At 35.8% G+C, this 576,716-nt stretch overlaps 3 protein-coding genes across 4 annotated transcripts in view; 1 reads left to right on the top strand and 2 right to left on the bottom strand.

The window, feature by feature from the left end:
* Positions 1-873: 873 nt before the first annotated feature.
* Positions 874-352,180, bottom strand: arr (low-density lipoprotein receptor-related protein 6). The gene is made up of 18 exons (XM_090414658.1): positions 352,003-352,180; positions 303,243-303,636; positions 264,174-264,314; positions 248,726-248,985; positions 239,919-240,050; positions 233,132-233,332; positions 222,693-222,888; positions 196,851-197,101; positions 168,040-168,180; positions 144,869-145,158; positions 111,282-111,508; positions 94,576-94,760; positions 77,968-78,171; positions 54,086-54,229; positions 44,835-45,034; positions 35,802-36,001; positions 29,331-29,528; positions 874-2,553 (listed from the first exon to the last, which is right to left on the bottom strand). The coding sequence occupies exons 1-18, from the start codon at positions 352,055-352,057 to the stop codon at positions 1,152-1,154; spliced, it is 4,821 nt and encodes a 1,606-aa protein (XP_090270784.1). The 5' UTR covers positions 352,058-352,180; the 3' UTR covers positions 874-1,151.
* A 67,013-nt stretch (positions 352,181-419,193) lies between these two features.
* Positions 419,194-562,797, bottom strand: LOC150092698 (NAD-dependent protein deacetylase sirtuin-3-like). Of its 2 annotated transcripts, none has more exons than XM_090414709.1 (9): positions 562,478-562,797; positions 557,635-557,836; positions 547,166-547,318; positions 534,044-534,276; positions 528,918-529,018; positions 498,278-498,328; positions 471,085-471,201; positions 448,891-449,011; positions 419,194-419,364 (listed from the first exon to the last, which is right to left on the bottom strand). In XM_090414709.1, the coding sequence occupies exons 1-9, from the start codon at positions 562,569-562,571 to the stop codon at positions 419,273-419,275; spliced, it is 1,164 nt and encodes a 387-aa protein (XP_090270835.1). In that variant the 5' UTR covers positions 562,572-562,797; the 3' UTR covers positions 419,194-419,272. The 2 variants fall into 2 exon arrangements, with proteins under 2 accessions (XP_090270835.1, XP_090270836.1); XM_090414710.1 differs by lacking the exon at positions 562,478-562,797 and adding an exon at positions 561,869-562,163.
* A 109-nt stretch (positions 562,798-562,906) lies between these two features.
* The window catches only part of LOC150092699 (N(4)-(Beta-N-acetylglucosaminyl)-L-asparaginase-like), a 131,281-nt gene continuing 117,471 nt past the window's right edge, over positions 562,907-576,716 (top strand). Inside the window, exon 1 of the mRNA XM_090414711.1 lies at positions 562,907-563,393. Within this exon, the coding sequence (XP_090270837.1) occupies positions 563,246-563,393 (148 nt within the window). The 5' untranslated portion in view covers positions 562,907-563,245. The remainder of the gene's footprint in view (positions 563,394-576,716) is intronic.

Genomic DNA, 576,716 nt, shown 5'->3' on the forward strand with positions numbered 1-576,716 from the left:
CAGCATCAACTGTGCATGGGACAAAGTGCTCGAGGGTTAATATTCAATACATGTCTCTGAGCGCCGCTGTGTTTTCCTATCCTTGTCTCTGCAAATTTTTATTATCCAAATTTAAATCTTTTAATTTAGTTCAAGTTCTTTTGCCACTTTTCTTTTTTTCTTTTAATTTAGTTCAAGTTCTTTTGCCACTTTTCTTTTTTTTATTTGCAGTTCTGGATAATTTTTTTTCATCTCCATTATGCCAAAATTTATTCTGAAGTAAAAAATCTATTGAACAAAAAATTCGGTAAGACATAAAAAAAGAGAAGAAATGCATAAATTTTTCACTGATTTGTAAAGCCTTAGGTTAAATTTTGAATAAACGCTAATATTAAAATGTGTTTTTATTTGCGATGTATCATCTGCTTACTGTGTTAAGCAGGCCCTGTACAAAGGATTCTACTTCTGTTATCAAAACACAGCTTTGTAATTCTATACTTATGAAAAAAAAAAGCATTATTATGGGCAGACCAGGACTCCAGGAACATAAAAACTATATCTATTTCTCTGATGTTTTATATATTGTTAAATAATTTTTACTTGATTACTGTTATTTTTTATCTCTGGATTTAATTTAATTTTTTATGTATTTATTAATTTTATCAAGATTAGTGCTGCCACCTAATTAGTCATTGTCACATCATTTCTTTGTATGTACCAGTTTATTCCAAAGATATTAATAAATCTTAATGAAAGATCAATGTAAAACTTATTACTTTTTAAGTGTATGCAATTTCATATTTAAATTCTATAAAGATACAAGCCAGTCATAAGGAAGATTTCATTCTGTGATGGCTATGTAGTTTTATGAAAACACAATAATAAAGAATCTAGTAATGTAAATATTTTTAATAATTTTACTTCATTATATACAATCATACAAAAGATTATGTAATCTAATTAACGAGAAAAAAATACTCTGTGTTTTCATGTGTGAAATATTTTACATATGCTGGCAGGAAGACGTTTGAGCTATAGATGAAGTACAACAGCTTCCTTTTTTCACCAATGAAACAAAGGGTACTGAAGTACTAAAACTGAATGTTTACTTTTTTTTAGCACTGTACATATTTACAAAATATACATAAGTTACATCACCAACAGATTTTCACTTAATCACATCCAGGTACTGGAGAATTAGGTGGGGGATATGGTTTGCAGAAACTTCTCTCTGTAGTTGAAGGTGATGGTGGGCAACTTAGCCAGTTTTCATCTGATAAATACTGACTTCTAAGAGAAGGAGGTGGAGGTGATGGATGAGATGTGTAGTAAATATGATGTGTTCTGGAAGAATATGGCTCACTGTCATCACACACATCTGTACTACAAGGAGATGAATGCTGAAATCGACTCATAAATCGATAATGCCGATATGACCGAAGTGAAGAGGGGGCACGTGAAGAACAACATGCACTACACATGCATTGTGACTGAAGAGTTACTGGACTTGGTGGAGGATTAAGTGTTTCCTGAGGATAAGGTGTCCCACTAGAACTACTTGATGATGCCCCTGTGATATGGTTCCTATCATATGTTTGTCCACAGCTACTATGTGGGAAAGACATACATGAACTAGTTGCTCTGCCCATGGTACTACAATGCCTCATTACTGGATGGTGTTGCTGCTGTTGACCATTGAGAGTAAATGTATATTTTGGAGGGTTAAGTGGTTTTGATGACATCATTACATCACCAGTGTCTTCATTTTCATTATGACTTTGAGTTTTTCGTTTGCAGAAATATGCAAGGAACCCAATTAGTATGATAATCACAACTGCTATGATTATCCCAACTGGATATTTAGCTTTTGATTCCATTACATCAGTTCGTCGATCTACAAACCTCTTGCAACTTATGGGATTTTCATCTGAGCCATCAATACAGTCCTTTTCACTGTTACAAACCAGGGACATGTGAATACACTCGCGAGTAGATGCGCACAAAAAATGGTCTTTATGGCAACAATTTTCATCACTGTGATCTTGACAATGTGGTTTTCCATCACATACAAGTTCATGATCAATACAATCACCATTACTACACCTAAACTGATGAGGTTTACATTCTGGACAGTTCATTTCATCTGACATATCTTCACATTCCGTAATACCATCACAACGCCACTTTTCAGGAATGCAAGGTCCACCACTGTGACATCTAAATTGGTCAGGAGGACAGGTTGGAGGACTAATACAAGTTTTTTCATTGTTCGATAATATTAATTCCATTGGACATGAGCATTGTTTTTTGCCATTTTCTCCAATAAGACACAAATGTGAACAGCCACCATTATTTATTGTACATGAATGGTTCGACATGTGGAGCAGACTTAAATAACTGATAGCAATTACATCTGTCAGGTGAGATACTCGACTCTGCACTTGATATCGGTTTTTACCTGTTGTTTTATCTATTCGTTCTATTACCTGTTGATCACGATCAATCCAATAGACATGTCTGCCATGGACAGTTAATGATATTGGTTGTAGCAAATGATCAGAAAGAAGAATTTTCCTAAATTAAGAAAAGAAAAACCTTAAATGACAAAAGTGACAGACAAAAAAAAAATATATATATATATATATATATATATATATATATATATATATGCATTTATTCTGAAAAAATAAAAATAAATAAAAACGCGTAAACAAAGCAGTTTTATAACACCGTGGGTTATTATATCATTATCAAGTTTATTAGTATATATTAGTATTAATCATCATGTGTGAGTTTAATTTCCAAACATTGACTGACTGATTTGTGGTTGAACCCAATCTATTGAGCCTTTGCAAGATGACTTCCTTAAGCAGCATGTGACAGAAGGAACCCAAGGTCAAAGAGCATCAATTTGATTATAGTGTCAGAGGGAGTTTCAGTTAAAGATGTGACTGTTCTACTTCCAGCTGGTGAACGTGATCTTGCTGTACCGACCTGGGAAATGGCTAAGAACATGGATGTTTCATTCAGAAAACGTTATATGCTGAACTACAAAGCAGGAAATTAAGATCAACTTGAGGGAAATACAAAATTTCAATCCAATGGTATCAGTTGCTAGATGAGAAAAACATTGTCAGTGTACTGGAAGTTTTAAAAAAATGCATGAATGGTGACATATGAGAATGTGTTTCTAGAGTTTTAAGAATAAACTGGGTAAAAGTAAAATTAATATTCACTCTTACTGAGCAAGAGATTCTTAAGAAAAAAGTGATGTAAAAAGAAGACTGTGTGCATAAGAATGATATCAGTTATAAAAACTGTAAGACATAGGCCAGAAGAGTTGGAAGATCTTGTAAGGAATGCTAAGTGAGTAAGAAAAGAAACTGGCACTGCAAGTAAAAAAAATCCAAAAGAATTCAATTGTTATCTTGCAATTAAAAGAATGAATTAGTGAATGGTATGTGGGTGACAGATGTAGAAGAGATTATTCAACTATTTTAGTCAGTTGTGCTGAAAGCTATCCACACCTGGTGTATGCAACATGCTATCTGAGAGGTAGCATTGAGCTCCATATTGCATATACCTGCCATAAGCCATAAATTGAATAAGAGCTGTTGGATAAACTGAATAAGAATTTGGCAATAGGGGCTAATGGGATGTCAGCACAAATACTAAAACAGTGTTCACTGAACTGTACCTTCGACCTGCCTATAATTTGAGTCTCAGCACAGAGAAGATTCCACAGGAGTGGAAACAACGTATGATAATTCCATTGCACAAGGACGATGCAAAGATTGATGTGTCTAATTAGTAGGCCAATCAGCATCTTTGGAGTGGAAGAGAAGATTTTGGAAAAGTTAGTAAAAGCTTGCAAACAGAAATGAGCTGAAAATCTATACTTTGCAATATACAGCATGGATTTACTAAAGGAAACTCATGACAAGAAAGGAGAGAGGGCTAGATTTTTTTCTCTCATAGAATTGTGCATAATTGGCTTGTCTTTGGAGGTGGTGAATGCAGGTAGTCAAAAACAACAAGTGCAATACGAGGGCTGTTTGAAAAGTTTGGTAAAAAAAAATAAGTTAAACACATTTTTTTTTGGAAAAAATCACCTTTCTTTCACAACATAGTCTCCATCATCGAGGTCTACACTTTGGTCCAGCGAGTTTCCATTTTTTTCATCCCATCTAAAAAGTAGGATTTGTCACATTGTGCAAAATAGATGACATCCTCATTCAGAGAAAATTTTTCCCCACCGAGCCAAATTTTTAAGTTTGGGAACAAAAAGTCACGTGGGGTCAAGTCCGGAGAATATGGTGGATGTGGAACGAATTCGAATCACAATTCGTGCAATTTTGTCATTGCGACAGCCAATGTGTAGGACAGTGCATTGTCTTGATGAAGAAGCACTTTTTTGTGTGCCAATCTTGGATGTTTTTTAAATTCAGTTCTTCTTTTAAATGGTCCAACAATGACATACAATAGACTCATGTTATTGTCTTACCCTTTTCCAAATAGTCTATCATGATAATTCCTTGGGAATCCCAAAAAACAGTGGCCATCACCTTCCCAGCTGAGAAAACCATCTTCGCCTTTTTCGGTGCTCTTTCACCGGGCATTGTCCACTGTTTTGACTGCTGCTTGGACTCAGGTGTGTAGTGGTGGATCCAAGTTTCTTCTAGAGTCACGAATCGATACAAAAAATCCTGCAAATTGCAATTAAACATTGCCAAACACTGCGCTGAAATGTCTTTTCGCATGCATTTTTGATCGACAGTCAACAATCGTGGCATCTATCACACACACAGCTTTTTCACGTGCAATTTTTCATGCAGGATATTATACACCCGTTTAGTTGAGATGCCTACAATCTCAGCAATTTCATGCACTTTCACTTGGCAATCTTCCATAATGATACCATGGATTTTGTCAATAATTTCCTTTGTAGTGACCTCAGTCGGGTGTCTGAAGCACGCTTCATCTTTGATGGACTTACGACCACGTTTAAACTAATTTATCCAAAAATAAATAGTCTTTAATGCTGGGGCAGAGTCCCCATCCATGAAATACATCTAACTCGGCTTTGATCTGCATGGTCATCCACTTCTTCAAATAAAAGTGTTTTATCACGAACCTCATTTTTCTCCATTTCTATGATAAATATGAATACGGTCATTTTAAATGTTTGCCAAACAAGAAATATGCATCACACGTGGTTAAAATTTCGCCAGCGTGTCATGAAAAAGATGATACGTGCTGACATTGGTATGAATGAACAAATTGTGTCGCTGTCTAGTGGAAATTTACCAAACTTTTCAAACAATCTTCGTATATTCAGGCAATAAGGAAGGAGTACCTATAGTATTCAATACTAAACATGATAATCTTGAATAGTCCTTGAGACTTATTTGTACCTATGGTCCCAAGAGAAGGTTCTACCAAGGAAGAAGTGAGGAATATTTCAAATCATTAAAGAAAGTAGCTGACAAAGAAAAGGGAAAAGTTCATACAGTTCAAATAGAGGCTGTCAGGATCATATTTTCACTATGAAGACAAATAATTGAGAAATCATGGAATATATCAAGAATCTGTTTTTGCATGATGTCACTTCATGACTGGGTTATTTGTATATAGAGACTAATAACTTCGCATCAATTGCCGTAGTATCCCACAATGCAACACACACATCCTTATGGACATGTATAATGTTATGTATTATGGGAATGGCCACTAATCAGACCGAGAAGTGATACCAAGGTTGAAGTAACAAGAAGTCATATTTCCATATGCAAGTAGCCAAACGATGTCACACCTTATTACTAAAATACTCGAGATTAGAGATGCCAAGATATCGTATTCTTGGTTTCATCCTTTATCTAAGTGTAAGCAAACAAAGTTTGCATGTGAAGTCATTTCACAACTGGGTTACTTGTATATAGAGACTAATAATTTGCATCGATTGCCTTAGTATCCCATAATGCAATGCAAATATCACTTCTCGGTCTGGTTCCCACTGATGAGACCTCAATAAAGGTTGAAGCTGCTCTGGATAGTAGCCATTCCCATAATGCATAGCATTATACATGTCTGTTCCATTCCCATTCCCATAATGCATAGCATTATACATGTTGCATTATGAGATACTAAGGGAATTGATGTGAAGTTGTTAGCCTCTATGTACAAGTAACCCAGTCTTGAAGTGGCTTCCTGTGCAAGCTTTGTTTGCTTACATTTGGATAAAGGATGAAACTGAGAATATAATTTCTTGGCATCTTTAATTTATAGTATAACCAAGTGAAAAAACTTTCAACTGTTTAGGTTTTGTTGATTTGGAAAAGGCATATGACAAAGCTCCTTGTCAAAATGTCAATATGATGTAATGTAACATGGGCAATATACAAAGCATACTCAAAGTTGTAAGTCAGCAGTCAGAACTTAATAGGTACAGAAGGATGATTTAATATAATATCAGGCATTAAACCTGATATTCTACTTTCAGCTCTTTACTTTAAGCAGATGATGCTATACTCTAAATAAATTTGGTATGGCTGCCAGATTCCTTAACTAATCTGAAGCAATAAAAAGGTGGCACACCGTTTGGCAACTCCTAGGTAGAGATGACCTTGCTAATGCTTCTGCCTGGTACCTCCACTTGGGCCTGGTTCCCACTGAAGAGACCTCAATAAAGGTCGAAACTAGTCTGGGTAGTGGCCCTTCCCCTAATGTATAACATTATACGCATCCGCAAGGAGATGTGTTTTGCATTATGGGAGATACTGAGATAGGAGTGATGTTAGCTTGCTCCACCTTTGCAACGAGTTGCCTGGTGTTGTACCAACTTACCCCAGTCCTGAAGATACTTTCAGGTGCAAACTTTGTTTGCTCAGACTTGGATAAAGGATTAAACTAAATTTATTATATTATTAGAAATTAGCATTAAACCTGATATATTACCTTCAGCTCTTTACTTAAGCTTTATACTCTTAAAGAAATCCAGTATGTCTGCCAGCCATACACAAGATAGTGTTTAAACTAATTTGAACTTTTAACCTATTTTAACTGGATCTGAGATCCAGCAAATAAAACAGCTAATCAAAGACATGATAGTTCAGATAATTAAGGTAGCAAAGAGATGTCATCATTGGTGGGTCATTCCAAGTGATTTCACTTGGAATGACCCATCTAAAAAATAGGGAGAAAATGATTTCTTTTATATGTGTACCTAAATCACTGTGAAGCCTTTCTTCTATGAAAAAATTACCCCAAATTTGCAGTGAATTAACAATGCTTTAAAATGCTTTAAAATCTTAATGCTTTAAAATTGCTATTAAGTGTTTTGCTACATTTAAATTACATTTTGTAATTTAAATTTTCATCAAATGAACTAGCTTTCAAGAACTTCTGTTTTAATTCTTGTACAAACTCAAGATATCTGACTGAAAACAAGGAGGGGGTTGATTTTCCTCATCATGATCACAAGAATCATAAATTTTCTTTTGATATTATTTGATATTTTTTTAACTTTTTGCTCTTATTTTTTTTTAAGAAAAAGGCAGTTTCTGTAAGCAAAAGAGAGATTCATCCACGGCAGCACATGCCTAGTTAACTGATTCTGGAAGAATATGCTACAGCATCTTTGAATTCCAAAAGTTTATTTATGTTTTAAAAGCATTACCTAGTACAAGTTTTAGCAGTCCATTTCTCTCACAAAATTAGATAAATGGGGGAAGACCTCTACATAGCATTTTAAGGAATGTGGAGAATCAACTAGGGTTTCCACCCTAATGTCCAATCCTCACATTCTTGTGGTGCATCCCGTTGGGCATCTACCAGGATACTGAATGAAAGAGGATGGACTGGTAATTTGGGATTTAGCCAACTAAGCTGTATTCTTATTATTAGCTTACACCAAAATAACATGATGGTACAACATGATTGAATTTCATATTGGCTGGGGCATGGCCTGGTTAAACAAGGTATCAGTTGTTTTCATCAGGGAACCAAGACAAACAGCAAAAAGTCAGCTACTAGAACAAATCTCAACTCAATGTCATCAGAGATCAACACTGGCACCATCAATATATAAGAAGCATCAACGGAAAAGAAATGGAGCTAGCAGAAGAATTGTATAATAGGGATTATCGAAACAAAGAAATTAAAAAAAGAAACAGGTAACATCATTCTAAGCAACAAATACAGAGTTACATTCAGTCAAAGGCAATCAAGGAAAAGAAGGGATAGCTATAGTATTCAACACTAAATATGATGATAATCTTCTTCTTGAATGGCAGGCGATATCAAGTGGAGTGATATGGGCAAATATCAGAAAAGGAAAATGGACAATGAGACTTATTTGTGGCTATAGTCCCACAGAGGGTTCTACTAAGGAAGAAAAGGAAATTTTTGAGGCATTAGAGAAAACAGACACAACAAAGAAATGAAAAGTTGGTCCTTGTTGGAGATCTAAACAGTAGAGGTGGAAATAATTACTAGACATACAGAATGTTTTGGGAAAATTTGGAGAAAAGAGCAAAGAAAATAATAATAATGGTAAGTACCTGCTAGATTTTTTTCTGAAGGGGTGGACTACTTATTACTTATTGCTAATACAATGTTCCAACATAAAAATGTGCACAAATTCACATGGAGAGAAGATAAGAAATAAGAAAAGTCTCGCTGACTAGGTTATTGTTGACAGCAATGCTTTTCAACAGGTTCAGGACACAAGATTATACACAGAGGATTTGAAATTAGAAGTGATCATCATTTAGTGTTGAGCAGGATAAAATTGAATTTCATACAGAAAAGAAGGGTGTGTAAAACATTTTGAAATGAATCAAAGTCGAGTAGCAATTAGATGTGAAGTGTAGACACATATACACACAGCCATTAATCAAGCAAAAATGAAATAGATCAAAAACAAGAACCAAATCTTGGAGATTCAGTGGCAAACCCTGAAGAATACATGTTTTTCACAGCCAGAAAAAGCACGTGATGAGGTAATCTGTAAGGATAGAAAATTCAGAACTCCATGGCATACTCAGGAAGTTAAAGAGGCAGTCAAGGAAAAGAAAAAACATACTGAAAGTTTCTGGCAAGTAAGTCAGCTTGTGCTCTTTGAGAGAATATAGAGAAATATGTAAGAAAGTGATGCATTGTGTAAAACTAGATAAAAAAAGTCATGGGAAGACTTTGGTAAGAACATAGAAAATAAATATCAGGAAGGTGACAAAATATTCTGGAGGCGTTTAAGCTCAGAAATGGAGGAAAAAGTGCTTAAAAGGAATCAGAAATGATAGAGGTGACACGAAGGCTGAAGATATTCTAGATGTCTGGAGTAATTACTTTGAAACACTGCTAAATGAAACAAGAAGTGACTGCATTGTGGAGAAACATAATCAATAGGATTGCAATCAGGAATACATATCGATATTTGAATTGGAAAAAGCCATCAAACACCTAATGTGGAAAGGAATATATCATATTGCTTTTGCATATATCATCTGTATTAGATGATATATGCAACGTGAAATGCTTATATATGAAGTATAAAAGTTTTACAGTGGCTATACTGCATAATTCAGAAGGCCTGGTCAGAGAGTCAAATTCCGAATGACTGAAGTAGAGTGCACACAGTACTCATTTATAAAAAGGAAAATAAAACTGAATGCAAGAATTACAGAGGAAATTTCTCTACTGAGTGTCCATGTTAAGATATATGCAAGTATCTTTGAGAAACAGGCTAAGAAAAATTGTGGAGGGGAAGCTTGGAGAAGAGCAAGCTAGTTTCAGGCGAAACAGAAGTTTGTCAAGATCAGATTTTCACTTTAAGACAAATAGCTGAGAAATCATGGGAATATAACAAGGACCTGTTTAAGTTTTGTACAGGAAGGTTGATGTTACTTCAGGTGTGAGACAAGGGTGAACATCATCTGTATGAATCACATTATGAAGGAAAGTGGTAACAAACCTGATATCAAAATTGCATATGTCAATCTCAGCTTGTTACTATATGGATGATGTTATACTTCTGAATTAATCCAGTATAAGTCTGCTGGATTCCCTGACTAAATTGAAGAATCACTGATGTAATAAATTTGATATGAAAATCAGCATTAAAAAGACAAAGACAATGAAAATAGACAAAAACACTGAAAACATCAACTGTATCTTGAACGGAGAACCTATAGAACAAGTAAAACATTTCAGCTATTTAGATACAACTTTTAGTGAAGATAGTAAATTAAATTTGAACATAGAGAGCAGAATTAACAAAGCTGGTACAGTAGACAGTGCTTATTGTGACCACTTTGGGACAGTCACTTTTCGATAACAAAAACCGGCTGATAACATTAAGCAAAGGATATAAAAAAAATTTGCATCATTTATTTCAATTTATTGTTGTGAACAATTTTTTTAAAAAGCAACAACATAAAATTTATTTTAAAAACTTATCTAGCATTGTCTGTCTTGTCTTTGAATATAGTAGTTCATGAATAAATTGCTCATACTCATAATGCCTTTCGAAGTTTGTCGCTCTATGTTGCACACTGCGACAAAGTATTAGTAGAGCTTCTTGCATCTGGGCATTGGTTGGAGGAGCATCTAAAATTTGTTCTTCTATACCTGTATCAGGTTCACTTTCTTCTATTAGTTTAAAGTTCTCATTGGAAGCAGCTTGACATATTTCCGACAGTCATTGTAGCCACCACTTCAACGTTGTTATGAATATCTAACAAATTTTCAAATTCTTCTTTTGACATACCATCTGGGGTTTTATTAAAAAATTTCATTTGTAAGATATTCAAATACTTTGGAAGAAGCAGTTTCCGAGTTTTTGTCTTAAAAAATCAACCTATTTGGAAGCAGTTTTCAAATAGTCTTCTCTGAGATTTGCTGCCATGACATTGCTACTAAATGCAATACATCAAGAAGGGAAACCTTTTTTGCAATTGCACTTGCATCAGATTGGTCTTTTATATAATCAAGTTCAGCTATAATTCTTGCACGAACTTCCCTGCAATAATAGGCTTTAAAAGCTCGTATGATACTTTGGTCACATGGTTGAATTAATGATGTAGTGTTCAAAGGCAAGAAAATTACTTTGATGTTCTTTAATGAGAAATTGTTTGCGTGTGCAGTGCAGTTGTCTACTAACAAGACAATTTTTCGCTGTAAGATCCCACTTAACTAACCAATCGCTGAAAATTAGTCATCCAAGCATTTGCACCAGAACAGTAGTCAACAGGCAAACTTCTGACACCTTTAAAACACCTAAGATTATTTTTACTTTTTCCAATCACTAGAGACTCTCGTTTCTCACATTTCATATTAGCACAAGTCACTTGCTCTTTTGAAGATTTAAATCCTTTAGTACTTTCATTTTTAAACAAAGAAGTATACTCAGGTACTGCATGAAAATAGTCCTGTTTTGTCTGAATTGTAAATATCCTCAGGAGAATATTCAGCAATAATTTTTGGCCACTTGGTCTTAATCCACAAAAAAAACAGCACTTTTCTCTTCACCATGAATACGCTTGTACACAATATTCTCTCACTTTTTCCACCTGTTAAACCATCCATCAGTTGCAGTGAAATTTTCTTTGCCCATTGTTTTTGCAACTTCTGCTTTTTGACGAATCAAAGGCCCATTAATCGAAGCATTCTTTTCATGAACATTATACTAAACCAAATTTTTAATGCTGATTCAACTTGAGTATGCTTACTAATCGGGCTCTCTTCTGATCCATGTTCTCATTAGTAAGAGCTGAAGTTTCGGTGTTTGATCTATTTTTTAAGACCTTACACAAGAGTGGTTGTGAAATTTTTAAATGTACAGCCACACTACACTGACTCATTTTGGGCAACTTATCATAGCACTCCAAAATTCTTTGCTTTTCTTAAAAAGATAAATCTTTAACTTTTTTTTTACTTGCTTCTGCCATAATGCTAATGGCTGTTTTAACAAACACTTAAGTCAAATTCATTTACTGAAAGAGAGCACAAAAATAAACTCAAAAAATCACAATTAGATTGTATTTATACCCTGCATTTGCCCGGAAGATATTTGATTTACGGAAGAATAAGATTAAAGGAAGATTAACACAGAAGTCAGATTTTGACAAATGTTCTTTGTCAAATTTTCTCCTGATTAACTCTTATTTCTTAGAATTCTGAGATGCAAACAGCTAAACATTCGAGGATTTTGATAACAATAACCAGAACTTTGATTGTAATAGACGGATTATTTTTTAATTCATTTTAAATGGTGTGTTTTTTGGGACGAACTGCTTTTGATAACAACAGCTGATTGATAATATTATCCGTGATTATAATAAGAGGATTCTACTATATTTTAGAAAGTCAACTGAATAAATTTATATGGAATAAGAGAGAAATTACTCAAAACACTAAATTAGCTGTACACAAGGCAATGTTCAAACCAATTTTAACTTACGGATGCGAGAGCCAGGTTATAAATAAAACTCTTGATCAAAGACTGAAGACTTCAGATATGAGAATTCACAGAAAGATTAAGGAGTGAACAGATGGCATCAATGGAGATATCATATTAAAATTGAGGATGTTAGGAAAGAACTCAGCATTTTAGCATTCAGGAATGTGTTAGCAGAGTTAACCTCAGTTGGTATGGCCACTTAAACAGAATGTGAGTGGAAAGGTTTGCAAAACAAATGTTCTTTGCCAGGATAGCAGGGAAAAAACCCAGAGGAAGACCAAGACTAGGTGGATTGATACAGTAAAAAGTTTAAAAGCAGAAATATCAGATCTGATAATATTGGAATGTTAACAGACAACAGGTTAATTTTTAGGAAAATCATCGATAGCAAGTCAGTAATGATGAAACTTTTTCATGTAATATTATCATAAACCTGTACATCCCCTGAGGGTGTATGTTAGGGATTTAATGACGAGTTCTAGAAAAATTTTGCTTAATTAAGGTGAAACAGTTTTTTGTGACCAACAAATAAGTTACATTTAGCATCACACTGATGAAAAAATTTGTCTCATATTTCTTATGGTGATATGCACAGATATTTATGACACTGTCTATACTAGATCTAAGTTTTACTATTTTTTAACATTGTCACTTATCTCACTCTCATCTATTAACTAACATGGTCTACAATAAAGTTTATTGTACATCATGTTAATTAATAGATAATATTAAATTAAATTAAATGCTAACAGAGAATTCCATTATCACACTTAGTCAATTTGAGAGTGCAAACATAACTTCACACCAAGATGGCTAACATGATAATGAACAAAACAGGGGGTGAGGAGTGAGATGAGATGAGATGGCAAATAACATCTTGAAATCTGCAATGAAATGCTGTCTGATGAATCAAATTTGTCAAATCACCACAGGTTCTGTAGTGTTGGCAAATTCTAACAGATTTTAAATACGAGAATTTTAGTGTTTAGAATTTCTGTTCATATCTCACTATTTTCTTTGATTATATCATTACGATATCTAATTGTAAAACCAGGCAGAAACATAGAAATGCTAACAACCATGTTATTTCATCACTTCAGTTATCAAACTGCTATTCTCTATCTTTAAAATAAAATGGAGTGAATTTTTTAAAAAAAGAAATTTAATTACTGATTAAATTACAGTTCCTACAGTTATTCAACATTTGATGCATTATGCATGTAAATGTTATTATTATTATTAATATTTTTTTAAAGCATTCGTTCAATCATACATTTATTTTTTACTCTCCTAAATGCTACTGTCACATGGCATGCCACTCAAAATGCACTGAATATGTATATAAATATGCAACAAAAAGTGGGTTTCATCATTTTCAGAAGGCTGTGTAGGCTAAGGGATGAGAATAACAGAATGAGACTAATTTTGCTTTATTTCAAGTGTATTTCCCATAAAAATTTCAAATGTTAACTTGCTCTCCAGCATAACTTTTTTTTTTTGGAGGGGGGGGGGGGATTGAAGGTAGCTATTTTTCATTTTCTGCAAACTTTGAGTGAAAGCAGAAAGGCTTCAATCAAGGTGATTGAGTATACGTATTCCATAACATCATTACAATCAATTTCTTGATATGTACTCTCAAGGAGTGTACATGCTAATATGGCAGCAATACAAGATTATGTTCATATTATTATTAATCTCCTATCAATAATTTTACTCCAAATTTGTCTATTATTTCTCAGCACTTCAATACTGTTGTAACTAACATTTCAGTTTTTTAAGGTATGTCTGACTAAATCAATCCACCTAAACTTTGGTTGACCTCTGGTTCTTTTACATGACATCTTGGCACCAAACATCTGTTTTGCTAACCTTTCTTCTCCTGTTGAAGTGGCCATGCCACCACAGATTATCTCTGCTAACAATATCAAGTTCTTTCCAAGTCTTAATTTTTAATATGAATCTGTCATTGATCTGTTGACTCTCCTAATGTTTCCTCAAAATTCTCATATCTGTGGTCTCTATAATTTGATCGAGTGCTTTATTTCTAACTCAACTCTCAGGTTTATAGCTTAAACCTGGTTTGAACACTACTAGTGTTCAATACTGTTTGAATAGTGCTAGTTTGGTGTTTTGGCTAATTTCTCTCTTATTCTATATAAATTTCTTTGACTGGCTCCTCACCATACCAACTTTGCTTATTCTGTTCTCTACCTCCAAATTTAATTTGCCATCTTCACAAAAAAACTGTGCCTACATAGCTGAAATATTTCACTTGTTCTATGGGTTCTCCAATACAGCTAAAGTTTTCTATGTTCCTGTTTATTTCCTCAGTTTTGGTCTTTTTATGCTGATTTTCATGCCAAGTTTATTATAGTTGCTATTCAATTTAGTTAGAGAATCCTGTAAACTTGTACTGGATCTGTTTAGGAGTACATCATCTGTATAAACAAATAGCTAAGTTTCATATTTCCAATTCAAATATCTGGTTTAATCACTTTCTTTCATAATGCAATCCATACAGATGATGTTCATCCTTACCTTACACCTGATTTTACATCAAACCATCTTCATGTATTTCCTTCAATTCTAACTACTGACTTACAACTTAAATATAGACGATGTATTGTTCTGTATAACTGGTAATTAATTTACGGAATTAACAACGCATATAAAGTAAATTAATTAAAGATAACTTTAATTAATTTACTTTATATGCATTGTTAATTCCGTAAATTAATTACCAGTTATGTTCTGTATAACGTTCCATTTACCCCATATAACTGAAGTGTTTTGAAATGCCTTTCTCTAGGTACCTTGTTATATGTGCCCCTTAAAGATCTACAAAACTTGAGTACAGATCTTTGTTATATTCTCAAGATTTCACAACAATTTGTTGTCAAGTGAAAATCTGATCTTGACAACCTCTATTTGGCCTGAAACCAGCTTCTTCTTTTCCTAAGTTTGTCGTCCACAATATCAGAGGAGCTAAAATGTTTGTGATATCATAAGTACTGATTTGAAGTTAAGTGTAAAATCTTACATGGAACACTAAGAAGAGAAATTTTTCTGTAATTCTCATTCTTCAAGCTTTATTCCCTTTTCTATGGATAGTTACTATGCAAGTTCTACTCCAATCATCTGGAATTCGATCTTCTGATGATTTATGCAGTGTACCTCCACTGCAAAACTTTTATACCTACATATTTGAGCTTTTCTGGTCAAATATCATCTACTCCAGCTGCCTTTCCATATTTCAAGTTTTTTTCTACTTCAAGCATTGATATGTATTCCTGTTTGCATACATCTTGAGAATTTTTTGTTTTGCTGTTCTGTCACTGCTTGTTTCATTTAAGAATACTTTCAAAGTAATTACTCAAAACATCTAGGATATCCTTTATCATCTTTAACTTCTTTTACGGTTTTCTTTCCTCTATTTCTAAAGTTTTTTCCCCTTAATTAATCTTTCCTAATTTCTCCTAATTATATCCATGTGGTACTTTTTCAGCTCTTTTGCAAGTGTGATTTCCTTTCAATTAATACACCTTATGTTGATAGTTCTATCTTCAGTTCTTCAAATATTGGGTTCTTTATTCTTCTTCTAGATGTTGAGTTGGAGTTTGTTCCAGTAGCTGATTTTTTTACTGTTTGCCCTGATTCCCTGATGTAAATAGTATCAGGGAACCAGGATTCCACTTATATGTATACATAAAACATACCAAAAACAAGACTTGCAGATTCAACATAATGTCTACAGGGTAGAATATGGTAGAAAGTAGGGGAAAAGAGTACTCTGAACATGTAAAGTAGGTGGCCACCATCTTGGGAAAAAAAAATTAGTCTATCTAAATCAAAAAGTACCCACTTTGAGCACTAAAATGGCAGTATAAATCAAGTCGGACAAATACTAGATGTTATATTCAAGCAGTGATCAGAGAAAGGAAGAAGTAGCCACAGTTATTCAATATTGAATATATCATCCTGAATGGCAGGTAATTTCAAGTTGAGTAAACTGTGCAAACATCAACACGGAGAACTGGGCAATGAGACTTGTTTGTCCCACAGAAGATTCGACTAAGGAAAAAATAGAGAAGTCTTCACATCATTAAAGAAGGCAGCTGAAAAAAAAAAGACAAAAGGAAATGTTAGTCCTTGTTGAGATCTAAACAGCAGATTAGGAAATGAATACAGACATGTTGAAATATGTTGGGAAAATTTGGAAAAACAGAGCAAAACTAATAATATTCTGTTATATATCTGTTCAGAACATGAAGCAGTCATCACTAAAACCATGTTCCAACATAAACACATACACAAATTTGCACATGGAGAGAAGTTACAATAAGAAAAGTCTCACTGGCTATGTGAAAGAATCAAAGTTGAGCAGCTTTCAGAAGTGAACTGTAGACTCAAATATATAAATATGATTCAAGAAAAAAAATGAAAATTTGAAAACAAAATTCAAACTTTGGAGACTCAGTGGCAGACCACAGAAATGTTTATTGTTTCAGCCAGGGAGGTATGTTGTGGAGTTGTTTGCATGGATAGAAATCATAACTTCATGGTGGACTCAAGAAGTGAAAGAGGTGGTCATGGAAAAGAAGAAAGCATATCAAAAGTTCCTAGCAAGTAAGTATGTATCCCAAGAGAATACAGAATAAGACGTACTCAAGAAGTGAAAGAGGTGGTCATGGAAAAGAAGAAAGCATATCAAAAGTTCCTAGCAAGTAAGTATGTATCCCAAGAGAATACAGAATAAGACGTAAAAAATGAAGAAACGTGTCAATGAAGATAAATGCAAGTCATAGGAAGACTTAGATAAGAAGACAGAAGTTAAATATCATGAAGGTTGCAAAATGTTCTTAATGTTATAGAAAAAGTTCAGAGATGAAGGAAAGAGTATTACTGTAGAAGGAATCAGAGATAAAAAAGGTGGAATGAAAACCAAAGATAAAGATATCTTAGATGTTTGGAGTAATTACTCTGAAACTTTACTAAATTAATGAATGTAGTTAGAAATGCTTTAGAAGAACAAAATATATTGGTAGAGCCTCTGCTACTAATGGCCTCACGCAAAAAGTCAAGAAAGTTTGAGCACAGTTAGTAATTGGAAGGTGATTAATCGTTTGATGTTCTTGGCACACTCCCTCGATGAGTCTTTGGACTCCCTGGACTATTACACAATAATAATAATAACAACAACATCTCACAATACTGGAGTACTGGCTAAACTAGCTGTATACAAGACAATGCTAAAACCAATTTTAACTTATGAACCTGAGAACAGGATTAGAAATAAAAGATGATCCAAAACCAGAGACCACAGATATGAAGGTTCTGAGAAAAATTAGAGAAGTAAACAGATGGCATCAGTGGCAGAATTGGAGATAGAATAGAAAAGGAAAGGAAAGGAAAACAGGTGTCTGATGTCAAAATGGCAGGAAAAAGACCTAGAGGAAGACCAAAATCTATGTGGATCAATGCAGTTAAAAATGACTTAGAAGATCAAATATAAGATCTGACAATACTAGAGTCCTAACAGATAACAAACTAATTTGGAAGAAAATTAGTGATAAGAAGTTGGTAATATTAAATGTAACTTTTCACATAGTATTATCATAATATCCTGTATATCCCTTGAGGGTACATATCAGAATTTTGACGAGGTTGTTGCTGATGATGCATAGTTAGTACAAGTTGTCTGTTTTAATAGTGTTCGTGTCGAACACTTTGCTCTCCTATATATATAATACAACAATACTAATGTTTTGAATTACTGTACCTCAATAAGAAACTAAAAATATTTTAAAGTATTTAAAATCAAGTGCAGTTTAAGATAACATAGTCTCTCAATACTAATTAAGGGTTATCCATATTTCAAGCAAACTGCTGGAATGTAGGCATTGAGGTTTTCCCAACAGAACAATCAATTTATAGCTTGAAATTTGGGCTGTTAGAATAATGCTTAGACAACTAGGGCTTCAGAAAAAGTTTTGTTTGTGCTCTCTAACCAGTCTGGCCTACTTTGCAAAAGTGATGCAGGTGAGGGTGGGAAGAGATGACTAAACTGGTATGAGACTGGGTAACTGAGTTTTATTTGCAAAGCCTGCATAAATACTTTTCATGCACTTTGGTGTGATTAGATATCCAATATCATATTATATTGGCAGGATTATGCTAGAAGAAACTGATCAGGCTAGGGATCATGGAGTGTTAGTAGATAGGAAGTTGAAGTTCAGGGGCCATGTAGCAAAAACTGCAAATACAACTCAAAAGATAATTGAAATGTTGAAAAAATTTTAACATGTAAAGATAAGGATGTCATTTTGCCTCTTTACAAGGCCTTGATAACAATTCACTTGGACTATTATGTGCAGATCTGGTCACCTAGTTTCCAATGTGATTCTGATACAGTGGAGGGTATTAAAAATTATATCAGGATTCTGGAGTACCGATTATGAAGACAGATTGAGAATTTGTAAACTGCATACACTAGCAAACTGGAGAAAGAGGGGGGTGGGGGTGATATGATGAGATGTACAAACTGCTTAAAGGGTCATACAAGGTTTCATGGAATTTTTCATTTTATGAAAGGTGGGGAAAGGACAAGAGGGAATCCTTGGAAGCTGAGAATGAATTCTGCTAAGAAGGGGGTGAGGCTTAAATTTTTTTTCTCATAGGGCAGTGCATGATTGGAATGGACTGCTGTTACACCTTGATACCTTCACTATGTGGAATTTTCAGTTATCATGGTGTAACATGAAGAGAAAATTAAATAAAAACCCTGTATAAAAGCTAATACATAAATTATTTAAAGAAAAAAAATATTCATGCATCCAAGTAAAATATATGTCAAAAAAGTGTTTGCTGAACTAAATAATAAAAGAAGGAATGTATTACAGTTGTGATATGAAAAAATTAGATAAGTAAGACAGAAAGGATTAGTCATAAGAAATTGTATGTGAGAGGCTAGAGATTAAAATATTAAGTAAATTCATAAAAAAATTTTGGAAGGGGGATTAATTTGAGGCTAGCAAAAGACTATCGCTCAGGATCAATTCCCGGATTGAGACATCGTCACGTGTTCGCCGACCACAGGATGTTTGGCATAAAAACGCCACCCTAATTGGTCGGTGAAGTCGAATCCAGTAAGGGCGGAGAAAAGAAATTAAAGAAAGTGCCGGTAGGGATCAAGGTATAAAAGGGTTAGAAACCCCACCACGGGGCATGATCGCAATGCTCATATAGGATCATAGCCAAATTACTTGTGATAAGCTAATGTTATTTTGTAAATGTTTTCTTAGTATTGAATTGAATTATATTAGAAATTGAATTGTACCATACTAATGAGTTTAATAAACCTTTGTTCATTGATAAAACAGTTGTCTGAAATTGCTGCCCAATGCACCGCTTGAAAACGTACGAACCTAATCATGCGGGAAGGGAGAATATTTAAACGAGTAATGAGATAAAGTGTCACGACTGCAATATTGTTTCACATTCAGACATATTTTTGCAATTGCTCCTTGTGTCCAAAAGGCGCAGTATAATATAAATATTTGGGACACTGATGGGAGAAATAGCTTAAATATTTGTATTTTGGGGTGATATCTCGTACATAGATAAAAGTTGAATATAGATAAGCAGAATTTCACTAGAGAGAATAATAATAGTAAAATGGGACACAGCACTGCCACTGAATATGGTAAGTACAAGCAGTACTTACCATATTCAAAATTATATTAGAAATTGAATTGTACCATACTAATGAGTTTAATAAACCTTTGTTCATTGATAAAACAGTTGTCTGAAATTGCTGCCCAATGCACCGCTTGAAAACGTACGAACCTAATCACGCGGGAGGGGAGAATATTTAAATGAGTAATGAGATAATGCAATATTGTTTCACATTCAGACATATTTTTGCGATTGCTCCTTGTGTCCAAAAGGCGCAGTATAATATAAATATTTGGGACACTGATGGGAGAAATAGCTTAAATATTTGTATTTTGGGGTGATATCTCGTACATAGATAAAAGTTGAATATAGATAAGCAGAATTTCACTAGATAGAATAATAATAGTAAAATGGGACACAGCACTGCCACTGAATATGGTAAGTACAATGAATGAATTTAAGAATACGTATGAAAGCTGGTGTATGTAGTATGTGGCCTCCCTTCATGACTCCCTGGAGGTATCTCTTAATAATGATAATAATAATAACCATCAACATCAAATTCCTGACTGGTACCCTTGAGGGGTACAGGATATTATGATAGTACTACATGAAGAACTTACATCATTACTAACTTCCTATCAACAAATTTCCTCCAAATAAATCTGTTATCTGTCAAGACTCCAACATTATCAGATCTTGTATTTTTTTGTCTTCTAAGGCACCCTTTACTGTATCAATCCACCTACATGTTGGTCTTCCTCTGGGTCTTTTTACTTCTGCCAACATGGCAGAGAACACTTGTTTTGCTAATCGTTCCTCTCCCATTCTGTTTAAGTGACCATACTATTTCAATGAAATTAGCTCTGCTAACACATTCCTGGATGCTAATAATATCAAGTTCTTTCCAGATATCCTCATTTTTAATATGATATCACCATTGATGCTATCTGTTCATGCCTAAGCTTTCTCAGGGCTCTCATATCTGTGGTCTTTAGTTTTTGGTCAAGTGTTTTATTTCTAACCCAGTTCTTACATCCATAAGTTAAAATTGGTTTGAACACTGTCTTGTATATACAGCTAATTTAGTACATTATGGAAACTTATGGAGACAACTACCGTGTTAGAGCAAAACTTTAGTTTAATATAAACCAAAATGAACACTCAATGTTTCGACCTTCATATCAAAGTCATCATCTGGAGCATACACATATATATACAGAGAAACAAGCTGCACTACAATCTACATGGTTTGCTAAAGTTATTGATCAACCGTTACAACAATTATTGGCCTGACCTATGGTGAAAAAAAAAAAAAAAACACTATGTGATTATACATATAAATTTCAACCAATTGGTAAGGAATAGTTTCCAATAAAAGCTAAAAATTGCTTAAAGTCCTAAAGTATGCTAGATACTAAGTAGGCTGAATATGTGCCATCCAAATTCTTGGGATTTTTTTGCCACCATTATTGTTGAGATTAGGGTGGCTAATCAGAATTTCAAAGGTTTCTTTAAATTTTCTTTCATACCAGGTTTTTATATGATGTAAAGATCAGGTACTTTTCCAATCAATTTGGTGTAGGGTATTGAGAGCATGATAGGTGGTTTAAAAGTGGCATTAAGATTATAATGGTGTAGGATTCTATTGATTTTTTCTGATAACCCTTTAATGTATGGAATGCTATGGTTTTACTCTAATCTATATTCTTTTTTGATGAAGTTTTATGAAGAACTTTATTAATAGTATTTTTGTTATAGCCATTATTTATAAATGTGTTGCTAATAATCTTTAATTCTTGTTTAAGAGCTTGTTGATTAGAGCAAATTGTTATAGCTCTTTTTAAGGGTATTAATGACTCCAAATTTTTGCGATGGGTGGTGATATGAGTTAGCATGTATATATTGGCCAGTATGTGTCGGTTTGCAGTAAACCATGAAACAGACTGCCTAAGGGAAGACGTGTGACCAGTATATCCAGGAATGAGAGCGAGTTCTGATTTTCAATTTCGATAGTAAATTGTATGCGTTCATGTTGTTTGTTGAAGTGGCTAAGGAATGTGTTTAATGTTTGTCTACCGTGTGGCCAGATAAAGAAAACATTGTCAACGTATCTAAGTCACAGGTTTTAGAGTAAAGGAATCAAGAACACTTTGCTCAAAAGCGTCCATATAAAAGTTAGCACTTGAGGGGGGGGGGGGGTGAGCCCAAGGCCGTACCTTCTTTTTGTAGGTAAAATTTATTTTGGCACATGAAATAACCGGAACGTAGTATGTGGACAAAGAGGGCCATAATGTCAGGCAGAAATTTGTTCTGTAGGAAAAGAATTGTCATTGATTGGGACATTTGTGAAAAGGGCAGAAACATCAAAACTGACTAATAAATCACCTTTGTCGTGTGTTGTTTTTAATTTTGTTTATAAAGTGTTGTGTGTTCTTTATATAGGAGGGGGAATACCCTATCAACTCCTTGAGTCTTGACGCTAATTTCTTGGCTAGGTGATAATTAGGGCTGTCTATTTCTTCAACTATCAGCCGAAGCGGAACATTTTGTTTTTGTACTTTAGGAACACCATATATCCTGGGAGAACGGGCATAATGGAGTATAAGTTTTTTCACAGTGTCTGATGGCCAAGAAGTGACGGACTTAAGTAATTTCTCAGTTTTTTTCTTTATTCTGTTAGTTGGATTATAGTTTACAAGCTGATAGGTGCATGAAAGAAAAGAAAGCTAATTTTGTGTTTTGACTAATTTCTCTATTATTCCATATAAATTTATTCATTTGACTTCCTACCATACCGGCTTAGTTAATTCTGTTGTCTATTTTCATATTAAATTTACTGTCTTTACTAAAAATTGTGCCTAAGTAGCTGAAATGTCTCACTTATTCTATAGGTTCTCCATTCACGATGCAGTTGATATTTTCAATGTTTCTGCCTATTTTCATTATCTTTGTCTTATTATTGCTGATTTTCATGCCAAATTTATTACAACAGTTATTCAATTTCATCAGGGAATCTTGCAGACTTGTACCAGATTTATTTAGAAGTATAACATCATCTGCATAAATAAAGAGCTGAGATTAAAATTTCCAATTTTGATATCAGGATTAATACTGCTTTCCTTCATAATGTGATCCATATAGATAATGAATAGCAGAGGGGATAATGTATGCCCTTGTCAGATACTAGATTTAATATGAAACCATCTTCTTGTACTTCCACCAATTTTGCTAGTACAAAATCAGAAATAGAAGTTTATAGTTGTTCAGAATAAGTAAACTACACTTTCTTTCCAAAGTAGTTATTCATGTGCCCTTTGTAAAATTTAAGACACAGCAGCATTCTACTATCCAGTAATTTTGGAGACAAGAGAAAAACAGTATCTTGAGACAAATATCATGAAACAAACTGGTCATCAAATAGGAGTGTCCAGAACTGTCAAAAAGGTAACAGAGGACACCATATAACTGTAATGTTTTGAATAACTTTTCTCTTGGCACCTTGCCATATGCCTTTTTCAAGTCTACAAAACATAAATACAGATCTTTATTATATTCCCACTATTTCTCAACTATTTGTCGTAAAGTGAAAATCTGGTCCTGATAGCCAATATTTGGCTTGAATCCAGCTTGTTCTTCACCAAGCTTCCCTCCCACAATTCTTCTCCACCGTTTTTCACGTATACTTGCATAAATCTTACCAGGAACACTCAGTAGTCTTGCAGTGGCCGCACTGAATAGTTCAAAAGGCCTGGACAGAGGGACGAATTACAGAGGTATCTGAAATTCGTCCCTCTGTCCAGGCCTTTTGAACTATTCAGTGCAGCCACTGCAAGACTTTTATACCTCCATACTTGAGCACTTCTGGTTGAATATCATCTATTCCTGCTCCCTTTCCACATTTCAGGCTTTTGATGGCTTTTTCTACTTCATGTATGAATATGTATTCCTGACTGCATGCCTGCTGAGTGTTTTATACCACTGTTTTGTCATTGCTTGTTTCATTTAGCAATTGCTTAAAGAAATTACTCCATACATCAAGAATATATTTTTTCTCCAGTTTTCATGTCACCTTTATCACCTCTAATTCCTTTTACAGCACTCTTTCCTCCATTTCTGAACTTTTTCAACAGGCTCCAGAATATTTTGCCATATTCCTGATATTTATTTTGTATATTCTTGCCAAAGTCTTCTCATGACTTCTGTTTAGCTAGTTTTACACAGTGTTTAGCTTTCTTGCATTTATCTCTTATTCTCTAAGAGAACAAGTTGACTTATTCAGCAGGAACTTTCGATTTGCTTTCTTCTTTTCCTTCACTGCCTCTTTAATTGCCCGTGTCCACTATGGAGGTCTGATTTTTCTATCCTTGTAGACAACCTCACTACATGCCCCTCTAGCTGAATAAATCAATGTTTTCTTCAGAGTTTGCCACTGAATCTCCAAGGTTTGATTCCTGTTCTCAAACTCTTTCATTTTATCTTGAATAAGGCTTGTACATTTTAGCTCAACTTTTATTTGCTTTGAAACCTTCTTATATGTTCTTCTTTTCAGTAAGAAATTCAAATTTATTCTGCTCAAGACTAAATGGTGATCACTTCCATTAAATCCTCTGTACATTCTAGTGTCCTGCACCTGTCGGAAAACATCACTATCAAAAATAACAGTCAATGAAACTTTTCTTATTTCTTGCCTCTTCTCTCCATGTGAATTTGTGCACATTTTTATGTTGGAACATTGTATTAGTAATAACCAGTCCATGTCCTGAGCAGAAATATAACAGGTATTTACCATTATTATTAGCTTTGCTCTTTTCTCCAAATTTTCCCAAAATATTTTTGTATGTCTGACAATCATTTCCTACTCTGCTATTTAGATCCCCAACAAGGACTAACTTTTCGTTTTTCATTGTGTCAGTTGCTTTCTCTAAAGCATTAATAAATTCCTCCACTTCTACCTTAGTAGAACCTTCTGTGGGACCATAGCCAAATAAATTTCATTGTCCATTTCCCCATTCTGATATTTGAACACATCACTCTACTTGATATTGCTTGCCATTCAAGAAGATTAGCCTCATATTTAGTTTTGAATGCTATAGCTATTCCTTCTTTTCCCTGATTGTTATTGCCTGAATATACTATTTTGGATTTATTGCTTAGAAAGAACTCGCCAGTTTTTGTCTTTTTTGTTTCGTCACTCCTCGATATCGATGTGGTACTTATCCAATTCCTCAGCTAACTTCATTTCTTTGCCATTCAGGCTTCTTATGTTGATAGTACCAATCTTGAACCCTGGTGATGTTGAATTGGGGGTGTGTTTCAGGATATGTTCCAGTAGCTGACTTTTTGCTGTTCGCCTTGGTTCCCTGACGAAAACAATGGCATGAAATTCTATCGTATTGCACCATCATTTTATTTGTGGTTTAAGCCAATAACAATATAATTTGGTCGGCCAAATTGCCAGCCCATCCTCATTCGTTCAGTATAGAGATAGATATCTGGATGCACCATGAGAAGATGAGGATTGGACATTAGGTCAGAAGCCCCCTGATTGATTGACCTCATCCATCCATTTAGGACAGGTGGCGTCTGCTAATGAGAGGTTCATGACAAATTTTAATGCAGCTGGTTTGTCACTCCTTGCTGCATCCCCTAAGGGCAATATTCATGACTGTAATCCGTGTGTTCAGTTTGCCTGTTCTTTGGGACGAAAAACCCGAGTTTCCATGTGAAAAAAAAAAAAAAAAACCGTGTATATGTATGAGACTGGCTAACTAACCTTTCGTCTGGTCTCTTTTGACGGTTCCTCATGTCACTGACATGAATTGAACCCAGGTCTTTCTGACCAAAGAGTTTCATGATGAGCTTCATCTATACCAACTGAGCTATGGAAGCTCTATCAATAACATTACTGCACCACAAAAATAATACATGGTCACACGTATAATAAAAATACTGTATGTGTTTAATCTTGAGGAAACTAAGGAGAGTATATATATATATATCTATATCTACAAGGCCTTAAACAGGGGTACTTTATAAGGCCTTGTAGAGTGCCATGCAGATCTAAATGTTGTGAAATTTTGCAGGAATACATTGTGCATCATGTGAAAGCAATATCCGAGGTGGGAAAAAAGTTCCAAAACCAACTGCCACTAAATGCATGGATTTTGCATATCAAGCAACTTGGCAGGTGCCAGGAAGGTTTAAAAGGTTGACATGGGATTTTTCCCTTCATTCTGGTTGTTAATACTGTCCGCAGCAATGTCACTAACCCTGCCGAAACGTGGTTTGCCCATGAAGCTCTACTACCCGAACAAATGCAGTGCTGTTCCAAATGTTGACAAGGTCCACTATTTCCATGTGCATTGCAACAAATGATTATTCATTCTGAAGATAGACCTGGCAGAGGTCACAAATCAATCAGTTCACAACAAGTGAATGAAGTTGCTACTACCTTTGTGGAGCAGGCCATGAATAACAGTATTCATTCCTGCAGTGCATGTGCTGTATCAAGACACATGTATGTTCCTTACACAACTGCCTGAAAAACTGTATGGAGCATTCTGCATTTCTACCCATTCCAGGTAACTCTGATACAGGAGATGAGTCCACAGGACTTTGAAAGTCAATTAATATTTGCTTTAACATTCCTTGCTCAGGTGGAGTTGGATGCTGCATGGTTGTGGAAGATTTTGTGGAGAGACGAGACTCACTTTCACTAAATTTCTTTGCATTCATCCAAAGTTACTACCTGGTGTGTGTTTACAGCTCCGTTTATCATTGGACCCTTCTTCTTTGAGGACATTTGCCAGTCGGGCCCTGTGACTGCTCAGTTACTGCCAAGGTATTGCGATATGATAAACAGTTTTTTTGTGCAACAGCTATAGCAGCACTGGTGCGTTAATTTGGTCATTTTCATGCAGCATGGGGCCCCTCCATACATCATACACTGGTCAATTCATACAGGAAGTTCTATAAGAAAGCCAGAGTCATCAGGCGTGTGTTTCCCACTATATGGCCACCTTGTTCAGCTGTTCTGACCCCTTGGACTTCTGGCTGTGGGAATTTTTCAAAGATAGGGTTTATTGGGATCATCCCAATAACTTGCCACTGCTGAAAGACAGCATAACACAGCATGTGCACAACATCTGTCCCAACCAGCTGCATTCTGCTGTTGAACACAATGTGCAAAGGCTGCAGTTTGTGACATGCTATAAAGGTTAGCACACTGAACAGTACAGACCTTGAATTCATAATGGCAGTGAATAGAAATGTGTTATTTAAGCTTGTGTCACTTTTCCCCCTTCACACACACACACACACACACACACACACACACACACACACACACACACACACACAAAATATTACTACATCTACATTCGGTTCATTATACAATGTTGTTCCACAGCATTCAGATCATGTGTGGCACTTCACACATCCTTAAACAGAGATTCTCCCTAATTAACAAGTCCATACACAATATGTGGATATTAGAAGAACTTAATAATGAATAAATTGCACCTGAAGCAGCAATGTTTATGTCAAAAAGTTCTTTGATTTGATATAATGAGGTTATGTTTTTGTATCCATTTGGACATGCTTTTCAGGGTTCATGCTTCAGGGTTGGCTGTAAAGTGTTAATATGAAATTTAGTTCCTCATCTCTCTTTCTTGAATGTAAGTTTGGTTGAATGGCTTCCAAGATAACAAAAAAATCCTACACATTACTTTTTAGGTAAAAAGCAGCATAAACTATCACAAATATACCAAAAATTTTAAACGAAAAAATGCTAACTGACCATGCAAAATAGCCACACATTCAACTTTTTCAGCCTGTTCAATGATACAAAAATTTTTTATTCAAATCCATAAACATTTTTGATGCACCAGGTTTTTTTTTTTCTGCAAGAGATTTGCTAGCATCACTTTTCTTTCTTTCGTATGTGTGTGTGTGTGTGTGTGTGCGCAAGAGAGAGAGAGATAACTAAGCAAACAATTCACCAATTCAAAAAATTACTTTTAGTAATAAAATTTGTTCATATGTTTCCAAAATCTCAAAACAGGAAAAACCTTCATGGCTATATGAATTCAACCTCTTAACTGAGAATGTCATGCAAAATGCATGACCAAAGAATGTTTTCTTGATTGTCTTTTTTGCAGAATACATCTTGCAATCACATTAGATGAGATGAAAAGTTAAAGATTTGGTGTTTCTCTATGACTAAATAGAAGCAAAAATATATTTAACTAATATGTAAACATGCAAAAAGTGGGTCAAATTTGGTTTCCCTGCCTGAAAAATTATACCGAGTGCACATTTATTTTATGGAATGAAATCTTGAAGGCTCAGTGCTTTATCCCTAAATACATACTTATCACTAGTAGGCAGTATTTTAGATGGGAGATGAATATCATTGCCCAGTGCGAGATCACAAAAGTGGCTTGAAAGAATTTCCTGTTTTCTGTAGAGCAGGGTTTCTGTACTTATGTAAAAAAAAAAAAAACCTTAGACCACCCAACAGTATGCATATATACTATATATTTATCAAAAACCCCTTTCAAGAGTGGGAGGTACATAAAAAAAAGGGAAAAAAAAGTATCAAATTTCACATAATTTCAACTGAAAACAACATATGCTCAGAAAATCACACTCAAGAAGATTTTATTATGTTCCCCTCCCCCAATATTCCAAAGAAATTGTGGTTATGTGGATATCATGGTGAGCAGACACCCACTATATGCTTTAATCCTTTCATCAGGAAAAAACATGCTAAACAGGCTATAACCATCATGAGATCTAGAAATTACCAACAAACTATTTGGTTAAATTATTGAAGTATTAATTAGTATCAAGGTAATATTTAATCTAATGTTTTCTAATGCAATGCTTATATATTACATACCATTTACTTGTTGAATACTAGCCTGTGCCAATAGCATAATTTAATTTTATTGTCCAGTTTGAGACCACCACCACCACCCTAATTAAGACTGCAAGCTAGAGGTAGCTAGAAGTTCTGTGTTTGATCTCTAGAGAAGAGTTTCCAAAATATCTTAACCCTTAGTCCACCCAAGGTATGCATATGGTAAGTTTAAAACCTTTCTTGAATGGGATTCATTTTTTAAAAAAAAAAAAACTTCTGTGAATAACTTATATATATCTTCAAAATATTATAGTCATTTAGTTATTTCACATAAAAAATTTCAAAGTAACTCACCTATCTTTGCCAGTGATGTTAGCTCGTTCAATTCTCTTAGTTCCTAAATCAGCCCAGAAGAGCAAGTCATCCTCTATATCTACAGCTAATGCTCCAGGTTGATCAAGTCCAGTATTAACTAATACCATTCTTCTCAGCCCATCCATTAATGCTCGCTCAATTCTAGGCGGATGAACCATGTTTGTCCAGAACAAGAGACTGTAAAAACATGAAGTCTTTGAATTGAAGATACAAATTAAAAACAGCAATAATATATTTTTTAATGGATTTTATTAGAACTGATTTAGCTTCCTGCAACTACTGTTAATCGATAATGCTACACAATTATTCATCTGGTTTTCTACACAATTATTCAACTTTTGTACAAAACTTTCATTGAAATTATGATAGTGTGAATAGCACATATTCAAATATGCCTTACAGTCACTTTGATATATTGATTATTCCAATCCTTAGACCTCAATCTGGTCTAATATAAGCATGTTCTTGGAAATTCTAGTGCACTGCTGATTCCATGAAATGACCTGAATAATTTTTCATATGAAGTTAAAACATATCCATTCATGTGCAGGCTCTATCACATTTTCAAGCTAACAGGTGAATGACAGTATACACAAAGAACAACAGAAGCAATGTGGTGTAGAATCAGTAATACCCAAATATCGTTCCGGAAATGTGCAAGATGATTCATCTGCAGAACTGTCAAAATACTCCAGAATCTCTGGCATACATCAATCTGCATTAAGAACTGATACTCAGAATAATCAAAAATGAGATGAGAACTACAGAAAGATGCTTGTCGCTTTGTAAAATTATGTTGTGCAATAATATCTGCCCATTTATCTCAAATTAGGAAAAAAATTAGTCGGAACACTAAATTAGCTGTATACAAGACTGTGTTCAAACCAATTTTAACTTATGGATCTGAGAGCTGGGTCAGAAGTAAAACACTTGACCAAAGACTAGAGACCGCAGATATGAGAGTCCTGAGAAAGATTAGAGGCGTGAACAGATGGCATCAATGGCAATATCATATTAAAAATGAGGATATTAGGAAAGAACTTGACATTGTCAGCATCCAGGAATGCGTTAGCAGAGCTAATCTCAGATGGTATGGTCACTTAAATAGAATGGGAGAGGAAAGATTAGCAAAACAAGTGTTCTCTGCCAGGTTGGCAGGAAAACGACCAAGAGGAAGACCAAGATATAGGTGGATTGATACGGTACAAAGTGCCTTAGACGATAGAAATATAAGATCTGATAATGTTGGAGTCTTGACAAGTAACAGACTGATTTGGAGGAAAATTGTAGATAGGAAGTTAGTAATGATGTAATTTTTTCATGTAGTACTGTCATATCCTGTACACCCCTTGAGGGTACATGGCAGGAATTTGATGATGATGATGATGATTATCTCAAATAAAACAAATGGTATACCAGCCAGAAAATACACTTCAAATTAGCAGCACTGGATTGATAACTATATATCAAGTATATATATATACGCTGCAGTGATATAAATATAGTTAATGTTAAATCAAGAGTTAATCCGCAAGCTATTTCAAGCATGTGGAGAAAATCCAAATTCATTTTGTTAGATATGTAGTAACTGTTACTGTTCTGTAAGTAAATAAATTCAAAACATTACTATAAAAAAAGTGGATTATGTCTGTTTTCTTTGCGATTAAGATAAGATTCTAGACCCTTACAAAGTTTGTGAGACTTACACAGATATATTAAGGATATGAAACTGAGAAAAGGAAAACCATCTTTGCATTTTAGCATTTTGTATAGTGTAAACCTAAGAACCATGCTGATATCTGCTACTTTTGTTCACACATAATATAAAAGAAAGCAGACCTAAAATCAAACAACTGCCACCACAGCCCCCAAATTCTTGTTCCTTCACCTTGGAGTATGATGACATCCTAGCATCTGATTCTCAAATAGAAAATGAGACCAAGGGAGATGCAACATGTATCTTATGTACCTCAAAGTCATGAGCCAGAACTTTTTTTACACAGAGTCAACTAAACAAATGGTATAAGATTTAAATCTATTGAATTGTAGTGAGCTATAAGGCTCCCAACTACACAAAAATAACTTACTTTATCATGGAACATTTTTCTTTGTAAAGCCTTATAAATGAACATCAGATGTTCAACATATATTCACAGTCCAAATGCCAATCTACCAAATCTCTTTTTCCTCTTCTTTTATTCTTTAGGATAGCATTCTTGAACAAGTATTCCCCCAAGGCCTACAACTTCCAACTATTAAAAAACATCAATAAAGTTCTTCTATATTAATTTCTGTCCACACACATACAGCATTAAGTGGAAAAAAATTACTACAATGTGGCATTTGAAAATACAATGAACCAGGCTGAGAACCTGAATCAGGTTCAGGGCTGCTGTGAAAAATTTGGTATGCAATAAACACCCCAATTACAAAAAACAGTTGAAAACATTAAACAAGTTCTAGAAATTTGAGTGTAATGTGGATAATTATAAATTTATTTTCTGTACTACTATCATTTAACATATTTTCTGAAGAACATTAGAAGCATAAGGGGAGAGACAGGAGGCTCCATAAAACACAGAAAGAAGACATCTAGGCATAAGGAATGCAAATATGATGGCCGATTATTGCTGGATGTTAGAAAAGTATGAGATTCATTTCCTACTCTGCTGTTTAGATCTTAAATAAGGACCAGCTTTTCCTTTTCATCAACGGTCTTCTGACAAAAGGCTTCACAGGCTCAAAAAATTCTTCTGCTGCTTCTCTACTGAGAGTTTCTGTGATACAATGAGCACAAATAAGTCTTGTTGTCCAATTTCCCATTTTGAAATCTATACATCACTGAATTTGAAACTACCTGTCATTGCCTATTAAACATAAAAGAATGCCAACATGTAAAGTGTGACAAATCAGACTAAATATGAGCATGTAAACAGTGATGTGCTGAATCTTATGAAATAGACAGCAGGAAGCATTAACCCCCACTTCCAATCAATGAAAAAAATATTTTGCAAAAATCAAAATTCACATATTACTCAAAAGCTGTGGGTAACAGAAAAATGATTATTTCAATTTGCAATTTTGTAATTATATTATCTAATATCAGAGACCTTTAGGGAGTCAAAGATTTGTTGAGGAGAGCATACATCACCCACACCAACTGTCATACTTTCTCTTAAACTCATTCCCACTAGATGCACTCACCACTTCAAAAAGTAAACTCTTCTGCTCACTCAATGCTCCATGAGAGAAAATCTAGCTCTCTCCCTTTTCTTAAATGAATGTAAACTTCTTAACTTCTACTTGATATCTCCCCACCTTCCATATAATGAAAAATTACATCGAACAATATCCTATAACATCCTTTCAAAAGTTTACAGGCATCCATTGTATCCAGTGCCTGCAGTCCATTTACTCCAAATTTGTCCTCATAATCTACATTCCATAATCCCAATAATATCATTGTAATTCCTCTTTGCACTCTTTCTACAGCTTCTTTAATCCCTTGATACCAGGAGACCAAATCTGCACACAAATAGTCAGTCTAGGTGTAACTGTACTGAGGCCTCGTAAAGAGGGAAAATGATTTCCTTATTTTTATATGTCAACATTCATTTCAGCATCGCAAGATGACTTTAAAATTTTCATCAAGCTAAAGTATCACTTTATACTTGCTAACACCAAACTGACATCCATTATCATTTACCCACAGTTTCATCACATTCAAAGCATTCTTTAAGTGCTGTATAAACAGTAACATCCCTGATTACCCAGTCTTTTTTGCATCATCAGTAAACAACTGAACAGTTCTGTTGGTACTGATTCCTGGGAAATCTCATCTTAGTGGCAGATTCACATCCTCCTCTTCCCCATATACCCAAGTCATTATTTTATATTCCAATTGCATATCCTCCAATTTATTCAACAGCCTTTCATGCAGTATCCTATCAGCTTTAGCTGATAGGATACTGCATGAAAGGCTGTTTTGTCCTTCTGCTTGGCATTGCTACAGTGCCAGAGAACATGAGATTGTGAATAGCTGAAAGAAGGATGTTCCACCAGAGATGAAACTTAGATGAGATCGTAATCTGAACTGCTAAGAGGAGCAGTCACCTGAACAGAGCACCTGGAAGAACTAGTTACGAAGAGATCCAGAGTGTTGGATGAGTGAAAAAGATTGTCAAGAATTCTGGCAGGGAGATGAATGATCTAAGTCATTACTTAAAGCAAAAATCTCTGGCATCTCTTCTAGGTTGGTCAGTGAAATTTGAAGAAAGGAGCCAGTTAGAAAACTGTGGACACTGAAATCACTAAGAAAGATTACTTCATTGTTTGGAAATTTAAATTGAATGAAATCAAGCTTCAAATATAGGAATTCTAAGAGGTGAGAATGATTTTCAGAATTAGAAGAATGGTGGAGACAGTAGATGAATTAAACAAAATGAGGCAAAGAAATCTTAAGCCACAGAAGGTCAAAAAGATGAAATCCTTTGGAAAGGAATATCAGATTGCAAGGTACAAGCACCTTCCCATATGATGGAAGGAATCATTAGTATGTTATTTGGACAATTAAGATGGGCTGTGGTTGATGTAGCAGAAATTTGGGATTCAGTTAGAATATCAGGTATGAATGCCTGAAGGTAATGATGATGCATGTCATTTAAGTTATTGTTGATGCCATGGATGTTGGTAAAGTTAATATGAATTTAATATAAATTTAAATAATGAATTTAAGTTAATATGATCAGGTTTATTTTTTTAGTTTAACTGCAGGGATACTATAATTGTTCAGGCACAATTTCATATTTAGTGTTTCAATAGGTGAAGAGAAAAACAGGAGAACATGCAGTGAGCGAAAAATACTCTTGAACCATAAAATAGCATTGACAATGCCACCTGCATACCATTACACAGCCTCCCTCCAGGCACAACTTGGAAGTGTAGATGCCAGCAAGATTACGCACCAGTTGATCAAGAAGCCTCCTAAAAATGCCAGCCTGCAAAACTGCTGTACCCCCTTGAAGATTGGGAGGCAATGAATCTCTGCAGTATGTTTAGTATACACCCTCAATGGGTATCACTCACAATGCATGTAGAAAGGAGGAGGACAGAAATGGGGAACTCTAGCTCTAGGAACCACATATGGTAACAACCATTTCGCATCCCCAATAAGCAAGGTGGTGGTATTTCACCAGGCAATGAAAGATATCTACCATCTAATAAGTCTAGTTGGCAATTACTCCAACTAGGAAGGTATCCCACATCACAGTGGAAATACTCTTTGTTGCCAGAGTCCCTTTAGTGGAAAAGCAATCCTATGAGATGGCAGGGTTGACTTGACCAGGAGAGGCTATATATTGTGCATCACCTACCCACAGTGGCACATGGGCCAAATGGGTTCAGACAATTTCTTTCTTTCTTAATCTTTCGTTCTTTTACCTTTATGATGTCGAGGTTTCTATTCCTTATAACTGCAACCATTATACGTGGATAAGGTGGCTGGCCCTATGTCTCCAGAAGCATTGAGTTCTCAGGGCCGGTTTGCCTGTTTGCGGGAGGAAAAACCCTGCAGTGCATACCCAAGATTGGCCAACTTGGCTATGTCTGCGAAAGATCCTAAGCTCCTCACGTCAGATGGGAATCAAACCCAGGACACACCTTTCCTAGGCATATGGTTGCGAAGCACATAGTCACTCGGCTAACCATGGGGATTTACTCTTTGTTGCCAGAGTCCCTTCAGTGGAAAAGTGACACTATGAGAAGGCAGGGCTGACTTGACCAGGAGAGGCTATATATTGTACATCACCTGCCTACAGTGGCCCATGGGCCAACTATGGGTTCAGACAATTTGCATTGGATAAATGTTTGGATCACTCATACCGACTACTTATTTAGTATCCATCATGGTAATTTGGCAAAGCATTTTATCATCCTCAACAACTGAACTGCCAGATCTGTACCAACACCACCATATATTTCATCCTGTTAGTCTCCACATCACAACAGATAGCCTGAAACTCACTGTTACATGGAACATTATCATCTTTACATGAGTAATCATTAAACAAAAATATATTAATTAACTGTATCAATTGTAATCTAAATGTAATCAATTAACTAAACATATCTAAAAAACCTGTGTGACAAAAATTGTTGAGTGCTATTATAAATTTATGAATTATAAACATTAAAATGGTGGAAAGAACTCTGCCCTGTGTATGTAGACAGACTACTGAAAATTTGGTAATGACAGCAAGTTTAAAAAGTTAAAATTTAACCCATGCAAGGAGTTTAATATCAGATTCACACTGTGTGTGTGTGTAAAACTACACTAACTTAAAATTTACCATGAATATAATATTTAGAAAAATCTTATATTAAATTTTAAATTAAGAAAGTTGTTTCAGTTTTCAATCAAAATGCTTACTTTTGACTAGTCATCATACTAACCCTTTAGAAGGATGAAGAGCAATATATCTTGGTCGTTCTTCTCCCCCACCAATAACTACACCAACAGATTTGCCATTTAAATGTGTTACATTTATGACATTACTTTGGGCACAGGTCCAATATAAAAGCCGTGAGAAAGGATCCACTGCCAAGTCATATGGATGAAGTACATTGCTGGGATTTTGTACAACAGTAGATACCTAAAATGAAATATAGTATTAGTATTAAATCCAGTGAAGGGAAACACATGCATGCATGCACGTGACAAACATAATACACAATGCAGACAGAATCAGAGCATCAATCAGGTTTAAAAAGAAGCTAAGTTAGTTGGTCATGATAGGCCATCTCAGGTCTGACAAAGAAAGGGAAAATGGGATGAGGTACATACCTTTGTGTTGTTTCCCAATTCTGAGAAACTTCATTATCACTACAACACAAATATTAGTGATATGACTGGCTGCATATGGTGTTGAAATATTCAGGTATGCTGTTTTTACAGCAGCATCAGAAAGACCTTTGATCATTTCAACTTTATTTAAAAAAAAAAAAAATTATGGTAATCTCATACATTATAGGTTGTTCAAACTAGAGTACCATGAATAAGCACAATGCTGAGAAGAAAGAAGTCTCCATATTCATTAAGAGTACATATTTCCTTGCTTGGAACGTGGAGTATGATTTCTTCTTTTCCTGGATTGCTCCTCTAATTTTATGAGAACATCAAAACAGTTCTTATTTTTCTGTCACATGCTTCCTTAGTTGAGGATATAATATTTTCCCACTCCATTGTTTCAAAGTTTTTTTTTTAAACACGACTCCCTCCAGAAACTGTTGTAATAATAATAATAATAAAGAGAACAAAAAACAACTACCCACAGTACTAATATGTTATGTCTCACCAAGCATGGAATTTTTTCAAGCAACTTCAGGCCTCCGATGAGTCAGAGTCTTTCGCCAGACAATGCCATTTATGCCCTATCTAAAGACATTCATAAACATCTATGCCAACAGTGGAATTCAACACCATCACCTACTAGTTGAAGAGTAGGAGTTACTATTCACTGGGCCAACCAGGTTAGTGAGAAGAGTAAACAAAAGTGTTTGTAAGCCAAATTTATACGTACCCCCCCCCCCCCCGCCATAGAATTGTAAATTCTAGAAAGGAAAGAGAAGAGTGAGATAGAGGACAATAAAATGAGATCAGATCTACTACAAGGAAGAACAAAAACCAGAAAATCCATAGATATTAAAAGAAAACTGTGGAATGTGATTAAAAAAAAAAAAAAGAAAAAGCACAGTGGAAAATAGTAGCAAATTCAAAATGAACTTATCTGTCGGTTTCAATGATTTTTTTTTTTTAATGGTGATCTCATATATGAGAAGATGTTCAACCTATAGTATTACTTTACACTTATAAGTACTCATTATGAATGCATGCTGAATTCTTCAGATTTCATAAAAATGACCCAGGACTACACACCCAACAATTTCTTGAGAAATTCCCAAGTATATGTTTTCCTCAACATTGCTGATTTCTTGAACAATAATTATATCGCCATGTAATAAACTTAACATCAGGTGGCTTAGCTTTGATATACATATATATACATGTTTAAATTTTCGCTACACCTACATCGATGACTTGAACTGTGTATAGCATAGAACACACTGAGTTTTTGTTGAATTGATAGCACAGTGGTAAAAAACACTCAACAGGCATACAGTCAGGAATACATAGCCATACTTGAAGTAGAAAAAGCCATCAAAGGCTTGAAATGTGGAAAGGCAGCAGGAGTAGATGATATTCGACCAGAAATGCTGAAGTATGGTGGTATAAAAGTATTACGGTGGCTGCACTGCATAGTTCAGAAAGCCTGGGCAGAGGGACAAATTCCTGATGATTGGAGTAGAACTCTAATAGTGCCCATATATAAAAAGGGAAATAAAACTGAATGAGAATTACAGAGGTATTTCCCTACTGAGCGTTCCTGGCAAGATCTATGCAAGTATACTTGAGAAACGGTTGAGAAGAATTGTGGAAGAAAAGCTGGGTGAAGAACAAGCTGGAGTCATGCCAAATAGAGGGCTGTCAGGATCAGATCTTCACTTTATGACAAATAGTCGAGAAAGCATGGGAATATAACAAAGATCTGTATTTAAGTTTTTTTGATCTGGAAAAGGCATATGACAAGGTGCCAAGAGAGAAGCTATTCAATATGCTGCAGTTATATGGTGTCAATGGGGCATTATATCAAGCAATACTTAGTCTTTATTTGAGTTGTGAGTCAGCAGTTAGAATTGAAGGAAGTACAGGAAGATGGTTTAATGTTAAATCTGGTGTGAGACAAGGATGTACATTATCCCCTTTGTTATTCATTATCTATAAGGATCACATTATGAAGGAAAGTGGTATTAACCTGATATCAAAATTGGAGATGTTAATCTCAGCTCTTTGCTTAAACAGACGATGTTATACTTCTAAATAAATCAGCTAGAAGCCTGCAAGATTCCCTGACTAAATTGAATAACTGTTGTAATAGATATGGTAGGAAGGTCAGCAATAACAAGACAAAGATAATGAAAATAAGCAGAAGCATTCAAAATATTAACTGCATTGTGAATGGAGAACCTATAGAACAAGTAAAACATTTCAGCTACTTAGGTACAATTTTTAGTGAAGATGATAAATTAAATATGGAAATAGATAACAGAATCAATAAAGCTGGTATGGTAGGAAGTCAACTGAATAAATTTATATGGAATAAGAGAGAAATTAGTCAAAACACTAAATTAGCTGTATAACACAGTGTTAAAAGCCAATTTTAACTTATCGATCTAAGACCTGGGTTTAAATCTGATTTCATAAAGGTCATCAGCAGAAAACTTGTCTCCTGTCCAAATGAAAGTTGTGCCTTCTAATCCTTTACTAAGGCCATTGGATGCAACTTTTGTTCACCTGGACTTCCATCTCTGTCATCCTAAAAATGACACCACTGTTACAGCACCCAAAGATAAAGCTGCCCTTCTAGCGTCACTCTTTTTCTCCAACTCTTGCATACATGACCAAAGCAAATAGCCTCCTACCATATTAGAATCTGAGAACCTTATTATTAGACCAGTGTATTATGTCTGTTAATTGCATGTGTTCTTATAACCGGTTTGTCTGTTTTGCAGGATGAAAAACCCAAGTTTCAGGAGGTCCTCTGTAGTTTTTTTTAGCAAAAAGACATCAGAAAATTACTAAATAACTTGGACACTAAAAAGTCTTCTAGTGCTAACAACATCTCTCCAATTGTACTCAAACACTGTGCTCCAGAGTCAACACCTATCCTGCATTGTCTCTAAAATTTTTTATACTTATCTAGTACTTATCCTCATGCATGAAATGATCATACATTCAGGTTATTCCAAAAAAGAGACAAGTCTACTGTCAAACTACTTTGCCATCATGGTGCTGACCTCTGAGTCTACATCACTCATCACTGGACAAGTGCCATGAAAAGGTTGGGAGAAATGTGCTGTCGCTCTTAACATTTCCAGAGCTTTTGATCATGTTTGGCCTCAAGGTGTGATCAGCAAATTGCCTTCCTTTGGTTTGTCTACCATCCTCTTAACTGGGTAGTCAACTTTCTCTGTGGTCATCATTCACTTTAGGTCACAGCAGATGGATCCCACTTTTCAAGCTTTGCCATGAATGCACTCTAATCTATCAGGTACTCTATTTCTCCTGTGCATAAATGACTTACTCTTAATCACCACTAATCCCATTCACAGCTTTGTAGATGATAGTACTCTCCATTCATCTTACTCATTTGACAAACTATGCAGTACTCAGACATCTCAAGTTTCTAGATCATCTATAACCAGTGCTTATACAGACCAAAATTGATCTGTATGCATTCTTCAATGGACTGAGGACAATCTGGTCACCTTCAACCACCAAAACATAGTCTTGTCTTTTTTCCTGCAAAAGAGATCTCAGTTCACCTACATAAATCACTAGACAGGATCAGGTCACTCTGCTTAGACTAACATTTAGAAATCTGCAGCCTCTCCTGGCATAAACACATCACATCAATATTTCCTCAGTATCCAAAAAAAACAAGGCATTATCTTCTGCTCAAGATGTTACTTTGCACCCATCCAGCTATAAATATAATGCAATTCCCAAATCTGCCCATTCTTAGAATGCTGCTAATTGGAGTGGTGTACCTAAAACCCTTCTAAAAATGCCCGACACTATCCAGAGGAGAGCAATTCAGCTCATAGATGATCCTGCTCTTGCAGACCCATTTCATCCTCTATCTCACAGACATAATGCTTCAGCACTGTGTCTATCTATTTTACAAGTACTTCAATGGTCACTGCACCACTGAACTAGCAACCAATCTTCCACTTTCTGTTGTGCTTGTTAATACAAGAGTAGCAGCTTCCAGTATACCTTTTCAGTGCAGCCGCAAACATACTGAATCGGCCTTTCCTCTTTTATACCATCTATTCTCTGGAACAGCTTTTCTCATGAAGTATTCCCAAACACAACTACAGTCTGCATTCTTAAAGAAAAATGTCAATAAACTTATATTATCTCAATAACTTCTTCCATACTTATAGGTCCATCCACCTCTTGTGTATGGGATCAGTAAAAAATCTGAAAGTTATTGATTACATCATTTTACCCATCCCACTTCAATTTTTCAGGTAACCATCTCCATCAGATGAAACCCTTTGGTTTCATCTGAGAGAAACCAAAAAATGGTTTCTCTCAGATGAAACCCCAAGTTATCTTGTGGTGAAACTATTCAGCATTTTTTTTTTGTATTTTTATTTTTATTTTTTTTAACAACCAAACAAACTGTCTTTTTTAATAACCAGAGGATGTTAAAAATTAAAGTATCCCTGTTTAAGGACTTGTGGAGTGCCATCCAGTGATCCAAATGCTGTAAAATTTTGCAGGAATACATTGTGCATCGTGTGAAGGTGATATCTGAGGGAAAAAAGTAGTTCCTAAATTCACCACCAGGGACATTGTAAACACCAAATGCATGGAATCTGCATATCATACAATTTGGCAGGTGCCAGGAGGGGTTTAAAAAGATGGACAGAATTTTCCCCTTCATTCTGGTTGTTAATACTGTCCACAGTGATGGCACTAACCTACCCCAACGTGCCTTACTCGTGACTACATTACCTAAACAATTGCAATGCTGTTGCTGCATTCCATGAACTTCATGGCTGAACAAATGTCGACAAGAGGTCCACTATTCCCATGTGCTCTGTGATGAACGGTTAGTCGTTCTGAAGAAATGCAACTGCTGGGAATTAGATCTGGCAGAGGTTGCAAACCAATCGGTTCACAAAAAGTAATGAAGTTGCTACTGCCATTGTGGAGCAGACCATAAATAACAGCCTTCATTCCTGCAGGACACATGGATGTGCCTTACACAACTGTCTGGAAAATTCTGCATTTCTATCCATTCAAGATAATGCTGACACAGGAGATACACCCACAGGATTTTGAAAGTCGACTGACATTTGCTTTAACGTTCCTTGGTTGAATGGAGTTGGATGCTACGTGGCCATGGATGATTCTGTGGGGAGATGAAGCTCACTTTTACCTGAATGAAACTGTGAATACCCACAACTGCTGGGTATGGGCTATGCAAAACGAACTTTGCATTCACCCAAAGTTACTGTCTGGTGTGGATTTACAGCTTCGTTTATCACTGGACCATTCTTCTTTGAAGACATTCACCAGTTGGGTCCCGTGACCTGCTCAATTACTGCTGATAGGTATCATGATGTGATAAACAATTTTGTCGTGTCACCGCTACAGCAGTGCTTATGCATGGATTCAATAATTTTCATGTAGGTTGGAGCCCCTTCAAGAACATTTAATGGAAGCTAGAATGATCAGCCATGTATTCCCACTGCATGGTGGCCTCGTTCATCTGATCTGATTCCCTGTGACTTCTGGCTCTGGGGATTTCTCAAAAACAAGGTTTATCAGGATCATCCTGGTAACTTGTCATCACTGAAAAAGAATAATGTAAAATGTGCACAACATCAATCCTGACCAGCTGCATTCGGCTGCTGAAAACGCTGTGTAAAGGATGCAGTTTGTGGCATACCAGGAAGGGCAGCACACTGAATGGTACAGCTCGTGAATACAAAACTGAAGTGAATAAATATGTGCTATTTACGATTGTGTCGCTTTTCTTCTTCTTACACACACAGAAAAATTACATTTACATTCGGTATGTCGTATACGGTAAATTTTGGAACTAACTTTCTTCTCCCCCCCCCGATATTATTTCCACATGACACACAATGTATTCCTGCAAAGTTCCACAAGATTTGGATCACTGGGTGGCACTATTATTTTTCAGTAATTTTAAGCATAGACTAAATTTGCTTATGTTATAAATAATGGAAATTTACCATTAAAATAACTGTAGCATTATATATGACATTTAAGTGAGCATTAAAAGTTGATATCATCTGCATAACAAAGAACTGAACTTAGTATATTTGGTTTCAACATTAGGATTAATACAAAAATTCTCTCAGCAATATAATAAATATAAATTATCAACAGTACTGAGTACAGAATACAATTTTATTTTGCACTTGTTTCACAGTGAGTTGTTTATAGCTTAACAAAGTATAAGTTATATACGGCTCTATATAATGTTTAATATTTTATTTAGAATATATAGTTTGAATACAGGTAACCGTCGTATAATGCGGTACTTATACAACGCGGTTTCGATATAAGATGGTCTACAAACTATAGTAACCCTTTATCTTTTCATATATTTTTCAATGCACGACTTAAAAATCAAATTTTATCTTCGTTAAATTTGCGTCTGCCCGTATTGTGCATGTAGTTATAAGTAGGGAATTTATATTAGGGGAAATACCCCTTAGCATGCATGTACGTCAACTGTTTACAGTATAAAGCATTTATTGTTGAAAATTGTCTTCATTTTCTGCCAGGAAAGCGATTAAAAATCATAAGTGTGTTTAATCTCAAGCTGAACACTTTATTTTTTGGTGAGTTACATACAATATGTAATACTTTTTTTATGTAAAAAAAAATATTTTTATAGTAATGGCTATTTAGAGCGCTTTTGTGATATGGTTGAAAACGAAATTAGTGAATTAATTGATGGAGAAATAGATTTAAATGAGGAGGAGCTGGTACAATTAATAGATGACATTGAACCAAATGTCATCTATTAATGACATTTGGTTCAATGTCAATGGTGGGGAAAGTTGAAAATTCTGATTGTTATGAATGCGTTAAAGAATTCAGTTTAAAGAAATTAGAAGGATTGGACTTGGCAAGAAAGTTATTTTATGGATAATTATCTCCCAATGGAGCACTCTGGAAAATTCACGAGACAATTGGATATTTGTTTAACTCCGTATTATGAACTTAATAAAAAATTGCAGCATAGTGATAAGCAAGATCTTATTACTGACTTCTTGCTAACTAAACCAACTGAAGTATGCAATGAGAATTATACAAATGATGTCCAAGAGATTTCAAGTGATGACGATGTCCGGTCACTCGTAAATAAAGAACATCTACAAAATGTTAGTTTTGAAGAGAGTGATGACGATTAAAATATACACTATTTTATTTTGCCTAAAACATTTATGTATTATGTGCAATGAAGTTTACATACAATTTATAATTTTTTATAATTTTATACTATGTATTTGTTTCATAGTTTATTTGTTTTCTTAATTTACATGAATTACTTGAATTAAATAAAAATATTTTTTTGTTGGATATGTCATTGTTTATATAATCTAAAAAAAAAAAACATTTCGGAACCTAACCCTACTTTTTCTATGTGATCTGAGTCTCGCATAACACGATTTATATAACGTGGCATTTTTGTGGAACCTAACATCCGCATCATGCAAGGGTTACCTGTATTTTTTTTTTTTTTTTTTGCTTGGAGATTATACCTTGTTATATAATCAACTCTCATTATAGCAAACACAGTTTTAGTGAATTCACTATAACAAACTACCAAAAGGCTTGGTCATAAGTCCCACAGTCTCAATGCTACAAAAGGAAATTCAAACAACTTTTCCTTCAGAGACTGAGGTTCTTCATTTGACAAGACAGGCAAACTGGCCAAAAGAACATAAGCAGTTAACAAACACACCATATTGGCCTCATAGTCTTAGTTGCTTTGGTCATAAATCAAAACAATTCAACCCAACCCAACACTAGAGCAAGCCTTTCCCTACAAGAGATTACTTCTTTTAGTCTCTATGAGATAGCTATAGTAAGGATTGACTATATATCCATTTAAGTTTTTAAGAATTTGTCTTAAGGTAAAAATTTGATTCTCACATGTTTGTTCTTTCCTCTCTTCAACAAATTTTCATAACTTATTTTGAAGGATGTCTGAAGATCCTGCCTACCTGCTAATTCCTGATTTTAGTTTCTATTTTTAAAGATGGATGGAATGATAGAACTACTTCAATCAATCAACACAGATATGATTTTCTAACCAAGTTTTCTGAAATGTGAACTGTAGCTGTTACAGAACTTTTTCTGTGTCATTATTGAGCACTTCAAGTTGGGTAACTATCTATGCTAGATGCTTTTCACATTTCACACTGTCTCTCCACTGATCTACTAAAATGTATTCATTGCCCCACCCCAGATATTTTCTAATACCATTCATAACTTTATATCTTATCTAGACATTCAGGACATCCACCGGATCTTCTGTTACTTATATATGTATGTGTGTGTACATATACGTATGCATACATATTTTATTTTATTTTGTACTCTTCTTAATTTCTAAGCCTCTTTTTTTTTTTTTTTTTTTTAAAGTAATTTCTGGACCATTTTGATTATATTAATATTTTATATTTCTCCAAGAATAATCTCCTCCTATCCAATACAATAAGCATTAATATTTAAAGCAAAATAATTCTGTAAAATTTATGATTCAGTAAATCACATAATGAATGCTTACTAGAAAAGTTATTTCCTACCTTTGTTCCATTCTCATAAGCTCGCCTAATCGTTTGAGTACGCCCATCTACCCAATATAAATATTGCTCAATTGGGTCATATTCTAAAGCTTTAACGTTTTTTAAACCATGTATTGGAAGAATAACATCTGGAGAATCGGTTTCAACAACCATACGACTAATACTATTCTTCTGACTGAATAACAAAAAACTAGTTGGAGCTGAAACAAAAACAGAAATAATAATGCATAAGATTCAAATATTTTGAAATTCCTTCTTTGAATATTATTAAACTAAGAAATGATTTTCTTTATATCAAGATTTCAATGTATTATAATATGTATATGTAATATGTATTAATATAACACAGAAAACTGTTAAACTGTTTTCCAGGCAAGTGTATTATTACTCAGCACTATTTCTCAAAACATAAGGCTAAAGTCTAGCCTTAAACTGAAATAATTTTATGACAGAAATAAATAAATTTGTCTGAGCATCATTTTAATAAGCTTCATAATGGAGCAAAATTCTGACATAACTCACCGCACGAAACTGTTACTAGTGAAATAAGTTACAGAAAAAGACCACTTAATTTCAAATCTTTCAGAAGAAGCATACAAGCCATCTTTCAGAATCAATTTTAAAAGTACAGAACTATAATTATCCTTAAAACAGCAGTTTTAAGGATGGAGGTCACTATACTGGTGATTACAAGTCTCTTTGAAGTGAAATTTACTTGTACAATATAATGCATATTATTATTATATGAGTATCTCCATGGAGTCAGAAGATCTATTGCAGGAGATATGTTATTCACATAATACCTATCATTATTCATCTTCACCTCATTCTCCGATGCAACAATACATGCAACCACCGCGGGCAATTCATTTCACACGTTCATCATCCTCCAAGCAAAAAATGTAGACCTGGCTACTAACATCCTCATTAATCACACACTGAGACAATATTCTAGGGGTGACCTCATGTTTTCTTCCTTCATGCCATGTAGCAAAAAGTCATCATCATCATCAAATTCCTGCCATGTACCCTCAAGGGGTGTAGTACTATCAGGATATGATAGTACTACATGAACAATTTACATCATTACTAACTTCCTATCTACAATTTTCCTCCAAATCAGTCTGTTACTTGTCAAGACTCCAACATCATCATCATCAAATTCCTGCCATGTACCCTCAAGGGGTGTAGTACTATCAGGATATGATAGTACTACATGAAAAAATTACATCATTACTAACTTCCTATCTACAATTTTCCTCCAAATCAGTCTGTAACTTGTCAAGACTCCAACATGATCACATCTTATATTTCTATCGTCTAAGGTACTTTGTACCATATCAATCCACCTATATCTTGGTCTTCCTCTGGGTCGTTTTCCTGCCAACCTAGCAGACAACACTTGTTTTGCTCATCTTTCCTCTCCCATTTTATTTAAGTGACCATACTACCTGAGATTAGCACTGCTAATGCATTCCTGGATGCTGACAATGTCAAGTTCTTTCCTAATATCCTCGTTTTTAATATGATATTGCCATTGATGCCATCTGTTCATGCCTCTAATCTTTCTCAGGACTCTCATATCTGCAGTCTCTAGTCTTTGGTCAAGTGTTTTACTTCTGACCCAGCTCTCAGATCCATAAGTTAAAACTGGTTTGAACACTGTCTTGTATACAGCTAATTTAGTGTTCCGACTAATTTCTCTCTTATTCCATATGAATTTATTCAATTGACTTTCCACCATACCAGCTTTACTGATTCTGTTGTCTATTTCTATATTGAATTTACCATCTTCACTAAAAATCGTACCTAAATAGCTGAAATGTTTTACTTCTTCCACGGGTTCTCCATTCAAAACACAGTTGATATTTTCAATGATTCTGCCTATTTTCATTGTCTTTGTCTTTTTATTGCTGACATTCATACCATATCTATTACAACAGTTATTCAATTTAGTCAGAGAATCTTGCAGACTTGTAGCAGATTTATTTAGAAGTATAACATCATCCGCATAAAGCAAAGAGCTGACATTAACATCTCCAATTTTGATATCATGTTTAATACCACTTTCCTTCATAATGTGATCCATTTAGATAATGAATAACAGAGGGGATAATGTACATTCTTGTCTCACACCAGATTTAACATTAAACCATCTTCCTGTACTTCCTTCAATTCTAACTGCTGACTTACAACTCGAATAAAGACAAAGTACTGCTTGATATAATGCCCCATTGACACCATATAACTGTAGTGTATTGAATAGCTTCTCTCTTGGCACCTTGTCACATGCCTTTTCCAAATCGACAAAACTTAAATACAGATCTTTGTTATATTCCCATGCTTTCTCGACTATTTGTCATAAAGTGAAGATCTGATCCTAACAGCCTCTATTTGGAATGAATCCATCTTGTTCTTCACCCAGCTTTTCTTCCACAATTCTTCTCAATCGTTTCTGAAGTATACTTCCATAGATCTTGCCAGGAACAGTTAGTAGGGAAATACCTCTGTAATTCTCACATTCAGTTTTATTTCCCTTTTTATATATGTTTACTATGAGAGCTCTACTCCAATCATCGGGAATTCGTCCCTCTGTCCAGGCTTTCTGAACTATGCAGTGCAGCCATTGTAAGACTTTTATACCACCATACTTCAGAATTTCTGGTCGAATATCATCTATTCCTGCTGCCTTTCCACATTTTAAGCCTTTGATGGCTTTTTCTACTTTAAGTATGGATATGTATTCCTGACTGCATGCCTGGTCAGTGTTTTTTACTACTGTGCTGTCATCACTGCTTGTTTCATTTAGCAGTTTTTCAAAGTAATTACTCCATACTTCAAGGATATCTTTTTCTTCCGTTTTCATGTCACTTTATCATCTCTAACTCCTTTTACAGCACTCTTTCCTCCATTCCTAAGCTTCTTAAACAACCTCCAGAATATTTTGCCATCTTCTTGATATTTATTTTCTATATTCTTGCCAAAGTCCTCCTATGACTTTTATTTAGCTAGTTTTACACAGTGTTTAGCATTCTTGCATTTGTCTCTGTATTCGCTAAGAGCACAAGCTAACTTATTTGCCAGGAACTTTTGATATGCTTTCTTCTTTTCCTTCATTGCCTCTTTAACTTCCTGTGTCCACCAGGGAGTTCTGATTTTTTTATCCTTGCACACAACCTCACCACATGCCTCTCAACTGAATCAATCAGGGCTTTCTTCAAGGCTTGCCACTAAATCTCCAAGCTTTGATTCTTGTTCTCAAACTCTTTCATTTTTTCTTCAATAATCTTTGTGCATTTTAGTCTACAGTTCACATCTGAGAGCTGCTAAACTTTTATTCGCTTTAAAACTTTCTTACATGTTATTCTTTTCAATATGAAATTCAATTTTTATCCTGCTCAAGACTAAATAGTGATCACTTCCAATTTCAAATTCTCTGGTGTCCTGTACCAGGGAGAAAACATCACTATCAACAATAACATAGTCAATGAGACTTTTCTTATACCTTGCCTCTTCTCTGCATGTGAATTTGTGCACATTTTTATGTTGGAACATGGTGTTAGTAATAACCAGTCCACGTCCTGAGCAGAAATCCAACAGATATTTGCCATTACTATTAGCTTTGCTCTTTTCTCCAAATTTTCCCAAAATATTTTTGTATGTCTCACAATCATTTCCTACTCTGCTATTTAGATCCCCAACAAGGACCAACTTTTCATTTTTCATTGTGTCAGTTGCTTTTTCTCTAAGCCTCAAAAAACTCCTCTACTTCTACCTTAGTAGAACCTTCTGTGGGACCATACGCCCAAATAAGTCTCATTGTCCAGTTCCCCATTCTCATATTTGCCCACATTACTCTACTTGAGACCGACTGCCATTCAAGAAGATTAACCTCGTATTTTGTGTTGAATACCATGGCTACTCCTTCTTGTCCTCGAATGTCATTGCCTGAATAAAACATTTTGTATTTATTGCTCAGAAAGATCTCAACAGTTTTTGTCTTATTTGTTTCAGTCACCCCTATTATGTCGATCTGGTACTTATCTAATTCCTCAGCTAGCTCCATTTCTTTGCCATTCAGGCTTCTTATATTGATAGTAGCGATCTTTAACTCTGGTGATGTTGAGTTGGGGTGTGTTTTCAGATTTGTTCCAGTAGCTGACTTTTCGCTGTTCACCCTGGTTCCCTGGCAAAAACAACGGGGGCCTTTTAACCAGCAACGCCCCAGCTAGCATGAAATTTTGTCATGTTGTACCATCAACATTATCAGATCTTATATTTTTATCGTCTAAAGCACTTTTTCCGTATCAATACACCTATATTTTGGCTTCCTCTGGATCTTTTTCCTGCCAACTTGGCAGAGAACAATCGTTTTGCTAATCCTTCCTCTCCCATTCTGTTTAAGTGACCATATTACATGAGATTAGCTCTGTTAACACATTCCTGGATGCTGATGATGTCAAGTGCTTATCTAATATCCTTGTTTTTAATATGACATTGCAACTGATGCCATCTGTTCACACCTCTAATCTTTCTCAGGACTCTCATATCTACGGTCTCTAGTCTTTGGTCAAGTGTTTTTACTTCTGACCCAGCTCTCATTTCCATAAGTTAAAATTGGTTTGAACACTATCTTGTATACAGCTAATTTACTGTTTCGATTAATTTCTCTCTTATTCCATATAAATTTATTGAAATGACTTCCTACCATACCAGCTTTGATTCTGTTGTCTATTTCTATATTTAATTTACCATCTTCACTAAAAATTGTGCCTAAGTAGCTGCTGTGTTTTACTTGTTCTATAGGTTCTCCATTCACATGCAGTTGATATTTGTGCCTATTTTCCTCGTCTTTGCCTTGTTATTGCTGACCTTCATGCCATATCTATTACAACAGTTATTCAATTTAGTCAGGGGAATCTTGCAGACCTAGCTGATTTTAGAAGTATAACATCGTATGTTTAAGCAAAGAGCTGAGATTAACATCTCCAATTTTGATATCAAGTTTAATACCACTTTCCTGCATAATGTGATATATATATAGATAATGAATAACAGAGGGGTAAGGATACATCCTTGTCTAACACCAGATTTAACATTAAGCCAACTTTCTGTACTTCCTTCAATTCTAACTGCTGACTTAAAACTCAAATAAAGACTAAGTATTGCTTGATATAATGCCCAAATGCACACCATATAATTGTAGCCTTTTGAATAGCTTTTCTCTTGGCACCTTTTCATATGCCTTTTGCAGGTCTACAAAACTTAAATACAGATCTGTTATATTCCCATGATTTTTCAACTATTTGTTGTAAAATAAAGATCTGATCCGGAGGCCTCTATTTAGCCTGAATCCAGCTTGTTCTTCACCAAGCTTTTCTTCCAAAATCATTCTCAACCGTTTCTGAAGTACACCTGCACAAATCTTACCAGGAAAACTCCATAGAGAAATACCTATGTAATTCTCACATTCAGTGTTATTTCCCTTTTTATATATGGGTACTATGAGAGCTCTACTCTAATCACTCAGAATTCGTCCCTCTGTTCAGGTCTTCTGAACTATGAAGTGCAGCCACTGTAAGACTTTTATAACTCCATACTTGAGCATTTCTGGTAGAATATCATCTACTCCTGCTGCTTTTCTTCATTTCAAGCCTTTGATGGCTTTTTCTACTTCAAGTATGGATATGTATTCCTGACTGCATGCCTGGTCAGTGTTTTTTTATCACTGTGCTGTCATCACTGCTTGTTTCATTTAGCAGTTTTTCAAAGTAATTACTCCGTACTTCAAGGATATCTTTTTTTTTTCTCCCGTTTTCATGTCACCTTTATCATTTCTAACTCCTTTTACAGCACTCTTTCTTCCATTTCTAAGCTTCTTCAACAACCTCCAGAATATTTTGTCACCTTCTTGATATTTATTTTCTATATTCTTGCCAAAGTCCTCCCATGACTTTAGTTTAGTTATTTTTACACAGTGTATAGCTTTCTTACATTTGTCTCTGTATTCTCTAAGAGCACAAGCTGACTTATTTGCCAGAAACGTTTGATATGCTTTCTTCTTTGCCTTCAGTGTCTCTTTAACTTCATGTGTCCACCATGGAGTTCTGATTTTTCTATCCTTGCAGACAATCTCTTCACATGCCTCTCTGGCTGAATCAATCAGGGTTTTCTTCAAGGCTTGCCACTGAATCTCCAATGTTTGGTTCCTGTTCTCTAACTCTTTCATTTTTTCTTGAATAATGTTTCTGTATTTTAGTCTACAGTTCATATCTGAGAGCTGCTCAACTTTTGTTTGCTTTGAAAATTTTTTTACATGTTCCTCTTTTCAGTATGAAATTCAAATTTATTCTGCTCAAGACTAAATGATGATCACTTCCAATTTCAAGTCCTCTGTACATTCTAGTGCCCTGCACCAGTGGGAAAACATCACTATCAACAATAGCATAGTCAATGAAGCTTTTCTTATTTCTTTCCTCTTCTCTGCATGTGAATTCGTGCATATTTTTATGTTGGAACATTGTGTTAGTAATAACCAGTCCATATCCTGAGCAGAAATCCAACAGATATTTGCCATTATTATTAGCTTTGCTCTTTTCTCCAAATTCTCTCAAAATATTTTTGTATGCCTGACAATCATTTCCTACTCAGCTATTTAGATGCTCAACAAGGACCAACTTTTCATTTTTCATTGTTAGATGCTTTCTCTAAAGCCTCAAAAAATTCCTCCACTTCTACCTTAGTACAGAAAAGTCTTCACTGTCAATCCTAAAGTACCATTTTACTAACTTATATGCTTCTATCATGTCAGTGTTTTCTTCAGGGCTTGCCACTGAATCTCCAAGGTTTGATTTCTGTTCTCAAACTCTTTCATTTTTTCTTGAATAATGTTTCTTTTTCACAGATCCGTTAGGTTTTGAAACTTGCAAACCTTCAATCTATTCTCATAGAGAGCATTCCACAATCTTCTTCACTCCCCTCTGTATCCTCTCCACTAATTCTTCACTGATGTGGTATCAAGGTGACCATATCAGTTCAGATATGGCCTTATTAGTTAAATCCTTATAAGGGGAATAAAATACATCCCTATCCCTGCTTAGGTGTTCTTCAATAACCACCTAATCTGATGTGCTGTTTTGGTCACCTCTGCAATATAACCTCTACACTTCAACTCCCTGTCCACAATATCCACCCAAATTCCAGCCAGTTGTTCGATCAATATAGTACAGAGCTTGTGATCATGTATGGGCAGCTATTAACCTTTGCCCATACTACCAGTCTATTTAAGTCATACATCATCTACACCGACTATCACTCTTCCGGTTGCAATCATCAGAAAACAACTGAATGCTTCCCCTCAAGTCATTTCCCTATATCATTGATGTATAAATTAAACAGCAAAGCACCAAGTACTGAGCCTTGCAGTACCCTTCTCCTGGACATAAACCACTTGAATAACTGTCCATCAGCCACCCTCTAACTCAAATCACCAGCTTCATATCTAACCCCATTGCTCCAATTTATGAAACAGAATTCAATGTGGAATCCTGTCAAACACCCAGCAGCATCACTGAATGGCCATTTCCTTTATCCAACTCCATTGTCACTTTATTATAAAAAGTAAGCAAATTGTTAAGGCAAGACCTACTATTCATAAAGCCATGTTGCCTCTTATAAAAAGTACAATAGTCCTGTCTACCCAGTCCTGAATTCTCTCTTTTACCAACTACTCTAACACCTTAAACACCACTCCTGAGATATTAATTGGCCTATAATTTGCTACTCCTGCCTTGGAGTCTTCTCCAAGTTATAATTAAGTATTATTTTGTTTTCATTTTGTTATTTTCATGGCATTTGTAGTCATGAAAGATTGGAAACCTATAGTACCATGGGTAAGCTAAGGACTAGAAAAACTAGTAACTTCATGCTAGAGATCAAGCATGGAACTTTTGATCTTATTGTTTCTTAGTAAGAACATTTGTGTGTATTTGTACGATAATTTGTATTCGAAAGCAGTATATGGAGGGGCAGAACTGAGACAAAAATAGATGACTAGTGGTGTGCCTCAATGCTGGGACCACTGCTGTTTAATTTGTGCAGTTCAATTTGTTCTGATGAGGCAAAATTAGGTAACTAGTTAATCTAGATGATGTGGAGAGCTTGCAGGATGATTTAAATAGGCTGTCAGTATGGGCAAAAGATAATGGGTGTCAGTTTAATGTGAAGAAATGTGAAGTTATTCATTTTGGGATAAATAGATTACAAGCTGTGTACCACATTGATGGAACTGTATTCCAGGAAATAGATGAAGCTAGAGATGTAGGGGTGGTAGACAGAGAGTTAAAGTTTAGAAGATATTTTGCTATGGTAGCCCTTAAGATTACTTGGCTTTTGAAAAACACACTAACAAGTAGAGATAAGGAAGTTGTTATTCCTCTTTATAAGGCCTTGATACTTCCATACATGTAGATTATTGTACTCAGGTCACTGCATACCAAGAGTATCATGTAATTTAAAGGTATTGCAGTGCCATATATGACAGCAGTGACAACTTTTAGAACTAACATTGGTTTTTATGAAAAATAAAATTCCATTGTTGCACACATCATCACATTAAATATTAAATTGTTATGCTGAGTAGTTACCCAGTTACAGTCTTTCAAAATGCGAACTTCAATTATAATCACCCTGTATATTTATATATGTCCAACAGCTTGTTTTACCTTATAGTTACTCTAGCTTCATATTTTGTTATGTTTATCCATGATTATATTCTCTGGCTGGTTTTCTGTTGTTTCAGGATTTTCCAGAGGAAAAGAAACCCATCATCTCCATATGAGAAAAGATCCTATAAATGTTCTAAATGGAATTTAAAACCTTCCAAGACTGTTTAAGATTAATTTAAAAGAAAGGAGAGTAAGAGCTCAAATTCTAGATCTAACAAATAACAGATCATTCTTCATCTTTGTTTAGAATCTCTCATTTGTTATTTGACAGGAAACTAGCAATGAATTTTATTCAAACTGGAGCATCATGGCACATGACAAACCCCTTAAAGGTATATGTCATGAAATGACAATGAAGTTTATAATTGAGGGAGGAAAAAGTCTTTAATGATATCCTCCACCTGCAACACAGAAAAATCAATAAGGTCTTGAATATTTTTCTAAGTTTGTATTTAATAAATGCTAGGCAGTGTCATAAAATATAACAAAGTTATGGAGAATGCTATTAATGCAGAATAAACTTACCAATACATGTTTTATTGTTCTCAGCTAGTTTATAATGAGTAGGACAAGCACAGTGGTGAGTATAGGATTTATGGTGTTCTGAACTTGGAAGAGCCAGGCACAAATGAGAACATCCACCATTGCCAACTGCACATGGATTCCAACCTGGTTTATGTAAAAAAAAAAAAAAAAAAAAAAAAAAAAAAAAAAAAAAAAAAAAAAGAATTAAAAGCTGCAGTAAATTATTCACTAAAGTGTGAATAATTTACTTATCCATACCAACATAATTTAATCTTTTTTTTTTAATCTCTGCTTAATAAACCATTATCACTTATTATTTCTGTAGCATTTTTGGCATAAAAAGTGGAAAATGGCAATAATTTAGGTTCATCGCATCGTAACAATTGCTGTTTAACAGATGTGAGCCAAGTGGACTCTTATTCTTTCATTCTAGACTAAAGTAAAATAAGCTATACTTACCACATTTAGAGGTTTGATAATTTGGTTATTTTGACCTTATGGAATTTTGTTTTCCTTTTATAAAGAAATTAAATTCTCTACAAATTCAAAATTATTCCGCCATTTTTATCAAAGAAAAAAGGAAGAACTATCCATTGAGTGGAATTAGTGTCCAGTTACCTTGCAGTATTAATTTCAGAAAACAGACCGGAATAACATTGGTTCCTATCCCTCTCTTCCTAGGAGGTTATATATATATATATATATATATATATATATATATATATAAAACAGGTAACCCTCGTATAGCATGGATGTTAGGTTCCATAGAAATGCAGCGTTATACGACGAGACGTAGATCACATAGAAAAAGTAAAGTTAAGTTTTTTCAGCTAGCTTTTTTTTTTTTTTTAGCTAACGCCTTTTTATTCCCGTATACGGGAATAGGCGGGGCCATTTAGCCCTATCTAACTTTTGGAGACTGAGTGGGCAGTTCAATCTCCACTGGCACCAATCAGAGATAGATGGCCCAAGGCTATCACTAATTAAGCGGTACACAGTGAAGAGAGACTGCTCAAATGTGCCGCCATCTCGTGGTCCCTAACCTTAACACAATATATTTAATGTCTGAAAATAATGTGGGTTCTACGGTCGATTTTCTTGAGTTTACGGGACGAAAAACCCGCTTGCCCGTGCCAGAGATCAACTAACTCGGGAACCGGTCGAAAAAAGGCTTAGAAAAATTTCCTCTAGTCGGCGACTAGATTTGAACCACCAAACCCTTTCTTCATGCGGTCAAGCGCTGTAGAGTCCAACAAAAACAATATTTTTATTTAATTCAGGTAATTCATGTAAGTTAAGAAAACAAACTATGAGACAAACACGTAGTATAAAATTATAAAAATTACAAATTGTACATAAATTTCATTGCACATAATGCATAAATGTTTTAGACACAATAAAATAAATCGCATATTTTAATCGTCATCACTGTCTTCAGAAATAACATGTTCTTTAAGTGGCTGGAGGTTATCACCGCTTGAAATCTCTTTGACATCATTTGTATAATTCTCATTGAATACTTCGGCTGGTTTAGTCATCAAGAAGTCAGTAATAAGACTTTGCTTTCCACTATGCTGCAATTTTTTATTAGGTTCATAATATGGAGCTAAACAAATATCCAATTGTCTCATGAATTTTCCCGAGCGCTCCATTGAGGGATCATTATCCGTAAAATAACTTCCTAACTTTCTTTCCGAGTCCAATCCTTCTGCTAATTTCTTTAAACTGAATTCTTTAACGAATTCATCACAATCAGAGTCTTCGGCAGAACTTTCCCCACCATTTGGTTCAACGCCATCTATTAACTGTACCAGTTCCTCCTCATTTAAATCTGTTTCTCCATCAATTAATTCACTAATTTCGTTTTCAACCATATCGCAAAAGCCCTCTCCACCAAAAATGTGTGCAATGTTTATTATATGACGTAGCTCGGCATCCACTGGATGTACAAAATTTTGTTCCAGAACGGCTTCAGGCTATATTTTTTTCCAGCAAGCATTCAGCATAGAGCATTGTAATTCCTTAATGGACAGAGAAATAATTTTTACACAATTCAATATTGAAAACTCTTTCCATGCTTGAGGCAGTGTCATGTTTGGATTAGAATCATTAGATTCCATTTTTTCCAAAATTAATTGAAATGTTTGCCGAATATAATATGACTTAAATGTTGATATTATTCCTTGGTCGAGTGGTTGAACAAGTGAAGTAGTATTAGGCGGCAAAAAAGTTGTTTTAATATTCAGATGGCTTAAATTTGTTGGGTGGCCTGGGGTGTTATCTAAAATTAGTAGAATTTTGAAGTCCATATTCTTTTTCTTTGTGTAACTTTCTACATCGCATACAAAACACTTGAAAAACCAATTTTCAAACATGCTAGCTGTAACCCATGCCTTTTTGTTGGCTCGCCAATAAACAGGTAGGGTGGACTTGTCGAGCCCTTTCATTGCACGAGGATTTGCGGATCAGTTAATAAACATTGGTTTTGTCATGTAATCACCTGATGCATTACTACAAAACAGTAGAGTAATCCTATCATTGGAAACTTTCAATCTAGGCGCTGATTCTTTCATTTTTTGAAAAATAGGTGTGTTTTGGCATTTTTTTCCAATATAACCCAGATTCATCTGCACTGAACACCTGATCTGCACTGTAACTACCTTCTTTAATGATTTTTAAAAGTTCTGCTGGGTATTTCCGGGCAGCTTCAACGTCTGCTGATTCTCCCTGGATTAAGATTATACAAAGAAAACCGCTTTTTAAAGTTTTCGCACCAACCTTTACTGGCCCAAAATCCACGCTGAGAGATTTCTTCTGAAGAATCTTGATCGAGTTCTTTTAAATGTTTATAAACTTTGAGAGCTTTTTGCTTAATAAGGTGTCCAAAGGAATTTTCTTTTGAGTGCAATCTTCTATCCAAATCATTAGAGATTTCTCCATTTTTTTCTATTAGAATATCACAAACACTAGCAAAGCATTTGCACTTATCGTTGACCCAGCAATAAACACTTTCTCGGATTTTATGTTCGTTTTGTTTGATTGTTTGAATTGTTGATTCATTTAAATTCAGAGTCCTTGCAACAACTCCTGGTTTCTCTCAAATTTTCAACCGATCCAAGATTTTAATTTTTTCTTCGAGAGAAATGAATTTCCTCTTCAATGTTGTTTTTTTCCCTTTTGTTGCCATTACAATAAAAATAAACTTTTACATAAAAAAAAAGCATTACACATATATGTAACTTACCAGAAAATAAACTACTCAGCTTGAGAATAACATACTTATGATTTTAAATTATTTAAATGCACTTTCCTGGCAGAAATCAACGATTTACAGGTGATATCCTTTTATATGCTTATAAATTATTCAAGTTTTTTTTTTAAATTGTTACAATACGTACAAGCTGAATTTTGTTTTACACAAGACAGCAGCTATAAAGATGTGCATATGATTGGTGCGGTAATAACAAAAGATTGCGACCCAAAGACAAAAGCAACCGACAAGTGTTGAGTTGAAATGCTAATTCTCTTCAATCGAATTCCATAACATCTGAAACTATCATAACAACATTCACAACTGGGTGTCATTTATCGTTCCGATGGAACTTCCCATTACTGACTGGCTCAACTCACACAAACGTTTCAACCCTTAGTTGAATTTTATGGCTTCTTGGCAGGCAAACTCACACATTCATTATATGGCATGTTTCAATTCTTGGTAGTCTTTTATTTTAAGTTAGCTTTTGTGATCTGTCATGATGACATCGAGAATTTCAAATGCAATAAAACAAACACTTATTTCATAATTGAAAAATTGGACAATAGTTTTAAGTTAGATACTGTGTTTCGGTGCAACATATGGATTTGCTTAAGTCTATACAGAATAGTTTCTGTGAGGGAGACGTGATTTATTAGTTAGCGCCATTTTTATTCCATCTGTCTCTAATTGCGCTATTTGTTGAGAATGACATAGACTGCAAAAGCCTCTGTACAGTACCTTATTCAGTGATACAATAAAACTAGATTCGATACTTATAACTACTTGCGCGATATGGGCAGACACAAATTTAATGAAGATAAAATTTGATTTTTAAATCCCGCGGTGAAAAATATGAAAAAAAAAAAAAATAAAGGTTACTAGAAATTGTAGACCGCGTTGAACAAGGAATGCTACAATTTGTAGACCGCGTTGTATAAGTGCCACATTATACAAGGATTAGCTGTGTGTATATATATATATATATATTAAAAAAAAAAAAACCACCTTCCTCACACCAATGTTATTTCTACAATTAGAATACAAATTTTACAACTACTGGATAATACAATTGTCACTTAAATAAAATGATAAGGTTTGAAAAGCCATTCAGACTTTTTTTTTTTAATGTTTGGAACAGTTAACAAAAAGTGGACATCTTTCATATTTTCGATGATCCTCCACAAGTTTAAATAAAGTAAGCCATAATATACTGATAAAAGGATCCTACTCAAATATTAAGCTGTCTGTAATACACAACTTGTCAGAACTGCTCACTGAGAGTTTTCCTGACTTTTTTTTTTCTGTGTGTGTGTGGGGGGGGGGGTTAGAAAAAGAGGAATGCATACTAGAAAAATATGCCTAATATAGAATATATATAGTTTTCCTTCTCTCTCTTTTCCTAGTGGAATCTTTTAGCGACCAGATGGGTTCGTGTAGGATTTCTGTTAAGGAACACATCATGAAAAGGAAACTTTTCATGATGTATTTTTTTTTTATCTCAGTATTTTTTTTAAACTCCAAAACTAGTTAATGTTGATAGTAATTACTATCTTGGAAATTATTGTGACACAGAACAAATCATTCCTCTTAATTATATGCATTGACTTTTGCAAAATTTTGTTATTCTCTCTCTCTGTGGGTGAGTGAGTGAGAGAGAAATATCCAGTTTTGCATGACATCAAATTTGGATACGCACACGCACGCACGCACGCACACACACGCACACACACCTTAAGATGTATATAATAACAGAACTATATGATTAAGTTTATAACTGTCTTCCTATTAAAATTTGTTTTCAAATTAGTCTTATTTATCAGGATTCAAATATTGTCAGATCTTATATTTCAATCTTATAAAGGGGAGTGCTTCTAACTGCATCAATCTACCTATATCTTGCTCTTCCTCTGTCTTTTCCCTAGCATGCTGGTATCAAATACCCCATTCTGTTTCAGTAAAAACTTAGATTGGCTCTGCTCACATGTTCTTGAATGCTAACAATGTCAAGTTCCTTCTGTTAAGTCGGAGTGAAACAAAATATTACAGAAAATTACGTTTCACTACTCGGACTTAACATTGTTATCACTCTCTTAAAAGAATTAATGATTTATCAGAAATGTAGAAGCACTTGTATAGAAATTTTACCTTTAGTTTTATATCCTATCTTATTTTGTAATGTGAAATTTCATTATGATTTTGGTGTATAGCTGCTTAGTCTCAGATACTATGTAAATAACTAACCATTTGCTGGGTGAGAGATAATAACCAAAATGTGAAATGGCCGACTTCAAAACATGTAGTGAGAGTACAGGTACATCTGTTATGTAGCATGATGCCTCCCCCCCCCCACCTTCCACCATGACACTACGAAAGTTATGAGAGGATTCCACGAGCGGCGCTTAGTGCCATGTGACGCGGAGAACGTATAACGTAGATATCAGATGATGAATGAGAAAAGTGGTGCGCCGTTTAAAAGGAGCGGTAACGCTGCACACAGGGCTTTTAGGCGTTTTCCTGCTGCTGTATTCCTGTGCCTCGGAAGTCCGGCTGGCATGGAGCCTCCACATGGGTTTCCTTTGTTCGAGGAAGTTACAACCGAATGACCGGTCGGAAACAAAAGTCCACAGATCATGATAGTGGAAAACTACAGAAATCTTCCAATATGAGGTATAGAGAAAATCCGTAAAGAGTATCCAGTAAAGTGTGAAGTGAAGCAGTCAACGTAGGTAAATATCTGACGAGGTACTGAAGCGGTTAAAGTAGCGTACCAGCAAATTGGTAAGGTGAAAACTTTATGTCTTTTAACTAATGGAATTGAATAAGAAGATTTTATTGTATGTGCTACTAGAGACTCTTTAAACTGTTAAGTGATAGATTTAAAAGAGAAATAGAACATTGTCTCATGAATGTACCTTGAGAGAGATATACAAGAGTTCTTAATTAGGCCTGAGATATATGTAAATTGAATAAGATTTGTCAGAGAAGATTGTGAATGGAATTTGATATATATTAAGAATGAGATTTGATCGAGTAGAGTGATACAATGAGACTAAGTGATAAATAACTGTATGTAAGAGTGCTAATGCTGTACCAATATTTTACTGAATGATTAACTCAGTGCTTCAAAGTGTATTATATGTATTCTACTTGTAATTAAAATGTTTTGTTTAAATATAAATGTTGTCTTGCCTGTAATTAGATCCTACTGCACTTGCTCATAAAATATAAAGAACCTCGAAAGGCGGGAAAATTAGATATTATCAGGTCATGATTGTAAGTTTAAAATTTATAAATGACAAGAGTGAATGCTGACTGGATTCTAACTCCTTGGTCTTACATGTTTAGTATATCCTAGGATTCAGGGTGGTGCAGCGTTAATAAACAAATTTTCTCTGAATTTCAAAAGGGAGATAGAACCAGTGCTGAGACAAAGAAATAGGCATCTGCCATTTGCATTTCTTTGTCTCACAGAACAACAACTTCACTCTCGTCAGGGATTTCGGCCTAAGTAATAAGTATACTGAGATAGAGGTTAAAAGATAAATGATATTAAAAGGGTGATAAGAAAGTAATAAGTAGGAATTATTTAAAGAAAGATACATTAGTGTGATTTATGCTTACAAGAGATAGAAAGGGCATTAAAACATAAGAGGACGACACACCACTTCCTAATATTTTCATAAGTTGTAGGAAGTTTCATTAATATAATTCTGCCATTGATACCATCTTCATCCCCTTAATTTCTTTGTAACCCAGTTCTCAGATAGAGATAAGTTAAAAATCTGTTTGAACACTGTCTTATTACGTACTACTATTTTAACATTTTGGCTTATCCCCCCCCATACACACTCTCTTATTTCATATAAATTCATTTAACTGGCTCTCCACCATACTAGCTTTACTTACTGTCAACGTCTATATTTAATTTGCCATCTTCAGAGATTGTGCCTAATTAGCTGAAATATTTTACTTAACCTATATATTCTCCACTGAGAATGCAGCTGATGTTCTTGGCTGTTCCTGTGCATTTTCAGTTTTTATTGTTGATTTTCATGTCATAACAAATTAGGAGTATCGAATAAGTAAACGGCTTGATTTTGCACCAAACTTCATATAACTTTCCTATATCTCCTTCAATTTTACCTGCTGACTTACAATTCAAATATAGACAATATACTACTCAATATACTGTCACATTCACACATCATATAACTGTAGCATTCTGAACAGTTTTTCTCTTGCAATCTTGTTGTATGCCTTTTTCATAACTACAAAACTAAGTACGTCTTTGTTAATTTCCATAATTTCTCAATTGTTTGTCTTAAAGTAAAAATATGATCTCGACTAGTCCTATTCAGGTTGAACTCGGTTATTGTTCTCCAACTTTCTCTTTTCCAAAGTGAACTTACCTAGAACATTCAGTATGGAAATTTTTCAGTAATTCCCACATTGTTTTATTATCCTATTTTATACATGAGTGCTATCAGAGTTCTGCTCCAATCATCTGGTATTTGAAAACATATATGTATATCTGTACCCAAAAATCTGTTCCTGTTTGGAAAAAGATTTTATTAGATATTAGATCCAGCATTATTTCAAATGCCAAATGTAAAAACTATGTAAGTTTCATAAATTGACCACAGAGCTTGTGGGAATACATATGCATTCACAAGTTGCCTTAGTGTGGACTACTTAAAAGACATAGGCACCAATCCAAGCGTCTATATAGTCACCTTTTATTAGTCTATTTCGATAAGGTTTCACTGGCCTGACAACTATTTTGAACTGGTTGGTTCTCTTCAGAGACCAGGCAGAAACCTTAAGAGAGCAAAAACTCTCGTTCAGTACTAAGGAACTTGAAACTGCTCTCTGAAGAGAACCAACCACTCAAAACAGCTGTCAGGCAGGTGAAACCTTCTTGAAATGGACTAATAAAAGGTGAATATATAGACGCTTGGATGGTGCCTATGTCATTTAAGTAGTCTACACTAAAGCAACTAGTGAATGCTGCAGAATATATTCCTGCACGCTCTCTGGTCAATTTACAAAACTTTCATAGTTTCTACATTCGGCTTTGAAATAATGCTGGATCTAATATCCACTTTGTTTATGTAATTTTGAATCGCCGAACTCAAGCCTTTTGACTCTTTATTTTGTTAATTAATTTTACATCAGATTTTTTTTTTTTTATTTTTTTAAATACATCCATATTCCCATGTGCTCAATGGAAATGATCTTGTTGAGCTCTAGAGAAAAAACATTAAGAATAAAAATTTCTCACAGGATGCACAAGCCACTTGGAAAAGTACGGAATATAGGAGAACAAACTAGGAAATGGAAAATTCCCCGATTTCTTCAAATAATGAATGATTTTATTTTTTAGAGATGACAAGGACAATGCAGAAAGGAGCCATCCAAAATCTCCAGACATGCATGTTTACAGTTATAACATGAAAGAACAACTTATGAAGAAAGGAGATTTGCCTGCAAAATATAAACATAGCCAATAAAAAAAATAAATAAAATCACCTGTACACATTGGGAGTCTTGTAAACAACTATAAGGAGGGGCAAATCCATCGAACTAATAATTCTGATTAGATGACTCATCTAGGCACAGCATGAGTTACATGTGTAGTGATCAAGCACTAAGTAAGTAAATCATCTCCTGTACGATTTATTTTGCTTGTTATGTCTTTCCCAGAATACAGAAATATATTCAGTTGATGTTTTAGAAAAGAATGCAAGTGACTTCACCTGAATTCTTTTCTGACACATACAGAACTGCTACTTATATAGATGAGATTCTAAGAGACTGATTTACCTTCTGAAGTGATGCAAGTTCCAGAAATTATATAATGCATTTTGTTGGATTTTTATCCCCAAGTAAAAATTTAAAAAAGTGAATCTACTTTCCACCTACTTCAAGAATTAAACGAAGTGCTCATTATAAAAGTTAACACATTTGCCCCAGGCAGTGTTTGCACGTGCATAAACTGTTGGTGGGAACTAGCTTTAGCATATGTATGTCGCTTCTGCATCAAGCAGTTGCATTTACACAAAGCTAAAGGCATGTTTGTTGCAACTTTTTCAGTAGAATTTTCTTTGTAAAGTATCTGGATGATATCGAATATGTCAAATGTAATTCAACATGATTTCAAGTTATATATATAGGGTAAGTCTAAATTATTGTCACGGTTCCTGTGATGACCTATAACTTTCAAACCGGAAACAACAAAATAAAACTGCTTACAGAATATGAAAGTAAACTCAAAAAGTTTTATTACCTATAGAATCAATACTGCAGAATACTAAACAACTTCAAAATGCATGCCTTCGTGGTGTGTAAGATGTCCAAGTGATAATCAATTTCCCTCCAAGTGTTCTCCATCATTTGCAGTATAACTGTTTCTATCGCAGGCACAATTCTGGTCTTTGGTTCATCGAGAGAGGTCACAGGGGTATAGTAAACAATGTCCTTCAGGCTATCAAGGACCGAGGCCACGGAATTGATCAACCACGCCCAGGAAAATGCATGTCAAGAAATTCTCGGACAATAAGAGCCTAATGTGACGGTGCTTCATCTTGCTGGAACACCACATTTGGCTAATGATCTTTCAACTGAGATAACAGATACAGCTGAAGCATGTCCAGATACAGGTAAAGGACAAAAGAAAAAAAAAAAAAAAATGAAAACACTGAGTTATTGGGTCGCATTAACGGTAGTTGCAATACAGTGCCAACCATGCACCAAACACAGATGCAACTGATATGCAAATGTTCTCCCAACATTCCTATGGACATGTATAAAAGCAAACGGAGGCCTGCCGTAATTTATTACATGTTAGAATGGTATCCAGAGGAGAACTCAGTGAAAGGGAAAGGGATGTGATTGTTGGAGCCAGGGCTACTGTTCTGGTCACAGATGTAGTCTGTGACCAGAACAGCTGAAATTGCAGATGTTAGTCAAGGAACAGTCCCTAAGGTTATGTCAGCATTGCAGTCGACAGGATAAATATCATCAGCGAAATGCAATAGTGAATGAAAGTGCTTGCTGCAAGAGAGAGATGTTAGAGCATTACTGCACTCTACCAAGAAAAACAGGCAGGCTACTGATGAGCAATTGTGTGGAAAATTCAACACCAGTCGTGTGAAACCCATTTCAACTAAAGCTCTGCACTAAGAACTACACGAGTTGGATATCACGGTTGGGTTGACTTACACACGCCTTTGATCACACATGTCGTCGCATCCAATGGTGCAAAGATCACATGCAGTGGAATATACATCGGTGGAGGGATGTGATATGGTCTGATGAATCCATGCCGAAAGAAGCTTACCAGAAAGAGTGCTAGTCTCCGACTGTGAAAGGTTCTGTAATGGTCTGAGGAGCATTCTCATGGCATGGTTCACATGATTCCACTTGTTGTACTGGAAGGCAAAGTGGATGCTGCATGTTATCATTCAATCATAAATGATCATCTTCATCCCATGTTGACACACTTTTCTCCTATGCAGCCAGCCACATTTCAACAGGATAATGTTCCCATTCATCAAGCAAATGTGGTCACCCAGTAGTTTGCAGAACATGACATCGAAGTGTTCTGTTTGCCATGGCCATCTCAATTGGCAGACTTAAATCCTATAGAACATTTCAGAGTGAGCTCTCAGGCAACGTTTTCCACCTCCAAAGAACAAAGGTGAATTGATCCAGTTTCTGTCAGAAGAATGATGTAAAATTCCTCTTGTTGAGTTCCAAAATTGAGGGTCTAGTACAGGCTGTACTAGACCCTCAGCAGACCAACGGCATATTAATCGAAGTGTGTCACTGTTTACATTCTTTATGTCCATTAGCTGTAGTTCACTGCTGTCGCTGTTTTTTTTTTCACAAAGAAAAAGGGCCCCATACCTTCCGAACATGACAAAGCACACCAGACATTCACCCTGGACTATCTCTTTCGAATACTCAAATGGAGTGAGGGTTTTCTGATTCCTATAGTCTGCAGCCATGACGATTTACCCTCCCTGTCAGTTAATGTTAATGATTTTTAACCAAATGGATAATAATAATAATAATAATAGGATTCTAGCTTTGATATAGTAAGTTTTTTTTTTTTTTTTCACCAGACGTCAGACCAGTAGTTTTAATGGTTTACCAAATTAATGTAACATTAACATACCATATAGATTCTAATGTAGCTTGTCTTTATATATATGTGTATACTCAGATGATGGTCTTAACGAAGGTCGAACCATTGAGTGATTATTTTGGTTTATATTAAACTGAAGTTTTACTATAATAGCAATCATTTCCATAATTTTTAATAATGAACAATTGTTTTCTTTCCTTTACATTTCCAATTCTTACAGATCTTGTTATTAAAATATTTACACCTTTGAGTAATTCAAATATACTAACCAAATATAGCATTTCCTTCATTATTGTTTTGTAATATATCCTAACACAAACACAGTCCCAACACAATATATATATAAATATATACATATTAGGGTTACCAAGTAATTTTATAAGCTTGGTTATTTAACTCCTAATCCCAAGTAAGCAAACAATTAAGTTTGCACCTGAAACATAGTTCAAGTCTAAAGATGGTACAACACCAGGGCAACTCATTGTAAAGGTGGGTAAAGCTCTGATCACTATTCTTAGTATTTTCCCATAATGTAAAGCACATCTCACTAAAAGATGTATACTGCAATACATTATGGGTGGGATCACTACCCAGACCAGTTTCAACCTTTTTTGAGGTTTCCTCAGTGAGTAGCTAGACCCTAAATACCAAGGTTTTAGTAATACAGAGAGCCTTATCAACTTTACCTATAGAATTTGCTGCAAGGTGTTTTTATTTTTAATAAGAATCTCTAGAGGAGATATAGATGTTATTAATTTTTTAACTTGGGGATATTGTATATTAGGGTTACCAAGTACTTTTATAAGCTTGGTTATTTAACTCCTAATCCCAAGTAAGCAAACAATTAAGTTTGCACCTGAAACATAGTTCAAGTCTAAAGATGGTACAAACCATCTTTAGATGGTTTGTACCATCTTTAGAAAAAATAAAAATAAAATCTATATCTCTTCCAGAGATTCTTATTAAAAATAAAAACACCTTGCAGCAAATTCTATAGGTAAAGTTGATAAGGCTCTGTATTACTAAAACCTTGGTATTTAAGGTCTAACTACTCACTGAGGAGACCTCAAAAAAGGTTGAAACCGGTCTGGGTAGTGACCCCACCCATAATGTATTGCAGTATACATCTTTTAGTGAGATGTGCTTTACATTATGGGAAAATACTAAGAATAGTGATCAGAGCTTTACCCACCTTTACAATGAGTTGCCCTGGTGTTGTACCATCTTTAGACTTGAACTATGCTTTGGGCGCAAACTTAATTGTTTGCTTACTTGGGATTAGGAGTTAAATAACCAAGCTTATAAAAGTACTTGGTAACCCTAATATACAATATCCCCAAGTTAAAAAATAAATAACATATATATATGTGTGTGTGTGTGTGTGTGTGTGTGTGTGTGTGTGTGTGTGTGTGTGTGTGTGTGTGAGAGCTCTCATATAGTGCTTAACATTATACAAACCCAAAATGATATGGACTTTGCATTATGGGATACTAAGGCAATCATGCCATACCAGTATTGGTGTATAGCAATATTTTTATTATTCAGAATTTTATCTGCATATTTTTTTCATCCTGAGGGAAACTTCCCGAGTTAGTCAATCTCTGGCACGGGCAAGCGGGTTTTTCCTCCCGGAAACTCGGGTTTTTCGTCCCGTAAACTCAAGAAAATCGACTGTAGAACCCACATTATTTTCAGACATTAAATATATTGTGTTAGGGACCACGAGATGGTGGCACATTTGAGCCATTTCTCTTCACTGTGTACCGCTTAATTAGTGAGAGCCTTGGGCTATCTATCTCTGATTGGTACCAGTGGAGATTGAACTCAGTCTCCAAAAGTTAGATAGGGCTAAATGGCCTCGCCTATTCCCGTATATAGAGGAATAAAAAGGCGTTAGCTGATTTTTTTTTTTTTTTCATATTCAAAAATGTCTTGATTTTTCATTTGTAAATGTTTTGTTTTCAGTGAAATATAATACAATACAATCCTGCAGTACATTTCAGATAGCAGATGTTTATACTATTTTAGTTAAGCTTTATTTTGCCAGCAATCATGGGATCCATTACTTTCCATGGCAAATCCCCCCCCCCTCAATGACATGGCTTCCTTGGTCAAGGTTAATACATATCCTAATGTAATCTACCACTTTCTCTTCCTTTGTAGATGTTACTTTATCAAAAGACTGCCTTGGTTTCTTCTTGTTTTCAGGTTTAGTAAGAAACATCTGCTGTACATAAATGCTGGCAGCATATTTATTTTGTATTGTTTTATTCTAAGTTTTCCACATTTAACTTTTATATTATTATACTGAATTTTCTTTTATTCTGTAAGCCTTTGCTGGTCTTTTTCAAATTGTGTAGCAATTAGAATCATTTAGGATATTTTAAGTAAAGCAAGTTAGTGCAGCTATTCATCATACAATAAATTTAATCAAAACTGTTTTAACATTATCAGAATATTTCATTCTGATTTTGTATGATTATTCAGTTCCTTTGGATCCAAAGAGAAACCCAGAATTAGATGGATAGAAAAAATAAAAGAGGACCTGAAAACCAAATCACAACGAGAAACACCAAACTGGACAAAATTGTTCGGACTCTCCAGGGACAGAGAGAAGTACAAAGAGTTCATTCAGCCTCATCATTATCCACATACATGATGAAAGAAAGAAGAAGAAGAATTCAGTTTTCCAGCTGCTTATGAAACTTTTAGCACTAAAATAAAGAGAATAAAACAGAAACTTGACTGAAAATTCTGCTGTGGGAGAAAAAGTAAGTTTGCCAGTATAAGCAAATGTAGTATGTATGTACATGTCTTATGTATCTGTTGTCAGATACATAAGACATGGTATTATAGTATTTTCTAATTAAGTATTAAAGATTTAATGGTAATTGAATATCCATAATATTTTCATTTTATGATTTCTGGTAACTTCAATGATGATTATGTTAATTGAACATGTTTTTCATCCAGGTTGCATGTTTTACGGGATAAAAAAAAAACACCTTGCCACTGCAGACTAACTACTTCACCTTCAATGGTAACCTAATTTCGCTTTCTGTAAAAGAAACTGATATCTTCTGCACAATGCTTTCATTTTAGTTTGTTTTAAAACTACTTTAAATTGCATTTACAGTACCCTATATTGGAATTGTAGATTTTAAATCAAACAATTTTATATTGTATTATTCTAGTTATTTGTGTTTTCCTTTACTTTTACATTATTATTTTCCTATGTACTGTAAATTCTTTTAATTTAACATTTCAATGTTTGATTCATATTTTAGTTTAAGATTTCTGAAATGTGAATTTTAGTTATTTTGAATTGCCTTATATCTTAAATTTGCTCGTTCTTTTAACCTAAACAATTCTGGCAGGTCATACAGCACTTATAACATTTTCCCTTATAACTACAGTATTATGCTACAACAGTGGCGGCTTGTCCATAAGGGTTGCAGCCACTCCAGTAAAAAATGAAAGTTCCTGTTTTATTATCACTGTTCTTAAATTTTTTGATATTTAACTAAAAACCTTATTTTCGTGTTTGTAATACAATACCGCTTGACAGTATTTTATATAATTCATTTTGTAGCAATAGTTGTACTTTGTAAGGATGCAATAGTCAATGTGCTGTGCAGGCTATTGTTATTATTGTTCCGGGCAACTCCAAGGAGTCGACAGACTCATCGAGGGAGGCCCTAACATCATGTCAAGAACAACTATTCGACATTCACACAGTATCTATCATACCTTGCCTTGAACTCATTCAGGGTCGTAGCACCCACAACAGACTCTGGAAGCTTATTCCACTCATTCACCACTCTCCAAGTAAAAAACCTAGCTCTAACTCCCTTGTCAACCATGCTCTTGCCCAGCTTCCATGCATGGCCCCTAGTCCTCCCACCACCACCAGTCATATTTTCAAAAATATCTTCTGGATCAATCTTATAGAAACCCTTCAGTAATTTGAATGTCTCAATCATATCACCCCTCCTTCGCCTATCGTCCAATCTCTGCAACTCACAAATCTTCAACCTATTCTCATAAGGTTCATTCCAAAGACATTCCATCATCTTGGTCACTCATCTCTGGATCCTCTCCACTTCTTCCCCATCACGAAGAAACCCTGGTGCCCATATCTGGACACAGTAGTCCAGATGGGGTCTTATCAAGGCTCGATAAAGAGGAACAACAACTTGTTTGTCTCTGCATGTTAAAGTATTTTTCAGAAGCCAAGTGATTTGGTGAGCTGTTTTAGTCACTTTTGCAAAGTGCCCCCTAAACTTCAACTCCCTATCCACCAACACTCCCAAATCCCTGGCCTCATCAATCTCCTGGAGTACGGTTCCACCAATGTGATATACTGCTGCTATTCTTTTCACCCCAAAGTGCATAACCTTACACTTTGCCACATTAAATTGACATCCATTTTTCCTAGCCCAGTCCTCCAAACTATCCAAATCATCCTGTAAAATTTTGACATCCTGTGCACTCACAATTGCTCTACCCAACTTTGCATCGTCAGCAAACAAGTGAACACTTCCTCTCAAATTCTTTCCTATATCATTGATGAACAAATTGAAAAGCAGTGGTCCAAGAACAGAGCCCTGCAGCACACCACTAGTCACAAGCCGTCTTTTAGACTCCACTCCTGCATAAACCACTCTCTGGTATCTCTCCTTCAACCACCCTCCTATACCTCTCAGCAACCCTATATTTATCCCCATCTGCTACAGTTTACTGATTAGGGTTCCATGTGGTATCTGTCAAAGGCCTTGGCAAGGTCCAGTAGTATCACTGTAAACCCATTACCCCTATCCAGTTCAGCCATCACTGTGTTATTAAACGTGAGCAAGTTACTGAGGCATGATCTACCAGGCTAGGGCTAGTATACTCAACGCTGGAGCTGCAGTCAATGCAGACGCACCAAACTGCTACCTAGTGGGGATAATGCAGTGAGGGTAATGCGTGATTTATGTGCACTTTGGGCTGGTAGCATTGCAGCCCAAGATACATCGCTACTGGATGCACAAACAACACAAATTAACGTCGTTGTCGTTCTCGCAGGTGAATATTATGCACTTACTAGCATTTAATTTATATCTTTGCAGAAATGAACAAAGAATCCTGTTAAATATAAATAGATAATTATCTATTGATGTTGCTTTTCTTTTTACATTCAATTTATGTGTATAACTTGACTTAGCAAGTAAATGATATAATTTTTTCAATCCATATTGATTTTTTTTTTTTTTTTTTTTTTTTTTTTACTACAGCCCCACCACCACAAATTCTTATGTGCCACCACTGTACTACAGTATGAATATAAGCAGCTAACTGATCAATAAATTTCTTCTGTGAAATTTAATTTTTAAAAAAGATGGATTCACCAAAGCAAGTTTCATTTCCTTTTACTGCATATCAGGAGTCCAACTAGATGATACTTATTTGAAATATTCTTCTTTCATAGATAACTGAAATGAAGTATCTAAAATAAATTTGTCTCATAAAGAAACGATTTAAAAGTCAATAGTTGTAATCAAAATAAAGATATAGTTTTTACCTTGTGGACAAAGAAATAAGAACTTTGTCCATAATAACATTATGGATAAAATTAAATATCATTATCCATACATACTAAAAAGAGCTATTATCCATTACAGTTCTTAAGGAACAGCACCCATTCAAGCAAGTGGTCCATCATTTATTGGTGCCTTTCTTTCTCTCTCTCTCTCCTCACTTTCATACTTTCTAGAAAGGTAAGTTTTACCTCAGTAATATTCTGATATGTGAAATTTTCTTTTACTCTATGAATTTTTTGTTACTGAAATAATACAAACTAAATATGAAATTATAAGATGACAAAAGTATGTAGTTTAATCCCTAACTATTTAATGTTGAAACGACTTCATAAATGCCACTATCAATGCTTCAAAAAATGCAGTACATGATGGGAAGTAAATTAAGGACCAATCAAAGTACTATTGGGGGGGGGGGGGGGGTAATGATCCTCACAATCATGGTAAAGCTTGGTGTTTATACCCACAATACCATTGTGGGTATTTATAACCTCAGAAAGGGGTAGGAGAGTTTTTTTTACTCTCCTGAATTCACTATAGTAAGCGTCTATTGTATTCTGACCTTCACATCATCTTCAATATGCGTGTGTGTGTGTGTCAGTAATATATACACATCCACAGAAATAAACACAAGCTAAACTACATCTCACTATGACAAACTGTGGAATTAATGTGTCAGCCAACTATTAATCCTAGCCAGATCTTGATTAAAAAAAAAATTAATAAGTAGATGAATTTTTTGTTACTGAAATAATATAAACTAAATATGAAATTATAAGATGACAAAGTCATCTTATAATTTCATATTGGAAACCTGAAGTGGCTTGAAAAAAGTTCCTTGTTTGATCTCTAGAGTAAGGATTCCAGACATTAAAAAAAAAAAAATAAAAATAAAAAATAGTGGGGAAAATCCTTAGCTCACCACAATACATATGTACAGTGAGTTTACAAAAATCTTTTGTGGATGCGAGCCACATCATTTTTTTAAAATAAATTTTAAATAATACTGTATATATATAAAAGAATTTAGGTGTTTTACTATGAAGCACTATTCATAATAGTGCTTCATGGTAAAAACAACACCAAGAGAAGAAAACAAATTAATTTATTGAACTTACTAATATTTAACTAGTTTTCTACCCAGCATCTTCAGAGCATACAAATTATAACTGTGACAAGCACACAGATGCTAAACTAAATCATTAGAAACAATTCAACCTGTAATTGAAACAGAACTAATGTCTAAATATGGCATCCTCTGTGAGCTGGATAATGACAAAGTTAATCTGGAAAAGTCAGACTATCTGGTCTCAGAATCACTATCTCCCAAATACTTGGCAAATTAATGCAACCATACTTATTGGGTTGAGGGAGCATATGTTGATTCAAAAATTTTGCAGAGCAGAGCTACAGAAACTTCTATGTAATACCAATGTCTTCTTCCCTTTAATCCTATGTGAAGGAGTATCCAAAGCACAGTCTACTAGCCCCAACTTGCCATACAGATAATCATGGATGTAATTTTTGTGTTCATCAAGATGAATGTTTACTGATCTACCAGTCTATACATAGTAGGCTAACCCACAGACAAAAGGAACTTAATGCATTCCATGATGTGCAAGATGAAGTCAATCTTTAGGAGAATGGATGAATCTGAATGAGTTGTTTGAAAGGTGACATGAAAATCATATTTACAGAGAACTTTAGCTATCTTTTTTAATGTACCTTAATATATTGGATGGGAATACTTTTGCTGTGATGCTGCAGGTTAGTTGCAAGAGAGATAAGGATGCATGAAATATTTTATCTTTATGTGGGTAGTAGCATTCGCCAAAAAGGTAATGTGAAAGTCCCCGAGCTCAATTTCCAAGGGCCATGTCATTTGAGCTAGGCCTATTTGAACAAATAGGCCTAGCTCAGTGAGTAAGTGTTTACAGGTGCCATGCTACTGGGAATACCCCTGGGGTATATATCAGGATATTTACGATAATATGAAAAAGTTACACCATTAAACTTCCAATCATCAATTTTCCTCCAAATTAATCTAGTATCTGTCAAGACTCCAATATTATAAAATCTTATATTTCTGTCTTCTAAGGCACTTTTTTAGTATATCAATCCACCTACGATCTTCCTCTGGGTCTTTTCCCAACCTGGCAAAGAAAACTTGATTTGCTAATCTTTCCTTTCTCATTCTGTTTAAGTGACCATGCCACCGACTTTAGCTCTACCAATACATTTATGAATACTAACAATGGCGAGTTCTTTCTTAATATCTTCAGGGATAATGTGATACTGCCATTGATGACATCTGCACTCCCCTAATCTCTCTCAGAAATCTCATATTAGAGGTCTCTAGTCTTTCATCAAGGGTTTTCTTTCTAACCCAGCTCTCGAATCCATAAGTTAAAACTGGTTTGAACACTGTCTTGTATACAACTAATTTAGTGTTTAGACAAATTTCTTTCTTATTCCATATAAATTTATTCAGCCGACTTCCAACCATACCAGCTTTACAAATTCTGTTCTCTATATCCATATTTAATTTACCATCATCATTAAATTCCTGCCGTGTACCCTCAAGGGGGGGTGTACAGGATATGACAGTACTACATGAAAAATTTACATCATTACTAACTTCCTATCTCCAATTTTCCTCCAAATCAATCTGTTACTTGTCAAGACTCCAACACTATCAGATCTTATATTTTTATCATCTAAGGCACTTTGTACCGTATCAATCCACCTATATCTTGGTATTCCTCTGGGTCGTTTTCCTAATCTTTCCTCTCCCATTCTATTTAAGTGACCATACCACCTGAGATTAGCAGGGCTAATCTCAGGTGGTATGGTCACTTAAATATCCAGGAATTAACACATCCAGGAATGCGTTAGCAGAGCTAACGCATTCCTGGATGCTGACAAATGTCAAGTTCTTTCCTAATGTCCTCGTTTTTAATATGCTGTTGCCATTGATGCCATCTGTTCATGCCTCTAATCTTTCTCAGGACTCTCATATCTGTGTTATCTAGTCTTTGGTCAAGTGTTTTACTTCTAACCCAGCTCTCAGATCCATAAGTTAAAATTAGTTTGAACACCATCTTGTATACAGCTAATTTAGTGTTCCGACTAATTTCTCTCTTATTCCATATGAATTTATTCAATTGACTTCCTATCATACCAGCTTTGTTGATTCTGTTGTCAATTTCCATATTTAATTTACCATCTTCACTAAAAATCGTGCCCAAGAAGCTGAAATATTTTACTTCTTCCACAGGTTCTCCATTCAAAACACAGCTGACATTTTCAATGATTCTGCCTATTTTCATTGTCTTTGTCTTTTTATTGCTGACCTTCATACCATATCTATTACAACAGTTATTCAATTTAGTCAGAGAATCTTGCAGACTTGTAGCAGATTTATTTAGAAGTATAACATCGTCTGCATAAAGCAAAGAGCTGACATTAGCATCTCCAATTTTGATATCATGATTAATACCACTTTCCTTCATAATGTGATCCATATGGATAATGAATAACAGAGGGGATAATGTACATTCTTGTCTCACACCAGATTTAACATTAAACCATCTTCCTGTACTTCCTTCAATTCTAACTGCCGACTTACAACTCAAATACAGACTAAGTATTGCTTGATATAATGTACAATTGACACCATATAACTGTAACATATTGAATAGCTTCTCTCTTGGCACCTTGTCATATGCTTTTTCCAGATCGACAAAACTTAAATACAGATCTTTGTTATATTCCCATGATTTCTCCACTATTTGTTGTAAAGTGAAGATCTGATCCTGACAGATTTAATTTACCATCTTCACTAAATACTGTGCATATATAACTCAAATGTTTTTTTGTTCTATAGGTTCACCAGTTAGGAAACAATTGATGTATTCAATGTTTCTGCCTATTTTCACTGTCTTTGTCTTTTAATTGCTTATGTTCATACCAAATTTATTACAATAGTTATTCAATTTATTCAGGGAATCTTGCAGATTTATTCAGAAGTATAACATCATATACATAAAGTAAAGAGCTAAGATTAACATTGCAATCTTGATATCAGATTTAATAACAATTTCCTTCATAGTGAATAACAGATCCACATACATAATGAATAACAGTGGAGATAATGTGCACCCTTGTTGCACACCTGATTTTTACTTCAAACCATCTTCCTGTACTTCCTTCAATTCTAACTGCTGACTTACAGCTTAAATAGAGACTATGTATTGATTGATATATAATGTCCTATTCACACCATATAACTGCAGTGTTTTGCAGAGCTTTCCACTTGGCACCATGTCATATGCCTTTTCAAAAAAAAACAACTATAAATCCTTGTTGTATTCTGAAGATTTCTTACCTATTTGTCTTAAAGTGAAAATCTGACCCTGAAAACTTCTATAAGCTTCCTTCCACAATTTTTGTTAGCCATTTCTCAAGCATATTTGCATAAATCTTACCAGGAAATTAGTAGGGAATTACCTCCGCAATTCTCACATTCAGTTTTATTTTCCTTTTTATAGATGGGTAATATGAGAGTTCTGCTCCAATCATCTGGAATTTGACCCTCTGACCTGGCCTTTTGAATTATGCACTGCAGCCACTGTGAAACTTTTATACCTCCATATTTGAGGCATTTCTAGCCAAATTTCATTTGTTCCAGCTGCCTTTCCACATTTCAAGTTTTTGATGACTTTTTCTACTTCAAATATTTGTATTGCAAGTTTTCTACCAAATGCTGACACTGCCTGTTTCATTTAGTAGTCTTTCAAAGTAATTACTCCAGACATCTAGAATATCGTTATCTTCAGTTTTCATGTCACTTTCATGATTTTTGATTCCTTTATAATACTTTTTCCTTCATTTCTAAGCCTTTTCATTATTTTGCCATCTTCCTGATATTTAATTTCTGATTTTACTAAAATCTTCCCATGACTTGTTTAGCTAGTTTTACATAGTGCTTCACTTTCTTACATTTTCCTCTGTATTCTCTAAGAGTACCAGTTGACTTACTTGCCAGGAATGTTCAATATGCTTTCTTCTTTTCCTTCGCTGCCTCTAACTTCCTGGTTCCACCATTGAGTTCTGATTTTTCTATCCTTAAAGACAACCTCACAACATGCCTCTCTGGCTGAATCAATCAATGCTTTCTTGAGGATTTGCCACTGAATCAACAAGGTTTGGTTCTTGCTTTCAAACTCTCATTTTTTCCTGAATGATGTTTGTGTATTTGAGTCTACAGTTCACCTCTTCAAGTTGCTCAACCTTGATTCATTTTAAATCTTTCTTCCACACTCTTCTTTTCAATATGAAATTCAATTTTATCCTGTTCAAAACTAAATAGTGATCACTTCCTATTTCAAATCCTCTGTATACTCTTGTGTCCTGAACCAGTGGAAAAACATCGCTAACAACTATAACATAGTCATATATAACATATCGACACAGTGCAACCAGACCACTGGTTTGAGTATAACTGTGTTGAGTGTTTGGTTTTCAAAATGTTCCATGTAAAAATTGGCTAACTTCAGGTGTGTGTGTGGAGGGGGGGGATAGAAGTCCCATCCAGTTATTTATATATTCTTGATTTTATATAAGTTTATATATTTTTTCCTTTCAATAAGAAGTAACTAATTATAATTAAATTATATCAGAGGGGAAATTTGTAAGCTCAATAAATGAATTAATTTTTTGTTCCTCTCTTGGTGTTGTTAACAACTGTGCGGTGCTATTATAAAATAATATTGATTATATCAACTACTTAGGCAAGTAAGCTGAATATTCAGTGTCCTATTAACTTCACTGACTGGTGAACAATATGAATATAAGCATAATCAACATGTTGGCATGGTAGTGTTGAGTCTTACTTTTACTGTACTTCGGTACAAAATAAAATTAAGAGAGCCACACTTGACAACGATGCCATATTAGTCAGTAATGACATATCTGTCCTATTTACAATGTCCCAATCACTGATATCATTCATCTTCTACATGACAAATTCCCACTTGATATCATAGCTTTATGCACTAGTTCTTATATATATATATATATATATATCTGACCCACACAAGAACGGTCACAAAGCTACAAATACTGACAAAGTCACAAATACTGACATAGTATTTATCAATACTATGTCAGTATTTATTTTTATTATAATCATGCTGGGTCCTGACTTCTCCAGGGAGTCAAGGACTCATCAAGGGATGGCCTCTTCCAGGTCACACAATGCCCAAATAATTATCATATCTTACTTTAAAAACATTTGTCAAAAATGCACTCACTACATCAAATGATAGCCCATTTTGCACACTCATCACATGCCAAGAGGAGAATTTGGACCTCACATGTCTTGAAACTACACCCTTACTTGGTTTTCAACAATGACCCTGACTTATCCCCAAGACTTGCCATGGGCATTCATCATGCATTTTGAATGGAAAGAATTTCTTATAGAATTTCTGAGTAGTGTGCTGTAATTTCACCTTTCTGAAACTTAAGTTTCTGCTCAGGTATGTTGAATGCATATTTGCATTTGCTGTAGTTGCCAAAATTCTGAACACCTTCCTATACAAACAGTAATAGCCTATAGAATCATTAAAAAAAACTACAAAACACTTCCATTCTCCCACTTCCAGTTTCTGGGAGAGGAGGTTTTCCTCTCCCAGAAATTCAGCTTTTTCATCCTACAAAACAAGCAAACTGCTCAGCAAAATTTTTTATTAAAATTTTTACTAAATGGAAACATATTCTACAGCATGATCAGTCTGCAATGTGCTTCCTTAAAGATTGCTGCATGAATGATTTAGCTTAAAAAAAAATAATATATATTATTTTATTATTATTTTATTATCTTGATATTTCTTACCTGACTGCCTTGATGTATGAAACACCAGAATATCAATAACAAAATCCAATTTATTTTTAATAAGTGTTCGATTTTCACCATTTGTTTTAACAGCTTTCTCAATACTATGAGTAGATAAGTCAGTCCAATAAATATAATCTTGATACTGGGTGAGACCATATGGTTTAGGAAGATTTTCTGCTATTACTTGAATTCTATTATTTCCTATAATTGACATAAACAAAAATTATTTTCTTGGTATTTAAAAATCTCGCAAATCATAGTAATAACAATGGGTTTACTTCTAAAAAAAAAACAATTTAATATAATTAAATTAAATGGAAATAATAATAAAAGGTATATCTTCTCCATTTACAACAAAACTCAAAATTAAAGAAAGAAAAGAAATACAGAAAAAAATAATAACAACAACTTACAAGAGAAATATAAAGAAATACATTAAGAGATTAAGAAAAATGCAAGAAAAGATAAGCGTTTATTGAGAGCCTACTAAATGAAGAGAAATTTTAGCTAATAGAGATGATACTAAAACATTACATAAAATTACAAGAACAATGTCAGGCAAGAAAAGAAGAAGGGGATATTATTAAAGACAAACACGGAAATAAAATAAACAATAATAAAAAGAAAATAGAAAGATGGATATAATACTTCAAAAAAATAATGAAGAAACCTGAAAAAGAAATTTAAATACCAGAAAGAAAATATATATATATTAAAAACAGACACTAAAGAAATTTTATAAAAGTGAAATATAAAAAAAGCAGCACTAGAGGTAAAAATGTAATACCAAATGAACTATTAAAAGTAGATATAGATTTAATTTAAAGAGAGAGAAAAACCACTGTAGTAATTTCCCAAGACTTCCCAGCTGAAGCATGCACCATCAAGTTTATTTTTTAAAAAAATTACTACAGCAAACCCCCCAAATATAACAGACTGGTCCCTAGGGATTCATTATAGCAAAAATTAGCCACATTTTCAATCCATTCACAGCTCTGCTTTATCATCATTGTCAAATTCCTGATATGTTCCCTCAAGGAGTGTACAGGATAATATGATAGTACTACATGAAAAAGTTATACCATGACTAACTTCCAATCAACAATTTTCCTCCAAGTTAATCTGTTATTTGTCAAGATTCCAATATTATAAAATATTATATTTCTGTCTTCTAAGGCACTTTTTACTGTATCAATCCACCTATATCTTGGTCTTACTCTGGATATTTTTCTGTAAATCTGACATAGAATATTTGTTTTGCTAATCCCATTCTGTTTAGGTAACCATACCACCTGAGATTAGTTCTGTTAAACACATTCCTGAATGCTAACAATGTAAAATTTCTTAATATCCTCATTTTTAATATAATACTGCCATTGATGTCATTGTTCACTCATACTAATTTTTCTCAGAACTCTCAAAATCTGTGGTCTCCAATCTTTGATCAAGTGTTCTATTTCTAACACAACTCTCAGATCCATAAATTAAAATTGGTTTGAACACTGTCTTGTATACAGCTAATTTAGTGTTTTGACAAATTTTTCTTCGTCATCATGCTTGACAAGGATTTAGGTCTAGAGTTGCCTGTTCTAGCCTTAGAAGTCATTGTTGAAACTCTAAAGTGGATGTCCTGGTTTTCTTTTCCCAAATGGTTTGTAATTTAAAGCTTGTTTTGGTAATCTTTCTGTTTTCATTCTTTCAACGTGTTCCACCCATTTATGTTTATGTATTTTTTCTCATTTTTAAAATAAAAGTGGGCTTATATATATTCTATTCTATATTTTGATAATTATTGTTTGAACGACAGTCATAGTATTTCGGTATTAGTAATATTATTTCTGTAATAGTAATAATAATTTTACTATTATTTCGCTGCTGTTCTATATTTTTGAAATTTGTTATGCTGTCCTTTCAAATCTAATTTTGTCCACATTATCTCTTATAAGTGTTCCTAGGTAATTTTAACTGTTAATATTTGGCCCTTTTATATTAAGTAAGAGACATTTTCTTTGACCATGTGGACAGACTTATGTGTTCGTCATACATGTTGTTTATTTTTTAACAGTATATATTAGAACACAGAATAATAAGTAAATAATTATTTATTAACTTATTGCTGATATTTCGCTGGTGTTATAACCAGCATCTTCAGAGCACAAAAACACAGTTTGTCACAATACGCGAGACTATAACAACATGGTGTAAATAACGGACTAGTTAAACAAAATTGTAACAGCAACAAAAAGACTAGAGTTCTGACTTTGGTGCCCTCAGCAGCTATCACATAAGACTAGAGTCCTAAACAGAGAAAAAAATTGGTACTGGTTTTTTCTTAAGATGACTGTCTCCCAGATTTTAGGCAAATTTATACAGCCATATTTGTTGAGATTTGGAGTGTGTTTCAGGGCTTCTGTTGCCTCTAAGAACAATCTCTCTGACTTGTAAGAGCTTCTGTGCAGTACTTTTGTATTCTTCCAGTTGATCCTATCTGCAGGGGTATCCAGAGCATGGTCTGCTAGGCCCGACTTGCATAGTGATAATATCTTTTGTGTTTGTTGATGCGGATGTTCACAGTTCTTCCTGTTTGACCGTGGAAGGCTTGATTACATGAGGAGGGTACTTCGTAGAATCCTGGATATGATAAAGGGGGGATGCTGTCCTTGGGTGAGCGGATAAGGGTTGCTAATTTGCCACATGGTTTGAATGTGGTACGTAGTTCATATTTATTAACAATTCTAGAAATTTTTTTGGATGTGTCTTTAATGTATGGGATGGTGACTGTTTTGTTGTAGTTCTCTGTGGTGGACAGTGGGAGGGATTTCTTAGGAGCGTTTAGTATTTTGTTTATCTTATGGGAATTATAGCCATTGGCCAAGAAGGTGTGGCGTAAGTGAGCCAGTTCAGCCGCAAGAGCATTGTCATTGGAACAGATTTCTCTCGCTCTGTGGGTTAGCGTTTTTAAAATGCCATATTGTTGAGAAGGGTGATTCTGTGATTTTTTGTGTAAATATCTCCCTGTATGTGTGGGTTTTCTAAAAACTGAAAATGATAAGGAACTATCTGGAAGACGTGATAAGTGTATCCAGGAAGGGCAGATAGTTATTAGCTTCCAGTTCCATTGTAAAGTGGATTTTTGGATGTTGGCTATTTAAATGCACTAAGAATGCTTCTAATGTCTCTGGGCCATGTGGCCAAATAGCAAGCACATCGTCAACATAGTGTAGCCAAAGTGTTAGTTTGAGAGTGGCTGTATTGATTGCTAGTTTTTCCAGGTGTTCTATGTAAAAGTTGGCTGGGGGGAAGGGAGAAGTCCATGGCTGTCCTATCTATTTGTTTGTATATTTTCCCTTTCCATGTGAAATATCCTGCATGTATTGTGAATTTGAATGGTTCAAATATATTAGGGGGGAAGTGTGACTTCAGTAGGTTGAAGGTTTCTATTAGTGGTACATTTGTGAATAGTGAGGTGATATCAAAGCTTACCATTAAGTCTGAGCTTTTTAGGGTATGGGGTTGTAAGATGCTTTTTAGGTGGGCTGAATTTTTGACAAAGGAGGGAGAATTGTTTGTGAGAGTGGCTAGTAGCTTAGCTAAATGTCCAGCCAGTTTGTATGTGGGACTATTTATACTGCCCACAATTGGGTGTAAGGGTGTACCTTGTTTGTTAAAACACCTAGGATTTATGGAGCACCAAAAATTCACAAACAAGGTACACCCTTACACCCAATTGTGGACAGTATAAATAGTCCCACATACAAACTGGCTGGACATTTAGCTAGGCTACTAGCTAAGCTTAACATTGGTGAAAGCTAATTTTTTTTATGTGGTTTCCACCCACAAAAGGTGGAAAGGTTATTAATAAACCTATAGTACATTGTACTGTGAGTAGGCTAAGGATTTTTTTTCTTTTTCTTTTTTCATTTTTATCAGTTATATATATATATATATTTTATTTATTTCTGCATTGTCTGGAAACCCTGCTCTAACTTTTTCAAGCCACTTTGGGCCTCCAATAAGCGGAATGGTGGTCTCACCTGGGCAAAGAAATTCATCTCTGACCTAAAGCCAATCACAAATATTCATGCCCATGGTGGGATTTGAACCTGCGACCTGTTGGTTGGAGAGTATAAATTAATTTTATATATATAAATTTATATAAAATTTATATATAAATTTTAAGTTCTGTAAGAACTTAAAAATGTATGCTTAAATGAAATTCACTCATGTCATTTTTGTGCTCATTACATGCATACAGTTATAGATAGATAGAAGTTGCATAATAACAAATAGATTCTCATGAGTTGAAGTTTCCATAACTTGAAATGTCCATAGTTATTTTGTCTAGTGAGCACCATATACAGCTTATTAGAATGAAAAATATTTATTTAATTACTGGTTTCATACATTACAGATTAAATACAAATAGAAACAAAGGTATTAGTTGAAAGATTTTAAATTAATAACTCTTATGCATCAAATTCAAAGAGATGTTGAATATAGATCGAGATGTCAAATGTGTGGCTGATTGCTACAAATGTGTAACTTCTCTCATGGCTTAATTCATTAATATGTAGGTCTTTGATATATGCCAATCAAAGATGGTTTAAGACCTTGAATTTTACATATAGTTTGATCCACATTGCTATTGCAAGAATCTCACATAATCATTTTACTTATTATGTTTAGTTTTTACAGTATTATGTATACTGAGCATAAATTTCATAAAAAAAGGTTTAAGTTTTGTTATATGATAAAATGGATAAAGTAATCTTTTAAAATGTATATATATATATATATATATATATATATATATATATGTGTGTGTGTGTGTGTGTGTGTGTGTGTGTGTGTTTGCATTTATTAATGCAATTGTACACTTAGTGTCTTAGTTATTAGAACTGCTATGTGGTTAAGCAGTAACATAACAAAAGGAGACTTAAATATATTTAAGTAGTAAATTTGCTTACTGTATATTGTAGTCCTTAGTGAGTTACATGAAAATAACATTGTATGTTGGTTTATAGTAATCTTCCTATGCCATACAGTTATAACATGCAGTTGCTGTAGTAATGGCAGCCATGTTGTCGCTAGAGCTTCACTTTGAATCTCAATAACTGGCATGTGCTTTAGTCGTGAGTTTTTAAAACAGCTGTCACTGGGTCAGCTGATTAGTGATTAGTTACTTGCTTTATGATTTTGGCTTTTTGTGGGAGATGAATTTCAACGTCTGGTGTGAGACCACTGTCCTGCTTATTGCAGGCCTGAAGTGGCTTGGAAAAAAAAGTTCCATGTTTATTCTCTAGAGCAGGATTTCTCAAACTGTGTTCCGCGGAAGGTGAATAGGTGTTCCGTGAGAAGTTCTGAAATTTGTCATTTTAGCTTTCTAAGCATTTGTCATGAATAAATATTTTATAGTAAAAATATTCTGAGGAGAATAATATTAGTGAATATGTCGAAATGCTCAGATCCAGAACACCTAATGACATTTGTGTATCGTTAATTTTCACACATCGAAACCTTTCAACATTTGAGAAAGGGAATACCGCTGTTTATGATGGGTCAATAAAATTGCCTGCAAGCCCATTACAACAATTGGTGTCATATCTTCTGTTCTCAAAACTGAAAGAAATGACATCTGTGTTGCAAATGTCAGTGACCAAGCAGCATATTTTTAAACATGGAAGTTCATGAATTATTGTTAATTTTCACACATCAAAATCTTTCAACAATTGGGAAAGAGAATACTGCCGTTTATGACCGATCATAAAAATTGCCTGCAAGACGATTACAACAATGGGCGACATGTTCTCAAAACTGAAGAAAATGACATCTGTGTTGCAAATGTTAATGACCAATCAGCAAGGCAGTATAAAGAAAATTTTTCCACTAAAATTGAAGATCAAGGTAGTCTGTATCCAGTTCTCAAATCTATTACTACTGAATACTTTCTTTGCAAGTTCATATTGCAGTATGTAAGTGCTTGTTCTGAAACCAGAGTGCCGTGATTTTTTTTAAAGTAATAGGAATACAGAATTAAAATTAATATGAATAAGAGACAAGGCACTTTGTTTAATTTTTGGATTAAGAAATCTCTTATTGAAGGAGTTTGTGACGGAACAGATAGTGAGTCATCCACCTCAAGCCTACAAAGATCTCCAGGATGTACAAAAGGAGAGGAAAACTACCAGCACACAGGAGAAAAAGTCTACATTCACTCGTAAGTACTTATAATAATATTATAAATGTATTTGGTGATCAGAAATCTGAAAACAATCCCCAACTCAACATCACCAGAGTTAAAGATCAGTACTATCAATGTAAGAAGCCTGAATGGCAAAGAAATGGAGCTAGCTGAGGAATTAGATAAGTACAAGATCGACATAATAGGAGTGACTGAAACAAAAAAGACCAAAACTGGTGAGATCTTTCTGAGCAATAAATACAAAATGTTATATTCAGGCAATGACAATCAAGGAAAAGAAGGAGTAGCCATAGTATTCAACACAAAACACGAGGCTAATCTTCTTGAAAGGCAGTCAGTCTCAAGTAGAGTAATGTGGGCAAATGTGAGAATGGGGAACTGGACAATGAGACTTATTTGTGCCTATGGTCCCACAGAAGGTTCTACTAAGGTAGAAGTGGAGGAGTTTTTTGAGGCTTTAGAAAAAGCAACAGACACAATGAAAAATGAAAAGTTGGTCCTTGTTGGGGATCTAAATAGCAGAGTAGGAAATGATTGTGAGACATACAAAAATATTTGGAAAAAATTTGGAGAAAAGAGCAAAGCTAATAATAATGGCAAATATCTGTTGGATTTCTGCTCAGGACATGGACTGGTTATTACTAACACCATGTTCCAACATAAAAATGTGCACAAATTCATATGGAGAGAAGAGGCTAGGAATAAGAAAAGTCTCATTGACTATGTTATTGTTGATAGTGATGTTTTCTCCCTGGTTCAGGACACCAGAGTGTACAGAGGAATTGAAATTGGAAGTGATAACCATTTAGTCTTGAGCAGGATAAAATTGAATTTAATATTGAAAAGAATAAAACGTAAGATAGTTTTAAAGCGAATAAAAGTTGAGCAGCTCTCAGATGTGAACTGTAGACTAAAATACACAAGGATTATTGAAGAAAAAATGAAAGAGTTTGAGAACAGGAATCAAACCTTGGAGATTCAGTGGCAAACTCTGAAGAAAACATTGATTGATTCTGCCAGAGAGGCATGTGGTGAGGTTGTCTGTAAGGATAAAAAAATCAGAACTCCCTGGTGGACACAGGAAGTTAAACAGGCAGTGAAGGAAAAGAAGAAAGCATATCAAAAGTTCCTGGCAAATAAGTCAGTTTGTGCTCTTAGAGAATATAGAGACAAATGCAAGAATGCTAAACACTGTGTAAAACTAGCTAAACAAAAGTCATGGGAGGACTTTGGCAAGAATATAGAAAATAAATATCAAGAAGGTGGCAAAATATTCTGGAGGTTGTTGAAGAAGCTTAGGAATGGAGGAAAGAGTGCTGTAAAAGGAATTAGAGATGATAAAGGTGACATGAAAACGGGAGAAAAAGATATCCTTGAAGTATGGAGTAATTACTTTGAAAAACTGCTAAATGAAACAAGCAGTGATGACAGCACAGTGGTAAAAAACACTGACCAGACATGCAGTCAGGAATACATATCCATACTTGAAGTAGAAAAAGCCATCAAAGGCTTGAAATGTGGAAAGGCAGTAGGAGTAGATGATATTCGACCAGAAATGCTGAAGTATGGTGGTATAAGAGTCTTACAGTGGCTGCATTGCATAGTTCAGAAAGCCTGGACAGAGGGACGAATTCCCGATGATTGGAGTAGAGCTCTCATAGTACCCATATATAAAAAGGGAAATAAAACTGAATGTGAGAATTACAGAGGTATTTCTCTACTGAGTGTTCCTGGCAAGATCTATGCAACATACTTGAGAAATGGTTGAGAAGAATTGTGGAAGAAAAGCTTGGTCAAGAACAAGCCGGATTCAGGCTAAATAGAGGCTGTCAGGATCAGATCTCCACTTTACGACAAATAGTCGAGAAAGCATGGGAATATAACAAAGATCTGTATTTAAGTTTTGTCAATTTGGAAAAGGCATATGACAAGGTGCCAAGAGAGAAGCTATTCAATACGCTGCAGTTATATGGTGTCAATGGGGCATTATATCAAGCAATACTTAGTCTTTATTTGAGTTGTAAGTCAGCAGTTAGAATTGAAGGAAGTACAGGAAGATGGTTTAATGTTAAATCTGTTGTGAGACAAGGATGTACATTATCCCCTCTGTTATTCATTATCTATATGGATCACATTATGAAGGAAAGTGGTATTAAACATGATATCAAAATTGGAGATGTTAATGTCAGCTCTTTGCTTTATGCAGACGATGTTATACTTCTAAATAAATCTGCTACAAGTCTGCAAGATTCCCTGACTAAATTGAATAGCTGTTGTAATAGATATGGTATGAAGGTCAGCAATAAAAAGACAAAGACAATGAAAATAGGCAGAATCATTGAAAATGTCAACTGTGTTGTGAATGGTGAACCTGTGGAACAAGTAAAACATTTCAGCTATTTAGGCACGATTTTTACTGAAGATGATAAATTAAATATAGAAATAGACAACAGAATCAGCAAAGCTGGTATGGTAGGAAGTCAATTGAATAACTTCATATGGAATAAGAGAGAAATTAGTCGGAACACTAAATTAGCTGTATACAAGACAGTGTTCAAACCAGTTTTAACTTATGGATCTGAGAGCTGGGTCAGAAGTAAAACACTTGACCAAAGACTAGAGACCACAGATATGAGAGTCCTGAGAAAGATTATAGGCGTGAACAGATGGCATCATTGGCAATATCATATTAAAAACGAGGATATTAGGAAAGAACTTGACATTGCCAGCATCCAGGAATGTGTTAGTAGAGCTAATCTCAGGTGGTATGGTCACTTAAACAGAATGGGCGAGGAAAGATTAGCAAAACAAGTGTTCTCTGCCAGGTTGGCAGCAAAACGATCCAGAGGAAGACCAAGATATAGGTGGATTGATACGGTACAAAGTGCTTTAGACAATAGAAATATAAGATCTGATAATGTTGGAGTCTTGACAAGTAACAGACTGATTTGAAAGAAAATTGTAGATAGGAAATTAATAATGATGTAATTTTTTTCATGTAGTACTATCATATCCTGTACACCCCTTGAGGGTACATGGCAGGAATTTGATGATGATGGTGATCAGAATGGGATATATCAATGAAAATCAACACAAATTAATTTAATGATATTTGCCTGAAGAAACTACGACATGCTACAAAATTTCATTAGTCCAGTGATTGATAACTAATTTAAATGTAATTTATATTTTTCAACATGCCACCCCGTATACATAAGTATACTAATACTCTTTATGATTATGCTATAATTAATTATTAATACTTATGTTAATGTGTGAACTTTAAAAGGTATTTACAAGTAAATTTCTTGGGACTGGGCCCTCGGAAAAAAAAAAAGCATGTTAAACGAGCAGGTTGCTAAAAAAATAGAAAAAATACAATTATCAAATGATACTGTTCCACGCCGCATCAAAGATCTTTCTGCTGACATAGAAAAAGAGCTAAATCATCGACATAGACTTTGCAGTGAATATTCATTGCAAATGGATGAATCTACAGATGTCGCAGGACTCGCTGCATTACTAGTGTTTGTTCGCTACATATTTGATAAAAGTATTGAAGAAGATTTACTCATGTGCGAATATCTATAAGAAAAAACTACCGGAGAAGATATATTCAACTGTATTAATAATTATATTACAAAATAGGAAATCGGTTGGGAGAAGTATATTGATATTTGTACAGATGCTGCTCAAGCAATGGTAGGAAAAATGCAAGGAGTTGTAACAGGTATCCTGCAAGTAGCTACAAGAGCCACCAAAAGTCGTGTTTTGCATAGACAATCACTAGTAACAAAAAAAATTCCTACATATTTAAAAGCTATTTTGGATGAAGCCGTAAAAATGATCAACTATGTAAAATCTCGACCACTTCAATTCAAATTATTTAATATTTTGTGCGATGAAATGGGTAGTGCAAATAACGCACTTTTATTACATACTGAAGTGAGATGGCTATCCAGAGGAAAAGCATTATTGAGGCTTTTTGAACTTCGTAGTGAGTTAATGGTCTTCTTGATGTCACATAATTTAGGACAAAATTTTATTGAATTATTAAGAAATTATTCATGGTTGATGAGTCTTGCGTATCTGACAGATATTTTTACAAAGTGCAATGAAATTAACTTATCATTACAAGGAAAGAATATTACAATTTTTAATACAAGAGATAAAATTGCAACTTCTGATAGGAAGTTGAAATTCTGGATCTCTATAGTTGAACAGAATAATTTTGATTGTTTTCCCACCTTGCATGAATTTTTGACTGAAATAAATTCTAAAGTAAATGAAGAAGTCTCTAACGTAATTTTAGAACACTTGCACGACTCACAATTAAACCTTTTGAAATATTTTCCAAAATCCAGTGAGGACAATTCCTGGGCTCTGAATCCATTTACAGTGACAGCTCAGCCAGCAGGCTTCAGCGCAAGTGACTATAAAAATTTAATTGACTTAATTAGTGACTCTGATTTAAAACAAAAATACAAGGAACTACCAATAAATGATTTCTGGACAAGCATGTCAAAACTAGCTATTCTTGTTTTATTTCCTTTTACAACGACATATTTATGCGAGGCAGGATTTTCATATTATGCTGCAACCAAATCAAAGTCCAGGAACAGATTCGATGCTACACCAAATATGAGAATTCAACTTTCTAATATTGTGCCTGATATCAAAAGAATTTGTAATTCAAAGACACAAAAACTTCGGAGTCATTAAGAACTTTATTTGCAATATACGTTTTACTATTTTTATGTGTTTTGTTTTTACTAATTAACATTTGACAATAAATGATTAATTTTTCTTAACGCTTAGATTTACTCATTTATTTTATTTATATTTAACCTACAAAACCAGCACACAGGAGAAAAAGTCTGCATTCACTCGTAAGTACTTATATTATAAATTTTTGGTGATCAGAATGGGATACATCAATGAAAATCAGCACAAATTAATTTAATAATGGTTTAATTGATGTTTAATTAATTAATAATTAATTGCCAATCATTAATAATTAATTAACTATTATTAATTAACAATAAAATAAGCTAAATTATGAATTATTAATTAATACATTACAAAATAACCAAGGTGTTCTGTAAGCATTTCAGGATTTGTCAAGTGTTCCGTTGTAGAAAAAGTTTGAGAAACTCTGCTCTAGAGCAAGGTTTCCGGACAATGTAAAAATAATAAATAAAAAAAAAAAAAAAAAAAAAAATCGCAAAAAAATCCTTAACTCATCCACAGTAATTACAGTCCATCGAATCTAAAATTAAAGTAGTCTTTGTTGTGGTATAGTTAACTTATCTAGAAACAAAGGAAGAGACATTTTCTTTGGATTTTATTGGACCATGATTCTTTATAAATATATGTATACAATTGTCTACAGGTTTCGCCAGCTTAAGTCTGTCTGGCTTCTTCAGGTCAAGAAATGGGTACACTAACATTAAATGCTAAAAAGGAATGCAGTAACGACAGTAAAATTAATTAAAATTGAAATGACGACATTAAGAGCATGGAACGCGGAGACTTAGTCATTGTTTGTAGATCGCACTTTATAGTTTTTCACAAAATTAAGTTCTGCTATACATAGTGAATTTATTAAGCTTTTCTAAATGTCTTTTAATATCATGCCTTGATTTCTGTTGAGATTGTCTCCTATGCGGAGTACCACTGCAGCTTCTTTAAAGTTTCTGCATCTGAAATCTTCTACAATGTATGGCAAGGAGCTGTTGTCTCAATCGATGGAGTGGTTCGAAATCAAGAAATGATGGACCAGTCCTGAGGTCTGTTCTGTTGTTGTTGACATCTCCTATATGTTCTTTTTTTCAGATTTCTGGGCATCGTGATGTTTGGCTTATATAATTCAGTCCACAGGAACATGGGATGCTATATACACCTGCATGCTTTTAGAAGACGATGCTGTCCTTAGTAGATCTTAACATGTGTTGTGTAGTTAAAATAGGTTTGAAGGCAACCCTGATGTTGAAAGACTGCATGATTTTTGCCATTTTTGTTGAAACTGAGCCGGCATAAGGTATGACGGTGGACGATGTATACTGCGTCAATTAAAGTTGTCACTGTGAGCTGTTTCTATTGAGAATCTTTTGGATAATATTTTTTGGGTAACCATTTTTGACTAGAGTTTTAGATATGAGTGAGAGCTCATCAAGCAGATCTTTTACTTCTGTGATGATATTTGTAGCTCTATTTTTAAGCACATGTATAATGCTAAGTTTTTGTGCATAATGGAGAGTAGATTTAAAGTGAAGATAATGTCCAGTGTCTGTAGGTTTGTGGTAGAGTGCGAGCTTGATTTGTCCATTCTCTTGTTTTTTTTATTAGTACGTCCAAAAAAGGTAATTGATTATTATTTTCCTGAAGAAGCCAGACAGATTTAAGCTGGTGAAACTTGTAGACGATTGTATACATATATTTATAAAGAATCATGGTCCAATAAAAGCCAAAGAAAATGTTGTTTATTTTTTAATGGTATATATATTAGAACACAGAATAATAAGTAAATAATTATTTATTAACTTATTGCTGATATTTCGCTGGTGTTATAACCAGCATCTTCAGAGCACAAAAACACAGTTTGTCACAATATGTGAGACTATAACAACATGGTGTAAATAACGGACTAGTCAAACAAAACTGTAGCAACAACAGACTAGAATTCTGACTTTGGTGCCCTCTATCTGAAAAAAAAAAAAAAAATGTGGCTATCACATAAGACTAGAGTCCTAAACAGAAAAAAACCAGTACTAGTTTTTTCTTAAGATGACTGTCTCCCAGATTTTAGGCAAATTTATACAGCCGTATTTGTTGAGATTTGGAGTGTGTTTCAGGGCTTCTGTTGCCTCTAAGAACAATCTCTCTGACTTGTAAGAGCTTCTGTGCAGCACTTTTGTGTTCTTCCAGTTGATCCTGTCTGCAGGAGTATCCAGAGCATGGTCTGCTAGGCCTGACTTGCCATAGTGATAATGCCGGATGTATCATTTGTGTTTATTGATGTGGATGTTCACAGTTCTTCCTGTTTGACCACAGTAGGCTTGATTACATGAGCAGGGTACTTCGTAGACTCCTGGATATGATAAAAGGGCACCCAGGTGTGCTTGGATTCAAATTGAATTTTGTTTTGAGAGATGCAGAAAGTTGAAAAATGGAAGATAGAAACCAAAAGTTATTATTTTATTTTATTATTTTTTCAAATAATTAGTGATCACTAGAATGTACAAATCTAAAGAAGTCCTTTTGATTAGTTTTCAAAGTTAAACTAATGCATTTAACAAATGGATATTAAGTTGTGCTAGCTAATAATTGGCAGTGGATTTTTCTCTCCTTTCTTCAGGAAAGAAAAATTTTACTTCCTTTTAATAGTCTTGCTTATGTAATTTTTGCACACTTTAAGAGAAAAGTTCATCATGCTACTACTAATCTACTAACCAGTAATCTGGAGACAAGAAAAGGAACAAACAATTAAAAAAGAGGAACATTTCATCAAATGGAAGGGTTGTACAGGAACAAAGAGCTCTGTATGCCTACTTTGCTCTTTTTTTTTGGATATTTTATGAAGGAGAGAAATTTTTGGTAAGACTCTGAAGTCGGGTGAGGGAACAAGTTTATTTTTTCTTCAAATTAAGAAAAGTAAAAGAATTTGAAGAGTATGAAGCTATAAAAAATTGTTCTTTAACTTTCAGTTTTTTCTCCCCTTAATTAGTGTTAAAAATCAGTTAAAACTGGGGTCAACAGTCTTATTTTTAACTGAAATATTTTATTTATTTATTTAAGTTTTAGATTTAGCGATAACTGCCTTAACTGAGTTGTCACCAAAATGTGATGTGATTTTATCTGTGTGTGTGTGATGAGGAGGGAAACTGCTTGTAAATTCTTCAAATGTTTAATAAAGGGGTTGTTTTTGTTTTAAACTTGATATTTTTAAATATTGAAGATAAGATGTATGTAAGAGTATAAAAGTATATTTCTACAATGTGTGTGTGTGTGTGTACACACACACACACACACACACACACACACACACACACACACACACACACACACACACACACACACACACATGTATTATATCTCATCTCATTTTCTCTTTCATGTTAGGTTCAGCAGATTGTCATAGCCAAGTAGTTGGCTTCTTAGAAACCTGATACTGCTTATGATAGGGTGGTTAATCATATCCGCATCGTGTGCTATGGCTGTAAATTGCATGTGTGCTTCCGGAAGTTTGCCTGTTTTGTGGGATGAAAAACTTGAGTTTCCCAGAAGGGGAAAAACCTGTCATCTCTGTACAAAAATGACCAACTCACCTTCAACTGCAAAGTCCCAATAATGGTTCTTTGTGTCCTACATAGGATTCAATTCTAGGTCTTTCAACCAAAAACCTGGATCAAAATCCAAATACCATTTATATAGACTGAGTTATGAAGGCTGTATGTACACACATGCACACAATTTTTTGGCACATAATTCAGCAATTACTATTTTTTGTTTACAAATCCTTTACTCTCTCACATCTTGCTGCTGAGAAAAGTGAATGACTGAACAGAATTATAGATAAAGAATAATAATAATAATAATACTCATGGTTTGAACCTTAAATGCATTACAGAATTTTGCACTTTTTTTAATGAATAATAACCAATTTGTATTCTCCCACCCAATCACCCAAGGCTAAAATTTAATTTTGGAAAAACTCCTTAGCCAAAGGGAATCTCTCACTCTTTCTTCTGTATACAAGGAGAATTTATTGCATGTTTTGTAATTTATTAATTAATACATATATTTGATGGTTAACAACAGTAATGGCAATACTTTTAAAACAAATATTTTATTTATAGCAAACTATTCAAGTGGTTCTTATGAGTTTATGAGTTTTTTATACTGAAAATTGACTGTACTGCACTGTACTATACATTTTGCAAGTTTCCTTTCATCTGGTTTGCAAGCCACTGGATAAATCTCATTCTCCACTGTATGTTTAAACTCAATGGCTTGTCAGGAACAACTAACTTTGCTTCTTTGAAACCTGATCAACTTTGATAAGGCAGTCAATTCTATCTACATAGTGTATTATAGCTGCCAATTGCCTGTTTTGAAGGATGAAACACCCAAGTGTCCAGGGAGGGAAAAAATCTTTCCTGGCTGACTCACTTTCAACTGAAAATTCCTGATAAAGATTCACATCCTAGATGGGATTTAAAACCAAGTCTTTCCAACCAAAGAGCATTGTTGAGCTATAACATAAAAACTTTTTTTTTTAAATAGAAAGACTGCATAATAAAGAATGCTGTGAAGTTCTGATTTATCTGCTTAACATAAATAAGAATGACTGACTCAATCTTACTCATTTTTAGGAAGTAGTTTTGATAAATACTCTTCACCACTGCAATTTGATTTATTTTCAGTTGAATTTTTTATACTTACTGCATTTCTTTTCTCTCACTCCTCAATAATTGATTATTAAACCAATATTGACTTGATGGTGGAGCAGATATTAACTGGTCCATGTTGTTAAATCTTTTAAACTGGATTCAACTTCTGTTTGTAGAAATAAAGCTGAGATTTCTATTTCTCTTCAATACATGAGTAACTTAAATATTCTTAACGAATGTTTTGAAGTGTGGAAATTTTAGTCTGCTATGCAACGAAGTACAGAAACTTCCAGAATTATGAATATCATTCTAATATACAAATAAATTCCATTAAGTATCAGTATTTTAACAATTCTAGGATATGAATGTCAATATGTAAGTATGTATATAAGTATGGACCAGTAATCCCTTGTGAAATCGTTGTTGAACAACAATTTTAAGAGTCAGCAGATTTTCCTTTTTTGATTTTTTAATCCTTCAATTCCACTTGAAATACAGTCACACAGACAAACATAAAAACATTTTATAAACTTTGCCTTCCGTCTGTTGATAATTTTGAGATTTGGAGAGAGAGAGATTTTGAAAAGAATGATGATGATGTAGAGACATTGTTAATCGCACCTGCAGAGCATCATTTAATGTTATAAATTTGATTTTTGCTTAAGTGTCTAGCCTTAATCAATTAAAAGTTAGGTTACTCCTGTTGTTTTTGGCAAAGACAACATTTCAATTATGAAATATTCTAAAAATTCTAAAAATGTAAGGAACAATCCTATAATAATCCTTTCTCTCTGCTCCCCTTCTAATAAAAATGCTGGTTAAGTCCCATGATGTGGTATGCCATATGCTAGTATTTCAGGATATATAAGATATAATAATCCATTCCTTCCTCGTGAATATTTCATGAGGAAGGAATAGATTATTAAAGAGACAATTCCTTACATTTTTAAGCAGTATATACATAATGCACATACAAATCAACAAAATGGACTAGTAAACTTTTCTAATTACCAGAGAGATCAGAAGATTCAATCATATTATCATCAAGATCATTCCAGTATAATCTTCCATCCTCATAATCAATTGTTAAACTATTAGCACGGCCAACTTTACTAATTAAAACTATTCTACGACTGCCATCCATAGCTGCTCTTTCAATGTGTTTATGTGTTCCCCAGTCACTCCAATACATAAACCTATTCATTGCAAAAAATAAAATAAAATATAAATAAATAAATAAATATTTAAAAAATTAAAGATAAATCTTAGAATTGAGTGCATCATTGTACTTATAAGTTCAATGATGCACTCAATTTTCACCACAACCAACCATTGGGATTGCAGGAATAATTTGCCATAATGAATTTCCTTTATAATAGCACTATGTTAATGGGACTTTTGTCAGAACTTTTCAATAATTTATTAGAACAGTATTTGCTATACTACCTTAAATTACATGAAAGGATATCAATTTTGCATTTAGATAAATTATATCACTATTTTTTTCTATCTAACTAATTGTAGTTAATTAGAAAAATCATCCCTGACGTGCAGTGACCACTAGCCACTACACTGGTCAGGGATGAATATACTGAAAATAACACTGTTGTAGCATTTCTCTAGAGTAGGTAACAATCCTTCTAGTAAAATTTTAACATTTCAACATTTATCTAATCTTCATCAGGAGTTTCCATTTTTTTTTATCTCATGCATGCCATTCTCGATTTCTGTGTCGCAGATCTCCAAAACATCTATATTGCATAGCAGCAGGCCAGTGGTGGAACAAGAAAGTTAGAGTTTCTTACAGAAATTACTTACTGTTTTTAAGATTTCTAATCTGTAACTTTTCCTTTTTGTGTTTTAGTTCATCGATCCATCTCTTACCTGTAGACATCCCTGCATTTAATTTTTAAACTGGTATTTCCCAAGGGATTTCTTATTACTGCAGTTTTAGCATTCTACATATTCTCTCTGATCTCTCCCTTTATGAGTTTGCTCAGTTCAGTATATTCAATATTACTTCTCACTAGTTATTCTTATTCTTGAACAATAATTTACTTTATTAATTTATTAATGGTTTTTCAGTATTTTTGGTTAAAAAAAAAAAAAAAAGCCTTGTGTTTTTAGCTTTAATTGTTGTTAATGATTGGTTTAGTTGAGGTTTAATTACTATGTCCATTTGGCTACAGAGTAAACAGTTTTCTGCTTCTCAGATATATTTTGTAGTTGCTTTGTTAATAAATAGTGATTTTTATATTGATAGAGGATATTATCATAATTTTATCTTACCATAGAGATGATCTCTGTTTCTAACAATTATTTCTTTAATTTATTTCCAAGTGTACCAATATATTATATGCACAAGGGTTCATTCCAATTGGCGCAATGACCTCTTTTTTATTATTTCTTTCAGAATTCAAATAAATCACTGACTCAAGACCAAAATACAAAATAAACACATTTAATAAAACAAAAACAATATATATACACTTCAAATAACTTTACATAACTAAGTATAGAATTAATTGGATCCAAGGCCTTTTAAAATAAAACTTACATTTAAGATTAGACTAAACACTTTGTTTGCACAATGACAAAATGTTCATAGCCAGTTTCTCTCTCTCTCTGTAAAGGCCCTTTTCCAAAGATATATGATTTTGTTCTTCATTTTCACAGTATCCTTTTTCTTCACTCATGTAGCACACATTTAATTCTTCCTGACTCAATTCTGTCTCTTTCCAATAGAAATAATAGTTAGATCCGGCATCTTTAATACAGATGAAACTTCCTAATCAGAGTTTTCTCGAACATTCCTTTAGAATGTAAATAGCAATTTCTTCTTTTATTCACTACAAATGCTTATTGACAGTCTTAACTCTTCCATTTAAAAAAAAACTTAGTTCTACGATTCCCTTTTTGGAATCTCCTATAAATCTTCCAATTAGTGTTTCCTCCAATATTCCTTTTAAAATGCCTATAGCAATATTTCCCTTTTATTTATCAATACTTATTCCACTTTGAAACTTAATGGTTCCACGATTCCTTTTTCAGAATATACTATCAATTTTCCTCTGACTGTCACATAAAAAAAACTCAAGTTCCTCTGAATCTAAATATCTGCCGGCCTGTGTTCTAATTTTCTTTCTGAACACTGTCTTGTTGATTTCTCTCGTTGCTTCGATATCGAACGCTGTTCTTGTCAGCTGTCAATCACACATCAAACTTTTCGGCGAGCAAGCGCACTCCGTGAAACTGGTAAGCGAGAAATTAAATACTGTATAATGGCTGACATGGTTGTTTCCATGAGTGACAAGAGAATGTCTTCATAAAACACAAAACTTAATATTTTATACTATAAATATTTTTAAAGTAATATAACTACTCAAATCCAGTAAGTACAAAAACTTTTTAACTGCTTTACATATCACTTTTGACAAAACAATTTCCATAACGGGCACATCGCAAGTGCCGACAATGCGTGTTATGAAAACAAAACTAATAAACATGCTAACATAAACAATACATAAAAATATTCAGAATTTTAAATTATGATTATATTTACAGCTTGATGAAGTTAGTTTTGCATTAATTACTTAATTCTGTATGAATCATTTACTGCTTTTTTTTTTTTGTTTGTTAAGGCATGTTTGTATTATTATTATTACTACTACAGGCTACTCCATGGAGTTCTTAGACTCATTGAGACAGGCCCTAAACATCATGCCAAACACTATCCAAGATTTGTGCTGTATTTATCATACTTTGCTTTGAACTAATTCAAAGTCATAGCACCCACAATGCACTCTGGCAACCCATTCCACTCATTCACCACTCTCCAAGCAAAAAAATGTAGTTCTAACACCCGTGCTAACTACACTCTTGCTCAGTTTCCAAGGATGGCCGCTAGTCCTCCCACCACCAGACCTGTTCTGAAAAATTTCCTCTGTATAGATCTTTTAAAAAACTCTTTAGAAATTTGTGTCTCAATCATATCACCCCTTTTCTGCCTGTCAACAAATTTCTATAACCCACAAATCTTCCACCTGTTCTCATAAGGTTCATTCCATAGACCTGCTATGGAATGAACCTGCTTAGTCACTTGCCTCTAAATCCTCTCCACCTCTTCCTCATTGCCAAGAAACCCAGGTGAGCAGATCTGTGTGCAGTAGTCAAATTGGGGCATTATCAAGGCTTAATAAAAAGGAATAATAACCTGCTTGTCTCTGCTTATCAAAGCATTCTTCAGCAACAATGTAATACGATGAGCTGCTTTAGCCACTTTTGTTATGTGCCCTCTAAACTTCAACTCCCTATCCATAAACACTCTGAAATCTCTGGCTTCATCAATTTCCTGTAATACAGTTCCATCAATGTGGTATACAGCTGGTAATCTTTTCATTCCAAAATAACCTTACACTTTGCCACATTAAAACATTAAACTGATATCCATTCTCCTACACCAGTCTATTGAAATCATCCTGCAAAATTTTAACATCATCTGTATTAACTATTGCTCTACCCAATTCTGCATCATCGGCAAACAACTAAACAGTTCCTCTCAGATCCTTTCCTATATCATTAATGTACAAATTAAACAGTAGCAGCCCAAGAATAGATCCCTGTGGCATGCCACTAGTCACAGGTCTTCTTCTGGACTTCACTCCTGAATAAACTACTCTCTGATACCTCTCCATCAACCCCATATCCATTCCCATGCACTGTAATTTATTGATTAGAATTCTATGTGGTATCTTGTCAAAGGCATTTGCAAAGTCCAGCAGTATCACTGTAAACTCATTACCATCAGTGTATTATAAAACAAGAGCAAGTTACTGAGGCACGACTTACCCATCACAAAACTATGCCCCCCTCCCCCCTTACAGTATCCCATTTCATCTATCCATTCCTGTATTTTGTTCTTGACCAATTTTTCCAGTACCTTGACAACAATTCCTGATATTCTCGGAAATTTGCTACATCAGTCTTGGAGCCTCCTTTATGCAATAGAACTATTTTCTTTCAAACCTCTGTTGGAACTTATCCAGAGACAAGACTTAGTTTAAACAATGTGGCCAAAGGCATTGACAATTCTCTAGCATCTTCACCTAAAATCAAGCTAGTATACCATCCAATCCTATAGCTGTATACATCAAGGTTCTGTAATATGCTATGTACTTCTATTTCATTTACCTCAGTTCCCATATAAGTCTTTGCCTCTCTTCTACATTGCCCGACTGCCTATCTGTTGCCAAAACTTGGGAGAGTCTCATCCTTATAAATGGCAATGGAAAGCAATAACGTGTCCCCCCCCATCCTTTTCTTTTGTTTAATATAAAGCTGTTTTATTCAATTATTTATCTAAATGTTAATTTTTGTATTTCAAATAATTTAATTTTAGCTTTAATGTAATCTCATTTGATCTTGTAACCACATGAATGGTGGCGCCCTGGCATGTGGCTCAGCTTTGTAAACATAATTAAAGTTCTTTGTTTAACAAGGGTGGTTCCAAAAGTTTCCGGTCTGACTAACTTTTAAAAGTGATAAAAGTGAAAGAAAACAACTGTGCTTTCTTTTAACATAATCTATTTCTCTCTCTCTCTCTCTCTCTTTATTTCAACACACTTTTTACATCTTTAAATTACCATTTCTATGCCCTTGAAAAAATAGTCTGTATTTTTGTCTGCAAAATGGCCTAAAACTGCATTCTTTGCCTCATTGTCATCTGCAAATTTTCTTCCTTAAAGGTCTTTCTCCAGTTTCGAGAAGAGGTAGTAGTCACTACAATAAATTTAGTTTAATCCTTTATCCAAGTGTGAGCAAACAAAGTTTGTGCCTGAAAATATCTTCAGGAATTCGGTAAGGTAGTACAACACTGGGAAACTCGCAGCAAAGGTGGAGCAAGCTAACATCACTCCTATCTCAGTATCTCCCATAATGCAAAACACATATCCTTACGGATATGTATAATTGGTAATTAGTTTACGGAATTAACAACGCATATAAAGTATATTAATTAAAGGTAACTTTAATGAATAACTTCTATATTTCGACAATGTCACATTGTCATCTTCAGGAACATAAAGATATGGTATGTGCACACAGGCACTAACACAAAGCAAATGAGGAAGAAAGCAAGACACGAATATTGTTCCTAAAGTCCTAATGGTGCCCTCTTGCGGGCTAATTTGGTAGTCTTGGCAGTTGGGCTGAAGATACCCACCATAAAATTCGTTGGAAGAAAACTAAAATAATTCATCGCAGCAAGTTTAAATACGAAAGATTATTCAAAGAATCTTCAGCAGCTCTAAAAAACGTTCCTAACCTCAACAAATTTGGGCGCATGAAACTACCCCAAATTTGGGAGACTTACATTATGAGAACTTCAGCCCAACTGCCAAGACTACCAAATTAGCCTGCAAGAGGGCACCATTAGGACTTTAGGAACAATATTAGTGTCTTGTTTTCTTCCTCATGTGCCTGTGTGCACATACCATATCTTTATGTTCCTGAAGATGGCAATGTGACGTTGCCGAAATATAGAAGTTATTCATTAAAGTTACCTTTAATTAATATACTTTATATGCGTTGTTAATTTCGTAAACTAATTGCCAGTTATTTCTGACCAATGTATAAGCCTTGCTACTAGAATCGTGATCATCCACTGAGATGCTATCGCACGAAAGGCCCGTGAATACGGCAAATTGAGGTTGAAGATATTGAGGCAAATAAACTGTCTGACGTTCCTAAAACGCTGCCGGGATAACAAAGTGATCCCTAATTGTGCTAAATTGAAGCACCGTTTTACTTCCGAGAAAGCTCTGTGCATTTATAATCGCACTAGCTTCGCCCTGTTAAGAGAACAAATTACCGCGACACGCGTTCTCCATGCCGACGAAAACAAAACCTTACGGGCACTAGAGGAAGAGCTTTCGGATACACTCGGCTGTGATCTATGGTCGATACTTTAAGACGTCTCGTGCGCATCGGCAAAAAAAGAATTCGAAATAATACGAAGTCGGCACCTGAAAAAATATGAAACCTGACAAAGAATTCTACTTCCTTACCACAGCCACCACTCAACACTGTAGTCAACCTCTTGTCGGCAGTTTTAAAGCCTGAAGCACTCACCGCACTTTCACGTGGTCACAATTTCGCCCTAGCTCCAAAAAGAATACCTGCCAAAGAAATCATGATCCAGATAGAACGTGAGATATGCTACCTGCCTTACCATATCGCCAACAACGTTAGACTGGATGTAGTCGGTGTTCTCACTAAAGCCAAACATCCAAAAACCAACTTATCCAAAAACGAATATGCAGCCCTACAAGAATTGAAAAACAACAAAAAAATAGTAATCACCAAGGCAGATAAGGGAAACGCCACTGTGGTGCTCAATCAAAAAGACTACAAAGGTAAGCTAACTACTTTAGTACTAGACCGTACTACTTACCTCCCCATTGAATATAATCCGACCAGCTCTCAGATTAGAACTCTCCACAGACTCCTTAAGAAGGTCACTTCTTGGCCTGTGGAAGTCACCAACAAACTAAAACCTTATAACTCTAGACCCCCCCCCCCCCCGATTATATGAACTCCCAAAAATACATAAACAAAATGTGCCATTGCGTCCCGTAGTGGATGGCATTGATTCCCTTACATATAAATTAGCCAAACATTTAGCCAAAACGCTCGCACACTACACTGGCAACACGCCATCACACATAAAAAACTCAGCCCACTTTAAAGCCAGTATAGAAAACCTCGCACTCCAACACACTGACATAATGGTCAGTTTTGACGTCTCCTTCCTATTCACTAATGTCCCACTCAAAGAAACCCTAGAGCTCATCCAAGCCAAGTTTCCTCCCGATATCTCAGCCCTATTTCAGTTCACAATGAACTCAGGCTATTTCGTTTGGCAAGGAAAGTTCTACAAACAGATAGAGGGGACAGCCATGGGTTCACCGCTTTCCCCACCCTTGGCCAATTTCTTTATGGAGACATTTGAAGAGAAAGCCTTAAACTCTGCCCCACAAAAATCCACTATTTGGCTTCGTTATGTGGATGATGTGTTTGCTATTTGGCCACATGGCACACAGAGACACTCCATTCCTTCCTAACACACTTAAACAACCAAACCCCAGAGTCCAGTACACCTTAGAAAAAGAGGAGAACAACACTCTCCCCTTCCTAGACACTTTAATCACCCACCAGCTTGATGGATCTTTGGTTTTCTCTGTTCACAGAAAACCCACCCATACTGGCAGATACATTCACCAGCAGTCCCCCCCCCCCTCACAACAATATGGGGTTATAAAAACACTATATAACAGGGCAAAATTAATCTGCTCAGATGACAAGGCCCTAACTACTGAACTAAACCACATCCTCAACACTTTCTTAGCCAATGGCTATAACCCCAAAAAAATCCAAAAAAATACTAAAACCAGTAAACCACAACCCCCCCTCCACAATAAAGATTACACCAAGTCTATCACCATCCCCTATATCCAGGGCACCTCTGAGAAAATAACCAATATCCTCAAAAAATATGACCTTACTTCCTGTTACAGACCATATAAAAAGTTGGCATCCCTTATCCGCTCTACCAAAGACCAACCACTTCCCCTAGACCTACCTGGTGTATGCCAGGTCCCTTGCAGCTGCAAATTGTCCTACTTTGGCCAAACAGGCAGAACAACAAATATCAGGATTTCAGAACACCAAGACTACATCCGGTTTCACCAGTATAGCCGCTCTGGGCTGGCAGACCATGCCTTAGATACCCACCATAAAATTCGTTGGAAGAAAACTAAAATAATTCATCGCAGCAAGTCTAAATACGAAAGATTATTCAAAGAATCTTCAGCAGCTCTAAAAAACGTTCCTAACCTCAACAAATTTGGGTGCATGAAACTACCCCAAATTTGGGAGACTTACATTATGAGAACTTCAGCCCAACTGCCAAGACTACCAAATTAGCCTGCAAGAGGGCACCATTAGGACTTAAGGAACAATATTAGTGTCTTGCTTTCTTCCTCATTTGCTTTGTGTTAGTGCCTGCGTGCACATACCATATCTTTATGTTCCTGAAGATGACAATGTGACATTGTCGAAATATAGAAGTTATTCATTAAAGTTACCTTTAATTAATATACTTTATATGCGTTGTTAATTCCGTAAACTAATTACCAGTTATGTCTAACCAACGTATAAGCCTTGCTACTAGGATATGTATAATGTTATGCATTACGGGAAGAGCCACTACCAGACTAGTTACGACCTTCATTGAGGTGTTCAGTGGGAGTCAGGCCCAGAGGTGGAGATACCAGGCAGAAGCAATGGCAGGTCATCTTTACCTATAGGAGTTGCCAAATGTGCCACTTTTTTTTTTTTTTTATTAAATTACTCTAGATTTAGAGAAAGATGTTAAAAGTTTATTTTTCACTTGGTTAGACTATAATAAATTTAGTTTAATCCTTTATCCAAGTGTGAGCAAACAAAGTTGGGCCTGAAAATATCTTCATGACTGGGGTAAGGTAGTAACAACTCCGGGCAACTCACAGCAAAGGTGGAGCAAGCTATCTCAGTATCTCCCATAATGCAAAACACATATCCTTATGAATATGTATAATGTTATGCATTACGGGTTAGACTAGTTTCGACCTTTATTGAGGTCTCTTCAGTGGGAGCCAGGCTCAGAGGTGGAGATAGCAGGCAGAAGCAATGGCAGATCATCTTTACCTAAATCCAGAGTAATTTAATAAAAATTTGGCACACCGTTTGGCAACTCCTATAGGTAAAGATGACCTGCCATTGCTTCTGCCTGGTATCTCCACCTCTGGGCCTGGCTCCCACTGAAAAGACCTCAATATAGGTCGAAACTAGTCTGGGTAGTGGCCCTTCCCGTAATGCATATCATTATACATATCCATAAGGATATGTGTTTCGCATTATGGGAGATACTGAGATAGGAGTGATGTTAGCTTGCTCCGCCTTTGCTGCGAGTTGCCTGGTGTTGTACTGCCTTACCCCAGTCCTGAAGATATTTTCAGGCACAAACTTTATGTTTGCTCACACTTGGATAAAATATTAAACTAAATTTATTATAGTCTAACCAAGTGAAAAATAAACTTTTAGTAGTCACTGGGTGATAGAACTGGACTGTAGGGTGTGTTCAATCTCCTAGAAGCCCCAGTCCTTCACTGCAGACTTCGCAACAATAGCTGTTGTAAGGACTAGAGCATTGTCATGAAGCAGGCAAACATCATGACTCAGTATTCCTCATCTCTTCTCCTTTATGGTGTTGCGCAGTTTGTGCAGTAGTGAAGCATAATATTCTGCATTCACAGTGGTATTCCTTTCCTTGGAGTTCAAGAGAATTCCTGGCAATTCCAAAAGATTGTTGCCATTATCTTCTTGGTGGACTGAGTGACCTTAGTTTTTTTCAGAGGTGCTTTGTCTGGTTTGTGCCATTCCATGGATTCCCTTTTGGAAAAAGGATCATAATAAAGGACTGTGGTTTCATCCCTGGTGACAATGGATTCCAGTACTTCTCTCTGATTCCTTTGGAAAAGCTCAAAAAACTTGTGGGAACAGGTCACATGATGCTCCTTCTGAATTGAAGAGAGAAGTCGGGCACCCACCTTGCACTGATCGTCATGTGAAGCTTCTCATGAATGATGCGAAAGATGGTTATTATAGAAAGCTCAACCTTGCTGAGATTTCATTGAGCTTCAGCTGTCTGTGATTAAGCAGTTCCTCCTCGACAAGGGAGACATTTACTTAATCTTCACTACCACAGGCCAACCATCACGAGGAACATCTTCAGTGCTCTCTCTTCTTAGGCGAACCTGTTTAGCCTATTTCCTCATGGTGGAATATGAAGGAGAAGCTTCCCCATAAACATTATCCAATCACTGTTTGATAGCATTTAGAGAAAGCCCTTCTTTGGTGAAAATCTTTATCACAGCATGATACTCAATTTTTAACATTACAGTTACTTAGCATGCCAGGTGTTAGTCAAGCAAGTGCCTCCAAATGAATGACACAGTTAAAGAGTTGAAACTGGTATACTAAGCTCCCCATAGATGGTGCAATCTGTCATGCAAGGCATTTTAAAATTGGTGCAAATTTTGTATATCAGGCTGGAAACTTTTGGAACTTACCTCATAGCTTCACCTTGTAGTTATACTGATGTAAGCCAGTTAATTTCTGGCTGAAATATTTGCAATATAAATATTACTATTCTTTAATGGCACTTGTTACAAAGTGCCATTAAAAACTCGAAAAACCACATCCATGTCTTTTAGGTTTCTTCTTGAAGAAGGAATTTGTTACTGTTGGGGAAATTTATTTAGCATGAACCGTCTTTTTTTCCTAGGTTTTGAGATCCAAAGTTATACTGCCCACTCAATGTAATTTCAAATGGAATCCTCTTGCCTATTAAGGCACTGAAATCCCCATAACCTCTAACAGACTGTGACTTCATTTATTGTAGCATCTGTTATGCTGCAGAAGTCACCACCCTCAAAGAATGAGAGCTGGCTGGTGCATAGACCTGCTGGGTTATGGTCATTATTATCGTCAGATGTTCTAATTTTTCTAAGAGACTATGCATTTACAGTATTCCTTAAGTTCTGTTACGCTTGGTTTCCATTTCTTTTTATCAAGAATCTCGGTCCATACTGACCCTTGGTTTCTCCAATATGAAACAAATTTCCACTCTTCAAGTTATCTACTCTGGGTTTCTTCTTATTTCAGCAAGGCCTAAGATGTTCCATTTCACCATTTTCAATGTTTTTTTCAGCTCTTGTAGTCTCATCTGTTATAAGCGTTCTCACACCAAGGGTTAAATGTTTGGTTTGGTTTATTTAGATTTATGGCCGAAGCAACTCAGGCTTTACTTTTTTGTTTTATTTCTTTATTTTTAATTTATTTTTTACATAATCCAGAACCCTGCTCTGGAGACCAAATATGGAATTTTTTCAAGCCACCACCCAAGGCCTTCTAGCCTACTCAGACCACCACCCTCCAAAGCAAGGTGGTGGTTTCAGACCATACAATGAAATTCATCTAACACCAGGACAGGTCAGTCACCGACACAAATATTTTACCTTGGAAATTTTAAGTAATTGTTTTTTCTCTATGCATACTGAGTACTATAGCACATTTTTCATGACTGGGTCCACTGTCTAAGCTAGTTGCACCACCCTTGTTAATCTAGGCAACATTACAGATGATATGAAAGAATTAGTTTCTAGACTTAATAATCCATACCGGGAGAGTAAGTATTTGTGGTGTGTATGTTTATGTATAGATTCCACTTTGGTAGGTACTTGCTGGATTCAGCACGTCGCTAGTCATTACAGATACATTCCAGCTTGTGTATTCAAGTTGTGTATAAATTCACATGAAATCAGAAAAGTCTAATTGACCTAGTCAATTAGACTTTTCTCTTCGTATTATCTATTGCTGAGATCTGAAAAGTTCTCGGCATAACAATGAAAAAACAAGTTTATAATTTCAAAATTATTTTTATTTTTCAACATAATCTCCCTTAAGACTAATACATTTATTCTAGCGATGCTCCAGTGCCATTACCAGGTCCCTGTAGTGGTTCTCAGTGAGATCTGCTAAATACCCCTCTACAGTTGCAATCATATCTTGATTAAAAAAAAAAAAAACACTGACCAGCAAGGAAGAATTTTAGTTCTGGGAAGAGATAGAAGTCAGAGGGAGACAAATCTGAGGAATAAGGTGTAACAATTCATAATGCATATACTTTAATTTTCCCATTGACAAAACACCTTTGTGGGCAAGTGCATTGTCCTGATGAAAGATGATTTTTTTCCTTCTGCAATCGGGTCTTTTCTCATGAATTTTTTCGTCTAGTCTGGTTAAAAGATCGGAATAATATTTCCCAGATATTGTTTTACCGTTTTCAAGATAATTAATAAACAATTCCAAAACACCGATGACATGACCTTTCCTGCTGATGGAACTGACTTTGTCTTCCTTGGCACTGAACAACTGGCTTCTGTTCATTGTTTGGATTCTGGTGGGTAATGGTGAATCCAAGCCTCATCCACAGTAATAAATCGACACACAAAATCAGTTTTATTCTTGTTAAAATGCTCCAAGCACTGTTCAGAGATTTTCATGCGAGTACGCTTTTGATTTTGAGCAAGCTTAATCAAAAGTACGCTTTTGATTAAGCTTGCTCACAGCAAGATGGGTGCTGTGAGCAAGCACAGCACCCATCTTGCTCAAAGCTTTTTCATTTGCAATTCTTCATGCAAAATATATCCTACACGTTCTTTTGAAATACCTGTAGTCTTAGCAATATCATGCACTTTGACTCGCCGGTCATACAATACCATATTGGGCACTTGATCAATGATTTCGGGTGTTGTTACACTTTTTGGACATCCTTCACGTGGATCATTTTCAAGGCTGGTACACCACGTTTAAACTCGACAGCCCATTTCTTAATTGTCGAAAACTAAGGAGAAGAGTGCCCATCCAATGAACATCCAATGAATTTCTTTTGGTGTTAAACCTTCTTTTACAACCACATAATACTCAATTTTATCCATTTCAAGGGATACAGACAACACTTTTGCTTCAGACAGCTGTATAAAACAAACTACTTGATAGAATGACTTGCAATTTCACATGGATGCTTATGACTAATGTACCAACTTGGGGGGGGGGGGTCCGGCCACAACTCCTCGTGCCCCTCCTGGACCCTTGAAGCTCTTGACCAAATTTCTTAAGGTGGCTAAAGTGGCAACGGCATTCAATTTTCCAATGAAGAGTCATAGAACGATATCAACCAATGCTAGCCTGGCTTTTAATGATAAATATGCCACGAGGACTCATATTAATATTTTGTAACTCAATATCAATGGTACTCAGAGAAAAATGGATGAACTTAAATACATGCTTTACAAAAACAATATCCATATAGCTTGTCTACAAGAAACAAAACCGAACAAAAATCTGAACTTCAGCATCAAAGGATACACAGTTCTTAGGAAGGATAGAGAGGAAAGAGCAGGTGGCAGGCTTGCTATCCTTTTGAAGACACCCCAGAAATCAAATTCAAAGAAATCACTCTAAATCAATATTTAAATAATAACAGTTCAACGGAAGCTCAATCTGTTGAAATAAACCTACCAAACCATTCTATTTCAATCACAAACGTCTACCACCCTGATAATACAAATATTGATACAGACATCATTGAAAAGTTAAGCGAATCTCCAACTGATACAACGATTATACTTGGCGACCTAAATGCAAAAAGTCCAATGTGGGGCTCCCCCGATTTAGACCATAAAAGTCAACAATTGGAAGATCTCTTTACAAATTTGAAACTCACAACAATCAACAATGGACAGAGCACCTATCTCTCTAAAACTACGGGAACTGAATCTGCTATTGACATCACAGCTATTAATTATAGCATTGCATCAAGTGCACAATGGAAACTTTTGGGAAATGCCATTAGTGACCACAGACCCATAATAACAACACTAAACTTCAAGATTGATCAAGAACAGCAAATCAAAAGGACATGGAACTTCAGAAAAGCTGACTGGACAAGGTTTATTCAAATCTTGGAGAGCCTCTGTTTAGCCATAAAGGTCAACAATTGGAAGATCTCTTTACAAATTTGGAAGAAAATTACAAATCTTTACTTCACACATCAGTCAAGCTGCCAAAGCAACAATACCAAGAGGCAAACAGAAAAATACCTGGATACCATACTGGAAAGATCACAATATCGATTCAATGATTATAGAAAGAGACAATATCAACGAACAATTCAGAAGTAATAAAACTGATGAATACAGAAAGAATTTAATGGACATAACACACAAAATAGAGCAGGAAATTTGGTAGTGCAAACAAGAGAATGGGCAGAGCTTTGCAGTAACCTGGATCCAAGAAAAGACAGCCAGCACTGGAACATTATTAGAATCCTAGACAACAATATCAAAAAAGAGAACCAGCCAAGAAAACAAACATCATCATAAATAGCTGGGAAACAAGCTATTACAGATCAAGAAATTGCAAACACACTGGCAAAAACCTATTCAAACAACTCCAAACTTCAGTTTGGAGTTGTTTGAATAGGTTTTTGCCAGTGACATCTTCTCCAAAGAATTTGCACCAAGTGAACTAAATTCATCAATCGAGAAAACTGTACCTAATAAATCTCCTGGTAATGATCTTATCTTTGGTCATATGGTCAAACACCTTGGCAAAAATGCCAAAGAACAACTTGTGGACATTCTCAATGCCTCTCGGCAAACTTCCAAAAGAAGGGAAAAAAATCAGTTATTGTACCCATCCTGAAACCTAACAAAAATGCTGCAGAATGTCAAAGCTATAGACGTATCACATTAACTAGCATACTCTGTAAAATTACCGAAAGAATCATACACTCCAGGCTCATGCACTGGCTGACAAAAAATAAGAAAATCAACTACTACCAAACTGCCTATAGAGCCCGTCATTCGACAACAGATCAATTATTCCATTTCTGCCAAACAATAATAGACTCATTTCAGGAAAAACCAACAAAAATTAGATTAAACGCTTTAATCTGGATTATTGATTTCGTTAGAGGAAGAAAGATCAAAGTCAAAATCAATGCAGCAATATCAAGAGAGCAGCGAACCTGGGCTGGTGTTCCCCAGGGCTCAGTACTCAGTCCCTTACTACTCCTATTATATGTCAATAACATTCATCCCTACTTTACAGAAGACACAAAAATAGCTTGCTATGCAGATGATATAGCCATCTGGCACACTTAGTGCTAAAATCAAAGAATCAGAGGAGATTCTAAACAAATTCATGAGAGGATTAGAAAAATGGTCAGATGAACTTAAACTCAAAATCAACCCAGACAAAACAAAACTAAGCACCTTTAGTACAGACAGGAAAAATAGACATTCCTACAATCCCAAAGTCATGATCAATAACAAGCTAATTGAAAAAGTCACAAATCCAAAATACTTTGGTATTACGCTTGATCAGGAATTATGTTTTGTATAACACATCTCTAACACAGCTCTAAAAAAAATTAAATATGCTGAAAAGGCTTTGTAGAACAAATTGAAGTGCAAAGCCAAGAATCTTCAAAACTACTTACACTACACTAATAAGGCATATGCAGCACCTATCTGTCACCTTCGGTCTCATCGGTAAAGGAAAAATTAGACAAAATACAAGCAAAAGCATCCAAGATTATCATTGGTGCAGTTTCATTCACTAACAACATCAGAGCCCAACAGGAATGTGGGCTTGACCTGCTGGAGGACAGACAAAAATTTGCCACCATAAAATTCATAAATAATATCAGAAGCTACCAAAGTGATCATATCTCTCTAAAAACTTATGAACATTGGAATCAAAAATGCAGACTTCACAGATTATCAACTTTACAATATGATGACACTATCAGGAAAGAAATAGGTCTTGATCAGCTAAATGCCCACATAAACAAAGAACCTCTATTTTCCAGTCCTTTATCTTCAAATACCTCCATAAATCTAAACCTTACCAAACTCTGTACAAAAAAAGACCCAAAAGAAATGCTCATAGAAAAAGACCTAAATACCATCAACCTTCTTTCATCCTCCAAACAGGTTATTTGTTATACCGATGGATCGTCAGACACCAATATGATTAATGGAGGTGCTGGTGTACTCCTACTACTCCTGAAAGGTGAAAAACTTTCAATAAAAGTTGGATCTTGGAGAATCGCTTCCAATTTTACCAGCGAACTCTACACAATAAATAAAGCACTAGAAGCCTACTTAAAACTATTATCATCTCAACAATCTGAAGGAATTATAATTTACAGTGACTCAAGATCAGCTATGGAGGCAATCAAAAATGGCAATACTAAGCTCACACAAGACATCCATAAACTCTTAAATCAACTAAAGTGTTTAGGAAAAGTTGCTTTTACAATGGATTCCTGCTCATGTAGGCATTGATTACAATGAAGCAGCTGATAAATTAGCAAAAGAGACCAGAGAACTCAACCAAGAAACTCACATGATAACTCTTGCTGATGCTAATGCACTAGCAAAAGCTAAACTAATTCCACTGAAATTAGTGATACAACATCAAATTCCCGAAATCAATGTGACAGAAAGACCTCCACCACGATAGCAAGACTACTAACAGGACATTATAGAGAAATGAAGATCAATACAGATGATACAAGAACATATAAAAACTGCAACAACTGCCCAATACTGAACTGACACCCACTCACATCTTTACCTGTCCAGCAATTGCAGCGGCCTTGCAAGAAATAGATCCTAATCCTGAACAACAGCTCTATACACACAAAATCATCAACATAGCCAAAGCTGTTCAAGGAGCACATGGAAACATCTAAGACTCTTCAAAGGACAAGACAAGAACAATAACCAACCTTAGAAAAAAAAATCTTGCCGATAGTGTTGTCATCTATGGTCGAGGCCGAGATCTTTTCAGACCACTCGTATTAACATCCTTTTCTCCATTCAAAAAGTTACCATCCAAAAATTATCCATTCCTGTTTTGAGAGAGAATTTAAATATTTGTAAAATAGCATATTAAACAAAGTATAATTTGCAATGAAACTGAAATTCAGGATATATCAAGTTTTTAAATTTATTTAATCATTTTTAACCAAATTTATTATTTACCCCTCACTAGGATCTAGTGTTAGAGAGCGTGGATCTTCCATATCCTTCCATAAAAGAACTTTTCGAGAAGAACCATTTAGTCTGGCTACTTCAATACGATTAAATCCCATATCAGTCCAGTACAAATTACGGGCAACCCAGTCTACTGCCATACCTTCTGGATACTGAAGACCAAACTCAACAACATGTTCTACATGGCTGCCATTCATAAAGGCACGACTAATTGTCTAGAATAAATAATGTCTTGATTTATTCCTCATTTACAAACATTAACTATTTTTTTTTATTCAAGTTAATCAATTTAGTTTTTAAAATCTAAAATTAGTGAATTATAATGACAGTTTTTGATAATCTGACAAATCAAATTATTTTATTATTTCTTAGCACTAATACATAATTATTAAAAAAGATCTAGTACCTCAGCAACAGAAAGGCAAAAATTATGATGAGTTAACTACAAGTTTATGGCATTTTATTTTAACACTTCATAAAACTGTAACTGGAAAACATTGTTCAGCAAAATAGAGATAGTGCACATAAGAGCAAATTTTCATATTGATAATGAACTATTATTAATGTACTATGCAGTTTTCCAATTCCAATATTAACATTTTCCTTTCCTTTCTCCTCAGCTTTCTTACCAGCAACAGTATATTAATGTACCATTGGATGAACATTTAACTGAACATGCACAGCATGATGGGCTTGCCTGATTGGCTGAGTGGTTAGCATATCTGCTCTCCAGCCAAGAGGCTGCAAGTTCAAATCCCACCAAGGGCATGGATGTGTTTGATTGTCTTACTAACCAATTACCATATGTACTGCTGTGACCTGTGTCCTGGTGAAGTGTGACCTTTGATGTCTTTGTACCATAAAAAATCAAATTAAATCAAACAGCACAATGGCCATATCAAAGAGTAGTAATGCCATAGCAACAGATGTGAAAGATCCCTATTGCTTTACACAGTAGTTGTTCTACTTAAAGTTTGCAGCATATGGCTGCTTCTAAAACCTAACAGCTCAGCAAACAGTTCAATTGTGAATAATGCTGTGGTGGTTAGTACCAATGCAGGAAAATTTGACAATTTTGAACTTTTAAAATTAGAAAATAAAATATATAATTAAGTACTATTAAAATTATTTAACCAATACCAAAATTATGTACATTAGTTCTTACTAGTATGGTTAGATTCACTTTAAAAACTGGTATCAACACTGTATTGTATAATGCTAATTTGGTCTTTTGGCTATTTTCTCTCTGATTCCACATAAATGTATTCAACTTGCTCCCTACCATACCAGCTTTGCTTATTCTGTCATCTATTTCAAAGTTTAATTTGCCATTATCACAAAACAAATGCCTAAATCGCTGAAATATTTTACTTGTGTTGGATCTTGAATGAGGACTCTTTCAACAAAAGAATCATTCGTTCAAGATTTAACAAGAAACACAATTTTGAGCTAGAAATACTTGTACTATTAGTTAAGAAAACATGTTAGAATTACCTTAGAAAGAAGTAAAATAAAGGACAAAATTGTATGTCTAAATAGAATTATATTGTTTAAAAGTATTGATGTCAAAAATATACTCTATGTAAGAATGTATGTCTAAGTGCAAACAGGGGTCGCTAGCTAGCTGCCCACGATGACATAACGCCTGAAGCGAAAGCGTTCGTGGAAAGCGAGCGGAACTCGCATTCTATGAAAAGAGTGCTCGTCGAGGAGAGAGGTATGATGCCACTTCGTAAGAGCGAATAGGAGGGTCCCGTGAATAAGATTAGAATGCGGAAAGAGGGCGCTGTGACAGAGGATAAATACGAGTTCACATGTGTTTGAAACCCGTTTTTTTTTCCTGTTCCGGTTTTTCTTGTGTGGACCAGCAGGGCTGACCGATCGATGGCGCCGGATGGCAATCTCCTTCCCAGTTGCTAACTGAAGGAGTCGGGCATGCTATATACACGAGATGACAGCAGTTCTCCAAATTGGGCCATCGGTAAAGCTTTCGCCAATGTTGAGATAGCAAAGGATTCCCTTTGATGACGTCGAGCTAACAACAGCAAACCATGAGATAAGTGAGTCCAGCAAGGAAAAGTGGCCATTTCGTAACGAACACATGACTTCCATGTGGCATCAATCTACCGTAGCAGAAAGATATCCCCTCACAAAGGACGGATGAAAGAACCACAACATCTTCACGTCAAGGTGGTAAAGTACTGAAACTCTTTTTACCTATGTAATAATTAACTTTAGAGGAAAGAAGGAACAAGATTCTGACTAGGATGAAAATGAACTTTAAAGTAACTTTGTGCTCAGTGATTTAGTGACTGTGTTGGACTGGTAGTCTGAGAACTTAAGATTGTGCAGTTCCTAATTTAATGTAAAGGGGTCAAAAATGACAGAAAGTTTAGTTTAGAAATTTATTTTATGTTTTGTGCTATGTGTGAACCTAATTTACCCATGGAATGTGAATAGTATACTTGTCAGTTTGAATATTTCTTATTTGCTTAACTAGTGATTTAGTAATGATTTCAATGATTTGCCTTTGACATGTTAAACTTAAGTAATCTCTTTAGCAATTTAATATATATGTTTTTCTATGTAAGTCTGAGTTTTGTCTGAGCATGAGACTGATTTTACCACTCATAAAATTGCAGACCTATGCATAAGGGGAGTTTAGAGTAATTTGGCCATGGCTGTATGCTAAGATTACTTTAAGTTATTTAATTCTTTTAACAAGGTTAGGTAACACTTGACTTCCAGGAAGGTTTCTTTGGAAAAGAATTTTCTGTCCTAAAGCTCTGGCTGCTGCAGCTAAAACAAACAAATATCGTCAGAGCTTGAAAAGGGAAACGGGTCCCAGAGAGATAGTTTAGAGATATTCTTAGTAGGCACAAAGAGAAATAATAATAGTAAATTTATAGAAAAACAACGACATAACACTTGTTTTATAGAATCTCCATTTGCATTGCAGCTGAAGTTTTCTATGTTCCTGTCTATTTTCAGTTGTTGTCTTTTGTTGCTGATTTTCATGCCTAATTTTTTACAGCTGCTATTCAATTTAGTTAGAGAATCCTGAATACTTGCAATAGATGTATTTAGGAGTATAACATCATCTGCATAAAAGAGCTAAGCTTGATATCTCCGATTCTAATATCAGTTTAATGCCAATTTTTCTCATGTGATCCATATAAATTATGAATAAGAGTGGACATAATGTGTATCCTTGTCTTACCCCTGAATTTACATCAAACCATCTTCCTGTATTTCCTTCAATTCTGATGGCTGTCTTACAACCTAAATATAGACTATATAATGTTTCATTTACCTAATTCCATGTAACTGTAGTGTTTTGAAAAGCTTTTTCTCTGAGCACCCTGTCATATGCCTTTTCTAGATCTACAAAACTTAAGTACAGATCCATGTTATATTTATGACAAATAATTGATTTCTCAATTATTTGTCATAAAGTGAAAATCAGATCCTGACAAACTCTATTTGGCCTGAGCCCAGCTTGTTCTCCCAAGTTTCTCTTCGACAATTTTTCTCACCTTCTTTTCAAGCAGGCTTGCATAAATCTTACCTAGAATACATAGTAAAGAAGTTCCTCTATAATTCTCACATTGAGCTTTATTCCTCCTTTTTTTATAGATGGGAACTACGAGAGCTCCACTCCAATCATCCAGAATTCGATCTTTTGACCAGGCCCCCTCTGCATTAATACAGTACAAAAGATAAAAATTTATATCTCTACTTTTAAGCATTTCTAGCCGAATATCTTTCTACTCCAGCTGCCTTTCCACATTTTGTTTTGGACTTCTATGTTTTCTACCTCAAGTACTGATATGTAGTCCTGTTTCTATTCCTCTGGAAAATTTTCTGTCTCTACTTTTTTTGTTTAACAGTCTTTCAAAGTAATTACTCCAGACATCTAGGATATCTTTATCTGAAATTTTCATGTAGCCTTCATCATCTTGGATTCCTTTTACAGTATTCTTTCCTACATTTCTAAGCTTTTTTTCAATTGTCTCCTGAAAATTTTGCCACCTTTGTGGTATTCTTCTTCTTTCAAGATATGAGCTAAAAGCCTGTTTCAGCATCCTAAGGACTATATTTTCATTCTCTTTCTAGGTCTTCCTATATCTCTTTTTCCCTTTTATACTTTATTACTTCTTTTGGAAGCCTCCTCCTCCATTCTTTATATATAGGGTGTTCGGGATAAATTTGACAGTTTCGTAAGGAAAAAGAAAATCTTCTTTGTATCTATTAAATTTAATGAATTGACAAAAAAACATTACAGGCAGAGTTAATTACAATACTATCAACAAGATTTACTCAAAATAACCACCATTAGCATCGATCACAGCTTCAATTCTGCTTCGGAACCTCGAACAAGCTGATGCTACAGTCTCCCTGGGAAGGGCCGCAAAAACTGTTTTAATTTTATCCATTAACTGGGCTTTTGTATTACTGGAAGTGCGATTGGTGTCTTTTTCAACTGCGCCCCATACAAAATAATCCATGGGGTTAAGGTCTGGGGAGTTTGGAGGCCAAACATTTGGACTGGTGAAGTCGTAGAAATTTTCAGACAACCATTTTTGACTTTTCCCAGAGGTGTGGCAAGGGGCCGAATCCTGCTGCCATACATACGGCCTACCATTGGCTACCCTTGTTATCCAGGGCTTGACTACAGTTAGCAACTCCACGAATAAAGCCCGAATTCCAATGCCAGGGTTCTTCAACACCCGTTCCTGCAGATTTGCGAGGAATTCTGCTGTACGAACGCAATCAGATCGTCTGCTAGGGATCTTTCTTCTTGCTACATCCTCGTAGTCACCATTGCAAGTCTCTAGTTCATGCCTGATTGTTTTTACTGTATTCAGGGAGCATTGGGCAGCAGTCGTAATATCCTTATTTTGATGGCGGGCACGAATCATCATGATACAAGTTATTCTCTTCCATGATTCAGGTGGGTTCCAGCTATCCATCCTTTCTGACATCTTGTATATGAATGAAGAAGGGTCCAAACTTTTAAATGAAGAGAAGTGTGTGTTAATACATGTAACTTACGATAAAATATAATTAATTATAAATATGTCAAATTTATCCCGAACACCCTGTATGTTCTCTCTAATTCATTTGGTGTTAATTTTATCATTTATTGCTTATATTTGTAATTCCTTCCTGATTTCATCATTCGTATTCTATCCATTCTTGAACATATTTTAACTGCTCTAAAGAATTTCATTTCAGCTGCTTGTATTCTACTTTCATTTTTTATTCTTTCTATCCAACTTCTGACCCATAGAGTATTGTTGGTACTGCCATGACTTTATAAAATTTTAATTGTGTTTCCTTCCTTGTTTTGCCTTTTGCGTCATTCATCTTATAGTACCACAGATTGCTTGAAAACTGTCTAACTTATTGTCTTTATCATTATTTATATCAAATGTCATGTCATGTCACATCCTAAATATGAAAAATGTTACTTGTTCTAGAGTTTGTTTTTCAATTACTATTTTTGTTTGTATGGGATATTTATCCCAGAATGCCATAGTTTTAGTTTTCTTTAATGAGATTCATAAATTGTATTCACTAGTTAATTGCTGCAGATGGTGAATGGATCTCTATTGATAGTCTTCTGATTTTTGTATACAGTAGTTCCCCTTTACCTGCTGGTCAACCATGGTCTGAAAATGTTAAATGGAAAATTACAGAAATAAACAATTCATAAATTTTAAATTGTGTGTTGTTCTGAGTAGCACGATGAAATCTTGTGCCATCCCACTCCATCCTAATCAAGACATGAATCACCCCTTTGTCCAACGTATCTCTGCTGTACTGTATATGCTACCTGCTCATTGGTCACTAGATTGATTGCTGTAGTATCACAACAGTCTATTCAATAACCCTTATTTTACTTAATAATAGTCCAAAAGAGCAAGAGTAAGGTGATGCCGGCAATTCGGATATGCCAAAGAGAAACCACAAAGTGCTTTAAGTGAAAGTTCTTGACTTCATAAGGAAAAAAAAATCATATGCTGAGGTTGATAAAATTCCATTAACATTCACATAACTTTTATTACAGTAAATTATTATAATTGTTTTATTTTATTATTAGTTACTGTTGTTAATCACTTACTGTGCCTACTTTATAAATTAACTTTATCATAGGTATGTATATATAGGAAAACACATAGTATATCTATATATATAGGGTTCAGTACTATCCGCAATTTCAGATATCCACTGAGGATCTCGTAACGTATCCCCATGTGGATAAGGGGGGGGCGGGACACTTGTAATTACTTGATCATCTGTGAAAAGTATTGTGTTTACTGATGTTTATTCCTGGGTTGGGTTTACTATTGATTTCCACTTCCTTATTAGATTATCTATATACAGGGTGTTCGGGATAAATTTGACAGTTTCGTAAGGAAAAAGAAAATCTTCTTTGTATCTATTAAATTTAATGAATTGACAAAAAAACATTACAGGCAGAGTTAATTACAATACTATCAACAAGATTTACTCAAAATAACCACCATTAGCATCGATCACAGCTTCAATTCTGCTTCGGAACCTCGAACAAGCTGATGCTACAGTCTCCCTGGGAAGGGCCGCAAAAACTGTTTTAATTTTATCCATTAGCTGGGCTTTTGTATTACTGGAAGTGCGATTGGTGTCTTTTTCAACTGTGCCCCATACAAAATAATCCATGGGGTTAAGGTCTGGGGAGTTTGGAGGCCAAACATTTGGACTGGTGAAGTCGTAGAAATTTTCAGACAACCATTTTTGACTTTTCCCAGAGGTGTGGCAAGGGGCCGAATCCTGCTGCCATACATACGGCCTACCATTGGCTACCCTTGTTATCCAGGGCTTGACTACAGTTAGCAACTCCACGAACAAAGCCCGAATTCCAATGCCAGGGTTCTTCAACACCTGTTCCTGCAGATTTGCGAGGAATTCTGCTGTACGAACGCAATCAGATCGTCTGCTAGGGATCTTTCTTCTTGCTACATCCTCGTAGTCACCATTGCAAGTCTCTAGTTCATGCCTGATTGTTTTTACTGTATTCAGGGAGCATTGGGCAGCAGTCGTAATATCCTTATTTTGATGGCGGGCACGAATCATCATGATACAAGTTATTCTCTTCCATGATTCAGGTGGGTTCCAGCTATCCATCCTTTCTGACATCTTGTATATGAATGAAGAAGGGTCCAAACTTTTAAATGAAGAGAAGTGTGTGTTAATACATGTAACTTACGGAAAAATATAATTAATTATAAATATGTCAAATTTATCCCGAACACCCTGTATATATATATATATTAAATAAGGTAGGAGAAAGACTACATCCTTGTAGGATTCTCTGATTAGTCTCTATTTCTTCTGCTATGTATTCATTGATATTGATGATTGCAGCTGTATCGTTATATAGGCTCTTAACTGTATTTAATAACTGTTTTCAATAGCCTCGGTCTTCTATTATATTCCATAATTTTTTTTTTTTTTAAATTCAATAAAAGGCTTTATCATAATCCATGATTGCTAAGTGAGCCCATAAATTAAATTCTTGTCTTTTTTTCTATGAGTAGTTTTAGGGTGAATACATCATCAATCAACTTCTGCCCTTCCTAAATCCAGCCTGTTCTTCTAATAACAATCTATCAGCAATAGTGGCAAGTCTTTTGTTTAAAATTTTACTATATAATTTATATGCTGTATTTAATAAGCTAATATCTCTGTAATTTTCAAATAGACTTCTATTTCCCTTCTTAAAAACTGATATTATTGTAGCTTTTTTCCATTCTTGGGGTGCACTGCAGGCAGAGCTGGCACCTAGTATTTTTCTTGTGTGTGCGATTAATGTTCAGCACCTTTCCAAAAGTTTTTTTTGAATAAAGTATGAATAAAACGAACAGGAAATGAAAAACAAATGAAAACCGCTTTACAGTATAATGTTACCTAAGGAATAGTCTTGCTTATACAATTTTTTTTTACACGGAACTCAACAATTAATCATAAGTTGATTTATGATACATCAAAAAATAAATAACTATTTTAGGTATATTTTCGTAAATTTTAAACAAAAATTACAGTGTCCAGGATACAATTTCAGAATTTATTTGTTCATTTCCGGGAAGATCTGAAGGGGCCCGAACGGAAGACGACGTACATTCATAATTATATGTACCATTCGTCGTTTGTTTAAACTCTTATCTCATATTTTTTGACATCTTTTAGGTGCCTTTTCTTCTGCATCGCCTGTGTATATTGCACACACCACCAGCCAGGCCTGACTGCAGGTAATCCAACAACACGTTGAGGAATCTTATTTTAAAAGAGATATCACTATGCTTAATTAACTCTGAGGTAGTACCATCTGTTCCTGCTTTTCTATTTTTTGTTGTTGATAAAGCTTCTTCCAATCCCATTATCTTCAATAAGTCTATTCCTGTATTACTTACATTTTTATTTTCTATTTCTTTGTTACTAAAGGAGGGATTGTACCATAGTTGTTTGTAATGTTGTATCCATTCTTCTTTTGAGATACCTGAAATTTCTGCTACATCTTTTTCTGATTTATTCAGATGTTTTGTCAATTTATAAGCAATGTTTTGGTGACCATATAGGTCATTTTCAATATTACTAATAAATTTATTCCAAGGATCTTGGTAAACCTAAAATGTTTTTTTTCCCTGCCATATCTCTTTTATTTCTATAAGCTTCTGTAATTCTGGTGTTTGTTTCTGTAAGTGTAGCTTGTAAGTGGTTTTTTTTTTCCTTTTTCTATAGATATTACTATTTTCAGTCCATTTTTTTTTTCTTTTGGTCTTTGTTTTTGTTCTAAGAACCTCTTCTTCTCTTTATTTTATTAATTTGCTTATATTTATCCATTCATCATTTATGTCAGAAGAAACAGGAATTTGAGATGAGTACTAAGTCAATCAATTTTGATACAGATTCCTAATACTATCTTCCTGGAGCAGGTAAGTTTTGTAGTTTCTTTCTACATTTTGCTTTTCTTTAGATTTTCATGGTTTTTGTGATTTCCATTTTGCTTGTATTGCTATTTTTGAAACTACAGATAATGAACTGAATATATATCATTGCCTCTACAAACTGTTGTGTCTCTAACTTGTGAAGACAGTTTTTTTGTTAACGATCATATAATGATCACAGTCCTCTGACACTCCAAATATATTTATGGATATCTTTTTTTTCTGAAAATGTGTTTGTGATTTTTAATTCATAAAATGATGAGAAATCTCCCAATTTGTTTCCAATTTGATTCAAATATTGTTCTCCATATCTACCTACAACCTGCGGTATACTTCAGTTCCCTACTCTAGCATTAAAGTCTCCACTAGCATTAAATAATCCTTTTTATTACAGTGTTTCATCAGCTTTTCCAAGTCACTGTAAAATATTTCACTTTCTTCTATTTTTCCTTCTTCTGGAACATATATTCCTATTACTGTTAGGTAGCCTCTTTCAAATTTCAGTCTCACAGTTGCTATTCTTTCGTTAATAAAAGTGTAGCTATTAATTTTGGTCTTCCATTTTTGATCTATAATTATAACTACACCACATCTTGCTCTTTTATTGTTTTACCCCACTATATATCATTATGTAATCTGCCATTTTGACAGTTCCTTTTAATTTTTTCTTAGTTTCAGTTAATACTGCTATATTTATCTTTCTTTCTTTTAACTGTTTGTTGAGTTCTGTTTCTTTCCTGGCTAAGTCCCTAGCATTTCATGTGGCAACATTTAATATATCCGCTATTCCAAATGGTTTACGTTTTCAATAAATCCATCTTGCTTTTGAGTGTATGTGCTTTTTGCAAGAAGAGGTTATCAGCCTCTTATTCAACCCCCAACCTGGAGGACTGGAATATACCTCTTAGTCTGACCCCCCCCCCCCCCAAAATGACTTATCTGGCTAGGGTGGCCCTACTGGTCGCAATGCTACCGCCGGCATAGCTCTCAAGGTTATTGGCACATGCAAGATCCTCACTCTCACAAGGTAGAGATACCATCGAGAAGACCTCGGTGGTATTTATTTTCTATATTCTTACCTAAGTCTTCCCATGACTTTTTTTTGTTTGTTTAGCTGCTTTCTCTTACATTTTTCTCTGTATTCTTTTAAAGGCATCTACTGACTTATTTGCTGTGAACTTTTCGTAGGCTTTCTTGTTGCTATTGACTACTTCCTTAACATCTTGTGCCCACCATGGCATTCTTATTTTTCTATCCTTGCAGACAACTTCACCAAATATCTCTCTAGCTGAATCAATCAATGATTTCTTCAATGTTTGCAAATTGGGACTCCAAGGTTTGGTTCTTGTTTTCAAAATGTTTCATTTTTTATTCAATAATGTTTGTAGAGTCGTGTCTATGGTTTAACTGTAAATGCTGCTCACTCAGCTTCATTTCTTTTTAAAACTCTTGCATATTGTTCTTTTCAATATGATAGTGATTTTCATCCTACTTAGCACTAAGTGATGATCACTTCTGATTTCAAATCCTCTGTATACTCTTGTGTCCTGAAGCAGCATGAAAATATCACTATCAATAATAGCATAGTTAATGAGGGTTTTCTTATTTCTTGTATCTTCTCTTCACATGAACTTGTGCACATCTTGATGTTGGAACATGGTGCTAACAATGACTAGTCTGTATCCTGAGCAGAAATGCATAGATAATTACAATTATTATCAGCTTGTTCCTTTTGTCCAAGTTTTCCCATAGCATTCCTATATTCCTGGCTGGATTCATTCATTACTCTACTATTTAGATCTCCAACAAGGACCGCCACTTTTTCCATTTTCTTTATGTCAGCTATTATTTTAATGACCCAAAAAACTTCCACACTTCTTCCTCAGAAGAACCATTTCTGCATTTTGAAGTTTCCCACATACTTCTAATTGGAAACTGCCTTCCAGTCAAGAAGTTTATCTTGATGTATGATGTGGAATGAGCTGTCAATACCTCTTCATTTCCTTGTTCATCATTGTCCAAATATGACATTTAGTACTTATTATTTAATAAGATCTCACATGTTTTTGCCTTCTTTGTCTCAGTAATGCCAATTATGTCAACATGATTACAGCTATTCTGCAAGTTAGATTTCTTTTCCATTAATACTCCTCATATTGATAGTTAACTCCACCATGAGATATCCTTAGGGGTCACAGGTCAGTCCCAAGCCTGGATAAAGGAGGAGGGGTCAGTCAGACGAGTGTCAATGCTCTGACCATAATGAAAAAAACACGATTGTTATCTGATGCCTATGCCTATACAATCAACAGTTAAAACATGCTGGCTTGGACGCCACCCAGATAAACAAGGTGGTCCGCAATAACAATTGAGTGATTGGGGTTGGATAAAAAAGTGGGATACCAAAAGGAAACGGAAACCGACAGAACATTATCAACAGGGACATGGAATGTACAGACACTTTGGATGTCAGGAAAACTAAAATGACTTAGCAAGGAAATGAAGAGATATTCATGTGATATACTAGGACTGGTAGAGATGCGATGGACATCATCAGGAGAGATAAATGGATGCAAAGTCGTATGATCAGGACATGACACCAAGCACAAAGCAGGAGTTGGCTTCCTTCTTAACAAAAAAGCTAGAGAGACACTGTTAGGCTACAAACCAGTCAATGAATGAATCATGGTAACAAGATTTCAAGCAAAACCATTTGATATATCAATAGTCCAGATATATGCACCCACATCTGACAGCACAGATGAGGATACTGATTTATTTTACAAAGATTTGACAGAGACAACAGAAACAATACAAAAGAAAGATGTACTAATTACTGAAGGAGACTGGAACCAAAGCTGGAAGAGAACATGATGGTCGGGAAAACGTCATTGGAAAATATAGTTTTGGAAAAAGAAACGAACAAGATGAGAAAATGTTAGAATTTTGCTAGACCATGAGATGATGGTCTGTAACACAAAATTCCAGCTAAAGGAGCGTAGAAAATGGACATGGCGATCAAACGATGGGAAAAACCGAGAACATGATCGATATGATTATTGATATGATATTGCGGGCCTGGTTGGTCGAGTGGTTAGCATATCTGCTCTCCAGCCAAAAGGATGCAGGTTCAAATCCTGCTGTGGGCATGGATGTTTGTGATTGTACGTGGAAATACTAGTGGTGGTGGTGGTCGGCAGTAGATGGCATTGGTGTAGTTGCGGTGAGTTGGTGAATTGAGTGGTGGGGACAGAGTTGTAGATGAGTCCTCCCTCGATGAGTCTTTGGACTCCTGGAGGTGTCAAATAATAATAATGATGATGACTGCAATTAAAAGAAGATGGATAACATTAGTACAGCAGTGATGTCAAACTTTTGAAGAGTGGATATAGATTCGGATCATAGCTTAGTGACTGCAAACATCAAGTTGAAATTAAAAAGAAAATATAAACCCCATAATCAGAAATGAAAAGATACAGCAAGAATAAATGAAGCAGAAATAGGAATAAAGTACAGAACAGTGTTATAGGAGAAACTAAAAAGTGTGGATAAAGAAAAAAATCTGGATCTAAGAGTGAAAAAAGGAATGAAGACAATGGAAGATGCAGTACCAGAAGAAGAGAAGATCAAGAAGAAGTGGATTAGACAGGAAACAATGTACTGAAGTTAGTACAGGAGAAGAGGATGTTGAAGACAAGAAGGGATACATCAGAACAAATAGCAGAGCAATATAGAAGAAAGTGCAATGAGGTGAAAAAAGCATTTCATCTTATCAGAATGGATAAGATGAAATGGTTATAAGCTTAATGAATAATACAGAATAGCACTATGGAGAGCACAACACTAGGTAGGCTTACCATACATCCCAGTTTGAAGGTATGGTCCCAGCCAGTTTGTCATTTTCTCCCAGTTATTTGGTAAAAATTTAAAAGTGCAGAATATACACATGCAGTACAAAAAGTGCAGCCTCGGAAAATGGCGATTAGGCAACACGAATACCCCACTTTGACTCTGACCTGTACGCTGCATCGCAAGTCATTGTTGAGCATGCGCAATCTTAGTTGAGTTTAGATTGTGAGTCGGTGTTTCTTTTCGGCATGTTGTTTGCAATTTTTTTTACTTCATTAAATTAATTTAATCCCAAAATGCCAAAAAGAAACTGTGTGTTTACAGATGAATTAAAAAAGGATTATTCGTTTTTGAAAAAAGTTTGTGGTCATATTGACAAAGTGAAATGTGAACAGTGCTCTTCAGAATTTTCTATGGCTCATGGTGGGTGTTCGGACATAAAAAATCACTTGACATGTGCGAAACATAAGGCTAGTCTAGCAGTGGCAGGAACTTCCTCAAAGATATTGTCATATTTTAAAGGTGCCGATCCAAGTGACAAAGAATTTTTAATAGCTGCTAAAGAAGCAACTTTTGCATTTCATGTTGCTATTCACAATCTCAGCTTTAAGTCTGCCGATTTTCATCTAAATTGATATCAAAGTTTTTTGAAATAAAGTTTAGACTGGGTAGAACAAAATGTGAAGCTGTCATTGTTAATGTGATTGAGCCACTGTTGTTTCAGCAACTTTGTGAAGATTTAAACAAAACAAATTTTGTGACCATATCAATTGATTCTTCCAACAGGAAAGAAATTAAAACTGTGCCATGTGTTGTGCAGTATTTTGCACCAGATTGTGGAATAAAAGTTAAACTTTTAGACTTTCAATCAGTTCCTGGTGAAACTGTATGAAAACTCATAATATAACAAAAAAAATTATTGGATTTTGTGGAGATAACTGCAATACCAATTTTGGGGGTGTAAAACGGAGAGGAGAAAACAATATTTACAGTCGATTGAAGAAGGAACTAGGAAGAAATATTGTGGGCATTGGTTGTGGTGCTCACATCGTTCACAACTGCCTTCAAACTGCAGTTGATGTTCTACCTATTGAAATAGAAGCTTTAGTAGTCAAAATTGATAAATATTTCCACATCTATACGGTTCGAGTCACTCAACTAAAAGAGTTCTGTGAATTTGTAGATGTAGAGTATAAAAAGGTTCTTCAACATGGCAACACCCATTTTCTTTCGCTACTTCCAGCTATTGACAGAATACTTGAAATCTATGAGGGACTGAAATCATATTTTATTTCACAAGAACACTGTCCAGTGATGATAAAACAGTTCTTTGATAATGATTGTGGTGAAATGTATTTGTGGTTTGTGCACGGGCAACACAAATTGTTGAACAAATCTATCTTGATTATGGAAAGTACAAAAGCGAGTGTAACAGATATTGTCATTGAATTTGAAAATTAAAAACAAATCTTGAGGAAAGGCGTGATAATAAATTAATACCTCAAGAAACAAAAAAGCTTTTTTAGAATACTGGAAAATAATGGAAGTCTTAATATTAATACAATACTACAAGTGTTTACAAAATTTTATGACCGATGTCTTTCTTACATTGAGCTTCGGGAAAACAGTTTTGGTGGAGCAGAATCTTTTACTTGGATAAACAACAATGAATTAACTTGGTCGAAAATTGAAGCTTCAGGCGAAAAAAATTAATGAAATTCTTGCAAATAATGCAACAAATATGGATGAACTGTTTGATGAAGTGGCGATTGCAAAAGCTTTTATGTCGGCAAACTATGACATTTTGAAAAATACAAGTTGCAAAGAAAAATGATACAACTATTCAATCATTTCAAAGAAAATAACATTTCATTGTCCAATCTTGTCCAAATTATAGAATACATTTTCAGCCTGCCAGGCACATCTTCACCTGTTGAAAGGAGATTCTCAATAATGAATAACATATGGTCTGAAAAATGAGGTAGGATGGCTGAATCAACAGTAAAAGCTGTAATGCGCTGCAAACTTAATAGTGAACTAAATTGTAGTGAATTTTTCGATGCAACTAAAAATAACAGAGAATTTTTAAAGAAAGTTCATGCTAGTGATAAATATTAATAACTTTTTAATAATAAGTTATTTATATTTCTTAAATTTTCTCCTCTTATATTCAGTTAAGAGTAATTAAAAATTATTACTTTGAAATGTTGTTTTTTGTTAACCACTCCGTGATTTAGCCTTTTGAATCATAAGTACTTAGTGTAGAGGGTGTTACTTTCTGTTTTGAGCAAACTCTCAAAAATGTCCCGGTTTGATAAAAAAAATTATGGTAAGTCTAACACTAGGTAGGTGTACAAATAGAGCCATTAATAGAAGGTGGCAACTAAAAGAGATCACAATTAAAGAAGAAAAAGGCAAAGTATTGATTAATAAAGATAAAATTGTACAGCAGTGGACAAGATACTGTAGTGAGCTATATGAAGAAAAACTGGATTTAGATGGAGTTGGGAAAATGATTGAAGAATTGAAGCAGATATCACCACCAGGTAATGAGTATGACATGGACATTTTAAGAGGAGAAGTAGAAAAAGCAATAGGATAGCTAAGACACAAGAAGTGTCCTGGTCATGATAACATCACTACCAGGACTCTTGACGCAAGTATTTTTACACAAATGCACCAACTACGTAATATGGTACTGAAGGAAGGGGAAATGCCAGGGGAGTGGGTGAAATCAGTATTAGTGTGACATTATACAAGAAGGGAAATAAGCTAGAATGTAAAAATGATAAACAATTGATTTAACAAGTCACCTTGGTAAGGTGATGATGATGATGATATTGACAAAAAGATTGAGAACACAACTGGAAGCATACCGTGCAGACGAGCAAGCAGGATTTAGGAAAGATAGAAGCACAATTCAACAGATTTTGACAATGCAGTTAATAGCAGAGAAAGCTAGGAGAAAAAACAAAAACATATATATTTGCTTTGTTGACTTTCAGAAGGCATTTGGCAGTATCGACCAAAAAGTGACAAGTAGTGTTAGAATCCTATGGAATTGACAGAAAACTAACTATATTAAAAGATGTTTATAAGAATGCAGGGGCAGTAGTTAGAATTGGTGAGGATTTGGAGAAATGGTTTAGAACAAGCAGAGGTACTAGACAGGGGGGGACCCAATATCACCAAGCATTTTCATCATACATTTAGAAAAAGCAATGGACAAAATGAAGGAAGATGCAAAAGGAATATCAGTACACAGGATGAGAATTAACAATCTAAGATTCACAGATGACATTGTTATTACTGAAGAAGATGAAACAACAGAACTACAAAACACACTCAAAGTGTTAAATGAGGAAGGGAAGAGATTTGGACTTGTTATGAACTTGGAAAAAACAAAGACAACGATATTTGGTAAGAAGAACATGAAACAAAAGATACAAGTGGATAGAATTGATACAGAAATTGTAGAACAATTCACATATTTGATAAGTAAAATGACATATGACTTGGATTGCATAAAAGAAATAAAGATCAGGATTGCAAAAGGAACAAATTTGAAGGCCAAGGATAACATCTGGAAAAGTAAAGTGATCAGCCTGCAAATGAAATTGAGAGTACTAGAAACATGCATCTTTAGCAGTGTACTGTATGGATCTGAAACATAGGTAATAAATAAGGAATCAAGGAAAAAGAATTCTGGCATTTGAAAGAACCTGCTACAGAAAGATTCCAAGAATAGGATGGATACAGAAAATCACAAATGAAGAGCTCTATCAAAAGATACAACCAAAGGAGAATTTAACGCAGAAGATTATACAGCAGAAGCTGCAATTAGTTGAACGCATCTGCAGAATGAGCAAGGATTGGAAAATAAAGACATTCATGTTTGGTATTATGGATGGTGTAAACAGAAGAGGTAGACCAAAGAATGGATAGACGACATAAAGGACTGGTGTGGAATGGGCTTACAGAAACTATAACACTGTGCACTGGACAAAGAAAGGTGGAAGAAGAGAGTGAAGGAGGTATCGGACCAACGGCCAGTGTGCCCATGGTTCGCGATGATGATATTGATAGTTCCTATTTTCAGTTCTTCAGACACTGAGCTTATTCTTCTTCTTTTAGATGTTGAGTTGGAGTTTGTTACAGTAGCTGACTTTTCACTATCAGCCCTTGTTCAATGATGAAAACAGTGGTGATCTTGTTTAAATGGGCAACACCCCCAATTGACATGAAATTCCATCATGTTGTACCATTACATGCATTTGTGGTTTAAGCCAATTTCGTTGGCTAAGTTCCAAACCTTAGTACCAAATGGATAACTACTAATAGGAAACACTACATGAAAGGGTGACGATCGGACATTAGTTCAGAAGCTCTAGTCTGTTCTCCACATTCCTTAAATGTGATGTGGAGGTCTCTCAGTTATTTGGCTTTGACCCTTCAGTCACCTCTGTCCTCTACTTCTTATTCTAATTACAGTGGTACCTCGACTTACAAACTGCTCAACATACGAACTTTTCGAGATACAAACTTTTTTTCATATCCCATTTTGACCTCTAGATACAAACCTAGACTCGAGATATGAATCATGATGCTTTTCTTTTCAAATGAACTAAAGCCTGTTTTATATTATACTTTTTTTAAACTTTTTTCCTGGTACTAGAAACAGGTTTAATGCAGAGTACAGCACCAGCATATATGTATGCACGTTTAGCTGAGCACGTGCTGAACCATCTCTAGTGTAACGATTGTTGTTACTATGTCATAGTTATCTGAAATATAAACGAATGCTGCATGTATTTGCTTTTTTGGTTATCTATTTCAGTATTTGTGAACAAACAATACACTTAGTGAAGTTTTTTTAGGTTTGTATTTTTTATGTGTACTGTATGTATTTCTTTTTATAAGTGAAACGTTTTATTGCAGCTTCATGTTTATTTTCTGAATAATCTACCAGATAAGCATCATTTCACTGATCAGCGTATTATTTTCAACGTGGAGCCAAAGAAAACTAAGAAAGAAGAGAAGAAAATCACAATAGAAATTAAGAAAGAGATTGTGAAAAAATATGAGAAAGGAGTCAGGCAAAGTGACTGAGCAAGCAGTATGACTTGTCCAAATCCACCACAGCTACAATTGTCAAGAAAGCAGATTTTTACAAGGAACTGGATGTGGCCAAAGGGGTATCTATTGTGTCATCTCGAAGAAATAAAGTTATGGAAGAAATGGAAATTTTACTACTTGTCTGGATTAATGACATGCAACTGAAAGGAAATAGTGTATCTCAAAATATGATCTGTTTACAAGCTCAAACTATTTACAAAAATCTTTCACAGAACTTATTAAAGATATTGGCGAAGAGTTCAAAGCTAGCAAAGGATGGTTTGAGAAATTCAAGAATATAACCAGTATCCATAGTGTTGTTAAACATGGAGAAGGTGCTAGTGCTGACAAAGAAGCGGCTGAAAGGTTCGTGAAGGAATTTCAGAAACTCATGGAGTCAGAAGGTTACAGACCAGAACAAGTTTTCGACTGCGATGAAACTGGGCTTTACTAGAAGAAAATGTCTAAGAGAACGTTCATCACTAAGGAGGAAATGGCACTACCCGGACACAAGCCAATGAAAGACAGACGAACTTTGCTTTTTTTGTGCCAATGCCAGTGGTGACCTGAAGATAAAACCTCAGTTGGTTTACCACTCTGAAAATCCTAGAGTCTTTAAAAAGCAGAAAGTTAACAGGCACAAACTCAGCGTTATGTGGAGAGGTAACAGCAGAGCCTGGGTAACCAGGAAATTCTTCTGTGAATGGATGACAGAGGCCCTTGCTCCCACAGTGAAATGGTAACTACAAGAAAAGGATCTACCTGAGAAAGTTCTTCTTATAATGGACAATGGACAGCACAGTTGGAAGAAGATTTGGATGAAGAGTTTAATTTCATCAAAATTAAGTTCTCGTCTCCTAATACCACACCACTCCTACACCCAATAAATCAATATGTTATATCGAACTTCAAAAAGCTTTATACCAAAGCTCTTTTCCAAAGATGTTTTGAAGTTATCACCGACACAGAATTAATCCCCAGGGAATTCTGGAAGAATCACTTCAATATTCTTCATTGTTTGCATCTTATTAGTTAGACATGGGAAGATGTTTCTGTGAGAACTCTAAAATCAGCCTGGAAAAAGTAATGGCCCAACTGTGTCCGAGGAACTGCATTGGAAGGACCTGAAAGTGAAATTGATATTGTAGATACAGTTGTCTCCCTGAGCGAGATCATGCATTTGGAAGTTGATGAAGCAGACATAGAGGAGCACAATGTTGAGCTGACCACTGAAGAGCTACAGGAGTGAAGAAAAGAGCAGGAAAAAGAAAGGGATGAGGAGGAAAAGCAAATGTGTTCAGAGGACGAAAAAGACAGCAACAAAAAAGGGAGCAATTCCAACAAGTGACGTAAAAAAAATCTTGCAGCACTGGGGCGAATTGTGAGAATTGGTTAACAAGTGGCATACAAATCAAGGTGTTGTTTCTAGAGCCACCAATATCTTCAATGATAATGTCATTAATCACTTTAGAAGGGTGTTAAGGAAACGGTAGATTCAGTCAACGTTGGATAGCTTTCTTTAAACCTCCTTCACCTAAGAGACAAAAAGAAGCAACTGATGACAACAAATCGAAAACTCCTGAACCATAAAACCAGCCATGAGAAAATTGATTTTTTTTTACAATTTAATGAAAGATGATTTTCATACTAATCATGTAAAACCAAAGATTTCACAAATAAAAATTAATATGTAATGGTATACAAAATGCATATTTATAGTGTAAAAATGCTTATTCGCACTCCTTCTCCATTTCTTTGCATTTTCTTCATTTAGTTGAAAATCGTTTTTTTATTTTTTGGCTTTTTTTATTTTTTTAATTTTTGAATCTGGGAACGAATTAATTGATTTCCCATAAGATATATTGGAAAACTGGGATTCCAGATACATACTTTTTGAGATAAGAACCTCGGTCAGGAACGAATTAAGTTCGTAAGAGGTACTGTAAAAATAATCATAATTAAAATTCTGAATATTTTTACGAATGGTTTATGTTAGTATGTTTATTAGTTTTGTTTTCATAACATGCATTGTCAGCACTTGCAATGTGCTCGTTATGGAAATTGTTTTGCTAAAAGTGATATGTAAAGTAGTTAAAAATTTAATGTACTTACCGGATTTGAATAGTTGTGTTACTTTAAACAAATTTATTATGGTTTGAAATATTAAGTTTTGTGTTTTATGAGGACATTCTCTTGTCGCTAACGGAGACAACGTGTCAGCCATTATACAGTACTTAGTTTCTCACTTGCCACGGAGTGCGCATGCTTGCCGAGAGGTTTGATGTGTGATTGACAGCTGACAAGGAAAGCGTTCGGTATCTGAGTAACGCCTGTAAACAAGAGAGCGTTCAGAAGGATTTTAGAACACAGGCCGGCAGATGTTTAGGTTCAGAGGAACTTGAGTTTTTTTATGTGACAGTCGGAGGAAAATTAATAGTATATTCCGAAAAAGGAATCGTGGAACTATTAAGTTTTAATGTGGAATAAGTATGTGGATAAATAAAAGGGAAATATTGCTATAAAGCGTTTTAAAAGGAATATTGGAGGAAACACTGATTGAAAGATTTATAGTAGATTCCGAAAAGGGAATCATTGAACAGTAAGTTTTTTTTAATTGGAAGAGTAAGACTGTCAATAAGCATTTAGTGAATAAAAGAAGAATTTGCTATTTACGTTCTAAAGGAATTTTCGAGAAAACTCTGATTAGGAAGTTTCATCTGTATTAAGGACGCCAGATCTGACTATTATTTCTACTGAAGAAAAGAGAAAGAATTAAGTCAGGAAGAATTAATGTGTGTTACATAAGTGATGAGAAAGGATCCTGTAAAAATGAAGAATAGAGTCATATATCTATTGAAAAGGGCCTTGACAGAGAAAAAAACTGGCTATGGAGATTTTGTGATTGTGCAAACAAAGCGTTTAATCTAATCTTAAGTGTAAGTTTATTTTTAAAAAGCCTTGGATCCAATTAATTTTGTAATTAGTTATATAATATTTGTTTGAAGTGTATATATATTGTTTTTGTTTTATTAACTGTGTTTATTTTGTATTTTGGTCTTGAGTCAGTGATTATTTGGATTCTGAAAGAAAGAGTTAAGATCACTGCACCAATTGGAGTGAACTCTTGTGCATATAATAACATATAGGTGCACTCGGAATTAAAAAAAATAATTGTTAGAAACAGAGATCATTCTCTATGGTAGGATAAATATTAAGATATAATATCTATGAATACTCTATCAATATAAAAATCCACCAATTATTAACAGTACCACTGTAATATATAATATATTTCAGCATTTTATGGTGTACCAAACAAAGAATTTCATTATGTTACTAATTTTCCATTCAAACATGAAGTTTACAAAGCTGTGAATTATTTTCATTTTAAGCATGCAGATTGTGATAAGATATTTCTAATATGACTCGCAAAGAAAACTAGTTGGTGACCACTGTTGTATATAATGTACTGACCCATCAAGTTTTTTTTTGTTTTTTTTTAAAGCAAAAGGAGAACATTTTATGTATGCAGTGGGAATCAGTAACAAATTCATAAAAAGCATGAGATGGATAGCAACCCTACAAAGTAACTTATTACTTTGAACATGTGAAGTACCGAAATATGAACTACTTTTTAAAACTGAAAAATCACTATATTGCTACAGAATAGTAATGCTTAAGGCCTAGAAACACAAAACTGCTACAAGATGAAATGGGAGAAAATGGGTACTGCTATCATTATTTTGATTGTGTTCGGTTGAAAGTGAACATTTTATTCTCCCGGTCTCTTTCCATGATTCTTGTCACCACGAGACACAAATTATTTGAGACCCTTCTGCTGTAAACAACTGAGAGTCAATTAGAGTATAATTGCTGAGTAACTTTATTTTCAGGACAACCTTTGCCTTTATTAAAATGCTCATAATTTTATTAAAGTTCTTGACAAGAAGTATTAATTTTTTTTTATTCTGAACCAAACCTAGACATGAATGCCATTTAAATTTATCTGGTATGGCTAACCATGAAGAAATTGATCCATCTTCTGCAGAATACATACATTTTAGTTAACTTCTGAATTTTAAGTTTTAACTTGAAAAAAAGTGTAGGTCTATGCGTGAGCGTAAATTAGGAACTTGAAAACTGTATCAAAAATAAATAATGCAGATTAAGGCTCATAAATTTCATTACAAAAAGATTTGATGACTTGCAATTTTGCTGTCCAAGTAGCTAGCTCACAGCATTGTCAGGAAAAGCACAGCTCTAGTTATGGAAAATAAATCTGAGTTATTCTGAAATGTTTTGTACTTAACTGTTAGGCAATTACAATCAATTAAAATTAGTTTCATTGAAATAAGTGCATCTCAAAGATTTCAAAAGGCATATATATTATTTTAAGTCTCTGTTCAGCAGTGAACATTTCTGGCAGCACAATACTGAAGTACATTTATACCCCGAGTTACGTAGCACGCGACTTACATAAATTCGCAGTTACATAATAAATCTACCAGAGCGTATAAACACGTTTGCGGCTTTGCACAGGTGCGTCTCTAACATCCTTATTGCAGTACTGTAGTAGATGCTTCACGCAGTTAGCTCAGTCACTTGTTATCACTGCTGGTTTCGTTGTTTTTTTTACCCTTAAAATGGAATGCAAAACCGAATGTGCTGGTAATAAGCCTAAAAAACAAAGGTCTGCAATTACTTTAAAAGACAAGTTGAAAATAATTTGCATGTATGAAGGCAGGAAAATTCTATCAACAATAGCCAGGGAAAAAAATCGACCTATTTCGACAGTGAATACAGTAGTGAAGGATAAAGTTTGCATTATTGAAAGCATGAATGGTTCGGTAGCATTGAAGGGCACAATTATTACTAAGAAGAGGCTGGGTCCGATGTCAGAGATGGAGAAACTGTTGTCTCACTAGATCGATGATCTGACATAGAAGCAGACACCATTAAGTTTACTGATTATCCAGGAGATGGCTATGTCCTTATATAAGGATTTTAAAAGAGCAGGCCTGATCACGGATGCGGAGAGTACATTTAAAGCTAGTGCTGGATGGTTCGAACAATTCAAGAAATGTGCAGATCTGCACAGCATCAAAATCATGGGTGAGGCGTGAAGGTGACATTAATGAGCTTCTTTTGAGTCACGATGAAGAGCTAGCTAACCTTATTCAGTTGGAGACATTCCGATGAAAATACTAAGCCAATTTAACTGCCAGACATAAAGAAATTTACTACAAAGGAACTAGCCGGGGTTTTTTAACTTGATAGACATTGCGTTAGCAAAATTAGAATCGATGTATCCGAACACTGAGGGGTTCAAAAATGTTAGCCACCATATCTATTCCGATATGTCTACCTACAAGGCCATCTATGAGGACAAGAAGGGTGTGACCACACAATCTACTCTAGACATGTTTGTGAGATGCCGTTCACAACAAAGTCAAGATGACAACTCAGACGATCCCAACTAGCCTTTTACCCCTTTCAACATCGAAAGGGGTAAAACTTCCCGCAGAACAGCCAACTTCCAATTGATAAAATTTTTTATAATTGAATTTGTTTTTAATCACCCCAAAAATGAAAAATATCTGATTAATGGCAAAAATTTAATGTAAGACAGCGATATGAGTAGCGCCATTAAACATTTTATTGTATGTATGTAATTTACAAATTCAACTTACGTAAAATTCACATTACATAAAGGTTTACGGAATGCATTACTTATGTAACTCGGGGTGTAACTGTACTCATAGTGAGCTTAAAATAGCATTGGTTCTGTAGAATGAAACAGAAGACTTTTCCATACATTGTTACAGTGCATTATTTCACCACAGTTCACATCTAAGCAGCTGAAATGAAATTTCTTAAAGGAGAGTTAAAGGATGTACAAGAATGGATAGAATATGAAATGATAAAATAAAGAAGGAATTACAAACAAGGACAATGAATGATCAAATAAAAGAACACCAAAAGAATTTGAGAGAACATGTACGAATGGAAGAAGGAAGGCTATCGAAGAAATTAATAAAATACAAACATAACAGGAAAAGAGACATAGGTAGACCTAGGTAGAGAACAACAAAAACTTGACTACTCTTATGGATTGACAACTGGATGAATTCTGAATAATTGGAGAAGAACTCTCACAGTACTGTGAGAATTCTTCTCCAATTATTCAGAATTCATCCAGTTGACGAGGTCTTATAAATTATTCAATGCAGCTCTTGTAAAACTTTTAGACCTCAACATGCAAGCATTATTAGCCAAATATCAACTAGTTCAGCTGCCTTCCTACAGTTCAGGTTTTGGGGATTTTGCCTCAAGTATTGACATTATTTATTGACTGCATAGAATGAATAGTTTCTACCACTGTTCTGTTACTCTTTGTTTTATTTAACAGCTTTTCAAAGAAATTACTCCAGCGATCTAGAATATCTGCAGTGTTCGTATCATGTTTATCAACTCTGATTGCTTTTACAATAATCATTCCCCCATTTCTTATCTTTTTCAATATCCTCCAAAGCATTTCGTATTTCTTGTCAAGGTGTCGTAATAATATCATCTGATGCCTTTCTACATTTCATTCAGATTTTCATGACTTTTTCTAAATCAAGTATTGCATTCTTGACTACTCTTATGTACTCCTCCTGCTTGCCTTCCTCTTGAATATTATTTACCACTATTTTGTCACTGTTTATCGCATTTAACAGAACTTTAAAAGTAATTACTCTAGACATCCACAATATCCTTTTTTTTAAATCTCCAGTATTTGTTCATCTTTATTTGTTGCCTGATATTTATCCTCTATATTATTACCAAAATCCTTCTATACTTTTGAACATTACTTCATTTTCTTATATTTTTATCTGTATTCTCTCAGGGCACAAGCTGACTTACTTACTTACTAAGCAGTTGTGACACCTTCTTTTAAATGACTGCCTTTTTCACACACTCACACTGGGTTGAAAAGAATTCTTCTCCTGTGATGGGCGAGATGTTTCATCTCTGCCATCCTGTTTGCATATTGGTGGATGCACCACACATCATGATGAGTTTGATTATAATCAAATATGCATAGAGGGTGGGGAGAAGGAATGTGTTTGTTTCAGGGTATATTAGAAAGCAATAATTAAGGAGAATCCTACATTTTATTGGTATATTTAAATTACTAAACTGTAAATTGACAGAATGGTTAGTAATTATAAGAGTGGAAGAGACAGATATGATAGAAATATTTTCATTAATGGCATTTAAATTACTAATAACCTACAGTTGAGGTATTACATGTGTGTGTGTGTGTCCAAGTAAGTTGCTGGGGTGGGGCAACTTTAATATGTATGAATGTATGATGGATATAAGAATATGATTACAAACATGATGAGAGGGAAAGATATTTGTTTGCAATATATAAAAAACTAACAGATAATAACCAGCAGCTGTATACATTCAATAAATAATTATATGGAAAGGATTTATCCAATTAACTAATAATGATGATCAGGTGATTCATCTAGATGTGGCAGGAAGGGCTGATGGAGCAGCAAATCATGCTGTGCTTGTTATGTGTATATATTTCTATGTTTCATTTATATTTCACTTTGTTTTCTAAGAATTTTCTTTTATTTACTGATGATCAGTGTACACTTTTTATATAGTAATATATATTACTATATATATAGAACCAATTTCTGACCATCATGGGAATTAACCACTCTTCTGTGTTATCAATAACACATTTTTAACATATGGTAATATTTTATTGGAGATAAAATGCAGTTGTCTTCCTATAATAGAAGGATTAATTTTTATTCACTATGTTTATTCTTTTCCAAGACTGGAATAAAAAAAAAAAGTCCCTATAAAGTGACAAATGTCCCATCCTCAACTATGCACAGATGCAAAAAAAAGTATTTTTATTACATACTAAATACAGTACAGAGACCTTTATAGTCAATGCACTATATTTAGTAACAGTTAGTGTAATTAGACAACCGGAAATAAAATGATCCTACATAATGAACCCTCACCCCAACACACACATTATACTATACATATAAGCAAAACAAAGTTTTTATTGTAGCACCCAATACTGTAACTAAATATCATTGTCCTAAATATTGCAGAAAATATGCAAATATGTGGTAACACTTATTTATAATGTGCATATATATATAGTTAATGCAATGGGTTTACTCATCTATATGACATGATTAAATAAATTTAATGACTAGAAGATGAAAGATAAAAAAAAAAATACTATTTATTATTTGACTGCATGACTAGTTTTGTTTTCTTAGAAAACTTCATCAGGTGCATAACATGAGAAGAGAAATACAAAAATATACATTACAACAGGCAGCTATAAATTAACTTGCAAGCATACCACTGACATCTGAAGCTGTTCTGGATGTCAAAGTATTGTTGAGCACATTCCTGTGGTCGTGACTGCGTGTACACCATAGTTGGATAGCTGAAGAGTGACAATCAGACAGGTTATAGCTAAGGTTAGTATTAAGATAGACTGGATTGAGGATAATTTTTGTTGATTCCAGAATTCTTCTCTCTAGCTCATCTATAAGTTCTGATAAACACCTAGAACAAAAATGATATTAAAGCAACTGATATAACCACAAGAAAAAACATACTAGTAGCCGAATTATATGAAGGTAACTTATGTTCTTATATCCTCGTATGTCCTTTCTTGTGGTTATATCAATTGCTTTAATATCATTTTTGTTTTAGGTGTTTATCAGAACTTTCCAGCCCCCCCCCCCCCCATTTATATATATATATAACTTGAAATCAATTCAAACTGCATTTGAGATTTTCAGTGTCATTAAGACAGTTCCCAAACAGTAATTTGAAAAATACAATTATACTGAAAAAATTACAACATACCATATAAACTTTATGAAAATGCACCCACCAAAACACAGAAGTGATACAACATAAGGAAAAATTAGTTCCCTGTGAGCAGTAAAACACTGCTCAGCATGAATCTGTTAATTTCCTAATCTCACTATGAAGTTCAGATTTCAGGTTTTTCAGGTTTTTCTATCCTTACAAAGAACTTTACCACATGCCTTTCACTGAGTCAATAAATGTTTTCTTTGGTATTTGCCAATGAATCTCCAAAGTTTGATTCTTCTTTTCAAACTCTCATTTTTTGTTGAATAATATTTATATATTTAAGTCTATAGTTCACTCTGAAAGAAGTCCAACTTTAATTCCTTTTTTTAAAAAACTTTAAGAGATATTTTTCTTTTTCATTATGAAATTATTTTTAAGCTGTTCAAAATTAAATGGTGATCACCTTCTATTTCTAATTCTCTGTATAATTTTGTATCCTGAATCAGCATGAAGACATTATCAACAACAGCATTCAATAAGACTTTTCTTGTTTCTTGTGTCATTTCTCCATGTAAATGGATGTGCATTTTTATGATGGAACCTGTTTGTTAATTATTTCCTACTCTGCTGTTTAGATTTTCAACACGGACCAAACTTTTCTCTTATGTCAGTTGTCTTCTTAAAGACTGATATCCACTTCTTAGCAGAAACTTCTGTGGATTACAGGCACAAATAAGCCTCAATGTCCAATTCCACATTTTGATGTTGGTCTCATCACCCTACTTGAAACTCTCTGCCATTCAAAATTATTTTCATGTTTAGTATGAATATTATAGTTAATCCTTCCCTTCTTTGATCATTATTGCCTAAAAATAACACCTCATAGTTGTTATGCAGAAAAATTTACTTGCTTTGTCTTCTGTGTTTCACTGAAAACTCAGCTATTGTTTACCCTCATTCCCTGATGAAACCTGTAGTAATCTTATTTAACTGGGTGACATCCCAGCTCCCAGCTGGCATGGCCTTTCATCTTGTTGTACAATCATTGCCAGTTGATTTAAGCCAATTCAGAATACAGTTTGATTGGCTAAATCTCAAATTGCCAGCTTATTTCCATTCATTTACTATCTGAGTAGATACATGCTAATGATAGATACGTATTACTATCAGTATGTACTGTGAGAAGGTGAGAAACATTAAGTCAGAAACCCTGGTTGGGTATCACATTCCATAAATACTATGTGGAAGTTGTTAAGAGATTGCTTTTTTATTTCATCTCTATAAAGAGATTTTTACTCCAAGCATTTATTATTTACGCAAGGGTTCAATTCTGACTGATGCAATGACTTTTAACTATTTCTTTTAAAATTCGGGAATTACTGACTCAAGACCAAATACAAAAATAAATACATTTAATGAAACTAAAACATTATATACAATTAAATAAAATTACATAAATAACTACAAAATTAACTGGATCCAACTGGATCCAAGGCCTTCTAAAATAAATCTACACTTTAGAGATTTTCTTATCCAAAAATATTAAAATCATTTATTCTCTGACTCATTCTGTTATTGGATTGTTTGACATATACTTAATCACATCTACCAGACTAAACACCTTGTTTTCACAACAAAAATGTTCATCAGAGCCAGTTTCTTTGTTAGGGCCTTTTCCTAAATATAAACATTTTCTTCTTCTTTTCCATGTGATCCTTTCTTATCACCTTTATGTAGCATACAATATTATCCCTCTTGTCTCACTGAAGTATAAATACTCTTCCCTCTTGCAGTTCAATTTGATGCACAATTTACTAATTTTTGTACTGGAGAAAGAAGTTTCTTCTACTACTTCATAAACAACAGATCTAAGTAGAGCTCTTCATGTTAAGCCACTTTACAGTTTCAAATTTCACCAATTGCTTTTTTCCATAGTAATCCAATGTCCTTAATGAAACTTAAGACAGAAGATAAAACTTTCCATTCCGCATTTCCTCAAACATTCAATTAGAATGTCAATTGAAATATCTTCTTTTATTTACTAAATACTTGTGGACAGTCTCAACTCCTCCAGTTCAGAGACTAACAGTTCTACGATTCCTTTTTGGAATCTCCTATTAATATTCTCCCGACTGCCAAGTAAAACTTAAAAACTTCCTAAGAACAAAAATTTCACCAGTCTGCATTCCTAAACTTCCATTAGCTCTCTCTTGTTTTCCCATTACCCCGATACTGAACGCTCTCTCTGTCAGCTGTCAAATCACCTATCAATCTCCTCATCAAGCATGCACACTCCACATAATTGGCAAGTGAGAAGCTAATTATAATGGCTGACATGTTGTCTCTATTAGCATAACGAGAATGTCTTTTCAAAACACTTAATACTTTTAAATTACAATAAAAAAGATTGAAAGTAACATAATTATCAGAATCTAATACATTCATCAAAATTTCAAATGCTTTAGATTTCAATTTGAAAATAATATTATCAATAATGGGCACATTGCAAGTGCCGATATGAAACCAAAACTAATAATATACTAACACAGGGATAATTGTAAAGAGATTCATAATTATAAATTATGATTATTTTTACCAGGTGACCTTTTTCCAATTATCTAGCCACTGACCTATTAAGCAACTCTATTTACTTATATGTCCAAATAAAATATACCATGAAAGGATTTTTAATCACTTTCAATATGTGAAGCCTTCAAATATGCACAGTTTGAACCAGGACAGGACATGGACCCATTAATTAGAAAAGACTTGAGTATGATTCTCATCATGATGAGGAGAATCTTTAAATGTTTTTTTTTTTTAATTGAAGGTCAGTTAATGAATCTCCTGTGAAACCTCATATTGAGGTTTCAGAAAATTTCTCCCAGAAACTTGGATTTTTCATCCTGTAAACAAGCTGTCCTGATAATCTATCCAAAATTCACAAATACTATGTAGCAGGTGCTAGACAGTGTATTCAAGGATGGTGTAGTATAAATAGTGGACAGTATAGAAGAAGCCTCTCAAAATAAGTCCTCAGATTGTACAGTAATGTCATAATAATAATAATAAAAGACCACAGGAGTTAACTAATTAAGAGACTAGGGATTTTACTTGAGGATTTTGAATGCAAAAGTGCTGTAATGTAAAACTTTAGAAATTTGGAATGGGGTGGAGAAGTGTTCTATTCTAGCCAAAAACACCACAAGGACACACACACACACACACACACAGAGAGAGAGAGAGAGAGAGAGAGAGAGAGAGAGAGAGAGAGAGAGAGAGAGGGAGGGAGGGAGGGAGGGAGAGCTGACTAAAATAAAATGCTTTACAAGTAAACCGTTGTTGTGGTATGTTATTCACAACATAGCAGACCTCTATAGCTCAGTTAACTGGTAATAATGATTCAAACCATTTTAGATGAAAATGGTTTGAATCCTGTCTAGGATGGTTCACAGAAATCTTGTTTCTTTGCAAGAAAATATATTAGGGAAAAATTCTTTATGAGAAAACTGAAATGATAATATAATAAATACAAAACAAGTACTATTTTAGAAAGTACAGCTTCTTTTTGTATTTCAGTATTATTTATTTACTAATATTTTATTTAGCTTTTGCATAGTATTTAAAGTGAAATTAATATTTTGTATTTTACTGATTGGAAAGTTCTCTAATTTTTGTGTTTTGTTTAAAATGCTAATTTTTTTTTCTTGCTTAGATACTACAACCTCTGAAGATGGAATATTAATTTTTACAAAACTGGCACAGGGGGCAAGGGAGTTGGGGCACTAAATTTAAGAATGTTACAATATCATAATGATGTGCAATATCAATAGAATGTCTCAATTTTCTAGCAAAAAACGTTTCCTGATTTTCCCATGAATTTACCCATAATGAATTTTCTGGAAAAGAATTTTTCCAAAGATGAATTTTTCTGCAATGATTTGTTGATGAAGAATCATTATAAAGGTTTTTCAACTAAATGTGAGTTTAAATGTTCTCCTATGAAGAAATAAATTTTTCATCTTGCAAAACAAGTGGCCATAATTCTAAATAACTTTCTTTCTTTCTTTGGTGATAATTTTAAATAAATCAAATTTCAACAAAAGTGATATCTGAAAGTGAAACAACAAGTTGCCTCTGAAGTAAATCACTATAGTGTCACTTTGAGTTTATGATTGATAAGAAAAATTGTAGAGTAACCTCATTTTCAGGAAGTCATTTTTTTTTTTATTAAAATTATTGTCTTTCTTCCAGCTCTTATAAAAGAAGTATGGCATCTACACTATTTATTTTAGGTGATGTTGCTAATTAAGGAACATTTTGATTTCACTTTGACATTTTCGATTTGCATGTTATTGAGCCAGAAGGCATTAACACTTTCTACCCTCATCAAGATTTGAAGGTCAGTTTTATTTAGTGTCAAAAAGCAGCTATTCTTATTATTAAGAGAGACCTCCAGTGAATCAGGAATTCATCGAGGGAGGCCAGATACGACATGCACCAGCTATTATACTTATTCTTGAATTCATTCACACTGCTTGTACACATCATCCAATGGCAATCCATTCCAATCATGCACCACTCTATGAGAGAAAAATCTAGTCCTCACCCCCATCTTAGCAGCACTCATTCTCAGCTTCCAAGGATGCCCTCTTGTCCTTACCCCACCCTCCATAAAATGAAAAATTCCATCAACTGAAATCCTTTATGACCCTTTTAGAAGTTTGTAAGTCTTAATCATATCACCCCTCTTTCTCTTGTTTGTTAGTGTCTGAATTCTGCAAATTCTCAATCTGTCTTCATAATCAGTACTCCACAATCCTGGTATCATTTTTAACACACCCCTTTGCACTCTCTCCACTATCAGAATCACAATGGAAACCAGGAGACCAGACCTGCACACAATAGTCCAAGTGAGGTCATATCAAGGCTTTGTAAAGAGGCAAAATGATATCCTTATCTTTACACGTGAATGTTTGTTTCAACATTGCAACTATCTTTTGAGTTGTATTTGCATTGTTACATGGTCCCTGATCTTCAACTTCCTATCTACTAACACTTCAAGATTCCTAGCCTGATCAGTTTCTCCTAGCATAATCCCACCAATATAATACAACATTGGATATCTAATCATGCCAATGTGCACGACTTTACGTTTACTGACGAACTGACATCCATTTTCCCATGCCTACAATTCCAGCCTATTCAAATTATTATCCAAGTGCTGCATATCAGCAGCATTCCTGATTACCCTACCTATCTTTGCATCATCAGCAATAGCTGTATCGCCAGTTAAATCCTTCCCAATATCATTAATGTAGAGATTGAATAACAGTGGACCAAGGATTAATCCTTGTGGTACACCACTGTTTACTTTAAATCTTGCAGACTCACATCCTACGTATACCACTTTTTGATATCTGTCAATCACCCATCCTCTTATCCACACTAATATTTTATAATACAAACCCATATTATCCAAATTATGCAACAGTCTTCCATGCTGTATTCTGTCAAAAGCAAAATCCAAAAGTATCATGGTGTATCCATTCTCCTTGTCTAGTTCAATGGTAACATTATTATAAAATGTGAGCAAGTTGTTAAAACATGACTTTCCCTTAGTATACCTATGCTGGCTGTTCACTGCAAAGTAAAGATTTACTGTCAACCCATTTCTGAATGCGAGTCCTAACCAATTTTTCCATAATCTTCACCACCACTCCTGAAGAATTATAGAAGAAATTGATCCACTGAAGAATGCTTCCATTTTAGTTAATTTTGAATGTACATTTACTTTATACCAAAATTTTAGATTTTAACATTAATGTTTTTATATTAGAAAGCCTGTGTAGCCATGCAGAAGTGTCATTTGCATCCAAAGTGCAGACTGTCTAAAGAAAGCTGTTCTGAGTTTGAATCTAGTCACCGACTAGAGAAACTTTTTCTAACTATTTCTTCTCCCAAGTTAGTCAATCTCTGACATGGGGAAGTGGGTTTTTCTCACTTATTTACTTAGGTTTGTCATCCCGCAAACTTAAGAAAATTGGCTGTAGAACACACTATTTCAGACAATAATATAATGCATTAGGTTCAGTTACCACATGGTGGAGGCACTTGTCTGCCTCTCTTCATCATTGCTGTTTATTAATCTTGAACCAACTATCTCTGATTGGCTACCAGTGGAGATTAAATTACCCCATCAGTCTCCAAAAGTTAGATAAGGCTAAAACAGCCTTGCCTATTCCCTAGAGGGAATAAAAGGCATTAGAGGATTTTATTTATTGTTTTTATATTATTCTAGTTCTTTACATTTCTTATTTATTCTTACACTGTAATTTTCTTATGTACTAATGTTTTAAATATCTTTTATTTTCAACACTTCTGTATTTGCTTCATATTTTAGGTTCATGAAAAATTATTGAATCTTTATTGTGAAAAACAAACTTTTACCTACAAATGTGAAATATTTGTAGGTAAAAGACTCAAGGAGTTTCTTTAGTTAATCAGTCAGTTACTTGTTAGTAACATAATGGTTGTGATAGAAACTGTTATAAATACTGAGGTATTGCCATAATAACACCAGTTAATACTTTTTGTCTTATAAAGGCAGCAATTAATGAAAAGAATTCTTAGCCACTGGAAAACCCAACATCCTAATGGAAACGAGATAGAATAGCTGCAGCAAAACAAGTAAGGTAAGTTTAAGTGAAATTCCAAATTAAATTAAATCTCAAAATAGTAACAAGCTATATGAAATGTTACCTTGAGGCTTGTGTCAGCCCAGTAAATACGGTTGTCTCCAATATCATAATCCAAAGCACTAGCTTCTTGAACTCCTGAAACTGGAATAACATCACCATGATTAGATTCTAAAGAAATCCTGTGAATATTTGCACGACCAGAAAAGATTAGAAATGCTTCTGGAATAATGCATGTTTTGTGGTCTGATGTTAGCTCTAATCCCATAGGACAAGAACATACAAATTTACTTCCTGGACGATTCAGGCAGAGATGACTACAGTTACCATTGTTTATGGCACAAGGATTTGTTCCTTAAATGAGAGAAAGAAAAAAAATAATGCTGCTATAAAATGCAATTTCATCTTTCAAACTCTTTAATATAACTACAGTGTATAGTTAATTAGCTATACTTGAGTTTTGAAGTAGATAAAAAATGTATAATGAAAAAACAAACACAAGTTAAAATAAAAATTAAATATTAAATAGACATATCCAGCTCCCATCAGTTTGGAAGGGGTCTGGATATAGTCTATATATTCAATATTGTCTTACTTAAAGAAACTTCAGAACTTTAAACTTTCTTTTCCCTCTAATGTATCAGCTTTATTTACTTTCACATGCATTCTCATCCTTTTGCCTGGTAGAACAAAATCAACAAATAGCTCAAAAGGCAATGTTATGAACACCATTCTTTACCCCCCTCCTCACCAATCTATTCATCAAGTATTTTGAATAAAGTGCCTCAGATACGTCTTCCCAAATCCCACTGTATACTATATTGATGGTGATTTCTCCATCTGGCCAAATGGCATGGATATGGTAGAAATGTCTTTGGTATACCTTAAGTCAGGGGTTTTCAACCTTTCAGACAGTGCAGGCCACATAAAAAATTTCAATGAAGCCCGTGGGCCACTAAGCTATACTGCGATATTTAGAATTGTAAGATGCTTTCCAGATTCACAAGGAACGCTGTACATTTGATACTTTACATAAAATCCTATAAAAATAAACAAACTCAGATTTAAGAGCATAGGCAGGAGTCGGGTTCATGATAAGTAAATACAATCAATACTTGAAAAAAGATAAGTTAATGAAGAAAACATTCATTTTTTACAATGTCAATGAGAAACTTGGCAATGCTTTTCCTTGACCAGCTTGTTGATATTGGCATCAATGTTGGAAGTCGCTATTGCGCAGAGTATTCTCAAGATGTTGGTCCGTAATCTGAGTTCTTGTCTTGGACTTCATATGCTTCATTCTGGAGAAGAACTGCTCACATAAGTATGTGCTTCCTTAACAAAGTGCACATCTTCAAAGCATGCCGGCAAAGATTAGGGAATGCGTCCTCAGAAATGTAATCTTTGTAAAATGTAAGCAAGGGCACATTGAATAATTTTTCTCTCAAAGAAGAGTTGTTTTGGAATTTAAGCAGCTCCATTTGTACTAAGCCTGGCATTTCGGCAGCATTGGCATTGAAAATAAATCTAAAGAAGACTGTTGGTTACGAAAATCACTAAATCTCTCTTCGAATTCACTTTGCAACAAGGCTAATTTTGTAGCGTATTCATCAAGAGACAAACAGTTGGAATCTAAAAATGAGTTAAGTTCTTTTTTGCGAGTTGTGCTTCCCAAAGTTTGAGCTTGGGAGGCACAAAAGCTTTGATGTGATCAAACAGAGTGTGCACCAGTTAATCTTTGGATTGTAGCCACGTATTTAGGTCATTCATATGCAATGAGATGTCGGTCACAAAGGCAAAGTCTGTCATCCACTTCGGTTTGTTGAATTCCGCAATTGGCTTCCCCTTGGTTTGCATGAACTGCTGTATTTCGCCCACATAAGTCAAAGACTCTTTTAAGAACCTTCCCTCTGCTCAACCAACGCACATCACTATAATAAACCACATCGCCGTGATCTGCTTCACACTCCTGGGTCAAAAACTCTTGGAATTGATGATAATAGAATCCTCTTGCCCTAATAATGTTGAGGATAGTCACAATAACTTTAATGACATTCTCAAATCCAATAGTTTTCGCGCACCAATTCTCCCGGTGGATTAAACAGTGGCGATGAACAAAATCTTTTACTTCTAGTTCTGGTTCTTTCTGTAGCAGCGCAACAAACCTGGCGTTCTTTCCCACCATAGCAGGGACACCATCAGTTACCACACCCTCGAGGTTGGTTAAGCTGAGGTCGAAACGCTGGAGCGTTTTCTTGGCAGCTTCAATAATATCAGTGCCTTTCACCATTCCCTTCATAGGTACGAGTGCTAGCAGTTCTTCTATCACAGTGAATTGTTGATCAATGCCACAGACAAAGATAGCCAGTTGTGCTGTATCTTTCACATCTGTGCTCTCATCTAAAGCAAGTGAATATGACGTAAATTTGGACGACCGTTTTTTTAAAGTTCCTTCAATGTCATTGGCAAGTTCTTCGACACATTGTACTACAGTTACCCCAGACAAACTCGGTTTTTTAAACACTTCCTTATTATTTGGGCACAGAATTTCCCCAGCAGTGATGAGATACTCTTTCACAAACGCTTTTGATTTTTTAGCAATTTTTTCAGCTATTACATAACTTACTTTGACGCATGCTTTGTCTCATAGTGTCGATTTATATTGTATTCTTTTGATACTGACACTGACTCAAGACAAATTAAACACCTGGCTTATTGTTGATCGGCACCAAAAAGTACAAATTGGTCCACTTTTCATTAAAAACCCGACAAGAATTACTTGATTTACGCTTTTTACTCGTAGACGCCATAGTGATGGAAGGTGAACCAAAAAAATTATCCAAAATGGCTGTGTAACAGTTATTATCCACTGAATATGTCTCATACTAATGAAAAAAGTCTGGCAATATAAAACCGCAATAGGCTAAGGCTGACATGACGAACCTGCGTGTGCTTATACACAAATATCACACTGTTCATGACTGACTGACTATGGATGAGATCCTCTCGTATTTATATGAAAATAGCAAAGTATCAAGACCTTCGAGATGTATCTGGAAGGCACTAGACAGCGCACTCGAACAAACTACTGCTTCAGCCATCTGCCTGTGACGTTAGTACTAGTACTTAAGTACTGCTTTGTGCTGGTAGATGGCTGAAGAATCATGTCTATTTAATATTTATTTTTATAAGTTTTTTTTATTATTTTTATTATTTGACACCTCCAGGGAGTCCAAGATTCATCGAGGGAGGGCACCTACTCTACAACCACATCATCTACTCCTCCACCATCACCACTAGTATTTTTCACAGACGATTACAAACATCCATGCCCACGACGGGATTCGAACCAGCAGCCTTTTGGCTGGAGAGCGGATATGCTAACCACTCGGCCAATCAGGCTGAGTGGTTAGCATGGTTAGTGATTTTATGTAAAGTATGAAATGCACAGCGTTCCTTGTGAATCTGAAAATCATCATACAATTCTAAATACCGCAGTATAGTTTAGTGGCCCATGGGCTTCATTGAAATTATTTTTTATTTAATTGCATTTTAATGTTAAGTAGTTATTTTTTCAAAATGGCTGGCAGGCCACGGCAAAGAGCTCCGTGGGCTACGTGTGGCCTGCGGGCCATGCGTTGATGACCCTTGGCTTAAGTCAATATTCTGTGTACTTTTCCTTGACACTCTAATTATTGTTTTACAAAAGGAATCCTTAGCTTTTTTTCTCAGTCTACAAGAAATTTACCCACACCAATAGGATACATACACTAGTGGCCAAAATTGTGGAAACCTTTTGAGAAAAGTGTATTTCTGAGGTTTGATGGCTCACATAACACCACTTTTTTTTTGAGTAATACCATAAAATTATATATCAATGGAAAGATAATTTAATCAAGAATGTAATGCAATAACTTTTATGAAGGAATTTTTATTAGAACAAAGAAACTTTCATTAGAAAATTTTTTATTTTACAAAGTTATTTTACAAAGCAGTTATAAAGAAGAAAAGTGAAACACAGAAAAAATGAGATATACAAAAATTCTTACAATGTGAGTTAATACTTAGTTGGGTAACCTTTAGCGTTAATTACGGCCTTACAACGCCTTCCCATGGAGTGAACCAAGTTTTTTTAGTTCTGCAGCTGTTAGAATGTGAAACCAAGATTGAATTATTGCTTCTATTAATTGGATTTTATTGCTGGGTTGCTTCTGACTAATAAGTTTCTTTAGTCGGCTCCATAGATTTTCGATTGGGTTAAGGTCTGGGCTATTCCTAGGCCATTCCAGCAGTGGAATATGATTATCTTGAAACCACTTTTTGCACACAGCAGCAACATGACATGGAGCTGAATTCTGTTGAAATATAAATGCTTCATTATCTTGGAAAAGATCACGTGCGGAAGGATTCAGTTTGGGCTCAAGTATTTCATTTATGTATTTTTGGGCATTTATATTCCCATTAATCACACAAATTCTGCCCACACCTTTTGATGTCATACAACCTCAGATCATAACACTAAGTGGATGTTTCACGGTAGGTGTAATGCAATCAGGATGCAAATCTTCTTCTTCTCCTTACATATTTTATGCCATCACTACCAACAGGGAGATTTTGGTCTCATCACTCCAAATAACACTGTCCCATTGTGCCACTGTCCAGTTATCATGGGTTTTAGCCCAGTTTAATCTTTTCAACCTTTGTTTGAGAGATAAAAATGACTTTGTTCGTGGAATTCTAGCATTTAGACCAAATTCCTGCAGTTTGCACCAAACAGGTCTTGCACTCAACTTTACATTGTATTGCGCCATTTCATCTTGTATACACCCAGATGATTTTCTTCTGTCATGTAGGCACAGTCTCTCAATTCTTCTATCATCACTTGCTGTTGTGCACCTTTTCCTGCCTTTACCAGTCTGGTTTTGTAGTGACTGAGTCTCCTTATATCTTAAAAATTTAGAAATGCCACCTTTGATTAAGTTTCTCCAATTTTTCTTCTAATTTCTTCATAACTGTAACCTTGTTGACTTAATAGTACTATTTTACATCGCTATCTGAGTCACCAGTCAACCTCTTTGCGCCATTTCTTTAATTTTATTACATTTTACAAGCTCACTAAATGAAAGAACACAAAAAAAACAACCAACTTGATAGCAATCACATAACACCCTGACAAATGTCCTCCTCTCAGCTCCAATACATGACATCAATAGCTGAATCCTACTGTGACCTTATTGGCTCATTGCCAAAACAAGATGACACCTGATTGGCTCTCTAAACACTCATGCTCATTGGCTACATTCAAATGAAGGAAAGCTACTTCATATCAACCTAAGCAAGTTGTGCTTTTTTTCTGGTTATTTGGCTATAACTTTTCACAGAATACAGATCATTGAACAAACTTTGTTGCATTAGATTCTTGATTAAATTATCTTTCCATTGATATATAATTTTATGGTATTACACCAAAAAAAGTGGTGTTATGAGCCATTAAACCTCAAATACACTTTTTCCAAAAGGTTTCCACAATTTTAGCCACTAGTGTACATTCATCACCTTTCACACCACCACCACTCCCTTCAAAAAGAATAGTGTTAACGATACGCTAATAGAGTTAAAACATTGGTTCAGACCACACCGGACACAGAAATCACCTACATTCATGATATTTTAATAGAGAATGGCATTCTCCAAACAGAATAAACAAAAATTTACTCTTAATACCTAAATTCAAATTCTTCTAAATTCATCACAAAAAATCCATTGCCATCCCTCCATGAAAAAATGGAAAAAGTAGTGACTTCTTAAAAGATATAGCACTGAAGCTTATTTTACCAAAATCAACTACCTCTATCCACTCAGCAAAAGATCTTCTCTCCATCACCTAGCACATCCTGACATTTATGAAATCTCTTATAAACTGGCCTGCTTCAGCTAAACTGGAAGATAAGCCAACATTTGTTTATATGAACATAAAAAAATACTTCCAGTACTTCCTTGATAAAAATACTTCCTACACTGCAGCTGCTCTGGAGTTTCAGACTAAGCCAATTGGGAGAAAACTTCTTTATTATACAGATGTAGATTTAAATCTGCATAAGAGGAGTCGCAAAAAATCTGCATGACTATTATTAGAAGATCATTGGTTCTATTGACCTATATACTGTTATAAATCAATAGACATTTGATCAATAGATATTTAGATGGTTGGCACTGCTATGACCATCTAAATACTGTCATATTCAGATTTATTTTTATTTTAATAACTGTGTTCATGAGTCATTAGGGCTCCTCTTATTGTATATTTCTCCACTTTTTAACTGTCTGAAGATAGTACTGGTTCTATATAATGAAAGATTAGTTGCAATCTTCATTGGTTTTTATACAAGTGGTTCCTATTGTTCTCATTTTTTTTTTTTACAATCTGTCATTATATTACTTTTTAAAATAAGAGTTCTTGACATAGATACAGCTCTTCTTAAAGCCGCTTTTAACTATCATCTACAAACATTCACAAACATATACTGTATGTATATATTTGTGAATGTTTGGTAAAGAAACACACACACACACACACACACACACACACACACACACACACACACACACACACACACACACACACACACACACACACACACAGGATAACACAGTAGGCTCAGACATGAACAGATGTGCCTGAGATCACTCCTTGTTTTATCTTGATTTTGTGTGGTATCGAACAGAAAACTAGATGTATCTAGTAACGACTGATAGCTTGCACAGTGCTCTTTTTAACAGTACAGTGAGTAATTTACTCCATAATTTCATAGTTCTAAGTGCATGATTGAATTTTATTCTATCTTTACGGGCTGAATACTGCTGGTCAGACTGTATCTATTGTTCAGCTACCCTTAAAGACAATGTTCCACTCATGATAGAATTAAATGCTATAGCAAGAGCTAGCACTCCCTTCGAACAGAAAACTATATGTATCTAGTAACGACTGATAGCTTGCACAGTGCTCTTTTTAACAGTACAGTGAGTAATTTACTCCATAATTTCATAGTTCTAAGTGCATGATTGAATTTTATTCTATCTTTATGGGCCGAATACTGCTGGTCAGACTGTATCTATTGTTCAGCTACCCTTAAAGACAATGTTCCACTCATGATAGGATTAAATGCTATAGCAAGAGCTAGCACTCCCTTCCCACTGTCGCCACTGGGAGGTACAAGGGTCACAAAAACAGCCCTCTGAAGTCTAATTCAATGGAAGCGTCACTTCTAGAAACAAGCAGCAAATAACTGTAAGTACATTTTTTTAAACTCTGTACCTTAGAAAACTTGGCAGTTCAATAGGAAAGTTATAATACAACAACTTTGAGTAACATTACGATGGCAGCACGGGAGAAATTAGAGTTTGAAAAAGCCCTTGATTTGCTGCGTAACACTGCAAAAGTAAGCAGTAATTTAAGAAATGATTTCAAAAAAGAACATACTAATTGTAGTGATCGAAATAATGAAGGACTTAAATAAAATGAAAAATGAAACAAAAGTATCAATAGAACTACTGTCTACTACAAACAAGCAGGAACGGGCTAACTTAGCTAAGCCTACTCAGCTATACTTGCAAGTCATTAAAAACAATGCTTAAAACAAAGATGAATCTGAAAACAATCCATGTTATAAATTAATAGTGAAACCGATAGCTTAACTAAACAGGGAAGAAACCAAAAATAACATAAAAGAAAAAAATAGACCCAAGAAAAATCGAAATTGGAATCACAAAACTGAAAAGTATTAATAATGGAGGAGTCTTAATTGAATCCAAAGAAAAGACTGACATAGACTTGCTACATAACAAAATCAATAAGGAATGCAAAGACACATTAGTAGCAAATCCCAGTAAGACACATCTTCCAAGGCTAATTATATATGATATTCCCAGTGAAATTTATATCAATTTCACTGGGAATATGCAACTGACTCAATCTGAATGCAGAACAAAAAATTCTTCAGTGGCAATACAAAGATGACACAGAAATTCATCATGACAAATAATAAAATGAACAAGAGAAACTTAATTATCAAACTCAATCCGATGGTGAGGACCAAATTGCTGAAAACTGGTGTAAAAATGCTTTGAAGAATTTACCATTGTGCAGACTACATAAATGTTCTGACGTGTTTTAACTGCAATAAATTCTACCAGACTGCAGGGGAAAAATCATCTGTCCATTCTATTCTAAAGAACATAAGTCCAAGATGAACTGCATAAATTGCCAAGATCATAACAAGCATGTCAAACTACAAATACCTGGCACTAAGCAAAGACTGTCCTACATACAACTACTATAGATAACTCAAAATTCAAAACATAGATTATGGAAAGCAATAATAAAGTTAGCAGAAACAGCACTACTTCCCTGGCATGCCTTCAAAGAAATCTTCAATGCTCTATCAAGGCTGAAAATAACTTAACAGAACTCATAAATAGAAAAAACATAGGACTAGCTTAAATATAAAGAGCCAATAGGCTTCACTTCGGCGATGTAACATTATTTAAATTAAGGGGATATTAAATCCCCTTAATTTAAATAATATAGGACTAGCATTAACACAAGAACCCTACAACATCAACAATAAAATATGTGGCTTTCCAACTAATTATAAAATATTTTCTAAAGGATCAGAAAGAAAGAGATCTGCAATGCTTGTATTCAACCCTCAGTTCGAGGCAACATCAATTTCTCAGTACAACAACGAGGACTCGGCACTTATCGAAATTACGTACTGCGGAATTAAAACTTTTGCTGCGAATATGTATCTAGACCATCACACTGACATAAAATATGACCTAGAAAAAATGGGCAACATCGTGGATTTTATCATCAATCATGGCCTAATTCTTGAAATAGATAGTAACGCCCATTTGGTTTTATGGTTTAATGAGAGCATAAACAATAGAGGTAAAAATCTGAAAGAGTTCTTAGCATCAACTTCCCTACACATACTAAACAACGACTGTGATACTCCATCATTTGAAAATAGTAGAGGAAGCAGCTTCACTGATCTGACAATAACAAACAACGCTATTTTACCCCTGGTTTCTGAATGGAGATGCAAGGAAGAAGAATGATGTTCTGATCATTGCATATTAAGTTTCTTCATCAGTAAAAAAATTTAAACAGAATACACAACACAAACCATCATATTAACATCAAGTACTTCACCAATAAAACCAATCTAGAGATATTGTAAAAGCATTAAAAAGATAATTTTCATGCCTACTCTCAGAGCATTACTTTAATGGGATCAATGAACAACAGCTCAGCTTAGACAAAAACCTAGCCATCTGGGCATCAGCACAAGCTGATATAGACTTCCTTGCTTCTGCGCTTTCAACAAGTCTGAAAAACTTCAGCAAACAAACACTCAGAACAACCAAGAAGCTAAACATCAATGGAAGAAAATCAGTACCTTGGTGGAACAATGAACTAACAGTCCTAAGAAAACATGTTAACGCACTCAGATGACTATATCAAAGAACATACAGTAATCAAGATGTAAGACAGAGTAGAAGACGGAACTGCTATAAAGCTGAATATGGCTATCATTCCAAAATTACAAATGCAAAAACAGAATCATTGAAAAAATTCTGTACTGTTTCAACGTATTGAATCCTTGGAGTTGTATATAAAAATTAGTAGCAAGCAAGAATAAGCCAATACCTATATTTTCAACTATTAAGAAAATAGATAGCGCTTACACTAAAAACTTAGCATAAACTGCAGCTGTTATGATAAACAAGTTTATTCCTGATGACGATGAATCAACATATGAAGAAAGCCACAAAACATACAGACAAAGAATGAAAACCGATAGACATTCCTAACAATGACGTATTTACAACTAATGAAATCGAGTCAGCTTTAAGATTGATGGATCCAAGAAACACTCCTGGAGAGGACAGAATAACGAGCGATATACTCCTAAGAGTGTTTGTCAAATTTCCCGAATTCATAACAACAGTTTACAATGAATGTCTAAAAAGAGGGTGATTTCCTTTAGTATGGAAATGCTCTAAAACTATACCCATAATCAAACCAGGAAAAGAAACACCCGACAAAATTAGCAAATATAGGAAAATCAGTCTCGTAAATGTTGCTGGTAAGGTACTCGAAAAACTTCTGATAACCCGAATAATGCACTGTCTACTCAAGAAACCTATTAAGCAGCAATCAATATGCATTTAGATCTCAATCAATACCCATTTTCAGTTTTTTTTTTAAATCATGGTGATCTTATGATTCTGAAAAGATAAAAGGACAAGCAATAATGAAACTGTTTGTTTTAATTTAATTATAGAAGAATTGTTGCTAAAGATGCAAATATATTGTGTGATGAAGGTGAGTGGCCAACTGCATAAATAATGTGGGCAATTATAAATTTTAAAGGATACTGAGGATTAAATTATAAACGCCAATTTAGTTTCTGAAAATCCCCGCATATATTTGGGTGATTTATAGCCTCCCTCAGTGAGTCCTTGACTCCCTGGAGGTCTCAGATAATAATAATAATAATAGCAGTAATAGCAGTAGTAATAATAATAATAATATTAAAATCTCGCACCACAATTTTTTAACTTTAATTTTAGGGGAAAATGTGCAAGTTATATTTAAGTAAATACGGTAATCGACTGTTAAAGTTCTAACTTGTGCATATCATCCTGCAAATGAAGGTGATCTGTTATTCTCAGGATGAAATATTTGGCAAATAAACAATTTATTTTATTTGTTTGAATTATATATTTTTGAGTATCAATGTACACAGCTCTCATCATTAAGGCATAAGTATCACTTGTGTAGCAATGTCAAAATTTCATATTCGTCATGTATAGATGAAGGTGAGCATGCGTATAAGAATAGATATTCACTACAGCAACAATTTGAGTTGCAAAAATGACTTAGTAAAGAAGTAATTTTTGCAAATCATATTCATCATCATCAAATTCCTGCCATGTACCCTTAAGGGGTGTATAGGATATGACAGTACTACATGAAAAAATTACATCATTACTAACTTCCTATCTACAATTTTCCTCCAAATCAGTCTGTTACTTGTCAAGACTCCAACATTATCAGATCTTATATTTCTATCGTCTAAGGCACTTTGTACCGTATCAATCCACCTATATCTTCGTCTTCCTCTGGGTCGTTTTCCTGCCAACCTGGCAGAGAACACTTGTTTTGCTAATCTTTCCTCTCCCATTCTATTTAAGTGACCATACCACCTGAGATTAGCTCTGCTAACGCATTCCTGGATGCTGACAATGTCAAGCTCTTTCCTAATATCCTCATTTTTAATATGATATTGCCACTGATGCCATCTGTTTACGCCTCTAATCTTTCTCAGGACTCTCATATCTGCGGTCTCTAGTCTTTGGTCAAGTGTTTTACTTCTGACCCAGCTCTCAGATCCATAAGTTAAAACTGGTTTGAACACTGTCTTGTATACAGCTAATTTAGTGTTCCGACTAATTTCTCTCTTATTCCATATGAATTTATTCAATTGACTTCCCACCATACCAGCTTTGCTGATTCTGTTGTCTATTTCTTTATTTAATTTACAATCTTCAGTAAAAATCGTGCCCTAAGTAGCTGAAATGTTTTACTTGTTCCACAGGTTCTCCATTTACAACACAGTTGACATTTTCAATGATTCTGCCTATTTTCATTGTCTTTGTCTTTTTATTGCTGACCTTCATACCATATCTATTACAACAGCTACTCAATTTAGTCAGAGAATCTTGCAGACTTGTAGCAGATTTATTTAGAAGTATAACATCATCCGCATAAAGCAAAGAGCTGACATTAACCTCTCCAATTTTGATATCAGGTTTAATACCACTTTCCTTCATAATGTGATCCATATAGATAATGAATAACAGAGGGGATAATGTACATCCTTGTCTCATCAAATCTCAGCAAATCAAATTGGGAAACATTTTTACTTTGCTAAGATGTTTCGCAATTAATAAACTGATAGTCACATATCAGACTGATAGGGGTGCTTCAGATTAAATTGCTCTAAACTTGTTCTCTTATATTTGACCATTTTCAAATACAAACAATATCACACTAACAGGTCCTTAGGGACTGACTATTCCTTTGCAATCTGTAAGTACTTCAAGCATTCAAAGACAGTTTTTTTTCTCAGTTTAATATCAGCCATATGCAAGCAACTGTTTGTAGTGACAACAAAACTCAATGATAATAGTCCTTCAGGTCTCACCATGATATGAAGGGCTTCAATTGCAGCTAGGCACACGCACACACAAAAAGAGGGGCTGGGCTGAATCCATGTGGTTTTTGTTGTCACTGGTCACACACTTGATATGCAAAAATTGATAAACTGGCATATAATCTGATCACCAACCTCAACCAGCCTTCTCTCCCCATACCTCCCTTCAATAAAACAGCTTCTGAACTTAGAAAAGTGCATCAACAGCCTAGAGTTAATACCTCATCATTACTTATTAGACTTTCTCCAGAAAAATCAATTCAACAGAAGTCAAGCCCAACCTGCTTCATAATCAGTGCCTTGATGAAAATGCATCGTCCACCAAAAATGCCAACAAACTCCCCAACATCATTTGCGTTGATGGTACAAGACTCAATAAATGCTGAAAATAAAAAATACAATGCTGTACTTTTTACTGTCAGTCTCAACTGAGTTGTGTACTTCCACACAGACACTGATCAAGCACTAAAGGATGACATCATTAAGCTGGTAGAAAATGTAATTTTGATCCAAGAAATTCGTCAGGTGCCTCCTCTTCGAGCCCACAAACAAATGAAAAGATGGAATGAATTTCACCAACTTGTAAATGTAACCTGTGACAAACAAATGAACACATTTGACTGGCCATGGCTACAAAAAAGTAGTCATGCTAAAAAAAAAAAAAAAAAAAATGCTAGAGTGGAAATCAAGTGCTACTAATAGCCATTATGGAACCAGAATATACAAATACTTGTAATAACAGTGCTTTACAAATTCACTTCACAAATATACATGGTCTCGGATTCGAATTTCAACAGTGTTCCCTTTCTTCTCCAGTCTGCAAAATCCAACTTACTTTTTCTGGCAGAAACTCAAATTTCAATTCCCTCAAGAACTACTCATCTAGGCTTTTCCATTAACACTGTTTTGATTCCTTTCAATTCATAGGTAGCATCTGCACATACCCTATGTGGAAAAAAGTATCTGGACACCCCATTCCCCAACAAAAATAGAACATTACAATAGATCACATGTGCCAAAATTCCTTAAAAATTGTGGGTGAGCTCTTCAGACATTATACAGTACTGTATATTGTCTACTCATGTGACATGGCCATGTGTGTTGAGCTTACCGACTTTCAAACAAGGCATTATTATAGGGTGCCCACATCAGCAACCTGTCCATGAGTGCAAGTGCAGAAAACTTACAACACCCACAGTCAACTGTTCAAGATGTTATTAGTAAGTGGAAATATGAGGGACTTATGACTATCAAGAAATATTCACGAAGGCCACGTAAATTGACAGAAAGTGACAAGACAGTTTTGAAATGTGTTGTCCATGAGTGCCGTCATTCCTCTCCATAAATCATCACCAAGGAATTGCAGGAGTGAACAAGGGTGAATATGTACATGAAGAGTGTTTGTAAGGAAATCCACAAGTTAAATTTCCATAGCCGAGCTGCTGCATACAAGCCATTAATAACTTGTACGAATGTGAGTAACCAACTTTTTTGGTGCAAAGAACATTGTTGATGAATTGTAAACTAGTGGTATGGAGTGACAAATCATACTATACTGTTTTTAAATCCCATGGTCATTGGTGGGTGTGGAGTATTTCAAGTGAATGGTATCTACCAGTATGTGTTATCCCAAATGTTAAATTTGGTGGTGGCAGTGTCATGGTCTGGGAATGTTTATCATGGTGTGAACTTAGACCATTGGTGGTTATGGATGGAAACAGGAATGTCACAAAGTACCAGGACGTTCTAGACAATGCCACACTGCCTACACTTTACCAGTTTTATTGAGCCAGGCCATTCTTGTTTCAGCATGACAATGCACTGTGCTATAAAGCACACTCCATTTTGATGTGGTTTGAGGATATGGGTGTACTGAATTTGGTGTGGCCAGCTCAAAGCTCAGACCTATCATACAGTGTCCCTTTGGGATGAACTTGAACATCAGATTCGAGTTAGAATGATACAGCCAACTTCTGTGTCTGAACTGACCACTGCTTTGCAGGAGGAATGAAACAGTATACCTGTGACTAGTTATGTGCACAATGTAACTGTGGCCAAAGGTCAGACAATTCCTTACTGATTTTGCAATAAATGCAGTATTGTCTAAACAGCATTTGTATTTAGACAATACTGCATTTTTTCCCATATACAACATAGAACTGCTGAAGTTGCCCAATGGCTGAAAATCTCAGTTTATTTTCCCATTAAGTCAAATTCATTTACTCTCCCTAGCACTCTTCTTATATCACCAACCATTCTGAACTTTAACTTGTTCTCCTCAAATGTTGATTTTCTTCAGTCCAACTTTGCTGACAATGAAGTTATCTTCCTTAGAAATTTTAATGTTCACTACACCAATTGGCTTTTCTCCTCTAATTGCACAGCCACATCAGGTAGAAATGCTGACTAGTGACAGCAAATGTCTTGGCATTATTCACATTACTCATGTGTCTACTAGATAACCCCAACCTTTGTTGAGGACTCATCAGTGGGAGTCATCAGTGGTAGCGGCCGAGTCAGAAGCCCCGATTGGTTTTCTGCATTCCTTTCGGTCTGTGGGGAAGTCTCCTTCCTGTTATCCATCTATGACCCTTAAGCAATCCTTATGCTATGTACATATCAGTATTCTCAAATGTACTGATATGGGATTCACAAACGAGAACTACTGATTTTCAGATGTTGCCACAAATTTTCCGTTGTATATATAAATGTAATATTTATTCAGTACCCTATTATGATAAAGAAGGTGATATTTTTAGTTCAAAGGTTCAATGTTCATTTTCATCATGTTTTAACATAGCATTGTACATTTTTCATTGTGTGTTAGCATTGAATTAGCACTAAACCACACAACATGACGATTGGTTTTCTGTTAACCACACAGCTAGCGGTGGTGGATGAAATAAATGACTCATATTTAACTTTGTATTTATATTACTTCAGTGGTATCTGAGTGGTATTTCAATTTCAATGGTATATGGGCATGATTTGCATGATGGCTAAGCACATCATAGCTGATAGAGTGATTACAAATGTCTTTTAAGATTTCAGATTCTTTTAAAAAATTTATTTATAAAGATAATGCCACTGTTTAGATATTTATTTATTTAACTTACTAAATATATGAAGAGCCAAAGGCTTCAATTCGGCGACGCAAATTATTTAAATTAAGGGATATTACATCCCATATTGTTTCATAGCCGAATAAGAAACTCAAAGAGTTTCATGCCGAATATAGAAACTATATAAAGTTCGGCAAGTCCAAGCATAAGCAAATACCTGGATAGTGCAACACCAGGGCAACTCATAGTAACCCTTCTGGTAGTGCAAAACTAAGGCAACTCATAGTAAGAGTGGAGCAAGCTCTGATCACTGTTCTTGGTATTTAATACTGTTCCCAGCTCCTAGGAGCTGGGTTTCACATTATGGGTAAATACCAATACCAAAAACAGTGATCAGAGCTTGCTCCACCCTTACTATGAGTTGCCTCAGTGTTGCACTACCAAAACGGTTACTATGAGTTGTCCTGGTGTTGCACTATCCAGGTATTTGCTTACGCTTGGACTTGCCGAACTTTATATAGTTTCTATATTCGGCTATGAAACAATATGGGATGTAATATCCCTTAATTTAAATAAATTCATTTATTTAAATTATGGGATGTAATATCCCTTAATTTAAATAAATTCATTTATTTCTTTTTTTAATGTTAGTCTCACTGTTGGTCCACCTATCTTAGTACTGTGAATGGATAGAGAGTTGGAAAAGGAGAAACTTTTCATGTTTGATTTGAAGACCTGTGTATTGTATTGTATTCGTTGTGAAACACACACATAAGAGGGGTGACTGTTCTAGAGAACAGCAATGGAAGGAATGAAAGAGGAACTTATTCTATGAGTGAGCATAAATTTCAGTAGAGAAAGTGAGATGATAGTTCACATGAACAATTACCATGAAAATGTTTATAGAATATGGATGCAGCAGAAACTAAATGCCTGTGTGAAAGTGGGTGAAGTGAATTGTAAGAGATGGGTCATTAATCAACCTAACTGCCTCTCTTCTGTATTGAGTTAAGTATTTTCAGGGTGAGAGCAACAGTTAATAGCTAGGCAGATGTGTGATTTTTATTATATCATTTTATAGTGCTGTTTCACTCCATTAAATTTCTAACATGGATGTGCTTTTTATTAGATCCTCCTGAATGTTGAACAAATGAGGATTGATTGGCAATTGAAACTCATTCGAGGGCACCTGGGAATAAGTTAGTCTAAACCTGATAAAATATGCTCCCATATTTTATCATCATTAAAAGTGTTTTCGTTTCAAAATATCTAACAAAAGAACATTCAGCAGGTACTAAGGAGCTGAATATTTTTATATAACCTGTAAGCACTTAGATTGCATCAAGCTAGTTTATTTGTTCATTTAAATATCAGCCACATGCAAGCACTCAAAATGTCTACCATAAGAAGCATAGATGGTAGCGACAAAGGCCAATGACAGCAGAGCACTTTAGGTCTTGCGAGTGCTGCACTACTGATCACCGACAAAACTTAACGATGATACAAAGTGCAGCAGTTGCAAACTAGATATTATTGACAAGAAAAAGGTCTTCTGTGTAATTTCTGTTGCCACTGGTTGCATGTTTGCTGTGCACATGAACTACTCATTGATCTCAACCAGCCTTATTTTGTTCTCTGTACCTCCCTTCAGTAAAGCAGCACCTGAACTTGTGTACTTCAATCCCAGAAATGTTGTGAGGTTCCATAGTTTCAGACCCATGAATAAAAGAAAGGGAGGAATGAACTTCCCACACCGTGTAAATTGACTTGCAACACGTCAACAAGCACATCAAAACTAATAACAGAAATTAAAAATAAGTTCAAAGGCACTGCTCCCCAGTCATAGAAAAGAAGGATATCGACTAGAAAAACTAGAAGAAAAACACCAAAATGGAGATGAAAGTTGGATCATTGATTACAAACAAGAAAAGTTAGTGCAGAAATCGAGCATTGCTATTAGTCATGGAAACCAGTATACAGGCACTGCACATAAAATGTGTATGACCCATGTGATTAAATATATGCCCTGCAGAGCCTTCTGTATTCACTTCACCAACATTTATGGTCTCACCTGTAACCTTAACAGTGCTCCCTACCATCTCCAGTCTACCAACCCTTCCACCTACTCTTCCAGGTAAAAACTTAAATTTCATTCCCTCCCTCGAGTACTATTCATCTCAGCTTTCCTAACTGCACACTCTTTGATTCCTTTTGACCCAAGGGTGGCATCTGTGCATATATTTGCTCTAACATACCATGCTAGAGCACCCAACCTGGAATTGCCTGAAACTGACCTTCTTTGGTTGAAAATCTCTGTTCCCCAATAAGTCAAATTTATTTGCTGTACCTATCGCTTTCCCAATGCCACCAACCACTACGAGCCCTTTAACTGCCTCTCCTTAAACACTGATCTTTTCTAGGTCCCACTTCCCTAACAGTAAAATCATTCTCCTAGGAGAATTTAACATTCACAACACCAACTGGCTCTCTTCCTTCAGTTGCCCAGATTGAGCAGTAACAGATGCTTAGACATTTGCCATTCACTAAGGACCTTACACAAATTATTCACATGCCTACCAGAATACCACACAACCCTATCCACTTCCCAAACACGCTATATCTCTTGCTCACTATATAAGCAATAAAACAGTGGAGTCTAAAGGTAGTAAGAGTGTGCTTGTTCGAAGTACACGTCATGAAAAAACAAGGTTTACGGTTGTGTTGTCATGTTTGGCTGATGGAACCAAGTTAAAACCAACGATCAACTTCAAACGTAAAACTCAACCTAAGATAAAATTTCTTTCACGTGTTTTTGTACATTTTCATGAAAAAGGATGGATGGATGAAAATGGCATGAAATTATGTATAAATAATGTGTGGAACATGCGACCAGGCGATGAAGAAACACGGTTTATTACTACAGGATATGTGTTGAAGTCATTTAACTGAGAATACTAAAAGTCTTCTAGAAAAAAATAACACAAAAATTGCTGTTATACAAGGTGGTTTAACTTCTATATTGCAAACACTAGACGTCTGCTTGAACAAACCATTTAAAGATCACATGCGAGAAGAGTGGAATAATTGGATGTTGACTGGTGAAAAATCATTTACAAACAGTGGATCTATGCGTGCTGCATCACTTGATATGTTGTGCAATTTTGTGATCAAAGTATGGAATAAAGTAAAAGTAGAGACTGTAATAAAATCATTTAAAAAGTGTGGTATCTCTAATATTATTGATGGTGCGGAAGATGATCTGTTGTGGGACACTGATGACGATGAAAACAAAATCAATTCACTGGAATCCATATAACGATCATTTAAACGATGATTCTGAAGAACTATTTTCAACAGATGATGAAGAAAATTAACATGAAAATTGAGGTTAATAATTATTTGTTTTTTAAGACTTACATCTATTGTAATATTTTAAATAAATTTATGTACCAAAAAATTAATCTGATTTGTTTATAAACACCGCCTATTTTCTTATATAACGATGTATTGTAACTACCTAAATGTTCATCCAAGAAATTAAGCTTTCCTTTTTATACTCGTCGTATAAGACAACCCATGATTTTGAGGGGTTTTCTGTAGTATTTGAGAGTCGTCTTATACACCGACATATACAGTGTGTGTGTGTGTATATATATGTAGAAAGTATTTTACCTTGGGTATAATAAATGTTAAAGATACCAAGCTATTTTAAACCTGGTTTTACTCCATTTCCCAAGTAAGCAAACAGACAAATAAGTCAAGTTTGCACCTGCACATAATGCAAGTCTAGCTACACACACAATCATTTAGTTATGGACTAAATGATTAATACAGGCATTATGAATAATGACAAACAAATTTGATATGATTATTATGAATAATCATATCAAAGCTCATAGGAGTTTCCAATATTTCCATATTTTCCAAATCCATATTTCCAATATTTGACAATAGAAATTGATGTTCTTGTCTCAACTGAATAATAAATTTATAGAAACTGGTAAGTTTGTGGTCAAGATCTACTGCTATTTTTCGAGCAATTTTAGTTTTTTTGTCGTATTACCAGATTTTGTCTGTTCATAAAACGATTACACCATCCTGAAGTAGCTTGAAATTCTATACTTTCATCCAGATTCAATCTTGACCATTTTAGTACATATGCTCTAATCATATTTCTTGTAACAAGATAACCATTCTGCAACGTGATTTTCCAGTTGTGGCCTTTGGGTGATCCCCGTTCTCATTGCACATTTTTTTTGGCAATTTTTTCAAAATATCTTCTTTCTTGCAGCAGCACAGTTATTAGTTTGCTTTGCCATTTCAATTACCCTTATTTTAAATCGAGCTTCATACTTTCTTCGTTTTGTTGCTGGTTCCATTTTTAAATGATAATTTTAATACTCCTAAAATTTAAAAAAATGCAAAATTAATAATTAATTAAAAGTGAGGCTAATCACTTTTAATTAGGGTAATTCGCATAAATACTAAATCTATGCTATGCAAAAAAATAACGGCTATGCATAGATAGAAAAATAATGGATATAACAACAATACCCAACTTTGCATTAATACAAGAAAGAAGAAATTGGGGGATCATCTTATACACAAGTCGTCCTATATGCCGACATATATAGTATATATAATTTATATCATACTAAACAGATCATCAGATAGATGTAGTATCTAGTTGGTTTCTTAAGACCTTATGTTTTTATAAAATATCATTATTGGTCTTAATTAGTATAAAAAAATTGCATATATATACATATGTGCAATTTATTTGACACTTTTATAATTACAATACCTGTATATGATGTTTATATGTTATGGGCAAAGTGACGTTGCCCATAACATATAAACATCTAAACCTTTTCTTCAGTGAAAACATAACACTATTGGCGATTTAACGTCACGAGGCTCGTTCTGTTTTGAATAAATCAATTGTTTGCATTCTACCTTGTAAAAACTGTTTTTAAGCCACTGACAATAGTCTGTTAATTTCAGACTGAAATATTTGGCAGTATATTTAATAAATAATACTTTTACCTATGCCTGTGTAGCTCAGTGAATGTGATGTTTGCACATCATGGAGCTTGACTGCACAAGGAAGACTTTGTTTTGAATCTAGTCGGCGACTAGAGGAAATTTTTCTAAGCCTTTTTTTTTTTTCCCGACCGGTTCACGAGTTAGTCAATCTCTGGCACAGGCAAGCGGGGTTTTTTTTTTCAGGAAACTCGGGTTTTTCATCCCGTAAAATCAAGAAAATCGACCATAGAACCCATTTTTTTCAGACATTAAATATATTGTGTTAGGGACGACGAGATGGCGGCACTTGTTAAGCCATCTCTGATTGGGTGGGTACCTGTGGAGATTGAACTGCCCACTCAAGTCTCCAAAATTTAGATAGGACTGAAACAGCCTCACCTACTCCCTATATGGGAATAAAAAAGCATTAGCTGATTTTTGATTACTTTTACCTTGTGTTTTCGTGTATATATTTTGTGTTTTTCTGATCTGTTTCTGGTGAAAGGATAGAGGAAGAATTAAACATTGTGCATCTGTAATAGTTGGGGGCTTTTACCGTGATCAGTTATGCATGCATTAAAGGCAAAGTGTGAAGCCAGGAGATTGGTTTTTCTGTAAGTGATTATGCAATATAGTGATGGGGTGTAACAATGAATCTGGGTGTGACAGTGATGCGAGTAATGTTTGGCAATAATAATGACCATTGCTATGGTAAGAGACCAAAAGGCTTTGCTGCCATTTGGACAAGATGCAGGTTTTCTACTTTTTGGTCTTTCAAACGCTGTTTTTGAAGCATTAATAGTTTTCTTGCAGCTCTTTTGGACTTGAGCCTAAGCAGCAAAGGAAGATGGAGTTTTTTTTTATGAAATCCAGTTGGAGTATGTGCACTTTTTTATTTGTACAGCCTTGGCATACCTTTTCGACAATGAAGGCTTAGATAGGGGATGGCAGTTCAGAGTAGTTAGGGGAATGATGATAAGGATTACTTCTGTTATATTGGAAAGTGGAAAACAATACTTCAACATGAAAATGAGGCATAGAAGTCACAGAGGTCATTCCACTTGCCACTGTTATAATGCCAGACAGTTTAAATGTTAAGCAAGTTAACATTTAAACTGAAACAATTGCTACAATGACACAGTTATAAAGTCTCACCACCACCACACACATACAGACGTACAGAATTTCATTTTTCTGCAAACACATTCCAAGGACAACTTACCAAGACAAGGACTATTTGACCCATTTATCACTAAGGTATTACCAAAGGCTAATACATGTCATGTGAAAATTTCAGTGCAAGTTGATAAATGAAATCAACCAATAAGCCTCTACATACGAAATCAACCAAGTTAATTCATTAAAATATGAACACATGGTAAAAAAGAATCCCTAGGTACTCAATGACACAGTTATAAAGTCTCACCACCACCGCACACACATACAGATGTACAGAATTTCATTTTTCTGCAAACACATTCCAGGGACAACTTACCAAGACAAGGACTATTTGACCCATTTTCCACTAAGGTATTACCAAAGGCTAATACATGTCATGTGAAAATTTCAGTGAAAGTTGATAAATGAAATCAACGAATAAGCCTCTACACACGAAATCAACCAAGTTAATTCATTAAAATATGAACACATGGTAAAAAAGAATCCCTAGGTACTCAAGATTGCAAATACTAACGGAAAGTGAAAGAAAGACTGACATATTTTAATATAAAACTTTATTTCTCACTTTCTTATTACTTTATAAAGATTTCATATTTAGATTTGTTTTGTAAAAAAGCAACTTAAACATGAAGTTCAAGTTAAAAATTAATAATACCAAGACTTTTTAATACACAGTGTGTGTGTGTGAGTGTGTGTGTGTATTAAAAGTTTGTTTTCTCTTCCCAATTTTGGCTCTATTTCAGTAAAACCAGCCAAAATCATGAAACCTAAAAATTTGAGAATACAGTCCTCAGCAATGGAGTTGCCTTAGTTTGCACTACTTAAAATACATGAGTGCTGTCCATGCATCCATATATTCACCTTTTATAAGTGCTTTTGATTAAGATTTCACTGGCCTGACAGCTGTTTCAAACTACTAGTTCTCATCAGAGACCAGGCAGAAAGCTTAAGAGGCCAAAAACCTTCATTCAATACAATGCAATGTCAGAGTTGTATTTTTCATAAGTGAATTCTCATTCAGTGCCATATCCAAAGAAAAGCTATGAAGCTTCATTATATTAAAGATCCATTCTTATTTCATAGCTGAATATAGATGGAAACTTGGAAGTTTTGAAAACCAAATGAGAGCTTATGAACATACAATCCTTAGCATCAGGATTTGACTTAGCTTACACTACTTAAAGACATGAACCAACATGAGAAATACCATAAGACACAAAACATGTCAAGCCAGTAAACCCTTAATCAAAAGCACTAATAAAAGGTAAATATATAGATGCCTAGGCAGTGCTCACAGTGCAACTGTGAGCACTGCCTAGGATGTGCAACTCTGATGATAAGGAGTGTATTCTCATAAGATCTCTGGTCAAATGTTTGAAACTTTAAAAGTTTATATAACTTATTCAGCTATGAAATAACAATGTATCTTTAAGATCTCCTATTTCTTTTAATTTAAATTACTGAAATAAAGCATCTTGGTTCTTATTTTGATAATTAAAATGAAATAAATAATATACAAGTCTTGATATCAGAGACATGAGAAAATGTTAGTTGGATTATAATTAATGACAAAAAACAACAACAAAAAACTCAATCAATATCCAATCTTAGCCAAAAATTTGCAACAGCAATTTAATCACTTTACTTTTATTGCAATTAGAAACACTAATTAAAATCAGTCTCACCATGAGTTTCATTCACTCTGACTGCTTTAAGTCCCATCAGATCAGGTAGTTGATCAATAATAACTTCTCTATCTACACCAGTTACTTTGTGAACACGTTCAATAGATCTCCTCTGCCAATCGGTCCAATAGATATAGTCCCCTACAAATAAAATACAATAAAAAGTTGTTTAAAAAATGAATTTATCATCAATTTCCTGATATGTACACTCAAGACGTTTACAGGCTACTATGACAGTACTATATGATTAAGTATACATTACTGCTAATCTCCTTCCAAAATTGGTCTGTTACTTGTCAGCACTCCAATATTGTTGTATATAACATTTCAGTCTTCTAAGGGACACCTCTGACTGAATCAATCCATCAAGATCTTGGACATCCTGCCATTTTAGCATCAAACACTTGTTTTCCTAACCTTTTCTCTCCTATTTTGTTTAAGAGACCATTCCACCTAAGAAGAGCCTAGCTCACACATTCCTGAATGCTAAAAATGTCAAGTTCCTCTTTAATGTCTTCATTTTAATATGATTCTACTACTGATGCCATCTGTTCACTGTCCTAATCTTTCTCTAAACTCTCATATCAGTGGTTCTAATCTTTGTTCACATGATTTATTTCAACACAACTCTTATATCCAAAACTCAAAACTACTTTGAGCAGCTTTCTCTCTTATTTCCATACAGCATACCAGTTCTGCTTATTCTGTTGTCAATTTCCATATTCAATTTATCATCTTCACTAAAAACTGTGCCTAAAGAGATGAAATATTTTACTTGATCTGTAGGTCCTTCACTGAAGGTGTAGCTGAAGTTTTTTATGTTCCTGCCTAATTTATTGCTGATTTTCACACCAAGTTTGTGACAGATGTCATTTAATTTAATTAGTGAGCCATGGTGACTTGCACTGGATGTGTTTAGGTGTTCAAAATCATCTGCATAAAGCAAAGAGCTAACAATTCTAATATCAGGTTAATATGACTTTCTTTCTTTCATAATGCACTCCATATAGATGATGAATAAATATGGAGATAGCATGCTCCTTTGACTTACCCCTGATTTTACACCAAACCATCTTCCTATATCTCCTCCAATTCTAAACTGCTGACTTACAACTTAAACATAGACTATGCTTTTTTTTTTTTTTTTAAATGTTGACCCCACACATGAAAGGTCACAGGACCTGCAACACTACAGGGCCATGTGTGGGCAAGTGATTAAGGATGAAATGTAGCCTGTTGATATGTTTCTTAAAGAGTGGGAGATTGTTCCAAAGAACAGAGGTGGACGGAAAGAAGGAAGCTAGTGAGAAGTTGGTTCGGTGTGTCTGAAGCTGGACAGCGTATGGATATCAGCCACAAAGTGGAAGAATGGTAGCAACCAATTCAAAGAAACAATGCTAATGAAATCACTTTATCATATCATAGGTGCTTTGTCTCACCGTTGTACCTTTTCTGTAAGTATTTTCATGGGCATTGGTTCTTTGAATTTCAAAGAGGGGAGTCTGTGAGGGAAGGGTCATTTATTAAGCAAATTGCCTTCTTCTGAATATTATCAAGAATTCTCAGAGAGGTCTTGGGCACTCCACCCGAAATGTGGAAACAGTACTTCACAGTTGGATGATTCTAAGACTTATAGTATTAGGAGTTGAGAGGAAGAGAAGAAATGTTTAGAATGGAAAAGAACACCAAGCTTTTTAGAGGCTAAGAAGACTATGCGAGTAATATGTTTGTGCTAGGAAACTGAAACATTATCAAAAATGAGAGGGAGATGAGGTAGAATTTTTCTTGCAGGTAATAAGGGAGGCTTGAGTTTTTTTTTGGCATTGAAACTTATTCAGTTGTCTTCATTCATTTCAGTCACTGGTTATAGAAGATTTGAGGCATCTAACATTAGGGTACTGCAGGGTTTATCAAATGATGAAGAGGAATAAATAGTACTGTCATCGGCAAAGATGTGAATAGAATTTGAAGTCAGAGAAAGGAGGTCATTGATGTAAAAGAGGAAGAGTATGGGGTAAGAGCACAGAACCCTGGGGCAGAAGTGACGGGGAAATTGACGAGAGGAAGCTATCCACCATGACACACACACACACAAATGACCAGTAAGGAAGCTGGCAATCCAATCATAGTGTAGAAGGGAGCCATAAGATGGCAGTTTGCTCAGGATACCTTGGTGCCAGACACAATCAATTGTATTGCACTGTATAATATTTCCTTTACCCTATATAATCATTGCATTTTGAAAAGATTTTCTCCAGGCACCTTGTTGTATGCCTTTTTCATATCTATAAATCTTTCCATATCCTTGTAATATTCCCATGATTTATTAACCATTTCACATAAAATGAAAATCTGATCTTGACAGCCTATATTTGGCCTGAACCCAGCTTGTTCTTCTCCAAGTTTCTGTTCCACAATTTTTCTTATCCTCTTCTCAAGCATGATTGCATGAGAGTTGTATACACCAATCATTCAAAATTTGACCTTCTGATAAGGCCACTGCAAAACTTTTATACTAACTTTTAAAGCAGAAATACCTATTTGAGTATATCTGTTTGAATATCATCTACTCCAGCTGCCTCTCCACATTTCAGGCTTTTGATATGTACTCCTCTTTCCATTCCTCTAGAATATTTTCTACTACTGTTCTGACAGTGTCTGTTTCATTCAACAGTCTTTCAAAGTAATCCAGACATTCTAGAATATCCTTGTCTTCATGTCACCTTTATCATTTTCGATTCCTTTCACAATACTCTTTCCTCCATTTCTAAGCTTTTTCAATAGTCTACAGAATATTTTGCCTGATATTTATCTTCTATATTTTTACCAAAATCTTTCTATGACTTTTCTTTAGCTAATTTTACACATAGCTTAGCTCTCTTACACTTTTCTCTGTATTATTATTATTTCGGGCAACTCCAAGGAGTCGAGAGACTCATCTCATCGAGGGAGGCCCTAACATCACGTCAAGAACAACTATTCAACATTCACACAGTATCTATCACACCTCGCCTTGAACTCATTCACGGTCATAGCACCCACAACAGACTCTGGCAGCTTATTCCACTCATTCACCCATCTGCTCCAGTTTACTCTCCAAGTAAAAAACCTAGCTCTAACACCCCTGCTAACCACATTCTTGCCCAGCTTCCATGTATGGCCCCTAGTCCTCCCACCACCAGTCTCAAAAATATCTTCTGGACTAATCTCATAGAAAACCTTCAGTAATTTGAATGTCTCAATCATATCACCCCCTTTTCCACCTATCAACCAATTTTTGCAACCCACAAATCTTCAACCTGTTCTCATAAGGTTCATTCCACAGACCTGCTTATATCTTGTTCACTCATCACTGGATCCTCTCCACCTCCTCCCCATCAAGAAGAAACCCTGGCGCCCATATCTGGATACAGTAGTCTAGATGGAGTCTTATCAAGGCTCGATATAGAGGAACAATAACTTGTTTGTCACTGCTTGTTAAAGTATTTTTCAGCAACCAAGTGATTTGATGAGCTGATTTAGCCACTTTTGCAATGTGTCCCCTAAACTTCAACTCCCTATCCACTAACACTCCCAAATCCCTGGCCTCGTCAATCTCCTAGAGTACAGTTCCACCAATGTGATATACTGCTGCTAATCTTTTCACTCCAAAATGCATAACTTTACACTTTGCCACATTAAACTGACATCCATTTTCCCTAGCCCAGTCCTCCAAACTATCCAAATCATCCTGCAAAATTTTGACATCCTGTGCACTCACAATTGCTCTACCCAACTTTGCATCATCAGCAAACAAGTGAACACTTCCTCTCAAATCCTTTCCTATATCGTTAATGAACAAATTGAAAAGTAATGGTCCAAGAACAGAACCTTGCAGCATACCACTAGTCACAAGCCGTCTTTTGGACTCCACTCCTGAATAAATCACTCTCTGGTATCTCCCTCTCTCTCAACCACCCTCCTATCCATCTCACCAACCCTATATCCATCCCCATCTGCTCCAGTTTACTGATTACAGTTCCATGTGGTATACTGTCAAAGGCCTTGGCAAGGTCCAGTAGAATCACTGTAAACCCATTACTCTTATCCAGTTCAGCTGTGACTGTGTTATAAAAAGTGAGCAAGCTACTGAGGCATGTTGTCTCCCATATAGTATCCCATTTTCATCTATCCAATCCTGTATTCTTCTCTTGACTGATTTCTCCAAGACCTTGACAACGATTCCTGATATGCTAATCGGTCGGTAATTTACAACAGCAGTCTTGGAACCTCCTTTATGTAGTGGAACTATTTTCCCCTCTTTCCACCCCCTCGGCACTAACCCAGACCCAAGACTCAAATTAAACAAAATGGTCAAGGGTACTGACAATTCTTTAGCCGCTTCAAGTACAACACGACCTGGTATACCATCCAATCCTACAGATGTATTGACATTGAGGTTTTACAATAGACTACTCACCTCTACTTCATTTACCACAATTCCCATATAATCTACTGGTTTATTCGTTTCTGCAATGTCACCACCTGGAAGATATATTCTTGTAAAGTGCTCACTCAGTAATTCAACTATATCAACTGATTCAGTTACCTCCCTACCATCGGCATTCTTTAAAATCACTCTGCCATATACATTTTTTCTTTTACTTGCAACATATCGAAAAAACTGTTTAGGATTCTCTTTAGCCTACATGGGCAATGTTCTTTCGTAATCCTTTTTTGCTTTTCTTACCACACTCGTTACCCTTTTGGCTTGCGCTTTATACCGTTCATGCGCCTGCCGGTCACCTTTCTCTTTAAATTCCATCCATAGTTGTTTCTTTTTTTGCAGCTCAAGCTTAATGGTGTTTTTTATCCATTTAACCCCTACTTGATTTATTATTCGGACTAAGTATACAGTCAGCCATTGCTTCATGCAAACTCTTCTTAACCGCCTCCCATGCATTATGAACTTCTAGCACTTGCAGTTGTACATGCCATGGCATTGAACCAATCAATCTCCTAAGCTTGTCATACTTACCAGTTCGATAATTCCACATGTACCCTGTCTTAATTGTAAATTCCACACCTTTAGCCACCTCCCAAGTCAAGACCCTATGATCACTCTCACCAATTGGTGGCAACGTGGTCATATTCGTTACGGCCAAATTCTCAGATGCAATTACTAGGTCAATCACTCTCTGATCCCTAGTATTTTCCATTACATACTGTTGCAGATAGTTATCCCTTAATGACCGCATAAAATCCAATTCCTTCCTCCCATATGTCCTCTCCTCCTCCAATCAATGTTACCATAGTTGCAATCTCCCATAATAATTACCCTCCTTCCACTTATTTCTTCTATGTGCTTATGCATACTGTCACCACCATCTATTCCATCACCTAATCTATAGCAGCACCCAACTGTATATTTTGTTCTGCTAGTTTCAATCTCACACCAAAGAGCCTCAAATGAGCTCTTTTCCCTATCCTGCAGTTCCACTTCTATTCTTCTTGGCTGTAGCTCATCAGCTATCATCAATAACACTCCCCCATTTTATTCTCCCTGTCACTCCTGAACACGCCATACCCCTCACATTCAATCCCACTAGCTGTCTCATCTTCTGTCAGCCATGTTTCACTAATGCCAATAACCCGTGGTCTGGAAGTGCCAACCAAGGCCAAAAATTCTTCCTTCTTGTTCCTAATACTTCTGGCATTTGTATACATGAATTGCAGAAGCCGATTTGTCCCATCCCTATTTTGATGCCTTATACTAACTATCCCATTCTTATTCGTGGTCTTTCCTACTCGCTTGGGCATATTACACACATTCTCAACTGTCTCCCTAAAATCTACATATCTACCCCCCCCCCCTTAATAACTCTAGTTTCTCTGATTCTGCACATTCACTTCCACTACATTCGACAACACCTTTTCAAGTCTCCATACACCAAATCCATTCAAATGTAAACCATCCATTTTATATAAATCCTTTTGCCCATCGAACTCATTCCACACATCCACAAATTTCACACCACTCAAACATAATTCACGCATAGTCATTAGCAATTATGGCCCTCCTTCTATACTCTTCACTGTCATACCGCGGCAACAGACTCACCATCCTAACTCTCTCACTCTTCTCTTTTGCTACCTCAAGCAGTTCCTTCACATCCTCACTCATAGCCTTTTTGTTTCCTTTCAAATCATTTGTACCTGCTACTACTACTATCAATTCTTTTACCCACTGCTTTTGCATTCTAATTGACTCGCTTACATTCTTAACGTTTGCACTGGGTTGGTATGATTTTGTTAAACTCTCAACTAACACACCTCTTACTAAGGAATCTTCAAACAACACACGCTCTTTCATTTTGTTTTCACTCACTATCATACCCTTATTTTTTCTATCGTACTTTTGCCAATTATTAGTCAGTACGCTTAGTAAACATTTTTGCCAACACTCCAGCTGGTGGCAACATCGTCATATTCGTTAAGCCAAATTCTGAGATGCAATTACAAGGTCAAGCACTCTCTGATCCCTAGTATTTTCCATTACATGCTGTCGCAGATAGTCATCCCTTAATAACTGCATAAAATCCAATTCCTTCCTCCCATGTGCCCTCTCCTCCTTTTCCAGTACTGCTTCTTTAACTTCTTGTGTTCACCATGATGTTCTTATTTTTTTGATTCTTGCAGACTTCAGATGAAGCCATCAACATCTTCTTCACAGTTTTCTTTGATGATTTCTTAAGAGTTTGCAAACTGTTTGGTTCTTTCTTTTACTTTTAAGGTTACACAGTGATCAGCATTCATATTTATGAATTTAGAGACACAAAACACAAGTGTTGAAAAGATTATTTTACTGATTAATAATAAAATAATAACTTTACGTTTCGACCACTGTATTGAGGTCATCTTCAGAAGGATACATGTGTTTAAGAACCAAGCTACATGCTGTTGCACTCTATACAAGTAAATTACATCTACATTGTTAACTAATCTTTTTTCTTAGCCTGCCCTCTAGTGATTAAAAAAAAAAATAAATAAAAATAAAATAAAATAAAAACTACAATAAACTCTGCTAAAGTTCTCATGTGCTAGGATTCTTCTGGAATTATAAAGTTTATATTGTTATATTACGATTATCTTCTGGATTTGTACAGTACAGGTTGCTATTGAATTTTCAGAAGGAGGAAAGAAAAAAAAAAAAAAAAAAACACTTCACCAAATCTTCTTGTATTGAGATTTTTCTTCGTGGTTGCTATGAAGGTTGTAGATGGGTCCTCCACATTCTTTGAATAGTTAGACCATCATTTTTATTCAGATTCGGATCATGTTTGAGCATTTCACATGCTTCCTTGAATTTCCACTCGAACCAGGTTTTGGTGTGGTGTAGGGACTTAGTACCTTTCCAATCAATTCTGTGGTATGTTTGGAGTGCGTGGTCAGAAAGGCCAGTTTTTCCAAAATGGAGGTATTTTATGTGACGTCTGTGTTCATCCTTTCTGATTGGGATGGTTCGCCCTGTTTCCCCTATGTATGGTATGTTACATATGCAATCTATTTTGTAAACCCCTGGTGGGTGGGCTAGGTGTGGCAGGGGATCCTTGGAAGAACTGAGTAGGTGTCTTAATTTTGTCAGGGGTTTAAAGGTGGTTTTGATGTTGTATTTGTATAGTGTTCTGTCTATTTTTTATTTTTTTTGTAATATGTTTGGTTCTTGTTTTTTAACTCTTTTTTTTTTTTCCCCTCACTAATATTTGTATAGGTGGATCTACAATTTACCTGTAAAAGCTGTTCAACTTACATATTGTTCTTTTCACTGTAATATGCATTTTTATCCTACTCAAAACTAAATGATGATCACTTCCAATTTCGAATCCTCTGTCTAGTTCAGGATATGAATATCACTATCATCTTTATCATAGTGTTAGTAATGACTTGTCATATGCTGAGGAGAAATCCATAGGTACTTGCCATTATTATCATTACTATTATTATAACAACTACTAATATTACTACTGCTATATTTTTATGATTATCATTAAAATGAATTTAATTTGTATATAATATGTATTTTAGAGTCTTTTATTCAACTTCCAATCCATTAAGCAAGCTTATGGGTAATAATGGTGATGAAAATAATCTGCAACCATTATAATTTATTTATTGATTGATTTTATCAACCATCCATTTCAAAAAGCTTAAGTGACTTGCTTATCAGTGAGAAAGTCAACAAACTGTGTGGCTTTCAAGAAATTCAATCATTTCCAAAGTCACCATTCTATATATTTAATATTAAAATTTAACATTTTTCTACTAGGACATTGAAAGTTGCTTTCAATCAGTTAATTTTGGGTTCTCATTATGTACTATATACTGAACCAGCTGGTTAATTTGTTAGAAATAAATAGCTAAGAAAATATGAAGGGTTTTTGTTTTGATTTTTGAGGATACAGAACAACCTTAACTAGTCAGCACATGAATTCCACAAAGTACCAAAAGCATTCGCAGGGATATTTTTTTTATTTATGGTAATCTGTACTTGGATAAAGAAGGCATAAAAAAAATAAAATGAAACGAAAAATAAAAATCTTTCAAAATAATTGAGATAAAAAATTGTGCAAAGTAGTCAAAAATTATGTAAAATGATGTGTAATGCATGGAGGGAATTCAAAGAATGTATTACTTTGTTTTGTCAACATGACATTTAGTGTTTTTTTTTTGTTTTTTTTTAAACATCACCTTTAACAATACTTATATAAAGCAGACCAATACCTTGGGTGAGTTATCCTGATAACTCCTATTTGACTTGAACCCAGCTGTTCATCTCCAAGTTTCTCTTCTTTGTAATTCTCACATTCATTTATTTACTTTTTATTTCCTTATTATTATTATTATTTTATTTATTTATTGTTTTTATTGATTGGCAACTATGAGAGTTATATTCTAATCATCTTAAATTTGACCATCTGTCCTACTTCAAGTTGATATGCAAGCCTGATTGCATTCCTCTTGAATATTTTCTAGTATTCTGTCACTCTTATTTCATTTGAACATGTCAAAGAATTATTCCATACATCTAAAATATTTGTGGTTTGTATGCCACCTTTATCATCTCCAATTCCTTCCGATTCTTTTTAAAACTTTCATATGTTTTCTTCAGTACGATTGTTTTTATCCTACTGAAAAATGAATGGCAATCTCTTCCCATTTCAAATCTTCTGTGTACTCTTACCTCAATAAATTAATATATCATTACCAACAATCAAATAATCAATGTATGCACTTTACATAAATTTATCTTTGTGCTGGAGGAACATGATGTTAGCAATAACACCATGTTTCAGCACATGACTAGCTTGGGCTGAATACAAATACAGTTCAGTTCACTCTCATTCGTTCTATATCAAGGTGAGTACCTAGATTCGTTCATTCATTCATTCATTGTTCAGTCATCACCACAAGAATGCGATGACTGAACAATGGGCGAGAAGTCTCAGCCGGTTCTCCACATTCCTTACTGGCTTTGTAAAAGCTGTTCATCAGTTATCTAGCTCTTAATCTTAAGTAACTCCATCTGGATTTTCAATTAAACAATTACTTAAAATAAAAAAATAGTAATAATAAAATCGTCTATAGTGCATAAGCCAAAAAAGGCTTTAGGTTCAATTGCAATGATAATAAACTTTAACCATAATGACACTGCAAATTTTTGATGATTATCTCAGATCATTTCAAATGCTGTTTAATTTTGCTCTAGTTAAAAAAAAAAAAAAAAAAAAAAAAAAAAAAAAAAAAAAAAAAAACATACTAATTTCAATTGTATGCATTCAGATCACACAAAGAAGCAAATAGATCTCTTTGAAGAAAAGGAAATTTATCTAAGCAAAACAGAATATTCCCATAAATGAATTATACTTTACACTCAATGTCTTTATATAATCAGACATATCAACTTTCACAATGATTACCATCGACAATAAGAATTTGGTCACTCTGTCAAATAATAGAAAATGTGTTTCCTGTTTGAGTTTAGATTAGAGTGGCATATACTACAAGATCAGTAGTGCAATAAAATCAAATAAAAGTTGCTGAGAGTATTCATAATGAGTAAAGAAATAACTAAAGATCATCATAAGTTAATAAATAAAAAGAGCTGGGTATTTTAATAGCCAGAGAATTTATGCTTGGGAATCATACTTGTAAGACAACTAGTAAAGCTCAAAGGATTGTACCGCATGCTTTAATGAAAGAAGCTTTGTTGCTAGGAGAAAGGAAACTATGATATTATTTACAGGCTTCTAGTCATGTCAATATTGGATTATGGCTCGCAACTTTAGCAACTGTGATATCAAGAAAATCAAAGGTATTCAGAGAAGATTGCTTAAACATGTGGATCATAATATGAGAATCACTTGATTAGTTGTAATCTGATGAATTTATCTAACAGTAGTTGGAGATGAGATTTAACCGAAGTTTATGAGTTACCGTATTTGCCAGCATATAAGACGCACTTTTTTCTTTGAAAATAGGTCTGAAAAACAGGGTGCGTCTTATACGCCGATACTCAGTTTTTTATTACTTTCATTTCTGGAAATTTTCTCTGTTCCGAGTTAAGCAATTTCTTTCTGGGCTTCCTTGCAGTATGTGAGAGCATTCCAATACGTAGAATTCAGTGGATGCGCATGCGGTGTCATTGACAATCACAGCTGTGTTCCTGTTCGTTTAAACTTTCCAATTGTTGTCGCAGTTGTTTTGAAAGGTAATAGATTTCTGCCATTAAATTTTCTCTAAATTTCTTGGCAAATTATGGCTGAATGAAAAACGTAGGCATTGTTACAATATTGCATACAAGCTACGTGTGATTGCGTATTAGGTATTTGTTGAAAGTAGACCTATTTATTACTTTATATTTGAAATACTGTCAATTCATTATAATATTCAGTGATAAAGTTTTTTTCCTAAAAAATGTGTACAAAAAACGGGGTGCGTCTTTTAGGCCGTCAAATATGGTAATTCAGGACATACCATATATAAAATAGATGCTAGGAGCTTATTGCAGTTGGCTGAACTACATAATAAAAAAGGAGTGAATCAGACAATTAAGAACCAACATATAGTAATCCTTCGATTAATGCGACCCTGATTAGTGCATCATTTTTTTTCGATACCCAAATTCGATTAGTGTGCCTATATACATCTTAAAAATAAATGTTACAGATTTTAAAAATTTTCTATCAATACATTTTTATGGCTAACTATTTTCAAAAATCCCTCACTAGAATGAAATAATTTAGTTACCGATTTAAAACATTTTATAGAGTTATTTTTAATGGCATACTACACTACTTCCATGTACACTATGTTCCAAATTTTGCCACCAAAATTTATGTCATCTCCTATAGTACGCACACAGATTCGAGACCCTTCGACATTTCTGTGCATGTCACAAAAAGGAGAATCCATTCCGATAATAGTAATCAATCCGCCTTCTGGGATGAGTTGTTTATTATTACACGTTGTAAAACTGGCTTCTCTTTTAGGATCATTGTAGTTTTCAAAGTGGTAACTATTTTGCTTGTATAACAGTTGGGAAATTTTATCTATAAAGCATGTGATTTGCGCTTAGAATATATGGTGATACTTCTGAATGCATTTATGATTCTCATAAGTTTATGCATAGGGTCAGCTGACAGGTCAGAAGGTGTATAGCCTCTAGCTGTTTGTCAGAGGAGGCAGGTGACGTGTTCTTGGAGAGAGAGGAGAGGGTGAATGAGGTGTCTCATTTTCCCACGGGTGGTCCCGAGTGGTGTGTGTGGGGAAGGGGAGAGAATGGAGGAAAGAGAGGAAGTAGGGGGGGAACAGAGAGAGAACTGCATGTTTGTTGCTGGCTGTTGGTGACCAATTCGTACATCCTTCATTTCTTTCTCCCCTTCAATGATAACGTCCAAGAGTTAATTAAATCTCATTCTGAAGAAATGAGTGATTCCGACCTGCTAAATTTAGATGTACAGAGGGAAGATCCCAAAGAATATGAAGAAAATTTAACCACTGATAGTCAGCCAAAGAGATTTCACAGAAACAATTTAAAAATATTTTTTGTACAATGGAAGTTTTTAAGCAGCAATGCTTAGAGGCTGACCCTGATGAAGAGAGAACCACTAAAATTTGCAGAAGAGTAGAAGAGGCAATAGGGCCATATCGTCGGTTGTATGAAAAAAAAAGAAGAAACAAAATGGCGGCTAAACTATGTAGCTCAATTCTTTGTTAAGAAGAAGAATAATAAAATTTCTATTCTGAATATGTTTTATTGTCTTTCAGCTTCATGGTTTTCCTTTAACTAGGCCCTGAGACGTACCTTAATTCTTTTATAAAAAAAAAATTAAGGTTCGAAAAAGAAATTTGAGGAACAAATTATACTTTTTCCTATAGGTTATTATATTCAATTAGTGCATTTTCGATTAATGCACCTGTTTTAAAGAACACGTTAGGCACACTAATCGAGGGATTGCTGTATACAAAGTTCATTTTTCATAAATTAGAAAAGATGGGAGAAGGCATTTAGCCACAGATATGTAAGCAGGATTTAAGTAACTATAAGAAAGAATTACCTAGTTTTCATGGATGGAGTACAGATTAATTAATATTTATGTATAATAAACTACCTAATTTGACAATGCTCAACATATTGGTAATATTATATGTAATGGTAATATTGTATAAATATGCATGCAAAAAATAAAATATAATAAAAATTTTAAAATATATATTTATAAAAAGGACGAGACAATAAAAGAGATATAGAAGCCCAGCCATCACTAAATATAAAAATGTCAACCTAAACATATGGTGAATTTCATAGTATATGTATTCAGCTTGACCACGGTGGTTCTTACTTGATATGTGGTTCGCCTGCTATTCATCACCACAGACCCTGTTTAGTATGTATCAGAATGTGGATGGGGTGGGGATTAGGTTTATTATTATTTTTTATGCTGAGCCCATGCACAAAATGCTGCAGTTTTCTCCTCACAAACATCGAACACATCTTTTAGTAGTGCTACCTATACATCAAGGTATAAACATCAATTCGAGTAATCCATGGCGTTTGTGCTGTTGACACCCAAAAGGACATAAGTCTCCAGGTGGAAAGTCATAACAATAGCAGTAATAGTGATAATAAAGTGTGTTATTCAATACACTGAAGTGAATTCATTACACATTGCTATTTTTTGATGCATGCAATCCTGTCAATTGCACCATATCACTCACTCACAGACACACACAACCATCATCATCAAATTCCTGCCATGTACCCTCAAGCGATGTACAGGATATGACAGTACTACATGAAAAATTTACATCATTACTAACTTCCTATCTACAATTTTCCTCCAAACCAGTCTGTTACTTGTCAAGACTCCAACATTATCAGATCTTATATTTCTATCGTCTAAGGCACTTTGTACCGTATCAATCCACCTATATCTTGGTCTTCCTCTGGGTCGTTTTCCTGCCAACCTGGCAGAGAACACTTGTTTTGCTAATCTTTCCTCTCCCATTCTATTCAAGTGACCATACCACCTGAGATTAGCTCTGCTAACGCATTCCTGGATGCTGACAATGTCAAGTTCTTTCCTAATATCCTCATTTTAAATATGATATTGCCATTGATGCCATCTGTTCACGCCTCTAATCTTTCTCAGGACTCTCATATCTGCGGTCTCTAGTCTTTGGTCAAGTGTTTACTTCTGACCCAGCTCTCAGATCCATAAGTTAAAGCTGGTTTGAACACTGTCTTGTATACAGCTAATTTAGTGTTCCTACTAATTTCTCTCTTATTCCACATGAATTTATTCAATTGACTTCCCACCATACCAGCTTTGCTGATTCTGTTGTCTATTTCTATATTTAATTTACCATCTTCACTAAAAATCGTGCCTAAGTAACTGAAATGTTTTACTTATCCCACAGGTTCTCCATTCACAACACAGTTGACATTTTCAATGATTCTGCCTATTTTCATTGTCTTTGTCTTTTTATTGCTGACCTTCATACCATATCTATTACAACAGCTATTCAATTTAGTCAGAGAATCTTGCAGACTTGTAGTGGATTTATTTAGAAGTATAACATCATCCGCATAAAGCAAAGAGCTGACATTAACATCTCCAAAGTATTATTATTATGTTAGAGGTTTAATGGATTTTTTACAACACTCAAAAATAATTAAAATAGAATTTAATACTTCCTATATTTCGTCCTAGTAACTAGGACATCTACGGGGATTACAAAGACAATTAATGTAACATGCACACAAACGCTTACAATACTAAGCCCAACCACGTGGGTGACAATAAAGTCCTATCTAGGTGGAGCGCCCTCTAAGGGCAGTAGTAGGTGGCCTGGAATGTAAGGTGGGACCTCTGGTGATGACTGGTTCCCAAATCTTCGGAAGCTTAATGCAACCGTATTTATTAAGATTTGGTTGGTTTCTGAGAGCTGCTGCTGCTTCTAAGAAAAGTCTCTCTTTCTTGAATTTGCTGTGGTGGAGCATGGTGGTTTTCTTCCATGATACTCTGTGGGTGGTGTCCAAAACATGGTCAGCCAAGCCTGAATGGCCATAGTTGTGTTTAACGATGTATGACTTGTGTTCCTCCAGGCGGATGGATGCTGATCTGCCTGTCTGTCCAAAGTACGCAAGCTTACAGGAACAGGGTACTTTGTAAACTCCAGGTAGAGAGAGAAAGAGAGGAGGGAGCTGATCTTTCGTAGAACGGATAAGGGTAGCCAGTTTGCGGTGGGGCTTATATGCTGTGTGTAGATTGTATTGTTTTAGTATCTTGGCTATTTTTTCAGATGTGCCACAGATGTAGGCTATGGTGATGGCATTTTTAAAATCTTGTTGACGAGAAGGAAGGGGACTGGGGGAGGAGTTGATTATTTTTTTGATACTGTGATCGCTGTAGCCATTGGAGAGGAAAGTGCTGTGTATGTGGTTAAGCTCAGTAGTGAGGGCGGTTCGACTGGAACAAAGATTGTGGGCTCTCTTGGTAAGAGTTTTAATAATGCCATATTGTTGTGAAGGGTGGTGGTGGGAGAGTTTGTGAATGTATCTGCCTGTGTGTGTGGGTTTTCTGTATACAGTGAAGGCAAGTGTATCATTAGGCAGGTGCGTGACTAAGGTGTCTAGGAAGGGTAAACAATTGTTCTTTTCCTTTTCCATAGTAAACTGGATTCTTGGATGTAGGCTATTGAGATGACCGAGGAGGGAGTCTAACGTGTCTGGGCCATGAGGCCAAATAGAGAACGCATCATCTACATATCTTAGCTAGATAGAAGGTTTGAGTGGGGCTGAGTCTATGGCTCGTTTTTCGAAATCTTCCATATAGAAATTGGCAAGGGGGGGGGGGGGGAGCCAATGGCGGTTCCCTCTATCTGCTTGTAGATTTTGTTATTCCAAGCGAAATACCCAGAGTTGATGGCGAAGGAAAAGAGATCTAAGATGTCAGAGGGAAAAACGTTTTCTAAGAGAGATAAAGTGTCAATCGGCCAATATTGGTAAACAAGGAGGAGATATCAAAGCTTTCTAATATGTCTGTATTATTCAAGGTTAAATTTTCTGTGAGGGCTTTAAAGTGGGTCGAGTTTTTTATATAGGAAGCTGAATTTCCGGTGAGGGGGGACAGAGAGTCAGCCAGCTGTTTAGACAGTCTGTAACAAGGTGCATTGGTGGCATCTACTATAAGCCTGAGTGGGGAATTAGGTTTGTGGATTTTTGGTAAACCGTATATTCGGGGGGGGGGGACGGGAGCGGAAAGGTTTAAGTTTTTTCGTGACGTCGGGTGGCCAGGAGGTTACTTTTTTAAGTAAGATTTTTAATTTCTTAACTTGAGTTTTTGTGGGGTCGTGTTCTAGCGGGATGTAGGTAGCGCGATCGTGGAGGATAATGTTCATTTTACGATTGTATTCGCTGGTATTAAGGACAACTGTGGCATTACGTTTATCCGCTCTGGTGATGACAATACTTTTTTCTTTGCGTAGTTTCTGGAGAGCCATGCGTTGGGAATAAGATAAGTTACTTTTTGGAGGCGAAGAGTGAACGAGGATGTTGGCTACGTCGAGTCTGATGTTGTTGGCTACCTCCGACGGTAAGCGACTGATCCCCTGTTCGACGTTGACGAACAGGGGATCAGTCGATTACATCAAAGGGCGCTGACAGCATCATCATTGAGCCTTTTGGACGAGAGGTTTATTACTGTCTGGAGCGGTTGAATTTGTGGTTGTGGTTTGTCTTTAACCAGGTTGTTGTATTTCTTGACGTGTTTGTTTTTTATTTTCTGAAATTCTCTCTGTGCAGAAGTTTCCGAAATGTCAGAGAGAATCGGCCAAAGTTCAGGGTTAAGAACGGTGGAGAGCTCCGCATGTAAGGAGCCAATGGCGGCGTTCGTCACTGCGAGGGCGGCACGAGTAGAGGCGATTTGCTCGCGTGGTAATGCTAAGCTGGCACGTTTGTATATCCGGAGTGCTTTTTTTGGAATGGAAATTGATCTTCATTTTAACATTTCGGTATCACTCTTGTATTCCGACATCAGCGCCCTTTGCCTCGGCCATAATTTTGCCCCGAAAGAAGTGCCGGTGCTCGATAAAAGACTTAACTATGCAATAGCGCCTAAAAAGGTAAACAAACCGGATTTTATCTACCATAGTGAAAGAGGCATCAGATCCCTACCTAACAACATAGCACACAAAATACGACTAGAAACCAGTAATGTCCTAAATACTAAGAAAACCATACAGAACAACCTGACTAAAACAGAATTAGCAGCAATTAAATCATTAAAAGCCAAACAAAACATAATAATAACGAAAGCTGATAAAGGCAGTGCCACTGTTGTCCTTGACAGGTCAACATACATACTGCAAATGAACCAACTAGTAGCCAATAACAACACATAAAATGGTAAATTATAACCCAACAAAAAGGATAAAGGACAAAACAGAAAAACTACTAAAGTCTGTCACTTCTTGGCCACCAGACACAGTTAAAAAACTCAAACCCCACTACGTCCGCCCCCCCCCCCAGAATATATGGGGTTCTGAAAATACACAAACAAAATGTGCCCCTTCGACCAATAGTGGAAGGAATAGACAGTCCCAATTACCACCTAACCAAGAAATTAGCGGCAACACTCAAGGAATTGGTAGGTCATTCCCCCTCCTACATAAAAAACACACAACACTTTATAAACAAAATCAAAAACATAACACTCGACAAAGACGACTTATTAGTCAGTTTTGACGTTTCTGCCCTTTTCACTAATGTCCCCATCAACGACACAATTCTCCTACTACAGAACAAATTTCCGCCTGACATTACGGCCCTCTTTTCCCACGTACTAAAGTCCGGTTACTTCGTGTGGCAAAACAAATTCTACCTACAAAAGGCAGGTACAGCCATGGGCTCACCATTATCCCCCCCAATCGCGAACTTCTACATGGAAACCTTTGAGCAAAGGGCTCTTGATTCCGCCACGCTTCGACCGACAATCTGGCTCAGATACGTTGACGACGTGTTCGCAATCTGGCCGCACAGGCGACAAACGCTAAACACATTCCTCAGCCACCTAAACAAACAACACGAACGCATACAGTTTACCATCGAAATCGAAAACCAAAATTCGCACCCGTTCCTAGACACACTAGTTACACGTCTTCCTTCAGGCAGTCTATCCTTCACGGTCTACCGAAAACCAACACACACGGGCCAATACATACATGCGAATTCATACCACCACCCAGCACAAAAATATGGAGTCATAAACACCCTTAAAAACAGAGCCACAACAATTTGCAAGCCCTGAAACAAGAACTAAAAATCATTAGTGACACATTCATAAACAATGGCTATAACAAAAATACTGTCAATAAAATACTCTATAAAACCACAACAAAAACGAATCTAGATTACAGTAAAACCACAGCCATCCCATACATTAAAGGGTTATCAGAAAAAATCAACAGAATCCTACAACATTATAACCTCAATGCCACCTTTAAACCACCCACTAAACTTAAAACCATATTCAGCTCCTCTAAGGATCCTCTCCTCTCATTAGCACATCCTGGAGTCTATTGCATCCGCTGCACCTGTAACTTACCGTACATTGGTGAAACAGGACGGACAATCCCTATACGCAAGAAAGAACACATTAGACACATTAAATATAACCATTATGGTGAAGCAGGCCTCTCAGACCATGCACTTAACACCTTACACCAAATCAACTGGAAAAGCACCTGCTCCTTACACCGCACAAAAACATGGTACGAAAGAAAATTTAAAGAATCCTGCGAAATCCTGATAAACCACCCAAATATCAACAATAAAGATGGTATGAAAATTCCAAGGATCTGGATGGCACACATTCAGCCAACCTAATATGAAAGATTCAACATAAGTCAGGACTCTAGCCAATCCGCTAGTATTAGAAACCATTCCACTCCAACTGGCTGGAATGATGTTAATATATGTATATAGTAGACAACACAAATAATAGGACTCTAGCGTTGATGTTAATTTTTTTTTTTTTCCCACCAGAGGTCAGGCCAACAATTGTGGTAGCAGTTAGTCAGTGTCTTTAACGAACCAGTATGATTGTAGTATAGCTTGTTTCTTGTGTATATTTGTACGCTCCAAAAGATGACCTTGACATAAAGGTTGAAACGTTGAATTGTAAAATTTTAGTAATATTAAACTAAAGTTTTTATTCAAACACGGTAGTTGTCTCCATAATTTCCAAAAATGCATTCTTGAATTCTCTTTTTTACCAATATTTCTAGTACTTTTACCACCACTCCTGAGATACTGATTGGTCTATAATTTTCTACTGTAGTCTTAGAACCTCCCTTATGCAAAGGAATAATTTTGCCCTCTTTCCACTCCCTTGGAACTCTACCAGAGCTGAGACTTAAATTAAACAGTTTAGACAAAGGCATTGCCAGTTCCCTTGCATATTCTTGTAAAACCCTAGCTGATATCCCATCAAATTCCACAGCTGTATTTACATCGAGATTCTGAAGTATTGTAAGAACCTTCAATTCATCTACCTCTGTGTCCCACATTAGTGTCTGTCACACAGGTTGAAGCAGTAACCTTGCTAGGAAGACATATGCTTGCAAAGTGGTCTCTCAGTAACAACTATTTTAACCACTTCTGTCTCCTCGTGACCATCATTATTCATTAAGATCGATCTTCCATTGTCATTCTTCCTCTTATTTGCCACATAATGAAAGAACTCTTTGGGATTTCCTTTGCTCAACTAGATTCTTCTCATAATCTGATTTTGCCTTCCTTGCCATGCTGGTAATCTTTCTTGCCTGAGCCTTGCACTGTTCGTGAGTTCACTGGTCACCTTTCTCTTTATATGCTGTCCAGAGCATTTTCTTCTTCTGTAGCTCATGCTTAATGATATTACTCACCCATTTAACTGCTACCCGATTAACCCTCCTTACCCTAGGTGTACAATTTAATACTGCTTCCTCTAGACGATCCTTAACTATATCCCATGCACTACTAACATCCTTACCCTGCAGTGTTTTATGCCATTGTACAGATTTAAGCTTCTTCAAAGCATGTCATAATCATGCCTTGTAGTTCCACAAATACCCCTTCTTGATAGGATATTCCTCATGTTTTAAAATATCCCAAGTCAAGACCGAACGGTCACTTTCACCAATTGGAGGCAATGTTGTCACCTTGGTTATGGATAGCTCTTCTGATCCTATGACCAGCTCTGATCTTCCACCCCTAGTCCCCTCCATTACATGCTGGCTTAAGTAATTATCTCTCAGCAGGTGCATAAATTCCATTTCCTTTCTGCCATGTGATCTTTCTCCCTTCCAGTCTATATCTCCATGATTGAAGTTCCCCATAATAATCACTCAACTGTACTAATTTGGGAATGCATGTCTTCAAGATCATCTGTGGAACTTCCTAGCCTATAGCAATAACCAACAGTATATTTTGTCTTACTGGTTTTAATCTCACGCCAGATTGCTTCAAATGAACAGCCACCCTCCCATCTATCTCCTATTCTTTCTGGTTGTAATTCATCTGCTATCATCAGCAATACTCCCCACCCCACCCTATCTTCCCTGAAAATACTAAACCCTTCACATTCAATCCCTATAACTACATTCATCTGCTTTAGCCAAGTCTCACTAATGCCTATAACTTTTGGCAAAGTTGTACTAATCAATGCCAAAACCTCCTCCCTCTTGTTCCTTATACTTCTGGCATTAGTATATAGAAACAGCAACAAATCTTTATTTCCCAACCCACCTTTACTTTCTGAATTGACTACCCTATTCAATATTTTTGCTTGAGAGACTAGATTCCTAACTTGGTCATTCTCACACTCACTCGCTTCATGGGTGCCTTCACACAAACTCACTTGCTTCCACTCTTGCTTAAGTGTGCATGTCAGCATGCTCAGTGAACAAAGCTCTCTCTCGCTCCAGATACCTAACACCAAACCCATTCAGGTGCAGTCCATCTGCATTGTACAAATCCTTCTTTCGGCCAAACAGACCACAGATTCACAAATTCTACATCATTCTTTTTGTGCAATCTACATATAGACTCATTGGTTATCAATGCCCTCCTCCTCAGTTTGCCTCTATGGTAGAAGATCTACAATCTTTACCTTCTCGCTCTTCAGTTTTGCCTCTTCTAACAACTCCTTTACATCCTCCCTCACAATATACTTCTCGCCTCTCAAATCATTGGTACCAACCAAGACATTAATTTCCTTCGACTTACCTTTTTTGCATCCGGATAGCGTGGCTAATATCATGAATTTTTGTTCTCGGAAAACACAATTGAATCATACTTTCGTTTAGTACTTCCCTGATTATTGAGTCTCTATACATAATTTTCTCCTTAACTTATTTTTCTTGTTTGTTCGGTTGGTCTTTATTATTCTTTTACATCACCTGCTTCTTTCTTTTTTCAGCCCTGCTTAACTCTTCTCACCTCTGCAGTTTTTCAATTTTGTGCTTTGTCCTATAAAGGGTAATATTTAAGCACACCATTTCTTTATTGATATCCATTTCATTCTCCTGTATTTCCATGGCTGCACGTTAGACATTATTAACATAATTTTCCATCTTATCGTCAGTATTTCATCACCTAACACACTCACTCACTTTTAAAACACATACTCTCTCTCTCCAGTTTCAATTTCCTTCCACATATTCCTTAATTTTCTCGAAACATATACACTTTGCATACATTGCACTGAATAATATCCCACAAATTCAAATTGCCAGACAATTGTTCACCACCATTGTTCTTTGCGTTGGTGCCATGCTGACAATATCACAATAAATATCAAAATAAAAGTGTTAAAAATATACTAATACTCTAAAAACACAAAAATCTAAGCAAATATACTATAATACAGCAATCCCTCGATTAGAAATTTCATATAATACAGCAATCCTTCGATTGCACCTAATGCATTCTTTAAAACAGGCTCATTAATCGAAAATGCACTAATCGAAAATAGTAACCTATGGGAAAATGTATAATTCGTTCCTCAGATTTCTTTTTTGACCCTTTTTGACATACCCTAATTCTTTATAAAATAATTAGGGTATGTCTCAGGATCTATTTAAAGGAAAACCATGAAGCTGAAAGACAATAAAACATATTTAGAATATAAATTTATTATTCTACTTCTTAACAAAGAATTGAGCTAACTAGTTTGGCTAGCATTTTGTTTCTTTTTTTCATACAACCGACGGTATGGCCCTATTGCCTCTTCTACTCTTTTGCAAATTTTACCTGCTTCTCTCTTCATCAGGGTCAGCCTCTAAGCACTGCTGCTTAAAAATTTCGATTGTAAAAAATATTTTCAAATTGTTTCTGTGAAATCTCTTTTGGCTGACTATCAGTGGTTAAATATTCTTCGTATTCTTCAGGATCTTCCCGCTGTGCATCTAAATTTAGCAGGTTGGAATCACGCAATTCTTCAATAGTAGATATATATATATATATATATATATATATATAACAAAATGATAAGCCTTTTTGTGTCATCTTTTTTGTCAAGTTATTTGAAACATTTTGAAACTCAGGGCTACCCTGAGTGTCAAGTCTTCAAAATTCGAGTAATCAGAATTCACGGAGAACTGGTCTACCAGTCTGCAACTTGGGGGGTTGGGCGCCATAGGCACCGTGGGGGAGGACCCCCTTTCGCCTTTTCAAAATTCGAGTCATCAGAATTCAAGGAGAACCGGCCTACCAGTCTGGAACTTTGGGGGGGGGGGGCATAGGGTGGACCCTTTTCGAGTCATCAAAATTCAAGGAGAACCAGCCTACCAGCCCACAACTCAGGGAGTTGGGCGTCGTAGGTGTCAGGGGGTGGAGTCCCATAGTGTGTGTGTGTACATATATATATATATATATAACTTGAAATCAGTTGGAATTATATTTGAGATTTCACAAATGCTAATTTTACAAACAAAAATCCAACCAAAAAAGTTACAACTAACATGCCATTATTATAATCTTTGTGAAAATATGACCACTCGACATGGAAGCAGAATTCATATGCTAGTTCGCACCAGCAGTTTACACATGTGCAGAAACTGCCTGGTGCAAACGTGTTAACTATCTCCTGTGCACTACTAACATCCTTCACCTGCAGGGCTTTTTTGCCATGAAAGCTTCAAGCTTCCTACTAACCCTGTAGTTCCACATATATCCCTTCTTGACAGAATATTCCTCATGTCAAGACGACACGGTCACAATTCCCCAATCAGAGGCAATGTAGCCACCTTGATTATGAATAGCTCTTCTGATTCTATGACCATGTCCAATACTCTACTCTTGCACCCCCCCCCAAGTCTCCTCCATCACTCTACTTAAATCTTCAACAAGAACTGCTTTTTCAATTTTATTTGTCATCTGCTTGCTCTAATGACAAAAAATTTCTCCAGTTCTTCTTTAGGAAACCGTCTATGAAACCATAGGCACAAATAAGTTTCATTGTCCATTTCACCATTTTCAAGTTTTCCACATACCTCTACTTAAAACTGCTTTCCAGTCAAGAAGTTTATCTGGATGTTTGATGTGGAATTCTATCAATACCCTTTCATTTCCTTGATCATCATTGAATATGACATTTAGTACTTATCATGTAATAAGATTTCACCTGTTTTTGCCTTCTTTGTCTCAGTAATGTCAATTATGTCAAAATGTTACAGTTATTTTGCAAGTTTGATTTCCTTTCCATTAACACTCCTCATACTGGTGGTTTCTATTTTCAGTTCTTCAGACACCGGATTTATTCTTCTTCTAGATGAGTTGGAGTTTGTTCCAGTTCACCCTGGCTCCCTGATGAAAAGAGTGAAAGTCTTGTCTAGCTGGCTGACATCCCAGCCAACATGAAATCTCATCATGTGTATTTGTGGTTTTAAGCTTATAGAGATTTCAGTTTAGTTGGCTAGTTCCAAAATTGCAAGCCCATCCTCATTAATCCAGTACCCATTCCTTAAAGGCAATGTGGAGGTCTCCTCCCAGTTATTTGGCTTTGACCCTCAAGTGACCCAAATTTAATTTACTTCCCTAATAAATATAAAAAGAACAATGATGATCTCTAACTGTATTTTTTAAGGAAATTACAACGTAGACAATCATTTAAACTTTATTAACTAAAATAATTTAATTAATATTTTGGTAAAGTCAAATTGTCATCATCAGGGAACAAAATATAATGTGTATGCTGGCACTACGCTTCATTACTTAGTATAATGTCTGAATGCACATATCTTATTATATTTTGTTCCCTGATGATGGCAGAACCATGTCAACTGAGAATAGGCCAAAAGTCCTAAATTGTGCCTTTAGTGGGCTAAACTGGGCATCCTTGGATACCCAATTTAGCTCACTAGGACTTTAGTCCCAATTTAGGGACTTAGGCCTATTCTCAATTGACATGCTTCAGCTTCATTACTTAGTGTAGTGCCTGTGTCCCCCATATATTATTATATTTTGTTCCCTGATGATGTCAATATGACTTTGACGAAATATTAGATGTATTACTTACATTTATTTTAGTTAATGTATTAGTCTATATTGTAATTTCCTTAAAAAAAAAAAAAATACAGTTATGAATAGCCAACATATAAACCTTACCACCAGACTGGTTCCTGTGGACCCCATTTGGGGATATGATCACTCAAGACACCTTTTACTTCTGTTTCTTAGCCAACCTTATGAACTTTATGTTGACAAATGCAACAAGTATCTACAGGATACGCCAACTAGTCCTCTGTGGAAGTTCATCACTACTAAGAGAACAATACTGTATTGTTTAACGAAGGCTAATCTGGTTCTGAAACCAAATGCTTCCTTTGACCTCTTCTTTTGTCTTAAATCTAGAGTGGACAAATAATATCATTCAAGGATATAACAAACATGTTAGAGATTTGGTACATCCTAATCAGAACATAATCTTGCTGGTATTCTCTGCTGAAATGCTCCTGGAGGATATAGAAATAAGTATTTAAATGCCATTGTTGAGGCTATACTGAGGCTCAGAGAGTGGTACGCTTTGTTTAGGATGGAATATATTTAAGAGTTTATTATCTTATAAATTTCATATACACCCTCAATTCTTATTTCAAGATCATTTTTAAAAAAAAAATTTAAAAAAAAAAAAGAAAAAAAAGAAACCAATCACTAGACAGTGCATGATGAAACCTATCAGTAACACACCAGGAGAATTCCTGCCAAGTCAGAACATAATCTTGCTGGTATTTATTCTCTGCTGAAATGCTTCTGGAGGATATAGAAATAAGTATTTAAATGCCATTGTTGAGGCTGTACTAAGGCTCAGAGAGTGGTACACTTTATTTAGGATGGAATATATTTAAGAGTTTATTATCTTATAAATTTCATATACATCCTCAATTCTTATTTCAAGATCATTTTTAAAAAAAAGAAAAAAAGAAACGTAATTACAGAACTTGCTTACTAACAGAAAATAATAAAGGTCTTAACCTGGCATGTAGGAAGGTAAGATATGATAATAAATAACATAAAATGGGTTTGACTTATGTATATATTTTTATTAGTATAAAAATTTGTCCTGGTATCAAAGGCATCAGATCAGTATGACTTTCAAATTAAACAACAAGAAATGAAACCAGTATATTCAAACTATGAAATGCAGAAACTGAATTAATATGATGTAGTATGTCATAGTCTAATTATATTAAGGTTCTAGTAAAAATAACTAACATGATTTAATAAAAAAATAAACATAAATAAATAAATTTAAGTTAATTCTAGAATTTGTGAAGAACTATTTGCCATAACAGGGATGATTCAAGTCCATTGTTTCTATGTAGATTCAGTCTTTGTAGTAAGATCATACAACTCTCTTTGTATAAACATTCCAAGAGATTATTAATTTTATGGAGAACCTTAATTTTCTTCTGAAGAACTTCGTGTCTGGTGCAATAGTGTGTTCTACAAGCCCTGATTGTTCTGGCTTACGTAGTCTAAATGTTCATCACATGGCTGCAGACCTACCTGTTTGGTCAAAATATGATAATCAACATTACCAAGAAATTTGATACACTCCTGGGTGGGCTAAAGGCAGAAGTTTATCTTTAGCTGAACATAGAAAAGTGTAAATGTTGTTGATAGGATGGAAGGACACTTGTAGGCCAACAGATCTAAGTAGTGTGGATATACCTTCTGAGAAAACTTTAACATAGGGAATGGTGACATGATGGACCACCTCTGTATCACTATTACGATAAGAGGCAGATCTCAGGGAAACTCTATAACTATTAATGATCTTGAAAGTTTTTCCACTTGGTTTCATCCATTATCCAAGTGTATGCATGTGAAGTCACTTCATGACTGGGCTACTTGTATACAGAGGCTAATGACATTACATCAATTACCTTGGCATCCCATAATGCAACGCACATATCTTTACAGACATGTATAATGCTATGCATTATGGGAAGGGCCACTGCCCAGACCAATTTCAACCTTTATTAATGTTTCATCAGGGAGCCAGATCCAGAAGTGATACCAAGGTTGAAGTAAAATGCAGAGGTCCTATTTCCATATACAAGTAGTTAAAAGGTGTCACACCTTATTACCGAAATACTTTGGATTAGAAATACATGCTGAAAGTTTTTTTTACTTGGTTATACTCTAATCCAGAGTATTTTAGTAATAAGGTGACACCTTTTGACCAGTTGTATATGGAAATAGGACCTCTGCATTTTACTTCAACCTTGGTATCACTTCTGGGTCTAGCTCCACCAATGAGACTTTAATAAAGGTCGAAATTGGTCTGGGTGGAATTGCCCTTCCCATAATGTATAGCATTATACATGTCTGTAAAGATATGTGCATTGCATTATGGGATGCCAAGGTAACTGATGTGATGTCATTAGCTTCTGTATACAAGTAGCCCAGTCATGAAATGACTTCACACAAACTTAGTTCTTGTACTTGTACTTTCCTATACAACTTGGATTACGATGAAACCAATAATATAATTTCATGGCAGCTTTAATTTATTAATGATCTTGTTGACATAAGAGTCAGTAAAGTCCGTAACAGAGTGTGCTTGATGTACCAGAGTCTTAAAGGTGACAGATTTTTGACAATTATGATGGTGTGAAAAGGCAGGAAGGTTAGCCTTCATTTCTCAGTTTTTAGAAAGAAAATACATACTGGACTTTACATTCGCATAATATTTCATGAAGATGTGGGGATACAAGAAATGCTTATTACTAAAATAAGCACCCCACGTGTCCCCAAATTATGATGAGGTAAATTATTTCTTGCATCAATTTTCAGCCTCCATAGCTCATAATGGATGCAAGAAATAATTAAATAAATAAAAATATATATCAAAAAAGAAATATAGTAGTCCCCTCTTATCCGTGGGAATGTTTCAAGACCTCCCACAGATAGTACTGAACCCTATATGTACTGTTTTTTCCCATACATACACTTATACATACATACATACCTATGATAAAGTTTAATTTATAAATTAGGCACAGTAAGAGATTAACGACAATAACTACAATAATAAAATAGAACAATTATAAAAATATACTGCGATAAAAATTAAATGAATGTGAACAGAATCTTAGCAACCTCAGCATATGTTTTTTTATTATTATTTATTTATTTATTATTTTATGAAGTTGAGAACTTTCACCTTTTCACTTAAAAGGAAGCACTTTACAACTTCTATGTGGCATATCCGAATTGCCAGCATCAGTACTCTTGTGCTCTGAGGCCATTATTAAGTAAAATAAGGATTACTTGAATACAAGCACTGCGATGCCATGACAGTCGATCTGATCACTGAGAACTACTCAGAACAGCATGCAATTTAAAACTTATGAAATGTTGATTTTGGGAATTTTCCATTTAATATTTACAGATGACTACTAAGTGACTAACAGATGGCTAGCATATATGGTGCAGTGCAAAATTTCATCACCCTTACTCAGAACAGCATGCAATTTAAAACTTATAAATTGTTTATTTCTGAAATTTTCATTTAATATTTTTGGAATGAGGTTGAATACGGATAAAGGGGGTGGGGGACTACAACAAAAGAAAAAAAAATCAATGATGCCCTTTGGTTGGAAAGACCTACATGTGAATCTGAACCAGGATGTGAAGAACCATTATAAGGGCTTTCCAGTTCAAGATGAGTAGCTATATCATAATGAGGTAGTAAGGTTTGTTATCCTGAAAACTGGCAGATTATGGATATAGGATTAATCCTATCAATGAAATAATTATGTTTCTATAAAGCTAGGCTACTTGTCCTAACACAATTAAGATGAGAATTCACTTATTACAGTGTTATAATAACTAATTACGTTTTTTAAGCAAGTTCCTGATAAATTATTTTGTAATTAACTTAAAATTTTTTCATCTGCTTCTGTAATCATCACTTAACATATACTCCATTTATATTCTTAGCACAGATAACAGATTTACAGTAAACTCTCACTACAGAAACTGCTATGGGCAACAGAAATAGTTTATTATAGTGGGTAGTGTCTTTGGTCAGGATGACTTTCAAACTCTTTGCTGGTTTCAAGGTTAATTATCTCTTCAAGCTTCTTCTCAATGATTGCAATGTGGTTCAAGATCATTATAAAGCTATGCAATATATTAGCATTCAAAATTAAGTGGATATTGAATACCACATTATTTCTTAGCCGAATAAGAAACTCAAAGATAGGAAATCTAATCTAAGAGTTTCATGCCGAATATAGAAAACTATCTATAAAGATCAGCGAGTCCAAGTGTAAGCCAACTTATTAGATTAGATTAGAGCCAAATTATTAGATTAGATTTCCTATCTTTGAGTTTCTTATTCAGCTAAGAAATAATGTGGTATTCAATATCCACTTAATTTTGAATAATTTTACTTTGCTGAAGTGAAGCCTGTTGGCTCTTATTTCAGTAAATGCAATATACTAGTTTCATTTAGCACAAATATCTGTTATTGTATAAATGGAGATGCAAATCAGGGATTTAAATTGGAAGCAATCTGGTTATTAGTTTTTTTTTTTTTTTTTTTTAATGGAATGTGCCTCACAGAACTCATCATTTTTATTCCCTTAACATTTCTAGCCAAAACTTTAAAAAAAGTTACAAAAGATTTTTACCTATTTATACAAATTATTTATGATTTATTTTTCAACTAATATGATTCAAGACTAGTTAACAAAAATGGCAATTTGTTACTCACCAAGCAAACTAAATCCAAATATGTGAGGCAACTGATCTGATACCAATTCCCTTCTATCAGTTCCATCTAAATTGGACATTTCTATTTTATCTGTCTTTGCATCACCCCAGTAGAGCTTTTTAAGTTTGTAATCTATGGATAATCCATTAGGCCAGCCCAACGATGTATTTATTAAAGTGAAACGAAGTGATCCATCAAGTGCTGCTCTTTCAATCTTTGGATGTTTACCCCAGTCAGTCCAATACATGTAACTGCAGAATTTAATTCAAAATAATAAATAAATAAATATATATATATATATATATATATATATATATATTGTAAAATAGAGTTGAATGACTTAAACCAAGAGTTAGGTAAAAAAAGGGGGTTTAATAGTAAAACACGACTAGTTTCGGCTTATAACAGCCATCATCAGGTGACATTGTAAAAGAAAAGAAAAAACACTAAACACTGAAGTTTAAAAAAACTATGAACAACATAGAGAATCTCTATACATAATTAGCATGAAAATGCTGTATTTAAAGCTGTTCTTTCATTTGTTGCATTGTCGGGAGAGTGCGTGCTCGCAGCATCACATGAACGCCAGTGCATGATTACAGCTGAATGACTATCTGGGAGGTTGTAACTCAAGCTATTATTTAGATGTTCAGGGTTGAGGAAGATTTCCCTAGATTCTCCCAACAATGCAACAAACGAAAGAACAGCTTTAAATACAACTACAACGTTTTCATGCTAATTATGTATAGAGACTCTCTATGTTGTTCATAGTTTTTTTAATTTTTTTAAACTTTGGTGTTTAGTGTTTTTTCTTTTCTTTTATAATATGACTTGATGAAGCTGTTATAAGCCGAAACTAGTTGTGTTTTACTATTAAACCCCTTTTTTTTTTTTTTTTACCTAACTCTCGGTTTAAGTCATTCAACTCTATTTTACAATATATATTTCAACCGAGTCAATGAATTGTCATATATATATATATATATATATATATAAATACTATAAAGAAAAGAGTGATATTTATTTGAGCACATATTTAGAATGTAGAATCTTATACTAAAAGAATCTGATATCTTGTGCAAAATTACAAGATACAGTGATTTTATGAGGCTTAAATATGTTAACTGAGCTGTAGATATATATTCTTTATTTAACTAAATGGATATTATCACTGTTATTTTTATTTCTGAAATTATCATAACCTCCTAGTGAATCAACATGACATAAGCCAAAGTTTTCTGGTGTGTTAAACAATAAAATGCATATATATAAATAAAACTTAATTCAATAAAAACACTTATGTTAGAATTTAATTGTATAAAATTTTCACCCAAGTATCAAAGGCATTTTCAGTATGAATTTAAAATTAAACAAGACACAAGTAATATAAAGAACACTTGATGAGAATGTTTTATCTACATATGAATAAAGTAAAGTAGTATGGTTCAAACTATCCTAAGTCCTAATATTTTCATATATGACATAAAAAAATAATAATAAATTATTAACTAGGGTTGGGTTGAGACTAAACAAACACAATACCTCAAACATTTTCAGCATAATAATTAATGAAAAATTTTCACATACACACCCAGGATTTCATGTTTTTTTTTTTGCAAAGTATTTCCAAAAAATAAAATAAAATAAAATAAAATTTGAATAAGTAATATTCACCTTAATAACAAAATGCATTATGTACAAACCAATGTTTTAGAATTAAGATGACATTATCTAAGCAGATAAACAATGCAATGAAATGAACTAAAAAAAACAAAGAAAATCACACGCTACATAAATGGCTATTCGTCTGCCTCTCAAGGTCAGATGTTTATACGGTATTTTGTGCATGCAGCATTTGGAGATTGTCATCTTCTAAGATTGGTCTTTTATCTGAAGGGAACTGAAGACACACACTAACTTCTGTTCATTATCAAGTCAATAATGTTGATATATGGTGAGAAAATTGACAGCCTGATATCAGTCTATTATGAATAATTTGAAGGATTTTTGAGCACATTACTTGAAAGAAATGTACAGAACTTCCATTAGAGGAAAACCGCTGCTTAGTTAGTTTTTTTAGTTTTGATGTCTCATTCTGTAAATCTGATCTTCAAAATACACTCAATTCACCCAACATAGATAGCCCTGATCTCTATAAGAAGCATCCTGAAGCTTTTTATAAGCTGAAGCAATCAACACTATGAAAAAAAACTGAAGATATGCAATGTGCTCTTCTTTTCTTTGCTGCAAAAAGTGATACAGTTGCCTGTCACTGTCATAAACTCACTGGAATTGCAGAATAATTTTTTTATAACAGATCACTGTCGTAAACTCACTGGAATCGCAGAATAATTTTTTTATAACGGATAGCTTGCTAGAGTGAACTGCCCTTAAAACAGCAATGTACCTATAAGGATTTGGTCAGCAATTTTATTTGTTTCTTTATAATGGTGTATGCTATAGTGCATGTCAGCTGTGTATGACTTCATATATCTCAACAAATACCTGGTTGCAGTATACAGATGATATCATCACCATGTGGCTACTTTTCTGTTTTTCTTAACCCTTTCTGAGTTTTTATTTTATTTATTTAGTTTTTTATTAACAAAATCCATTCTGTAATCAAATTCACTTTCTGTATGGGAGGGGGGGAGGGGGTCTGGAAAGTTCTGATAAATGCCTAGAACAAAAATGATATTAAAGCAACTGATATAACCACAAGAAAGAACATACGAGGATATAAGAACATAGGTTACCTTCATAACTCTGCTACTAGTAGTCTTTCTTGTGGTTATACCAGCTGTTTTAATATCATTTTTGTTCTAGGTGTTTATCAGAACTTTCCAGACCCTTCGCACAGAAATTAATGTGCTTTAGTTAATCACCTGATTAATGAGAAAGCTGACAAACATCTTGAAGTGTTAAGTTTAGAAAAGGAACAGAAAAACTATACAAAATATGGTCTGCATTAAGAGCAGCATGACATGCAATAAAATTACAACCTGAAAAGGGAAGGGGGTAGTGATTATATTTGGTTATAAAGTTTAAATGATGGTGTTCTCTGGCTGACTCAAGTGTGTCAGGCTGCTTGGATATCTGGGCGAGCACCAAAGCAATGGCAGACAGGAATAATAATACCAGTCTTCAAGAAGGGAGACCAGAAGGATTGCAGTAATTATCGTGGCATCTCTCTGCTCAGCCCGCCTGGGAAAGTGTATGCTAGGTGCTTGGAAAGACGGTGTAGGAGCATAGTTGAGTCAAAGTTCCAGGAAGAACAATGTGGCTTTCGTCCTGGTAGAAGCACAACTGACCAAATCTTCACTTTAAGGCAAGTTTTTGAGAAATCTTGGGAATATGCCAAGAATGTCTACACATGTTTTGTGGACTTGGCATATGACCGGATTCCTCAGGATAAGCTTTGGCAAGTAGTACAGGAGTATGGAGTGGATGGCCAACTATTAGTTGCCATCAAGTCCATGTACGAATGCCCAGAGTTTTGTGTCAGGGCAAACAGCACAAAGTCTGAACCTTTCATAGTCTCTGTTGGACTCTGCCAAGGGTGTGACCCCTCGTGACACTCATCCCTCTCTTCTGTCACCCTTCCTTTTCATAATATTTATGGACTGGATTGATAGGCACAGCCGAGGCAGTGAGTGTGTCAGAATTGGAAGATGTAGCATTGGATCTGCTTTTTGCAGATGACCTCCAGCGAACCTGGATAGGTTTGTAGCTGTTTGTGCAGACATGGGAATGAAGATCGGTGTGGCCAAAACTGAAACATTTGTGGTCTCAAGACAATCATCCCAGTGCATTCTACATGTAAATGGAGTCCCAATGAGGCAGGTGGAGAAGTTTAAATACCTTGGGTCCATATTTCACGAATGATGGAAAATGGGACGTAGAGCTAGATACTCGAATTGGCTTAGCAAGCTCAATATCGTGGGAGCTTGACCGTTCGGTAGTATTGAAGTGGGAGTTAAGCCAGAAGGCAAAGCTGGCTGTCTTCAATACAATCTATGTCCCCATCCTCACCTATGGTCATGAGAGTTGGGTAATGACCGAAAGAATGCAGACACAAATCCAAGCGGCTGAAATGACGTTCCTTCGAGGGGTTGCGGGGCTGACAAGACTCGACAGAAATGATGGAAAATGGGACGTAGAGCTAGATACTTGAATTGGCTTAGCAAGCTCAATATCGTGGGAGCTTGACCGTTCGGTAGTATTGAAGTGGGAGTTAAGCCAGAAGGCAAAGCTGGCTGTCTTCAATACAATCTATGTCCCCATCCTCACCTATGGTCATGAGAGTTGGGTAATGACCGAAAGAATGCAGACACAAATCCAAGCGGCTGAAATGACGTTCCTTCGAGGGGTTGCGGGGCTGACAAGACTCGACAGAGTCAGAAGCTCTGCAATTCGGGAAACCCTCAATACTCAACCGTTGCTTCTCCGTGTTGAGAGATCACAGTTACGTTGGTACAGGCACCTGGTCAGAATGCCACAAGAGAGGCTCCCTCAGCAGGCCCTCTTTGCCAAGATAGAGGGTGGGAGGCCACGTGGAGGCCAAGGACTCGCTGGATAGATTATAACCAAAACCTTGGGTGAACACGTTCGGGAATCCCACCAGAACACCTGAGCTTGGTGGCAGAGTATCGTGACTATTGGAAGTTCCACTTGCAGCTGTTGCCCCCACAACCCAATTAGGAAAGGTGGCCTTGAAGATGTATGTATATATATATGTATGTTTAAATGATTTCTTGGAAGCAGCCCAAGTCTTCCAAAATTCTTTCTCATAAGTCACATGATGGGCTGATCCCTATGTGTAAATCTTTGCCATTTGGTTCTATCTCTGGCTGTTTCTGTCATCTCTCTGAAGGATAATTGTGACCTTTCCATCAAAAACTGTAGCAAAGTTCTTTTTTGTCTACCACTTGATCATCTTCATCACCAGCCTGACTGGCTGAGTAGTTAGCATATCCGCTCTCCAGCCAAAAGGCTGCAAGTTAGAATCCCGCCATGGGCATGGATGTTTTGATTGTCTGTGGAAATATTGGTGCTGGTGGTCGACGTTAGATTACGTTGGTGTAGTTGTGGTCAGTTGATGGATTGAGTGGCGGAGACAGAGTTGTAGAGCAGGTGCCGACCCTCGATGAGCCTTTCGACTCCCTGGAGGTGTCAAATAATAATAATCTTCCTCAAATGATTCCATTTAGGACTATATTTGGTAATCTTTAAAAGGACATTCTCTGGAGGTGTCCAAACCATATTAATTGCTGTTAAAGAATTATAGCTATGATATCTTCACAATAGTTTAATTCGTATTTGACTTGCTCATTTGGTTTGTGTTCTGACCAATGAGTTATTTTTCTTAAGCATTTTATTTCAAATGCTCTGATTTTCTGTATTTCTTTCTGATTGAGTGTCCAAGTCTCAGATCCATACGCTGCTGTAGGTATAGTAATGTTTTCTAGAGTTTTAGTTCAACGCTTTTTGAAATGCTGTTTTTTTTCCATATTTTGTTTAATTTTACATGTTTTTCATCCAAAAGTACAATCGTTTTACACCTCAAATATTTAATTTTTTTTGGGTTCTAAGGGTCAAAGCTATATAACTGAGAGGAGACCTCCATATAGCCTTCAAAGGAATAAGGAGAACCGATCAGGGTTTCTGACCTAATGGTCGATTCCTCACCTTCTCGTGGTGCACCTTGTTAGGTATCTACCTGGATACTGAACGAACGAGGAAGGACTGGCAGTTTGGGATTTAGTCAACCAAATTGTATTCTTACTGGCTTAAACCAAAATAAAAAAGTATGATAGAACATGACAGAATTTCATGCTGGGGCATCGCACGATTAAACAAGGCCCCCCATTGTTTTTGCCAGAAAACCCGGGCAAACAGTGAAAAGTCAGCTAGTGGAACAAATCTGAAAACACACCCCAACTCGACATACCAGAGTTCAAGATCGATACTATTAACATAAGAAGCCTGAATGGCAAAGAAATAAAGCTAGCTGAGAAATTGGATAAGTACCAGATCGACATAATAGGGAGTGACTGAAACAAAAAAGGCAAAAACTGGTGAGATCTTTCTGAGCAATAAATACAAAATGTTATATTCAGGCAATGACAATCAAGGAAAAGAAGGAGTAGCCCTAGTATTCAACACTAAATATGAAGTATTCTTCTTGAATGGCAGGCGGTCTCAAGCAGAGCAATGTGGGCAATATGAGAATGGGGAACTGGACAATGAGACTTATTTGTGCCTGTGGTCCCACAGAAGGCTTTACTAAGGTAGAAATGGAGGAATTTTTTGAGGCTCTAGAGAAAGCTACTGACACAATGAAAAAGGAAAAGTTGCTACTTGTTGGGGATCTAAATAGCAGATTAGGAAGTGATTGTCAGATATACAAAAATGTTTTGGGAAAATTTGGAGAAAAGAGCAAAGCTAATAATAATGGCAAATACCTGTTGGATTTCTGATCAGGACATGGACTGGTTCTTACTAACACCATGTTCCAACATAAAAATGTGCACAAATTCATATGGAGAGAAGAGGCAAGGAATAAGAAAAGTCTCATTGACTATGTTATTATTGATAGCAATGTTTTCTAACTGGTGCAGGACACCAGAGTGTAAAGAGGATCTGAAATTGGAAGTGATCACCATTTATTCTTGAGCAGGATAAAATTGAATATCATACTGAAAACAAGAACATGTAAGAAAGTTTTAAAGTGAATAAAAGTTGAGCAGCTCTCAGATGTGAACTGTAGTAAAATACACAAAGATTATTGAAGAAAAAATGAAAGAGTTTGAGAATAGGAAACAAACCTTGGAGATTCAGTGACAAGCCCTGAAGAAAACACTGATTGATTCAGCCAGCGAGGCATGTGGTGAGATTGTCTGTAAGGATAGAAAAATCAGAACTCCATGGTGGATACAGGAAGTTAAAGACGCAATGAAAGAAAAGAAGAAAGCATATCAAAGTTCCTGGCAAATACGTCAGCTTGTGCTCTTAGAGAATACAGAGACAAATGTAAGAAAGCTAAACACTGTGTAAAACTAGCTAAACAAAAGTCATGGAAGGACTTTGGTAAGAACATAGAAAATAAATATGAAGAAGGTGGCAAGATATTCTGAAGGTTGAAGAAGCTCAGAAATGAAAGAAAGAGGCTGTAAAATGAATTAGAAATGATAAAGGTGACATGAAAACAGGAGAAAAAAAAAAGATATCCTTGAAGTATGGAGTAATTATTTTGAAAAATTGCTAAATGAAACAAGCAGAGATGACAGAACAGTGGTAAAAAAACACTGACCAGGCATGCAGTCAGGAATAAATATCCATACTAGAAGTAGAAAAAGCCATCAAAAGCCTGAAATGTGGAAAGGCAACAGGAGTAGATGATATTCGATCATAAATGCTAAAGTATGGTGGTAAAAAAGTTTTACATTGCCTGCACTGCATAGTTCAGAAGGCCTGCACAGAGGGACGAATTCCCTCTGTGAAGGCTGTGATTGGAGTAGAATTCTCATAGTACCCATATATAAAAAGGGAAAATAAAACTAAATGTGAAAATTACAGAGTATTTTTCTACTGAGTGTTTCTAGTAAGATATATGCAAGTGTACTTGAGAAAAGGTTGAGAAGTATTGTGGAAGAGAAGCTTGGTGAAGAACAAGCTGGATTCAGGCCAAATAGAGGCTGTTAGGATCAGATCTTCACTTTACGACAAACAGTTGAGAAGTCATGGGAATATAACAAAGATTTGTATTCAAGTTATATAGATCTGGAAAAAGCATATGACAAGGTGCCAAGAGAGAAGCTATTCAATACGCTATAGTTATATGGTATCAATGGGGCATTATATCAAGCAATACTTAATCTTTATTTGAGTTGTAAGTCAGCAGTTAGAAATGAAGGAAGTACAGGAAGATGGTTTAATGTTAAATCTGGTGTGAGACAATGATGTACATTATCCCCTCTGTTATTCATTATCTATATGGATCACATTATGAAGGAAAGTGGTATTAAACATGATATCAGAATTGGAGATGTTAAAGTCAGCTCTTTGCTTTATGCGAATGATATTATACTTCTAAATAAATCCGCTACAAGTCTGCAAGATTCTCTGACTAAATTGAATAACTGTTGTAATAGATATGGTATGAAGGTCAGCAATAAAAAAACAAAGACAATGAAAATAGGCAGAATCATTGAAAATGTCAGCTGTGTTGTGAATGGAGAACCTGTGGAACATGTAAAACATTTCAGCTACTTAGGCACGATTTTTAGTGAAGAAGATATATTAAATATGGAAATAGATAAAAGAATCAGCAAAGCTGGTATGGTGGAAAGTCAACTGAATAAATTCATATGGAATAGGAGAAAAATTAGTCGGAACACTAAATTAGCTGTATGCAAGACAGTGTTCAAACCAGCTTTAACTTATGGATCTGAGAGCTGGGTCAGAAGTAAAACACTTGACCAAAGACTAGAGACCGCAGATATGAGAGTCCTGAGAAAGATTATAGGCGTGAAGAGATGGCATCAATGGCAATATCATATTAAAAACAAGGATATTAGGAAAGAACTTGACATTGTCGGCATCCAGGAATGCATTAGCAGAGCTAATCTCAGGTGGTATGGTCACTTAAACAGAATGGGCGAAGAAAGATTGGCAAAACAAGTCTTCTCTGCCAGGTTGGCAGGAAAACGACCCAGAGGAAGACCAAGATATAGGTGGATTGATACGGTACAAAGTGCCTTAAAAGATAGAAATATAAGATCTGATAACGTTTGAGTCTTAACAAGTAACAGACTGATTTGGAGGAAAATTGTAGATAGGAAGTTAGTAATGATGTAATTTTTTTTTCATGTAGTACTGTCATATCCTGTACACCCCTTGAGGGTACATGGCAGGAATTTGATGATGAGATGCTTTTAATAACTTAGCAACTGTTAAATAATTGAGAAACCAGAATACAAATGATATATTCATTAATGTATGCATTTTGGAACATTGCTAGTTGTTGTCATGTTCTGTGATTCAAGTGTGCTATATCCTAGGTCCATGGCAGACCACACTTGATGTGAAATCAAGCCTAATTTTTATTGCACTGTGTAGTTATCCTAAGCAATTGTATGGCTTCTTTAAATTTTCTTGTGAAACAATTATTATCAATATGTGACATGTTTGTCTGTTGTCAGAGTACTTGATGGCCAGTAGTGGCTATGTGGAATGCTAAACCTGATTCATGCTCCCTTCTTTTTTTGATATCTTTTACATGCTCAGACAAGTAGATCTCTCCAAATCTTCCTGTCTGGCCTACATAACAAATGCCACAAGGGCAATGAATCTCATAGACGCACGGTTTTTTCATGGGGTGATGCAGTGTTTTTGGTGGATGTAGGAATCTTGATATTTTTTGTGAAGGTAGAAAAGCCACCATAAATTTAGGTTGCTTGCAGAGCATCATAGCCACCACTTTGTCCGTGACATTTTTGATGTACGGCAGCATGACTGCATTCTTGAAATCTTGTTTAATTAAGGGAGTTGTAGGAGATGTATTAAGAATTTTTTTTTGATCGTCTTGGGTTCAAAACCATTAAGTGCAAAATTCTGTGCCAGGTAGTGTAATTCTTCATTTCTTTTAATCGGTGTGCTAGATATACTGTATCATTATTATTATTATAGGCCACTCCAAGGAGTCAGACTCATTGAGAGAGGCCCTAAACATCGTGTCAAGCACTATCCAACATTTGCACAGTATCCATCATACTTTGCTTAGAACTGATTCACAGTCATGGCACCCACAACAGATTCTGACAACCTATTCCACTCAATCACCACTTTCAAGGCAAAAAACCTAGTTCTCACACCCTTGTTAACTACACTCTTACTCAGTTTCCAAGGATAACCCCAGTTCTCCCACCACCAGACCTGTTCTGAAAAATTTCCTCTGAATTAATTTTGTAAAAAACCCTTCAGTAATTTGTAGGTTTCGATCAATACACCCCTTTTTTGCCTGTCAACAAATTTCTGTAACCAACAAATCTTCCACCTGTTCTCGTAAGGTTCATCCCATAGAATCCTCTCCACCTCTTCCTCATTGCCAAGAAACCCAGGTGACCAGATCTGTGTGCAGTAGTCAAGATGGGGGTCTTATCAAGGCTCAATAAAGAGGAACAATAACCTGCTTGACTAAACAAACACACGTAATAACCACAGTAATAAGTTTTAATAAGTAAATATTTCATCCTAAGTATCTTAGGTCATCAGTACAGTTAATTCAAACAATACTAGGAATAACATCGTTTGAATTAACTGTACTGACGATGTTCTAAGATATTTAGGATGAAATATTTGCTTATTAAAACTTATTACTGTGATTATTACATGTGTTTTGTTTAGTCATGAATTCTCCACAAGTTTCATTGTATAATAAAATAATCTGCTTGTCTCTTTTGTGAAAGTATTCTTCAGTAACGAAGTAATCTGATGAGCTGTTTTAGCCACTTTTGTTATGTGCCCCTAAACTTTAACTCTCTATTCACTAACACACCCAAGAGTCACTGGCTTCGTCAATTTCCTGAAGTACGGTTCCACCAATGTAGTATACTGCTGCTAATCTTTTCACCCCAAAATGCATAACCTTACACTTTGCCACATTAAACTGACATCCGTTCTCTTTTGCCCAGACTGCCAGTCTATCCAAATCATCCTACAAAATTTTAACATCATCCCATCATGGCAGAGTGATGAGAGCTTGGTTCACTTTTACGAGTTGCCTCAGTCCTGAAGATACTTCAGGCACAAACTTTGTTTGCTTACACTTGGATAAAGGATTAAACTAAATTTATTTTAACATCATTTGTATTAACTATTGCTCTACCCAACTTTGCATCATCAGCAAATAACTGAATAGTTCCTCTCAGATCATTTCCTATATTAATGTGTGCAATTAAACAGCAGCAGTCCAAGAACAGAACCCTGTAGAACGCGACTAGTCACAGACCTTCTTTCAGACTCTACTCCTGAATACACTACTCTCTGATATCACTGCATCAACCATTCTTATCCACCTCATCAATTCTATATCCATCTCCATGTACCGAAATAGTTAGGCAGTGGTGGAATTTGAACCCACACCTCCGAAGAGACTGGCGCCTTAGACCACTCAGCCAAACTATCTCTAGTTCAGTCATAATAATAAGGACATGTATGTTAACTGTAAGAAATAATGAGTAATAGAGTGTGAACCCTACAAAATTAAGAACATACCTCAAGCACAAACTTATGAAGTTTGCATTTAAAAAAAGAAAAAGAAAAACATCCTTCCTTCCTTCCTTTCCCTCCATTCCTTCCTCCCCACTCTCTTAAGCATCCACAATCAAAGCAATATTTTAAAACACAGTCATTTCAAATTAAAAGAAATAAAATGAATAAATATACATTCATTATTACTTGTATCAAAAGGATAAATCAGTCTTCAGTACCTTTTTTTTTTTTTTTTAATATACTGTGTTTCCCAGAAAATAAGACTGGGTCTTATATTAATTTTTGCTCCAAAAGACGCATTAGGGCTTATTTTCAGGGGATGTCTTATTTTTTCATGTACAACAATCTACATTTATTCATTTATTGTACTCCGATTGTTCATTCGGCAATAAGTCTTGAGTTCATCTGTTTACATAGGCATTTACCTCTCGTCCAAGGGCGTCCGCTTGGGTATTTACAAATACTTAATTATAACTTATATTATCATTTATTTTAAGTATTAATGCCAATAATATTATTTATTTATATTTAATTATATATTAATATTATTATTCAATACGTCCGTCGTGTGTTGCAATGGACATACTAAAGGCATCTGTCTGGCTGACGATCTTAACTGGGGCTTATTTTTGGGGAATGGCTTATGTTACAAGCATCCGGAAAAATCATGCTAGGGCTTATTTTCCGGTTAGGTCTTATTTTCGGGGAAATACTGTATATATAATTAAAGTACATTAGAAGTTGGATATAGCTTTTTCGACATACAAATGGTAGTACTTGAAACATAAAATGAAAATTCCAAATTCAAAAACATGATCACACATCACTGTGAAGACAAAATAGATAACTAAATTAGCAAATAAAATTCAAATAGAAGAAATTTTCATTCAAGTGAGAGATAAATTTCACTGCCCAGTGTGAGACTATTGTCCCATTTACTGGAACCTGAAGTGGCTTGAAAAAAATTCATGTTTGGACTCTACAGCTGGGTTACTGAATTATATAAAAATAAATAAAAATACAAAAAAATAATAATAAGATAATAAAATACAATCAATGGTACTAATGTACAAGTTGAAAAGAAAAAAAAAACACCTCATTCCAACACATTACATTCACAACATATTCCACTGATCCAACACTCTCTATAAAAAACATCTACTCCTTTCTCCACACACACACACTCTTATCCAACTTCCAGGAACGGCCTCTTGTTCTTCTCCAACATATCTATTTAAATCTTCTCAACGAAACTCAACATAAGCAATACTCCTTATAACACTCCCCAACTTTGCTTTAAACAAACAAATGAATACTTTAAGTCAATCCATATGAAACATCATTAACAAACAAATAAGTTGAAAAGCAGTGGCTGAAGAATAGAACTTTGTGACACACCACTAGTTATTTTCCTTTTCTGGGATATTTTCTTTCTCTCCACACACAACTTCCTGGTGTCACACAAACAACAAATCTCTTATCCAGCTTCACTAATCTATTATCCATATCTGTAAACTTACATGTGAACTTTTGCCAAGTGACAATCTATTAAATACCTCTGTTAGTCCAAAAATATCGATATATACAAGTCTCACTTATACGGTGATTTTTTCCAAATATGCAAGTAGGCTGTTAAAGCAAAACCTTACAAACATGTTGACTGCCACAAAAGACATTTTACACCTATCAATCTAACCTTGTATTCTAGTTCTAACCAATTTCGCTATTACATTAATCACAGCTGCAGGTATGCAGACTGATCAAAATTGAAAACATCTATCTTAGCACCAGCTTGCACACTCTTTCTGGTGAGAACTTACCTATTTACTACAAGAGCTTTGTAAAAGCACTAGGACAATGGCATTGTCAACCTCTTTGCACACTCCCTAAAATCATAGAGTAATATATAGTATCTAACCACAGTGCTATTATCATCTAGCTTACTCAACACTTCGCCTGCCTGATTCATTCTTCTTGTTCCCATTTGTCTTCCTTCTTGGTACTGCAGACCATCTTTCACACCAATATGAAATATAATGACAAAGTGCTAAATAAGCCCAATATACCACTATATCCTCAACAGCAATATTTTCTGCCATCAACCACAATCACGCTTTCATAATTATCCTTCTTGTTCACAAAGTGGAATAATTCTCTTAAATTGCCTTTGGTGAAATGAACAATCTCCTCTCACACTGTTCTTAATGTTTGCTTTTTAGCCTGCTTTTATGCTCCTTGTACATCTAGACATCACCTGCTAACCAACAGCTTCACTATAAAAAGCGTCCCTTTTTCATTTGCTAATTTCATTGTTTGTCCATTTTACTGCTGCTGTATTTATCTACTTGGTTCTAGGTATGCAGATGTATCCCTATAAGATATGTGTTTTAACAAATCACTGTACTATATCAACCTCTATTCCTCACAGTTCTTTCCATGGTGCTGAAGCAAGCTAACTATGGTGCTTTCCATAATCACTACTTTTATAGTTCCATATATCCATTTTTGAATGAAATCTTTCCCTGAAAGCAGTCATGAAGGACTTACCTCACAAGTCAGTACATCTTTCCTTGCAGACAACTTTATCTCATGCATCCCTGAAAGAATCAATCTTTTCTTCATTAAAAGCTTATATTCTTGTTGTTAAACTCTAAAAGCATTATATTTCAGTCTACAGACTATCTTAGTCTGTAGACTGAAAGCTTCTTTTAAAACTTTCTTATATACATATTTTTCTTTTCAATAGACTCATTTTTCTTCTGTTCTCAAAACTAAATGGCAATTTAGTTTTTTTTCCTAAAAAACTATTTCCAATTCCTGTATACTCTTGTATTTGAAGAGAATGAAGATATCATTATCAGCAATAACATAATAAGACTTTTTATTTTTGTTCTCTCCACATGAATTTATCAACTCTGTGCTAGAATATAGTGTTACTAACAACTAGTCTATTTATGACCAGAACAGAAATTTAGCAACCACTAATACTTGGCATTGTTAGAAGCTTTGATCTTTCCTCCAAATTTTCTCACATTTCTGTATGTTTTAGATTCATTTCCTACTGTGGTCTTTAGGTCTTCCACAAAAAAAAAAAAAAAAAAACAGCTTTCCCCTTTTCTGTATATTGGCTATCTTTAATGACTCAAAAAAATTCCTCTACCTCTTCACTGCTAGAAATGTTGGTAGGACCAAGCACAAATAAGACTTATTTTCAATTTCCTATTCTGAAATTTTCCAACACCAATCTTCTTGAAATCATAAGTCATTTTAAAAAATAACTCAAAATGGGTTGTAAACCTTCAGTACATTAATGCTATGGGGTGGAATAAGAATTTTTTCAATTTTTTTATTAATATATTTTTTATTTATTTTTTAAATAACCTGAAAACTTTAATCTAGAGACCAAATATGGAACTTTTCAGGCTGCTTCAAGCCTTCAATAAACAAGGTAGGCTCACATCATGTGATGAAATTCATCTCCCACAGAAAAGATAATCAAAAACATCCAATGGCAGGATATGAACCCACAGCCTGTTGAATGTAGAGTAGATATGCTCACCATTCAGCCTATTAGGCCAGCTGATAACTTCAACTTGGTAACATAATTATTTGACATGGTATTTCCATAAGTCCTCTGCTAGCTCCACCTCTTTTCCACTGATTCTTCTTAAGCTGATGAGAAAACCATTCACCACAACATTATGCAAATGAACAGAGAGAAAACTGGTGATTTAATTACAGAAGATGGAAAGCAGACCACAACAATCAAGTTTGGTAAGTAGATCCTATTATTATCATCATTATTATTATAATTACGTGACACCTCCAAGGAGTCTAAGAACTCATCATAACCACCCTACTACACAACACATCCTCTACTTAATCCTATAACTACACAACATTGCTTCCATCAACATACAACACCATCTACTGTCCACCACCAAAAGTATTTTTGTTGTGTAAATCGTGTGCGTGTTCTCATGGTTGATTAGCCTGAATGTGTGTTGAAACACCCTTCTACCTCATATGAGATTAACTAACTCACTTTCAACTGAAAAAGCCCATATAAATATTTCTCTCGTCACAACGAGAATCAAACTCAGGTCTTTTCCAATTGAAGGGAGCAATGTACCATCGTTCTTACCATTGCACCACAGAGGCAATGTAGTTGAAATGTGAATGGTATGTATCAAATGGCAAATAAAAATTGGCTAGCAGATTTGCTGTAAGTTGAGAATGGCAGAATCATATTAATGGTCATTAATTACCTGATGGGTCTCCATGTGATGATCATATTGACTGTTGATAACTCTATTAAGAGAAATGAAGTAAGGGCAATGAGATGAGAATAGCTGGGTGGTTAATTTTAATCTTTCTCTCTCTCTTTTTTAGATAGGCTGAATAAATGCTTGCTTACATGCTGCAAGATAATATCTATCCTTCTCATCTGTTCCTTAGGAAGGGTTGAATCCCACCCCTAATGAGGGGCTTACGATGAATTAATGCAGTCAGTTCATCACTCCTCTGCTGCATCCCCTGAAAATAATATTCATGACTGTAATCTGTGTGTGTTCACAGGACCAGTTTGCCTGTTCTGAAAGATGAAAAACCAGAGTTTCCAGGTGAACCCCCCCCCCCCATCACAACCACCACCACCACCTCCTTATGAGACTAGCTAATTCATCTTTTGTTGAAAGAGACCAGATAAAGGTTTCTCACATCACTGACGGGAATCGAACCTAGGTCTTTCCGACCAAAGGGCTTCATCTATAGTAGGATGATAGAGAAGCATGAAATATTATAAAGCAATACGAAAACATTTGAGCAAAAGTTGAATAGGAAGTAGCAGTGAATACCATCAGGACCAGAATACAGAGTGGAATCCAAGCTGATCATTCTGTTTTCAAGTAAAAGACCTGAGGGTATGCAATGAGCTGTCCTTGCTAGAGTGGAGAATGATTTTTTCCTTAGTTTCTTCATCTGCATGTATGCTGCCTGATGCAAAACTACCTTACTTATCAGAGAAAAGAAGTGGCATGAAAAACTTCCATGGTCTCCACTAGGTGTGTGTGTGTGTGTTATGTACATTGTGAATTCAAATTTATATATAAATATATGTGTATAAATTTATTCTTCTTCTTTAGTCTCTTTCCCTCCACTGCACAATATAGGCTTACCCCTTAACTTTCCAGTTCTGTCTGTTTTTAGCCAATGTACACCATCTCATATCAAATGATTATATCATTACATCATCCCTCCATCTTGTTCTTTGACAACCTTTCCTTCTCTTGGTATCCACTCAGTGCTTAATTTTGTCCACCTTTCATCTGGCAATCAATTAATATGGCCAGCCCATCTCCACTTTTATGATTTACAACACTTCACAATATTATCAACTCCAGTCATCTCTCTAATTCTAGTATTTCTTATTCTACCCTCTTTTTGTTATGTGGATCATTCTTCTCTGCAAGGCTCTTTTGTGCTACAGGCAACCTATCTTCCTCTTTATTAGTTGTCGCCCATGTCTCACTTTCATAGGTAAATTTCACTGGAATAATGCATATGTTAAAGAGCCTTCTCATTAGGCATATAAGTAAATCTCCTAACAAGTAATCTCTATATATATATAACCAAAATGCTTTATTTCCTTGTGTGATTCTAAAACTAACTAGTTGACCAAGGAAAATATAATCCTCCATGATTTCACTACGGTTATCTATTAATTTTAGTTTGGTATGATATGAATTTGTCATCAGTTTGGTTTGAGTCAGATTAATCTTTAAATCTTTTTTCCTGCTTTCTCTTTCAAGGTCATTTAGCATTACTGAGCTTCTTTATTTTTTGCTAAAAGAACAATCCCATCTGCAAAACTTATGTGATTCAAATTTTTTCCTTTGAAGCTAATTCCATAGTTTTCCCATGAGACTTTCTTAAAGACTTCTAATGTAGCAGAAAACAATTTGGTTGATATAGGATCTCCTAGTCATACTCCTCTCTCTCCCATTCCTTTCCCTGATATTCTCGCTTTATATTGACTGTTGAGTTTGATATATAGTTTTTAATATTCAGATATACTTGTTAAAACAACAAGCCATAAATTTATTTATCTACTCTATACTATCAAATGATAAACTGAAATTGGAAACGGATGTAGGCTGTAACATTTTTATGTAACGTTTTTGTCAAGTTATTTGAAATGTTTTGAAACTCAGGGACTACCCTGAGTGTCGAGTCTTCAAAATTCGAGTCATCAGAATTCAAGGAGAACTGGCCTACCAGTCTGGAACATGGGGAGGTTGGGCATCATAGGCATGGGGGGGGGCTTTTGAAGACTCGACACTCAGAGGCTACCATGAGTGTCGAGTCTTCAAAATTCGAGTCACCAGAATTCAAGAAGAACCAGCCTACCAGTCCAGAACACATGGGGTTGGGCGCCGTAGGCGTCAGGGGGCAGAGCCCCCTAATATAAATATAAATACATAAGTAATAGTTTGCTGAAGTGTTGGAGCTAGATAACTGTGAGGAGACCCCCCACACACACCACCTTTAAGGAATGCAGAGAACCAACTGCAGTTTCTGACCTAATGTCCAATCCTCACCTTCACAAGATGCAAACTATTAGTAGGTATCCACTAAAAAAGTTCTAAGCAATGAGGACAGGCCTGCAATTTGGAACATAGCTGATGAAATTGTACTCTTTAGTAGCTTAAACCAGGAAGAAACACAATGAGGTTTCAAGATGTATGGGAGAATGCCTAGTTAAACAAGGACCCTGATGTTTTTGTCAGGGAACCAGAGTGAATAGTGAAAAGTTGGCTACTAGAATAAACTTCAACTCAACATCTAGAAGATAAACAAACCTGACATCAGAACAACTGAAGGAAGGAACCATCAACATAAGGAGTTCAATTTTCCTTATCAATGTAAGGAAAATCGAACTTGCAGAACTGGAAAAGTATGACGTGAACATAATTTGTATAAATTAAATATGCCCAGAAATTATATTCTTGGTTCAATTCTTAATCCAAGTGTAAAGTTTGCATGTGAAGTAACTTTGTGACCGGGCAACTCGTATATATAGGCTAATGACCTCACATCACTTGCCTTAGTATCCATCCCATGCAAACAAAGCACATATCCTTACAGACATGTATAATGTCATGCATTATGGGAAAGGTCACTACCCAGACCACTTTCGACCTTTATTGAGGTCTGATCAGTGGGAGCCAAATCCAGAAGTGATACCATGATTTGCTTACACTTAGATAAAGCATTAAACCAAAATTATAATTTCTTGGCATCTTTAATTTATACTATAACCAAGTGGAAAAACTTTCAACAAAGAACATAATTTGTGTAACTAAAGCAAATGGGACTAATCCTACTAAACAATTATAGCATATTACATTTGGGAAATAACAATCAAGGAAAGGGAGTAGTGATAGCATTCAACACCTAACATGGAGATAAACTTCTTGACTGGAATTTAAATGGAGTTAGGTGACAAACTTCAGAATGAGGGAAATTGACGATGAAACTTATTTGTACCTATAGTCCCGCAAAAAGGAAGAAGCAGAGGAAATTTTCAAGTCAGGCAGCTCACATAAAGAAAATGGAAAAGGTGATCCAGGTGAAAGGTAGGACTAATAATAACAGTAAGTAACTGCTGGATTTCTGCTCAGGACTTGCCACTACTAACACTATGTTCCAACATAAAGATGTGCACAAGTTTAGGGTGGGGAGATGACACATGAAATAAGAAGAGCCTCGTTGACTATGCTTAAACAAGTAATTAGGCTTGAGTGCTGGTTTACATTCATGTTGCACCTGAATGGAATAATTTGGAGCACAAAGAGAAATAATTAAACATCCAGTTTAATTGATTTCAATATTTCATCTCAGTGAAAAAGATATAATCAGGAATACAATATTAAAATTGTAATAACACCCCCCCCCCCAAAAAAAAGCACAAGAAACAATAAGTGGAAGAAATGAGATAGAAGCAATAAAGACTAAAGTCCTATGAGGGGCACGCTCTATGCACGCTATTGGCTAGCCTTAGGTTGGGCAGGAGGTCAAAGAATTAAATTCTCAAATTATGAGGGGCACCCTCTATGGGCACCCCTCATAAATAAATGGTGCCCACTTATTGTTTCTTGTGTGTTTTTTTGTGTGTTATTACAACTTTAACATTGTATTCCTGATGATGTCTCTTTGACAGACGAAATATTGAAATCGATTAAACTTGTTTAGTTATTTCTCTGTGCTGTAAATTATTCTATTAAAGTGCAACATGAATGACTTTGCTACTGTTGATAGTGATATTTTCATGCTAGTTCAGGATACAAGAGTATACAGAAATTTTGAAATTGGAAGTGACCATAATTTTGTTTGAAGTAGGATAAAAATGAATAATACATTGAAAAGAACAATATGCAAAGTTTTAAAAAGAGTTAACTGAATAGCTTTCACAGGTAAACTGAAGACTCAACTAAGCAAACAATATTTAAGAAAAAATAAACAGTCCAAAAACAAGAAGAAAACCTTGGAGTCTAAGTGGCAAACTATGAAGAAAATGTTGATGGATAGGGAGGAAATAGGGAGCAATCCTGGAAAACAAGAAAGCATACCAAAAGCTCCTAGCAAATAAGTCTTCAGTTGCCCTAAAAGAATACAAAGAAACATGTAAGAGAGCTAAGCTTGTGTAAAAGTATCTAAAGAAAAGTGCTAATAAGATTATGGTAGGAATATAGAATATAAATATCAGGAAGGTGGCAATATGTTCTGGAGGCTATTGAAAAAGCTTAGAAATGGAGGAAAAAGTAAGGTAAAAGTAATCAAACATATTCTAGATGTTTGGAGTAATTACTCTGAAAGACTTAAATGAAACAGAATAGTAGAAAAATATTCAAGAAGAACAAACAGGAGTACAGCAATCCCTCGATTAATGTGACTAACGTATTCTCGAAAACAGGTGCATTAATCGAATATAATAACCTATGGGGAAAAATATAATTTGTTCCTCAAATTTCTTTTTTGACTCTTAATTTTAGGGTATTAGGTCTGAAATATACCTTAATTAGATCTAATTAGGGTATATATATCTGAGGGCCTAGTTAAAGGAAAACCATGATGCTGAAAGACAATAAAACACATTCAGAATAGAAATTTATTATTCTACTTCTTAACAAAGAATTGAGCTAATGTAGTTTGGCAGGCATTCTGTTTCCTTTTTTTTTTTCATACAACTGACGGTTTGGCCCTACTGCCTCTTCTACTACTTCTCTCTTCATCAGGGTCAGCCTCTAAGCACTGCTGCTTAAAAACGTCGATTGTACGAAAAATATTTTTTATTGTTTCTGTGAAATCTCTTTGGGCTTGTCAGTGATTAAAGTTTCTTCCTATTCTTCAGGATCTTTCCACTGCGCGTCTAAATTTAGCAGCTTGGAATCACTTAATTTCTCAGAATGAGATTTAATTAACTTAGATTAATTTGAAAAACCTCTAAAATCATTTGCACAATGTGGAAGAATATGCTTCCAAATGGCTTGTATGTTGCTAGCAGTAATTTCATTCGACTTTGCAAATTTATAACCAGGCTGAGATTTTTCTGATTTGCCCAGAAAAGTCTTGGAAGGTATTTGCTTCCAAAAAAGGCTGGTTTCATCAACATTAAATATTTGTTGGTCACAACAGCCCCTTCTTCCACAATTTTCTTTAAAATCTCTGGATAATTTGTAGCCACTTCGTTATCTGCACTTGCAGCTTCGCTTGTGATTAGAATATTAAGTAGGCTATTTCTCTTTTTGAAACGCTCAAACCACCCAGCACTAGCATGGAATTCTTCTTCTTTTCCATCACTGATAGCCCTTTCTTTCAAGGTTGCAAAGAGACTTAATGCTTTTGATTTAATAAGGTCAGTGCTTAGCAGAATCCATTTTTGGTTACAATCTTTGATCCATGTAGAAAGAAGTTGCTCTAATTCAATCATTATAATATCTTGATTTCGAGTGCATGCATAATGAACTTGAAGCAGCCTTTCCTTTCTCCTTGTATTCAGCAGCTTTGCTTAAAATTGCTCTTATAGTCGATTCATCCATTTTTGTGTTCTTGTCCTATCTTTGCTCTGGACTCACCTTGTTCATTTTTCTTTATTATTTCAAGTTTTTCTTCCAATAAGATTACTTTTCAAATCATTTTCACACTTCCACTTTCTTGCTCACTAATTCTTTTACTCTTGATGAAAGGTTGGGAAAATACTTTAAAATAAAAACAAGTAAGGAAAACAATTGCAAAGGAGGCACAAGATACGATCAGCAAAATGCTATGTAATCAGCAGACAACATCAATTTTGGCAGTAAATTTGGAACATAGTGTACATGGAAATAGTGTATTAGGCCATTAAAAAGTAACCTTGTAAAAAGTTTTAAATCGGTAACTAAATTATTTCATCCTGGTGAGTGATTTTTCAAAATAGTTAGCCATATAAAATGCATCGATAGAAAATTTGTAAAATCTGTAACATTTATTTTTAAGATGTATATAGGTGCACTAATCCGAGGCACATTAATCGAGGGATTGCTGTACACATAAATACTTGAGGTAGAAAAAGCCATCAAAAACTTGAATTATGGAGAAACAACTGGAATAGATGATATTCAACCAGAAATGTTAAAATATGGAAGTATAGAAGTTTTCCAAAATAGCTACAGTGCATAAATCAGAGGGCCTGGTCAGAAGGTCAAATTCTAGATGATTGGAGTAGAGATCTCATTATCTCCATTTATAAAAAAAGGAGAATGCAGCTGAATGCAAGAATACAGGAACTTCTCTACTAAATGTTCCATGCAAAATTTATGCACAGAGGTTGTCAAGATCAGATTTTCACTTTACAACCAACAGTTGAGAAATCATACGAATATAACATGGATCTGGGATCAGTACTTAAGTTTTATAGATATGGAAAAGGCATATGAAAATGTGCCCAGAGAAAAACCTTTCAAAACACTTTTCAATATGTATTCTTCCATGTTCAACTTATAAGTCAACGGTTATAGAAGGAAATGCAGGAATATGGGTTGATATAACATCAAGTGTAAGAACTATCTCCACTATTATTCATTATTTATATAGGTTTATGAAAGAAAGTCGCATTAAACCTGTATTTCAACATACAGTAATCCCTCGATCAATGCGTCATTTTTTTTACAATACCCAAATTCGATTAGTGTGCCTATATACATCTTAAAAATAAATGTTACAGATTTTAAAATTTTTCTTTTTATACATTTTAATTATTTTAAAAAAATCACTCACCAGGATGAAATAATTTAGTTACCGATTTAAAACATTTTACATAGTTATTTTTAATGGCATACTACGCTACTTCCATGTACACTATGTATACTATGTTCCAAATTTTTACTGCCAAAATTTATGTTGTTTGCTATAGTACACGCACAGATTCGAGATCCTTCGACACTTCTGCGCATGTCACAAAAAGAAGACTCCATTCTGATAATAGGGTAATCAATCCGTCTTCTGGGATGAGTTATTATTACACGTTGGAAAATTAACTTCTCTTTTATGATCATTGTAGTTTTTAAAGTGGTAACTATTTTGCTTGTATGACAGTTGGGAAATTTTATCTATAAAGCACATGATTTTGCATGTTGGCAACCAATTCGTACATCCTTCATTTCTTTCTCCCCTTCAATGATAACATCCAGAGTTAATTAAATCTCATTCTGAAGAATTGAGTGATTCCAACCTGCTAAATTTAGATGCACAGCGAGAAGATCCCGAAGAATATGAAGAAAATTTAACCACTGATAGTCAGCCAAAAGAGATTTCACAGAAACAATTTGAAAATATTTTTCGTACAATCGAAGTTTTTAAGCAGCAATGCTTAGAGGCTGACTCTGATGAAGAAAGAACCGGTAAAATTTGCAGAAGAGTAGAAGAGGCAATGGGGCCATACCGTCGGTTGTACAAAAAAAAAAAAAAAAAAAAAAAGAAAAAAGAAACAAAATACCTGCCAAACTATGTTAGCTCAATTCTTTGTTAAGAAGTAGAATAATAAATTTATATTCTGAATATGTTTTATTGTCTTTCAGCTTCATGGTTTTCCTTTAACTAAACCCTGAGACATACCCTAATTCTTTTATAAAAAAATTAGGGGTCAAAAAAGAAATCTGAGGAACGAATTATACATTTTCCCATAGGTTACTATATTCGATTAATGCGCCTGTTTTAAAGAACGCATTAGGCATACTAATCGAGGGACTGCTGTATCTTATCTCTCTGCTTTATGCAGATGATGTACTCCTAAGCACATCCAGTGCAAGTCACCAGGATTCCATAACTAAATTGTATAACAGTTATCAGAAATTTGGTATGAAAATTTGCAATATAAACACCAAAATTTTGAAGGCATGCAGGAACACAGAAAACTTGAGTTGCATTCTCAATGGATAATCTGCAGAAGTAAAATATTTAAGCCATTCAGGCACAGTTTTTAGTGAAGGTGGCAAATTAAATATAGACAACAGAATAAGCAAACTGGTATGTGGGTAGCCAGTTGAATAAATTTATATGGAATTAGAGAGAAATTAGTGACTAACACTAAACCTAGAAACCACAGATGCAAGAGTTCTGAGAAAAATCTGGAGAATGAACAGATGACATCAGTGACAGAATCATATTAAAAACGAAGATATTAGGAAGGAACCCAAAAGGAATAGCATTCGTGAATGTGTGAGCAGAGCTAATTTAAGCTCGGGGAAAGGTTAATAAAACAGGTGTATGATGCTAAACTTTCAGGGAAAAAAATCCTGAGGCATGCCAAGATCTAGTTGGACTGATTCAATCAGAAGTGCTCTAGAAGACTGAAATATTAAATATAACAATATTGGAGCACAGACAAGTAATAGACTAATTTGGAGGAAAACTGAAAATAGGGGATTAGTAATATTGTAAACTTAATCATGTGGTACTGTCATAGTAGCCTATTAGAAAATTGATGATTATGATGATGATCAACAAGTGATCTCTTAATTATCTAAGACAGTGGTTCTTAACCTTTTCGAATTCACGGAATGCTTTTGAGCTTTTGATTATAAGAAAAATTTGGGGAACACCAAAAGCATTAGGGTCATAAAACTAACAATAAAAATATGCATGGACTTGTCTTTTATAAAAATGGAACTTATTTTAATGCGATACTTGAGCTTGTCGGCTTTTGCAGAATTCAGCAATATCAGGTCTAATATGTAATATAAGTAAGTCATTCATGCTTTTTAGTTTTTATATTGGTTAATATTGAGAAACCGAGCTAACAAATATGATATTGAAAACTGTAACAAAATTTTCAGTGCCCTTGTGGAGAAAGCTGGGCATTCGGCTTGGACAAAAATCCAAAATTCCTCAAGAGTTATTTCAGAGAATTTCATTTTTAGAGTACAATCTGTTGACAAGGTAACTAATTGTTCTTCTTCTTTTAACAAAAATTCACAACTTGATGTATTAACTGTGCCAAAAGGATTTCATATCCAGTCATTATTGTGTATATTTAAAGAAGGAAAGTAACTTAAAATCTTTTCTTCCAATATTGTTAAATGGTCTGTTATAACAGAAATAATTCCCTCGACATTTTTATTATTGAGCAACGGAAATATATCTATTGCATTTTTTTCTGATATGCGGATTTTCCAAAGAGATACTTTTTTCTGAAAAGCTGACAGTTTGTCAGTGGATGTCAAAATTTTTTCATTTTTTCCTTGGATACTTGTATTAACGCTATTTAAGTAATTAAAAATATCGGCTAAATACGCCATTTTAGCGCATCAAATATCATTTTGAAGACATTTTACAAAAGCATTTGTATCTTCATTTTGAAAAAAAGCCAATAATTCATTCTTATGTTATAATGTTCAGAATAGCACTTTACTCCTGGATAACCATCTTATTTCAGTATGCAAAAGCAAAGATTCGTACTTGGCTTCCATAGATATGCAAAGTTTATTAAAAAGGCATGCTTTTAATGGTCTTGACTTGATGTAATTTACTACATTTACAACTTGGTCAGTACAGGTTTTAATATTGCCAGCAATATTTTTGAAACTAGGGATTTTCTGTGCAAAAAAAACAATGCGTAGATATAATATATCCTGCAATAGCAGTCTTCAGTTGTTAGGATCAGAGTAGTCAGTTACACTCAGACTGTGTCATGTGACATCTTTCACCGGCAGAACACTTGCAACTAGTTCGCGGAACACCGGTTCAGAATCACTGATCTAAGATATTACCTCAGGAAATCGGTTTGCTTGTTGATTGGGTTCATTTAACTGAATGTAGAGTTAAATACATTCAGTTACCAGCAGTGTTTCAGGACAAAATAAGCTAATCTATTCAACAATTGGTAAACTGAAGATTTGGTTATCTAATGGTCATAGAACTGAAAGATTAACGTGCATAAAGCATTTACATATGTATAAATTTTACATCATAAAACTTTTTTTATATAATACTAAGTATGGCTTTGGCTAAGAAAAAATTGCAAATCCTTACCCTTCAGCAGGATCTAAAACAATTGCTCTAGGTTCATATAAATTTTCTGTAATAAGAATTTTCCTAGAAGTTCCATTTAATCTTGCTACTTCAATACGATCTGTTCCTGTGTCTGTCCAATAAAGGTTACGTGCGATCCAATCAACTGCAATTCCATCAGGATGATGAACTTCAGTAGTTACTAAGTCTTCTTGACCTTAATTAGCAAGAAATTCTTAAGTTCTTTTCTTTTATTTATTTTAAAAAAATAGAATTATGCACATTTTATTTTCAAAAATGCAAACAAAACATCTAACTGCCATTAAAGAATCCATTACTGGATTCTTTACTTTAATAAATGGTCAAACAAAGAGAAACAGATTGCCAGTAGAAAAATGGAAGATCTTCCAAACCCTGCAAAACTTGCTTCATAAATATACATGATCATGGTTCCAACTTCAATTACAGACTGTTCATTTCCTTCACTGTGCAAAACCATGCCTAATTTTTCCTAACAGAAACTTAATTACAACTTCAATCACCACTCATATCACTTTCTTTCTGAATCCCATGTTTTGACTCTTTTCATATTTTTAAAGGTGACAGTTGTGCAGTACACCTGCTATGAACCATAAGATAGCAATGTTCAACTTAGAATCTCCTCTTTTTTCTTTTTATCTTGATAAAAGGTTTTTGATGGCTTATTAACGACATGACAAATAAAAAGTTCAATATTTAATGCCATGCTTCACTTACAGTAACTGAAGAATTATCAAAGATAAAAATAACAAACATAAACAAATAATTTCTATCTCTAGGGACTGCAAATTTACTGACTTTGAATTATTGGTAATCTGGTAAAAGTTTTCATAAATACCAGTAATTATTTACATTGTCCACACGGTTAGCCTAGTGGCTTTGCGCTTCGCAACCAACCATATGCCTGGAGTAGGAGTGTCCTAGGTTCAGTTCCTGTCAATGATGTGAGGAACTTAAGGATCTTCCTCAGCCATAGCCAAGTTAGCCGGTCTTGGCCATGGACAGCAGGGTTTTTTCTAACAGTTTATCTGGTGTTTTTCATCCTGCAAGCAGGCAAACAGGTCTGAGGACACACGGATTACAGTCAGGAATACTGACCTAGCCATAGGTCTGATTCATCAGCCTATGCCGGTTCCGGAGCCCAGATAAAATTTGGGGGGACTAGAAGGTACCATGAACTCCCGTAAAAAGGGGGATCGCAGAATCATCACACGAAATTATTATTTATTTACATTTTCAAGAAAGCTATATTGAAAGAAAATCAATAAATATTAATAAATAAAAAAAAGATGACACAAACATAAAACATGGCATTAAACATAAAGAAAATTATTGCAAAGAAAAAATATATTAATATTATTAATCTCATCTCATCTTCCTTTTACCCCCTTTTACCTTGCGGTGTTGAGGGTTTATTAATCATCGGACCTCAAACCGTTCACAGGATAAGGTGGTCAGTCCTATGCTCCAGTGTATCCTATGTCCTGTAGTGTTGAGTTCTCAAGGTGGGTTTGCCTGCTTTGCAGGATGAAAAACCTCAGGAAAAACTGGGGGGAAATCCTACTGTCCACGCCCAAGACCGGCTAACTTGGCTATGGCTGAGGAAGATCCTTCAGCTCCTCACGTCACAGACGAGAATCGAACCTAGGACACTCCTTTCCTAAGCATATGGTTGCAAAGTGCACAGCCGCTAGACTAACTGAGCGGACTATTATTAATATAAATCACAAATAACACAACTTTTATTGGAAAATATAAATGTAACTTAAAGATAAGGAAAACATAAGCATACATAATTCAACTGTAAATTATTTTTTGATTTATTGTCAAAATGAGGGCACAGAAATATAACTTGTTGAGGTTATGGTCTTCTAAATATGACCTAATTTTTGTACATATTAATCCAGCAATGGAAAAAGATATCTTAGGTTTGGCAGTTGTTGGATGACTGGTCATCAGGCAATCAAAACTCACTTTAAAATATTTTCCACTGATTGTTTCTTTTTTTTGAAAACAACCCATTCCTTTCTAATGACTTGTGTTAAGTCTTTTTTTTGTTTTTGAGTTGGATTTCCATACGATACTTCAATTTTTTTTTTCTTTATCACCAACTGAAGTTTTTCCTTCATTGATAATTCAGCTCATGTTGAAGGATCTGAACCTGAAGTTGCAGAATCCTCAGACACAGAATCACCAACTTCAGTTGAATTTTCTATTTCTTTTTGTATGTGTTCAACTAAATCCAAGATTACCTTTGTTATTGTATATTTGCTGGTTTTATTAAAAATTCCATAATCTTCATTTGATTTTTTGAGATCAGAAAAGATATCGCAAAATATCAGAATAAAATGTTTGTTGTTTATGTGAGCTATCAGTGCATCTTTAAGTTCAATGCTTACAATGTGTCTTCGTTCGTTAAGTTCATTGAGCATGAATTTTAACATTACATCAGTGATATACAAATTCACATTTTTGCAACACAATGCAACAACCTTTATTGGTTGCAGTGCTAATACTATATGGGAGAATAATTCAAGTTCATTATTTGTAAATTCAATTTTACACTTTACGCTTAGCAACATTCAATGTTGCTAAGTGTAAAGATATGCACTTTGGCCAGAGAAGATGAAATGAGGTTTACCGCGTGGGAGGACTTTGGTTCAGGAGGTGAAGAAAACAAGGGATCTGGGCATTTTGTTGCATAGGAATAGTGTAAGATTTAATAATATCTCATATAGTGGTGATAGAAGATGTCACCACAATGCCACCAGTTGGGAAGAGTGATCATGTAGTTTTGATGTGGAGAGTGGCTAGCCAGATACAAGATTCATGGAACAAGAGATATGTGTAAAATTACAAAGCAGGGGAATATCACCATCAAATTCCTGACAGGTACCCTCAAGGGGCGTACGGGATATGACAGTACTACATGAAAAAATTACATCATTACTAACTTCCTATCTACAATTTTCCTCCAAATCAGTCTGTTACTTGTCGAGACTCCAACATTATCAGATCTTATATTTCTATCGTCAAAGGCACTTTGTACCGTATCAATCCACCTATATCTTGGTCTTCCTCTGGGTCGTTTTCCTGCCACCCTGGCAGAGATCACTTGTTTTGCTAATCTTTCCTCACACATTCTGTTTAAGTGACCATACCACCTGAGATTAGCTCTGCTAATGCATTCCTGGATGCTGACAATGTCAAGTTCTTTCCTAATATCCTCATTTTTAATATGATATTGCCATTAATGTTCACGCCTATAATCTTTTTCAAGACTCTCATATCTGCGGTCTCTAGTCTTTGGTCAAGTGTTTTACTTCTGACCCAGCTCTCAGATCCATAAGTTAAAACTGGTTTGAACACTGTCTTGTATACAGCTAATTTAGTGTTCCGACTAATTTCTCTCTTATTCCATATGAATTTATTCAATTGACTTCCCACCATACCAGCTTTGCTGATTCTGTTGTCTATTTCTTTATTTAATTTACAATCTTCAGTAAAAATCGTGCCCTAAGTAGCTGAAATGTTTTACTTGTTCCACAGGTTCTCCATTCACAATACAGTTGACATTTTCAATGATTCTACATATTTTCATTGTCTTTGTCTTTTTATTGCTGACCTTCATACCATATCTATTACAACAGTTATTCAATTTAGTCAAAGAATCTTGCAAACTTGTAGCGGATTTATTTAGAAGTATAACATCATCCGCATAAAGCAAAGAGCTGACATTAACATCTTCAATTCTGATAGCATTTTTAATACCACTTTCCTTCATAATGTGATCCATATAGATAATGAACAACAGAGGGGATAATGTACATCCTTGTCTCACACCAGTGTGAGACATCCTTGTCTCACACTGGTGTGAGACATCCTTAGTCTTAGTCTTATGTGTCTTAGTCTTTAATTGAACAACTCAATTAAAGACTAAGTATTGCTTGATATAAACCCCCAATTGACACCATATTACTCTAGAGTATTGAATAGCTTCTCTCTTGGCACCTTGTCATATGCCTTTTCCAGATCGACAAAACTTAAATACAGATCTTTGTTATATTCCCATGCTTTCTCGACTATTTGTCGTAAAGTGAAGATACGATCCTGACAGCCTCTATCTGGCCTGAATCCAGCTTGTTCTTCACCAAGATTTTCTTCCACAATTCTTCTCAACCATTTCTCAAGTATACTTGCATAGATGTTGCCAGGAACACTCAGTAGGGAAATACCTCTGTAATTCTCACATTCAGTTTTATTTCCCTTTTTATATATGGGTACTATGAGAGCTCTACTCCAATTATTGGGAATTTGCCCCTTTGTCCAGGCCTTTTGAACTATGCAGTGTAGCCACTGTAAGACGTTTAACCACCATACTTCAGCATTTCTTGTCGAATATCATCTACTCCTGCTGCCTTTCCTCATTTCAAGCCTTTGATAGCTTTTTCTGCTTCAAGTATGGCTATGTATTCCTGACTATGCGCCTGTTGAGTGTTTTTTGCCAGTATGCTATCAGTGCTTGTTTCATTCAGCAATTTTTCGAAGTAGTTACTCCAAGGATATCTTTTTCTCCTGTTTTCATGTCACCTTTATCATCTCTAATTCCTTTTACGGCAATCTTTCCTTGATTTCTAATCTTCTTCAACAACCTCCAATATATTTTGCCACCATCCTGATATTTATTTTCTATGTTCTTGCCAAAGTCCTCCCATGACTTTTGTTTAGCTAGTTTTACACAGTGTTTAGCTTTCTTACATTTGTCTCTGTATTCTCTAAGAGCACAAGCTGACTTATTTGCCAGAAACGTTTGATATGCTTTCTTCTTTTCCTTCACTACCTCTTTAACTCCATGTGTCCACCATGGAGTTCTGATTTTTCTATCCTTGCAGACAATCTCCTCACAATTCAGCCTCTCTGGCTGAATAAATCGGGGTTTCTTCAAGGCTTGCCTCTGAATCTCCAAGGTTTGGTTCCTGTTCTCAAACTCTTTCATTTTTTCTTAAATAAGCTTTGTGTATTTTAGTCTACAGTTTACATCTGAGAGTTGCTCAACTTTTATTCTCTTTAAAACTTTCTTACATGTTATTCTTTTCAATATGAAATTCATTTTATCCTGCTCAAGACTAAATAGTGATCACTTCCAATTTTAAATCCTCTGTACACTCTGGTGTCCTGCACCAGGGAGAAAACATCACTATCAATAATAACATAGTCAATGAGACTTTTCTTATTCCTTGCCTCTTCTCTCCATGTGAATTTGTGCACATTTTTATGTTGGAACATGGTATTAGTAATAACCAGTCCATGTCCTGAGCAGAAATCCAACAGGTATTTGTCATTATTATTAGCTTTACTCTTTTCTCCAAATTTTCCCAAAATATTTTTGTATGTCTGACAATCATTTCAATAAGGTTCTACTAAGAAGGTTCTACTTCTTACTAGAACCTTCTGTTGGACCATATGCACAAATACGTCTCATTTTCCAGTTCCCCATTCTGATATTTACCCACATCACTCTACTTGAGACTACCTGCCATTCAAGAAGATTGGCCTTGTATTTAGTGTTGAATACTATGGCTACTCCTTCTTTTCCTTGATTGTCATTGCCTGAATATAACATTTTGTATTGATTGCTCAGAAAGATCTCACCTGTTTTTGTCTTTTCTATTTCAGTCACCCCTATTATGTTGATCTGATACTTATCTAATTCCTCAGCTAGCTCCATTTCTTTGCCATTCAGGCTTTTTATGTTGGTAGTACTGATCTTTAACTCTGATGATGTTGAGTTGGGGTGTGCTTTCAGATTTGTTCCAGTAGCTGACTTTTCGCTGTTCGCCCTGGTTCCCTGGCGAAAAAACAGGAACCTTGTGTAACTAGGCGATGCCCCAGCCGGCATGAAATTTTGTCATGTTGTACCATCATTTTGTATATTGGTTTAAGCCAATAAGAATACAATTTGGTCGGCTAAATCCCAAATTGCCAGCCCATCCTCGTTCGTTCAGTATCCAGGTAGATACCCAACAGGGCGCACCACGAGAAGGTGAAGATTGGACATTAGGTCAGTAGCCCTGGTTGGTTCTCTGCATTCCTTTAAAGGCAATGTGGAGGTCTGTCTCCTCTCAGTTATACAGCTTTGACCCTTAAGCAGCCCAGCAGGGGACTATAATAAATTAAAAGAACAGATTGGTGATGTGAAGTAGCTCAATCAGTTGAAAGGGAGAGAAATCAGTAGTGCTGAGATTTGGTCCAGAATCAATTCCTTATGATAATGTTAGATTGTATTCCTAAAGTTCAGAGGATAAATAAAGCAGGAGTGAAATGGATGGCTCATGAATTATGCAGGAGCTTCTGAGAAAGAGTATGTTATGGAGAAGATATAAAGAATAGGGTACTCGTCAACAGCACTGGGAGTATAAGGTGCAAGCTAGGAAGGTGACAAGTGGAATAAAGAAAGAGAAATTGGCATATGAAAAGAGACTGGATAAAGCAGTAAAGTAAAATCATAGAGAATTCTATAGTTATGTTACTAGTAGAAGAAAAGGTACATACGGAAGACTGACTTTAATTGCTAGAGATGGAACAGGAGTCACATCTGCTGAAGATGTGGCAGAAATGTTTAGTGAGTATTTCGTCTGTGTATGTCATGTATAAGGAGGGACTAAGAGTAGTGTTGAATAGCAACAGGAAGGAGGAGAGAAAACTGACATTTCAAGAAAGGGAAGTGTTTAGAATATTAAGTAACTTTGATGTTAATAAAGCTGTGGGATTGAATGGGATATCACCACACATATTAAGGAATGTGCAAAAGCTGACAGTGCCCTTGACTTGTTGTTGAACAGAAGTCTAACAACAAAAACGGTTCTGGAAGAGTGGAAAGAAGGAAAAATAGTGCCACCGCATAAAACTATAAGCCAGTGTGTATATATATCGTGTTGTGGTAAAGGTGTTGGAAAGGCTAGTTAAAGACAGAAAACAAACCTGGATTGATGACAATGGAAATCTTTCAAGAGAGCAACACACAGGTTATTTAAGGGGAGATCATGCTTTAGTAACTAAGCTGCATTTATTTATTTTACTTTATTTTTGATTTTTTTTTATGTTGTGCCCATACATGAGAAGTTGGTTGATCAACCTATAGTACATTAGTAGTGTAATGGGTTGGGAAAGGAGGAACTTGTTTACATTTGATTTGAAAGACTGTATTCCTAAGTGTATTGTATTCCTTGTTGAACACAACAGGGGGAAGACTGTTCCACGTTACAGCAGTTGCAGAAATAAAGGAAGAGGATAAGAAACTTGTTCTATTTGTTTCAAGGTGCACTGTGAAGGGATGTTGAGCAGCAGCAGCTGCACATGTTCCAACGAGCTTAGTACTAAGTGGGGGAATTATTGATGTTATTTCAGATGAGCATTTCCCATGGAAATATATGTAGAATATACATATTGCAGAATCCAAACATCTTGCGAAAGTGGGGGGAGTGAGTTGGTAAGAGTGAAGAGAAATCCTATTTTTTTTGAGGATGCAATGGTTGTGATGAGTTCATGCCAGGAGAGGTTTGATGTCAGGGTAATTCCAAGATGAGAAATCTCCGATTGTCTGGAAATTTGGATATCGTCAAAAAGAATACTAGGAAAAAATGTTTCTTTTTTAAGAGAAATAGGAAAGAACTAGGTTTTATTAGCATTGAAATTGATGAGGTTATCTGAACCCCATTGGGGGATGGCTTGGAGATCTGAATTGAGGGCGGTGGTGGTTGATGTTCGGTAGGATAAGGTTTATCAAATGAAAGGGAGGAGTGCAATGTGCTGTCTTCTGCAAAGCTGTGTATTGGGTTGGAGGTCAACTGAAGTAGGTCATTAATATATAGCAGGAAGACGGTTGGTGAGAGAACAGAACCTTGTGGCATTAGTTGAATGGTGAGGGGATAAGGAGCCATCCACCATAACACAGTGTTTGTCCAGACAGAAAACTGGCAATCCAACTACAGAAATCCTGAGACAGACCAAATGATGGTACTTTGCTTAGTAAGCCTTTGTACCAGATTCAGTCAAAAGCTTTGAAGATATCAAGTGCAACCACTTGAAATTCGCCAAACTTCTCAATGGCATTTGTCCAGAGATGGGTGAGATATGTGAGCAGATCTCCTGTGGATTGGCAGCAACGGAATCCATAATGGCGGTCATTTATTAGGTGGGTGTCTTCGAGTTAGTGTAGGAGTTGGGAATTGATGATTTTTTCCATTACTTCAGACAGGACTGAGGTAAGTGAGATAAGTAATTGGACGGTAGTGACTTGTCACCCTTCTTGGAAATGGGTTAAATATCGGCTAGTTTCCAGTACTTATCTCTCAGAAATTCCACAAACTTGCTCTCCGTGTTCCCATACACTATTTCCTCCTTCCAGTCTATATTCCTATAATTAAAGTCTCCCATCAGGATCATCTTCTTTTTACATGCCCAACTAATTTCACAATCAGTATTCTCTGCATTCCCTGGCCTATAACAGCATCCTATCAGATATACTAACCTGTTTATTTCAACTTCACATCACACAGATTCAAAATCTGTGCATGCACCATCAACTTCCATGCTTTGCAGACACAATTCCTCTGCAGTCATTAACAATACTCCCCACCTCTTTTCACATCTCTATCCTTCTCAAAAAATTCTTCCTTCTAATTCTACTCCTGACATTACATCCTCCTCAGACAACCAAGTTTCACTTATTCCAATTACCTTTGGGCATACCATCTCAATCACTATCACAAACTCAGCTCTCTTGTTTCAAATACTACTTTCATTTGTGTATAAACATACCAATCGCTGTGTGTTTGTGGCCATCCTACCAGCACCAACATTCTCTATTCTAGCTACTATACTACACCTCTCTGTTCAGTTTGACCACTCCCATTTCCCTGATCCTGATTGTGATTTCCATTCTTATCTGCCTCATCCTCACCTTTATGCATTCCATCACCTTGTGTTGCTGCAACCACACCTTCAACCTCATATCCATCTTTCTCCTGCTGTTAATTCTTCTGTACAATCTGTTAATTTGTGCTATCCTGTTCCACAGGCAGACTCTGATCATTTGCTACATTAACTTCTTGACTCTATGCCTTCTCAGAAAACAATAGCCTTTCTAAATGCTCAATACCAAACCCATTCAAATGTAATCCATCAGGTTTCTACCATTTGAACTTTCCTTCAAATTCACTCCATAGATTAACAAATTGAATCCCCTTTGCCTCACACAACTCAGCCATCTTACTATTCATTATCTCTGCTCTCTCCTTCTCAATTCACTGTTATCATCTGGGCAACACGCCTACGACTTTCTCAACAACACTATTCTTCTTTACCTGCTGCAACAACTTCCTCAAATTTCTATCAACATTCTTCTTCTCCCCAATTAAGTCATTTGTGCCCATGACTACCACTAATTTTGACATCGTTATTTCTTTTTCTGCAATGCATCAGTTATTTGCTTTATTGTTTCACCAGGAAAGCATGTTTTGTGCACTTTATTAGTAGTCACACCTCTAATGATCGAGTCACCATACACTGATATACGACTATCCTTTGATTCTTTCTTGATAACATTAACTTCTTCCTTATCATCAGCCAATCTGTCCTTTAGCTGCTTAATATCCTCTTCTAGATGTTTCATTTTGCTTTTCATTAACTCCTGCTAAAGCTTTTCTACTTTGTACAGTCCTGATGTTTACTCCCATTCCCAGTCACTGTAATCTATCCAGACACTTTTCGCATACGTCAATGCTTTCCTTCTTCTTCTTGTTTACCCAAACAGTCCACAGATCCTTCACATTTTTCGGTGCATACATATAGCAGTTTTCGCAATGCATCCACTGCAAAAAATCCAAGGCAAAGCCAGACTTTTGTACAGGAGCCTTCTGTGCTACTGACATACGTTTCTTTATGGACGCCATCTTTAGAAGCTGAAGGCGTACAACAAACAAGTCGCAAAACACAATATAAACAGCAAAAAAATTTCAACAACACCACCACTGAAGAACACTTGTATCCAAACTGAAAAGAATGCAGCACAATTAGAGACAAAAGCTACACTATAAACTAATTAAAAACATTTTTTTTTCATCACAGCTCAAAACTACCGCTTGTAAGATCCAGGTCTCACTAATATGCTAGTAATCTGAATCAACGTGTTCATGATAGTCCTAGCATTTGTCTGCAAACATAATAAATCTATCTGTTGGGCCTGAATGAAATTTTCTAATGTGTCCATGAATTTGTTCATGCACTGAAGAGCTCAGTATAACAATAATTACTTAGTTTTAAATAATTAACAAGCAACACTTTTATATCGCCATGCTTAAAAGGAAATATAAAAAACAAACAAGGAAAAATGTTTTTAAAAGAGAAAAAAGTGATATTACTACTTCCATCCATGAATGCTCTTCTAATGGCTCTAGCTTCATCATCAGTCCAGTATATATATTCATCAATGGGATCATAATCAATAGCAATAGCATGACGGATTCCATGCAGTTGCAATACAACATCTGTATAATCTGGTGTATCCAAAGAAATACGTCGTAAATCTGTTCTCCGAACTAACAACAAAATTTCATGAGCCCCTATTAAAAAAAAAAAAAAAAAGCCTTTATACAAAATATAAATTAATTTTCATACTTCAAAACATATTCCATTGGGAAAATAAAAACTGATGAATTACTAAGTCCTCAGATACATCTGAGGACTCAATCTGAATACATCTGAATTGTTACCTTCATCACTAATATTCAATTATAACAGTTATCTGAGAGAGAGAGAGAACTGTTTATAAATTACACATAGAAAAATCACCAAACACCAACACAGAGCTAAGATACAAGAAATATTTCTCTACCCTACACAAGAATGTTAGCTTGACATATATCACTTCTATACTATAATACTGTAAGATTTCCTGCAGAATAATGCAAACAAATATTTGGTATTCCTTTGCATGTATCTGGATGTCTATAAAATTTGCTGTTCATGTGGCAAGACTTACATAAGGTCGGACCAGAAGAAGTTAAAAAATTTGGGAGAGTAACATGCAACTCATAACTGAAGAGATAGGTCATATTTCATGACAGTCCTCACAGACTGTCATGAAATGGAATGGTCCATAGTCTTAGTGCATTACCTCAAACAATAACTACCCAATTGTTCACTTGCATGTCTGGAAATCCCTCATCTAGTCTTGAGATAAGTAGCTGTCCAACTACTTATCTCATATAATGAGAAAAGTAGAAATAAGAAATTCATTATAGCTTATATAATGAATTTCATATGACAGATGAATTACATGTATTAGCTGCTTTTAGCTGACTGTTGGTGTAAATAATGCAACTGTTTTTTTTTTTGTTTGTTTTTTTTAGTGAGCCTGAATATTTTTGCATTTGTCTTTCTAGTTTACTGAACAGATTAATCTAAGGATGTTAAAAAAATTAAAGAAGTTAGTGTTTAGGAATTTCAAATTATTTTGTCAATAAAAGTAGAATTACATGGGAGGAGAGAAGAATTTTTCATTAACCAGTTATCAACCTAAGAGCAGCTTAACAATAAACCTTCACTATACATTTGGCTTAGCATGCTCTGATAGCTGTTTGCATACAACATTGCTTGAAACTGTTCAGAACTGAATTTTCAATGTTCATATTTCTATCATTTTTTGTGAGAACTACCGTGGTGTCTGTGACAAATTCACATAATTCAAGAACTCTGTGGAGAGCAGGCACTTTTGTGAAAATTACAGTTACAGCCTGTTTATAACATATCACCAATTTTTGGTTTATCCACTCCTGACACAAAACAAGTAGTCCAATTTTTCATTGTCAACATTTCTGCTGCTTTTTCAAAAACTATTATGATATCTGCGACAAGTTTATTAATAACTCTACTAGTAACTTTTATAAAAATCAAAATATGGTAATGACCAAAGACCAGTTTTTGACTTATATTCTTTGGAATAATTTTGTTTTGCCTAATTTATCTACTAGAAATGGTGTCATCATGATATATCATGAGACCATAAAGATAAAACAAGATATATTATATCCTAAATAAATTTAGTGCAAGTGTTCAGGATTTTAAACTTAAATCACTTCCATAACATATTTGATATAAAGATCAGCAATGAAAAGACAAAACTAAGAAAATGCACATGATCATGGAAAACCTTGATTGTCTTCTAAATGAAGAGCTAACACAAGTTAAACATTTCAACTATTTAGGTATTATTTTAGAGAAGGTGTGAAATTAAATATGGAACAGATAATACAATAAACAAAATGGGAAGCCAGTTGAAAAATTTTATATGGAATAAGAAAGAAGTTAACCAAAATGCTAAACTAGCACTATATAATAAATTTAATTTAATCCTTTATCCAAGTGAGAGCAAACAAAGTTTGTGCCTGAAAATATCTTCAGGACTGAATATGGTGTTGTACTATCTTACCTGGGTAAGTAGTACAACACCAGGCAACTCGTAGCAAAGGTGGAGCAAGCTGCCAACATTCCTGTCCCAGTATCTCCCATAGTGCAAAACACATCTCCTTGCGGATATGTATAATTTTATGCATTAAGGGATTGGCCACTACCCAGACTAGTTTCGACCTTTACTGAGGTCTCTTCAGTGGGAGCCAGGCCCAGAGTTGGACATTTTCAGGCGCAAACTTTGTTTGCTCTCACTTGGATAAAGGATTAAACTAAATTTATTATAGTCTAACCAAGTGAAAAATAAACTTTCAACATCTTTCTCTAAATCCAGAGTAATTTAATAAAAAAAGGGTGGCAAACCTTTTGGCAACTCCTATAGGTAAAGATGACCTTGCTATTGCTTCTGCCTGGTATCTCCAACTCTGGGCCTGGCTCCCACTGAAAGACCTCAATAAAGGTCGAAACTAGTCTGGGTAGTGGCCAATCGCTTAATGCATAACATTATACATATCTGCAAGCAGATGTGTTTTGCATTATGGGAGATACTGGGACAGGAATGTTGGTAGCTTACTCCACCTTTGCTACGAGTTGCCTGGTGTTGTACTACTTACCCAGGTAAGATAGTACAACACCATATTCAGTCAAGAAGATATTTTCAGGCGCAAACTTTGTTTGCTCTCACTTGGATAAAGGATTAAACTAAATTTATTATAGCACTATATAAGACTTAACTAGCATGATCAAATCAAATTTCACTTGTTCTCAGAGACAAATTTAGAAAGAAATTTAAATAGCTTTGTTAGAAAGCTATTTTCTTTCTAACAAAGGTTAGAAAGAAAATAGCTGACCAAAAACTAGAGCCTACAAAAAGGAGACTTGTCAAAAAAATGAGGAGAGTAAACAGAATCATACAAAAATGAAGACAAGAAATTGCTGGCATCAAAAATGTGAAAGAGGTAATCTAAGATAGTATGATCATATGATCACTTAGACAGACAGGAAAATTAGCAAAACAAAACCATTGTTTGATGTCATGGTGGAAGTAAAAACATAGAAAGGAAGAGCAAGATCTGAAAAAATAAGTGGAGATCTGACCAATAATAAATTAATTTGGGAGAAAACACAGACACAACAAGGAAAGCTGCACATTACTGTTGGTAGTAATTTCTTCCGAATAGTTCAAGATACCAGATAGACAGGAATCGAAATAGAAAGCATCGTCATCTAGTGCTGAGCAAGACAGAAATGAGTATCTCACTGAAAAGAAAAAAAAACACTGTGATATATTTGATATGAGATGAAATTCAACAATAGAGGACTCAAACTTTGAAAGCAGTCAGAGAAGCAGAAACATCAACTACATTATCAAAAGTGACCTACAAAACAAGTTATGCTTTATAACCATTTAATCATACTTTTTTCCTGAATATGACAAATTAAACTGAATATGGAACTATTATAAATAAGCAGACACTATGCCATTTACCCCTACCTTTCTCTATATCCAACCTATATTAAAGTCAGTGATGGAGAGTAAGTTACTTTTTTTCATTCAGTTATTTATTTATATATAATTATACCATACACAAGAGGTAGATAAACTTACAGCACATCAGTGTCATGTGTGGGATGCAGGTGAAAAAAAAAAAAAAATCTACTGATATTTTTCTTGTTGACTAGAAGTTGTAGTAGTTGTTGGGAAACACCTCAGTAGGAAGGCTGTTCCAGAGGACAGAGATAGATAGGATAAATTAAGAGGCAAGAGGAGAAGAAAGTTTTATGTGTTTGCAGGTTTACCAGGCAGCTGTAGAGGAATGATAGTTGCCAATTCTTGGAGCAGTGACCATGAAAGTACCTGTAGAAGAGACATATAGCTGAAAAGGTGGATTGAAGCAAATCTCTGAGGGGAATCATTTATGCACCAAACTGATCTCCTCTGGCCAATATCAAGAATTTTGATATTGTCCAGAAAATGAAAAATAGTATCATGAGCAGAAGAGAATGTCTATTTTTTTTAGAAGCAGAGGAAGTTACTGATGTGATGTGTTTATGTCATGTGGAGGTAAATGTCAATCCAAGGAGAGAGAGAAAAAAAAAAGAGAGTTCTTAGTCTAGCGATTGGTGTATTACTGAGAAAACGGGAATGTAAGCTTCCTTTTTTGTGAGAGAAAAGGCAAGAATGTATTTTGGTAACACTGAAGGTAACCAGGTTATCTGGTTACCTACAGTATTACCAAAATGCTAATGTCCCATTGGAGGAATTGAATGGAAATCGATGTTTAAAGTATTGGTTGTAGATGTACATACTTCTAATTTTTTAAGAAATGACAACATAAACTAAATTATTAATTATAAAAACTTTAATTAGTAACCACCTATATTTTGGAAATGTTACAAGTATGGCAATGTACAAGTACAAAAGATTATTCCTTGAATCAGCCTAAGCTGATTCAAGGAATAATCTTTTGTACTTGTACATTGAAAAGCTCTGAAAAACTTACCAAACCTCAACAAATTTGGATGCATGAGACTGCCCCAAATTTGGGAAGCTAGCATTCTAAGATTGTCAGTCCAATGGCCAAAACAACCCAATTAAGCCTGCTAGAGGGCACTTTTAGGACTCTAGGACTGACTTCAGTTGACTTTCTTCAGCCTCATTATGCTTAGTGTGAGTGCCTGCATGCACATATTGTTTTGTAATCCCTAAAGATGGAAGTGCAACATTAATTAATAACCACCTATATTTCAGCAAAGTTTTAATAATTAATAATTTAGTTTCCATTGTCATTTCCTAAAAAATTAGAAGTATGTCTAACCAACATAAATGCTTATCTACAAGAATGGTTGTAGATGATCTTGAAGCTCAGATTGCGTACTATCATTGGTAAAGCTGTGAACAGGATCCTGCACTGGTGGATAAACCCGAAGAGAGGGTGCAATCCAACATCACATGCAGTGAGCAAGTTAGCTATCCAATTACAGAGGATAGCAAGTAGACTGAAGGAAGGCACCTTATTTAGCAGACCTTGGTGCCAAACATGATCAAAAGCCTAGAAATGTCAAAAATGACACGATTCTCTGAAACACTGCACAGCACGTCTAGTTGTGGGTTATGTAGGATGAGGTCAGCTGTGGATCTAAACTAGTGGAATCCATAATGGTAGTCGTTAATTAACTGGTGAGCCTCTTGGTAGTGAAGAAGTTGATTGTTGAAGATTTTCTACAATATTTAGGAGAAGATTGAAGTGATGGTAACTGATTGGTAGTTGGATTGAAGACTTATCTCCCTTTTTCAGGGCTTTCAGGCTTTCAGGATCAGATCTTCACTTTACGACAATAGTTGAGAAAGCATGGGAATATAACAAAGATCTGTATTTAAGTTTTGTCGATCTGGAAAAGGCATATGACAAGGTGTGAAGAGAGAAGCTATTCAATACGCTACAGTTATATAGCGTCGATGGAAAATTATATCAAGCAATACTTAGTCTTTATTTGAGTTGTAAGTCAGCAGTTAGAATTGAAGGAAGTACAGGAAGATGGTTTAATGTTAAATCTGGTGTGAGACAAGGATGTACATTATCCCCTCTGTTATTCATTATCTATATGGATCACATTATGAAGGAAAGTGGTATTAAACATGATATCAGAATTTGAGATGTTAATGTCAGCTCTTTGCTTTATGCGGACGATGTTATACTTCTAAATAAATCCGCTATAAATTTGCAAGATTCCATGACTAAATTGAATAACTGTTGTAATAGATATAGTATGAAAGTCAGCAATAAAAAGACAATGAAAATAGGTAGAATAGTTGAAAATGTCAACTGCGTTGTGAACAGAGAACCTGTGGAACAAGTAAAGCATTTCAGCTATTTAGACATGATTTTTACTGAAGATGGTAAATTAAATATGGAAATAGACAACAGAATCAACAAAGCTGGCATAGTAGGGAGTCAATTGAATAAATTCATATGGAATAAGAGAGAAATTAGTCGGAACACTAAATTAGCGGTATACAAGATGGTGTTCAAACAGTTTTAACTTATGGATCTGAGAGCTGGGTCAGAAGTAAAACACTTGACCAAAGACTAGAGACCTCAGATATGAGAGTCCTGAGAAAGATTAGAGGGGTGAACAGATGGCATCAATGGCAATATCATATTAAAATTGAGGATATTAGGAAAGAACTTGACATTGTCAGCATCCAGGAATGCATTAGCAGAGCTAATCTTAAACAGAATATTTGAGGAAAGATCAGCAAAACAAGTGATCTCTGCCAGGTTGGCAGGAAAACGACCCAGAGGAAAACCAAGATATAGGTGGATGGATACGGTACAAAGTGCCTTAGACGATACAAATATAAGATCTGATAATGTTGGAGTCTTGACAAGTAGCAGACTGATTTGGAGGAAAATTGTAGATAGGAAGTTAGTAATGATGTAAATTTTTCGTGTAGTACTATCATATCCTGTACACCCCTTGAGGGTACATGGCAGGAATTTGATGATGATGATTAATGTGTGTGTGTGTGTGTGTGTGTGTATCTTCTGGAGCGCAACTGTACAGTGAGTGCACCATTTTCATTCAGTATTTTCTATTAACAGTTAAATTAAAAACACTTAAGATCAATATTCAAATTTCAATTAAAATAACTTGAATTTTTATTTATATAATTCTTTACACATGCATTTGCAAATCTTAGTACAAAGTAATTTTCTTTGCTGACATAATACCTACCATTTGCACAAGTTCTACCATCATCCAAAAGGCGTACACCAGTTGGACAAGCACAGGAATAATATGGCTTGCTTGGAGACATTAAACAAAGATGTGAACAACCACCATTACTATTATCACAAGGTGTTGAACCTAAGAAAATATTTAAAAGTTAAACAAATGTGATATGAAAAAAAAAAAAAAAAATTATATATTAGAACCCAATGTAATGAGTAAGATCTGAAATGAGAAGTTTGTTAATATGTATGTTGTAGTGTGCGCAGTTAGTGCAATAATGTGTTTACAGTTAACTGCAAGAATTGTCGATTAAATTTTGTATTATATCACAGATGCCTTAAATGTGTTGTTATAAAATATTTTAAGAACTTCTGCAATGTTCTTAAAATATATTATCTCTGAGTGTAGGCAAAGAAACTGTGAAGGACTTGTATCTATATTCAGTTGGTGAGACAATATTTAAAAAAAAAAAAAAAAGAAAGAAAGAAAGAAAAAAAGTCAAGAGACATCTACAGTATAATGCTGACATGTCAGCACTGAATATAAAGTATGAACTCCAATAGTATTAATATAGATAAATGACTTTCTGTTGAGAATCTATTCTCTTTTTTTCAATAAAGATATCAGCTTTATGCGTGACAGGCCACATGAAAAGCCTTGGTTTTGCAATCCAAACATGATGACCTCATTTTCCACATCATATCAAAGAAACATGAGATTTCCCTGAGGGGGTGACACTATACCTTGACACTCACCTATGTTAGTTCACTTATAGATAGTTTCCTTCAGTCTGATGTTTAATATCTATTTGGCTGTGGTTATATATAACCAAGGTTACTAACCTCATCCCAGATGAGCAATTTGGATTCCTGTTTCAGATCACTCAATGAGATTTAGAGTGATCTTGTAGATCACGAAGAGTTTTTGAAGAGCTACATTGCACTTTAACAGTCCTTCAATAAAGGTTGAAAGGGTTCTGGCAGTGACATTTCTCCATAATGAATAGCAACTAAAGTGAAGCCAATACCCTGCATATACAAGTAGCCGAGTCATGAAGACTCTTCAAGAGCAAATTTTGTTTGCTTATGCTTGGTTATACAGTTAAAACAGGAATATAATTTCTTATCTATGGGGCAGCAAGCATCCCTTACCTCTATTTAGCTTATCATGCCCTAAACTCCAAACGCTCTCTTTTCACTCTTCCGTTAATGATAATGTTGAGCTTCCTTGCATTAATATTCCATGACTATGAGATGCCTAAGAGTATCTCCTTTCACTATATATCTGTACTGTTTAATAACTTCTAAAACACCATCATACCACCATCACAAGAAAATCAAATAAACATAATATCCCTGCTGCAGTTAGAAATCACAAACCTCCATTTAAATAATCCTACTAAATATTTTTAAGAACACAAAAAATCTTAACAAAAAAGTCCTGTGAACATTCACAAACTTATATGATGTATACCATTACTCACAGACACCCTGATCTCACCTGTTTTTAACCAAACTCTACATAGAACTTATCAGAACCACCATGGTCTAACTTGACTGTCTATATCATGCTCTGTATAATTCCTTATGCATTTGTACAGTCTGGTATTCGCTTCAAGAGGATGTCTTTATTCATGTCATCCATGTTCCCTACCTTCCAATGGAGGAGGTTCTGAACCTCTACAATTTGTTCCCCCCCCCCCACACACACATACACAAAGAGTATTGCTCATACAGCATGTCTGACAAGAGGGAGGAATAAACAGAAGCCCCCAGGGCTGGACAGGAGCCACTTCAAGCCTCCAGTACACACAGGCAATAGTGTTTCAGAAGAATATGAAAATCATCTAATATTGATAGGAAAAGCTGAAGGAGGGAACATATAAAGAATGATGTCAGTTTTATCATTATGTCATGCCAACTAGACCTTCTACTAGGAAAATATTCCTTGCCAGCAAAATACTTGTTGAATTCACAACAGCAACTTATCAGAACCACCATGGTCTAACTTGACTGTCTATATCATGCTCTGTATAATTCCTTATGCATTTGTACAGTCTGGTATTCGTTTCAAGAGGATGTCTTTATTCATGTCATCCATGTTCCCTACCTTCCAATGGAGGAGGTTCTGAACCTCTACAATTTGTTCCCCCCCCCCCACACACACAAAGAGTATTGCTCATACAGCATGTCTGACAAGAGGGAGGAATAAACAGAAGCCCCCAGGGCTGGACAGGAGCCACTTCAAGCCTCCAGTACACACAGGCAATAGTGTTTCAGGAGAACATGAAAATCATCTAATATTGATAGGAAAAGCTGAAGGAGGGAACATATAAAGAATGATGTCAGTTTTATCATTATGTCATGCCAACTAGACCTTCTACTAGGAAAATATTCCTTGCCAGCAAAATACTTGTTGAATTCACAACAGCAACTCGTATACCTGTTCACCACCACTCATGGCCCAATGAAGTGAGAATGCAATGCCATCCTTCTTTTCTGTGATCTGATTACCATTTCCATTCTAATGATCCAAATATAATTATTATTATTATCATCAGAGAGTTACAGGGAGTCAATGACTGATCAAGGAAGGCCATACATCACCACCAGCTATCATATCTTCTCTTAAACTCATTCACACTAGATGCAATCGTCACTTCAACAAAACTATTCTACCTAATCAAACTATACTACTTAATCATAAAGCAATAGGAACAAATATTCAGTCTGTCTTTACTATTAAAAATTCTTATCAAGGTTACACAACAGCTCTAAACTTCCTCATGTGTTGCTATCTCTTCCGATCAACTTATCTCCACAGATCTGCCAGTTTGTCCTAAGTAAGTAGTATAGCCCACAACTGCAACTGATCTTGTAAACACCTGGTTTTTAAATTAGTGGATGCGATAGTTTAGAAGATTTCAGATGATTGGAGATTTTATTGATTGAGTGGAAAGCAACCTTCAGGGTTTTTTTCGCAAAGCAATCTTGCTGTTTTATGTGTGATTGATTGTATGTATGTATGTATGTATGTATGTATGTATATATATATATATATATATATATATATATGTATGTATGTATGTATGTATGTATGTATATATGTATGTATATATATATATATTTGTATGCAGATTGACTCGGTTTATGAACATGTTCAATAAGTTTAACGACTTAAACCCCCAAGATAAGAATAAAAGTTTAATACGGACATAACTAGTTTTGTTGGTAAGCCAACTTCATCAGGTGTCAAAGTACAAAGATATATACAAAAAAGACTGACAGAAACATTACACACTAACAACAACAGAGCTATCAAAAACTCTACAGTTAAGTTCAAATTGAAGTCCATACTTCAGTTCTAGCTACATTTATACGTGTGTGTGGGATCTCGCAAGAACGCCAGCACTGAACAGCAGAGCTGAATCTGGCAAATTGTAGCTAAAGATGTAGAAAGTTTTTTTTTAACTTGGGTACTAGTGGTACTACCATGAGTTGCCTCAGACTTGCACTACAAGCAGGCGCAAACTTGACTTACTTGTCTGTTTGCTCACTTGGGAAATAGGATTAAAAACCAAGTTTATATAAAATTACTTGGTATTTTGAATGTAGCTAAGGTTGTTATTCATGTGGGTAGAATCAAGGGTGATTTCTTTTGACTGCAGGATACATCTTTCAAATTCATCGTAACATTTGTGAATATTAGAAGTTTGATTCCAGTCTATTTGGTGTTGGCGACCTTCAGAGTTTACAGAGAATAAGACATGGCTGGCAAGGGCACTGGCTTGGATTCTATTATATGATATGAGATGTCTCTTTTGTGCTCTTCAAGAAGGAGAAAGATTGATTTTTCAGTTTGTCTATAGTAAGGTTTACCACAACTACATCTCCTTGCCTTACATTAGTTCCCTCTCCCCCAAACTGGCTAGAATTTTAAAAAAGTTCGACATCAAAACGTGCTTCTCTGCTTTACCTAAACTCCGATCTATCCTTAGTCAGCCAAAAGAAAAACATCACCATCTTCAGTTCCCAGGAGTATACAGAATTATTTGTAGTTGTGATAAACCTTACTTACAGGACAAACTGAAAAATCAATCTTTCTCCATCTTGAAGAGCACAAAAGAGACATCTCTTATAACAGAATCCGAGTTGTGCCCTTGCCAGCCAAGTCTTGTTCTCTGTAAACTTTGATGAAGGCCACCAACACCAAATAGACTGGAATCAAACTTCTAATATTCACAAATGTTACAATGAATTTGAAAGACGTATCCTGGAGTCAAAAGAAATCACCCTTGATTCTACCCATATGAATAACAACCTTAGCTACAATTTGCCAGATTCACATAGCTCTGCTGTTCAGTGCTGGCGTTCTCACGAGATCACACACATGCATATAAATGTAGCTAGAACTGAAGCGCAGACTCCAATTTGAACTTAACTGTAGTTTTTTTTTTTTATAGCTCTGTTGTTGTTAGTGTGTAATGCTTCTGTCAGTCTTTTTTGTGTATATCATTGTACTTTGACACCTGACAAAGTTGGCTTACCAAAGAAACTAGTTGTGTCCATATTAAACTTTTATTCTTAATTATCTCGGGGTTTAAGTCAATAAAATTATTGACTTAAACCAGCTTGTATCAGCCTTTGTCTGGTTATATATATTTCAACGTTGAAATCTGCGCATTCAAAATTGTTCCCTCGTTGGCTTCATTGTTGGCCGTATGCATGCGTATAGCATCTCGTGAACGCCAGTATTTGACCACAGCACAATGACAGTCTGAAAGGTTGTAACTCAGGTTGTTGTTGAGATGTAGGGGATTGAGAACGATTTCCTTTGATTCTATTATCTTCCTTTCTACTTCTTGACGGCAATGGAAAATGTTATTAGACTTGTCCCATAGGACTGTATGCCTAGGGTTTTCTTCATTAGAATTGGCCGAGAAAAGACCACGATTAGACAAAGCACTGGCTCATGTTCTCTTGGAAGTGACGTCTCTCTTGTGCTCCTCAATGCATAACTCGATTGACTTCTCTGTTTGGCCAAAGTAAGGTATGTCACAGTTGCACCAGATCTGATAAACACCAGGATATTTAAGATTATGATGTCTAGGTTTCAGATGGCTCACAAGGGAGCGGATTTTAGGAAGAGGAGTAAATAAAGTTCTTATGTTGTATTTTCCAAGAACCTTGGCTAATTTGGGTGAGACAGAGCTTATGTATGGAATAAAAATATTATCTTTTACACTAATGTCCGATACTGTCCTATGGAACAAGTCTAATAACATTTTCCGTTGCCATGATGAAGCAGAAACAAAGATAATAGAATCAAAGGAAATCATTCTCAAATCCCCTACATCTCAACAACAACCTGAGTTACAACCTTATATTTCAACTAATGTATCCACATATGGTAAAGACCTACTTCTTTCTAATTCAACTGTGAATTTAAATTGAGGATGAATGTTATTCAGGAAGGTAACAAAATCCTCTAAGCAATAGAAATGGACCAGGTGTCATTGATGTATCTGCCAAAATTTTGGTTGTGTTCATTGATAATGGAGGGCAATTTTTTTCAAACCACTTTATTCTTGGAACATTTGTGAAAAGATTTACTATGTCCAGGCTTGCAATTATATCAATAACAGCCAATGCGATGCCTTTGTGTTCTTAACACAATAGGATGTTTGAGTAGTTTGCCAGATGTTTGGATAATAAAGAAGTTGGACAGAATTTTGCATCAACAATTGGTCTCAATGGCAAGTTTTGTTTATGCAGTTTAGGGATTCCATATATTCTAGGTACAAGAGGTTGTCTATATTCAAGGCATTTTTTTTTGTTTCTTCAGACCAATTCGGCATTTTTTAAAATCAAATTATTGGTTTTATTATGGAAATATGCTGTGGGATCTCATTATAACTTTTCATAGGTGTTTTGTGTCCAGGAGTGATTTCATCTTTTCCATGTTCCATGAAAAAGATGAAATCTTTTCATCACAATTCAAACATGGAATTGTGAAATACGTTTTCCATGTATTTCACAATGACTGCTGAATTGTCATTGTCAGCTTACAGTATTACAATGTTTTTATCCTTTTTTAATGTTTTAAGGTCTTTAATTCTACTTTTGTGATAGAATTTTAGGTGGTTTTGCTTGTAAAAGGATGGAGGCTGTTTGAATGTGAAGAAAATCTGCAGCATCTCTTGGTATTCTTTGGAGGCTTTTTTTCCCCCACATCTGCCATGATATCTAATTTAGGAATCTTACTTGGGGAGATCACAAAACTGAAACCACAGGAAAGGATGTTCATTTCAGAATCAGATAACTTTTTTGAGGATTTGTTGATAACTATTTTATTGAGTGGTAATCTATTATTTTGGTTGTTTCTTTCACTAATAAGATTTGAAAGCTTCTTCATTCTTTCTTTACTTACAGTATTAATGCATTCTGATTTTTCATATGAAAGTCTGTCCGAACTATTCCAGATGTTTGCATGGAGAGATGAAGATAAATCTGTATGAAGAGGATATGATTGGCTATCTGTTTTGAAAGCTCATACCTTGTGTGTGTGTGCTGTACATTCTTTGAACAGACAGACAGACAGACTTTGATATATGAGAAATAAGAATGCATTGATTCTTAGGACACCATGTCCATGCAGCAATAATAATAATAATATATATAAAGTTAAGAAAGATTAGCAGATTTAAAAAAATGCTGCCTCCAGTAAAGGGGATAGATGTAGACCATGGGAGCTTTTAAAGTTAGGACAAAGAAATAATGTTTCCCATGTTTCTTTATCAAGACATTCTATGAGAAATGACTTTTATAAGTACTCTTGTCTTGTTCCAGTGAATGCTTAGAGCAGATAGAATGCTTGATTTTATTTCATTATACACTCTGGTAATTTCACCATTAAAAACAAATTATATCAAAAGATTGAAGGAACAGCTATGGACCATTGAACTTCTCCAACCATTGTTCACTTCTTCATGGAACACTTTGAACAAAATTTCTTTCATAATATTTCAGCTAGACACTGGTAGAGATATGTGGATGATATTTCTGCAATTCGCAATGGCTCTTCCTCTGAATTACAACAGTTCCAAATTAAATGCACTTAATCCAAGGTTCGAATTCATGTTAGAAAAAGAAATAGTTATATTATATTAAATAGAAAAAGAATTAATAGATCTCAAAAAAGCCTTTTGAGATCTATTAATTCTTCAAAAACCAGATGGAAGTTTACAATTTTCAGTTTTAGGAAGGCCATTATATCATGCTGAATCTTACCACCATCCTAGTCAAAATGCCAGAACTATTAAGACCTTATTATACTATGCTCATTCTTTATGTTCTTCTGATGAACTTTTACAAAAAGAATTACAACATATTAAATCCATCTTCTTATCAAATGATTCCTTCATCAAAAAAGTATTTAACAGTTATGGAATTTCTGCCTCTTCTAATGCAGAAGAAATAACTTGCATTCCTATCCCTTATGTGCAAGGCATTTCTGAATGGATAGCAAAAATTTTAAAGCCACTGAATATTTTTGTTGCCTTTCATCCCATCAGAAAAATCTCCACCTTTCTTGTTTCTCCTAAGGATGAGCTTCCACTTCTAGGCTTTCCGGTCATCTACCAGATCCCTTGCTCTTGCAGCTTATCTTATTTTGGACAAACTGAAATATCTGATTTTATTTGTATAGAATATAAGTCTTATATTAAATATCATGAGCCTGAACAGTCTGGACTTACTGGGCATGCTATCTGCACTAAACACAGAGTTCAGTGGAACAAGACAAGAATCCTTCATAGAAGTCGTTTCCTCATAGAATGTCTTTATAAAGAAACTTGTGAAACATTACGCCACTGTCCTAACTTAAACAGATCTCATGCTCTACATCTATCCCCTTTATTGGGGAATAATACTTTTAAATATGCTAATCTTTCCTAACCTTGTGTGTGGTGTATGTGTGTGTTTTAGTTAAGAAATTATTGACTGTTACTGTTTGACAACCATTCTGTAATCCTGTAATGAACATGCCTATGACACTTAGGCAAAAATTCTACAAATAAATAAGTTTAAACATGAGTTTTCCTCCATTTTTATAGCTTATTATTATTATTACTATTGTTGTTACAGTGTTAAATAATATTATTACTTATTTTAGTTATTATGCCAACTCACAGTATTCCAATATTGAAACACACACACACACACACACACACACACACACACACACACACACACACACACACACACACACACACACCTCTCCCATTCACTGGGTTTCTTTCCTTGCTCTTGAAGTGTTACTGTTTAAATTTATCGTGTGCTGAACGTTAAAAAACATTAACAAGATTAAAAAAAAAACATATGCACATTAATAGAATAGACATTAACAAACATCCATGCCTTAGGCAGGATACAGGAACTTGCAGACTTTACAGTAAATAAGCAGTCGGTTGATTTACTGCAAAGACTGCTTGAAATTAAATAGATTTAATTTTATTAAATTTCATATTAAAAAAAATATGAAATTGAATAATTTCATATTTTTTTAAATTCAGACTTCTCATCATGAAAAGTTTTTTCATGTCTACTGTTGACAAAACCAACAATTCGTCTTATTACCTGCTGCATCATATTTAGAATAAAATAATTATTCTGCTTTCTGTTAATTTCTGTGAAATTTAATTCATACCATTAAACATCAAAACTAAAAATGTTCGGAAATAAAATGAAGTATTTTTCAATAAACTGAAATATCTGTCTTCACACAAATTATCACTCTCTTTCCAAACATACCCATTTGCTGTCTTCTTTCATCATATACATGAATACCCATTGGTGCTAAAGCTCCAATAATCGAGTGCTTTTTTTGACAGCGATCTCGCTTGTTACAAGACTGAATAGCTTTTGTTTGCCAATCTGTCCAATATAACATATCCTGAAATACTGTAAGTGCAAATGGATGAGGAAGCTCTCCATCGACAATGATTTGCCTGCTGTTTCCATCAAAATCCATACTAGATATGAATTTAAGTTTAGCATCAGCCCAATAAATTCTAAATTAAAGAATGAAAAGAAGAAAAAAAAAGACAAATTATTAAAAATGATCTCTTTTTTTTATTTTTTGTAAATATTCATGATTATCAGACTTACACTTGAAACATATACAGTCAACTCTCACTATAGTAAATACTATTACATTAAACTTACTTGCTCAATGCAACAGCCTGTCAAAAACATTGTCTAAATTCCTGTAACATTAGTACTATAGCAGTTCTAAAGGAAACTCATTATAATGAATTAATCCATTTGGTTTCTACATATTCACTACAGTGAAAGCTGATTGACTGCATGTATATGCAGTCAGTACTCAACTTATGTCAGGATTCCATTTCGATAATCCATCCTAAGTTGAAAAGGTCATAAGGCAGTAACCACTATATGAATCATAAGGATTGTGTTAACAATTAGCATGTCTTCTGAATGTTAAAAGCTGTAGGTCAGTTTTCTTATATTGTTTCATTTTTACTCTCTGTTTATAGTGAAATAATACAATGTATCAATTATACCATAAAATTTCGTACACAGTACTGTGCCGTAATAAATAATGAAACACGAGTGTACATACTTCTGTGAGCTTACCAGTAATTTTTCAAAGCTATTACTTTATTAATTGGGCAATTCATTGTGTATGTGTGTGTGTGGTGGGGGGGAGTAGCAAGTCAACAAATTTTTCAAATTCGGTTATTGCAGCATTCTGAGGATAGTTAAGCATATACATGACTTGTGGAAGGTCTAGGCTTCAGAGGATGATGTGACAAGTCTTCCATTTTTCTCTGTGCATGAATTTCTGTGTAGCCCACAATCACAATTTGTAGCATTCTTCTACTTTGTTAAATCTCTCCATGTTGGGATAAATTTTCTCAAATAATAAAACTGCCTTATTAACAGAAACAAATGCCTCTGCTAATTTTTTTACTGCAAACTTTTTGGGAGACCTGGCTTCCTCTTCTTATGCAACCTCCTATGTTTCTAACTCCATAAGGTCTTTCATTTGAGAGATTTTCTTCCACAGCTTCCAAATAATGCTCTACATCTTCAATGCCAACCTCCAACTCTTTAGCTAGTAGCATTATCTCATTGCCAATTACTTGTAAGATTCTGTCGAATCCTATAACTGTATGAACATATTTTCGGCAGCTTCTTCCAAACATCATTCATACACTCTGCTGCCACCTCACTTCAGTATTGCATCTGCAAGATATATTCCTTCCAAAAGTCTCTGAGGGTTTTCTCACCTTCAGCAGCCACAATAGTCTGAGCAAAATTACTTCTTAAATAATATGACTTGAAGACAGCAATAACATCCTACTCCATGAAGTGCAGGAATGAGGTGGTATTCAATGAATATATTAATGAGAATGAGATGGGTATCGTAAGTATGATTGGTTATGTGTTGAGAACTGACTGTGTATATGTACGGTAATCCCTTGCTTTACATGGTAGATGTATCCAACGAAAACACCATGACAAGAGAAAATGTGTTAATCAAATGTAATAAGCAATAAAAAAAATTCTAACCCATCCATGGGCTTTTATAATCTTCACTAAATTATTTTTAAATACATCAGTTTTAACTGCCAACAAAACTATAAAGGATAACAAAATGTTTGAACTAAATGAAAGTTTATTAAACACTGCATAATATGTACTGTATTTGCCAGCGTATAAGATGTACTTTTTTTCTTTGAAAATAGGTCTGAAAAACAGGGTGCGTCTTATACGCCAATACTCAGTTTTTTATTACTTTCATTTCTGGAAATTTTCTCTGTTCTGAGTTGCACTATTTCTTTCTTGCTTCCTTGCGGTGTGCGAGAGCATTCCAGTTACGTTAGTTATGTATTCCAATTATGGATAGATAACATTTGGTCTAGGTGCTCTGGCAGGCTGTTGAAGAAGCCTGCCCTGCTAGTATGGGATCAATTTCGTTCTCACAGAACAGAAGATGTTAAAAATAAACTCAAGGAATTGAAAACCCATTTAATTGTAATTCCAGGAGGTCTAACTAGTCAGCTTCAACCTTTAGATGTCTGTATTAATAAAAACCATTTAAGGGATTTATGAAGGAGAAGTGGAACACTGCATCTGCTGGATGCAGTCTTCCAATTTTGAGGTTATGCTGTCAGGAAGAGGCCTAGCAAAGTTTGTGAAAGCTTCATGGGATGCTGTGAAAACTGAGACAGTGGTTAAATCATTTAAGAAGTGTGACATTAGTAATGCACTGGATGGTACAGAGGACAATTTGTTGTATGAGGTGTCAGATTCTGATTTAGAAGAGGTTTCAAGTGTCTCTTATTTAGCTCTGGAGATGAATTTCTGAGTTTTGACAAAGAAGATTAAAAGGTGGGTACTCTTTCCTAGTTAGATTAGGGTATTTGTTGAAAGCAGACCTACTTATTACTTTATATTTGAAATACTGTAAATTCATTATAATATTCAGAGATAAAGTTTTTTTCCTCAAATTTATTTCCTTATTGCTGTAAAAAATGTGTACAAAAAAGGGGGTGAGTCTTATAAGCCGGCAAATATGGTGTTTATCGTCATTATCAAATTCCTAATATGTACTCTCGGGTGTACAGGATATTATGATAGTACTACATGAGAAAGTTACACCATTACTAATTCTGATTAACAATTTTCCTTCAAATGAATCTATTATCTGTCAAGACTAATATTATCAGATCTTATATTTCTGGCTTTTCAGGTGCTTTTTCCTGCAAACTTGGCAAAGAACACTTGTTTTAATAATCTTTCCTCTCCCATTCTGTTTAAGTGACCATATTGCCAGGGGTTAGCTCTACTAACAGATTCCTGAATGCTCAATGGCAAGTTTTTCCCTAATATCTTCATTTTTAATGATATTGCCATTGATGCTATCTGTTCATGGTCCTAATCTTTCTAAGGACTCTCATATCTGTGGTCGCTAGTCTTTGGTCAAGTGTTTTATTTCTAACCCAGCTCTCAGATCCATAAGTTAAAATTGGTTGAACATTGCACTGTCTTGTATAAAGCTAATTTAGTGTTTTGACTAATTTCATTGTTATTCCATATAAATTTATTCAGCTGACTTCCTACCATACTAATTCTGATGTGTATTTCCATATTTAATTTACTATCTTCACTAAAAATTGTGTCTAAAAAGCTGAAATATTTGACTTATCGTAAAGGTTCATCATTCATGATACAGTTCATGTTTTCAATGTTTCTGCCTATTTTGTTTGTATTTGTTTTATTGTTTGATTTTCCTACTATATCTATTACAGCAGTTATTCAATTTAGTCAGGGAAACTTGCAGAATTGTACTGGATTTACTCAGAAGTATAACATCATCTACATAAAGTAAATAGCTAAGATTAACATTGCCAATCTTAATATAAGATTTAATATCACTTTCCTTCATAATATGATCCATATAGATAACAAATAACAGTGGAGATAATTTCATTTCAAACCATCTTCCTGTATCTCCTTCAATTCTAACTGCTGACTTGCAGCTTAAATATAGACTATACATTGATATAATGTCCCATTTACACCCTATAACTGTAGCATTTTGAAGAGCTTTCCTCTTGGCACCTAGTCAAATGCCTTTTTCAGACTAACAAAATTTAAATACAAATTCTTGTTATATTCCCAAGATTCCTCAACTATTTGTGTTAAAGTAAAAATTTGATACAGACAACTTCTTTTGGCCTGAATCCAGCTTGTTCTTCCCAAAGCTTCCATTCCACAATTTCTCTTAGCCATTTCTCTAAGTATGCTTGCATGAATCTTATCAAGAACACTCAGTAGGGTAATACCTCTATAATTCACACATTTGGTTTTATTTCCTTTTTATATATGGATACTATGAGAGTTCTGCTCCAATCATCTGGAATACAACCCTCTGACCAAGCATTATGAATTATGCAATTCAACCTGTAAAACTTTTATACCTCCATATTTGAGCATTTCTGGTTGAATTTCATCTACTCCAACTGCCTTTCCATATTCAGGTTTTTGATGACTTTCTCTACTTCAAGTATGGGTTGTTTATTTGTTTCATTTAGCAGTCTTTCAAAGTAATTACTCCAGACATCTAGAATATATTTATCTTCAGTATTCATGTCACCTTTAACATCTCTGATTCCTTTTACAATTCCTCCATTTCTAAGCTTTTTCAATAGCCTTCAAAATATTTTGCCACCTTCCTGATATTTACTTTCTTTTGTTTAGATAGTTTTACACAGTGCGTCATTTTTTTTTACATTTTTCTCTGTATTCTCTAAGAGCACAAGCTGACTTATTTGTCAGGAACTTCTAATATGCTTTATTCTTTTTGTTTTTTGATGATTTATAATCAGGTTGTGATTTTTCATTCTTTTCAAGAAAAGTTACAAATTTTATTTGTAAAATTGTTATCTGTAACTTGTCTTAAAAGGTATTGAAAATCTAATATACAATTCTGATTTCATTTTATGTATAGATTTTTCTTTGCTTTTGAAAATTTGCTTTACATAAATCATTTGGTTTCTGCACTCACTGACTACATTATAAACAGGGGTTACCATGTATTTTTTCGCACTTGAAAATTTGAAAGAGGATGTTAGGACAAGTGTGCTCAGTTAGATACTGTGTGTTTGGTATTACAATAAAACTGTGTTTTGCTTGCATGTATATGGTACAGTGTCTGTGGAATTAGAGGTGTTTTATTATGCAACATCATTTTCATTCCAGCTATCTCTAATTATTCTAATTGTCACTAAACATAGTACACAGACTAATTGCTTCTGTACTATATTGTATATGATAAAGTTATTCCTCATCTTAAAATTAAAAACAGTCCACAAGGCTTCATGGGGACCAGTGTGAATAAAATGTGTTAAGTGAATTTTTAAACCATGTCAATTTATTTATATTAATTAGAAAGCATCTTATTCCAAACCATTTAAAGCAAGAGATTCATCTGTGTGTGTGTGTACACACACACACACACACAGAGATTTTAATTCTTTTAAACAATGAGTTATCAAAAAAAAGTTATGCCACTCTTGACCCCACTGCATAAATTCTGGTTACTTTCTTTTTAAAAATATGGTGGTGTCTTGGTTAACAATGGCCTCAGATAACAACGTACTTGGTTAACGATGATTGGCTGTAAGAAAAAAATCTCTTGGTTAACGACTCTCGATTATGTGAACCTCTATCCGATCTAAAAAACCGGAATTTTCCGATCGCACTCAGTCACGCGCGGGAAGACACTGTCGAATAGAGAACAGCCACGCAGCATAGCTGTGAAGCTTAGATATGTTTGACCCATCATAGCCAGCTGTTTACGGTTTCCATTGATTGTTTCTTTTCTTGTAGTGTACTGTGCTTTATTTTAAAATTTGTGGTTATAAATGTGTTTTATGATGAAAATGAGTATTTAAGCATTTATTTTTTATGTGTTGGTTCATATAGACAATAAATCAGCGGGTGCGTGTGACTGTTTGTTCGCCATCAAAAGGCAAAATCAAATCTCATCTGTATAATAATCATTGTATCTATAAGCTGCTAATCAGTGTATGTTATGGTAAGTGCTGTATCTAATATCGTCACCTCACAAGCAAAATGTACTAAGTCAAAAATTGCAGGTTTTAAATTGAACTGTTAACTTTTATTTCAAAACATTTTTTTTTTGAACTTTTACTTTTATTTTCAGGTGACAATATGTTCTTTGTATCCCTTGTCTTAGTGTTGTACAATTTGTAATAATACCGTATTTTGCATGTCTTTTTTTTTATAGAGTGAGTTTTTTTACCGTGTGACAAAATGGGTCCCAAAAAGAAAGCTAGTGAGAGAAAAAAAATCAGAAAATTTTCTCTAATGAACAGAAGAAAGAAATAATAGCAAAACATCATAAAGGTGTGAAAGTTATGCAGCTAGCTCGAATATATGAAACCAGTCATTCTACAATATCAACCATTTTGGCTAAGAAAGAGGAACTTATGGTAGCTAAGGGAACTTTAAGGTTGAATGTCAGAGGGATTCTTTTTGAGCAAATGGAAAATCTATTACTAATTTGGATCAAAGAAAGAGAAATGGCGAGCGATACTACATCTAAAAATGCAATCTGTCAGGAAGCTAAACAGATTTATCAAGATTTGAAAAAGAAGACTTCGGGATCAAGTTCTGAGATAGATGATGATGATTTCAAAAGGTAGCAGAGGTTGGTTTGACAACTTTAAAAAAAGAACAGGAATTCATAATGTGGTCAGACACGGAGAGGCAACTAGTGCTGACAAAGCAGCAGCAGATAAATTTGTCAATAGCTTTACAAGAATTATAGAAGAAGGAGAATGCCTACCTCAACAAGTCTTCAATTGTGATGAGACTGGGTTATTTTGGAAAAAAATGCCCAACAGGACATTTATCACAAAAGAAGAAAAAACACTTCCTGGGCATAAACCAATCAATGATAGGTTAACATTGCTTTTAGCAGCAAATGCAAGTGGAGACTGCAAGGTAAAACCAATGTTAAGCTACCACTCAGAGAATCCCCAAGCATTCAAAAAGTTCAATGTCTCTAAATCCAATCTTGGTGTTTTGTGGAAGTCTAACAGCAAAGCCTGGGTCACAAGAATAGAATTTAGAGACTGAATTTGCAAAGTGTTTGGAGCAACTATCAAAGCCTATCTTGAGCAAAACAATCTACCTCTAAAAGCCATTTTGGCCTTCGATAACGCACCTGGCCATCCAATGGGCATACAAGAAGAGCTACCAGAGGAATTAGATTTTATCAAGGTGATTTTTCTTCCTCCCAAGACTACATCTCTGATTCAACCTATGGATCTGCTAATAATTGCAAATTTTAAAAAACTTTACACAAGGGCACTTTTTACCAGGTGCTTTAAAATGTGCGAGTCTGCCAACATAATCCTACGAAAATTTTGGAAGGAAGAATTCAACATTGTCATAGCAATTACTCTAATTGTAAAGGTTTGGCAAGAAGTAACAATGAAATGTCTCAAAGCAGCATGGAGGAAACTGTGCCCTTCCTTTGGTAATGAAGAAACTTCAGATGAAGGACACAAACAAATTGGTAAAGGATATTGTGGCAACTGCTCATGATCTTAACTTGGAAGTAGAGGAAGAAGATGTTCAAGAATTATTGGAGATGCATGACCGAGAACTGACTGCTGACGAGCTAAAAGAACTTTTCAAGCAATAATGTGAAGAAAAGGAAATGGAAATTTCATCTGAAGATGAGGATGGAGAGAAAGAACAAATTACGACTGCTGAAATCAAAAATGTTTTGCCAAAGTGGGAGGAAGTTCAAAATGTTGCTATGAAATGGAATCCAAACAAATCTGAGGTTATCAGAACTGTAGATCTATTTAATGAAAAGTCCATGAAGTTTTTCAGAAACATTTTAAAAAAGAGGCAGAAGCAACCAACTCTAGACATGTTTTTGACAGGTCCATTTGTCAAAAAACTCCAAAGTGAGCCCAATTGTCCTTCTGGTGAAGATTGATAATTAAAAACAGTTTTCATGAACAATTCATTTTATTAATGTTAATTTTTTTATAGCAAATACATATACATCCCAACAGTATAATAAATAAATGATATTTACCATATTTTTATGACATTTTAAATGAATTTTATCTGCATTTTTAATATGTACTATGGTTGTGGGGAGGAGCCGGAACAAATTAATCGATTTTCGATTAAATCTTATGGGGAATCGCGCTGTCGTTAACCAAGGCACCACTGTACTATTTACAAACAGAACTTTGGCCTGGCCATGGGTAACCCATTATATCCTATATTAGTAAATTTATATTTAGAAAGCGTTGAGGAAATAGCAATCAATTCTTTCCTATTAAAGCCAAGGTTATGGAAAAAGTATATTGATGGTGTTTCTTAATTTGGAGCCATGGATCAGATTCTTTAAAGAAGTTCCTGAACATCTCAACAATCAACACCCAAGAATACAATTTACCTCAGAATTGAAAGTTAACAGTTCTTTCCTGTTCCTGGATGTCAAACTTACTCATGTGTTACACAAATGGAAGATCTCGATTTATAGAAAACCCACACATTCCAATATTCTCTTCATGCACAATCTCATCATTATCCACCCCCAAAATTTGGCATCGTTTCTACATTAGGTAAATGTGCTTGATCCATCTGCTCACAATACTGAAGATAGTAATGATGTAATAGCCTTTGTATCTCTATCATATATCAGCTCCGTTTCACCAAGGTTAGCTAAAATTCTCAAGAAATTTAAAATCCACATTTCTTTTACTCCTTATCCAAACTCCATTCTTTACTCAGGACACCTTCAAAACATGAGAGTCTAAAGTATTCCAGAGTTTACCTTGTCTGGTATAACTGCAATGTGCCCTATTTAGATCAGACAGAGAAATCCATTGAACTGTTATGGAAGAACATATGAACGACATCACGTAGAGCAGGATTAGAGCCAGCGCACTATCTAACCACGTTCTTATTTCTGCCCAACCTAACAATGAAGATTCTGTTACTCATCCAGTGAGATGTAAAAAATCAGTAAACAATTTTAGATACTATGACGAGCTGGAGAAAAGAACTGAGGAATCAATAGAAACTGTTCTCAATCAGGTCCATCTTAATAATAAGCTTAGCTATAACCTATTGTTTATCACTCTTCAGCAATCCAACTTTGGTGTACATGAGATCATGCCCACATGTACGTGTCCAACAATACCACAGCATCTAGAATGTCTTCAAATGTAAGCAATACATTTACAAGTTAATTTATAGCTGCTGCTGCTCTCTTATATGGTGTGTGTGTGTACACACACACACACACACACACAGTGTATATATATATATATATATATATATATATATATATATACACACACACAGGGTGTTCGGGATAAATTTGACATATTTATAATTAATTATATTTTTCCGTAAGTTACATGTATTAACACACACTTCTCTTCATTTAAAAGTTTGGACCCTTCTTCATTCATATACAAGATGTCAGAAAGGATGGATAGCTGGAACCCACCTGAATCATGGAAGAGAATAACTTGTATCATGATGATTCGTGCCCGCCATCAAAATAAGGATATTACGACTGCTGCCCAATGCTCCCTGAATACAGTAAAAACAATCAGGCATGAACTAGAGACTTGCAATGGTGACTACGAGGATGTAGCAAGAAGAAAGATCCCTAGCAGACGATCTGATTGCGTTCGTACAGCAGAATTCCTCGCAAATCTGCAGGAACAGGTGTTGAAGAACCCTGGCATTGGAATTCGGGCTTTGTTCGTGGAGTTGCTAACTGTAGTCAAGCCCTGGATAACAAGGGTAGCCAATGGTAGGCCGTATGTATGGCAGCAGGATTCGGCCCCTTGCCACACCTCTGGGAAAAGTCAAAAATGGTTGTCTGAAAATTTCTACGACTTCACCAGTCCAAATGTTTGGCCTCCAAACTCCCCAGACCTTAACCCCATGGATTATTTTGTATGGGGTGCAGTTGAAAAAGACACCAATCGCACTTCCAGTAATACAAAAGCCCAGTTAATGGATAAAATTAAAACAGTTTTTGCGGCCCTTCCCAGGGAGACTGTAGCATCAGCTTGTTCGAGGTTCCGAAGCAGAATTGAAGCTGTGATCGATGCTAATGGTGGTTATTTTGAGTAAATCTTGTTGATAGTATTGTAATTAACTCTGCCTGTAATGTTTTTTTGTCACATTAAATTTAATAGATACAAAGAAGATTTTCTTTTTCCTTACGAAACTGTCAAATTTATCCCGAACACCCTGTATATATGAAGTTGTGTACTCAAATAATAAATGTATTTTTTTTCTATATTGATATCTTTTGGCTTCTAGTCATTAAATTTCTTTAATTAAACATATACACATTTACTACTGCATACTTACAGGGAGTAAAAATCTATCAGTTACAATGAAAGGCTGACTATAGCAAATTCTTTCAGTATACACTGAGGCTACTAGATGGGTCTTTTTTGGGGGTCTGTTATAACAAGTGAGTTCAGTTTTTGCTATAGTAAGAACTGACTGACTGATAGAAACAACATGCATGGTATATCAAGACAAGTTTTATTTCAATGAAAAATAACTACATACTTATCATGTAAATCAACCTTTTTCCTAATGTATGGGAAGGAACAGATGCAAACAGCAAACTAATTCTTATTAATGGAAATCAAAGCATCAGAGATCAAAATCATTGTTATGCAATACAAACAAATGTTTTCATACCACCAACAAATGTATGCTAGCAATCCACAGTGATAGCTTGATCCTCTATCCTCCATCCTGTGGTTACAGAATGGAGGATAGAGGACATGCTACAATACTAAACATGCTACAAGACCCAAAATCCCCTCCAATCATGAGTACTGCAATGAAAAAAAAAAAAAAAAAAAAAAAAAATCTACAGGCCAGGCACCAAAGAATTCACAAAACCATACTGATGGTAATGCATCAAGAGACTTCTTGATCAGATGTTGAAAAGCCAAGTATTCCGCATTTGAGAATAGAACAATAAAATGGTTCCAAAAACCAGTGACAAGAGTTCACAAAACCGAAGCAGGGTAGTATGAACAGTGGTATATAATGGGAAAAGAGGACTGCTGAGTCCACAATGTAGCTAGAATAAGTATTCTCTGTAGGAGCAACATGTCCAAGAATTTATTTTATTCTCACTGGGTTAAGGCCTATTTTCTTTCAACCATTCACTAAAATGAATAATGAATAGAATAAGAAAAAAAAATTATGTTATCATAATCCTACAAAAATAATTATTTCCATATCTATTTCACCAACATGCATGGCATAAATACAAATATAAATAATGTGCATTACCACTTAGAGATATCCATACCTAACTTCATGTCTCTATATATCAACAACCACAGTGCATCTTGACTGCTTTGAATAACCTACCTAAACATTGTATGATTTCTTCTGCCACCAGTGCTTTTTTTGTGTGTGATCCAATGTTCCATGCAAGGGAATGACAGACCTAGAATCTCTATTTTAGACTTTCTCTAGCTTGAAGTTTCCTTGTTCCATTTGGTTACATTATTCTGTCTTCACTACTCTCCAAATTCTAAAAAATCACTCTGACCTCAATCTTTTATATCTGAAGCTTCACTATTTGCAATACAATTACCCAAACAGTGAACTTGTCCTTGTTGTCTTATTAGGTGATTTTAATGTTAACAACCGGCTTCCTCTTTCTAATTCCACCAACCTAGCTAGATGTAATGCGGATGTATTGTTGTAAACAATGATTTAATGCAAACTGTCCATCTATCAACCAGATAAACATATCCACTCACCCAACACTCTTGATCCTTTCTTAACCAGTTCTCTTTCAAAGTATGCTGTAAGGGATCATCCTTCCTATTCTAAAGAACACCTTTCCCTCAACTTCATGGTCTTTGGAACTATATGAGTGCCAAGTGGAATGATCTCTAAGATTTCTCTTCTTTCCACTTTCTCTTCCACTCTCATTTAAATTCTTGCTCTGAGTGAATTACAGAAATCATCCTTGCTGGAATGAAGACCTTCATTCCCCTCTCTATTCAAAATTCCTGCCCACTATCCAAAGACATAGTTTAACAACAGGTGAACTAAAGCAGTACAAGAATAAGGCTGAAAACTTCAACCTTATTTTTAGTCTACACGGATGCATGCAGCAAGTGCAAAACAACAAACAGCAAATTCAAATCTGACTCTTAAAGAATCAAATGCAGAGAACTCAGCTATTCTACAAATGCCAATCATGCCTTCTGGTCCTTTGCAAAAGCATAAGACAAAACGTCTACTCATCTGTGTTTCTGCTTCTTTCTTACCTAGATGGAACCATGATAACAAAGCTGATTTCTTGGCATCATTTTTTTTCCTCCAACACCTGCATAAACAATCAAAGTATATAAGAAAGAGAGCACGACATGCTTCCTATAGTCTTTTGCCAGAAAGACATCAGAAAAGTTTTAAACTTAAAAGCTTCTAATCCTGCTATTTTCCCAGCTGCACTTAATATTAAGTTATTTTCTAGAACTTTCCATCCATAATTTCAACTACTCAAGCCTATTCCAAATAAAAAGAGATAAAATAAGCCATTCAACTACTGACCCACTGCTCTCATCTCAGTCTTCTCCAAAATAATGGGATTAGTCACCAATAGTTAACTTTCATTACCTGGAGGTACACCAGTTCATCAGTAAGAATTCTGCCACTTCTAGCTGACATCACCCATATAGAGGCATGCTGCAAAAAAATTTGATAAAACCTATGCTGTTATTCTTGAATTTCATGAGTATTTGATCCAGATTAGTACTGAGACGCCATCAAAAAATTACCATCTACTTGTCCACTTTCTACTTTCTGTAATTAGCCAGTTTTTCTCTCTGAGTAATGGTGGATTGCTTCCTCTCTCTCAGCCACCAACGTAGGAGTTTCCCAGTACTCTGTTTTGTCACCTAATCTCTTTCTCTTATACATAAATGACCTTCTCTCACTAACCAATAACCCTATCCACAATTTTGCTGATGACAGTGCACTTCATTTCTCAAATGAATTTGACAAACCTTGCACTGCACAAACATTCCAGGTTTAAGATCTTCTACAACCAGTGCCTTAATCAGACATAGACTTTCAGCACCATTCTTCAATGAGATGAGAATAATCCACTCACTTGCAATGCCACCAAAACATGAATTTTATAATAGGATAAACAAACTAAATTATTCTGATTAGAGTAACAAACTAAATTTAATATATCTTACTTGAATATCAAGTTTAAAACTACTTTCCATAATAATGTGCTCCATACAGTTGAAAAGTAACAGTACAAACAGCATACAACCCTACCTTATGTCTCATTTAACATCAAACATCTATCTATCTGTAGATATTTCAATTCTAACCACTCTGAAGCTTAAGTACAAGCTACGCATAAAGTTCAAAACACTAAATCTGTACAATACAGATTTAGTATTTTGAACAGTTTTTTCCATTGAAACCTTTTGTTGTGTTTTTTTGGTTCAGTAAAGAAATTTGTCAAGCATGTATTTGAAAGGGAAAAAAATGTCATACAGCTATTTATCCAAAATTCCTCAAGTTCAATGCCAGTTTTTGTCTTTTCTCAAGACTAAGAAGATTTATGCTTACATCAATTTTTTTCTAGGCAAACTCATAAAAATTCCTCTGTAAATTTGCAAACTTAGTTTTAGTTCTGAACCATAAAATTGCTGAAATGAGAATGAGACCTCTACACCAATCACCTGGAATTCGGCCTTGTGAGAAAGCCTCTCATTTGGAATTAAGTCTTTCGATAAGGTAAAACTAAAAATAAACTATTTAATATCGCTTCACAAAAAAACAATATAAATAGTAAGATCATCCTTTCCAACTGCTGGTGCTACACTAACATTTCAACAAGAGTGAAATTCATTAAAGAGAACCGCTTCCACTCTTTGTAAAAATAATGCTTCTATTCTTTAGAAATAAAAACACTCTACTTACAATTCTTTTTCAAGCTTCTCTTTTAAGACAGAATATTACTATCTTATATGATGGCACTTTTTTGTGGCTTCTATTTCTTCCTTTTTCCCTTTGTTACCTTGCAGTATCAACGGTTTCTATTCATTTAACTGCAACCATACACAAGGATAAGGTGGTTAGACCTATGTCTCCCAGTGTATCCAATGTCTGTAGAGTCATTGAGTTCTCAAGGCCGGTTTGCAGGATGAAAAAACCCCAGATAAAGGAGTTTTTTTTCATCCCACAAGGGAAGAAAAACTCTGTAGTTCACATCCAAGACCAACTAACTTGGCTATGTCTGAGATAGATCCTAAGTTCCTCAAGCCAGTGACTGGAATCTAACCCAAGACAATTCTTTCCCAGGCATATGGTTGCAAAGCACATAGCCACTCAGCTAACAGCACAGACGAAAGGTTTTTATGTAAAACCTATAACAGATTTATACCATGGGTGTTTAGAACTTTTTTTATTACTTTTTGTATTTTCTATATTTTTATTTAGTTTTTACATAACCCAGAAACCCAGCTCTAAAGACCAAACACAGATGTTTTATAAATGACTAAATGCCTCAAATAAGTGAAGCAGTGATCTTACAAGTGGCAAAAAAATTCATCTTGTGAAATGAATTTCAGAGAAATTTTAGGTGAAAGGAATTTCACCTAAAAACAATAACACACATACATGCCCACAGCCTGCTGATTTAACAGACACACTAAATACTAGGCCAACCAGGACAGCAACTTGTTCCAAGTGCATTCTTGTGAACTGCAAGAAAGTGAGAGGACAGAAACCAGAGATGCTATACTGGAGATGAAACAGAGCATTAGCCACTTCAAATAAGTAAGGTCTCTGGTTTCTGTCCTCTCACTTTCATTTCAAATGCAGTGCAGGTGGTAGCTAGGTATTACAAAATTATAATGTGGTATTATAAAATTATTCAACTAGGAAGCCAGCATCTCACCCACTCAAGGCTATAACAGTAAAGGGGCTTCTATAAGCCAGTTAGTATACAGGACCACACCTGATAGTACTATAATAAGTCTTCCAGTTCAGCTAGTGAATAATCCTACTCCTTGAGAGAGCCCAAGTATAGCAGCTTACAAGGACACTGTTCAACACATACTCAGATTGGAGACCTCCACACTCCCTATGTGGAAGTCCTGTTCTACAAGTATCCTGTATGGGTGGAACAGTTTAATAGCAATTATAACTAAATTAATAGTTATAACAGCTATTTAAAAAAAATCACTCACTTCAATCACAACAAAAAAATTTTGAAATATATAAAAAAATACAACAAAATTTGCAAAAACCAATTAAAATAAACCTCCCTACAAGAAAATAATTTCCTCTAACAAAAAACTTCAATGTAGACTTTTATTCCATCTAGAAACTTGATTCTAATACATCAATAACCTGCACCACCTTCATTACAGATATCTAAATGTGATCTATTCAGCATTGAACTGAAACTAGCATCCTGTACGACTGTAACTCACCTAAAATTTTCACATTACATCATCACTCATAATGCTTTCTTACAGAAAGCATTACAAGTTTAAAAAACACACACAACTTGAAATAATAAGCACTTTTAGCAACTTTTTCATGAAAAGTGTCATTCACATAATAATATTACCTTCGGGTATCATAATCAACTGTAATTCCATTTGGCCAATAAATGGTTTTATTAACTATAACTTTTCGAGTAGATGAATCCCCATTCATTCCTGCCTTTTCAATTTTTGGAGTTTCACCCCAATCTGTCCAGAACATCAATCTGTAAAATATAAAATATCTTATTAAAATGGCAAAAGTGTATGTCAACATGCAACATAGCCAAGTTTAGTGCAGATGTTGTCAGCATGTGCACTAAATAGATGGAGAGACTTTGCATTCTAGTTTGTAAATAAAATTAAGTAAATCCTGTAATGCCTTCTATTCAGAGATAGTAGGCAGGACACTTTTAGCCTGAACAAACTGTTTGGAATATCAATGAGCATCCAGTCTCTGCTCTCAGCCATCTGATAGCTGAGCCTAAAACCATCAAAATTTCATTACAAAGTTTGGTTTGAGGAAAGGAAAGGGTACATTCATTATACTTTGGCTTAGATCAATGAAAAGTATAATGAATGTAGACTTCCTGTGGTAATGTGTTTCATAGACTACTCCAAAGCTTTTGACTGTGTTCAGCATATGAAATTGTGGGAGGTAATGAAATTAATGTGTTTTTCCTTAACATGTTATCAGGTTGATAGCTAACACTGTACAGTGAGCAAGAAGCCACAGTAAGAACAGGTGTTGGAGTAACTGATTGGCTTCAGGTCAGCAAGGGAGTTATGCAGGGATGCCTACTTTCTCCTTACCTGTTTAGTAGCTATGCTGAGGACATCATGCATAAAGAATCAGATGAGCTTACACAGGAATTAGGATAAGTGGCAGATTGGTCAATAATCTTAGGTATGCTGATGATACAGTACACCTTTGTAATGACAAAGTTAACAAGATCAGTAAGAACAGAGGACTTCAGCTCAATTCTAGCAAGACAAAAGTTATTGTTCTCAAAGGAAATAGAAATAGGAAAACTCCAGAGAAACATATGTACCTTAATGGAGAAAGAATTGAGGAAGCCAACAAGTTCTAATACCTGGGATCCATTATTAATGTGAACAATTGCTGTTTAGAAGACATCAGAAAAAGACTAGGAATGGCTAAAATAATAGTCAGAGACTTGTCTAAAATCTGGAAGAATGGATCTATCATAACAAGAACAAAGTTGAGAATTCTGGATGCAGCTGTTTTTCCAACAGTGATTTATGAATATGAGACTTGGAACCTAAAGAAGTCAGATAGGAAAAGGATAATTGCTTTTGAGATATTACAAATGGTATTACAAAAGACTGTTGAGGATATCATATACTGAAAGGAGGTCAAATGGGTAAGTGCTAGAAAAGATCAACAGAACTTTAAGACGCCTTAAAAATATTAACTGAAGAAAGCTGAAATACTTTGTGTTCAAAATATTTCTTTCAACACATTGGCTTCTCAAAACAGTAATAGAAGGTAAAATTCATTAAAAAAAAAGGGGGGGTAGACAGTCAATGAGATGGATGGATGGGTGGTGTGTCTGTAGTGACTGGTTTTCAGAGAATTGAGGCCTCTAGATACGATAGGACCACCCAGTGAGGATGGGTGTAAAACATCACTAAGGAAAGGAGTGACCATATGGCATCTGAGGATGTTTAATGAGCAGATGGATGCAGCTTAGCCTAAGACTATCGGTAAGATGACGGCCATGAGGAGGAAAAGAGTACAGTAAGCTGATTCTATCTCCATGTAACAGTTTGAAACAGTGAGAGTTCCCATAATGAAACTTGAGGTGCAGGGTTAAAAACCAAGGATTAACTCAGGATCCAACTGAAAAAAACGACCATATAAAGTAAGAACAATATTCTAATTCTAAAATTTTTTAACTAATTAAAAACCAACATTCTAAATCAAATTAAATAGAGATATATATTTAAAGACTTTTTAACACCTGCATTAATATTATTTGTCAAATTTCAGAAAAACATCAATCTGTAAATATATTTAAAAAATGTATTAAAATAGCAAAAATATATGTGCATGTATGGCAAAGTCAGATGTCACTGTACTGCCTCCAAAACTCAGAATAGGAGTTTTGCAAGTAAAGCATATGACAGAATTCTTTCAAAGCAGAATTCTTTTCTAGAATCCTTTTACTTTTCCATATAACAATGTGTCTAGTACTAGTCTGTTGAGAGATTGTCTAGTGACAAGACATAATCTCTATGTTTTTCAATTAGATGCAAATAGGGTTGGTAGCTTAGCCTTAATTGGGAATTAAAAAAAAGCTATTTTCATATCAGCCTAATGATGACATCTGCAAGTAAATTTTTTAGTTATCTGCATTTAAGCATAAAGCATATGCAACTAAATAGATGTATGGTTTGATTTCCTGCATACTAAATTTTGCACATTTTAATAGTGATCAAACTGCATATCAATGTAGGGCATCTGGAAATTTTATCTTGCAAATGAAAAAAAAAAAAAAATACTAAAAAAAGCTACTATAAAGTAAATTAAAATGACTATTAAATTATTTAAGGAATTTACAATGTATACTGGAATATTAATTAAAAGAAAATTTAATAAATAACAAGAAAATAATAGTTTTGTTGTAATTTTAAATTTTATTTTGTAGAAAGGCTTATACTTGGCAACACATGACTATTAAATTATTTAAGGAATTTACAACGTATACTGGAATATTAATTAAAAGAAAATTTAATAAATACTTCCTATATTTCGACAATGTCACATTGCCATCTTCATGGGAATATACAAATATGGCACTTGCATGCAGGCACTACAAAAAGCAAATGAGGCAGAAGATAAGAAACTACTATTGTTACTAAAGTCCTAATGGTGCCCTCTAGCAGGCTATATTGAGTTGTCTTGACCATTGGGCTGATGTTCTCATGATGTGTAAGTCTCCCAAATTTTGGGCAGTCTCATGCACCCAAATTTGTGGAGGTTTGGAACAATTTTTAGAGCTGAGGCTAATTATATAAATAATCTTTCATACTTGCTTGAACTTGCTGCAGTGTATTACTTTTCCTTTCTTCCAACGTATCCTGTGGCCGGTATCTAGAGCATGGTCTGAGAGCCCAGAGTGGCTATACTGATGAAACCGAATGTAGTCCTTATGCTGTGAAATCCTGATATTCGCTGTCCTGCATGTTTTTGCCAAAGTAGGACAATTTACAGCTGAAGGGACCTGGTATACCCCAAGTAGGTCTAGGGAAAGTGACTGGTATTTGGTAGAGCAGATATGGGATGTCAATTTTTTATATGGTCTATAACAAGAAGTCAGGTCATTTTTTTTTAAGGATTTTGGTTATTTTTTCAGAGGTGTCCTAGATGTAGGGAATGGTGATAGATTTAGTGTAATCTTTATTGTGGAGGGGGTTGCAGTTTACTGGTTTAATATTTTTTTTTGGATTTTTTGGGGGTTGTAACCATTGGCTAAGAAAGTATTAAGGATGTGGTTTAGTTCAGTGGTTGGGCATTGTCATCTGAACAGATTAATTTTGCCCTGTTATATAGTGTTTTAATAATCCCATATTGTTGTGAGTGTGTGTGGGGGGAATTGCTAGTGAATGTATCTGCCTGTATGGGTGGGTTTCCTATAAACAGAGAAAACCAAGGATCCATCAGGTTGGTGAGTGATTAGAAAAGGGAGGAAAATTTCTAGGAAAGGGAGGCTATTGTTTTCCTCTTTTTCCAGGGTGAACAGGATTCTGGGGGTGTTGGTTGTTTAAGTGTGTTAAGAAGGAGTGGAGCGTATCTGAGCCATGTGTCCAAATAGCGAACATGTCATCCATGTAACGAAGCCAAATAGTGGGTTTTTGTCGGGCAGAGTTTAAGGCTTTCTCTTCAAAAGTCTCCATAAAGAAGTTGGCCAAGGATTTTCCTTCCAAACGAAATAGCCAGAGTTCATTGTGAACTGAAATAGGACTGGGATATTGGGAGGAAATTTGGCTTGTATCAGCTCGAAGATTTCTTTGAGTGGGACATTTGTGAATTAACAGAAAATTTATTAAATTTTCTTTTAATTAATATTCCAGTATACGTTGTAAATTCCTTAAATAATATAATAGTCGTGTTGCCAATGTATAAGCCTTTCTACATGAATTACTATCATCAACGGAGATTCCATCGCACGCAAGGCCCGCCAATAAGGCAAACTGAAGATGAAGATATCTAGACAACGAAATCGTTTGACCTTCCTAAAATGCTGCCGGGATAATGAAGTAATCCCAAATTGTGTTAAATTGAAGCACCGTTTCTCTTCACAGAAGTCTCTCCGGATTTATAACCAAGCTGGCTTTGCCCTACCACGAGAACAAATTACTGCTACGTGCATTCTCCTAGCCGACGAAAACAAAACTTTACGGGCACTAGAGGAGGAGCTTTCAAACATGCTGAACCACAACCTACATATCTTATCAAAAGAATTTCATAAGATATGTAATCAGCACATCAAAAATTTGATAACTTGAAAAAGAACTCTACCTCCGTACCACAGCAACCACTCAACACTGCAGTCAACCTCTCTTCCATTGTTTTGAAGCCTGAAGCACTCACTGCTCTTGCACGTGGCCACAATTTCGCCTTATCTCCTAAAAGAATACCTGCCGAGGAAATAATGATCCAAATAGAACGTGGTAGCCGCAACCTTCCAAACCATATCGCCAACAATGTCAGACTGGATGTAATACCAAAGCTGTTCTCACCAAAGCAAGACCACCAAAAACCAACATATCCAAAGATAAATATAAAGCTCTACTAGAAATGAAGAAAAACAAGAAAACAGTAATCACCAAAGCAGATAAGGGAAATGCCACTGTGGTTCTCAACCAAAAGGACTACACAGGTAAGCTTAATGATTTATTTATTGTTAGATCGGGCTACCTACTGAATATAATCCTACCAGCTCTCAAATTAGAACACTCCATACGCTCCTTAGGAAGGTCACTTCTTGGCCTGTGGAAGTGACCAACAAACTAAAACCTTATAACTCTAGATCCCCCCACCCCACTGATTATATGGACTTCCAAAAATACATAAAATAAAAGTGCCATTTCGTCCTTTAGTGGATGGCATTGATTTCCCCACATATAAATTAGCCAAAGCACTCACACACTATACTGGCAACACACCATCACACATAAAAAAACTCAGACCACTTCAAAGCCAGTATAGAAATCCTCTCACTCCAACACATTGACATAATGGTCAGTTTTAATGTCTCCTCCCTATTCACAAATGTCCCGCTCAGGGAAACCTTAGAGCTTATACAGGCCAAATTTCCTCCCAATATCTCAGCCCTATTTCAGTTCACAATGAACTCAGGCTATTTCGTTTGGAAGGAAAATTCTACAAACAGATAGAGGGGACAGCAACGGGTTCACCACTTTCGTCACCCTTGGCCAACATCTTTATGGAGACTTCTGAAGAGAAAGCGTTAAACTTGCCCCACAAAAACCCACTATTTGGCTTCGTTACATGGATGATGTGTTCACTATTTGGACAACATGGCTCAGATACACTCCACTCCTTCTTAACACACTTAAACAACCAACACCCCAGAATCAAGTTCACCCTGGAAAAAGAGGTTTATAAAAAACCCATCCATACAGGCAGATACATTCACCAACAATTCCCCCCCCCCCCTCACAACAATATGGAGTGGTGAAAACACTATACAACAGGGCTAAACTAATCTGTTCTAACGACATGGCCCTAAACACTGAACTAAATCACAGCCTCAACACTTTCTCAGCCAATGGCTGTCCCCCCCCCCCAAAAAAAATCCTAAAAATATTGAAACCTACAAACCCCCCCCCTCCACAACAAGGATTACTCTAAATCCATCACCATTCCCTACACCCGAGGCACCTCAGAAAAAATTACCAAAATCTTAAAAAAACATGACCTGACCTCCTGTTACAGGCCATACAGAAAATTGGCACCACTTATCCGCTCCACTAAAGACCAACCACTTCCCCTAGACCTACCTGGTGTATACCAGGTCCCTTGTAGCTGTAAACTGTCTTCCTTTGGCCAAAGGCAGGACAGCAAATATCAGAATTTCTGAACACAAGGACTACATCTGTTTTCACAAATACAGCCATTCTGGTCTTGCAGACCACGCTCTGGACACACGCCACAGAATACGGTGGAAGAAAGCTACAGTAATACACCGTAGCAAATACAAATTCGAAAGACTATTTATGGAATCAGCCTCAGCCCTAAGAAACTCTGCAAACCTCAACAAATCTGATTGTATGCGACTGTCCCAAATTTGTGAGGCTTACATCAGCAGACCTTCAGCCCAATGGCCAAGAACACCTACTTAGCCCGCTAGAGGGCACCTGATGGTGCCCTCTAGTGGGCTTTTAGGAGAGCAATAGCTTCATCTCTTCATTCTCAGTTACTGTGTTATAGTGCCTACGTGCACGTGCCTTTTTTTGTAAGTTCCTTTTGAAGATGGCAATGTGACGCTGCCGAAATATCGGAAATATTTATTAAAGTGTAATTTAATTTATATTCGTATCTACGTTACTGGTAATTAATTTACGGAATTGACAACGCATATAAAGTAAATAAATTAAAGATAACTTTAATGAATCACTTCTATATTTTGGCAATGTCACATTGCCATCTTCGGGAACATAAAGATATGGTATGTGCACTAAGGAACTAACAAAGCAAATGAGGAAGAAAATAACTAATTTTGTTCCTAAAGTCCTAATCGTGCCCTCTTGCGGGCTAATTTGGTAGTCTTGGAAGTTGGGCTGAAGTTCTCAAAATGAAAGTCTCCCAAATTTGGGGCAGTTTCATGCACAATGTGACATTGCCGAAATATAGAAGTGATTCATTAAAGTTATCTTTAATTTATTTACTTTATATGTGTTGTCAATTCCGTAAATTAATTACCAGTTATGTCTAACCAACGTATGTCTTACTACTAGAATCATATCTACGTTGTTCAATTCTTTAAGTTCAAAAGATATATTTCAGTGATTAAACCACATTTTTTTTATTATTCAGTTATATAAAACACTGAAATAATAGTTCCCGACAAGTTTCGTAAATCGTAGGATTTACATCTTCAGGGGGTAAATAGTATAACTTAAAGTTTAAACAAGAGAATTAATAAATACAAATCATAACCGTCTGGCTATTCATAAAACTCAAATAACAGAATGCAGATATATAACATTATTGACGTTGAACAATACTGGACGATGTCACGTGTTCTTGTTCTCTTTCATACAGTCCGAGCTCAGATTGAGGTAGATTTTTTATTAGAGCTGACCACACTTGATAAAGAATTAAACCTTGATTTTTATTGTATTGGGTTGGGTTTCGTAACATATTAGCAGCTTCTTTAAATTTTCTTACATAACTGTTGTTTTCTATGTATGACATCGTCGTATTTTGCCAGAGTACATCGTGTCCAGTGGAAGTGGTATGGAAAGCAAGACCGTTTTTTGTTCTCTTTTGTATTGTATGTCTTTTTGGTGTTCAGCCATGCGTATTTCTCCAGATCTTCCTGTCTGTCCTATGTAGCAAATCCCGCAAGAGCAATGGATTTTGTAGACTCCTGGTTTTTTAAGAGGATGATGAGGTGGTTTTGGTGGATGTAGGAATCGTGAGATTTTTTCCATAGGAAGGAAGGCTACTTTTATGTTGTGTTTGTTCATTAATTTGGCTAAAAATCGCAAGATTCCTACATCCACCAAAACCACCTCATCATCCTCTTAAAAAACCAGGAGTCTACAAAATCCATTGCTCTTGCAGGATTTGCTACGTAGGACAGACAGGAAGATCTGGAAAAATACGCATGGCTGAACACCAAAAAGACGTACAATACAAAAGAGAACAAAAAACGGGTCTTGCTTTCCATACCATCCTGAATTAGGCATGGATATTTGTTGTTGTGATGGCTCATTAGTATCTTGTAGTGTTTCAGTCTGACATAGCACATCAGAATTCACATAATCTTTTTTAGTTAACCGACTTACAGATGACTTTTCTTTAGTAGATGGTCCCAATTCATATGGCAATTTAAACTGCTTTGTCTGGTGTCTAGTCCTATCATAATCATGATTTCCATTTCTTCTGGTATATCTCTTCTTGTTCATCAGGGATACTTCCCTCTTAGAAAAATTACAGGAGAATTGATACCTTGCTAAGAAGTTTGTTCCTAAAATAATGTGGGAGCTTAAGTTGGATGTAGTGGGGACAACAAGTAAATCTTGCCACACACATTAGTCAAAATTCTGGTAGGTATATCCTTGCATGAAGTTTCTCATATGCCATGAAGCTTGAGTTTGAGAGAGTATTAATTCTTACAGGTTCTCTCAGCTTGGCAGTGCTTTTCCATAATTTGTTCTTCAAGGTTAAGAAATAATCCATTCTAATGATAGAGGCATTGCATCATGTATCTAATAAGATGTCACATTTAGAGCCCAGGATATCTCCTCTAATTCTCATCATTCTTTCATTAGGTGCTTGGTGTTTCTGAATTCTATTATTTCTTCTGTGGGGTATGTATCCAAATTTCGAGTCCCATCTGCTATTAGAGTAGTTTCCCTTATTATGGAAACAATTCCTGGCATAATGTCCAACTTTGTTGCAATTATAACATTTGGGAGGATCTCTATGTCATGTCTGTGTCTTAGGTTGAGGGACAATAGACATCTGTTGTTTAACATCATCTAGTCCTTGAATTAACTTATCTAGACTAGCTAAAATGGGTTGATTTTGTTTTTCCACTTCGTGTTTAATTATCTCATTAATTTTATCAGTTGTGGGGTTTTGGTTTTCTTCAGACTTCAAAGTAATAGCTGATAATTGTCTCACAACCTCATTAAGACTATCCATTATTGGCTGATTTAACCTATTTACTTCCTGGTGAATTAGGGTTTTCACTTCTGTCATCAGCCCTTTGTCAAATTGTTCTTTACTTTCAGTTATGCAATTAATACTACTTGGACTTTCTCCAATATTCTTTCCCTTTCCTTTTTCATCCTTATTTTTCTTTTCAACTTCAGATTGGTTCATGAAACAACCAGCCTTATTTACAACATTTACAAGACCTACACTGGATGAGGGATAAAGGTCTCCTAACATTTGTTCTTTTTCCTTGACACTTTTGAGACACTCTTCTAAGGTGGAAATTTTCTTCTTATAGGCTGTTTCTCTTAATTCTTGCCTAACACTTTGTCTAAATTGTTGGAATACAGCCCAATCTAAGTGTGGTTTATCCTCATTAGTCACATTTAAACTGTTGGCTAGTGTCAATAAACAATTGTGAAAATCAGTAAGTTTCTTTATCTTTTTTGTAAGACTCTCTGTAACTTCCATAAATTTCGGCCAATACTCCTTAATTTTGAGAACTGAGAAATAAGATTGTCCTTAAATATTTGATAATCAAATGTATCCTCCTTGAGAATTGGAGATGAGTTAAAATATGCTTTAGCCTTGCCTATTAATTTACTTCCGAGTAAAATTAACAGTTGAAAATCCATCCAATTTGCTATTTCTCTAAGTTTTTCAACATAAGTAAAAAAGGACAGTACATCATCTGATTCTTCACCTGAAAACCGAGGAAAAACTTGTGGGTTTACTGTACGAAAAAATTCACTATCTTCCATTTTAGAACTTGATGAAACTGCCATATTAATCTATTAACAATAACTTTAAAAAAAAATAGAATCCTAAAATAATTTCTCTGTTTGCCTGATTCTAGTTTACAACCTATCCACTTTGATTCCTTTAAATTACTTTTAAAGTTTCTGGGATCACTTTTTCTAATACTATCTTAAAATTAATATTCGATATCTTAACAAATATTAGTGGAATCAAATCCTGTCGACTGCGCCATTTTGTTGGATCCTACTTTGTCTTAATTTATACCTTGGATCCGACATGTTATTTACTATGATGTTCTTAAACAAAATAGAAGGTTGCTAGTTGATTTCTAATTCAACTAGCAACCTTCTATTTGTCTAGTTGGTTTATCTTCAATTCTTGAACTAATTCAGATATAAAGTGGCGCAGTCTTTAAATATAAATTTTCTTTATATTTAAAGACTGCGCCACTTTATATCTGCATTAGTTCAAGAATTGAAGATAAACCAACTCACAACTATCTCTCCTTTTAGGTGTTAATATTATATATACTGGCCGAGAATATTTAACTTAATTTACCCGCTTTAGTTCGAATATTTTATGAATGGTGCAGTAAAAGGGATTCAGGCAAAATACAACTTTTCATTATCAAAAACCAACATTTAATTTTAAAATCACAAATTTTACACTTAAGATCAAATCAGTAATTAGAAACACTTCAGCCTTTCTGATAATACTGTTATACAAACTCAGACAATGGAAAATTTGTCATCTCTAATACAGTCTTCTCACAGTTCCTTAAGTTCCAAAATACAATAAAATCGCAGTAACACCGCTTTACAAGCAAGCACTTTTAAATTTTCACTTCAGTTAATCTTCGCGATAGTTACTGTTAACATAAGGAAATTCTAGGATGAAACTCACACACATCTTTGCATAGGAATATTAATGGTTGGAATAATCTTACCGATAATCTTCTATCTTCATCAAATTATGCACAAACACTTTTTACAACCGTAAACACTTTTAACGATAAACGGCACTCAAAATAATTCTTCTAAGCAATAACTGAATTAATCATCGGTCACAATACACACAAACAAAGGTTGTTGCATAAGTATTCTGATCACTCATGAAATAAGGCAATACAATAATTCCTTAACTTTAGGATTTATATGCACAGTTGTTCATTCCTCTGGCATTCGATTAATTCTTTAGGCTCTATAATTCCAAACACAGCTAACGGTAAACATCAACTTTACAGCCTCTAGTAACTTCGTGCTTTGCTTCAAAGTTCCGTATGTCCTTGAAAGGTCGGCGCCGAAATTATATCTCAACTCAAGTATTGCTAGTCTATTTAGTAGTCACTCAGCTGTCTTCCATAGCTATAATTGTTATTCTACAATTTATTAGCTAACCGCCTCTCGACTAGTAGACTTTATTAGCTGCTTGAGTGACTTGCCGACTCGCTATTATCGCACTGTGATTTCCGAATGCTGAATGCTCCGATTCCGACCTAATGCCAATCTCTCTCTTATAAATCTCTAATAAATAATTTCAGCTTTCTTCCCGCCTAAATTCTTCTCGTGATTTCTTTCTATAACTCTTTTCAATAAACCTCACGTGGTGTTCCAAAACGTGCTTGCTAACTTACATACGTTTCCATGACAACAAAACAAAATATAATAAAATTGAGCTATTACATAACGTTAAACTTTACAAACAGGAATAAATAGAGAATATTTACATTTCAAATAATGCGCAGTTAAATTATCAAATACAAGTTCTTATAATATTAACATAGTAATAATTAAAATAGCTTAATATTTAATACAGTCTTTTTATTATTGATTCATATATCTTTGAATAAATAATTAAATATTAGACAAAATTAAAGTAGTTATATGAATATTAAATTATAAAATAAGTTATTTACATTAAATAATGTTTACAAGTCTAGCCTTTGTGATGGAAGATCATGTTGGATTTTGAAGCAAATAATAATTACTCCAATCTCTATATATTCAGAATCCAACACCACTTCCACTGGACACGATGTACTCTGGCAAAATACGACGATGTCATACATAGAAAACAACAGTTATATAAGAAAATTTAAAGAAGCTGCTAACATGTTAAAAAACCCAACCCAATGCAATAAAAATCAAGGTTTAATTCTCCATCAAGTGTGGTCAGCTCTAATAAAAAATCTACCTCAATCTGAGCTCGGACTGTATGAAAGAGAACAAGAACACGTGACATCGTCCAGTATTGTTCAACATCAATAATGTTATATATCTGCATTCTGTTATTTGAGTTTTATGAATAGCCAGACGGTTATGATTTGTATTTATTAATTCTCTTGTTTAAACTTTAAGTTATACTATTTACCCCCTGAAGATGTAAATCCTATGATTTACGGAACTTGTCGGGAACTATTATTTCAGTGTTTTATATAACTGAATAATAAAAAATTGTGGTTTAATCACCGAAAATATCTTTTGAACCAATTAGCCACAGAAGTCTACGCCTGCAATTCCTTAAGTGATTTAATAATGCATAACCAACGAGTCTACAAGTGTAAGCACATTGTACTAAAGTTTTTATAATTCCAGTCTTCTGTGAGGAATGGCAAAAAGATTGCTGTTGAATGTAGCGTCCAGTGAAAGTAGACTTTCAATGAATGGAAGTAATTAATTCACCTGATGGTGTGCAGAAGAGTAGAACATCGAAAATGGATACTTTGTTGTCTTTATCTATTTCAATAGTAAATTTAATTTGTGAATGTAGATTATTTATATTGTATAAAAAATTAGATAATGTTTCTTCATTATGGGGCCAGATCACAAAAAGCTGACAAGGAGAAAGCTACAGTAGTTATGGATGCTGCAAATTATAAAAGAAAAATCTCTTTTATTACAGGATCGATCGACGTACCAGGAATTGGATCACAACCCAACAAACAGACAACTAAACTCACTACTAGATGAAGCTGTAAGACTAGATGGAGACACCATAGAAAATTAAAATTTATTCTGTGCATAGCCAAATTTTCAGCACACCTATTGAAAGTTAAAATAGGTAATTCCCAGTAAAAAAAAAAAAAAAAAAAAAAAAAAAAAAAAAAAAAAAAAAAAATCATCCAATTTTTTAGATAAAGTGAAAAACAATTCCTTACAATCCACTGATCTAATGGTCAGAGGCGTACTGAGGCTATGGCCAATGTGGCCCCGGCCATAGGTGCTAATTTTACATGCAAAAATTGAGATTTTTCTAAAGTTTTTTTTTTTTTTTTTTTTTTTTTTTTTAGAACACCGAAATTTTCTTTCCTGGCCATAGGTGCCAAAATTACTCACGACGTCTCTGCTAATGGTTAGCTTCAATATAGAATCTTTCTTCACTAATGTACCTCTTGATACACTACATCTACTTTCAGAAGCATTTTCACAGGATATAGTGAAATTATTTAACTTTGTTATCCACTCTGGATATTTTATTTGCCAAAGCAAGTTTTACAGTCAAGCTGAAGAAAATGGCATGGGAAGTCCACACTCTCCTCTGCTCTTGCATACTTTCATTTATAACATTTAAAAGACATTCTATTCTCATCCATACACTCTCAGCCTTCATTCTGAGTTCATTACATAGACGATACTTTTGAAATCTGGCCACATAATGAAGAAACATTATCAATTTTTTTTATCCAATATAAACAATCTACATCCACGAATTAAATTTACTATTGAAACAGAAAAAGACATCAGAGTATCCTTTTAGATGTTCTACTCCTCTGCTCACCATTAATAACTTCTATTTATTGAAAGCCTACTTTCACTGGATGCTACATTCGACAGCAATCTGCTCACCATCCCTCACAGAAGACTGGAATTAAAAAACTTTAGGATAATATGCTCACACTAAATATTCTGTGCCTCACCAATTATAGTAAGAACTGAAACTGTCGAACAAAATTCAGTGGCTTCTCAGAAAGGACTACACAACACCTTTTTAATTAATATACTTATAGAAGTATATTAATTAAAATATACAGACCCCCACTTGGATGAACCATATAGAAACAACCATCTACACAATATGGAGAATTGGCCGACAGATCTTAAAAAAAAAAAAAAAAAAAAAAACTGAAGTCATATCCGTGAACTCCACGATTATATGGTTCACCGAAAGTTCAGAAAATGGAGATACCTCTTAGTCCAATAGTGGATGGGATAAATTCCCCTACTTACTTACTTTCAAAATATCTAACCCATCTTCTGAAAGCATATATTCGTAATACAGACACATATATCAGAAATACACAACATTTCATTAAAAAGGTAAGGAATATTGCAATACCAGGAACAGACGTTCTTGCTAGCCTAGATGTAGTGTCTTTGTTTACTAATGTCCCAGTAAATGAAGTCATAACCATCATAGTCAATTTATTCCTCAAGACATCGCTCAACTTTATAGATATTGCATCAATTCAAATTACTTCAAATGGAATGGAAAAATTTATAAACAACTATCAGGTCTTGCGATGGGTAGATCCAAGTCCAATGCACGGACTTATTTATGGAAAGGTGTGAAAAAGACATCTTGTTACATATGGATCCAAAACCATCGGTATGGTGGGGATATGTTGATGACATTTTCATCATATGGAAACATGACATTTTCATCATATGGAAACATGGTGAAACAGATCTATTTGATTTCCTAACTACAATAAACTCGTTTCATCAAAAAATCAAGTTTACCTTAGAACTCGAAAGGGAAAGAAAATTACCGTTTCTAGACACATTAATAACAAAACAAATGAATGGCAATATTGATTTAAAGATTTACTGCAAGCCGACCCACACTGGCTGTTACCTACATTTTTCTTCATCACACCATATTTCAGAAAATTTGAGTACTATTCATATGCTGAAAAACAGGGCGGTTTGTATTATAAGAGATGACAAAGTTTTAACAGACAAATTAGATCTTATTTTAGAAACTTTAACAAACAATGGTTATCCGAAAAAATTGATAAATAAGATTCTTTTCTCCAATCCTTCTCTACAGCAAACCCAAGAAACTAACTACAGGTCTTCCATTTCCATTCCTTTTGCTGGAAACGTTTCACAGAAAACTGCAAACCTGCTAAGACCTCACGAGATCCGAGTGGCCTTCAAACCAATAAAGACAGTTCGTAACTTGTTATGGCCTAAGGACAAGATTGCTTTCTATAAGCATCCTGGAATATACAACATCCCCTGCTCTTGCAGTCTAAATTACATAGGACAAACATCTAGAAGTTTAGAGATAAGAAAAAAGAACACATCAGGGACATCAACAACAACAACAGAGAAGACAATTCCGGTTTAGCTCTCCATTTTTCTAATACCAATCACAAGAATGGGATAAAAGTACTATGCTGTACTTAGAAGACTTTCATACTGGTAACATCAAAGAAGCTGCAGTAGTGATCCGTTCAAGAAGCAACCTTAACAGAAACTAAGGAATGGTCCTTGATGACATATGGAAAACACTCATAAGATCACTCAACACATCAGAGTTCAACTTTGCAGCCAATTGCATAATGCACCTGTATAACAATGACTGCTAACATACACACTCATGCATCTGATGTAACATTTCATTTGAATTTTGATAATATTTAGTATTCGGTTATGCTTTAACCTGATACTTTAGCTCGTTACTGTTCTAAGCTGTTTTTGTTGTTTTTGTGTGCCCAGATGAAGCCAACAGTAAAGTCGGCAAAACTAGTAGGCTAAATCTCTGTACATATCTCTCACCAATTAAACCCAGTTTTATATGTTTACTTGTATAATATTCAGTGGTTGAAAATAACATTATCAAAAAGTATATTAATTTATCCAATATAAACAATCTACTGTATCCACAAATTAAACTTACCATGGAAACAGAAAAATTATCCTTTTTAGATGTTCTATTCCTCTGCTCACCATCAGGTAAATTAATTACTTCCATTTATCGAAAGTCTACTTTCACTGGAGACAGTCATAGGAATGGAGTAGCATTTGTACTAAAAATTAAGATTGCCCAATCCTTATTTGGATTTTGGCCCATAAGTGATAGAGCAATTGCATTAAAAATTGCAGCTCAACCTTTTAATATATTTATCGTCCAAATATATGCATCTACTTCTGATTACCCAGATGAAGATGTAGAACATTTCTGTGAAGGCATTCAAAATGAACTTAACACAAAATCAGATGACATAACTATCGTTATCTAAACACTAAAGTAGGCTCAGAAAAAATTTCTTCCCACGTGGAAACCAAGGCCTGGGAAATCCAAGAGGAGAAAGATTAATACAGTTCTGTGAAGAAACAATCTGGTAATAACAAATACTTTATTTAGCCAACCTCCTAGAAGACTTTTACACATGGAAAAGCCCTGGAGACAGCTCATGAACCAGACTGACTATATAATGATTAAAAAAAAAATTCCAGAACAACATCTTACAAGCCAAAACATACCCAGGGGCTAATATTGGATCAGGCCACAACCCTGTGGTCATTAAGCAAGAACAAAAATTAAAGAAAATAACGAAACCTATAAACATAGAAAAATATGATCTTGGCTCCCTTAAAAATCAAGAAGTACAAGATAAATTTTTAAAGGAACTGGCACAATCCACTCCTGTTGACGTTCCTGATTCCACCAAGTATCCTTACCCTAAATGAGATTAAGGATAGATGGCAGAAATTTAAAGAAGGCATAGAAAAGGCAGTAAAACAAACAATTCCCAAATTTGAGAAGATGAGTAAACCCTGGATGAAAGACAAGATACTGAAAATGATGGAGGAAAGAAAGCAACACAAAAATTGTCCTGAATACAAGAACTTAAACAAGGAGATCAGAAAAGAATGCAGGATTGCAAAAGAACTATGGCTCAACAACAAATGCAAGGAAATTGAACTTTTGGACAAAAACACACAAAACCAGAGAACTTTATGAAAAAGTTAGGGAGCTAACTAGCAAATCTTGGAAAAAGGTAGGCCCTCATTGTATTGAAGATGCCAGTGGAAACATTCTAACAGAGAAAGACAAAATAAGGGATAGATGGGTAGAGTATTCAAAGGAACTATACAATCATGATAGAATACATAAGCCATTACAAGAAAATTTGGAGGGGCCTACTATTCTTACCTGGAAAGTAACAAATGCCATTAGGAAATTGAAACCAAGAAAAGCTCCAGGAAGGGATGGAATTATGGCAGAAAATCTAAAGGCTTTAGATGATAAGGCTATAAGATCACTGACTGGCATATGTAACAAAATATATGAAACTGGACACCTGCCAAAAGATTTTAAGCACTTGACATTTGTACCAATACCTAAAAAATCTAAGACAATCAAATGTGAAGAGTACAGAACAATCAGCCTGATCAGTCAGATAGCAAAAGTTATATTATATATCATTCTAGAAAGAAATAAACATAAAACCAAATTAGAAATTAATGAAACAATCCGGTTTTCAGGAAAATCAAGAAACTAGAGAAGGACTCTTCAACATTAGAACTATTATAGAAAGCTATCTGGAGAAGCAGAAAGAAGTCTACTTATGTTTTATTGACTACACAAAGGGCCTTTGACAATATACAACATGAACAACTAATCAAATGCATCAGAAAATTAGGAGTAGATGGTAAAGATATCAGATTACTGATAAATGTATATTTGGAGCAAACTGCCTCAATAAAAATATCAGGAGAAACTTCCGAGGAATTTCCAGTAAAGAAGGGTGTCAGGCAATGAGCCGTGTTCTTTCTCCTATATTGAAAATATCTTCCAGCAATTAAAAGAATTTAAATGAGTCAGCATAGGAGGCAGAAATATAAGCAACTTAAGATATGCAAACAATACGGTACTGGCTGAAAATAAGAAAGATTTTCAAAACCTACCAGAAGTAGATGCTGAAACTAAATGAAAAATATGGACTTAATTTCAACTTCAAAAAAACCAAAACCATGCTGGTAACAAGAGAAAACAGAAAATACCCAATATAAATATTATGATTTGCATATATATATATATATATATATATTTGGGTCAACTAATTACAGAGAATGGAAAGTGTGATAAGGGAATATTAAGAAGGATAGAAATTGCTAGATCAACCTTCATTAGCAGGAAAAACATTCTGACCTCAATGGAAATTCATACAAAAACAAGAATTAGGCTGTCCAAATGCTATGTATGATCAACACTGCTATATTGGAGCAGAAACCTGGACAATATTAAAATATTGTGGAAAAAAGCTAAAATCCTTTGAAATGTGAATCCTCAAAAGAATTCTTAGAGTAGAGAACCATGGACTGCCAAAAAAACTAATTTAGATATATTAGAGATGACTGGAGAAGATAGAACTCTGTTGAAAACCATTAAGAAAAGGAAAACCACCTACCTTGGTCACATACTAAGGCATGAATTCCTACTAAAAACACTTCGGAAGGAATAATACAAGGAAAAAGAAGAAGAGGAAGACAAAGAACAGATTGGATGGGAAATAGTAAGGACTGGACCTTTTTGTCTTATGAAGAATGTAAAAGAGAAGCACAAAACCATACATGGTAGAAGGGGGGGGGGGGGGTCATGGTAGTCAACCTTCTGGAAGGAGATGACATCTGACAAGACAAGACAAGAGACTTTCACTGGATGCTACATTCAATAGAAATCTGCTCACCATCCCTCACAGAAGACTGGAATAATAAAAACTTTAGAACAACGTACTCACACTATATATTCTGTGCCTCAACAATTACAGTAAGAATTTAAACGTCAAACAATAAATGAAATTCAGTGGCTTCTCAGGAAGGACTTCACAACAGCTTTTTAATTAATATAATCCTGGCTCAAATAACAAGTGAAGTACATCAAGTTCCAATCCTATACATTTCTCATCTCAGAAAACCCATTTCCAGAATTCTTAAGAAATACACTTCAGTGGCTAATTTTCTTCATATCAACACATTGTCATCATGGTTTCCATCTTCCAAATATAACCGTTTTCCTCTGGCTCTTCCAATGTCTACCAAGGTCCTTGTGACTGTCATCGTTCTTCCTTCAGACAAACTGGATGCTCAATAGAAAAGAGAATACAAGAACACCAATCTTACATTAGCAACAGGAAATCTGACTTAGCACAGCAGGGAATAGATAAAGACCACAATAACGTATGGTTCTGAAAGTCTTTTTTTTTTAAATGCAGTTAATGAATAATTGATAAACACTGTTTTCTCAGTTATACCACTGTGGTGTTTATGTATAGCATAACATGGCTCTTACTATATCAAATCAATCCATTGTTGGTGATGGCTATGAATATTCCGGCTGAAATATATGGCTTTAAATAAATAGTATTACTTATTTTCTTGTGTTAATTAAAGAAACCTCTCATGGCACAAGTTTCTCTTAAAGAACAACCAGAAAGCTGTGTGTGTGCGTGCATGCGCGTGCTACAAAAATTTCATACAAGATATCATTTAAAAAACTTCTTTTCATGACACAAATGCATGTAAAGAAAATGGCAGCCAATGCTTCCTTGTTCACTGAGTTTAGTATGAGTGATTTTGTATGATATAGTGTATATTCTATGTATTCATTGCCAAGAGTAAATGTGTTATAGTATGAAAGTGACAGTGGAGAGAGAGTCAGAAATGTTTCATGTGTCTGCAAGAAATGCGAGTTGTGTGGAAAGAGGGAAAATTAAGTGACAAATATTAATGATGTAAAGAAAGCTAGCAAAAGTTTTCTGGAGAATGTGGAAGTAGTGAATTCTAGTGCATGAAATATGAATGAGAGCATGAAAGATGTGGCTGAAAGTAATGTGGATAATGAGATAACAGTAAGGAGTGAAATTGCTTGCTAGCATGGTGTCTTTCACAGGACAAAACAGGAGCTAGGGCAACTGGAGAAACAAGTGTCGCATGGTACAACTGACAGGAGAATGAATTAAAAAGTGAATGGAGAAAAGTATGCAAGTGTAAGAAACTAGAAATAAAAGGAGAAAGTATTGTATGGGGGGATTCAATGAAAAGAGGTATACTTAATGAGAAAGTGACGAAAGCATGTTTCCCTGGTCCAAAGATCAAGGATGTAAGTGAAGCTCTTAGTTTGCAGAAGGAAGATGTGAAAGAGTTGATTTCTTGGCAGGAACAAATGGTTTGAAAGAAGAGAAATATGCAATGAGAGAAAATATGAAAGAAGAAAGAATAAAGAGTAAGGAAGTAAAGATTTGAGTCTGCTGTGTCGGTATGACAGAACAGAATTGAAAAGAAGGGTCATGATTGCTAATGAGTCAATGAAGAAAACTGTGCAGTTTAAAGATGTATGGAATGAATTTGATGTATAAAAGGACTTATACAGTATATGCCTGATGGACTACAATGAATGGTTTGGAGTTAGATGTTTAGAGAAAGTATTGTTTAGTGAGAGTTTAGAAGTGCAAAACAAGGAAAACTAGAGATATTAGGGGGTGGATTAGAAGTGTCTGGTCACTCTGGGATAAATGACTGTGTGTACAGAAATTATTATGCAATACTGAATGCAATTGCACAGGTTTGATTTGAGTGGGGTGCTTTAAGGGTCAAAGCTGTATAACTGAGAGGAGACATCCACATAGCCTTTAAAGGAATGCAGAGAACTGACCAGGGCTTCTGACCTAATGTCCAATCCTCACCTTCAAGTGGTGCACCCTGTTGGATATCTAACTGGATAACTGAACGAACGAGGATGGGCTGGCAATTTGGGATTTAGCCGACCAAATTGTATTCTTATTGGCTTAAACCAACATACAAAATTTCATTCCGGCTGGGGCATCGCCCGATTAAACAAGGCCCCCTTTTGTTTTCGCCAGGGTGAACAGCGAAAAGTCAGCTACTGGAACAAATCCTAAAATGCACCCCCAACTCAACATCACCAGAGTTAAAGATCGGTACTATCAACGTAAGAAGCCTGAATGGCAAAGAAATGGAACTAGCTGTGGAATTAGATAAGTACCAGATCGACATAATAGGGATGACTGAAACAAAAAAGACAAAAACTGTTGAGATCTTTCTGAGCAATAAATGCAAAATGTTATATTCAGGCAATGACAATCAAGGAAAAGGAGTAGCCATAGTATTCAACACAAAATAAGAGGCTAATCTTGAATGGCAGGCAATCTCAAGTATAGTGATGTGGGCAAATATCAGAATGGGGAACTGGACAATGAGACTTATTTGTGCCTATGGTCCCACAGAAGGCTTTACTAAAGTAGAAATGGAGGAATTTTTTGAGGCTCTAGAGAAAGCTACTGACACAATGAAAAAGGAAAAGTTGCTACTTGTTGGGGATCTAAATAGCAGATTAGGAAGTGATTGTCAGATATACAAAAATGTTTTGGGAAAATTTGGAGAAAAGAGCAAAGCTAATAATAATGGCAAATATCTGTTGGATTTCTGATCAGGACATGGACTGGTTCTTACTAACACCATGTTCCAACATAAAAATGTGCACAAATTCATGTGGAGAGAAGAGGCAAGGAATAAGAAAAGTCTCATTGACTATGCTATTATTGATAGTGATGTGTTCTCCCTGGTGCAGGACACCAGAGTGTACAGAGGATTTGAAATTGGAAGTGATCACAATTTAGTCTTGAGCAGGATAAAATTGAATTTCATATTGAAAAGAATGACATGTAAGAAAGTTTTAAAGCAAATAAAAGTTGAGCAGCTCTCAGATGTAAACTGTAGACTAAAATACACAAAGATTATTGAAGAAAAAAATGAAAGACTTTGAGAACAAGAACTAAACCTTGGATATTCAGTGGCAAACGTTGAAGAAAACCCTGATTGATTCAGCCAGGGAGGCATGTGGTGATGTTGTTTTCAAGGATAGAAAAATCAGAACTCCATGGTGGACACAGTAAGTTAAGGAGGAAAATTGTAGATAGGAAGTTAGTGATGAGGTAAATTTTTCATGAAGTACTATGATATCCTGTACACCCCTTGAGGGTACATGTCAGGAATTTGATGATGATGATTTGAGTGGGTTGGTAATGACATTACACAACAGTAACTGTAGTTCCAAAGGGCCATTGAAATGCATGTACTTGAATACCAGAAGTATTAGGAATAAGGGAGAGGAGTTTATGGCAATGGTCAGCTTGACTGGGCTAAAAATTATAGGCTTTGGAAAGACCTGGTTGACAGAAAACGATATAGTTACAGGGATAGAATGTGAAGGATAATGTATTTTCAGGGAGGATAAAAGGAAATAGGACAAGAGGCAGGGAATTGCTGATGACTGTTAAAGAATTACAACCAACAAAATTAGAAATTAAACAGGATTTTTGGTCAGAGGAAAATGGTTCATTTGATGCTGTCTGGTGTAAGATTGAGGCCAATAAGACAAAATATGGTGTTGGTTGCTGCTATAGAACCAGGGGTCCACAGGAATATATAGATGCCATGCATCAGCAGATTAGGACAATGAGTACAGGACAAACAATTATTATGGGAGACTTCAACTATGGGGACATTGATCGGAGAGAGAAAGATATGAAAAAATGAAAGTGGAATTAAGACACTAAGGGATAATTATCCAAACCTACATGTTATAGGTAGGGAGAATCAGTGAGAGCACTGAATCTGGTAATAGCATCAAAAGATATATCCATAATCCAAGGTAGAGACTATATCCAAGGAGAGTGACTATGCAGTCTTATTCTGGGAAGTTGGTAAATGTGGAATTCTCTGTTAAGAAATTTCTAAATAACTTAGGGAATTGAAACAACGTAGATCCGAATATAAATTAAATTATACTTTAATAGATATTTCCGATATTTCGGCAATGTCACATTGCCATTTTCTAAAGGAACTTACAAAAAGGCAGGTGCACACAGGCAATAACAATACAGTAACTGAGAATGAAGATATGAAGCTATCGTTCTCCTAGAAGTCCTGATGGTGCCCTCAGGCGGGCTACGTAGGCATTCTTGGCCGTTGGGCTGAAGGTCTGCTGATGTATGCCTCCCAAATTTGGGGCAGTCGCATACAACCAAATTTGTTGAGGTTTGGAGAGTTTCTTAGGGCAGAGGCTGATTCCATAAATAATCTTTCGAATTTATATTTGCTCCGGTGTTTGCTTTCTTGTTGCTTTCTTCCACCGTATTCTGTGGCGAGTATTCAGAGCATGATCTGCAAGACCAGAATGGCTATACTTGTAAAACCGGATGTAGTCCTTGTGTTCAGAAATTCTGATATTCGCTGTCCTGCCTGTTTGGCCAAAGTACGACAGTTTACAACTGCAAGGGACCTGGTATACACCAGATAGGTCTAGGGGAAGTGGTTGGTCTTTGGTAGAGCGGATAAGGGATGCCAATTTTCTGTAAGGCCTGTAACAGGAGGTGAGGTCATGTTTTTTTAGAATTTTGGTAATTTTTTCCCTACATCCGAGGTGCCTCGGATGTAGGGAATGGTGATGGATTTAGAGTAATCTTTTTTGTGGAGGGGGAGAGGAGGGGGGGCTGTGGTTTGTAGGTTTTAATATTTTTTGGATTTTTTTTGAGGGGGGGTAGCCATTGGCTGAGAAAGTGTTGAGGATGTGATTTAGTTCAGTGTTAAGGGCTATGTCGTTAGAACAGATTAGTTTAGCCCTGTTGTATAGTGTTTTTATCACTCCATATTGTTGTGAGAGGGGGTGGGATTGTTGGTGGATGTATCTGCCTGTATGGGTGGGTTTTCTGTAAACTGAGAAAACCAAAGTTCCATCAGGCTGGCGGGTGACTAGTGTGTCTAGGAAAGGGAGGCAGTTGTTTTCCTCTTTTTCCAGGGTGAACTTGATTCTAGCGTGTTGGTTGTTTAAGTGTGTAAGGAAGAAGAGGAGTGTTTCAGAGCCATGTGGCCAAATAGCGAACACATCATCAACGTAGCGAAGCCATATGGTTGGTTTTTGTGGGGCAGAAGCTAAGGCTTTTTCCTCAAAGGTCTCCATAAAGAAATTGGCCAAGGGTGGGGAGAGTGGTGAGCCCATGGCTGTCCCCTCTATTTGTTTGTAGAATTTTCCCTGCCAAACGAAATAGCCTGAGTTCATTGTGAACTGAAATAGGGCTGAGATATCGGGGGAAAATTTAGCTTGGATTAGCTCTAAAGTTTCCTTGAGTGGGACATTTGTGAATAAGGAGGAGACGTCGAAGCTGACCATTATGTCAGTATGTTTTGAAGTGGGCTGAGTTTTTTTATGTGTGATGGTGTGTTGCCAGTATAGTGTGTGAGCTCTTTGGCCAAATGTTTAGCTAATTTGTATGTGGGGGAAATCAATGCCATCCACTATGGGACGTAATGGCACATTTTCTTTATGTATTTTTGGGAGTCCGTAAATACAGGGGGGGGGGGTATAGAGTTAAACTGTTTTAATCTGTTGGTAACTTCTACAGGCCAAGAAGTGACTTTCTTAAGGAGCCTGTGAAGTTTTCTAATTTGTGAGTCGGTGGGATTGTAATTGATAGGGAGGTAAGTAGCCCGATCTAATAGAAGAGCATTCAGCTTACCTTTGTAGTCCTTTTGGTTAAGTACTACAGTTGCATTTCCTTTATCCGCTTTGGTGATAACTAATTCTTTATTATTTCTCAATTCCTGCAGGGCTTTAAATTCCTTGTTGGATATATTGGTTTTGGGTGGTTTTGCTATGGAAAGGACACAAGCTACATCCAGTCTTACACTGTTGGCGATTTGATGTGGAAGGTGGCGGATTCCTCTTTCAATCTGGATCATAATATCCTCACTTGGTATTTTTCTGGGAGCAATGGCGAAGTTGTGGCCACGTGTAAGCACGTTGAGAGCTTCAGGCTTCAGGGTGACTGAAGAAAGGTTGATTACGGTGTTGGTAGCAAGTTTTGGATTGACGGTAGAATTCTTTTTTAATTTATCGAATTTCTTCATCTGTCGGCCTCGTATCTTTTCAAACTCTTTGTCTGCAGCAGTACACAAGATGTCATGTAAAATTGACCACAGTTTGTGATTCAAAGTGCACGAGAGTTCATCTTCGAGGGTACGAATAGCTTCGTTAATTTCGGCTAAGCCTAACCGCGTGGCGGTGATTTGTTCGCGAAGTAACGCGTAGCTAGCGCGGTTGTATATACAGAGCGCTTTTTGCGAAAGCAAACAGTGCTTCAATTTTACACAGTTCGGGATTACCTTGTTATCCCGGCAATAAAATAGGTGAATTAAGTGGATGAGTAGAGAAATTTTAAAGGTAAAATGCAACAGTGCATGAATAGAGACATGATACTCTATAGTAGGCAGCATAGCTTAGTAAAAAATAGGTCCTGTTTTAGCAATCTATTCAAATTTTCTAATGAAGTGACAGCAGAATTTGGTAAAAGAAATGGCTATGCAATGATACTACTGGACTTAGCAAAGTGACCCATCAGAATACCACATGGAAAACTATTACAAAAGTTGGAGCAAATGGAAATGTATATGAAGCTAGTAGCATTGATAGCAGGTAGCAGACAGACAGACACCAGAGTATTATGTAATATATGGTGGAGTTGAATCTAGGAGAATGGGGGTGACACTGGTGGCATACCTCAGGGTTCTGTACTGGGGCCACTACTCTTTTTTATATAAATGATATAGGAAAAGATTCAAAAGGGGCAGGGGGGGGGATTTTTCAGTTGTTTGCTGATGATGCAAAACTGGGAATGGGAATAGGTGATAAAGGTAGTATAGATATCCTGCAGAATGATTTAAATAAATTGGCATTGTGAACAAAGGATAATGATTGTTAATTTAATGTTGCAAAATGTAAGATTTTGCATTTGGGATGAAAAGCATACTGTGTATCACGTTGATGGCACTGGATTGCAGGAAATTGACAAGGCTAGGGACCTGGTGATAATGGCCGACAGAGAGTTGAAGGACATATTGCAAAAGCTGGTTAAAGAACTCAAAGGCTTGAATGTTGAAAAAAACACTACCAAATAAAGATTGGGAAATTATTATACCTCTTTATAAGGCTATAATTTGGCTGCATCTTGACTACTGTGCACAGATTTGGTCAAATGGTTTTTTGGGGATCAGGAGATAGTAATGAGGATTCAGAGATGAGTGACCAAGTTATGATAGGAATGGAATGCTTCCTATAAGGACAGGTTGAAGGTATATGGGTTACAAAGTATAGTTGATAAGCAGAAAAGAAGAGACATGATAGAAAATTTTAAGATATCAAAGGGATTTTATAAAACTGATGCAAAGGAAATTTTTCAATATGTGACAAAAGATCATCCATAGAAGTTGTGCAAGTGTGGTTAGTATGAGTGTGTGGACTAGATTTTTTGCATGGAGAGTGGTAAAGAAATGGAACGGATTGCAAGAATTAGTTGTGGGTGCCCTGACAATGAATGAGTTTAAGGAGAGGTATGATAGGCTTTGTGTATATAAACATCAGTGTGGGTCTCCCACGATGGGTGTCCAAATTTCATGGAGATACTGTTTAATAATAATAATGATATTTAAAAATAAGTGGCTATTAATTTCTTTTCACATTCCACACATTTTTGTCCAACATAGATGCAGTATTTTCCTTTTACAGGACAAGCTGACATCTAAAAATATTGTACTTCAGTTTCCAAATGGAATTTTCAAAATTTCTATCATAATATGTCAATTCTTGGAATTTTAAGCTGGTTATGCAGATCTTTAGCAACAAATATTACAAGACTACTACTGAAAACTTTAATATACAACTTTTCATAATTCATTATTTTATGTGCACTGCTAATAACTTTTTTTTTTTTGAGTGTGAAGGGGGGGGGGGGGGAATTTTGCATATAAATTTGCCTTAAGTTTTTCATACAGGACGGTGACATCACTACACTGTGTAAAACTACCAGGTCAGCTTACCATTTACAAGTAAACCATCTATAAGGATGCATATAAAGGATATTAATTAAAAGCAACTTTAATTTCGGCAATGTCACGTTGCCATCTTCAGAAACATAAAAATATGGTATGTGCACGCAGGCACTAACAAAAGCAAATGAGGAAGAAGGCAAGAAACTAATATTCTTCCTAAAGTCCTAATGGTGCCCTCTGGCTGGCTAATTTGGTTGTCTTGGCCGTTGGGCTGAAGTTCTCATTATGTAAGTCTCCCAAATTTGGGTTAGTTTCATGCACCCAAATTTGTTGAGGTTTGGAACGTTTTTTAGAGCTGCTGATGATTCCTTGAATAATCATTCGTACTTAAACTTGCTGCGGTGTATTATTTTAGTTTTCTTCCAACGAATTCTATGGTGGGTATCTATGGCATGGTTTGGCAGCCCAGGGTGGCTTTACTGGTGAAACCGGATGTAGTCCGGTTTCACCAGTAATGTTCTGAAATCCTGATATTTGCTGTCCTGCCTGTTTGGCCAAAGTAGGACAATTTGCAGCTGCAAGGGACCTGGTATACACCAGGTAGGTCTAGGGGAAGTGGTTGGTCTTTGGTAGAGCTGATAAAGGATGCCAACTTTTTATATGGTCTATAACAAGAAGTCAGTCAGGTCATATTTTTCGAGGATATTGGTTATTTTCTCAGAGGTGCCCTGGATGTAGGGGATGGCGATAGATTTGATGTAATCTTTATTGTGGAGGGGGGAGGTTGTGGTTTACTGGTTTTAGTATTTTTTTGGGATTATAGCCATTGGCTAAGAAAGTGTTGAGGATGTCATTTAGTTCAGTGGTTAGGGCATCGTCATCTGAAGAAATTAATAGGATTGTTGCGAGGAAGGGGGGGGGGAATTGCTGGTGAATGTATCTGCCTGTATAGGTGGGTTTTCTGTAAACAGAGAAAACCATAGATCCATCAAGCTGGCAAGTGATTAAAGTGTCTAGGAAGGGGAGGGTGTTGTTTTCCTCTTTTTCTAAGATGAATTGGACTCTGGGGTGTTGGTTGTTAAGTGTGTTAGGAAGGAATGGAGTGTATCTGAGCCATGTGGCCAAATAGCGAACACATCATCCATGTATTGAAGCCAAATAGTGGGTTTTTGTGGGGCAGAGTTTAAGGCTTTCTCTTCAAAGGTCTCCATAAAGAAATTGGCCAAGTGTGGGGAAAGTGGTGAACCCATGGATGTCCCCTCTATCTTCTGTTTCTAGAATTTTCCTTGCCAAACGAAATAGCCTGAGTTCATTGTGAACTGAAATAGGGCTGAGATATCGGGAGGAAACTTGGCTTGGATGAGCTCTAGGGTTTCTTTGAGTTGAACATTAGTGAATAGTGAATTCGCAACCTTCCTAACCATATCGCCAACAATGTCAGACTAGATGTAGCCGGTGTTCTCACCAAAGCAAAACCTCCAAAAACCAACTTATCCAAAGACGAATATGCAGCTCTACTAGAAATGAACAAAAACAAAAAAAATAGTAATCACCACAGCGGATAAGGGAAACGCCACCGTGGTGCTCAATCAAAAGGACTGCAAAGGTAAGTTTAATGCTTTAGTACTAGATCATACTACCTACCTCCCTATTGAATATAATCCTACCAGTTCTCAGATTAGAACTCTCCACAGACTCCTTAAGAAAGTCACTTCTTGGCCTGTGGAAGTCACTAACAAACTAAAACCTTATAACTCTAGACCCCCCCCCCCCCGGTTATATGGACTCCCAAAAATACATAAACAAAATGTGCCATTACATCCCATAGAGGATGGCATCGATTCCCCCACATATAAATTATCCAAAACGCTCACACACTATACTGGCAAAACATCATCACACACAAAAAAACTCAGCCCACTTTAAAGCCAGTATAGAAAACCTCTCACTCCAACACACTGACATAATGGTCAGTTTTGATGTCTCCTCCCTATTCACTAATGTCCCACTCAAAGAAACCCTAGAGCTCATCCAAGCCAAGTTTCCTCCCGATATCTCAGCCTATTTCGTTTGGCAAGGAAAATTCTACAAACATAGAGGGGGGGGGGCATCCATGGGTTCACCACTTTCCCCACCCTTGGCCAATTTCTTTAGCCTTAAACTCCGCCCCACAAAAACCCACTATTTGGCTTCGATACGTGGATGATGTGTTTGCTATTTGGCCACATGGCTCAGATACACTCCACTCCTTCCTAACACACTTAAACAACTAACACCCCAGAGTCCAGTTCACCTTAGAAAAAGAGGAAAACACTCGCCAGCTTGATGGATCTTTGGTTTTCTCTGTTTACAGAAAACCCACCCATACAGGCAGATACATTCACCAGCAATCCCCCCCCCCCCCCTCACAACAATACGGGGTTATAAAAACACTATATAACAGGGCAAAATTAATCTGCTCAGATGACAATGCCCTAACCACTGAACTAAACGACATCCTTAATACTTTCTTAGCCAATGGCTACAACCCCCAAAAAAATATTAAAACCACTAAACCACAACCCTCCCCTCCACAATAAAGATTACACTAAATCTATCACCATTCCCTACATCTGGGGCACCTCTGAAAAAATAACCAAAATCCTTAAAAAATATGACCTGACTTCTTGTTACAGACCATATAAATTTAACTTTCATTTAAAGTTAAATTTCATTTAACTGTTGTATTTGAATCTTTATTACAATTTTCTAAGCATCTCAATTTTGGTTTAAATCTATTTTTAAATGACAGTAAAAACACAGCTTTGAATGGGTGGCGTTAATGAGCCCAGTAATAAAAAAATAAAATACAACTACAGCGGTATCTCGCTAATTCGAACTAATAAAAACCGTGTTCGTTCGAATTAACGAAAAGTTCGAATTAGCGAATTTTCGTCCAAGAGACAACAATAACTAGCGTTTAAGACAAAAATAATCAGATTCTAATGGTACATCAATTTAATTCTGTAAATAAATGTAGTATCTGATAGGGAAAAAAAAGCTACTATACTGTAATGTAAAACTTAAAAAATAATACAGTACACAAGTTAATTTTAGTAAAAAATTTAGTTTGTATGTATCTGCATTGTTGAGGATTCTGATTTAATAAAACTGAAATAAAAAAACTATCCGTACATAACTTAATTTGTGTAAAAAATATACTTTATTGTACACAACCAACAAAAAAAGTTTCACAAAATAACACAAAATTTTTTTATTTCTTTGTAAAAAAAGTCACTGATTTTCTTTTGCTTCTTGGAAGCTGAACTTTTTTCGAATGCTTCTTCTCGGAGCTGCATTAGCAATAAAATTTTGTGAAACGGCGTATCATTCTGCTTAGCCCATTCTATACACATATTAAAATTGTCAACTGCCTCTTTATGTGTCACTTTTTTCCATTCCGTAACATCTATTTGTGAAATTTCAACATCTGGATTTATATTTTTAACCAAATTATGCACGTTTTGAATTTCCTCTTTTTGTGTATCACCACAGTTATCTTGGTAAATTCAAGAAGGCCACAGTTTTTTTATATGACGGCTTCCCAGGCAAACGTGAACACAAATAAATCAAAATAGACCTACTTGTATAACCGTACAATCGGCAACATGAAAAAAAAATACTCTACTGTAATAATAATAAAATAAATAATAGTTAAAATAATAATTATTAAATAAAAATAATAGTACACAATATAATAATACGTAATAAATAAAACTTTTTTTCTTTCAAACCCCAGTTCGGATTAGCGAGATTTCACTGTATTTGAAACAATACAAAATTATATGTTACCAATCAAAAGAATTTTTTCTACGAATTTTGTTTAATTCTGTAATATATATATGGTATCATTCCACATATTTTGTATTATTCCAAATCGCTCTGTCACAAAATATCACGGCGGCGAAGTTACAGTCAAGTATTCTACATACTATTTGAAATGTAAACACTGCAATGAATTTTATATTTCTTTATTGCAGTTTCCTTACAAAACTTTATGCGAATCTGACTGCTAACTAAACGCCTTACTGGTGATGCATAAACAGATACACATATGCGTTATAAATATACTTTAGGTTATGTGTAATCAGAAATTTCTTATCTTATGGCGCCTGTCATCTGTCAACACCTCTTGACAGCAACGCTCGTTTTCTAAGAGACCGTTTGGCAGGGTGCAATGCAATTGTGGTCAAGGCCACTCCAAGTCAAAGCACTCTTGCGGAGAACCCGACCAAACAGCTATGACTAGCGCAACGAATCTGTTCGTAAATGATTGCCAGCTTGAGCAGGTGACCTGCTCCGTAGTGTGAAGAACGCTAAATGCATTCCCGTGCCCAAGAGATCTGATAACAGCATGACCGTAACCACCCACAAATGACTGCAAAATACATGAGAAGCCACGCTTTCTTTAGGCTGCTGTGGGTGTTCCTGGAAAGCGCAAACCAATCAAATTTTCTACTACATATACATCACAACAAAAGTGTAAAATATTCTGTCAGAAGTATCAACGATTAAAAAACAAATAAATAAAACTCGGAAAACCGTGTAGTCATACGATATACATTCAAAACAAAATATCAATAAAATTGAGACGTGAAATATGATAGCAAATTACACGAAAGGATGCTTGCTTCGTTAGTAATGTTTTTAAATTCCGAAATATGTTCTAATTCCTAATTCGTCATAATGAAAACGAATTACTTTACTGAGCTACATATGCAAAAATATAAATAGTGCTTCAAAAATGGAACAAAATGAACTATATTAAAACAGGAGTGCATAAAACCTTTTTTTTCGTACATACAGGGGTGTAGTTACGTATGTCTTCTTTAGTATTCTGCAATTGAGCAGGTTCTTTTAGTAGCAGAAACTTTCAGATTGGGGGTAGACAGATATTTGCAATAAGATATGCAGATGACAAGGCGTTACTAGTATCAAATACTGAAACAGGACTACAACATCTGTTGAACAGATTACTGGAATCCTGTATCAATTATGGAATGAAAATTAACATCAGAAAAACAAAGGTGATGAAAATAGCAAGGAAAGAGGCAAATATGGATATCAGAATAAATGAGGAAAAATTGAATCAAGTAAAGACATTTAAATATCTAGGAAGTGTTATTAGCAGTAATGGAAGATGTAAAAGTGAAATAAAAGCAAGAATAGTGACAGAAGAGATGCCTTTAATAGAAAATGGAATTTATTCAGAAGTAAAATGGATAGAAACCTAAAGAAAAGACTAATAAAATGTTATATGTGGAGTGTTACCCTCTATGCATCTGAAATTGGACATTGAAGAATGAAGAAATTAAGATTTTGTAAAGCTTTGAGATGTGGATTTGGAGAAGGATAGAAAAAATCAAATGGACAGATAAAATAACTAATGAAGAGGTCTTAAAAAGAGTAGAAGAAAGAAAGAAGTCTGTTAAGGAGGATAAAAAGAAGCAAGGGAAACTAGATCGAACATATTCTGAGAGGGAATGGAATCATCAGAGATGCCATCGAAGGAAAAATAGATGGAAAAAGATCCAGAGGAAGAGTAAGGGAAACAATGCTAGATGACATGCTTAATGGAGACAGGTACACAACCTCGAAAGAGAAGGCTCAGAACAGAAGAGAGTAGAAGTTAAGTGGAACTTCACTGATTTGGAAAAGGCCTTTGATAGAGTCCCAAGAAAAGAGATGGAGAAGCATAAGGAAGAAAACGATTCCAGAGAAGTATGTATATCTTATACAAGACATGTATGATGGTAGTAAAATAAGGATAAGATGTGGAGCAAGAACCAGCGAGACATTTCCAGTAAAAGACCGCGTTCATCAAGGGTCAGCTTTGAGTGACTTTTTATTTGTTATGCTCTTGAATGTGTTGACAGACACAGTAAGAACTGAATCACCCTGGATAATGATGTGGTGATTTGCAGGAAGCAGAAGAAAGAATGGTGGAAAACTTTGGAAGACAGTGGTTTGATGGATACCTGAACTCAGAACTCAATAGGAGAATCCAATCAGGGTGGATAAACTGGAAAAAGGTTTCGGGTATCTTGTGTGATACAAAAATGTCTAGCAAGTTAAAAGGAAAGAGCTACAAAATGGTAGTAAGACCTGCCCTGATGTATAGCAGTGAGACCTGACAGACGACCAAGAGATGAGAGAAGAGAATGGACATAGCTGAAATGAGAATGCTGACACTTGCAAGTGGTGTAACAAGACTGGACAAGATCAAAAACTCACTGGTCAGGAGAACAATGAAGGTAACCCAAGTTATCTGGATATATTAGGGAATCAAGGTTGAGGTAGTTTGGTCATGTTATGCAATCAAACAAAAGCTATGTGGGAAGGAGAGTGCTGGAGATGAAGCCGCCATGCAAAAGAAGTAAGTGGCAACCTAAACAATGATGGCTGGACAGCTTGAGGGGGAGATTTCCCAGACCTTGAACTAGAGATGAAAATGGCCTTGGACATAACTGAGTGGAACAGGATGATCTGCTGCAGCAACCCTACTTGAGTGGGAATGAAGCTGAAGAAGAAGATACGTTGGTGTAGTTAACATAGAATGAAAAAAAAAAAAAAATCATCTCCTCTCTTCCATTTAGTATTACTTCCAAGTCTCCATTGGAGTATGAAGATTCACTGCAGATGGAATGTCTTGTTGAAAACGAAACTAAACTCCTGATTTCTAAGAAAAAATAATAAGGAAAGCTACCTGTCCCCTAACACTTGAGTTATAACAGCAAAATCTGAGAGCCATATCACATTTCACATTAATTTCTAAAATGCAATCGTTCAGTCTGCTCTTTATTAATTAAACCTTTTTTTCTCTTTAATTCATTATCTCTTTTTTCTCGGCTCCTGACAATTAATTTCACAAAAGGCAATGACAAAAAAAGTTTTACTACATACCAAAAAAATGCTTATATCCATGTTAATATTATGCTAATGTTAGTAGTGTCGTAGTGTGTAGTAGGTGGATTAAGTATAGGAAACAGTGAGTAGTGTGCCCCCTCCTACACCCACCCACGAGTCCAAGGACTTTTTGGAGGTATCACATAATAATAATAACAACATTGTATGAAAATACACTAATAAAATTACGCTGATAATCCATAATCAATTATTTATGAACCATTTTTAAATACCTTTAAACCAAGTAAGAGACATTTTCTTTGGATTTTATTGGAACACGATTCTTTATAAATACATGTATACAATCGTCTACAAGTTTCGCCAACGTCTGTCTGGCTTCTGCAGGACAAGAAATGGGTACACTAACATTAAATGCTATAAAGGAATGCAGTGACGACAGTAAAATTAATTAAAATTGAAATGACGTGTGACATTTGGAGCATGGAGATTTAGTCATTATTTGTAGATTGCGCTTTATAGTTTTTCGGGAAATTGAGTTCTGCTATACGCAGTGAATTTATTAAGCTTTTCCAAATGTCTTTTAATATCATGCCTTGATTTCTGTTGAGATTGTCTCCTGTCCAGAGTATCACTGCAGCTTCTTTAAAGTTTCTACATCTGAAATCTTCTTCAATGTATGGCATGGAGCTGCTGTCTAATCGATAGAGTGGTTCGAAATCGAGACATGATGGGCCAATCCTGAGGTGTCTGTTCTGTTGTTGTTGACATCTCCTATATGTTTTTTTTTTTTGGATTTCTAGGCTTCGTGATGTTTGGCCTACATAATTCAGTCCACAAGAACATGGGATGTTATATACACCTGCGTACTTGTAGAAGGCGATGCTATCCTTAGGAGATCTTAACATGTGTCGTGTAGTTAAAATAGGTTTGAAGGCAACCCTGATGTTGAAAGACTTCATGATTTTTGCTATTTTCATTGAAACTGAGCCAGCATAAGGTATGACAATGTATACTGCATCACTTGAGGTTGTCGCTGTGGGCTGTTTCTTTTGAGAATCTTTTGGATAATATTTTTTGGGTGGTTACAGGAAAATTCATCGAAAAGGCAATACATCGAATGAACAATTAATCGAAAGACAATTTGTTGAAAATGCAATTCATCGAAAAACAATTCACCGAAAATTTTAAATTTTCGATAATGTTATGGTAAAAGTAATCCATTTAGAACAAAAACTGAACCACGCAGACAGCTTCTTGTACCAACAACTTCTACTAAGTCATTTAAGTCAGAGAGTTTTTGTAATACAGTACATAATTTGGACACATTATTTTTTTGTGGCCCCAAATATAACTGAACTAAAAACTGGAACGGTTCAACATTTTTTTGTAAAAGTTTCAAATAGCGAATCTGAGTAAAATTCATCCCATAATAATTGCTGTATTGAAGTCGCATATTACTACTAGCAACAATAATAATAATAATAATGAAGCCCGCATACCTCAGTCAGTAAAAACGAAGCTGTTTAGTTAGAAAGACCTGGGTAGTTGGATCCCATTTACGCATAATTTTTATCAGTCCTGTTCTGCTAAAGGTAAGTTAGCAGGCATAATATAGATACGGCTGGGCTTTTCTTCCGGAAACAGGCAAATCAGTCCCATGAACAGACATGAAACAGTTATCGGACAAGAAAGACTATAAGAACCATATTGTTCTATAATTTTTCCCCTATGAAAGTAGTATTGTAATCTCCTTATTCAAAGTTCAGGTTTTGTTCTAAATGGATCGATTTTCTCATAACATTTTAGAAAATTTTAAATTTTCGGTGAACTGTTTTCTCGATGAATTGCATTTGCGACGAATTGTCGTTCGATGAATTGCCTTTTCGATGAACTCTCCGGATACCTTTTTGGGTATCCATTTTTACCTAGAGTTTTAGATATGAGTGAGAGCTCATTGAGCAGATCTTTTTCTTCTGTGATGATATTTGTTGCTCTGTTTTTAAGCATATGTATAATGCTAAGTTTTAGTGCATAATGGCGAGTAGATTTAAAGTGAAGATAACGTCCAGTGTCTGTAGGTTTGAGGTACATTATGAGCTTGATTTGTCCATTCTCTTGTTTTTTTTATTATTACGTCCAAAAAAGTTAATTGATTGTTATTTTCCAACTCTAATGTGAACTTCATTTTTTGGTGTAAGAATTTATTTTTTGAAGGAACTCATGTAAGGCATTTTTTGTGTCTTTCCAAATGATGAAGACATCGTCCACGTATCTCCACCAAACTAATGGTTTCGGATTTATTTTGGATAGGATGTCAGCTTCTAGTTTTTCCATGAACAGATCATGAAGTCTTTCAACATCTTTCAAAAATCATGAAGTCTATCGATATCTTGACACTGTGTGTGTGTAAAATCATGAAGTCTTTCAACATCTTGACACTGTGTGTGTGTGTGTGTGTGTGTGCGCGTGCACGTGTGTTGGTCTAAACTTTATTACATGGAAGTGAAATATATACCAAAAAAAAAAAAAAAAATGATGAATACAGGTTGAAACTGCAGAAAAGAAATGTCTCAGAAAAAATAGCTGGATATATACCAAGTGGGACCATAAAAGAAATGAAGAAGTTTTACAATCTCTGAATATAAAGCCAATTAACTACGCCAGAAGCAAATATAAAGTGTAAACAAACAAAGTTTTCACATGAAGTTACTTAATGACTGGGTTACTTGTATATGGAGGCTAATGACTTCACATCAGTTACCTTAGTATCCCATAATGCATTGCATTATGGGAACGACCACTACCTAGACCGGTTTAGACCTTTATTGAGGTCTCATCAGTGGGAGTCAGACCCAGAAGTGATACCAAGGTTGAAGTAATGCAGAAGTCATATTTCCATATACAAATAGTCAAAAGTTGTCGGACCTTATGTCACATCTCTAATCCCGAGTTTTTTAGTAATAAGATGTGACACCTTTTGACTATTTGTATATGGAAATATGACTTCTGCATTACTTCAACCTTAGTATCACTTCTGGGTCTGGCTCCCAACGATGAGACTTCAATAATGATCAAAACTCATCTGTTTAGGGGCTCTTCCCATAATGCATAGCATTATACATGTCTGTAAGGATATGTGCATTGCATTATGGGATACTAAGGCAATTGATGTGAAGTCATTAGCCTCTATATACAAGTAGCCCAGTCACATCTTATTACTAAAAAAAAAAACTCTGGATTAGAGATGTGACACCTTTTGACTATTTGTATATAGAAATATGACTTCTGCATTACTTCAATGTTGGTATCACATCTGGGTCTGGCTCCCAATGATGAAACTTCAATAAAGATCGAAACTAGTCTGTTTAGGGGCTCTTCCCATAATGCATAGCATTATACATGTCTGTAAGGATATGTGCATTGCATTATGGGATACTAAGGCAATTGATGCGAAGTCATGAGCCTCTATATACAAGTAGCCCAGTCATGAAGTGACCTCATGCATAAACTTTGTTTGATTACACTTGGCTAAAGGATGAAACCAAGAATATAACTTCTTGGCATCTTTAATTTATAGTATAACCAAGTGGAAACACTTTCAATACTCTATGTAAACAAGCAGCTTTTACAAAGAAATTTCACATACAAACGTCTCTTTTGTAAAATATGGATGAAAAGAAGAATACAGTTTTTGCCAGGCATAGTGTACATTTCAATTCATCTAAAAACTTGCTACAACAATCAAAATATTACATCCTCTTGCAATTTAAGAAGTTCTGCAAAGTCAATGGCTAGTTTTACAAACTTCTCCCATTATCTGGGATGAACTTCACATACAAATGAGTGTGTGGTATATATTCACAGGCCATATCATTGAATGAATGAATAAAATATTTTTAATACCATATGCTAGCTAGATTTGCTTGCTGCCAACTGGCCAATTCCTGACATAAATTACTGGTGAGACTATAGAAATCACCAGATTACAGATTTTGCCATCATATATTTAAATACTGAACATGGACAACCTTTTTAATTTCCAGTCATGCAATCTTCTGTAATAGTCCTCAGATAACACTTCCAATGTAAAACAGACATTAACTAGACATAAAACACAAAAAGAATCAGGTTTCAGATCAATGCAGTAGTGCACTCAGAATTTAATTGGGGGGGGGGGGGGGGGGGGGAGTTGAGTAGACGATTTGTGAACTACGCATTGCATATGACCTATGACTGAGCATCTGCAATGATCGCTAATTCATAAGTAGTATAGAAATAGAAGACACGACACAACACAAATAAAAAAATTAAAATTTTCTAGTGTTTTTTTTCCCTTTTCTTTGAGGGGGCAGGGACCCTTGGCCTCCCTCTGGGTGCACCACTGGATCAATGAGTGTGTGGTATATATTCACAGGCCATATCATTAAATGAATGAATAAAATATTTTTAATACCATATGCTAGCTAGATTTGCTTGCTGCCAGCTGGCCAATTCCTGACATAAATTACTGGTGAGACTATAGAAATCACCAGTGATTACAGATTTTGCCATCATCCCACAGGATAAAACTCAAGAATTGAGATTTCATGATGGATGAAGAGTATATTGGCAAGCTCCTGATGCTTACTGACTTTCTATCACATCAATATCTAACTTAGTCCTGCATATCTTAGCTGTGATAACTAATCTAGCAGCCTGTTTCTATTCTGGCAACAAAAGTATAGGGAAAAAATAATAAAATAAACAATAACATATATATATATTGCAATCATAGTTTGTGCAAATACCTGTAAAGATATATAACAAAGCTGGATATTTTAACAGTATTAATATTGTGAAAGCTAACATTTTAATTTAGTTAACATATTATTAACATGCCCTTGTTACTCATACATATTAGCTTCAACTAGTAGAGCCTGAAAATAAAATATATCCACCAATACCATTTCCTAAAGGGAGGAAATAGAATACTTTTAGCCCTAGCTTTCTGGAAATCAGTAGACAGCTGTATCCAATTTTTGTCATTGCTAAATAAGCTTTTCTATGGCACATTAGATGAAAAGTGATGTTACTAACTGTAATATAGCATTTATTTCTGTGTTAATAAAAATTAAATTTATAGAACTAGAAAATTAACACATGAAGTTCTTCAAAGAAGGAAAATCTGTCCTACTTAAATTGGACAAAGATTGACTAATTCTCCAAGTGGCTGAAAAAAAAAATTGGAAAAAAGATCTTGGCTGATCTAGAATCAAATCTACAAGTTTTTCTTCTACAGATATAGTATCATGAAAAAAAAAAAAAAGTGATGATGCATAACTCAAAAATACTGCAATTTTTTTCTGATATATATCTTGGGTTTGGGCCTTCTATATGGCCAATTATATGAATTGGCCAGACCAAGATCATGAACTGGCATGACCACTGTCCATAAAATAAAGGGCATTCAGGTCTCAGCAATGAACCTGGCAGTTACCAACACACAATGAAAATGATTGGCTAACTAACACTAATCTTGATGAATAAGTCATTAACTGACTTATACACCTATAAGTCAGTTCATGTTTTAATGAAAACATAATTTTATACTTCTTAAAATATATCAAAATCATTTTTGTTTAATTTTAATATATACTATATTAAAATTTTTAAAAACTTTCATAAGTAATAATATAAGTGATCAATTTGTAACTTACCCATCCATTGGGACTAAAGCAACAGCTCTGGGTTGGTCAACATCTTTCCAAAATAGCACTTTTCTGTGACTTCCATCAAAATTACTCACTTCTATTCTATTTGTTTCAGCATCTGTCCAATAAAGCTTCTTTCCTAACCAGTCACAGGCTAGACCATCAGGTGAAATCAGTCCAGTTGTAATAATGCCGATTTCTGATTTTGGATCATTAACATACATTCCTTTAATCATTTCCATTCCTATATCAGTCCAGAATATTCTTTGGTCAGCAAAATAAAAGTCAAGAGCAGCAGCATCATCCAAATGACCGATCACAATTGTAGAATTGGATCGAGGAACTCCAACGTTAACAAAACGTATGTCCCTCCGATTGGCAAACAACAATAAGGGATGTGCTGCAATTAAGAAATGATAAACTGATAAAATGATCAATAAAAGATGAGAAAACTCTAATTTATAAAAACTGAATATCATAAAACAAATACTAAGTGAAATCTAGATACATCATGAAACATATTTATCAGTTTTGCAGAAAATACTACATATGTAATAAAAATAAAAAATCATTACTTGAATTGGGCATAGGAGGTCCTCTTCTCTTTAGAAAAAATAACAGCACACTCCTTTTACTTATTGTAAGAATCTTACAAGATAACACTGTAGCTTAAACACTCTAACAGTATGTTAATAGGAAATATAATTAAATGACTAATGACTATATTATTATTATTTGTCACCTCCAGGGAGTCCAAAGACTCATCGAGGGAGGGCATCTACTCTACAACTCTGCTTCCACCACTCGCAATCCACCAACTGACTGCAATTACACCAATGCCATCTACTGCCGGCCACCACCACTAGTATTTCCACAGACAATCGCAAACATCCATGCCCATGGCGGGATTCGAACCCGCAGCCTCTTGACTGGAGAGCGGACATGCTAACCACTCGGCCAGCCTGGCTGGCATATAAGGCTATAAGTAAATATTAAGCACCTACGTAATTTAAAAATATTTTAAGCCATTAAAAAAAAACTTAAGAATTTACTCGCTTTAAAAGTTTCAAATAAAAGTTTCTCTGTATATATTACCTTACAATGAAAGGTAATATATACAGAGATGCAATATGTTACTCAATATAATGTGAAATTGCTTATAATGCAGTCAAAGGTAAGCTTTTGACTGCATTATAAGATTTCACATCTTTCAAACCTTACACATGCATAAGTATATTTATCAAATTTGAAAGTAAAGTTGGATGTACTTGACTTACTAAAATCAAGAAAATACAAGCAGAGGCATCTCAACACACTAGTGTTGGGAAAATCCACACTTAGGATGGATAACACAAAATTAACCTATGGTAAGCAAATGTGATGCTAATGAGGATCTTCAGCGAAGTGGCTCAGGACAACAACAACTCATTAGTTAAGATGTCCACATGGTTTATGCACAAATATGAAAAAAGAAACACCTATCTCTGGCAAAATTATCAGAAGTCAGTAGTGCACTCAGGATTTAATCTGGGGGGGGGGGGTAAGTAGACGACTTGAGAATACACACTACGCATCGCATACGACCTATGACTAAGCATCTGCAATAATAGCTAATTCATAAGTAGTATAGAAATATAAGACATGACACAACATAAATAACAAAAATTAATTTTAATTAGGAAAAGATTTTTGGAAAATTTTTTAGTGTTTTTTCCCTTTTTCTTTGGGGATGCCAGTACCCCTTGCCCCCCCCCCCCTCCTCTGGGTGTGCCACTGTCAGGAGTCAAGCTGAAAAAACTAACGAAAGACAAAAAACTTATCCTTTACTTTATCATACAAGAGGCTACTTTCAGAACAAACTTACAATTTTGCATGCTTCCTGAGCAGAACAAACAAAAGCTTTAAAGCAATTATAGGTATTATTTCTGGAAAAATTCCCATGTTACTCCTCTTAAAAACTATTATTTTTAAGGCTATTTTGCCTGCTTTCGTTTAGGAGTGTACCTTTTTTAATGTCATTGGCTTTTTACTCAAGAATTCTTTGGGCATTACAGATATATTATAGAGAAATATATGCAGAATAATAGAGGAAGAAAATTCACACATACTTTTTTGGATGTTGTTGACAGTCTTCTTTCTGCGATGCGCATAGTTCTGCTGTTAGGCTGTTAAAAGGAGGGGGTGTAGAAAAAGTGTGGGAAATTGAGGCAATGTGGGAGAATTAATTTGAAAAAACCCAGGTTTTTTTTATATATAATAAGCTCAATTATAATATAATGCAGACCATTTTGGATTTCATTATCCATGTTATACTGGGTTTACAACATATTTCTGGGATCATGCTTTTTGCTAGTGTGCAGCATAGTGGGCTGTATAACCACTGTAATCATATGCAATTAAAAATCTCTCTCTCTCTCTTTATATACATATAAATATATAATGCCGGCCTGGTTGGCCGAGTGGTTAGCGTATCCACTCTCCAGCCAAAAGGCTGTGGGTTCAAATCCCGCCATGGGCATGGGTGGTGTGATTATCTGTGAAAGTACTAGTGGTGGCAGTCGGCAGTAGATGGCGTTGGTGTTAGATGATGGAGGTTGGTGGAGTGGTGAGACGAAGAGTAGTAGAGTAGATGCCGTGTCAGGACAAAATTACACGCGATAAAATTGCGCTGCAAAAATTACACAAACAAAAAATTACACATAGATAAAAATACACAAGTAAGAAATTACACATGAAATAAAATTTCCTAAGGTAAAACCAATCCACAATTGTTAATCACCATGAACTGCTCAAGAATTTCTGAGAATTGGGTGAAGGTATATTAAGTAAATTTTTGTCTTACATTCTTCAGTTCTAGTTTAGTGACTCTTAATACAACTAGTGTATAACGTGCGATGTAATAAATTTTGTGATTAATTTTTTTAAATTAATTTTTAATTTACCCATGGCTGATTGTGAGTACGGCATTAGTAATAAAGGTGGTCAAATTATAATTTACATAGGATTTGAGTTTTTCCGATAGCAGTTTCACGGTGTGAAACTGCTATTGGAACAATTCATTGGCATTGTGCAAAGTTTAGAACTTTACATTGTCGATCGCTGCTCCATACCAGAGACAACAAGATTATCTGCGAGTCTTCAGAACACTGTCATGTTAATAGGACTTTTGAATCTGAAGCTCATCAACTTGCAAATCAAATGAAAAGAAAAATGTCAAATCCAGGCATAATGGCTCGTGCAATTATAGCTAACAGTTTAGTGACTGTAAAGACCGATTAAAAATGTACCTACTGAAGAAGAGCTCCATGATGAGGCTATTAAATAGATCCAAAACTAAAACAATCAGAAACGTTCCATCAAATCCAGATAACAAAAATTTTGAAATACCAGAGAAGTACTCTAAATGGATCTAGGACAGAAGATCCAAAATGTATAATATTAATTGGTCAAGACTCTTCTAGATCAATTTGTAGTTAACAATTTTTGGCTAGCAGATGGTACATTTAAAGTGGTTCCAGAAATATATTATCAGTTATACAGTATCCATGTCCAATAAGATTCAGGCGTCACTTTTCCTTGTCTATTGGCTCTTCTATCAGGGAAAAAGGAAGAAATATACGTGAAGATGCTGAACATGTTACTGGAGAAAATTCCTCAAGCTTGACAACGAAAAATTTTGACCGATTTTGAAAAAGCAGCAATGAATGCTTTCTGTACCGTGTTTGAAAACATCGAAATTGGTGGCTGCTTTTTCCACTTATCACAATCTATTATATGCAAAGTAAATGAATGTGGACTAAAATCTCTATATGAATCCAATCAGTCATTTGCAGTACACATTAAAATGTTACAATCACTTGCACTTTTAACAGAAGAAGAAGTGTTAGAAACATTTTTAGAAGTTGCTGATCTGTTCTCTAATTTAGACGAATCTAATGAACAAATCGAGCAAGTTCTCCTTTACTTCGAAAGTATATATATTCGAGGTCGACAGCTCAGGAACGGCACTTATAGGCAACCTCTATTCAATATTTCTACTTGGAACCATAGACACTCTGCAGCCGACTGTACAGCTAGAATTGCAAATTGTATTGCTCTTTCAGTGTTCCGATCCAACTGTTTGGAAATTTTTGGATAACATTGTTAAAGAATTATCTTTACAACATGCAAACTATTTGCAGCATTTAACTGGTCAACGAAACCCAAGATGTCGTAGGGACATTTCATTAAAACAACGTATTTCAAATATCATACAAAATTACGACTCTAATAGACAATTGGATTTTTTACGTTGTATAGCTTATATGATTTAGTGTTTGTTTTTTTATTATTTTTTAAAATAAAAGTAATTTTTGCAATATTAAGAAAGTTTGTGTGTTTAATTTCAGAAGAAAATACCAATAATATTTTAATCGAATTAAAGTCAACAGGTAGGTCTTATAAAGTATTACAAAATTAGCAGAACTCTTATCTGAAAATAAATATAAAATTCATCATAAAAATTTAAAAACTCTAAATTAAAAAACTTCGGTGTGAATATTCAAATTTGTGTAATTTTTTTCTTAGTGTATTTTCATCTATATGTAATTTCATCCTTGTGTAATTTTATCCCATGTAATTTTAACATCTAATCAGTAGATGCCCTCCCTTGATGAGGCTTTGGACTCCCTGGAGGTGTGATGTAATAATAATAATAATAATATATTATATATATATAACCTTCAAGTTTTATATATTCAAGTAAAACTAAGATAATCAAAATTGGAAGACAAGCAGAAGATATACAGATAACACTTAATCAGGAAACCATAGAACAAGTTAATGGTTTTAATTACCTATGAGCATATTTGACTTCAAATTTAATGACATAGCAAAATAAAACACAGACTACCCATAGCATGGTCAATGATGAATAAACAGAATAAAATTTGGCAAAACAACAAAATTTCTACACCACTAAAAATAAAATTATACAAAAGTATAATCCAACCAACAGCTCTCTATGGGGAAGAAACCCAGGCCTTAAAAAAGAAGAAACTGTTGACTTTTGAAATTAAATGCTTTAGGAAATTCAACAGAACTCACTGGACAGAATATAAGACAAATTCATAAGTGCTGCAAGATTTGAATATCCCTAACTCAACCATTCTTAAGATAGTTAAAAAGCATCAACTTTATGGGTTTGGTCACATTGTGTGAACGGATTCAGGCAGAATTCCTCACCTTGTATTTGAAGGCACTATGGAGGGTACAAAACTCAGTGTAAGACCAAGAATGGCATTGGACTTTCAAAGCTGTTGCCATATGAAAGAGTCTGCTTCAGACATAGAACAGTGGAAGGCTTTTATCCATATGGGATTCAACCTCTTGAGAATGGAAGAGAAGAAGAATATATATATATATATATATATATATATTATTATTATTATAATATAAGGTGCATGCATGGAGTCAAAAGACTCATCGTGGAAGACCCAACATTGATATACTAAACCGTTATTCACACAATACCTGTCATACTTCCCCTTAAACTCATTCACAGATGAAAAATTCACAACCACCTCTGGCAACGCATTCCACCCAGTTAAATAACCCTCCAAGCAAAAAATCTAGTCTTAACATCCTTGCTAACCACACTCTTACACAATCCCCAGGGATGACTCCTCATTCTTTCCCTTCCTGCACTGGTCTTAAAAAGATTATCAGTATCAATCCTATAAAACCCTTTTAATAATTTATATGCCTTTATCATATCTCCTCTCCCACGTCTATCAACAAATTTTTGAAGCCCACAGATCTTCAATTTATCCTCTAATCTATATATATTATTGTTCATCTTTACTCGGTAGAAAATATTATAAAAATTAGTTTGAATTACTATATACCAAGAACAAGGTTTAATATTAAGATACAACTAGTTTCGTTGAATGATTCAACTTCTTCAGGTTTCACAGGCAGAGAATTACAAAAATGATAGAGACATGATAAAATTACATCAACAGATCTAGTATAAAAGCATCAAATAATCATTTTTTCTAAAGCATCAAAAAATTCCTCCACTTCTACCTTAGTAAAACCTTCTGTGGGACCATAGGCACAAATAAGTCTCATTGTCCAATTCCCCATTCTGATATTTGCCCACATCAATCTACCTGAGACTGCCTGCCATTCAAGAAGATTAGCTTCGTATTTTGTGTTGAATACTCTGGCTACTCCTTTTCCTTGATTGTTAGTGCCTGAATATAACATTTTGTATTTAATGCTCAGAAAGATCTTGCCAGTTTTTGTCTTTTTTGTTTGAGTCATCCCTATTATGTCGATTTGGTACTTATCTAATTCCTCAGCTAGCTCCATTTCTTTGCCATTCAGGCTTCTTATGTTGATAGTACCGATCTTTAACTCTGGTGATGTTGAGTTGGGGTGTGCTTTCAGATTTGTTCCAGTAGCTGACTTTTCACTGTTTGACCTGGTTCCCTGGCAAAAACAATGGGAGGCCTTGTGTAACCAGTCGAATCCCCAGTAGGCATGAAATTTTGTCGTGTTGTACCATCATTTTGTATATTGGTTTAATCAAATAAGAATACAATTCGGTCGGCTAAATCCCAAAATTGCCAGCCCATCCTCGTTCGTTCAGTATCCAGGTAGATACCCAACAGGATGCACCATGAGAAAGTGAGGATTGGACATTAGGTCAGAAGCCCTGGTCGATTCTCTGCATTCCTTTAATGGCTATGTAGAGGTCTCCTCTCAGTTATACTTTAATTAATAATACAGCTTTGACCCTTAAGCATCATATTATATATATATATATATATATATATATATATATATATAGCAGCTTTCACAGGTAAATAATTTAGACTCAATTATATAAACATTATTGAAGAAAAAATAAAACAAACTGAAAGCAAGAACAAAACCTTGGAGTCTCAGTGGCAAACTCTAAATAAGACACTGATTGATTCAGCTAGGGGGAGCAAGGATAGAAAAATAAGAAAACCATGGCAGATACAAGATGTTAAAAGAAGCAGTCTTGGAAAAGAAGAAAGTATACCAAAAGTTCCTAACAAATAAGTCGGCAGATGCCCTAAAAGAATACAGAGAAAAATGTGAGAGAGCTAAGCTAAAAATAGCTAAACAAAAACTATGGGAAGGCTTTGCCAACAAAGGTTGGTCGATTGGTAGAGCCTCTGCTACTAATTGCTCATGAAAAAAGTTAAGCAAGTTTGAACGTCGTTAGTAGTTGGAAAGGGACCGTTCGATGCTGTTGGCACACTCTCCTTCGATGAGTCTTTGTACTCCCTGGAGGCGTCAAATAATAATAATAAAATAAATATCAGGAAGGCAGCAAAATGTTCTGGAGGTTATTGAAGAAGCTTAGAAATGGAGGTACTATAAAAGGAATCAAAGATGATCAAGGTGACATGAAAACTGAAGATAAGGTTACCTTAAGTAGAGCTCTTATAGTATCCATCTATAAAAAAATTCATCTAAAAAAAAAAAGAAGTGTTTTCAAAACACTTCAATTGTATGGGGTGAATTTAACATTATACAGAGCAATACATAGTACAGCAATCCCTCGATTAGTGCGCTTAATGCTTTCTTTAAACCACACTAATCGAATACAATAATCTATGGGAAAAAGTATAATTCGTTCCTCAAATTTCTTTTTTGAACCTTACTTTTTTTATAAAAGAATTAAGGTATGTCTCAGGGCCTAGTTAAAAGGAAAACTATGAAGCTGAAAGACAATAAAACATATTCAGAATATAAATTTTATTATTCTATTTCTTAACAAAGAATTGAGCTAACGTAGTTTGGCCGGCATTTTGTTTCTTTTTTTTCATACAACCGATGGTATGGCCCAATTGCCTCATCTACTCTTCTGCAAATTTTACTGCTTCTCTCTTCATCAGGGTCAGCCTCGAAGCATTGCTGCTTAAAACTTCGATTGTACGAAAAATATTTTCAAATTGTTTCTGTGAAATCTCTTTTGGCTGACTATCAGTGGTTAAATTTTCTTCATATTCTTTGGGATCTTCCTGCTGTGCATCTAAATTTAGCAGGTCGGAATCACTCAATTCTTCAGAATGAGATTTAATTAACTCTTGGACGTTATCATTGAAGGGGAGAAAGAAATGAAGGATGTACGAATTGGTCGTCAACACGCGAAATCACGTGCTTTATAGATAAAATTTCCAAACTGTTATAAATGCAAAATAGTTACAATGGTATCTCGCTAATCCGAACTAATAAAAACCATGCTCGTTCGGATTAGCGAATTTCTTCCCAAGAGACAACAATAACTAGCGTTTAAGACAAAAATAATCAGATTCTAATGGTATATCAATTTAATTCTGTAAATAAATTAACTGATAGAAAAAAGCTACTGTACTGTAAAGTAAAACAAAAAAAAATAATAATAATAATACAGTACACAAGTTTATTTTAGTAAAAAATTTAATTTGTATGTACCTGTATTGTTGAGGATTCTGATTTAATAAAATTGCATAGTTCAGTACATAACTTAATTTACGTAAAAATATCACTTTCTTGTACACAACACAAAAAAGTTTCACAAAATAGCACAAAAATATGTGCTATTTTGTGAAAAAGTTTTTCCACAAAAAGTTTTTTTTTATTTCTTTGTAAAAAAGTGCAACATTTTCTTTTGCTTCTTTGAAGCTAAACTTTTTTAGAATGCTTCTTCTCGGAGCTGCATTAGCAACAAAATTTTGTGCAATGAATTATCATTATCAATCTTAGTCCATTCTATACACATATTAAAACTGTCAGCTGCCTCTTCATGTTTTACTTTTTTTTCTTCGAGTTCTTCATCATCATCATCGTCTTCTAATTCAATCTGTAGTGTAATATTTATAATTTCATGATCTGATTTGATTTCGAATTCACTTTTTTATCTATCTGTAATCCATTACGCAACATCTGTTTGTGAAATTTCAACATCTGGATTTAGATTTTTAATCAAATTATGCACGTTTTGAATTGCCTCTTTTTGTGTATATTTGTGATTCATGCCGAAAATACAGTACGTACTGTACAGTATAAAAAAGCAAACGTGAATACACAATAAATCAAAATAGTCTTCCAGTATAACCGTACAATCGACAGTATGAAAAAAATACTGTACCGTAATAATAATAAAATAAATAATAATAGTTAAAATAATAATTATTAATTAAAAATAATAGTTAAAATAATAATTATTAATTAAAAATAATAGTTAAAATAATAATTATTAATTAAAAATAATAGTTAAAATAATAATTATTAATTAAAAATAATAGTTAAAATAATAATTATTAATTAAAAATAATAGTTAAAATAATAATTATTAATTAAAAATAATAGTTAAAATAATAATTATTAATTAAAAATAATAGTTAAAATAATAATTATTAATTAAAAATAATAGTACAGGGGTGCTTAAGGGTCAAAGCTGTATAACTGAGAGGAGACCTCCACATAGTCTTTAAAGGAATGCGGAGAACCGACCAGGGCTTTTGACCTAATGTCCAATCCTCACCTTCTCGTGGTGCACCCTGTTGTCTATCTACTTTGATACTGAACGAACGAGGATGGGCTGGCAATTTGGGATTTAGCCGACCAAATTGTATTCTTATTGGTTAAACCAAAATAAAAAATGATGGTACAACATGACAAAATTTCATGCCGGCTGGGGCGTCGCCCGGTTAAACAAGGCCCCCGTTGTTTTCGCCAGGGAACCAGGGCGAACAGCGAAAAGTCAGCTACTGGAACAAATCTGAAAACAAACCCCAACTCAACATCACCAGAGTTAAAGATCGGTACTATCAACGTAAGAAGCCTGAATGGCAAAGAAATGGAGCTAGCTGAGGAATTAGATAAGTACCAGATCGACATAATAGGGGTGACTGAAACAAAAAAGACCAAAACTGGTGAGATCTTTCTGAGCAATAAATACAAAATGTTATATTCAGGCAATGACAATCAAGGAAAAGAAGGAGTAGCCATAGTATTCAACACAAAATACGAGGCTAATCTTCTTGAATGGCAGTCAGTCTCAAGTAGAGTAATGTGGGCAAATATGAGAATGGGGAAATGGACAATGAGACTTATTTGTGCCTATGGTCCCACAGAAGGTTGTACTAAGGTAGAAGTGGAGAAATTTTTTGAGGCTTTAGAAAAAGCAACTGACACAATGAAAAAGGAAAAGTTGGTCCTTGTTGGGGATCTAAATAGTAGAGTAGGAAATGATTGTGAGACATACAAAAATATTTTGGGAAAATTTGGAGAAAAGAGCAAAGCTAATAATAATGGCAAATATCTGTTGGATTTCTGCTCAGGACATGGGCTGGTTATTACTAACACCATGTTCCAACATAAAAATGTGCACAAATTCACATGGAGAGAAGAGGCTAGGAATAAGAAAAGTCTCATTGACTATGTTATTGTTGATAGTGATGTTTTCTCCCTGGTGCAGGACACCAGAGTGTACAGAGGATTTGAAATTGGAAGTGATCACTATTTAGTCTTGAGCAGGATAAAATTGAATTTCATATTGAAAAGAATAACATGTAAGAAAGTTTTAAAGCGAATAAAAGTTGAGCAGCTCTCAGATGTGAACTGTAGACTAAAATACAGAAATATTATTTAAAAGAAAATGAAAGAGTTTGAGAACAGGAATCAAACCTTGGAGATTCAGTGGCAAACTCTGAAGGAAACATTGATTGATTCTGCCAGAGAGGCATGTGGTGAGGTTGTGTGCAAGGATAAAAAAATCAGAACTCCCTGGTGGACACAGGGAGTTAAAGAGGCAGTGAAGGAAAAGAAGAAAGCATATCAAAAGTTCCTGGCAAATAAGTCAGCTTTTACTCTTACAGAATACAGAGACAAATGTAAGAAAGCTAAACAGTGTGTAAAACTAGCTAAACAAAAGTCATGGGAGGACTTTGGCAAGAATATAGAAAATAAATATCAAGAAGGTGGCAAAATATTCTGGAGGTTGTTGAAGAAGCTTAGGAATAAAGGAAAGAGTGCTGTAAAAGGAATTAGAGATGATAAAGGTGAAATGAAAACAGGAGAAAAAGATATCCTTGAAGTATGGAGTAATTACTTTGAAAAACTGCTAAATGAAACAAGCAGTGATGACAGCACAGTGATAAAAAACACTGACCAGGCATGCAGTCAGGAATACATATCCATACTTGAAGTAGAAAAAGCCATCAAAGGCTTGAAATGTGGAAAGGCAGCAGGAGTAGATGATATTCGACCAGAAATGCTGAAGTATGGTGGTATAAGAGTCTTATAGTGGCTGCACTGCATAGTTCAGAAAGCCTGGACAGAGGGACGAATTCCTGATGATTGGAGTAGAGCTCTCATAGTACCCATATATAAAAAGGGAAATAAAACTGAATGTGAGAATTACAGAGGTATTTCCCTACTGAGTGTTCCTGACAAGATCTATGCAAGTATACTTGAGAAACGGTTGAGAAGAATTGTGGAAGAAAAAGCTTGGTGAAGAACAAGCTGGATTCAGGCCAAATAGAGGCTGTCAGGATCAGATCTTCACTTTACGACAAATAGTCGAGAAAGCATGGGAATATAACAAAGATCTGTATTTAAGTTTTGTCGATTTGGAAAAGGCATATGACAAGGTGCCAAGAGAGAAGCTATTCAATACGCTGCAGTTATATGGTGTCAATGGGGCATTATATCAAGCAGTACTTAGTCTTTATTTGAGTTGTGAGTCAGCAGTTAGAATTGAAGGAAGTACAGGAAGATGGTTTAATGTTAAATCTGGTGTGAGACAAGGATGTACATTATCCCCTCTGTTATTCATTATCTATATGGATCACATTATGAAGGAATGTGGTATTAAACCTGATATCAAAATTGGAGATGTTAATGTCAGCTCTTTGCTTTATGCGGATGATGTCATACTTCTAAATAAATCTGCTACAAGTCTGCAAGATTCTCTGACTAAATTGAATAGCTGTTGTAATAGATATGGTATGAAGGTCAGCAATAAAAAGACAAAGACAATGAAAATAGGCAGAATCATTGAAAATGTCAACTGTGTTGTGAATAGAGAACCTGTGGAACAAGTAAAACATTTCAGCTACTTAGGCACAATTTTTACTGAAGATGGTAAACTAAATATAGAAATAGACAACAGAATCAGCAAAGCTGGTATCGTGGGAAGTCAATTGAATAAATTCATATGGAATAAGAAAGAAATTAGTCGGAACACTAAATTAGCTGTATACAAGACTGTGTTCAAACCAATTTTAACTTATGGATCTGAGAGCTGGGTCAGAAGTAAAACATTTGACCAAAGACTAGAGACTGCAGATATGAGAGTCCTGAGAAAGATTAGAGGCGTGAACAGATGGCATCAATGGCAATATCATATTAAAAATGAGGATATTAGGAAAGAACTTGACATTGTCAGCATCCAGGAATGCGTTAGCAGAGCTAATCTCAGATGGTATGGTCACTTAAATAGAATGGGAGAGGAAAGATTAGCAAAACAAGTGTTCTCTGCCAGGTTGGCAGGAAAACGACTCAGAGGAAGACCAAGATATAGGTGGATTGATATGGTACAAAGTGCCTTAGACGATAGAAATATAAGATCTGATAATGTTGGAGTCTTGACAAGTAACAGACTGATTTGGAGGAAAATTGTAGATAGGAAGTTGGTAATGATGTAATTTTCTCATGTAGTACTGTCATATCCTGTACACCCCTTGAGGGTATATGGCAGGAATTTGATGATGATGATGAATAATAGTACACAAAATAATAATACGTAATAAATAAAACTTTTTTCTTTCAAACTGCAGTTTGGATTACTGGAGGGTTTGGACTAAAGAGGTTCGGATTAGCAAGATACCACTGTACTTTAAAAACTACAATGATCATAAAAGAGAAGTTAATTTTCCGACGTGTAATAATAAACAACTCATCCCAGAATACGGATTGATTACCCTATTATCACAATGGATTCTCCTTTTTGTGGCATGCACAGAAGTGTCGAAGGGTCTCGAATCTGTGGGCGTACTATAGCAGACGACATAAATTTTGGCTGTAAAAAAAATGGAACATAGTATACATAGTGTACATGGAAGTCATCCCAGAATACGGATTGATTACCCTATTATCACAATGGATTCTCCTTTTTGTGGCATGCACAGAAGTGTCAAAGGGTCTCGAATCTGTGGGCGTACTATAGCAGACGACATAAATTTTGGCTGTAAAAATTTGGAACATAGTATACATAGTGTACATGGAAGTAGTGTAGTATGCCATTAAAAATAACTTTATAAAATGTTTTAAATCGGTAACTAAATTATTTCATTCTGGTGAGTGATTTTTTTTAAAATAGTTAGCCATAAAAATGTATAGATAGAAAATTTTTTAAACCTGTAACATTTATTTTTAACATGTATATAGGTGCATTAATCGAATTTGGGTATCGAAAAAAAATGTCGCACTAATCAAGGGATTACTCTATGTATTTAAGCTGTCAGTCAGCAGTTAGAATTGAAGGAAATACAGGAGGATGGTTTGATGTATAATAAGGGGTAAGACAAGGATGCATGCACATTATGATCATTTCATCATAATGATGAAATAATCAACTTACAAAGAAATACATAACAGCATCAATGTACAAATGTATCCCAAAGGCCAAAAGGCTGAATAAGGTAGATGTAAAATGGATGAATGTGGAGCTTAAACATGAAATCTGGAAAAAGAAAGTACTTTGGAGGAAGTACAAGATGAATAATGGTAATCAGTCACATGAAGAATATAAAGAACAAGCCAGGAAAGTGACTCAGTTAATAAGGAAAACAAAAGTAGAGTATCAGCAGAAATTGGCAAATCAGGCTAAGAAAAACCCTAGAGATTTTTTTTTTAGATATGTGGCAAGTAGAAGGAAGAATGATCATGGAAAGATGACAGGATGAAAATGGTAGAATAGTAACTGCTGCAGAAGACATTGTTGAGGTATTCAGTGATTAATGTATCAATGTGTTTCATCCTGATCAGGGTGAAATCATGAGGAACTTAAGTGTAGAGAACATAGGAGAGGATAGCTTAATTGTGAGTGAGCAGGAGGTATTTGAGGAAATAAATAACCTTAATGTTAATAAGGCGTAGGATTTGATGACATATCACCATGCATCTTAAGGAAATGTTCCAGGGAACTGGCAGTAGCATTGGCATGCTTGTTTAATAAGAGTTTTGCAACAGCACAGGTTCCAAAGGAGTGGAAGAAGGGTAAAATTGTTCCACTGCATAAAGGCGGTGATAAGGCTGTAGCTTCAAATTATAGGCTGGTCTGTATATCTGGAGTTGTGGTGAAGGTCCTGGAGAGATTGGTGAGAAGTAGGATACAGAAATGGGTTGATAACATTTGTTAAGGGGAGATCATGTTTCACTAACTTAGTTATGTACTATAACAAGGTGACAAATACCTTGGACAGAGGAGATGCATATACAGAGGTGTATCTGGATTTTGCAAAGGCTTTTGATAGACTGCCGCCACATGACAAGCTCTTAAATAAATTTAAACAGATGGGATTGGATAACAGACTTCTGTGTTGAATCAGTGACCGGCTGTCAGATAGGTATCAGAAAGTTGTATATGGGGGTGCAGTATCTCGAAAGAGAAAGGTCACCAGTCGTGTGCCGAGGGGTCAGTTTTGGGGCCATTGTTGTTCAATTTGTATGTTAATGATATTGGGCTAGGTTTAACTAGTGATATCCAGCTGTTTGCAGATGATGCAAAACTGAGGAGAGCAATGCACAGTCAAGCTGATGTTAATGCCTTACAAGAGGACTTGAATAGATTGCATGAATGGACAGGTAAGTGGAACTGTCAGTTCAATGTTGCCAAGTGTAAGGTTTTGAGATTTGGTAAGCAACGATGGGATGCAAAGTATACACTCGGTAGGGAAACTTTAACAGAAGTAGAGGAGATGAGAGATCTAGGAGTGATGGTGGACAAGGACCTGAAATTCAGGGGCCACATTGCACAAGTTGTGAAGACATCACATCTAATAACGGCAATGATGTGGAGAACCCTGACATGCAGAAATTATGTGAACGGTTAGTGTGGGATGCATATGATAAGTCATAAGATATTGCTACTATTGCAATGGCCAAAAAAATTGTACAAAACATCTTAAATCCAAAATTTTGTTAAATTCCATCCTGACAAAGAAGCTTTTATTTTGTTAATTTTGGAAAGGATTTGCTTAATGTGTCGTGGATTTTTTTTGGAGGGAAGGAGGAAAGGAAATGGCTCTTATAAATTTTTGAAAGAATCTTAAATAATAATCTTAATTTGTAATCTGTCCAGCAAGAATGATTAACATACATAGTGATGGAATAATCTATGATAGGCTGAACAAGTGACTATGTCCACTCTGCAAAACTTTAAGGTGATATAATTAGTGCAATAATTATATCATCAATTTAAAAGAAGTGAAACTGACTGAGTGGTACTTAAACTATGCCATCTTCTCTAAGTTGAACAACTTCAACAGAATAATTAGCATTTTGACTACATGACACCTACACGTAAAAAAACAACTCATCCTGGATGACCACTCTAAACTATGCCATCTACCGCTCACTAAAATGATGGCTGGATGTTTTCTCGTCAATCTGAGGAACGAAAGTCTTGATTTCCGAGAGAGGGAAAAAAGAATAAAAAAACTTCTGTCAGATATGCTAACATGTTCAGCTGAAAATGCTCACATAAAGTTTCCTCTCATCATAATGAGAATCGAACTCCTTTTTTGATCTAAAGGTAAATATATGTCATTCTTTCAATTTCACTATGAAAAGGCTGGATTAATGGATTTTTTGCATGCTACGAATGTTATACTTATTTGTAAAAAAAAAAAATGTCTTTATATATTTTCAAACATTTTGTTTATTAGTTCATCTCAATGTTAAAATAGTCTGGTTTTCTGAAGGCTCTGATCTGTAAATTACTCGAACTTAGGTGACAGCCCTTTGCAAAGTTGTTGCTATCACAATTAACACAAAATTCTACCAACCTGTGTCACGTTGTACGACCGCGCCTCAGAAGTAAACATTGATCAACTAACAACGTGAAATACCAAAAGCTAGTAGAAGCAACTTCTTTTTTCTTTCCAGTGTCATCTCTCTCTCCAATGACAATACTTGTCTGACCAGACTGATAAATAGCTTAAATGTCAACAACTCAAGGCAATGGCAACAATACAAAAGAAACGACGACTTGAAATGGGTAACTGCACTAGCTGGAACTGTTAGATGGTTGTTAAAATAAAATAACATCAGGGCCAGTTTTTGAAGAGTTCCAGAAGTTACAGTGAACGTTTCAACTTCTATTTACTTTGTACTTATGGATGGTGCACATATACTGGTGCCCGAAAACCCAAGGACGAACACTATTTCTGAAGATTATAACCGCAAATTTAGACGAATCAGCTGGTGACAACTTGTATAACTGACGATTTCGAATAGAAAGCTTGTACACATTCAAATTTTCGAATCGCGTGCAAAGGAGTTATTTGGTAGCACTCAACAGGATAAAAGGCAAACGGCTGCGCTAAAAGAAGTGTATGAACTATTTCCGAGAAGGAATAAAGTTGCAAACTTGGATATCTTGTAATGTCTCAAAGACATCATCTAGATTATTGCACGCCTGGAAGAATTATTGGAGAGCTTGAAGAAGGCTGCAGAATTACTGATATTGCCAAAGAGTTTTTATTCTCACATAGTGTTGTATTCAGACTCTGGGCAGAGTTTCAAACCAATGGAATGTATTCCAGACTTTTGCTAAGAAGTCGCCCTCGCTCTACCATGAAGCACGAAGACAGATTCTTGGTTATAACAACAAAAGGTAATCAACGCACCACGACAAGTCAGATTGCAAGTTGGCTCCATTCAAGCATGGGTATGCAGATATCTCGACAAACTATAGCAAGGCATAGACGACAAGTAGGTCTATACGCCCGAAGGCCTGTAGTCTGCGTCCGTTTGTCCACATTTCACCGTAAAGCACGTTTTCAGTGGTTATCCTTAAAAAATGTACACTTTACAGATGAGTCGTTTTAGTCATTCTGCTGATTCTAGACGACATTTGATCTGGCTTGAATGTGGTACTGTTTACCATCGCGAGAATGTTCTTAAAAGGGATAGATTACGACGATGCTGGGCTCATGGTATAGAGAGGCATTATGCTTAATGGACGTAACGTGGTTCAAGTACCACAGAGTAAAAAGGGACTATGACTGGTGAACGATACTGCAACGAAGTTCTTCAATGTCATATCTGATTGTGTTTTATTATCCCCCCCCAAACCTCCATCATCTGGGAGAAATTCAAGAAAGTGCTACCAGAACACATTGGTCTGGTTCCCCATATAAAAGCCAAGGAAGAAATAGACACGGCAATAAAGAACCTCACCAATCAAATCAATAAAGCCATAACAGCAGCCACAGTATCCACGATTACCCACAAACAAAATCGTCTCCCGGAAGAAATCATGGACTTAATAAAGGAAAAAAGATTAAACAAATCTGTCCGAGAAGCTCTTCAGAACCACAGGAACCAACAATGGGACAACAAGCTCACCTCCATCTCCACAGCAGATCATTCTATATGGAAATTCCTAAACAACCTCAGGATCAAGTGCAAATCCCTCCCCCTTCTGCAAGCAGAACAGCACCTTGCATACACAGATGCTGACAAAGCCGAAGCCATAGCAAGAAACCTAGAGAAACAATGCAGTCCTGCATATGATAACCTAAACATCAGCCACATATACAAGATCCATCATAAAGTCAGGTTCACAGTAAATCGTCCCGATGTCAATCGAAGTCCTATAATGCCTACCTCACCTACCAAAATAATCGGCATCATCAACCATCTCAAGATCAAAAAAGCCCCAGGTCCGGATGGCATCACTAACCAAGTCATCAAGGCACTACCATGCAAAGCCATAGCACATCTGGCAAACATCATAAACTCCATCCTCAAATGGCAGCACTTCCCCCAGTCATGGAAAATAGCTGACATCATCCCAATTCACAAACCAGGCAAAGACCTACACCTACCTGAAAATTACCGTCCCATCAGCCTGCTATCCAATTTAGGGAAAATAGCTGAGAAAATCATCCTCATCAGACTCCAAGATCATGTCAACCAATTAAATATCATTCCAGAAGAACAATTCGGCTTCCGTCAAAATCACAGCACCACCCATTAAATCCACAGACTGATAGAATACATCACCACAGGATTCAATTGGAATCAACACACTGGAGCTGTCTTCCTAGACATCTCAAAGGCCTTCGATAAGATCTGGCACCAAGGCCTCCTCTACAAACTTATCGCTAACCTTCCACTAAACATGATACACCTGATCAAATCATACCTCTCCAACAGGAGGATGCAAGTCAAAATCAATGAAACAGTCTCAACCCAACGGAAAATCCTCGCTGGAGTTCCTCAAGGATCACTGCTAGCCCCGATCCTGTTCAACATCTATATGGTAGACATCCCTCAAAATCCTCTCACATCCACCATCGCCCTTTATGCTGATGACACAGCTATTCTAGCCATATCTCGTCAACCACTTCTCATCATCAAAAAACTACAAGATACCATCCTGAATCTAGAAAAATGGTTTAAAGACTGGCGACTACAATTAAACCCCCAGAAAAGTACAACGATACTCTTCACAAGAAGACGAGCATCCCCCAAAGGAGACATCACCCTGTTCAACTCTAAAATTCCCTGGAAAACTGAAGCAAAATACCTAGGAATACTTCTCGATAAGCGATTATGCTTCAACAGCCACATCAAGAGTATATGCACCAAAGCTTCAAAAGTTATTGCCCAGCTATACCCCTTGATCAACAGACAGCAAACTAAGCTCAACAAATAAAATACTACTGTACAAGACAGTGATCCGTCCCACAGTCATATACGCCTCCCCAGCCTGGAGCCATACCTCCAAGACAAACATCCTCAAGCTACAAAGACTACAGAACAAATGCCTGCGAATAATTCTGGACGCCCCGTAGTTCATCAGGAACGCCCAGATCCACCGGGACATAAATATCCCCTACATCTCTCCACTACTACGCTCCCTAGCAGAAAAATTCTTTATGAAGACATCTATCCATCCAAACCAACTGATACAACAAGCCGGAAACTATGACGGTAACGAATACTGGAAACATAAAAGACCGAAAGCCATCCTAACACCCAACGACGAATAACCACTTCTGCCCACTCAGGGCGAGCTAAAATAGCTCACAAATCTCTCCCATCACTGCTCCCGAAACAGACAATAGGGAATATGAAAAGCGTCGAGCTTCACCCTCTGCGCCATATATGTCCTGCGTCCTGCCATCCATTTATTCCACTCTTCCACATAAAATTTTTGAATGGTTTATTAATAGATCCATCCAAGAGCTGTAATTGACTTGTAAGGCCTCCAGGAATGACAGCTAATTCTTTATTCATTTCTTTTAGAAGCTTCTTAGTTGATTGTTTTATGCACTCTGAACTGATCCCACACTAACATCGCAGGCTTTTTAAACAATGCACCGGGACGTTTTGCCCATCTTTTGTATCCATAATTTCATTCCTGTTTCATCCATCCAGCCTTTACCTTGAACATGGATAATAATGCCACGAGGAATTCATCTCTCGGTAACGTTTTTCTCTTGAAGATTAACATCGGGGGGTAGTTTTGTTCCGTCCACGCAACAAGCTAAAACTACAGTGTAGTGAGTTTTTTCGTGACCTGTTGTTTTGATCACTATTGATTTGGTGCCTTTTGAATCTACTGTCCGATTTGAAGGAACATCAAAAGTTAGAGGCACTTCATCCATGTTTGCAATTTGATTAAGCTCAAAGTTAAATTTCCTTCTCGCTGATATGACAAATCCATGGAATTCTATAATTTCAGCTTCATAGTCAGTCGGCATTTTTTGGGCTAGGGTGGTTTTTGTACACATGCATAACTCGTATCTTTTCATAAATCTAAAGCGCCAAGACGGTGATCTGGTAAAATCTAAAATTCCATTAGCAATTGCCCATCATTTCGCTTCAAACAATATCTGTTTCTACGAAAATTTTCGTAGAAACAGATATTCATATGTTTCGATGATTTGTTATCCAATCTTTCATTTGTACTAATTCTGGCCATTTTTCTAGGTGCGAACGGAATGTTTTCTTGTGTTTACATGGCAGTTTTAATTGTTCCTCTTGTTTTCTCCACTCGTGAACCTTTTTTCTGTTGGTGGTGGACCAAAATGTCTTTCTGCTGCTCTGTTTCCATATTATTTTGCATAATTTATCACATTTAATTTATAACTCACGTTATATGAAAGTCTTTTTTGTTTTACACTCATTTTTTCTAATTTTAAGATAAAAATTTTAACGACTTATAAAAAATAATTCAAATGAACCATACAAAAGCACATGTTTACACACTAATGACTATTAACGTGCTAAATCGATGATTCACCCACATGCAGCGAGATAACTTAGGTACCTACCTACAGTGGCATACTTACTAATTTTATTAACATATTGTGCCAGTAATTGAACTTCGCTAACAGCTTCAGTACAGTGTAAAGAGTCATATTTTAATGTTACCTTCGGACCATAAGACGCACCCCAATTTTAAGTCAATTTTTCTATGTAAAAAGGAGCGTCTTATGTTCCAAAAAATACAGTAATTGAAAGGTTCAACTGTTACTGAAAGAAAAAAAATTTCAGTCATTTTTAATTTAAATATACAGTATTTCTCATTTGTTTATCTAATCCCCGTGTGTATTAAAAATAACAATAAAGCAGTAAATGAATGGGTCCTGTGTTTTCCATCTCTCTCACTTAAAAAATAATAATTACTGAATGAACACTACTTTATTAAAATAGCTGCAGTCTGACTACAGCTTAAATTGCCAGATCTCGATTTTCAGATTCCTATATGATTTTTCATGGCCTCCACTCACGAGAAATAGCAAAATCTGTAACTCTGTTGTAGATTTTGAGAGATTTCTTCTTTCTGCTTAATGGTGTTAAGGAGAATGAAAGAATGTGTTTCTTGCAGCCGGAAGTTCTGGTCCTTGGGGAAAACTGTCAGAAAGGCTGTTCAAAGGACAAAGGTAAGTAAAGAAATTGGTTCACAAGTTTAAAGTATGTAAGTGTAAATTTTAAAATGAAGTACTCTTTTTTTATGATCTGCACAGAGTTAATCATAAGGAGAAAATTCTAGGCGTTTGACATTCTCTGATCAGGGCCGTCGTAACTCACTAAGACTAAATCAGTAGAACGTAAGAGTAACAAGTTTGGAGGAAGCAAAAACCGGCAGTTTGTATCTCATTTATAAAAGCCCCGTTTTTCGTTTTTAAATTTAAGGGCGGCGAAATAGTGGCAGCCTCGGAGCGACATATACCCTGATGTGGACCCTGTTTCTGACACAGAATGTTAGATATGATGAACGTACATGCACTGCACTCGTGAAGAAAGTAGACAGTAGTTGCTGAGGCTGCCATTTGATGCTCTCTGGGAAATAACACAGTTTTGATATCTGTAAGTGGTAATGCACAATACATATGTTAAGTCAACGAATGTTAGTAACGTGAATGTGAGAACGGGTACATTTTGGTGGTGTCTTTTAAAGTTTTTTTTTTGTTTGTTGCATGATTTCCGATACCTTTTTTTTTCTTTTAAGAGATGTTTTTCAGATCTGCAATGTTACTGCATTGATTTGTGAAACCTTTCATAGTTAGTGAAGGGGGAGAGAAAAGAATTAATTAGAACCCATGTGTGATCGGAGGTTCAAAATGGCAGAAAAATTATTTTCTAGCCAGCTGGGGGAATGATGCATTACCATCATGTTCTGCACTGTGTACCATCTCTCACTGTTGACTTTTGTGGCTGGATGGATCTCAATCCCTTGGATTATAATTCCTTCATCTCTAAGAAGTTGGGTTAATTTAATGAGAGATTAATGAGCACTTGGCTCGCCCAAATTAGGGCGGTGTGGGAGCGCTTGTACTGATGAGCAGAGCTGCTTTCGGGGACTTGTGTTTCCACCTGTCGTTTTCATTGTAGTTAGATGACTCTTGAATGAGTTGATTGGGATGATAGCTGCTTTGGTGAAATATGTAGAGGCAGTTTCATGGAGAAACATGGAAATGTCTGGAATGTTAGCATCTCGGTGGAGGAGAGCATTCCTGACAAACCATGGAGCATCAAATATCATGCGGAGACATTTGTTTTGGATAACTTGTAGTTTTTTGATGTTGCTGTGGGAAGACCATCTGTCACTATCCCTAGAGAACTGTTCATATGTTAATACTGGACGACGGAACAGTGAATATAAATTCCGGAAAGTCCAATTATTCTGAAATGCCTGATCGTCCCAGACATGCAAATATACCATTTGCCTTTGTATTTTAGCCAAAAAAAAAAGTTCCACCATTAAAGCATGGCCATCTTCAATAAAGCACTAAAATTCCTGAGCAATGAGAATTGCTGTATGGGATATATTACTATGTAACTGAACTCTCTCCCCCTCCACAACTACCTTTAAGTTACTGTTACATGCCAAGTAGATTCTCAGTGTATGCTCAGGCGATGCTTTTTTTTTTTTTTTTTTTTTTTTTTTTGTAAATGCGGGTAACATATACAGCAATGCCGTAGGCAAGTGACCAAAATGGTGGCAGGTCTGTGTGATGCTCCATATGAGGAGAGACTGAAGATTTATGGTTTACAGAAGCTAGTTGATCAGTAGATCAAAGGGGGAATATGATAGAGATATAATAAGTTGCTTGGGGAGGGGGGGGGTTATAGAACTGATGTGGAAGAAGTATTTCAGTACATGAATAATGTGGCAAAAACTAGAGGTCATCCACAGAAACTGAGTAAGAGTGTAGTTAGCACGGGAGCGAGGACTAGATTTTTTGCTTGGAGAGTAGTGAATGAGTGAAACAGATTACCACAGTTGTTTATGCTTTGTCGATGCATGATATCAAGGCAAAATACAGATCCAGGTACTAATAATAAATGTTTCTGAAATGGACCTCCCGCAATAAGTAAACAGACCCCATGGTGATGCCCATATGTAATAATAACAATTAACAGATGATACAGCAAGCTGGTGATAGGTCTGTGAAATGTTCCCAATGATGATGGGTCGAAGGCATGTAGGTTTCAAAGTCTAGTTGAGAGGCAGAAGGGGGAGAGATGATATAAGTTACTGAAAGGTTTCCTAAAATTAACACAAATGAACTTTTTCAATACATAAGTAGAGGGCAGTATCCCTGAATGTTGTGTAAAAGTGTGGTTAGTAAGGATGTCCGAATCCTGATTAGATTTTTGCTTGGAATAGCGGTGAACAACTGAAATGAGAGTCAGTTATAAGCACCCTGGCAGTGAATTAATTAAAGAAAAGGTATAAGATGTGTGAATAATGGTTGGTGTGGATCTCGCGCGATGAGTCTTTTAACTCCGTGGAGATACCCGTATAATAACAACAATATTAATAATAATAAAATACTTCTTAAAAACTGAGTTTGAAATAACTGAAATGAAAATGTTACCGTAAAAGTATCACAACGACATCACCTAGCCTGCACCCATTTACATTACAAAAGCTTAACAACGATGTTTAGAAGTTGAATTCTTTCATAAAACTTCACAAATCAAATTAAACTGAAGAGTCAGGACATATCGCTTTGTCTATTTTGTTATAAACATAAGTCTCAAATGTACATAAAGTACAAAATGCTGAACATAACCTTCCTTCTCGGGCGAGTGACCTGTCATACATAATCGTTACAAGTGTAAACAAGGTCACGAGCGCTCACTCAGCATGCAGTAGCATTGTTTGCACACGCTAAATGCGTTAAGCTTCGCTTTCAGTACAACATTCTAGATAAGTTTCCAACTCTCAGTTGTACTAACTTGTGATCTTTCGATTCAAACTCGTACCCCCCCCCAACTAATTAGTGTTTCAACGAAATAAAATATAATCCTCGAAACAAATATGCCACTTTGCAGCAAATGTAAATATACAGCTTTGGAAAAATACATACAGCAAGCATACAATGAGTAAGCTTTGCATGCTTGCTGTATGTATTTTTCCAAAGCTGTATAAATTTTCAAGACCTAATATACAAGTACCTGGTTGTTGTTTTTTTTATTAATTGTCCTTTTATCTGGCGATATTAACAGCCGTTTACAAACTTAATTATGTATCTTGTTGGGCTTGTGCCGTAATATTAGATCATGGGCTTGTAATGTCATGGTTGGGCTGGAACGGTATGAAGAGATGGGATTAATTCTAAATTCTAAATCACTCGACATGCGAGATTCAAGGAAGTATAATTATGCATAAGCAGAAGAAAGTTCAAGAAAACCAGGTCCATGGAATATATCATGCATATGTTTAAGCAATGTCAACCTCTTTTTTCCTCTCAGTTTTACTTTACATAATAGATAAGCTTTTCGAATGCAGGTGGAAGTTTTTTTACTTCAAAAAGTTAAGCTTCCACTCCTTTAAAACTGACAAAAGAGTAAAAGCAACCAACGAGTAACTTTTTTTTTTTTTGATACCTTGCCATCATTTTTAAAACCACTGTATAACTATGCTTATTAAAGGTGTATAAAAAATATTAAGAACGCCAAAGAAAATACAGCAATCCCTCGATTAATGCGTCATTTTTTTTCGATACCCAGATTCGATCAGTGTGCCTCTAAAATTCGATTGGTGCGCCTATATACATCTTAAGAATAAGTGTTACAGATTTAAAAACATTTCGATCTATATATTTTTTATGGCTGACTATTTTAAAAAATCACTCACCAGGATGAAATAATTTAGTTACCGATTAGAAACATTTTACAGAGTTATTTTTTAATGCCATACTACACTATGTTCCAAATTTACCGCCAAAATTTATGTCGTCTGCTTTACATAGCATTTTGCTGAGCATATCTCGTGCAATTGTTTTCTATACTTTTTTATTTTAAATTATTTTCCTAACCTTTAATCATGAGTAAAATAATTAGTGAGCAAAAAACAGAAGTGTGAAAATGATTCGAAAAATAATCTGATTGGAAGAAAAACTTGAAATAATAAGGAAAAATGAGCAAGGCGAGTCCAGAGCAAATATAGGACAAGAACACAAAAATGGGTGAATCAACTGCTGAATACAAAGAGAAAGGTAAGACTGCTTCAGGTTTATCATGCACTGAAAATCAAAGTATTCTAATGATTGAATTAGAGAGACTTCTTTTTGCATGGATCGAAGATTGTAACCAGAAACGGATCCCGTTAAACACTGGCCTTATTAAATCAAAAGCATTGTCTCTTTGTAACCTGGAAACAAAGGGCTATCAATGATGGAAAAGAAGAATTCCACGTTAGTGCTGGGTGATCTGAGCTCTTCAAAGAGAGAAATAGCCTACATAATGTTCTAATCACAGGCGAAGCTGCAAGTGCAGATAAGGAGATATCAAGAGATTTTGAAGAAAATTGTGTAAGAAGAGGACTCACAATGTCGATGAAACCGGCCGTTTTTTTTTTTTTTTTTTTGGAAGCGAATGCCTTCCAAGACTTTTCTAGCCAAATCAGAGAAATCTCAGCCTGGTTATAAAGTTGCAAAGTCGAATGAAATTACTGCTAGCAATATGCGAGCCGTTTGGAAGCACATTCTTCCACATTGAAATGATTTTAGAGGCTTTTCAAATGAATCTAAGTTAATTAAATCTCATTCTGAGAAGTTGAGTGATTCCGACCTGTTAAATTTAGATGCACAGCGGGAAGATCCGAAGAATAAGAAGAAAATTTAATCACTGACAAGCCCAAAGAGGTTTCACAGAAACAATATGAAAATAGTTTTCGTACAATCGAAGTTTTTAAGCAGCAATGCTTAGAGACTGACCCTGGTGAAGAGAGAACCAGTAAAATTTGCAGAAGCAATAGGGCCATACCATCAGTTGTATGAAAAAAAGAAACAGAATTCCCGCCAAAATTAGCTCAATTCTTTGTTAAGAAGCAGAATAATAAATTTATATTCTGGATATGTTTTATTGTCTTTCAGCTTCATGGTTTTTCCTTTAACTAAGCCCTGAGACATACCTTAATTCTTTTATAAAAAAAAAAAAATTAAGGGTTAAAAAAGAAATTCGAGGAACGAATTATGCATTTTCCCATAGGTTATTATATTCGATTAGTGCGTTTTCGATTAATGCGCCTATTTTAAAGAACGCATTAATCGAGGGATTGCTGTATAATAAATAATAATTTTAAAAGTATACAGAAAATCAGAATAAACTGGAGTAAAATGAACCTAAATATAACCACTCACTGAAAATCACCACTGTTAAACATGCATTAATTGTAAGCCTATGAAAAATAATGTATGGAATGGCACAAAAAACTACTGAACTTTGACACCCCCCCCTTCATTCAGCACACACTCTATGAGATATGCGTTCGGTAGTGTTTTTTTTTTTTTGTGCCATATCGTACAAACAGCACAGCATTCAGACAGCTACAGGCACGAAGGGATACACTAGGTTAGCTACAATTCTACTAATCACATGTGTTCTTTGTGTTCACTGGTTATTCATATGGTAATTGTCCTTTCTAAAAGGATTTGTGTCACTAGAGGATATGTTATCTTGCGTGAAAGGACTATTACCACATGAATATTAATATTGACATAATCTAATCTGAGGAGGGAACTGCAGGATGTGAACAAGTTTACACAGGCTATATCTCTGTGGAATGCTTGCAGCATCTTGTGACATCCACAAATACCTATTAGGAAGATGTACTCAATAAACTGACCATTCAGTATTTACACACAAACATACACTATCAAATAAATCTAAACTGCATATGCCTCAACATGTGGACTCTCTTTTGGTCCTTATCACACTTTCTATCCTTTTGGGCATACTCTCCATCAGTTTGTCATGATGAGCCAGGTATTCTGGACCATTCTTCTTTCAATTTGATCTCTGGTCCATACACTATTGCTGGATGCACTAGCCTAGCCTGCACCCAATGTTTTCCAGTTTGTACCAAAGGTATCTTACTGAGGTGCAATCACAACTCTGCACAGGCCAGTCAAAATTTTTCTACATCACTTTCCTCAAAGTATGTTATTATGACAACACCTGCAATATGATAATGGACTGTAATGTTGAAAAGCAATTGACTCTGCTCCATATGTTTAACCCTTTATTTGGCATTGCTGCCTCAGGCAACATGACTTTATAGTTGTTCTATTCTCATGCCAATTAGGGTTCCCACCCAACTGGCACCATTTGTTGACATAAACTTTATTATTATTGTGCGACACCTCCAGGGAGTCCAAGGACTCATCATGGGAGGACACACCACTCTACTTCGCTAAATACATCTCATCCTCTCCATTTCTACTTAATTCTCCAACTATAACACTACTACAATTAACGCCATCTATTGCCCATCATCACCAACAACAGTATTATTTTGTCTGTAAATTGGTATGTTCTGAAGGCCGATTTGTCTGTACGCAGGATGAAAAACCCAAGATGAAAAAACGCAGGAGAAAAAAAATCGGCTAACTCACCTTCAACTGAAAAACCCCATATAAGGATTTCTCTCATCACGCCAAATCGAACCCAGGTCTTTCCCAATCAAAGGGCGCGATGTTCCGCTATTCTTCCAATTGTGCTATGGTGGCTATGATTCAAATTTGATTTTAAAAAAAGTGCATCCATGAAGACAAATGTTGCCTGGAAGCAATAATGACAACAACTGGGTGAAAATCTTTATTAGCATGAGAATAGAACAATTGTAAAGTCATGTTACCTGAGAGCAACACTGCCAAATAAAGGGTTAAAGAATATCTGGCTTATGTGTTCTAAACATATGGAGTATACACGTTTGGTTTATATATATATTCTAAACATTAGTCTGTGCGGTTAGCCAAGTGTCTACATGCTTTGCAACCATATGCCTAGGAAAGGAATGTCCTGGGTTCGATTCTCTTCGCTGACGTGAGCAGCTTAGGATCTTTTTCAGATATAGCCAAGTTAGCCAGTCTTGGGTGTGGACTGCAGGGTTTTTTTCCCCAGTTGTTCTGGGGTTTTGCATCCTGCAAGCAGGCAAACCGGCCTTGAGAACTCAACACTTCTACAGACATAGGATATACTGGGAGGTATAGGGCTAACCACCTTATCCTTGTGAACGGTTGCGGTTAAATGAAATGAATAGAAAACCCTCAACATCGCAAGATAAAAGAGGGAAAAAGGAAGGAAACAATGTGCACTGTCGTAACGACAACATTTTTGGAAGGATTCCAAACACCAAATATGAGTAAAAATCCATCTGACCAGAATCCTGCAATAACTGTGAATGGATGGAAAAACAATTAAAAGATGCTTATAAATTCTGAAAACACCTGAAAATGAGAAGTGCAATGTACTGCAGTGAAAATCACCGATATACAAAAGGAAATATGATAGCCAAGAATGAAGACCCATTATATTCTAACATCAGTTGCAAAGTTTGCACATCAAGATTTATCCATTGTCACATATAATCTGTAACTAGAAAAAGAGTTAGTAACTAGTGTTACAAAAGGCAGATAACAGAATATTTAAAAGAATTCTGAATTATTATTATTATGGGTATCTCCATGGAGTAAGTTGACTCATCGCGGGAGACCCAAACTATCAAAACAATATCTATCATATCTCTTCTTGAATTCATTTACAGATGAAAAACTCACAACTGAGTCAGACAATGCATTCCACTCATTCACCACCCTCCAGGAAAAAAACCTTGTTCCCACACCTTTGTTAAACCACACTTTTCCTTAATTTCCAGGGATGACCTCTTGGTCTTCCATCACTATCAACACAGCTGAAATATTTCCCCTGCTTCAATCTTATAAAAACCTTTTAGTAGTTTAAATGTTTCTATCACATTCTCTGCTTATCAACCAACCTCCGCAATCCACAAGCTCTCAATCTATCAATGTAGGGAACATTTTTTACATCACTCACCAACTTAGTCACTCTCCTCTGAACCCTCTCCACAACCTCCTCATCTCCAAGGAATCCAGGTGACCACACTTGAGCACAGTAATCCAAATGTGGAAGTATTAATGCCTTATAAAGGGGAATAATCACCTCTTTATCTCTGGATGTTAGTGTGTTCTTCAATAACCAAGTAATCCTGTGTGCAATCTTGGACACCTTAGCAGAGTGTCCTCTGAACTTCATCTCCCTATCCACCCCCCCCCAAGTCTCATCAATCTCTTGGAGTACCGTTCCATCAATGTAGTACACAGCTGGTAATCTTTTAATCCCAAAATGGATAACTTTACACTTTTCAACATTGAACTGACATCCATTACCTTTTGACCATTTTGCCAGCTTATTTAAACCATCCTGCAAACTCTCAACATCAGTTTGATTTTTTATTGCACTACCCAACTTTGCATCATCAGCAAATAACTGCATATCTCCCTTCAAGCCATTTCCTATATCATTTATGTACAAATTAAACAATAATGGCCCAAGCACAGAGCCTCTGAGGCACACCACTGGTCATCTGCCTCATCCTGGACTCTGCTCCTCCATACACCACTTTCTGGTATTTCTCCTGGAGCCATTCTCTTATCCATATCACCAGTTTAGTATCCATCCCCATCTGCTCCAATTTGCACAACAGTATTCCATGGGGTATCCATGTCAAAAGACTTAGAAAAATCCAGAAGTATCACTGTGTAGCCATTTCGTTTGTCCAACTCAGATGTCATTCTACTATAAAAAAGTTAATAAATTGCTAAGGCAGGATTGACCTTTAACAAAATCGCATTGGACCCTATAGAGTATCACATTCCGATCCATCCATTCTTGAATTCTGTCTTTAACTATCTTTTCCAATACTTTTACCACCACACCCAAGATGGTGAATGGTCTGTAATTAACTACCACAGTCTTAGAGCCATTTTTATGCAAAGGAACTACTTTGCCTTCCTTCCACTCCCTAGGGACCATACCAAAGTTCAAACGTAAGTTAAATAACCAAGTAAGAGGCGTCGACAATTCCTTTGCACATTCATGCAACACCCGAGTTGATATTCCATCTACAGCAGTGTTTGCATTTAAATTCTGCAATATACTAAGTAACTCTGATTTATTAACTTCAACTCTCACATTAGTTATTGCTACAGGTACAGAGATATCCTCACTTGGGTGATAGACTTTTGAAAAGTAATCACTCAGTAACTCTACTATTACATCCGAATTGCTCACCTCAATACCATCAGCACCCACTAAGAGTCATTCTTCCTTTTACTTGCCACATAGAAGAAGAACTTTTGGGATTACCCTTGATCTCACTGGCTAAGGTCTTCTCATAATCTGATTTAGCTTTTCTTATTATGCTGGTAACCTTCCTAACTTGAGCCTTATACTGATTGCCTTTCTCCTTGTAAATTCTCCATAAGATTTTCTTTTTTTGCAGATCAAGCATGATATTACTACTACCATTCATCCATCTAACACCTACCTTTTTTGTCTTCCTGACCATGGAAATAGATTCTGATATTGCCTTCCTCAGATACCTGCTGATTTTATCCCATGCACTGCTAACATCTTTCCCCTGCAATATGTTCTACCATGGGATGGCTGTAAGCTCATTCCGAAGCTTGTTTGTTTAAGAGAATAATCCACAAATTTTGCAACCTCCCAAGTCAATACCACATAATCGCGCTCACCAAATTGGAGGTAACAAGGACACCTCACTTATGCATATATCCCTCTGAACCAATGACCAGGTCCAACACACACACACACCATGAGTCCATTCAGTTATGTGCTGTTTCAAGTAATTATCTCTTAGGTGTATGAATTACATTTCCTTTTTGCCACATGATATTTCCTCCTTCCAATTGATATCACCATAATTAAAATCCCCCATAATAGTCACAAAGCCTGCACTCTTGCATTAATTTGCTGTTGCATGAATTCAATATCATCCCCTGTATCCCCTGGCCTATAGCAGCAACCAACTGTATATTTGGTTGCGTTGGTCACTGTTTCACACCAGACCACCTCAAATGAACTATCATTCACTTGTCTATCTTCTTGATATACTACTTTCTTTGGCTGCAACTCATCAGCTATCATCAATCAACAGTACTCCTCCCCCATTCTATCTTCTCTATCCTCCCTGAAAATACTGTACCCATCACATTCAATTCCAGTAACCACATCGTCTACTGACAGCCAAGTTTCACTAATTCCTACAACTTTTGGTAAGATTGCACTGATTAATGCCAAAAATTCTTCCCTCTTATTTCGAATGTTTCTTGCATTAGTACACAAAAATTGCAGATTCCCTTTAGTTCTTGTACCAGCTTTAGAACTGATATGCATGTCACTGATTTCAGTAGTCTCATGCTGATTTTTATCCACTCTATTCTGCAACTTATTCCCCGAATAAGGATCAACGATTTGTTGATCCTTATTTGCGGAATAAGGATCAAATACACATTCACTTATTAAGAGCAAATACTTGAGTTTCTCCAAGCTTTTCCATTACATTTGCCCAAAGATGGGTAACATGTAAAATTATCATTAAATAGTAACAAAATCCATCCTAGCAACACATACACTTTGGCACTTTCTCTACATGTTCCTTAATCTGACCTTTCCATCTTTTTCAACATTTTTAGAATTCTCCATTTTTACCTCTCCTTTTTAATCAGAGCTGATGTAGCTCAGTCACCAACAACAACACTGTTTCGGGTAGAAAGACCTAGGTTGGAATTCTGTCTAGGACATAAAGAACGTTCATAAAGGTTGCTTTTTTTCAACTGAAGGTAAATTAGCCAGTCTCATACAGAGGTAGCAGGATTTCCCTCCTGGAAACTCAAGTGCGTGAACCTGCAGAACAGGCAAACCAGCCTGAATACAAGCAATTTACAAACATAACACTGGCCTCAGATCTTAGTTTCTTCAGTGTAATTCAGAGCAACGCAATATTTTTAATCATTTTTAGATCCTATACTTTTTGATTTTTCTGATTCACTGTTCTTTGCAGTATCGTTTTAACTGCCTGGATTCTATTCTTGTCCCTTCATGTAATAATTTGACAGTGAGGTTCTTTAAATTAAGGGGATAAAAATCCCTTATTATTTTACAGCCAGTATGGGAAACTCTAATATCGAAAATAATAAGAGATTTTTATCCCCTTAATTTAATTAACTTCGCCAGAAAAAATAGCCGTTTGGCTTTTCATCTTAGTTATAATATAATATAAGGGCACACCATTCTGGCATTTGTATAGTGAAGGTATGCAAGTTCTTTTCACTTGAACTTTGATATCATCCAGGTCTAGCTACTCACTGATGAGACCTCAAAAAAGGTTGAAACCGGTCTGGGTAGTGACCTCTCCTCATAATGTAAAGCAGTATCACATCTCCTAGGAGCTGTGCGTTTTTACATTATGAGAAAATATCAAGGAGAGTGAGGGATCTTGCTCCACCTTTGCTTCGAGTTGCCTGGGCGTTGTACTACCAGGTGGTCACTTACGCTTGGATTTGCCAATAGTTCTTCGGCATGAAACTCTTAGATCGGAGTTTTCGATCTTAGAGTTTCGCATACTGGCTGTAAAATAATAAGGGATTTTTATCCCCTTAATTTAATTAACTTCACCAGAAAAAATAGCCATTTGGCTTTTCATCTTAGTTATAATAGTGAGGTACTTTATCATACCTTATCCTAGGATGTCTTCAACACTGCACACAGTGCTCGCAAAACCATATCTTTAACTCTTTCTCTCACTCTTTATACAATCACACACACACTCCCTCAAACAATGTATCCCACTCATCAACTCTTCTTGCCAAATATCTGCTCCTCAAACCTTCCTTATGCTACTTCAAGTTATGGCCTTGTCTACATTAATCTGGTACAAACCTTTCACCAATTAATGTCTCAATCATATCATCCCTTTCGCTTCAAACTCTACTGGTGGTATTTTTATCTTTATTAATGTTTGTGTGTGCATGCACGTGCGCACGTTTTGATCTTTATATCCAACATTTCAGAAATGACACAGCACATTAGTCATGCTTCTCTGAACCATTTCCAAAATATCTTCATCCCTTCAAAAACTGGGTATTACACCTGCACAGTGAAACTCTAACCTCTTCACTTTTACATGTCAATGTCATTTTTTATCATTACCATAATCTGTCATGCTGGCTTCATAATTCTAGTAATGTAGCCCCTAAATTTGACGTCCTTCCTTGCTGTTGTCTTTAAATCACTTATTTCTTCCACAACCATAAAGACACCCACCATTAATAACTTCTTTATTCTGAGATAATGCTCCTTCAGACAAAATTTACTAATACCAATCAGACAACAAATCTCCTACCTAACTTGATTATGTATTTTCTAATCCCATCTGTTATAATTTAAATACCAACTTGTCAGATGCTAAGATTGTCAAAATATGAACTTACCTTAACAAACTCATAAATGACTCCATAGAAAAACCTTTCAAATCCTAGTCCTTACTAATCTCTCTAGCACATTTTCATCCCTTCAAACTGTACATATATACAGTTTGAAGGGATGAAACCTGCAACTGTAGATATATATGCTAGCATGTAATTTGAAGTCTTAGTCTTATCACCCTCTTTGCACCTACTCCTTGTATATTAAAATGAGAATGAAGTATTTTATAAGATATACCTGAAGTAAAATACTCCACTGCCATAAAAATCGGATACCATAGAATACTTTGTCAAACACTAAAGTATTCTTATGATAATTTCAATGTCAAACAAATCTTCCATTTATTAATACAAAATTTCTTAATAACATCCAACTCAATTCATGGCATTAAGTTTATTTATTTATAATAAAATAAATAGACCTAACACTTTTGCATTCCTCGAAGATGTAGGTAACATTTTTTTTTTTTTTTTATTCCTAACTTTCTGGAAATCAGCAGGTTGAATGCAGTACCAGAGTATGCAAATATGAGGCCATGTTCTTAACTTATATATACTCATGTGTACTGTCAGTTGTGTGACTCATGAAATTAAATACCTAAACTTCTTCCATAAGGAAGAAAACCCTACTTGTCCGCATCAAAGATAAACTAAAGGTGGAAGTAGCAAGTTTTTTTATTCCTAACTTTCTGGAAATCAGCAGGTTGAATGCAGTACCAGAGTATGCAAATATGAGGCCATGTTCTTAACTTATATATACTCATGTGTACTGTCAGTTGTGTGACTCATGAAATTAAATACCTAAACTTCTTCCATAAGGAAGAAAACCCTACTTGTCCGCATCAAAGATAAACTAAAGGTGGAAGTGGCAAGGAAAAAAATCGTAACTTCTACATCCTTAATGACATGGAAATTAACATAATGCTACATGGCAAAATGTAAGACGATTATGCACATACATAAAATTTCTTAACAAGTCACTGTTTGGCATAGGGTTTCATACTGTGGCTAATCAGTCTGTTTTGAATTCTTTTCTCTGAAAAACCTCTCGAGTTCCTTAACTATCAATTTAAGTTTTGCAAGAGTTGTAATATAGCTGGCATGTTTAATTACAGAAAGTAAAATATTTAATTTTAGCAGAACTGTTTTCCTACAAATGGTGTTGTAGAGCAATTATTGCACTGATAAAACCAAGTACACTGATTACAGATACACCATCAATTTTCCATTAAAGGATGGTCTGGCTCCTCCTTCAGTCCAAACAAAATTATGATAGCATACTTCAAATCCCCATGATTATCCAACTAATTCACTGGGAAGCCAGAGATGAAACTGCATGTGTGCACATTGGCTTATTTACTTACATCTGTACTTAATGGTGATTTCTTGTTTTTGAACGATTCTTCGCTTCTTTTGCTTATATGAAATCTTAGTTGGAATTTATAAGCAAGTGCCATTTCACAGTGATGGTGGTGTGAAGCATATGCACAAGTCCATATACACTTATACACTCGCACAGTATCATTTATACTAATGCATTTTATTTAATCATTTAATTCACATTTCATTTACATAGAATATTTCATTTTCTAGCTGTCCATGGTGCTTTAGAGCATAGGTGGGCAACAGCAGGCCCGCATGTGGCCCTTAATGTGATTTTGTGCAGCCCATGGCAGGATAAAAACTATATTAAATTATATGTAACATCAATTTAGCTATTAGTTTTGATTGCAGATTTTCTGATTGATATATACTAGTTATATTCATTATTTCTGATGACAGAAACAATTTATATTCTCAACATGGAATCAAAATTGCTTTAAAAAGATTACTCAATTTATAACATCTACTGATTCTCTGTGCGAGTTGTAGTAGTGGGAGTGGTAAATTTCTATGCAATCCAGAGTAATGCATCATTGAAAGTCACTTGCTCTGCTCTGGTTACAGTGTTCAGTTTCAGAGACTCAGTATTATTGTTGCAGTTTGTGTCCCCTGGTCAGTTACTTAAGCCTTTGTGTACTGTGAGTAAACAACGTAAGATCTGTGAAAAAAACAGGTCATTTCAGGAGAAATGGGAAAATGAATTTCTGTTTATAAACAATAACGACAACAATCTAGAGTAACGCATCATTGAAAGTCACTTGTTCTGCTCTGGTTACAGTGTTCAGTTTCAGAGACTGTATTATTGTTGTAGTTTGTGTCTCCTGGTTAGTTACTTAAGCCTTTGTGTACTTTGAGTAACAAACGTAAGATCTGTGAAGAAAACAGGTCATTTCAGGAGAAATGGGAAAATAAATTTCTGTTTATAAACAATAACGACAACAAACCATAGTGCCTTGTGTATTTGCAAGTATTGTCTGTGCAAAAGGAATATAACCTCAAATGCCACTACATACGGCACCATGCCGCTAAATACCAAAAATACGTTGGACAAGTACGTACTAAAATTGTACGTAATTTGAAGAGAAAGGTTAGTGCTCAGAAATCTATTTTTACTAAACCAACATCAATACAAAAAACCTCATTCTTGGCATCGCTTGTTGTAAGCACAAAGATAGCAAAAGCAAAAAAATCATTATTTGATGGTGAATTTGTAAAACACTGTTCTGTGAAAATGGCACATGCATTTGGGGAAGATAAAATTGCCAGTGAGTTTGAAAGCATCCCACAATCAAAACAAACTGCAACAAAAAGAATCAAGGAAATAGGTTCTCGCATATTAAATAAATTAAAAAGTGTTATTACAGATTCAGCTTACTTCTCATTTGCTCAGGATGAATCAACTGACATAACAGATACAGCTCAGCTTCTAATTGTCATTTGAACTGTTTCCAAAGACTTTGTTATTAATAAAGAGCTACTAGCATTAGAGTCACTGCATAACACAGCCAAAGGTCAAGACATTTATGATGCAATTATGAAGGTTGTAAATGGTACTGGTGACATCAACAATCTCACAGCTATTGTGACAGATGGCACCAAATCAATGCATGGCACTCAAACAGGCTTAGTTGGCTTACTAAGGAAGACTGGAATCAATTGCCCTGTATTGCACTGCATTATACATCAGGAGGCTCTGTGTGGTAAAATTCTGGAGATAGAGGATATTATGAAAACTGTAATTAAGTGTGTGAATCTAATTAAGGGTGGAAATCGGGCCTTGACACACTGCAAGTTTCTTTCTTTTCTAACAGGACTGGAGGCAGAATATGATGATTTAGTGTTGTACACAGAAGTACATTGGCTAAGCAGAGAGAACTGTTTGAAACAGTTTTTTGCTTTGAGAAAGGAAATAAAACAGTTTTTAGAGGAACACGAGAAGATAAACAAAGAACTAACACAAAACTATGTGATCCTCATTTTAACAGCTTACTCACCTTTCTAACAGACATCACACACCACATGAATGAACTCAACGTGAAGTTATAAGGACGTAACCTAACAATCTCAGATTTAGTTGGACACCTAGATGGGTTCATAAGTCAACTGAAGGTTTTTAAATTCACCCTAGTCAGAGGAAACTTGGTACATTTTCCTTCCTGCAGGGAGTTGATGGAGGAGAGCCATGACCTTGACTTCAAGTTTTCAGTGCCAATGTTAGACCAACTTTTGGAGCAATTCAGTAAGTGATTTTCTGTCTTCAGTGACATGCGGCCACAACTGACATTATTTAACAACCCAACGAAATGCGACATTTCAGAGCAGCATGACACTATTCAATTGAAGTTGGTGATTTCAGTTTGAGAATTGCATCTATGTTTGGAAGCACATACATATGTGAATGCACTTTCTCAACTATGAGGACGGTTAAATCGTCACAAAGACGCGAGTGACTGATGACCACCTTCAGGATTTGTTACAAATATCGTCATCATCATTGAAAATCGACTTTGATGAACTTCTTGCCACACATGAAACCCCACAGTATTCTCATTAAGTTGTGTTACATGTAGAAAAACCAGAAATATGTAATTAAATTTCATTTAACAACTTATATTTAAATCAATCAAGTATTTTATATTGTTCTCCCAGTAGTAAAATAATTTAACAAATATTATAGTAATTCAATACACATAACTATTGCCTTGAAAAAATGCAGAGTTTATTTTTATTTGAGTTCTGTTTAAAAGTGTGCGGTCCAGGTCCGTGATGCTACCACTCATCATATGTTGGCCACGCCTGCTTTAGAGACATGGGAGAGGTATAATCAGTGGGTAGAGTGGCTCTCTCTCTCTCTCACACACACACACACACACACACACACAATGTTTGTTGTTCTTGAATTGCAGCCGAAATGACTAAGGCCTATGAAGCCAGAGTATCGTTTGTTTAACTGTGAGTGTTCTTGTGGCTGGTTTTCATTTGTGGGATGAAAAAGCTGAGTTTCTGAGAGAGAGAAAAAAAACTTTCACCTCTGTACAAAACCAGTCAACTGGACTTCAGTTGAAAAGCCCTTATAAAAGTTCTTTGCATCCCAGATGAAATTCAAACTTGGGTCTTTTTAACAATGTTAGCTGAGCTATAGTGGCTCTAGCTGCATTTGTGAGCAAAAAAAGAACCTTTGAAACCTATTACACATTGTATCTGGAAATATAGTAGACGGATTTCTGAGTTAGATAAGTCAAAAATCCTGCACTAAAACACTGAAAACATGGTTTTCATAGCATAACTAAGCACTCAACAAACAAGATAAGTCATTAGGTGTTAAAAATCAGCTACTATTAATCATCTGAAAATATTAACAAATGAAATTGCATTTATTAATGTGGTTATTTCATTAAATTCCATTTCTAAGATGAGTTCTTCTAACACAGCATGTATTAACTTTCTCTTATGGCTGTACAGCTCAAATCAAGGCTTGGCTTCCTCAGAATGTTCTCTCTCTCTCTCTCTCACAGAGAGAGAGAGGGGGGAAGAGGGGGGGGGAATGCATGTATTTAATGAAACTTCATTTTAACACTGACAGGTTACAATAACTACAGCACTCAATCACACGAGTGTGCTGACACGATGGTTGAGTTTTCATCTCAATGCTGCTGTGAATAGACCATTTTCATCTCACTGCATTTGGAATTAAGTTTATGGATAGAGCTGTAGTTTGAAAATAACACATTCATTTTCTAATTCTTAAAATGAACATGAATGGGCTAAAGAATTTACTGGCTATTACTCGATGCAATGATTTTACCAATGCATTATTTCATTTACCTATCACCAGTGTCAAGTAGCTGACTAGATACAAGTTAGTAATCTTAACAATTGCTGGAGGGAGTTGTCTTTTTAAAAGAATTATATATGCAGTGTTTATTTTTTTAAACAACTATTATGAGGAACAAGAACAAAGCTACTGTGACTCTAGTGACCAACTGCGAAACATATTCAGAAAATCAGTAGCCTGGAGAAGTAGCTGGCTGTCTTTTTTTTTTTTTTTTTCGTATAAATTTATGTCTCTGAATCAAATTTATTGAAATATGATTTGGAGACATAAATTGGTAGAATTCATGCAAATATTGAGAAGATTATTCACAAAGTAACCCAAATAAGGAATATTCTATAACTGTTATATAAAAGGTAAAGTCTGCAAGAAATAGATTTGTCACAAAGAATGTGCCAAATAAAGAAGATGTCATGAGGAGAGAGACAAAGAATGAATTTGAAACAATATGATAAGTTAAGCAATGACAGTAGACTGTAATAAATTTTGTAAATTTAGTTTGACTTAAAATCTGTCTTTGTTAGTAAGATCATTGGTTGCAAACCATGAGACAATATAGAATGTCTGATCACATAAAACAGCATTAAATAATGACAAGGTATTGCTTTTCTTATTCAAGAGAGAATTACAGCAGAGTCATGAATAACCAACCTTCAGTTAAATGATGTGAAGATTTCAAAAACAGTTTAGTACTGTTTCACAAGTAGGGCAGACACAATCAGTTTGGTTTAAATCATGCATCTGACATGCACCATATACTACTGCAGCAGAATGCATTGGAACAACATATCACTCACTACTTCTTCGAAGTTTTCCCACTTGGTTATACTATAAATTAAAGATACCAAGAAATTATATACATATACGTAGTTTAATCCTTTATCCAAGTGTAAGCAAACAAGTTTGCACCTGAACTCTTCACAGAACTGGGGCAACTCATATATAGAAACTTATGACTTCACATCACTTGCCTTAGTATCCCATAATGCAAAGCACATCTCCTTGAGAAATGTATAATGCTATGCATTATGGGAAGGGTCACTACCCAGATTGGTTTTGACCTTTATTGAGGTCTCATCAGTGGGAGCGAGACCCAGAGGTGATACCAAGGTTGAAGTAATGCAGAAGTCATATTTTCATATATGAGTTGCCAAAAGATGCCATACCTTATTATTAAAATACTTGATCAGAGATAGTTGTTGGAAGTTTTTCCACTTGTTTATACTATAAATTAAAGATACCAAGAAATCATATACTTGGTTTAATCCTTTAAAATTTTGCAGGCTAAACTATTTTTGCACCAGAACTATTTTCAGGTGCAAACTTGTTTGCTTACACTTGGATAAAGATTAAACCAAGTAACTTAGTATCTTTAATCTATAGTATAACCAAGTGAAAAAAATTCCAACAACTATCTCTAATCCAGAGTATTTTAATATTAAGTTATGACACCTTTTGGCAACACATATATGAAAATACGACTTCTGCAGAATAGGGAACAAGATGGCGGCTCATGTGTTAGTGTTTCATGTATGATGGCGAATTGCGAATTTGATTGATATGTTTTTTAGCAATTTATGCTTTCGTGTCGAGTATTATGTTCACATGTATTGATCAAGCTTTCTGATTACGAAAAGTTTTCGTAAGTTACAGGTGAGTAAATACTCTAATTTCAATTTTTAGTTCCGTCGGAAACCATCTTCTAAGCCTAATCACAGGGCATACTAAACTATATATCGTACTGCTGGAAAACACCAGATTATGTCTATGGAATTTGCTATGGCAAAACCTCTGAACGAGACCATTTTCGAGGAGGTATATAATGAATTGAATTCCTCAGATTAGGAAAACTTCTGAGTGATAGTTGGCCGGGAAAAGTTAAGCTTTTTGACTCATTCCCACCCTCTGCAGTCACAGAAGATAATTCAGACGATACAAGTGAGGAGCTCATTACTCAGTTGCAGTCTCCCCCAGACTTGAAGAAGTTCGTGTGCGCAAAACCCCTGACACAGAATCTCCCATAGATTTTGGTATGGAAGAGGATACTCCCACTTCCAATCCCTCGACCGCCACGAAAGAGAGGGTTCCACCGATAGTCCTACGGGAAAAGAAAAGATGGACACAATTAAGGTCCACCATGATAAACTCACAGATACAGTATCTCTCAGCCAAGAACACTGATGATGGTATAAAAATTCAGCCGGCTACTGTGACTGATTACAGGAAACTGACCAAAGTGTTAGGCTCTAGCAATATTCAATACCACACCTTTTCTCTTAGTTCAGAGAAAAATCTGAAGGTAGTACTGCAGGGTGTCACGGAGGATACAATTACAGATGAAACTGAGGCTGACCTCCACCACCAGGACCTGCCACCTATTAAGATCAGCATAATGTGATCTATATAGATAATATGCATCCTTGTTGCCTGATTTTACATAACACTATTTTCTTGTATTTCCTTCAATTCTAACTGCTGACTTACAAGTTAAATACAGACTATTAATTGTTCTGTATAATATTGCATTTCTCCCATATAACTGTAGTGTTTTGAAAAGCTTTTCTCTGGGTACCTAGTTGTATGTCTTTTCTGGGTCTGCAAACCTCAACTACACACCCTCCTTATATTCCCACGATTTCCAAACTATTTGTTGTAAAGTGAAAATCTGATCTTGACAACCTCTATTTGACCTGAACCCAGCTTGTTCTTCTCCAAGTTTTTGTTTCACACTTTTTCTTAGCCTCTTCTCAAGTATGCTTTCTTAAATTTACTAGGAACACACAGTAAGGAAATTCCTCTATAATTCTCACATTCAGCTTTATCCCCCCCCCTTTTTTTTTGATAGATGGGAACTATGAGAGCTCTACTCCAATCATCTGGAATTTGACCTGCTGACCAGGCCTTCTGAATTATACAATGCAACAACCACTGCAAAACTTTTATATCTCTTTATTTGAGCATTTCTGGTTGAACATTATCTACTCCAGCTGTCTTTCCACATTTCAAGTTTTCGATAGCTTTTTTCTACCTCAAGTATTGATATGTATTCCTGTTTGCATTCCTGAAAATGTTCAACTACTGTTCTGTCACTGCTTGTTTCATTTAATCTTGAAAAGTAATTTCTTGAGACATCTAGGATATCCTTATCTTCACTTTTTATATCACCTTTATCATCTTTGATTCCTTTTACTGCTCTTTTATCAATTTCTAAGTTTTTTCAATAGCCTCCAAAACATATTGCCACCTTCATGATATTTCTCTTATATAATCTTAAGTTTTCTCATGACTTTGTTTAGCTACTTTTATTAGCTACACATAGCTTAGCTCCCTTACATATTTCTCTGTATTCTTTTAGAGCATCTGTCAACTTATTAGCTAGGAACTTTTGGTTCCTAGCTAATAAGTTGTCCTTTTTGATTTTCCAGGACTTTTCTTGAACTTCTTGTGTCCACAACAGAGTTCTTAATTTTCTTTCCTTGCAGACAAATTAACCATATGCCATCAGAGTTTTCCCACTGAGATTCCAAGGTTTGTCTCTTGTTTTTAAAATGTTTCATTTTTTTCTCGAATTATATTTATACTGCTGAGTCTACAGTTTACCTGTAAAACTTTAATTCTTTTTAAAACTCTCTTACGTGCTTTTCTTTTCAATGTGATATTCACTTTTTAAAACTAAATAATAGACACTCCCAATTGCAAATCCTCTATACACTCTTGTATCCTGAACCAGCATAAAAATTTCACTGCCAAAAATGACCTGCTTTTCTTGGGATTATCCTGGAATAATTATATTAGTAAATTAAAAAAAGAAAGTCATAACAACAACCCAAAGCAATCAAGTTCTTACAAAAAGAAACAACAGATACTGGAGAAATAAGTGAACGAATGATCAATTATTTTATTACTAGAATGAATGATAATAATCACAAGTATCATTTAAGTTTATGTAGAAATGTAAATGATAATACTCTCACATGATGGTAGAAAACTCCCAACAAGAATGCAGTCAGGAGTACGTATCCATAATTGAAGTAGAAAAAGTAATCAAAAACCTAAAATGTAGAAGGGCAGTTGGAATCAGTACTGGATCAAAATAATTTCACTCCCTGGGCAGACTCTGTGTTGATGCCCCTAAGTTTTTTTTTTAAATACTTATACTTACAATTAGAAAGTACTTAAGTATTTTTTCAAATTATTAATAATTTCATAACTTCATGAAATTATTAATAATGAAATTATTTCTACTTATCAGTTTTATTCACTCAGATATACTACACAAAAAAGACAAAATTGATTACAAACAAAAATTATCGATTTTACACTGTAATTTTAATTTAATCAATTCTAATTTAGATATATTTTTTTCTTGATTTTAAATCTGCAAAAGCTTTTATTCTTTCACTAATGTCTATTTTCTGAGCAACAGCATTTTTAATAGATAACAAGGCTAAAGAATTTAATATTTCACTCCCTTATGTCGATTGCAAATATGTTTTGATAAGTTTTAATTTGCTAAGACTTCTTTCAGCTGTTGCTACTGTTATAGGAATTGTCAATGCGACCGACCCACGTATCTGAAACTATATTCTGCAAATTGCTTGCTTTTAAAATTGTAAAGTTTCTTACGGCAAATTGATGTTTTCCGGAAGTGAACTGTCATTTTTGAATTTGAAATTTGAGAAACATTATTTTCATTATTTTTGGAAAGAGTGCCAGCCTTAGTTTTGGTGCCCCTGGGCAGGTGCGCTGTCAGCCTACCCCTTAATCATTTACTGGCTGCAATAGATAAAATACATAAAAGAAATACTCAAATATGGAGGTATAAACGTTTTACAGTGGCTGCATTGCATAATTCAGGCCTGATGAGAGGGTCGAATTCTGGATGATTGGAGCAGAGCTCTCATATTACCCCATCTATAAAAAGGAATGTAAAACTGAATGCATGAATAACAGAGGTATTTCTCTATTGAGTGTTTCTGATAAGATTTATGCAAGATACTTGAGAAATGGCTAAGAAAAATTGTGGAAAGGAAGCTTGGTAAGAACAAGCTGTATTCAGACCAAATAGAGGTTGCCAGGATCAGATTTTCACTTTAACACAAATAGTTGAGGAATCTTGGGAATATAACAAGGATTTGTATTTAAGTTTTGTTGTAGAAAAGGCATATGACAAGATGCCAAGAGGAAAGCTCTTCAAAACACTACAGTTATATGGTGTAAATGGGACATTACATCAAACAATACATAGTCTATATTTAAGCTGTAAGTCAGCAGTTAGAATTGAAAGAGGTACAGGAAGATGGTTTGAGGTAAAATCAGGTGTGCGACAAGGGTGAACATTATCTCCACTGTCATTCATCATCTATATGGATCACATTTCAAATGAAAGTGGTATTAAATTTCATATCAAGATTGGCAATGTTAATCTTAGCTGTTTATTTTATGTAGATGTTGTTACACTTCTGAATAAATTCAGTACAAGTCTAGAAGATTCCCTAACTAAACTGAATACTGTAATAAATTTAGTATGAAAATCAGCAATAACAAGACAAAGACAATGAAAATAGGCAGAAAACAAACTGTATCATGAATGGTGAACCTATAGAACAAGTCAAATGTTTCAACTATTTAGGCACAATTTTTAGTGAAGATGGTAAATTAAATATGGAAATAGACAACAGAATTAATAAAGCTGGTATGGTAGAAAGTCAGCTGAATAAATTTATATGGAGTAACAAAGAATTTAGTCAAAACACTAAATTAGATGTATACAAGAGAGTGGTCAAACCAATTTCAACTTATAGATCTGAGAGTTGGGTTAGAAATAAAACACTTGATCAAAGACTAGAGATCGCTGATATGCGAGTTTTGAGAAAGATTATTGGAGTGAACAGATGGCATCAGTGGCAGTATCACATTAAAAATGATATTATTAAAGAATTGCCATTGTTAGCATTCATGAATGTTTAGTAGAGTTAATCTCTGGTAGTATGGTCACTTAAACATAATGGTAAAAGAAAGATTAGCAAAACAAGTGTTCTTTTTTTTTTGCCAGGTTGGCAGGAAAAAGATCCAGAGGAAGACCAAGATCTAGATGGATTGATAAGTAAAAAGTGTCTTAAAAGACAGAAATATAAGATCTGATAATGTTGGAATCATGAGAGATAACAGATTAATTAGGAGAATAATTGTTGATCGAAAGTTAGTAATGGTGTGAATTTTTTATGTGGTACTAACATAATTATGCTCTACTCCCACTGAGGATACATATCAGAAATTTGATGATGATAATACTCTCCTGAATAATAACATACTAGAATACTTAATGCATTCTATCAACATTAAAAGAACTGAAAGAGAGAAAAATCTCCAGAAGATAAAATTCTGATGGCTGACAGTGCCTGAAAAAAATATAAGTGGGCATTTCTTATCAATAACCAAAATATATAAAACTGGTAAAATACCCAGTGAATGGAGCCATGCAACTCTCTGATTCTTTTTTTTTTAAAAAAAAAGAAAGAAATAAGAATAGCTGTAGTAATTGAGGATAAACTACAAAAATTGTATGTAAATTAAATTTAATAACAAAACAGTATATCAGTTTCTCAAGAAAAACTATTGCATTCGAAGGACACTTAATGAAAGACAACAAAAAATTGAACAGGTGAATAGTTTTAATTATTTGGACCATTTAATAAGTCACAATGAAGATTTAGACATGTCTAACAAAATTTTCTTAAGTAAATGGAATGTTGGGCCAAAAATGAAAAAAAGCTATGTGGCTTAGATTCACGAAAGGAAGCAAAACTGCAAACACTAATACAAAAAAAAAGAGAAAGTTTAATAATACCTAAACAGTATGATAAATAAGCTGGTAAATGTAATGATGTTAAAGCCAGAAAGGCAGATCTTTCTTTAGTACTCTCTTCTCAGAAAGACTATTGCTAAATACCAACTGAATATGATGAGTAATAGTCTAAAAGAAGGTACAACCATTAGAACTCCGCAAAAATAATGGCAAAACATGTTCATGTGATGTCACTTATTAGTTTTCCAAGGAAAATGTGACTTTTGTGCTCATAACATACAGGACAATAGTAAAAAGGGACATGTTTATCTGACTCCTAAGTCTGCAATAAGAATTGTTGCTCGTAGACATGGTATACACTTATGTTCTCTGTCAAAGACTCTTGATAGTTTCATGTAATTTGGAATGAGGTTTGCAAAAGCGATTTAGTTAAAGATTTGTATCTTTCAAGATTTTTTGAAATTTGATTTTTTGAATTTTCTGGTGATTGAAGCAATATTTCTGAATTATAAACAAGATAAAAGAAGACTGTTTACTGATCTCTGCAAAAGGAGCCTAAAAAAAATTCTCCTTCATTGGTAACATGTATGCATCTACTCCTATTGCTCAATCATTTCTTGCAAATATGAAGAATATAGCTAGCTACTTTATGGAGATGTACTTTGTATCTAGCTGAGTCAAATCCAGATATTCAGTTTTATGCAAATAGAAGCACACCGTGACAGTCATTCTGAGGTCAAGTTCAAAAAATTCACAGGTAATTGCAAAAAATAAAAAGTCCTGTTACCTCCACTTCCCAATATCTGGGTTTCATAAAGTAGCTCTTTAAACCTTTTAAAGAGATGAAGATTGTTTAAAAAATCTATGGGATATAACAGAAAATGATCACTGAAGATACCACACCTATCCAACAGAAACAGGAAATTATAGTTAAGGTGGATGAAAACACTGGAAGATTGGAGAACATTCACACAGTGACAGCAGCGCAAAAGGTATTTGAATATCCTTGCCAGCAAATGACACCCATCTGTGTTGACTATTTGACATGCAACTAACAACATGTCATGAAATAGGACAAATGTCATCAAGGAACAGCCAGTGACATGATAATTATTTTTACCTCAATAGACCCATTTACCCCACTTCGGCCACCAGACAGTCCACTGAGCATCTTTGCTTAATGGGACTGAGGTTTAGCAGAAGTTTTATGTTGTTCGTAAATGTGTTGAAGTGAGGGTCACAGTGATCCAACATGCTATTGGCTGGGTATCTAATAAACTACCCTCCCCAGAGTACTCTTAAATTACACATTATATAAAACTAAATGCTTAAGCAGATGGAAATTCTGGAAACTGAATAATATATAACAAGTCATTTATCATTCATAGCAGGCTGTTCATGTATTCTAGTAAACAGCATGGAATTATCGTTTCTGTGTCAGATCTGTCAGATCCAGTATCAGAACATAAGTGTATCTCAGATAGTTATTCCAAAGCTATTAGTCCTGTTTATTATTATTTATATGGACACTCTATGGAGTCAAGACTCATCACAGGAGATCCACTCTATCCATTAACACAATACCTATCATACATCTCCTTAAACCAATTCACTGTTGGGGTGTTCGCAACTACCTCTGGCAATCCATCCCACTCATTCACCACTCTCCAACAAAAGAACCTAGTCTGCACACCTTTACTAACTAGTAAAGGTGTGCAGACTAGGCAACTTCCTCTTAGACATCTTCCGAGTGTGATCCCTTGCTTTTCCCCTACTCTATAGAAATATTTCTTCTGTTATCAATCTTATAGTGTTTAATAACTTAAGTTTCTATCATACCCCCTCTCCTCCTCCTCTGAGCTAAACTCTGCAAACCACACATCTTCAATATATCCTCATAGAGAACATTCCACAGACCCATCACCAGCTTGGTCACTCATCTCTGAATCCTCTCCACCACCTCCCCCAATCCCCAAGAAATGCAGGTGACCAAATCTGTGCAGCCATGTGACTCAATCATAGCCTTATAAAGAGGAATGATAACATCCCTATCTTTAGATGTGTGTTCTTCAGCATCCAAGTAATCTTCTGAGCTATTTTGACAACTCTTGCAATTTGTCCTCTGAATTTCAAATTTCTATCCACCATCACCCCCCACAGATCCATAGCCTCATCAATTTCCTGTAAACCAGTACCATCAATGTGATACAAAGTGTGTAATCTTTATTACATACTTATTAGTATACTATTATTAGTAGTATATTAGTATACTATATTACACACGTATTTGGTAAGCCAAATGACAAGAAAATAAAACTCAGATCATTTGCATGACTAAATAATTGGCTACACTACTGAGGAGTTAAAACTTGAATATTTAGGAAAACTGCTAATTACTAACATTAGACAGAAAATAACTAGTTAGAAATTATCACACTGCATAAATAAATGTGTTATTTATATAGCTTACTTAACAGATTTGGTGTGAATTCTTACATCAGTTATCAGCCTTGTTTTTGTTTAATGGGAAGAATTTTTATATAGTTAATTGTTTACCTTCCTACTTGTATATGCATATTCTTACATTTATTCCTAAGAAGATGACTTGGCGATCAAATCGAAAGTGTCTTAATTATTAAATAACGCCTAATTACACATGATCTAAAAATTAAAACGATAACGAGCGACTGTTAATTTTTAAAAAGGTAAATTCCCACCTATCTAAATAGCATTCCCTGGCTTAACATGCGAGGGGGGGGGGGGATATTAACTATCTAGGGCTTTAAGAGTTTACCTATTTCTGCTTACAAAATCATAAAAATGGTTTTCCAACCGGACCCGTTCATTGTGTGAACAGTGAAACATACAATGGCATATCAAAAGAAATCAGAAAATGTAAATCAACTCAACTTCCAAAGAGAGATTGGGTCATGTTGCAACTAAATCAAGCATCAAATGATAACATTAAAATGTATATTATGATTAAGTAGACTCTGAATTGATAGTGGTTCAATAACGAAACTTTTTTTTTTATCTAGCGCAAGCATCGAGTTTGATTAAAGTGTATCACCAAAAGCAGACCATTTTTTTTTTTCTCACTCTCTTTCACGTACACGTTTTCTCCATCCCGACTGGACAAACAGAGCAACAGCTTGAATAGGTGGAACTTACCTTTGACGGAAGCAACTAAAATCAAACATCCCACCATGAGAAACTTTAGATCCATCCTAGATCATTTTGTAGGTAGTCTTCATCATCACAATTTAGGAATATATCATCCTTGTAATAACATATCAAACTTTTTTTCAACACCAAGCACAAATCAAAACATTCTTGAAGGCACTCCACATTCACTACCGATAACCGTATATAGCACGGCGACCGTGGAACTACTTTTTTACTTGTTGGACGCTCTTTAAGAACAATCCGCGATAAGTTAGGCGGTCTTGATAATTATACGTTTTCGCCATTTTCTTCTTCCTAGAAAGTTCTTTAACTTTCATATAATTGTTTTTGGTTATTAGTATTATTATCACATTAACTCTCCTGAAGTTTCAAAGACTCGCCGAGGCAGAGAGAGAGAGTGTATACAATTAACAATTATATGCATTATCAGAGAACTACACATTGTATTCATTACGATATATATATATATATATATATATATATATATATATATATATATATATATATATATATATATATATATATATATATATATTATATACAGAGTCTAGAAAAACTAATAACTGGTATGAGACCTAATACAAACCTAAAATATGAGACCTAAAACTAAATTATAAAAGGAGGAATGGTGAGAATATGAGTTAAGAGCGACAATATTATATAACTGTGTTAATGACGGTAATGAGCTTTGTCATGGAAATGTTGACGAGGCGACGATTTCGATTTTAGGTTCGTCCGGTTCGGACCCATCAAACGTGGGCAAAGTTGTCTACATGCACATTCTAGAGAAGAGTAGCGATTTGCAAGGTGCCTGGGCATGCAAACTGCAGACAAGAGTATACAAAAGAACTTGCAGGTACATTATTATGTCTGTACACGAATGCCAGGATCTAAATAGCAGAGTAGGAAATGGTTGTCAGACATAGAAAATATTTTTGGAAAATTTGGAGAAAAGAGCAAAGCAAATAAAAATGGCAAATACCTGTTGGATTTCTGCTCAGGACATGGACCGGATATTACTAACACAATGTTCCAACATAAAAATGTGCACAAATTCAAATAGGGAAAAAAGGCAAGGAATAAGAAAAGTCTCATTGACTATGTTATTGTTGATAGTGACGTTTTCTCACTGGTGCAGGACACTAGAGTGTACAGAGAATTTCAAATTGGAAGTGATCACCATTTAGTCTTGAGCAGGATAAAACTGAATTTCACATTGAAAAGAAGAACATGTAAGAAAGTTTTAAAGAGAATAAAAGTTCACCCTCTCAGATGTGAACTGTAGACTAAAATACACAAACATTATTCAAGAAAAAATGAAAGAGTTTGAGAACAGGGATCAAACCTTGGAGATTCACTGGCAAATCCTGAAGAAAACATTGATTGATTCAGCTAGAGAGGTATGTGGAGAGGTTATGTGCAAGGATAGAAAAATTAGAACTCCATGGTGGACACAGGAAGTTAAAGAGGCAGTGAAGGAAAACAAAAAAGCATATCAAATGTACCTGACAAACAAGTTTACTTGTTCTCTTAGAGAATACAGAGACAAATGTAAGAAAGCTAAACACTACGTAAATAAAAGCTAAACAAAAGTCGTGGGAAAAAATTGGCAATTACATAGAAAATAAATATCAAGAAAACTGAAGAAAAAGATATCCTTGATGTATGGAGTAATTACTTCGAAAAATTGCTAAATGAAAACATCAGTGACAGCACTGTGGTAAAAAATAATCAACAGGCATGAAATCAGGAATACCTATCCATACTTGAAGTAGAAAAAGCCATTAAAAGCATGAAATGTGGAAAGGAAGAAAACATAACTGTGGCAGACAACATAAACTGTATAATGAATGGTGAATCTATAGAACAAATCAAATGTTTCAGCTATTTAAGGACAATTTTAGTGAAGATGGTAAATTAAATATTGAAATAGACAACAGAATTAACAAACCTGGTATGGTTGGAAGTCAACTGAATAAATTTATATGGAATAAGAGAAATTAGTCAAAATTTCTCTTATTCCATATAGATTAGAACAAGACAGTGTTGAAACCAATTTTAACTGTGGTTCTGAGAGCGGGGTTAGAAATAAAACACTTGATCAAAGACTAGAGACCACAAATATCAGAGTCCTGAGCAGGGGCATGGGTAGGGGTGGCACTTTGCGTTTAAGAAATCTTGCCATACTGTCTATAGCAGGGTTTCTGAAACTTTTTCTACAACGGAACACCTCACAAATCCCGAAATTTTCACGGAACACTTTGGTTATTTTGTAATGTATTAATTAATAATTAATTGATAAGTTAGCTGATTTATTATTGTTAATTAATAATTGATAATTAATTAAACCATCATCAAATTAATTTGTGCTGATTTTCATTGATATATCCTATTCTGATCGCCAAAAAGTTATATTATAAGTACTTACGAGTGAATGCAGACTTTTTCTCCTGTGTGCTGGTAGTTTTCCCCTCCTTTTGTACATCCTGGAGATCTTTCTAAGCTTGAGGTGGATGACTCACTATCTGTTCCGTCACAAACACCTTCAATAAGAGATTTCTTAATACCTAAATTAAACAAAGTGTCTTGTCTCTTATTCATATTAGAATTTAAATCTGTATTCCTATTACTTTTAAAAAAATCACGACACTCCGGTTTCAAAACAAGCACTTACACACTGCAATACAAACTTGCAAAGAAAGTATTCAGTATTAATAGATTTGAGAACCGGATACAGACTAACTTGATCTTCAATTTCAGTGGAAAAATTTTCTTTATACTTCCTTGCTGATTGGTCACTAACATTTGCAACAGAGATGTTATTTCGTTCAGTTTTGAGAACACGCTGTTCTTTGTTGTAATCGGCTTGCAGGCAATTTTTATGATCAGTTATAAACGGCGGTATTCTCTTTCCCGATTGTTGAAAGATTTCGATGTGTGAAAATTAACTGATAACTGATGTGGCTTTATGGATATCAGTCCCATGGACTCCGATCCATTCATTGCTATGAAATAGTCTTATATTAATGGTTAACGAGCACCTGGCTCACCCTATTTAGGGCGGTACGGAGGCACACAACCCGGACATAATGCTGATCAACGAGACCCACCTAAGACCTGCCAACAACCCAAAAGTGAGAGGATACACAATATATCGAACGGATAGACTAAGCACCAGAGGGGGAGGCACTGCCATCTACATCAAACCATACCTCCACCACAATGCCATATCCAATCCACAGATTACAAACTTAGAGACCACAGGAATACAAGTCCACACAAATAATGCTGGAAGCCCCAAGATATTTGCTGCCTACAACTCACCAAGCAACCCTCTACTGACAGCAGACCTGGATGCAGTCCTTGGCACCACAGACCCCACCATCATAGCAGGAGACTTGAACGCCAAACACACAGTATGGTTCAGCACCACCAATAACAGACGTGGACGCATACTACACAGCTATTCAACACTTAACTCAGTTGTGGTAGCAGGACCCACTGAGCACACGCATTACAGCCCTCATGGCAGATCAGATGTACTTGACATAGCTATCCTCAGAAACATCAGTTATCAATACAAACTAGAGACGATCAATGAACTATCATCTGACCAGAACCCAATCCTGATCAAACTTGGCACGCAAGACCAACTGGCCCACCAGCTCACCTTCATATCATGGGATAGGCTAGCTAAAATCCTACCAGAATACATTGGTCCTGTACCCATCATCCACAATAAAGAAGAAATAGATGAAGCAGTAAGCAATCTAACAAACCAAATTAAAAAAGCACTAGAAGCAGTCACCAAAACCACAACCAACCACCCAACCAGTCAGCTCCCATGAAAACACCATGGACCTCATCAGAACAAAAAACAAAGCTAGGAAAAGATACCACAACACAAGATACCCACAGGACAAGAAACCACTGAACAACTTGAACAACCAAGTCAAAAAAGCACTTCAGATCCACAGGAATCAGGATTGGGACAATAACCTATCATCACTCAACCCAGAAGATCACACAATGTGGGAATTTCTAAAGATCCTGCGCACCAAACACAACCCACCCCCCATGAAACTGCTCATGGAACGGCGCACACTGATAAAGAAAAAGCAGAAGCAATAACAGAAAACCTAGAAAAACAATGCAGCCCATCATATGACAATATAAACATCATTCACATATATAAAGTCCAGCAGGTCAAGCGTACCTTAAGACAGTCTGCAGACAAACCAGACAGCATCACCCCCACTACTCCAGTTGAAATAACCAACATCATAAAACATCTAAACAACAAAAAAGCTCCAGGTCCAGATGGAATTACTAACAGAATCATCAAATTACTTCCTAGAAAGGCTATTAAAAACCTGGTTAACATAACCAATGCAATACTGAGGATACAACACTTCCCCACTGCATGGAAAACAGCCGACATCATACCAATAAAAAAGCCAGGAAACAATCCACAACTCCCGCAAAGCTACCGTCCAATAAGCCTGCTTTCCAACCTAGGAAATATTGCTGAAAAAATTATCCTTTCAAGACTACAAGAAAAATCAGACCAATTAGGAATAATTCCAAACGAACAATTTGGCTTCCGCCGTATGCACAGCACAGTGCAACAAATACACCGACTAGTGGAGCATATCACTCAAGGATACAACTGGAACCTTCACACAGCTGCAGTTTTTCTGGATATTGCCAAGGCCTTTGATAAGGTATGGCATCAAGGATTACTCTACAAACTCATTCAGGCCAACATTTCAACAAACCTTACCTGTCTAATAAAATCATACCTCGCTGAGAGATGCAGATAAAAATAAATGGCATCAACTAGGCGCCAAATCCTGGCAGGAGTACCACGGGGATCTCTATTAGCTCCTTTACTTTTCACAATCTACGTGGCTGACATTCCACAGAACCTGAGGACTACCATCATAGCCCTATATGCTGACGACACAGCCATAATGACAAGAGCTCTCCGCCCACACCTGGCGATCAGTCGTCTCCAGGATACCATCACAAAGCTAGAGAAATGGTTCTCCGACTGGAGGATACAAGTAAACTCCGTCAAAAGCTCAACTATACTATTCACCAGATGCAAAGCCTTCATCCAAGATGATATTCAACTCCTCGGAAAAAAGATACCATGGCAGACAGAAACCAAATACCTTGGAGTACAGCTAGACAAAAAGCTAAATTTCAACAGCCATATCAAGCTCATAGGCACAAAGACATCCAGAACCATAGCCCAACTCTATCCCCTGATCAATCGCAACAGCAAATTGAATACACGCAACAAGCTGCTACTTTATCAGATGGTAATACGACCAGTAATCACATATGCATCTCCGGCATGGAGTCACACATCCAAATCTAACATCCGAAAACTACAGAGGATACAAAACAAATGCCTGCGGATGATCTTGGACACCCCATGGTTCGTCAGAAACACGCAAATCCACAGAAAAACCAGAATCCCTGACATCCATTCTCTCCTTCATGACCATGCGGAAAAGTTCTTCAGAAAGGCACACTCTCATCTCAACCCCCAGCAATCAGACAAGCTTCCAATTATAGTGAATGTGACTATCGCAAACATAAAAGACTCAAGACAATCCTGCTTTCAGCAGAACAGAGCTAACTCCATAGTTCACAAAGTGCGAGCATAAGACTCACCCCCCCCCCATCAAGCATCTCAACACAGATAAAGGGGAAAATAAAAAGTATTTTATGCTTCATCCAGCAAGCCAGTAACGTTGTTGTTGATGTTGTAGAGTTGCACAATTGCAGAGTTTGTTTTTTTGCATGCATAAACTATGTGGGAGTTAAAGTTTAAATGGTTATCAAGTTGAATGCCTAGATATTTGGTGCTAGATCTCCATGGGATGGCTGTGTTAAAAAGTTTAACTTCTCCAAAGTGACATGCTTGTCTTCTTGTGAAGAGAATGGCAGTGCTTTTATCAGCATTTACAGATGTTCTCCATTTTCTGAACCAGTTCTCAAAATTTGTGGCTGCAGTTTGCAAGCGCTGCGTAGCAATTTTCGGCCTGAGAGATCTGCTAAGAATTGCCATATCATCCGCATAACTAGCTATAGTGTTTAGTGATGTGCTAGGAACATCAGAAACAAAGATGTTAAAAAGCAGCGGTGAAAGCAGCGAGCCTTGAGGGACACCAGCAGTGATTTTTTTCAGAGAGGATCGAATTCCGCGCAACTTGACCTGGATTTTACGGTCCTTTAGAAAGGAGACGATAATTTTAGTAAGGTAAGAGGGATGTTGGCTAAAATTAATTTATAGATGAGACCTTTGTGCCACGCCTTATCGAAAGCTTTTGCAACATCTAAAAAGATAGCTCCAGTGTGTGTTGCTTCCAGTTAAAGCCTGTAGTGATGAATTCAGTCATTCTGTGAATTTGCTGTGTAGTGCTATGTCCGGTACGGAAACCAAATTGTTCTTTCGGAATTATGTTGTTTTTATACGCCTCTTCATTAAGTCTCTTGAGAATGACTCTTTCTGCGATTTTTCCTAGGCATGATAAAAGACTGATAGGTCTATAGCTTTGTGGCATTTGAGGTGCCTTACCAGGCTTGAGAATAAGGAATATATCAGCTTATTTCCATCTTGAGGGGAAATAATTTAATCTCAGCATTGCATTAATAATGGCTACTAAATGCATGACAGCTTTGTGTGGGAGGGCTTTAATTGTTTTGTTGGTAATTTCATCTGGACCAGGGGATTTTTTGTTTTTAAGCTTCCTAATGATTGAATAGACCTCTTTAGGTGAGGTGGGACAGATAATTTCACGGCTACAAGGTTGCTGAAGCGCGGAGCGTACTCGACGGTGTATTTTCTCTATGAAGACCAGATTCGCATGCGCATAATTAGGACGGCACTGAAGTTGGAGAGCGTCAGCGAAAGTTTCTGCTTTTTCATTATCTCTGTAAACAAGACCTCTTTCTCCGTGAATGGGCTGGATCTTAGAGCGATCCGTACGGAGAGTTTTAGTCAATTTCCACAGAGAATTATCTTCAGTTTTGAGAGAACAGAGTTTTCTTTCCCATTGCTGGTTCCTGTGATCTTTTAATGCATAACGATGTGAAAATTAACGATAATTCATGCATATTTAAATGTTTAAAAATATGCCACTTGGTCACTGACAATTGCTACACAGATGTAATTTCCTACAGTTTTGAGAACACAGGATATTGTTATAATCCGCTTGCAGGCAATTTTTATGACCCATCATAAACAGCAGTATTCCCTTTCCCAAATGTTGAAAGGGTTTGATGTGTGAAAATTAACGATACACAGATGTTATTAGGCGTTCTGGGTCTGAGCTTTTCGACTTATTCACGAATATTATTCTCCTCAAAATATTTCCCCTATAAAATATTTATTCATGAAAAATGCTTAGAAAACTAAAATGACAAATTCCAGAACTCGCGGAACACCTATTCACCTTTCGCGGAACATAGTTTGAGAAACCCTGGTCTATACATTAACAACTGAGTATTGAAATAGACTTCGACAATGTCATCGACGATTTTGCTAACTGACAAGCAAGAGAAATAACATTTTAGAATGTTAGAATTAAAGTTTTACTTCAAATATAAACATAGTGTTTTAATTTATTTCCTTCTATGTCGTTTTGACTTTTTTTGTAGTATTTTTGGTGTGTATTGAGAGGGGCAGCAAAAGCTCTGGCTACTGCTCTGGTCCTGAGAAAGATTAGAAGAGTGAACAGATGACATCAGTGGCAAAATCATATTAAAAATGAGGATATTAGATAACAACTTGCCATTGCTAGCATCCAAGAATGTGTTAGCAGAGCTAATCTCAGGTGGTATGATCATTTAAACAAAACGGGAGAGGAAATATTAGCAACATAAGTGTTAGAAATATCACTTATGTTGCTGTCAGATTGGCAAGAAAAAGACCCAGAGGAAGACCAAGATATAGGTGGATTGATACAGTGAAAAGTGCCTTAGAAGATAGAAATAAAAGATCTGATAATGTTGGAGTCTTGACAGGTAACTGACTGATTTGGAGGAAAATTGTAGATAGAACGTTAGTAATGATGTAAGTTTTTCGTGTATTACTATCATATCCAGTACATCACTTGAGGGTACATGTCAGGAAGTTGATGATGATGATGAAGTTGTCTGTGTCATGCAAACAAGCTTATACAAAGAACGTGCGGGTAGATTATTATGTCTGTACACGAATGCTAGGAGTATCAGAAAAAAGGAATAGAGTTTGTTGCATTCAATATGTTGGAACCTCCGATTGTAGACATTTGTGAGGACTGGCTATCAGAATCAGACATACTAACTGGTATTGAGTGTAAAGGGTACACTATTTTTAGGAAGGATAGGAGAGGAGGGGGCGTGCTGCTAATGATATCGGATGACTTGAATTCACATAGAGTTGAGATCTATGATTGAAGCACTACTATCAGTATTTCATGTGGCAATGAGCTTGAAGCTATCTAATGTGAGGTGGAATCCAACAAGACAAATTACATAGTGCCTGTTGTTACAGACCAGGTGGATCAGTTACTAGTGATGAAGAAATGCATTACCAAATAGAAAAGTTGAGTGTAAAAAGAGTAATCATAATGGGACTACTTTAATTATCCAAATTTTGATTGGGTAGCAGTAGAATCTCACGATAAGAATGAAAGTGCATTTAGTGAGCTGCTGCAGTGAAAGTTACTCAATCAGCATGTGACAGAAGGAACTCGAGGTCAAAGAATGTTATTTGTAAATGGAGATTTCTGTGATTTAGAAGTTCATAAGGCATATTCCGTTAATTTGACCACATTAAGCTAAAGGCACAATAAAGAAATAAAACCCGACAAGTTTCGAAAGTCGTTTGACTTACATCTTCAGGGGTAAAAGGCAACTGAAAGTTAAAATAACAAAAAAGAGAAATTAATAGTTCATACTATACAGTTGTAGCTGTCGGAATGTTTATAAAATTAAACAATCAGAATGCAGATTCAAAGCAGTGCTAAGTTTAAACAATGCTGGATGATGCCACGTTCTGTTGTTCACGATCATAATGTCCGAGGTCTGACTGAGATATATTTTTTATCAAAGCTGACCAAACTTAGTATAGAATTAAGCCTTGGTTTTTATTGCATTATTATTGGAATTCTAAGCATGTTTGCAGCTTCTTTAAATTTCCATATGTAACAGTTTTTTCTATATAAGACATGTTTGTTTTCTGCCAGAGTTGTGGCCGGTGGAAGTGGTATGAAAATCTAGGTGTCTGATTTGTGTTCTCTTCTGTTTTGTACATCCTTTTGGTGTTCGTTCATGCGTATTTCCCCAGATTTTCCTGTCTGTCCTACGTGGCAGATGCCGCAAGAACAATAAATTTTAAATAAACACCTGGTATTTTTAAAGGATGATGTGAAGGTTTTGGGGAATATAGGAATCTTGAAATATTTTCCAGCGGCAGAAAGGCTACTTTGATGTTATGTTTTTTTAGTAATATAGCCATCTTGTCCGTAACATTCTTGATATATGGAAGCGTGATGGCGTTTTTGAAATCTTGTTTCTGTGAGATGCTTGTAAGAGGTGTGTGGAGGATTTTTTTGATAGTCTTGGGTTCGTAACCATTTTTTTTTTCTTTTTTTGAGGATCTATGTTAAATATTCCAATTCTTCATTTCTGTTTTTCTGTGCTGGAAATATTATAAGCTCTATCCCTCCGAGTTTTTATTAGCCCTATTTTTTGCGAAGGGTGGTGGTGTGAGGCCACAATTAAGAAATCTTCCTGTGTTGGTGTGTTTTCTATATATAGAATTTCTTTCTCAATATATTGAGTTTTTCAATATATTTCTTTTTCAATATATTGAGTTTTTCAATATATTTCTTTTTCAATATATTGAGAAAGAAAGTTTATTATCTTTTTCATTGACTTCTAATAGGATGTCAAGAAAAGGAAGTTTCTAAGTTCTTCTTGTTCTAAAGTAAATTTTGTATTCTTATGTAAATTATTCAGGTAATTTTTGAAAGCAATGAGTTCATCTGTTGTTCCTGGCCAAACGGTGAAAATGTCGTCTACATAGCATAGCCAAATTTTTTGTTTTTTATGATAATTGATTAAAGCATTATTTTCAAAATGTTCCAAAAATAAATAAATCTTTATAAACATTGTATAAATAAAAAAATTTTCATGTATCAAGACAAATTTTGGAAACAAAAAGAAAGATTGGTTATGGTCTCTTCCCTCTCTCCGGCTTTAGCTAACCTATCTATGGAACATTTTGAAAATAATGCTTTAATCAATTAATCAAGTTGCCGTTCTGCCGCTGGAAAAAAATTCAAGATATCTATATCCCTCAAAACCTCCACATCATCCTTTAAAAAAACCAGGTATTTATAAAATTTATTCTTCTTGCGGCATCTGCCATGTAGGACAGACAGGAAGATCTGGGAAAATATGCATGAACGAACACCAAAAGGATGTACTAAACAGAAGAGAATACAAATCAGGTCTAGCTTTCCACATCACTTCCACCGGCCACAATGTACTCTGGCAGAAAACAAACATGTCTTACATAGAAAAAAACTGTTACATAAGGAAATTTAAAGAAGCTGCAAACACGCTTAGAATTCCAATACAATGCAATAAAAACCAAGGCTTAATTCTACACTAAGTTTTGTCAGCTTTGATAAAAAATATCTCATTCAGACCTCGGACATTATAATCGTGAATAACAGAACGTGGCATCATCCAGCATTGTTTAAACTTAGCACTGCTTTGAATCTGCATCCTGATTTTTAATTTTATAAACATTCCGACAGCTACAACTGTATAGTATAAACTATTAAATTCTTTTTTTTGTTGTTTTAACTTTCAGTTACCTTTTACCCCTGAAGATGTAAGTCAAACGACTTACGAAACTTGTCGGGTTTTATTTCTTTATTGTGCTTTTAGTTTAATAAAAAAATGTGGTCCAATTACCGGAATATGCCTTATGGAAGAGTGCTATATTTGGTTATAGTGTCAGAGGCGTTTCACTTAAGGACGTAACAATTCTGCTCCTAGTTGGTGACAGTGATCATGCGTTATCTCTTGGGAAGTGAATAAGTTTGTGAATGTTCCATTCAGAGGAGGTTACATGATGAACTAAAAAGCAGGAAATTATGACCAACTGAAGAGTACACTGCGTTCAGTCGAATCAGGATGGGAAGAATGTGGACAGTGCATGGGAAGCATTTAAACAATACTTAAATGATGCGATATCAGAAATTCCGAGATTTCCAAGAATAAATAGCGTAGGAGTCAAATGGAAGTGCAATCATCTTAAACAAGAGTTTCGTAAGAAAAGTTTGATGCGGAAGTAATATCCTAATCTTAATGATGATGTCCGTTATGAAATTATAAGCAGCAGGCTAGAATAGTCACAACTGTCGGAAAACAAAGTCTGAGTATGAAAAGATACTGGGTCTGCATGCTAAAGACAATATCCACAAGAATTCTACCTATATACTGCAAGTAAAAGAAAGAATCAATATGAAAGAATAATTTCTTAATGCAGATGGCGTGTGGGTGTTACAGATGTTTAACTAATGATTGCCTATCCTGTTAAAAGATATCAACCTGGTGTACAAGGGTGGTGCAAAGATATGTCTTGAGACATTATAAGATATCTAAGTTTGCAAATTTATTCTTTCTCCAAAAGATCTTCCTTCAAACAGAGAACACAGTTAACTTAGCACAGCTAATGGTTCCTCTAAGTAAACTGTTTGAAGGAAGATCTTTTCTTTTTCAGTGCCTCCGTAGCGCAATTGGAAGAACTACGGTACGTTGCGCCATTCGATTGGAAAAGGCCTAAGTTGCATTCTCGTCATGACGGGAGGAATCTTTATATGGACTTTTTCAATTGAAGGTGAGTAACCGATCTCATACGGAGGTAGCAGCGTTTTTTCTCCCAGAAACTCGGGTTTTTCATCCCGCACACAGACAAATCGGCCCTTCAGAACACGCGCAATTTACGGACAAAAAATACTAGCTGTGGTGGTGGGCAGTAGATGGAGCTGATGTAGTTGATTGGTAGTAGATGATCGGTGTAGTGGTGGAGATGGACAGTTTTACAGTAGGTGGCCTCCCGTGCTGTCTTCGAACTCCTTGGAGGTGTCACAAATAATAATAATAATTTTTACTAAAAGGGGACTTTTAAATGTTTTTCAGGTATTTTTTACCTAAGAAGGGGGGAGATAATAATTATTATTATTAGTACATGACACCTTCAGGGAGTCCAAAGACTCATCGAGGGAGAGCACCTTCTCTACAACTCTGTCTCAATCAACTACACCAACGCCATCTATCAGCCACCACAACCACTAGCATTTCCACAGACAATCACAAACATCATCCCCACGGGGGATTGGAACCCGCAGCCTTTTGGCTGGAGAGCGGATACGCTAACCACTCCGCCAACCAGGCTGTAAACGTTAGCTAAATGAGAAATAACCTATACTTTGATTTTAAATGAGCCAGATTGTTTAGCTATGAATGCTCTTGATTTTTATTTCCGGATATTAATTCAGGAAATGTGGTCGAACAACTCCTGTATCTGTAATGGAATTCCAAAGCACAGAAACAGAAAAGGTGACATTTGAATCCCAGTTTAATTTAGCCCTCCATAGAAAATAAGGGGATAACATCCTTTGTTGTTTTATAGCCAGTAAGCGAAACTAAAGATCAATAACTACGATCTATAAGTTTCATGTTGAAAAACTATCGGCGAAGGCAATTCGAAGTAAAGGTGGATTACGCACCAATGTTGGCCCTCCATGTTGAACTGCTCCTTCCAGAATAAAATAAAATAAAATAAATTATTTCGTGATATAGATTCTACTTATCATGTTCCTTTGTTCATTTTATACGTACAGCACGTCCCAGGGGGGAAAAAAAAGAAAGAAATGTCTGTTTTAGTCAAAATAACTTTTTTTTTTTTTTTTCCTCAGACGATTGGATTTGAAGTTGCCGTTCTTCTTACACAAACTTAGCAATAATTTTTGCTGGATCCAATACACCAACATTTAATTTTATGTTATGATGATCGCTTCATATGACATCCTTCGTCTCCATAGACAATCATTTCCTTTCAGGAGGTCTCTTCAAGAAAATATACAACTCAGGTATTCTCTTATGGTAGAAACTGGACAGCGAATGAATATTAACCATCGATTGTTTTGGTGTTTATGGTTTTGAGGAGAGCATGGAGAATTGTGCCAGCAGTGTAACAGAGCAGCTATTATAAACTTTTGTAGAAAACACATGCTGTGTGTGTGTTGTGAGACATCGATTAATGTGAGCCTGTGAGAGAAGAATCGCCAGTTTGCTGAATTGCCTTCTTCTGGACAGCATCGAGCACGTTTAGAGAGTTTTTTGATGCACCTCTTCATATATGAGAACAATACCGCAGGTAGAGAAATATTTTTAATTGATAGTGTTAGGAGTTTTACAAGTGAGAAAAAATATCTTGAGCAAAAAAAAACACCTAGTTCTTGAATTCCGATGACACGTTTGATGTGATTTCCATATGCAAGGGTAAGACAGAGGTGTATGTACAAGAAGTTATTTCTGATCTCAAATATATATCTGGATAATATAAAAATTGAGGAAAGTTGAAGTGTGGTGTTTATTTCATAAAAGACGAGAAGTTTGTGTTTTAAAGAAAATGAAGTTGACTAGGTTCTTATCTCATTGAAATATGCAAGGCCGTTGTGATGGCAGAAAGTACGGAGCCCTTCAGAATTCAGAACCAATACCCAGATAATATTGACATTGGTGCGTAATCTAAGGAAAGGGAGCTATTCATCATGGTATATTGAACAAGAGAGGAAATTGGCAATATATTAATGATGGATAGATAATGCATCACAGGTAACTTATTAAGTAGGTAATTTTTGCAAACTCTATACAATTTTTGGAGAAATTATAAGCGATCACATCGATTCCGGAAAATCATTCCCTATTTAGTGATGGGTTAGTGATATTATCAAGGCTACTGATGGGTTTCAATGTAAACAGGTATTTTCTCCATCTCTTCTGCTTAAATTAGTGATAGGCTAAGGCCAACTTTATTTCTCTAATTGGCTACCAGTGGAGATTGAACTCACGCTCCAAAATTTAGATAGGGCTAAAACGGCCTCGCCTATTCCCTATACGGGAATAACAGGAGTTTGCTGATTTTTTACTTCTTAGGAACAGTTTTTGAAAAAAAAAAAAGTGAGGAAGGCCATGAGTTTTGGGTAAAATGGAGGTTATATTGTATAACATTACTATACAAATAGTATAACACTAGATATAATATATCTAAAATGTACATGCTACCTTATAATTGGCTATCATTTAGGAGAGATTACTTCCTCTTCCTGAATTGTGTCATTAAGTTCGGAGCAAATTAATGAATGATACAATTTACAATTACTTTTGTGCAACTTTCGGGAGACCCTCGAAAATTTTTTCTAACGAGAAGATGAATATATATATTCGTGCCTGTTATTCTTTTTTAAAGAAATCATTAAGATTAATTCAAAATGACTTTTGAATTAATCTTAGATCAATTTGGCTTTAAAATTCCATTAAGTATGGTTTTTGTTTATACCTCTCATACTTCGCAGCTGGTATTAGATTTCTAGTGTGTCTAAAGGCTTTCATTATGAAGCATTTCTTTGAACATCGGTTATTTATCCAGATTATTCCAGGTTTATTATGAAATAATAACTTAAGCCATTAAATTATGCTGGTTGTTTAATTTGAAGCATGTGTTTCCCTGTTGAAATGACGTTAACATTCATAGTGATAGGCTGTTCGAAATAAAAGCATTCTAAGCTCCAAAAGAGGAATTTTTATAACCCATTTTTTTCCATGAAAATTTTGTCCAAAGAAATCAGTCGTAGAATTCGCATGATTTCAGACAACAGTATGTATTTTGCTATGATTATAGACCACGATATATTATTATTATTATTATTACAAAAACCTCCATGGAGTCAAAGACTCATCGTGGGAGGTCCACTGTTATACACACAGTTTATCATACTGTGCCTTAAATATATTCACTGTCTCTGCACACACCACACTCTCGGGCAAAGCATTCCAATCACTCACCACTCTCCATGCAAAAAACCTGCTCCTCACTCCCTTGCTCGCACCCTCCTTATACAGCTTCCAGGAATGACCTCTTGTTCTCCTGCTATCCTCACCCATTCTGTGCAAAACCTCCCCGACGTTAATCTGGTGATAACCACTCAACAGCTTATATGTCTCAATCATATCCCCCCTCCTCCTTCTATCCACCAATTTCTGCAAATTGCATTTTGTCAATCTGTCTTCATAATCTACATTCCAGAGACCAGAAACCACCTTAGTCAATCGCCTCTGAACTTTTTCCAACGCAATTTCATCTTTTTGAAAACCAGGTGACCAGATCTGTGCACAGTAATCCATATGTGGCCTGATCAAAGCCTTATACAAAGGAACCATAACATCCTTACTTCTACAAGTCAATGTCCTCCGCATCATTCCCATTATCCGCTGTGTTGTCTTCACTATTTTAGCAACATGTCCCCGAAATTTTAGGTCCTTGTCTACAATCACTCCCAGATCTCTCATTTCCTCTACCTCTTCCAAGATATTCGCACCGATTGTGTACTTTACATCCCATCTCTGCTTCCCAAATTTCAAAACCTTACATTTTGAGACATTGAATTGACATCCCCACTTATTTACCCATTCAGACAGTGTATTCAAGTCCTCTTGCAAAGCTACAGCATCCACACTACTCCTGATAGCTCTGCCCAACTTTGCATCATCTGCAAACAACTGCACATCACCATTCAGACCTCTCCAGATATCATTTACATACAAATTAAACAGCAATGGACCCAAAACAGACCCTTGAGGTACACCACTAGTAACTTTCCTCTTCTGCGATATCGCTCCTCCATAGACAACTCGCTGATACCTATCAGACAACCAATCTCCAATCCAGTGAACCAATCTACTGTTCAGCCCCATCCGTTCCAATTTAATTACCAGCTTGTCATGTGGCAATTTATCAAACGCCTTTGCAAAATCTAAATATACCACTGTATATGCAATACCCTTATCCAACGCATTTGTCACTTTATTATAAAAAGTAAGCAGATTGCTAAAGCATGATTTTCCTTTAGTAAATCCATGCTGGCCACCAAAGAGTATTTTTCTGTTGTCAACCCAATTCTGAACTTTATTCCTAACTAACTTCTCTAATACCTTGACCACAACTCCAGACACACAGACTGGTCTATAATTCAAGGCCTTACTCTTATCACCTCCCTTATGAATTGGAACAATTCTACCTTCTTTCCACTCTTTTGGAACTTGACCCAGTGAGAGACTCATGTTGAAAAGATATACAAAAGCTGTTGTTAACTCTCTGGCACATTCCCTCAAGACACGTGGTGAAATAGCATCAAGTCCCACAGCCTTATTTACCTCAAGTCTATTCAATTCCTCATATACCTCCTGTTCACTTACTAACAGTTCCTCCTCCTCCTCCTCTTCTCCCACAACTTTCAAGTTCTGCATGATATCACATTCGCAAGAGTGAAATACCGTTAGAAATTGCTCATTAAATATCTCAACTATATCCTCCGCAGCGGTTATCATTCCTCCGTTTTCACCAATCAATCCCATTCTACCATAATCATTCTTTCTTCTACTGGCGACATATCGAAAAAACTCCTTAGGATTTTTTTTGGCCGCTTTAGCTAACTGCTGCTCATACTGCATTTTAGCTACCCTTATCAAGCTAGTCACCTTCCTCGCCTGCTCTTTGTACTTCTCATGCAACTGGTTGTTATATATACTCATTTTGTGTTTCTTCCATAATACCTTCTTCTTCCATATTGCATACCTTATTTCTTGATTCATCCATTTTACACACACTCTGTTTACCCTCTTGACCCTCGGAATACACTCTGATATTGCTTGACCCCTCCCCCAATTTTATTCTCTCTGTCCCTCCTAAACATACTATAACCTACACATTCTATCCCACTAACTATATCATCTTCCGTCAGCCATGTTTCACTAATGCCAATAACCTGTGGCCAGGAAGAGCCAATCAAGGCCAAAAATTCTTCCTTCTTGTTCCTAATACTCCTGGCATTTAATAAGTTGAATAGGTTAGGTGATAGGGGTGAGCACATTGCTGTCTCTTCCTCTTATTTATATATTTTATCTTTCCACATGGAGTAACCAGATGTAATTGCAAATTTGAATAAGTGAACTAATGATGGAAAATTTTGGACTAGAAATTCTATCGGCTCTTTGTGAAGAATATTTGCGAAGAGCAAGACAATGTCAAAACTTACCAACACATCTGTACCTGCCAGTTTAATGTCTTTTATTCTTCTAAGAAATTATGTAGAATTGTTTATCGAAGAAATTGAGCAGTCAGTGAGGGGACGTAGCAGGTAAGATGGAAATCTTTATATTTTATACGCGGGACTGCGTATGTAATCGACAATAAGTCTCAGTGGACAGTTGCTTTTATGTATTTTTGGTGAGCCATATATTCTTCTGGAGTCTCGCATGGTATGTTCTGAGTCTTTTGATGGTTTCTTCATCTGTGGTTGTTGTTTTATTCAATAATGTGTTGAGTTTTTTAGTTGACTTTTGGTAGGATCAGTATTAACCTTGGAATATGTACTGAAATCATGAAGAAATATTTCATTTTTCGATCGTACATCTAAGGCCAGATTGTTAATTCGCACTGTTAGCTTTCATTATAACTATTGCTTAATAAGTTTAGTTTTTGGTTGTTATTTTGTTTTAAGGACTTCTGGGCTTTTAATTCGGCAAGATATTCAGTTCTGACAGTTGTGTCTCATAGATGACCTTGGCCACTTTAAAACCTAGTCAATTAATTTCATCACTAGACAGATGACTGATGTTATTTTCTACTTTTTTCATGAACATTACGGTAAATATGAAATTTGAGCGAAATTGTGGCCCTGTGCTAGTATATTCAGTTCATCTTTAGTTAGAGTGTGACAGGGTACGTTAACAAGCCATTTGTCTATAGGTAATTTAGTTGTTTTTTCTACCTAATAAAGTTAATTATTTCTTATCGAGATTTAAGACGCTTTTTTCAAAGGCTTTAGAACCTTCATTTTTTCATATATCAATAATCATAATAGTAATTTGATTTAACGTATTCCACAGATCAGCTTCCGACTCTGTAGTATTTATTTAATGCCAATTCCTTTTTTGAAACTCGTAACTGATTAACCACCAAAGAATGACTCTCTTTTAGATAAATTATATTTGCTACTGGAGATTTAACCATCCTTTAACTTAGCGAAAGTAGGTATTAGTTTATCGCGTCGCACTTCTTCAGAAATGAGATTCTAGCATGTGGCTCATCCTCTTTCTATTGAAGCTTTCCTGGTAAGTTCCTCTTCTGTGCTGTCGACTACCCGGGAAGGAAGGACTTTCTTTTATAATGTGACCTATAAAGTATCCCTAAGTATCGAAGCCCAAGTGTAAAACAGTAAAAATTAAATTTATTATTCTTATCATATCTTATAAATAGGGTGCCCGGATAGCTCAGTCGTAGAGCATTAGGCTTTTAACCTAAGGGTCCAGGGTTCAAGTCCGTGTTCGGGCGATGTCTATTTCAATATTTTTTTATGAGCCTGTGTAGCTCAGTGGATGTAGCGTTTGCACACCACGGCGCTTGCCGCACGAAGGAAGACTTGGTTTTGAGTCTAGTCGGCGACTAGAGAAAATTTTTCTAAGCCTTTTTTCGACCGGTTCCCGAGTTAGTCGATCTCTGGCACGGGCAAGCAAGTTTTTCCTCCCGGAAACTCGGCTTTTTCGTCCTGTAAACTCAAGAAAATCGACCGTAGAACCCACATTATTTCAGACATTAAATATATTGTGTTAGGGTTAGGTCGCTTGGTGTCGCACGGATTAGATCGTCGGCTTGTCGAGAGCTCCTGAAAAGATCAGTATTATTTTGTGTTAACATTAGATATTTTACCAGAATTTTAAGTAGTATTGTTTGCTTTTTGTTTCTTGGTGTGTCTGTGCAATTTTTGCATGTTTTCTGTTATTTTAATTATTATTTTTAAGAAAAGATAGCGTACACATGGCACCGATAAAGAAAAAAATGGCGGCCAGGTCGCCATGCTTGCTTAAGAATTTTGATGTAAAAGAATTTATGCAATGTGCTGTCTGTGAGATGTATGCCTTGCGAAGAGCGGTAGGAGTCTGGTTAGAAAGTGATAGTGGAGTTAATATGTGTAGAAAGTGTAAAGAGAATGAGGACTTCAAGCGTGTTTCGTGTATCGAGACTGATATCGTTAACGGTAGTCAGAATGTAGAAAATGGCGGTGTACTAGAGAATTGCGTGGTAGTGCCAGATATGTGTGAGAGCGTCGCTGAAAGTGTAAATGAAGGTAGAAACACCGAAGGAATGGATGATTTGATCGATAATGAAAATGGTGAGATAAATGCGAGTAGCGAAATTGCCCGTTTAAATGGCGCGATACACAGAGCCAAACGACAACTGGAGCGTATGCAAAAATGTGTGTTGAACGTACCGACAAATAACCGGCGGAAGTCTGTGACGGCAAATAATAGAATGTACGTAAACGTCAATAAAATGAAGGAGGGAGTGCTGTATGGGGATTCGCTATTAAGAGGCGTAATAATTGAGAGTTTAACGAAGTCGTACCAGCCGGGTGCGAACATAAAGGACGTCAGCGAATCTATTCGACTGCAAAAACAGAGGGTGAAAGAGATGATAATAGTGGCAGGAACGAATGATTTGAAAGAGGACAAAATGGAAATGATAGAGGATGTGAGGGAGTTGTTTGAGGTAGCAAAAGAGAAGAGTGAGAGAATTAGCATGGTGAGTATCTTACCGCGGTATGACAGCGAAGTGTTTAGAAGGAGGGCCATAATTGCCAATGACTTTATGCGTGGGTTATGCATGGAGAGTGGTGTGGAATTTGTGGATGTGTGGAATGAGTTCGATGGGCGAAAGGACTTATATAAGATGGATGGGTTACATTTGAATGGAGTTGGTGTACGGAGACTTGAAAGAGTGTTGATGAATGATGTGGAAGTGGATGTACAGACTCAGGGAAACTAGATTTATTAAGAGGGGGGAGTAGATATGCAGACTTTAGGGGGGGGCAGTTAAATGTATGAATGAGTATATTATGCCCGGGCGAGTACGACGGACAACAAATCAGAATGGGATAATTAGTATAAGGAATCAAAGTAGGGATGGGACAAATGGGCTTCTGCGATTCATGTACACTAATGCCAGGAGTATTAGGAACAAGAAGGAAGAGTTTTTGGCCATGGTTGGCACTTCCAGGCCACAGGTTGTCGGTATTAGTGAAACATGGCTGACAGAAGATGATAAAGCTAGTGGGATTGAATGCGATGAGTATAGCGTGTTCAGGAGTGACAGGGTGAACAAAAAGGGGGGAGGAGTGTTATTGATGATAGCTGATGAGCTTCAGCCAAGGAGTATAGAAGTTGAACTGCAGGATGGGGAAAAAAGTACATTTGAGGCTGTTTGGTGTGAGATACAATCTAGCAGAACAAAATATACAATTGGGTGCTGCTATAGACCGGGTGATGGAGTGGATGGTGGGAATAGTATGCATAAGCAAATAGAAGAAATGAATGGAAGGAGGGTAATTATTATGGGTGATTTCAATTATGGTAACATTGACTGGAAAGAGGAGAGGGCACATGGGAGGAAGGAATTGGATTTTATGCAGTTATTAAGGGACAACTATCTACGGCAACATGTATTGGAAAATACCAGGGGGAAGAGAGTGCTGGACCTAGTAATTGCAACTGAGAATGTAGCTGTAACGAACATGACCATGTTGCCACCAATTGGTGAGAGTGACCATAAGGTCATGACTTGGGAGGTGGCTAAAGGAGTCGAATTTACAATTAAGACAGGGTATATGTGGAATTACCGGGCTGGTAAGTATGACAAGCTTAGGTGTGTGCTTGGCTCAATGCAATGGCATGTAAAACTGAAAGGGCTGGATGTTGATGGTGCATGGGAGGTGGTTAAGAACTGTTTGCAGGAGGCAATGGTTGACTGTATACCAAGAATCCGAATAATAAATCAGGTAGGGGTTAAATGGATGAATAACACTATTAAGCTTGAGCTGCAAAAAAAGAAACAATTGTGGAGGGAATTTAAGGAGAAAGGTGACCATCAGGTGCATGAACAGTATAAAGCTCAGGCCAGGATGGTAACAAGGGTGGTAAGAAAAGCAAAAGCAGATTACGAAAGGAAATTGGCCATGCAGGCTAAAGAGAATCCCAAACAGTTTTTTCAATATGTTGCAAGTAAAAGGAAAAATGCTCATGGTAGAATGATCTTAAAATATGCTGAGGGTAGGGAGGTAACTGAATCAGTCGATGTTGTAGAATTACTGAGCGAGCACTTTGCAAGAGTATATCATCCAGGTGGTGGCTTTGCGGAAATGGAGGAACCAACAGCTTATACTGGAATTGTGATGAATGAGGTAGAGGTAACTAGTCTATTACAGAACCTCAATGTCAATACATCTGTGGGATTGGATGGTATACCAGCTCGTGTCGTACGTGAAGCGGCCAAAGAATTGTCAGTGCCCTTGACCATTATGTTTAAATTGAGCCTCAGGACTGGGTCAGTCCCAAGGGGGTGGAAAGAGGGGAAAATAGTTCCACTGCATAAAGGTGGTTCCAAGGCTGCTGTTGAAAATTACCGGCCAATCAGCATAACAGGAATCATTATCAAGGTCTTAGAGAAAATAGTCAAGAGGAAAATACAAGATTGGATAGAAGAAAATGGGATACTGTATCGGGGACAGCATGGTTTTGTGAAGGGTAGGTCATGCCTCAGTAACTTGCTCACGTATTATAACACAGTGACGGCTGAACTGGATAAGGGAAATGGGTTTACAGTGATTCTGCTGGACCTTGCTAAGGCCTTTGACAGGATACCACATGGAATTCTAATCAGTAAATTGCAGCATATGGGAATGGACATAGGGTTGGTGAGATGGATAGGAGGGTGGTTGACGGAGAGATATCAGAGAGTGGTTTACTCAGGAGTAGAGTCCACAAGACGGCCTGTGACTAGTGGTGTACCACAAGGATCTGTTCTTGGACCACTGCTGTTGAATTTGTTCATAAATGATATAGGAAAGGATCTGAGAGGAACAGTTCATTTGTTTGCGGATGATGCGAAGTTGGGTAGGGCAATAATGAATGCAGATGACGTCAAAATTTTGCAGGATGATTTGGATAGATTGGAGGTCTGGGCTAGGGAGAATGGATGTCAATTTAATGTGGCAAAATGTAAGGTTATGCATTTTGGGGTGAAAAGATGGGAGGCAGTTTACTGCATTGGTGGAACCGTGCTCCAGGAAATTGATGAGGCACGAGATTTAGGAGTGTTGGTGGATAAGGAATTGAAATTTAGGGGACACATTGCAAAAGTGGCCAAATCAGCTCATCAAATCACTTGGTTGCTGAAGAATACGTTGACAAGCAGAGACAAGCAGGTTATTGTTCCTCTGTATCGAGCCTTGATAAGACCTCATCTCAACTACTGTGCTCAGATTTGGTCACCTAGGCTTCTTCTTGATGGGGAGGAGGTGGAGAGGATCCAGAGGCGAGTGACCAAGATGATAGCAGGTCTGTGGAATGAACCGTATGAGAACAGGTTGAGGATTTGTGGGTTGCAAAAATTGGTTGATAGGCGGAGGAGGGGAGATATGATTGAGACATTCAAATTACTGAAGGGTTTCTATAAAATTAATTCAGAAGATATTTTTGAGAACAGGGCTGGTTGTGGGAGGACTAGGGGACATCCATGGAAACTGGGCAAAAGTGTGGTTAGTAAAGGTGTTAGAGCTGGGTTCTTTACTTATAGAGTAGTGAATGAGTGGAATGCGCTCCCTGAGTCTGTGGTGGATGCTGTGACAGTGAATGAGTTTAAGGCGAGGTATGATAGATACTGTATGAATGTCGAATAGTTGTGATGAAAATGATTTTGGGCCTCCCTCGATGAGTCTAATGACTCCCTGGAGTTGCCCGTAATAATAATAATAATAATAATAATAATAATTTGAGCCGTCTCTCTTAACAGTGTACCGCTTGATTAGTGATAGCCTTGGACCATCTATCTCTGATTGGTACCAGTGGAGATTGAACTGCCCACTCAGTCTCCAAAAGTTAGAGAGGGCTAAATGGCCTCGCCTACTCCCCGTATACGGGAATAAAAAGGCGTTAGCTGATTTTTACTGATATCTTATAAATCTGGTCTAGCACAATATGGAATTAAAAACTATAGCCACAGGATTCGTGAGAAAACACCAAACTGCTGCGTAGATCCATACATAACGATGGACGTTTACACAGAGAAAGTGCTGAAGCCCTACTTCGTCGACGTAACTTCAATTGTAATGCCTGCCTCCAATTCCAAAAGTGTGCGAAATTGTTATCCTTAGCTGTATTAAAGAAATTTGTAATCGCTTATATTTTTATTTTTAGCTAAATTTATTTTAACCCAATAGTTTTAACTCATGAACACGTCAGTATACATAGAGGAATTCCCATTTAACGCATGCGCTGCACTGCTTCTTTAATTCCTCATTGTTGTTCGCTGTTTGCAGGTGATCACTTCTTCAAGTGTAATCCCCTAGAAGGAGGTTGGCAACCATTTCACGGAATTTTTTTCTTTCTTTTGCTGCTCTGGAACATTCATGGTAATTCAAGATAATCCAGTCCTTTATGTCTTCAAATCACATTCTCCTGGGTCTACCTCTTCCTCTTTTTCCATGCAGTTTCCCTTATAATATCAATTTCTGAATGCCTTCTTGTCTAGTTAGATGTCCAAAATATTTAAGTTTTCATTCTTTAATTATTTTCATTAATCTTCTTTTCATTTTTGCTTTCTTTAAAACATCTTCGTTTTTCATTTTCTCTGTCCATGGTATTTTCAACATTCTTCTGATGGTCCACATTTCGAAGCTTCTTCATTTAGAGTCCAAGTTTCACTATTGTAGAGAAGGCTTGACCAGATACAGGGTGTTCGGGATAAATTTGACATATTTATAATTAATTATATTTTTCCGTAAGTTACATGTATTAACACACACTTCTCTTCATTTAAAAGTTTGGACCCTTCTTCATTCATATACAAGATGTCAGAAAGGATGGATAGCTGGAACCCACCTGAATCATGGAAGAGAATAACTTGTATCATGATGATTCGTGCCCGCCATCAAAATAAGGATATTACGACTGCTGCCCAATGCTCCCTGAATACAGTAAAAACAATCAGGCATGAACTAGAGACTTGCAATGGTGACTACGAGGATGTAGCAAGAAGAAAGATCCCTAGCAGACGATCTGATTGCGTTCGTACAGCAGAATTCCTCGCAAATCTGCAGGAACAGGTGTTGAAGAACCCTGGCATTGGAATTCGGGCTTTGTTCGTGGAGTTGCTAACTGTAGTCAAGCCCTGGATAACAAGGGTAGCCAATGGTAGGCCGTATGTATGGCAGCAGGATTCGGCCACTTGCCACACCTCTGGGAAAAGTCAAAAATGGTTGTCTGAAAATTTCTACGACTTCACCAGTCCAAATGTTTGGCCTCCAAACTCCCCAGACCTTAACCCCATGGATTATTTTGTATGGGGCGCAGTTGAAAAAGACACCAATCGCACTTCCAGTAATACAAAAGCCCAGTTAATGGATAAAATTAAAACAGTTTTTGCGGCCCTTCCCAGGGAGACTGTAGCATCAGCTTGTTCGAGGTTCCGAAGCAGAATTGAAGCTGTGATCGATGCTAATGGTGGTTATTTTGAGTAAATCTTGTTGATAGTATTGTAATTAACTCTGCCTGTAATGTTTTTTTGTCAATTCATTAAATTTAATAGATACAAAGAAGATTTTCTTTTTCCTTACGAAACTGTCAAATTTATCCCGAACACCCTGTATAACATTTTATTAATCTTTTTCTTGTATCTATATTAACGTCTCTGGATGTTAGAACAGTTTTCATATCAATAAAGGCTTTTATTGTTATCTCTATTCTTATTTTTATTTCTTTAAGGGAATTTCCTCTGCCTATAAACATTTATCCCAAATATATAAAATACTGAACATGTTCAATTTTCTTTTTGTTAACACTTATGTTTAGTTTCTTATTTATTGGTTCTTTTTATATAACCATGCACTTTGTTTTCTTTAAGTTAATAATTAATCCCACGTCTAAGCTTCTGTTGTAAATTTCTGTGACTACGTTTTGAAGGTCTTCAGATTCAGCTCTAAGGACTGTGTCATCTGCATACCTGAAGTTCCTACCTCCGACTTTTACACCCTTCAGTTCGGAAATATTTTTAAAAACTTGCTCACTATATATATATATATATTGTACAGTAAGGGTGATAAGACACATCCTTGTCGTACTCCTTTTTTGATTTCAAAGTTGTCAGAATATGCATTTTTATATCTTACTGAGGCCATTTGATTCCAGTATGCATGTGTAATTATGTGTCGATCTTTTCCTTTTAATCCGTTATTCTGTAGGATATATATTAATTTCTTGTGATCTATTCAATCAAATGCTTTGGTGTAATCAATAAAACAAAGATATATGCTTTTCTGGTTATCATGGCTTCTTTCACATAATGTTTTCAAATTGAAATTCCTTCTCTTGTACCTTTGTCTTTTTGAAAACAGTGTCCTCTATTTCTACTGACAAAGTGCCTTTTATTCTTTCTAGGATTATTCTCAGTAGCAATTTTGTAGCATGGCTTGTTGAACTAATTAGTCTATATTCTGAACATTCAAAAGTTCTTGGAATTTTGGGAATAGTGACAAAGATGGATTTCATTAGATTATCGGGGATGTATCCCGTATCATAGATGTTATTAAAAATAACCTTTCGGTCATTCAGTGTGTTTTCATTTACTTCCTTTAACAATTCAATAGGAATCTGATCAGGGCAGGGTGTTTTAGTATCGAGTAATTTATACACTGTGTCAAGAGATCTCTCATGAACAATATAGCAGCATAGAGCCCTTGAGCAACTGCCCAGTGTGCCCATGTCTTAAGGCTGTCCTGGCAATCTCATGATCTTTTATCTAACTGATATGATTGTCGTGAGCACGGTTTTAACATTGCATTTTATGCTGATTCTTTTGAAAATGAAAATCCGCTAGTTCCTTTTATTCCACATAGGGAGCTAGCGAGGCCGCTATAGCCTTATGTAACTTTTGGAGACTGATACGAAATTCATTCTTTACAATATGTTAGTTGTATCATTTCCAGAGAATTACTCTGGGTGATTGTACGGAAACGGAGTAACTAAGCAGTAACATGACTGTACACCATAGCATACTGCAAGAAAAGTGGTAATATCATGTGATCATATTGCCATCATATGCAATCACAGCAATACATCTGGCCAAAATATGCCAAACAGTGAATTAATATTAACGTTTGTATACAAAACGAACCTGATATCCTTTTCTAACATCATTTGCAATCTTTTTTTTCCCTTTCTTTTAAGGGTACACGGTGGTCAGCATGAATAGTGAAGAATTTATGGGGACAAAAACACACCTGTTGAAATAATTGGTTTCCTTATAATTAAGAATATAATATTCGCCGTTTCGACCTCTAATAATTAGGAAAACATACAAATGTACAGGACACAAGCTACGTGACACTACACAAAAATATATATATTATCTTGAAAGATCCGGTTACTATCCGGATAATATATACAAACAAAATCATGGACTGCCTATGGGTAATCCTTTATCCCCTGTATTCGCAAATATTTACTTAGAGGATTTTGAAACCAAGGCTATCTCTTCCTTTATTTTAACACATAAAGTTTGGAAACACTACATAGATGATGTCTTCATTATTTGGAGCCATGGACATGATTCCCTTATGGATTTCCTCGAACATTTCAATAGCCGACATCAAAGTATTAAGTTTACTGCCGAGCTTGAAACGGATAATTCCTTGCCTTTTCTTGATGTCAAACTGACTCGCTCTTCTGGTAAACTCAAAATATCGATATATGATGTCAAACTGACTCGCTCTTCTGGTAAACTCAAAATATCGATATATGATGTCAAACTGACTCGCTCTTCTGGTAAACTCAAAATATCGATATACAGAAAGCCCACACATACCAACAGATATCTGCATAGTCAGTCCCATCATTTCCCTCCTCATAAGCTTGGAATAATTTCCACCTTGGGACATAGAGCCCGTTCTCTTCTGGATGACCCAAATGAGCTTCTTACAGAAATAAACCATCTGAAAATTTCTTTCAAACTTAATGGATATTCCAAGAGAATCATTGAAAAATTTCTTCTTAATCCTCCTAGACATCACTCAGAAAAAACAAATAGATCCAAAGGCAATATATCTATTCCTTACATAAGTACACTTTCACATAAATTAGCAAAAGTTCTAAGAAAATACAATATCAGAACGTTGTTCACTCCACTTCCAAAGATCCGTTTCTTAATAAGCCACCCAAAACCTTGTCATCATCAACTCAAATACTGGTGTATATAAAATATTGTGTGATTGTGATATTCCTTATTTTGGGCAGACAGACAAAACTGTCGAATTGCGTATGGAAGATCACATGAGGGACATTACTTACAAGAGACGAGCCAGTGCATTATTAAGTCATATCCTTTTCTCGGCTAATCCTAATGATGAAAACCAAAGTCACAAAGTCAGCTGGGAAAAATCTACTACCATCTTCCATTGCAATGATGAACTAGAGAAAAATCGTGGAATCTAGAGAAATCATCTTCAATCCTGTTTATCTAAATAATAACTTGAGCCTACAACCTCCCAGATAGTCATTCAGCTGTAATCTTGTACTGGTGTTCAAGTGATGCTGCAAGCACGCACTCTCCCAACAATGCGACAAACGAAAGAACAGCTTTAAATACAACTACATTTTCATGCTAATTATGTATAGAGACTCTCTATGTTGTTCATAGTCTTTTAACCTTTAGTGTTTATTCTTTCTTTTATAATGTCACCTGATGAAGGCTGTTACAGGCAGAAACTAGTCGTCTTTTTATATTAAAACATTTTTACTTAAATCTCAGTTCTAGTGATTCAATTCGTCATATATATATATATATATGTGTGTGTGTGTGTGTAGAAAGTATTTTACCTTGGATATAATAAATGTTAAAGATACCAAGCTATTTTAAACCTGGTTTTACTCCATTTCCCAAGTAAGCAAACAGACAAATAAGTCAAGTTTGCACATGCACATAGTGCAAGACCAAGGTAACTCGTGGTAAAAGTAGAAGCTAATAATATATATATATATATATTAAAGACACATATATATATTAAGGATACCAAGTAATTTTATAAACTTGGTTTTTTTACTCCTTCTCCCGAGTAAGCAAAACAGTTAAGTTTGCGACTGAACGTGGTTCTAGTCTAAAGGTAGTGCAACACCAGGGCAACTCGTTGTAAAAGTGGCTAAGGCTCTGATCACTATTCTTAGTATTTCCCATAATGTAAAACACATCTCACTAAGAGATGTGTACTGTTATACATTATGGATGGGGGGAGTCACTGCCCAGACCGGTTTCAACCTTTTTTGGGGGTAAGACCTCCACACCCATAATGTATAACAGTATACATCTCTTAGTGAGATGTGTTTTACATTATTCTTAGTATTTCCCATAATGTAAAACACATCTCACTGTTTTACATTATGGGTGGGGGGGTAACTACCAAAACGGTTTCAACCTTTTTCAAAAAAGGTTGAAACCGTTGGGTAGTGACCCCCCCATAAAGTATAACAGTATACATCTCTTAGTGAGATGTGTTTTACATTATTCTTAGTATGTCCGATAATGTAAAACACATCTCACTAAGAGATCTATACTGTTATACATTATGGGTGGGGAGGGTCACTATACAGACCGGTTTCAATCTTTTTTGAAAAAGGTTGAAACCTTTTTGGGGATAGTGACCCCCACCCCCCACCCATAATGTACAACAGTATACATCTCTTAGTGAGACGTGTTTTACATAATGGGAAATACTAAGAATAGTGATCAGAGCTTTACCACCTTTACAACGAGTAGCCCTGGTGTTGCACTACCTTTAGCCTCGAACTACGTTCAGGCACAAACTTAACTGTTTTGCTTACTCGGGAGGAGTAAAAAAAACGAAGTTTATAAAATTACTTGGTATGCTTAATATATATTATCCCCAAGGAAAAACACTCTTTACATCTTTATCTCATCCAGAGTTTCTGAGTTTCTTATTCAAAGTAAAAGCAACTTGTATAGGTAAAGTTGATAAGGCTCTGTACTACTAAAAACCTTGGTGGGTTACTCGTTGTGTTCAGTGCTTGGTGGGTTTAACGGTTTTTGTCTTATGCAATAAAAATTGAGGCTTTCTTCATTTTGTGAAATATCAAGGTAAGACTTTGATTTAGATGCAATTTAATTGCTTCGTTTAGCCTGTTTGGTATTGCTGGCAGTCCTTTGCGGCTACGGGATATTCTGCTGGTGGGTCTTTAGACCTGCGGGATTTCTATTAGCGCTCATACGCAGTTAAATCGATATGGGTGTACCTGACCTAGACGTATTCACTGATTTGCTCTATAAAGAGCCGGGTCTTGTACTTATTGATAAACTCCAAAAGAAGTTCAAGCTGACATGGCCTGCTAGCATGATCGACCCTGACATCATTATCGAGTCACTCGATAAAGGGCTAGCACTCACTTTTAATAAGCTTCTCTAAACGTTTGAACGGGATTGGGCCCGGTTATTTACATTATATTCTTTACTCGAAGTCGACATTGAGGAAAATGAAGACTATCCTCAAATGGAGGAAAAGCTCAATCTAATTGTCTCTACTGCTAATCCGTGGATCAAGGAGAGATCCAAGCTCGTAAGAAGAGAAAAACTCTCGCTGCTGAGCCAACAAATGATGTTGGTATGGACGAGGATGTTCCCATTTCAGATCCCTCTGCCCCCCCACCCCAATGAAAAGGTGCCACCGATTATCCTAAGGGAAAAGCAGAGATGGAGAACACTACGAACCATCATGGCTAACTTACAAATAAGTCGTAGATCTGCTAAAAATATAGACGAGGGCATAAATATTCAGCCCGCCACAGTGGCTGATTATAGAAATCTTACAAAGGAGCTGGACGCAAGAAGAACACAATATCACACTTTTTCACTTGCCTCCGAAAAAAATCTGAAAGTGGTCCTACAAGGAGTCTCCAAGGATATTGACATGGATGAAATAGGTACTGACCTCAACTTACAACATCTACCTCCCATAAAGGTCACTAGAATGTTTAGATCAAATAAGACACCTATGCCTTTAGTCTTAGTAGAAATTCATATTTACAGAGACATATACAATCTAAAATCAATCTGTAGACTCAAAATCACCCCAGAACCATTAAGAAAAAAACATCTTCTGGGCAGCGCCATAGACGCTAAAAATTTGGCCATGCCCAGAAGCTATGCAAAGCTCGGTTCAGATGCCTAAAATGTGGCGAGAATCACCCTACAAACACCTGTGCCAAGCCAAAATCCACCCCAGCTAAGTGCGCTAATTGTGGGGGTCCTCACCCTGCTAATTATAGAGGGTGTATACATCACCCCAAAAACAGATGGAACGATCCAAAGAATCAATCTACCTCATCATCTAGTGCGAGAGTTCCTGAGGCTCAGGCTCCTCAATCCTCCAAGAGTGAGAACATGACAACGGTGCTCGCCCATCATTAACTGAGCCCCATAAGAAAATGAATTTTCAACATCAAGCGAGAACATATGCTGATGTGGCCCACTCCAAACAGATAGTACAAACCCAGAACCTGACTAATCCTCATTCAAATCTATCAGCTATTATCACCTCTTCTCTTGCAAACATGCTGCAGGATTTCAGCAACTCAAATCCATCACTAAGTGTTACAAAAAGATTCTTATAGCAAACACAAGCCATATTATCTGCACTCTCTGATGCATAGGAAAGAAATCGCCCCAGATTAGCTTAGGATTATTGCTTGGAATGCCAATGGTATCAAAAATAAAGCGTTAGAAATCCAGGAATTTAATAATAGATACAATCCAGATATATTTCTAATCAATGAAACTCACCTGAGGCCTGCTGATACCCTAAAAATCAGAGGGTATCAGATTTACAGAAACGACAGACTTGGGTATAGAGGTGGAGGTACAGCCACCCTTATCAAAAACTATATCAACCATCATTCAATAACCAACCCTACAACCACCAACCTCGAAATCACAGGAATTAATGTCCTCACAAACTCAATTGGAAATCATAAAATATTTTCTGCTTACAACTCTCCATTAAAGACATTATTGACCTCAGATCTGAATGCCATCCTTGGATTAAAAGGACCGGTCCTCATCGCTGGAGACTTCAATGCAAAACATCCTGCTTGGAACAGTAAATCTACCAATAAAAATGGTCGCATCCTTTCCAGCTACACAGGATCAAACTATGCTGTTGTGGCTGGACCTACCAAACCAACTCATCTCAGTACGTTTGGCACTGCTGACATCCTGGATATAGCTATCCTGCAAGACATTAAACTACAGTACGGACTTAAATCACTAAACGAGCTGTCGTCGGATCACAACCCAATTGAACTGCAATTGGGAGAACAAGAATGCATGTCTCCTCCCTCTCATTCAGGCATATCGTGGGAGAGATTGTCTAAAGCACTTAGGGATCAAATTGGACCTGTCCCTTACATATGCACACCAGAAGATATGGAATCTGCAGTGACTAGCCTCACCCAACAGATTAAGTCTGCTATAACGGTTGCAACCTTCCACAAACCTGTTCCCAAGCCTGGTCGTTTGCCTGAGGATATTATGGACCTGATCAGAGAGAAGTACAGAGCTAGGAAGAGATTTCGTAACACTCGCGCTCCTTAGGACAAAACAGTGTTTAATAGTTGAATGGAGCAGTTCACAGAAACCAAGTTTGGGATAAAACGTTAGCCTCTATCTCACCTATTGATCACTCTATCTGGGGGTTACTGAGAAACATCAAATATAAAATCAGATCCCTCCCCCCATAATCTCAAACCAGGGCCTAGTCCACACAGATGTAGATAAGGCAGAAGCCATACTAAAGAATCTAGAGGAGCAGTGCAAACCTTCTTACAACAACTTACATTTCAATCACTTGTACAAAATCCACAGACAGGTCATGCATGCATTAAATCTCCCAGATACCAGTGCTGACCATATTGCACCCACATCACCTGTTGAATTATATGATATTATTAAAAAACTTAAGAACAATAAAGCTCCTGGACCAGACGGCATCTCAAACGGGGTAATCAAGCTGCTGCCTCCAAAAGCTGTAGTGCACCTAAAGTATAATAAATGCAATTTTAAGATTTCACTATTTTCCTTCCACCTGGAAACTGGCTGATGTAATTCCTATACATAAGCCAGGCAAAGACCCACACCGCAAAATTGTCCAATCAGTCTCATCTCCAATCTGACTAAGGTTGCAGAGACGCTCATCCTCTCACGACTCCAAACCTCAGTAAATGACCTAAACATCCTCCCTAAAGAACAGTTTGGTTTTCGGCAACACCATAGTACCCAGCAAATCCACAGAATTGTCGAATACATCACCACCAGCTATAACTGGCGCCAGTGTACAGGAGCTGTTTTCCTAGACCTATGCAAAGCATTTGACAACATCTGGCATTTTGGACTCCTGCACAAACTTATCTCAGCCGGTACCTCACTATAAATGGTTCATCTAATCCATTCATATCTTCAGAATAAATCAATACAAGTCAAAATCAACAGCTCTGCATCGTTCCAGCGCCATATCTTTGCTGGAGTGCCGCAGGGATCTTTACTGTCTCCATTGGTTTTCTGTATATATGTCAGACATCCCGCACAATCCGATGTCTTTCATTTAGGCCCCGTATGCTGACGATACAGCAATACTAACCAGATCTTTGAATGTTATAAAAAATTAGTTTATATAATTTTAATATATTTATATCGATATAAACTAATATCAATTATATTAGAAAATAAGGGGATAAACATCCTTTGTTGTTTTATGGCCAGTAAGCGAAACTAAAGATCGATAACTACGATCTATAAGTTTCATGCCGAAAAACTATCGGCGAAGGCAAATCGAAGTAAAGGTGGAGCAAGCTCCCTCACTATTCTTGATATTTTCTCATAATGTAAAACACAGCTCCTAGGAGATGTAATACTGTCATTACATTATGAGGAGAGGTCACTACCCAGACCGGTTTCAACCTTTTTTGAGGTCTCATCAGTGAGTAGGTAGACCTGGAAGTTATCAAAGCTTAATGAAAAGAACTTACATACCTTCACTATACGAATGCCATAAAAGTGTAATTGTATTTTAGTTAAGATAAAAAGCCAAATGACTAGTTTTCTGGCACCTTTTCTGGCATTAATTATATAAACTAATATAATTAATTATATTAGTTTATATAATTTATATCGGTATATAGTCATTCAAACAAATTAAAAAAAAAATAGTTTGAATGACTATATACCGAGAATGAAAACTTTCTCCATTTTTAGAAAACTCCCACACACAGACAGATACCTTCATGCTTCTTCCCATCACTTCTTCTTTTTCTGCAGCTTCTCCCACTTAAGTGGGGTCACTGTTTGTAATGAGTCTCCTACACACCTTCCTGTCTTGGGCTGTCACGGCTGTCACCCAAGACAGGAAGGTGTGGAGGATGCTCATCTTTTTCCTCTGCTGTACAACCAACTTGCGGGGCATATACACATAATACGACCACCCGCTCTTCTCCAAGACCCAATTTCATTCGCATGATCCTGTCATTCCTTCTACGTCCAGTACTTCACCCTTCATTCTGCCACACACCACAATTCCTACACCATTTCTTCCCTCGTTATTCGCTCCAGAGTAGAACAATTTATATCCATCTCTCAGTTCCTTTGCCTTTCCCCCCTTCCACCTTGTCTCCTGCACACATAAAATGTCCAACTTCCTCTTCCTCATCATGTCTGCCACCTCTCTTCCCCTTCCAGTCATGCTTCCAACATTCAGTATTCCCACTCGCAACATCCTGTCCACCTGCTGGGCTCGCTTCTTTAACCGCACCCGCCCTTGATGCAGTAGCCCTCGTCCATTTCTCGCAGCTGTAGGGCGATGTGGCTGCACATCACTTAAGGGGTACACCCTAGCCCTTATATCATTTTCTCTTCGACTCATAATCATAGTTTGAGCTGGCATTGAAGTTTTCTGACCGGATGCCCTTCCTGACATCAACCCTAGCATTTATCTGGGCTTGGGACTGGCACCTATTGAGACTAGCTTGCCTCCTTCGGTGGCTGCATAAGATGAAATGACTTAGCAAGATAGCAAAGACTCACCCCTAGCCCTCGAATACTCTAATAGCATCAGGGAGAAGGAGCAAGGAGAGGAGAAAGAAGCAAAGAAAGAAGGGAAGGGACCAGTCTACAGAATAATATAACAGATATATATTACATGAAGTAAGGCATGGTCCAGCATCAGGTACCTCGGGTTTGCCATGCCCGTACTCACTAAAGTGAGCCCTTGAGGTCGCTTCTTCCCATCACTACCTTCCACAAAAATTTGGTATTATTTGGACCCTGGCACATCGAGCCAGATCTTTACTAACAGATGAAACAGAAATTGAAAATGAACTCAATTTACTAAAAGAGACTTTTGTCAACAATGGCTTCTCTCTTAAAAAGATTGATAAATTTTTCTCTTTCCATCGCTCAACTGCCATTGAAGACTCTTCTCCCACAACAGCTTTTATATCATTGCCATACATCAGCTCTCTCCCCACAAAACAGGCAAAAATTCTTAAGAAATTCAACATTACAACTTGTTTCACTACGTTTCCAAAACTTCACTCCATACTAAGTAGACCTAAACTAAAACATCTTCCTATTCAGTATCCAGGAGTCTACAAGATTTTGTGTGAATGTGGCAAACCATATTACGGCCAGACAGCTAAATCCATCCTTTTACATATGGAAGAACACCAAAGAGACATATCCTACAATAGGACCAGGGCCAGCACTCTCTCTAACCACGTTCTCTTCTCTATCAACTCAGATGAAGGCAGTCAACGTTTCGTAGACTGGCCGCAAACTTCTAATATCCATGTGTTATGATAAATTTGAAAGAAAGATTATCGAATCTAGAAAAATATCGCTCGATTCATCCCATATTAACAACCTCAGCTATAATCTTTCTGACGTAGACATTGCCACTGTCCAGTATTGTTGCATGTAGTCAACTTCAATTGGAACTCCAGCACTCATTCCTGTTTTATCAAAATAAAAAAAAAAATCAGCTAATGCCTTTTATTCCCTTATAGGGGGTAGGCAAGGCCTTCATACCCTATCTAGCTTTTGGAGACTGAGTGGGCAGTTCAATCTCCACCAGTAGCAAATCAGAGATAGCTGGCCCATGCAGTGGCGTATTTAGGTATTTGCCACCCCTAGGCCTCCAGAAAGTGCTGCCCCTCATGACCTGCCCATAGGCAGATCATGATCCCACTTGCTTCACATCACATAACTTTCTTTTGGTTGGTGTCATTTTCAATTTCGGACAAAGTGGAAATTATTTCCGGTCCATCCCTAACAAAGACTCCGACAGGCATTGTCACGAGCTGACCAACGAGTAGGCAAAGGACGTTTGATTATTTTTGCAAAAGATTACGGGTGCTTTCTTAGAACACTCCACTGATGTGTTGAAGATGTGAAAAATACATACAGTTTCTGAAGGACATCAAAAAATGCAGAAGAGTATGTACAGGATTCGGCAGTGCAAGTACCAATTTGAGACACAGAATATCCAGCGCACAGTAAGAATTCTGCCAATGGATTTATTTCAAGAATTCTTGGTTGAAGTCCTGTGCACTTGCCTGACAAGTTACTAGCATTATCATATTCCTGCCCTCTGCAATTTTCTACATTAATACCACCTCTTGTAACTCTTCAGATTTGTGACTTACGTTAGGAATGAAACGCAAGAAACACTCCACAGAAGTTCCATGTTCTTTCACACATCGTACAATGAAGGACAGCTAATCAACATGAGACAAGTCTAGTGTTGAGTCAAGACTTATGGAATAGTACTATGTTATTTTAAGTTCTTCCACAATAAATTTGATTACTTTTTCGCCCGTTATTTTAATAAATTCCTCATGCGTGGCAAAGAAAAGATAGGAAATGAAACTTTTCCTTCCCCCCCGCTTTTAGCAATGTGCTCAGCAAGAAAGGGATCAAATTCATTAATCCCTAGTGCCTTCGTGGCAAGTTACCGACAACAATACAGTAGCTTTCCGTGCACGTGTCTCGGTCTTATAGTTATGCAGAATCTGATTACATACCAATATGCTTGCAGACTAAACTGACAATGAGGAAAAGAAAATATTTCTCTACTCGTGAGTAGATGAGGAATATAACATGTTATAACTAAAATATGAGAGCCTGGAAATTTCTGTTGCCATCAAAATTTGCCGCTCTAGGCCCGGGCGTATACCTAAATACACCACTGACCCCATGTGTATCACTAATTATAGCAGCCACCAATGAAGAGGCTGGCAAACAAGTGCTGCCATCTCTTGGTACCTAACCCTAACAAGATATGTTACTGTCTGAAATAATGTGGGTACTATGGTCGATTTTCTTGAGTTTACAGGATAAAAAACCCGAGTTTCCAGAAGGAAACATCCGCTTGCCCATGCCAGAGATCAACTAACTCAAGAATCGGTCAAAGAAAGGCTTAGAAAAAGTTGCTCCAGTCAGCAACTAGAGTTGAACTTAAGTCTGACTTTGAGTGACCAATCGCAGAGGACGTAAGCACCACTTCCACTGAGCTATACAGGCCTATTCCTGTTTTAAAATGCATTACCATGTTTTATACTAGATCTGTTGATGTAATTTTATCATGTCTCTATTATTTTATATAATTCTTTGCCTGTGATACCTGAAGTTGATTTATTCAACGAAACTAGTAGTATCTTAACATTAAACCTTTTCTTTTTTCATTCTCGGTATATAGTCATTCAAACTAATTTTTTATAACATTATCTACCAAGTAAATATGAATGATAATATGTATATATATATATGAAGGGTGCAGGGAAAAAACAACTTCAGTCCACGATATGGACTTCCGAAAAAAAGGTAATTAAATTTTCCTTGTCAAAATGCAAGTAAACATAGCATAACAAAATAAAAAAATAATAGATATGGTACATTCATGTATATTAAGCATAATTAATTTAAATAGTACTTAAAAATTAAAAAAACAAATGGCAAATAATGGCCTCTTTGTCGAAATGGCCGGGTTGAAGTGGTTTTTCCCCAGTAAATTCCGGTTAAGTTGGTGCCTATATTAAAAAATGGTTGTTATGCACATTTTTTTATTAATCGGATTGGTAATATCTGATTTTTTAATTAATTAATTATTTAATTTATAAATAATGATCAGATCGCATCCCTTCTTTTAAAGATAATAGGTACTAAGGGAATTATTATACTAACAAAGGTTGGAAAGTGCTTCTTTATTAAGTAAGCAATAATACACAAAAAATGAAATATGGTAAAAAGTAATAAAAATTTAAGTAGTTAAAATATTGTATTTTAACTACTTAAATTTAATCATTTATTTCAATCATCTATTGGATGGTCATCAATGGTTCATCATCACCACCCTCTGGAGCATCATTATACAGCAAGTCTTCGTAAAATTTTTTTGAATTTGGCCGCTCTAAAAATTGAGACAGGTGGAGTAGGTCATTATACTTCGCTCACTTTATGGATACTTTGGCAGTGTATAAGCTCTGTAGCGCAGTTTCTCTGTTATTTATTTTTTTTATTCTTCTGATTCTTTATAGTTTTCTTTACAACAGACGCACTTTCATACGCCCCGGAATAAGCCGACTTGTAAAATATCGCTCTAGGTTTTTTGTCCTTTAAAATTTGCAGCATACGAATTGGTCTCATGGGAAAAGGGCATTTCGCTTTAAAGGCGATAAACGATCTGTCCAATTTTGGAAATCAAAATCCTTTCCGCAGTCAATCACTTCAAAAGGTATAGATTTATCTCGACTGATACGTAAAACTTCTCTCCAGTCGTCTGGAGTTTCAGTGTAAGATTTTTGGTTTAACAACCTCATATTTTTATCACATTCTAAGTAAGAATACCCTCTAATAGGAAATATCATCTTTACAACATCAAATCTTTCTTTTTTTGTAATTCATTGCCTTTGGAAGGGGGAAATCGTTTGATGCTGTTGGCACACTCTCCCTTGATGAGTCTTTGCACTCCCTGGAGGTGTCAAATAATAATAATAATACATGCATTACAGGATTACTTTTGGCAGTATCATGGGTGCCATTTTATGGTAGCTCAAATAGAGCATTTGCTGGTGGTGTAGAATTACTTCTACATCATGGGATTATTTAATTCTCAGTCTAATGACTGGAAGGTTTTTTTTTTCTCTCTTAAAATCAAATGCAGAGGTTTTAGTCTTTCTCCCATTTGAGATAATTGTATCAATTCCTCCATGGGTATGAGCTCTAATTGAATTCCAGGATGTGAAGAAGTGAGATGGATGACTAAGATTTTAAAAGAGATAGTTGGTGGTAATAAGATTTATTCTTTTGCCCTGTACGATGGAGGGAAATATTTCATTTTAATTAAATATGTGGAAACAAGGGACAAACTATTACAGTTTTACTTTTGAAGGCAGCACAGTTATTCCTGTAATTGTTGGGAGCCAGGTAAAAATCGAAAGATTTCCGATGGAATATATAGAGAACAGTAATTATATTCTTATATAGACATTCTCAAAATGAGATAAGATTAGTAACATACGAAAGGGTTTATCAGGTGAAGATTCAAACTATTTTTCTGGTGATATCACCTTCACAATGGATATGAAGATGCCTGTACCAAATTTTGTCAACATCGGTACAACCCAAGTTATAGTAAACTATCTCAGAGTACAAAGGCAGTGCCTGCTTTGCAGGTCATATGATCACTTGGGTGGTAACTGCTCTAAATCTAAACGTTTCAACTGCATAGAGAGCGGACATATCACTAATCAGTATCTCAAATCCTGTCACTAATGGAAAAATTCTGAATACTATGTTAACACCTGTCCTTTTAGAACTTTCAGTAAAAGAGTGGGAGCATCACTAGAGCCAAATAGAACACCATATATATATATATACAGGGTGTTCGGGATAAATTTGACATATTTATAATTAATTATATTTTTCCGTAAGTTACATGTATTAACACACACTTCTCTTCATTTAAAAGTTTGGACCCTTCTTCATTCATATACAAGATGTCAGAAAGGATGGATAGCTGGAACCCACCTGAATCACGGAAGAGAATAACTTGTATCATGATGATTCGTGCCCGCCATCAAAATAAGGATATTACGACTGCTGCCCAATGCTCCCTGAATACAGTAAAAACAATCAGGCATGAACTAGAGACTTGCAATGGTGACTACGAGGATGTAGCAAGAAGAAAGATCCCTAGCAGACGATCTGATTGCGTTCGTACAGCAGAATTCCTCGCAAATCTGCAGGAACAGGTGTTGAAGAACCCTGGCATTGGAATTCGGGCTTTGTTCGTGGAGTTGCTAACTGTAGTCAAGCCCTGGATAACAAGGGTAGCCAATGGTAGGCCGTATGTATGGCAGCAGGATTCGGCCCCTTGCCACACCTCTGGGAAAAGTCAAAAATGGTTGTCTGAAAATTTCTACGACTTCACCAGTCCAAATGTTTGGCCTCCAAACTCCCCAGACCTTAACCCCATGGATTATTTTGTATGGGGCACAGTTGAAAAAGACACCAATCGCACTTCCAGTAATACAAAAGCCCAGTTAATGGATAAAATTAAAACAGTTTTTGCGGCCCTTCCCAGGGAGACTGTAGCATCAGCTTGTTCGAGGTTCCGAAGCAGAATTGAAGCTGTGATCGATGCTAATGGTGGTTATTTTGAGTAAATCTTGTTGATAGTATTGTAATTAACTCTGCCTGTAATGTTTTTTTGTCAATTCATTAAATTTAATAGATACAAAGAAGATTTTCTTTTTCCTTACGAAACTGTCAAATTTATCCCAAACACCCTGTATATATATATATATCAGAGAGGAATAATGAAGAGTTCCCAGATCTTCCAGTTCAGTCTAGTAAAGACGGTGCTTTTAAACAAAGAACACTTGGTAATATTACAAAAAGTGCACAACCAAATCAGCTAGAAATTAGCCCCAAAATTCCAGATCTGCAGGAGCCATTTTCCCAGTCAAATATAGATGGAACAACATTAGTTGAAATTACCAATAATGAACCTAGTACAACAACTGAACAGATAAGACGACATGCAAAAACATGATACTGTTCTACAAGTAGAAACTGGAGAAGAAACAGAAAAGCAAGTAAGACAACCAAAAGAACTTAATATGCAGTCAAGATCATCAAAAAGGAAAGATGACTTAATAAAAAAAAATTGAGGATAAACAAAAAATTAAAAAAAAAAGGAACTACATCTAAAAGAAAAAGCAGTAATAAAAAAATGTAAAGATAGAGAAGGTTGTGGATTATCAAATGAAAACTCTTCAGGCTCAGAAGAGTTTATGGACTATGAAGAACCATCTCTATGCTAATAAAGGGAAAGCAAGAGATACAATTAAAGAAAATATAATTAACTTTACTGATTCAAAGTTTTCTCGGTACGATTATCATTTACATCAGGGCTGTCCGAAGAAATGCCCGCAGGCCACATGAAGCCCGCAGTGTGATTTTGTGTGGCCCACCTGTGGGTTTTGATTTTCATGAGCGAAAAAAAAAAAACAATTTGAATCTAATGCATATTAGATATTTTAATTCCATCACTAATCGACAATCTTGATGTTGATAATTTTATTTGGTGTTTTTACATCACTATATACCCATGTGTTTTTCAAACATTAGATGTGTTAACGAAGTGTTATTACTCTGTTTTGTTCCAACGCACATGCTCTGGGTGCTCACGGGGAATGCGAGTGCGCGATTAGTGTGCAATTAGTGTCATTCGTTTGTTCAGCTTTCTAGGTTGTGTCACTGCTACCCATCAAATTACTAGATACACAATGTGACATAGTCCTCGGATAATTTGTTTTTTCTAATGCGGCCCCCCTCGGATTAGGTTGGATAGCCCTAATCTACATGAAAAGAAAATAACTAGCTTCCAAATCAAGAATAATAGGCATGAAATTGAAATAATGGAAAACAATTGTAAAAAACTGAACACAGTTTACAAGAAGCAAGCTACACACTTACTTCTTCAGAGATTGAAGACCTCATCATGTTCATCCAAAATTTAGAAGTTAAAGACTTACCAGTGACAATTCATTAATCATAGCATCTCCTTTTTGCATTGACTTATTGAATGTACGAGGATTCCACAGACAAATTATTATTATAATTATGACACCTCCAGGGGAGGGAGGGCACCTATTCTACAACTCACTGTCCCCACCACTCAATTCACCAGTTCTACAATGAACCGCAACTACACCAACACCATCTACCACTCACTACCACCACTAGTATTTTCACAATCACAAATATCAATACCCACAGCAGGATTCAAACCCGCAGCCTTCTGGCTGAAGAGCAGATATGCTACCCAACCAGAAACTTTATGGAAACTTATGCTATGCCATAATATCAGGTTTTGGTTTCTCCAAGAAACATACTTCTGCAGATATAAAGATATAAAAACTTTAACAGATAGATATCCACTTCTTTCTTATTGGAGCTTTGGAAGATTTAACAGGACTAGAATTCTTATTCTTGTCCCCCTCCCTGGGTTCATTCTATAATATCCAAAGAGATGCAGAAGGAAGAATCTTGACAATAGACTGGAAATACTGTGGATGTGTAATAAGATTTATAAATGTTTATGCTCTATCCAATGGAACAGTTAGACAAAAATTCTACCAGAAATTGGAGCCATATTTATACAGTGCCCACTACATCATAGCAATTGGAGACTGGAATTGTATTGAAAACTTTAAACAAAATAGGAGGACACTCAAGGAGTAGAAAAGTGGGATATTCACAGTTAAAAACATGTCTCGACAATGCTCAACTAATAGACACATGGAGGATTCACAATCCTAATCTTCAGGTTTACATGTACATGAATTTTAAGGTATTGGTACCCATCTTGATCAAATTTATATCTCTTCTTCCCTTATAAATAGGATAATTCAGATAAAACATCTTGACATCAAAATGTTTTATCTGAATCCAATTCTATTTAAGTTCCACTGGATGGAACAAGTAGCGATCAGTTCTGGATCATGGAGACTTTCACAAAATTTTCCATTGATCTTTTCAACCAAATTCCCGACCCTATGTTCAAACTGGAATAATGTTACCTGGAATTGGGATATGTGGTTAAAATTCAAACGAGCAGTAAAACAGAATATGATGGAATGGGGAAAAGAATAGGCTTTCCTCAAAAGAAAAAAAAAAGTTGAAAGACCTGTATAAAGATAGAGGCTAGTTCGTAACAAACCAACACCATGGTATAGAATGTAGCAACATCATCAGAATCATTAACATAGAGATAGAAGTGTAAAAGTAGAAACAATTAGAAGAAAGAAATTTTAAGATAAGAATATAGCAGTTAGCACTTCAACAGTATTCTTCAATAGACAATTCACTAAATTCTGCAAAGAAAGTACTATCACTCAAATCTGCATTGACGGTGAAGACATGTCCACCACTCAAGACATCCTTGACTCCTTTCAAAAACAGTACAAAAATGTGTTTGAAGACAATACTGTTGGAAATTATAACTTTTGGAACAGCTTTCCTGTTCATATTCAAGATGGATTTGACAGACCCATTACAGTATCTGAAGTTACTACAGCCTATAAAGAATGCCAGACAAGAAAATCCCCAGGACCTGATGGTCCAGGGATAGAACTTTACCACAAGACCTGGGATTTTGTTCTTCCCATTCTAGTTATACTACTTAATTCTTTTCTCTCATCGGGACACATACCAAGTGAATATATAGCAAGCCATACTGTATTCCAAAACCTAATTGAGTTCACATCTTAATCAGCAGCTGGAGACCTATTTCTCTATCTAATACTGACAACAAGATATTTTCCTGCATTATCAATAACAGGCTCAAAGTGGAAATGAGATGCATAATTAAAAGCACACAGATGTATGGAGTTCCAGACTGAGCAGTAGAATTTAATCTATTTCTGCTACGTGATCTAATCCACTTAGGTAATACAAAAAAGCAGTCGATGGCAGTGCTATCAGTAGACCTTACTCAAGCATTTGATAATGTCTGGCATCCTTTTCTGTTCCACATACTCCAAGCAAATTGGTGTGTAGGTTAAAAGCTGCAATCAATTATCAAAGAAGGAGCCTATCCCATTTCAACTACCTGTCTCCTAGTTAATGGATTCCTGTCAGACCCGGTCAAAATTCGAAAAGGAGTCAAGCAAGGTTAGTCCACTGCTCTTTGCATTTGTTCTTGAATTTTTCTTACAGAAAGTTGACAATGCACATGCTGTGTGAGGAATAACAGTTCCTTCAACTATGAAGGAAAATATGGTGTTTGCATATGCCGATGATGTAGTGGGCACGTTGAAGGATAATGATTCCATATATATCTTTTTTCGTATTTTGAAAAAATTCGAAAAGATCAGTGGATTAACTATTAATGCAGAAAAGACAAAATTAAGTTTTTGGAAAGTGGGATCTTGGAGGCATTCCTTTTGGATTAACCTGTAAGAGAAAACCCTTCATTATTGGAATACCCTTCTCCACTTACCCAATATTACCAGTTCAAGAACTTTAAAACCTTAGAAGACTGAAAAATAGGACCACTTTCCTTTTCTTCTAAAGTCATAGTACTCAAAATCATAATCTTTCCTGTCTAGTTGTGCATAATAAATATTACAGACATCACAGAAGCTGAAGAAAAGCAATTATATAGTAAGTCTGTGCAATTTTTTTGGTCCAGCTGATACCAAGAAGTTAAAAAAGAATTTCTTCAGCTATCAAAGAAGCATGGAGGATTTGAGCCTCCAGTCTTAAAATTCTGCTATTTAAACAATATAGCTTCAAAAATGTAGCTTCAAAAAAGGTTCTCTGCCAGGTTGGCAGCAAAACGACCCAGAGGAAGACCAAGATATAGGTGGATTGATATGGTACAAAGTGCCTTAGACGATAGAAATATAAGATCTGATAATGTGGGAGTCTTGACAAGTAACAGACTGATTTGGAGGAAAATTGTAGATAGGAAGTTAGTAATGATATAATTTTTTCATGTAGTACTATCATATCCTGTACACCCCTTGTGGGTACATGGCAGGAATTTGATGATGATGATGAGCTTAAAAAATCCATAAAATATTGCAGACCAATCACACATATGCAGACCTTCTCCTGTACTACCTGGGTTTTCATCTTCACCCTGTTTGGGGTTAATAATTATATAGGTCCAAAAGATGAGATTGTTCCTGAATACTACAGCACTCTGTGCTTAACTCTAAGAATGCTACAATACTCTGGCATTGACGTTCTTTCCATTAAAAAAAAAGCAAAATTTGGTATAAAGAAATCTTTAATCTCTTTTGCTGCAAACTTCCACAGTTGGGTACTGAGAACAAAACTTTGTTTCATAACTTATTGAAGTTCCAAGGATACCCTAACAGGAGGAATCTTGCTTGGAATTGAAAATGATTGCCTTCCAGTCAATACCATCAAATGGAGGTACTTTAACGTTGGAGATCCAATCTGTGACATCTGCTATCAATTGGAAACAGTAGAACATGCATTCTATAGCTACTCTCTTGCCCTGCATATTTGGAACATATTATGTAATGTGTTGGGCATTCCATTACTTACAACAGAACAGGTTATTTTTTGCAGTATCCACCACATGTGAGCAATGGGAAAAGAATTTTGGTTTTTATAATTAATGAATTAAAATACCATTTATGGAAGATTAGAAAGAAACATGGATTTGAAAACCAGCAATAGGACATTCAAATGTTTTATAATATTGTATTGTGAAAATTTTATTGTTCAGTCAGACAATTTTGGTATTTAGAAAGAAGCATTCTAGGAGATATCAAATTTTTGACTAGATGGCATAGACCAACCACATTACACAATATTCACCAGGGGGAGATAAAATTCTGTCTATTCTTGCTATGAGAGGCTTTTTTTAAATAGTTCCATCCTCTTAATTCTTAAGACCTACAAGTTAGTAAGGGGTTGTTATAGGATTAATGTTGGAGAAGTCATTAACATAGGTCATCCCTGGAAGATGTATAAGGAGGATGTGAGCAGGGGAGTGAGAAGCAGGTTTTTTGCATGCAGAATTGTGAATGATGGGAATGCCTTGCCTGAAAGTGTGGTGTCTAGAGAGAATTTGAGTGTGTTTAAGGCACGGTATGATTAGCTATGTGTGTATGACAAAAGGACCTCCTAGATGAGTCTTTGACTCCATAATAATGATAATTCAATGTGGTTTTATAGTCAATTGCATGGATGACTGGAGAACAATTCCAAGCAGAGCATGCCACCTCAAGGCGGTTAAACTCAGATAAGGCCTTCTGGACCTTCCCATTATGCATAGCATTATACATGTCCAGAAGGGAGCGTGCTTTGCATTATGGGATACATACTAAGGTAAGTGATATGAATTCATTAGCCAATATATTTCACGTGCAAAACATTGTTTTGCTTCCTTGGGAAAAATGATTAAAACTAAGTAAATTATTTCTTGCTATCTTTAACATATAATAAATCCAAGGTTAAAAAAAAAAACCACCTTTCAACATTGTTGTTCCTTGTTTTCTATATTCAAGTTTAAGTCAGAGTTAGAATTGAAGGAAATACAGGAAGATAGTTTGATGTAAAATCATGGCTAAGACAAGGATGCACATTATCTCCACTCTTACTTATCATCTATATGGATTATATTATGAAAAAAAAGTGGCATTAGGCCTGATATTAGAATTGGACAAGTCAAACTTAGCTCTTTGCTTTATGCAGATGATGTACTCCTATTTCAAGTCTTCAGGATTCTCTAACTAAAACTGAAAAATAGCTGTAACAAATTTTGCATGAAAATCAGCAAATAAAAAGACCAGAACTATGAAAATAGGCAGGAGCATAGAAAACTTTAGATTCATTCTGAATAGAGATCCTATAGAACAAGTAGAATATTTCAGCTATTTAGTCACAATTTTTAGTGAAGATGACAAGTTAAATCTAGAAATAGACTACAGAATAAGCAAAGCTAGTATGGTAAGTAACCAATTAAATAAATGTATATTATTATTATTATTATTATATCACATCTCCAGGGAGTCCAAAGACTCATTGAGGGAGAGCATCAACTCTACAACTCTTTGCCTCACTACTCCACCAACCTTCATCATCTACACAACACCATCTACTGCCCACCATTGCCACTAGTGCTTTCACAGACAATCACAAACATCCATGCCCACCATTGCCACTAGTGCTTTCACAGACAATCACAAACATCCATGCCCACCATTGCCACTAGTGCTTTCACAGACAATCACAAACATCCATGCCCACGGCGGGATTCGAACCCGCAGCCTTTTGGCTGGAGAGCGGATACGTTAACCACTCGGCCAACCAGGCCGACATAATATGGAATAAAAGAGAAATTATCCAAAACACCAAACTAGCAGTACACAAGACAGTGTTCAAACCAGTTTTAAGTTATGGATCTGAGAGTTGGTTAGAAATAAAACACTTGATCAAAGACTAGAGACCACAGATATCAGGATTCTGAGAAAAATTAGGGGAGTGAACAGATGGCATCAATGGCAGAATCATATTAGAAATGACAATATTATAAGGAACTTGACATTATTAGCATTCAAGAATGTTAAGCAGAGCTAATCTAAGGTGGGATGGTCACTTAAACAGAATGGGAGATGAAAGTTAGTAAAACAGGTGTTTGATGCCTAAATGGCAAAAAAGAGAACCAGAAGAAGACCAAGGTCTAGGTGGATTGATTCAGTCAGAAGTGTCTTAGATTAGAAGCATGAAATGTTAGATAAGACAATATTGGAGTAATGACAAGTATTAGACTAATTTGGAGGAAAACTATGGATAGGAGATTAACAATAATGTGAACTTACATGTGTTAAAGTAGCCTGAATACTCCTTGAGGGTACATATCAGGAAACTGATGATGATGACAATTGTTGTTCCTCGCAGTGAAGAAGCTTTATGAGATAAAATGAAATATTTATAATTAATTTAAATTTTCAGTGATCTGGGAGGCATGTGATCTTTACTGTTCATCATTCAGTGTATATTTTGCATGCTTGAAGAAACGTGATGTTCTTAATAAAAACTAAGATTTATTTACTTGTGTACCTGTATGGTCTATGTTTGATTTTCCTGAACTGTAGGGTTATTTCTGAATGTAAAAATAGCATGTTTAGCAATTTGGAGAATCAAGAGAGAAGACCTAGAAATAAATACCTGTAGTTGGCAATTAGAATCAGAGGTTTCTTTCTAACAGTAGATTACAGAAGTCTGTCTTCTATAATCTTACATCACTGGAACTCCCACCAAGCAGAACTTAGCAGAGTTAACAATAATAGGTTTATTTACCAGTTCTTCAAGAAGCCTCCTGAAATATTACTAACAGATTTGGTCCTGTGTACTATTTGGCAGCTCTGCAGAAACTGGTTTACTGCTGTTCCCTCCCTCCCTTCCTCTCATATTTAGGAAGTACTAGTGGTTCTATAATTCAATAATTATATGTGGAAAGTATATCCAACAAGGCCACGACCTGCACTTTCTTCTTACATGCAGTGCAAGGACAGAAACTGAAAACCCTGCTCTAGAGATGAAACATGCAACAGTAACTTCATGCTTCCAATAAGCAGGGTGGTGTTTTTCAGCAGGCAATGAATGTAATCTGCCCTAGAGATTTAGTTAGCATTTCATCCAGCTAATGAAAGGTATGATTTAAGATGGCAACACTCACCCCATCAGAATACCATTTGTGGAAACAGGACATACTGCTGAAAGTGGGATTGACTTGATTGAAAGAAGCTATATTATTGCATGTTATCAGTCAATAATTTGCCTAAAGTTGAAATGATTTCAATTTGTAGAGAAGTCTGGAAGCATTTTACTTTATACCACACAATTATATTCCAAATTTGGAAGAAACAAGTTAAACAATCAGATGTACAGAGATGTCTGGAGAGTTATCCAAAATCCCAAGAGTTACATAGTTGTTGGAAGTTTTTCCACTTGGTTATACTATAAATTAAAGATGCCAAGAAATTACATTCTTGTTTTAATCCTTTATCCAAGTGTAAGCAAACAAAGTTTGCACTTAAATATTTTCAGGATAGGACAACTCATATAGAGAAGCTAGTGGCTTCACATCACTTGCCTTGGTATTCCATAATGCAAAGTGCATATCCTTATGGACATGTATAATACTATGCATTACTGGAAAGGTGCACCTAAATCCTTATGGACATGTATAATACTATGCATTACTGGAAAGGTGCACCTAAATATTTTCAGGATAGGGCAACTCATATAGAGAAGCTAGTGGCTTCACATCACTTGCCTTGGTATCCCATAATGCAAAGTGCATATCCTTATGGACATGTATAATACTATGCATTACTGGAAAGGTCACTACCCAGACCAGTTTCAACCTTTATTTAAGGTCTCATCAGTGGAAGCCAGACCCAGAGGTGGTACTAAGTTGAAGTAATGCAGAAGTCATATTTCCATATACGAGTAGCCAAAAGGTGTCACACCTTATTATTAAAATACTCTGGATTAGAGATAGTCATTGGAAGTTTTTCCACTTGGTTATACTAAAATTAAAGATGACAAAAAATTACTTTCTTGGTTTAATCCTTTATTCAAGTGTAAGCAAATAAAGTTTGCACTTAAATATTTTCAGGATAGGGCAATTTGTATAGAGAAGCTAGTGATTTCACATCACTTACCTTTTTCTTCTTCTTCATGTAGCTTCCTCAGTGAGAGGGTGCAGCACCATGTCCTTCCAGTTCTCTCTGTTCGTGGCTTTCCTTTTTGTTTCTGCATAGCCATGTGATCCTGACAATGATCTTATATCTTCAACCCATGTCCTTCATTTTTTGCCTCTTGATCCTTTTCCCATAATTTTTCCTTCTAAAACTGTTAGTATCCTCTGTCCTGTTGAACCTCTCAGTACATGTCCTGCCAATCTCATATTTCTCTGGATCATTTCCTGTAATAAAGATCTCTGTGTTCTCACTCTCTGTAGGACATCTGTATTTGTCACATGTTCTGTCCATGGGATTTTCAGAGCTCTCCTATAGCACGACATTTCAAAGGCCATTATCTGTTGTCTTACTCTCTTCTTGAATAACCAGATCTCACTTCCGTATGTGAAAATTGGCCACACTAATGTTCTTATCATTCTTTTCTTTGTCTCGATACTCACAGAACTTCTGAGCAGATCTTTATTTTTCCAGAATGCATCTTTAGCTATGGCTGTTCTTATTTTTATTTCTTTATCTTGCTTTCCATCTGCAGTAAAGTAGGTGCCTAAATATTTGTATTCTGTTGTATGTTAAATTTTCATATTGTTTATGAATATTTCTGGCTCAGATCTGCTTTCTTTTGAGATTTTCATAAATTTTTTTTTTTTTTTTTTTTTGCATTAATATCTAATCCAAATTCTTTACCTTCTTCAATTAGTAGCTGCAGTAATTTGATTAATTTTTTTCTGTTTTCTGCTATTAGAATGGTATCATCAGCATATCTAAGATTATTGTATTTTATACCACTGATACTAATTCCTGTTTTTTGTTTTTTAGTCTTTTTCATCACTGTCTCACTATAGATATTAAATAGATTTGGTAAAAGGATACAACCTTGTCTAACACCTCTTTTTATTTTCACTTCAGAAGTCTCAAAGTTACCTTAGTGATAAGGTAACTCTCAGATAAGGTAACTCTCACATCGTAAGGTAAGTGAGACTTAGTATCACTAAGTCTCACTTACCTTAGTATCCCATAATGCAATACACTTCTATATACAAGTTGCCTTGTCCTGAAATTACTTCTGGTGCAAACTTTGTTTGCTTACATTTGGATAAAGGATGAAACCAAGAATATAGTTTCTTGGCAGCTTTAATTTATAGCATAACCAAGTGGAAAAACTTCCAACTATCTCTAATCCAGAGTATTTTAATAATAAGGTGTGACACCTTTTGGCTACTCTTATAAGGAAGTATGACTTCTGCATTACTTCAATCTTGGTATCACCTCTGGGTCTGGCTCCCACTGATGAGACCTCAATAAAGGTCAAAACTGGTCTGGGTAGTAACCCCTTCCCATAATGCATAGCATTATACATGTCTGTAAAGATATGTGCTTTGCATTATGGGATACTAAGGCAAGGGATGTGAAGTCACTAGCTTCTATATATACGAGTGCCAAGAATATAATTTCTTGGCATTTTTAATTTAGAGTTACATAGTGTAGAAACTGAGTATACTTCAAATTTGGTTGAAATGGACTGAACACATCCTTCGGATGTATTCAGAAGACTTGACATTCCATGATATTTTCAAAATGCTCTAATGTTTATTAATTTGATTGAACACTTCAAATTTAGCACACCTTTGAGGGCTTTTGTTCAAATAAAACTGAGTAACTGATAACATTTAACTTGCAACTGGAGTGTTGATTCCTCTCTAGCAGGTATAGTTTTTAAATGAATCCCATCCACAAAAGAATGTAAGCCTACTGCACATTAGTATTATTACCATGAGTGACCTACGGGTTAGGTAATCTGGAAGCCTTAATATACAGACCAAACATGTCTTTGGGTATCCAATTAAGCAGCACGACAACCTCCCATGGACGAAGACATTCACAAGCCTCCATGCTAACAACCTGTTGGTTGGAAAGCGAATATTGCAATCTGCTTCACCTATAAATGGAATAAATGGAACTAGGATTGCCTTGCGGTTTAAATGAATTTTAATCCTTTTAAGCCCATGATTCTAACACAAATCTCAGAACATAAATGTATCTTCAAAGTAGAGGTGATACTACCATAACAAATTCCTACACTGCAACAATGACTGAGAATTAAATTAGCGATGTAAGAAGACCAGCACTTTCTAAAGCTTGTTACATGAGGGTATTAAAAATCATAATTACTTCATTGTAGAGGCATAACTGACATATTGAACTCCTCCTCCTTCCCCAACCTACAATTGCCTAGGGGATGATAAGAGAGATTGACTTGAATTTAATTCTGAAGATCTCAAATTCTGAAGGCTTGCTGCATGTGTTGGGGAAGGTGGGGGATTGTAGCTATGTGGTAGCTTCAAAATAATTACAATACAGGAAAATAATGTTTATTTATAGCAAGAGGGTGTGTGTGTGGGGGAAGGATGGTATGAAAATTATGCTAAATATGCCTAGACCAAATGAGATTTCTTCTCTTGGGATTACAAGTCTAACCTTCAATCTCTTATGACATAAACAGTAAAAATATCCCCTCCTCAGCACTCATAAAATTTGGTTCTCCAAAAATAAACTATACAAACTGAAAGAGCTCCCATTGCAGTTCCTTCAATTTATTTGCATAATTTATTTTGCTGTATACTTTCCATTTACCTCCATTCTCCCCCTTTTTTTATACATTTTGGAACTCTTCTTTATCTGAGTTATGGCTTTCCTTCTTCGACTGCACAGACCAAGCAGATAGAGATGCTGAGACATTTGCCATCACAATTCGTCTTATGCAAATTGTTGACATGTCCACCAGAGTACCAGATAATCCTCAAACACTATGCACCTCTTCCTTACTAGTGATCCCTCCAAATATATTGTGAAAGTTGTATCTCTCTTCGGTAATTCAGACCATAATGCTGTGATTATGTCTTCCCCATCGAGCAATACCCATACAACCATTCTCACCCAAGAATCATCTGTCATTATGAGAATGTCAAGTGTGATTACCTCTGAGATTTCTATGCGTCATTCTCATGGCTGGATTATTGCTTTCCATCTTCCAACCCAAGCATACACTGAACGCATCACTGAAGTAATCCTCTCAGGAATGGAAGCACATATTTCTCATTCCATGCTATATTTGCATCCCTTAAGTAAGCTTTAGTTCTCCAAAAGATGCACCAAGGCTGTACAAATGAAGAACCAAGAATACCACAACTGGCTATTATCAAGAACTCTGCCTTCTCTCACTACTTACAGCAAAGCCTGAAACAGCTGAAGGATAGGCATCAAAAACTGATTTTGAAAGAGCAAAAAAGCAGGAAACTTGAATCATGCCCAAGTGGCAGCCATGCATTTTGATCTCTGGCCAAAGCAGTTGGCCACAACTTTTATCCTACACTCTCCCACTGCTTCTGCACTCAGATGGGTCCATTGCATTATCACCCACAGAGAAAGCCAATCTCCTGGCATCATACACTTTCCCAAATGCCTGCATAGATGATTTTGGTAAATGTTCCCCAACCATTCCAAACACTCAACACCTCCTCTGGCCTTTAATCAGGAAGTGATTAGAAAAGTCCTATCCAAATTAGATACCAAAAAGTCCCCTGGCTGTGATGGCATTCCTCCAATTGTTCTGAAGATTTGTGCTCCAGAGTTGACTTCCTATTCTATGACTCCTATTCTAACCTATTCTATGCTCTCATACTCCACCAGAATTTACCTCCATACCCTGGAAATTAGCCTATGTCCAACCTATTTCCAGGAAGATACTATCAAACTATTGCCCAACCTCTCTCACTTCAGTCCTCTTTAAAGTAATGGCGAGAACCATCAACAGCTAACTTCCATGCTATCCCGAATGTATTTGACTAATAAACAACTGCCAACATGGATTCCACCAATGCCTTTCAACAGGGGATCTGCTCATCTATGTCACATACTTCTGGATAAGCACCATGGAAAAGTTTGGCGACTGCCAAGTGGTTGCACTAGATATCTCTAAAGCTTTCGACCAGGTATGGCACAAAGACCTATTAAGTAAGCTTCCATCATTCAATTTGTCCCATGGCTTCTGAAACTAGGGCACTAGTTTTCTCAGTGGATGTACATTGTGTGATGGTTGATGGTTCACAATTTTCTAACTATGCAACTAATGCTGGGATCCTATAAGATTTTATCCTTTATCAACATCCTGTTTCTGCTATATATATCAATGATTTGCTCTAGTGGGCCACCAACCCAATACACAGGTTCACTGACAACAGTACATTACAATCCTCTTTCTCACACTTAACAAACCTTGTGCTAAACAAACCACTACAACTCACAGAGCAATAACCTTTGTAAGTCTAAATTCTGATCTCTGAGCAATTCTTCGATAGGGACTCAGATTACTTTGCCACTTTCATCACCTACGAAACACAGTTCTGCCTTATTTTCTGCAAAACAGAACCATATTATCCCAGTCTTACCTTTGCAAGCATCCAAATCTCTAGGCAAGATGAGATCTCTCTCTCTCTCCTTGGGATTATCTTGACATCAAGACTCTCTTAGCATAAACACATTACAGCCATTGCCTCCTCGACATGCAAAAAATTAGGATTCCTCTTTCATTCAAGGCATTACTTTATTCCTGAAGAGTTACTAACCCTATACAAATCATAAATCCACCCATCCATTGAGTACTGCTCACATATCAGGGGAGATGCCCCTAAGAGCCCCCTAAAAATACTCGATGCAGTACAAAAGAGAGCAGTTAGGCTGATTAATGACATCTCTTACCAATTCACTCCAACCACTCTCACACAGGTGTCTAGTATCTTTCATTGTTATTATTATTATGATTATGGGCTATTCCAAGGAGTCCTTAGACTCACTGAGAGAGGCCCTAAACATAACAAGAATTATCCAACATTTGCACAGTATCTATCATACTTTGCTTTGAATTCATTCACAGTCATGGCACCCACAACAGATTGTGGCAAACTATTCCACTCATTCACTCCAAGCTAAAAACCTGGTTATATATTTCAATGATAAATGTTTAGCAGAACATTTACCATGATCAATAATTTCCCCCTCTTTTTACCAAATCCATTGAAACACATGCAGCCACCACTCAACATCCCTTCACAGTCAAACTCCACTCATAGAACAAGTTTCTCTTCCTCCTCCTTATTTCCTACTGTTGCATTGTGAAATAGCCTTCCTTCCCATATGTTTACCAAGGAATACAAATGCATAGGCCTTCTCATCCAATGTGAACAAGTTCTTCATTTCCCAATTCTCTTACAACACATGATACTAAATACTATAAGTTGACCAACTAACCTCCTGTGTATGGGGCCCAACATAAAAAAAAAAAAGATCACTGTTCATCAGTATTAGCATCAAATTAAAGTTGGCAAGAAATTATATTCCTGTTTAATCCTTTATGTCATCAAACAAAATTTGCATGTTTTGAAAGTAGCCTAATTGGGAAGTACCTTCCCAATTAGGCTACTTTCTCGATAGAGGCTAATGACTTAATGACATTGTCTCAGTATTTTTGCCATAAACTGCCTCAGTATTCCATAATTAAATACTAATCCTTTATCCAAGCATAAGTAAATAATGTTTGAGCATGAAGCATCATCATCATCATCACAACTAGGCTACTTGTAGATAAAGTCTAATGGCTTCACATTAATTGCCTTAGTATACCAGAATGCAAACCAAACATCCTTTTGGATGTGTATAATGCTATGCATTATGGGAAGGACTACCTAGACTATTCAACCTTTGAAGTCTCATCAGTGGGAGCAAGACCCAGAAGAGATACATCAAGATTGAAGTAAGGCAGAAATCAGTTATTTTTCATATAAAAGTAGTGGAAAGGTGTATTGTATCATCTTATTATTAAAATACTCTGGATTAGAAATAGTTGCAGGAAGTTTTTTCACTTGGTTATAAATTAAATTAAACTGCCAAGAAATTATATTCTTGTTAATCCATTATCCAACTGTAGAAAACAAAGTTTGCACATTAAGTATCTCCATGACTAGCATGCTTGTAAATAGAGGCTAATGACTTTATATTAAATGGCTTAGTAATCCATGTAACATCATTACCTCTATAGTACAATCTACAGTCTTCTAATCCAATATTAAGAAATTTCTTCCTTCTCATTGACTTTCTGCATATCCATGGATCTAATGTATGCCATATCTCTTGGATGGCATTACCATTAAAAAGACAGAATCATTTTGTACTCTGTTAGCCATCTTCCTCTTAGTCTGTCTATCAATACACCACTTTTTGATGCCTGTCAGTCATGCCACTAGTTACCACCTGCAGTTGTTCCAAGTTTATACAATAACTTTCTGTGCAATGTCAAATACTGAACTTCAGTAATATTCTTCTTGATGTATTTATTTCCTCTCACCTTATTAATATTTCTCCTTAATAAAAATAAAGACATGCTGTATACTGTAGAGTACCAATTTTGACCACTCAATCCTAAATTTGAATGTTTATCAACTTTTCTAAGACTTTAACTACCACTCCATAAATACTAAATGGCTCATAACATACTATTTCATTTTGGCACTACTTTTGTATAATGTAGCCAGCTTGTCTTTTTTCTACTACTTTGTGATCATATGCTGAGACTCAGACTGAATAATTAAGTCAACATTATCAGTTTGCCTACACACATACTTTAAATGTTATTTAATAACCACTGTGCTTTAGTCAAGATTTTTTTTAAACCTGTAAACAATCTGCTCTAGCTTCTAATCTATTCTCATCGCAGCATTAAATGTATTATTGCCACAATATGACAGATCCTAGGAAATTGGTTTTTTGATAATTCAACTGTTTCTTCATCACCTTATTTAAAACAGTTAATCTTCCAAAATCATTTTTTTACATATATGCCATATATACCATTTTTTTTAATGTTTGAGGGAAGAATGAAATTATACAGAAGTGATAGATTGCATTTGAATGGCTTTGGAGTGAATGCACTGGAGAAAGTGTTGCTGGATGGAAGCACACAGCATGTGGAAGTACAGTGTGTGATGCAAGCAAGAGATGAAGTGAAAAATGAAAAAATAAAGAAGTAAAAAATTCTGTCTCTTCAAATTATCAAAGAGACAGAAGTGCTTGACAGTGAAAACAGTAGTAGTGTGAGAGATAGAGAGAATGGGAATGCAAGAGGAACAGGAAAATGGGGGGGAGAGTGGACAGGGAGACATGTCACAGGAAGAGTGGACTGAAAGTGGCAGTTGTGTGCATGAAGATGGTTGTGTGTATATATATAATAAGAGTCTTACAATAGCACAGGTTCCAAGGGAGTGGAAGGAGGGTAAAATTGTTCAACAGCATAAAGGTGGTGATAAGGCTGTAGCTTCAAATTATACAGGCCAATCTGTATATCTGGAGTTGCGGTGAAGGTACCAGAGAGATTGGTGAGAAGTAGGATACAGAAATTCTCTGTGGTTATCGGCATCGGTTTGTTAAAGGGAGATCATTTTACTAACTTACTTATATACTATAACAAGGTGACAAATACCTTGGACAGGGTAGATGCATATACAGTGGTGTACTTGGATTTTGCAAAAGCTTTTGATAGACTGCCACATAACAAACTATTAAATAAATTGAAACAAATAAGATTGGATAACAGACCTCTAAGTTGGATCAGTGACTTGCTGTCAGATAGGTATCAGAAAGTTTTATATGGGGTGCTGTATCCGGAAAGAAGAAGTGACCTTCCTATATTTCTGGATATGCAGTACACCACTTCAAGAGTAAGTGGTGTACCATAGGGGGATCAGTTTTGTGACCATTGTTGTTCAATTTGTATGTTAATAATATTGGGATGGGTTTAACTAGTAATATACAGCTGTTTGCAGATATTGCAAAATTGGAGACAGTAATGCAGAGTCAAGCAGATGTTATACATCCTCTGTCCAAAAAGAAACCGAACTTTTCAAAAATAGAAGAAATTAGTGGTGCCACCTGTTATATCTTTTTGTTGTTGAAAGCGGCAACCTTCATTAGTGTTGTGTCAACTATTTATGACATTTGTTTCATTAGAAGCCGAGTTATAGTGTCAAGAGTGACAGTGCGTTTTGACAAACAGTCGGAAAATGAGTTTCAAACAGAGAGCTGCAATTGACATTTGTGTTAAACTTGTGCAAACATTGAAAGTTTTACCGAAACACATCAAACGCTTCAAAAAGCATATGGTGATGAATGCTTATCCCGTATTCAAATTTACGAGTGGTTTAAGTGATTTCAAAGTGTGAGACGCTTGAGAACGACGAACAGCCGTCCATCCAAAAACTGGACTGAGTGAAGTTAACATCCAAAAAGTGCGTGATTTCATCAAAGAAAACCCGAAATCATCCATGCGATTGATTGAAGATGAATTGGGGGATTCCAAAATCAACTGTGCACATTTTGACCAAGAGCTTGGGCCTTCGTAAATTGAATTCGCGATTTCTTCCCCAGAAGCTGACCGACAACCAAAAAATGTATTGAATTGAACACTGCAAGGACCTCATTAAAACCACTCGTAAGGACTCAAACTTCCTTGAAACGATTGTTACTAGTGACGAAATGTAGTGTTTTGAGTATGAGCCCAAAACAAAGCACTAGAGACAACAAGAAGAGGGGCATCCGAAAAAAAGTCGCTGGAGAAGTCAAAAGTAAAGACAATGCTGATTTGTTTCTGTGATTCCAAGGGCATTATCCACAAAGAATTCGTTCTGCCTGGTCAAACGGTCAAGTGAGTTTTATCTTGAAGTTTTGAAGCAACTGATAGTGAGAATTCAGGGAGATTTGTTGTGTACAGCATGAATATTGTGATGCAGGCAGCTGGTCACTTTTACATGATAATGCACCATCTCATTGTTTGAACATTGTGAGGCAGTTTTTGAGCAAAAACCAAGTTTGCATGTTGGATCACTCACTGTATTCATCTGATTTGGTACCCTGTGACTTCTTTCTCTTCCCCCAACTTCATTTGCCGATGAAAGGAAAGCAATAAGACACCATTGAAAACGTTCAAGTAGCAGTAACCATGACCCTCAACAGTATCCCAAAAAGCAATATAAAAAACTCATTTAACGATTTAATTGACCGTGCCAAACGCTGTACCAAAGCTGAGAGAGAGTATATTGATTGAAATAAATGATTTGAATAATTATAATTGGCCTGTGTTTTATTTTCTATCAAAAGTTCGGTTTCTTTTTGGACAGAGGGGTGTATCTTTACAGGAGGACTTGAACAGATTGCATGAGTGGGCAGATAAGTGGAACTGTCAGTTCAATGTTGCAAAGTGTTAGATTTTGAGCTTTGGTAAGCAACAATGGAATGCAAAGTGGGGAAACGTTAACAGAAGTAGAGGAGATGAGAGATCTAGGAGTGATTATGGACAAGGACCTGAAATTCAGGGGCTACATTGCACAAGTTGTGAAGACGACACATCGGATAATGGCAGAAATAGAGATGTTATGATACCATTGTATAAGGCTTTGATCAGGCTTCATATGGATTATTATGCACAGATTTGGTTGTCTTGTTTTCATGTTGAGTACGATACATTGGAAATGGTCCAGAGAAGATTCATAAAGGTGGTCAGTGGTCTTTGGAATGTGAAGTACGAGGACAGATTGAGAGAATGTAAGTTGCAAAGCCTTGTGAATAGGAGGAAGAGGTGGGATATGATTGAGACATATAAGCTAGTCAGAGATTGTTATCAGGTGGACATGGAAGAGATTTTTCATAAAATGGGAGGGGGGGGGCTAGAACAAGAGGCCATTGCTGGAAACTGTATAAGGAGGGTGTGGGTAGAGGAGTGAGGGAAAGGTTCTTTGAATGGAGATTGGCTGGTGAGTGGAATGCATTGCCTGAGTGTGTGTTGTGAATGTAGACACACTGAATCAGTTTAAGGCACCATTGGATGAGCATTGTGTGCAATAGTGTGTACCTTCCACAATGAGTCTCTCACTACATGGAGGTCAGATGATGATAATAATAACAATAATATATTAAAGAAAATGATGTAGAGAGAATTTTGGGAAAAGAAACAGTAATGCATAGTTTTATGTACAGATTAGAGGAATATTAAGTATGCTAAAGAAAACAAAATCAGATTATGATCAACCTGCATACAGGCAAATTGGCTAAGTGAACATGCAATTTACAGGTAAAAATCTGTAAATTACAAATGGCAGCAGATGACATTGTGTATAGTTGGAGAATTAAATAACTGAATTAAATAGCTGATTTTGATTTCTTTAGCATGTTTATACTCCATCATATGTTGGATCACATATAAGTCTCCTCCACTAACATATAAGTCTCCTTCTTATATCACGTATGTCTCCTCCATCATATGTTGCCCAAAATAGTTATTTTCTTGCCCCCCCCCCAGTAGTCTATAGCAATGCCAACTGGATATTTCATCATGTTAGCTTCTACCATTTGTTCTGTAGTCTACTGTATCTCATTCTGAATCACCACTCCTGCAGGATTCAGTTTTTCTGCTATGATTAGGAACATTCCACACATTTTCTCTGAAAATACTTTGCTCGTCATTCATTGCTGTTCCTGTAAGCATAATCTCATCCAGCCAAGTTTCAAATCAACAAATTCCTTCTCACTTGTTCTTGCACTCTAGACATAATCAAGACATATCCTGTATTCCCTATAGCAGTGGTTCTCAAACTGTGTACTGTAGCATTACAGTAAACACAGTAAACACGTGGGGATGCCATGGGATATTTTAAATTTTCAATGGAAACAGAGCAAGGCTAGACATCTGTCTGACACCACGACTATGCCATCTGAATGCTAAAGAAAACAAAATCAGATTATGATCAACCTGCATACAAGCACATTGGCCATGTGAACACATGCACAATCTTCTTCTGAAGAAAATCTTTTCAGGAAATTCTAATTCCAGTTGCAATGTCATATCTTTCCAAACTGGGTTTACAGCAGATACAGTGATAAAAAGCAAGTGTCATGTGAAAATCAATGTGGAAACAGGAAATGAGTTCAGTTGTTATTATGTTGACTGACTGGAGATTGATCAAAAAGTCGAGGTGTGACAACAGCAAACCAGATTCTTGAAATCTTGAGGTTATTATGCTTATTTAGGTTGGGAGAGTTGATGATGGATCTCATAAGTTTCCTTAAATTCTGATAAGTCAGAACTTATTATGGTATAACATGGGTAGATTCCTTGTCACTCAATTCTGTGGTTAGTATCAATCGCATGACCAGACACCTGATTTTCCCTAATGTAGGTACAGGTTAATTCGTGCAACAAGTGTACAATATATATCAAAGTGCATATATATTGAAGTTAAAAACCAATGGAAAAAATTCTAATTCATCCATACATTCATCAGGATACTTAATTTAGGCCTTTAACTGGCCTGGACATATATATGCACATCCATAATTACACAGATGCAAAGTGCCCGTTGAAGTCAATATAACCATCGGATATTATAAAAAAAACAATACGAATATGATGCTTACATCTTTGATGGATTTGATCCATGCAGTCAGTAGGGTGGTTAAAATACTTTTTAACTGTTTGACTGATAGAAATATAAAGAATGATGAAAAGGAATTAAGCGAAAAATGATCATCTCATTTCTTTAATATATGTGAAAACAAGTGAAAAATGGATATGCTACTTCTAGAAAAACATTTGTCAAGCTTCGTTCAAACAGTTGTAGCCTTCCTTTTAACTTCATATAATTTAATAGCAGCTAATTCCATTTTCTAGGGTTTTGGAAACTAACAGGCTTCTTCTTTCCACATTTAGATCTAAATCCATATTTTGTTTTTAACAGTTTCCAAATTTTGAAATATCTGCTCAAGTTCCTTCATTTAAACCAAAATAGGATTTCTGTTCTCTGGTGCACTGCATACTAAAAGATGTTGATGCTACTTTACTTACTCTAGTATTCCTTAGGTTTTGACAAAATTAGTTGTACCATAAACTCGTCAAAGCCCAGCACTATGCTGATGCTTGCCTTGCTTTGACCATTATCAAACTTTTTTCGTATCCAAAGTAATAACTTCATGTTTCTTCTTATTGGATTTCTCTGATATATCACTTTTCCTTTTGGGCATGGTGAACTTTTACAGAATATTAATTATTACTTAGCATGAAATAGAGTAATGGGAAAGCACTGCTTTGATATGTCTGTCTTGGATGGTTGCCAAAGTGACTCTGTGCTTATGGCAACATAATGGTGCAACAGAAGCACAATCTAGCAACACTGTTTATGACAATAGTTTTCTGGTGGGTTTTTTTCTTTCTTTTTTCCATAATTGGCCTTACAATTTGAAATTTTATTGGGCACATACAGAGGAATTGTATAAATGTTTGTGACTGAGTTAACCAAAACTCATGTTGACCAACAATGCTATTTGATATACCTCTTGTGATCCTGTCTGTTGAAGATAATTCTCCCTGTTTTGCCAATGTAGGGAATGCAACAAGTGCAATAGATTCTAAAGAGATTTCAGTTCGTCTAACGCTTCTAAATAGAAGATCCTTAATTTTGAGGGTAACATTTAAAAGTCACTCAATTGTATTTTCACAATGGGATGATTATAGCCAAATTATAATGTGTTTCTTTTGAATAAATGTTATGCAGGATTTTGTTGAGGTTTCTCAGTATATCCATTCTGGAAGGTTTTTTGGATGATCTGGAATTCATTTTACGGCTTGCTCATTAATGCAAATGAATAAGGCCCTTTGTTTAAAAGTGTTAATCACACTAAAGTTTATGGGTGTAGTGATGGTGGGAGTCTACATGCATGTTTTGCATTGTGTGTGCACTATTTTACAATAATAATAATTATTATTATTAAGAACCTCCAGGGAGTCAGGAACTCATCTAGGAAGGCCATACTATTTGCACCAGCTGTCATACCTGTTCATGAATTCATTCACACTACTTGTACATACAACATCCAATGGCAATCCATTCTCTAATCATGCACTACTCTATGAGAGAAAACTCTAGCCCCCTTCTTGACAGCATTCATTCTCAACTTCCATGGATGCCCTTGTGTCCTTTCCCTACCCTCTATAAAATGAAAAATTCCACCTGCTAAAATACCGTATAACCCTTTCAGAAGTTTGTAAGTCTCAAATCACCCCTCTATCTCCTGTTTACTAGTGTCTGCAGCCTACAAATTCACAATCTGTTCTTCATAATCTGTATTCCACAATCCTGATATCATCTTTGACATGCTCCTTTGCGCTCTCTCCACTGTATCAGAATCATCACAGAAACCAGGAGTCTAGACCTGCACACAATAGTCCAAGAGAGGTCTTATCATGGCCTTATAAAAGAGGCAAAATGATTTCCTTGTCTTTACATGTCAAGGTTCATTTCAGCATTGCCATTCTTCTCTGAGTTATATTTACAATGTTTGCTATATGACCCTTAGACTTTAATTTTCTGTCTACTAAAACTCCAAGATCCCTAGCCTCATCAGTTTCTTCAAGCATAATCCCACCAATATAATATGACATTGATCTAATCACACCAATAAACTGAAAAAGCAGACAACCTGATAGAAGGTACATAATAGTTCATCCTGGAAAGGAAAAGAACCCTACCTTTCAAGTACCAATATAAACTTTATGTTGTTTGTTCAAGTGGCTAAGGAAAACCTCAAAAGTTTGAACTCATATGGCTAGATGATGAATAGATCATTAACATAATCTGAGCCATGCTTTTAGTTTTAAAAGAGAGAAGTTAAAAAGTAAAAAAAAAACTGTGTGTAAAAATTTGCTACTGAGATGTGGGAGGATGAAGAGTCCATAGCTGGACTCTCTTTTTAGGAGATTTCTTCTGCCAGACAAAGTATCTTAATTACAAGACATGAGAAGAGGAAAATAATATCTGGTGAAAATTTGTTTTATAACAGAGGAATTGTGTCTTTGATGGCAACATTAATAAGCAGGAGAGTGGAGTCAAAACTGACCAAAATATCTTCAGTGTTTCATGTAAGATCCTTAATCTTGTTGATGAAGTGCTGTATGTGTGTATGTGTTTTCTTAATGTATGAGTGGGAAAAGCTAACTTCTTGAGAATTACTGCTAGACCTGTGGAGGTACAGAGATCTAATCAATGCAGAAGTCAGTATCTCCACAGGTTTAATTCCAACTGATGAGACCTCAATAAAAGACTGAAACCAGTCTTGGTGCATTATCGCATACTTGGAAGATTTTATGTGAAGTCATCTACCTCTACATATAAGTAGCCTTGTCAAGGAGTCATGTCATGTGCAAACTTCTGTTCATTAATGCTTGGATAAAGAATAAAAATAGAATATGATTTATCAAATATAAATTTTCCAAGCAAAAACTTACAATTCTAAATACGTTTTTTTTATATATCATAAATTCTTAAACAATGTTCTTAGAGTTATTTGCACTTGTTTCTAGTAAGAGGTTTCCTTTTGCTTATGTCAATTATCAAGATAAAAGATACATTCTCCATGATGATGGCATAAATAAACATAAGTATAAATAATATTACAGTTAACTCTCGCTATTACACATTCCTTGGGACAAAAGAAATAGTTTGTTATAATATAATAAATTTTTTTAATGTAGCATTGTACTTATGGGATTCTGGTCAGGACTTTTCAGTAGTTGTTTATAGTTAGTAAGCAAGTCTGCTATAGTGACAGTTGACCAAAAAAGATTCTGTATAAATAAAAAAAGAAAAGCAGGTCATACGTTTTCCGAAATTATAATTATTATAATAACAAATCACTATGGAGTCAATGAACTAATCACAGGTTTATAAACATCTTTATCATATCACTTTTTTTTTTTTTTTTTAAACAACTATCCACTAAACTTTACAATTTACATTTTGTCACCCATTGCTCATAACCAGGGTTTGAAAAAAATGCTCACCCACTTGCATGTGGCAAGTAGTTACAGGCAAGACAAAATAGATTATTTTTAGCAAGATAAAAAGCTAAGCTATTTTTGGCTATGGAGCAGATCCTTTTTTAATGACTAGGCTTAAACAGTTGAATTTATTAAGGTTTAAAAAAGAAGAATATTAATTAACATACCTGTATCTTGAAGGTAAGAATGGTGAAAACTTGACAAAGACTTGACTGGAACCAAGACAATATGCAATTTAAAGTGGTGAGTACAAGATAGTGACCAATGTAGAAAATATATGAAAAGAGACAAGAATTTCAAAACAAATGACAAAAAATTAAAACCAAAAAGATGAATTAATAAAATTTAGATTTCAAAAGAATGGAGAATAAAAACTATGAATAAAAAAACCTATTATATATACAGCAAGCCAGCAACAAACATGACAGATGCTGTCTGTTTCATTATGCTAAAATGTCCTCAGATGAATAAAGCAGAAAACTATGAGCCAGCCATGTGGTCTGGTTGGTTTAAGAGTTTGGGAATTTGGGTTGTTTGAGAGTACTAGGGAGCAATTTATTTTGTTTAAGAAGGGGATATTAAGGGGATAGTAAATAGGATCTTTTTGTGTTTACGGCACATCGGGTGGTTCTTATTGCTACCAATTCAGAACAATGTAATTTGGATTCACTTTCTTGGAAAGCGACGTTGATGACCTTTTAGAAAATGTCATGGTATAAATATATCAAAAATAAACCTCACTCAACCACACATTCACACTCAAGAACAATACAATTGCTAATTAAGATGAAAAGCCAAACGGTGTTCTTTTCACTTAAACTTTGATATTATCTAGGTCTAGCTACTCACTGATGAGACCTCAAAAAAAGGTTGAAACCGGTCTGAGTAGTGACCTCTCCTCATAATGTAAAGCAGTTCTACAACTCCTAGGAGCTGTGTGTTTTTACATTATGAGAAAATATCAAGGATAGTGAGGGAGCTTGCTCCACCTTTGCATCGAGTTGCCTTGGTGTGACACTACCAAGTGATCACTTACGCTTGGATCCGCCGACAGTTCGTCGGCATGAAACGTTTAGATCGTAGTTTTCAATCTTAGTTTCGCATACCGGCTGAAAAACAATAAGGGATTTTTATTCCCTTTACAATTGCTCATTATCAAAATATCATTAAATCAATGTTAAAACAATGACTCAGCTGTGAACTCACGTTCATGCAGTCTGTCCAGTATGCCAGGCGATCAGTCAGGTGGAACATACTGGAGTAGGATAATAAGGAAGGCAGAATGTGAATATGAGAAGAGATCAAAGAAAATCCAAAGGAATCATTTCATTATGTGGCCAATAGGAGGAGAGATGACTGTGAAAAAATGACACTGTTAAATGAAAATGGGAGCAGAGTGAATGATGCAGAAGACATAGCGGAGTTGTTTAACAATCACTTTATTAGGGTATTTCATTCTGGAAAAGAGGATTTTATTATGACAGGGGTGGGAGGGTTCAAGGTTTGGAAATGCAAGAGGAGAGTGTGTTACAAATACTAAATACCCTAAATGTCAATAGGATCGTGGGAGTAGACAAGATTCACTATGTGTTTTAAGAGAATGTGGTAAGGAACGACAACTTCATTAACCTGGCTTTTCAATGAGTCTGGCTATGGGAAAGGTGCCCAAGGAATGGAAGGAGGGTAGTGGTAGAATGGAAATGTTGAACTATAGACCAGTTCATATTTCTTCTGTAGTTGTTAAGATTTTGGAGACATTAGTGAGAGATCATATACAGCATAAGGCAGATGAGGGTAATATTGCCTTTCATAATTAAGTAACAAGAGCAGTTGATGAGGGAAAAGCATATACTATTATTATTATTATTATTTTACAAAGCCATTTAACAGGATGACACATGATAAGCTAATAATTAAGTTACAGCATATATGGATTTTGATATCAGGTTGGTGCATTGGAATAGGGTCATACCCTATTCCAATAATAAAGTGACTATTAAAGTGACTGTCTGATAGATGGAGAGTTGTTTACAGGGAGCAGTATCTAGGAAGCAGAAGGTTACATGTGGGGTCTCTCAGTGATAGGTACTGGGACTTGTATTGTTTAAACTTTATATCAATGACATTATCAATGGACTGCAAGGAGATATTCAGCTGTTTGCAGACAATGTGAAGCCGGGAAGGGTGTACTGGGACTTGTATTGTTTAAACTTTATATCAATGACATTATCAATGGACTGCAGGGAGATATTCAGCTGTTTGCAGACAATGTGAAGCCGGGAAGTAGTAGTGCTGGAGGAGGATTTAAATAAGCTGGACAGATGGGCAAATGAATGGAGTCAGTTTAATGCAGCTAAATGTAAGGTCTTGAAGTTTGGGATTCATCAATGGGAGATTGCATACTCTGTTGGAGGAACTGTACTAGAAGAAGTGAAGGAAGCAATGGGCCTTGTGGTGATATATGATAGAAAATGGGAATTTAGGGAACATATTGCAAAAGTAGCAAAGGTAACCCAGAGGATTGTTGTAATACTGAGAATGCTAACCAGCAGACATAGAAGAGTTGTGATTCCATTATATAAACCCTGATCAGACCACATTTGGATTATTGTTCTCAGATTTGGTCACAAGGATTTTTAGGGGATAAATTAACCTCAGAGAGGATGCAAATTTAGATAACAAAAATGATATCAAAAGACTGAGGGCATGCAGACTGCAGAGTTTGGTAGACAGAAGGAGAAGTGATATGACTCAGATATTTAAACCGTTGTAAGGCATATACAAGGTTAACACTGGGAAGTTCTTTTGTATGGTAAAACAAAATAACACATATAGGAAATGTTTAAAAATAGTGATATATTTCCATGGATAAGAACCAATTTGCAAAAATATCCATGTGTAATTTATATTTTTGAGAGACCTTGCACAAATTTAAAATGTTTCTGAGTAGCTTATATAAACACAGCATAAAAATCATACATTTATATTTATATTCAAAAGTATGTACAAAAAATTTATAGCTAAATTTTGTTAATTATACTTGAAATTTCACGATGCTTCAGTTTTCTTCATAACTGCAATTAAATCTGTTTTCCATCCCAATTTATCAATCAACTTTTTAACTCCCAAAACAACATCATCTGTGAAAAGGAAATAGACAATTTAATCAGAATCATATATGTACTTATCACAAATATTGTCACAAATTTTTATATATATATATATATATATCAAACAATAATAATAATAATATGATGATGATGATAATAATATATTACTATTATTATTATATAAACAGACTCATTGCAGAAGATTTCAAATGAACATAAATGTTACTTTGGTTACCTAAAAAACATCACACATTATTATTATTATTATTATTGCACAAGCACCTCAATGGAATACTAAGTCATCACAGGAAACCCAAACAATCAACACAATATCTATCAAATCTCTTCTTGAACAAACTACTCACAAATGACTCAAGCAACCCATTTTATTCATTCACCATTCTCCAAGCAAAAAATCTAGTCCTCATGCCCTTGCAAACAGCACTCTTAAACTTGTAGGGATGACCTCTTGTTCTGCTCCTTCTAGCCAAGTGTTGAAATATTTCCCCATGCATCAATTCTATAAATTCCTTTAAGTAACTTAAATGTTTCTATCAATATCTCCCCCTTTTTTGCCTATCAACCAACTTTTCAATCCACAAATTCTCAATCTATTTCTTATAGGAAGCATTTCACAGACCACTCACCATCTTAGTCGCTTGCCTCTGGATCCTCTCCACCACTTCCTCATCCCCAAGAAACCCAAGTGACCAGGCCTGAGCAGAGTAATCGAGATGTGGTTGTATCAAGGCTTTATAAAGGTGAAGGATAACTCCTTATCTCTGCTTGTTAGTGTGTTCTTCAATAATCAAGTAATCCTGTGAACTACCCTGGCTACTTTAACAATATGACCTTCAAACTTCAGCTCTCTATCTACTACTACCCTCAGATTCCTGGCTTCATCAGTTTTCTAGAGTACAGTTCTCTCAATGTAGTACACAGCTTGTAATCTTTGTATCCTAAAATGCATAACTTGACACTTTTCCACATTAAATTGACATCCATTATTATTATTATTATTATTATTATTATTATTATTATTTGATACTTCCAGGGAGTCCAAAGACTCATCGAAGGAAGGCACCTGCTCTACAACTCTGTCTCCGCCACTCAATCCACCAGCTGACTCCACCAACGCCATCTACTGCCAACTACTAGTATTTCCACAGACAATCACAAACATCCATGTCCATGGAGGGATTCGAACCTGCAGCCTTTTCGCTGGAGAGCAGATACGCTAACCACTCGGCCAACCAGGCTGGAAAATTTTGCCATTATGCTTTGCCCATACTGTCTGCCTATTTAAGTCATCTTGCAAGCTCTCTACATCACCTTGATTAACTATTACCCTATCCAACTTTGCATTAACAGCAAACAAATGAATATCTCCCTTCAAATTATGTCCTATATAATTTATATACAAACTAAACAGTGCTACAAGCACAGCAGTGTCTACTAGTCACCTGCATTCTCCTGAATTCTACTTCTCCATATACTGCTTTTTGGTATCTGTCCATCAGCTACTTTTATTCATATCACCAGTTTTCTATCCATCCACATTTGTTGCAGTTTATGTAACAGAGTTCCATGTGGTATCCTGTCAGATGCCTTTGCAAAATCCAACAGTATCATCATGTAACCATTCCATTTATCCAACTCAGCTGATGCCCTATTATAAAAAGTTAACAGACTACTTCAAAGCCATGCTGTCCCTCACAGAGTATCTTATCTACCCATTCCCCAATTCTCTTTTTGACCAGTACTTTTACCACCACTCCTAAAATAATGATTATCTGTAATTTGCTGCCACAGACTTACATCCTCCTTTATGCAAAGGAATTATTTTTGCCCTCCTTCCACTCTCTTGGGACTTTACCAGAGCTGAGACTTAAATTAAACAGCCTAGTGAAAGACATCAAGTTTCTCTGTGCATTCTCTTAAAATGAGTGCCAATATCCCATCAAATACCATAGCTGTATTTGCATTCAGATTCTGCAATATCCTAAGTACCTCTAATTCATTAACTTCAGTTCTCACATCAGCTCTCTTCATCTCTGCTATAACAATATCTTCACTTTGATGATATATCCTTGCAAAACGGTCACTCGGCAGCTCAACAAATTTGTCTGTCTCTGTTACCTCTCTACCATCTGTGTTCATTAACATGTTCATTGCCACTCATGCGATATCGCGCGATGCAAGTTCTCACCAAACGGCCGATCACGCGTTATCGCGTGGCCGTCACTAACTAAATAAAAAAAATAAAAAAAATTTGGCCACCACACGAAATTTCAATTTTCAGCTTGGCAATGAAAGTGTTAAAGTTATTCTTTCATAGTCTTTCTTTCTCCTACTTGCCACATAACAAAAAACCTCTCTGGGATTTCCTTTCGCCTCTTTTGCTAATTTCTTTTCATAATCTGATTTTTCCTTCCTTATCATGCTGGTTACCTTTCTTGCCTGATCCTTGTACTACTGTTCATGAGTTAGCTGTCACCTTTCTCTTTATATACCCTCCATCACATCTGTTTTTGCAGTTCATGTTTAACAACACTATCCATCTAGCTAACTCCTACCCACTCCCTGCCCTTGGGTATACAGTGTGATATTGCTTCCTACAGATATCCCCTTGACTATGCCCCATGCAGATCTTTATACCATGGTACTGCTTCAAGCTGTCTCCCAAGTGTATCATAATAACCTGCATTGTTGTTCCACATATACCCCTTCTTAATTGGAATGTCTACATGTTTTGCTACCTCCCAAGTCAAGACAACATGATCACTTTCCCCTGGAGACAATGTATCCACATTAGTTACGGACAGGTCTTCTGACCCTGTAACAAGATCCAAAACTCTCATACCCCGAGATCCCTTAGTCACATTTTACTTCAAGTAATTATCTCTCGGTAAGTGTATAAATTCCATTTCCTTCCTGCCATGTGATCTTTCCTCTTTGGGCAGATGAGGGTAATGTTATCAGTGAAAGCCAACATGGATTTGTGAAGGGACACTCTTGTTTTAGCAATATGCTAGCCTTTTATGATAAAGTTACAAGAGCATTAGATGAGGGAAAGGCATATACTGCCATTTTCCTAGACTTAGCAAAGCACTTGACAGGGTGCCACATGATAAGCTGATATTCAAGTTGCAGCACATGGGTCTGGATGTCAGACTGGTCAACTGGATTCAGGATTGGCTGTCTGATAGGATCAGAGAGTTGTGTATGGTGGAGCAATATCAAAGAGGCAGAAGGTTACAAGTGGGGTTCCACAGGGCTCAGTACTGGGACCTATATTGTTTAACCTTTATATCAATGACATTGTCTGTGAATTGCAAGGGAATATTCGGTTGTTTGTGGATGATGCGAAGCTGGGAAAGGTTATTAGTAATAGTGCAGATGTGGTAGCCCTGCAAGAGGATTTGAATAAGCTAGATAGATGAACAAATGAATAGGGTGTGGGTTTAATGCAGCAAAATGTAAGGTCTTGAGGTTTGGGACACATCGATGGGATGCTGCATACTCTATGGGAGGAGTTAAACTGGAGGAAGTAGGAGAGACAAGAGATCTGGGTTTGATGATTGATAGAAACCTGAAATTTAGGGGACATATTGCAAAGGTAGTGAAGGTAATGCAGAGGATTGCTGCAATAATGAGAAGGACACTGACCTGCAGAGAAAAAATGGTTATCATTCCGTTGTATAAGACTCTGATCAGACCAACTTAGACTATTGTTCTCAGATCTGGTAACCAGGATTTGAAGAAAATAAATTAACTGTGGAAAGGCTACAAAGGCAGATAACAAAGATGGTGTTGGGACTGTACAATGTTAGTTATGAGATCGAGGGAGTGTAGACTGCAGAGTTTGGTGGATAGAAGAAGGAGGGGTGATATGATTGAGACTTTTAAAATGTTGAGAGGTGGTTACAGGGTTGACACTGGGGAGTTCTTTCGCTTGGTTGAACATCGGAAAGGAGTCATGACAAGGGGCCATCCCTGCAAGTTACAAAAGGAAACTGTGAGCAAGAGGGTGAGGAGTGGTTTCTTTGCATGGAGGGTGGTTGAACCATGGAATGCACTGCCTGATGGAGTGGTGAGAGCGAGAACGGTCAACATTTAAGGAGTGGTATGACAGACTTTGTGTTTCCTAGGAGGGACCTCCCTCGATGAGTCTTGATAGACTTGTGTTTCTTAGGAAGGACCTCCCATGATGAGTCTTTTGACTTCATGGCGGCCTGAATAATAATAATAATAATAAAAATTATATGAATAGACTTTTGGATTGGAAAAATGAATGGGGGTTGTAGCTTTAATATTAATATGTGCAAGGTGTTTAATTTTGGAGTGCCGAAATATAAGACTGGATGGTGCTGTACTGCATGAAATGGATGAAATTTGAGATCTGGAAGTGATGGCTGACAGCAGACTGAAGTTTAGAGGGCATATTACAAGTGTTGCAAAGACTGCACATTGAAGTGCTGCTATGATAAGAAGTAATCTAACATGTAGGGATAAGAAGGTGGTTGTGCCACTGTATAAAGCACTGGTCAGACCACACTTGTACTATAGTGTTCAGATTTGATTACCCAGTTTTCAATGTGATGAGGAAACAGGGGATCCAGAAATGAGTGACTAAGACAATATCTGGGCTCTGGAATGTTGTCCATGGAGAGAGAGAGAGGTTGAAGGAATGTGGATTGCAGAGTTTGGTGGAAAGGAAGAAAAGAGGTGATATGATAGAGATGTTTAAGTTAGGAGGGGATTTTATTGGATTAATCCAGAGTAGATTATAAAAAGAGTAGAAGGCAAAAGAGGAAGAACCATTGGCCACCTAAAAGTTATGAGTGATAACTTCCAGAGTTGGCCTATGTGGATTTTTTACATGGAGAATTGTGGATGAATGGCATGTATCATTAAAGAAATATCTAATTAATGCAAGAGTGTTAAGTATTTTAAGATTCAGTATGATAAATATGTTGTCAGTTAAATGAACCTCCTACAATGAGTCTGCTAACTCCATGGAAGGTGTAATAATAATGATGATAATAATAATAATGCTGTTATTTAAATTTAGGGGATATTAAATCCCACATTGTTTTAAAACTTAATAAGAAACTCAAAGATCGGAATCAAAGAGTTTCACGCCGAATATAGTAACTATAAAAGTATCGGCGACTACTAGCGTAAGCTAAAGCACGTAGTCCAAAGTACGAAGTACAGACTAGGGCAATTCGTAGCAAAGGTGGGGAAAGTTTCTTATTTGGTTTTAAAAAAATGTGGGATTTAATATTCCCTAAATTTAAATAATGTTTACATCACCAAAATGAAGCCTATTGGCTCTTTATTTTAAATAATAATGCTGGTTTCTCTGATTCTGTATTTCCATTTTGTTGCTAAACAGAACTTCAGTCATACAGAAATTCTTTTATCCATCAAATTTATTCCATACATTTAATTACCATGCACTTCACATGCAAGCTTCATACAGATTCATTTGTAATCATGCTCATCTGTCCATTTATTCCTATTATATCTTAGCAACAGATGGACAGACAAACTTTGCTTTTTTTTTTCTTCTCCTCCTTCTGGTAACCCTTTAATATCCTTTTTTGATCTCTATTTATCACTCTGCAGCCATCCCCAAAATTAGCAACTTAAAGTAATGGAACAAAAACAGTATTTAATGTTGATTTAATTTTTTACTAGAAGGATAATGATTGGTGAAGTGTTAGAAGTGAATGAAGAAGATGTATTCTGAATACTAAGTACACTAAATGTCAATAAGGCAGGGAGACTGGATGGATTGTCATCACTTGTTGTAAAGTGATGTGCTATGGAACTGACTGTGCCATTAACTTGGCTATTTAATGAATGTTTTGCAATGGGGCAAGTTCCTAGAGAGTGGAAGGAGGGTAAGATAGTAACACTGTATAAAGGTGGTGGAAGAATGGAGGTACCAAACTATAGGACCTGTTTGTATTTCTTCTGTAGTTGTTAAGATTTTGGAGAGATTAGTAAGAACTCATATACAGAATTGGCCAGATAGGATAATATTACTTATTCAAGCCACTATGGATTTGTTAAAGGGCACTCTTGTTTTAGTAATCTGGTTACTTTTTACAATAGATTTTGGAGAGATTGGTAAGAACTCATATACAGAATTGGACAGATAGGATAATATTACTTATGCAAGCCATCATGGATTTGTTAAAGGGTGTTCTTGTTTTAGTAATCTGGTTACCTTTTGCAATATAGTAACAAGATGAGTGGATGAAAGCAAGGCATACACTGTCATTTTTTTGGTATTTTTCTAAGTCAATTTGACAAATGTCACATGACAAGTTGATTTTTAAGTTTCATTATACAGGTCTGGATATCAGGTTAGTGGATTGGATTGGTGATTGGCTCTCTGATAGATATCAAAGAGTTGTATATGAGGGAACAGTATCAGGGTGTTGGAAGGTAACAAGTAGAATTCCACAGAGTTCAGACATGGGACCATTGCTGTTCAATCTTATTTCAATGATATTGTCAGAGGACTACTACAGGAAGATTTTCAGTTGTTTGCAGATGATGTGAAGCTTGGGAGGGTTATTAGTAATAGTGCTGATGTTTTGGCTCTTCTTCAAGGGGATATGAATAAGCTGGAATGTTGGGAAAAGGCATGGGGGATGGCAGATTCACAACTCTACATGCAAAAAGGATGAATGCTGGAAAGCATTCATCCTTTTTGCATGTAGAGTTGTGAATCGTTTAAGACTCGTCTAAAAGGTCCTTTTGTCATACACACAGATCGTCACATACTGCACCTTAAACACACTTGAATTCTCTGCAGACACCATCCTCTCAGGCAAAGCATTCCAATCATTCACATCTCTACATGCAAAAAACCTGCTTCTCACTCCCCTGCTCACACCCACTTTATATAGCTTCCAGGGATGACCTGTGGTTCTCCCATGTTCTCCCAGAGTATTCTGTAAAACCTCTTCAATGCTGATCATATAACAATCATTTACTAACTTGGTCTCTATCATATCACCCCTCTTCCAACTATCCACTAGACTCTGTAAATCACATCTTCTAAACTTTTTGTCATATTCGACATTCCAGAGATCAGAAACTACCATAGTGAGTTGCCTCTGGACCTTTCCAGCATTCATCCTTTTGAAAACCAGGTGACCAAATCTGTGCACAAGTAGTCCATGTGTGGCCTAATCAAAGCATTATACAATGGAACAAGAATCTCTTTACTTTTGGAAGTCAGTGTCCTCAGCATCACTCCCAGAATTCTTTGTGTTGTCTTCACAATTTTGGCAACGTGTCCCCTAAATTTCAGATCCTTATCTACTATCATCACAAAATCTCTTATTTCCTCCACCTCCAACAATACATCCCCACCAAGCGTAAATTCTACATCCCATCTTTGTTTCCTAAATTTTAAAACCTTACATTTTGCGACATTTAACTTTCATCCCCATTCCTGTGCCCATTCACTCAATCAATTCAAGTCTTCTTGTGAGGCCACAACATCTTCTCTACTCTTCATAGTTCATCCTAACTTTGCATCATCTGCAAACAACTGAATATCTCCATCCAAATCTCTGCAAATATCATTAACATACAAGTTAAACAGCAATGGCTCTAAAACAGACCCCTGACACACATCACTAGTGACTTCCCTCTTCTGGAATATTGCTCCTCCATACACAACTTGCTGATACCTATCAGACATCCACTCTCCAATCCAATGCACTAATCTAATATCTAACCCCATCTGCTCTAGTTTGACTATCAACGTATCATGCAGTAATCTATCAAAAGCCTTTACAAAATCTAAGTATATTACTGTGTATCCCTTTCCTCTGTACAAGGAAGCCATCACTTTATAGTAATAAGTAAGTAGATTATTAAACATGACCTTAGTTTAGCAATTCCATGCTGCCCATCAAAGATAACACCATTGTTGTCAACCCAATTCTGGATCCTAGTTCTCACTAGCTTCTCCAACAACTTAACACCTGACACACAGATAGGCCTATAATTTGATGCTTGAGTTCTATCACCTCCCTTTTGAAGCAGCACAATCTGGCCCTCTTTCCACTCCTTTGGAACTCAAACCAGTGCAAGACTCATATTAAAAAAATATGTCAAGTCCCTGTCACATTCCTTCAAAAGACATGGTGATATATTATCAAGTCCCAGAGCCTTATCAACATCAAATTTGCTGAATTCCCCATATACCTCTTGCTCACTTACAGTCAGTCTCTACTTCCCCCATCATCAACTGCTCTCAATCTCTCCATAAAGTCCCATTCACAAGAATGAAAGATCTTTACGAACTGCTCATTAAGTATCTTCTGCAACAGCTGTCCTTATACCATTTTCTCCAATCAGTGTCATCCTTCGATAATCATTCTTTTCTTTTCTTTTCTTTTTTTTTTTTTTTTTTTGCTGGCTACATATCGAAATAACAACTCCCTAGGATTCTTTTTGGCTTCATTAGCTAACTGCTGTTCATACCTCACTTTTGCTACCCTTACCAACCAAGTCACCCACCTTGCCTGCTCTTTGTAATCCTCATGGAATCGGTTATTCCACTTCTCAAAGGCAATCATATTTTTTCTTTTTTGTAGTTTTTTTTTAGTACTGGAAATCTGCTAATTGAAAGTATACAAGGGCAGTCTGAAAAGTTCTTGGCCTAACAATGAAAATAAGAATTTATCTTTTCAAAATTATTTTTTATTTCTCAACGTAGTCTTCCTTGAGACTAATACATTTATTCCAGTGATGTTCTAGCACCAGTATCTCATCCATGTAGTGGTTCTCAGTAAGATCTGCAAAATACCCCTCTATAGCTGCAATCACCTCTTGATTCGAAGAAAAATGCTGACCAGCAAGGAAGAGTTTTAGTTTTGGGAAAATATATAGAAGTCAGAGAGAGACAAATTTGGGGAATAAGGTGGATTTTCCAACAATTCATGGTGCAGATCCCTTAATTTTCTCACTGCCAAAGCACCTTTGTGGGCAGGTGCATTGTCCTAATGAAAGATGATTTTTTTCTTCTGCAAACATGTGGTCTTTTCTCTGGAATTTTTTTTGTCTAGTCTGGTTAAAAGATTGGAATAATATTCCCCAATTATTGTTTTACCCTTTTCAAGATAACTAATAAACAAAATGCCTTTAGCATCCCAAATACCAATGCCATGGCCATTCCTGCTGATGGAACAGACTTTGTCTTCTTTGGTGCTGAACAACCGGCTTCTGTACACTGTTTTGACTGCTGTTTGGATTCTGATGTGTAATGGTAAATCCAAGTCTCATTCATAGTAATAAATCGACACACAAAAGCAGTTTTATTCTTGTTAAAACACTTCAAGTACTATTCAGAGATTTTCATGTGAGTGTGTTTTTGATCTGCTGTGGGCAAGCGCAGCACCCATTTTGCACAAAGCTTTTTCATTTGCAATTCTTCATGCAAAATATATCCTACACGTTCTGTTGAAATGCCTATAGTCTCAGCAATTTCACGCACTTTGACTCGCCAGTCATTCAATACCATATCATGCACTTGATCAATGATTTCGGGTGTTGTTACACTTTTTGGACATCCTTCATGTATATCATTTTCAAGGCTAGTACAGCCACATTTAAACTTGACAGCCCATTTCAAGAGTGGCCATAAACATTTATGAACTTCGAATGAATTTCTTTTGTCGTTCAACCTTCTTTTACAAAGAATTTTATAAATGCACGATACTCAATGTTATCCATTTCAAGGGTTACAGACACTTTTGCTTCAGACAGCTGTATAAAACAAACTGCTTGATAGAATGACTTGCAATTTCACATGGATGCTTATGACAGATTACCAACTTAGAAAAAAAAATCTTGCCGATAGTGTTGCCATCTATGGTTGAGGCCAAGAACTTCAGGAATCAAGTAGATTTTCAGACCACTCACGCTACTCAATTACTTTACTCATTCTACCTCCAATAAAACAAACTTTGTGCATCCTCTCATCTAGAACACTTTTAATAATTGAATCATTATACAACACCACTCATCACTCTTTCGTTACCTCTTTTATACTAACATTATTTGTTTTCATCATTTTTACTTTTCCATATATATCTCAAATTCTCTTAACTTCATTCTGCATTCATTTCATCTCTTGCCTCATCTTAACCAACTGAACTTTTGTATCTTGCATCACATTTTTGCTCTCATTCATTCTTTCGAATTTTCGAATGTATGAATCTTCTGTCACATTTTCGGTCTAATTCATTCTCTCAGTTTTGTTGCCAGCCATACACCCTTGTTCGCAGTCAATGCTACTCACATTATCTTTAACTGCACTTTCAACTTCTGCATTTGCATCACTTTTGTCTTTCTTACCATCGGTTGTTAAGTTTCTCATATCACTGGTTCCCTTTTTCAAAACTTTTTTATCATTTTTTCACTGCTCTTTTACAATCAGACAGCCACTTATCCTCCTCGTGGTCTTCTCACCACTAACACTGTCAGTTATCAACATATTAGCACTCATCAAGTCCTCATTCAGCTCAAACTTTGCACACACCATCCTCCTTCCATCCACCTTAAATATCCACATTTTATTTATATAATGAAATGAGTACACATAGCACACCTCATATTTCACAGATCAACTGAAATTGAAATTGAATTTCTGCATGTACAAAGCCGCTGCCATCTTTCCTTCAATAGTTACTATACTAAGCTCTCATTTCAACGAATTCTATAGGATACAAAAGTGGGTTGATATCATGGCATTCTTTGTGATAGCTAGCATGGATTTCTTAAAGGGAGGTCATGTTATACACATTTTCTTACATACTATAACAAGGTGACAAATGTATTGAACAAGGGGATGTATATACAGTGGTATACTTAGATTTTGAGGCTTTTGATGGATTGCCATGCTACATTGAAGTTGGTTGCTAAATTGAAGAAGATGGAATTGTATGATAGACTAGTGAGTTGGATAGATGAATAGCTATCAGATAGGTATCAGCAAGTTGTATATGGGTGGATGAGCACTATCTTGAAAGAGGAAAATCACTGGTAGTGTGCTGCAAGGGTAAATTTTGGGACCCTTGTTATTTAATTTGTATATTAATGATATTGGAATAAGTTTAACTGGTGATATACAACTGTTTGCAGGTGATGCAAAACTGGGGAAGAGTGATCAGGAATCAAGCAGATGTTGTGGCCTTGCAGAAGAACTTAAATAGATTGTATAAGTGGACAATAATATGGAATTATCAATTCAATGTTACTAAGTGTTAGGTTCTGAAATTTGGAAGATAACAACAGGATGCAAAGTGTATACTTGGAAGAGATATTTTGGAGGCAGCTGAGTGGACAGTGATCTGAAGTTCAGACATCACATTAGATTATGGCAATGATGCAGAGGACCTTAACTTGTAAAAATAAAGAAGTTCTGGTTCCAATGTATAAAGCCTTGAACAGTCCTCATATGGATTACTGTGTGCGAATTTGGTCTCCTGGTTTTCATGATTGATGAGAATATGTTGTAATGGGTCCAGAAAAGACTGACTAAGTTGTAACTCATCTATAGGATGTGGGATATGAAGACAGATTGGGGAATTACAGTTTGCAAAGCTTTTTGAATAGGAGGAAGAGAGGGGATATGACTGAGACATTTAAGTTGGTAAAGAGTTGTTACCATGTTAATGTGGAAGAAATCTTTCGTAGAATTGGAGAAGGAGAACAAGAGGGACATACCTGGAATTTGTATAAGGAGGGTGTGAGAAGGGGGCATAAAGAGTAGGTTCTTTGCATGGAGAGTGGTTGGTCAGCAGAATGCTTTGCCAACATTGTAGTGAATACAGATACATTGAATGAGTTCAAAGCACAGTTTGATGGATTTTGTGTGTAACATTGTTTGCCTCATAAGATGAGTCTTCTGACTCCATTGAGGTTTGATGTTAATATAATAATAACCACCACCGTTATCCATTTTTTTATACTCTATGATGAGTGTATAATAGATTTCCATGAACACAATACGGGTAACCCTTGTATAACATGGTACTTATACAACGCAGTTTCAATATAACACGGTCTACAAATTGTAGTAATCCTTGTTCAGCGTGGTACTTATACAACAAGGTTTCAATACAGCATGGTCTACAAATTTTAGTAACCCTTTATTCTTTTCATATATTTTTCACCATGTGACTTAAAAATCAAATTTTATCTTCATTAAATTTGCATCTGCTCATATCGTGCATGTACACAGTTAAAAGTAGTGAATTTATATTAGGGGAAATATGCTTTTGCATGCATGTATGTCAATTGTTTACCATATAAAGTGTTTATAGTTGAAAATTGTCTTTGTTTGCTGCCAGGAAAGCACATTAAAAATAATAAATGTATTAATCTCAAGCTGAACACTTTATTTTCTGGTGAGTTACATACAATATGTAATGCTTTTTTATGTAAAAAAAATATTTTTATAATAATGGCCACTTAGAGGGCTTTTGCAATATGGTTGAAAACAAAATTAGTGAATTAATTGATGGCAAAACAGATTTAAATGAGGAGGAACTGGTACAATTAATAGTTGACATTGAACCAAATGGTGAGGAAGATTCTGATTGTGATCAATCCGTTAAAGAATTCAGTTTAAAGAAATTAGCAGAAGGATTGGATTTGGCAAGAAAGTTAAGTTATTTTACGGATAACGATCCCTCAGTCAGTAATAAGCAAGGTTTTATTACTGACTTCTTGATAACTTAACCAGCTGAAGTAAGCAATGAGAATTATACAAATGATGTTCAAGAGATTTCAAGTGATGATGACGTCCAGCCACTCGTAAATAAAGAACATCTACGGAATGTTAGTTTGAAGACAATGATGACGATTAAAATAGGCACTTCATTTTATTTTGCCTAAAACATTTATGCATTATGTGCAATTAAGTTTATGTACAATTTGTAATTTTTATAAGTTTATACTATGTATTTGTTTCATAGTTTATATGTTTCCTTAACTTACATGAATTACCTGAATTAAATAAAAATATATTTTTGTTGAATATGTCATTGTTGTTTATATAATTAAAAAAAAAAGGATTTCGGAACATAACCCTACTTTTTCTATGTGATCTGATTCTCACATAACGTGATTTATATAACGCAGCATTTATGTAGCCTGATCAAAGTCCTGTACAACAGAATCAAAACATATTTACTTCTACAAGTCAGTGTTCTCTGCATCATTCCCATAATGTCCTCACAATTTTAGCAAAATGACCATGAAATTTCAAGTCCCTATTCACCACCAGATCTTTCATCTCCTTCATCTCCTCTAAAATATCTCCACCAATCCTATACTCTGCTTTCCATCTTTCCTTCAGTTGGTGAAAGTGAGCATGAAGTGAAAACTTGAGTGGTGGCCAGCCATATCAGGACTTTTGTGAGAAAGAGTTATATGTGGAACTATAAGGCAGGTGATTATGGAGACTTGCAGCTATATCATGGAATGAGGAATTGCATGGGAAGGAAATCAATGCTGCTTGGTCTCTACTCAGGATAGAGTAGAGACCAAGCAGCATTGATTTCTGAAGGAAGCATCTGGCAGAGGCAATGACTGAGTATATTCCTAAGATCAGAATAAATAAGGTAGGTGTAAAATAGATAAAGTAGATGGAAGAGGTGAAGTGTGCAATCTGGGAAAAAAAGGCATTGTGGAGGCAGTACAAGATGAGTGGAGATAATCAGTTATATGAGGAGTACAAAGAGCAAGCAAGGAAGGTAAGTCACTTAGTAAGGGTAGCAAAAGTGCAGTATGAGTAGCAGTTAGCAAATGATGCTAAAAGAAATCCTAGGGAGAGTTTTTGATATGTGGCTGGTAGAAGGAAAAATTATTATGGGAGGATGATGTTGGTCAGTGATAATGGGGAAATGATAAACACTGAGAAGGATATGGTAGAGGTGTTAAATGAGCAGTTCATTAAAGAATTCCATCCTTGTGATTGTAACATAATGCAGAACTTGAGAGCAGTGAGAATAGGGGAGGAATCAATGATGGTGAGTCAGCAGGAGGTATATGAGGAATCGAGTAAACTTGATGTCAACAAGGCCATGTGACTTGATAGTATGTCATTGCATGTCTTGAGGGAATGTTCCAGAGAGTTAACAACAGCTTTAACGTACATTTTTAACATGAGTCTTAGATTAGCCCAGGTCCCAAAGGAATGGAAATATTGCAAAATTATTCTGCTTCATGAACGGGGTGATAAGACTAAGGCTTCAAATTATAGGCCAATCTGCTTGTCTAGGGTTGTGGTCAAGATGTTGAAGAAGCTAGTAAGAACAAGGATTCAGAACTGGGTGGACAGTAGTAAAATTCTCTTTAATGGACAGCATCAGATTACTAAAACACAATCTTCCTTTAGCAAACCCATGCTGTCCTTTAAAGAGAATTTTATTATAACAAAGTAATGAATACGTTGTACTGTAGTATATTTAGATTTTGCAAAGCCTTTCGATTGATTGCACCATGACAAACTAGTAGTTAAATTGGAACAGATGTGGTTGGCTAGCAGATTAGTGGGTTGGATTGGAGATTGGCTACCTATCAGACAGCTGTGTAAGAGGGAGGGAGTGATATCCAGGAAGAGAAAAGTCACTAGTAGCATGCCCCAAGAGTCTACTTTGGGGACATTGTTGTTTAATTTGTAAGTAAATGACACTGGAAAGGACATAAATGGTGATATACAGTTGTTTGCAGATGATGCTAAGTTGGGGAGAGTTATGAGAAGTAAAGCAGATGTTGTAGTCTTGCAAGAGGACTTGAATAGAAAGTCTGAATGGGCGAGTGTGTGAGGATTTCAGTTTAATATAGCAATGTCAAAGGTTTTAAAATTTGGGAAGCAAAGATGGAATGCAGAGTATAAGATTGATTGGGGTATTTTAGAGGAGATGAAAGATTTGGGGATGGTGAACAAGGACATGAAATTTCATGAACATTTTGTTAGAATTGTGAGGACAATACAGCAAATCATGGGAATGATGCAGAGAACACTGACGTGTTGAAATAAGGATTTTTTGATTCTATTGTATAAGGTTTTGATCAGAGCACATATGGATTACTCTGCACAGATTTGGTTGCCAGGTTTTCAAAAGGATGATGAGATGCTGGAGAGGGTGCTGAGACAATTGACTAAGTTGGTTTCTGGTCTCAGGAATGTGGAAATTACAGAGCCTAGTGGAAAGAATAAAGAGGGGAGACATGATCGAAATGTATAAGTTGGTAAGGAATAATTACCAGATTTTTTCATAGAATATCTGGAGATGGGGAGAATGAGAGGCTAACCCTGAAAGCTGTATAAGGTGGGTGTGAGCAAGGGAGGTGAGTAGTAGATTTTTTGCATGGAGAGTGATGGGTGATCAGAATGCATTGCCTGAGAATATGGTGAGTGCAGGGACAGTGAATGCATTTAAGTTGAATGTGAGAGTGGGACCTCCCGTGATGAGTCCCTGGACTATTGATAATAATAATAATCATAATATTCAATGAGATGATTTCTTTTATTGTGATCAGGGAATTTGAGAGATGAAACAGAATGAATTAATGAGTAAAAACAATAAAAAGAAATAAATAAAATAAAGGAAATAAAGAGGACAAGAAGTTATTATTATTAACATCTGCCCTCCAAGAAGTCAGAGACTCATCATGGGAGATACACACCATTACTCACAAAGCTCATCCGACCATGCCTTAAACTGATTCAATATGTCTACGTTCACAACACACTGAGGAAATGCATTCCACTTACTAACCACTCTCCATGTAAACCTGCCCCTCACTCCTCTGTTCACACCCTCCTTATATATTTTCCAGAGCTGTCCTCTTGCACTATCCCCCTCCCACTCTCCCCATTATATGAAAAATCTCTTCCATGTCAACCTGATAACAATCCGTGACTGACTTATATGTCTCAATCATATCCCCCCCCTCCTCCTCCTATCCACGAAGCTTTGCAGTGGTGTCTTAATCAATGTTCTCAATCTTTCCTCATTTCCGGTCACTTTCGACTAAAGGTGAGTTAGCCAGTTTCTTATGGAGGTAGGGGGTTTTTCATATGGAAACTCTGGTTTTTCATCCCCGAGAACAGGCAAACCAGCTTGTGCACACACATGGATTTACTGTCATAAAATACATACTTAAATCCCTCATTAGGAGGGCTCAACCAATCCTAAGGTACATTTGAGGAACAACTTCAGATTCCAAAGACAACTTTTGAGAATCTTCTTTGGACCTTTCTAAAAATCTTCATCACCACTATGAAAACCCAGTTTCCAAATTTGTATATAATAATCCATATGAGGCTTGATTAAGGCCTTATACAATGGCATCATAACCTCTTTATTTGTGCAGGTTAGTATCCTCTGCATCATTGCCATTATTCAGAGATGAATTCTATGTTCATTTGTTTTGTATAATAGTTGATTTTATCTTTCAGAACTGAATTTAATTGTGAGACTCAGAGTGACAGGTGGCAAGATATTCTGGAGGTTGTTGAAGAGGCTCAGAAATGGAGGAAAGAGAGCTGTAAAAGGAATTAGAGATGATAAAGGTGATATGAAAACTGGAGAAAAAGACATCCTTGAAGTATGGAGTAATTACTTCGAAAAATTGCTAAATGAAACTAGCAGTGATGACAGCACAGTGATAAAAAACCCTGACCAGGCATGCCATCAGGAATACATATCCATACATGAAGTAGAAAAAGCCATCAAAAGTCTGAAATGTGGAAAGGCAGCAGTAGATGATATATTATTATTATTATTATTTGTCACCTCCAGGGAGTCCAAAGACTCATCGAGTCAACCAGAAATGCTCAAGTATGGAGGTATAAAAGTTTTACAGTGGCTACACTGCACAGTTCAGAGGGCCTGGACAGAAGGACGAATTCCAGATGATTGGAGTACAGCTCTCATAGTACCCATATATAAATAGGGAAATAAAACTGATTGTGAGAATTACAGAGGTATTTCTCTACTGAGTGTTCCTGGTAAGATTTATGCCAGTATACTTGAGAAATGGTTGAGAAGGATTGTGGAAGAGAAGCTTGGTGAAGAACAAGCTGGATTCAGGCCAAATAGAAGCTGTCAGGATCAGATATTCTCTTTACAACAAATAGTGGAGAAATCATGGGAATATAACAAAGATCTGTATTTAAGTTTTGTCAATCTGGAAAAGGCATATGACAAGGTGCCAAGAGAGAAGCTACAGTTATATGGTGTCAATGGGGCATTATATCAAGCACTACTTAGTCTTTATTTGAGTTGTAAGTCAGCAGTTAGAATTGAAGGAAGTACAGGAAGATGGGTTAATGTTAAATCAGGTGTCAGACAAGGATGTACATTATCACGTCTGTTATTCATTATCTATATGGATTACATTATGAAGGAAAGTAGTATTAAACCTGATATCAAAATTGGAGATGTTAATGTCAGCTCCTTGAGATGTTATACTTCTAAATAAATCCGCTACAAGTCTGCGAGATTCCCTGACTAAATTGAATAACTGTTGTGATAGATATGGTATGAAGGTCAGCAATAACAAGACAAAGATAATGAAAATAGGCAGAAGCATTGAAAATATCAGCTGCATTGTGAATGGAGAACCTATAGAACAAGTAAAACATTTCAGCTACTTAGGCATGATTTTTAGTGAAGATAGTAAATTATATATGGAAATAGACAACAGAATCAACAAAGTAGGTATGGTAGGAAGTCAACTGAATAAATTTATATGGAATAAGAGAGAAATTAGTCAAAACACTAAATTAGCTGTATACAAGACAGTGTTCAAACCAATTTTAACTTATGGATCTGAGAGCTGGGTCAGAAGTAAAACACTTGACCAAAGACTAGAGAATGCAGATATGAGAGTCCTGAGAAAGATTAGGGACATGAACAGATGTCATCAATGGCAATATCATATTAAAAACGGGGATATTAGGAAATAACTTGACACTGTTAACATCCAGGAATGTGTTAGCAGAGCTAATCTCAGGTGGTATGGTCACTTAAACAGAATGGAAGAGGAAAGATTAGCAAAACAAGTGTTCTCTGCCAGGTTGGCAGGTAAAATACCCAGAGGAAGACCAAAATGCAGGTGGATTGATATGGTAAAAAGTGCCTTAGAAGATAGAAATATAAGATCTGACAATGTTGTAGCTTTGACAGGTAACAGATTGATTTGGTGGAAAATTGCAGGTAGGAAGTTAGTAGTGATGTAAATTTTTCATGTAGTACTATCATATCCTATACACCCCTTGAGGGTTAATGTCAGGAATTTGATGATGATGATGAGTCAGCGTGAAAGATGTTTCTTGAGCTCATATCATGTAGACTTGTAATGCTGCAGTGTTAGATCTCCTTATAGAAATAAAGAGAATAACTTACTACATAGAACTATTTACAGTACATATTTTAATTTTTTTTATACTTGAGCTTCATACTTTAGAATGTACAACATACTGATCTTTGAAATCAATGCACCATCACAAGTATGGATTAGAAACATTCTAATGAGCCAATAAACAAAAATAAAATTATATATAAACATTATCTTATTCTCTATGGCTGACTTTGAATATGAAAGGGTAGATAAAGATAAGGTGGGGTTTAACACTTTCATATGCTATTTTTCATTACTTTTATATTTATATATCATCATCAGGATGATCAAAATTAAAGTATCCCTGTTCAAAGCCTTGTGGAGCACCACCTAGTGATCCAAATGCTGCATAACTATGCAGGAATACGTTGGGCATGACATGTAAGTGATATCTGAGGAAAAAAAAAAAAAAACAGTTGCCAAATTCACCACCAGGGGCATCATGATGTACCGAATAAAATGTAGTAATTTTTCTGTATGTGTGTGTGTGTGCATGTAAGAAGGAGAAAAATGACACATTTTTATTCACTTCCATTATGCATTCACGAGTTGTACTACTCAATGTGCTGCCCTTTCCAGTATACCAAAAACTGCATCCTTTGCACGGTGTGTTCAATGGCAGAACACGGTTGGGAATGATGTTGTGAGCATGCTGCATAACATCATTCAGGACTTGCAAGTTATCAGAATGATCCAAATAAACCCTGTCTTTGAGAAATCCACAAAGGCAGAAGTCACAGGGTCAGATCGGATAAATGATGGGGCCATGCAGTAGGAAACACATGGCTAATAATTCTGGCTTCCATGAAATGTTCTCAAAGAACCTATTGTACAGATTAAACAATGTGTGGAGGGGGCCCCATCTTGATTGAATTCATGTCCAAGCACTGCTGCAGATGTGGTACAACAAAATTGTTTATCATATTGAAATACCTCTCAGCAATAACTGAGCAGATCACAGGACCCAACTAACAAATGTCCTCAAAGAGGAATGGTCCAATGATAAATGAAGCAGTAAAACTGCACTAAATGGTAACTTTGGGTGAATGCAAAGGAATTTGTTGGATTGCATAGCCTATATCCAGCAATTGTGAGTATTCATAGCTCTGTTCACATGAAAGTGAGACTCATTTCTCCACAAAATCATCTATGGCCATGCAGCATCGAACTCCACTCAAGAAAGGAATGTTAAAGCAAATGTCAGTCGATTTTCAAAGTCCTGTGGGCAAAACTCCTGTGCCAGGGTTATCTTAAATGGGTAGAAATGCAATGGAATGTTCTATAGAATTTTCCAGACAGTTGTGTAATGCACATCCATGTCTTGATGCAACACGTGCACTGCCAATGCTATTATTCCTGGCCTGCTCCACAATAACAGTAGCAACTTCATTCGTTTATTGCGAACTGATTGGTTTGCAACCTCTGCCAGGTGTATCTTTCAATGATCCTATTTCTTCAAAACGACCAATCATTTGTTGCAGAGCACATGGAGATAGTGGAACTCATTGACATTTGTTCATGTGACAAAATTTGCAGAGTGCAGCAACAGCACTGCAGTTGTTTAGGTAGTACAGCTTCATGAGCAAAGCACATTGAGGCAAGGTTAGTGCCATCACTGTGTGATTGGTATTAACAACCAGAATGAAGGGAAAAATCATGCATCCATCTTTTTAAACCCTCCTGGCACCTGTCAAGTTGCATGATATGCAAATTCCAAGCATTTGGTGTTTGAAATGCCTCTGGGCGGTGAATTTTGGAACTACCTTTTTTTTCTTATCACTTCCATATGATGCACATGCCACTGGGGAGGGCAAGTTAGCCCATCTCAGTGCCAGTCGCAAGCGCGGATAAATGGGGAGGGTTGGCATCAGGAAGGGCATGCGGCCATAAAAAAACATGCCAAAACCAGGGACGAAATGTCAAATAACAGAGAAAGGACAACGGCTAGGGCGTCCCCTGTAAGTGACATGCAGTTCTGTTTGCCCGAGGAAGTGGGCTTGGGCTACCGAACCAAGGATGGGTTCGGCTAAAGAAGAAACTCCAACAGAAAGAGAGAGCGTGTAAAGTAAGAATCGGGTCGCTGAATGTGGGTATAATGAATGAGAAGAGTAGGGAGATAGTAGACATGATGAGAAGAAGGAAGCTGAAGATCTTGTGCATGCAGGAGACAAGGTGGAAGGGCAATAAAGCAAAGGAGCTGGCAGAAGGATATAAACTGTTTTACAGTGAGGTGAATGAGAATGGAAGAAACGGAGTTGGAATCATCATTGAGAAGGACCTGAAGGGTGGAGTCTGCGAGGTGTGCCAGAAGAACGATCAGATTATGAGTGTTAAACTTGAGATTGGAGGAAGCATGGCTATGATAGTGTGTGGATACACTCCACAAGTAGGTCATGATGAGGAGGAGAAAGAGGCATTCTGGAGAGAACTAGACCAGGTAGTAATGGGAATCCCTGATGTTGAGAGAGAGTGATCGTCGGAGCAGACCTGAATGGGCATGTAGGAAGGCAACAAAGTGATGAAGAAAGGGTGCATGGGGGTTGAAGTAGTGGTGAAAGAAATGAAGAAGGTAAAAGAATCGCAGAGTATGCTGTGGCCTTCGACCTGGCTATAGCTAACACATGGTTTAAGAAGAGAGTTGGACACCTGATAACTTATAAGAGCGGGATAGGATGAGTCAGATTGACTATATTATGTGCAGAAGGAAACATCTGAAGGAGGTGAAAAACTATAAAGTGATTAACGGAGACAGTGTAGTGGCACAGCACAGGTTGGTTGTGGTAGACTGTGATATAAAAGGGGAAAAGAAGAATAGACGGAAGTGGTGGAAAGATAGGAAAATAAAGTGGTGGAAATTGGAAGAGGAAGGTCCAAGGAATGAGTTTAAAGAAAAGGTATTGGAAGGAACGAAGTTACCAGAGTATGTGGTAGAATGGTGGGATGTAAATAGTCGGAATATTAGAAAAATTGGAGAAGAGGTGCTCGGTATATCATCAGGAAAGGGGCCACCCGAGGATAAGGAGGCACGGTGGTGGAATGAGGAAGTGCAGTTGCAGATCAGGGCAAAGAAAAAATGGGACATGACTGGAACCAGAGCCAACAAGGAGGCATATAGATTAGCGAAGAAAAGTGCAAAGAGAGCTGTAGCAAGGGCGAAGGCGAGGACAGTTGAAGAGGTTTATGAAGTAGTGGAGAGAAATGGTGGTGAAGCTAAGTTGTTGAGAATAGTGAAAGCTAGAGATAAGGCCTCGAAAGACATAACATCAGTTAAGCAGATAAAGGACGCCAGAGGAGTAGTACTACAAGAAGAGGACAAAATCAGAGGAAGATGGGAAGAATATTTTCGTAATCTACTAAATGCGGAGAATCCAAGAGAGAGGTGTGAGGATGGAGAGGCAAACGAAGAATCAGTGCAGGACATAAGAAGATAGGAAGTGTATTGGGCACTGAGAAAAACAAAGAATGGAAAGGCTGTAGGGGGAGGACCAGATACCTGGAGAAGTGTGGAGAAGCTTGGGCAGCGAGGGCATAGACATGTTATGCGATCTGATGAGGAAAATAGCCCAACAGGAAAAGATACCAGAGGAATGGGGGAAAAGCCTTCTCGTCCCAATTACAAGGGAAAAGGAGATGTTCAAGATTGTGGAAACTATAGATGGATCAAGCTGATGTCACACACGTTGAAGATATGGGATGGAGTAATTAAAGGAAGGACATGGCGGGAAACAAAAATTGGTGAGTAGCAGTTTGGATTTATGCTAGGAAGAGGGACAACGGATGCAATATTTCACTAAGATGATTGATGGAGAAATATAGGGAAATGCAGGCGGAGCTACATATGGTGTTTATAGACCTGGAAAAGGCATACGACAGAAAGTATGGAGGTGTATGAGGAAGAAGGGGGGGGTGTCAGAAAAGTACGTGAGGTTGGTGAAGGAGATGCATGAGGGAGCGAAAACTCAGGTCAGGTCTAGTGTCGGCATGACAGAGGGGTTCCCCATTGTCATAGGGCTCCATTAGGGATCAACTCTGAGCCCTTACCTCTTTGATCTGGTCATGGATGTGGAAACGTGGCCTATAACAAAGGCACAGGAGAGGAAGATGGAGGTGGCAGAGATGTGGATGTTGAGATGGATGAGTGGTGTGACAAAGAAGGACAGGATAAGGAATGACTACATCAGAGGGATGATGAAGGTGGGACTGATCGGTAAGAAGGTACAAGAAAGCAAGTTGAGGTGGTTCGGTCATGTAGAGAGAAGCAGTGAGGAGTATGTTGGTAAACGAGTGGAGTGTATAGAGGTGGAGGGAAGGAGGAAAGGAGGCAGGCCCAAACTCAGATGGAGGGATAAGGTGGCAGAGAATCTTAGGGAGAAAGGATGGAGTCGGGAAGATGCCCTGGACCGGAGAATTTGAAAGAAGAAGATTAAAGATGAGAACGCCAACCCCATTTAACATGGGATAAGGCATAGCGAAAGAAGATATGAAGTACATGCTTACTAAATAGCTTAAGGAAATTACAATGTAAAATAGAATATACATTAAAATAAATTTTAATACACTTCCAATATTTTGCAATGTCACGTTGCTATTTTGACAGGAACTTAGAAACAAGACAGTGCATGCAAGCACAATAGACAGTAAATGAGGACGAAGCAGGAAGCTATTCTTTCTCCTAAAAGTCCTGATGGTGCCCTCTAGCGGGCAATGTAGGTATTCTTGGCTGTTTGGGCTGAAGTTCTTCTGCTGTAAGTTTCCCAAATTTCGGGCAGTCTCATGCAACCAAATTTGTTGAGGTTTTGGATTGTTCCTTAGGGCTGAGGCTGATTCCATGAATTTCTATCCTTTCATATTTGAATTTACTAGAGTGTATCATCATGGCTTTCTTCCACCTTATTCTATGGCGAGTATCCAAAGCATGGTCTGCAAGACCAGAGTGGCTATATTGGTGAAACCAGATCTGAAATTCTGATATTCTGATGTTTGGCCAAAGTAGGATAGCTTACAGATGAAAGGGACCTGGTATACACCAGGTAGGTCTAGGGGAGGAGGTTGTTCTTTAGTGGAGCAGATAAGGGATGCCAATTTTCGATATCGTCTGTAACAAGAAGTCAAGTCATGTTTCTTTAGGATTTTTGTAATTTTTTCTGAGGCGCCTCGGATATAGGGAATGGTGATGGATTTAGAGTAATCCTTGTTGTGAAAGGGGGGGGGGAGTAGTTTATTGGTTTCAATATTTTTTGGGGGGGGGGATTTTAGAGAAAGTGTTGAGAATGTGATTTAATTCTGTGGTTAGGGCATTGTCATTTGAACAGATTAGTTTAGCCCTATTGTATAGTGTTTTCACCACTCGATATTGTTGTGGGTGGGGGGGGGGATTGTTGGTGGATGTATCTGCCTGTGTGGGTGGGTTTTCTATAAACTGAGAAAACCAAGGTTCCATCAGGCTGGTGGGTGACTAGTGTGTCTAGGAAAGGGAGGCTGTTGTTTTCCTCTTTTTCCAGGGTGAACTTGATTCTGGGGTGTTGGTTGTTTAAGTGTGTTAAGAAGGAGAGGAGTGTTTCAGAGCCATGTGGCCAAATAGTGAACACATCATCAACATAGCGAAGCCAAATGGTTGGTTTTTGTGGGGCAGAGTTTAAGGCTTTCTCTTCAAAAGTCTCCATATAAAAGTTGGCCAAGGGTGGGGAGAGTGGTGAATCCATGGCTGTCCCCTCTATTTGTTTGCAGAATTTTCCTTGTCAAACAAAATAGCCTGAGTTCATTGTGAACTGAAATAGGGCTGTGATATCGGGAGGAAATTTAGCTTGGATTAGCTCTAAGGATTCTTTGAGTGGGACATTTGTGAATAAAGGGGAGACATCAAAACTGACCATTAAGTCAGTGTATTGGAGTGTAAGGTTTTCTATGCTGGCTTTGAAGTGGGCTGAGTTTTTTATGTGTGAAGGTGTGTTGCCAGTATAGTGCATGAGAGCTTTGGCCAAATATTTAGCTAGTTTGTATGTGGGGAAATCAATGCTATCCACTATGGGATGCAATGGCACATTTTCTTTATGTATTTTTGGGTGGCCATATATACATGGAGGTATGGAATTAAACGGTTTTAATTTGTTAGTGACTTCTACTGGCCAAGAAGTGACCTTCTTAAGGAGACTGTGGAGTTTTCTAATTTGTGAGTTGGTGAGATTGTACTCCATAGGGAGGTAAGTAGCCCGATCTAACAATAGAGCATTAAGCTTACCTGTGTAATCAGTTTGGTTAAGCAATACTGTGATGATGTTCCCTTTATCAGCTTTGGTGATTATTATTTCCTTGTTTTTCTTTAATTCTTGCAGAGCTTTGAATTCCTTATTGGGCATACGCGGGATACGACACCTTCCAAACCATGTCGCCAACGATATTAGACTGGATGTGGCTTGTGTTCTGACCAAAAAAACACCAAATACCAACATGCCCAATAAGGAATTCAAAGCTCTGCAAGAATTAAAGAATTTAATATAAATTTTTAACTATATGTACATGAATATAATTAGGAGATCTGGTGTCGAGGCTAGCTGGTGAACGGTCGTGCTATCGGAGAGCTCCTGAGAGATTTGTGTTTTATGCTGATTTATTGGTGTTTTGGATTCAATTTAATGGACTTAAGTGTTTAATTTTGGTATATTATTAGAGCTTTATTAACGTGGTTAGTGTACTAAAGTGTTTTATAACATAATCTATGTCGGAAGTCGCCGCTAGATGAATTCGTAATGAGTAGTGTTCGTGCAAGCTCCAGATAAGATAAGTATCATTTTCAGTTATCGATACAAATTACTTAATATTGTGTAGTTTTGTTTTATTTGCCTTGCGTATTTTAGTGCGTCTATTTTTGGTGTGTTATAACGTTTAATTTGACAAAACACGTTACGGATAAATATGGCACCTGTGCGTAGGAAAATGGCGGCCAGTAATGAAGGTTCGCCATCGTTATCAAAGAACGGTAGCATAAAAGAAATGAGTCAGTGTACTAGCTGTGAAATGTACGCTTTACGGAGTGCGGTCGGAGTGTGGTTAGATGATGATAAAGGATTGAATGTGTGTAGAAAATGTAGGGAGAATGCGGAATTGAAGCGTATTTCGGATCGTGAGTGTGATATTTTTGTCAACCTTCAAAATGAAGGAAATAGGGATATGACAAGAAACGGCAAAGTTGTACATGAAAATTGTGAGAGTGTGAATGTAGAAAGTGTGAATGATAGTATAAATGGTTTCTCAGAGAACAAAAAAGATGCGATAGATACATTGAGTGAGATCGCGTTGTTGAATAGTGCGATAGAAAGAGCAAAACAGCAGCTAGAGTGCATGAACAAAAGTAGACTGAATGAACCAACCAATAATAAAAGGTATGACAGGAAAAATAGACGTATGAATGTGAACATGAACAAAATGAAGGATAGAGTGCTGTATGGAGACTTGTTAGTATGAGGTGTGTTAGTAGAGGATTTGACAAAATCGTACCAACCTGGTGCGACCATAAAGGACGTAACTGCGTCTATTAGAGAGCAAAAGGAAAGAGTGAAAGAAATGATTGTTGTGGCAGGTACGAATGATTTGAAAGGAGATAAAATGGAAATGATAGAAGACCTGAATGAATTGTTTGAGGTAGCAAAAGAAAAGAGTGAGAGAGTTAGAATGATTAGTCTTTTGCCAAGGTATGACAGTGAAATGTTTAAAAGGAGGGCTATAATTGCAAATGACTTTATGCGTGGGTTATGTATGACGAGTGGTGTGGAATTTGTGGATGTGTGGAGTGAGTTTGATGGGCGAAAGGATCTATATAAGATGGATGGCTTGCATTTGAATGGTTACGGTGTAAGAAGACTTGAGAAAGTGTTGCTGAATGTAGTGGATGTGCAAATTCAGGGAAATTAGATTTGTTAGGGGGGGGGGTAGAGATACAGTCCTTATGGAGGCAGTTGAATGTAAGAATGAATATAATATGCCAGAGCAAATAAGGACAACAAATCAGAGTGGGATAGTTAATATAAGGCATCAAGGTAGGGTTGGGGTTAATGGGGGTCTTAAATTCATGTACACTAATACTAGGAGTATTAGGAACAAGAAGGAAGAGTTTTTGGCCATGGTTGGCACTTCCAGACCACAGGTTATAGGTATTAGTGAAACATGGCTGACTGTAGATGATATAACTAGTGGGATTGAATGTGATGGGTATAGTGTGTTCAGGAATGACAGAGAGAATAAAATGGGTGGAGGAGTATTGTTGATGATAGCTGATGAGCTCCAGCCAAGGAGAATAGAAGTTGAATTGCAGGATAGAGAAAAGAGCACATTTGAGGCCATTTGGTGTGAGATTGTGGCTAGCAGAACTAAATATACAATTGGGTGCTGCTATAGACCAGGTGATGGAAAAGATGGTGGAAAAGAAAGTATGCACAAGCAAATAGAAGAAATGGGTGGAAGGAGGGTGATTATTATGGGAGATTTCAACTATGGTCGCATTGATTGGAGTGAGGAGAGGACACATGGGAGGAAGGAACTGGATTTTATGCGGTTATTAAGGGATAACTATCTGCGACAGCATGTAATGGAAAATACTAGGGGTCAGAGAGTGCTTGACCTAGTAATTACATCTGAGGATTTGGCTGTAACAAATATGACCACATTACCACCAATCGGTGAGAGTGATCATAGGGTCTTAACTTGGGAGGTGGCTAAAGGTGTAGAATTTTCAATTAAGACAGGGTACATGTGGAATTATCGGGCGGGAAAGTATGACAAGCTTAGGAGTTTGATTGGTTCAGTGCCATGGCATGTACAACTGCAAGGACTAGAAGTTGATAGTGCATGGGAGGTAGTTAAGAAGTGCTTGCATGAAGCAATGACTGACTGTATACCTAGAGTCCGAATAATAAATCAAGTAGGGGTTAAATGGATGAATAACACCATTAAGCTTGAGTTGCAAAAAAAGAAACAACTATGGAGGGAATTTAAGGAGAAGGGTGACCGGCAGGCACATGAACGGTATAAAGCGCAGGCCAGAAGGGTGACGAGTGTGGTAAGAAAAGCAAAAAAGGATTACGAAAGAACATTGGCCATGCAAGCTAAAGAGAATCCTAAACAGTTTTTTAGATATGTAGCAAGTAAAAGGAAAAATGTACATGGCAGATTGATTTTAAAGAATGCCGATGGTAGGGAGGTAACTGAATCAGTTGAGATAGTTGAGTTACTGAGTGAGCACTTTGCAAAAGTATATCATCAAGGTGGTGACATTGCAGAAACGAATAAACCAGTAGATTATATGGGAATTGTGGTTAATGAAGTGGAGGTGAGTAGTCTATTGCATAACCTCAATGTCAATACATCTGTGGGATTGGATGGTATACCAGCTCGTGTTGTACGAGAAGCAGCTAAAGAATTGTCAGTACCCTTGACCATTTTGTTTAATTTGAGTCTCGGGTCTGGGTTAGTCCCGAGCGGGTGGAAAGAGGGGAAAATAGTTCCACTGCATAAAGGTGGTTCCAAGACTGCTGTTGTAAATTACCGACCGATTAGCATATCAGGAATCATTGTAAAGGTCTTAGAGAAAATAGTCAAAAGGAAAATACAAGATTGGATTGAAGAAAATGGGATACTGTATCGGGGACAGCATGGTTTTGTGAAGGGTAGGTCATGCCTCAGTAACTTGCTCACGTATCATAACACAGTGACGGCTGAACTGGATAAGGGTAATGGGTTTACGGTGATTCCACTGGACCTTGCCAAGGCCTTTGACAGGATTCCACATGGAATTCTAATCAGTAAATTGCAGCATATGGGAATGGACATAGGGTTGGTGAGATGGATAGGAGGGTGGTTGACGGAGAGATATCAGAGAGTGGTTTACTCGGGAGTAGAGTCCACAAGACGGCCTGTGACTAGTGGTGTGCCACAAGGATCTGTTCTTGGACCAATGCTGTTTAATTTGTTCATAAATGATATAGGAAATGATCTGAGAGGAACAGTTCATTTGTTTGCGGATGATGCGAAGTTGGGTAGGGCAATAGTGAATGCAGATGACGTCAAAATTTTGCAGGATGATTTGGATAGATTGGAGGTCTGGGCTAAGGAGAATGGATGTCAGTTTAATGTGGCAAAATGTAAGGTTATGCATTTTGGGGTGAAAAGATTGGAGGCAGTTTACTGCATTGGTGGAACCCTGCTCCAGGAAATTGATGAGGCACGAGATTTAGGAGTGTTGGTGGATAGGGAATTGAAATTTAGGGGACACATTGCAAAAGTGACCAAAACAGCTCATCAAATCACTTGGTTGCTGAAGAATACGTTGACAAGCAGAGACAAGCAGGTTATTGTTCCTCTCTATCGAGCCTTGATAAGACCCCATCTAGACTACTGTGCTCAGATTTGGTCACCTAGGTTTCTTCTTGATGGGGAGGATGTGGAGAGGATCCAGAGGCGAGTGACCAAGATGATAGCAGGTCTGTGGAATGAACCGTATGAGAACAGGTTGAGGATTTGTGGGTTGCAAAAATTGGTTGATAGGCGGAGGAGGGGAGATATGATTGAGACATTCAAATTACTGAAGGGTTTCTATAAAATTAATTCAGAAGATATTTTTGAGAACAGGGCTGGTTGTGGGAGGACTAGGGGACATCCATGGAAACTGGGCAAAAGTGTGGTTAGTAAAGGTGTTAGAGCTGGGTTCTTTACTTTTAGAGTAGTGAATGAGTGGAATGCGCTCCCTGAGTCTGTAGTGGATGCTGTGACAGTGAATGAGTTTAAGGCGAGGTATGATAGATACTGTATGAATGTCAGATAGTTGTGATGAATATGATTTGGGGCCTCCCTCGATGAGTCTAATGACTCCCTGGAGTTGCCCGTAATAATAGTAATAATAGTAATAGTAATAATATTTATACAAAATACACATTTTATTTTCTGTTTACCAACTAAATTCTATAAAATATCATTTATCTTATCATGCTGATTTATAATTAAATGTCTGCAATCATCTAGGACAAAAAGGAAACATTTTTTAAAAAAATTTAAATTGTCATAAACAGTTTATTAGTTAATTAATTGGAATTTATTTCAACATCTTACCCTCCTCTATAATGTCATGCTTTCTCCTATTATATGCAAATGACCCTACAATATCTCTGTTTATCAATAATCTTGGTGTGTTGGGACTAGTTAGATCTGCAATACTAGCAAAAGGCTCTACCTAAAAATAAACATAATAAAACCAACGTCTTAATGTAATAAGAATTTTAAATTTTAAGAGCTAGAAAATTGATACAAGAGAAGTTTATGTTTAAAAAGAAACAAACAAAAATGAATAAATAAAACCTAAATTGCTAATATTTATGTCAAAGGAGCCATACAACTTCATTAACAAAATCCCCAAAATAAGAATGTTTCAAGTTAAATATTTCTATCGAATATTTCAATTAAATATGTGAATTTAAAAGTAATAGAATTTAAGCATATGGATTTTTTGAAACTATGGTTTAATGTTGCTCCTTATGTCAGATAATACAAAAAATAGCAAAACTTAGTAGGCAATGGAGCTACCCTATCGCCAACCAGAAGCTAAGTTAAAAGACTAATATAAAATTTTAATTAACATTGAAGCATAATTTAAAAGACATACTTGTTTGTATTTTTGAAAGGCAAGAATGACAAAATATGTGAAGCCAAACTTGACTGAGTTAAGAACATACAGCAGGAAAATGGTGTTCATAATGATGCATTATGGTTGTCAGATAGTTATCAAAAAGTTGTATATGGGATGCAGTATCCCAAAATAGGACGGTTACTAGTGGTGTGCTGCAGGGATCAGTTTTGGGACCATTGTTGTTCAATTAGTATATTAATGATATTGGGATAGTTTTAACTGTCGATATGCAGTTGTTTGCAGACGATGAAAAATTGAGGAAAGCAATGCAGAGTCAAGCAGATGTTATGGCTTTACAGGAGGACTTGAATATAATGCATGAATGGGCAGGTAGAGCTTCTGTAGCTGAGTCAGAAATAGATGAAGCCCTGTGGTCGGAAAGACGTGGATTCAATTACTGCACAATAATACAAAAGTTCCTCTATGACGTGAGGAACCTTTATCTGGTCTCTTTCAACTAAAGGTGAGTTGGTTGGTTTCACACGGATGTAGAGGGTTTTTTCATCTGGAAAAAAGTCCCTCAGAACAGGCAAACCTGCCCTGTGAACACACATGGATTTACAGTCATAAAAAATATATACCTAATCCCTAATTAAGAGGGCTCAACTCCTCCCCCAAATGATGGGGGGAAATCCCATATGAATAAATAAATAAATGGGAAGATAAGTGGAACTGTCAATTCAATGTTGCAAAGTATAAGATATTGAAATTTGGTAAGCAATGATGGGATACAAAGTATACACTTGGTGTGGAAACTTTAAAGGAGATAGAGGAGATGAGAGATCTGGGAATGGTGGTGGACAAAGACCTGAAATTCAGGGGACACATTGCATAAGTTGTGAAGACATCACATCAGGTAATGACAATGATGCAGAGAACCCTTACATGCAGAAATAAAGAGGTTATAATGCCATTGTATATGGCACTGATCAGGCCTCATACCAGAGAAGATTCAGAAAGGTGGTCAGTGGTCTTTGGAATGCAAAGTATGAAGACAGAGGGAGAGAATGTAAGTTGCAAAGCATCATGAATAGGAGGAGGAATATGATTGAGACATATAAGTTAGTCAGGGTTGTTATCAGGTTGACATGGAAGAGATTTTTCATAGAATGAGAGGTGAGGGGACAAAATGGTGCATAACTATGAGCAAAAAGGACATCTCTGGAAACTGTGTAAGGTGGATGTGAGCAGAGGAGTGCAGAGCAGATTATTTACATGGAGAGTGGATGATAAGTGGAATGCATTGTCTGAGTGTGTTGTGAATACAGACACATTGAATCAGTTTAAGGCACGGTTTGATGAGTTGTATGTGATAGTGTGTATCTCCCATGACTTATCATGGGAGATATACACTATCACATGATGTCATGAGGACACATGAGGTCAGAGACCTCATGAGTCTCTGACCTCATGGAGGTTGTTTAATGACAATTAAACAGCACCATTACCATGTTGGCTGTTTAATGACAATCACTGTCAGATGATAAATGGTGCAAAACTATGAGCAGTCACATTGTTTAAAATTATGTATTAAGAGATGTCTGATTGGTTTGATATTAACAGTTAGTAATTTCTTTTGTTTAACTGCTAAGAGGGTGAAATTAGACAGTCTACTTTCATTCTCTTTTTTGTGTTTATAGCATCCTGATTGGTTCTTATTATGAGAGATTTCAGTTCATTATCTTGGAAATCAATGATGGTAACTTTATCAACTTCAGGGATGTATTTACACTGTGCAATGATATATTTCAGTAGCGGAATTTTTGTTGATATTATTTGTATGTTTTTGTTTGCATTTCTTTTTTTCTGGTGAAATGTACGTATTCTGGTATGGAGATATTGCCAATAATATTCATTATGCGAACAGCAAATAGTTGATCCAATAGCAGATATTGCATCCTAATGTGTTTTATTGTGGCACAATGTTGTAAACTTATATGCAACATTGTGCCACAGTAAAACACTGGTCTGAGGTATTGTGGGTTTATGTTTTAGTAAATTTTGTGATCTGTTGCTTGTTGTGAAGGCAATTCTGTAATTTAAATATCTGAAGATGCATCTGATGACTTTGGAAATATTATAGATATATGGGAATTTTAGAATGGTGTAGGATTTGGATAAGTTGCTTTGAGAAGGAAACATAATTTCTGTCAATGATAAGAGCATAATCTATTAACTGTTGAGAAAGGAAGATGTCTTTTAGGTATGTAATTTCTTGCTTACAGCAGTGGTTGAAGAAGAGTATTTATAAGTGTTAATAAACTGTGTTAAAATGACCGATCGTTTGATATAGCAAGGGTAACAGGAGGAGAAATGTAAGTAATTTCTGAGGCTGGTAGATTTATGGTGTACCTTATTGCTAATATAAATGATCAGATCTTTTTAGTTTTTAAAAATTTTTAGTTCAAATTTTCCTTTTCAAAATTTATAATCCATCTGATTCATAATTTCCTTGATTCATCATTATGAACACCATTCTCTTACCACAAGTAAAAGACATAACTAGTTGTGCATTTTTGTATAGAACCAGGTATGTCTTTTAAATTACTGTAGTTTTTTTAACTCAGCCTCTGGTTGGAGATAGGGGCAGCTCCATTATCTACCAAGCTCTGGAATTTTCTGAGGAATTTAAGTGTTTAAATTATAAGAAAAGAAAGAGAATTTACACAAACAAAATGAAAATAATAATAATAATAATTATTATTATTATTGCACACTCCATGGAGTCAGCAGACTCATTGTAGAGGTTCATTGAACTGACAACATATTTATCATACCAAATCTTAAAATCCTTACCACTCCTTGCAGTAACAACACACATTCTGGTAATGTGTTCCATTCACTGATAATTCTCCATATAAAAAATCCACTTCTCACATCCTTCTTCACCACACTCTTACATAACTTCCAGGGATGGCCTCTGGTTTTTCCCCTCTAGCCTTTTACTCTTTTTATAATCTGATCTGGATTAATTAAAAAATTCTATCACCAAGTTATATGTCTCTATCATATCATCTCTTTTCCTTCTATCCACCAAACTTTGCAATTGACATTTCTTCAACTTCTCTCTCCGTAGCCAGCATTCCAAAGTCCTGATATTGTCTTAGTCACTCATCTCTGGACACTCTCCAATGTTTCCACATCACACTGAAAACCAAGTGACCAAATTTGAGCATAATACTCCAAATATGGTCTGAGCAGTGCTTATGCAGTGGTACAATCAGCTGCTTATCCCTAAATGTTAGATTACTTCTTATGATGTGCAGCCTTTGCAACACTAACAAAATACCCTCTAAATTCAGTCTATTGTCAACCATCACTCCCAAATCTCATCTGCTTCCTGCAGTATGGCACCGTCAATATAGTACACAGCCTTATATTTCTGTGCTCCAAAATGCCACACTTTGTACTTATTATAATAAAACTACAACCCCACTCCTTTGTCCAAGTCAAAAGTCTATTCAAATCTTCCTGAAGGGAACTGACATCAGCAGTGATACTTATAATTCTCTCCAACTTTGCATCATCAGCAAACAACTGAAGATACCTAGTCAATCTACATGATATATTGCTTACAAACAAGTTAAACAACAGGGGGCCCAAGAACAGAACTCTAGGATATGCCACTGGTTACCATATCATAAAATGCAAGTAAATTGCTAAAACAGGACCTACCCTTTACAAATCCATGATGACCATCATAAAGAATGAGATGTCCATCAATCCAATACTGTATTCCTCACTAATCCACAAATGATCAAAGGCCAATATCAAACTTGTAACTTCTTATAACATATAAGTTTCATTACAGAGAAACAGTCATGATGATTCAATAATACATGGTTTCTTTGCAACTTATTATTAAATACCAATATTAAGAAATTATATCCTGTTCTAATAACAGATCAGATGTTATTACAGATCATAATGGCTTCAATGGTTCTAAAGATTTTTTTAGATAATTAAAAGGAAATTTTTCATGCCCAAAAGATTTATACTGCAGAACATAAATATTTATTGCTTACTTTCCCTAATAATTTACTGTATAGTTCTTTATGACCTATGCAGTGAATGGCTAATTTTCATGGATGTGCATATAATGCCCTTTATACATACTTTTATACCATAGTCATATGGTATTAAAACCTTCCATTTGACAAAAACAACACCATGGCACCAAAAAAAAAACAAGGAAACAAATAAAATGAACCTCATGCTTTTTACTCAATTACTATATTACTTTTTACTCAATCCAGTAATTCTGTCTAGGTCCTTCAGGTCATGCAAAATAATAAGACATATCTACCGGATTCATGCGAACAACTGAAGCAAGGCTGACTCAAATGGACATAACAAAGCCCTTGAATAACCTGGATCTAGGTAGGACTATCAACTGTAAAATGCTCTATAATGTATCCTCTGTAAAAAGGTTTTTTGATACTACTTCAAACTTATGGCATGCAAACTTAATATCATGTAAATATTAGATCAATAAGGTCAAATTCTGATAATCTTATGTTGGCTCTTATTAGAAACTGAACAATATAAAGAAATACTAGTATTAAGTGAAATATGAATCAAACAACTTGAAATTGACTGGTTTCTCTCTCATTAATTACAATATCTTTCATGATTGTTAGGATTATAACTATTCAGGCACATTAATCCTGTTTGCTAGATAAAATACTTTTCATCTACATAAATTGGAATCAAAGCAGTGTTGAAACTATGTTGATTTAAGACACACACTAATGAATCAACTCATATTATTCATAATCCATGCACATGATGGCCCAGTTGATATGTTTTTAATTGAGTTAAATAATGCCCCAAAGAAATTAAAACATAATATTATACTAGTGAGTGATATAAATTTGGATTTATACTGTATAAGAATAATAACAAAAACTGAAGGATATAAAAATATGTTATTTTTGCATGGGTTTTTCATATATACAGCTGTAACAATACAAGAGAAAAAAGCAATACAGCAATTTGTATTGATCATATTTTATAGGGAATGGAATTTCCCATGAGATATCCTTTGCAATCCATCTTAGCAATATAGCAGGTCATCACTATATTATTGCATCTATCTCTACTGAATAGTAGTGATATGAGATGTGATGTGAGTAATGAAAACATTGAAACTAGCAGAAATTATAATACATTTGACAAACATATATGAAATTATCAACTACCACATGATGATCTATTAAATGGAAATCAATTATATGAAGAATTTATCAAAATGATTAAATGAGCAATAGCACATCACAATATAAAAAAAAAAGATGAAAAAGTGCAAAAACTTATCCTTATATTGGATTACAATATTGAAATAAATTACCAGAAGTTCGAAATGAAAATATACATAGCACAATTGAATAATTATAATTATTCAGTTATGATATGATGGAGGTTTAATAATCATTAAACTTCTTAGTAGTTAAAAGAGAGCGCACCATGAATACCCACAGAATACCTAGCAACAGGAAATTTAACTTATGTTTAATTATAAGTGAAAAAGAAGAATGGACTTATTATTATTATTTCACGACACCTCCAAGGAGTCCAAAGATTCGTCGAGGGAGGGCAACTACTCTACAACTCTCCATCTGTGCCACTTAATCCATCAACTAACCAAACCATCACTACCTCATCATTTATATCAGCACCATCTACTGCCCACCACCACAACTATTATTTTTAGTATTTTTTATCTGTAAATTGAAGGCGTTCTGAGGGCCAGTCTGTCTGTATGAGGGATGAAAAACCCAAATTTCCAGGAGGAAAAGCCCCGCTACCGCCATATGAAATTCAGCTAACTTACCTCATATTGAAAAAAACTAATATAAAGATTCCTCTCATCACGACAAGGATTGAACTTAGGTCTCTTTCAACTGAAGGGTACAATGTACTGTCATTCTTCCAACTGCAATATGAAGACTTATATCAAGATTATAACTATTCAGACATATTAATTCTGTATTGTTAATATTTTATGAATTTATCCTATATATGTGCCATTGTTATTTATAATGTGTATTATAATTAATATTTCATTTACTAACAATTATTTTTATTTTTGACTCCGAGTGTCCCTATATGTTATTATATTTGCACAAAGAGTTCACTCCAATTGGTGCAATGACTTTAACTCACTCTTTCAGAATCCAACTAATCATTGACTCAATACCAAGTACAAAATAAACACATTTAATAAAACTTAAAACAATATATATACACTTCTAGTAAAATACATAACTACAAATACAGATTATATGGATCCAAGGCCTTATTAAAAAAATACAAACTTACTCTTAAGACAAAACACTTTTTCTTTACAATCACAAAAAAAATGTTCATAGTCTTATTCTCTTCCTGTTAAGGCTCTTTTCAAGATCCCTTTAAAAATTCTTTTTTACTGCCTCACACAAAACAAAATCAAGTTCCTTCCTACTTGAATATATCTTGGCCAGTTTATAAAAACTTAGTTTCAAGATTTCCTTTTTCTTCTGTACTTATTCCTTCTTGAAACATATTATTTCCACTATTCCTTTTTCGGAATACAATATGAAATTTCCTTTTGACTGCCGCACACAAAAAATTCAAGTTCCTTCCTACTTGAATATATCTTCGGCCAGTTTATAAAAACTTAGTTTCAAGATTTCCTTCTTCTTTACTTATTCCTTCTTGAAACATATTATTTCCACTATTCCCTTTTCGGAATACAATATAAAATTTCCTTTAACTGCCGCACACAAAAAATCAAGTTCCTCCCAACTTGAATATTCCTCGGCCAGTGTTCTAAAAAAACTTTCCGAACGCTCTCTTGTTTACCACTGTAACTTGGATACGCAACGCTTTCTTGTCAGCTGTCAATCAAACATCAAGTTCACTCCGGGAGCATGCGCACTTCAACAACGTCAGAAACTACGCATTGTAAAAATATGGCTGACTCGCTGTATCCACCAGCGCTGAAGAAAGTCTTTCATAAACACAAAATTCAACATTTAAAATACAACAAACTTTCTTATAAATAATACAAATAATCAATTAGTAAGTACTTCAATATTTTTACTTCTTTACATGTTATTTCTAATATAATATTTTCATAACGAGCACATCACAAGTGCAGACACTGCGTGTATGAAAACAAAAACTAACAAGCAAAATTAATACGTAAAAATATTCAGAATTTTTAATATGATTATTTTTACATCAGTTTCATTTTTCTGTGAAAAAAAATTTTTTTAAAAAAAAATTTTTTTTTATATTTAACCTACATCTAAACAAAATTTTAATATTTATTTCAAGATCGTTATATTTTAAGTTCTAATCTAATTATCTAATCATTATGTATATCTTCTGAATCACTAGTTTCAGAATCATCTGACACTAGAGATAATTCTGAACTTTCTTCTTCCAAATTAGTATACTTAAATATTTCATTTTTATACCTTTCAAACACTTCATTTAAACTACTTGAATGATGTCCTAAATCTATAGAATCATCACTATCAGAATCAGTTTCTACAGGTTTTTGTGATTCTAAAAGTTTCTGGGATTTCTTATCCTTACTAACTAAATTTGAGGTATCTTTAACTTCCCTTTTCTTATTTAATCCTATGTTTATCAACCTATGAAATTCCGCTATACTTTCATCAATATTAGAATCAATTTGATTATCATTTTTCCTACATTGTACATCATCTGAAATGTGTGTCTTGGGAATTCTAAAATTTCTTGTATTTTGGTTCACTTTACCAAAGTTTAATTTTTTCTTTCGCTGCATATTTGAATTATGAATATTAGATCTATTCCCTTTCCTATCATTTAACTTTGAATAAGATTCACAATTAGTATTAGGAAAACTACATTCATCCTTCAATATTTTATTCATATTATCACCTAAAGTAACTAAATTTTTATTTCCCAAAAAGTACCTTTTTAATCTATCAGAATGTACATTTAAAATTTTACTAGGATTATTGACATCTTGAATTCTGAAATTCACAGGAGAAAAATTGTCTAAAATTCTAAATGGACCTAAGGCTTTCTTTCCTAATTTCCCAACTCTTTTAATACTAGATTTATCATCTAACAATACTAAATCACCTGGTACAAAAGATTTATATTTTCTAAAGCGATTTATATATTGTCTAGTTTTCTGAGCACTTAATTTACTTATCTCACCTACTAGTCTATGAGTAGTGGAAAACTTATCTATTACTAATTCTAAATATTCATTTATATCACTGTATCCTGTATTTGGAATAACTGAAACAAGTTCATTAGGAAAAACTGGATCAAAACCATATAATGCAAAAGATGGTTTTTCCTTGATAGCAGAATGAAAAGCAGACCTACATGCAAATAATGTTTGAGAGATATGTGTATCCCAATCATTCATTTTGGTGTTTGCCAACTTTGAAAGTATTTGCTTTATGTTTCTATTTAATCTTTCACACATACCATTACATTGCGGATGATAAGGTGTTGTAAAAATCTTCTTAACATTAAGCAATTTACATAACTGTAATAATAGTTCAGATGTGAAATTTGCTCCTTGATCTGAAAGTAAGGTCTGAGGAGTTCCATATCTACAAACTATCATATTCAAAAACTTTCTTGCAATAGTTTTTGCAGATTGGTCTTTCATTGATACTGCTTCAGGAAATCTAGTTAGCATGTCTATGACTACTAGAATATACCTATTTCCTTTTTTAGTAATTGGTAGAGGACCTACTACATCAATAGCAACAGCTTGAAATGGTCTAGTTGGAATTGGAAATGGTTGTAAAGGAGCTTTTCCTTTAAATGGGGATCTTATTTGGCACTTATGGCATGACTTGACATACGTGAGTATATCACTCTTCATACCTTTCCAGATGTAACGATCCTTTATTCTTTCCAAAGTTCTAGAAAACCCTTGGTGTCCTGCTAAGTCAGAATCATGGAAAGTATACATAATCCAAGGAATCATTTCAGTTGGTGCCAATATTTTCACCTTCAATTTTCCATCTTCCATTTTTCTAGACAAGAGTAACCCATCTTTATCTAAATACAAGTTATCCAGATTGAAAAATGTATCTAGTTGAGTTTCCTCTTTCAATACTGCCTCATAAATAGTTTTTAGTATGGGATCATCCTTTTGAGCTTGGATAATCTTATCCTTTTTCCAAATTTGTATACTAGGATCCTTATTCTTTAGAGTTTCAATATTAAATACTTGATCACTATCACTAGTATCTAGAAAAACTTCAGGAGACTGCTCTAATTTTCCACTGTCACCTGAATTCCTATCCAAACAGCATTCTACTCCACACAATGATACTGTATTATCAACAAAATTACACACAAACCCATGACTTTTCAGAAAATCAATTCCAAATATTATTTGTACATTTGGATTTGAAGATTCTGGAAGAACAATTAATGAATGAGAAACCTTCAATGGAAAACAAGGAATTGAAATAAAGACATTGATTTGCTTATAAGCTGAAATTTCAGATTCAAATATCCCTTTTAACTTAATTGGATTGCTTAAAACTGAAATATCATTTGGAGTTAGAGATTTAATTTTGTTAAATAAGCTATAAGAAATGAGTGAAATGTGTGCACCTGTATCAAGTAAGATATCACAAGGTACATCTTCAATAAATCCTTGTAATACTGTTAAAGGATTACTTTCATTAGCATAAGGAGCTAATGCTACATCAAACTTTCTTTTTTGGTTAGAGCTGTCTTTGGCTTTACCCATGTTTAGTGAATAGTTTGACATTTCTGTCCTTGCCAGTATAATATTGGAATAATAACTAATTCCAGATTTATTTTTATTCTCTGATTTCTTATTTTGAAAACAAGATCTATCTCTAACATAACAATCTTTAGCAAAATGACCCTGTTTATTACATCTAAAACATTTTGGAATGTATCTCCTATGAGATGCTTTATTCCTGTTAATGCTATCAGATTTACAAGAAAAAGATTGATTATCTGTAAGATTTTTGGATATTGATAAATCCGACATCATCTTAAACAGAAGTTCCTGTCCTTGTACTATGGGTCTCTGTTGTCTTTCTATTTCTTCACTCAGAAATGTTTTCAGTTCCTCATATTTTTCCAAATCATGTAATTTTACCCTGGAATCAGATTCTGGAATATCTTTAGTAAAATTCACAGAAGTTTCCTTAGACTTTTTCTTTTTATTTTCAGCTTTACCCTTTTGATGCTTTTCTTCTCTCATTTTATCAGTACCCACAATGCTAGAAGAATGAGTTTGATTATGCTGAAAAGAATTTACTTGCTTATTGCTTGAGGAATGAAAAATATCTCTTAATCTTTCTTCCTTTTCTTTAACAAGCTCAAAACATTGTTCAAGATTTCTAACTTTTTTCTTATACGCTGTTTCTTTTAAATTATCCTTGAGGCCAAGCCTAAATTGATTGAAGAGCAACCATTCTAAAGAGGATTTCTCTTCAGATGAAATATTAAATCCATGAGCAATGATCCACAATCTATGATAATATTCAGAAACAGATTCCTTATTACCTTGGATACACTGTTGAATCTTCCAAATGTTAGGCCCTAATTCTCTTATATTTGAAAATTCTGATATTAGCAAACTTTTAAAGGTTGCATAATTGTCAGTATCTCTTAGTAAAGGAGATGTGTTTAAGAATGTTTTGGCTTTTCCCAACAATTTATTACGAAGTATAATTAACAAGTGAAAATCTGACCAATTTCCTAAATCTTTAATTTTTTCTGCATACCTAAAAAATGTTTCTATGCTTTCACTACTATCACCTGAGAAAGAAGGTATTACTAAGGTTGGATTTATTAACCTAAAAAATTCTTCATCATTAACTGAAGGAACTTTACCACTAATATTACTATTTTCTGTAGCCATTTTTTTTTTTTGATTTGAGTCAAGATTTGCCTTTTGGATTCTAAAATAGTTTAGTCATAACCAAATATCCTGTCGTCGACTGCGCCATTGTTAATATTTAATGAATTTATTTATCCTGTATAGGCTGCGCCATTAGTTATTTTTAATGTGTATTATAATTAATATTTCATTTACTAACAATTATTTTTATTTTTGACTCCGAGTGTCCCTATATGTTATTATATTTGCACAAAGAGTTCACTCCAATTGGTGCAATGACTTTAACTCACTCTTTCAGAATCCAACTAATCATTGACTCAATACCAAGTACAAAATAAACACATTTAATAAAACTTAAAACAATATATATACACTTCTAGTAAAATACATAACTACAAATACAGATTATATGGATCCAAGGCCTTATTAAAAAAATACAAACTTACTCTTAAGACAAAACACTTTTTCTTTACAATCACAAAAAAAATGTTCATAGTCTTATTCTCTTCCTGTTAAGGCTCTTTTCAAGATCCCTTTAAAAATTCTTTTTTACTGCCTCACACAAAACAAAATCAAGTTCCTTCCTACTTGAATATATCTTGGCCAGTTTATAAAAACTTAGTTTCAAGATTTCCTTTTTCTTCTGTACTTATTCCTTCTTGAAACATATTATTTCCACTATTCCTTTTTCGGAATACAATATGAAATTTCCTTTTGACTGCCGCACACAAAAAATTCAAGTTCCTTCCTACTTGAATATATCTTCGGCCAGTTTATAAAAACTTAGTTTCAAGATTTCCTTCTTCTTTACTTATTCCTTCTTGAAACATATTATTTCCACTATTCCCTTTTCGGAATACAATATAAAATTTCCTTTAACTGCCGCACACAAAAAATCAAGTTCCTCCCAACTTGAATATTCCTCGGCCAGTGTTCTAAAAAAACTTTCCGAACGCTCTCTTGTTTACCACTGTAACTTGGATACGCAACGCTTTCTTGTCAGCTGTCAATCAAACATCAAGTTCACTCCGGGAGCATGCGCACTTCAACAACGTCAGAAACTACGCATTGTAAAAATATGGCTGACTCGCTGTATCCACCAGCGCTGAAGAAAGTCTTTCATAAACACAAAATTCAACATTTAAAATACAACAAACTTTCTTATAAATAATACAAATAATCAATTAGTAAGTACTTCAATATTTTTACTTCTTTACATGTTATTTCTAATATAATATTTTCATAACGAGCACATCACAAGTGCAGACACTGCGTGTATGAAAACAAAAACTAACAAGCAAAATTAATACGTAAAAATATTCAGAATTTTTAATATGATTATTTTTACACTGTCATTCTTCCAACTGCAATATGAAGACTTATATCAAGATTATAACTATTCAGACATATTAATTCTGTGTGATAGAAAAAATACTTTTCATCTACATAAATTGGAATCAAATATGTGCAGCGCTAAGTTATAAGCACCTCCATAGCATAACTGGAAGAATGACAGTACATTGCACCTTTCAACTAGAAAAGGCCCAAGTTCGATTTTCATCGTTCTCATGAGAGGAATCTTTATATGGTGTTTTTTCAATTGAAGATGAGTTAACCAATCTCATATGAAAGTAGCAGAGATTTTTCTTCTCGAAACTTGGGTTTTTCATCTCACATACAAACTGAACTGAGAATGCAAGTAATTTACAGACAAAAAATACTAGTTGTGGTGGACAGCAGATGGCATTGGTGTAGGTGACGATGGTAATGGCAGTTTGCTGTAGTTAGTGGAGATGGAGAGTTGTAGAGCAGATTTCCCCTCTCAATTAGTCTTTGGACTAGTTGGAGGTGTTACATAATAATAATAATAATTAAACCTAAGTTAAAGTTCTTGACACATATTATAATTTGTGTGTCATAAATCTTTTGAACAAAAGGAATTCATAGAGCACTTAAAAGCTGGTTCAGTTCTTCTGTTATCTAAATGAGGTAATAACAGAAATGAAATTAGAAATTACAGACCCAGATCAATATTATCTACAGTCTCAAAGGTTACTGATATCTTAATAAAAAACTGATTAAATAACTAGCTAAATTCCATATCAGTGCAAGGACCTATCCTATTTTTAATATATGCAAATAATCTATATGAATACAAACTTCTTGGTAAATGATATCATTCGCTGATGACATGGCATATTAATATATACTGAAATGATCCTTGAGGATTTAGAAAATTGAATTAACAATAATATGCTGAAACAAAATAAGTAGTTAGGCAGTAATGGCCATAAAATTAATATTGATAAAACTAAATATGTCTATTTCACCTTAACAGATAAACTAGATTTTATATAACTATAAAATGGCATGAAATGAATTGTGCTAGTATTCAAAATTGTAACTGCAGATTAACTACAAAAGAAAAAAAAAAGTTAAGCATTTGGGACTCTATTGACAGCAACTTCATGTGAACTCCCATATCTAATTTTTAACAAACAAGTTTAAAAGTTCTAAGTAATGGAAGGAAAATAACATGGTGCCATTGAATAAGGCAGTAGCAGACTGGAAGTCTGCTACTGCCTTATTCAATGAAGTAGCAGACTGGAAGTCTGCTACTTCATTCAAACATGACACTTCATCTGTAAGTGTCATGTTTCTCCTCCTATGTGGTCAGTAGGAGGAGAAATGATTGTGAAAGAATGATATTGTGGGATAATAATGGGAATAGAGTGACCGATGCAGAGGACATAATGGAGTTGTTCAGTGAACACTTTATTGGAGTATTTCATCCTGGAGAAATAGGTTTTAATACTAGAGGGATAGGGCCGGTTCGAGGTTTAGAGGTGCAAGAGGAGAGTGTGTTCCAAATACACACTCTCCTCTGGATGTCTGTAAAGCTGGGGGAACTGGATGGTATTTTACCACAGGTTTTGCGAGAATGTGCTAATGAACTGACAGCTCCGTTGACCTCTTTTCAATGAAAGTATGACTACAGAAAAGGTACCCAGGGAATGGAAGGAAGGTAAGATAGTGCCATTGCATAAGGGCAGTAGCAGAATATAGTTCTAATTGTAGGCCAGTTTGTGTGTCATCAAGTTGTTAAGGTCTTGGAGAAATTAGTGAGGGACCATATACAGCATTGGGTAGATGAGAGTAATGTTGTGAGAATCAACATGGATTTGTTAAGGGGCACTCTTGCTTTAGTAATATGATTGCCTTTTATAATAATGTGACAAGTGCATGGAGTCAAGAGACTTATTGTGGGAGGACCTTCCTAGGAAACACAAAGTCTACTGTACCACTCCTTGAACCCATTGATTGTTCTTTCTCTCACCACTCTATCAGGCAATGCATTCCACAGTTCAACCACCCTCCATGAAAAGAAACCACTCCTCATCATCTTGCTCACAGCTTCCTTTCATAACTTCAAGGGATGGTTCTTGTCCCCGCTCCCCCCCCCCATTCCACCAAGCAAAAGAACTCCCAGTGTCAACCCTGTAACTACCTCTCAACAGTTTAAAATTCTCAATCATATCACCTCTCCTATCTACCAAACTCTGCAGTTCACATTCCCTCAGCTGATCCTCATAACTAACACTGTACAGTCCTGAAACCATCTTTGTTATCGGCCTCTGTACCCTTTCCACAGTTAATTTATCCTTCAAATCCTAGGGACCAAATTTGAAAACAATAGTCCAAGTGTGGTCTGATCAGGGCTTTATATGACATGACCACTCTTTTATATCTGCAGGTCAGTGTCCTTCTCAGTATTGCAGTAATCTTCTAGGTTACCTTCACCACCTTTGCAATATGTTCCCTGAATTTCAGGTTTCTATCAATCATCATCCCCAGATCTCTGGTCTCCCCTACTTCCTCCAGTACAGCTCCTTCAACAGAGTATGCTGGCTCCCATTGATGTATGTATCCCAAAATTCAAGACTTCACATTTTGCTGCATTAAACCAACATCCCCATTCATTTTCCCATCTGTTTAGTTTATTCAAATCCTCTTGCAGGGCTGCTACATCTGCACTATTACTAATAACCCTTCCTAATTTCACATCTGCAACTGAACATCCCCTGCAATCCATTGATATAAAGGTTAAACAATACAGATCCCAGTATTGGTCCTGTGGGACCCCACTTGTAACCTTCTGCCTCCTTGATATTGCCCCACCATATACAACTCTCTGATACCTATCAAACAATCCTGAATTCAGTTGAATAACCTGATATCTAAGCTCATGTACTGCAACTTAAATATCAGCTTATCATGTGGTACCCTAACAAATGCCTTTGCAAAATCCAAAAAAATAGCAGTATATGCCTTTCCCTCATCAACTGCTCTTGTCACATTATTATAAAAGGCAATCATATTACTAAAGCAAGAGTGCCCCTTAACAAATCCATGTTGAGTCTCACAGATAATATTACTCTCATCTGTCCAAAGCTGTATATGGTCCCTCACTAATTTCTCCAAGACCTTAACAACTTGGTGACACACAAACTGGTCTATAATTAGACCTATATTCTGCTACCGGCCTTATGTGATGGCACTATCTTACCTTCCTTCCATTCTCTGGGTACCTTTTCTGTAGTCAGACTTTCATTGAAAAGTCAGGTAAATGGAGCTGTCAGTTCATTAGCACATTCTCGCAAAACCTGTGGTAAAATACCATCCAGTCCCCCCAGCTTTACAGACATCTAGCGGAGAGTGTGTATTTGGAACACACTCTCCTCTTGCATCTCTAAACCTCAAACCGGCCCTATCCCTCTAGTATTAAAACCTATTTCTCCAAGATGAAATACTCCAATAAAGTGTCCACTGAACAACTCCATTATGTCCTCTGCATCAGTCACTCTATTCCCATTATTATCCCACAATGTCATTCTTTCACAATCATTTCTCCTCCTACTGGCCACATAGCTAAAAAATTCCCTAGGATTTTCTTTGGATCTTAGTGCCAATCTCTTCTCATATTCCAGTTTTACCTTCCTCACCATACTAGTTACTCTCCTGACCTGAGTCTTATATTCCTCATGCATCTGCTCTCCACCCATCTCTTTATATCTCTTCTAGAATCTCTTTTTCACCTGCAGTTCCTGTTTGATATTGTTTGTCATCCACTTTACACCAAATTGTGTTCTCTTCTTTACTCGTGGAATACAGCTTATTATTGCTGCTAACAAATATTCCTTCACAATTTCCCAAGCACTAATGGTATCTTGCCCTTCCAATTCCTCCCTCCATGGAACTGTCCCAAGCTGATCTAAGACTATTATAATCACCTGCCTTATAATTCCACATACATTCCCTTTTCTTTGATATTCCTGCATGTCTATTCATCTTCCAAGTCAAACTACATGTTCACTCTCTCCAACTGGTGAGAGAGAGATGTCATCTTAGTTATCAGCTCTTCTGATGCTATGACCAAATCCAAAACTCTTGAACCTCTTGTTCCCTCTATTACATGTTGCCTAAAACATATGTCCCTCAAGAATTCTAGAAATTCCATTCCCTTATTACTACATGCATCTTCCTCTTCCCAGCTTATACTGCTGTAGTTAAAATCTCCCATAACAATCATTCTTCTTGTACTTGCCAAGTTCAACTGCCTAAACATTTCATGTTCCCACCCTCTGTGCTCCTTGGCTTGTAGCAACACCTCACTAAATATCCTGTCTTGCTCACCTCTACCTCACACCGTATGCTTTCACAACCATTAGTGTCACTGCCTCCCAAATCCTCTACTCTTACAGGACGTAAGTCATCACTTATCATAAGCAGTACTCCACCACTGCGTTTTCCCTTCTGATCCTGCCGAAAAATATTGTACCCTGCTACTTCTATTCCTGTTATTATATCATCTTCCATCAACCACGATCTCAGAGATCACAATAATATTGGCCAGGCTGATGCTATCGGTGCCACCAATGCAGTCCCTTTATTCCAGATACTCCTGGCATTAGTATAAAGCATAAAAATGTCATTATTTCTATACCTATCATTATCTCCTCCAGAACCCACTGGACTCAGTATTACCTGATGTGGTCTCCCTTTCCCGAAGCTCCCATTCCCACAAGATGCCACCCCTGCTACCATCCACACTGGTAATTCTAGTTTCCCTGCATTGACACACCAACTTGTTCAGAAAACAGCAATCTCTCCAGATGCCTGCGTCCTTCCTCATTCAAATGCAAGCAGTCTCTCGCATACAGTTTCTGTCCTCAAATGCCCTCAAGCATCCACATATTCCAATCCTCTCTTCTGACACATTCTGGCTATTATGCTATTCATTATTACTGCTCTTCTGTTCAGCTTGTCACTATCATACCTGGGCAACACACACACACACACACACACACACACACACACACACACACACACACACACGCACACACAATCTCTCATCTCTGCGTTTTCTTTTGCACAACCTCAAGCAAGAATCCCAGATCTCTCACCACCCGATTTACATTGCCTCTCAAGTCATTCATGCCCACCATCACAACCATCTCATTTACCCCAATTAATTGCCATAGTCACACTCTCTATCATTCCTCCAGGCAAACACTCCTCTGGCATCCTATCTTGCACACAAGGATCATCGAGTCTCCATACATCACAGCTCTTACCACTCTGTTCCTTGATTGCTCACCTGCATCCTTCACTCTCTCTCCTATAATTCTTTCACTCTGTGTTCCCCTACTTTTCTGTTGTCCTGGCATCACTCTATCCTGGTTCTAACACTCCCTCGCATTCTTCTTATTCTCTCTCTCTCTGTATGTTTCCATTTTCTCCTCTTCTATTGTTCCTGTTTCTCTCTCATTCCCTCCCTTCCACTGTTTCTATTCTCTCCACTTCTATCATTCCCATACGCTCTCTCTCTTTTATTCCCTCTCTTCTATTGCTCCTATTCTCTCCTCTTCTATCATTCCCATACCTCTCTCTCTCATTCCCTCTCTTCTACTCTTTGTATTCTCTTCTAACATTCCCAAAACTTTCTCTCATATTCCTACTCTGATTCACTTTGCATTCACCTCTTCCATTCGCCTAATCCCACAAAAGACGTTCCACAATCTCTTTCAGCTTATCTCTCTCTCTCTCTCTCTCTCTCTCTCTGCAAGTTAACCATTCTTACTCACCATTCATCCTCCCAATCATGACCATCTCCAAAAATTTCACAATCGTTCAAGCCTTTCACACTCCCCACTCTTATTTCTTCATTCATATTTCGCTGCTTGTTATTCTCACCTATCACACTACTCACCTCAGGTAGTAAAGGATGGGTGTTAATTCCAGAGGGATATCAGCTTGGAGGGACTTATTAGTATCAAGCCTACTGAAGATTTTCTGATGACTTTCTCGCAAAAGTTCAGAGGAATGCTGTAAGCAGCTTATGGTATAGCGAGAGAATATTGGCCTTGGTATCTACACTGAGTGGTCAATTTATTAGGAACACCTCCCTATTTAAGAAAACGGGGAGGTGTTCCTAATAAAGTGGCCACTTAGTGTACACAAGAATGGGAGGAAAAGACTGATATCAAGGGATTTATATTAACCATGATGTGGTATTAACATGATATTAACCATTAGGATGTGGTAACAATGGCAGAGGGAGAAGTTGCACCCAACAATCTTAAAAGGAACAAGAAGGCTCAATTGCCATTTAAACAGTTATCCTGATGAGCATTATTACTGTGCCATGACCACTGAGAATAGCTGTTTTAAAATTAAAAAAAAAAAGCATGGATAAAGTTATGGTCAGAATTGCCATAAGGAGAACTAGCATCCACAGTGTATTTGGAGGGAGAGTTGGTTTAAGTAATGAGGATAAAATATTCAGTATTTTGGTAAGTAGGGAACAATTTGTGTTAGATCATTACTGATAGCAAATAGTACTCTACTGTTCTATATACATAATTTTTTATATTTAATTATTAGTTTTATAATTTGATACTATATACAAATAAATACATAATTTTATTTTATCTAATTTTGCCAGAAAAACTGTCAATTGTAGTGAAAATCAAAACAAATATATTAGTATTATAGTTTGAAATCACTTATTATTTTATTATTATTTGGACTCTGTCTCAGACTCATCATGTGAGGCCCACTCAACAAGTCTATCATAATGTTAAATTAATCTTTGATTCAAGCAACATTGTTGCTTGAAGAAAAGATTTTTCCTTTGTTCATTTTTATTGGCAAAGTGTTTTAGCAATCTGCTTATTATTATTATCTGACCTCCATGGAGTCAGAGACTCATCTTGGGAGGTACACACTATTTCACACAGTACTCATCCAACAGTCCCTTAAACTGATTCAATATGTCTACATTCACAATACACTCAGGCAATGCATTCCACTCACCAACCATTCTCCATGCCAACCTTGAAGCCATTTACACTACCCACACTTGGGCAATGCATTTCACTCACTAACAACTCTCCATGTAAATAATCTACTCCTCACGCCCTTCTTCACATCTTTACACAACTTCCAGGGATGGCCTCTTGTTCTTCACATCTTTACACAACTTCCAGGGATGGCCTCTTGTTCTTCCCATCTTAACATCTGCTCCTCTTATAATTTCTGTATTAATCTGATAGAATCCTTTAACTAACTTGAAGGTCCATATCATATCTCCTCTTTTCCTCCTATCCAACCTCTGTAATCCACATTCTCTTGAACGCTCTTCATAGCCAACAGAGTCCTGATACTTTAAATGCTTCAAATGCTTTTGCAAAGTCCAAGAATATTGCTGTATATGATTCTCCCTTATCCAACACATTCGTCATCTTATCATAAAACAAGGAAGTAGAGAAGATGTGAGATCTGGGAATGGTGATGGACAAGGATCTGAAATTCAAAGCCACACTGCACAAGTTGTGAAGATGTCACATCGGATAATGACAATGATGTGGAGGACCCCTGACATGCAGAAATAAAGAGGTTATGATGCCAATGTATAAGGCCTTATATGGATTATTGTGCACAGATTTGGTTGCTGGGTTTCATGTTGATGAGGATATGTTGGAAAAGGTCCAGAGAAGATTCACAAAAGTGGTCAGTGGTCTTTGGAAGGAGTATGAGGGCAGATTGAGAGAATGTAAATTGCAGAGCCTCATGAATAGGAGGAAAAGGAGGGAGGAGGATATGATGGAGACATATAAGCAAATCAGGAGGCTATTATCAGGTTGACATGGTAGAGATTTTTCATAGAAATGGAGAGGGGGGAATAGAACAAGAGGTCATTGCTGGAAACTGTATAAAGAGGGTGTGAACAGAGGAGTGAAGGGCAGGTTCTTTGCATGGAGAATGGTTGGTGAGTGGAATGCATTGCCTGAGTGTATTGTGAATGTAGATATATTGAATCAGTTTAAGGGACTGTTGGATGAGTACTGTGTGAAATAGTGTGTACCTCCCAAGATGAGTCTCTGACTCCATGGAGGTCAGATAATAATAATAAGCATATTGCTAAAACACTTTGCCAATAAAAATGAACAAAGGAAAAATCTTTTCTTCAAGCAACAATGTTGCTTGAATCAAAGATTAATTTAACAATGAAAACTACTCTAGTTCCATACACACTTCATGATATTAATATACAAGAACTGTTTAGATACTAGTGTTATAGAGATCGGAAGTCGGAAATCCAATCATGAAAGGTAGTAGACTTATGCCACCTTGGTTAGAAGGCATTAATATTAGAAAATATCTGTGACCATATGAGTTTCTGTATTAATATCAATCCGAATTGATTTTCAACTCTGATTGATATAATAACATATAATACTGTATATATTTTTATTGTTTTCATGAAACTAGATAAAATTAATTAATTATTGGCATTAACTTTTCGACTATGTTTATAGACATCCTAAGTAAAAAAATGAAGAGAATGACATACATAACAGAAAAAAATTCAACAATGCACAAAAGTAAATTTCTCATAGAAAGGCTTTACAAAGAAAACTGTGAAGCATTATGAAAGAGCTTCCTAATCTGAACAAGTCTAACGTTTACGTTTATCTCCATTATGGGAATAGTACTCCTGAACTCTGCTGTTCTTTTCTAGTTTAATTTTTGATTCTAGAAACTGACTATTGTCACATTACTAAAAACATTAGTGTTGCATTGCTGAATTTTTTTCTGTTATGTATGTCATTCTGTTCAATTTTTTACCGAGGATGCTTATAAACATAGGTGAAAATTTAATGCCAATAATTAATTAATTTTTATGTAAGCTATCTGTATTAATTAAATTATATCTATAGCCTGTCATGAAAATAATTTGGTCATGACATTGGGCCTAACATGCAATGGTAGTGGGATATTTATTATTATTAAAATTAAAACATTTTATTAGTAATAAAACAAGTATTTTAGTCATTAATGGCTAAAATACTTGTCAGATCATGAACTGATGATCCACAGATTGCAAAGTTACAAGTATCATAATCATTTTTTCTTTACAAGATGATGCGCCTCTTCATTCAACACAGGTATCATATTCTATAAATCTTGCATTTGCATAGAAGGCAAACAGACTTAAGTCCTAGTGACCAACATAACTGGCTGTATTTGGAATGTCATGATGATATAGTTCATACTTATTGGTAGTATACTGGATTCATCAATGATAACATCATACAACTGGATACAATATGCTTGACCGTATGATTAAAAAATTATTTTATGATATAATATAGCTACATACCACAAGTGACGTTCCCATAACTAAAAGAAAATCAGCAGAAGGTACATCATATTGATGTTGCCAAAATCTTGCAGGAAGTTGTTCTCCAAAGAAAACAATATCTGGTTTAATAATTCCCTAAAAATAATAATTCAAATATACTGAATAGTTTTCCTACCCATAAACCATGTGATATACCATTCTACATACTAAGCATACAATTATCATTTTACATAAAAGAACAACACAGTAATACGCTTAGTCACTTTGATGAAATACATGATATTTTGCCAAACTGACTAAGCACAACCTATATCATGGTATCAGTATTATCATATTATATAAGTATCAGTAATATATCTATGTCAGTAAATGGAAAATGAGGATCTATTTGCGTACTGGAGACTAGACTAGACTAGCTCATATTATGAGTTAGACTACACTGACTCTACAGTAAACATAATGGTAATATTGTTTAAAGATTATTCTAAGAACACCCAAATGTACAAACAAAATCAAGCAACACAGGTGCATTGCAATAACAATTTGCAACAAGCAAAGACCATACTTGTTATATATATAACAAGTATGCTCTTTGCTCAATGTAGAACTACATGATAATTTTGAGTTCTCTGACTGTTGTTTTACAAACACATACTTAACATAAATTAATGCAATTTAGAACTTATTTTAAAGTTCTCTAACCTTTAATGCAAATAGTCATAGAACATAATTATCAGATTTTCTTTAAAAGGGATAAAAACCCAATAAATTAGTAAAGAAGTGAAGTTAGAATTTGATGTTCTTATTACTCATTTCCATGCTTTGTAATAACTGTGCCTTAATATAAAATGAAATAATAACCATAATTCATGGCCAATGGTGCAAAAGGTGGTTCACAAAAAAAAAAAAAAAAAACAACTGCAGTGGCTGAAAATTAAGAAGGTATAACTAAAAATATGTAAAATGGAAACAAAGCATACTTTCCAATGCTATTCATTTCTGCTTTGCACTCTAATGGCCAGTTTAGAATTAAAGTATAATTAATAATTTGCAATGAGAAAATTATGTGCTTATTCAGAACAGAACACTTCTTCTATTACCATCTGAGTTATTTTATTATTTTGAACTATTTGATACCTAACTATGGACCAATGACTGAAAATAAGGAAAAACGAAAGAAAAGGATTAGATGACACTAGAAATTGTTTAAAACATCCAATGAGTGAAAAATCCAAGTTAATTTATGATCTATCAAAGCAGTTAATAAAAATAAATAAATAAATAAATAATGAAAAACGGTATATAAAAGTTCTTTAAAATAGTGAGGAATGCCATTATAAAATAATACCTTTTAGTTGGAGAACATACTAACTAGATTCAGAGTAGTAAATGTAACAAACAAGCTAGGTATTGAACATTATGCCAGCAAAGGTTGGTCCATTGGTAGAGCCTCTGCTAATAATTGCTCGCAAAAAGTTAAGCAAGTTTGAGCATGATTAGTAGCTGGAAGGAATTAATCGTTCGATGCTGTTGGCACCCTCTCCCTCGATGAGTCTTTGGATTCCCTGGAGGTGTCACATAATAATAATTATTCATAAATTATTTTCAACGATATTCATCATCAAATTATTGATATGTATCCTCCAGATCGACATAATAGGGGTGACTGAAACAAAAAAGACCAAAACTGGTGAGATCTTTTTGAGCAATAAATACAAAATGTTATATTCAGGCAATGACAATCAAGGAAAAGAAGGAGTAGCCATAGTATTCAACACAAAATACGAGGCTAATCTTCTTGAATGGCAGTCAGTCTCAAGTAGAGTAATGTGGGAAATATGAGAATGGGGAACTGGACAATGAGACTTATTTGTGCCTATGGTCCCACAGAAGGTTCTACTAAGGTAGAAGTGGAGGAATTTTTTGACGCTTTAGAAAAAGCAACTGACACAATGAAAAAGGAAAAGTTGGTCCTTGTTGGGGATCTAAATAGTAGAGTAGGAAATGATTGTGAGACATACAAAAATATTTTGGGAAAATTTGGAGAAAAGAGCAAAGCTAATAATAATGGCAAATATCTGTTGGATTTCTGCTCAGGACGTGGACTGGTTATTACTAACACCATGTTCCAACATAAAAATGTGCACAAATTCACATGGAGAGAAGAAGCTAGGAATAAGAAAAGTCTCATTGACTATGTTATTGTTGATAGTGATGTTTTCTCCCTGGTGCAGGACACCAGAGTGTACAGAGGATTTGAAATTGGAAGTGATCACTATTTAGTCTTGAGCAGGATAAAATTGAATTTCATATTGAAAAGAATAACATGAAAGAAAGTTTTAAAGCGAATAAAAGTTGAGCAGCTCTCAGATGTGAACTGTAGACTAAAATACAGAAATATTATTGAAAAGAAAATGAAAGAGTTTGAGAACAGGAATCAAACCTTGGAGATTCAGTGGCAAACTCTGAAGGAAACATTGATTGATTCTGCCAGAGAGGCATGTGGTGAGGTTGTGTGCAAGGATAAAAAAATCAGAACTCCCTGGTGGACACAGGAAGTTAAAGAGGCAGTGAAGGAAAAGAAGAAAGCATATCAAAAGTTCCTGGCAAATAAGTCAGCTTTTACTCTTACAGAATACAGAGACAAATGTAAGAAAGCTAAACAGTGTGTAAAACTAGCTAAACAAAAGTCATGGGAGGACTTTGGCAAGAATATAGAAAATAAATATCAAGAAGGTGGCAAAATATTCTGGAGGTTGTTGAAGAAGCTTAGGAATAAAGGAAAGAGTGCTGTAAAAGGAATTAGAGATGATAAAGGTGAAATGAAAACAGGAGAAAAAGATATCCTTGAAGTATGGAGTAATTACTTTGAAAAACTGCTAAATGAAACAAGCAGTGATGACAGCACAGTGATAAAAAACACTGACCAGGCATGCAGTCAGGAATACATATCCATACTTGAAGTAGAAAAAGCCATCAAAGGCTTGAAATGTGGAAAGGCAGCAGGAGTAGATGATATTCGACCAGAAATGCTGAAGTACGGTGGTATAAGAGTCTTACAGTGGCTGCACTGCATAGTTCAGAAAGCCTGGACAGAGGGACGAATTCCCGATGATTGGAGTAGAGCTCTCATAGTACCCATATATAAAAAGGGAAATAAAACTGAATGTGAGAATTACAGAGGTATTTCCCTACTGAGTGTTCCTGGCAAGATCTATGCAAGTATACTTGAGAAACGGTTGAGAAGAATTGTGGAAGAAAAGCTTGGTGAAGAACAAGCTGGATTCAGGCCAAATAGAGGCTGTCAGGATCAGATCTTCACTTTATGACAAATAGTCGAGAAAGCATGGGAATATAACAAAGATCTGTATTTAAGTTTTGTCGATTTGGAAAAGGCATATGACAAGGTGCCAAGAGAGAAGCTATTCAATACGCTGCAGTTATATGGTGTCGATGGGGCATTATATCAAGCAATACTTAGTCTTTATTTGAGTTGTGAGTCAGCAGTTAGAATTGAAGGAAGTACAGGAAGATGTTAAATCTGGTGTGAGACAAGGATGTACATTATCCCCTCTGTTATTCATTATCTATATGGATCACATTATGAAGGAATGTGGTATTAAACCTGATACCAAAATTGGAGATGTTAATGTCAGCTGTTTGCTTTATGCGGATGATGTTATACTTCTAAATAAATCCGCTACAAGTCTGCAAGATTCTCTGACTAAATTGAATAGCTGTTGGAATAGATATGGTATGAAGGTCAGCAATAAAAAGACAAAGACAATGAAAATAGGCAGAATCATTGAAAATGTCAACTGTGTTGTGAATGGAGAACCTGTGGAACAAGTAAAACATTTCAGCTACTTAGGCACAATTTTTACTGAAGATGGTAAACTAAATATAGAAATAGACAACAGAATCAGCAAAGCTGGTATCGTGGGAAGTCAATTGAATAAATTCATATGGAATAAGAAAGAAATTAGTCGGAACACTAAATTAGCTGTATACAAGACTGTGTTCAAACCAATTTTAACTTTTGGATCTGAGAGCTGGGTCAGAAGTAAAACACTTGACCAAAGACTAGAGACCGCAGATATGAGAGTCCTGAGAAAGATTAGAGGCGTGAACAGATGGCATCAATGGCAATATCATATTAAAAATGAGGATATTAGGAAAGAACTTGACATTGTCAGCATCCAGGAATGTGTTAGCAGAGCTAATCTCAGATGGTATGGTCACTTAAATAGAATGGGAGAGGAAAGATTAGCAAAACAAGTGTTCTCTGCCAGGTTGGCAGGAAAACGACCCAGAGGAAGACCAAGATATAGGTGGATTGATATGGTTCAAAGTGCCTTAGACGATAGAAATATAAGATCTGATAATGTTGGAGTCTTGACAAGTAACAGACTGATTTGGAGGAAAATTGTAGATAGGAAGTTAGTAATGATGTAATTTTTTCATGTAGTACTGTCATATCCTGTACACCCCTTGAGGGTACATGGCAGGAATTTGATGATAATGATCCTCAAGCATATACAGAATGTTATGATAGTACTTTTTGAAGAACTTACATCATCACTAACTTGCTATCAACAATTTTTCTCCAAATCAATCTGTTATCTGTCAAGACTCTAACATTATCAGATTTTCTGTCTTCTAAGGCAATTTTTACTCTATCAATCCACCGATATTTTTGTCATCCTCTGGGTCTTTTTCCTGCCAACCTGGCAGAGAACACTGGTTTTGCTAATCTTTCCTCTCGCATTCTGTTTAAGTGACAATACCACCTGACATTAGCTCTGCTAACACATTCCTGGATGCTAACAATGTTAAGTTTTTACCTAATATCCTTGTTTTTAATATGATATTGTCATTCATGCCCCTAATCTTTCTCAGGACTCTCATATCTGTGGTCTCTAGCCTTTGGTCAAGTGTTTTATTTCTAACCCAGCTCTCAGATCCATAAATTAAAATTGGTGTGAGCACTGTCTTGTATATAGCTAATTTAGTGTTTTGACTAATTTCTCTCTTATTCCATATAAATTTATTCATATGTCTTCCGACCAAACCAGATTTGTTGATTCTGTTGTCTATTTCCATATTTAATACCATCTTCACTAAAAATTGTGCCTAAGTATGAGGGTGGTCTATAAAGTTCTCAGCCTCAACCATAGATGGCAACACTATCGACAAGATTTTTTTTTTTCTAAGTTGGTACATTTGTCATATTGCATATCAAATTGCAATTCATTCTATCAAGAAGTTTGTTTTATATAGCTGTCTGAAACAAAAATGTTGTCTGTATCCCTTGAAATGGATAAAATTGAGTATCATGTAGTTATGAAATTCTTTGCAAAAGAAGATTTAATGCCAAAAGAAATTCATTTGAAGTTCATTAAAGTTTATGGGCACTCTTCTCCTTTGTTGTCGACAATTAAGAAATGGGCTGCCGAGTTTAAACGTGGCCGTACCAGCATTGAAGATGATTGATGAAGGATGGCCAAAAAGTGTAACACCACCAGAAATCATTAATCAAGTGCACGATATGGTATTGGATGATTGGCTAGTCAAAGTGCGTGAAATTGTTGAGACTATAAGAATTTCAAAAGAATGTGTAGGATATATTTTGCATTGAGAATTGCAAATGAAAAAGCTTTGTGCAAGAGGGGTGCCGCACTTGCTCAAAAACACAATTGCATGAAAATCTCTGAACAGTGCTTGGAGCATTTTAACAAGAATAAAACTGATTTTGTTCATCGATTTATTATTACGGGCAACTCCTGGGAGTCCTTAGATTCATCGAGGGATGCCCTAAACATCATGTCCACACAACTATACGACATTCTCACAGTATCTATCATACCTTGCCTTGAACTCGCTCACCGTCATAGCACTCACAACAGACTCTGACAGCTTATTCCACTCATTTACCACTCTAAAAGTAAAGAACCGAACTCTAACACCCCTGCTAACCACACTCTTGCCCAGCTTCCATAGGTGTCCCCTAGTTCTCCCACCACCAGTCCTGATCTCAAAAATATCCTCTGAATTAATCCTATAGAAACCCTTTAGCAATTTGAATGTCTCAATCACATCTCCCCTTTTTCGCCTATCAACTAATTTCTGCAACGCACAAATCTTCAACCAGTTCTCATATGGTTCATTCCATAGACCTGCTATCATCTTAGTCACTCACCTCTGGATCCTCTCCACCTCCTCCCCATCAAGGAACCGAGGTGACCAAATCTGGGCACAGTAGTCGAGATGAGGTCTTATCAGGGCTCAGTACAGAGGTACAATAACTTGCTTGTCTCTGCTCGTCAAGGTATTTTTCAACAATCAAGTGAGTTGATGAGCTGATTTAGCTACTTTTGCAATGTGCCCCCTAAATTTCATCTCCCTATCCACCAACACTCCCAAGTCCCTGGCCTCATCAATCTCCTGCAGTACAGTTCCACCAATGTGGTATACTGCTGCTAATCTTTTCACCCCAAAATGCATAACCTTACATTTTGTCACATTAAATTGAGATCCATTCTCCTTAGCCCAGAACTCCAATCTATCCCAGTCATCCTGCAAGATTTTGACATATTCTGCATTCACTATCGCCCTACCCAACTTTGCATCATCAGCGAACAAATGAACTGTTCCTCTTAGATCCTTCCCTATATGGTTAACAAACATTAAACAGCAGTGGTCCAAGAACAGAACAGAATCCTGTGGCACACCACCAGTCACAGGCCGTCTTTTGGACTCTACTCCTGAATAAACTACTCTTTGATATCTCTCCATCAACCACCCAGCTATCCATCTCACCAACCCTATATCCATTCCCATATGTTGTAGTTTACGGATTAGAATTCCATGTGGTATCATGTCAAATGGCTTAGCCAGCTCCAGCAGTATCACTGTAAACCCATTACCCTTATCCAGTTCAGCCGTCACCTTGTTATAAAACTTGAGCAAGTTACTGTGTATCTCATTTTCATCAATCCATTCCTGTATTTTTCCGTTGACTACTTTCTCCAAGACCTTGACAACGACTCCTGATATGCTGATCGGTCGGTAATTTGCAACCGTGGTCTTGGATCCTCCTTTATGCAGTGAAACTATTTTCTCCTCTTTCCACACCTTCGGGACTAAACCAGACCCGAGACTCAGATTAAACAACATGGTCAAGGGCACTGATAATTCTTTAGCCGCTTCACGCAAGACCCGTCCCGATATACCATCCAATCCCACAGATGTATTCACATTAAGGTTCTGTAATAGACTATTCACCTCCACTTCATTCATTCATAATTCCCGTATAAACTAATGGTTCCTTCATTTTTTCAATGTCACCACCTGGATGATATACTTTTGCAAAGTGCTCGCTCAGTAACTCCACTATATCGACTGATTTAGTGACCTCCTTACCATCGTCATTCCTTAAAATCATTTTGCCATGTACAGTTTTTTTCTTGCTTGCAGCATATTGAAAGAACTGTTTGGGATTCTCTTTTGCTTGCATAGCTAGTTTCCTTTCATAATCCGCTTTTTCTTTTTTTACCACACTCGTTACCCTTCTGGCCTGCACTTTATACCATTCGTGTGCCTGCAGGTCCCCCCTTTCTTTAAATTCCCTCCACAGTTGTTTCTTTTTTTGCAGCTCAAGCTTAATGGTGTTATTCATCCATTTAACCCTTACTTGTTTTACTATTCAGACCCTAGGTATACAATCTGCCATAACCTCCTGTAAATGCTCCTTGACCACTTTCCATGCTCTATCGACATCCAGCCCTTGCAGATGTACATGCCATGGCACTGATCCAAGCAATCTCCTAAGCTTGTCATACTTGCCAGCACGGTAATTTCACATATACCTGTCTTAATCGATGAGGTCTCAATTCCAATATCAATGGCATGCACTACTTCCTATAGCTATCCAAACCCAATATGTTATTCATCACCAAACCTCTATTCAACTAACATCCTCTGTAACCACATCTCACACGTCAACTTTCCTCATTACATCATGCCTTTTGCAAGAAGGATGAGAACTGCACATTTGTTAAGTTCTGATATTCCATGCCAATACCTATCTGACTGGAAATTCTCTTTATATAATTTACTTTGGCTTAAGATGTCCTTGCCTCACTTTGTTGCTTTCATTTGCTGCCTCTGCTGTTCTGCTAACTCTGCTGAAAACTAATCACATTCAGTCTAATTACCCTAACAGTGAGATAATCTTCCTTGGTGATTTCAACATCCACAATTCAGACTGAGCTTATCTTCTTCGACTTCACACCAAGCTGGAAGAAAAGCTGAGCTGTTTGCTGTCAGTAATGATTTAACACAAATTAGTCATCAATCCACCAGAATTCCATATAATCCTTGTCATACTTCCAACAACCTGAACCATTACTTAACAAGTTCTCCTCCAAATACACTGCTGATGTTAGCTCTCCTCATGGTAGGTCTGACTATAACCTCTCCATAATACCTCCCAAAGATCATCCCCCCCCCCCAAGTCAATCTCAAACTTTTATCTTGTGGCACTACAATAGAGTCAATCAGGATAACTTGTGGGATTTCTATGACTGTTACAATGGTTTGATTATTGCTTCTGCTCTTCCAATCCTAACACATACTCTGATCTAATTAAAACTATTCTCGCTGGATTAGTGCTTTTATTCCCCAATCCACTCCAAATCCTCATCTGTTATCCAAGCCCGGGTTCTCCAATAATTGTGCCAAAGTCGTCCAAGCCAAAAATTCAGCATATGTCCAATGGCTCAAATCAAAAACTTCAGCCTCCTATTCAGTTTACATTACAGCTCATAAAGGAGGGAAAAAAAAAAACAATCAAAATCAGACTGCACTAAGTTTGTCCTACTCAAATGACAGCTGAGCCTTCTGGTTCCTCACCAAGTCTGTGGAACACAGCATAACTTCTGCCCTTCCATGTTTTCACCTCTCTCTCTCTCTCTCTCTCTCTCTCTCTCACACACATCTTGACAGTATGATGGTAAAATCTAAAGAAAAGGCAGACTTCTTGGAATCAGTTTTTTCCCTCCAATTCTTGTATAGATGACCAAGAAAATCTCCTTCCACTAATCCACAAAATATTCCACTATACAAGGGTGGTCTGAAAAGTTCTCGGCCTAACAATGAAAAAACTAATTTATAAAACGAGTGGTTCGCGTATCCGCACTCCAGTCAAAAGGCTGTGGGTTCGAATCCTGCTGTGGGCATGGATGTTTGTGATTGTCTGTGGAAAAACCAGTGGTGGTGGTGGTCAGTGGTAGATGGCATTGATGTAGTTGCGGTTAGTTGTAGTTGGTGGAGAGAGCTGTAGAGCAGGTGCCCTCCCTTGATGAGTCTATGGACGCCCTGGAGGAGTCAAGTAATATAAATAATAATATAATATAATTTCAAAATTATTTTTATTTTTCAACATATCTCTCTTAAGACTAATACATTTATTCCATCCTTGTAGTGGTTCTCAGTAAGATCTGCAAAATACCCCTCTACAGGTGCAATCACCTCTAGATTTGAAGAAAAACGCTGATCAGCGAGGAAGAGTTTTAGTTTTGGGAAGAGATAAAAGTCAGAGGGAACCAAATCTGGGGAACAGGGTGGATGTTCCAACAATTCATAGATCCCTTAATTTTCCCATTGCCAAAACACCTCTGTGAGCAGGCGCATTGTCCTGATGAAAGATGATTTTTTCCTTCTGCAAACTGGGTCTTTTCTCACAAATTTTTTCATCTAGTCTGATTAAAAGATCAGAATAATATTCCCCAGTTATCATTTTACCTTTTTTAAGATAATTAATAAACAAAATGCCTTAAAAAATGCCTTTAGTATTCCAAAACACCGATGCCATGACCTTTCCTGCTGATGGAACTGACTTTATCTTCTTTGACGCTGAAACAACCAGATTCTGGTGTGTAATGGTGAATCCAAGTCTCATCCATAGCAATAAATCGACACACAAAATTAGTTTTATTCATGTTAAAAAGCTGCAAGCACTATTCAGAGATTTTCATGCGAGTACATTTTTGATCTGCTGTGAGCAAGTGTGGCAACCATCTTGAGCAAAGCTTTTTCATTTGCAATTCTTCATGCAAAATATAACCTACACGTTCTTTTGAAATGTCTATAGTCTCAGCAATTTCAAGCACTCTGACTTGCCAGTCATCCAATACCATATCATGCACTGATCAATAATGATTTCTGGTATTTTACACTTTTTTTGGGCGTCCTTCACGTGGATCATCTTCAAGGCTGGTACGGCCACGTTTAAACTCGGCAGCCCATTTCTTAATTGTTAAAAACAAAGAAAGAGTGCCCATAAACTTTTATGAACTTCGAATGAATTTCTTTTGGTGTTAAACCTTCTTTTACAAAGAATTTTATTTAGTGAGCACCAATAAGGATTCTTCCATTAGCACTCCACAGTGGATCTCCTAGATAACCTCACCCATCTTTGAAACAGAACATGGAAAAGTCTGGAGAAACTCAAGATATTTTCAAGGTATCTGATCAAATTTAGTGGTTAGTCTTGATATTGTGAAGGTAAATGATCAAATCTGGCATTATGGGCATTCTTACCAACTTATCTAGTGCTATTCCTCCTACCTTTTGTGAGGTGGATCACCAGCTTCTTCTCTGGTCATTCATTGCTGGTCATGGTGGATGGTTTTCTTTCATCAGATTTTTCAGTTAATGCTGGAGTACCTCAGGGCTCTGTACTTTCACCCTACAATCTTCCTCCTATACATTGATGATCCTATTTGTCTTTAACATCCAATCCTATTCATAGTTTTTCTGATGGCAATCTGCATTCGTCTTTTCATTCTCAAAAGCTATAGTGCTTAGGTAATTCAAGCTTCAAGATCCCCTATAACCAATGTTAAATACCATCTCCTTGCATTCTCTAGGGGAGAGGTGGGGGGGGATAAGTTGGTAAATTTTAATGTTACTGAAATGCAATCATGTCACATTTCTCAGAAGAAAAACCATGTGCCACTCTTCCTAACTTTTCACAATATTCTGCCAACCACAATTGGTTTTTCCTCTTGGAATGACTTTTCACATATAGCCCATCTTGGCACAAACACATCATATCCATAGCATCTTCAGCCTCCAAAATGCCTGGTCTTTCTTTCATTCTAAATAACATGTCTCTCCTGCTAAACTCCTGACATTATGAATCTCAAATCTGCCTAACCTTAGATAACTGTGCTCAAATTTGAGGTAGTACATTTATGACCCTCCCTCAAAATGCTTGACTGTATTCAGAAGAGAGTTATTTGCTTAACTGATGACTCACCAACTCCCTCCAGTTGCTTTCTCATAGGCACCCTATTAATACATTGTTTTTTTCATAACTATTTTTATTATTATGATTATTAATCTGATGTCTCCATGAGGTCCACAGACTCGTTGTGGGAGACCAACACTAATTTTTATACACATAAAACTAATTCTGGCAGTCCATTCCACTCATTCACCACTCTCCATGCAAAAAATCTAGTCTGCACACTCTTGCTAAACACACTCTTACACATTTTCCATGGATGACCCCTAGTTGTCTGACTATTTGTCATATATTGAAAAATTTCCTTAGTGTCAATTTTATAAAATCCCTTTAATATCTTATAAGTTTCTATCATGTCCCCAATTTTCTACATATGAACTAAACTTTGTAATACACACACACCTTGAACCTAATACCATAGGAAGCATTCAACAGACATGTCATCAGCATGGTCATTCATCCCTGAATCCTCTCTATCACCTCCTGATAATCAAGAAATGCAGGTTACCAAATCTATGCACAGTAGTCAAGATGAAGCCGAACATAGTCTTAATAAGAACTTCTCTATCTATACTTGCAAATGTATAGACAGAGATAAATATAGAGATAAAAGGATAACTAGATGTTGAAAAACATCCAGTTATCCTTTAAGCTATTTTACTAACTTTTGCAATATGCTGCCTGAAGTTCAACTCTCTATCCACCATTATCCCCAAGTCCCTAGCCTCATCAATTTCCTGCAATCCAATACCATCAATGTGATTCAGAGTATGTAACCTTTTCACCCCACAGTGCATCATCTTATATTCTGCAATCATTATTCTTTACCACAATGCCAGTTTATTTAAATCATCCTGCAGGATATCTACATCATCTTTATCAATAGTGTTGCATCATCAGCAAACCATGAATATCCCCCCGTCAAATCTTTCACTATATCATTGGTATACAAATTATTATTATTATGCCCTCTGTAGAGTCCAAACTCATCATGGGAGGTTCATTCAACTGACAATATATCTATCATAGTGAATCAAAATCCTTAACACTCTCTGCATGAACAACACATGCTGGTAATGCATTCCATTCACTGACAATACTCCATGTAAAAAATCTACTCCTCATACCCCTCTTCACCACATTCTTACATAACTTCCAGAGATGGACCCTGGTAATTCCCCTCTCACCTTCAACTCTTTTTAAAATCCTTTCTGGCTAATTCCAATAAAATCCCTTCACTAATTAAATGCCTCTATCATATTACCTCTTTTCCTCCTATCCGGAGGAAAAGAGTTGTAGAGTAGGTACCCTCGCTTGATGAGTCCCTTGACTTCCTGGAGGTGTCACGTAATAATAATAATAATATCCACCAAACTCTGAAATCCACATTTCTTCAATCTCTCTCTGCACAGCCAGCATTACGTTGTCTTAGTCACTCTTCTCTGGATGCGCTCCAATGTTTCCACTTCACACTGAAAACCAGGTGACCAAATTCAAGCACAATATACTACACAGCCTCATATTTCTGCACTCCAAAATATTACACCTTGCATTTTGCAAGTCAAAAGTCTATTCAAGACTTTTGACTTGGTGCAAGACTTCTTGAATGGAATTAACATCAGCAGTGTGACTTATAATTCTCCCCAACTTTGCATCATCAGTAAAATGAAGATTACCAGTTAGTACATGTGATATATCATTTACGAACAAGATAAACAGCAGGGGAGGGGAGAACAGAACCGAGAACACACCACTGGTTACCCTCCTTTTTTTTGAGATAATGCTCCATCATACATAACTTGCCTATATTGTTCAGAGAGGCAATCTCCAATCCATCTAATAATATACTATTTATTCCCATCCTCTGCAACTTGTCTACCAACTTATCATGTGGTAATCTATCAAACAATTTTGCAAAGTAAGAATGTCACTATATACGATTCTCCCTTAATCTAACATCCTAGTCACCTTATCAGAAAATGCAAGTAAATTACTAAAAGAAGACTTACTCTTTACAAACTCATGCTGACATCATATAGAATAATATGTCCATCAACCCAATCTTGCATCCTATTCCTAATCAATCTCTCAAACATCTTGATTACAACAGCAGTTATATAGACTGATCTATAACTGGAAGCTTCTGTCCTAGAACCATGCTTGTGGAGTGGTATTATTTTGCTTTTTTCCACTCCTTAGGAACTTTATGCACTGCAAGACTTTCATTAAATAACCTGGTCAAGGGCATAAGCTAACTACTGTGCACATTCCTTAGGAAGAATATGTGGTGATATGTTATACATTCCCACAGCCTTATTAATAACCCAATCAACACTTGATACACTGATTCTTTCACTTCCAATTATCCTTATACTTGCCTCCTTTCTATATATATTGTGCATAGCATCATTTACACCAGTATGATATATGCTGATAAAGTGCTCATTCAACAATTCCACTATATCCTTTGCAACATTCACTTTGCTGCCATGACTATCCACCAATGGTAACCTGCCATAATTATTCTTTCTTTTGTTTGCCATATAGCAGAAGATTTCCCTTGAATTAACCATAGCCTGACTAGCCAGTCTCCTCTCATACTGCACCTTTTCTTTCTTTATCATAAAATCATATGGTTTCAGGACTGTACAATGTCAGTTACGAAGATCGGCTGAGGGAATGTGGACTGCAGAATTTGGTCGATAGAAGAAAAAGAGGTGATATAATCGAGACTTTTAAACTGTTGAGAGGCAGTTACAGGGTGAACATTGGGGAGTTCTTTTGCTTGGTGGAACAAAGGGAAGGAGCGATGACAAGGGGCCATCCCTGGAAGTTACGAAAGGAAGCTGTAAGCAAGAGGGTGAGGAGTGGTTTGTTTGCATGGAGGATGGTTGAACTGTGGAATGCATTGTCTGAGAGAGAGAGTGGTGAGAGCAAGAACTGTCAATGAGTTCAAGGAGTGGTATGATATACTTTGTGTTTCCTAAGAAGGACCTCCCACGATGAGTCTCTTGACTCCATGGAGGCCTGAAAATAATAATAATCATGCTTGTTACCTTCCTAGCCTGCACTTTATACTCTTCATGGATCTGATGCCACCAATTCTCTTCTATACTCTATTTAAACAACAAATTACAAAATAACCACAGTAATTAGCTTTAATGTAATGAAAGTACAGATGTTTCATACTGAAAATAACAGTACATCATCAATGTGTAGAAACAAGCAAATCAAACAAACAGGAATATAAGGTACATACAACAGTAGGTGATTTACCAATTAAAAACTGTTGCTGCATGCTAGAAATTAATATTAATAAATAATATTATTAAAAACTATTTTTGATGGTTACATAAAATAAGAGACAAGTATGGGAGATTCTTATTTTATGTTACTATCAAAAACAGTTTTTAATAATATAATTTATTAATATTAATTTCTAGCATGTGGCAGTATTCTTGTTTCTATGCACTGATGATGTACTGTTATTTTTAGTATGAAATATCTGTATTTTCGTTTCATTAAAGTTAATTACTGTGGTTATCACGTAATTTATTGTTTATAGTCATGCCACAGGTACCTTTAAAGATTAGACTTACTCTATTTACTTACTTAATCCTTAGTATGCAGTTATACATTGCTGGTGTCAGATACTACCTTATAAATTTCCATGTACTCAACATCTTTTCTGCACAGCTCATCTACCCAACATTTTGATGCTGGCTGTGTACAGAACTTCCCATAATCATCCACCTTATACTTCCACACATATTCATTTATTGGCAGTAACCTTTTCTTGTATCTACTTCCCAAACAAGTACTGAATTAAAGAGTAAGGGCCCTAGAACAAAAAAAAAAAAATCTTGAGGTACTCAACTAGTCACCCTCATTGTCCTAGATTCCACCATATACTACTCTATGGTGTCTATTTGTCTTTCAGCCCCCCCCCCCATCCATGGTGCTAGCTTCATATCCATTTGCCTCCAACTTTTGTAGTAATGTTGCATGTGGTATTCTGAAAGTGCCTTTGCGAAGTCCAGCAGTATCATGGTGCATTTTCTTTATCCAATTCTGCTGTAATTTTATTATGAAGTGTAAATAAATTACTAACACAGGAGTACCCTTTACAAAGCCATGCAGCCTAATATAAAGTATCGTATCCCTATCCATCAACTATTAGATTTTATCTCTAACCAACTTTTCGAATCCTTTAATTCCAATACATTCCTATGGATGCTGCTCCACTAACTGGCCACTAACATTTCTCCTCTTTCTTCAAATCACATATGAACATCAGCAACTGCTGGTAAGTGGTTAAATACAGCTGGGGCGAAGCCCTGGAACTTTATTATTCACCGGAGTGAGGTCATTCAATCATATAGGAATTTTAAGCAAAGTGGAGGTAAGTATGTGTCAGTTGCCATGAAGAAACTTCTGAAGTGTGTTGAAACAATACCAGTGAACAATGTAGACTGCGAGCAAGTGTTCAGCATTATGAACAATATTGTGACACCAACAAGAAATGCACTCATGGTTGAAAATGTCTCATCTTTGCTGACAGTAAATAGTTGTGGTCTGCCAATTTCTCAGTGGGATCCTCTTCCATATGTGAAACGCTGGATGTTTAACAGTGTCGTTGCTTATTGGAAAAAAAGAGACTTGATGCAGAGACAGACAAATCGAAGGAAGCCTTGTGGAAACTATTTAATTTACTTGTAGACCTCCTGCAACTGTTAATTAAGGGTAAGCCCTGGTATTTTTGTGCACTTTCCTGTACATTTCACTAGCTATATTTCAAATTTAATTTACTGATATGAGTAAACGCATATGTTTGTCTAACTTTATCTTTAAAAAGTACAGTATTATTTTTACATTTTACCGCACATTCATTCAAATATCAATAAGACAATAATTGTTCAATGTTTCTAAAGTCTAAATAAGTTAAATTCGAAATTTACTAAGGAATTTGAGCTATTTATTTCATCATTATTGTATTTCCATTTTTTTTCTTTTCTGCATTTATGTAACAAGCTGAACAGGCCTACTGTTTTTTCATCTCATAACCTAACATTATCTCAAATTTCATTATCTTATCTTAAATTGAATTATCTTTTAATGTTAGAAGTATTATATTGATTTGTAATTTTGTATTTGTATTTAATGTTTCTGACAGTGTGGAAGAGAAGGCCTGATTGCTTTAACTCCACCACAATAAATAAATAAAGAAAATTACCAAAAAAATGTTGCAACAATCTAGCAATAGTCCCACATTTATGATCCTTACTTTAAGCACTCCAGAGCTTATTCATTTAGAATTTAACCATTGCTGCTGGTCAACACGCATATACAGCTCAACACTCAACTTACGAAACTAACTTCTTATCCTCCTCCTTCACTTCCCATACCTTTGTTCTTCAGAACAACTTCTTTCTCATATCTGCAATGATTATAATCCTCAGCTATTTGAGGAATATGTTTATTATTATCACACCTCCATGGAGTCAAGCGACTCTTTGTGGGAGGTCCCACTATCTCACACACAGTTTATCATACCGTGCCTTAATAGAGTCACTGTGTCTGCATTCATAACACTCTCAGGCAATGCATTCCAATCACCCACCACTCTCCATGTAAAATATCTATTTCTCACCCATTTGCTCACACCCTCCTTATTCAGCTTCCACGAATGATCCCCCTCCATTCTATGTAAAAAAAATTCCATTGTTTACTTTCTAATCACCTGCACCCCCCCACACAGCATTGTTGTGTCCTAGGTCTTCAGAACTTTCATGTGCAAGATATATATATATATATATATATATAGGGTGGTTCTAAATTCCACGTACAAATTCTGAGGAGAGGTAGAGAACATCAAAATCAACCATATTTACATAGGAAAGCATGACCGGAAACACCACCCGAAAGTGATAGGTGGTGCTGTTCACCAGCACTCCAGGTGAGCAATTGAGGCTTCCTCATTCAAGCTTTTGACGTAGTACGAAGAACATGGGTTGTTTTACGAATGCTGAGATGGCAGACATGTACCGTTTACAGGTTAGCTAATGATAATGGATGAACCGTTTTACGAATGTATAGCAAAAGGTACCCAAACAGACGTGTACCACATCACCAAATGTTTGCACATTTGCATCAGAATTTGTGGCTATGGATCATTCATGGATCGCAGGCACGATAGCAGGCGGCCACAATCGACACAAAATCCTGCCATGGAAGAGGGGGCGTTGCATGCAATGGACAACAATCCAGAGACAAGCAACAATCCTGAGTCCTTACATCCATTTCATCTGCAACGGGTCCAGTTACTGATGGCCGAAGATTATCCTCGAAGTGTGGAATTCGCGCTGCAGAAAAGTGCCATAGACCCCGATTTTACAACTTGTGTTTTGTTCACGGATGAAGCTTCATTTACCTGCAAAGGGGGTCTTTAATCACCACAATGCTCATGTGTGGGCCCATGAAAACCCACACGCTGTGTGATCACATGCTGCACAACAACACTTTGCCATTAATGTATGGGCAGGTATCATCGCTGACTGTTTAGTCAGCCCATACCTGTTACCACCCCGACTGCACTCCCAGAAGTATAAGACCTTTCTGGAAGAAGTTCTGCTGGATTTACTGAACAATGTTCCAATGACTGTATGTGTTGGCAGATGTGGTTCCAACACCATGAGGCCCCAGCCCATTTTGGCATTTCTGTGCATCAGTATTTGGACAGGTCCTTTGGGGCTCGATGGATTGGACGTGGTGGACCCGTCGCACAGCCCCCATGCTCACCTGATTTATTGAGCATTGATTTCTTTCTGTGGGGACCCTTAAAGCCATGGTGTACAAAACGCCTGTTGCCTCTGACATGGACCTTGTGGCAAGAATCGCCATCGGCGCTGCTAATATCCGGGAAACTCCAGGTATTTTTGAAAATGTATTACCTGATGTGAAACCATATTATGTATCCAATTACTACTGAACTGTTCAGTTATGCTTAATAAAGTTTGTTCATTTTTTACACTCATATATATATATATATATATATATATATGTATGTAGGTGTGATTATTGGCAGTAATCTTTTCTTGTATCACCGCTTCCCAAACAAGTACTGAATTAAAGAGCAAGGGCCCTAGAAAAAAAAAAATCTTGAGGTTCTTATATATACGAATATATATATATAATCAGTAATCATCTTCTTCTGCAGCTTTTCCCACTTAAGTAGGGTCGCTGTTTGTGGTGAGTCTCCTCCACAACCTCCTGTCTTGGGCTGTAGCCACATCCAAGTTCTTCATCCTCAAGTCCTCCTCCACCATCTCCCTCCATCTCTTCTTTGGCTGCCTGTGCTTCCCCCCCACACACATCCATCTACATGACCTTTCTTCCTACATACTCTTCCCCCCCTCCTCATCACATGACCAAACCATCTCAACCTTGCCTCCTGTATCTTTGCTCCTAAGTTAGTAACTTTCACCGTTTCCCCTTACATAGTCATTTCTCAGACGATCCTTTCTGGTCACACCGCACATCCACCTAAGCATTCTCATCTCCGTTACCTCCATCCTGCTGATGTTATTTTTCCTCATCGCCACAGTTTCCATAGCATACGTCATAGCTGGTCTCACTAATGTCCTGTAGATTTTGCCTTTCAGATCGATCAGCACCCTCTTATTACATAGCACACTCACAACCATCTCTCTTCAATTCCTCCATCCTGCATCCCACTTTCTTCTCAGAAGCCTCACCATCATCTTTCATTGTTGAACCTAAGTATCTAAAGTCACTGACCTTCCTGATGACATTTCCTTCCAGCTCTAGATCTGTCTCCTGGCTGCCATCCATTTCGCAACACATATACTCTGTCTTACTTCTGCTCAGTTTTATACCTCTCTCTTCCAGTACTTTCCTCCAACTTTCCAGTTTAGCAGCCACTTCTTCTCTTGATTCTGCACACAGCACGATGTCATCTGCGTACAACACAGTCCAAGGCATGTCTTCCTCTCACCTCCTCGGTCACCCGGTCACCACCTCCATCGCAATATTAAACAGGAACGGACTTAATGCTGACCCTTGATGCAAGCCAACTGTCACTGGAAAACTTTCCGTCTCTCCCAGGCAGGTCCAAACTCTTGTCTTCACATTTCTGTACATCTCCTGCACCAGCCTGACATATTTCTCTGGTACCTTCTTCTCCCTCAGACACCTCCAGACTTCTTGCCTTGACATTCTATTATACGCTTTCTCCAGATCAATAAATAGCAGATGTAGCTCGTGTTGCTTCTCTTGAAACTTTTCCATCATCTGTCATCGATCAACCAGGCATGAAGCAAATTGCTCCTTTGCAATCTCCACCTCCTTCCTCAGTCTTCCATCAAGATCCCTCTCTAGGATTTTCATTGTGTGGGACATCAATTTTCTTCCTCTGTAATTCTTACAGTCTTGGCATCCCCCCCCTTTACTCTTGTAGACAGGGGACGAGTACTTTCCCTCCATTTCTCAGGTATATTTTCCTGTTGACAAACTTTTATTAACAGGTCCCACAGCAGATCAATTCCCTCTTTCCCAAGTGCCCTCCATGCCTCCACTGGGATCCTGTCAGGGCCTACTGATTTTCCATTCTTCATCCTCTTTATGGCCTCCTTCACTTCCACTCTACTAATATTCTGCATCATCCCCTCATAAGGCTCCCCATCTTCTCTTTGAGTCCTTGCATTTTCTTCATTCAAAAGCCCTTCAAAGTAAATTCTCCACCTGTTTCTTATATCCACATCACTCCTTAATACCCTTCCTCCAGTCTTTGATCTGCCTCACATGTATGATGTCCTTTGATGCCTTATTTTTTCATTTTATCAATCAATAAATCTTTCTCTCTCCTTCCTTTGTTTCTAATTGATCATAAAGGTCTTGATATGCCATAGCTTTCACCTGTGCAACAACTCTCTTGGCTTCTCACTTTTTCTCTCTGTCCTCTTCCACTCTTGACTCATCCCACCTCTGCTTTGCCTTCCTCTTAGCTGTCACTGCTTCTTGTACATTATTATTCCACCACCAACCCTCCTTCTGCTCTCTAATCTTTCCGGATGTTTCACCAAGCACCTCAACTGCACAGCTTAGAATTGCTTTTGAATTGTGTCTCCACCAATTTTGTACACTTTCTAGCCCATCCAAAATCCTCTCTTACACCTTCTCCCTAAAACGGTTCCTCACACTCTCTTCTTTTAAGCGAAACCACTTAAATGTCTTTCTCCCATGGCTTCCAAAGGTTCCTATCTTCAACTTTATTTTAAAGTCTGCACACAGCAGCTGGTGTTGCTGCGACTCTTGATCTGTTGGGATTACCTTATGATTTGTTGCTGCCTTAATTTCTCCTAGTCAAAATGTAGTCAATCTGTGAACTGTTGTTGCGACTTCTAAATATTAAAAAATATTAAATATTAAATGTGAACTATTAAAAAATAAAACTTACCCACAGCAGCAAATACTGTACAATAATACTGTTTAAGGCGATAGATTGATTTAATAATAAATGCACCTGCATTTATTATTATATATTATCTTCTAAATTGTAGAAGTAAGGAGATTCTGGTTCCATTGTACAAGGCTCTGATTAGGCCACATATGGACTACTGCACATAAATTTGGTCACCTGGTTTTCAAAAGGATGAAGAGATGTTGGAGAAGATCCAGAGGCAATTGACCAAAATAGTTTATAAACTCTAGAATGTTGAGTATGAAGAAAGGTTGAGATGATGCAATTTGCAGAATCTAGTGGATAGGAGGAAGAGGGGGTGATATGATAGAGATGTACAAGTTAGAAGGGTTGTTACATGATTAATGTTGAAGAAGTTTTTCATAAAATGGTGGAAGATTGGGGGAGAACAAGAGGTCATCGCTGGAAGTTATATAAGGAGGGTATGAACAAGAGAGTGAGAAGCAGGTTGTTCGCATGGAGAGTTGTGAATGATTGGAATGCATTGCCTGAGAGCATGGTGTCTGCAGAGAATTTGAATGTGCTTAAAACACAGTATGAGATGAGCTGTATATGCCAAAAGGGATCGCCTAGATGAGTTTGTGACTCCACAGTGTCTTAGGATAATAATAGCTATTATTATTTCTTATGTTCATGGTACATCTGAAAAGATAACTAAGGTTATATATTTAGTTTAATCCTTTATCCAAGTGTAAGCAAACAAGTTTGCACCTGAAGTATCTCCAGGACTGGTGCAACTTGTGGCAAAGGTGGACTGAGTTCTCATCACTTACCTTAGTAACCAAGTGAAAAAAATTTCCAACATCTTTCTCTAATCCAGAGTAATTTAATAATAAGGTGTGACACGTTTTGGCAACTGGCATATGGAAATATGACTTCTGCATTGCTTCAACCTTGGTATCACCTCTGGGTCTGGTTCCCACTGAAGAGACCTCAATAAAAGTCGGAACCAGTCTGGGTAGTGACCCTTCCCATAATGCATAGCATTATACACATCAGCAAGGAGATGTGCTTTGCATTATGCGATACTAAGGAAAGTGATGAGAACTCAGTCCACCATTGCCATGAGTTACCCCAGTAACAAAGATACTTCAGGTGCAAACTTGTTTGCTTACACTTGGATAAAGGATTAAACTAAATATATAATTTATAGTCTAACCAAGTGAAAAAACTTCCAATAACTAACCTTAGTTATTGGAAGTTTTGTGTGTCTACAAGAGTTGTAATTTCAGTTCTGATGACACTGGTTAGAAAACCAGCAGAATGTTAACAAGTTCAGTAAATTAATTATTATTATTATTATTATTACTGTTACCCCAAGGAGTTAAAGACTCATCTAGGAGGTCCTTTTATCATATACACAGCTCATCATACCGTGCTTTAAACACTCAAATTCTCTCAAGATACCACATCTCAGGCAAGGCATTCCGATCATTCACAACTCTGCATGAAAAAACCCTGCTCCTCACTCCCATACTCACATCCTCTTTAGATAGTTTCCAGGGATGACCTCTAGTTCTCCCCTGATAGCCCACTATTTTCTGTAGAACCTCTCCAGCATTTATCCTATAATAATCCCTTTCCTCATAATCGACATTCCAGAAGTCAGAAACTACCTTAGTCAGTCACCTTTGGACCCTTTCCAACATCTCTTCATCCTTCTAAAAAACCAGGTGACCAAATCTGGGCACAATAGTCCATGTGTGGCCTAATCAAAGCCCTATACAATGGAACAAGAATCTCCCTACTTCTTCAAGTCAGTGTTGTCTGCATCATTCCCAGAAGCCTTTGTGTTGCCTTCACAATTTTGGCTATGTGTCCCCTAAATTTCAGATCTTTATCCACTATCATTCCCAGATCTCTTATTTCCTCCACCTCCGACAATATCTCCTCACCAAGCATAAATTCTGTATCTCATTTTTGTTTTCCAAATTTTAAAACCTTACATTTTGCAACATTGAACTCACATCCCCATCTGGGCACAATAGTCCATGTGTGGCCTAATCAAAGCCCTATACAATGGAACAAGAATCTCCCTACTTCTACAAGTCAGTGTCATCTGCATCATTCCCAGAAGCCTTTGTGTTGCCTTCACAATTTTGGCTATGTGTCCCCTATATTTCAGATCCTTATCCACTATCACCCCCAGATCTCTTATTTCCTCCACCTCTGACAATATCTCCTCACCAAGCATAAATTCTGTATCCCATTTTTGTTTTCCAAATTTTAAAACTTTACATTTTGCAACATTGAACTCACATCCCCATTCCCATGCACAATCACTCAATTTATTCAAGCCTTCTTGTAAGGCCACAACATCTTCTCTACTCTTCATGGTTTGTCCCAACTTAGCATCATCTGCAAACAACTGAATATCTCCATCCAAATCTTAACCAATATCATTAATATACAAGTTAAACAGCAATGGCCCTAAAATATACTCCTGAGGCACACCACTAGTAACTTTCCTTTTCCTGGATATCGCTCCCCCATACACAACTTGTTGATATCTATCAGATAGCCAGTCTCCAATCCAATGCACCAATCTAATATCCAACCTCATCCACTCTAGTTAGACTATCAACTTATCATACGGTAATCTATCGAAAGACTTTGCAAAATCTAAGTACAGGTAGCCCTCGTATAACTCAGATGTTAGGTTCCACAGAAATGGCACATTACATAAATTGCATTATGCGAGACTCAGACCACATAGAAAAAGAAGGGTTTTGTTCCAAAATAGTTTTTTTTAATTATATAAACAACAATGACATATTCAACAAAAAATATTTGTGTTTAATTTAAGTAATTCATGTAAGTTAAGAAAACATATAAACTATGAAACAAAATACATACTATAAACTTATAAAAATATAAATGCGTAAACTTCATTGCCCATAATACATAAATGTTTTAGTCAAAATAAAATAAAGTGCATAATTTAATTGTCATCACTGTCTTCAAAACAAACATTTCGTAGATGTTCTTTATTTATGAATGGCCGGATGTCATCATCACTTGAAATCTCTTAGCTAATTTAGTTATCAAGAAGTCAGTAATAAGACCTTGCTTACCACTATGTTGCAATTTTTTATTAAGTTCATATGGAGTTAAACAAATATCCAATTGTCTTGTAAATTTTCCGGACCATTCCACTGAGGGATCACTATCCATAAAATAGCTTCCTAACTTTCTTGCTAAGTCCAATCCTTTTGCTAGTTTCTTTAAACTGAATTCTTTAACGGATTTATCACAATCAGAATCTTTGGCAGAACTTTCCACACCACTTGGTTCGATGTCATCTATTAAGTGCACCAGTTCCTTCTAATTTAAATCTATTTCCCCATCAATTAATTCACTAATTTAATTTTCAACCATATCACAAAAGCCAACTAAGTGGCCATTACTATAAAAATAAAATTTTTACATAAAAAAGCATTACATATTGTATGTAACTCACCAGAAAATAAAATGCTCAGCTTGAGATTACCACACTTATGATTTTTAATGTGCTTTCCTGGCAGAAAACGAAGACAACTTTCAACAATAAACACTTTATATGCTAAACAATTAATGTACATGTGTGCTAAAAGGTATTTCCCCTAATATAAATTCGCTACTTATAACTTACATGCACGATATGGGGAGACACAAATTTAACAAAGATAAAATTTGATTTTTAAGTCGCGCAGAGAAAAATATATAAAAAGATAAAGGGTTACTACAATTTGTAGACCATGTTTTTATCGAAACCGCATTGTATAAGTACCATGTTGAACTAGGGTTATGACAACTTGTAGACCACGTTATATTGAAACCATGTTGCATAAGTACCGCGTTAAATGAGGGTTACCTGTATATCACTGTGTGTCCTTCTCCTCTGTCCATGGAAGCAGTCACCTTATTGTAATAAGTAAGTAGATTACCTTCCATGCTGTCCATGAAAGATAATACTATGGTTGTGAATCTAATTCTGAATCCTAGTTCTCACAAGCTTCTCCAACAACTTAACTACAACACCTGACACAGAGATAGCCCTATAGTTTGATGCTTGGGTTCTATCACCTCCTTTATGAAGTGGCATAATCTTGCTCTCTTTCCACTCCTTAGGACTTGACCCAGTGCAAGACTCATATGAAAAAAATATGTCAAGGCCGGCGTCAACTCCCTGGCACATTTGTTCAAAATACATGGTGATATGTTATCAAGTCCCACAGTCTTATTTACATCTAGTTTGCTCAACTCCCCATACACCTCTTGCTCACTTACAGTCAGTCTCTCTTCCCCATCATCAACTGCTCTCAATCTCTCCATGAAGTCAGATTCACAAGATTGAAAGACCTTTATGAACTGCTCATTAAGTATCTTCACCACATCTGCAACAGCTGTCTTTATACCATTTTCTCCAATCAATGTCATCCTTCCATAATCATTCTTTCTTTTGCTGGCTACATATCGAAAGAACTCTTTAGGATTCTTTTTTGGCTTCATTAGCTAACTGCTGTTCATACATCTCTTCAGCTACCCTCACCAACCAAGTCACCAGCCTTGCCTGGTCTTTGGTCCATGAAATAACCATGGAATTGGTTATTTCACTTCTCTTATGCTGCCTCCATAATGCCCCTTTTCTCTGTATGCTTAATCTCTTTATTCATCCATTCACACCTACCTTATTTAACCTTCTCACCCTTAGAATACATTTAGACATTGCATTTACTAGATAGTTTTGAAAATTGCCCAAGCTGCATTGATCTCTTTTCCAGCTAACTCCTCATTCCATGCTACACCTGCAAGCTGTCTCCTGAGCTCTTCATAATCCCCCCCCTCCCTCATGGTCACTCTCACCAAATGGTGGGTGATTTGATACTTCATTTATAATTACATCCTCTGATGAGATGACCAATTCCAAGACTCTTAATCCTCGTCTGCCCTCTGTTACATACTGTCTGAAGTAGTTATCCCTCAAAAACTCAAGAAATTCATTTTCTTTACTTCCAGTTGCTATCTAATCTATATTGTCATAATTAAAATCGACCATAATGATCACCCTTTTCTTATTTGCTTGGCTAATTTGATTATAAATTTCATAATCACTACCATCCACATTTCCTGGTCTATAACAACATCCAACCAAGTATTTCATTCCATTCACCTCTATCTCACACCATACTGCCTCAAAACCACTGGCACTATTTCCCTCTTGCATCTCTACTTTGTAGGGACATAACTCATCGATAGCACTCCCCCTCCCTTTTTACCCCTTCTATCCTCACGAAACACATCATACCCTTCCACATCTATTCCTGTCAGGATGTCGTCCTGATCTAACCATGTCTCACTTATTCCAACAATTTTTGGGTGAACAGACTCAATTAGTGCAATCATTTCATCTGCCTTGTTTCTTACACTTCTAGCATTTGTATATAAACACAACAGCTCATTCCTGGATCTACAGCTAGTTCCACTGATACCACTCATTCAATGTGATCTCTCCATGCTCAACTGGGGCCATTTCCTTTTCTGCTTATTAATTTTAGAACCCTCTTCAATCCCAACTGTTTCCTCTTGATCCAGGTCATCCCATTCCTTTTCTGTCTACACATGCTCTCACATCCTTTTGGAGCATTCGTCTTTCTCACGCTGTGTACCCCAATCCATCCTGAGCCTCCCTATTTCCCTGTTCATCATGCATTTTCCATACTCATGCTACTTACTTCCTCATTCATAACCACCTCTTCAACTCTCCTGTTGTACTCTGCTGCTCTTCCACATCACTTCTCACTTGATCTGATTCAGCTCTGTACTCACTTCTCTAACTTCCAGCAACAGTCTCTCCAAGTGACTCACACCATAACCACTCAAATGCAGTCCATTGCTCCCATACGGTTCACTTCGTCCTTCAAACTCATTCCACACATTAACAAATTGTACTCCCCTCTCCTCACACATTTTAGCCAACATATCATTCATAATCCTTGCTCTCTGCCTCATCTCACCACAGTCATACCTAGCAACACGCTCACTACCCTTCCTGTCACACTATTCTCTTTTATCCATCTAAGCAGCTTCCTGATATCCATTCTGACATGCTGTTTGTCTTCTGTCAAGTCATTTGTACCTATTAAAACCATCAACTCCTTTGCTCTCTCCCTCCTCATATCCAATGCCTCAATCACGCTACTCATTTTACTGCCAGGAAAACATACCTTGTGCATCCTCTCATCCAACACACCTTTAATAATGGAGTTGCCAATAATGGAGAGGGAGCGCAATTGTTATCTCTTTTTCTGGCATTATGTTTATATAATGAAGTACTGTTATAAATAACCCATAATCCTTTCTATATGCAAACAGAAAATAATTTTCACTTTACATATAGCAATATATGCTATATAACTTACCTTGCATTTCTCCTTCTTGCATATAGGAATTTCACCAGAAAGTATTGTATCCTTTAAAAGAAATTTCCTTCTTAAAATTTCATACTATAATAATAATAAAACCTTGAATATATAATACATATACACATTGATTTATATTTTTATATATATCAACATGTCCTGGAATGTACTCTCAATTAGAGAGCACATTCTTTTTTATGTGTCTCTAGCCTACAAAAGATTTTTGTGTAAACCTATAGTACATTAAGTACCAAGAATAGACTAAGGATTTTTTTCTATTTTTATTAATTTTTTTTTAATTTTATGTTTTTTTAATTTCTCACACAGTCCAGAAACCCTGTTCTAAAAAATCAAACATGGAACTTTTTCAAGCAACTTTAGGCCTCCAATAAGCAGGGTGGTGGTCTTGCACTGGGTGATGAAATTCATCTAAGGGATATTATAACTGCAGTGAGAATATAGCAAACAGGCCAGAGAGGTGGTTGCTGACAGCAAAAGAATGCAACCAACAAAAGTAGAAGTTCAACAGGAAGGCAGGCTTGAAAGAGGCAGTGCATTTGATGTTAATTGGCATGAGACAATAGGGCAAAATATATAACTGACTATAGACTGGGAAGTGAGGAAGCACGAAGAAAAATATAGATGCAATGCACTGCCAGATCAACACAATGCGTACAGAGCAAGTAATCATGAAGTACTTTAACTATGGGAACATAGTGGAAAAGAAAATATGGAGAAAGAAAGGGAATTTAATTGCTACTGAAGCAGTAATTACCTATAACAGCATGTGATGGAGGTGATCTGAGGTTAGGAAGTGTGAGATCTGGCTTCAGCATCAAAGATCACATCCATATCAAGGCAGCCAGCGACTTTGACTATGACTAGGGAAAGTGATCATTCAATAGTGACCAGAAGGGCAGCTAATCATACTATACTTTTAGCTAAAAATGGGGAGGAGGGTAATTAGAGAGCCAGTAATTATGACAAGCTTAGGAGGCAGCTTGGAAATGTGCAATGTCATAAGAAACTGAAAGGGAAATATATATATTATCTGTGTATGGAAAATGGTCAAGGGGTCTGAGAGATGCAATATCAGACTGCATGCCCAGAAATCAGGATGATAAATCACACAGGAGTTAAATGAATGAGCAGCATCATTAAGCAAAAAAAAAAAAAAAAAAATGTGGAAGAAATATAAAGAGAATATCAGTACAATGCACAGACAAGAAGAAACCAACATTGCAAGGAAGGCAAAATCAAATTAGAAAAAATTAGCTGAGGAGACCAAAGGAAATTCCAAAGAGTTCCTTCGGTATTATGAGGAGTAAATGGAATGATTATGGAATGATAACTTTAATGAATGCTCATGGTAGAGAGGTTAGTTACAGAGCAGAGTTACAGTCAACTCTCACTACACCAAACACCATTATAACAAACTCCCTCGCCATAACAAACTATTGATTTGTCCCAAATGATATACAATGAGCATAAAGCTATTATAAAGAAATTTATCATAGCAAACTATCCACTATAACAAACAATTCCTGGTACCTACAAGATTACTATAGCTAGAGTTAATTGCATTTGGGTTTAGTTATTTTGCATTTTGGTCAAAACAACTAAGGCTATGAGGACAATGTCTGTTAATTGCATTGTAAAAATTTGATGTTGCCAAAATAAATTATCTAAAACATTGACTTTTCACAGTAGGAATTCACCTAAATTTTCTTGTACAAATGTATATTTTATTTCTCTATGTAAAGCTATCTGTATAAAGAGCAAAATAAGCCCAAAGGGAATTAACTCGCTCATTGTTTAAGAAGGGATGTAGAAGTATTGAAACCAAGAGCATTGCCTGAAATTCGGCATGCCTTTTGAAAATTGTTTGCAAGTCCCGTCACAGGTGACCTTCAAGGTCAATATTGAAAGGGCATGGCGCGAATCAAAAGGAAAGGCCTGTAGGCAGGATTAAGGAGGTAAAGGGAGAAAGTAAGATTGTCGGCGAATATTCGAGAAACATTATCCAGGGTTCTAAAAACTACTAGCAAGACTCGCACGGGGATGTTAGGGATCCCAAAAACTTAATCCAAGATGCAGGGACACTGGTGTTTAAAAGGTTTGCTTCTGAAATGAGAAGGGCTTCTTTTTCTTCATCCTGCATGATCCATCCACGAGAGACTGAGATCGAGAAGTGCCGTAAGTTCTGGTGGGGAAGATGGAGAGACCCGTCCACCAATAGCTGCTCCAGTCAAAGCCGAATATATCTGGAGGCGATAAGTTAAGGAGAAATCTTGCCGTATTGGTTTTGAAGTTCTGACGCTCGTTTGAGTAAGTGCACGACCCGACCTACACAGAAATCCTTTGCCGAGCAGTTCAAGGCGCTGGAAAGCTTACCCTATATCCCGCCAGCTGCTGCGACTATTCATCGGTGCCCTGTATTGCTTCAAGGAGAATTCCAAAACACGGAACGGAGGAGAGAAATCCCCCTCAAGCACCAGAATAAGAAAAAAAGGACGGAAGACACATGCAAAATAGGAAGAGACCCATGTGAGTCTATCTATTCATCAATTGTTTGTGAATTAAAAAAGAATTCCTGCACCAGAATAAGAAAAAAAGGATGGAAGACACATGCAAAATAGGAAGAGACCCATGTGAGTCTATCTATTCATTAATTGTTTGTGAATTAAGAAAGAATTCCCTATCAACCTGTTAAATTGTCTCGTTTAAGGAGATAGTAATTAGAGTGTTAACATTTCTTGTAAATATGTGTAATCGCTAATGAGTAAAGCATGAGCGCAGTTAATTTCCCTCGGAGAAAATATTGAGCTATTGAAATTTCTTTGATTAATTATATGTGTGCTTATGATTTAATTTTATGATAGAGGATGTTCCTGCTATCATATCATTGGAATGTTTGAAACTCAATGAGGTGGAGTGTATAAATCTAATTGCCTAGATTATGATTAAGTGTTTGAAAGGAATGAGATTATGAGAGATATATTTGTATACATGTATGTTGTATTTTGATTGATGCTAAATTAGGAATGTGAAGCGCACCTAACAAATTCATGTTATGTGTATAACTTCCCAATAGTTGTAATATAAAGTATGCTTGTTGAAAGTCTAACTAAGTAAGTGCGAAAGAATATACTAGAAACCAAGTTGAGTGATTGAGAAAGACTAAGAATTACCTTTCATAAATGAATCTTGTGATTTCATGTGATATGTACAATTATTAGACCAGAAATTAAACTTATTGTTATTGTTGATAAAAATAGTTGTCCAATTCAATCTTTTGCAATGCACTGATCCTAAAAACACTATTCGGACCTGATAGCAGAACCCCAATGATTAGTAGTGATTTGAGATAAAAAGCGAGTAATTTTTGCCATGACTGCAAACCTTGGCTAAGATAGGATATAAGTGATTATTTGATCTACTAGGATATGAAAGCTTTCTTTTGCCTAGAGGGGAATTTCAGAGGCACAGTCTTCAAACAAATAAATATCTGGAGATCCCAGGCATGAGAAAAAATACTTAAGGTAGAATAAGAAAGGCAATACAAAAATATTAAGATAATGAAATATTGTTGATAAGATATAAGATATATATAAGACATAAAGAAAACCCCCCGTTTACAGCATGTGGTCTTCTGGCTGTTTGGCATTTTGCTAGATTCTTCCAATTGTGCTAGCACAATTGGAAGAATAGCAGAACATTGCACCCTTCGATCGGAAAAGACCTGGGTTCGATCCTCGTCGTGATGAGGGGAATCCTTATATGGGCTTTTTTAGTTGAAAGTGAGTTAGTCGATCTCATATGGTAGTAGCAGGGTTTTGCCTCCCAGAGACTCGGTTTTTCATCCCACATACAGACAAATCAGCCTATAGAACACATACAATTTACAGACAAAAATTATTGTTGTTGCTGATAATGGGTGATAGATGACATAGTTGGAGAATTAAGTAGTAGTGGAGAGGATGAGATGCATTTAGTGAAGTTGAGTGCCCTCCCTGGAGGTGTCACATAATAATAATAATAATAATAATAATATAGTAATAAAAACCTGAGTTTCCAGGAGGAAACAAACTCTATTACATCTTTAAGAGATAGGCTGGAGAGAGAGAAAGAGCGATATTTCTATTACAGTTAACTCTCATATAGCAAACTCCATTATAAAATTCATTCACAATATAATACTGAATAACACCATGATATTCCAAAGGAAATTCGCTATAGCAAACTTATGTATAGGTGACTCTTTCTCACTACAACAAACTTGTAGTTCCAAGAAGTTTGATTATAGTGAGTCAACTGTATGTAATGGAGACTGCAAGATAGAGGTAGCAAATTATAAATTGTTCAATATCTCAGGAATGGTAGTTATCATACTAAAAAGTTGGTTACAAGCAGAATTCAGCAATGAGTGGAAAGGAATATGATATGGGAAGCAGCATAGCTATACGAAGAATAGATCATGTCTTAATAGCATTCTCACCTTCTATAATAAAGTGACAGCTGAGATTGAAAAAGGAAATGGCTAGTATCATGCAACTGCTAGGCTTTAGAAAGGCATTTAACAGGATCCTTTTAACATTTAACAAAGAGTAGCATATGGTAGAACAGAATCAAGGAGAATATAGATAACCAGTGGTGTTCCACAATACTGGGGCCATTACTATTCAATTTGTATATTAATGATATAGAGAATAATTTGAAGGGGGATACCCAGTTGTTTGCTGCTGCTGATGATGATGATGCAAAACTGTGGAGAGGCAATAGTTAAAAAAGGTGATAGTGTAGGAGGAGTTAAATAAACTGGCAGTTTAGGCAAAGCATAATAGTCACTATCAGTTTAATGTGGCAAGTATAAATCAGTGCACAGGTTGTGCAGAAGGAAGAGTGTAGAGTTTGTGGATATACGGAGTGAATATACAAGGCACATGATTTGAATTTGAATGAATTTAAAGTTACATATCTTAATAAAGTATTGTTCAGTAAAACTTTGGAAGTATGCAAAGTGGGAAAACTACAATGTATTTTTAGGGGGGGGGGAACATGAAAATGCGTCCTAGACATGAGCAAATGGAGAGTGCTCACATGATGCAGAACGTAGCTACCAAGCTTCTTAACTTACATTAGTGGGATTATCAAGACAAGGGATAAGGGAGGTTATCGATTATTATTATTATATGGACACCTCCATGGCAGGACACCCAATCAACCTATTATACCTCTCCTTGAACCCATTAACAGACAAAGCACTCACAACTGACTCTGGCAACCCATTTCACTCATTCACAACTCTCCAAGCAAAAAATCTAGTCCTCACACTCCTACTAAACATATCTTTATTCAACTTCCAGGGATGACCCCTTGTTCTGGTCCCTCTAGCCAAGTGCTGAAACATTTCCCCTGCATCTGTCCTATAAAACTCTTTAAATAACTTAAATGTTTCTATCATATCCCCGCTTTTACCCCTATCAACCAACTTCTGCAATCCACACACACCCACAATCTATCTTCACATGGAACATTTCGCAGACCACTCATCATCTTGGTCACTCGCCTCTGAATCTTCTCCACCACTTCCTCATCCCCAAGAAACATAGAGGATCAGACTTGAGCACAGTAATCCAGATGTGAGTGTATCAAGGTCTCATAAAGAGGAATTACAACTTCCTAATCTCTACTTGTTAATGTGTTCTTCACTAGCTAAGTAATCTTATGGGCTAATTTAGCAACCTTAGCAATATGTCCTCTAAACTTTAAATCTCTGTCTACCACCACCCCTAAATCACTATCTTCATCTATTTCCTGGAGTATAGTACCATCAATGTGATACACAGCTTGTAATCTATTTATCCTAAAATGTATAACTACACATCTCGACATTAAACCGACACCCATTAACTTTTGCCCATACTGACAGCCTATTTAAATCTTCCTGCAAGCTCTCCACATCACCTTAAGTATTACTCTACCTAATTTCAGTTGTTTGTTGATGATGTGAAATTAGGTAGAGTAATATCATTTATGTACAAATTAAACAGTAATAGTCGCACTGAACCTTGTGGCACACCACTACTCACCTGTTTTTGCCTCAATTCTGCCCCTTCATATACCACTTTTCGATATCTGCCCAGCAGCCACCCTCTTATCCACTTAACCAGTGTCATATCCATCCTCATTTGTTCTAATTTGTGTAACAGTGTTCCACGTGATATTCTGTCAAATATCTTTGCAAAATTCAGCAAAATCATCATGTAGCCATTCCCTTTATCCAACTCAGCTGTTGCTCTATTATAAAAAGTTAGTAAATTACATATTACAAGTTGGTAAATTACAAATTACAAGTCGAGATATGTAAAATCATTCCTTTGCATAAGGGAGGTTCTAAGACTACAGTAGCAAATTATAGACAAATCAGTATCTCAGGTGTGGTGGTAAAAGTACTAGAAAAATTGGTTAAAAAGAGAATTCTAGAATGGGTAGATAAAAATATGATACTGTATGAGGGTCAACATGGCTTTGTGAAGAGACCCTTCACAAAGCCATGTTGACCCTCATACAGTATCATATTTTTATCTACCCATTCTAGAATTCTCTTTTTAACCAATTTTTCTAGTACTTTTACCACCACACCTGAGATACTGATTTGTCTATAATTTGCTACTGTAGTCTTAGAACCTTCCTTATGCAAAGGAATGATTTTGCCCTCTTTCCACTCCCTTGAAACTCTACCAGTGCTTAGACTTAAATTAAATAGCTTAGTCGAAGGCATTGCCAGTTCCCTTGCACATTCTCACAAAACCCTAGCTCATATCCCATCTAATCCCACAGCTGTATTTACATCCGGATTCTGCAATATCCTAAGAACCTCCAATTAATCCATCTCTGTTCTCACATTAGTGTCTGTCACATAGAAAAGACACTAAAAGAAAGGTCTGTCACATAGGTTAAAGCAGTAACCTCACTAGGACAACATATGCTTGCAAAGTGGTTACTTGGTAACCCAACTATTTTATCTGCTTTTGTCTCCTCATGACCATCATCCATAGTCATTCTTCCTCTTACTTGCCACATAACAAAATAACTATTTGGGATTTACTTTGGCCTACTCAGCTAAATTCTTCTGATAATCTGATTTTGCCTTCCTTGCCGCTGGTCACCTTTCTTGCCCGAGCCGTGTACTGTTCATGAGTTTGCTGGTTACCTTTATCTTTATATATCCTCCACAGCATTTTCTTCTTCTGCAGCTTGTGCTTAATGATATTATTCATCCAATTAACTCCTACCTGATTAACCCTCCTTACCCTAGGTACACAATTTCATACTGCTTCCTCTAGATGACCCTTAACCATATCACATGCACTACTAACATCCTTACCCTGTAGTGTTTTATGTCATGGCACATACAGATTTAAGCTTTTTCCAAAGCATGTCATAATCAGCTGCCTTGTAGTTCCACAAATATTCTACCCCTTCTTGATAGAATATTCCTCATGTTTTACAATCTCCCAAGTCAAAATGGCATGGTCACTTTCACCAACTGGAGGCAATGTTGTTACCTTGGTTATGGATAGCTCTTCTGATCCTATGACCAGGTATAATGCTCTCCCATCTCTAGTCCCCTCTATTACATGCTGCATAAGTAATTATCCCTCAGCAGGTGTAAAAATTCTATTTACTTCTTGCTATGTGATCTTTCTTCCTTCCAGTCTATACCCCATAATAATCACTTGACCTATGCTTGTTGTACTAATTTAGCGATGCATGTCTTCCAGATCATCTGTGGAAATCCCTGGCCTATAGTAACAACCAACTGCATATTTTGTCTTAATCTCACACCAGATTGCTTCAAATGAACATCCACCCTCCTGCCTGTCTCCTGTTCTTTTTGGTTGCAATTCATCTGCTGTCATCAGCAGTACTCATCTCCCCATTCTATTTTCTCTATCTTCCTTGAAAATACTAAATCGTTCACATTCAATCTCTGTACCTACATCATCTGCTGTTAGTCAAGTTTCACTAAACTTTTATGCTTACTATTATTAACATCTGCCATCCATGGAGTCAGAGACTCATCGTGGGAGGTACACACTATCACACACAAAGCTATGAAACTGTGCCTTAAATTGACTCAATTTGTCTACATCCACAACACACACACACACACACTCAGGCAGTGCATTCCATTCACCAAGCACTCTCCATGCAAAAAACTTTTTTCTCACTCCTCTGCTCACACCCTTCGTAAACAGTTTCCAGCAATGGCTTCTTGTTCTATTTCCCCCCCTTCCATTCTATGAAAAATATCCTCCATGTCAACATGATAACAATATCCTGCTCCTATTCACAAGGCTTTGCAATTTACACTGTCTCAATCAGTCATACTCCACATTCCAAAGATCACTGACCACCTTTGTGAATTTTCTCTGGACCCTTTCTAGCATATCCTCATCACCATGAAAACCAGGTAATCAAATCTATGCACAATAATCCATGAGACCTGATCAAGGCATTATACAATGGCATTATAACTACTTCATTTCTGCACATCAGGGTCCTCCACATCAATGTCAAATATGACCACATTGCACAACTTGTGCAATGTGGTCCCAGAACTTCAGGTTTCTCATCTCCTCTACCTCATTTAAAGTTTCTTGACCAAGTGTATACTTTGCATCCCAAAGTTGCTTACCAAATTTCAAAACCTTTCAGATTGCAACACTGAATTGACGGTTCCACTTACTGGCCCATTCATACAATCTATCAAGTCCACCTGTAAGGCCATAACATCTGCTTGTCTCTGCATTACTCTCCACAATTTTGCATCTCTGCAAACAACAGCATATCACCCAATAAAGCAATCCCAATATCATTCAGATACAAATTGAACAACAATGGTCTTAAAACTGATCTCTGTGATACACCACTAGTGACTTTCCTCTTTCTGGATACTGCACATCCATTATACAACTTTCTGATACTTATCTGACAGCCAGTCACTGAACCAACTCAGAAGTCTGTTATCCAATCTGTCTGTTTCAATTTATTTAACAGCTTGTTGTGTGGCTGTCTATCAAAAGCTTTTGTAAAATCTAAGTATACCACTGAATATGCATTTCCCTTGTCAAAGACATTTGTCACCTTGTCATAGTACATAAATTAGTAAAAAATGATCTCCCTTTAACAAATCCATGCTGACAACCACAGAGAATACTGCTGTTATCAACCCATTTCTAAATCCTGATTCTCACCAATCTCTAGTATCTTCACAACAACTCCAGATATACAGATCGGCCTATAATTTGAAGCTACAGTCTTATCGCCACCTTTATGCAGTGGAACAATTTTACCCTCCTTCCACTACCTTGGAACCTGAGCTGTTGTAAGACTCTTATTAAACAGGCATGCTAATGCAACTGCCAATTCCTTAGAACATTCCCTTAAGATGCATGGTGATATGTCATCAAATACTATCACCTTATTTACATCAAGTTTATTGATTTCCTCAAATACCTACTACTAATTCCCAATTAAGGCATGAAACACCCTTATAAATTGATCACTGAATACCTCAACAATGTCTTCTGCTGCAGTAACTATTCTATCACTTTCATCATTAATCATTAATTATTATTATTATTACATGACACCTCCAAGGAGTCCAAAGACTCATCGAGGGAGGGCACCCACTCTATAACTCTCTGTCTTCACCACTCAATCCATCAACTACAATGAACCTCAACTACCATCATCATCATCTACACTAATGCCATCTACCACACATCACCACCACTAGTATTTTCACAGACAATCACAAACGTCCATGCACACGGTGGAATTCGAACCTGCAACCTTTTGGCTAAAAAGTGAATATGCCGAACACCCAGCCAACCAGGTCAGCAACATTATCATTAACATCATCTTACCATGATCATTCTACCTTCTAATTGCCACATATATGAAAAACTCTCTAGGATTTTTCTTCACCTGATTCGCCAATTTCTGCTCATACTGCACTTTTGTTTTCCTCACTAACCAAGTCACGCTCCTGGCTTGTTCTTTATACTCTTCATGTAATTGATTATTACCATTATTCATCTTGTACTTCCTCTAAAGTACCTTCTTTTTCTAGATTTCATGCTTAAGCTTCACATTCATCCATTTTACACCTACCTTATTCAGCCTTTTGGCCTTTGGAATACATTCACAAATTGATTCTGTTATGTATTTCTTTGTCAGTTCCCACGTAGCATTTATTTCTTTACTGCTCAACTCCTCGTTCCATGTTATAGCTCCAAGCTTGTCATAATCACAAGCCTTATAATCCCACATATATCCTTTCCTCGCAAAAGTCTGCATATGGCTAGCCACAACCCAACCCAGGTGATCACGTCATGATCATCCTCACCAACTGGAGGAAAGTGTGAAATCCCACTGACAATTACATCCTCTGATGAAATGAACAGATCTAAAATTCTCGAAACTTGCGCGCTCTCCTTTACATACTGCTTGAGATAGTTATCTCTCAAGAACTCAAGAAATTCATTTTCCTTATTCCCAAATGCAATCTCTTCATTCCAATTTATATTGCCATAATCAAAATTACCCATAATAATTATACTTCCTTTCTTCACTAATCCAAGTTGCTTATACATTTCTTCATCACCACCTGCCACATTTCCAGGCCTATAGCAACATAGAACAAAAAATGTCTTCCTGTCAACCTCCAGATTATACCACACTGCCGCTATTTCCCTCTTTCATGTCTACATTATGTGGACATAATTCCCTTGCCATCATCAGCAGGACTCCCCTTCCCTTCTTGTCCTTTCTATCCTCATGAAAAATATCGTATCCTTTCATTTCTATTCCTGTTAGAATATCATCTTCATTCAACCATGTTTCGCTTATTCTAATGATTTCGGGATGAATAAACTACATCAGTGAAATCATTTCGCCTCTCTTATTTCTGATATTTCTGGTATTTGTAAAACAAACACTGTAATTCATTTTTAGGTCTGATACTTGTCCTATCCAAGTCACTTGTTGCTCATGATTTCCCCACCCCACCTGCCCAATCACATTTATCACCACTTACCACATATATCTGCTGACTCTCAACTTCCCCACTCACATCACAATATACTCCATCTTCACACACATTCACTGCCACTTTCAACATCCACTCTCCCTACAACATGTCTCCCTGTCCACCCAAGCTCCCTCTATTTCCCTGTTCATCTTCATTCCCATTCTCTCTTCATCGCTGATAGCTCTATTGTTTCCATTGCCAAGCACTTCTGTCTCTTCAATACCATTTAATAAGCATTTTTTTCCCTTTCTTGATTTAATAAAACAGTGGTAAGTATCTGTTATAATTTTTATTTATTTCATTTTTTAAGACTAGTAATGCTTAATAAAATTTTTATTGAAAAGACAATACTCCAGAGATTGAGTGAGAGATAAATTCAAATTAAGGGTGGTTTGAAAAGTTCTTGGCCTAACAATGAAAAAATGAATTTAGAATTTCAAAATTATTTTTCCCATGTGGGGACGCTTGTAACCCCCATCGGGCGTGTCCCCTGATAGCAGATCAGGGAATGCTCGTCATAGTTTACTATGAAGGGTAGGAGGGAAATAAAATACCTCCCACGGACCAACAGGATAGCACTTCTCTTATAGGCCAGTCTGGGGATCTCGAAGGTGGCAGCTCCACCACCAGACTCAGGTGCTGAAGGCTAATTCCCTGCACACCTTAAAATTTCACCCATTAAAAGAAATAACAAAGATATAGCTGAACTGCCTAAATGGTTAACAACAAAGCGAGGAAAAAAGTACATGAGATACGGAACATGGAACATTAAAAGTTTACATGGAAAGAATAGATTAATTTAAAAAATCGAGATTGGATCTGCTAGCAGTCACAGAAACAAAAAAGAAAGGTCAAGGTTGCCAGAAAATGAAAGATGGATTATACACTTTTCTATTCAGGGGTAAATCCAATAGAATGGGGAAAACAATGGGTAGTATGCATAATTAAACCAGATCTCGAAGAATATATTACTAAATGGCAACTAATAAAAGAAAGGTTGTTGACAATCACTATAGATTTTAAATCAGATAACCAAGTATTCACTGTAATTGTTGCATATGGCCCAAATGATAATGCTAATAAAGAAACTAAAGATGAATTCTTTGAACTCTTACAAAAAACAATTGAAGAAGTCCAAGGGCATATTATACTACTAGGAGATCTTAATGGCTGGGTAGGGAATCAAGTAGATGAGGAAATGAAACAAGTGTTAGGATCACAAGGAGAAATAACCCAGAATAATAATAGAGAGAGAATAATAAATCTTTGCCTTATAAATAATTTACTAATAGCAAATACTATATTCAAGCATAAAGAAATCCATAAGTTTACCAGGGAAGAACCCAATAGAAATGAAAAATCTATAATTGACTATGCCACCATAAGCAGATCTTACTGGAAGTATACAAAATACGCAAGAGTCTATAGAGGTTCTGAAATAGGCAGTAACCACTACTTATTAGTATTGGAAATGAAAAATTGAAAAATGTAGAAAAAGTAACAAGGGAATAAATGTTAAGATAAAGAACTACAAACTAAAGAAAGAAGAAACAGCATTGAGTATAAAAGTAAAATAGAAGAGAAGATGAAAGAAATAGAAAAAGAGATACATGAAGACCAAGATATAGAAAACCTATGGTACAGGTACAAAACACTTCTTCTAGAAACAAGCAAAAAAATTTGTGGTGTATCAATAAATAATAAACAGAAGAAACATAAAACACCCTGGTGGACTGAAGAACTAAAAGAAGAAATTAAAAAGAAAAAGCACTTGTGGAAGAGATATAAAACGTCAAAGCTGCAGGTTGATAGAGAACTATACACCAACCAAAGAAATAAAGTTAAAACTTTAGTGAAAGAAGAGAAAAGAAAATACTGGGAAGACTTTGGATATACTTTAGAACAAAATTTTAAAAGAAATCAAAAACTAATTTATAATAATAATAATTATTATTATTATTTGTGACACCTCCAAGGAGTCCGAAGACTCATTGCAGGACACTCACTGTACAACTCTCCATCTCCACCACAACACCGAACCTCTACTATCCATCGACTGCATCAGCGCCATCTACCACCCACCACAACAAATATTTTTTGTATGTAAATTGCGTGTGTTCTGAAGAACCAATTTGTCTGTATGTGGGATGAAAAATCCTTGCTGCCTCCGTATGAGATCGGCTAACTCACCTTTAATTGAAAAAGTCCATATAAAGATTCCTCCCATCACGATGGGAATCGAGCTTAGGCCTTTTCTAATTGAAAGGTGCAAAAGTTACTCACAAATCCCGAAACATCATGGAAAGGTGGAAACAGTATTTCCAGGAATAATTGGAAAATGCAGGACACAGAAAAAATAGAACCCTAAGAGCAAGACATGCAAACAAAATAGAAGATCAAAGTGAGGAAATTCATGCAAATGAACTGTTAGCAGCAATAAATAAAATAAAACTGGGCAAATCAGCAAGTCACGACCAAATAACACCAGAAACGGTAAAGAATTTAGGAACGAAAGGCATAAAATTTCTTTTTTATATCTATTCTATGTCGTATGGAAAAAGAAAATTATTCACAAAGACTGGGAAGTAGCAATAATAATCCCTATATTTAAGTAAGGAGATAACTGTAAATGTGAAAACCATAGAGAGATTTAGCTTTTAAGCATTCCAGAAAAATTATATGCCCGTATTTTATAAGAGAGACTTAGGAACCAAATAGAGGATACACTGGACGAAATGCAATATGGCTTTCGAGAAAATAGAAGCACACAGGATCTTATCTTCAGTCTTAGACAAATATCAGAGAAAACATTGGAATATCGAAAAGAACTACATGCATGTTTCATAGATTTCGAAAAGGCCTTTGACCGAGTTCCCAGACATTTAATATGGCAAAATTAAAGAAAAAAACAAAGTACAAGATAACTTAATAGCAGCCATACAAAGCCTCTACAAAAGTAATAAAAATTATGTAAAAACCTGTAATAATAGATCAAAATAATGTGAAACAAATGTAGGAGTGAAGAAAGGCTATATCCTCAGCCCTCTTCTTTTCATTATAGTAATGGATGAAATTTTAAAGGCATGCCAAACAAAAAAAAGTTCCACCTAGGATACAGGAAACTGAAAGAAACCAGGATTACACACATGGCTTTTGCGGATGATGTAGTGATTCTAGCAAATACAGCTGAAGATTTGCAGTGCAATGTTAACATTTGGTATGAAGAAACAAAGAAAAGGAATATGATCATAAATATAAATAAAACTAAAACAATGATCAGAAACCAATCAAAACACATAATAAAAATAGAGAACAATCAACTAGAACAAATTCACTCCTTTAAATACTTGGGATCATATATACAAGATGGTAGACTAGACACAGAAATTAACAACAGGTTAACTGGGGGAACAAAGCTATTCTATGCAATGAAAGACCCACTCTTAGATAAGAAAGAAGTTACCCAGAATAGCAAAATGGCAGTGTACCATTCAGTGTTTGTACCAACATAACATACAGTTGCGAGTCTTAGTGTTTAACAACAGGAAATACAAATAAACTACAAACAACTGAAATGAAATATCTTAGGAAAATAGCATGAAAAATAAGACTAGACCGAATAAGAAATCCAACTTTAACAGACAACTTCAAGTAGCACCTCTGAACCAATTCATAACACAAACCCAAATGAGGTGGTTTGGACATCTTATTCGAATAGAAGAAGGGAGAATAGCAAAAACTGTATATGAAAGCCAGAAAACAGGAAAAAGAAACATAGCAGACCCAGGAAAGTTTGGCAAAAGAAAATTAACGAAAAATTAGAAAAGAAGGGAACTAACTGGAAAGAAGCAAAAGAACAAGCCTTGCACAGGATGGTATGGAAATCACTTTGGCAAAATCTCGATGCTTAAAAAGCACAAGAGATCATAGACGAAGAACAAAAAGAAAATTATTTTTATTTTTCAACACAATCTCCCTTATGATTGTGTTGAAAACTGTATATGAAAGCCAGAAAACAGGAAAAAGAAACATAGACAGACCCAGGAAAATTTGGCAAAATAAAATTAAAGAAAAATTGGAAAAGGGAATTAACTGGAAAGAAGCAAAAGAAAAGCTTTGCACAAGATGGCATGGAAATCACTTTGGCAAAATCTCAACGCTTAAAAAGCACAAGAGATCATAGACGAAGAACAAGAAGAAAATTATTTTTATTTTTCAACACAATCTCCCTTAAGACTAATATGTTTATTTCAGTGATGCTCCAGCACCATTATCCTGTCCCTGTAGTGGTACTCAGTAAGATCTGCAAAATACCCCTCTACAGCTGCAATCACCTCTTGATTCGAAGAAAAATGCTGACCAGTGAGGAAGAAATTTAGTTTGGGGAAGAGATAGAAGTCAGAGGGAACCAAATCTGGGGAATATGGTGGATGTTCCAACAATTCATAGCACAGATCCCTTAATTTTCCCATTGCAATCATTAAGATGATTGTTTTGGCAATGGGAAAATTAAGATGAAAGATGATTTTTTTCTTCTGCAAACCGGGTCTTTTCTCACGAATTTTTTCATTGTCTGGTTAAAAGATTAGAATAATAGTCCCCGATTATTGTTTTACCCTTTTCAAAATAATGCCATGACCTTTCCTGCTGATGGAACCAACTTTGTCTTCTTTGGCACTGAACAACCGGCTTCTGTCCACTGTTTTGACTGCTGCTTGGATTATGGTGCGTAATGGTGAATCCAAGTCTTATCCATAGTAATAAATCGACACACAAAATCAGTTTTATTCTTGCAGGCGTAGACTTCTGTGGCTAATTGTTTCAAAAGATATATTTTGGCGATTACACCACATTTTATTCTTGTTAAAAAGCTGCAAGCACTGTTCAGAGATTTTCATGCGAGTGCATTTTTGATCTGCTGTGAGCAAGAGTGGCACCCATTTTGTGCAAAGCTTTTTCATTTACAATTCTTCGTGCAAAATATATCCTACACGATCTTTTGAAATGCCTATAGTCTGCAATTTCATGCACTTTGACTTACTGGTCATCCAGTACCATATTGTGCACTTGATCAATAATTTCTGGTGTTGTAACACTTTTTGGACATCCTTCACGTGGATCATCTTCAAAGCTGGTGTGGCCACATTTAAACTCGGCAGCCCATTTCTTAAATGTTGACAACAAAGGAGAAGAGTGTCCATAAACTTTTATGAACTTCGAATGAATTTCTTAAATCGTTAAACCTTCTTTTACAAAGAATTTTATAACTGCATGATACTCAATGTTATTCATTCAAAGGATACAAACAACACTTTTGCTTCAGACAGCTGCTGTATAAAACAAACTACTTGATAGAATGACATGCAATTTCACATGGATGCTTATACAGATTACCAACCTTAGAAAAAAAAATCTTGCCGATAGTGTTGCCATCTATGGTCGAAGCCGAGAACTTCAAGAATCAAGAGATTTTCAGACCACTCACACTATTCAATCACTATACTCATTCTACCTCCAGTAAAACAAACTTTGTGCATCCTCTCATCCAGCACATCTTTAATAATTGAATCGTTATACAACATCACTCATGACTCTTTCGTTAGCTCTTTTATACCAACATTATTTGTTTTCATTCATTTTTACTCTTCCATACTGCTTATGATAAGTGATGACCTATGTCCTCTAAGAGTGGATGCTTTGGAAGGAAGTGAGACAAATGATTTTGAGAGCATATGGTGTGAGGTAGAGGTAGGCAAGACAGGATATTTAGTGGGGTGTTGCTACAGACCCAGGAGCACGGAGGATGGGGACCAGGAGATGTTTAGACAGCTAAGTTTGGCAAGTGCAAGAAGAATGATTGTTATGGGAGATTTTAACTACAGTAGTATAAATTGGAGAGAGGAAGATGCATGTAGCAATAGTGGAATGGAATTTCTAGAATTCTTGAGGGACAAATGTCTTAGGCAACATGTAACAGAGGGAACAAGAGATTCAAGAGTTTTAGATTCGGTTATAGCATCAGAAGAGTTGATAATAACTGAGATGACATCTCTCCCACCAGTTGGAGAGAGTGACCATATGGTTTTGACTTGGAAAATGAATAGACATGCAGGAGTATCAAAGAGACGGGAACTTATGCGGAATTATAATGCAGGTGATTATAATAGTCTTAGACGTCAACTTCGGGAAGTTTCATGGAGGGAGGAATTGGAAGGCCGGGATATCATTAGTGCGTGGGAAATTGTGAAAGAATATTTGTTAGCAGCAATGGTAAGCTGTATACCACGAGTGAAGAAGAGGACACAATTTGGAGTAAAGTGGATGACAAACAATATTAAACAGTAATTGCATGTGAAAAAGAGGCTATGGAAGAGATATAAGGAGACAGGTGAAGAGAGGATGCATGAAGAACATAACACACAGGGCAAAAGAGTGACTAGTGTGGTAAGGAAAGCAAAACTGGAATATGAGAGGAGATTGGCCCTAAGATCCAAAGAAAATCCTAGGGAAATTTTTAGCTATGTGGCCAGTAGGAGGAGAAATGACTGTGGAAGAATGATATTGTGAGATAAAAATGGGAATAGAGTGACTGATGCAGAGGACATAGTGGAATTGTTCAATGACCATTTTATTGGAGTATTTCATCCTGGAGGAGTCAGTTTTAATGCTAGAGGGATAGGGCAGGTTCAAGGTTTAGAGGTACAGGAGGAGAGTGCGTTTCAGATACTGAGAACTCTGGATGTCAATAAAGCTTTGGGACTGGATGGTATTTCACCACGAGTTTTGAGAGAATGTGCTAGGGAATTGACAGTGCCTTTAACGTAGCTTTTCAATGAAAGTCTGGCTTTGGCAAAGGTGCCCAGGGAATGGAAGGAAGGTAAGATAGTGCCATTGCATAACGGTGGTAATAGATTGGAAGTGTCTAATTATAGGCCAGTCTGTGTGTCATCAGTAGTTGTTAAGATCTTGGAGAAAGCAGTGAGGGACCGTATACAGTACTGGGCAGATGAGGGTAATGTTATCTGTGAGAGTCAACATGGATTTGTGAAAGCGCGCTCTTGTTTTAGCAATATGCTAGCCTTTTATAATAAAGTTACAAGAACATTAGATGAGGGAAAGGCATATACTGCAATTTTCTTAGACTTAGCAAAGGCATTTCACAGGGTGCCACATGATAAGCTGATATTAAGTTGCAACACATGGGTCTGGATTTCAGATTGGTCAACTGGATTCAGGATTGGCTCTCTGATAGGTATCAGAGAGTTATGTATGGTGGAGCAGTTTCAAGGAGACAGAAGGTTACAAGTGGGGTGCCACAGGGCTCAGTACTAGGACCTATATTGTTTAACCTTTATATCAATGACATTGCCAGTGGATTGCAAGGGGATATTCAGTTCTTTGCGGATGATGCGAAGCTGGGAAGGATTATTAGTAATAGTACAGATGTGGTAGCCCTGCAAGAGGATTTGAATAAGCTAGATAGATGGGCAAATGAATGGGGTATCGGTTTAATGCAGCAAAATGTAAGGTCTTGAGGTTTGGGAAACATCGATGGGATGCTGCATACTCTATGGGAGGAGTTATACTGGAGGAAGTTGGGGAGACAAGAGATCTGGGGTTGATGATTGATAGAAACCTGAAGTTTAAGGGACATATTGCAAAGGTGGTGAAGGTAACATAGAGGATTGCTGCAATTATAAGAAGGACACTGACCTGCAAAGATAAGAGGGTTATCATTCCATTGTATAAGTCTCTGATCAGACCACACTTGGATTATTGTTCTCAGATTTGGTCCCCAGGATTTGAAGGGGATAAATTAACTGTGGAAAAGATACAAAGACGGATGACAAAGATGGTTCTCAGGACTGTACAAGGATAGTTACGAGGATCGGCTGAGGGAATGTGGACTGCAGAATTTGGCGGATAGAAGAAGGAGAGGTGATATGATTGAGACTTTTAAACTGTTGAGAGGTGCTTACACGGTTGACACTGGGGAGTTCTTTCACTTGGTTGAACAGCGGGAAGGAGTGATGACAAGAGGCCATCCCTGGAAGTTACGAAAGAAAACTGTGAGAAAGAGGGTGAGGAGCGGTTTCTTTGCATGGAGGGTGGTTGAGCCGTGGAATGCATTGCCTGATAAAGTGGTGAGGGCAAGAACGGTCAATGAGTTTAAGGAGTGGTATGATAGACTTTGTGTTTCTTAAGGGGAACCTCCCCTCGATGAGTCTCGACAGACTTTATGTTCTTAGGAAGGACCTCCCATGATGAGTCTTTTGACCCCATGGAGGCCTGAATAATAATAATAATAATAATACATATCTCGAATTCTCTTAACTTCATTTCACATCCATTTCATCTCTTGCCTCATCTTAACCAACTGAACTTTTGTATCTTGCATCACATTTTTGCTCTCATTCATTCTTTCGAATATTTGAATCATCTGTCACATTTTCAGTCTAATTCATTCTCTCGGTTTTGTTGCCAGCCATACACCCTTGTTCGCAATCAATGTTACCTACATTATCTTTAACTGCATTTTGTTTTTCAACTTCCATACATTTGCATCACTTTTGTCTGTCTTGCCATCAATTGTTAAGTTTCTATATCACTCATTCCCTTTTTCAAAACTGTTGTATCATTTTTTCACTGCTCTTTTACAATCAGACAACTACTTATCCTCCTTGTGGTCTTCTCGTTATTAACACTGTCAGTTATCAACATACTAGCACTCATCAAGTCCTCATTCAGCTCACACTTTGCACACACACACACCCTCCTCCTTCATCCATCTTAAATATCCACATTTTATTTATATAATCAAATGAGCACACATAGCACACGTCATATTATGAAAGATGTACCAACTTAGAAAAAAAAATCTTGCCGATAGTGTTGCCATCTATGGTCAAGGTTGAGAACTTTTCAGACCACCATCGTATAATTAGTGTTCTTGTGATACTTGCAAATTTATGTAACAATCTATGTAAAATAACAAATAAAACTTATTATCTGTAGGGACCCTAATAGTACATTAAAAAAGCTTTACATATAAAAAAAAATCAGCTAATGCCTTTTTATTCCATATAGGGAGTAGGCGAGGCCGTTTAGTACTACCTAACTTTTGGAGACTGAGTGGGCAGTTCAATCTCCACTGGCAGCCAATCAGCCCTGGGCTATCACTAATTAAGCAGCACACAGTAAAGAGAAATGGATCAACAAGTGCCGCCATCTTGTGGTTCCTAATGTCTGAAATAATGTGGGTTCTACGGTCGATTTTCTTGAGTTTACGGGACAAAAAACCAGAGTTTCTGGGAGAAAAAAACTTGCTTGCCCATGCCAGAGATCGACTAACTCAGGAACCAGTAGAAAAAAGGCTTAGAAAAATTTCTTCAAGTCACTGACTAGATTTGAAACCAAGAAGTCTTCCTTAGTGCGGTCAAGGCCGTGGTGAGCAAACGCCACATCCACTGAGCTACACGGGCTCTAATTTAAATTTTTTAAATATTTTTAAAAAAAATTTCTTTTTCACAGCAGAAAATATATATACAAACACATCACAAAATTAATTTCAACTTCGTGGATTTACAATCAAACCATCTCATTAGGACAAATATGTAACTACAGTTAACTCCTTACATATTAACAATGGACTTGTTTTTTCTCAATGGGTCATTCAAATCTGATCAGATAACTTATACCTGTTTTTCTTGGAAAAAAAGAAAAAAATTGTGCACGTTACTGAGATCGAATCTGGTTTTTGAAATGACATCCTATAATGTTACACTGATCATGCATACATACATATATACATTCACAATTCCTTCATCTCCAAGAAAACACAGCACTAAGATAATTAAAGTTCATTTTTCCCTCTGGAAACTCTTTTGCCATTCGCCAACATAAAAAGTTCATCTCCTTCTTCATTATGTAAAATATTGTATCCAGAACATAAATGCTGTTCACATATTTTAAAGAGAATCAATCATTAATTTATAAAAATAGCATGATCCCCTCTTATCAGTTTTATCCTAATTTCCAACTGAATGTTTACTAAAATAAATTTATTTACTAATTTGGGAAAATGTTTTGTTTCCCTCTTATCTGCCTAATGATCCTATACCAAACTCTTTCTTCCAGATCAGACTGTTCTGACTCACACACTATCAAATTTACTATTCAGAACTACCTCAATCTGGAGCAATTAAATTTTTAAATATGAAAAAGGACTATGTTTTTTTTTGTTTGTTTGTTTTTTGCAGGTAAAATAAAACTGAACATAGCTAAATTTAAAAAAAAATATTAAAAAAATCTGGTATTGCTAAATAGCAGATACAGTAGAAAATTGTGACAACAAGCATCAAAGATTAGGAGGTGGTGGAGAGGATTCAAAAATAAGTGACCAAGCTGGTGACTAGTTTGGGAAATGCTCCCTATGAGAATAGGTTGAAGGTGTGTAGTTTTCAAAGTTTAGTTGGTAGGCAGAAAAGAGGGGACATGATAGAAACTAATAAGTTACTAAACGGTATCTATAAGATTTAGACAAAGGAAAATTTTCAATATATGGCAAATAGAAAAATGGAGATCACCCTTGGAAGTTACATAGAAGTATGGTTAGTAGGAGTATGTAAACTAGACTTTTTACTTTGAGAGTGGTGAGTAGAATGGATTGCCAGAAAGTAGTTGTGAGTGCTCTGACAATTAATGAGTTTAAGGAAAGGTATAACAGGCATGGTACATATAAGGGTTCATGTGGGTCTCTCACAATGAGTCTTCTGACTCCATGGAAATAAATCTATTAGAATAATAATAATAATAAACAGTCCACACACATTTTGTTCATTATGAAGTCAGGTAAGTGACATTAATTAATTGGGTAGAGTTCACTCAACTTTAGGTATCTTTTGAGAAATTCTAAAAATAAAAATGCAGAATTTAAACATTAATTCCACATTTTTATTTTTATAATTTCATACTCTTGAAGTTCTTTCTTTCTTACATCTCCCATTATGATTTACGTTTGTACCTTTTCATGTGGTTTTGTGTTTATGTCTGGTTCTGGTTTTTGCCAATTTCTATTCTGTTGTCAATGTACAATTTCCCACCATTGCTTTTCTATTGTATCTCATTGTTTCTTTTGTTTCATTTTCTATGATTTTTCTTTGTAAGAAAAAATTAAACATGGAAACTAAAACACATGAATAATGTTATTACCGGAAACTAAAACACATGAATAAAGTTATTAGATGTAAAATTTTCAACTATGCATCACAGATATCCTCAGTACATTAAAAATGGAACACAACATAAAATTACAATTAAAGAATCATTTTATAAAAGCACCACTATAGCATTAATAGAACCACAAATGGTCAGTAAAATTTCCAATTATAAAAAAAATGTTAAAAATTAGAATAATATAATAATCATGAAGTTGCATAAAAATTATATACCATATTTGCTGGCGTATAAGACGCACTTTTTTTTCTTGAAAATAGGTCTGAAAAACAGGGCGCGTCTTATACGCCGATACTCAGTTTTTTATTACTTTCATTTCTGGAAATTTTCTCTGTTCTGAGTTACATGATTTCTTTCTTGCTTCCTTGCGGTGTGGGAGAGCATTCCAGTTACATTAGTTATGTATTCCAGTTACTGGAATACATTCTAGTATTCTGGTTATGGATAGATAACATTTGGTCTAGGCACTCTGGCAGACTGTTGAAGAAGCCTGCCCTGCTACTATGGGATCAGTTTCATTCTCACAAAACAGAAGATGTTAAAAATAAACTCAAGGAATTGAAAACTCAGTTAGCCGTAATTCCAGGAGGTCTAACTAGCCAGCTTCAACCTTTAGATGTCTGTATTAATAAACCATTTCAGCGATTTATGAAGGAGAAGTGGAACACTGTATCCAGAAGACAGCTGGATGCAGTCTTCAGATTTTGAGGTTACGTCATCAGGAAGAAGCGTAGTATTTCACAAGTTTGTGAGTGGGTCAAAGCTTCATGGGATGCTGTGAAAACTGAGACAGTGGTTAAATCGTTTAAGAAGTGTGGCATTAGTAATGCATTGGATGGTACAGAGGACAATTTGTTGTATGAGGACTCAGATTCTGATTTAGAAGAGGTTTCAGGTGTCTCTTATTTAGCTCTGGAGATGAATTTCTGGGTTTTGACGAACAAGATTAAAAGGTGGGTACTCTTTCCTAGTTAGAGTAGGTATTTGTTGAAAGTAGACCTACTTATTACTTTATATTTGAAATACTGTAAATTCATTATAATATTCAGTGATAAAGTTTTTTCCTAAAAAATGTGTACAAAAAAGGGGTGCATCTTATACGCCAGCAAATACGGTAATAATATTTCCCATAAAGGAACTGAAGGTCATCAGATCTGTTTAAGTTCAGTCAGTGCAGAAATGTCTCACAACTCTCTTTATATAAGCATTTTATGAGGAATCTAATTCTATGTAAAAGCTTAGATTTAGTTTTCTTCCAAAAAAATTCTATGTTTGGTTGAAATAGCATGTTTTTCTAGGCCAGACTGATCCGGTGCATGGTAAAGAATGCAAGATTTATGTTCCTCAAGCAGATCTGCCAGACTGTCTAGTCCAAAGTAACACCAACCACAGAAACATGGAATCTGGTAGACACCTGGAAGATTGAGTGGAGAAAGCTTGTCTTTAGGTGAATAAAGGAAGATAGGAATCTTCCTAACAGGATAAAAGGACACTACAATATTAAGAGGTTTTAGAACTTTGGCTATATGTGCAGAAATCATTTTAATATAAGGGAATGGAATCAGAGTGATATCTTCAGGTCCAGAGACTGGTTGTCTAAAGCTGTTAAAGATTTTCTTAATAAAACATCTATTAAAGCCATTTTTCATAAAAGCAGATTTGATATGATTCTTGCTGTAAAAGGTCTTTGGTGGGAGATAATAAGAGGTCATCCCTGGAAGCCAAATAAGGAAGATATGAACAAGGGTGTGAGAAGCAGATTTTTCACATGGAAAAGTGTGAATGATTGGAATGTATTGTCTGAGAACGTGGTGTCTACAGAGAATTAGAATGTGTTTAAGTCATGGTATGATTATCCTAAGACCCCCTAGATGAGTCTGTGACTCTATGGGGTCTTAGGATAATAATAATAATTCCAATCTTTTGACTAGGATGATGATGAGAATTAGTATGGATATAATGATCATTATAAGTTTTCTAATTTTCAATTAGAAAGTAGGTTTACAATTTTCTAAACAGAAAATTGTAAACCTACCATCTGGTTGACACACAATTAAAATATCTAAAAAAAGCTAGTTGATTGTTTTCTCTTCTTTTAAAGTAAAGAGAATTCTTGGCTGAATCATATTTATTTTTGAAACAAACAGTTTTAAATCTCATGATGAACTTTCCATATTGCAAATATATCATCTACCTATCTATACCATACTGTAGGTTTAGGAGAACATTTTTAAGGAGACAATCTTCAAAATGCTTCCTTCAACTTGTTGGTATAATTTGTCTTGTACACTGAAATAACCCGAGTGGATTACACAGCCAAATAATCTGATGATATCAAGAGGAAAATCTTGTTTAAGTAAATTAATAGTATCTGCAAAAGTAATTTTTGTGAAAAGAGATACTATATCTAGACTAAATAAAATACAGAAGGTTCTAAATGTAGATGATTACAAACTTTTGTTTTAAAATCAAGAGATTTCTTGTTGTGAGAAGTAGATTTTCCAGTAAATGAAGATAACAAAGTAGATAATCATCATCATCAAATACCCTCAAGGGGTGTACAGGATATGACAGTACTACATGAAAAAATTACATCATTACTAACTTCCTATCTACAATTTTCCTCCAAATCAGTCTGTTACTTGTCAAGACTCCAACATTATCAGATCTTATATTTCTATCGTCTAAGGCACTTTGTACCGTATCAATCCACCTATATCTTGGTCTTCCTCTGGGTCGTTTTCCTGCCAACCTGGCAGAGAACACTTGTTTTGCTAATCTTTCCTCTCCCATTCTATTTAAGTGACCATACCACCTGAGATTAGCTCTGCTAATGCATTCCTGGATGCTGACAATGTCAAGTTCTTTCCTAATATCCTCATTTATAATATGATATTGCCATTGATGCCATCTGTTCACGCCTATAATCTTTCTCAGGACTCTCATATCTGCGGTCTCTAGTCATTGGTCAAGTGTTTTACTTCTGACCCAGCTCTCTGATCCATAAGTTAAAACTGGTTTGAACACTGTCTCGTATACAGCTAATTTAGTGTTCCGACTAATTTCTCTCTTATTCCATATGAATTTATTCAATTGACTTCCCACCATACCAGCTTTGCTGATTCTGTTGTCTATTTCTATATTTAATTTACCATCTTCACTAAAAATTGTGCCTAAGTAGCTGAAATGTTTTACTTGTTCCACAGGTTCTCCATTCACAATACAGCTGACATTTTCAATGATTCTGCCTATTTTCATTGTCTTTGTCTTTTTATTGCTGACCTTCATACCATATCTATTACAACAGCTATTCAATTTAGTCAGAGAATCTTACAGACTTGTAGCGGATTTATTTAGAAGTATAACATCATCCGCATAAAGCAAAGAGCTGACATTAACATCTCCAATTTTGATATCAGGTTTAATACCGCTTTCCTTCATAATGTGATCCATATAGATAATGAATAACAGATGGGATAATGTACATCCTTGTCTCACACCAGATTTAACATTAAACCATCTTCCTGTACTTCCTTCAATTCTAACTGCTGACTTACAACTCAAATAAAGACTAAGTATTGCTTGATATAATGCCCCATTGACACCATATAACTGCAGCGTATTGAATAGCTTCTCTCTTGGCACCTTGTCATATGCCTTTTCCAAATCGACAAAACTTAAATACAGATCTTTGTTATATTCCCATGTTTTCTCGACTATTTGTCGTAAAGTGAAGATCTGATCCTGACAGACTCTGTTTGGCCTGAATCCAGCTTGTTCTTCACCAAGCTTTTCTTCCACAATTCTTCTCAACCGTTTCTCAAGTATACTTGCATAGATCTTGCCAGGAACACTCAGTAGGGAAATACCTCTGTAATTCTCACATTCAGTTTTATTTCCCTTTTTATATATGGGTACTATGAGAGCTCTACTCCAATCATGTGGAATTCGACCCTATGTCCAGGCTTTCTGAACTATACAGTGCAGCCACTGTAAGACTTTTATACCACCATACTTCAGCATTTCTGGTGGAATATCATCTACTCCTGCTGCCTTTCCACATTTCAAGCCTTTGATGGCTTTTTCTACTTCAAGTAGAAAAAGCATATTTTTCTACTTCAAGTAGAAAAAGTATTCCTGACTGCATGCCTGGTCAGTGTTTTTTATCACTGTGCTGTCATCACTGCTTGTTTCATTTAGCAGTTTTTCAAAGTAATGACTCCATACTTCAAGGATATCTTTTTCTCAGTTTTCATGTCATTTTTATCATCTCTAACTCCTTTTACAGCACTCTTTCCTCCATTCCTAAGTTTCTTTAACAACCTCCAGAATATTTTGTCACCTTCTTGATATTTATTTTCTATATTCTTGCCAAAGTCCTCCCATGACTTTTGTTTAGCTAGTTTTGAACACTGTTTAGCTTTCTTATATTTGTCTCTGTATTCTGTAAGAGTAAAAGCTGACTTATTTGCCAGGAACTTTTGATATGCTTTCTTCTTTTCCTTCACTGCCTCTTTAACTTCCCGTGTCCACCAGGGAGTTCTGATTTTTTTATCCTTGCCCACAACCTCACCACATGCTTCTCTGGCAGAATCAATCAATGTTTTCTTCAGAGTTTGCCACTGAATCTCCAAGGTTTGATTCCTGTTCTCAAACTCTTTCATTTTCTTTTCAATAATCTTTGTGTATTTTAGTCTACAGTTCACATCTGAGAGCTGCTCAACTTTTATTCGCTTTAAAACTTTCTTACATGTTCTTCTTTTCAATATGAAATTCAATTTTATCCTGCTCAAGACTAAATAGTGATCACTTCCAATTTCAAATCCTCTGTACACTCTGGTGTCCTGCACCAGGGAGAAAACATCACTATCAACAATAACATAGTCAATGAGACTTTTCATATTCCTAGCCTCTTCTCTCCATGTGAATTTGTGCACATTTTTATGTTGGAACATGGTGTTAGTAATAACCAGTCCATGTCCTGAGCAGAAATCCAACAGATATTTGCCATTATTATTAGCTTTGCTCTTTTCTCCAAATTTTCCCAAAATATTTTTGTATGTCTCACAATCATTTCCTACTCTGCTATTTAGATCCCCAACAAGGACCAACTTTTCCTTTTTCATTGTGTCAGTTGCTTTTTCTAAAGCGTCAAAAAATTCCTCCTCTTCTACCTTAGTAGAACCTTCTGTGGGACCATAGGCACAAATAAGTCTCATTGTCCAGTTCCCCATTCTCATATTTCCCACATTACTCTACTTGAGACTGACTGCCATTCAAGAAGATTAGCCTCGTATTTTGTGTTGAATACTATGGCTACTCCTTCTTTTCCTTGATTGTTCCTTATGTGGGACAGCCAATACATTCCACTACTGGTCATAATGGAACACTTGGTTTATGAATCTTGGGAAGGTCATATAATATAGGTGATGAACATGAAAAATTGTTAGATTTTTCTTGAATTATTTGTCCCAACCAGAAATATTATCAATCAATTTATTGATCTTATTAACTTGGCTAGAAGTCAGATGATGAGAGGGGACAATAAGTAGAAAAATCATGTAGCATTAAGGAAATCTTTCTAAAGTATTCTTTCTTATCTTGTATGACTGCTGCTTAGCCCTTGTCTGTCCAAATAATGATAAAATTATTATTTCATTTTAGAGAATTAAGTGCTTTGAATTCTGATAGAGTTAGGTTAGAAGGCAATAGTTTTGCTTTGAAAAGAATCATGGCTGTTTCCATGCACATGATAATTACAGTATTTTTTGCCTTATAAGACACGCTTTTCTATACCTAAAATTTATCGGAAAATTAGATTGCATCCTATAAGCCGAATGCATCTTATGGTGCATCTTATAAACCAATGTGTTTTTTTATGAATGTGCATTTATGGTGTGTCATTGCTGTTGTCAGTAATGCGTGATCAATTTGAATAGTTGCACAGTCATTAATCGTCATGCATTTAAACTAGTCATCAATACATTATTATATTAAAATTTTTTTTATAACCCATGGATTCTATGAAGCACAGGCATAGCTATACAATTGCGTTTAAGCATAGAGTGAACAAAAAAGGAATGGCAATAGGAACAGCAGAGCAACACTTTGGACCTCTGCCTACAGAAAAACTTGTACAAAATTGGAGTAAACAAGAGTAGCAATTATTAGAAGCAAATTCTAAAAAAACACAATCTCTGCAGAAAACTAACAATAAACGAAAATTGAAAATGAATTAAAAACTTGGATAATGGATCAAAGACTGGGTTGCTGTGTATCTACAAAAAATGATTATTCAATGAGCAAAATAATTGGCAACAGAAAGAAATATCATCGATTTTATAGGATCGCCATCATGGTGCTTTAGATTTATGAAGAGAAATGATTTATGCATGCATGCAAAAACGAAAATATCACAAAAAATGCCAGATGAATTCAAAAATAAAATTATTGAGTTTCACAGATTCATCATAAATGCTAGAAAACATTTAAAATTTTGAATTTTCACAGATAACTAATATGGATGAAGTGCCACTGTTGACTCGAAAGGTAAAAAAAATGTTATTGTTAAAAACTTCTGGTCATAAAAAAACAGATGGAACAAAATTGTCACCTTTTTTTTTTTTTTTTCATTTATAAAAGAAAAACAATGCCCAAAGAAAATCTTCTCAAAGGAGTTACATTCATATTCATCCAAAAGGATGGATGGATGAGGAAGGGATGAAGTTATGGATAAAGAAGGTGTGATCCAGATGTCCTGGAAGTTTATGTTAGAAATCTGCTCTGTTAGTACAGGATTAGTTTGGATGCCATAAAACCAAAGCTGTTAAGAATAAACTTTGCACAATGAACACAAAAATAGCTGTAATCAACTTGAGAGCTCACCTCCATGCTTCAACCTTTAGATGTATCAATAAACAAACCATTTAAAAGATTTATGAGGAAAAAATGAGTCAATTGGATGCAATCTCCAAATTTTAAGGAAACATCTGCAGGTAGGAGAGAGAAAGTCACAATTTTGCAGGTGTGTGAATGGGTAAAAAGTTCATGGAATGAAGTGAAACCTGATAACCTGAAATAAAATCTTTTCAAAAGTGTGGCATTTGTAATTTTCTTGATGGTATGGAGGATGGCTTATTATTTCAAGACAGTGATGACTCAGTTTCTAATGAAGAATAAAGTCCAAAAATTTTTGAGAGTAAAGATGAAAATGAATAAAGATTTGAAAAGAAGATTAATAATATTTATAAAAAATATTTTTTTTATATTATTATATATATTATTATATGTTAAATTTTTTATGATTTGATGACTTTTTTTGAGAATAATTATCTTTTTTATCTAATAAATGGATAATACATGTATTAAAATTTTAAATAAAAAAATATTGATCCTTCTTTCTTTAAAACCATCAATTAATTTACAAATTAGTTCCTGAGCACTGATGTAATTAATAGACTTTGGTGGATAGAAGAAGGAGAGGTGATATGATCGAGACTTTTAAACTGTTGAGAGGGTTACAGGGTGGCATTAGAGAATTCTTTCACTTGGTGGAACGGCGGGAAGGAGCGATGACAAGGGGGCCATCCCTGGAAGTTACAAAAGGAGGCTGTGCGCAAGAGGGTGGGGAGTGGTTTCTTTGTGTGGAGGGTGGTTGAACCTTGGAATGTATTGCTTGAGAGAGTGGTTGGAGTGGGGATGGTTAATGGGTTCAAGGAGTGGTATGATAGACTTTGTATTTCCTAAAAACGACCTCCCACAATGAGTCTTTTGACTCCATGGAGGCCTGGATAATAATAATAATAATAATTTCTAGCAGAAATTTATTTTAATGGACAACCACAATACTTTAGATTTAATGAATTTAATTCTGAAAGAAATCAAACAAAAAAAAAGTGAGAACCCCCCCCCACCCACTTAAATGTCACCTTCTGTATTTTTGTAGTGATGATCTTATGGTTTTCATTTAATTTTATATAACATTTTATAATTATATATAACATTTTATATATGAATTTTATGCTGTACTTAAACTGATGTCCAATCACTCAAATATCATATTTAATGCATAAAAACTACATACAATGGGAAAGAAAGATTTCCTAATGTCTGTAAATATCATATCAGTATATGCATTAAAATTTTCTTGTATTTTTTTATATGAGGCCACAAATATTTTGATCATCTTTCATACATTCTAATTTATTAGAACACACACAAAAGTGCAGATATATATGAGCAAAAGAAAATATAAATTTAGGTCTAATTTAATCACAAAATGCCTAAATAACTTTCCTGTACCTTTATTTCTTCTCCTTCATACTGAGCATCACAAGTTACACATGTTGCTGTTGAAAATGTACCATGTGCTTCAACAAGTTTTTCTGAAGGAATACCTGCCACTGAGGAAAGGAAAGTTTCTGCATAACTAAAATAAATTATGTCACTATAATTAAGACAGCTTTTCTTAAATACTTATAGAATACATAACCTAAGAATTCAAAGCTGTTTTAACGGTTGAGCTGCAGAAGAGATAGTGCATTTCAAAGATAGTGTTTCTATTATTAGCTGTGACAGAGATAGAGAGAGAAGTTTTATATATTAATGTTTAAATGAATCATTACTGATGTTGCATAACAGTACAGAACTGCAATGAATCTTAGAGAACCTCTGAAAGCCTAAAACATTCTATTAGCAGTTGCAGTCTTCATCTATAAATAGAATACATGCAATTAATAGATAAAAATACTATTAGTGAATTGTATCTAGTATGTTTAAGTAGCACCAATGGTGAGTTGTGTGGTGTTGAGTGCCCTCCTTCAATGAGTCCTTGGATTCCATCAAGGTGCCACATAATTATAATAATAATAATGCAATATGTTAGAACATTAAAGTTATCCAAATAACAAATATGCAAATTTTTATGATTGTTATTCAAGGCAATGAATGACACAAACTGAAAAAATAAACCTGTTATTAATGTTAAAAAAGTGTACATGCACATGTATGTTTTATACAAATGCAGAGGGATAATATATCTTGAAAAAATTATGTAGCATGGATGTTTATGCTAATAGATGATTAACTTTCTTAATTAGGAAAAAAAAGTCTATATCAAACACTTTTTCAACTATATTATAGACCTCCTTGGAAAATTCAACTTAACTGTATAATGAACATTCAGTTCTAACTATTATTATTATGAATACATAACCAAAGAATTCAAAGCTGTTTTAAAGGTTGAACTGCAGAAGAAGTGCATTTTAAAGATAGTGTTCCTATTATTAGCTGTGACAGAGAGAGAGAATCTTGGATTAATTTTTTAAAAAAATCCATTGCCTACTTAAAAATGTACAATTTGCCAAATTGAATTTTATTAGAATATATATCAGCGCATTATATATATACTTTCCTATTTTCTGTAATAATTATCCAACTACTGTATAGATTGTTATTTTGATGGATGTAAGATTACTACTAGGGCAATAATATACTGCAAGTAGCTCAAAATGATTTTCAATGTCACCTTTTGAGACTATCACAATCAACAAAACTTTGGAAACTGTAGTCATAGAGGTGAAGTAATGTTTGTGATACCTGTCTAGACCTTCTAGGTTATGTGATGTGAAATATGTATAAAAGTTGAAAGATTAACCATGCTACCAGCCAAGACGTCTATAGACGTCAAGGTTATCATGGATGCGAAATGCATATTAAAATTGTAATACCATTGATATTACATTGAAGTATATGATAGATACGAAGCATATGAGGATGCGTATTTGATCCATAATGGCTGGTAAGGTAGTTAAAGGCGAATTTCATGTGAAAAAAAAAGAAAAGTAAAGAAATGAAACTATTCAAAGGAACAATAGACTTTCAGCAACTGAAATTTGTTGCTGGTTTTCACTCATGGCTTTTGGAGATGCTTTATCATATACAAGATGTTTCAAAAAGAACGACCCGATTTCAAATAATTATATTTAATAATAAAAATTGGTACAGTTACAAAATAAATTACCAAGTATAAAGTAAGGTCTAAAGTTTCACTCACCACAATTACAAATGGTACAAGTCGCATTCATTTGTGGTGCATGGTTGCAGAGATATACAATTTTCAAATCGGGACATTCGTTTTGAAACAACCTGTATATTATTATATGATAGGAGGAAGTGAAAGTGATCAACGAAAAAAAAAAAAATATATATATATATGGAGAGAGAGAGAGAGAGAGAGATGTTCATATGACTACAACCAATACACACACACAGAATAATTCTTTTAAAGAATATTAGTAATTTTAAGTGGAGGTTTCTGTGGTTTAGAAGTTCACATGGTATATTTCAGTAATTGGACCACTTCTTTTTTTTTATAATAAGCTATATAAAACACAATGAATTAATAAAAGACCCGATACGTTTCGTAAGTCGTTGTCAGGTCTTTTATTAATTCATTGTGTTTTATATAGCTCATTATAAAATTTAAAAAAAAAATGTGGTCCAATTACCGGAATATACCATTAGTACTTTTGTCCTAATTACATACAACTTCTTCAGGTATGAAAAAATATCAAGAAGCAAACTTACAAAAAGATTACAATAGTGACAACAAATATAGTATCATGCAGAATTCTGGTAATTTAAATTAGTTGTTAGCATATGAGCTTTTTTATTTAAAGGTGAGACTCGGATTCTTCATCCCATGTACAAATTGCCCTTCAAAACACAAGCAATTTACAGACAAAAAATACTGTTGGTGAAAGACAGTAGATGGCACTGATAATAGTTGCATATAGTAGGAGAATTAAGTAGTACGGAAGATAGATGTGTATAGCGAAGTAGAATAGAGTACCCTCCTGCAATGAGTCCTTGGACTCATTGGAGGTGTCATGTAATAATAATATCATCTAATAATAATAACATCTCCAAAGATTCCCAGATTTTTCTTTCAGTCTTGTCATAACAGCAGTCTAACATATCAAAATCATTCCACATAACTCAATGTCCTTCTATCGAAGCATTATGCAGATAGTTGAAGATGACATACAATGACAGAGTTGCAAGCTGCATTTATCTGGTATTTTATGTTTCTAGAATGCAGTTCAATTCACCGTTGAACAGATTTCCCAGCGTATTCATAGTATGGTTATTCACTTATTTTGGATTTACAGCCAAAGCAACTCAGCCTATGAGACCAGTGTATTATGCCTGTTATTATATGTATTATGCCGTTTTTCATCCTGTGCTATGGACAAACCAGAAGTGTTCTTATGGCTGGTTTGTCCATAGCACAAGATGAAAAACACAAGTTTCAGAGAGGGAAAATCCTGCCACTTCTCTATGAAATTGGGCTGACTCAGTTGAAAACCCTAGTAAGGGGTCATGCAGTTATGCCACAGGTGATAAACTCCTGGATATTTCAGAGTACTATGTTTAGGTTTAATGGATCAGAGTAATGATTACAGTTTAATGAAAAGAGTAAATAAACATTGTTTTAATTTTATATTACTTAAGTATTTTTGGCACACAGAAAATATGGGAAAGAAAAAAACCTTCAACTTTCTCATCATGAGGTACATCGAATGTATCAGTTGGCAGAGATTATGCAGCAGCATGAAACATTCAATTCCACGAGAAAAAAAAATGAGGATAGAGAGTGCATCTAATGCTTTTTTTTAATGAAATAAAGACAGCATATGACTTCTGCATTACTTCAATTTGGTATCTTCTCTTCTAGGTGTGGCTCTCACTGATGATGCCACTACCCAGACCGGTCTGGATAGTGGCCCTTCCCATAATACATAGCATTACACAACTGAAAGGGTATGTGCTTTGCATTATGGGATACTATGGCAATTGATGTGAAGTCATTAGCCTCTATAAACAAGTAGCCCAGTCGTGAAGATACTTCATGTACAAATATTGTTTGCTTACAACTGAATAAAGGATTTAACCGAGAATATAATTTCTTGGCATCTTTAATTAATAGCATTTATAACCAAGTGAAAGAATTTCTAACATCTATCTCTAATCCAGACAGAGTATTTTAATAATAAAGTGGGATACCTTTTAACTATTTGTATATGGGAAATATATGACTTCTGCATTATTTCAACCTTGGTATCTCTTCTGGGCCCCCCACTCCCCCCCACACACAATAGTTAACGTCTCACTGAGCAGAGGGTAGAGAGGCTCTGCTCAGTGCCAGGTTTTTACCTGTCATGGAGTGGAGCCACCACTGAGTTTCGTGTCCTCAAGTGATTCAGGTCAGGAGTGACAAGTTTAGTAGCTATTCTTTAGAGTCACTCAGTCCGCGCGGTTAGCCAAGTGGCCATGTGCTTCGCAACCATATGCCTGGGAAAGCAGTGTCCTGGGTTCGATTCTCATTGCCGATGTGAGGAGCTTAAGGATCTTTCTCATACATAGCCAAGTTAGCCGGTCTTGGGAGTGGACAGCAGGATTTTCCTCCCGCAAGCAGGCAAATCGGTCCCATGAACACCCACAGATTACAGGCAGGACTTAAGTCCTAGCTATAGGCCTGATTTGTCAGCTATGCTGGTCCCAAGCCCGGATAAAATTTGAGAGGATTGAGATGGTGCTGTACTCCCCATAAAAGGAGCCTCACAGCCGTTATATCATCGTACACTATAAATAAGAGTCACTCAGTGAGATTTAGAGTGATCTTGTAGATCACTCAGAGTTTTGGAGAGGTATTCCCCTTCCCCCTCTACTTTAATATACCTCAATAAAGGTCAAACTGGTCTGGGTAGTGACCCTTCCCATAATGCATAGCATTATATACATCTGAAAGAGTGTGTTTTGCATTATGGGATACTAAGGCAATTGATGTTAAGTCATTGGCCTCTATATATGAGTAGCCCAGTCATGAAAATACTTCTTGTGCAAAGAATTTTTGGATAAAGGATTAAACCAAGAATATAATTTCTTGGAGTCCTTAATAATTTATTTGAAGACAGCACTCGAAATGAATTAAGTAATGGTTTATATAATCCAATATTTCATTGCTGTCACAGAACTACAGCATAAAAACTAACATGCACATAAGAAATATAAAAACAAATGGAAGTGATTAGACTAAAAACATCTGTATTTGTAGCAAAAAAAATAATAATAAAATAAAGCATAGCAGTTCATATCATCAGATGTGTAACTACAGCAATCTCCCCAGTATCCAACATCAATCCAGCAAGTCTAATATTTAGCTAGGTGAGATATTTGGCCTTCATCTGGTTTGAAACATGATGTTAAAAAGTATTTTAGCATTATTTCCCTATAGCCAGTCCATTAGAGAACTGAGTTTGTAGTTAAATGATTTACCTTTACCATATGAATGCATGAATAACTGAAAGATTATTTATTTAAATGTTTTGAAAATGCTGCTTGTATAATAAGATATTTCTACTTACACCTTTCTAAACTATCAATATTCTGGGTATACATTCGAAGTAACTTCCCTTTTTCATGAAGAAGTCTCACAAAATAATGGACAATATTAGGCTTAAAATTTCCAGGATATATCTCTTTGGCCAAAGCAAAAAATGGGCGATGATCAGTGTAGAAGTAGTTTATATCAAAAATAGCTTCAGGATATGGAAGATTATATGTTTGAAGATTGTCATAAAGCCCTGTACCAGGAGTCCTATTAAATAAAAGTATAGTATACTACAGAATAAGTATCAGAGAAAGACATTTACAAATTAGAGATCTAAAAGTTACAAATAATTAGGAAATAATGCATGAAAATATTTTAAAAATTACTAATTACTAAAACATCTAGTACTATAAAATTCTTTTAAATATCAAAATTAGCATTTTTATATGAAATGAAGAAGAAATTTTCATAATATAAATAACAATGCTTCTTAGTATAATAAAAAGAAATATTACAGTGAACATTTAAAAGCAGTAATGTAACATAAGCAAAAGCAGTGACAGAAACTAGCACTATGTAAAGTTTTGCATACTGAAAGTGAAATAAGAAACAGATTGCTGGAGATGTTAGCATATCAAATGAATATGTATAATTTTATTGCACAGCTTTGTGAGAATAATAAATGCATCTATAGCTAGTCAACCAAGATTGGATATGAATTGTATCAATACTCTCAAATATAAAATTATCTTTGCCAATCAAATTATTTAACTAACAACTGATAATAGTTGTAGATCAAATCTTAATCAGTATCTCTTATGAAGAGTCCAACATTTCTAATAAATAAGTTATAGTACTAAATATATGATTTTTTAGAAAAACAGCTGCAGTAAATTTAATCTTCTTTGGTATGCTGAACTATTGGTATGCCAGGATCATGTATTATAATCAATGTATTATGAAAAAAAAATCACTTGCCTATCTTTTTTTAAATCTATGCAGGTTGGTGTGCAAATTTGGAATGATGCTGGTAGTGTAGAAAGAAGGATAAAAAAATTACTCAGTAGAGGTGACAAAGAGTTGTGATCTTAGCTTCTGCTATTTAATTTGTAAATTAATGATACTGTAAACTGGAATATAGAATTGGTGAGGAATACAAAGAAAGAATGATACCTCTTCAGAAAAATTTGGATAAGTTTGTAGCAAATGCAAAGGAGAATGAATACCAGGTTAATGTTAAGTGTAAGGTGTTTACACTCTATATTGATGAGTCTGAGTCGATAGGCTATATACCATATAGTCAATGGATCATTACAAAAAAAATGATGAATGAGTAATAATGTATAAGGAGAAGATGTTCAGAGCACCTAACGAAAAGAGATAAAGAATAACTGTAGTAATGAGAGAGAAAGAGAGAGACACCCACCCACACACAAAGAAATACAGATATGGAAAGTATTATTCCTCTTTCATGGGATCCTTAATTGACCACATTTGATTTATGCACAGATCTGGTTATCAGGATTTCAGAAGATAAGGAAAAACAACAACAACAGGAGCATGGAATTTTGATTATAAGAGTAAGCAAATGCAAATCAATGTTTAGTAATCAGACAAAGATGAAAGAGAACGAATAATATGACAAAGATATGAACTTCCACAAATTGTGAAATACAACATTTTAGATATACCAACATCTTTATCATAAATTGCCATATAATGGCAATTTGTGACAAAGATGTCGGTGAAAGATTTTTGAGAGAGATTATAAATCCCTCTCAAAAATTGTAACAGGTCACAAACTGTAGTCTCACGAAAACAGGCATAGAAATGATCCAAAACAAATTTAAAAAAAAAATGTGTTGTGCAGCCACAGTCATGTACGACATTCTTCACAGTCATGTACTTCACTACCACACACAACTGAACTCACATGTCGGAGTTCAGTTTTGTGATAGTGAAGAAAGTCATTATAAAAGACTGAGACTTACAAACTGTAATAATTTCTTTATTGTCACTGATAACATAAATTTATTTTGAACTGTTCTGGAATTGTGGTATAAATTAAACTAAAAAATATAACATACCAAAAGTGACTCAACAAATCACAGCAGAAATCTTATATACAGTACAACTTAAAAAAGAAAATATTGAGGAGGAAGCAATTAAGGATATATCAATACTTGATGTAGGTACCATCATGTCCTTAGCAGCAGCAGTGCTGCTGCTAAGGACACAATGGTGGTTCACATAAGTCTTTATTTTTAGCAAATATTCACAATGCTGCTATTCATCACTGGTGATATTTTGAGGTCCTGCTTCAGTAATTTATTCACATTTTATAATAAGCTACACCATGATAGTGTTGAATTTTGCAAAGGCATTTGACAAAATACTGCAGAGAAAATTATTACATAAGTTGGAGCAAATAGGAATGGATATGAGACTGGTGGCATGGAAGGAGGCGGCTAAAAGACAGACATCAGAGAGTGGTGTATAGTGGAGTGGAATCAAGGCGAATGAGGGTGACTAGTGGAGTGCCACAGGGCTCTATACTAGGACCACTACTCTTTAATTTGTACATTAATAATATAGCAGATGATTTGAAGGGAGGATATTCAATTGTTTGCTGATGATGCAAAATTAAGGAGCAGTAGATGATAAAGGTGATGATTTAAATAAATTGGCAGTGTGGGCAAAGGATGACACTTGTTAAATTTACTGTAATGCACTTTGGGATGAAAAGATTACACGCTTTGTATCATATTGATGGCACTAGTTTACAGGAAATTGATGAGGCTAGGGATCTAGGGATGTAGAGATTTCAAATTCAGTGGACATATTGCAAGAGTTGGCATAATAGCTTAGAGGATTACTTGGATGCTTGAAGAACATACTGACATCCAGGGGCGGCTCGTGAATAGGCACTGTAGAACTGCAGCACCCTCAATTTTTCTCGATATCATCATGCGTATCAAGGATTTAAACCTAGCATGGCCTGTTCCGGCCTTAGAAGTCATCGTTGAATCGTTTAAGAGGATGTCCTGGTTTTCTTTTTCCTAATGGCTTGTACTTTAAAGCTTGTTTTGGTAATCTTTCTGTTTTCATTCTTTGAACGTGTTCCATCCATTTATGTTTATATTTTTTAATTTTCTCTATTACTGGTTCTTGGTTTAATTCTTTCATTATTTCTTTGTTTCTATTGTGATCAAATAGGGTATACTTTGCAGTTTTTCTCATAAACTTCATTTCTGCTGTTATTAATCTTCGTTTGTCTTTTTGTTTTATTGTCCAGATTTCACTTCCATACAATAAGACTGATAGGGCTAATGTACTTTTAGTCTGGTTGGTTTTTGAACTAGGTTTGTTTTAAATATAGAGTTAATTACATCTGTTATTTTTAAATATTTTGCAATTTTTATGTTTATATCTTTTTCATTTTCATATGTGATCATACATCCTAGGTAGTTAAATGAATTCACCTGTTCTAAGATCTTGTTATCTATTACTATTTTAGTTCTTGCTGGATCTTGTCCTTTAAAGGCCATAGTTTTTTTTTATTTTTCTGTTGATATTATCATACCATAATCTTTGGATATCTCATTTAGATCTAAAATAGCTTTCTGTAAGTTATCTTCAGAATTTGTAATTATTATTTGGTCGTCGGCAAAGAGGAGAGTGTTTAAGTTCACTGTAGAAGAAAGTTTAATTCCTTGATGTAAAGTTTTATTCCATTTCATTATTATTTCATTTAAGTCCTTCGGGTGAATCAACTTTTAGGCTGGTACAGCCATGTTTAAACTCGGTAGCCCATATTTTAATTGCCGAAAACAAAGGAGAAGAGTGCCCATAAACTTTTATGAACTTCAAATGAATTTCTTTTGCGTTAAACCTTCTTTTACAAAGAATTTTATAACCACATGATACTCAATGTTATCCATTTCAAGAGATACAGACAACACTTTTGCTTCAGACAGCTGTATAAAACAAACTACTTGATAGAATGAGTTGCAATTTCACACAGATGCTTATGACAGATGTACCAACTTAGAAAAAAAAATCTTGCCGATAGTGTTGCCATCTATGATTGAGGCCGGGAACCTTTCAGACTACCTTCGTAAAGCAAGATTGTGAAAGTGTTGTAGAGATTGTAGTGGATTGAATGAATGAGAGTCTGAAAAATATGAATGAGATCATGAAGTAAATGGGAAAAAAAGTACTAATTTGAATGATGAGATGACAGTGCAGGGAGAAATAGCACACTTATACAGACTTCTTCAGAGGACAAAACATGAGCTTGAGCAACTGGAGAAACAAAAGGCGTGTGATACAATTGGGGAGAAACTGAAAGAAGAAAACATGAAGAAGTATAAAAGTGCAAGAAACTGGAAGTAAACTGAAAGTATTGTATGGCATAGTAATTCACTGATAAGAGATGTACTTAATGAGAAAGTGATGAAAGCATGTTTCCTATGTATGAAGATCAAGGATGTTAATGCTGTTAGTTTGCAGATGGGAGAAATGAAAAAACTGACTGTTTTGGCAGGTACAAATGATTTCAAAGGTGAGAAATATGCAATGAGATTATTGAAGAAAGTGTTCTCCATTGAGAATTTGGAAGTGTAAAATCAGGAAAGCTAGAGCTTAGGAGGAAGAGGAATGCAATCAAGCATTTGTCTAGCTATTTCCAAAGACAAATGAGTGTGAGTGCAGGAATGACTATGTGTAAATAGCCACCCCTCATATAAATAAGTGTGAGTGCAGCAATGACTACAAACAACTGGGTGCAGTTTCCCAAGTTTTGAATTTGAATGAGCTGATAATGACATTATGCAAAGGTAACTGTGGGCCCAAGGAAAATGCATGTCCACAAATGCCTGAAGTATCAGAGAATTAAAGAATAGGAGATTTTGGCATTAGTCATCTAACTTGGCCAAACATTATCAGCATCAGCAAGACCTCAGTGAGAATGACATAGTTACAAGCAATAGAATGTAAGGGATACTGCATTTTCAGAGAACATAGAGGGAATACGACAGGAGAAAGGGTATTATTAATGATAGCTGAAGAACTTCAACCAACAAAAGTAGAAGTTAAGACAGATTGTGTAGATCTGAGGATGAGGCTGTCTGGGATGAGATAGAGGCCAAGAGGACAGTCTCAAATGAACTAACCTTTACATAGAAGGAATAGGGCAGGAGAAGGGGTATTATTAATGATAGCTGAAGAACTTCAAGTTAAGTGAATTGTAGATCTGAGGGAGATAGTTCATTTGAGACTGTCTGGGGTGAGATAGAGGCCAAAATGTCAGAGATTAACATAAGTGCAGTCTGAGCAATTATCATGGAAGACTTCTACAGAGTAGAAAGGGGAGAAGGCACATTGCGAGATGGAAATGGAATTTATACAAATGCTTAGGGATAATCTACCTGAACAGCATGTGATGGAGGGTACAGGGGTTTGAGAGTGTTGGATCTGGTAATAGCATTGAACAATCTATCTATAACTACAGTAGCAACTCTACTTCCAATTGTCCAAAGCCATGCAGTCTTCTTCTGGGAGGTTGCTCAATACTGAAATTCTCAGTCAAGAAAGAGTGTATGGGGAACTACAAAGCTGGCAAATTATAACAAACTTTGGTGGCTTGGAGCAGTGGCATGTATAAGAAACTACAAGAAATGAATGTCAGTAGTGCATGGGAAGTGGTCAGGGATTGTTTAAAAGAGGCAGCAGCAAACTACATACCCAGAGTCAGGAGAATAAACTGCATAGGGATTAAATGGGTAAGTATCAATATATAAAGCAGGAGCTGCAAAAAAAAAGCATTGTGGAACAAAAAAAGTGATCAGCGTGCTCATGAACAATACAAAGCAGGCCAAAGTAAATTCAAAAGAGTTTTGTTTGCTATATAGCAAGTAAGAGAAAAATAATTATAGAAGGATAACTTTACTCAGTGTTGATTTTAAGAAAGTGACAGAAGTAGAAGAAATAGTGAGCTACATGGAAATTATTTTGTAAGATTATAATATCCAGTAGAAATTTTGCAGCTACTAATAAGACAGTAGCTGATGCAAAAAACTGAGGTACACGTGCTGGAGGTACTCAGCATATTGAAAAACATCAATGTAGATACAGCAGTAGGACTGGATGGTATGTTATTCAGTGTGCTATGAGAATATGCAAGGGAATTAGCAGTGCTTCTTACAAAGTTGTTTAGTCTAAGTCATTGTTCAATGCTATTACCAGATCCAACACTTTCAAACCCCTGTCCTTCTCCATCACATGCTGTTTCAGGTAAATTATCCCTAAGTAATTGTATAAATTCCATTTCCATCTTGCCATGTGCCCTTCTAACCTATATCCCTATAGGTGAAGTCTTCCATGATAATTGTTCAGCACTTATGTTAATCTGCCGACATTTTGGGCAAGGCTCCATGAGCTCATGTTAAAGTGAAACAGCACTGAAAAAAGGATTAAAAATAATATTTCATTCTTCCAATATTTAATCTCAGTCACTAAAACATCACCAGAGAGTACAATATGACACACAAAGGCAACACAAAACTAAGTGAAAAACAAGAATGAAAGACTAGTCTTAAGTAGGATGCCCTCTGTAGGTGCCTGTCAGCAGACTAGGAAGGAAACTGGGATCTTGAAGTATTAGTGTTTCCTATATTTTGAGAAGTTTAATACAACCATATTTATTCAAATTAGGGTGATTTCTAAGAGCAGATGCAGATTCCAAAAACAGTCTTTCTCTTCTAAATTTACTGTAATGGGGCAAGGTCGGCAAGGCCTGATTGACCATAGTCATGAGTGCAGATGTATTTTTTGTGTTCTTCTATGCAGATGTTGGCTGATCTTCCTGTCTGTCCATAGTAGGCCAACCTTGCAGGAACAGGCAGTTTATATACTCCAGGCAAAGAGGGAACTGATCATTAGTAGAATGGATAAGAGTGGCAAGCTTTCGGTGGGGCTTGAAATCCATGCAGAGATTGTATTTCTTTAAGGTACCAAGCATAAAGCTATTCAAAATTATTATTATTATTATTATTATTAAATGCTACAATTATGTCATAAATGGAACATCATATCGAACAATATGTAATTAATATTTGAAATAGTTGTATCAGCAATCAGAATTGAAGAAGGTACAGGACGATGGTTTTATGTTCAATCAGATGTGATAAAGAGAGAACATTATCCCCATTGCTACTCATCATCCATATGAATTGCATTATGAAGGAAATGGGATTAGTCCTGCTAATGAACTGGAAATATTAATCTCAACTTTTGTACTGCAATGATATTATACTCCTAAATAAATTCAATATAAGTCTGCAGAATTTCCTAACTAAACTGAAAAACTGCTATAATAAATTTCATATGAAAATATACAATAAAAAGAGAAAGATGAAAATAGGTAAGAAAATTGAAACCATCAACTACGTCCTGAATGGAAAATCTATCTATAAAACAAGTAAAACAATTCAGCTATTTGTGCAGAATTTTTAATGAAGATGGCAAATTAAATATGGAAATAGACAACAGAATTAGCAAACACTAGTATGATAGGAAGTCTAATGAATACATTTATATGGAATAAGAGAGAAATTAGTCAAAACACTAAACTAGCTGTATACAAGACGGGAGAATGTTCAAACCAATTTTAATTTATGGATGAGAGAGCTGGGTTTGAAATAAAACACTTGATCAAAGACTGGAAGAACACAGATATTAGAGTTCTGAAAAAGATTAGGGGAGAAAAGGTTAGCAAAACAAGTGTTTTTCCAGGATGGCAAGGAAAATACCCAGAGGAAGACCAGGATCTACAGAGAGAGAGAGAGAGAGAGAGAGAGTGTGTGTGTGTGTGTGTGTGTGTGTAATGAATGACTAGCAATATTTTAATTTTACATGATTATATCATCCTACATCATCATAAAACCTGATATGCATCCTCAGGGATATACAAGATATGAAAAGATTACATCAATGCTAACTTCATATAAACAGTTTTCGTTCATTTCTTATCTAATCTGAAAATATTAGAGTCCTAACAGATTAATTTAGAAAAATTATCAATAGGATGTTGATGAAAACTGTCAATAGATTAGAACTGGTGTAACCTTTTCATGTAATACTCTGTAATACTATAATACTATCATGTAATACTCTGATGAGCTCCAGCCAAGGAGAATAGAAGTTGAATTGCAGGATAGAGAAAAGAGCACATTTGAGGCCATTTGGTGTGAGATTGTGGCTAGCAGAACTAAATATACAATTGGGTGCTGCTATAGACCAGGTGATGGAAAAGATGGTGGTGACAGTATGCACAAGCAAATAGAAGAAATGGGTGGAAGGAGGGTGATTATTATGGGAGATTTCAACTATGGTTGCATTGATTGGAGTGAGGAGAGGACACACGGGAGGAAGGAACTGGATTTTATGCGGTTATTAAGGGATAACTATCTGCGACAGCATGTAATGGAAAATACTAGGGGTCAGAGAGTGCTTGACCTAGTAATTACATCTGAGGATTTGGCTGTAACAAATATGACCACATTGCCACCAATCGGTGAGAGTGATCATAGGGTCTTAACTTGGGAGGTGGCTAAAGGTGTAGAATTTTCAATTAAGACAGAGTACATGTGGAATTATCGGGCTGGAAAGTATGACAAGCTTATGAGTTTGACTGGTTCAGTGCCATGGCATGTACAACTGCAAGGACTAGAAGTTGAAAGTGCATGGGAGGTAGTTAAGAAGTGCTTGCATGAAGCAATGACTGACTGTATACCTAGAGTCCGAATAATAAATCAAGTAGGGGTTAAATGGATGAATAATACCATTAAGCTTGACTTGCAAAAAAAGAAACAACTATGGAGGGAATTTAAGGAGAAGGGTGACCAGCAGGCACATGAACGGTATAAAGCGCATGCCAGAAGGGTGACGAGTGTGGTAAGAAAAGCAAAAAAGGATTAAGAAAAAACATTGGCAATGCAGGCTAAAGAGAATCCTAAACAGTTTTTTAGATATGTAGCAAGTAAAAGGAAAAATGTACATGGCAGATTGATTTTAAAGAATGCCGATGGTAGGGAGGTAACTGAATCAGTTGAGATAGTTGAGTTACTGAGTGAGCACTTTGCAAAAGTATATCATCCAGGTGGTGACATTGCAGAAACGAATAAACCAGTAGATTATACGGGAATTGTGGTCAATGAAGTGGAGGTGAGTAGCCTATTGCATAACTTCAATGTCAATACATCTGTGGGATTGGATGGTATACCAGCTCGTGTTGTACGAGAAGCAGCTAAAGAATTGTCAGTACCCTTGACCATTTTGTTTAATTTGAGTCTCGGGTCTGGGTTAGTCCCGAGCGGGTGGAAAGAGGGGAAAATAGTTCCACTGCATAAAGGTGGTTCCAAGACTGCTGTTGTAAATTACCGACTGATTAGCATATCAGGAATCATTATCAAGGTCTTAGAGAAATTAGTCAAGAAAAGAATACAGGATTGGATAGATGAAAATGGGATATTGTATGGGGGACAACATGGTTTTGTGAAGGGTAGATCATGCCTCAGTAACTTGCTCATGTTTTATAACACAGTGACGGCTGAACTGGATACGGGTAATGGGTTTACAGTGATACTACTGGACCTTGCCAAGGCCTTTGATAGGATACCACATGGAACCCTAATCAGTAAACTGGAGCAGATGGGTATAGATATAGGGTTGGTGAGATGGATAGGAGGGTGGTTGAAGGATAGATATCAAAGAGTGGTTTATTCAGGAGTGGAGTCTAAAAGACGTCTTGTGACTAGTGGAGTGCCACATGGCTCTGTTCTTGGACCACTGCTTTTCAATTTGTTCATCAATGATATTGGAAAGGATCTGAGAGGAAGTGTTCACTTGTTTGCTGATGATGCAAAGTTGGGTAGAGCAATTATGAGTACACAGGATGTCAAAATTTTACAGGATGATTTGGATAGTTTGGAGGACTGGGCTAGGAAAAATGGATGTCAATTTAATGTGGCAAAGTGTAAGGTTATGCACTTTGGGGTGAAAAGAATAGCAGCAGTATATCGCACTGGTGGAACCGTACTCCAGGAGATTGATGAGGCCAGGGATTTGGGAGTGTTGGTGGATAGGGAGTTGAAGTTTAGGGGGCACATTGCAAAAGTAACTAAAACAGCTCACCAAATCACTTGGCTTCTGAAAAATACTTTAACATGCAGAGACGAACAAGTTGTTGTTCCTCTGTATCGAGCCTTGATAAGACCCCCATCTGGACTTCTGTGCCCAGCTATGGGCACCAGGGTTTCTTCGTGATGGGGAGGAAGTGGAGAGGGTCCAGAGACGAGTGACCAAGATGATAGCAGGTCTGTGGAATGAACCTTATGAGAATAGGTTGAAGATTTGTGGGTTGCAGAAATTGGACGATAGGCGAAGGAGGGGTGATATGATTGAGACATTCAAATTACTGAAGGGTTTTTATAAGATTGATCCAGAAGATATTTTTGAAAATATGACTGGTGGTGGGAGGACTAGGGGCCATGCATGGAAGCTGGGCAAGAGCGTGGTTGACAAGGGTGTTAAAGCAAGGTTCTTTACTTGGAGAGTGGTAAATGAGTGGAATAAGCTTCCAGAGTCTGTTGTGGGTGCTACGACCGTGAATGAGTTCAAGGCAAGATATGATAGATACTGTGTGAATGTTGAATAGTTGTTCTTGACATGATGTTAGGGCCTCCCTCGATGAGTCTGTAGACTCCTTGGAGTTTCCCGGAACAATAATAATAATAATATCCTGCACACCCCCTGAGGGTATATATAATGTATTATGATGTAGGATGATATAATCATATAAAATCAAAATATGGGCATTCGTTTATATATGTATATGTATGTGTATATATATCATCAGGCACAAAAAAAAAAAAAATCCATATAACGTGCAATATTCTGAAAATTCTGTACAGTTTTTTTTCTTCTTCTTCTTCTCTCTCTTTCACCTCACCCCTTGACTTTAAATAAAGTATATTACTTGAGGTTTTCTATTAAATTATGAGAGTTCATTAATACTAGTTTTACATGAAAATTTCGCCAATAATAATAATAATTATTATTAAGGGTATCTCCATGGAGTCAGCAGACTTATCGCAGGAGACCCATTCTCGAATTCATTTACAGACAAAGAACTCACAACTGAGACAGGCAATGCATTCCACTCATTCACCACCTTCCAGGCAAAAAACCTTGTTCTCACACCCTTGTTAACCACACTTTTCCTTAATTTTCAGGGATGATCTCTTGTTCTTCCATCACTATCTAACAGCTGGAACATTTCCCCTGCATCAATCTTATAAAAACCTTTTAGTAATTTAAATGTTTCTATCATATCTCTTCTTCTCTGCCTATCAACCAACCTCTGCAATCCACAAGCCCTCAATCTTTCAACGTAGGGAGCATTTTTTACATCACTCACCAACTTAGTCACTCTCCTCTGAACCCTCTCCACAACTTCTTCATCTCCAAGGAATCCAGGTGACCAGACCTGAGCACAGTAATCCAAATGTGGAAGTATCAACACTTTATAAAAAGGAATAATAACCTATTTATCTCTAGATGTTAGTGTGTTCTTCAATAACCAAGTAATCCTATGTGCAATCTTGGACACCTTAGCAATGTGTCCCCTGAACTTCATCTCCCTATCCACCAACACCCCTCTAAGTCTCATCAATCTCTTAGAGTACCATTCCATCGATGTAGTACACAGCCAGTAATCTTTTAATCCCAAAATGTATAACTTTACACTTTTCCGCGTTGAACTGACATCCATAACCTTTTGCCCATTTCACCAGCTTATTTAAATCATCCTGCAAACTCTCAACATCAGCTTGATATTTTTTATTGCGCTACCCAACTTGCATTATCGGCAAACAACTGAATATCCTCCCTTTAAGCCATTTCCTATATCATTTATGTACAAATTAAACAACAACAATAATAATAACTATAATAAATGTCATTATTATTATTATTATAAACATATGACTTCCATGGAGTTAAAGGGCTCATCACAGAAGGTCCACACTCTGTCATGCAAAAAGATCACAAACCATACCTTAAACCCATTCACAGTTTCAGGAAATGTATTCCAGTCATCAATCACTCTCCATGTAATGAACTTATCTCACTCCCCTGTTCACCCCCCCCCCCATCTCCTCATACAGCTTCCAGCTTCTTGGCTTCTTATTCTACCACTGTCTCCCCCCTTCTCTATGAAAAATCTCTTTCACATTAATCTGGTAACAACCCATCACAAACTGTGAAAAGATTTGGTCACCTGGTTTTTAAAAGGAGGAGATGCTGGAGAGGGTCCAGAGGTGATTGACCAAAATAGTTTCTGATCTCTGGAATGTTGAATTTGAAGAAAGGTTGAGATGATGCAATTTGCAGAATCTAGTGGATAGGAGAAAGAGGGATGATATGATAGAGACATAAACATTGGTTAAGGGAGTTGTTTATAGGATTAACGTTGAAGAGGTTTTTCATAAAATAGTGGGAGACTGGGGTGAACAAGAGGCCATCCCTGGAAACTGTATAAGGAGGATCTTAACAAAGGAGTGAGAAGCAGGTTTTTTTGCATGGAGAGTTGCAAATGATTGAAACACATTGCCTGAGATTGTGGTGTTAGCAGAGAATTTGGATATATTTAAGGCATGGTATGATGAACAGTGTATATGACAAAAGGACTGAAAAAGGATTAAAAATAATATTTTTCTAGATGAGTATGTAACTCCATGAGATCTTAGGATAATAATAATATATATAAGGGATAATTTACATTGCAGCAAGCTCCTGCCAGATGTGACACACATACGAACAAAGCCTGGTGTGACTATGTTAAAGAATTCTCCATGCATTATCCAGGCCTTCATAGTCTCAAAATATTTTACAAAATATAATATGTTTTGCTTATACTACAAAATTCTGATTGCTAAAATGGCATTCAAAATTTTGTGCAAAAATCAGCATTAATTCACAACAATTAAATTAGCAGTAAACAGCTATACTAAACCAGCAAAAAAAATAAATTGATAAGGAAAAACATTAATACTACAGTGGATTAGTTTATCAAACTGGATACTTGAAAATTTACCTAAAATCAGGTATACCACTTGGTGTGCTAATGCCAGCTCCTGCCAAAACAACAATATTTTTGGTGCTTGGTTTTTGTATATACTCGACAAGATCACATATCTTGATTTCCTTGTCTCCAGATGTTGAAAACTTTCTCAGCTGGCTATAAAAACTAAATTTTTACCATAATTATCAAACATTTATTATTGAAAATTCCAATAAACGTTGTTTAAATTACAAAAATTTATTTATTTTTTTTATTAACTGAAAAGGTGTCAATCTTGTTGGTTGAGAGGATAACATCTCCAATCTCCAGCCATGTGTGCATGAATGTTTGTATGTATTTGTAAGGCAGCAGATAAATTTTACAGTGTTAGACTTGGTGTTACCATTCTGAAGAAGCTTGAAAAAAGGTTTCATGTTTAGTCTTCAGAGTAGGGTTTCCAAATAATCTGAAAACCTTACTCTGACACAGTAACTAATATATAACTATAAGGATTATATATAACCCTTAGCCTACCAAACAAAACTAATGCACTATAATCATTCACCCTTTCATGGGTGAGGTTCACATCACAAATAAAGGAGATGCAAATGGAGTTTTTAGAAAATACATCCTCTCTTGATTAATGGTATTTTGTGTTTTTAATATATAATAAGCAGAGAAGACTCTTCCTCAACTTGAGGTTGAAGAGAATCTCAAAACAAAGAGATCCAAATGTATAAAATGAAGCTTTGCGCATCTGACCACAAGCAATTACAGTATATGTCAGTGTATAAGACAAGGCCTATTTAGGCTATTTTTTAGGTTTTAAGCTTATGTCAGTTGTATAAGACTACTCCCACAATTTCTTCTTTCTTATATTAATGCAACGTTAGGTATTGTTGTTATATCCGTTATTTTATTTTATTTTTTTTTTCTGCACAGCATAGATTTAGTATTTATGCAAATTACCCTAATTAAAAGTGATTAGCCCTAATTTTAATTAGTTATTAATTTTGCATTTTTTTCAATTTTAGGATTATTAAAATTGTTATTATTTAAAATCATGGAACCAGCAACAAAATGAAGAAAGTATGAAGCTCAATTTAAAATAAGGGTGAGATCTTTCTGAGCAATAAATACAAAATGTTATATTCAGGCAATGACAATCAAGGAAAAGAAGGAGTAGCCATAGTATTCAACACAAAATACAAGGCTAATCTTCTTGAATGGCAGTCAGTCTCAAGTAGAGTAATGTGGGCAAATATGAGAATGGGGAACTGGACAATGAGACTTATTTGTGCCTATGGTCCCACAGAAGGTTCTACTAAGATAGAAGTGGAGGAATTTTTTGAGGCTTTAGAAAAAGCAACTGACACAATGAAAAAGGAAAAGTTGGTCCTTGTTGGGGATCTAAATAGTAGAGTAGGAAATGATTGTGAGACATACAAAAATATTTTGGGAAAATTTGGAGAAAAGAGCAAAGCTAATAATAATGGCAAATATTTGTTGGATTTCTGCTCAGGACATGGACTGATTATTACTAACACCATGTTCCAACATAAAAATGTGCACAAATTCACATGGAGAGAAGAGGCTAGGAATAAGAAAAGTCTCATTGACTATGTTATTGTTGATAGTGATGTTTTCTCCCTGGTGCAGGACACCAGAGTGTACAGAGGATTTGAAATTGGAAGTGATCACTATTTAGTCTTGAGCAGGATAAAATTGAATTTCATATTGAAAAGAATAACATGTAAGAAAGTTTTAAAGCGAATAAAAGTTGAGCAGCTCTCAGATGTGAACTGTAGACTAAAATACAGAAATATTATTGAAAAGAAAATGAAAGAGTTTGAGAACAGGAATCAAACCTTGGAGATTCAGTGGCAAACTCTGAAGGAAACATTGATCGATTCTGCCAGAGAGGCATGTGGTGAGGTTGTGTGCAAGGATAAAAAAATCAGAACTCCCTGGTGGACACAGGAAGTTAAAGAGGCAGTGAAGGAAAAGAAGAAAGCATATCAAAAGTTCCTGGCAAATAAGTCAGCTTTTACTCTTACAGAATACAGAGACAAATGTAAGAAAGCTAAACAGTGTGTAAAACTAGCTAAACAAAAGTCATGGGAGGACTTTGGCAAGAATATAGAAAATAAATATCAAGAAGGTGGCAAAATATTCTGGAGGTTGTTGAAGAAGCTTAGGAATAAAGGAAAGAGTGCTGTAAAAGGAATTAGAGATGATAAAGGTGAAATGAAAACAGGAGAAAAAGATATCCTTGAAGTATAGAGTAATTACTTTGAAAAACTGCTAAATGAAACAAGCAGTGATGACAGCACAGTGATAAAAAACACTGACCAGGCATGCAGTCAGGAATACATATCCATACTTGAAGTAGAAAAAGCCATCAAAGGCTTGAAATGTGGAAAGGCAGCAGGAGTAGATGATATTCCACCAGAAATGCTGAAGTACGGTGGTATAAGAGTCTTACAGTGGCTGCACTGCATAGTTCAGAAAGCCTGGACAGAGGGACGAATTCCCGATGATTGGAGTAGAGCTCTCATAGTACCCATATATAAAAAGGAAATAAAACTGAATGTGAGAATTACAGAGGTATTTCCCTACTGAGTGTTCCTGGCAAGATCTATGCAATTATACTTGAGAAACGGTTGAGAGGAATTGTGGAAGAAAAGCTTGGTGAAGAACAAGCTGGATTCAGGCCAAATAGAGGCTGTCAGGATCAGATCTTCACTTTACGACAAATAGTCAAGAAAGCATGGGAATATAACAAAGATCTGTATTTAAGTTTTGTCGATTTGGAAAAGGCATATGACAAGGTGCCAAGAGAGAAGCTATTCAATACGCTGCAGTTATATGGTGTCAATGGGGCATTATATCAAGCAATACGTAGTCTTTATTTGAGTTGTGAGTCAGCAGTTAGAATTGAAGGAAGTACAGGAAGATGGTTTAATGTTAAATCTGGTGTGAGACAAGGATGTACATTATCCCCTCTGTTATTCATTATCTATATGGATCACATTATGAAGGAATGTGGTATTAAACATGATATCAAAATTGGAGATGTTAATGTCAGCTCTTTGCTTTATGCGGATGATGTTATACTTCTAAATAAATCCGCTGCAAGTCTGCAAGATTCTCTGACTAAATTGAATAGCTGTTGTAATAGATATGGTATGAAGGTCAGCAATAAAAAGACAAAGACAATGAAAATAGGCAGAATCATTGAAAATGTCAACTGTGTTGTGAATGGAGAACCTGTGGAACAAGTAAAACATTTCAGCTACTTAGGCACGATTTTTACTGAAGATGGTAAACTAAATATAGAAATAGACAACAGAATCAGCAAAGCTGGTATCGTGGGAAGTCAATTGAATAAATTCATATGGAATAAGAAAGAAATTAGTCGGAACACTAAATTAGCTGTATACAAGACTGTGTTCAAACCAATTTTAACTTATGGATCTGCTGAGAGCTGGGTCAGAAGTAAAACACTTGACCAAAGACTAGAGACCGCAGATATGAGAGTCCTGAGAAAGATTAGATGCGTGAACAGATGGCATCAATGGCAATATCATATTAAAAATGAAGATATTAGGAAAGAACTTGACATTGTCAGCATCCAGGAATGCGTTAGCAGAGCTAATCTCAGATGGTATGGTCACTTAAATAGAATGGGAGAGGAAAGATTAGCAAAACAAGTGTTCTTTGCCAGGTTGGCAGGAAAACGACCCAGAGGAAGACCAAGATATAGGTGGATTGATATGGTACAAAGTGCCTTAGACGATAGAAATATAAGATCTGATAATGTTGGAGTCTTGACAAGTAACAGACTGATTTGGAGGAAAATTGTAGATAGGAAGTTAGTAATGATGTAATTTTTTCATGTAGTACTGTCATATCCTGTACACCCCTTGAGGGTACATGGCAGGAATTTGATGATGATGATGATGGTAATTGAAATGGTAAAGCAAACTAATAACTGTGCTGCTGCAAGAAAGTTTGACATAACCAAGAAGATGGTAAGAGAATGGAGGAAGAAAGAAGATATTTTAAAAAAATTGCCAAAAATCAAAAATGTGTGATGAGAACGGGGATCACCCGATGGTTGCAACGGAAAAATCACCACGTTGCAGAATGGATATTCGTACAAAGGCAGAATGGTTGCACTAAGATGGTCAAGATTGAATCTGGATGAAAGTACAGAATTTCAAACTACTTCAGGATGGTGTAATCATTTTATGAACAGACAAAATCTGGTAATATGACAAAAAACGAAAATTGCTCAAAAACTACCAGCAGATCTTGACTACAAACTTACCAGTTTCCATAAATTTATTATTCAGTTGAGACAAGAACATAAATTTCTATTGTCAAATATTGGAAATATAGATGAAACTCCTATGAGCTTTGATATGATAAGCAATAAAACAGTGGAGTCTAAAAGTAGTAAGAGTGTGCTAGTTCGAAGTACAGGTCATGAATGAATCTGAAGAACTATTTTCAACAGATGATGAAGAAAATTAATATGAAAATTGAGGTTTTTAAAAATTATTATTTGTTTCTTTAACTTACATCTATTGTAATATTTATGTAGCAAAAAATTAATCTGATTTATTTATAAACACTACCTATTTTCTTATATAACGATGTATTGTAACTACCTAAATGTTCATCCAAGAAATTAAGTTTCCCTTTTTATACTCGCCGTATTAGACGACCCATGATTTCGAGGGATCGATTTTCTGTAGTATTTGAGAGTTGTCTTATACGCCGACATATACAGTAAATTAAGTAATCCATCTGACATTTCTCTACAAGCTGTGCATAAATGTTTTTCAAGTGTTGGTTTAAATCATATCTATTCACGTACATTATGTATATCATGTAGATAATGGGTCACTAAATTTTAATATGAAATAAATATTCACTAAATATTAATATAATTCACTAAATATTAATATAATTCACTAAATATTAATATAATTCACTAAATATAAAGTCACTAAATATTATCTTTGATGGACAGCATGGATTTGCTAAAGGGAAGTCATTTTAGTAATCTACTTACTTTTTACAATAAGGTAATGACTTACTTGGACAAAGGAGATGGATACACAGTAGTATACTTAGATTTTGCAAAGTCTTTTGATAGATTACTGCATGATAAGTTAATAATCAAACTAGAGTGGAGTTGGATATTAGACTAGTGCATTGGATTGGAGATTGGCTATTTGACAGGTATCAGCAAGTTGTGTATGCGGGAGCAATATCCCAGAAGAGGAAAGTCACTACTAGTGTGCCTCAGGGGTCTGTTTTAGGGCCATTGCTGTTTAACCTGTATGTTAATGAGATTGGGGAAGACTTGGATGGGAATATTCAGTTGTTTGCAGATGATGCAAAGATGGGATGAAGTATGAGAAGTAGAGCGAATTCTGGGAATGATGCAGAGGACACTGACTTGTAGAAGTAAGGAGATTCTTGTTCCATTGTATAAGGCCTTGATTAGGCCACATGTGAACTACTCTGCACAGATTTGGTCACTTGGTTTTCGAAAGGATAAAGAGATGGAAAGGGTCCAGAGGCAACTGACTGAGGTAATCTCTGGAATGTTGAATATGAGAAAAGGTTGAGAAGATGCAATTTACAGATTCTGGTGGGTGGATAGCAGGAAAAGGGGTGATATGATAGAGACATACAAGTTGGTAAGGGGGGGGGGTGTTATAGGATTAATGTTGAGGAAATTTTCATAAAATTGTGGGAGATCAGGGGAGAACAAGAGGTCATCCCTGGAAGCTTTATAGGGTGAGTGTGAACAAAGGAGTGAGAAGCAGGTTTTTTTACATGCAGAGTTGGTAGTAGGCACAAATGATTTGGTTGATAACAAGGAAAATATAAGGATGTATATTATGAGATTGTTGAGGAAGAGTAAACGATAAATAGTGTGGTAGGAAAGGCAGTCAGTGTATTGCCTGGGTATGACAGTAATGAGCTGAGATAGCTAGTGAAGATTATGAATGAGAGATTAGCAGTTGTGTGAGGAGAAACAAATTGATTTTGTGAACATGTGGGATGAATTTGAAAGACAGATGGAGCTGTATAAAATAGACAGGCTACATTTAAATGGATTTAGTGTGAGTTCAGCTGGAGATACTGATGCTGCAACAAAGTGTGATGATTGAAGTGAATGGAAGACCTCAGGAAGGTATTCCATTCACTTCATGATGTGGAAGAGTGAAAGCTTGTGAATGGACAGGTGAGTGGCATGAGTGAGGAAAAGAAGGAACACAAGATGGACAGCAAAATTTGGGGGGGGAAGGTTCAGGATAGACAGGCTTTCACAATGTGAGAAGAGTGGATGCGAGTGTAAAAAAAGGATTGAGATGACCAGAGATTTGGGAGTAAGACAACATTTAGGTCTGGGAAGGAGTGCAAGATCAGTGATTATAGAAAGAAATGGCTGAGGGGAGGTATGGAGAAGTCAAATTCAAGAAGCAGGGTTGGTGGGACTTGTTACAGACTCCAAAATCTAGAAAATACATGCTTACAAACGCCAGAAGTTTTCAAAATAAAGATAATGAAATTTTAGTATTCATAGTTTATTTGGCTAAATATGAAAAAGACATCGTTAGATGAGGATGACATTTTGACAGAATAGAGATGGAGGGAATGATGTTTTTCATGAAGACAGACAAGGTAGAAAGGGAGGAGAAGTGTTGTTGATGGTAGCAGAGGAATTATGCCCATTTAAGATGCAAGGAGCAAATAGTGGCAGTGGTTTTGAACCAGTATGATGTGAGATGGAGGTGAACAGAATGAAATATTTAGTTGTGTATCACTATAGACCTGGTAATGTGGAAACAATCAGAAGGAAATGTATAGGCAAACTGGTCTGTCTAATAAGAAAAGGGGGTCATCATTATGGAAGATTTTAATTATGGTAATATGAATTGGTATGAATAAACAATATCTGAAACAAAGAGAATGAATTTCTTCAGGTTTTGAGTGACAACTATCTTAGGCAGTATGTAACAGAGGATACATAGGAATCAAGGGTTTAGGATATGATTATTTCATCAGAGTATGCTATTGTAAGTGATGTGTCAAATCTTCCTCTAGTTGGTGAAAGTGACAATGAAGCAATCACTTGAGTGGTACTGGCCAGCCATATAAGTACATCTGTGAGAAAAGGATATATGCAGAATCATAAGGCTGGTGATTATGACAAACTCTACAGACAGCTTGCAGTATATTAGGTAATGAGTAATTGGATGGAAAGAAGATAAATGATGCTTGGGACTTGTTCAGCAGCTATCCAGCAGAGGCAATGTGTGAGTGCACTCCCAAGGTCAGGGAGTCAAATAAGTTAGGTGTGAAATGGATGAATGAGGAGGTAAAGCATGCAGTTTGGAAGAAGGCTTTATGGAAACAGCATAAGATGAATGGGTAACAGTCGGTTGCACAAGTAGTGCAAAGAGCATGATAAGTGTATCGAAAGGGCAGTATGAGCAGCAATTAGCAAATGATGCCAAAGAAAATCTTAGGGAGTTTTTTTTTTTTTTTTTTTTAATGAATGGCCAGAAGAAGAAGAAAGAATGATTATGGAAGGATGATATTATTGGTTAGTGAAAATGGTACAAATAACCACTGAGGAAGCTATGGTTGAGATGTTAAATAAGCAATTCAAAATGGTATTTAATCCTCGTGAAAGTAACATCATGCAGAACTTGGCAATGGGGGAGGGAGGTGGAGCTGCTGATGATAAGCAAGCAGCAGGTATATGAGGAATTGAATAAACTTGACATCAATAAGGCTATTGGACTTGATGGTATACCACCACATGTGCTAAAGGAATGTGCCAGGGAGTTACCAGCAGCATTAACATAATTCTTTTGCATGAGTCTTAGACTGGCCTAAATTCCAAAGGAGTAGAAAGTGGACAAAGTTCTTCAAAGACTTCAAATTACAGAACAGTCTGCTTGTCAGGAGTTGTGATCAAGATGTCAAACAGGCTAGTAAGGACCAGATTCAGAATTGGATTTACAATAGCATGGACTTATTAAAGGAAGATCATGTTTTAGCAATCTACTTATCATAAAATAGTGACAAATGCATTGTACAAGGGAGGATGCATACACAGTGGTATATTTAGATTTTACAAAAACCTTTGACAGACTGCCACATGACAAGCTGGCAAATAAAATGTAACAGATGAGGTTGGATGGTAGATTAGTGAATTTGATTGGAGATTGGCTACTTGATAGTGCGAGTGATATCCCAGAAGAGGAAAGTCACCAGTGATGTGTACCTAGAGTCTGTTTTGGGGCCATTGCTGTTTAATTTATATATAAAATATATTGGGAAGGGCTTGCAGTGGCACACACAGAGGTGGATCCAAGGGGGCCCTGACCCTCCTTCCCAAAGAAAAAGGAAAAAAACACTAGAAAATTTTCCAAAAACCTTTACCTAATTCAAATTCATTTTTAAAAAAAAAAAGTTATGTTGTGTTGTGACTTCTATTTCTATACTAATGAATTAGCAATCATTGCAAATGCTCCATCATAGGTCGTATGCGATGCATAGTGTGTATTTTCAAATCGTCTACAAAACTCCCCCCCCCCCCCCAAGATTAAACCCTGAATATGCTACTGAGGGCTTGAATGATGATATACAGCTGTTTGCATATGACAGAAGTTGGGAACTATGAGGCATAGAATGGATGTTGTAGCCTTGCAAGTAGACTTGAATAGACTGGATGAATAGGAAAATTAGTGGTGCTACCAGTTCAATGTGGCAAAGTGTAAGGTTTTAAAATTCGGGAAGCATGGATTGAAATGCAGAATATGATTAGTAGGGGATATCTTAGAAGGGGATGGCAGAGATGAGAGATCTTGGGATAATGGTGGATAGAGACCTGAAATTTCAGGGACATTTTGCTAAAATTATGAGGGCAATACAGTGGATTATGGTAATGATCAGTGGTGAGCTATAATGGGGCTCACGCGAGCCCTTTGTTAAATTTTTCTCAAATTTGCGAACCCCTTGTTTAATAATCTTGTAGAACTAGAAAATACCACCGCGGAATGTATACATACTACTATAATTGTTACTTCAAATTCATACGGATTTTCCAATAACTATTTAAAAAATCATCTCATTGCATTTTGTTCTGATGGAGCTAGCGTGATGTTAGGAAACAAATCAGGTGTTGCAATCAAACTTCTACAAAGATTTCCCAACATTGTGATTTGGCATTGCATAGCTCATCGTTTACAATTAGCATTAGACGATTTGATAAAAAAACATTAAAGAAATAAATCATTTTGAAATATTTATGGATAAATTATATGCTTTTTATCATCACTCACCAAAAAAACAACCAGAATTAAATACAATTGCAAAAGGCCTCAGTATCGAAATTTTAAAGATCGGCTGTGTGTTTGGACCATGATGGGCAGCTTGCAGTTTACGTATGGCTCTTGCTGTGTGGAGAAATTACCCAGCTTTATGCAAGCATTTTGCATCAAACGATTAATATAAGGGCTTTTTAAACCGACTTCTCAATTTGGAATTTTTAAAAGATCTAGCATTAATGATTGATATCCTACAGGAATTATCATATCTGTCAGAAGCTCTACAGAGTCACAATATAAGTATTATTAGGGCTAAATTAGCTTTTTTTTTTTTTTTTTTTGCCCAACGATGCAAGCCCTTTGTTAAAATTTCCATAGCTCACCACTGATAATGATGCAGAGGCCATTTACATGTAGAAGTAAGAATGTTATGATTTCACTGTATAAGGAGTTTAATCAGACATATACAGATTATTTGCACTTCATCACTTGGTTTTCAAAAGGATGAAGAGATAATGGAAATGGTTCAGTGACAGTGACCAAGGTAGTGTATATATGAAGTTGTTAAAAAATGATTACCCTTTAACTAGATTAATGTGGATGAGTTTCAGAGAATGGGTCAAGAAAGGATGAAAACAAGAGGCCATTCTTGGAAGTTGTATGTGAGCAGAGGCATGAGGAGTAGGTTTTTGCGTGGAGTGTAGTAGATGTTTGGAATACACTGTCTGAAAATGTAGTGACTGTAAAGACAGTGAATATCACAATATGGCATGTTTGTGTGTGTGTCCTCCAGCAAAGATTTGGACTCCATGGAAGTCTGATAATAATATCTTACCAACATGCACATTTTGGTGCATGCTATTCACAGAAATGGGAACGTCTCTCTCTCTCTCTCTCTCCACACACACACATTTAATGTCTGTCTTGCAAACTGTATGTTTAATCATGAACTTCTAAATGAAAGCTCATACCTGTTAAGGACCCCAGGGGATCCAATTTAAAGAAGGTTCAGCTTCATGAGCAATACATCCAAATTTCCAAATAGAACAACTTCATCATTAAATTTATGCACAACAAATTTCAAATTATTATATTCATGTCTGGTTATAAGGATGCTACGATGTTCAAAATACTTGCCATAATTTTCTTTCTTGCTTTATATTTTTCTTGTTTTTATGAGTTAATAAATGAAACTGAACTATAATATCATTTATACTATTTTTAGAGACAGATTTGGCTTGCTCTTTATTCATACTGCTCTTTTCCTGTTGCTTATTTGCTTCTTTATTCAATTCATTCACTGCTGGTATTATACAAGTCCTTAAACTTTTTATGTCAACTAAAAGAAATTACAATTTATGCCATTACTAATTTTATACTCAAAACACATAACATACCTATAAATTAAAATATTGAGATTTAATGAAAAGAAATATTAATCATCTAAAGACAAAAGAGTATCAAGATATTTTTAAATATATATTTTCATTTAATCACATCAATTAAGTATCTATATGATTAATGTTTTTTTTTAAAGGTTTACTCAGAAATTTGGAAAGCCACTGTTTGATTCAGTTCTTACAAATTAATAAGGGCTCAACACTGAATTCGGAATATGTAAGTAATATTATTTATGAAGATCAGCATGTATTTATTAAGGGTGTTTTTATTTTAGTAATCTGATTGCCTAAGTAACAAGAGTAGTTTGATGAGGGAAAGGCATATATATTATTATTTTTCTCGATTTTTGCAAAAGTAATTGACAGGGTGCCGCCACATAAGTTGTTATTTAAGTTACAATGCATGAGTTTAGATATCAAGTTAGTGGATCAAGTTAGTGGATCAAACAGGATTCATTTTGCCACTGAAAAAGAAAACAATACTTGTCTTCCCTTCCTTGACACTAATTGCTCAGCCATCAAATTGATCCTTCCCCATCCTTTTCTATCTGCAAGAGACCCACACAAATTGGTTGTTAAGTCTATCAGTTTTCACATCATTATCCCCTCCCAACAGTATGATACTGTTAAGGCTTTAGTGAACAGAGCTTGAATTAAGTATTCAGGCCATACCAGCATTTCTATTGAAGTCAATCGTATCTGTCTGTATGTAACATGGAGAGGAAAGTCATTTAGCCAATGGCTTTGCTCCTCTCCACCAAAAAAAATTACTATGTGCTTCTCCTAAATCAAACCCTATCCAAAATCCAGATCATAAAAAATCTTTTGTATCCTTTACATCCAGGCAGTTCAGAAAAAAATCAAGTGTTCTAAAAAGATATACAGTGATATGAAGATTTTTTCAAAGCTTACCAAAAATTGGCTAACATTAATTTACCAAAAGATCCTCTCCCATCACTTCGATCGGGGTTTCCCAAACTGCGTTCCGCGCAAGGTGAACAAGTGTTCCGTGAGAAGTTCTAATGGAATTTGTCATTTTAGTTTTCTAAGCATTTTTCATGAATAAATATTTTATAGTGAAAATATTCTGAGGAGAATAATAATCGTGAATATGTCGAAAAGCTCAGACCCAGAACGCCTAATAACATCTGTGTAGCAAATGTCAGTGACCAAGCCGTGTATTTTTAAACATGAAAGTATTCATTAATTATCGTTAATTTTCACACATCAAAACCTTTCAATATTTGGGAAAGGGAATACCCCAGTTCAGGCCCAGTCCGAGAGTATCTGATGCCTCTAGGCAAAAAAAATTTAGGCACCCCTATACATTGTCTCTCTCTATATATATTGTCATACTCATACCAGCACACATACACCTACACATGTGGATATTTATAAAAATATCATTATGAACATTAAAAAAAATTTATTAATCAAAACCAATACATTTGTATACATATATGATTATTCCATGAACTATGTAGCAAAATCTGGAGCCCCGAAGTGTTAGCACCCTGGGCAATTGCCTAGGTTTACCTAATGATAAAACCGGTCCTGCTGCTGCTGTTTATGACTGGTCATAAAAATTGCCTGCAAGCCGATTACAACAATGGGCAGTGTATTGCTGACTTCCTCAATTCTTTCTCCATTAAAATACACTTGTTTCTCAGGAGCTTCTTTGTCTGTATGTTTGCACCTGAAAATATCTTCAGGACTGAAGCAAGGTGGTGCATCTGTTGACAACTTGTAGCAAAGGTGGACCAAGTTCTCATCACTCCTTGTCTCAGTATCTCCCACCATGCAAAGCACATTTCCTTCCGGACATGTATAATGCTATGCATTCAGGGAAGGGCCACTACCCAGACCAGTTTTGACCTTTATTGAGGTCTCATCAGTGGGAAGCAGACCCAGAAGCAATGGATCATATTTACCTATATGGGTTGCCAACCGGTGTACCACCTTATTATTATACTCTGGATTTAGAGAAAGATGCTGGAAGTTTATTTTGCACTTGGTTAGACTATAATAAATCTAGTTTAATCCTTTATCCAAGTGTGAGCAAACAAAGCTACGAAATGCCAACAGATGCACTGCCTTAGCTCAGTCCTGAAGATATTTTCGGGCACAAACTTTGTTTGCTTACACTTGGATAAAGGATTAAACGAAATTTATTATAGTCTAAGTGCAAAATAAACTTCCAACATCTTTCTCTAAATCCAGAGTAATTTAATAATAAGGTGGTACACTGGTTGGCAATTCATATAGGTAAATATGACCTCTCCATTGCTTCTGCCTTAGTGTCACCACTTCTGGGTCTGCCTCCCATTGACGAGACCTCAATAAAGGTCAAAACCAGTCTGGGTAGTGGCTCTTCCCTGAATGCATAGCATTATACATGTCTGCAAGGAGATGTGCTTTGCATGGTGTTAGATACTGAGACAAGGAGTGATGAGAACTTGGTCCACCTTTGCTATGAGTTGCCAACAGATGCACCACCTTGCCTCAGTCCTGAAGATATTTTCAGGTGCAAACTTTGTTTGCTCACACTTGGATAAAGGATTAAACTAAATTTATTACAGTCTAATCAAGTGGAAAATAAACTTCCAAAATCATAATCTTTGTCTTGCTAGGATTGAGCATATGATCAGCATGCCACCATGCAGAAGACCAGGAACAAATGTGCTGCCACACAAAACAATAGAAATCATTCTACAGCAAAATGGAAAGCAAACACGAATTTCAAAAAGGAAACAAGCAGAGGGAAAAGCAGAAAAAATGTCAAATATTACATATTACAGACAAAAAGTAATCGTAAAAACAAGTAATTGTGATAATATTAAGTATTTTTTCTTTCTTTTCGTAAAGAGAAATTATATGACCTTCCTGAAAGTAACTTTGCTTATGTAATAACTACTTTTCTTCCTATTAAACTCGATTTTCTTTTCATTTCTTCATATTACAAGTCTTCATGACCTGTAATCTATGAACTGTTACTTTTGGCCAAAATACACTACTTGAAAAGAAATGAATAGACACCCCCATGGGATGTCTGTTGACTTCATGCCACATAATGGGTCACATGTTTGTATAAATCAGAAATATGATTTCTGATTTATACAAAATTTGTATAGCCTGTATAAATCAGAAATATGATGATCCCAAGTCAGTGCAACTGTGTCCAGATGAAATTCGTGCGAGAAGGGAACTGACAGAGTTTGGAAGAGGTGTTGTAATAGAATGCCATGTTGCAGGGCAATTTGTTTGGCAAATTGTTGACAGATCGGACCATCACAGGTCAACAATAAGTGATACCATACTGAGATAAAAGCACAGGGAATCAAACTGCAAGTGCTACCCAAAATGGACGACCCACCACACTCACCGAACACAATGTTAGGGTGCTACGAAGAATAATATGTAAAAATCACATTTGTCGGCTCCAATATGAAGCTCCAAGCATCAACTGGAACATGAATCTGTACAAAAGCATTCAGAACTGAGGCTCACAACATAGGTTTCCATCGTAGAACTGCAATATGCAAGCCCCACATTATTTGAACTAACATGCATCATCATCTTTAGTAGTGCAAACAGCATGTGCAGATGTGGACACTTAGAATGCTGTGTTATGGAGTGATGAATCATGCTCCACCCACTACCAAGCAGATGGCCAAGTGCAAGTGTAGCAGATGTTCGGTGATCATCTCTTAACAGAGTGTATAATCCTACCTATGAAAGATATTGGAAGTAATTTGCAAACTTTGTTTGCTTACACTTGGATAAAGGATTAAACTAAATTTATTATACCTAACTATGAAATTGGGAGGTGGGATGTGACAGTATGATCCTGTTTTTCTTGGTTTGGCCTTTGACCTATGTATGTGGTGCCATGAAGATTGGGGTCCAAGAGGTATCTGAACATTCTGAAGAGTGCAATGCTTTCTACTCTGTGGCATTTCTACGAAACTTACCATTGTCTCTTTCAGCAAGACTTGGAACTGTTTACATTTTACAAATTTTAGTAATAAAAATGGAAAAATAAAACAAAACATCATTATTCTCGCTGATGGATAGTGAAAACTAATAAGTCATATTGCATTCTATATATTCTTCTTGTTACAATGAATAGTCATTCATGAAGTTGTCACAGATGGTATTTTTTTTCACTTAATATCAAATTTCTGTAAATATGCAACACGTCATTTCTCTTGGTGTGAAAATATTAGCTGTTATTCTTACACATTCCAATAATATCAACTAAATGTACCATCATGTGAACTGATGCGAGCAAAAACATTTCTACTTAAATAGATGTCTGCTTGGCGGCGCGCGGGTCGGTATGAAAGCATCAAACCTGGCAACTTGCTTCGTATTGCTACTAGGTCATGTGACTTCGTTACGTTTGGAAGAGAGGGCTACTGTCGTAAGGTGTTTAGGAGAATGAAACGAAACATAGTAAAAACAGCTAATAATTTCATAATACTCTGCTTTCGTTTTCTAGTTAAGTGCAGTTTACAATAAATATGTATAACTCAAGTACAGCAAGCAGCTCAATAAAACTGTTGAAATTGAAAACTTACATCCGTAGAAATATTTATACTTAAATTTTGTTAATTCATAAGCCTTGCGAGCCAATATGCATTTGGTAGTCAAGGTGTGGTAAATATAACACATGTTTAATAGTATTCTGAAAGCCAGAGACTAACTATTGCTGGCTTTTGTTGTTCACACTAATACTATACTAGTACAAAACTATATTCAAAAGACGATAACTCAAATTTTCTAGCGCAAGCTAAGCCTTGGTCATAATCCTGTTTCGAAATACTTCGATTATCGCGGCACAAATAATACGACTTAACGGAATCACAGCTACAGCAACACGACAGCGCGTTGTGGCGTGGACTTCAATAACCATGTTAAAAGTATAAAGTTCATGTTCACTGACATGTTTTTTATTTATTTTTTTTTTATATATTTAAAATGTATACATACGAAATATTAGGGTAAGCTTTCTATTATGTGCAACAAGTTTATGTGTATGTTGGGGGCGGGGAATTTGCTTTGTTAGTTGTGTTTCAGTCATACTCAAGTGTACTGTTATTTTATTTATTTTTGTAATTAAGAATCGAATACGATAAATCAACACGTTTCTATATTTGTGCTTTGCAGCTTAGAAATTATTGGAAGCAAAAGAAAAATAAATGCTTTGATTAGTGAATTTTCTGATAACAACTGGTCACATTTTTCGTAGCATTTCCCTTATCATATGATTTCGGTATACTATTCGACTAAAAAAACATGAAGTAGTTCATGGTTTCATTTAACAATTCTGAATAAAGTTAAAGAAAATGACACACCATATTGCACGTTTTATAGTTTCATTGATTGTAACCAGCAGTATTTTTGATTATCTCCAGTCTGTTACGCTTGGTGAAACTAGGAAAGAAATACCAATCGTTATAAATACTTGGGCATTTACGACTGCAACTGTAAAAGGTATGTTAATTTACTTTTAGTATTTAGTATATCGTCTTTAGTGAAGATTTAAATTACATGAAGGTTGGTCAATTGGTAGAGCCTCTGCTACTAATGGCTCACGCAAAAAGTTAAGCAACTTTGACAGCGGGAGAGGTTCAATCGTTCGATGCTGTTGGTACACTCAACCTCAATGAGTCATTGGACTCCCTTGATGTGTCACATAATAATAATTATAATAATAATTTAGGTCAGATGTTCGTTCTATGGGTTGAACAGGACTCATATTTTCATTTATCACTCAAGAATAAATCCAGAAATCGGTTTTAAAGAATCCACGCGTGAATAAGTTGGTCTTTTCACGGTATAACTTATTTAATATTGTTTCGAAAGATGTGCGTGCTACACACACACCATTTAGACACCGTCGCGTGTACCTCTTTAATTATTATCGTTAATTTGCATACTACGAGTCCCAAGACTCATCGCAGGAGGCCGTTCTACTTTACAACACTAACACGGGAGTGCACACCTGCATTGGCTAGTAGCCGAATTGCTTGTTACTTCTATATCAATGATAATTTCTCTTGTATTGTAGGCTTGTATCTGCAAACTTTATTATTATTATTACGCACAACTCCAGGGAGTCAACAGACTCATCGAGGGAGGCCCTAACATCATGTCAAGAACAACTATTCAACATTCACACAGTATCTATCTTACCTTGCCTTGAATTCATTCACAGTCATGGCATCCACAACAGACTTTGGCAGCTTATTCTACTCATTCACCACTCTCCAAGTAAAAAACCTAGCTCTAACACCCTTGCTAACCACATTCTTGCCCAGCTTCCATGTATGGCCCCTAGTCCTCCCACTACCAGTCCTATTCTCAAAAATATCTTCTGAATTAATCTTATAGAAACCATTCAGTGATTTGATTGAATGTCTCAATCATATCATCCCTTTTTCACCTATCAACAAATTTCTGCAGCTTCAAGAGGACTTGAAGATGAAGAACTTGGATGTGGTGACCGCCCAAGACAGGAAGGTGTGGAGGAGACTCATAACAAACAGTGACCCCACTTAAGTGGGAGAAGCTGCAGAAGAAGAAGAACAACAACAAATTTCTGCAGCCCACAAATCTTCAACCTGTTCTCATAAGGTTCATTCCATAGACCTGCTATCATCTTGGTCACCCGTCTCTGGATCCTCTCCACCTCCTCCCCATCAAGAAGAAACCCTGGTGCCCATATCTGGGCACAGTAGTCTAGATGGGGTCTTATCAAGGCTCGATACAGAGGAACAATAACTTATTTGTCTCTGCTTGTTATAGTATTTTTCAGCAACCAAGTGATTTGATGAGCTGATTTTGCAATGTGCCCCCTAAACTTCAACTCCCTATCCACCAACACTCCCAAATCCCTGGCCTCATCAATCTCCTGGAGTTACGGTTCCACCAATGTGATATAATGCTGCTAATCTTTTCATCCCAAAATGCATAACCTTACACTTCGCCACTTTAAATTGACATCCATTTTCCTTAGCCCAGTTCTCCAAACTATCCAAATCATCTTGCAAAATTTTGACATCCTGTGCACTCACTATTGCTCTGCCCAACTTTGCATCATCAGCAAACAAGTGAACACTTCCTCTCAGATCCTTTCCTATATCCCTGCGGCACACCACTAGTCACAGGCCGTCTTTTGGACTCTACTCCCGAATAAACTACTCTCTGATATCTGTCCATCAACCACCCTCCTATCCATCTCACCAACCCTATATCCATCCCTATATGCTGCAGTTTACTGATTAGAATTCCATGTGGTATCCTATCAAAGGCCTTATCAAAGTCCAGTAGAATCACTGTAAACCCATTACCCTTATCCAGTTCAGCCGTCACTGTGTTTAAAACATGAGCAAGTTACTGAGGCATGATCTACCCTTCACAAAACCATATTGTCCCCCATACAGTATCCCATTTTCATCTATCCAATGCTGTATTTTTCTCTTGACTAATTTCTCCAAGACCGTGACAACGAATCCTGATATGCTAATCAGTCAGTAATTTAAAACAGCAGTCTTGGAACCTGCTTTATGCAGTGGAACTATTTTCCCCTCTTTCCACCCCCTCAGGACTAACGCAGACCAGAGACTCAAATTAAACAAAATGGTCAAGGGCACTGACAGTTCTTTAGCCACTTCACGTACAACACGAGCTGGTATACCATCCAATCCCACAGATGAATTGACATTGAGGTTTTGTAATAGACTATTCACCTCCACTTCATTCACCACAATTCCCGTATAATCTATTGGTTCATTCATTCATTCCTGCAATGTCACCACCTGGATGATATACTCTTGCAAAGTGCTTGCTCAGTAATTCAACTATATCAACTGATTTGGTTACCTCCCTACCATCAGCATTCTTTAAAATCATTCGGCTATATACATTTTTTCTTTTACTTGCAACATAACATATCGAAAAAACTGTTTGGGATTCTCTTTAACCTGCATGGCTAATGTTCTTTCATAATCCGTTTTTGCTTTTCTTACCACCCTTGTTACCCTTCTGGCCTGTGCTTTATACCGTTCATGTGCATGCTGTTTACCTTTCTCCTCAAATTCCCTCCATAGTTGTTTATTTTTTTGCAGCTCAAGCTTAATAGTGTTATTCATCCATTTAACCTCAACTTGATTTATTATTTGGACTCTAGGTATACAGTCAGCCATTGCCTCATGCAAACACTTCTTAACTGCCTCCCATGCACTAACAACATCTAGCCCTTGCAGTTTTACATGCCATGGCACTGAACCAATCAAATTCCTAAGCTTGTCATACTTACCAGCACTTGTTGTGCATATTATTTGGACATCTTCAGGTTGAGTCAGGACTCATGGTGGGAGGGCAATAATTTTGTCTCACAAGAAACTGAATAAATCTAAAATTAGAAATATCAGACGATTAATAATTTTCTTTAAATATTTATTGTAAATCTTATTTTTAGAACCATAATTTAAAAAAAATAAAAATGATAGCTCTTTGGAACCACAGGACTAATGGTAGGAGGCAACTCTATGCCACACATTACAGGATACACTAATTACATTTTTTTTTTCTTTGTTTGTTTTTTTTCCTGGAGAGGAGGAAGGGATCCCTGTTACCTCTGCATCAGTTAACTCACCTTCAGTTGAAAAGTCCTTATGTTGACTGTAATACAGTTTGGTGGTTAGAAGACAAAGAGGTGATATGCTTGAGAGATGTAAACTGTAGTTTAAGGTTTACATGGAGAGATTTTAAAAGTTTATTTTTCACTTGTTTAGACTATAATAAATTTAGTTTAATCCTTTATCCAAGTGTGTGCAAACAAAGTTTGCGCCTGAAAGTATCTTCAGGACAGGGGTAAAATGGTACAACACCGGGCAACTCCTTGCAAAGGTGGAGCAAGCTACCAACACTCCTATCTCAGTATCTCCCATAATGCAAAACACATCTCCTTGCGGATATGTATAATGTTATGCATTAAGGGAAGGGCCACTACCCAGACTAGTTTCGACCTTTATTGAGGTCTCTTCAGTGGGAGCCAGGCCCAAGGCAGAAGCATTAGCAAGGTCATCTCCTCCTATAGGAGCTGCCAAACGGTATGCCACCTTTTTATTAAATTACTCTGGATAGAGAAATACCTCTATAGTTCTCACATTCAATTTTATTTCCCTTTTTAATATATGGGTACTATGAGAGCTCTACTCCAATCAGCTGGCATTCGTCCCTCTGTTCAGGCCTTCTGAACTATGCAGTGTAGCCACATGGTAGAAGAGTTCAAGGGAGCAAGGACACTCCATGGAAGTGGTGAGCAAGAGGATGAGAAGTGGCTTTTATTGCATGGATGGTGGTTGCACTGTGGAATGCATTGAGAGCAAGAACGATAAATAAGGGAGTGGTATAACAACCTGTATTGTCTAAGAGAGGGTCTCCCATGATGAGTCTTGTGGCTCTATGGAGGTCCTGAATAATAACAATAGAAATTCATTACTAGCATTATGATGAAAATTGAACCTAGTCTTCATTTCCAATGAATATATTATCTGTAGTTCTTCCAACTACCCCAAGTGGCTTTTTAAAAATGTAAATTGGAAAATTTTAGAATTTGTTTCTTATCAGAAAAAATCATATATTAGTTTCTTCTTTATGAGAATCAAAACATAATAAATCTTCATTCATTAGTGTTATCTTAATGAAAGCCTTCATATAATCAGAAAAGCAAATCATAGTAGAAATATTTTTTAAAAATCTACCTTCATTTATCAGCTATGATCCTTACTGAAAATTAACAAAATTTTTGAATGAGAATTAATTAGATAAAGTAACTTTAATGCTGTAGGGATATTAACACAAATTGTAATAGATAAGAAATTATATTGTTTTAATCCATTAACCAAGCATAAGAAAACAAAATTTGCATATGAAGTATCTTTACACATGGACTCCTTGCAGAACACTGAAAAAAAAACAAAAAACATTGAATATTATTTTACAGGTGCATTAGAAAAAAACTAAGTGTACATTCCCTCATGATATACATATGGACTAAGATAAGTTTAGAAGTGAGTCATATGATCCATAATCCCAAAAAAAGTTTGTCACTATTGACTTACGTAAAACTTCACATTCCTTCTTCTCTAAATCACTTTTTAAAACCTGTATTTCACTTTTCGTTGTTTCCTGTATGATTTCTGGTATTGTTAGAATGCATTCAAAACATCAATATGTAACGTTTTGTTTTTTTAACATGAGTTTTAAAATATTACTCATTGAGCCATTGTGAGAGAGTTCACAACAAGTCATGTTCTCACTTAAAGCAACAACCATTCACCATTACTTTACTGTCTAGTATCAAACTCACTGTATTAACTAGCTAGGAGGTGCTAAAACTCTACCTAGAGAATCCTAGATGCTGTTCATTAGAAAGTAATAAAAATTATTAACAATTCTTCCCCATGGACACCAAAGTTTGGTCTGTACCCATGTCCCTTCTACTATTTTCCATCAAGGCTAGCATCTATAATTCTGCACTCTCTTCAAAAACAAAACACAAACTGGTCAGAGAACATGCAGAATTAAGGATCATAATATATTACTATTACTATTACTATTATTACGGGCAACTCCAGGGAGTCATTAGACTCATCGAGGGAGGCCCCAAATCATATTCATCACAACTATTTGACATTCATACAGTATCTATCATACCTCGCCTTAAACTCATTCACTGTCACAGCATCCACTACAGACTCAGGGAGCGCATTCCACTCATTCACTACTCTAAAAGTAAAGAACCCAGCTCTAACACCTTTACTAACCACACTTTTGCCCAGTTTCCATGGATGTCCCCTAGTCCTCCCACAACCAGCCCTGTTCTCAAAAATATCTTCTGAATTAATTTTATAGAAACCCTTCAGTAATTTGAATGTCTCAATCATATCTCCCCTCCTCCGCCTATCAACCAATTTTTGCAACCCACAAATCCTCAACCTGTTCTCATACGGTTCATTCCACAGACCTGCTATCATCTTGGTCACTCGCCTCTGGATCCTCTCCACATCCTCCCCATCAAGAAGAAACCTAGGTGACCAAATCTGAGCACAGTAGTCTAGATGGGGTCTTATCAAGGCTCGATAGAGAGGAACAATAACCTGCTTGTCTCTGCTTGTCAACGTATTCTTCAGCAACCAAGTGATTTGATGAGCTGTTTTGGTCACTTTTGCAATGTGTCCCCTAAATTTCAATTCCCTATCCACCAACACTCCTAAATCTCGTGCCTCATCAATTTCCTGGAGCAGGGTTCCACCAATGCAATAAACTGCCTCCAATCTTTTCACCCCAAAATGCATAACCTTACATTTTGCCACATTAAACTGACATCCATTCTCCTTAGCCCAGACCTCCAATCTATCCAAATCATCCTGCAAAATTTTGACGTCATCTGCATTCACTATTGCCCTACCCAACTTCGCATCATCCGCAAACAAATGAACTGTTCCTCTCAGATCATTTCCTATATCATTTATGAACAAATTAAACAGCATTGGTCCAAGAACAGATCCTTGTGGCACACCACTACTCACAGGCCGTCTTGTGGACTCTACTCCCGAGTAAACCACTCTCTGATATCTCTCCGTCAACCACCCTCCTATCCATCTCACCAACCCTATGTCCATTCCCATATGCTGCAATTTACTGATTAGAATTCCATGTGGAATCCTGTCAAAGGCCTTGGCAAGGTCCAGTAGAATCACCGTAAACCCATTGCCCTTATCCAGTTCAGCCGTCACTGTGTTATAATACGTGAGCAAGTTACTGAGGCATGACCTACCCTTCACAAAACCATGCTGTCCCCGATACAGTATCCCATTTTCTTCAATCCAATCTTGTATTTTCCTTTTGACTATTTTCTCTAAGACCTTTACAATGATTCCTGATATGCTAATCGGTCGGTAATTTACAACAGCAGTCTTGGAACCACCTTTATGCAGTGGAACTATTTTCCCCTCTTTCCACCCGCTCGGGACTAACCCAGACCCGAGACTCAAATTAAACAAAATGGTCAAGGGTACTGACAATTCTTTAGCTGCTTCTCGTACAACACGAGCTGGTATACCATCCAATCCCACAGATGTATTGACATTGAGGTTATGCAATAGACTACTCACCTCCACTTCATTAACCACAATTCCCGTATAATCTACTGGTTTATTCGTTTCTGCAATGTCACCACCTTGATGATATACTTTTGCAAAGTGCTCACTCAGTAACTCAACTATCTCAACTGATTCAGTTACCTCCCTACCATCGGCATTCTTTAAAATCAATCTGCCATGTACATTTTTCCTTTTACTTGCTACATATCTAAAAAACTGTTTAGGATTCTCTTTAGCCTGCATGGCCAATGTTCTTTCGTAATCCTTTTTTGCTTTTCTTACCACACTCGTCACCCTTCTGGCCTGCGCTTTATACCGTTCATGTGCCTGCCGGTCACCCTTCTCCTTAAATTCCCTCCATAGTTGTTTCTTTTTTTGCAACTCAAGCTTAATGGTGTTATTCATCCATTTAACCCCTACTTGATTTATTATTCGGACTCTAGGTATACAGTCAGCCATTGCTTCATGCAAGCACTTCTTAACTACCTCCCATGCACTATCAACTTCTAGTCCTTGCAGTTGTACATGCCATGGCACTGAACCAATCAAACTCCTAAGCTTGTCATACTTTCCCGCCCGATAATTCCACATGTACCCTGTCTTAATTGAAAATTCTACACCTTTAGCCACCTATTGGCTTCATAGTCTTAAAACAGTCTCCTAAGATGTTGTGAACACTTGAAGCAGCAACCTACCACCAGTTTACATCCAGTAAACTGATGTTTAATTGCTTCCTCTTCTCCTACTTACTGGATGCCAAGGCAGCCTTAAAAAGTCCCATGTTTGGTCTGTAGAGCAGGGGTGGCTCGTGCATAGGTACTGCAGAACTGGAGCACCCCCAATTTTTCTCGATATATAAATATATTTATTAATTTATTTATATTTGCTTGTAATATTTAATTTTATCATCAACAATCCTATACAATTCTCTTATTTTGTATAAAAAACAATAAAAATCCCTCTTGTAGCACTTAGGAGGGTGAAGGATGCTAGCAGCACTGTGTTTACCACAGTGCTATATTGCTACATGTGCAAGCATATGCATGTCATAGTGAGATCCGAGCTATTAGCATAATGCGGCACTGTCTGACATGCAGTTCCACCATTGCTTATATGCAGTTTGTGCCAATAATAGTGTTCGTAGTGCTTATCGTGTTTACTCCGTCTCTTTAAATATTTGGACATTACAATTAAAGAAATAAAATTTGTTATAGTTTTTATTTTAGAACATTATTGGGGTTGTGATAATGGATTTTATTTTTAAGTAATTTTGAATTATACCAAACTGTATAATTTTATCAATAATAAACAATATTTTTTCATGTTTGATTTTTTTTTTAATTTTTACCATAATTTTGATATTTTATCCAAACACATATACACTGTACTTACAGTGTGTATGTATATTTCGAAAGTTGCAGCACCCCTATGATCAAGCTACGAGCCACCACTGCTGTAGAGCAAGGTTTCCAGGTTATCTAACTCTTAGTTCACCCAGGTAGTGGTATACTGTACTGTAGGTTTACAAGCTCACGTGGGTGGGATTCGTATTTAAAAAAAAAAAGTTTCTCTAACTGCCACCTTCTGGAATAAGTCACCTGGAAATTTCTTGGCAACTGCAATCTGCAGTTATTCGAGAAGAATATAGATTATGTTCTCTCTCTCTTTCTTTGTTTACCCATGGTTGGTTTAGGTTGCTACATGGCACAAATGGTATTGCTATAATAAAAAATATAATCTTTTGAACTTCGATTATTTATCCACATATCACATCTGGTTCGCTTACCATTTGCTGGTCTGGTTTGATAAGCATGTCCCGTCTCTGACTTCATCTAATCATCCTGTGGCCTCTTCTTTTGAGAAGGTTGCAGCTGATGAACAATCCTCTTCCATTCTTCTCTATCTCTTGCTTCTGTAAGAAGCAAGAGATAGAGAGGAATGGATGAGGACTTTTGCCTGTCCAGTCTTTGATGTTGTCTTTTCATTGCAGTTGGGGTTGTCCTCTTCCTCTCCTTCCCTCCACCTTCCCTTACAGTACTATTCTGGGGAGCTCTCCAAAGAACCCCTCATCAAATGTCCTGCAAATGCTATTTTTCTTCTTTGAATACTAGCCATATAATCTCTTTTCACCTTGAATCTTTTAAGAACCTCTTCATCACTCTCTCTTTCAGTCCAGCTGATATGATCCATTTTTCTCAAGCACCATATTTCAAACGCATTCAGTTGGCCAGTTATGTCCTTATTGATCGTCCATGAGTCACATCCATATGTTCCCACACTCCTGTTCATTGTCTTGAGGATTCTTACTTTTAACTTTTTGTTCAGATTTCTGTTTCCTAATATATGGTATTTTTTGAAAAATGCTTCTTTTGCTTTTTTAATTCTGTTCTTAATTTCATAGTTAGATCTATTGTCATCTGTTATCCAGCTCCCAAGGTATTCAAAAATTTTCACATTCTCTATTCTTTGTCCATTCAAAGTGATTTCCATCCCATCATTTCTTTTCCTTGAAATCTTCATCACTTTTGTCTTTTGAACGTTTATTTTCATTTTATATCTCTCATTTCTAACCCTGTTCAATCTATTCAAAATTCTTTGCAAACCTTCCTCTGTTTCACTCATGAGTACGACATCTGTGTATCTTATATTATTTAACAGATGTCCATTTATCTTTTTTCCATCCTTCAGGTTTCCCAAGGCCTCTCTCATTATCCATTCACTCTAGACACTAAAGAGAAGTGGGGACATGCCACAACCTTGCCTCACACCCTCCTTATGGAGATCCAACAATATCCTCTCCTTCAAATCTAACCCTGGCATCTTGAGTTTTATATATTCTGAACAGCAGTCTGATAATCATCATCATCAACATTAATTGCAGATATAGACCTTTTGATGTATTCCAGTCTCATTCAAAAAAAGGATTAAATCATAAAAGAACTGGGAATATATCAACAGAATTAAGTGTAAAATAAATGGAAAATAAATAAAAACACACAGGTCTGGAATGAAATGTAATCTAAATTACAAATATTTGATAGTGTATACAAATATTAAATTATAAACCAGTAGAAAGGAGACAAACACTAAATCTCAAAAAATATTATTAGATAAATAATGTCTGTTGTTCTTATGAATTTCACTTAAGACTGCTTATCATGTTTCATTGACACTACTTTTTCCACTGCACTTGACTATTTTTGTCTCACTTTTTTTAGCCAGTGGTTACAATCCCCAGAAACCCCCCCCCTTAAATCCCCTCCCTTCCCTTGTACATAAGACCACATTGAAACTGCTACTATACCCACACATTCAGGACACATCTGAAAAGATATCCAGATTGCTTAATAAATATCAGCTCCGCACCACATTTAAACCATATATCAAACTGGCAACCCTCATCTGTTCACCTAAGAACAAACTCTCTCCTTTATCACATCCAGGAGTATATGAAGTGCCCTGTATATGTCACCTGGCTTACTGTAGACAAACAAGATCTGTTGACATCCACCTTAGAGAATATAACAAACACGTTCTGCACTATCATTGTCAAGTCAACAGCTATGCCTTGAACACCCTTTAGTGGTGGAAAAAAACAAAATGTTCTACATAAGGCAGAGGAATCAGCAGTAGGTTTAAAATTTCCTAAACCTAAGCAAGTGTGGCTGTATCAATTACCAAAAATCTGGGAAACAGTCATTTTAAGATAATATTTGTCAATCAGTCAATCTCTCTCTCTCCCTCTAACAATGTGGTGCCAATTAGGATTGTAATTCATTGTGTTGTTTGTTAGTTCCCATCTATTAACTAATTGTTGCTGTTTGTGCTCTGAAGATGCACTTATAAAAACCAATGAAACATCAGCAATTAAGTTTGCAGAGTTTGGTGGAAAGAAGAAGGAGGAGTGACATGATTGAGACTTTTAAACTGTTGAGAGGTGGTTACAGGGTTGACACTGGTAGTTCTTTCGCTTGGTTGAACAGCGGGTAGGAGTCATGCAAGGGGCCATCCCTGGAAGTTATGAAAGGAAACTGTGAGAAAGAGGGTGGGGAGTGGTTTCTTTGCATGGAGGGTGGTTGAACCATGGAATGCATTGCCTGATGGAGTGGTGAGAGCGAGAACGGTCAATGCATTTAAGGAGTGGTATGATAGACTTTGTGTTTCCTAGAAGGGACTTCCCTCGATGAGTCTAAAAAATGAGAGACGTGTGTTTCTTAGAAAGGACCTCCCACGATGAGTCTTTTGACTCCATGGAGGCTTGAATAATAATAAAGTTAATATTTTATTTATTTTCTTATTAGTGCCTTGTTTTGTGAAATAAATAATCATAAAAAACTAACGTGAACTGCTAGAATATAAGCCTTTCTACTCATCTTTATATATCATGTTCATCATATTTCACTTCCATACTTCAGGATATCGAGTTTTATTTATTAAACTTATAACTTGAAAAAAAAATTAGAACTTTTAAATTTAATATCTGTTTCACCTTCATATGATATTTCACATCGAATGAACTGCTATGACTGTTTAGATGAAAGTGTTAATGCTATTTTACTTTTGAAAGGGATATGTCTGCAAAATATTCTCTAACTTAAAATGTCTTCCATGAATTTAAATCTCAATGTGTCATGAATATGGTGACTGAGTTTGGGTAATAGATTATTTGTATTGCTCTGCATGAGACTTCCAATGCTATGTATTGGAGGTCTGAAGTGACTTGGAAAGGCAGGTATATAGACAAGGTTTCCAGATTATCTAACCCTTAGTCCACCAATGGCACTAAAAGGTTTCTGACCATCTGTTGGTGGGATTATTTATTTACTTAGTATTTAGTTGCTAAGTAAATACATCATGTATATTATTTATATATTTTTAGCTGCTTATTGTGACAAAAACTCTTTGTGTTCGGAAGTTGCTTTGTACAAAACTAGCAAAATATTAGCAATTAAGACAGTGATGACAAATAGTTGACGAATAGTTGATGACAAATAGCTTTACAACAAATAGTTGAGAAGTCATGGGAATATAACAAAGATCTGTATTTAAGTTTTGTAGATCTGGAAAATGCATATTGTGGGATGTTGTTATAGACCTGGTAATGTGGATGGTGGTGATAGTGAAATGTATAGTCAAATAAGCCAAGCAAATAAGAAAAGGGTGATCATTATGGGTGATTTTAATTATGGCAATATAGACTGGAATGAAGAGATAGCAACTGGAAGTAAAGAAAATGAGTTTCTTGAGTTTTTGAGGGATAACTACCTCAGACAGTATGTAACAGAGGGCACAAGAGGATTAAGGGTCTTGGATTTGGTCATCTCATCGAAGGATGTAATTATCAATGAGGTATCAAATCATCCACCAATTGGTGAAAGTGACCATGAGGTGATTACTTGGGGGGTTGCCAGCAGTGCAAGGACTCCTGTGAAAAAAAGGTATATGTGGAACTACAAGGGGGGGGTGATTATGAAGAGCTCAGGAGACAGCTTGCAGGTGTAGCATGGAATGAGGAGTTAGCTGGAAAAGAGATCAATGCAGCTTGGGGGATTTTCAAAAAATATTTAGTAGATGCAATGTCTAAATGTATACCATGGGTGAGAAGGTTAAATAAGGTAGGTGTGAGATGGATGAATAAAGAGATTACGCATGCAATACAGAGAAAAAGGGCATTGTGGAGGCAGCATAAGAGAAGTGGAAGTAACCAATTTCATGAGGTCTACAGACCAGGCAAGGAGGGTGACTTGGTTGGTGAGAGTAGCTAAAGAGAGGTATGAACAGCAGTTAGCTAATGAAGCTAAAAAGAATCCTAGGGTGTTCTTTCGATATGTAGCCAGCAAAAGAAAGAAAGATTATGGAAGGATGACATTGATTGGAGGAAATGGTATAAACACAGCTGTTGCAGAATGTGTGGTGGAGATACTTAATGAGCAGTTCATAAAGATCTTTCAATCTTGTGAATGTGACTTCATGGAGAGATTAAGAGCAGTTGATGATGGGGAGGAGAGACTGACTGTAAGTGAGCAAGAGGTGTTTGGGGAGTTGAGTAAACTAGATGTAAATAAGGATGTGGGACTTGATAATATATCACCGCGTATTCTGAAGGAATGTGCCAGAGAGTTGACACCTGCCTTGACATATTTTTTTAATACGAGTCTTGCACTTGGTCAAGTCTCTAAAGAATGGAAGGAGGGCAAGATTGTGCCACTTCATAAAGGAGGTGATCGAACTCAAGCATCAAACTATAGGCCTATCTGTGTGTCAGGTGTTGTGGTTAAGTTGTTGGAGAAGCTTGTGAGAACTAGGATTCAGAGTTGGGTTGACAACAATGGTATAATCTTTGATGGACAGCATGGATTTTCTAAAGGGAGGTCATGTTTTAGTAATCTACTTACTTATTATAATAAAGTGACTGCTTCCTTGGACAGAGGAGAAGGATACATAGTAATATACATGGATTTCACAAAAGCTTTTGATAGAGTACCTCATGATAAGTTGCCAGTCAAACTAGAGCAGATGGGGTTGGATATTAGATTAGTGCATTGGATTGGAGACTGGCTATCTGATAGGTATCAACAAGTTGTGTATGGGGGTGCAATATCCAGGAAAAGGAAAGTCACTAGTGGAGTGCCTCAGGGATCTG

This window comes from Typopeltis vanoorti, chromosome 25 (genome assembly GCF_054136105.1).
Source record: "Typopeltis vanoorti isolate ZY-2024b chromosome 25, IOZ_Tvanoo_1.0, whole genome shotgun sequence".
Taxonomy (NCBI): Eukaryota; Metazoa; Arthropoda; class Arachnida; order Uropygi; family Thelyphonidae; genus Typopeltis; species Typopeltis vanoorti.

What these genes read in the sequence shown, in the direction of transcription:
- arr (XM_090414658.1), bottom strand. Translation starts at nt 352,057, where the DNA reads ATGGATCTAAAGTTTCTCATGGTGGGATGTTTGATTTTAGTTGCTTCC. An exon ending in TGAAAGAAGACAGCAAATGG is followed by an intron (nt 240,051 to 248,725) that starts GTATGTTTGGAA and finishes ATATTTTCTTAG; the next exon opens with GTTCAACACCTTGTGATAAT. An exon ending in GGGCTGACACAAGCCTCAAG is followed by an intron (nt 111,509 to 144,868) that starts GTAACATTTCAT and finishes TATTTATTCTAG; the next exon opens with ACAATTAGTCGTGCCTTTAT.
- LOC150092698 (XM_090414709.1), bottom strand. Translation starts at nt 562,571, where the DNA reads ATGTGTTATATTTACCACACCTTGACTACCAAATGCATATTGGCTCGC. An exon ending in AAGCAAGAAAGAAAATTATG is followed by an intron (nt 547,319 to 557,634) that starts GCAAGTATTTTG and finishes GTAAAAATTTAG; the next exon opens with TTTTTATAGCCAGCTGAGAA. An exon ending in GCATGACATTATAGAGGAGG is followed by an intron (nt 419,365 to 448,890) that starts GTAAGATGTTGA and finishes TCCTTTTCACAG; the next exon opens with ATGATGTTGTTTTGGGAGTT.